The 576716-nt window shown below is 38.6% G+C and overlaps 9 protein-coding genes, 2 long non-coding RNA genes and 1 other non-coding gene across 50 annotated transcripts; 6 read left to right on the forward strand and 6 right to left on the reverse strand.

Annotated features, from left to right (window-relative positions):
• Positions 1 to 7278: 7278 nt before the first annotated feature.
• On the reverse strand, positions 7279 to 8314 carry LOC134198832 (uncharacterized). Its single transcript, XR_009973076.1, has 2 exons — positions 8207 to 8314; positions 7279 to 7849 (listed from the first exon to the last, which is right to left on the reverse strand). It is a non-coding gene; the product is annotated as an uncharacterized LOC134198832 (long non-coding RNA).
• LOC101738340 (voltage-dependent L-type calcium channel subunit beta-2) lies at positions 7815 to 242267 on the forward strand. 26 transcript variants are annotated; one of them, XR_009973057.1, is made up of 16 exons: positions 7815 to 7971; positions 21707 to 21807; positions 57980 to 58117; positions 153608 to 153643; positions 228538 to 228654; positions 229734 to 229853; positions 230667 to 230838; positions 233923 to 233943; positions 235528 to 235753; positions 236866 to 236989; positions 237916 to 238056; positions 238584 to 238751; positions 239003 to 239116; positions 240106 to 240171; positions 240434 to 240500; positions 241596 to 242267. It is a non-coding gene; the product is annotated as a voltage-dependent L-type calcium channel subunit beta-2 (long non-coding RNA). The 26 variants fall into 26 exon arrangements; XR_009973060.1 differs by lacking the exon at positions 236866 to 236989 and adding an exon at positions 237014 to 237164 and having other exon boundaries at positions 239003 to 239117; positions 240128 to 240172; positions 240456 to 240500; XR_009973055.1 differs by lacking the exon at positions 236866 to 236989 and adding an exon at positions 237014 to 237164 and having other exon boundaries at positions 239003 to 239117; positions 240128 to 240171.
• A 515-nt stretch (positions 242268 to 242782) lies between these two features.
• LOC101738478 (uncharacterized) lies at positions 242783 to 330448 on the reverse strand. Its single transcript, XM_038010622.2, has 5 exons — positions 330231 to 330448; positions 295299 to 295441; positions 250993 to 251249; positions 246417 to 246594; positions 242783 to 245793 (listed from the first exon to the last, which is right to left on the reverse strand). Exons 2-5 carry the CDS (start codon positions 295431 to 295433, stop codon positions 245476 to 245478), a joined length of 888 nt encoding a protein of 295 aa, XP_037866550.1. The 5' UTR covers positions 295434 to 295441; positions 330231 to 330448; the 3' UTR covers positions 242783 to 245475.
• Positions 330449 to 346877: 16429 nt separating this feature from the next.
• On the forward strand, positions 346878 to 347004 carry Mir3393 (microRNA mir-3393). The gene has a single exon (NR_107670.1). It is a non-coding gene; the product is annotated as a microRNA mir-3393 (primary transcript).
• A 27278-nt stretch (positions 347005 to 374282) lies between these two features.
• On the reverse strand, positions 374283 to 377863 carry LOC101738606 (dTTP/UTP pyrophosphatase). Of its 2 annotated transcripts, XM_012690106.4 has the most exons (5): positions 377372 to 377499; positions 377068 to 377281; positions 376074 to 376315; positions 375342 to 375488; positions 374283 to 374530 (listed from the first exon to the last, which is right to left on the reverse strand). In XM_012690106.4, exons 2-5 carry the CDS (start codon positions 377155 to 377157, stop codon positions 374389 to 374391), a joined length of 621 nt encoding a protein of 206 aa, XP_012545560.1. In that variant the 5' UTR covers positions 377158 to 377281; positions 377372 to 377499; the 3' UTR covers positions 374283 to 374388. The 2 variants fall into 2 exon arrangements, with proteins under 2 accessions (XP_012545560.1, XP_004925825.1); XM_004925768.4 differs by having other exon boundaries at positions 377068 to 377863.
• Positions 377864 to 378335: 472 nt separating this feature from the next.
• On the forward strand, positions 378336 to 386744 carry LOC101738738 (sentrin-specific protease). The gene is made up of 7 exons (XM_004925769.5): positions 378336 to 378560; positions 378760 to 378857; positions 378999 to 379252; positions 381083 to 382152; positions 383136 to 383322; positions 383755 to 383982; positions 384784 to 386744. Exons 1-7 carry the CDS (start codon positions 378475 to 378477, stop codon positions 384943 to 384945), a joined length of 2085 nt encoding a protein of 694 aa, XP_004925826.2. The 5' UTR covers positions 378336 to 378474; the 3' UTR covers positions 384946 to 386744.
• LOC101741294 (uncharacterized) lies at positions 386741 to 406948 on the reverse strand. Of its 5 annotated transcripts, none has more exons than XM_021347759.3 (17): positions 406676 to 406948; positions 405225 to 405371; positions 403911 to 404048; positions 403156 to 403288; positions 402424 to 402550; positions 401509 to 401634; positions 398354 to 398485; positions 397496 to 397630; positions 396514 to 396584; positions 395833 to 395994; positions 394272 to 394411; positions 392176 to 392344; positions 391122 to 391356; positions 390243 to 390345; positions 389244 to 389383; positions 388438 to 388615; positions 386741 to 387071 (listed from the first exon to the last, which is right to left on the reverse strand). In XM_021347759.3, the coding sequence occupies exons 1-17, from the start codon at positions 406841 to 406843 to the stop codon at positions 386946 to 386948; spliced, it is 2430 nt and encodes an 809-aa protein (XP_021203434.1). In that variant the 5' UTR covers positions 406844 to 406948; the 3' UTR covers positions 386741 to 386945. The 5 variants fall into 5 exon arrangements, 4 of the variants coding, with proteins under 4 accessions (XP_021203434.1, XP_021203430.1, XP_062524385.1 ...); XM_021347755.3 differs by having other exon boundaries at positions 401509 to 401649; XM_062668401.1 differs by lacking the exon at positions 406676 to 406948 and adding an exon at positions 406331 to 406469 and having other exon boundaries at positions 401509 to 401649.
• A 2527-nt stretch (positions 406949 to 409475) lies between these two features.
• On the forward strand, positions 409476 to 470759 carry LOC101738882 (long-chain-fatty-acid--CoA ligase 4). Of its 6 annotated transcripts, none has more exons than XM_012690095.4 (13): positions 409476 to 409631; positions 445127 to 445165; positions 455864 to 455999; positions 458367 to 458582; positions 459107 to 459284; positions 459758 to 460009; positions 463894 to 464136; positions 464205 to 464320; positions 464395 to 464538; positions 465863 to 465952; positions 466970 to 467158; positions 467228 to 467381; positions 468332 to 470759. In XM_012690095.4, the coding sequence occupies exons 2-13, from the start codon at positions 445143 to 445145 to the stop codon at positions 468763 to 468765; spliced, it is 2175 nt and encodes a 724-aa protein (XP_012545549.2). In that variant the 5' UTR covers positions 409476 to 409631; positions 445127 to 445142; the 3' UTR covers positions 468766 to 470759. The 6 variants fall into 6 exon arrangements, with proteins under 6 accessions (XP_012545549.2, XP_012545550.2, XP_021203454.2 ...); XM_012690096.4 differs by lacking the exon at positions 409476 to 409631 and adding an exon at positions 424680 to 424800; XM_021347779.3 differs by lacking the exon at positions 409476 to 409631 and adding an exon at positions 438253 to 438354.
• LOC732872 (karyopherin alpha 3) lies at positions 461040 to 497542 on the reverse strand (the record flags this gene model as incomplete). Its single annotated transcript, NM_001046875.1, is given in 9 exon segments — positions 461040 to 461068; positions 461398 to 461421; positions 462580 to 462601; positions 490911 to 491535; positions 492628 to 492804; positions 493732 to 494004; positions 495765 to 496007; positions 496469 to 497167; positions 497263 to 497542. Coding segments are annotated over 6 exon segments (1551 nt in total). The 5' UTR covers positions 497326 to 497542.
• Positions 472076 to 476693, reverse strand: LOC101739121 (transcription elongation factor SPT5). Its single transcript, XM_038021801.2, has 4 exons — positions 476334 to 476693; positions 476172 to 476250; positions 475955 to 476086; positions 472076 to 475180 (listed from the first exon to the last, which is right to left on the reverse strand). The coding sequence occupies exons 1-4, from the start codon at positions 476531 to 476533 to the stop codon at positions 472454 to 472456; spliced, it is 3138 nt and encodes a 1045-aa protein (XP_037877729.1). The 5' UTR covers positions 476534 to 476693; the 3' UTR covers positions 472076 to 472453.
• Positions 478262 to 487188, forward strand: LOC101739261 (cytoplasmic protein NCK1). The gene is made up of 5 exons (XM_004925773.4): positions 478262 to 478768; positions 481413 to 481606; positions 481709 to 481969; positions 482056 to 482143; positions 482389 to 487188. Exons 1-5 carry the CDS (start codon positions 478664 to 478666, stop codon positions 482920 to 482922), a joined length of 1182 nt encoding a protein of 393 aa, XP_004925830.1. The 5' UTR covers positions 478262 to 478663; the 3' UTR covers positions 482923 to 487188.
• A 1213-nt stretch (positions 497543 to 498755) lies between the features above and the next one.
• On the forward strand, positions 498756 to 514756 carry LOC101739397 (uncharacterized). 4 transcript variants are annotated; one of them, XM_004925774.5, is made up of 5 exons: positions 498758 to 498944; positions 499784 to 499996; positions 507959 to 508178; positions 509850 to 510083; positions 512536 to 514756. In XM_004925774.5, the coding sequence occupies exons 1-5, from the start codon at positions 498873 to 498875 to the stop codon at positions 512661 to 512663; spliced, it is 867 nt and encodes a 288-aa protein (XP_004925831.1). In that variant the 5' UTR covers positions 498758 to 498872; the 3' UTR covers positions 512664 to 514756. The 4 variants fall into 4 exon arrangements, 3 of the variants coding, with proteins under 3 accessions (XP_062524384.1, XP_004925831.1, XP_004925832.1); XM_004925775.4 differs by having other exon boundaries at positions 499796 to 499996; XM_062668400.1 differs by lacking the exon at positions 499784 to 499996 and having other exon boundaries at positions 498756 to 498944.
• Positions 514757 to 576716: the final 61960 nt, after the last annotated feature.

Here is a 576716-nt window from a genome sequence, read left to right on the forward strand (position 1 = left end):
TTATTTATAAAGCTTCATCGAACAAAAAAAATATTAAAATAGTTAAAATAAGTTCGGTGCAGGCTCGCATCACAGTAAAAAAATCTTGATTTCTGTGGTTTTTCAGGAAACCTTAATGAAAGCATCGTTATTTTTTTATTTATAGCGTATATATTTGAATGAAGTATATACGCTATAAAGGATATAGAGGATATATAAAGGATATAGAGGAAGAGGTAGACCTAAGAAGAAATGGATAGACTGTGTGAAAGACGATATGGGTAAGAGGGGAGTGAGCGAAGAAATGGTATATGATAGAAGAGTATGGAAGGAGAAAACATGTTGCGCCGACCCCAGGTGACTGGGAGAAGGGCAGGATAATGATGATGATATTTGAATGAAGTCGTCGTGGCCTAAAGGGTAAAACGTCCGGGTGCATTCGTATTGTTATATCACACAATACTTATATTGTAACATTTAATTATATAAAATTTAAGTAAATGCATACGATTTTGTATAATAGAGTAATAATAATAATATTATGGAGAGCTCTTTGGGAGGCCTATGCTGTACAGCAAGACGATCAAGAAACCGGTGTCGAATAATAAAACTAGATAATAAGTGTATTAAAAATGTAACTAAAATTAGATTGTTAAGAAAGGTTATAAATAAATAAATACGATTTTGTAATGCATAATTATTTAATATTTATAAACATTTAATGGACAAATTTGGGAGATCCTGTATTAATTTAAAAAAAAATTTAAGTTTTATAGTATGTTGTGCTTTCATCTCCTTTAAATTGGCAATTGTTAGAAATATAATAATTTTAAGATATTTACTAGCCCCTGGATCGACCCTGGGCCGTAACCTATTATTAACACGCCGAACGTACGTACGCCCACATATACACCTATACATTTTCTATTTTCGTAAATGAAACCTACCCGCAACAGAATATAGTGACACAATTGAGTGCGTGCAATCAGTCTAGGTGTCCGCGGGATGAGCTCTGATTAGTGCCGGTCAGGTGGGCGCGAGCGGTCGATAACTCACCACCCTCGCCGCGCCCCAACTAACCTCCACTGTTTATTGCAGGGGGCGATCGCCTCAACTTAAGTATTGATTCGCGCGAAACGTGATTTGTACGCACTCATCTAGAGGTTAGCGGTCATTGACTGTTTGTTTTTGATTTTGTACATTGCCGCTTTTGTGCGTTGACGTTCGAGCGACTGGGAGCTGGAGCGGCGATGGTGGGCGTATAGCTTCGGAATCCGGTTCCGGCTAGATCCGGTTTCGGTGGAAGTGTTTACGTCGGTTCGGTCAATAGGGCTCGGCGGTGCGTTCGGTTGTCTTCGGGTAATGCGCGCCGCGGTCACCGAATGACGGAATCTCGCGACTTATTACCCAAGTTGACTCTCCGTTTTATTTGTTAAGTGCTTTCATGTAGTTCCGCATGGGAGGAACTTGATCATAGTTTATTATAATAAAATTAGAAATTCTATAACGCCTTCCTTTAATTTAGGCTATTTAGACTTCCGTGAAATAAGACAGCCATCACTCAATAACCACAGATAGCTGTAATTTGAAAAAAAAAAATTGCAAACTTTTTCTCCTAAAACACTCAATTTTAAATTAATAGAATTCAACCGCACATTGACCATGTAATTAAGAGTTTATTAAAAAACTTAATTCATTGATTAGTTATGAAAAAAAAATCGCATTAAAAAATTTAACTTTTCATTATTTACCGCTACAGTATTAATAGACTTGAAGATGTCATTCACTCGTATGTATTATTCGAAATCAATATATCTAAAGTGATAAACAGACGTTCAAAAATCCGGCTTTGTTGCCACGAAGCACCAATAAAATGTAAAAACTGGTAATGCACGTCTAGTGCGGGGTCCGTTCATACCTAGCGACTACTCTGTTAATCGTATCGGACGCTTTTAGTTGAATTATATCGGAGAGTTTGCCGTCGTTAAAATAGGGTTGTGTTTCATGCGTAATAAGCATTTAAACCGACTTTTTTATAAAAATTACACTTGTTTTTGTTTTGATTATTAAGTTTAGGTGGATAAAACGGTATCACCTACCATTTGATTCAAGTAGTCTGTCTTGTTAGAAATAAATTTGGAGTATATGTCATATGGTATATTATAAACTATAACCCTGACTCTGTGAGATGTACCTTATTGCGGCGTGACGAGTTATTTAAACAAGTAGACATGGCAATGCTATTGAAGGTAGGATACCACCATCCTTCCTATTACTGTCGTGAAGTTGCTGTTCTGAAGCACAGGACAGCTGGCAACGAATAGGCTCTTGACTTCACGTCTCAAGATAGGTGATGTCGATGGTCTCCGATACACTTTTGATATCAGATAAGCTGTACGCACGTCTAGCTATAGAGTGTGATCAAATAAAAGTGTTTTAAGGACTTATCGCTGTTGAGCCAAAAATGTTTGAAACTGCAGGTGGAGTAAAGAGTTTTAGTGCTTTTTACTGGTAGGTACTACGTCAATCGCAAAGGATTAAATTATAAGATAACTCTAAGGATTTACTCTGGTCATATTAGCAAAGAAAAAACAGTTTACAATAGTTTACAGTTTACTGGTGGTAGGACCTCTTGTGAGTCCGCACGGGTAGGCACCACCACCCTGCCTATTTCTGCCGTGAAGCAGTAATGAATGCGTTTCGGTTTGAAGGGTGGGGCAAGTATTATACCTTATACCTTATATCTCAAGGTGGGTGGTGCATTTACGTTGTAGATGTGTTAAGTGGGCTGTGAGCTCGTCCGCCCATCTAAGCGATAATTTATTTATTTGTTTTTTTCCTTTAAAGTAATCAAGGACTAACTAGATACAATTATTTTTATATAGATTTAATTGTAGATATCGTTGAGCTATGAAAACACTTTTCGTACCGTTAGAAAAGACGGACAGTATGAGAAAGCTACCGAGAGCCATAAACACTGGTTGTACCTTATTAATCGGGCCCGGCCAGTATCACCAATTAAACGAAATTTCTATTACAAAATGAGATATGTTTCCTGTACGATATGAAGATCAATAATTTTTTTTTAATGGTTACAATTAAAAATGTATTTAAGACATTTTCGTTTTAAGTACTTTTTTTATTAGCGTATGTAGGCTGGTGGACGCGTTCACGGCTTACTTTGTGTTAAATGGTCGCCCGAGCCCATGGACATCAAGGCGTGAATGCCGCCTTGAGAGATCAGGTTGATGTCTCAATAAAGTAATTTCTGATGACTTACCATTCGAATCGGAACCCATGATTGTTTGGCAACATTCCTAACGAGATGACGGCATAAACTAAGGCGCTCTCAGAATACATACCACCGGCAATTACACAAATTTGTCTAGGATGTCCACAGTCCATCGGATGCTAAGTGATTATCGCAGTCCAAATATACAATGAGACGAATGTCGCTACACGTCTCGAAATGTGAAATTTAAATCTAACTTTATTTGTGACGACTTGCAATGACTTGGAGACGAATTGCAGGATTGCTTTGTCGAAGCTTATTTTAGAAGTTTTTAAAAAACGTAACTGGAATTTATAACAATTTTTTTTATTGCCCTTGTAGGCAGACGAGCGTACGGCCCACCTGATGGTAAGTGGTAACCGTCGCCCATGGACTTCAGCAATGCCAGGAGCAGAGCCGAGCCGCTGCCTACCGAGCCGAGCCGCTGCCTACCGTTATAGTATATGTATATTTGTTTGTTTAGATCACGTTACACATAACGTTATCTTTGAACGTCATTTACATAGACTTCATTACGTCCGACTAACTTGAAAATTTGCGCACGCATTAGGATCTGCACTGGTGGTGCGTCCTGCGAGTCTGCACGAGTATGTACCACCTCTGTGTGCTAGAGAAACACTTTATTGTGTTAGCCACGTGAATGTGTGTGGTGTATGTAATGACATCGTGTCAAGGAAACGCTACTGAAGCCAGAACAATAAAATGTACTCGTATTTTACCCAAATATAGAAACTTAGCAACTGGTTATTAAACAGCTCACAGCCCACCCGGTGTTAACTGATTACTGGAGCCCGTAGACATCTACAACGTAAATGCGCCACCCACATTGAGATATAAGTTCTAAGTTCTCTAGTATAGTTACAATGGCCGTCTCACCCTTCAAACCGAAACGCATTACTGCTTCATGGCAGAATTAGGCAGGGTGCTGGTACCTACCCGTGCGGACTCACAAGAAGACCTACCACCAGTAAACATACAGCTCCACATATAGCTAAAAATAGAAGATCCTCAGGCCTGGTAAATTAAGTCCGCGATCTTGTCAACTACAAAATAACTCAACCTAAATCTTAAACTGTGTTGTATCTAAAACCGAATCAGGTTACAGAATGCCGGGCCGAAAATGAGGGCCAATTAGTTCGTTTCCAATTCCGTCAATGCCAAGAATAGCCGTGGCCGAGGGTGGCGGGTGGTTCGAACGGGGGCCAGATGAAAAATGGTGCAATTAGCTCCGCAGACAGTGAAAAACAAGTGCACTCTATCTGGCCGAGGGAAGTGTTCTAACGATTATTTCCCGGTGAAATTTTGTTTTTGATTTTTTTAAACGAATACTTCAAAATCTTTCTTCGATGCAATAATAGTTTTATATTTATTAAAAATTTACTAAATCATTAAACTAAATTATTAAAAATATACTGGTGGTACGACCTCTTGTGAGTCCGCGCGGGTAGGTACCCTGCCTATTTCTGCCGTGAAACAGTGATGCGTTTCGGTTTGAAGGGTAGGGCAGCCGTTGTGACTATTCTTGAGACATTAGAACTTATAACTCAAGGTGGGTGGCGCATTTACGTCGTAGATGTCTATGGGCTCCGGTAACCATTTAAGACCAGGTGGGCTGTGAGGTCGTCCACTCATCTAAGCAATAAAATAAAAATCTGGTCTAAGCATTATTGTAGTGTTATTTTTTCTTATTTGTATGCTTGTAGTAAAATCTGAAACTATATAAACGACTATGAAATATTTCAGTTGTGAAGACTTTGTTTTAATAAAGCAAGTTCTCACTTCAAAATTTCCATACTTAGTAATACAATATGTGTTTTTGATGACGACGCATTTGTTTGATAAATAATGATTTAAAAAACGCGTAGTACGTGAGGAATCTTGATCTTCACGACGATCTAGAATCAGATTTACCAATAAGAATCCGAAGACAGCGTCGGAACGCTTCATCGAAAAAGCGGTGCGATACGATAATCCTCTTGTCGTGGACACCGAAAAATACATAACCAAACAAGACGACCGAACGACAAACAGTCGCTGTCGCCATAAACACGTCATTTCGGATCCTCCCGATTCATTAACTGAAGCTACTATAGTCCCTTGAGATTACTAACAGTAGGTAGCGGAAAAAAGATAAACAATCAATTGCAAGCTATGAGATTCGCTGCTCCTTGTAACGGTAATCACTTATAATTAGGTAATAGGACGATTAGATAATGGGGTTATTCCTAGTCTTTCTACTCCCGCTCCTGGCTGAGTCTGTGCTTGCCCAATTGTCCTGGAGAAACTAAAACGGCTTTCGGCCATCTATAACCCTTCCTTCTGAACAAAAAAGAATTGTTGAAGAAAAATTGAGAAGTTCAGAAGTGAAAATAATTATTAATTTAGTTTAATTTATTTATTTATTTGTTTTCTTTTTAAGTAACATAAATTCTGGCTCAATAACAATCCGATAACGATCCGAGCCCAGCCCATCATGTAGATGTGCCCTAGTTTAAGATAACGACAAGAAGTGTCACTGATGTTAATTCTAACCCAATAAGGAATAAATACATCTAGGTTCATTATTTACAAAAACCATATAATATACGTGAATCTCCCGACAAAATCAAATCATCGTGGCCTTAAAGATAAGACGCCCGGTGCATTCGTATCGAGCGATGAGACTGTGCCGATGTTCGAATCCCGCAGCCAATTCTTTTTTTTTTAGGATTGAAGGAAATGTATTGAATTTAGGAGATGTATGGAAATGGCAGTGCAAGGTAGAGGGGAAGAGGTCGACCGAAGAAATATGAGAGACAGAGAGAGAGGAGTGAGTGTTGAGATGACGGCTTATAGAAGAGAATGGAAGGGAAAAATTAGCTGTGCCGACCCCACCTAGTGGGATAAGGTGGAGAAAAGAGGATTGAAGGATTACTGGTGGCCCAGAGGCCTTTTTAGTTTCACTAGGACAGGTGGGCGAGCAAAAGCTCAGCCAGGAGATGGAATTTGCTAACACCTACTCGAGCGCCTCCGAAGGAAACCTAACAAGCCAAATACTACTATAAATACAAATACTAATAAAAACAAAATGTGTGCAATTCACACGTGGTAGAAGTGAAACCTTCCAAAATTAAAATACAATTATCCTAAACGTCTTAAGTATATGTAAAATGTTGTCATTAGTAAATAATTGTAAGGTAGCGCCCTCTGTGAATTGATATTTTAATTTCACGTATAATCCTAAATTAAAATTCACTACAAGAGCTTTCATACACACGTTAGTATTAAAAAATCTCACAGATGGCGCTGTATTAAATAGTATGTATATTTCTGTCTCATTCTTTGCTGGCTTCATCCTACACATTTTTGTATTTGTGTCTCTTACCTGTCGTTTTTTCCGTTGCATCCGGTTTGAAATCACAACGATTCTAAAGAAGTTTTCACTTCAAAATTCGTACTCAGTACTCGTTTCCGAATGAGTTCCACGAAGAAGAAATAACATCGCGTATTAAAAATGAAACCTATTTTCTTTGCGTAATTACCGATGTGCCTCGGAGGCCTGCACGAGTACGTACCACCACCCTGCCTATTTTCTGTCATGAAGCAGTAATGCGTTTTAGTTTGAGGGGTGAGGCAGCCATGGTACCTTAAAACTGAGACCTAGAACTCATGTCTCAAAGTAGGTGGTGGCATTTACGTTGTTGATGTCTATGGTCTCCGGTCACCATTTAGCTCTAGGTGGGCAATGAGCTGGTCCATCCATTTAGATAATAAAGAAAAAAATCCTAACCATGCAAACTCGAAATACGCCCTTTCGTGTTTGATTTTTATTACACGTTGTTATTCCTTTATCGTGGAAGGATTTCGCGAAAACATGTTAATTACGTATTTCCTTAATCTATGGGATTTGATAGTGGCATAATCGCATCGGTCAACACCAGTATCGTTCAGGCTACGAGGACTTCGTTCAGCGCTTTACTAAGAGCACCTTTAAGGATCCAAATACATCCAAATGACAAATGAAGGTAAACGATCACTCTATATTTTATTTTTAATTATTCTTTATAAAAATCGTGTCACAAAAAACTACGCAAAAAACTTCCTTTTCTATATTATCCTTATGGTATGACAGGTTGAATGTAATATGAATTAATTTGATTCATCTAAATATATCTTACAAATGATACAATGATAAGTTTACTATTAAATCGAGAGCAGCTCCTCGTACATTTAGTTTATTACTTATTACGAACGGGATTAATCTCGTATCTCTCGTGCAGAAACTCACTTAACTAATCAATCTTTAATTTCGCTTGCAATAAATCAATAAATTTGCCATTAATTTCTCGTACCGCACCGTCTCCGAGCTCCTAAATAATGGATCGCCATCAGGTCTCATTAGCGACGCACGGGGGCGCCACCGGCGACCGGCCGCCCGGCGCCGGCCGACACCACAAGATCAATACGGACGGACGGCCCCCGACCGCTTCCGAACACGCCCGATCGCTCACGAGCCCGCCCGAACACACCCGAACGCAGCCGAACGTTTCGCACATGACAAATGTCATCGTGATATGGCTCCGCAGCCTTCAGGCCTCCCTGAAAACCGTGAAAATTTGCAGGAAACCTGTATCGTACACAAATTTCTTGTGTATAGTGTGTGACAAACGCGTTCCCAGTGGATCATTTGTGTATTACCATTGTGATAACTGGTGTGTAGTGTGAGTATTTGTTATTCCTCTTTAGGTATACACTTGTTCGATGCGTATTTATTTGTTAATATCTGTTCGCAATAAATCTTCTTGTATTCGAACTTCTTCAAAAAGAAGAAATCTTTAAAAAAATTACCACAGAACACATTCCTAAAGATTTAGATTTAGTGATACCAGAGATAATCAGTGCTTTGATAATTTCACGTCTCATAACGTGAATATGAGACTGCCAACTGATATTTACCTTCCAGACCTATTTTAGCGTCGTTTCTGAGCTTTAGCGGATGTAAATTGCGTTATCAAACAGAAGAAATGCCAAAAAAACTGATAATAATAAATTTACAGGGACGCGAGAACTGCGCATGCTCTGTAACACTGATCAGTGCGTCACAAGTGTTTTGGTCGAAACTGCTGGACTGTGTTGTCATAATTAACACATATATACATTTTCAAATATAATTATTGACTTTATCGAAACCTAGGACTAAGTGTAACTAAATGTTACAAGTTAACATTAAAAAACTTTAACATAAATTTGGCATGTTATGCTATAGAACATTGAAATAATGTTAAACGTTTTTTTTTTATTTGCGGTCAGCAAAAGCTTATTAAAGCTCATCACAGCTTAACGAGAGAACTATTTCCGTGCGCCTCTGTTGACCTTGACCGATTTACATAAAAGCCTGCGGGAGGCGCTGCGGTAGCCTCAACGGGCCAGTATTTATAGAACCCTCTGCATTCAGGTCTCGACCTCGTTTTTACCTGTTCATGCATGGTGGACGGGGGAAAGGGAGGCTCAATTGAACTGGGCGTTGACGGAAGCTGTCACCGTGACAGCTGGACACAGCGGGCGTGAAAAGGATGGATTCAAATGTGGAACGATCATTCGAGTTGACAGTTATGTTAATTTAAAAATAAAATCGTTAGTTTTGTAATGGCTCTGGTAATAGTAATTGAGTGGGTGGGTTTGTTTTATTTTGTTGTTTTTTTACTGCTGTTTATCGAACCATCCGGTGTTAAGTAGCTACCAGCTCAGACATATTTGTTCATTAAAAAATCTAGTAATTTATTCATTTGCTATAAAATTTTATATTTTTTATGACCAACTAAAGCTTGTGACACGTTGTCGATATAGCGCGTGTACAAAAGTACATAAATATACATATCGAGGGGTGAAAGGCTATTTGCTTTAAGCGACATTTTTGCAACTTTACACGAGAGCCATTTAAAGTTTAAAATTTTGGAAAAAAATTCATAACAAAAAAACTTCTTCAGCAATTTGAATGGAGTAAACTTAATTGAAATTCAATTAAAAACATCAAGTTGTTGATGCTAATACCGAATAAAACGGACCTTTAATTACAAAGATAAACGTCGCTTAATACAAATTGCCTTAAGCCCTTATTTTTCAGAGTATGGAATAAAGATTTAAGTGACTTCATAACCACAATTGGCTACAGGGAAAAAAAAAAAAGCGACGCTGCGATATATTTTCAGAGTAAGCCAAAAAGCATGAAGTGACTTAGCCCAAAATTAATAGTAGCAAGCTATTTATCTCAACTACCAATTTAGATTAAAATGACTGACAGGCGAATTTACTTATGTGACATATAATATTGAAAATTTACCGTTTGATGTTACATTTTTTTACGTCTAATACTACCAGTGGCTGTTAAAACAACCTAAATATATCGCAATCACTGAAAATCTCAGGTGCTTATATTGAATAAATAAAGAAATACACAAAACACAACAACAGTTAAAGTATTTATTTAGAAAAATAATTAAGTAGATCAGTCTCAATGTGGGAACATCAATTAAATTTATTTATTTTTTAGTCTTAATCAACAACATCAGTTAAACTATTAATATTTTGTATAATAATCAAGTAAAATCAGTCTGACTGTAGGAAAATCATCTATAATTATAATAATACTAGCTGACCCGGCAGACTTCGTAGTGCCTCAATCGACAAATAACTTTTGTTTAAGATAAACTTAAAACAAACAAAAGGAATCCGTCCGACGGGGGACACATCAAAGGAAAAACAAAATTGTTATTTTTATTTAATTCCGAATATTTTTATATTTATCTAACCTTTTAAACCTTCTCTGGACTTCAACAAATAATTCAAGACCAAAATTAGCCAAATCGGTCAAGCCGTTTTCATGTTATGTCGTGACAACGGAAAACGGGTTTCATTTTTATATATATAGATAATAAATAATTATAGTTGATTTTCCTGCATTCAGATTGATTTTACTTGATTAATATACAACATATTAATTAACAACATCAGTTAAAGTATTCATATTTCGTATAATAATCAAGTAAAATCAATCTGAGTGTAGGAAAATCAACTATAATTAACTCATTATACATGATTTTCCTACATTCAGACTGATTTTACTTGATTATTATCACATCAGTTAAAGTATTAATACGTATTAGTATTTTGTACATTATAAAGTATTATTACTTTTACTGATGTGATATTAATCAAGTAAATTCAGTCTGAATGTAGGAAAATCAACTATAATTAGGTATTATTTATTCAGTATTACTTGAGATCGGCTGTCATAAAACTTACTAAGAGTATAATTAATCACAACCGATATTGTTTAATTATAACTTAAACTAATAAAAACAAAATAAAAAATATCAAATCAATAAACAAAACTTGTAGTAATTATAAAATACAGCCAATGCTTGATAATAATCATAATGCAATAAGAAAGAACGTATTTAATAATCATTTTCTTCGACTGTATCTTCTACATCAGTATCCAGTAGAACATCTTTGGAATTGCAGTGTTGTAGATTTATGTATTCTTTATGAAATATCTTGGGTATAACCCCAGTGTCACACAATTTCTTTAGGTCCATGTATTTGGCTTTGGTAATCGGCAAACTTGAATTATATCTTCGATTGATAGCTCTAGGTTTCGCAATAATTTGTATAATCTCTTCGGATGCATTATCTTTCATTGAAAATTTTACTTTCATTTGATTTGGATGAGATTTTTTAAATGTTGCTGTACGGGTTTTACTAATTTTATCTACAAGGTTACCCTTAAAATATTTTTCAGACATATCATCAAAATTTAAGAAATCCTCGTGTGTCAGATTTTCAACATTATAAGGTGCTGGTTCTTTTCTTGCTAGCTGGCTTATTGTAGCCCATTGCGAAGGGGCCCATACAGTAATATTTCTTACGGATTGTTCGATTGTAGAGTGTATGCTGTCTACCGACATTTCCGTGTGGCCAGGGAGAAGGTAATTCATTTGAATTGCTTGTAAATTGTTCGATTGCAACAAAGCATTATGTATTGTTGCAAGGACTATTTTATTTTTGTTTTGTCCAGGGCAAGAATCTGAATACAAGATCAAAGATGTAATGGTACCTCGAGAATCCACATTCTCTATGTATTTCTGTATAATAGTAGCAATTTCATTTGCGCCCCGCTTTGCTTCAGATTCTCCCCAGATAAAACAAAAACCATTCCTTGTGATGCTTTCATAAAAACATAAATTATAAACAGCATACTTTCCAGAATAAAATAGTAACATGTTATTGCCATGAGGCGTATTGAGAACTTTCTGGAGGTCAAAAGATGTGCACAGAATGGAAGGATTTTCTTTACCTAACTGTCGATGACATTCTAACCGCTTCTTTGATGCCTTCTTTTCCTCTAAATGATCTTGAAATTCGGCACAATCCTCTGGCTTCTGTCCTTCAAAACGTAGGCATTTTATGCATTTATCCTTCTTAGGCACATGAAACCCAATGTTAAAATCAGTAGTGAATATTTGACGGAAAACTTTTTCACTTACAACATCGACTCCTTTACTAATGAGGTCTTCTTTATAACAGCGGTATAAATTTTTTATATTTTTAAATTCAACAGGCAGATATAGTTTTGTGCTATCCTTTCGGCAGTAGTGCGATGGTATTGCAGGTAACCTTTTGATAAAAGATTTTACTGATTCTTTGATTGCGTTAGATGTTTTGTTGGGGGGAATGCATTTTCCTCTTCCATCTTCTTTCGCCATACCAAGTTCCTGTGTTGTTAATGTATAATAAATGTATCTTTGAGTGACATCAAGAGTATTCATGAGGAACTTTAAACAAACTTGTCGCCGACCCTCTCCATCATTTATGAAATAACAGAATGTGTTATTTCTGTAATTAGAGTCTTTGGATCTCTTCCTTTTTATGGATTGCTTAGAGGACATAGATATTATCCACTGCTTTTTTCTTTCCGGAGATAATTCCCAAAAATGTTTAAATATGGCACTCCTTTTTTCTGAGGTTATTTCTTGACACTTGTAGGGACAGTTTTTTTCTAAGCAAGGATTCGGTTTCATATTTCTTCACGTCACTCCTCGATGCACTCTGGAGTTCGACTGAAGCGCCTGCGCGCGGCAGTCCGGTTGAATGATCACGATTTTTAACTCCCGGGAGATTGAATAAATATGGTATCATGCGACATGAATGAAATGTATCATATTAAAATTTAATGATTGAAAGACCGACCCGTATTTTTATTTATACCGAAAAAATGTTTCATATTGCATTACTTCATTTTATTGTCTGTATTAAGCGACATGCATTTAATAAAATAATAGGACCAAAATGTTTTAACGGCTAAGCAAAATATCTGAAACAAAAGAACTACTTGATTTAAGTAGCACCCTGCATGGAAAATAGATGCAGCTGAAAGAGCTTAAGCGACACTCCATGTCGTATTTGGGTGACGGACAAATGGTTTAAGAGACATCACACCATGTAATTGGTAGAAGTCAAAATGATTTAAGTTACTGCTTAATAAAAAATTGAAACAGGAAACACGCTTTAACTCTTATTGGATTATTTTTCTGAGAAAAGGTAACTGGTTTATGTCTCGTCTCTTAATATCATTGTATGGTTTAAGTACATTACTAAAAAAAATATTCAAAATCAACGTTGGATAATACACTGCCACTTTGGAAACAACCCAAAAATAGTATTGTTTCAAACGCCAAAAAAGTGCTCTGATTTTAATAAATCCAGCATCATTCGACGGAGAAAAATTCGCTGATTCCGTATATGTATATAACTCAATATCACCCTAGATGTCGCTTAAACCAAATAGCCTTTCACCCCTCGATATGTAGAAATAATAAAAATGGGCTTTTTTGTGGTTATAGTTAAAAGGTGTAATTTTCCATTTACATTCATACATACAATTCACATCACTGATGCCAGGATGTTGGTACCTATTTGTGTCGGGTCGGTCATCGGTCGGTCATCCTTCCACTGGAAGGTTGTGCACCATAGCATTGGAGCTTCTTTTTTTATTGGGCACACAATACACATTACAAGCTGAAAAGATACACAAAAAATAAAAACAAGTAAACTCCAAAAACATCTGACTTACAACAAAAGCTTTTCGTCGATTCTTCTCAGTGGATTCCGATCGGCTGGTAGATGAACTCACGAAGCAGTTGTCTTTGAGCTTTTAGCCCGGGTGGCTTTTAGCAAACCATTCCCTCCTGGCTTGACTCTCATGTTCCTCGTCCGTCATGGTTAATCGACAAGATCACTAGCTAAATCGCAGTTTTTTTTTAGACGCCTTCATCTCCAACATTAGGAGCAGGCTTAGGGAGTCCGGTAACCGTACTCCTCGAGCGATGTGCAACCTAACCCATGCATCTCAGCGGATCGCGATTCCGATCCGGTAGTAGATTCATTCGCGAAGTAAATGCTCCTGAGTTATTAGGTCTCCTTTGGAGGCGTTTGGGTAGCTGTTAGCTAATCCCACCCCTCCTGGCTGGGTCTTTGCTCGCCCACCTGTCCTGGTGAAACTGGAAAGGCCTCCAGGCCACCAGTAATCCTTCAATAATAAAAAAAAAGTTTTTTTTTTTCAACAAAAAAACACGTGTAGAAAACTGGATTATTAATTAAAGTAATCATTGATTCGCCTTCATCAGTACTGAGAAGTTTTTTATATTTAAAGTAGGTTAAATACTAATCTACGTCGCATTATTTGAATATGGATTATTGGCACCAGTCGATACGAGTACCTACGCCGGAAGTCATCTAAATAAATATCGATAAATTCTCAAAGAGAAACAAACTATACATTACACAGAAATTTTAACTTTTCTATATATTTTTTTCTTGATCTAGTTAGGACCGGCTGGTACTAAAGCAATACTGATACCTATAGATATCACAACTTATATTCCACCGCCCATATTGAGACATGAGAGAGGAGCCTCAATTGTATTTTATACTCGTAATTGGAGTAGGTCGTCATTTGGTACCTGCCTACGAAGACATCCGACTCTACGCTGAGTTTGTGTTGTATTAAGATTGTCCCAACCTTCTAACCAGACCGCAGAATCACTTGACCCCAGAAATAAGTGAATGGTACTAAGGCCTGCCTATTTCTGCCGTGAAGCAGTAATGCGTTTCGGTTTGAAGGGCGGGGCAGCCGTTGTAACTATACTGAGACCTTAGAACTCATATCTCAAGATGGATGGCGCATTTACGTTGTAGATGTCTATGGGCTCCAGTAACCACTTAACATCGGGTGGGCTGTGAGCTCGTCCACTTATCTTAGCAATAAAAAAATGGTACTAAGGCTGATAATACGATAATTTAAAGTAATTTTACGGTTTCGCTGCGCTTTTAACTTTTATTTACTTTGGTTTCCCAGTTTCCGATTATTCGAATTGTTTAAACTTTTCCTGGTCGCGGACGAACTATAATCAGATTTTAAATTAGTATAAACGATCTAATCTGTAAATAATATTTGAAACTTTCCATAAACATTAAATTTCTCGATACTTTAACACTTTATTTGTATAAATAACCATTCGTAATGTGTTTGTCCTAAATGTTTTTGGTTTCACACGAAATTTAACTAATGTATGTTTTATAATGATGTTCGGGTTTGTTAAATTGATAGAATATGCTTATAGATGCAGGTTAATGGTGATGCATGCGGCCGAGACTGTCTGTGTGTTGATGCGTGTGATTTCTCGATCGGATTTCAACGCCAGTAGATAGATATACACGCTATATTATAAACATTCCTATAATATATATTTTATATCATATTGATACTGGACAGGATGTTAGAGCGAAGATATAATAATATATGTTGGAGACGGTCATTAGTTTAATAGTTAAACGAAACGCAGCATGATTCCCGAGAGATGGCAGCACGACTGCGGTATCATTGGAAGTCGGCTAACTTCGTACTACGACGGAGCCTAGCCGGTGGAGGCGCGTAGACGCCATCACACTTACCAACCAGCCTTCTTGAAGTACGGTGCCTCCGTCCTAAGAACTGTCATACGTTTCGTCTGCTAAGCTCGATCACCCTATTCGCCTCTGTGATGTCTGACGAGTGTGTTAATAATTGTAGCTTCTCCGACAAATAAATATTGTATTGTCATCGGTTGTCAACACGTGTGCGAATTTTCAACTTTAATCGGACGTCTCAAAGTGGGTGAAGATGTGGTAAAAAAATTATATACAAACAAACATACCGAGCTAATGAAATTTTATGATCAAAAACTAACATTGCCATTATAAATTGTATTCTTTTTAATGTTGATAATTTAGTTTTCAATAGAACCACAGTATGGTATATGGTATTGTCGACGTCGCCTTAAACACGTCATTGCGGATTCTCCCGATCCATTAACGGTGCTTTTAGGTACCACAAGCACCGGTCACCGTCCGAGTGAATTAACCCACAGACACAGCCCACTGAGTTTCTCGCCGAATCTTCTCAGTGGGTCGCGATTCCGTTCCGGTTGTAGATTTTGCAAACCACTGCTCTTCCTAGGGATCGTGTTAGCAAATTCTATCAACATTTTTTTTAATGTTTGAAGGATTACTGGTGGCCCGTAGGCCTTTCCAGTTTCACCAGGACAGGTGGGCGAGCAAAGGCTCAGCCAGGAGGGGTGGGATTTGCTAACAGCTACCCGAGCGCCTCCGAAGGAGACCTAACAACTCAAGAGCAACTGCTTCGCGAATGAATCTACTACCGGATCGGAATCGCGACCCGCTGAGAAGATCCGGCGAGAAACTCAGCGAGCTGATTCATGAGTTAGGTTGCACGGCGAACTCTTTGTCGAGTTCGACGAGTACGTTTACCGGGGTCCCTAAGCCTGCTCGTAGTGTTAGAGCTGAAGGCGTCTAATGCAAAGGTTATTGGATCTGATGAATCCATAAGGACGTGTCTAGGGCGTCGACGGTGACTGGCTCCTGTGTGATCAGGATTCGGGGAGTAGTCAGCGGCGGCAACGATAAGGCGATTATCATGACGCATAGCCTTATCGAAGTACCGTTCCGACGCTGACTTCATGTATTTCTGGATAGATTCGAGGCCCAGGTCGTCGTGTAGGTCAACGTTCCTCACGAACCACGGAGTTCCGACGGCTAACACCTGCATAAGCGGGATTGTAGAGATTGGGGGGTGTCTATGTGTGTGCGGGCCGCGTGAGCGAACACCACACTCGCGTAAGTCATGACGCGCTGGACCTTTTACGGACATTTTACTCCGCTTACAGATAATGGGGTAGAGTCTACCGAGAATAAACGCGGCACGGTCACGGACAGATTTTATATGCGGGCGGAATGTCATCGATGCATCCAGGGTAACGCCCAGGTACTTGATCTTCCTGGCCCAGGGTATGGGTTGTCTAAAGAGAGTAATCGGCGGTGTGAGATTCCTCCTCCTAATCCGGGAGGAAATCCGTGTGGAGCTTCCCCTCTGAAATAGCACCGCAGTACTTTTCGCTGGGTTCTATCAGTATGAGCCAGTGAGCTCACCTACCCGTCCGGGCGTAGCTGAAATAGCCCCCTAGGTTACTAGCGCATAGGTAGGAACATTTTTAAAAGTTTTACACATCGCAGAGTATATACACTTAATGCGTTCAGGAGTGCTCAAACTTGACAGGGTGCAGATGGGATTGATGAAGCATTTAAGCGGCTTGCGTTTATCAGCGTAAGTTATTGAGAAAAGTAAAGCAAGAATCCTGAACTAGTCTATCGTGTAAATGTATCTTTTACTCCACACATACGTATAAGTCACGGTCGGCTTTCTCTTCGCGGTAATATTGAGAAACGAAAGTAAACTTTAAATAAATTGACGGGGAAATTTATAACAATTCGCTCTTTTAGAAATTGTTAAGCCATCGTATGGGGGTCGAATTATCGACCTTTGGTCAAAGGTGCTGTGTTTTTGATGTTGGTAACTCGGTCTCGTGTTTATATTATCTTGTTAGGTTGTTGGTTTATCAAAATTTGAATTTGTTTATTTTTTGTAAGTCTGTGGTGTTTTGGGATGTCTAATAATTTATAGTTTATTGATGTTGGCAGTACTTTATTCCGAATTTTAAAAAGCTTCTCATTGATAGTCATAGATGATAAATAGTCAAAAGTAATAAATAGATAGATGAAAAAAAAAACGTAATCTGAATTATTATTAATCATTATAAATTGTTTTCGTTTTGATATTGGTATTTGGTTTTCAATGTAACAACAATATTGCAAACAATTAACAATATTGCAAAGTATGTTTTTATTTTAAATTAAATGTAGATGGATTTATTTAAAAAATATTTGATTGTATGTATACCTTCATTATTGTATTTTAATCAATCCTACGTGATTTTATGTAATATGTTGAGGCGTGAAAGGCTTTTTTTGGTTTAAGTGACATTATTGCAAATTTACAGCAGAGACATTTAAAGTTTGAAATTTGGAAAAAATATCGTAACAAAAAAAACTTCTTCAGCTATTTGAATGGGGTAAACTTAATTGAAGTTCAATTAAAAACATCGTATTGTTGATAGTAATATCAAATAAAACGGACCTTTCATTACAAAGACTAATGTCGCGTATTAAGCGAAATGTCGCTTAAGTCGCGTAGTTTTTTCACCCCTCGATATATTTAATTCAAGTAAAATTAAGTCACCCCGCACTGTTACTGGTGGTAGGACCTCTTGTGAGTCCGCGCGGGTGGGTACCACCGCCCTGCCTATTTCTGCCGTGAAGCAGTAATGCGTTTCGGTTTGAAGAGTGGGGCAGCCGTTGTAACTCTACTGAGACCTTAGAACTTATATTTCAAGGTGGGTGGCGCATTTACGTTGTGGATGTCTATGGGCTCCAGTAACCACTTAACACCAGGTGGGCTGTGAGCTCGTCCAGCCATCTAAGCAATAAAAAAAAACCATCCATCCCTAACGAGAGGCAATATCAATACCACTACGTGTTGATGAATGTCTTCGGGAGGCATAAATAACAAGTGTCTACACGAGATAAAGTGTGTACAATTAGTACACATTCATAAATAGATCGACTATGTTGTGAGTGATTTTAATATGGAAAACTAATAGTTGTTTTTTGTAAAGTTTTTTATGTTTCGATTTGAAGACTAGCATAGCTATTATATCTATATATATAAAAATGAATTGCTGTTCGTTAGTCTCGCTAAAACTCGAGAACGGCTGGACGGATTTGGCTAATTTTGGTCCTGAATTATTTGTGGAAGTCCCGAGAAAGCTTAAAAGGTAGATAAATATGAAAATGCTCGAAATTAAATAAAAATAACAATTTTATTTTTCCTTTGATGTGTCACCCGTCGGACGGATTCCTTTTGTTTGTTTTAAGTTTATTTTATACAAAAGTTTAGGTCTTTTATTAATCGATTGAGGCACTACGAAGTCTGCCGGGTCAGCTAGTATTATAATACAATTGTGGCTGTCACACTGCGACATCTTCTAGCTTCGGTAACCATTTAAAACCCGTTTGTCTTTGAGAGCGTCCACATGTTTAGTGAAAAAAAAATTATCACTTACATCACTCCAGCAAGATTAAATTATATTAAAAGTCTTAATGAGGTGTAATCGTGTTACGAAATGAGATCCACCCGCATTAATATAAAGTTGAAAATCGCATTTCGATTACGGCCTGCAAGTCTTATTGATTTTAATAAATTAATTCACCGATTCTTTTCGATAGATATTTTGCAACGTAATTTTTACTCAACGTCTATCCACAATCTGCGTACAAAGAATATTGCGGTATTTTGGTCATGTTGCCCGCAGGGATACCAGCAATTTGGAACGCCTTGTGGTGACCGATGAAATCGAGGGGAAACGGCCTAGGGGTAAAGGTCCCAAGCGATGGTTGGGACAGAACGGGATCGATGGAGACAGCTAGTTGACGGAATCAAACGGAGTCACGATCCTCAGCAATGAGGGACCGATTGTTTTTTTTTGCTTAGATGGGTGGACGAGCTCACAGCCCATCTGGTGTTAAGTGGTTACCGGAGTCCATAGACATCTACAACGTAAATGCGCCACCCACCTTGTGATATAAGTTGTAAGGTCTCAAGTATAGTTACAACGGCTGCCCCACCCTTCAAACCGAAGCGCATTACTGTTTCACGGCAGAAATAGGCAGGGTGGTGGTACCTACCCGCGCGGATTCACAAGAGGTTCTACCACCCGTTTGCAGAGAGAGAGAGAATTTTTACTAAGTAGAAGAAATCCGATTAACTTGAAAATTTGCACACGGGTCAACGACCGATTACACTATGCACTAATAATTTTATGCATTTGCTTATTATCTCTTCGCAGGAGGATCACATAGAACGAATTTATGAACTTATATATTTTTAGTCTTTAAATTAATTTATTACTTATTGCATTTGTATGTGTATGCTTCCAACAAATTTTATATGGTAGATAACATGATTATTATAGCACTGTGTTTTAAATTAAATCTTAGCAATGCTGTCTAGAAACTTGTCATGGATATTATTGAAATTGTTATAATGTCTCAAGATGTTTGGCAACATTCACGCTGTAATCTCCATGAGCACCACTAACTATTTGATATCAGGCACCAAGCACTGTAAGTGGTAAATGGGGGTATCAATTGCCCATTGGTTTTCTCGCCGGATCTTCTCAGTGGGTCGCGTTTCCGATCTGGAGGTAGATGTTGCGAAGCACTGCTCTTGCTAGGGCCAATGTTAGTAATACTCTCGGTTTGAGCCCCGTGAGCTTACCTACACGTCAAGGAGAAGCTGAAATAGCCTCTCAAGGCTATCAGCATAGGTAGGAAAAAAAAGGGTATCAAGAAATTCTTAGGATATATCTTTAGGATATCTTTTTTTGTTGCCCTTGTAGGCAGACGAGCATACCGACCACCTGATGGTGAGTGGTTACGGTCGCTGGTGGATGTCAGCAGTGCCAAGAGCAGAGCCAAGTCGCTGCCTACCAGATCTGATGCGGTTTCCTTCTTTATACCTACCTGAATAGAGCAGTAGCAAGAAAACAGACAGAAAATATCTATGTTAAAATTTGGATATTATTCCGTATTCCCGACATTTCTGGGTCGTAAAATCAATTCAAATATAGAATTCCAATTTTGATTACTTATTACTGTTGTATTGTTTATTCGTAAAATATGTTGTTTATCCGAATAAAGCATTTTTTTTAATAATTTTAGAATGGTAGTAAGTACCTTCTAGCAATGTATAAAAAAAGAAAACTTAACATGTCGCGGTAGAGTTATCCTACAGCAGTTATATTTTGCTCTAGTGTGGAACGACCCGCGTTTTCGAAGTGGACCTTTCTAAGCGATATAAACGTTTGTCTAAGACGGAACATTTAAAAAAAGTTGTATCCGTAATGTGTAAGAAGAAAATAAACAATTTTGGAAAGTTGTCGTGCCGCTTGCGACCGCCCGGTAATGTCGCCGTAACCTCGCGGGGTCAAATATTTCACGAGAATAGTTAAATCTAAGTTTGATGTCGTACATTATTATAATAGTTTTTTTTTTCTTCCGTCCATTGAATTCTTGTTTTAATTAATATTCGGTAAACGAAATCTATGATAATCGATTTTCATTTAAGTATTATTTATGTAATTGGACAAGTTATTTTAGAGATAATGGATAACTGATAAAATATTTTATAGTTAGTACGATGTTTTATGTTTTTTTTTCTAATTTGCCTAGACTGAGAGAACGAGGTAAATCACTTACCTGATGTTAAGCGGATTAGAATTGAGGTGAAGATTTAAAAATCAAAAATCTTGGTGTTATTTAGTAACTTTTGTTCACTGTTTGACCAGTCCAGGAGAGACACTACTCCATCACGAATTCCGGACTCGGCTACCGGTCATCGGTAGCTTTCTTGTATGTGTGTTGGAAATTCACGTTCTCATCACATATGTTTATTTATTTATTATTTATTGCTTAGATGGGTAGACGAGCTCACAGCCCACCTGGTGTTAAATGGTTACTGGAGTCCATACACATCTATAACGTAAATGCGCAACCTATGCGTAGTCGTCGTGGCCTAAGGGATAAGACGTCCGGTGCATTCGTGTTGAGCGATGCACCGGTGTTCGAATCCCGCAGGCGGGTACCAATTTATCTAATGAAATACGTACTCAACAAATGTTCACGTTTGACTTTCACGGTGAAGGAATAACATCGTGTAATAAAAATCAAACCCGCAAAATTATAATTTGCGTTATGACTGGTGGTAGGACCTCTTGTAAGTCCGCACGGGTAGGTACCACCGCCCTGGCTAATTCTGCCGTGAAGCAGTAATGCGTTTCGGTTTGAAGGGTGGGGCGGCCGTTGTAACTATACGTTGTAACCTTAGAACTTATATCTCGTACTTATAGCTTCTCGTGGCTGATGTGGTGGTGTTTGTGTGTGCAGGTGGGGGCGGTGCCGTCGGGGGCATGCGCCGGCGTCGGTAAGGGATGAGCGCGGCGCGCGCGCCCGATCCACCGCGCCACTCGCAACGCACCCACCCACAGGTAACCCTCACAATTCGATGCATTAAGTACATATTTTAGACATTCTAACATCAATAAAGCAAACGAGGTAAAGTTAGCTGTAGCGATATTTGTGAACATTTGAAAGCTCTCCTATCAAACTAATCATAAATAAAATTATTTACGCGAACGCTTGAAGTTTTGACGAATGAACACGTTTTTTTTTTTTCAATGCTCGGCATTTGCAGTGAAATATGATTTTTTGAAAACACTATCGGTCTTTCCGCTTGAAGCTACGCTAGGCTAAATCGGATCGAACCGCGTGACAAACTTAAGCAGATACTATCGTGTTGATTTTTGTTATTGTGCTTTATAACTAGCGCTTCCGAACCGAACGCGCCAATAAATTGGTAAAACGATCGGTAGTCGTAGGGAATTTTAACGAATTTTACTCTCATGTTTGTTTTGCCTTCAAAATAAAAGAGAAGCTTATTATTGGCTAGATGATAGAGCGTCCGTCAGTCTACGAACTGAAGCTGACATTGATCAACCCATTCCACGAACGCAGAAGAATATTTAATGGATAGTGAGTCTTAAATATCGTGAGATTCTCATTCAAGAAGAAGGTTTTTATAGTTCCGTTTATGGAGGATACTATGGTTTTGAAATATCGTGTAAGAGTGTTACAGTAGGACAACCCTGTGAAAGTAAATTTAAATTGTTACGGATTTGATTTTATTACACTACTAGGGACTCGCCCTCACTTCGCTTCGGAAACATTATATGTTATTATTGATAGTTGAGTCCCGCGATGTTACCCGCGGTTATTGTCGTACCGCGGGTGACGCCGCGGGGCGAAGCTAGTCTAAAAAAGTAGCCTAAGTTACTCCTTATATCATCAGCTACCTGTCAGTGAAAGTCCCGTCAAAATCGGTTGAGCCGTTCCAGAGATTAGCCGAAACAAACAGACAGACAAAAATTGTTAAAAAAAATATTTTGGTGTATGTACCGTATACATATTCATATTCATGTAAAAAGCAATATCCCGGTACAGTTTTTTTTTTTTAGGGAAACGAGCTTACGGCCCACATGATGGTAAGTGGTTACCGTCGCCCATGGACTTCAGCAATGCCAGGAGCAGAGCCAAGCCGCTGCCTATTCTGCTGCTGTTTTCGTCGAATTCGACAAAGAGTTCGGCGTGCAACCTAACCTAAACATCAACCCGCTGAGTTTCTCGCCGGATCTTCTCAGCGGGTTGAATCAGTTACTCTTTAGTTTACCAAATACTACCCCTCCTGGCTGAGCCCTTGCTCGCCCACATGTCCTGGTGAAACTGGAAAGGCCACCAGGCCACCAGTAATCCCTCATACATAAAGAACGATGTTTATCCTTCATCGTAGAACTTTTCCGGTAATACGTAATAAGTTCGTATTTAATTTGAAAAATCGGTAGCTGTCTGCGGGATACGAACACCGTTACTGTCGCATCGCTCGACATGAATATACCGGGCGTCTTATCTTTTAGGCCACGAGTACTTAAATATGTAAGTTTACGGTTAGTGTCCATATACTTTTCCTGGTGGTGAGACCTTTTGTGAGTCTGCACGGGTAGGTACCACCGTCCTGCCTATTTCTGCCGTGAAGCAGTGATGCGATTGCTTTGGAGGATGGAGCGGCCGTTGTAACTATACTGAGACCTTAGAACTCTTATCTCAAGGTGGGTGGCGGCATTTACGTTGTAGACGGGCTCCAGTAACCACTTAACACCAGGTGGGCTGTGAGCTCTTCCACCCAACTAAGCAATAAAAAAAAATGGCTGCCGAATATTTCGAGGCTATAATAGTTAGATCAACCGTTATATACCAATAGTTCTAACTTATCCGATATATCGACCCACAATATACTATCTTGAACAACGTTCGACAACGACCTCATATGACCTAAGTAAAAGTGGACCATTTAAATTATAAAAAAACACGCGAAATAAACGTGAGTTCTGATTGTTTTTAATTAAAAAAATACATAATTGTTTTGGGAGTTTATTGTTTTTGGTTTTCTGTAGCATTCAGAACAATGATAGTGATGCTTTGGAACTTATGCTGTTAGTATAATTTCCAAGTCATTTGTCATTTACCAAGAAAATTTATGTTATACGTTTCAGTTTTAATGGCTTCAGGTTAACTACTTGAATTGAAAACATTTGAATTTGAAACTCGGTGAAACAAAAATGCCACACTTAAAAGAGACAAACACATAAATCTATAGAATTTGGCCTGCGAGAGAATGAGATAGAATACTTCTGAATGTTTTATCTCTACCACATCTGAATTACACCGTTTTTTTTAGAATAGATAATCTCACAGATCACTTGGTACACAACGTGAATTGTTATATCCACATTGAAGTTTCAACTGTATTAGAGCAACGTTGTTATTAGCTTGTATAAAAAATAAGGCACGGGGCATGTGAAAGCTAGAATAAGCCACACTATTTTGTTCTAAACGCTCCGCTGTAGATTATGAAGTCGTTTCATTGTGATGAGCCGTGTTTATTCAAATAAGAGTTTTTCTTGTGTATTAATTAAACGGTCAATTTGCAACACCCACACTTAATTGGATCTAAACGAGATAGTCGTAAAAATATAACTTCATTTCTAATGTTTTAATCACTGTCATGACCCGTCGCTATCTCGGATAATCTCATTGTGTTAAATATCGACTGTCCCTGCGTATAATATCGAAATTGAAAAACGGTACTTTCCAGGAGAGCTCTTTGAAGTTAATAACTGTCATTTAATGGTCTATCTGCAAAGAACTTCAGATACTAGTGGTCCCCTGGTAGTCGAAATTTGACTATAACTAATGGAAATTATAAGTTTGTACACTATTATGATTCTATTGTCAAGGACTATTATACTTCTTTAATCACAGATTTCGTCAAGACTACACTTTAGACAAATATTAATAAAGAGAAAACAGTGTTTAATCTATTCTCAATTTGACAGACTATAACTGACAATAAAGAAAAGTTTGAGAATAAACAAATAGTATGCATGCGTGTGTGTGTCAAATACATGGTAGTGTGTGTAATGTTTTCTTTATTGATTTAATGTATCTTTTATGCATTATTTAAAAAAAATATTAGCATTGTGCACTTCTTCTCTGTAATCTCTATAAGCGTGGAAAATTTCATACTCCTCCGTCCGCGCAATTTTCGTAAAAAGGGATACAAAGTTTTTGCTTCACGTATTAATATGCGAAACTTTTACTGGCAATTAAATGTATATGTCATTTTATCCAAAATTCTTCATAGTTTTTGAGAAATGTTAGTTTCGATACTTCACTACCTTAATCAATTAGTGTGAACAATCGAAATGGGCCGTTTAGGTTGTTTACTTTACCTACTATTATTAAATATCACCGTGTCGATATCAGGCCAAGCACACGTGGGTAAGATTTAGAACTATTATGCGAATTTTACCGAGTTCTCTTTAAACAAGGGCAAAGGGATCCATAGCACTCTTTCCAAATATGTAAGCATATAACTATACAGTGCAAAGGGATCCATAGCATCCAGATATGTATGCATATACAGTACGGTGGGTTAGAGTCACCTTTGCGAATGTTTTAGACAGGAAGGTAGTAGAAGCTTGAACGTAATTGCCCGACGTCTCTTCTTTCTTTCCACAAAACTTTTTATGTTCCATTTTATATATTACGAAAATTGGCTCTGCTTTCTGGCAGGTACCTACAGTGTTTTTGTAAATCAGACCTACGTGATGCTTTGTGAGTTCACGGATCCTCACGGATGGTGGCTGTTTAGTAATTTTAATGCTGTGTCATCAGCACCATTGAAGATAATAGAATATTGTGCCGTGTTGTTGGATTAATGTTTCTCGGAAGATAGACAGTTAGACGGCTCAAACTACAATAGCTAGAGCTACTATATGCTGCAAAATTGTAAACAGCGTCCGTCACCTAACAATTAATTAGCTCATTTTTTTCATTACTAAGATGGGTGGACGAGCTCACAGCCCACCTGGTGTTAAGTGGTTACTGGAGCTCATAGACATCTACGACGTAAATGCGCCACCCACCTTGAGATATAAGTTCTAAGGTCTCAAGTATAGTTACAGCGGCTGCCCCACCCTTCAAACCGAAACGCATTACTGCTTCACGGCAGAAATAGGTAGGGTGGTGGTACCTACCCGCGCGGACTCACAAGAGGTTTTACCACCAGTAAAAAAATCCCAATGTCCTAATTCTACGGCAGGAAGCAAATATATTTCTAGTAAATGCTCACGAATGTTTTTCGCAATTAAGGAACAGTGTTGTGTAATAAAAATGAAACCCGGAAATTTTTTTGGGCGTAATTATTAGTAATAAAGTGAAAGGAATCAATCCTACATCCATGCCGTGGCCCATCCTACATCCGAGTCCATGTATGCCGTCTAATAGACCGTTGCTTCCGAGGACTTTGACTTACATCTCATGATGCTTAGTTAATATCAGGTGGACTCTTCGATCCATGACAATAAAGACTAGTAAGGTGTTTCGAAGCCTGTGGTAGTGCTGACAGCTGCGTCTCTGTTAAAGAAAATGACAAACTAGCAATTAATGTAATTTAATTACTAAAAAAATAGCATTTATTTTATCGACCTAGAGAATTAACATCCTTTGATTTTTGGGACGTTAACCTCACATTATATAATAAAATATGTAGTTCGTAGCTTCATTTCAAATTTAAATACATCAAAATCATTAATTTTATTACGAAAAAAGTATTAAAGACCCGAGATTACGGTAGATGCACTAGTTTTTTTTCCGTAATAAAATCCAAAAGAATTTTGTGTGTGTGTTTTTTTAATACTTAAAATGTAAAATTATATTCCATATAAGCGCGTCGTCATTCGTCCGAGTGATTTGTTTTTTTACAAGATTGTATTCTGATTAAGGTTTTAGGAAAGAAAAAAACTTTTAAGCTTTCTCGGGCAACATCGTATAAAAAAATTGAAATTCATATAGATGATTTTGTCACTAGATAAAAACTAGTACATAATTAATTGCAACACGAAATTATTTGTTGTTTTTAAATATTTTCATATTTTAGTCAGTCAATGTTCATTATAGCCTTGGTCATAGGAGGCTGAGACCTAAAAATTAGTTTGGAATTAATCGTGCGTCCTTTTTTTTTATGGCCCTTGTAGGCTGACGAGCATACGGCCCACCTGATGGTGAGTGGTTACCGTCGCCCATGGACTTCAACAATGCCAGGGGCAGAGCCAAGCCACTGCCTACCGCTGCTTATCTTTAGCATTTGTCTTATAGAACGGCCTGAGAGCAATAGCCTTCGTACATAAGTAAACAGATCAGGAGCTCTTGCACCAAGAGTGTTAGAAGGTTGATGGGGCATGCTTCTATTTATATTACCTAGAGCGTACATTCTGCTACGTACTTCTAGACTTGAGGTCGCAGCTCAACATGTATTATTTGAACCGGAAAGCATAATTGTGTGTGGCATATTGATGCTTTTTCCCCCTACCTATTCGCTGGAAGCCTAAAGGGCTATTATAGCTACGCTATGGCTGGTAATTGAGTTCACGGCTCTCAACCTAAGAAAGTTTGCTAACATTGGCCTTAGCTAGAGTAATGCTTCACAGAATCGACCACCGGAGCGGAGTCGAGACTCGCTGAGAAGATCCGAGGATCTCAGTTGAATGGGTCTATGAGTTAATATTGATACAAGTCTCTGATTTACATTTCAATACATTAAATTGTTCCTTCAACTTGGATGTGGTTCTTGAACGCATTAATGTATTATATTATTTTTCTTGTTCACGGAATCAGCTAATTTATTTTTGCATTCATGTTTATTAAATTATCATGCAACACACATTTTATTTATTATATCAACACTACGTAGGCGTCTAGACTGATTTCGAACGTTTTTGTTTTAATTACTAATAATTTTATAAAAGAAACATAAAAAAATAATTTCGTTTGATTGGCATAATTTTGTAAACCTGTTTCCGAAACTGTATTCGAATAAATTTGGCATGTAATATTGTCCACGGAGCCAGAGTCAAATAAAAGCTTTATTTAACAATTTGAAAATTGATGCAGGAAAGTATGCTAATCTAAAATGAGGACTTTCTTGTTTGTATTAATGAAATATGTTTTTTTTTTATTTTTTATTTTATTATTGCTTATGTTGTTGGACGATCTGACAGCCCACCTGGTGTTAAGTGATTACCGGAGCCCATAAACATCGACAACTTAAATTCCTCCACCCACCTTGAGATATCAGTTCTAAGGTCTCAGTATAATTACAACGGCTGCCCGGCACTTCAAACCGCCGGTAACCGTACTCGTCGAACTCGACAAAGAGGTCGACGTGCAACCTAACCCATGCATCAGCCCGCTGAGTTTCTCGCCGGATCTTCTCAGCGGGTCGCGATTCCGATCCGGTAGTAGATTCATTCGCGAAACAATTGCTCTTGAGTTGTTAGGTCTCCTTCGGAGGCGCTCGGGCAGTTGTTAGCAAATCCCACCCCTCTTGGCTGAGCCTTTGCTCGCCCACCTGTCCTGGTGAAACTGGAAAGGCCTTCGGGCCACCAGTAAACTATCAATCATAAAAAAAAAAAAAAAAAAAAAAAAACTTCAAACCGAAACGCGTTACTGCTTCACGGCAGAAATAGGCAGGGTGGTGGTACCTACCCGTGTGAACTCACAAGACGTCCTACCACCAAGTGCGGTAGTTACCGTACTTAGTACATTCTAGATTGTTTTTTGGCGGACAGATATATTACAGATAATGTAGGAAAAGTCACATGATGATAAAGACCTTCCACGAAGTGACTTAGTGTCCGTTTTCATGGACGGTCGTTGTTCCGAATTTGTAAATCTGTTAAATTTATTTAAATATTTTATAATAATTACAAGGTCTTTGTTGCTGAAATTCTTGAATCCAAATTAAATAGGGAATATGACTAGTCTTTATGGTACTATAGGTACTTTAGGTACTATAATATTATAGTGTTAATTTTTTGTGAAAATTTGACTGAAACGCTCCTTTATTATGTGTGACATCTTTTGGGGTTAAATAAATGCGGGACTTAGGTTGTGGCTGAATTGTTTTGTTCCAGATACCCTTTCCTTTCGATCGTTGAGAAATTTCGAATTTGTTTAAATGTTGTAAACATAAATCATTAACATTTCACAAAAATAGTGATTTATAGGTTCTCAGATGTCTCCGTGTGTCCGGCTGACTATTGCTTATCATATAGTTTATAGATGCTTTGAATATTTAGAGAGAAAAGTTGTGAAGTTTAAATAGCGCATAGTTTCTTTTGATTTAGCCGCCGCAATTCATCGAACTATATCAAGGAAGGAAGTATTTTTGCTAATTCTGCGCTGCTATACTTTGTGAAGAGCATTGAGATGCAGCCTCGTGTTTCAGTATCTACAAGAAATGACACGCACGTTTGGTAAAATCGAGAAATCGTATATTAAGTAGTTAGTTATCAGTTAACCTAGAAAGCCCGTTAATGGATGTTTACTGATTAGAGCGGTGTCGGAAAAATCAGATCAAATAGCGACACGATACACTAATGAACTGGTGATTTATGGAAAAGCGCGAAGTTTCACCGTGGGAACCACGTTCACGGAACCGCTCTTTCTGTCGCTACAGACAGTTTCATTATTGCAAGATGAAAAGTAATCTCTAAAAATTTTCCTTGTGTGGTCGAAAGAACAGTACGATGTTCAAAACTATGTCAAGTTCTTAGAACTTATATAGAACTTAGAGTTTATATCCTAGAATTTATATCTCAAGGTGGGTGGCGCATTTACGTTGTAGATGCTATGGGCTCCAGTAACCACTTAACACCAGGTGGGCTGTGAGCTCGTCCACCTATGTTTAGTGCAATAAATAAGTGTCAATATACTGCGTATTTTATGCCAATCGATATTTTATTAAGCGTTGATTTGACTCAATTGTACCATGAAAACGAGTATGGGAAATTCAGACGGAGGATTGCTTCGCATCAGAACTAATCACAGCAATGGTAATTATATGTTGGTATGATTTTAGTACACCCTTTAGCGACATTAACAGCTTCCCTAAATATAATATCGTTGACTCACATGACGACCCAATCTCGGGGCGATGAGATGTCAAGAGAGAAGCGTTGCTATCGTGGAGTTACCAGCGGCTTCTTTCAAGTTGTGTTAGGAACTATATACTATATGCGAGGAAATGACTCCATAGAGCGCCTTGTCGTTCAGGGCAAAGTAGAAGGCACCAGACCGCGTGGAAGGTTGCCCATGCGATGGAACGACCAGATCAAGTCTGCAGTTGGCGGCTGTTTGCATGAGTGTACCAGGCTCACCACAAACCGCGAGGAGTGGCAATTGCTCGTGAGGCGCATAACATCTGCTCACACCAATGTTATTGCATGGCGACCACGACCGCTCTGACAAGAGTGATACGACATACAAACATTATATTATAGGGTAGTCTGAAAGCGGCTTTATTAACTTGTCGATTGTTTCACACCCTGTATTTCATTGAACCTCTCGTTTCTGTCGTAAACAAAGCGATCGAATTCGTTACATGATTTCAAAATTCCGTAGCTACGACGGCTAGATGAGCCGGTGATGTATTTATGACGTTTGGAGAGCTGCGCCGTAAATATGTTTTTTTTTTGAGATTGACATTTTATTGTTTGCGTGGGCGGGTCAATGTTCCAACCTCATATTGTCACGTATTCTATTAATATTAATTGCCGTGCGACAGAAGACTTGCCTGTGGTTCATGAGAACTTAAACCTACAGCGCCCGTGAAGCAGTAATGCGTTTCGGTTTGAAGGGCGGGGCAGCCGTTGTAACTATTCTTGAGACCTTAAATTATATCTCAAGGTGGGTGGCGGCATTTACGTTGTAGATGTCTATGGGTTCCGGTAACCACTTAACACCAGGTGGGCTGTGAGCTCGTCCACCCAACTAAGCAATAAAGCTGTTTGTTTTCTCAGTGCTACGTGCGCTATTGTAAGATCTCAAGGGCATATGCAAGCAAGGCGACGATAAGTCTTGCTTCTGATCCAATCTACAGGTGTGCTGATGGAGAAATGTACTTCCACACATACTCTGTCACGGCTGTGACGTGGACGCCAAAATGATTCTCGAACTTTTTTATTTTTTATTGCCCTCGCAGGCTGACGAGCATACGACCCACCTGATGGTGAGTGGTTACCGTCGCCCATGGACTTCGGCAATGCCAGGGGTAGAGCCAAGCCGCTGCCTACCGCTAACCAAGCCGCTGCCTACCGCTCGAACGTTTCTCGGAGAACATATTCCCTGCCCTGAGGAAGTGAAGAGTGCCTATGGAAGGAAGGTAGTACAGCTGGTGCTGGACTCGTGTGAGTCCCAGTGGCTTATAGTCTCAACACCTGCTACTGGTAACAATAATAATGGTTACCCCCCAATGATAGATCTATTGGACGCACAGTTCTTTTCTATCCAAAATAAAGGTACAATAGGTACCTGGGATACAGTAATCAGAAGATAGGATATCGAATTTAAATGATCCTATTAAAATGTCATTAATGGAAAACAACGTTAAAAAGTGCCAAGTACACCTTTTAACTCTTCAAATATTCAATAAATAAACTTCCAATACAATCAATAAACACTAAAGTCCGAGAAATGATCACACGTGTTCGACTTGTACAAAATTAATTACTATGCCAAAGGCTATAACGTATTAGAAGCTATTAATTCAACAGAGTCGACGGGAAAGTGTTACAAGCACACAAAATCACTTTCACAATAACATAAATGAAATGTTAAGAAGGGATTCCTAATAACAAAAAAATGTCGCGATTAAAAATATCAAATTGATTGTAAGTTAATTAGAGTTTATTATTATTATTTTATAATGGAAGGACGAACTCACAGAGTACCTAGTAAGAAATGGTTACGATCTAACATAATTGCTAGCCTTTAAGGAAACTGTAATTAAAGAATATTTACAAAACTTGGAGGAGAGTTAAATCGAGAGTAAGCGGTGCTGACCTGCATAAGTAGAATATACCGTACACATCTTTACAAGTCGATTTGGTTGATACAAAATGAAACCCACAGCGTTTGTAAGTAGCATGCTATTTGCTAAACGTAATTCCAGGAAGCAGTTGTTCGTTCCGGTTTTAAGGGTGGGGCAGTCCTTTATTTATTTATTTATTTATACGTACACACAATACATATTACAAGAAAAAAGTTACATATAAAAAATAACGAGTAAAAGATCTGGCTTGTAACATAAGCCATGTGCGCACGACTAATCAAAATAAATATGATAAGTACCTACGCAATGTTCCTAACAACTATAGGATAAAATAATATAATAAAGAAAACTAATCTAACTTATAATGTTATGAAAGTAATTCTACTTACAATAAGCATATGACAATTATACTACTTAATCTACTATTAGTATACTATTGAACATTTTTATAAACATAAATTTGACCAAAACGAACCCAAACGAATTCAATTTTTTGTCTTTGCTAAGTTTTCTAGCCATGCTTATTATTATATCAGCAAATATAGATTCGATATAGATTTCGACCTCATGTGTCAAGGTAGATGGCCGAATTTATGTTATGGTGTTTGTGACTTTTGGTAACCAATTGAAAACATTTTTCGTTTCATTTTTTCGTTTCATTTTTTCGTTTCATTTTCATTTTTTGTTTTGTTTCATTGCTCAGATGTATAACGGCTTACCTACCCTCAAGTCGAACGCATTTAAACTTCGCCACAAAAATAAGGAGGATTGTTGTACCTATCCGTGCGGACTACGGGCCCATTACCAGGTGTGTAACAATTGGATCGTGAGCTTCGTCCATTCGCTCTTCATTTAAAATCCAAATTACCGTTAGAGTTAAAAATAAATCTTTGTAGGGCTCGCAAATAAAAACGTTTTGAAATTTTAGATCGGTCCCCCTCGGTCCCCCCGTCCCCCTCGGTTCGGGATCGTGGGCGGGGCCAGTCATGCGCGGGCGCTTTCTGTGAAATCATGAAGGTCGTCTCGCCCTGTTACAGTTTCTTATTGTTTTTCGTACCGTACCTCGCCGTTCAAACTGGACTTTGATAATTGAGGTGATGATGTCACAAAACTTGAGGTGAAAAATTAAAATAGATTTGATTCATTTGAACTGAAGCGATCATAAGTTTTGTTAAAATTCATGAAATCGATGTCACTACTATGCTGTGTCATCTATTGTAAATATAAATAGCTATTGTGGCGGTAGATAGGTTGTTAAGATTGTCTGTAATTATACCGTTAAATATCTGTCTTTTTTCCGAAAATGTATATTAATAAAAATATTCCAAATATCATACATAGAACATTTAACGATAGTGCAATTTTAAGTCATCCGGAATTCATGATGGCTGATTAATTTAAAAGCTTATTCTCTGCTACTAAAAACTGAAAACAGCTGTAAAACGGAGTTGCCTCAAAAAAAAATTACATTAACGAGAAAAGATCTTATCCATTTTCGGTCTTCTAAAACAACAAACAAAAGATAAAACTTTTTGTCGTTCGAGTTACGTAAGAATATCGTACATAACTGTGCATCGGCACACGGGAACCGAACTGACATACCTACGGTCGCCGAAACGCGAATTATTCAGTAGTTTCCGAGAAAGAGTTGGGGCGCTATAAATTTAGGAGGCAGACTCGTTTGAGTTATAACGCGGTACATTACCTACATTCCGAGGGACAAATAAAAAGATTTCGGTCTTCGCTATTGTTTTAGAGGCGATTAGAGTTATTAAGATTTAGAAGTGGAACTGATTTGTATTTTTGATGTTCTTAAAGTTTGGGTACCACTCTGAATATCTACTGTTTACAATACTATGGTAGACACACAGGGTGCGGAAAACGATAGGCCTTTGAAATTCATGTATTCGAATATTCTAAAATGGACCAATTCGACAAATTGGACGTGTATTTAAACGAGCAGGAAAGGTTCTAGATGCTGAAGATTTTTGTACTTGAGCTTTTTTTTAAAATATTCAGCATCTAATTGTATCCTCTATCATGCTCTGCACCACAAGGCACTCAACTGAGTCGTCACCCCGCCGCGACATATGCCCGAAGAAAGTGATGACCCTGAGCGATGGAGGATAGTCGCTGCTTGATGCCGAGTTGATAGAGGGTACAAGACCGCGCGGCAGATCACCGTTACGATGGACCGACCAAATAAAGGCAACTCTAAGCGGTCCCGTTAACGAGTGCAAAAGAAGGGCCGCGGTACGCGAGGAATGGCGACGTCTGGTGAAGCGCACCACCACCCGAAGTGATGACCACAACCACTCTGCCAAGAGTGCATGCGACTGAGAAAAATATAATTGTAGTGTATTGATATTGTTAACCGCATCGACTCTTATATTTAATGCTGCTAGGTCTTCGAGGTTGAGTTGGGAGGCTTCATTGCTTGAAGAAGCTCGTATTCTGATCTTGAAATGCCAGATTGTTCTGCGATTAGCATAATCGAAGCGATGGTTACATAGCAAGAGCTTTTTTTATATTTTTTATTATTATTGTATGAGGGATGGACGATCTCACGGCCCACCTGGTGTTAAGTGGTTACCGGAGCCCATAGACATCTACAGCGTAATTGCCGCCACCCACCTTGAGATATAAGTTCTAAGGTCTCAGTATAGTTACAACGTCTGCCCCACCCTTCAAGCCGAAACGCATTACTTCTTCACGGCAGAAATAGGCAGGGTTGTGATACCTACCCGTGCGGACTCACAAGAAGTCCTGCCACAAGAAAGAGTACCATTATATATCACAGAGTATCGCTATTAGTAATAGTAGAATAAATTGTTTTTGCGATAGTACGATTGTTCACGCACATCAGTAATGGCGATTCAAGCTCTGTAGTCTTAATCAAAGTATTTAAATAATTTTCATGAGCCGCCTCTATCGTTTCACAGTTCTACGTGGCGAAAATCAATTTTTACACGGAAACAAAGCCTTCGCATGCCCGGTCGAGTGCGAGACGAAAATAAAAGGATAAATAACGAACGGGTCCATTATTTAGAAAAATATTTCTAAGTCAATTAAATCCAAAATACAAACTAAGAGTCGGGCGTTGAGTCATCCGTGTATTTCTTTGGTCATTTGAACGATTTACTGTTATTTGTTTGCCGTTTTAATATACCTATTTACAATTATTTGTATAAATAGATTAATTTGATCGTGGGCATGTATGTTTGTTTGTTGTGTGTGTTTATGACTAAAAATAGGTATCTGTTGAATATATGACATAATATGTAGTTTCTTATTATGTGTAGTATCGCGGCTGCGACAGGAATTAGTGAAAATTTGTATGTCATTAGCATTTCTAGCCTCTATTTTGCGTTCTTCATATGCGTTTTGTGCTGTCAGCATGCAAGTAATTGCGTTAAAATATTAATTGAACAAAAACATTGACGAAAAGTTGGTAAATACAGTTGTACGTTTTTTTTTTTTTTTGGTTTTATTGGTGGTTGGGGTATCTAATACCTCACGGGTAGATACTAGAGAGAGATATACTAGACTAGAGACACCATAGAGCATCACGCGTTTTACGTTGAAATGTTCCACTAATCAAATTTTTACGAATTCTAAATAAGACTGACTATACAGATAATGAATTTCAATAAAAATAAAAATTAAATCAGCGAGTGAAACCGCGCTCTAAGCACGACCAGTCGAATAGCGGGAGATTCGATCGCCATACCATTTAGGAACAAAGAAAATAACTTTGCGAATAGTTAGACTATAAAAATATCGTCTATATGTGTACGTGTTCGTTGAATTAGACGTATTTTTTTTGCTTAACTAAAGGAAACGTGGGTTTTAAAATTGTCGTCATTACTGTAACGGTATTCGAAGGAAACGTTGACTATTTAAGCATTTTATTAGAGGAACACTAAATTTGGCTCACTCTAGCTCGAATTCGGCGATTGACAACCACGTGTCCTTATGGATCCATCAGATCCAATAACCTTTGCATTAGACGCCTTCTAACACTAGGAGGTAATCGTACTCGTCGAACTCAACAAAGAGCTCGACGTACAACGTAACCCATGCATCAGCTCGCTGAGTTTCTCGCCGGATCTTCTCAGCGAGTCGCGATCCCGATCCGGTAGTAGATTCATTTGCGAAGCAGCTACTCTTGAATTGTTAGGTCTCCTTCGGAGGCGCTCGGGCAGTTGTTAACAAATCTCACCCCTCCTGGCTGAGCCTTTGCTCGTTCACCTGTCCTGGTGAAACTGGAAAGGCCTCTGGGCCACCAGTAAACCTTCAATCATAAAAATAGAAACTACTCGTACCTTTATTCATTTCTCTTTGAAGTTGTCGCGGCCTAAGTAATATGGCGTCCGGCTTATTCGTCTCGAGCGATGCGATCATACCGATGCCGCGGTGCTCAAATCCTGCAGGTACTGATTATTCTAATGAAATACTTCGTAACATGTGTGCATATGACATTGTATTACAAAATCATACTACTTAATTGCTAGTAGTAGGACATTTTCGAGGCGGGTCGGGCTATTCTGCCAAATTTGTTTTTATTTTTTTATTGCTTAGATGGGTGGAAGAGCTCACAGCCCACCTGGTGTTAAATGGTTACTGGAGACCATAGACATCTACAATGTAAATGTGCCACCCACCTTGAGATATAAGTTCTAAGGCCTCAGTATAGTTACAACAGCTATCCTTCAAACCGAAACGCATTACTGCTTCACGGTAAAAATAGGCAGGGTGGTGGTACCTACCCGTGCGGATTCGCAAGAGGTCCTACCACCAGTAATTACGCCAATTATAATTTTGCGGGTTTGATTTTTATTACACGATGTTATTCCTTCACCGTGGAAGTCAATCGTGAACGTTTGTTAAGTACGTATTTCATTAGAAGAATTGGTACCCGCCTGCAGGATTCGAACACCGGTGCATCGCTACATACGAATGCACCGGAGGTCTTATCCTTTAGGCCACGACGACTTCTTCATTGTCGACGTCGTTAATGAAACAAATTTACTTGCAAAATTTACTTATTTTACTCGCTTACTTGAAAAAGGTCTCGGCATCATTGCGTCACTCGAAACAAGTTCACCGAGCGTCTTACTCATTAGGCCACGGAGATATCGATAATCTTAATGCTATTAGTCAGTCCGTATATTAATCACATGAAACGGTCGACGACCCCGGCTTACTACTTACCACCACTTCATGATCCGTCCGTATACGTACGCATCACCAATTATCCTACCCAGCTCTGAGGAAGTCAGTCTCCAGTTCATTTCCGCACACAGTCTTAGGGTTACACGTGTGAATTTTTTTTATTTTTATGTTTTACTACTTAGATTGGTAGAGAAGATCACAAATAAATTAAATAAATTTTCAACAAACAATCTTTAAATGTTAAATTTTAATTTTGAACGTGATGTTTACATCTTCGACTGTGGCTTTTTAATAGGACCACCACACTAGATCGGTTAATAGACATTCCAACGTATCATCTTGAGACATAAGAATAAGGTCTCAAAACTACTGCAATAACAAATCCAGCTTAATAGGGTTAACCCACGAGTGATACTCTCGTGACTTTCTCCAAGCCAGTGGTAGACATTTATTTATTGCTTAGATGGATGGATGAGCTCACAGCCCACCTGGTGTTCAGTGGTTACTGGAGCCCATAGACATCTACAACGTAAAAGCACCACCCACCTTGAGATATAATTTCTAAGGTCTCAGTATAGTTACAGCGGTGACTGTGCTCATACCATTGCAACTGTCCATGATCCATAGTGATCACTGATCGTAAGGTAGGCTGTATATTGTCTATATTCGAAGTCAATACTAGAGAGTAGTGTTTCATTTGAACTAAAGTCTGGAACAACATATTTTGTTTAATTAAGATAAACATATTTCGATACCACAACTACAACTTACAACATTCATTTTAAATTATGTACTTACGAATGTACAACATAAAATATGGAGACTGATAAAAAGGCGAATTCAAGAATATTTATGACACCTTTAAAATGTTTACGATCTCAAGAAATAGTAAAAATGTCCACGTGAAGTATGTGCATTCGCGTGGGCAGCGGATTGATACGGGAAATACGTCTTTACTTACAAACACGTATTTGTATTGGATGTTCGAAATTATATGCAAAAATCTACGGTTATCGCATTGAGGTGGTAACCGCTTATAGACACAACGTGTGTGCTGCTTGCTGTCTACATAGAGACAAAGTTAACGTTAATCACATTACACGCGTTAAATAGATTGATAATATGTGTGTAGCTAAGCCCATAGACACAGCCCAAAGAGTATCTCGCCGGATTATTTCATTGGATCGCGATTCGGATTCAGTGGTCAATACTGTAAAGCACTGCTCTAGCTAGGGCCAATTTTAGTAAACTTTCTCAGGTTGAGCCCCGTGAGCTCACCTACCAGCCATAGCGTAGCTATAATAGCCCTTTAGGCCCTTTAGGCAAGTAGGTAGGGATAAAAATGTGTACCTATATAAGACAATCTTTGAAAGGGATTTTTACCCACTTTAAAACATCTTATTAAATTGAAACTTCGGTCCTTTATCAAGGACCAATAACAATAGAATAATTTAATAATAATAATTTTAAAAAAATAATAAAATTATCCGACCCTGATCTTCACGATTTTCAGGATTAACAACAGTACGACCGGTTAAAATACGGTATAGTATCTTGTGCCACTGATTAAAGCATGTATGGTCCTGCTGCCTTCCTGGAATGTGATAGCTGCTTCTACTCTCCTTCCCCGGAATCAAACCTTAATTCCCCGTTAACAGCGACTCAGTCACAGAACTTATCATTAGACAGAAGAACATAATTGCTCCAATTTTACAGGGAGAGTCCTACGTAATGAAGATGCATTGGGTGAAATAGTTATAGTACGAAATAAGTCATAAAACGAGTTAATAATTTGTTTTCACATATAATGCACTAAAAAGCCGATTTCACCTTACTACGAGAATATCATCGTGAAACAGCAAAAAAGAAAAAATAACTGCTTTACTTTAGAACTTTAGTATAGCAGTTATATTTTCAGTAATTTTTAAAAATACTTTTTTATACTGAAAATATATTTTTACTTTTTAAAGCAAACAATTATTTTCTGTAAATATACTAAAAAAAGGAGTGATTAAGAAAAAAACTCCTTTAACATCTGACATTTTAGTTTTATAAGCTATTAATTATTTTTATTTTTGCTTTGTAGTGCGTACTTATTTAGACTACTAAAACTTTTTAAAATATTGGAAATCTCGGATATAGTGAAACGTAAATAATAAAATGTAGAAGTGATTTTAGTTTGTAATCTATCACGCGGGAAAACTAATCATAAACTTCTACTAATCAATTCTGATAAATAATAAAAGTTTCAAATACATTATTCTTAAACTAATATATTGAAAAGTGCACATAAACTAACATTGATAGGTGAGTATTTAAAAAAAAAACAAATCAAACTTTAACAAACCCGCGTGTAATTGAACCAGTCTCTCCCACACTTTGTATCTAAATGTCGAATTCTTGTTTGGTTGTTTTTTTTTTTCAATTAAAATCATTAATATATGCCAATTTAATTGCAGTAATCCATGTCCGCAAGTAAAACGATAGAACGTTGAACTCTTGACGGAAAGCATTTTGTCATGATATAAATATACAGAGTATGGTAACCACAGAATGTTTGATTTCGTCGAAATATAATACGAACAAATCGGATGGTTTCGATCGTGATGTCGCAAATTTAGAGTGTTGGCATGTACGATTGCAGTTTTCTAAAGATTATCGGTATACTGTGGCAAAATTCAGAAAAGTAATTAGAGATTTATACGCGCTGTTTGTTTCTTGCGGCAAAATCTACAAGTTTTCCGTTTTAAAGGGTGGGATATCCGCTAATTTCATTCAATTGAGATTTATTGAGACTCGTGTCTTATGTTGGATGTCATTTATGCTGTGATGCGTGTGGGCTCCGGTAACCCCATGACACTAGGAAGCATTAAAAAACAGTGGATTTTGACTCCGATCCAGTCCATGCATCTAGCGTTTACTTAAAAATACGCCAAGCTGTAACATCAGACATCAGCCCAAGTCGCAAGCCGAAAGGCAAGACTGCTTTCCGGTAGATCTAGATAGCACTGTGCTATCTACTTGTGTAGGCTCATGATTCAAAACATTGATGTTCACAGCTAGGAGGACTCTTTAAATAAATACTCTTTAAGTAAATTTCCACTGATCTACATCTGTTTTTGAGGCAAATATGAAGGCCTTAGAATTTAGAATTATTTTTAAAGTGGACCCCTCAAAATTGCGTGCCCTAAATTGATTTTCAACAGGAAAATCATTTTATTAAGGCAAACTGTGACGTCTAGTTGAGAAAAAAAAAAAATATTCTAAAACAAACAAATTCAAAGTTACCACACTTTACCCAAAACCATTCCTGAGTACAGAATTGCTTTAAGTGAGCTTAATAATTATAAAAAAAGAAAAAAAACACGTTACTTAGTCATATTGTAAGTTGTTATCGTTCTGTTCGAAGATTTATTGATTCGGTACAATAAAACATTATTAAACGCCCGCGGCGAATAGTACTGAGTTTCGTAAATTCTAAATTGAACGGTTTTAAGAAAGTTGATTTTGTAATTTAGGCATGCGATAAGAGAATGATGACAGTGAATTCTTCTTACGAGGCACCGAAATTCCACAAGATCCAGTCTGTGCGCTATGAAAATAATCGACAGGATATATTTTTTCGTTTTAATATTGATTATTGACATAATTAATGATATAATTTAATTTAAATGATTTTAGCAGACTATTATATGTATTTTAGTGAGGAAACAAATTAATAGTCGTATTTTTCAATCTTTTTCTTTTTGAGAAAATAAACGCTATTTTTTGAATATCATGTATTTCATTGAAAATGAAATATTGTAATATTTCATACAACTATGCAGGAGAAGCTAATATACGTGCTAATATTTTAATACTGTATTTATAGTAGAGTATTTCACGACGCATCGCATTAGGATCGACTTTGATGTTAATTAAGCTCTGAGTGCATATTGCGATTTTAATGAGGCGAGCTTTAATTTATGAGTTGGCGTCGTGAGCTCTTTCGATGTTTTGCTCATTTTTCCTATTACTGTACCGACAATTTTGGTTCGAATTTAATTTCAGCCACTAAATTGTCTCAATGTTTTGTGTTTAATAGAGCGATTGCTTCGGAGACAAACGTTATAAGTGCCCAATGATTGCGTACAGTCAATTTTGGAATTTATCTCTCAAACAGAATCATTTATGCGATGAAATTTTCATTTTAGACATATTTTGAATTAATAATACAAAAAGGTACATAGAATAGGTTACAGGCACAAAGAATTAAAGTACAGTGTGTCGTCGTGGCCTAAAGGATAAGACGTCCGGTGCATTCGTATGTAGCGATGCACCGGTGTTCGAATCCCGCAGGCGGGTACCAATTTTTCTAATGAAATACGTACTTAACAAATGTTCACGATTGACTTCCACGGAATAACATCGTGTAATAAAAATCAAACCCGCAAAATTATTATTGCGTAATTACTGGTGGTAAGACCTCTTGTGAGTCCGCACGGGTAGGTACCACCCTACCTATTCTGTCGTGAAGCAGTAATGCGTTTCGGTTTGAAGGGTGAGGCAGCCGTTATAACTATACTGAGACCTTAGAGCTCATATCTCAAGGTGGTCGGCGGCATTTACGCTGTAGATGTCTGTGGGCTCCGGTAACTATTTAACACGAGGTGGGCCGTGAGCTCGTCCACCCATCTACGCAATAAATAAATAAATTAAATACATTTGGTGTTTAATTTCACATTTGATAAATTCGATTATCTATCTAGGTATATCTATGTACTTGAATTGGCGTGGTTGTGTAGAAAGCAAGTATGTCGCAGAAACGTTTTCTTTTCTGCGGTCTTAAGCCATTCTTCCAATTGTGATGAAACTAGTTTTTTTATTTATTGCTTAGTTGGTTGGAAGAGTTCACAGCCCACCTGGTGTTAGGTGCTTACTGGAGCCCACCGACATCTACAACGTAGATGCGCTACCCACCTTGAGGTATAAGTTCTAAGGTCTCAAGTATAGTTAGAACGGCTGCCCACCCTTCAAACCGAAACACATTACTGCTTCACGGCAGAAATAGGCAGGACGGTGGTACCCACCCGCGCGAACTCACAAGAGGTCTTACGACCAGCACCGACAATTTAGGTTTGAAATTTTTCGATGCGCACCGTGACATAAAATTAACAAAATGAAGTTGCTCACTAAATCGCTCATTACAATACGGCCGACGTAACTTGGCGAGTCTGAATATAGCCGCAGGTGAACTTTCCGAACCGTACCGAGAATTACCGAATTTATACGATGTCAAGAAAAGAGATGTCCAATATGCGTGTTTGAGGATGTTGTTTAATCGATTTTTTTTCAAATTGATAAAAAAAAAAAGATGTTAATAATAATAAAGTATAACTTCTTACGCGCGTACATAAGTACACGCACCCTTTTTTTTTCATACTCCTGCGTCCGCGTAATTTTCGTAAAAAGGGATACAAAGTTTTTGCTTCACGTATTATTATATGGATAAATCTTATATGTACATATACATATGTTTGAATACGCAATAACTTCGTTACCTTGTTGCAATACATGCGTGCGTGTGAATAACCAGTTCATTCCAGTTCTTACGCAACGGGATCGTGCGTAACTCGGGGGAACGGGTTTCCCTTAACTTTGTTTTTTTTTTCAAGCCGGTGCCCTACGCACGCCCTCCTTTCCTGTTTACGGCAATTTCACAAAATCGGAACCGTAATTTACTTTGATTGATTTTATTTTTATGTTTCAATTTTAGGTACTATATTTGTGTTTTTGCTGTTTGATTAAAAAAGATGTGTCGTGGGACACCGGATAGGAACGAAGTTCCTTATTATAAAAATATTAATTTTAAGTTCTATTCGAGGTATAAAGAAAATAATTATTCGGGTATACATTTTTTTATGATTTTTTTATTGACAAAAATAAAATAAAAAACTAGTTTACAAAGTTATCAACTTTATTTTATTTACAATGATTTATAAAAAATATATAATAAAAATATATTCTTTTTTGTACATTATTACAAAGTTAAGTCGTACACTGTGTGCATCACTAATAAAAAACTTACGTTACGGACGTTTTTTCCCGGTTAGGGTACCCCTTCCGCATCGTCCCATAAGGAACTTCGTTCGAAAAATATTTATGGTTTTCTAAATTCATATACATTGTACGTTCATTATCTGCTTATCATCAATCAAGTCATCGTGCCCTAAAGGATAAGACGCCCGGTGCATTCGTATCGAGCGATGCGACAGTGCCGATGTTCGAATCCCACAGGCGGATACGAATTTTTCTAACGAAATACGTATGTACTTAGTAAATGTTTACAATTGACTTCCACGGTGAAGGAATAACATCGTGCAATGTACATTCAACAAAAATTATAATTTAGCTAATTACTGGTGGTGGGGCGTGTTGTGAGCCCGCATGAGTAAGTACTACCACCCTGCCTATTTATGCCGTGAAGCAGTAATGCGTCACGGTTTGCCGTTGTACTTCTGTAAAAATTTTGGCTTACTACAGCCGTATAATTGTGATCTCAGGTCAGAGGCGAAATTATTATAACTTTGTTGATATTTATGGGCTCCGGAACTTAAGGTTAGACGATAAGTTTAAAAGAATGTTACTTGTTGAGTTTTGATCATTATAAATTAGTAAAGCTATTGGTAGTAGGACCTTTGTGAGTTCACGCGGGTAGGTACCACCACCCTGCCTATTTCTGCCGTGAAACAGTAATGAGTTTCGGTTTGAAGGGTGGGGCGGCCGTTGTAACTAAACTTGAGACCTTAGAACTTATATCTCGAGGTGGGTGGCGCATTTACGTTGTAGATTTCTATGGAATTCAGTAATCACTTAACACCAGATGGTCTGTGAGCTCGTCCACCCATCTAAGCAATAAAAAAATGTACATACTTTGTTAAAATGAAAAAAATATATATATCCTTTTACTGATTCTTTTGTCGTATTCAAATTATTATTGATTTTATAAATAAATCAGTTGTTCTTGTCAAAATCCTAAAGAAATATGCAAAAACAAACGAAATATTTTTGGTAAGCAGGATTTACAGCACTAAAGTATGTGGCACATACGACATTTTGAAATTCAATTTTCATTACAAATATTAGTGTGTTTCAAATGAAAACGTTATAAGCGACAATGTACAATGGACGAAGTTTTCTTGCATAATGTAGAGACAGGTGAATGATACATTGTAAATCTAGTATAGCATATATTTATTTCCCAAAAATAGTCACGTTAACATAATTTACTTACTTGATAAGTTGCGCTAACTATGTATAATATGTACATTTACAACAATTTTAGAAGTTATTTTTTTAAAATCAAAATTTAACACTCCACGAACACTGTAATGCATTCAAAAATGAAAATATTTATCTCGTGAATAAACCGAAAAACTAGTTTTAACTTATAATTATATTTGCGACTGGCGAAAACCGAAGAAAATACTAAATATATACGTGACTATACGTGAGACCTTAGAATTTATATCTCAAGGTGGGTGGCGCATTTACGTTGTGGATGTCTATGGGCTCCAGTAACCACTTCACACCAGGTGGACTGTGAGCTCGTCCACCACTCTAAGCAATAAATAAAAAAATGACTACATGTTAACAATCTTGCATAATCTATCAGACGCAAGACAAAGCAAAATACAAAATTAGTAACAAGTATATTTAGTTCGATAATAATTTAAAAGGAATCGCTTTAAAGAAAGACGAACGTTTTTGCATTACATTTTATAGCTTAGTTGGGTGGACGTGCTCACGGCCCACCTGATGTGAAGTGGTTACCGGAGCCCATAGACATCTACCACGTAAATGCCGCTATTACTTTGAGATATGAGTTCTAAGGTCTCCGTTTTTACAGTACAACGACTGCCCCGCCCTTGAAACCGAAATGCGTTACTGCTTCACGGCAGAAATAGGTAGGGTAGTGGTACCTACCCGTGCGGACTCACAAGACGTTGTACCAATTTAGCTTTAAAGTAATTTATCTATCCGTAACTTTTTCGAATAATAATAACTGGAGAGACTTCTATCACAAAAGCCGCCTTCTGATTCGATTTTAATTCGTAATGTGATAACCTGAGATATTCGTTTTAAGATCTATTCGAATCAAGAGCATGTCATGTCATTAAAGCAAGTGTCTGTAAAATACGTCGCCCACACGCGCCAATAAAAATATGTTCGAACGCGCATAATAAAACTGATTTTTTTGATGCACTGCCCTCTTCACATTAGCTCTTCGAACGAGAGCGTTTTGACTATAAAATTAGTGATAAAACGTACTATTGTTTGCGTTATTATTTTAATGACGTTGGTCACTGGGTGTGTTTTTTTTAGAATTTGATATGTGGGCGATGGTGTATTGTGTATAATGTTTATTATATAACGCACTGTTCGGACTCCGCTATGCTTCTCTCAGAGTGTCGCTAAATGTGGATGAAATGTGTGAATGATACCCAATTCGTTGAAACTATTCGTATGCCATTGGCAGTACATTGTTAGTACGCGACAATAACTTTTTTGTAATGCCAATAGGCTACGAGCACATAAACAAACAAACCATCAACGTGTGTAAGACCGCCTTTACCCACACACTGAGCTTGGGTCGCGATTCCGATCCGGTGGTAGAATCAGTTAAGCAAGCTAGCTCTTGCTAGCTAAAATGTTAGAAAACTCTAATGCCTTCTACTTTGCCTTTTTTTTTTCCTACCTATGCTGATAGCCTTGAGAGGCTATTTCAGCTTCGCCCTAACGTTTGTAGGTGAGCTCACGGGGCTCAACCAGAGAGTTGCTAACACTGACCCTAGCAAGAACAGTGCTTCGCAGAATCTACCACCGGATCGGAAACGCGACCCACTGAGAAGATCCGGCGAGAAACTCAGTGGGCTGTGTGTGTGGGTTTATTCGCTCGTCGAGCCCTTCGTCGCAAGCGACGGGTTCGAAGAGGCCGGTGACCGGTGCTTGTGGTGCCTAAAAGCACCGTTAATGGATCAGGAGGATCCGTAATGACGTGAACGACAAGGTGCTCTATGGAATCATTTCCTCGCCAGGAGATAGGTCTAAAGAATAATATGCGCCTCTGCACGAGCATCCATTGTACTTATAGTATTTGATAGAATTGCCATATTTCATATTAAAATAATGTCCTCCACTTACTGGACAATGGTGTCCAATTTATGTATTAACCTTTTTTCAGTTCCGAACAAATTAGTAAATTTTGTAAATTTTGGCATGTACTAACCCAACACATAATTCCCAATTTATAATGATCTTTTTCTCAATCGTGTCACTCTTGACTGAGTGGTCGTGATCGTCATGTAGTGTTGCAAAAGGTAGACTTAATCCATCTCACGATGTCTCGCCATCTCTTCGTAATGAACTTACAGTAAGATAAATCCAAAAGCGGTAGCCAAACCGAACCAAAGAGCTTCAACGGTTGACTATAGACCGTATAAATGGCTATCAATATTTTTCTTGTATCTATCCTGACTAAAGATACAATAACAGGATGTTAAGTCAATGTAAACATTAAATTATAATTTACCTACCACCTGCGGCACGAGACAAGCTGAACTACATAATAATAACAATTGGCGTGTGCTACCCGCCCAGACGGAGGGTGACCTTCGCTTTGTTGCAACAACGAGAGAAAGGATTTCAAAAACTAATCCTTTATTCTGATGTCTCATAATTTATTTTATGTTTTTTTTTTTTTGTTTGTGAAACTTTTTGTAATGTTTATGTGCAAATTTTTTGACTTTAGCAAATTTTCATGTCTGTCGTTGTAGGCTAAATAACGACTGCGGCTATTTAATAAGACACCAAGTCATTAATAGTGGTACGGCGCATTAAGACTGCTTGGGTAGGTACTGCCATTCTGTCTATTTCTGCCGCGAACCAGTCAAGCGTTCAAACAGTCAAGGGTTTAAAAGGTTGGAGACCTCATGCCTCAGAGTAAGTGACAGCATTCACGTTTTTTTTTTTTTTTTTTTTTTTTTTTTTTTTTTTTTTTTTTTTTTTTTTTTTTTTTTTTTTTTTTTTTTTTATTGCTTAGGTGGGTGGACGAGCTCACAGCCCACCTGGTGTTAAGTGGTTACTGAGCCCATAGACATCTACAACGTAAATGTGCCACCCACCTTGAGATATAAGTTCTAAGTATTGCTACAACGGCTGCCCCGTCTTTTCAAACCGAAACGCATTACTGCTTCAAGGCAGATATAGGCAGGGTGGTCGTACCCACCCGCGCGGACTCACAAGTGGTCTTAACACCAGTATAGAGCAACTGTATATTGTTTTAAATTATGAACAGTATAAAGAAAATCTGGTGAATTAATTGCATTAGAGTGGCACCTGCACGCAGTCTCACCGTGAAGGTCATGCAAGGGACGCTAGCGCAGCCGGCTGCATTGTTTTTGTCCCTCCCAAGGTCACAAGCAAGTCAAGGGCGTCATTCTGACCCACATCCTGCGAAGACTCCACTCCTACGCACGCGCGACAGTTACGATTATTTTCTCTCTACCTTTTCGCTGGTAGCTTTAGAGGTAATTCCAACGTCTCGCGGATGAGTAAGCCATGAATTATTTTTTTAATATTATATACTTCATAAAAGAGAAGCTTTGCGTTACAGTTTTAAGAAGCCTAATATAAATCTTTGTACTTCTTTTTTTCTTTTCTTAGATGGGTGGACGAGTTCACAGCCCGCCCGTTGTTGAGTGGTTACTGGAGCCCATAGACGTCTACAACGTAAATGCGCCACACACCTTGAGATATAAGTTCTAAGGTTTCAGTATAGTTATAACGGCTGCCCCACCCTTCAAACCGAAACGCATTACTGCTACAGTGCACACAGTGCAGCCGTGTGTCATCCTAAGCTCTATCGGTTACAGCTTTGCCAAACTATCTTCCATAATGTAAGCCAACATAAGCCAGAGCCAACAACACATTGTATTGTAAAAGGACTGTGTCACTATCCAAATTGAAACGCGTGATAGCTTCGTGGTTGAATTGTGGTGTGCTGCAGTTGTGTTGAATTAACAGTTGGCAGTGGCTTGGCCGGTAATTGAATTTGACACTCACAATCATAACTAAAGTTTATGGTCTGTGTAATTAGATAAAAATAATTTTCTGGTGGCAGGACCTCTTGTGAGTCCGCGCGGGTAGATACCACCACCCCGCCTCTTTCTGCCGTGAAGCAGTAATGCGTTTCAGTTTGAGATATAAGTTCTAAGGTCTCAAGTACAGCCGTTGTAACTGTACTTGAGACCTTAGAACTTATATCTCAAGGTGGTTGGCGCATTTACGTTGTAGATGTCTATGGGCTCCAGTAACCGCTTAACATCAGCTGGGTTGTGAGCTCGTCCACCCATTCAAGCAATAAAAAAAAATAAAAATAAAAAGTTCAACTTTCAATTTTTCAAAGCATCAATAGTTTCGCTAAACAATGAATAACGTGTTTATGATGAAGGAATTATATCGGCCAACAATTTGAGAAATCCAAAGAAGATATATATTTGTGCTGTGAATCTAACTTAATAGTTAGGCTGTGTACTCGTAATTATCCAAGTAGTTGATAACAAAAAATGTTGGAGTTTTAACAGCATTTTTCTATTGACAATAGTTGAGTTGCAAATTAGTCGAAATTGCATAGGTATTTTATTCTATTCGATGACGTCTGCGAGATGTCGTAATGTAGACGACAGGTCAAAGACCGAGACGCGACGCGCGGTCTTAAATTTTAGACTTCTTTGACCGATTTCACAAAACGCCTAGAAATCTGAATAATTGTTACTGCTGTGACTTTGTGATTATTGGACTGCTCATACCAGTTCTTGACGTTAGGGATAAACAGTCAAAAACTAAAGTAATATATAATCGATTCCAATCATAATTGCGTGCGATATCGTGGGGCGAAAGATTAAGTTGGCTTGAGCGACATTTATGCAACTTTACAGCAGAGCCATTTAAAGTTTAAAATTTGGAAAAATATATTTACAAAAAACTTCTTCAGCGAATAGAGTGTGTACTAAATCAAGTTTTTAATTGAAGTTCAATTAAAAACATCGAGCTGTTGATGTTAATACCAAATAAAACGTACCTTTAATTACAAAGATAAATGTCGCGTATTTAGCTAAATGTCGCTTAAGCCAAATGGCCTTTCATCCCTCGATATTAGGTTATTATGTACACAATTTTTATGATAAGATTCTTTAAATATGTCTAGACTAAAGACTTGTCATACGTGGTCGCAAACGGGAATTCCTCACACTATTATAGCCTAGAAACAGGCTAAGAAGAGAAAGAATAAAAAAAGAAAAAAAACCTATATTTGTACATATACAAGTAATTTTTGCAAAACATGTGGCTCTGATATTAAGTGTAATGCTATAAACTACTTTTAAGTATAACGAAAATGTCGAAAATAATTAAATTACCACTGTAATTACAAACTGTCCTATAGACCAGTGCTCTAAGATCGAAATTTCGTCAACTAAAATCGTTCTTTAAAGAAATGAAGAAGGAAGTAAGAGCAAGGGAAATGAGTTAGACTAGATCTCATTATAGTAGCTATATTTTTACAGATTCATACATAATATGTATCTTATTAAATTATTACCTAAATACGAGAAAGTGCCTCATTTATTTCAAACTACCCACGGTTCCCCGTATTTTTCTGGATAAAACAATATAATCCTGAAACCGATGAAGAAATACTTTTTTATTATTTTTAAAGTGAAAATTTTATTGGTGGTGCCAATGCAATTTTAAAAACGATCAAACAATAAACCAATACTATGAATTTTATAAAATTTAACTTCCAAGAGCATGAGATAGAATACTTATGAAGTTTTCACGTTTTTCGCGCTTGAACATTACAAATGTTTTTTTTTTTTATTTCTATTTACTCATAAACTTCCACCCACCCATCTAAGCAATAAAAAAAAAAACTCTTGTCAACATGACTTCTCATAAATAGCCAAAGAAAAACATTTATGCTCTCTTTAGAAGAAACAAATCCAAATGCGTTAGCGATACAATTTTGTACCATTAAAACTTTGGATCTTATTACATTTCTAAAACGAATAAAATGAAAAAAGTGTGCATATTTTTGGCTTTAAAAATTCACATTAAAAACATGACTACGCAGCTTCGGGAGCCCGTCCTGTATAATGAATAAATAAATGTCAAATATAACGTATATAATAATATATTCGTCTACACTTTTTAGCAATCGTGTTTTATATTTAAATTAAATATTATCGTATTATAAGGATCAACAAGAAAATAATGTTATTCTTTGTATTTTGTAGAATAATTTAATTATATAAAGCACTTTTCAATAAAACTAGTTTTTTTTTTACTTTTACATAAATTCACAAAATTTAAAATTCAACTCCATCATTGTTGCTATATTATTAGTTTTTGATTTCGTTGATAAGCAGACGGGCTCGTGGCTCAAGCCTATTGACATCACAACGTGAATGCAACCTCAACCGTGAGACATGAGGTCCCAGTCGCAATTGCTTAGAATAGCGGTTTACCTGCTTTTGAAAACAGAACGCATGACAACTTCGATGTGTTAGACTGGTGCCCAGTCACCACCCTTCATTGTCCTCAGGTTAGAGCCCCATGAGCTCATCTATTCGCCCAGAGAATCTAGTATAATCTCTTAATCTCGAGAGACTATCCTTTTACTAATGGTAGGACCTATAGTGAGTCCGCGCGGGTGGGTACCACCACCCTGCTTATTTCTGCCGTGAAGCAGTAATGCGTTTCGGGTTGAAGGGTGGGGCAGCCGTTGTAACTATACTTGAGACCTTAGAACTTATATCTCAAGGTGGGTGGCGCATTTACGTTGTGGATATCTATGGGCTCCAGTTAACCACTTAACACCAGGTGGGCTGTGAGCTCGTCCACATCTCAAGTCAATAAAAAAAAAAAAAAAAAAATATATATATATATAGTTATATAGATTAATTTCCAATATTATATTGTTTTTATTTTGGGTGTGTTTTCCTCAAAATTCGCTTACCCAATCTAACGAGCGTAATCGATGTAAAGTTTAAAAATGCCATATCCAAGCTGAGTTACAAAGAGCCAAGTAGTATAATAACAAAAGTCAGATTCGGTGGCGAGATACGTTTTTTATCGGAGCCCGCGCCGGTGGCCCTTTCGACTCATAACACACACGATGCATGTATTCGCAATGTCACGGACAATTGAACAATTATATCGACTAGTGGTCCCGCAGTAGTCGAAATTCGACTATAATTAATTGAATTTATAAGTTTCAACATTATTATGGTCCTATTGTTACAGATTTCGCCAAGACTACACTACAGACAAATGCTCGTAATATTAAAGATAAACAATACTAACCTATTCTCAATTTGACTACAGACTTTAAGCAATAACAAAATTTTGACAATTAACAAATTAATTAACAATTAATTTTATTAACAATTAATGTGTGTGTGTTAAATACATGGTATGTAGTGTGTGTAATGTTTTCTTTATTGATTTAATGTATGTTTTATGCATTATTTAAAAAAAAATATTAGCATTGTGCACTTCTTCTCTATATTCTCTATAAGTTTGGAAAATTTGATACTCCTCCGTCCGCGCAATTTTCGTAAAAAGGGATACAAAGTTATTATTGCTTCACGTAATAATATATAGATAAATGATCACCGTAGTAGCACAAGCACTATTTGTTTTAGCGAAGTTTTTTTTCTAAACTAATCATAATCAAATTCGTACGTTTGATTTAATAAAACAAAACAGCATTTTTAACGTTTAACTAACTAATAAACCGTTTATATAAAAGTAATTAAACTCGTAGCGTGTTTTTGTCTAAACAAAGCAACTGACCTTTATACGAACATTGTTTACGATTAAACATATTAAATTACTTCAAAGTTAATACATTATTGAACAACAAAAAAACCCGTAGAAATACCTGTTTAATGAGACGTTTATCTTCGATCTAGCTAACGAATTATTTTCAACTCTATTTATTCCGTGAATTTAATTAAAAATGGGAACATTTGAGACATGGCGGTGGTCATCGCTCTCCGGTAGCTTTTATCTTTAATTCCGCGTTTGCATCTAAAATTTAAACAAAAATTACTGTACAAACACCATTCACATCAGACCTATCATCGAGACAATTTGTATAAACATCAAAGCTCATTTAAAAATGGCTTAGGTTTCCAATTTAACAAGACCTTTACAGTGGTTCGTTGGATTAGTGTTTGCGGTTGAATTATCTTGGTTACCTTGCAATTCTAATGTATGCAACATTAACACAAATAGTGAAGTCGAACTTAGTAAAGATGATACTTAGTTATGTCGCTGCCATAAATTACCGATATTCAAATGATTCCGATACGAATTTGGTACCGCAATTAACACGCGAACTGGTTTTTTGTTAGTGATGCGATGCTGTGGTATCGACACTTTCAAACTGGTGGTAGGACCTCTTGTGAGTCCGCACGGGTAGGTACCACCACCCCGCCTATTTCTGCCGTGAAGCAGTAATGCGTTTCGGTTTGAAGGGTGGGGCAACCGATGTAACTATACTGAGACCTTAGAACTTATATCTCAAGATGGTTGGCGCATTTATCATCCATTTACGTTGTAGATTTCTATGGGTTCCAGTAACCACTTAACATCATACTGTGAGCTCATACACCCACCTAAGCAATAAAAAAAACCCTCAGACACAGCCCACTGAGTTTCTTGCCGGATCTACTCAATAGGTCACGTTTCCGATCCGGTGGTAAATTCTGCGAAGCACTGCTCTTGCTAGGGTCAGTGTTAACAACGTCAGATTAAAGCCCCGTGAGATCACCTACTCATCCGGTGACGCTGGCATAGCCGGCCGGTGTTTTTCCGCGCAGGAGTGGAAACCAGACCTTATGTCAATGCTATATGTACCGCGTTCATTGCGGAACGTGACGATAGTCAAATTATTATCCTTACAGGCTTCTTTTAGTGATTAAGAGTTGAGTCGAGAAATTGTTACTGAACTTTCCATACTTAATAAATCAAAAGAGAGACTAAGGCAGGTCTGAGTCTATCTAGCAAAACTAATATAAAGACAGGCAAGGCATAAGGACGGCCAAAAAATAAACGTATATATCTAAAGTATATCGAGGTCGACTTTAAATAAAACTGGACGAAAAGTATGTGAAAGGCAAATAAATAAATAATTTATAAAATAATTTATCGATAAAATACATCGACGCGAGGCGCGTCCTTAGCACAACAACAAAAATGGTTTTATTCGCTCTCTAGCCAATACTTGTGTAATGAATCTCACGAGTACCAACGGAATGAGATAATAACCATTCCAACAAAGTGTGGGCACGGCCGGATTTTTTTCTTCTAAACTTAAAATAAATTTATGTACATAATACCGGTCCACGTATTTGGTGTCGCCAACACTAAAACAGTTTCTTTGTGCTTTGGAGTACTTTTATTGACGCGCATGTGTGCGTAATTGTCGATGAATTTTTACGATTCGATTGCATCATTGTTTTTCTATTGAATTCTGTTTCTTTTTTGTCTTCTATGTAATTGTATATTATTGTTGTTGACTGCATCACGATGCGCCAACAATATCCATTACGTGGTTTTAACTAAATCGGTTAAACGGGACATAAAATAATAAAACAAAACAGATAAACTTACTTTACTGGTGGTAGGACCTCTTGTGAGTCCGCACGGGTGGGTACCACCACCCCGCCTATTTCTGCCGTGAAGCTGTAATGCGTTTCGGTTTGAAGGGTGGAGCAGCCGTTATAACTTTACTGAGACCTTAGAACTTATATCTTAAGATGGGTGGCGCATTTACATTGTAGATGTCTACGGGCTCCAGTAACCACTGTGAGCTCGTCAACCCATCTAAGCAATAAAAATAAAAATAAAAACCTATCTGCTATACCCGTGGATCACGGACATCATACCGCTAAGGACGCCACCTAGGTGAACGAGGGCTAATTACATTGGATAACCCTTCTACAAATATCAATTTACTGGCTAAGCTTATCACGGCTCGATTATAATTATGTACCTATATTAATGATTTATTGCAAGCACGAGGTTAAAAGAAAGGTGTGAAATTTCACTTTCAGTTTTGGAAATATACTTAAATAAAATCTTTAACAGGTCCGTTACACTTCATGACAGTACACTTTAGCTTTTCAAGAACAATATCTAATGTATTTGAGATATTATAAGTGGCGTGAATCAAATCAATATCGATTTCGATTCATTGATAAAATCCTTTGAAACTGGTTTATTTTTATTCGGAAAACTTTAAATGATGGATTATGTATATGAGACGTACACATCGAATGACTCAGCAGTGTGGTCGTGAGTTTCGATTAAATACCACTTGATTTTGTTTCGAGGTGGCTGGTGTTCGTGTCTATGAGATATAGCCCTGGAAGTGGCCCGTCTACACGCTTGTTATTGTAGACATATCAATGTGATGCGTAGAGAGAAGGTGCATGTGACTAGGAGATGTATGGAAATAGTAGTGCAAGGTAGAGGAGTGTTGAGATGACGGCTGATAGAAGAGAATGGAATAAAAAACATCACTATGCCGACCCCACTTAATAGGATAAGGTGGAGAAAAAGAAGTCAGTTAGTAGTCAATGGTACTACATGAATGTATTTACCTATGTCTTTACCTAAAATAGCATCTTCCCAACTCTTTTTCCTAGTTTCGACTGCGGAACGAGCTAACGAACCATCTAGTGTTAAGTTATAACAGAATCCATATATCTACAACAGAGTAATTGCCGCCAATCAACTTATAACACGAGTCAGTCTCAGTTCTATAGTACATCTAGCTCCCCACCCTTCGAACCGGAACGCATAGCTGCTTCGCGACAGAAATTTGCAGAGTGGTGGTGGACTCACAAAACGTCCTATTATCGGTAATTTCTTGACGCGTCTATCCCGTGAAAAACGATTTAAGGGTTCTCTGAGAAATGGGCTACAGGATTATTTAAATATAACACCAGCAAACCGAGGGCCGTATTTTGAGACCACGCGTGTGGTTCACGGCTCACAGTAACACTGCGGGGCTTTGAGAAGTGAGGCAGTTACTATTCAATTGAGACATCAAACTCAGGTTTCCAAGTCGTGTATGAGCCTCAGTAACTACTGCATACCTAAAGAACTCGTTATGTGCAATAACAAAAAAAAATCGCACTCCTTCATGTAAACAAATCCAGTTTTATTTATAGTTTTACAGCCCAACAATTGTTTCGTTGCCTTACGGAGAAAATAATAAACAGCGATCGCTTGGTTTATGAACCTATAAAACTAAGGGCCGATAGTTAAGTATTGGAGATTTAGTGGATCGTTACCAAGCAGAAACAAACGTGTGCGGTTTGGTTACTTATGGTATATGCGAAGGGAAACATTCAGGGTTCGATTTTACTAAAGATTTATCGATGGGAAAAGAGAAGAACTTAGGTACGCTTAAACTTTCAACTTTTTTTTAATTGCTTAGATGGGTGGACGAGCTCACAGCCCAGTGTTAAGTGGTTACTGGAGCCCATAGGCATCTACGACGTAAATGCGCCACCCACCTTGGAATGTTCTAAGGTCTCAAGTATAGTTACAACGGCTGCCCCACCCTTCAAACCGAAACGCATTACTGCTTCACGGCAGAAATAGGCGGGGTGGTGGTACCTACCCGTGCGGACTCACAAGAGGTCCTACCACCAGTAAACGGTTTACGAAATATAAATTCACTATTAAGTATTTTCGTTGTTCGTAGTCAAAAAAGGTGTTTGGCTTCTTTTTTTAATCCTTAATTTATCTGCGACCGCGTAATACTTAATAGCATTCACTAATTCGCATAAACATATCAATCTCGTCATATACAATACCAACCATCTTGCTAGGTATTACATAACTGTAAATAGAATTAGTTAGTTGCAGATTCGTTAATAAAATCGATAATTAATTGTTCAGTTCAATTCTAATTATAAATATACTTCTATTACGCTGTGCAATGCTAATTTTTTATTATTTCAAATTACAATATACCTGCACATCAGTGGATCAACAGATCGCGCCAATAGAAGCATAACATCCGAACTATTATATTTTTTATAATAATTATCCTTTACATGCGGATTTGTTTATAGTGTGTTTTTTTCATTGATATATTGTAATATTCCAATCAAATATGTAAAAAAATGTTTGCTTAACAATTGATACACATATATATATATATATATAAAGATATTGAATTGGAAATAATACAATTGATATAGAACACGGTGGTAGACCCATCCTTTGTTTAGTTTGTAAGAAAATTTACTAAAGTAAATCTTCAGGCTATTTATATTCTCTGTATTGAAATAATATAAATCTACCAATTACAAAGTCTCGGTTCTTAATAATAATAATATTATATATAAGTATATAACGGTGTAAATCAACTGCTATTTAATTTCAATGTTAATGACAATTCATACTATAGAAACCACTCCAATATATCTGCATATATATTTATAAATATATATAGGCAAATATCTATCTTTATTAAATCAAATCTTAACAAATTTCGAAAGGTTAAATTTGACAAATTGTATACATGGATATGAGGCGTGATCCGTACATTATTTTGAAGTTCAGTCTTTATAAGGAAAGTTAAGCCTTAGGCTCTTCATTACAGATATCATTTGCTTTTTTACTGGCCACTTGAATTTGTCATCGAATTTCTTTTAAAAAATAATACTCAAATAGAAATACTAGAATTTCTGTAACGTTTACTGTTAATACTCTCGTTTAAGGCCCAGTTTCACATTCACCAAGTAAGGATTTATTTGAGTCATACAAAATTACCATATCTCTGGCCTAGCTGCAGGAGCAATGGAGGGCGGACATTAGTCATATTTATACTTTTACTTGGCGAATTGTGAAACTGGTTTTAAAATTATTTCCACATTAGCGATTTCGAACACAAATACGCATCGTTTTGTTTACATACGTAACGTCTTATTCTCACTTCTGTATTAACTCAATTTATATTAGCTGCAAGGCATATAACACTTTGAAGGAAATTCCTGCAATATTTTTACTGTGTAATCTAAAAATTGAATTCACACAAATGTAGCAAGGTTATTTTATATTAATATTTATCGATATCGATGAACTTGATATAGTTGTGTATGAAATCGCTGGTGGAACTCTATTACGTACTGTGCTTATTAGATGTTACACGATCACACATTTCGGTGCTTATTCTTCAGGACACTGAAAAAACTTGGAGTGTTTAAACGCATGCGCCCTTGCTCACATTCACCAGCTTCCTAATTCTTCTAAACGACAACCTACACAGAATCAACCTAGACCTGATATCTTTTTTCCAAAAAAATCTTTATTAGTTACAAATTTGAAGACTTTTCAATGTGAATCTTCCTTCGTTTACTAGTATACTAATGATCCTTTTAGATCGCTAATTATTAGAAAAGTTGACTCACTAGAACTGATTCTAATTAAGGTTCCTCAATTTAGATTTTATCGTATGTTCCTAGATTTTAGCAAAACATTTGTATATTATTTCATCTCTCTTCCTCACATTGTACATTCTTTAAATATCATCTTTAGCTTAGAATCTTCTGCAGGGTTGTCGAATCTTCACGTAGAATTTTTCCGAGTTTACTTCTAGGCTTGCTACTGAGGCCGACTCTTTTGACATACCTTGTAATATAATTTAACAACAACTAATACACGATTTTTTCAGTGAAATAGCGCCCTGCATTGTATTTTGAGTATATATATAACCCCGTTCATATTTCCTTAACTGTAGGGTTGTCACAATTAGCGTCATTCATTTATTTTTCCTATGTCTTGAATGGATGGAATAAATTGGTATCGAGATGTGTGATCGGGGCGGCGTGGTGACGCGTACTCGTGCGCAGGGCGGGAGCGGAGGCGAGAGGCGCGCGGGGCGGAGCAAGCGTCCTTCCGGCTCGTCAGGGTCCGGTTCGCTCGGACGAGGCGCACTCTCCGATCCGGATATTCAGAGCCGACTCCAGCCGAACCTCAGCGCTTATTGGGTTCGTATTTTTACCTTTTTAATTGATGCTTTCGTGATTTGTGACAACCCTACAATTTATAGCCATACTACATATAAAACCGTAGCTATGCGAAAATCGCATCAGAGCAATTTGTCTCTGTTTTCAGTCGTTTCGCCGTTTGAAAACATAGCGTTTAGTATGTTGACAAACTGCTAATTTCTAATCATTTAAGAAAATAATAATTAATATTTAACAATTATAACTCTAGAAAAATATAAAACTATAGATAGGGTAATGAACATAAGCAACTTGAATACAAAAAATAGGAACAAACATTTGTAATGTTTCGGAAAGTATTGAATTTTTTTATTATCTATTTATTTGATGAACAAAACAAATCACAATCATTACAATGCATTAGATATTAACTAGTCATACAAATAGTACCTTGATCCGATCTGGATTGCTATCTAAATAGTATGTGCACTCAGAAAACCCATATTACTGTACATAGCGAGCGACCATCCAAATTAGTTATTGAAAACAAAATTACAAATAAAATTAATTATAGAATTGTCGTTATTTCATTTTGGAGATAATCTCATCTGTTCTTTGCAATGGATGTTAAAGCTTATGCAATGGAAGGTAAGGTTTGAAATCTAATATGCCATAGGCATTAATCTTATTTGATATATGAACGGGCTGTAATTGTTTTCGAAGTGTATTGAAAGTGATTAACATTGTGTGATTTATGCAATGAACGTGTTTGACGCGAATTGACGGAAGTTACAGTGAGCTACTTTGCTGAATCTCTAGCATCGCCGATGTGCAAAAGCGTCGATAGTCATCAAGGAGGCCGTGAGCCTACCCGATTTGAAAGGTTACAATATTAGGTATAGTAGCGAAAGTGCTTGTTGGTTTATTTAATCTTTATTTATCGCATCAAAGACTTCATCGCAAATAATTTTTGAACATAGGTTTCTCATAGGCCAGCTTGTAACATATTTTAGATTTATCTCGAAAAGGCCATGAACAATTATTTACACAAACATCACACACATGTTTAAACAAAAAAATATAGATTTTACTAAACAAAAATGTAAAGACAATGCGAGGCGGGATATATCCTCTGATATATCCCAAGGCTCTCCAGCCTCGAGCTTTAGGCCTACCCGTTCCCTTCCAGTATCATACAAGAATTATTGCAGGACACCATTTACAGCGATACAAAGATAAAAGGAACGTAATTGAAAAAAAATCAACTTACAATGTAAATAACTCTAGTACTAGAGAATAGAGATAGAAGAAGAACAGATTATACATAGATAGTCAAACTCAAAAGAATAATAAGCAAATTTGCACAACAAACATTTTAGAAAAGTTCATCTATAAGTCAACTATAGACTGTACTAGCGCTAAAATCTATATATTATATCGCTCATGATAAAACGTTCCAATTAAATATATATTTTTAAATTAATTCACTAATGAGTATCGTCAATATCACTTTAGAAATTAAAAAGACAATAATTCGCTAAGATTTCTACAAATATAGTAAACATATAAATCAATTCAAAATTTTTTTACAATAGTAATATTTTAACAAAGGTAAACTCGAGGCAGACGTAGTGTTGTGCTCTTAAAGAAAAGAACGGACATTTTTGTGGCTGTGCCCGAATTTATTCGGTCGATAGTTTATTAGTGAATAGAAAAAAAAACCACAAATATTTATGACCCTCTCTCTGTGTTAAAGTGAGCTTTTTATATTTAACGACTTTAGCTAAAATTATTTTCTTTATTATGAGATAAGAAGATGCACAAACAAAAGTCGAACTTCAATACATATGACGACGAAATTGCCATCCGGAATATGGCCTTATACGGGAATCAAACTTTAGTACACTCATCGCAGTCGCCAATCAATATATTACCACCACCCGTCATTATTTAAACATTTTGAATTTAATAATTAATAAGTTCAAAAACCCAATCGGATATCTTGAAACTGGTCAGGTACGTTCAAAAATACCGTTACATAAATAGATAAGTAAAACTAATGAAAGCAATTTGAAAATAAATAGTATTGTTCTAAAAAAACCCAGGAAGTCTTGATTTGTGACAGTACTTAACCTATTGACGGCTTAAAACTGATCTTTAAAATTGACGGCTTAAAACTGATCTTTAAAATTGACGGCTTAAAACTGATCTTTAAAATTGACGGCTTAAAACTGATCTTTAAAATGCTAATAACCGCATGCACTCATACGTGTATTTTCACACAAACAATTTAAAATAATAAACAAAACGAGTCGCAATCCCGTTGTAGGCGCGTTATTTACGACTGCCGCGCGTTGGTTCCCAGCCAGATTCGGCTTCGATCTTGGCCTCTCGGTATTTATGCCGATATGTCGAATGCTTTAATAGAAATCGCTGGAATTGTTTATGAACTACGAGTACTGATCAACGGTGATTCTCAAACTTTGATTTTACAGAGATTATAAAATTGAGTTTGAAATATTGACATTTTTTAACAACACTTACCTAAATTATAAGGTTGTTTTTTTATTAAGGTAGACGAGGCGACTAGCTCACGGTCTGCACAATACTAGGCGATTACCACCTCATGATACTCACCTTAAAACCTGAGATGAAAATCTCTCCAGAATAGCCACTATAAGGCTATGACTGATTCATGGCATAATTATGGCATTCGAAGCGTTTTCGTATTTAGCGAGCTTTTTAAGCTAGTGATGGAAAAAAGATGTGTCTATCATAGAACCAAATCAGAATACAATAAATTACATCGGGAAGAGAAAGTACGTGCGCGCTACGAGCAGCTACGTAATGTACTACGCCAGTGCAAGCTACGATCCCCTACGAAATCGAAAAATAAAAATAATAAAAATTTGAGAAGCGCTCACCTAATGTGTTTTATGGCGTATTATAAGATAATAATATTTTTTACTTAGCACATTTCGTATGTGTCCGTTTTTGGTTTGTGCGTGTAAAAACGCTAGCGCGCGTCGTTTGTTTTGAGTTTACTTGAAGCTTTATGTATAGACGAAAGTGCATGCGACCTTATTACTTGAACCTTGATTGTGGTTTGTGTTGGGGCAAACTGTAGATCTATGCGGGTACGTATCTGGGTAGATATTTTACTCAGATATAAGTATTTAATTATTAATTTAGTATTTAAGGCAGGCTTTCGGCGCGCACTGCGGTACCGTAGGTTTGGTGTAGCTGGTGTGATGGAGCTTGATGGGGCTTAGTCGGTAGTTGGTTTTGCGGGGCGAGCGCCGCGATCGCATTTTTCAAGGCGTAGTCTCCTGTGAGGAATTGGGGGAGGTGGAGGACCTTGGCTTTTTAATTTTTTTTTATTGCTTAGATGGGTGGACGAGCTCACAGCCCACCTGGTGTTAAGTGGTTACTGGAGCCCATAGACATCTATAATGTAAATGCGCCACCCACCTTGAGGTATAAGTTCTAAGGTCTCAGTATAGTTACAACGGCTACCCCACCCTTCAAACCGAAACGCATTACTGCTTCACGGCAGAAACAGGCGGGGTGGTGGTACCTACCCGTGCGGACTCACAAGAGGTCCTACCACCAGTGAAAAACCCTCCTCGTCTCCCTCTTCCTCTCTGGAGGCGCCGGAGTCGGACATAATCAGGTCTTTTACCCCCCTGGACCGGGTATCCGTAAATGGATTCCCCAGCGTTAAAAAAGAGGTATTTTACCCATTTCTGTAGCGAAGCAATCACGCGTTCCCCTTCGAAGGATGAGGTGGTCATCATATGCAATTGCATTCATTATCTTTGGGCTTCGATTATCACTTAACACGAGGTGGTATCCGAGCTTGACTCTTTGTAAGCTATGTGCATTTTATTACAAATCAATAACTTATAAAAGTCTACCCTAGTTGTGTATCGTGAATTTTGTTACGGCTTTGTACAGTGATTATTAGAACACACTTAATTTTCAAATTTCGTATTTATTAGGTAAGTAGTCGCCGACTAAAAAGTCTGAAGTCTGCTATCACGGTCAATGGTAGTAAAATATTAATCTCCATGTGTCAGCGCTTAGCTGCGAAATCCTTATAAACGAATTTAAGGTCTACGTATCTCTACATTTCTAAAACAGCGCTAACCGCTTTTACACGTGTAGACTTATGACCGATTTCCATGTAATGGATGGAAAGCCGTAAGCGCTAAGCTTAAATACATTAACATTAAGATTGAACGTGGTTTAACTTTAAAATAACCCACATAAATATAACCACTCATATAGCGTTTAGTCAGTAATCTAATAACATAATTTTAATGTTCTTTCTCGGTATAGTATTGTGTTACGCGGCGAGCCGGCTCGTTTTGTACTCTTTGTTTAAAGAATTGACTTTTGGTGTTTAGAATACAATGCAGGAGCTATTCAGAAGGCTTACTGCTGTGATTAGTGGGGCTTATGACTTTATTAAGAGAACGCTCCGAGCTTTCTACTGCAGTTATGGTTCACTAGTGTCACTGATAGTGCAATTGAAACAGTCAATCTTATAATTTAATAATATTTAAAAGCCAATGACCTTGTTTAATGTATGTCTATTTCGTTTGAGATAACTTTGGGACGTATGATTTAGCCAATGAAAAAAATACATAATAACGGGACTTTTCCGAATCCCTGGGTGCACATAGCACCCTTTTTTTCCTACCTTTGCTGATAGCCCTGAGAGGCTCACCCTAACATGTAGGTGAGCTCACGGGACTCAAGCCGGAAGTGTTGCTAACACTGGCCCTAGCAAGAGTAGTGCTTCACAGAATCTACCACCGGATCGAAAACGCGACCCACTCAGAAGATCCGGCGAGAAACTCAGTGGGCTGTGTCTATGGGTTAATTGACTCGTCGAGCCCTTCGTCGCAAGTGACAGGTTCGGCGAGGACGATGACCGGATAGCGTCCCATCATTAGTCCATTCGTGATAATTATAATCGTTACACATTAAAATTGAATCATCGACTTCAAATCTCAAGATAATCGGCATTCACAATGCTATGTCTATGTGGTCACGTGACTAGGCGGTGAGCTAGTTGGGTCATGAAATCTATATTCAAACCAAAAAGAACAGTGCGCCTTCTGTAGATTTTTGTTCTGCGGTCAGTATTACAGTCGGACTGACGGAGCCGGCCAATTAGCAATAACCAGCGCGCGGCTTTTGTGTTCAATGATTTATGCCAGTCTCAGTTTTTTGGGATTTAATTATCATTTTTATTATTATTTTTGTTAAATAGAAACCGCCAATACGGACTACCTTTGTGCATTGTATTACATCTACACGTTCAAGTAGAACGTTTAGTTAATTTATGGCAGAATATAATTAGATTTTTGCTTAAGATGCTTCTCAACTATACGAAGCTAGCCGTCAGAGTAATCAATCTTTATCTGTGTCTTTATCTGTGTGTATCTTTATCTAGACAATCTTTATGTGTCTTTAAGCGAAACAGTTTTTTATGGTATTTGTAGACAGATGAGCGTACGGCCCACCCGATCGTGAGTGGTTACCGTCGTTCATAAACCTCAGCAATCCCAAGGACATAGCCAAGCCGCGGCTTATAGCTTTTGCTCTGCTCTAGCTTTCCTGTCTTTGGCCTTATCGATTCTTCTGGTACATTTGATGCCCTCAAGTCAATACTCGAATTATATGAGTTTCATTATACATCTGTATGACGTAAATTATAGAAATACTGAAAATTTGTGTTGGACGCTAAGGATTCACACTTTTTATTTTCTGCCACTAATTAGATATCGGTTGTCGCTTGAAGAGTTGAAAATCCGTTAGTATGTTAACAGATATTACGACGTGTAAACGGATAATGATTAAGAAAGCGAAAGCAGCCGCTTGGCTTTGTACTTACTGGTGTACTGGGTACATTCTTTCTGGTGGTAGGAACTCTTGTGAGTTTACTGGTGGTAGGACCTCTTGTGAGTCCGCACAGGTAGGTACCACCACCCTGCCTATTTCTGCCGTGAAGCAGTAATGCGTTTTGGTTCGAAGGGTGCCAAGCCGGCAGGGCCGGAAGGGCAGCCGTTGTAACTATACTTGAGACCTTAGAACTTATATCTCAAGGTGGGTGGCGCATTTACGTCGTAGATGTCTATGGGCTCCAGTAACCACTTAACACCAGGTGGGCTGTGAGCACGTCCACACACATCTAAGCAATAAATAAAAAATACCGATGATGACCACTATGGGTGCGGTATACACCTCTGTCCGCCCACAGTGACAGTAAAAAACCTCCACCTCAAGGTAAAGGTCGGTGAAGCTATTCATGTCCAGATGTCTATCTGCGTATTGGAATCGACAGCCGATATTTACAAGTAATGTCAGCACACAACATGTCAGCTCGTATGGATAGGTGCCGGGCTGTAAGCTCTCTGACCCACAAGAAAATACTTGGAAGATAAAGCAAAATCAAAAATTCCCTTGAAACAAATCTCTCTCCCGATCTAAGAATCACTGACTTTAAAACATTATACTGATAATTACACTAGAACCAGTAATGTTCAGATAAATAACGTTGATATAGAGTTGACATAAATTAGACAAACTTTTAATTGGTCGGCCACACGCGTCGAACTCTACCGCGCTCTATATAGAGCGTAGGTGTAATGCAAGAGACTTTATTAATTAACGGCGGTTACTTTTGAAGTTGATCTAGTGCTTTATGGAGAGTTTGTGTGCGGCATTTTTGAATAAAAGCTACTTTTTTAATATGTTTTTAAGTGACAAAGAATTTGAAGTAGGTATGAAAGAATATTCTTCAATTTAATGTACTTTGCTTCCTTCTTACCTAACTCTAATTGATACTTATAAGTACGAGCGGCGTTTTCTTTTGTTTTGTTTTTGTAGACAGATGAGCATACGGTGCCCTTGATTGTAAGTAATCACCGTCGCTCACCGATGTCAGCAATATCAGGAGCATGGTTCAGCCATTGTTTACTTCTAAGGGCTTTCTGCAAACTTCGTATGTTCCAAGCTCGCAAAGGTCCATCCCCCCTCTTGGCTGAGCCTTTGCTCGCCCACCTGTCCTGGTGAAACTGGAAAGGCCCCAGGGCCACCAGTAATCCTTCAATCATAAAAAAATTTCAATCCTATCCTATGAACTGCATATGGAAGGATAACCATAAACACAATATCTTGCTTCTTATCTGCTTATGGGTTTCAGTAGCCACTTAAAATAAGTTGGGTCGTCAATTCATTTGATTAAATCTTTCTATTGCATGTATTGATGAACAAGCTTACAGCTCACCTTATGTAAAGTAGTTACTAAAGTCTATAGTCATCACAGCGTGAATGCCACCATCGTGGACTCACCCTAACATACGAAGTCGATGCCTCAGTTGCATTATATCATGGCTGTCTCTTCTATCAAACCTGAATGCATTGTTGCGGCAAAAATAGGCGGGATGTTGATACCTACCTGTGCGGGCTTACAATATGCCCGTCAGTAAGCACTAAGGCTGCTATTCATTCTTCTTTCTTTTTTTTTTCTTCCTATGCTGATAGCCTTGTGAGGCTATTTCAGCTTCACCATAACGTTTGTAGGTGAGCCCACGGGGCTCAAACCGGAGAGTTGCTAACACTGACCCTAGCAAGAGCAGTGCTTCGCAGAATCTACCACCGGATCGGAATCGTGATCCACTGAGAAAATCCGGCGAGAAACTCAGTGGGCCGTATTCATTCTTCGGAGAATCCTTTAGTTGCCTTTTTATGACACTCGGAGAAAGAGATGGGGTGGTGCTGTTCTCATCTCTTATCACACAGCCAAAGTCACTACGTCACACTTCGGCTTGCTTAATTAAATTCGGTTTCCAGACCATCACAAAAGCGGAAAATGCTCATAATTTTGATCGAGCCATAACTCTGCGAAAAACGATAAACTGTCAATAATCGTGCAGTTTACCCTACATTGAGTAAGTTTCAAACTAAATTCTCCCAACAAAACAACATTAACGTTGCCGATGTTAATGTATCATAATAAAATCACGGAATCATACCGGCCGGTATAATATTATGGAGGTATAATAATATATTTATTGGCATTAAAAACATAGATAGTTCTTGTGTATGTCGTAACAGGTTAATGCCAGAGATACACACGAGTCAGGTTAATTAGTTGGTGCGTGTATAAAAAAAATGTATGTATGCTTCGTTTTCCGTATGTGGCGATAAAGACGTCAGCGTTGCGCAAGTGAAGTGTTCCGTATACCAATATTACTAATTAATAGGTTCATAAAATTTTTAAAGAGGTCCTTGTGCGTTTTTTTATTTATTTGTTGCTTAGATGGGTGGACGAGCTCACAGCCCACCTGGTGTTAAGTGGTTACTGGAGCCCATAGACATCTACAACGTAAATGCGCCACCCACCTCGAGATATAAGTTCTACTGTCTCAGTATAGTTACGTGGGTTAGTTTTGTGGGTCCACAACAGCTAAGACCCGTGTTATTACTGTTGTGAATCTTTTCAAAGGGTAGAGAGCTATTTTAAAATAGAATTTAAACTAAGTTTAACCTAAATTTAACTAAGTTTAAACGAAATTTAACCTCAAGTAAGTTGGTGAATAAATGAAGGAGCAACTGCGTATTTTCTTGCGATTCGATTTTATTACATCTTGCTATTCATTTTTAGTGGCAACCATTTGGAACCGCGTCTCAGGTAAGAATTTCCTAAAAATAAATTAGTTCTTACTACAAAATTCAAAGAATTACTTAGTTGTCGCATATAATAATAATAATAGCCAGGAATGAATTCACGCATGATCATCTAGTCCCAAATTAGGATTTCCTTTGTTATGGGTATCAGAGACTGACATAAATATTTATATACGTTTTAATATGTATAAACATAGCGAGGGCTGAAAGGTTATTTGGTTTAAGCGACATTTTTGCAACTTTACAGGAAAGCCTTTAAAGTTTAAGCTTTGGAAAGCATATCATAACAAAAAAACTTCTTCAGAGTTTAATTAAACACATCGGATTGTTGATAATGATACCAAATAAAATGCACCTTTAATTATTACAAAGATAAATGTAGCGTATTAAGCGGAATGTCACTTAAGCTTTTACCCCTCGATATCTAGATAACAAACACCCAGACAAAGAGCAAATCAACATTTCACAAACGTTTGTCCGATATGGGAATCGAACCCAAGATCTTCATTATTACTGATGGCAGGACCTCTTGTGAGTCCGCGCGGGTAGGTACCACCACCCTGCCTGTTTCTGCCGTGAAGCAGTAATTAGTTTCGGTTTGAAGGGTGGGGCAGTCGTTGTATTTGAGACTTTAGAACTTATCTCAAAGTGGGTGGCGCATTTACATTATAGATTTATATGGGCTCCAGTAACCACTTAACACTAGGTGGGCTGTGAGCTGTCTAAGTAATAAAAAAAAGCCAGGGGCGCAAACTACAGCACCACAGAGTCAGTCGGAAACATCATATAACTACATCGTGCATCTCTTATTGGTTCGGCCGCTTCAAAGTTTCCAAAGCGACTTGTTTTTGTATGAGCTCTGAGGATCTCCGAATTTCCGTAGTTATACGTGTGTTCTAAACGTCGGCACTCAGGAGCCGGCCCGGACTACTCGCGGTAAACAATTTTTATTTCACGTTTATTATCTGATCGGATTGTCTGTGGTCGCCTGTTGTTAAGGACTAAACGCACGCTCTTGTATTAATTTATTCGTCACATTAAATTCTAATTAATTTAGGATCTCTCGGAACTTAGGATCTCGGATGCAATTAAGAATTCACTTTATTTTTTATAATTATGAAATAATAGTTGAAATTAATTTTAATTACTCGTTGTAGACTATGGTTCTAGAAGTTTCATGTAGGTATGCCTTTGAATGAAGAGGCTGCAAATTCTATGTACATTCTGTTTTTTTTTTACTTTTTTTTTAAATCCTGCTCAAAGCGTTGATTTTCATCACGAGAGCCCTCAGCTCCGGTATTCTGTCAGTTTAGTCATCACATACCTATATAGACTGTTAATGCCACAGCTTTGAGTATCAAAACCGCTCGCAGTAATATTAAAAAAGGTGATTCACAAAACATTCACGACTTAGCTTCTTCACACCGAGATGAAGTGCAAATTCGGGCAATCTCCTACATGACATGTAATGGATATAATAGTTATGAAAACAAAATAAAAATTTACAGAAAAATTAAAAAAATACCTGTCAATTATTACTACTAGTTAGTACTAATTACAATTTTCTTATCAAGACCGCTGCTCGTGTGCGACCGTGCCTTAACTCGTAAACTGCACTCATCTAAACAGTTTTATAGGAGCATATGATAATAACAGATACAAAGTACAGTTTTATGCCGAAACGATCAATGTTTATCTTTTGATCGGGAATAGTTGAGGGTTATGGTACCTCTGTGTGCTAGAGAAATAGTTTATTGTGTTAGCCACGTGAATGTGGGTGATACACATCGTGTCAAGGAAACGCTACTGAAGTCAGAACAATAAAATGTATTTTACCCAAATATTAGAAACTTAGCAACTGGTTATTAAACTTTTTTACTGCTGGTAGGACGTCTTGTGAGTCCGCACGGGTAGGTATCACCGCCCTGCCTATTTCTGCCGTGAAGCAGTAGTGCGTTTCGGTTTGAAGGGTGGGGTAGCCGTTGTAGCTATACTGAGATCTTAGAACTTATATCTCAAGGTGGGTGGCGCATTTACGCTGTAGATGTCTTTGGGCTCCGGTAACCACTTAACATCAGGAGGGCCGTGACCTCATCCACAAGCCTGAGTAATAAAAAGAAATTCATTTTGATAATCGTCACACCGTAATGTACAACGACCCTGCAGTGATGTATGTTACGGAAGCGCACACTACGCGCTGTGTAAGCATTTTGGCAATTATTCTTCTTCTTCTCTGTCGTTTCCTCATTGCTGAGGGTCGTGACCACCTTGGTCCAGTTTTTGCACCAGCTTCCTCCAATGCTGCCTGCATTCGGCCTGCTTAATGGCGCCCGGGACGCTGATGTTTGTGGCCTCCTTGATAATGTCCGTCCACCTGGTTGGCAATCTTCCTCGACTTCTCTTTCCTTCCACGTGACCTACAACTATTAATTTTCCAAGTTCTCGGGATTTTGTCGGGCCACGTGTCCGAAGTACTTGAGGAGACGCTGCATGCAGATTGTAGATAGACGGGTCTTGACGTTTAGCTCCTCGAGAATTGACACATTTGTTCTGCGCTCCGTCCATGATACGCCCAACATTTTGCGCCAACACCACATTTCAAATGCGTCAATTCTCGATCGGGTACGGCCCTTGAGGGTCCACGTCTCAGAAGCGTACAAGAATATGGAGAAGATAAGGGTTCTCATGAGCTTTATCTTAGTTTTTTTGTTTATGCTGCGATTTCTCCAAATCTTCTCCAATCGCTTCACGGCTGATTTTGACATCTGGGCCCTCCTGACCACCTCCCTGTCACAATCACCGTCACTGGATATTAATGACCCCAAGTACACAAATTCCTGCACCACGTCCAGGTCACGCAGTTCGTGAGTGCGTGTCATTGTGCCAGCTCTATCGACAAACATCAATTTCGTTTTGGATCGGTTGATGCAAAGTCCGTAATCTTTGCTAACGACTTCCACTCTCCTCAGAAGCTCATGCAACTCTCGCTCCGAGGTACCGATTATAGTGGTATCATCAGCGAAACGAAGATTACTAATTCGGTGGCCTCCTACACGAATACCCCCCTCCCAGTTCTCCAGAACGAGCCTCATAATGTGTTCACCGATGAGGTTGAAGAGTTGTGGGGAAAGAATACACCCCTGTCTGACTCCACGTTCGGGCTTAAATGGATGGGAAAACTCATTGTCCATTCTGACTCTCGTAATTCCATCCATATATAGAGTCTGAACAAGGGAGACGAGGTGGTCCGGTATTCCCATCTCTTGCATCACGTCGAACATTTTCTTCCAGTTGATGCAGTCAAAAGCCTTGGCGTAGTCAATGAAGCAGAGAGCCATCGGGACGTTGAACTCCCTTGCCTTTTCGATCAACTGCCTTATGTTTAAGATCTGCTCTCTGGTTCCTCGACCCTTAACAAAACCCGCTTGCTCTTTTGCGATTTGCCTACTGATAAAACTCTCCAGTCTTTTATTGATAATATGGAGGAGAATTTTACTGGCATGCGAGATTATGGAGATAGTCCTGTAGTTCTCACATTTGCGCGTGGAGCCTTTTTTATGGAGAGGAATTAATATTGATTCCGTCCAGTCTTCAGGCCACTGGCCAGTACGCCATACTTTCTGGCAAATGGAGTGTAAAATCCTGGCACCATCCGAGCTTAGGCTCTTTAACATTAGAGCGGTTACGCTGTCCCTTCCGCATGCTTTTTGCTTCAGCCTATTGATTGCTGCCTCAACTTCTTGAAGAAGGATATCTGGCTCATGTTGGTTATAGTCCACCCTTTCTTCAATATCATTGCAGCCCTTTTCGCTATATAGCTGTTCGCTGTATCTCCTCCATCTGTCTAGCGCAGCCTGCCTGTCAACGATGAGGTTACCACGGTCGTCCTCAATAGTCCAGGTTTTCAGCTTGTACTCTTTGGCCAACAGCTTCACTCTGCGGAACATGTCCTTAGAATGCATGCGTTCAGAATCCCTTTGAATGTCGTCGCAGACAGCACTTATATAGGCATCTCTGTCACGTCTGCAAAGTCTTTGGACTTCATGATGCAGCAGTCCGTACTCATGCTTATTTGCGTCAGTCGTAATCCTTTCGGGCTTTTCTTCTGACAATAGCTGACCATGTTTCTTCGGACATCCAAGGTGATTTAGGTTGTTCTATTGCTTGTGTTCCGACGACTTCGCTCGCTGTCTGCAAGGTTACCTGTTTCAACTGTTCCCAGGTAACATTTGCAGAGTCGAAGGGATCTACGGCAAAATCACGCAACCGCTCTTTAATGGCATTGGCAAACAACTCCTGCGCTCGACCCGATATGTCCACCACCTTCCTAGGTTTCTGCTGTTTGATTGACTTAAGACGGATTTTAACTTTTGCAACAAGTAGTTGGTGGTCACTGCCACAATCTGCACCTGGTCTCGTCTTAACATTCAGGACAGATGATTTCCATCGTTTCCCTATCATGACATAGTCAATCTGGTTCCTATGTTGACCGTTAGGGGAGATCCATGTATACAACCTTCGAGGATGATGCTGGAAGTGGGTGTTCATGATTGAAACATTGTTTTCCGCACAGAAGTCGAGGAGTAACTGCCCTCGCTCGTTACGAGTCCCTAGCCCGAATTTCCCGACTATGCCACGAACATGGTCATCCATTAGCGTATTGCCTATCTTGGCATTGAGATCTCCCATGAGAATTGTGACTTCCTTCTTTGGGATATCTTGGTAGACTTTCCCCAAGCTGTTGTAGAAAGAGTCTATTTCATCCTGGTTTGAATTCGAGGTCGGTGCATATACTTGTACGATGTTGATGGGATAAGGGTGGGCAGATAGTTTTAGTGCAATGATTCTGTCATTGACTGCATTGTACCCGATCATCCTGCCACGCATTCTCTTTGATACTAGAAACCCAATGCCGCTGAAGCTGTTTTCTGGATTACCTGCACTGAGTCTCAGCTTACCCGATGCCATGACAAGATGACCGGACTCTCTGAGGTGAGTCTCACTTAAGCCCATCACATCCAGGTCACAACTTTCCATCTCTCTGCAAACTATTTCGATTTTCCCAGGTCTCAAGAGTCCGCGAATATTCCAGGTGCCAACATTAAGGATTTGTTTATGGCCTAATCGCCCTGTGGTACTAGTATTTGAGTCAACAGTAACCCAATTTCTATAAGCAGCCTGATGACGCACTGACTTATAGCCGGTAACCAACTTCACACCAGGAGACCCGGACTCGTCCTGGCGCCGAGAGTCAGTCGGAGCGCTCGACATACTAAACTTCCTTTTGACTTTTCTCATGGTGGTTTTCTTGGGAAAAATAGTAACGGTAGCTTCCCATTCCTTTCCGTCCCAGAACTTTTTAGAGGGGATTTAGCCCCCTAGGCCGCTGCAGCCTCATCCAGCTGATTGTCCAGCTGGGGATATGGTTATCCCGCCACTGTTCGGTCGCCATTGCCTCGTCCGTTGTCTAGCAGGGAGCACCACGACTACTAGTCGTCGCAGTCGCGCGTGCAGGTGAGGTTGACATTTGGGGCCGTATCGATGGTAATTACGTTCACCCCCTTACTCCCCTTACTTATTGCAATATTTAAAAATTACCTAAATAGTTTTTTCGATCGCATTTTGCTTAGTGTTGTATCTCGTCTTTTTCCTGTTATTTAAATGCAGTTTCTTGAATTTATAAACAATATTATTAAACACACACCTTATAACAATGGACTGGTGGTAGGACCTCTTGTGAATCCGCACGACCACCACCCCGCCTGTTTCTGCCGTGAAGCTACTGCATTACTATGCGTTTCAGTTTGAAGGGTGGGACAGCCGTTGTAACTATACTGAGAACTTTGAACTTGTCACAAGGTGGGTGGTGCATTTACGTTTGTAGATGTCTGTGGGTTCGAGTAACCACTTAAAACCAGGTGGGCTGTGAGCTCGTCCACCCATCTAAGCAATAAAATAATAATAATAATAATCCATGAAAAACCTACACAAAATCTATCGAAAATATGAATACAAAAGTAGAAACACATTCGGTACATTGACATGATCATATATGTGCACATAAAAGTATAAAAACCGTTTTTATATATATCTGTATATTATTATTTTTGTGTTGGTAACATCTCATTATTTCTGTTTTATTGTATGAATACGTAATGAAGCGGACTGGTGATGTTGCGACACCGCCAATTGCCGAACTAGGAGGCTTACCTCGATACGGTAAAATTGTCATAGATTAGTATGGTTTTGTTTTTCAGACGTGCACTTTATAGCACTTTAAAGTGAGTTTATAAGAAATTAATGTTAGTTGTCAAATCTATATATTAATACGTGAAGCAAAAACTTTGTATCCCTTTTTACGAAAATTGCGCTGATGGAGGAGTATGAAATTTCCCACACTTATAGAGAATACAGAGGAGGAGTGCACAATGCATTTTTTTTAATTATGCATAAAACATACATTAAATCAATAAAAAACATTACACACACTACCATGTATTTGACACACCTACATACATATAGTTATACTCTTTGTTTATTGTCAATTGTCAAACTTTTGTTAATGTTTAAAGTCTGTGGTCAAATTCCGAACAGATTAATATTGTTTGTCTTTAATGTTATTTATCTGTAGTGTATGTTTTGGCGAAATCTGTGATTATATTATAGAAATATAATAGTATCTGACAATAGGACCATAATAATGTTTAAACATACAATTTCAATTAACATTATAGTCGATTTTCGACTACTGCGGAATCACTAGTTGTAATAAAAAGTAAAATTGAAAATCGCCATTTTTGGAACTTGGCGAATATTGTTCCGTGTTTGCTTGTCGTTGAAGGTGAATAATGTATACGTGAAAATAACGTTTCCTTTAGCAATATTAATTTATAATCCTCTAGTAATTTATAACGTAATATTTTTAATAGCTTATGTTGTGTTAGTTTTAATAAAACGGGACATTTTTTTAAATATGAATTAACAAATTAAATATGAAAATCTTATCTAATCATTGATTTACGACAGAAATGAGCGGGTAGATACCGCCTCCATGCGGTCACCACGAGTTGGCAAATGTGTCTTCTCAGAGACATTAAAGTTAGGGAACAACAAGGTCAGTTCACAGTAAAACCTTGCAATTATCTATTCTATATCACCATTAGAATTGAAATTGATAAGTTGTATGTGGCATATGCTTGTTTATTACCAAATGGTATCTTTATTATTTAAATCTGTCGTGGAAACCGGTCGCAGCGTCCGAGTTAATTGCGCCTTTATACGTACACATTACCGGGGTTTTTATTATTCTCTCTTTTGATATGTATGAATGTTTAATCATTATTGCTTTTTTGTAGTTTTCGTCTAATTAATAAAAATGTTGATGATGTTTTATGATTTTTTGTGTTGTGTCCGATGCAGGACAGAGAAATATTGTGAATAGATGATTACTGTAGGATTTCTATTTCAGACTGGTAGATCGTAAAAGTGGCCACAAAAGGAGGCACGACCATTGCCGTATTATCATCGGTTAACTGTTCGACTGTAATATATGTGGTTAAATTCTGCTTGAAGTTAGAACGTCTGTGATCTGCATATATCTACTAGTTTCTAATCACGGAGGTTTCCCATATCTTCAACATGTCCTAGTTTGAGCTAGAAGCTCATTTGTGGTGTTAAATTTTTTAGGTCTGGTCTGTGCGGATTGCAGAGTAATCCGTAGCTACCTGTAGTGAACGTTATCATAGAATAAAAGATATATTATGTTGAAAACTTGAATCATCTTAACGACATTGTCAGGATATGCCTTCAATTACACAAGTTCCGAACAATTGCATTCGGAGCGTCGGTGTACTGATAATATCAGCTGCTTGATGGAAGACTTCACTTTGTCATTTCCTAAATTTTTTGAAACAGTTACTATTACTACCTCCTTTAAGATGGGCGTCCTACCCAAAAGGTCCATCTTACGCGGGAATTGTGTTATAGGCTCCGTCCTAGTCGATCCTATTTCTAGAAATGGTTGATTTGAGCGATCAACGCCCTACAATTTGGGGCTGTGAAGGTTTGGGTGTTAAAGTCCAGACCCAGCATTACTAAGCTAATAGAACTTTTTTTTTTAAATGTTAACTAACGTCTTAAGCAAACAGAAAGTTGCAGGGTTTTATTTGTTGAATTTATGCAAGCCTTAATAGTAAGGTCTTTCAGAATGCGTTCTTCTAAGACGAGCTTCCTTTCGAGGAAAATTCAAAAATCAGCAAAGTTTCACCAGTAGGTTCTAGAAAGAATTGTAAACTTCAATATAGGTATTATATGATACTTTAAAGTCAATGACCATCAAGTCAAACAAAAATGTTGCATACTTGGCCGGGCTTGGCACGGGTCTTCCAAATACCAGTTACTTCTATTTGGCTCCATACACAAAAAGGCCGTTAAGATTGTCAAAAGTTTTGACCACACTGGACTTGTGATGACCTGAGACGATAGCGCCATCAAATTCACATCTAGAATCACTTTGTTTATTCACCATGTTATTATTGTTCTACATAAGAATCGGCTCTGAAATGAGCTTCATAACTCAACATGGCCTTCTTAAAATGACGCTTCTAAAGAATCATGGGCAGAATACATTGCATTGGTATTACTAGAAGTACGATGTGCTCTTGACTTTCGTATGTGATAAAACGGAATTACGACTTCTTCAAAAAGTACATTGAAGATAGGTGTGAAACATAATTCAGACGCAAGCTGTATTATAATTTTATGTATCACTAATTATTAAAGAATTAATAGTGATCTGTATTACCTCACTCATGATATGATCGCTTACTAATAGTTATTTATTGTGATTGGTTCGGGCGCTAGTTTCACACGGTAACTCATATTCACACATGTGATGTAATGTGCAATCAGATTTAATACAATTTTATATAGATATATTGTATTATAGCATATATAATTGGAATTTACGGGCAGTATTGGGTAAGATGATCTTTCATAAAATTAGTCAATCTGTTAGGAATTAGGAGATAACTGATGATGACTAATAATAGTATTGCTTCGTCATTCAGGCTCTAGGCTCCTCATCCTGTTATCCTACTTAGCATCGGTCTAAGTGGCCTTCGAAGTGCCAGCCAATCCAGAGGGTCAGCGGTCCCGTAATGTGTGGGGCTTCCCGGAGCACCAGGGGTACCGCCGGGGTGGCTTGGCTTACCACCCACGTAGGGTCGTTTGTCAGTGATGACCTCGCTAGCCGGGCGTCCTTCGGGTTTATTACTCGTCTGGTGTTGACCACGGTCATTTCTCTTAACTCTCCGAATTTATTTTCTACTTATTTCTGCCGCTAATATATCATTCGTTCTCCTTAGAAAGAAAGGTAAGCCGTCATACCGTTATCGCTTATAGAGTATAAAATCCAAAATTTTCCGCTCATATTGGTGGAAGGTCGCACAGGTATCACCCTCCTGACTACTTCTGCTGGAAACTAATATTGCCTCACCGTTCGAACAATGGGATAGCCGTTGTACATCCTCCTTGCCTCGATAATCCTCAATGCTGAGGGTCGTGGTCTTATGAGGCTTACTTGGGAAAATACACATGATGGTGTCCCGTGTCCTTCCGTTATAGAAGTTTTGTGTTCGCTTCTATGCTCAAGGTGGGTGAGAAATTTTACACCGTGATTGGTGTCTTTGAGCTCCTGTAACTACTATCAATCAAATCCAATTAAACGCAATCGCCTACTGTATAACCGACCGGTTTCACTGTCCATCTCCGTGAGCACACCTCACGTGTGTTTATTGCCCACAATTTTCACCATAATCTTTCACGTTGTAATTTCGATATCGAACTCTTCAATATCACTCACGTCACTTCGTTATCCGTACGGTTTCAGACGACACGAAATAAATGACGGACGGGGGAAAATTATCGTGGATCACGTTAATTGATTTATTCGAAAAAAAAAATCTACGATGATCAGAGTACGTAATGAAAGTTATATTAAAATTGGATAACATTTAAAAACGAATATTATAAATTAGACTAAATGTTTGAAAAAAACGCAAAAGGCTGTTCAGGTTTTCTAAGACTCGAAATACAAGATTAAGATGAGACATTAACATATTTTTTTCGAACAGAAATATCATTAAACTTATTAGCATTATTCAAACAAATTAAGTAATTATTTTTGTATTTAAGATGCTGCTTTTTTCCCCTACCTAATCGTTAGTATTCTAAAGGGCTACTCCAACTTCGCGCGGACCTTTAGATGAGCTCAAGGGCTGTACCTAAGAGAACTGCTAATATTAGCCCTAGCAAGAGCAGTAATTCGCTAAATGTGCTACCGGATAGGAATGGCGACCCTTTCAGAAGATCCAGCGAGATACTCAGTGAGTTTGATGGCGCTACGTTACATTAATCAAAATCAATCCAAACATATTTTTTTTGATTGCTCTGTTAGGCAGACGAGCATACGGCCCACCTGACGGTGAGTGGTTACCGTCGCCCATGGACGTCAGCAATGTCAGAGGCAGAGCCAAGCCGCTGCCTGCCTACCCACATTTAATCGAAGTTTAAATTAAATAGGAATCTGATAGAGCTTATGGAACGATTAAGTGTTAATAGTAAGCTTAGTTCATTTAGAAGCCGCATAACTAAAACCAAGAAAGATTTATCGAAAATATCGTCCGTGAATACCTCCTGTACCGTGCGAACGAACTGTAACTGCTATAGTTAATTAAGAATGTGCCCAATAAACGTCACTAAGTGTTTTTTATTGACCTCCATAATGAGTCCAATGTATCTTGTTGTAATTTTATAAATTATTCATTTTTTTTTCTCTCCTTCATATTTCCGAAGACGAGTAGAAACTAGGCGTCTGGGCGCAGTTAGGTAATGTTCTGTTATGTAAAGCGTAATGTTTGATTTCTGCGTATTGGTCGTGAAAGGTTAACGAACTGCGGAATTATGTGTTCAATTTTTATTCATTGTTATAAGTATTTTGATAAGAAAATGAGATTTGAAGATTTCAAACGTCTGTTCACTGAATAGGTGAATGACCGGCACTAATACCAATCTATTGGGTAAGGAACTTTTTACTGGTGGTAGGACCTCTTGTGAGTCCGCGCGGGTAGGTACCACCACCCTGCCTATTTCTGCCATGAAGCAGTAATGCGTTTCGGTTTGAAGGGTGGGGCAGCCGTTGTAACTATACTTGAGACTTTAGAACTTATCTCAAGGTGGGTGACGCATTTACGTTGTAGATGTCTATGGGCTCCAGTAACCACTTAAAACCAAGTGGGCTGTGAGCTCGTCCACCCATCTGAGCAATAAATAAAAAAAAGGAAATTCAATGTAAAAACAATAGCTACTCAGTATGTACAGAATTGGCTCACATTGTGGAAAACTGTAGCTTGGCAAAGCTGTAGTAGTGACTGAGCATAGTATGACACACGGCTGTCGTGTTTGCCATACAGCAATAATGCATTTCATTTTAAAGGTTGGGGCAGCCGTTGTACTATCCCGGTCGGCGGTGTATCGCGTTCCGACCCGGCAGGCTGGTTCTGGCCCAGCGGGGTATCCCGGAACACCAGCGGCACCGCCCGGGCGGCCTGGTAGGGCCGCCGTACCGCGGAGACTGACGTCGTTGGTCGTCGACTATCGCTTCGACGACCCGTCAGTCGGGCGTCCTCGGGGTGGCGCCGCGTGTCTGGTTGTAGTGTTGACCGCGGGAACCCCCCTACTCTGAACGGGTTCTGACCCCGGACGGAGATCGGACGTCGGGTGTAAGAGTGCAGGGGAGTCGTTTAGTGGGTGGGCCCTAAAATCCTTGGGCCCGCGATCTGCTCTCAACACCTGCAGATCGTTGAGTCTCACATACCCCGCGCGCCCCCTAGGCGCGGGGACCTCGCAGGAGGTTCGGCCCACGGACCGAAAAAAAAAAAAAAAAAAAAAAAAAAAAAAAAAAAAAAAAAAAAAAAAAAAAAAAAAAAGCCGTTGTACTATGAAGCTGATACCTTATAACTTATATGAGGCCGTCAGCGCGAAAGTGGCCTAAGCTTACTATAGTTAGTATGGAGGAAATTAGGTTTGAATTTTCATGAATTTAAATTTGAGTAGGCAAAAAAACAATACGCGCTAAAATAATGTTTACAAAGCTATCTGTTATCTATACGTGAAACTATGGATAGGCCGATTTGCATTAAAATTTATTATATTTTAAATAAATTCCGATATACATATAAGTTTGAATATAAAAAAATTGTGGGTTAGGCCACTTTTGCGCCCGTCTCCTTCGAGGCGGCGTGCTTGCTCGCCGGGGCGCCACCCTGGGACCTGGAGGCGGAGGCGCTCGCTGCCGATTACCGGTGGCGTAGCGACCTCCGCTCTAGGGGGGAAGGGCGCCCCAGCGAAGGTGTAGTTCGAGCGCGGAGGCTCCACTCTCGGCGGTCCGTGCTGGAGGCGTGGTCTCGCCGCTTGGCGGACCCGTCGGCCGGCCTCCGAACCGTCGAGGCGGTCCGCCCGGTTCTCGCGGACTGGGTGGGCCGCGACCGCGGATGCCTCACCTTCCGGCTAACGCAGATGCTTACCGGCCATGGTTGTTTCGGCCGGTACTTGCACAAGATAGCCGGAAGGGAACCGACGGCGCAGTGCCACCACTGCGCGGACCGCGACGAGGAAGACACAGCGGAACACACGCTGGCGCGTTGCTCTGGATTCGACGAGCAACGCGCCGCCCTCGTCGCGGTCATTGGAGAGGACCTCTCGCTGCCGCGCGTCGTGGCTACGATGCTCGGCAGCGACGCGTCCTGGAAGGCGATGCTCGACTTCTGCGAGTCCACCATCTCGCAGAAGGAGGCGGCGGAGCGAGAGAGGGAGAGCTCTTCCCTTTCCGCACCGATCCGTCGCCGTCGAGCCGGGGGCCGGAGGCGGGAATACGCCCGTACGTCCCGGCCCCTGTAGGTGGCGGCCTCCCCCCGGTGAAGGTCAAGGGGCGACCTGAGGGGGTGAGGCCGCGCGGCGCGCTACCAGCACTCTAGCGCGCTGCCGTGGAGTGAATAGAGCGACCGGTCGACGGTGTATCGCGTCCCGACCCGGCAGGCTGGTTCTGGTCCAGCGGGGTATTCCGGGACACCAGCGGCACCGTCTGGGCGGCCCGACGGGCTGCCGTACCGAGACGGCCGACGTTTCAGAGCCTTCGATTCGCCTCGAAGGCTCCGTCGGCTGGGCGTCCTTGGGGTGAGCCGCGCCGTCTGGTTGTAGTGTTGACCGCGGTAGCCCCCCTACCTCATCCGGGTTCTGACCTCGGAGGGGATCGGACGTCGGGTGTAAGAGTGCAGAGGAGTCGTTTAGTGGGTGGGCTCTAAAATCCTTGGGCCCGCGGTCTGCTCACAACACCATGCAGATCGTTGAGTCTCACTTACCCCGCGCGCCCCTTTTGCGCGGGGACCTCGTAGGAGGTTCGGCCCTCTACCCGAAAAAAAAAAAAAAAAAGGCCACTTTTGCGCTCTCCCTGGCCGTGGGGGTAGCGAAGCTGCTGCAACGGCCGCAGCGCACCATCGCGGTCAGGGTCATCCGTGGCTATCGCACCATCTCCTTCGAGGCGGCGTGTGTACTGGCTGGGACGCCGCCTTGGGTCCTGGAGGCGAAGGCGCTCGCCGCTGACTATCAGTGGCGGGCTGATCTTCGTGCCCAGGGCGTGGCACGTCCCAGCCCCAGTGTGGTCAGAGCGCGGAGGGCCCAATCTCGGCGGTCCGTGCTGAAGTCATGGTCCAGACGGCTGGCCGATCCTTCAGCTGGTCGTAGGACCGTCGAGGCGATTCACCCGGTTCTTGTGAGTTGGGTGAATCGTGACAGAGGACGCCTCACTTTCTGGCTCACGTAGGTGCTCACTGGGCATGGTTGCTTCGGTGAGTTCCTGCACCGGAACGGAGCCGAGCCGACGGCAGAGTGCCACCATTGTGGTTGCGACTTGGACACGGCGAAGCACACGCTCGTCGCCTGCCCCGCATGGGAGGGGTGGTGCCGTGTCCTCGTCGCAAAAATAGGAAACGACTTGTCGTTGCCGAGTGTTTTGGCATCGATGACGACGAGTCGTGGAAGGCGATGCTCGACTTCTGCGAGTGCACCATCTCGCAGAAGGAGGCGGCGGGGCGCGTGAGAGACGCACAGGCCCGCCGCCGTCGAGCGGGGGCCAGGGAGGCGGATCTCGCCCAAGCCCTGGCCCTCTAAGTGTTTCGGGTCTCCCTCACATGTCGGCCTGGGGACCGGCGAAGGGGGCCTAAGAAGACGACGTGCAAGCTGCTCTGCACGCGTTTTATGCATGAGCATCCGGGTGATGGAAGGCCGGCTATCCTCAACCCACGCTGGTTCTGACCCAGCGGGGTATTCCGTAGGATAGACCATTCTAACCGGCGCCATCTAGGCGGGCTTCGGATAGCCTGCTGACCGAGAGGGCTGGTGGTCGTGGCGCCGACGACCGCCAGTCCGGCGTTCCGAGGGGGAGGGTGATGGGAGAGATGTGCTCCGCACTAAACGCTTCACTTTCCCCCCTTTGCCTTTTCATGAGTTTTGTCTCATGCGAGGTTTGGACGTTGGTTGTTGAGGACAGGAGGTTTTAGTCGGTTCGACTCCGACATCCCCCGCCCTCCATCCCCAGTGATGGGCGGAAGTCCGGCGATTTCCTCCTGACAAAAAAAAAGGCCACTTTTGCGCTGACGTCCTCATACCTCAAGCTAGGTGGCGGCACTTACGTTGTAAATGTCTATTTACTCCGGTAACCACTTGAAAAAACACGGCTCAAGTCGATGGGCCTAAAAATATTTTCATGACGGTTGGAAAAATACTTATATGTTTAAGCTACTCGCGCGCAAGCTGCTTTAAGTTAATTTTGGTATGCCTATACCTTAGGAGTTTGCAGTCGGATGAATGGTAAGGCTGCGCATAATATACAAAAACCGCCAAGTATGTAGTTGCCATGAAATCAAATAAGTTGAAATAGTACTAATAAACGCGAAAACTAGTAACAATAATAAAGATAGTCGATCAGGTCATCAATAAATCATTATTAAAATATTTCCGTGGTCTGGCGACGAGCTTACGTTACGCTCCCCCGAGATTTAAATGGTCGTTAAAGTTCACAGTGACCTCACCGTGATACATTTTTCAGTAAAGGTACTTTGCGTGGTTGATTTTACCTTTACTGGTGGTAGAACCTCTTATAAGTCCGCACGGGTAGGTACCACCACCCTGGCATTTGCTGCCGTCAAGCAGTAATGCGTTTCGGTTTGAAGGGTGAGGCAGTTGATGTAACTATACTGAGACCTTAGAACTCATATCACAAGATGAGTGGCAGCATTTAGGTTGTAGATATACGGGCCCCGGAAACCCTTTAACACCAGGCGAGATGCGAGCTCGTGCACACACCTATGCAAAAAAAATAAAAATACGGAAAGCGGAAGTCAATCTCTGATAAATTGGACTGGATATGTTTCGATTATTGAAAATTAATCATTCAAAAGACGAAACACCATAGAAGAGCCACAAAAATATCATTTGTAATGTTAAAAATGTTTGCAACCTTACATCCTAGCGTTCGACTATTGAACTAGTTTTGACGCTCATTGATTCCTCGTGCAGATTAGTTTTACTTTCGCACAGAATGAATCCAGACTTTAACTCAGATGAACCGTGTATCAAAACCGGCCTAAAGGAAATTTGCATACGGAGTTTGCGACAACAATCACAGCGGGGGACAATTTCACATTTTGTCATTTTTATGAGATGGACCGAATTATTGCAAAGTTTCCGTTGCCCGTGGATGCCGCAGATATAGATTGAGAGTCAATGAATCTTGATTGACATTTAAACTGGAACTAGAATAGGTGTCACCATCCTACTAATTTATATTGAGAAGCGATACCACCGCACGTACCAGTTGGAAGGAAGGATTAGACACCAGCTACACACTACGGGGCGGGAAGCCATCATACAACACAAGACATTGAACAGATGCCTGAATCTAGCTTACGACATTTTCAAGATTATGTTCAAGATTGTGATTCAAGTTTGCATATTAACAAGCTCCGAACAACAACATTCGGACCGTCGGTCTACCGAGCAATATCAGCCGCTCGGTAGAAGATCTTCCTTTTGTCGTATACTCCCACACACTATAATAGAGACTTCGGTGTCGTATCCTTGTGTAGGTGACAGTTCAGTCTATGGGCTCCAGAAACCACTTTATCGCCCTCCAGACCGGTTGGGAAGTCGCATGTTCTTAAAGAAAAATGATAAAAAGCACTAATGCCGATTTAGAACGCGGGTGCCACCTTTATTTGATGTTGTTTTTATCATCGCACCGCCCGCCACCCGAGTAAAGTTCATCCATACTACCTAGAGCCACTGTGTTCATCCATAATGCGCTTCCAGAGTCCTTTTTTGCCACGTACCACCATCCGACTTTGGAATAAGCTCCCCTCCACGGTGTTTCCCGAGCGCTATGACATATCCTTCTACAAACGAGGCACGTAACGGTAGGCAACGGCTTGACTCGGCCCCTGGCATTGCTGAAGTCTACGGGTGACGGTAACCACTCATCATCAGGTGAGCCGTATGCTCGTCTGCCTATAACAGCAATAAAAAAAAGTTGATACTGATTCAGTCTCTAACCATTAGCTCAACTATAATGCAAGAATAGGCAGGACGGACTCTGAGCACTCTTTATCCTTAATGCATCTATTTCGATCCTTATACCGCATTCTATCCTATGTTTTTTTCATAATTGTATTGCTTAAATAAAATATTTTTTTGTAGAATGATTGCTTAAAAATTATTGAAATTAGAACATGCTAAAACATCTTCGTACATTAGAATGTTGTACACGTCACACGGTCATATAACACGGTGTGCCCACGTTTCGACACACAATTGGAGCGCCAGTGGGCAGAGCTTATTGCTCGCATACAAATGCTTAACGCTATGTCAACACTCTCGCGAACGGTTCGCTATATTACGTTCGCGAGGTTATGATATCAGAAACGATTAAATCGTTTTTTGAAGTGAAACTTCTTTATCGGCGTTGGAAAAAAATTTACCGTCACATTTTTCGGTTACGCGTCACATTTTTCCGTTACGCGCCATCTTTTTCTTGCCCCTACCACGGTTGGTTCAGACGAAGAGTACTTTCACTTTCTCCAACGGAGTAGGGATAGCATTAATGTTTCACTTCTTACGTGTGTACACTAGTACACGCACACATTTTTTGTTCTATAATTGAAATCTTATCAATCATTTTGATAATATTTTCTAAAAATCACATGGTTTTTCTTCAGTGGTTCTTTTAAAATACCATTGATTTTAATGACATTAAATATCAAACGAACATACAGGGCATATGATGGTGAATAGCCGCCATCTAATATGGCGAAACAGCCAAGCTTTTTCTAAAGCTCAGGACTCCTTTAACAACACACTGGAAGAATATGTCTAAGCAGCAACCCTGATTAACTTGAGTATTCTTAATAAACTCATTATCCACCATATTTATTATGAAGTTACATGTAACATATTATGGTGCTATCGTAATAAAACAAATTTTATTAATAAATGAATGAACATCAAATCAGTTAATTTTTTGATAATATATTTTTATAAAATCACAAAGAGAATGTGTGGTTTGCTTTAAAAAGTTTAACAGCTCCAAATATACTTCTTATGAATTTTTGGACATACAATATTATGTTGTGTGATATATGGCTGGCGTAATGTCGATTTTTATTCGTATTTCGTACCAGTCGCGTTTCACAACAATATTATAATTTCATGTTCATAACAGCTCGGGTTATTACATTTAAATGTAAAATTTAATTAAATAGTTGCTACAACACGGCTTACGTTGTGCGGTTTTTGTCAGGGCTTCGATTGCGTTTTGTCACATAGAACTTTCTAGGTCTTTCTTCTTCTTCTTCTTCTTTCTTCTTACTGGTGGCAGGACCTCTTGTGAGTCCGTGCGGGTAGGTACCACCACCCTGCCTATTTCTGCCGTGAAGCAGTAATGCGTTTCGGCTTGATGGGTGGGGCAGCCGTTGTAACTATACTGAGACCTTAGAACTTATATTTCAAGGTGGGTGGCGCTTTGCGTCGTAGATGTCTATGGGCTCCAGTAACCACTTCACACTAGGTGGGCTGTGAGCTCGTCCATCCATCTAAGCAATAAAACAAAAAAAAAAACTTACAGGACGTCTCTAGTAACCACCCCCACTCAGTCCACCACTCAGTCATCTGACTACCCAGACTAAACTATTAACTATTAATTTGATAACAAAAGTTTAATGAGATATTTGATGTTGAGTCATAATAAAAACTTTAATCGTTTTTTGGAACTTATATCTTTCTCGCATTTACTCACTAGGTAAAGTTTAAGTAGGACAAGTCACTCTAACCGGCGCCATCTAGGCGGGCTCCGGATAGCCTGCCGACCGAGAGGGCTGGTGGTCGTGGCGCCGACGACCGCCAGTCCGGCGTCCCGTGGGGGAGGGTGATGGGAGAGATGTGCTCCGCACTAAACACTTCACTTTCCCCCCTTTGCCTTTTCATGAGTTCTGTCTCATGTGAGGTTTGGACGTTGGTTGTTGAGCGACAGGAGGTTTTAGTCGGTTCGACTCCGACATGCTCCGCCCACCATCCCCAGTGGAGGGCGGAAGTCCGGCAATTTCCTCCAGACCAAAAAAAAAAAAAAAGGTAAAGTTTAAAATACTAATTTTTGGCCGGCACATCAACGAAATTCGAATAAAAACCTTAATCACTGATATCTAAAGACACAAAATCGTAGTGAGCATAAAATTCTCTCTTTTGTTTTGTTATTGACATTTAAAAAAATATACATATACCTACTACTACTCCCGAAACATTTTTATTGATAACATTAAGTCTCGTCAATGGATACTAACCAAAGATAATAAAAGAGAATCCGGTTGACAAACAGCGACGCGAACGGTACTTAACGGATTTGTCTTTTTTGAAACAAAAAAAAAAGATAAATCTAAAGATCGTCAATAAGTCGTCAGAGAAATCAAAAAGAAAATAGGTTGACAAACTGCGGAGAAAACGATGCTTAGCGGTTTTGTGTGTTTGTTTCCTATCATCTCGTTAATGTAGAGCAGTATCATGGTGACAACCTGTAGAACCATGTCAATCGTCCACTTAAACGGTCTCTCATTAACAATCGACTCGATTTACATAAGAAAAATGTAGCATGAAATTTTATTAATCACAACAAAATGAAATGGATTCACAAAACATGTTCCTTTTCTTTAAAATAAATTAATAAAACACACACACACACACACAAATGTATGTCATGATTTATTTAATTTCACGTTATAAATTTAAGCAAACGCTATGAGATTTTGAGTTTAATGTTACGAACAAAACTAGTATGGCGTGATCTCATATTTCACCGAAATACCTACACTAACGGGATACTCATTCATTGAAGTTCACGGTTTGATCAAAACATCTTCGCAAGTTTAATCTGTATTCACATTTTCTAGTACATTCTTTTACTGGTGCTTGGACCTCTTGTGAGTCCCCGCGGGTAGGTACCACCGCCCTGGCTATTTCTGCTTTGAAGCAGTAATGCGTTTCGGTTTGAAGGGTGGGGCAGTCGTTGTAACTATACTGAGATCTTAGAACTTATATCTCAAGGTGGGTGGCGCATTTACGTTGTAGATGTCCATGGGCTCCAGTAACCACTTAACACCAGGTGGGCTGTGAGCTCGTCCACCCATCTAAGCAATAAAAAAAAACGTACCGTACTGTAACATGGCATATAACAGATATGATATTATTGCGTAATTGACATGTACTAACGCTATCCAAATAATCAAAAATCGCAACGTTATTGCCTTGCGACTTGAATCGAAGCAGATGACTATTTCTGTCACCAAACATTTAATCCATTCTAATGTATTTTTTATTTATACGAGTATTTTTAGAATAGAATTTATTCAATTATTTGAATTAAATAAATGAAAATTATTATCAGTGAAATGGATATAAAAGCTATTTTTGCGAATAGATGATATAATATAATTAAAAGTACTTATTTACGGTTTAATCTCGGGTTTGTTATTGTTATTATATTATTTCTGACGTTTCGAATATTTTACAGTTTTCGTGGACACGGACGATTTGTTTTTTTTTTTATTGCCTTTGTAGGCAGACAAGCATACGGCCCACCTGATGGTGAGTGGTTACCGACGCCCATGGACTTCAGCAATGCCAGGGGCAGAGCCAAGCCGCTGCCTACCGCTTAATACTCTCCACAAGCCTCGTTTGAAGAAGGACATGTCATAGCGCTCGGGAAACACCATGGAGGGGAGATTCAGGGAGATTGTATCGAAATTCGAACGGAACAGACGGAAAATTTAAAGAATGAAGCCTTAAAAATAGTTTCGATCATGCCCACGACTGCGTAAACCTAAGAAAATACTAAGTAAGTTAATTAGGCTTTTGAGGCCGAAATTACTCAAGTCAAAAATCAAATCAAATCAAAAAAAAAATTATTCAACATAAATAAAAGTACATACTTGTTGAACGTCAAAAAAGCATGTTGACTTCTCAGATTACTTGTACATCATCTATTCATATAGCCTTCATAGGCTATTTCGATTTTATTCCTTTTAACGATGCAGTAAATTGTCAAAGTTAAATTGCTAAACAATCGAAATGTCGGGATATGTAAAACAAAAAACAAAAGGATTTAGCGGTAAATTCCATTAATCTATCGACTTCCTTGCGTTCGTATATATGACTTCTGTTATATAATCTCGTGTTATGTATTAAAGTAGAAAGTTGATGGTCACGTTTAATGGTTTTAATGTCGACATACCACACTAGCATACATCACCAGACAATATACTTTTAAGACCTTTCACGTGTAAAATTCCAGTTTAGAAAAATCTCTAGTACACTATCAATAAAACGTTCTGATAGACTTCTAATCAAACTTCGGAAAGTTCATGTGATAATCGCTTTTATTGACGAAGTTTTAAGATATAAAACGCTTTAAAGACTATTAAATATAAGGTTTAATCATCGGTTTGCCGTGATTTATTTGATTTGATACTACAGTTGGTGCCGATTAGAAAATTGTATTTTATTACGAAATTCAACTTTATCAAGTGAAAACTAGAATTGATATTGAGAATATGGTTTTAAGATAATTATCACATGAACTTGAACCTTAATTGTAAGAGCGTTGAGACGTTTTTAAGTCATTCGATTAATTGTTATCAAACGAGTTAAGTTCATCATTTATATTGTAACACTTTTTCTTGACAGCCTAATCAGTCATTGATGATCTAGTCTAATTAAAAACTGGTAGCTCTTAGATTCTTGAAGATAAAGTTGAATATTGATTGTATTTTCTTTTTTATAAATTTCAAGGCAGTTTACTGTTTCTCGTGCCATCCAATTGTTTGAATATTCATACGAACATATGGTTAACGCAATAAAAATTAGAAATTTCTTCTAATTTATATACATATGGTATAAGTGTGTAAGTGATCTAAAACCGTTGGCCGTTCGGAATTAATAATCGTAAATTAGTTTTCTTTTTTACTCGAAATAAATAAATGTCTTTGTTTCGAGTTACGAAAGTTACGACTGAATACATTTTTATATTAAATATATTCTCTCTGTATTTTTGTTGCTTTAGAAAATGTAACTCGCACTGGCAAAATCTTTCTTTCAAATTTTATCAAAAAAATAAAACGGATAATCTAGTTTTATTATTGTTGTTAAAAAAAAATCTAAAATCCTCTACTAATAAATAGTCTCCATGACAATTTTGAAGCTTTTTAAGAAGATCATTTATTACGCAATTTTTTTGCGGATTCGATTCTAATTACTCTTTATTTTCTCTTCATCGTGAAAGGGAGATTTTAAGTACATAATCATCCATGATAATTTATTATACATACACGGTTGCCTAACCTCGAGTTGATACACCAGGTATACACCAGGACAATAAAGGCTATGAATGTTACGAAATTGATTTATTATATAATTGTTTATTAAAATGGCGACCCGCTGTCTGACTAATTCTATTTTGTTTCGCAACTATGTCTAATCGATGAAAACAGTATCACTAACCAAAGCTTAAGGAGAAGCGATTTGTGAAAAGCCAGTGTGTTCAAGTTGGGTGATGTATCTGTAACGGTTACTATAATATCCTGTATCATGGATGTACCAATGTTTCTAACCAAATATTCTTCTCCTTCTTCTTAGCATTTTCCCGGCAACAAGGGTGCGCTTTTCTTCTTAAGCTCCTTCACTTTGCCCGATCTTCAGCATCCTTCTGGGTGAGGTTATTCTTCTCCGTATGCGCATTTACCACATCCAACCAGCGTTTCTTGAGCCTAGCGCGGGATTACGGACTTGTTTATAAATTTGTAATATATGTTTCTGACCAAAATACATTTATAAATTTTATATATTTGAGTAATAACTGGTCTTGTGACTGGTGATAGGACCTCTTGTGAGTCCGTACGGGTAAGTACCACCACCCTACCTATTTTTGCCGTGAAGCAGTAATGCGTTTCGGTTTGAAGGATGTAGCAACCGTTGTAACTATACTGAGACCTTAGAACTCATATCTCAAGGTGGGTGGCGGCATTTACGTTGTAGATGTCTATGGGTTCCGGTAACCACTTAACACCAGGTGGGCCGTGAGCTCGTTCACCCATCTAAGCAATGAAAAAAATTAATTATCAGTGGCACCGCGTATTATGAACATGCACAAGTGAGCGTCAAAACTACCCTTAATACTATCCTGCCTATTACCAACCTTAAATGAGTCGTACGTTCTAAGGCACAATAGCGAAACGTATTATCATCATATCATCATCATTAAGTCACTAAAGATTCACGCCACTTTTTCCGATATGAGAAATATTAATATATTAATTAATTAATTAATTATTGAAAGATCTTATCTAAAAACGGTGTGATCAAACGACACCTTTTTCAATAATGTGAGTAATTTACGAGCCATGTGGAAATCGCCTTTGAAACTACAAAGATTTTAACATATATTATCATTTTCATATTTTCATGCAAATTAATATCGAAATTAGGAGCATAATGTACAATTCACTTTAACAAAGTCTCTATCTATATATTAATACGTGAAGCAAAATCTTTGTATCCCTTTTTACGAAAATTGCGCGGACGGAGGAGGATGAAATTTTCCACACTTATGGAGGATATAGAGAAGAAGTCCACAATGCAATTTTTTTTTAAATAATGCATAAAAGATACATTAAATCAATAAAGAAAACATTACACACACTACATACCATGTATTTGACGCACACACGCATGCATACTCTTTATTGTCAAACTTTTGTTCTTGACGTCTGTTGTCAAATTGAGAATAGATTAAATATTGTTTGTCTTTGTTTATATTTTTTATAGTGTAGTCTTGGCGAAATTTGTGATTATAGAAGTATAAAATACAATCATAATAGTGTACAAACTTACAATTCCAATCAATTATAGTCGAATTTCGACTACTGCGGGACCTCTAGTCTAAATAAATCTAACTAGAACCAATTAAAATATTAAATGTATAAATTGAAATATTTAATTTAACATTTTAAAAACTATAAAATCAGGACTCTTTTGTCATAGTCTGGAAAGTAATTGATGATACAAGATATCATCTACGTTTAAATTTCGACATCGCGGTAATTATCCGCGCATATATCAATTATAAATAGTCTTAATTTATTCTGTCATAACAATTATCTTGAGAAAGAAAATTTTTAATGAAGCTTATAAAATCGGTTATCAAACGATCTGATCGGTGCTAAATGCGTATCACGGTGCGCCGACATGTACTTTCCAATCTTGATGGACCATATATGTATGATGAGGTACAGATGAGCACGAAATTTTCCCCATATAACGCCGCTTGTAACTTAGTCTTGAGTTTCTATAGTGCGCGCGTCTATGATTTTGTTTATTTTCTTTTTTGTGTGTAGAAGTAGTCTAATGCGTTCTAATAATTAAAAAGAACATGTAAGAGCAGCAGTGCAAACATAGGCAATGCAAAGAACTGTAACAATATAATAAAAAAAAAGTTTTAAATTTAAATAGGTAATTATTATTTTTATGCAATATGCAAACTGTATGTATGCATCAATTGAGACATTTGTTTCTTTTCATTCAGTATTTTCGTAATCACTTCTTGTAGCCCTCAAAGCTTTATTTAAACATCAAAAATAATTCATACCTCACCTGCCGTGCGGGTGGGGATTCGGCGATTTTCTGCTGTGGAAAAAAAAGGAAAGTTATTAAAAACAAGTGCCATGTGCTTGGGTATTTCTAATGTTTATTCTCTATCTGTGATTTATGACGTATTCCATTGCGTGACGTGTACTTGGCATTGTGTCTGGTAAACGATCGTGGGTCTTCATGAAAACGAAAATCTGGTGAATGTATATAGAAGCATTTGAGCATGTAATGTTTCTAAATGAAATTGTTGGATTTTTTTGTAGCATTTGCCCAAAATCAAAACTTGAAAACAACAGAACACTGGTGGTAGGACATCTTGTGATTCCGCACTGCATATTTCTGGTGTGAAGCAGTTATGCGTTTCGGTTTGAAGGCTTGGGCAGCCGTTGTACTGTAAAAACTGAGATCTTAGAACACATATCTCATAGAAGGTGGCATTATTTTGGGCCGTGAGCTCGTCCACTCAATTAAGAAATAAAAAATAGATAAATAAATAGGCAGGATCGCTATATAAGCCGTGTTTGCACATGTAGACTGTGTGCTTACCAGTATTCAAATTATTTAGAAAATTCGTTAAACGTTATGAAGGGCTCATTACGAGACGAGACAGAAATTTATGTATCAAAGTGTACTTAATTAATATTCTGATTTGGATCGATACGGTTCTTTGACGGAAATACTTGACTGTTATGGCCGCGTTTACACCGCGACAGCGAATCAACTGAGTGAAATATACGACTAAGTAATAGGAGCTTAAACGTCGAGTCCGTAAACTGAAAATTTTCGATTTCGAAATACTTTAAAAGCTTTGTTGAGAGTTAGAGTGGTGCTAATTTTTTGAAGCTTAAATTTTAATTAAAGTCCTTCAAACTGTTTCGTGTAATAGCTCAAATTACTCGCCCACTAAATCTAATTTAATATACTTTAGATAAACGACATCAATAGGAATCCTAAAATACTAAAACGCGGCATCAAACAACGTTTTTCCGTCCCGTATATTCGACGCGATCAGCGTGGTTTATTGACCATCGCTATAATGTATTCAGAATTAGAATTAAACGTTATTAATTAAGCAACACAGATATATTTATATGGTTAATACGAGTTCTCTACTAGAATATGTAACGGTAAGTGTATATCCCTAAATCAAATTTTGAGGGCAATATGTCATGTATGAGGATGTACTGCGAATGAAGTGGGCGTTGCCAAATGTAGTCCTATAGATTAATTATATTTGATAATATAGTAAAAATGAACCTTATTTGTGTTGTTATTTCGATCGAAAATAGTTGAGCATACGGTCGGCCGGATAAGCGGATACCATTGTCCATGGACATCGACAATTTCTGCTGGTTCCCTTGTGTTGTTTGCCGTGGGAGAAAGTAAATCCCATCCTTTAAACCAAAATTACTGCTTCACGGCAGAAATAAACAGGTTAGTGGTACCTACCTGGCGGACTCACAAGAGCTCCTACCACCAGTAATTACGCAAATTATTATTTTGCGAGTTTGATTTTTATTACTTACACGATATTATTCCTTTACCGAGGAAGTCAATCGTGAATATTTGTTAAGTACGTATTTTATTAGAAAAAATGTTACTTGCCAGCGGGATTCGAACACCGTTGCATCGCTCAACACGAATGCAACCGACATGTCTTATCCTTTAGGCCACGACGACTTCAAAAGGCAATAGGCAACAATTATGAGTATTACACCGGCATCCCGTGATCGTGTTTACGTCACATTATGTATATTAAGTCAATACTGATATTTTTTTATTGCTTGCATGGGTGGACGAGCTCACAGCCCAACTGGTGTTAAGTGGTAACCGAAGCCCATAAACATCTAAAACGTAGATACCGCCACCCACGTTGAGATATAAACTCTAAGGTCTCAGTATGCTATGCTGTCCCACCCTTTAAACCGAAATTACTGCTTCACGGCAGAAATAAACAGGGTGGTGGTACCTACCCCCGCGGACTTACAAAAGGTCATAACACCAGTAAAAAATAGGCTCCTTATGCTCCTTTAACCCCGTTAACGTATTTACTTTGTTATGTATATCTAATGGCTCTTGCGTCCACTTAATACCATGTGGATCGTAAGCTAAACATCCGCGATATTCCTCACATCACCTTCTAAAGCCGCTCCCATACAACGACACTGTTCGCTAACGATGTGCCTTGTAAAACAGAGAATGTTGTGTTTTTATTATGCATAACGAGATACCGATGGAAAATTTATTCTATTGGTTTTATAAATATTACGGTATGCGTGTTCCGGTGTGTTGGTACATAATTGCTTACGGGTTTGATTTAGGTTTTAATGTTGGTCAAAACAATTATTCTGAAACGAACTAAATGCGTAATATCAGTCAAGGATTTTTTAAATGGTGGTAGGACCTCTTGTGAGTGCACGGGTAGGTACCACCACACTACCGTGAAGCAGTAATGCGTTTCAGCTTGTAAGATGGGGCAGCCGTTGTAACTACATATACTGAGACCTTAGAACTTATATCAAGGTAGGTGGCGCGTTTACATAGTAGATGTCTATGGGCACCAGTAACCACTTGACACCAGGTGGACTGTGAGCTCTTTCACACATATAAGCAATAAAAATAAAAATAAAAAAGCTTATGGTTTTTTTTATATCTTAATGTGCTTATTCAAGCCAATCTCGACATTGACTGACCCATCTCTATAGTTTTTGTCGTCATGGAAATTAAATGAAATACCGCCCTTCTGATGGTAAGTGGTTGCCGTCGCGTTGTCACTATTCATTGCTATTGGCTTCGGTCCGTCAGTTCCTGTTTCATATAAATCAGTGACAAAATAGGGAAGATAATGCATACGTGTGTCAATTTAATCTTCTTAATATGCCTATAAAAAGAATTTGTGACTTTGTTTGTTTGTGTTCTATGCGTTCACGTGATTAAGCTGTAACATTTGTACAATTCTGCTATCCCAGTACGATGGATGTGCGCTGATTGTTTCCACAAATGATGTGCATGCCCTTCTAATGAGGTTTGAAAGGTAGATAGTGAAAATAAACACCAATTACAATCTACCGGTAGTGAATACACGCTATGTACGCTGAAGATTCCGTCCGCTCAGAATAGCGCCCCGAGGCTACTGATAATTGGGTAGAGAAAAAAAACAGCTGAAGGTTTTCAAACGATAATATATTGAATATTGCAGTATTGACCTTGGAACTCACATCTCAAGGTGGGTGGCGGCAATAAAGTTTTAGACGTCTATGCGCTCCAGTATCCACTTAACACCAGGTGGGCTATGAGCTCGATCACCCATCTAAACAATAAATAAATAAAAAATGTTTATTTCAAAATTGAATAAATTCAGTTTCAAAGTGAACTGCCTTACATCGGCCAGTAAACTCATTCGTATTTGTAATAGAGGTAGTAGTTTTTTGCTTCGAACATATGGTGGATCATTACGGTATGGTGATCGCCAAATGTTCGGCACATGCAGTTTTGGATGTACACCGCTCGTTACTCGGATCTCTTGTAATTTTAGGGTTCGGTGTGATCATTGCGGTCTCCCAGACATGAATTAGAGAAGCTCATAATTACGGGTCGAATAGAAGGCAAGCGCGCCGTGGGCAGAACACCAGCCAGATGGTCAGATCTAGCAAAAGAAGCACTCGGTGGTAGTCTGTACCATGCAGTCCATGCCACCCATGATCGGGTGCATTGGAAGTACATCGCATGTGGTCGCGATCCTCAGTAGTGAGGGAACGATATAGAAGTAAGTGATCATTGCGAGTTTGTTAACTTCTCGATCGCCTAAAAGTTAACGCAAATTTGTATGGAGTTAGAACAGCGCCTCTAGCGGCAAACGTAGGCAAACGTTCCAACTCCATACAAATATGAGTTAACTTTTACCCGATCGAGAAGTAAAAAAAAAACCGCAATAAGCACACGGATGATTTTGTTCGGTTTGTATCGCGTCCTTAAAATTAAGTATCTTCTACCGATATTTTTAGGATTTCACATAAATGCACACAATTAACGAATAGACAATAAGGTTTTTAATAGGCTGAATGAGCTTACGGCTCACCTAATGTTAAATGATTATCGAAGCACATCTCAGGGTGAATGCTATGTCTATATTTGACAGATCAGGTCGATTTTTCTAATGAGGTGTATTTTGTATTCAGGGCTCCCATTCATTTACAATTTTCGTGATTACTGTCGACATTTTGTCGTCAGAGACTACTAAAACTAACGAATGGCTTTTGTATATTCCGTGCTTGTAGCGCTGATTTAGAACGCAATGAAAATATTTTGCCACTAACATTAAGTTAAATGTGGAAGAAATTCAGGACTTGGCCTTTTAAAATGAAGTGTATGTTTCAACACAAATCATTTACGAAAAGGCTCTAAATGAGGCTATACATGGATAATAAGATAATTCTATGAAAAAGAGCAATTCACTAGTCAGATACTCAGTGATTCGTGTGTACCTACCTATTCAATGGTTGAATGACAAGATAAATATTATAATAATTGATTTTTTTTTCTTGAATATATAAAAATGAATTGCTGTTCGTTAGTCTCGCTAAAACTCGAGAACGGCTGGACCGATTTGGCTAAGTTTGGTCTTGAATATTACTTGTGCAAGTCCACAGAAGGTTTAGAAAGTAGATAAATATGAAAATACTCGGAATTAAATAAAAATAACAATTTTGTTTTCCCTTTGATATGTCCCCTGTCGGACGGATTCCTTATTAGGTCTTTGATTTATCGATTGAGGCACTACGAAGTCTGCCGGGTCGGCTAGTATTATCATAAAAAAGTATTTTTAACTTACTAGTGATATTTCACGCACGATTATTAAAGCTTTTTAGATTCGACTCGTGAAGAATACAAAGTAAATTAACCGTATGCGGAACTCAAATTGTTGAGCGCCATGTTGTGTGTGGCGACAAATTTTTTTTTTGGTTAGAAACTTTTTGCCGAACTACATATTTATTATAGTTAGTATTTGTTTTTGTGAATTTTCGGAAGTGCAAGGAGCGTGCCATCTGGCGTATCGGGTTACACATCGCATCGTGACCCCGCGCCCTCTACACTTTACAGAGCTGTGAACTGTCCCTGTAATAGGATACTCACAGACTCATAGATCACTATACGGTAATGCACTTTCGGTATAAGATAAGTTTCTAAGCTTTCAATATTTTTTGTTATACAGAACTTTTTGTGCCCTAGACACGTCCTTACGGATCCATCAGATCCAATAACCATTGCATTAGACGTCTTTAGGTCTAACACTAGAAGCGGGCTTAGGGACCCCGGTAACCGTATTCGTGGAACTCGACAAAGAGGTCGACGTGCAACCTAACCCCTGCACCAGCTCGCTGAGTTTCTCGCCAGATCTTCTCAGCGGGTCGCGATTCAGATCCAGTAGTAGATTCATTCACGAAGCAATTGCTCTTGAGTTGTTAGGTCTCCTTCGGAGGCGCTAGGGCAGTTGTTAGCAAATCCCACCCCTTTTGGCTGAGCCTTTGCTTGCCCACCTGTTCAGAAAAAGACTGGTATAGGCTGATGATAATGATGATTCCTTCACCATGGATATCATTCTTGAAAATGGCCCGAGGCCCGCCCCGTGCCCCGTAAGGGGAGGTACGACATTCCTTTTTCTTCTCTTCTTCATTCTTGAAAGTGTGCTAAGTACGCATTTCCTTACAAAAAATGGTACTTACCACCGGGATTCTAACACGAGTATAATTACTTTGCTCGATACGAGCACACCGTCTTATCATTTAGGGCGAGATGAATTCGAATGAAGTGTTCACGAACAGTTCTATACGTCCGTGCATGAAGGCAGCAGACGGACTCTTGAAGCTGAAATAGCCTTCTCTATGTCAATCCAACATTTGCTTAGTGTGCTTAATTCGAGTTTTTTAACGTTCTCGATAGCGTAAAAGTTTACTCAAATTTGTATGGAGTTGGAACAGCGCCCCTAGCGGCAAACATAGGCAAACGTTCCAACTCCATACAAATTTGAGTAAACTTTTACGCTATCGAGAACATTAACAAACTCGCACTAAGAACACAGGAATAGGACGAGCGATACGTTAACGATCCGACAGTCGACGATACATAATTGTTTAACATAGAATGCGTTCTGGACTCACTGCAACTTATTGCTTACGTACATATTAAACGCAACCTAATCACTTATTCAAACTAAATCATTTGTTGTTTATCGAAAAATGCTAGTCCATTTTCGATTCCGCCGTATGTTTACGCGGCAGCGTCGTGATACCCCCGAGCCACTGGCGCATCTAATTAATAAGTCAATCAATAAAATAAACTCTGCGTTCTATTGTAGCGTTTATTACGAAATCGTGATTGTAAGAGTGTGTGCGCTGTCCTTCCTCAATAAATAATATTGGCTAAATATAATTAGTGCAAAAACGTCCTTCCTACATGATCATGGTTTTGGGCTGCCAGCGCAAAAAAATATTCGGCGTAATCAGAGGAATTTAATTTTGACTTCAATATTTTCATATATTAAAAGTCTTAGACGTAGTTCAAATTGCTTTCAAGGCTTTTTTTTTAATTGGTTGGAATCGTCAATTAAATTTATCAATTGCTCAAACGTTATCATTTAAGCAAATTTTTTTCGCTTCCTTTATCAGTTCTTTATTGAACTTAAATATTTAAAATATAATGATTCGTTTTGCTACTAATAACGTTTTTCACTGGTGGTAGGACCTATTGTGAGTCCGCACGGGTAGGTACCACCGCCCTGCCTATTTCTGCCGTGAAGCAGTAATGCGTTTCGGTTTGAAGGGTGGGGTAGCCGTTGTAGATGTCTATGGGCTCCAGTAACCACTTAACACCAGGTGGGCTGTGAGCTCGTCCACCCATCTAAGCAATAAAAAAAAAAAAAAAAAAAAAATAATAAAAACATATAAACATAATACTTTTTTGTATCCTACCTATGCTGATAGCCTTGAGAGGTTATATCAGCGTTATCCTACGGTGTAGGTGAGCTCTCGGAGCTCAAACCGGAGTGTTGCTAACACTGGCCCTAGCAAGAACAGTGCTTCGCAGAATCTACCACCGGATCGGACACGCAACCCACTGAGGAGATCCGGCGAGAAACTCAGTGGGCACATAACACATTAGTTTTCTACACCAGCCTGTTCTATACCAGACTAAAAACCAAAACATGATTGCTTTAAAATAAGCCTGTAAATGTCATTAGAAAAAAAAATTTTTGGACCTAATAATTATGTGACGACAAATATCCATATTTTCTATTCCTGTTCTTCTCATAAACGCAGATTTGTATATAATCAGTATTCATTAAAATTAAATAATATCAGACCCTAATATTGCTTAAATACTCATAAAATATTAGTACTAACGAATGTTGACTGTGGCACATTTAATTAATTACCTTAATAAAGCAATTTTATTTCTAAAAATGGCAACCCAAGTTTTGTTGTTAAATTTTATCGGCATAAAGTTCACGTATGCGGCCCGATGCTTGATTATGCACAGTTTTTGCCGCAATTATACACAATTATTACCGCGTTTGTTGTTCAATACCAACTACATGATCGAATACATGGTGATTAGTGCGTTTTTTATTTATTTACGTGTATTATTCGACGTACGAAAATTACATGTTGCAAAACAGCCGTTTATGATACGTAGGTACGTTTGAATTATTGTTTTGTTTTGAGGATCTTTAGATATTATTATTGTTTTAGACGCGGTGGATGTGCCAAAATAAATTATTACTAGATATTTTGGTAATGTCTACACAGCATCATCATCATCATCATCAGCCTTTATCTGCCCACTGCTGGACATAGGCCTTCCCCAATGCCTTCCACAGAATGCGGTCACCCGCCTTCCGAATCCAACGACTTCCCGCCGTGCGCACTAAGTCGTCGGTCCACCTGGTTGGAGGACGGCCCACGCTCCTGGTACCCATCCGTGGCCTCCATTCGAGGACTTTCCTCCCCCACCTGGCGTCGTTGGTTCGACAGACGTGACCGGCCCATTGCCACTATAGCCTGCTGAATTTGAGAGCTATGTCGTCGACTTTGGTTCTCCGTCGAATTTCTTCGTTTCGGATTTTGTTCCTTAGAGAGATACCGAGCATAGCTCTCTCCTTCGCCCGCTGTGCGACTCTTAACTTATGGCCCAGCATAAGTTAAGAGTCGCGTAACGTAACGTACTTTTTTTTTATTGCTTAGATGGGTGGACGAGCTCACAGACAACCTGATGTTAAGTAGTTACTGGAGCCCATAGACATCTACAACTTAAATGCGCCACCCACCTTGAGATATAAGTTCTAAGGTCTCAGTACAGTTACAACGGCTGCCCTTCAAACCGAAACGCATAACTGCTTCACGGCAGAAATAGGCACGATGGTGGTATCTATTCGGGCGGACTCACAAGAGGTCCACCAGTACTTAATCTTCTTAACCAAATTACATACAGTAACCGCTAGTATCTTTGTTTTAAATGCTGGAATTCGATGGACAGGCGCGTGGCTCATCTTACATTAAGCGTTCATTGGATTTCGTAGTCGATAAGCCTCCACAAATGTTAAATCGGTAACCTTCAGGCTTGAAGCCGACTTGTGTTGTATTGTGACTGTACCTACTAATCAAAGGTCGCCATTGCTTCACGGCATCTGTAGGCCAATTTGATGAAGCTACCCGTGCCTCTACTACGCTGTATCACCGGTAACAATTATCAAGAAATGTTTACCATACATATAATCTATCCATCATAGTTAAAAAGTACCAGGATACGATAAGCACAAAGAACTTGATTTGAACAAACCAAAAAAAAATGCATTACGAATTATTTGAAGATTTCCGTTCAAATAGATCAGAGACAAAGGATTGCTGAAAATTAATAAAGTAACCGCTTTATGTCCAACAGAAAGCTTTGTTTTGTGAATAGTTCCGATTTCTTTCAGTGCGGTCTGAATTAGGGCTCAGATAATATAATCGCGGTGTCGATTTTATGAACAAACTTTACCGTTATGTATTATAGCCATATTGTTTATGAAAACAACATTAAAGCAGTATGGCTTCAGCGCCCTTTGTCTCTCGTGTCGCTGTGACAGTTAAAAAAATTGAGTTCTTATTCGGAATACCACAAATGCACGCTACGCATGTTTGTGTTCAAATCTCAAATTGTAATTTGTGTCCCATCGATAATGTTTTCTATGTTGTGTGGTATCGGGTATCATTAATATTACATCGTGAATTCCTCCAGCCAACTTGAATCACGAGGTTGCAATCTCAATTGTATCAGTATAATGGCTGAAAAACTCTCAGAATACATTTTTCTGTATTCTGAGGAAAAACTTCAATTTCTAGGCGGTGGCTTGGCTGAGCGACGATGACCACTCACCACCAAATAGGCCGTATACTCCTCTGACTGCAAAGGCAACAAAAAAAGCATTATGTTATCTATGGTATAAAAATCTGTCAAGAAAAAAAAAAACGAACCAGAAAAATCGCCAAATGCCAAAGATTCCCACACCCGTGTCACTTTGTAAGAAAAAAAAAACTTTAAAAAGTAATAATTACGACAGAAGTTAATGGACAAAAATTGTTCGGTGCACAATACCGGGACGAAGGTATCGGAAAAAAATTCGGCACTTTACCCTCAGGACGGGTACCTGCGCTCGAATTATTTAATTTTAACCATCATTAATCATATTTTTTGTCGAAATATCAGGTACTGCTAGTATTGCAGTGTTTAAAAACTTTAGTTCCTTTGCTTGCACACTGTATTATTATGTACTAGCGACCCGCCCTCGCTTCGCTTCGGAAACATTAAAACACATATGAAACCAAAAAAAAAAAAAAAGTAGCCTATGTTCATCAGGGACAATGTCGGCTTCTAATGGAAAAAGAATTTTTCAAATCGGTCCAGTAGTTTCGGAGCCTATTCGAAACAAACAAACAAACAAATCTTTCCTCTTTATAATATTAGTATAGATATAGATGATTAAAAAAAAAACATTATCAAAGAAGATTTTCATAGGGCGTACAAATTCATTTGACCATAGACAAAAATAATGCTGGCGCCCATCTTGAGACAAGAGATCGAAATTTTAATTGCATTAAAACGAACGAATTCTTTGGTTCCGTAAAATGTGTCTTTACTGGTAGGATCTCCTGTGAGTCCACGCGGGTAGATACCACCACCCTGCCTATTTCTGCTGTGAAGCAGTAATTGCGTTTCGGTTTGAAGCGTGGGGTAGCCGTTGTAACTATACTGATACCTTAGAACCCATATCTCAAGGTGGGTGGCGCCATTTACGCTGTAGATATCTATGGGCTCCAGTAACCACTTAGCACCAGGTGGGCTGTGACCTCATCCACCCATCTAAGCAATAAAAAAAGACAACATTAATGATGATGTAATTATTATTCTAGTTCTTTGTCTAAAGACCCAGAAAAGGAGAAGAAATTGTTCAGGATGCTTCACACCTGCATTCTGTTTTGATACTGCTTCTATTTATGTCACTGTTTAAAACTTAAGGCACAGATGCAGATATAAAGTATAGCTTGGAATCTATATACCTGCAACACCTGAAGTTAGCTACACATCGGCGTTCCACCATTTTTCTTCCCACCTTCGTTGTACGTTAAAGATATTCAATAAATCCAGATGTAAATAATAAAGCAAATTGTTGGTTTCAGCCAATAATTAAAAAAAAGGCTTCCCATATCTATTTATTTAGTTAGAAAATGTTTCTATCTTAAAACGGTTTGAAGCAAGCTATTTATTTGTTGCGATTATGAGATGAAATATCTTAATTAAGATAAAATACTTGTGATTAGGTGATAATAGCTCTGTTGGTTTTACGTTAGCGTTCCGTTTATTTTTTATGTATTTATTAATTGCTGTTGTCATCGCATGCTGACTTAATTGAGATCATGCTAGACACTTTAAAACCCGTTTTAATATTTAAACAATTCCTCGTGGAACTGGCAATGATATGGGAACAATTACTGTTATTGGTGGTAGGACCTCTTGTGAGTCCGTGCGGGTAGGTACCACCACCCTGCCTATTTCTGCCGTGAAGCAGTAATGCGTTTCGGTTTGAAGGGTGGGGCAGCCGTTGTAACTATACTGAGACCTTAGAACTTATATCTCAAAGTGGGTGGCACATTTACGTTGTAGATGTCTATGGGATCCAGTAACCACTTAACACCAGGTGGGCTGTGAGCTCGTCCACCCATCTAAACAATAAAAAATAAATAAATAAATAACCTATGTCCTATGCCAATAATCTCTGGCTCTACGGCTGACCGGACGTCTTAATTAGGCCACAAACTTTTTAATCTCTGTCAACCCTCGGAGACCTTGATTGGCACGAACGCATCATAGATCTGTCACATATCAATTCGTTACATGCGACCACCAGTGAAATCCTTTAAGTTTAAAAAAAAAAAACAATAATTTATTGAAACTTTATAAAGATCGTGTGCACAATATCACATTACGCTTTGTGAAACGGTTCTAAAAATTTTTTTATAAGATGCCAACCTTATTGCTTAGTTTCTAAGGATCAAATTTGAATCATATTATATCTTCCAAATTCTGTTTGCCGTTTTGATGTACTTATTTTTCAAATATGATGCTTAGCACTTGCGGTATAAGTGCGTTTATGCCTCATCAATCCTTTATGATAGATAAGTCCCAAATCTAATCTAAGAATTTGAAATTGTGTTCGAATATTTCCAAAAATGTTCAAGTAACTCTTATCTGCTTGATACAAAGTCTACAATTGAATGCATATAGTTTTTGTACGTATCGTATGTACAGGTAGTAGTTTTTTTTTTAATTCGATTCGCTTATGCACAGAAGAACCATCCAATAAATTTTATTACTTAAAAATAAGGTTTTTAATTTCGAAAAAGATTTATTTGGTCTGATAGTCAGATTATTTTGACATTTACATGTTCTAAATTAGTTTGAAAGTTACGCTCAACTTTGCCTGAATCTGACTCCATGTGGAAATTTCCTGTCATATCCGAGGGTCCCAGTCTCTTTCATCCAGCAACATATTTATGCGTGCTAATGTAGTGCTTTAAATGATTTGAAAACGTTATGTCTAACTCATATCGAGAATTCGTTCATTCTCTGTACATCGTTTTCTCCTCGAAACACGAATACAATTTTTTCGTCCATACTTGGATCTTTTCTGCATAGCCCGTCCGAATTTACGGATATAACACCACACGGTCGCGATACGGCGTTTTATTATTTTTACAAATTTAACAATGAGGCTCTGTGGCAGGTAGATATTGTAAATATTGTATTTTTTTTGGCGGCAAAATTACTTGTCGACAACGAAAAAAAAAGGTTATATATTACTGTTTTTTACGAGCCGTTGCATAATCTGTGCCGATTGTGGTATTGTTGTAAATTTTTACTACTGTACTACTGTAATCTATACGGCAATTTACCGCCGCACAGACGCTTAAAAAAAGTATTAAAAAATATGTATCTCTTGAAATACTTGTTTCGAATACACGAACGTCTACCTTGGAACTATTACTTCAAATTAATAAGTTTATTCAACCCTATTAGTAATCTATGGTTAAAATTGAAATGTTTTTCTCAAAATTACTACTCTTTAAATCGAATGAATTTTTGAGGAATGGAAATAGCCTCAAACTTCACCTTCGCTCGCCTGCTCGTTCCCGGGATGAATTGACGCAACTTCGAAGAGTATTGATGCACAAGGCTCTATCTGACCCAAAACGTCGAGAAACATCAAGTGTGACGTATCTAGTTCACGTCATTACGGACCCTCCCGATTCATTAACAGTGCTTTGAGGTACCTCAAGCACAGGTCATCGTCCTCGCTGAACCCGTCGCTTACGACGAAGGGCTCGTCGAGTAAATTAACCCACAGACACAGCCTACTGAGTTTCTCGTCGGATCTTCTCAGCGGGTCGCGTTTCCGATCCGGTGGTAGATTCTGCAAAGCTTGCTAGGGCCAGTGTTAGCAATACTCCAGTTTGAGCCCCGAGAGCTCACCTACACGCTAGGGTGAAGCTGAAACAGCTTCTCAAGGCTATCAGTATAGGTAGGATAAAAAAGTACCTATGGGGGAACCTGTATTCGGCAATGGCGAAACACGTTGACAAATAATTGACGATGGGATAAATTATTATTATTATTAGTCTACATCCAAAATACATTCAAATATTCAAACTCAAGTTCCATAAATTCAAAAAGTACTTACGTAGTTTGTACATATGTTTGAGGTTACTATAAATTTTAATTTTAACTCTGAATAACATGTAATGTGTCTCGTATGTAAATGGTTAAAATGTAAATAGCCATCGTCGTATTCGGTAAAATAATGTGATGATATTATAATCGATTTTATATGTGCTTAATATATTTATTCGAATTATATTCGTAAGCACTGTATGTGACTAAGCTTATTCTTGTGACGTTCGATAAATAATCGAATAAGGATCGATGACATTTTGTAGAAATCTGCTAACATTAGTGTTCATTTTTTTAAGTTAATTTTGACGATTCATACAGGATAATTTAGTAAGAAGAGCAACGTTTAAATACTACTATTGCTACGACAAAGCGATATATAATGGAGAAGTAATAATTGAACCTGGGCCTATTATTCAGAAACGTGCATATCGAGCTTACAACTTCATATCTCAAGGTGGGTGGCGGCATTAACGTTGTAGATGTCTTTGGGCTCAGCTAACCACTTAATATCAGGTGGGCTGTGTGCTCATCCACCAATCTAAGCAATAAAAAAAAGGGAAAATGAAGATATTGTTGCTGCGAATGAACAACTGATACAACATCTCACTTTCTACCAGGCAGTCCGCTGGCTCATCGCTCTAAAGGCCATTTGTCCTCTGATACTATAATATAACGTGATAAAACGTCTTAATAAAACTCATATTACAGAATCTGTTGTGATTAATCGTAAACATCTTTTGCGAAAATATTAGTTACGATTGACGTCTCGACTTAATGTCGAATATTCCAGAATTGTGAATGACCTCGGCCACTCCACAACATAACTATGTATGTATTAGCATATCTAACTTTCTATGTCCAGGTATTGTCAAGTTGATTTTTATTTTTTTAATATTCTAATTCGAGACAACAAGGAGTTCGTTGAATCGTTTATGTGTTGCGCGATTTAATATCTATCGTCTTTATTAATTTCTTTCGAGATGAAAAAACATTTGTTTTGTTATAGTGTTTTTATTTTTTAAATATGTAGCTACCTAAAGATATTCCAAAACTAAAACTAAACATACCTAAATGCGAATGAATGCATTTATTTCTTTCAAAAATAAATTTGTCTAACTAATAAAAATCAAACCGACAAAATAATTTGCGTACCTAATTACCGGTGGTAGGACGTCTTGTGAATCCGCACGGGTAGGTACCACCACCCGGCCTATTTCTGCCGTGAAGCGGTAAAGCGTTGCGGTTTGAAGGGCAGGCCAGCCGTTGCACTTTAAAACGGAGACCTTAGAGGTCATGTCGTAGCATTGTCGCATGAGCAGCACTCAAGCGATATTTGCATGGTGCGGGCAGAAACTTGACCCTTCTACTACTTGCATAGATGAAACGGTAACTCTATAAGATGTGTTCGCATGGGCAATAAACAAAGCTCAAAAATTACGCTGAAGGTATTTTTTGTGCGATAAATCGCTCGGATGCCCTCAGGTAAACGCTCTAACATATGATATTAAGTACTAATCACACGAAGCGGCCTCTTTTTTAAACGTGCAATCTAAAAAATCATAACGAAGCCTTATATATACCTAGTCAGGTCATAAATTCTGTCACATGTTTAATGTAAAATAATTGAAACAAGTTTATTCATTATGTAACCATTCATACCTATACCAAAATGAACTTAACAAAACATAGATTCTTATGACACTAAAGTTTATTCAAAATGACCTCCGTGATTTTGAATACAGGCCTTCAATCTGCGCGGCCAGTCGTCTATCGCAGCACGAACGAAGTCCATGTCAATATCGGCGGCTGCCTTAATCAAGGATGTCTTCAGTGACTCCAAATTGGGATGAGGCTTTGAGCACGCCTTTTCCTCCAAGTGTTGCCATATCTTGTAATCTAACGGATTCAAATCTGGACTGGAGGAGGGCCAGTCTTCGTGCCGAATGAAGTCGATTTCACGCGCCGCCAGCCAGTCTTGTGTGCTCTTCGCTCTATGAGCTGGCGCCGAATCTTGTTGGAATACCCAGTGCCTGTTATTGAACATGGTATGAGAAACAGGTTCCACAAGGTTCGTCAGGACTGTATTTTGATACACAACTGCATTCGTTTTTACACCTTTCTCACAAAAATGTACCCTAAGTCTTCATTTAACACCCTTTTCACTGCTGGAGTCCTAACAGACCGAGGGCGACCACTTCTTGACCTGTCATCTACACTAGAGTCTTCATTGTATCGTGTGATGGTACGATAAACGAATCTTTTGGTTATATTCAAAATTTTCAGTATGTTAAAAATTTGAATTGGCGCGTAACCGCAACGATGCAACGCAATAACTGCAACACGGTCTTCTTTAAGCGTCCACTCCATATTTAAAAATGAGTAAAATTCTAAAAGTATACATTTTTATTTTCATGAACAATTCGAAATTCGAATTCAATAAACTTTTTTGTGGCCAGCATTCTAAAAGAAACGTTTTTACTGTGTGACAATACTTATGACCTGACAAGTTATTTGACGGTACTAAATGAGTGGACGAAGCTCACGGCAACACCACCGACATGTGGTTAATAAAGACAATAGATACTCAATATCATCCGGCTTGAGGCATGGGGTCAAAGCCTCTATTGCATAACAGTCAAACCGGAACGGGGGAATGATTCGCGATAAAATTTGTCAGGATTTAATTTGAATCCAAATTCAATTTCCGTCGTCCATGACCGAGAAATCGGTAAAGTGTCCGAATTTGTCCGAAACTTTGGAATAAATATGATGACAATAAGAAAAAAAAAACTATATAAACAGAAATATTAGTTTTAATAAATTTAATTCTTCCATCATGAAATTTACTTAAGTCGCTGCGTAGACAAAGACTCGACTTTGCGTTTTTTTTTTAAATTAATTTTGCTATACACGGGTATTGCAAATAAGGTTGGCCCAAAGTGCTCATCATACAAATGTTGGACGTAGATATTAGACAGACATATTTGTCCGGTATGATCCTGATATACAGGATACTTGCAATGCTTGTAGTACAAAAAATCTCCTCAACGAAGCTTCTAGAGATGAGGGGGTCGAATCAGGCGATAAATCACGTATTGCATGGGTTTTGTTCACGTCGTGTGAACTGCGCTCTCTCACTGTGCACGTGTGGATGACTTTTTGTGCAAATTCCTGATACACGTTGCTGACCGGTGTAACGCTACGAAGATTTCCGGTCAAACGAAGATTATTTATACACGTTTTGTACGGAATATTAGAAAACCTATTCCAAAGACAAAGACAGGTGACACTTTCATTTATTGCTTAAAGGGCGGACGAGCTCCACTCAAGGACCACCTGTGTGCTTAGTGCGAGTTTTTTAACGTTCTCGATAGCGTGAAAGTTAACTCAAATTTGTATGCAGTTGGAACAGCGCCCCTAGCGGCAAAAGTAGGCAAACGTTGCAACTCCATACAAATTTGAGTTAGCTTTGACCATTGATTTAAATATACATTTCAACTGGCTTTGACGTTATCGAGAAAGTTAAAAAACTCGCACTAAGCACTCTGATATTTAGTGGTTACCAAAACCCATAGACATCAACTATGTAAATAAATACCGCCACCCGCCTTGAGATTCGAATTTTTACTTAGTTGTGTAGTAGAACGGCTGCCGCATCCTTCAGATCAGCACCCATTACTGCATCGCAGCAGAAATAGGCAGGTTGGTGGTATTTACTCATTAAGGCTCAATTATATTGACTACATGTATACGTATAACAAAAATTCATGAACGTTAATTAGACTCGATTCAAATCTGAGATCAGACTATTATTAAAAGTGCTTAAAAAGGAATTTCCTGAAGATAACGCAGGCGTCGGTATCTAAATAAATTTAAGGTCGGAATTCTCAGATTTATGCAAGTGCCAAACACAATGTGTAGCTTCGGTTTGTTTATTTAGGACGCAATGGAACTTCTCGACAGTATGGTTGCAGCCCAATTATAATACCAGAATTAATATGCTGAATATTAAGATAGGTATCCACTGGGGGTAGATAGGCGATTTGGAGGCCTCAGATTCAATGTTTGGCAGATTGGTTTTTCACAAAAATTTCTTAAGGCTGATTCATATGCGTTTAGGTTAGGCCTACGGTGGCGTTCCGAAATAAGCCCAATTGAAGCGAAAAGTCCTTCAAGCAACACATGTCACCATAAGCAAAGCGGTGCTTCTTTTATAAAATCTGTTAGCGATTTTTAATCCATCTATCTATCTATCTATCTATCTATATATATAAAAATGAATTGCTGTTCGTTAGTCTCGCTAAAACTAGAACGGCTGGACCGATTTGGCTAATTTTGGTCTTGAGTTATTTGTGGAAGTCCAGAGAAGGTTTAAAAGGTAGATAAATATGAAAATGCCCGGAATTAAATAAAAATAACAATTTTGTTTTTACTTTGATGTGTCCCCCGTCGGACGGATTCCTTTTGTTTGTTTTAAGTCTATTTTATACTATAGTTTAGATCTTTTATTTCTCGATTGAAGCACTACAAAGTCTGCCGGGTCAGCTAGTAAAGTAATAAAACCGCTCTCTTCTGGTGACCTTCATTAAAATTTGTGACGTGTCGTCGCGTCGGCTTCGTTCGTGGAACACCACCCTAAGATTACGTTTTTATGGTATTAAACATTGTTGATACGGGCACTGTTACAATGCAGGTAGAAAAATGGCGGTTTTATTTGTATTCATCATTAAATATAGTGTTTTGGTATGAATACGCGAGATTTGCTGTAGTTTTTATGTGGTTCGTGTGCTCCATGTGAGAAATGACACTGTTTAAATTTTTCGTCCCTTTGTTGTTGATAGCACTAGAAGCTGATGATGATACAGCTTGAAATCAAATGCATTGTCTTTTTTATTGCTGCTGGATAAGTGAATTTACGTTTCATCTCTTAGGCAAGCACTTATCCATCGATATCGTATACCATCAGCTTAAGGCATAAGTTTGGAAGCTCAATAAAGTTGTATTGGAATAATGACTGAGGTGCCCTTTGGACTAAAATGCTTCGTGGCAGAATTAGACAGGAGTTGGAATACTTTTTTTATTTTTATTTTTATGGCTTAGATGGGTGGACGAACTCACAGCCCACCTGGTATTAAGTGGTTACTGGAGCCCATAGACATCTGCAATGTAAATGCGCCACCCACCTAGAAATATAAGTTCTAAGGTCTCAGTATAGTTACAACGGCTGCCCCACCCTTCAAACCGAAACGTATTACTGCTTCACGGCAGAAATAGGCAGGACAGTGGTACCTACCCGTGCTGATTCACAAAAGGTCCTACCACCAGTGAAAAACTTCTACCCATATCCATTTTATTGGTCTGAGTACTTTGATATTCTATCTTATTTATAGATCTATTTTATTGCCATCCTCTACGAAGTCTCTTCAAGCCTTATTTGAAAAAATACACGGCGTATTGCTCGATAAGCACCAAATTCATACTGAATAAAGTTTTTTTCTCTCACTCAGGAGCTATCGATTTTAAAGTCGGCTATAGAACAGTCTCAGCTCTCGGATTCGTGTCAAGAGTGTTGTTAGGAAGGAGGACACAGTGTATAAACAGACATGCAAGCCGGGTGCATGAAGTGTGAGCACTGACCTAAATCTTACCCTCTATGCGCAACGTTTATAGACCAGAGCGGGCTTTATATCTACACTGTACTGCAGTTCAGTTCGTGATGAGCTAATTTTATCGTGATTGTAGCCCAGCGGTGTTATACGTAACTAGCTCTAAACCCAGAGATCGCAGTTTCGAGAATTGCTATGCATCATATATCTATTAATCTTGTCATTATCCACATTTAGGGTCGTAGCGCACTATTTAATATGTAAGGTTTCTGCGCGTTGAGATTTCTCTTACCAAGTGGATCTTTTCCAACATATGTTAATTGGTTACCGGAGCCCATTTAAATCACTACGTGAATGTTATAACCCAGAGACTTTGTGATGTGAGGTCTAAGACTCAGTTGTAAAGTTTAAAGTTTAAGTTGTTGTTTATATTAATCTTGGTTATTGACTCTTTGCACAGCCCACTATAGTCTAATGCCTATTTTAGTGGTAGGGTTTAGGTATTGATAAGGTGCCGCTTAATACTCTCCACAAGCCTCGTTTGAAGAAGGACATGTCATAGCGCTCGGGAAACACCGTGGAAGGGAGCTCATTCCATAGCCTGATGGTATTTGGCGAAAAAGACCTCTGGAAACGCACTGTGGATGACCGCAGTGGCTTCAGGTAGAATGGATAAACTCTACTCCGATGGTGGGCGGTGCGATGGTAAAAACGAGATGATGGTATTATGAACCGATTTCGATGATGTTTTCAGGAAATATACAGATTAATCTTTGGTCTGGTGATCGTTTGGTAGAGATCAGATCAAAATCAGTTCAAAGATCGCAAAGAAATCGGGCCAGGTTTGACTGGTCGCTACAACGCAATTAATTCACATTAAAAATGACAATATATAGCTAAATCACAATTCAGTACCTCTCTTGATATAAAATTTTAATGTGCCGATAAAAAAGGCCAACTCGTTGTATAAATAAAACAAAATTATTATAATCTAGATCCTAGTGTTTTTGACCTCTCTCGCGTACGTCTTACAATACAGGATGTATGTGAATAATTAAATATTAATCGGTTTCAACAACTTTAATGTGCCCGTGTGTTTGTACTGCTTTTACATTTTTGGAACGAAGTTTCTTATGTGACGATGCGGAGGGGTACCCTAACCGGGAAAAAACGTCCGTAACGTAAGGTTTTTATTACTAATGCACACAGTGTACGACTTAACTTTGTAATAACGTACAAAAAATAACATATTTTTTTATATTTCATTGACCACGATCTCAGAGCGTTCGTTTGCGCAATACACTAACTCTTATGCAAACAACCGTGAATGAAGTGTACCACAATAAGTTCGCACGTTACCGAATAATCGTGGGTTCTTGCGAAACTTCCAGTTTTATTTTCTTTATACTTCGAATAGAACTTAAAATTAATATTTTTATAATAAGGAACTTTGTTCTTATCCGGTTTCCCACGACACCACACATCTTTCTTTATTGTCTTATTAGGCAGACGAGCATACGTCTCACTTGATGGTCAGTGGTTACTCATGGACGTCAGCAATGCCAGGCACACAGCCAAGTCTCGGCCTACCATTGAATAAGCGTGTGTGTCTTTATTAGTGCGTGCGTAAAGGACAGTGTAGTTACCACATTCACAGATTTCAGAAGCACTGATAACTGATAGTCCAGACTAGGGCTTGGAAGCGATCTGCCTTGAGATGTAAGCTTGGAGATTTCATGTATTCATGTAAATTATTGACTAAAAACTATGTATTTTAATTAGCATTGAATTGCTATATTCGCGTAGTGATTGAAATAGGCTCCGATAACCAATTAACATCAGTTGGAAAATATATCCTTGGTAAGAGAAATCTCAACGCGCAGAAACCTCCCGTAGTACAAAGCGCTACGAATGGCCCTAAATGTAGACAATGACAATTCATTCACAATTTTTTTTATTTATTGCTTAGATGGTTGGACGAGCTCACAGCCCACCTGATGTTAAGTGGTTACCGGAGCCCATGGACATCTACGACGTAAATGCGCCACCCACCTTGAGATATAAGTTCTAAGATCTCAGTATAGTTACAACGGCAATATCATCGAGATGGACTTTTTGTTAGGAAGGAAGGATTATTGGTGACCCGGAGGCCTCTCCAGTTTTCCCGGGACAAGTGGGCCAGCCCAGGCACAGCCAGGTGGGGTGGGATTTGCTAACCGATCGTTGCTCGAGCGCCTCCGGAGAAGACCTTACAACTCAAGGGCAGCAGCTTCGCGAATGACGAGATGGACTCCACTGTGCCATACAAATATATTCAACAAACAAAAAATACGCTTCAAAATGATAACATTAATATTATTATTATATATCTTGGCCGGGATATTAGGTCAAAAATAATACATATTATACTGTCATCGGTTCTTCGTGTGTGTGCAAATTTTTAAGATTTAATCAGACGTCTTGATGTTGGTAAAAAATCACTATAAGATTCCGTTTCATTAAGAGAGAGAGAGAGACAGAGAGAGAGAGAGAGAGAGAGAGAGCGAGGGAAAAAGAGATAAATTAAGAGATAAAAAATATATATGACAAAAAACATATAGATATTGGGAAAAAAAGAAAGACAGATTATGTTGAAAAAATATCTGATTGATCTGATCTGACGCTGAATTTGTATTAATCGAAATACGATTTTCCGGAGTATAAGTAAACATTAAAATGTCGTAGTCCAGATTGTTTTGCCGCTTAGCATTGTTCTCTGTCGGGTCGTTAACTCTGACAATTGAATCGCAAATACTTATAGGTCAACACACTATATTTAAATAACAAAATTGGACAGGGAGCAGTACTATGAGTAATATTTTATTATCGTGATATTTTTGTGGGATCAAATCAATTAGTAAAACTATGGGTACCGGTAGCTTTGGTAAATAAATATACTCGTACATCTTTCGGTTAATATCTACTAGGGCTCTTGGCCCGTCGACCGAGGGAACCGGCGGTCGTGTCGCTGGCGTCCGCCGGTCCGGCGTCTGGGGGACGGCGGGATGGATGTAATATGCTCTGCGTAAACCCTGTCCCGCCGTCTCAATAGCTCCGACTGGGTTCCCACCCGGTCCAGGGTAGGGCGCCGGCTGTGAGCGGCAGGAGTTTTTAGTGAGGTTCAACTCCCACATACCGTGTCCGGCGATTTTCTCCTGTGGAAAAAAAAAAGGCATGATACTCATGCTAGCACTCATGTAAAACTGTAGACTTTAGATTCATTCGCGAAGCAGCTGCCCTTGACTTGTTAGGTCTCCTTTGGAGGCGCTCGGCCAGCTGTTAGCAAATCCCACCCCTACTGGCTGAGACTTTGTTCGCCCACCTGTCTTGGTGAAACTGGAGAAATGCCCAGACCAGTAAGCCATCATTCATAAAAAAAATAACATGAGTGTCACACTTGTGCCTTTTTTGACCCGGAGGGAAAGGATATCTTCTACGGGATCCCTGCCGAGGGAACGCGCTCATTATGTGGTACTGCCAAAGACTTACCAAACCTCTGCCTGCAGTTAACTTATACCAACCCTCGTGTGTAGAAGTGAATGGCATAGCGCTTTGGATACACCAAGGATTAGAATTTGTGGCGGTAGCCATCACAGAACACAAGATATTTGACAGATGCCTGAATCTCGCTCACGACATTTTCAAAATAAGCTTATATAATATATACAATTTCCAAGCAACATTTCGTCAGGTTTGAGCCCCGTGAGCTCATCTACTAGTTAAGGTTACGCTGAAAGCTGAAATAACCTCTCAAGGTTGCTGCTGAAATAACCTCTTAAGGTTATTTCAGCTTTCTCAAGCTTAGGTAGGAAAAAAAACAACATTCACAACAACCCACTGAGTTTGCCGTCGGATCTTCTTCTCAGTGGGTGGCGTTTCCGATCCGGTAGTAGATTCTGCGAAGCACTGAGACGGTTGAGCCCCGTGAGCTCGCCTTCACGTCAAGAAGAGGCTGAAATAAATAGCCTGTCAAGGCTATCAGCATTGGTAGGAAAACAAAAAACAACATTCGGACCGTCGGTCTACTGAGCAATATTACCCGCTCAGTGGAAGATCTTCCTTTCGTCATATCCCCACAAGTTTACCTTCACAGCCTCAATGCAATTTGCAAAAATGATATCTATATTAGTAGCAAGCTTGTATTCGTAGTTCAGAACGGATAAGAGACTATAGTACACCCCGTACAACTGTAAAAGTGAATTTCATGAATACATGTTACACGCGAAAAAGTATTAAAATTAGGGGAGAAGTCGTTGACCGCGTTGACTGGGAAGCCAGAACCATTTTTGATTTGCATCAGAGAGTGATTTCCTTGGGCGTGGCTTGTTTTAGAATGTCTTTCTGAAGATTTTATTGTGTTTTTCTTTGCTATTGTTTTTCTTGGGGTTTGTTGTTTGAAAAGTACCTCGTTTATTTATTGTTTCTGAGTGTTTTACCGTATTCTGACAGCGCTGATATTGGTAAGTAGTAAGTGGCCAAGAATATTAACAATACTTTGATTTGGGATTTTGGGATTTGATTTTGGGATCTTAACACCAGGTGGGCTGTGAGCTCGTCCACCCAACTAAGCAAGAAATAAAAACTTACCGTTCGAGGATCTTGCGCAGATGCTAGTATGTCCGCTGGAATCTTAAAGTTTGTGCCTAAACATCCTTAGCTACTACTATACATTCTCCAACTTTGAATTTAGATTTTTTTACTTGAAAATAGAGTCATAGCAGTAAACTTTTCATCAAAGCTTAAGTTTTCACCTGAACGACTTTCAGAATAACACCAATAAAAGCTTTAAGCACATTATGAGTGTGATGTTCAAGCTCGGTTGAACTTCACAAGTATTGTGAAGTTTTTTTTTTGCAAAAACTTGAATTCTTTGCGGATATAAGTCTTTGTTGTGTTTATTTGTACACAGTTTAATCTGGTAGGCTTACTGCCGAATGATTTTCAGCAAGATTTTTCGACATTAGTTCCTTTTTTTTTATGATTGGAGGATTACTGGTGGCCCTGAGGCCTTTCCATTTTCACCAGGCCAGGTCGGCGAGCAAAGGTTCAGCGAGGAGCTGTGGGATTTGCTAACAGCTGCCCGAGCGCCTCCGAAGAAGACCTAACAACTCAAGAGCAGTTGCTTCGCGAATGAATCTATTACCGGATCGAAATCGCGACCCGCTGAGAAGATCCGGCGAGAAACTTAGCGAGCTGATACATGGGTTAGATTGCACGTCGAACTGTTTGTCGAGTTGTCATTAGATAGTGCGTCGAAGCACACAATAAAAAAACTCATTTTATTTCCATTTAATACCATTAATAAACCAATCGTTAAAATATAAAATTTTGATTTTCCAAGTGAATTTAATATTTACAGTCACTTTACGTTTTCCGGTATTGACCCACCTCAGAACTCTAATTGTCGCAAAAAGTACTTAACAGTCATAACAACATTTACCCTAAAAATTATAGTTATATTGCAAGGTGGCGTCAACTGCATTGCAATAATCCACTCAGATATTAAGGTCTATATGCCTCCGTTCTACACAGAAGTACTAATGTAATCGTATCTACGACTTGTTCTAGACTAGCTCGTCTCTTAGATTAACTTAAGTCGATGAGGATCAAAGTCTTCGGGTGAATTCCTTCCGTGCTCATGATTAAAGGTTTGTGCATCGCATTATTCATTCGAGTGGAATCGCTTTGATGCATTTATACTGTGCCCCGCTCAGATTCACTCATGCATTAAACACGTTGGACGTCTGTCTGTGTATGTGCTATGGTCTGTAATTATCGCAGCTCGATTTGTTACGCTGGATAGTAATGCTACCCACGTTACCGGCTAGCGGAAGAAATAATAAAGTAAATATAGTAAGACAGTATTTTCTTAGAGCTGACGAAAACAGGTATGCATGTTTTGGAGGCATTTGATTTAAAAAAATTAATACTGATTTTGGGCGCGACCTTCCGGAATTAAAAATACGGCGAAGAAGAAAAATGACTAACATAGCGATGTTCAGCCACGGCCTTCATTTTCGTTAATTAAGATTTTAACCTGTAAGAAATTCATAATTTAAATACATATTATTATGTTTTAGAACGAGCTTATAATAGTGATACTTAAAATATCTCTCAGTGATGGTCACAGGGCGATTTGGGGGGGTCGCGGCTGCCCCGTACGCTACCGTCACTCTAGCACGCCGGTACTAGAAGGGTGTGACGACGAGGCGGCGGCAATCGCGGTCCGCGTTGCCATCGCCACCTATGGCCTGGACGAACCGTCGGTCTGGCGTACTCGGCGAGGCGCTTGATTGTAGTGTTGACCGCGGAAAACCCCTACTCCGCCCGGGTTCTGACCCCGGGTCGAGATCGGACATCGGGTGTGTATCGTTTGGTGGGTAGAGCCCTAAAACATGTTTAGCCCGCTGTCTGCAGACTGTCAAGACCCGCATACCCTGCGCGCTCACTAGGCGTGGAAGCCACGCCAGGAGCTATCATCATAATAATAATTGAATACCTATGATATATTTACAAGTTTAGAACGCAGAGCAGAATAATCCAGAAGACTACGAGAAAGATTTTTACCATCGTATCACCGGAGCAAAGAATCCGCTACACTCGTTCAGTTCTGGGATGAACTCCTCTGAATCTACTTTGTAGGTAATAAAAAATCTATTATGGTACAAAATATTGATATGCCAATGACCTATGACAGTCAAATTCTGGGACAAGAAAAAATATTTAGTGAATATGTTGATTCTAATGTGCAAGAAACTGTTATTATGTATGTGAATAATTTTGTACAAACTTGATGTTTTTCTGTCGTGTTTCAAATTCATGTGTCGAGATGAATCTTAACCATATTCATCGCATATTAAGCGTACTATTTTCAAGGATTAAAACTACTCAATTTTAACTTAATATCAAGTATATTTTAGTACGAGTGCCCATTAAATCGCTCATGTAAATGACAACTTTTCAAATAAATTTCTTTTTTTTTCTCGTTTAGAAATAGCCACGTCAATCAGTTGTTCTATTATTACAAAACTTACAGGGAAAGAGACAAACACACTTCCACATTTAAAATGTGTTTACAAATACATTTCACTTTACCTAACTATTGGCCCTTATCTAACTATTGATGACATACGACAGTTAGACGTTGTCGCTGACAATGGGCCTTATCATAACGCTCAAAGTGACTCATAGAGCATCGGAAAGGGCTATGCTCGGAGCTTCCTTGCAAAATCGATTAAAAAATGAGGAGATTCGCAGAAGAACCAAGGTAAATGCCCGAAGGATTGCAAGATTACCTAAAGAGGCAGTAGACACATTGATCATAGAACAGACCGGAGGCTGCTAGAGCCGAAATGTTCTCGAGTGACGACCGCGCACCGTAAATTGTAGCGTGGGTAGGCCTTCTGCGAGCTGGATCGACGACCTGCTAGAAGTCGCGGGAACCCACCAGATACGAGCTGTACAAAGCCAGTTTTGTGGTGATCCTTGGGGAAGGTCTGTGTCCAGCAATTCACACCCGTAGGCTAAAAACCAATTCGACAAAGTTTGAGTATCGTAGCTTACGGACAAACGTTTTTATGTTTATGTTGCCATCATATTGAAATTGACTGTCAACACAAAAACAAAAGCGGTGTATTTGAATGCTTACAGATGTTTTTACCGGGCTCATAAAATGATACGAGTAAGCGGCCTCAGTTCAGACTCCTAGAGCTGTCAGCTGTACATGGTAGCTGCATCTCCATTTTTATTTGCTATCCTTAGTTCCTCCGCTTCTCCCCAGCGCCTTGCTGGTTTCGAAGACAAAGCCAGTTATTACGTGTTCCGGTCTCAAGGGCATAATAACTGTTATTTAGTGGACTATTGACTGGTGTATTAGGACAGGCGCCGCCGACATTTCTGAATGATAAGAGATTCGATTACAAGAATCTAAGATTCCTTAATTATTATTTTTCGATTTCAATAATGTACTCTTCCTTTCTTTGAGGAATTCTTTCATCATCTCTTTATGTACTTTTATGGTGGTACCGTCTGCTATACCACCAGTTCATCTGTACTATTGGAACTACATATTACGTTCGGCTCTAGAATGAACTTGCTTCGTCTTTAGCGTTAGACAGTAAGCTGTATTCATTGTTTATTAGAGTTGAAGTAAACCGGTGTGCAGTGTTGCGCTTTTATACCCAAAATGTTCGTCTTAAATTTTCCCTTAAAACATATAGACTTTTAGACGAGTATTATCGAAGGACACGAACTAAAATGATTCATCAAATAAATACCTGTTTACCTACCCTGTAAAGGAATAATTAAAATGACTCACTGAAATACTTTCTCACATGAATCTGTAGCAAAGCAATTCTTTCCATATTACTGAGAATACTACAAAAATTCACTCGCCTAAAATCGTAACCTAACTCAGTATTAAAATGTATGCAAAATTAACAACTAACTCAATGTGATAAGTTTCAAATTGCTTTATTGGTTTTTTGGTTGTTAATCTCTTTTTGTACTCCCTGGGTATTGTATAAGGAAAATTCGCGTTGTAAGTGAATGAATCGATGCAACCAGTTCTGAAGAATGCAGGCTCTCGACCTACTGCCCGAATGACTCACAGAGCCGATGCAACCCTTTCATTCGACGGTGCTCCCTTGACGCTATGACACGTCCCTCTTCGGACGAGGCTTGAGGAGAATAATTAGGTTAACCACTTAACTATAATATTTACATTAATAACAGTTTCCACTAGCAATTAAACAATTGTAATGATTAGGGCTATACAAAATTACACCGATGATATTACACAATATTACATGAGGACTTTTATCTGAATGATACTTTTAAGTTATGACAGTGTAAAAAACTAAATGTCGAATTATGAAAACTAACCCGAACAACGTTAACCATGTATCCAACAATATTATACACGTAGCAATGAATTCTATGTTTGCGCATTATAAAATTTAAAACAACAAAAAGAAAAATAGAAACATTTATCAACAAACGATATCAATCACGCAAGTTCTTTAAGCATATTAAGCATATGCATAAAAGTGATGCCACGTAAAAAGGTGCAAAAATAATGCTAATTCCCTAAACAAAACATCGTCACATAATACGCGAATGAGTGATCTACATCGTAGCGTGTATGATTATTTGAACGCAGAACGCGAAACGAAAATTTAAGAAGCTTTAGACAATATAAGGTATTAGAACTGTGTTATTTGAATTTGAGGCAGCAAGAAAAAAAAATTGAAATTAATACAGGTCGGTTTCTTTACCCTTTTCAATCACTATTGCCCCTAATCGTGCCCGATTTGGTTTATACAAGGGAAATGGTTACGTTGTTAGCGGGTAGCAGAATCGTAGAGCGATGGTTTGGCCGTAAAAATACAGAATATGAGCACCTTAATATCCAATTTATGGGAAAGTAAATCTGTTCTACATTACAACGGGAATGCCTGTACTCATCTCGAAACATTAAGTTGAAGAACATCATAATTTTAATAAAATCCGCAGCTTTCTACGTGATAAAAAGTTTTCTTCCCAGGAGGCAATACAAAATGCTTTCACACAGTTTGTAGAATCTAGATACCAGAGTTCTATTACAAAGGCATAAATGACCTTCCTATTAGATAGCAGCAATGTGTAGATAATAATGGTAGATATTTTGATTAAATAAATATGTTAAATGAAAAAAAAAACTAATTTCAACTTTTCAGTACAAATCGGCAATTTCATACTTTAACCCCTAATATTATAGCCTCTATGAGATCTGGTTATCGCTTAGAATCAGCAATACAACACCGTCTTTGTCAGTATTTCGAAAAGATAATTATTTGTTAGGAATATAATAATATTTAGATGTTTCTGCAACTTGTACGTGTAGATTTTTACTTTCAAAAAGTTCAGAATAGAGTTATGAAACATACAAATAAATGAATTTAATTTCAATTAATTTTAATTGCATAGTATATTTAAAACTATGAATTTGCGAGAACGTAAGCCCGCTCGTAATAAAACCTCGTCACATTAGACGAGCGTGCGCCATATGTAAATGTACCGTCCGATCCTTCCGAGAAGACGCCATCTTGCTCCCTAATTATTTTTAATTGCCGCAAGCACAGACACGACGCGGCCTTCAACGATATTCGGTTGTACGGTTTTTTTAGCGTCTAGCTTATTGTATCAAACGATTTCGCGCGCAAATGATTCATGAAGGCAACGGGATGCGTTCACATACGGCACATTTTTAATTATATTTTTTTATTTTGAACGTATTATTTAAATATAATACTTAAATTACTTAATAAAGCAATATATTAAAAGATTGTAAATGTTTTATTTTTAGGTTAAAAATCAAATATTCAGTGACCTATAATAGGCTCCAGGAAGCGTCAAATCCAATCTCACTACTATTTTATCAGCAATAAGTATGCAGAGGTACTCCGTCTGACAATGGCATGTTATAAAGTTTAAGCTACAAACAAAACAAAAAAAACGTATAATTTCACATTGATTTAATTTAATAATCATATCAAAAGCACCCAAAAAAACGTTTCCGTTGCAAAGTCTACATTTCCGATGCAAAACATCCGCAATTTCATAATTTGAAATTTTTCGTTTTAAAATTACAGGGCGCCAGATTTGATTTATGTTTTTTCTTCTAAGAACTCGTACAGGTAGTAACAGAATACGTTTAGTAATAGTTCACAATTCTGCACTATTTACTATTTTGTGATTTGTGGGACACGATACAATTTCATATTATTGAATTACTCAATCCTGAATACTATTTTTGAAAATGTTTAATTTGATATTTTATTGTAGACTAATTTAACGAATAAAACTATTAAAAGATGTACAGACATCACATCATTGGTGCGATTACATACACATACATGAACCTCAGAATACAGATTTATTTTTATTTTGATACATGTACGTACATCTTGAGAAGAAGGCAATAGTCTTAGTTACATTGTCACAATGGTTGTCTTTAAAAAATAAATATATCTATGTGTGTTTAGGGCGGGTTTTTAACTTCTCGATCGCGTATAAGCTAACTCAAATTTGTATGGAGTTAGAACGTTTGCCTACGTTTGCCGCTAGGGGCGCTGTTCAAGCTCCATACAAATTTGAATTCACTTTTGTGTTGACACTGTTATCCTTCGATACATTTTATCAGTCGCTTTTTTGTTAAATAGGCTATCATTCGAACTTCATTCGATGCGCTTCCATGTAGTCAGTGCTTTTTATATAGTTGAATAAAAAATTAAAAAAATTACGGATTATAAACAAACTTTTCTAAATAATTGTGCCTCGTGGATACATTCGTGAAATAAGCTTCAAGGCCAAGATACCCAGTCAACACTTCTTTTTGTTGAGCGATAATTCAAAAATCAGCCATTGTTTCCAGATTCCACTCTACTTACAGATCGGTCATCCCTTTTGTGTTTTTTTGTGTTTTTTTTTTTTGTATTCCGTCCACCGCAACGGGTGCCGTTTTTTGTAATCGTCCTATTGTATTGAAGTGAGAGCAATTTACTTCGGTTCGTGGGACGACTATCGTATGACGTTAACGACTTATCGGATAATCTAAATGTATTTAGTATTGTGTAGAATTTTCGGATGTTATTGTTAAAGTTTTGTTGAGTAATACATTTCGGTGTTACATTATCAATAAAGATTGTCTATTCAGAGTGACAGTGTTTAGGTACTGAATACTGTTATTGAACATTACGCAAGACTGACCTAAAAACAAAAGTTCATCGTCAAAATGTCCATTTAACCCTGGATAAGCATGAAAACGTGAACCCTCACTATTTTCTGACATGACTAAAGAGATAGACGACAAGGAGGTTTTTAGAGGTTTTTCTCCGTAGTGGTGTGGCGGGGGTAGTTGTCAAACGTCAAAATTGAAAAGGTACGCACATACTACGCAAGACGTTACCGGCCTTAGAGAAGGGAGTGCGAGAGAGATAACAAGATATTCTCAGTACATCCTCACTTTTATGTGTCTATATGTCATTATAATTCAATATTAAATGCTACGTTTGATAAAGTACAATAATATTTTTACAAAAAATAATAATCTTTTAACACATTACAGATCTGCGGTATGATGCCATATCGTATAAATACACAAAGGACTTTGATGCAGTGCGGTGAAAAAGGTAGTTTTGTTTCAGTTCGTCGAATTTTACAATAAATATGAATAAAGAGGCACCCGTGAAACTATTGACCGTCAAAGAGTAGAAACAAAAATGTCATGGCCTATTATTGTCGCGACATTTAAACACCAAAGAGTTAAACTTAAATTTGTAAGCAGTTGGAACCGCGCCTTTAGCGGCAAACGTAGGCAAACGTTCCAACTCCATACAAATTCAAGTTAACTTTTACGCTATCGAGAACGTTAAAAAACTCGCACCAAGCACACTGGTCCCCCAATGCACTAATAAAATCGCTGACTCCTTATTACAGTGAGCTAAAATAATTCCGACCCACAATTTTAATTTGGATTTTAACAACTCATTAAATCCAAGGCAACGCTGCCACGGTTTAATTACGTCTAAAACATTTAATGTGAAATAAAAATTCTCCGAGAGCCTCAAAAAACGATAAATCGTCGTATTTCCATTAAACTGGATCGATTTATCTGGCTGCGGGGTCGGGACGCATGCACTCCTGTCCCCCGTGTTTGCGCAAGTGTCGCCCGCACACATGCGCGACGTAAGCACCCTTATTCGGGAATCGATCGATATTTCAAATTTGCTCACTGTGGCTTATGTCTTGGAATAGGTCTCTGGCTTAGTATTCTCTCGTTGCAAATGCATGGTAGGACCTCTTGTGAGTCCGCGCGGGTAGGTACCACCGCCCTGCCTATTTATGCCGTGAAGCAGTAATGCGTTTCGGTTTAAAAGATGGGGCAGCCTTTGTAACTATACTGAGATCTTAGAACTTATATCTCAAGGTGGGTGGCGCATTTACGTTGTAGACGTCCATGGGCTCCAGTAACCACTTAACACCAGGTGAGCTGTGAGCTCGTCCACCCATCTAAGCAATAAAAAAATAATATACTCGAGCATATCTCGACTTCTTTTTTGTTTTCAAAACTCTCTTGAAATCTTGAAAAAGATTTAAATCGCAATTAATTGAAGTGAAATTATTTCCGTTCGTGACGTTTGAATCGAAATCGTGAATTCGAAATGGATTGAGTTTAAGATATATAAGTGGACTATTTTACACATCATTTTGCCACTTATTTTCTACTAAACTCCGCCTACAGTAATTCACATCTTGCGTGCCGATCGCAAGGCCTGTTGGCTGTTTTTGTCGTAAAACATTACGAATTCTCGTTTTATGAGTGAGACAATCATAGTCATAATTTAAATCAACATTGCTCTAAGTAGCAATACCTACCTGATAGCAAGCAGCCTAACTAACGGAATAAAAAATTTGTGTAATAGTGTCAAAACAATAAATTTAAAACCGTATTTTATGTTTGACTATTACTTTTAACCTACGATGTTTTAATAACAAAATATCTCTAACTCATGAATTTAATTTTTTGGACACTGGTTACAATATGATCGACATTATATCGAATCCCGATTAATAGCAACGTCACACGTACGAACAGTTCAGGTAACTAAAGTTAATCGCTTTTGTATGTTCAATGTTCATTTTTCTACCTGAACCCTTCGTTCAGTTGATCCGAAGGTTACAACAAAAAATACATTTACCGATTAATAAACATACGCGCTTTTTAGCCTAGCGGTACCAGACAGGGGTCCAGCGATAGCAGAGTTTGTAATTTGTTCGTATTTCAGAAAAAAAAGAAGTAAATTATACTTTAAAATTGCCCCCATAAAATTGTAAAATCATAAACAGGAGCTATAAATAGTGCTAGAGCGAAATACTTTTCACCTCAACAGCCATAGGCATTTCTATTAACTTTGATATATTTATACGCTTTACATACCTTTAGCTTTAATTAAATTTAGTTTTATAATCCACTGAACAAGCAAAGGATACGTAGCCTATACAGCCAAATAATTTAGAAGCAATAGTCAAAACATGTCTGTTGTAAATTGGAAGAAAATAACATAAATTTGATAATGAAATTAAATAAGGCGAGATAAGACAATATCGTAGGTGTAGAATGGGATGAAAAACAACAACCTCTCAGTAAAACAGTGAGTTTTTATTGAGAATTTAATATTTTTAGGAGAACACCAAAAGCCAGATTTAGCGATTTTATTTCATATTCTTACAATTGTAAGCTTTCATAAATGCTTAACAGTTAATAAACTACCCATAGTAAGCCTGAAAAACACTAAATTTGACAAAAGAAAACAATTGAAATCTCGCGTTCCCGCCAAAAAATCTGAGATTTAATTACTCATTAATTTACAGGCATTTTTGTAGGTTACAACAATAATACGACAGATTGTGTGCCTTTAAAGTCTTATTTAATTGTATTTGGATTCGTAAATAATATTTTTGTGTAGTTATTACTAGTATTGATGATAATTTAAGTTTATATTAAGTTTAATTTAATTGATAAAATATGTAAATCTGTATAGCAAATTGTATCTTATCTTTATAATAAAATGTAATCGATTCTATTAATGAAATATGTGTGTGTATACGTTAGATGAAAATTTCTCACGATAACTCGTTAAAACGGGAATGTACCGTGTTAAAGTTTAATTGAAAAACGTAAATGAACTAACTGAAAACGTTACGATTCACGTCGTTGTAAGAGATCTTCAGTAGAAGAAAAAAGCTTCTTCAAAAACTGCAATATTTTTTACCGGACCCCTACCCGAGCGATTCTACTTAATTTCATTTAGCAGAAGAAAAAAAGTTAAGAGGCAACGGACCTCAAGATGAGGCCTCAATAAACCTATACTTGGATCACAAGCCGAGGCAAATCTATGTGTTTTTTATTGCTTAGATGGGACGAACTCACAACCCACCTGGTGTTAAGTGGTTACTGGAGCCCATAGACATCTACAACGTAAATGCGCCACCCACCTTGAGATATAAGATCTAAGGTCTCAAGTATAGTTACAACGGCTGCCCCACCCTTCAAACCGAAACGCATAACTGCTTCACGGCAGAAATAGGCAGGGCGGTGGTACCCACCCGCGCGGACTCACAAAAGGTCCTACCACCAGTAATTACGCAAATTATAATTTTGCGGGTTTGATTTTTACTACACGATGTTATTCCTTCACCGTGGAAGTCAACCGTGAACATTTGTTGATTACGTATTTCATTAGAAAAATTGGTACCCGCCTGAGATTCGAACACGGGTACATCGATCAACACGAATGCACCGGACGTCTTATCCGTTAGGCCACGACGACTTCAAAAGTATAGTTACAACGGCTGCCCCACCTTTCAAACCGAAACGCATTACTACTTCACGGCCGGCCGAAATAGGCAGGGCGGTGGTACCTACCCGCGCGGACTCATAAGAGCTCCTACCACCAGACCACCTTGCATTCCTACTCGAACTTTAACGAACTCGGCATTAACTGAAGCACGAATTATGAGGAAAGTGGTCTATACAAAAACAATCGAATCGATTACGCAGATCCCAAGTCTTGTGTGAGTCAGTTCTTTATCGAGTACCTGCCCATCCGTTACTGTAATTGACAAAAAAATACGACCCAAACTATAACATAAGTATATAGGTGTGTATTTACACGGAATTTATTACTGCACGTTCGTACAGTTCATGTGTGCGTGGGGTTAGTTGTTTATGCATGTGTGTGTACAATCACGCTGTTGTTGGATTTTTTTTGTGATTCAGATGACAGACTTTGATATTTAACGCTCAAGGAAACTCAAAGTATGTTAGTTTTAACTATTGAGTGTATGAATTTAATTAGTTTTTACAGTACAACTATGTTTAATGTGGTTTTTTCGTCGGAAAGCTAATTTGAAATCAGTTGTTTTTTTTTAATTGCTTGGATGGGTGGGTGAGCTCTCAGCCCACCTGATGTTAAGTGGTTACTGGAACCCATAGACATTCACAACGTAAGTGCGCCACCCACCTTGAGATATAAGTTCTAAGGTCTCAAGTATAGTTACAACGGCTGCCCCGCCCTACAAACCGAAACGCATTACTGCTTCACGGTAAAATGGGCTGGGCGAAATCACTGGGCACAAACAAGCAGACAGATAAGAAAGCGAGTTAATAAAAAGAGCCTTTAGTGTGATAATGGAATGCGCTTGGGCTGTGGCTGAAGAAGCCAGCACAGCCAGTCGCCATAATACAATACCGGGGCCGCAACGGTAATGAGCACATTGTCATTCCGTAATGGAGACCATTGTCTACGCGCCAAATGCATTTAAAAAAAAAAACTCTCCAAAGTTTTTTGTTAATCTGTGCTAATAGTTTTACTGAAGATTTTGGATGGCGATAATGATTTCTTTTTTTTTTAATGCGTGATGTTTTAAATTAGAGGCTTAATTTTGCCAACTTTTGCATTATTAGCCAGTAACATATTATCAACCAGCACGATCTCACAATACATATCGACAGGTGAAAGGCTGTTTGGTTTTGGACCTCTTTAGAGTCCGCGCAGATAGGTACCACCAACCTGCTTATTTCTGCCGTGAAGCAGTAATGCGTTTCGGTTTGAAGGGTGGGGCAGCCGTTGTAACTATACTTGAGATCTTAGAACTTATATCTCAAAGTGGGTGGCGCATTTACGTCGTAGATGTCTATGGGCTCCAGTAACCACTCAACACCAGGTGAGCTCGTCCACCCATCTAAGCAATAAAATAAAATAAAAAAAGGATAAGTATTTCCCTTAATGCGCGACATTTATCTTTGTAATTAAAGGTCCACTTTATTTGGTATCAGCATCAACAGTTCGATGTTTTTAATTGAACTTCAATTATGTTTACCACATTCTATGATCGTGGATAAGTTTTGCTGGCACTGTTGACAGTTTTAGACGAGATGCCTGCACCCTTAATCGTACTCAATGAGTCTTTTTCTGTTATGTAACAATTTAAGTAGTAGTAAACGTAGTAATATGTTATAATATTATATTTTTAGAACCATAAAATGAAGCGTTTTACCAATGCGTGCAATCGGTACCTGAAATTGTACATATTAGCCACAGATCATAGAAACAATGTTTCTATGATCTGTGATATTAGCATTTGTAATTACATTAATTTATGTGTTACTTGTAATGTTTTGTACATGTGTAGAACATGTTAGTAACCAATAAATAAATTAAAAATGATTAAAAAACTCGTTGTCATTGTTATTATCGGACACTAGTTTCAAAGGATTATTAGAGTCCATATACATATACCAGAACATGAATACAGCCGCCCACTTTGAGACATCTAAGTCTCAATAACATTAAAATATCGATTAACCCTTCGCCATAACCGAAAATACTTGAACGCGACAAACTTACATTAAAAATAACGAAACATTTCATAAAAACAGTTATATTATCTCAAACGAGCATCAATTTAGATAGACTCGCCATTCGTCTAAATGCTATAATTATGCTAATATAGAAATGTAATCAAAATAAGTTGAAAAACATTAATTTAGAAACCGATATTGCTCTATGTTCAAAACTAGGATAAGACAATAAAACACGAAACTGGTCCGGTGCGAGACGAACTCGACCAGAAGGCTTACTACGAAATAATTAAACTACAGATAAGGCGAAACCACACTGCGACATATATCTTAGAGGAAATCAAAAGATTTTTTTAAATTACAAACCCCAGAAAAGATTATTATACCTATAAGGAAATTTTTTTTATTTTTTTTTTATTTATTTAATTTACTTCAGATTTTACATCCATATTACACGTCTTAATTACATTGCATTAACATTTAATTTATACTAAAATTAAATAAAAATAATAACTAATCTCGGACTAAAACAAAAACAATAATAATAATAATAATAACAAAAAAAAACAAATAATAATAATAATAAAACAAAAACTCTAAATTAATAATAATAAAACAAAAAAAAAAAAAAAAAAAACAAAAAAAAAAAACTCTAAATTAACATGAAAACTACCTTAACCTAAAGGCTGATTTGGATCCAGAGTGCTCAAAATGCACACGTGTCCAGTGTTGCATTATTGGGCAGTCCAGATCCATCCGTGAGGCGAACAGCCGTAGGTAGCGGTTGCGACTGACCCGCACACGGCGAATTAGGGAAGCAATTCGCTTACGAATGATTGCTGCGAAGCTATCTATTCGCGCATCCGCAAACATCCCCGACGCACCGCAGTGACGCGGCAGCCACATCAGCGCTCTGAAAGCGTTATTATACTGGACACGCAGAGTGCTGTAAGATTTCTTGGTATACTTAACCCATAGGCTGCACGTGTAGAAAGACTGGCAGTATGCTCTAAAAAGAGTAGCTTTCACCTCTGCAGTACACCGCGCGAACCTACGGGCCAGCATATTACCCCTGATTGACAACGCCCTGCGCTCCCTGTCCATGTCTACATCGTCTGCAAGCGTCTCAGTGACCCAGTGACCCAGATACTTGAATTGTGATACTTGTTTAAGGACACTGCCGTTGAGTATGACTGATGGGACAGTTTCGTAGGTTTTTCTGCCTGATTTAAATACCATCAGTTCGCTTTTTACGGCATTATATCTGAGCCCATGTTCCTCCGCATAACACTCGCATATCCTAATCAGCTTTCTGAGAGCCCTGATCGATGGGCTCAGCAACACCATGTCGTCAGCATAACTGATATTATTAACACACACACCATCAATGGAACATCCGACATTGGAATTGCTGAGCCCACGAATCAGGCGGTCAATGTATAGGTTAAAAAGGCTTGGCGATGACAAGCCACCCTGTCTTACCCCACAATCCAGCCTATACATATCCGACTGCGACCCCGACCACTTCACAAAGTTGCTCTGATTACCATACCAGTATCTCAAGAGAGAAACAAACTCATGAGGCAAGTCTGTATCATTCGACAACTTATGCCACAACCTGTCATACGCCACCAGATCAAACGCTTTGGATAAGTCTAAAAAACAGGCGTATACAGGAGTGCCTCTGTCTGTGTAGTACTGGACGGTATGCTTGAGATTCAGTATGGCCGTTTCAGTCGAGAGTCCAGGTCGAAAGCCGAACTGGGCATCATGCAGCTTTACGTGTCTTCGTAACTGAATATCAATTATACCATCCAGTACTTTAGCGATGACTGTTGCGAGTGATATAGGTCTGTAGTTACCTAAACTGGATACATCCCCGGTTTTATTCTTAACTATCGGAACAACTACGGTCTTCATCATCGCTTTAGGCAAATATGAATGGCCTACACAGAAAGTGAACAACATGGCAAGCACTCTGGGCAAGTGAACACCTGCGTATTGTAGATGCTCAATACTCAATGAGTCATGACCAGGCGATTTTCCTCGCTTCATGTCACTCACCACCCGTGCAACCTGTTTCGCCGTGATTCGCGTAATTGGTTCCCCAAGCCGAATATCACTCGCACCAGCATTCGCTGTTACCAATGGAGACTTCACTCTAAAATGTTCCCTAAATGCATTGGCAATCTGACCGGAGTCGCTTATACCCTCAACGCTCCCTGGAACACTCGGCTTCGGATTCAACTTATTTGTTTCCTTCCAAAATTTCGAAAAATCTTTTGCTGAATGTTGTGTAGCAAGTATATCCATTTTAATTTGAGTCTGGTTCTTTTTGCACCACTTTACTTTGTCTTTAAAAGTTCTCCGTGCTTCCCGCATTTGCTGATACGCGTGACCAGATTTCGGTTTTCCAAGAGCGATCCAATTATGAAATCGAAGCCGAGCCTCCCTATGTGCATCTTTACAATGTTTGTTCCAACCCATAACATACATATTTCTCTTACGTCTGCGCTTCAAATTATAACTTGTGGAACATTCCGCAGCAGAACTACGAAGTGTGCTTACTATTTTATCGTACATTTTATCGATAATCAGTCTATGTTCTAAGTTATTACAAACTATATCTCCACACTTTTGCATATCGTTTGGAAAATCTATATCTCGCAAATTAGCCGAACAAACTTCCCAATATTGATTAATCTGGGCCCTATCTCTATCACCCCAAGTAGCACTATCAGGCACATAGCCTTGTTGTACAAACTTGGGCACTAAAACTTGAAGATCACAGATCAATTCGACCGCGAAATGATCAGACCACGATACTTCGTATCTTATATTTACGCTGCTAACGCTTTTTGTAGCGACCTCAGTCGTGATTATGTGGTCTAACCATGACGTAGTTCCCCACGCGTCACTCAAATAAGTGTATGAATTTGAAAGTACACCCAAACGTTCCACGTCAACGCATGTCCATTTTTGTTCAACACAAAAGTCAAGAAGTTCCGTACCAAACAGTGAACCCGGGTGTGCGTTAAAATCACCCAGTATATACGCAGAATCTACACTACAAGTTTCTATAACAGCATTTATCTCTGCAAGGCAGTCTATGAACTCGTCTAGATTATTCGCGCTGTCCGTCGGCATATAAACAGAAAAAACAAGAAACTCACGTTCATCAAGAGCCACTTTAACTGCCGCAATACGTGAGTTTACACAGTCAATCACCGATACCGCGTGAAAAATATTTCTACGCCATAAAATTCCAAGTCCACCGTGGCTTCGACCCTTCAGTGGTCCGGCTGTAACGTCCACTGAAGATTTTCCGATGTATGCGAAATCCTGATGAATATTTCCAAGATACGGGACTTCATCCGGAAGCAACCAGTGCTAAGAAGTCCGCCGTTTGACACAGTGTTCTCACGTAGTCAACGGCGCTTATTAGTGAGTGACAGTTAAAACTAACAAATTTAATTTTATTTATTTTTCTGTGTGTGTTCAGATTCATAATTGTGTTTAAAGTTAACAAATTTTCTCACAGCCACTCCTTCTGGCCATAAGGCGTTGTCTAGAAACAGCGTTAATTTCGCATTAGGTACAAGCATTTTATATGCGCTGTACTGCCTCGGTACTTTAGATTTTATTTTGTGTAAGATGACACGAACTTGCGTTTTGTTATAAATATAATCTACAATGTCATTTTCTGATGTAGTCTTGTCAACATTATTGACAAACAAAGGCACGCGAATATCTGCCGCTTTAAATTTCTGATCTGCACTATTACGCGCCTTGCCCTCCACAGTACTAAATCGGTTTCTATATCTCTTTCGCTGTGCCAAAATCCACTGTTCGTTCGGTTCCTCAGCCTTCCATTCTCCTTCTGCAGTTACAACCTTCGCCAACAACTTATTTGTCGAACCGACGCCATTCGGCTCTGGCGTAGATGCCGCCTTATGCGAGTATTGCATGCACGAGCCGCGTTCTGCAGCGGGGTCCACCGTCTGCGCAGGCGCAAACGTATTCCCGTTCAAAGCCGCAGTACTGAAGTTTCCGACGACGAACTCCACGCGCCGATCGCCAGTATCGAGGCCAGTGGCGGCGGCCGTGGCGGTGGCGGAGGAGCGCTCATGCTCATGATTTGCAATGCTTACCTCCGCGTGTGAACAATAAGGTGGCTCGATCGGGCTACTGTCTAAGTAATAACTATTCGTTAGTATACCCCCGCCTCTCTTTGTATTAATGTGACCCTCGGTGTTATGTATATCGAAGTTATTATTCACTAAAGATGCACTTTTCAGATTATAAAGTTCATTTTTTATTTCATTTAAATTATCCTCCGTTACATATGATTCCTTAATTGTTTGTATCTTCTTTTGGATGACGAGTATGTCTTTTAAAAGCTTAGTCGCGTCGAGATGATCAAAATGTACAGGCGGTAACTTTTGCAAATCTCTAGCCACAAAAGTTGGAGTTAATTCCGGGTCAGTTTCTTTAAAAAGACTGATAACATCAAAAAGATCGCGATGCATTCGGCCTTCCCTTCTACGTGTTCTCTTTCGTTTTGAAGTCGTCACAGATTCAAACAAAAGGCTTTTAGCATTTTCAATTTCTTCCACGGAGAAAGACGTTGAACATATACGCACCAAACTGTCTTCACTCATCACATCTATTTTATTTTGTATGACAGCAAGCACTTCACAAATCACGATGTTGCAATTACTACATTTTAAAATGCGGGTCGTCATCTTTGTGCGATGAGTCACTAGACAACAACAACAACGATGCGTACACTCGCTGTCGCTAACGAGACCGGACTGAAATGAATCTTTATTTCGTTTTTGATAATTTTTTATCTCAATCTACGGTAATCTAATTAAGCATAAGCCATATCCAGCCAAGAATCCGAGTGTCGTCAGAAAGACGTAGTAAATATTGTTGATTGTTTCATTTTAATATACAACGGTAATTGTACCGTTAAATACACTATCATAATTAGTGAACATGTTTGACACATGTTCTGTCTTTTAGTATCACAAATTTTATAAAGCCGGATCGATATTACTAGTGGTAGAACCTCTTGTGAGTCCGCACGGGTGGGTGCCACCACCCTGCCTATTTTGCCGTGAAGCAGTAGTGCGTTTCGGTTTGAAGCGCGTGGCAGCCGTTGTAACTATAACCTTAGAATTCATATTATCTCAAGGTGGGTGGCGGCATTTACGTTGTAGATGTCTATGGGCTCCGGTAACCACTTAACACCAGGTGGGCTGTGAGCTCGTCCACCCATCAATGCAATAAAAAAAAAGAAAAATAAGAAATAGAATGTTCGTCTAACGTTCGCGATCAACAGACTTAAGTAAAGACAAAACATTCAGAGTAGAGGCTCCGTCTTCATATAATTACGTAAGTGCACTAGAAGACGTACCAACGGGTATGTTAATACCTCCAACCACATTTTGATACAATATTAATTAAATGGTTATATATGTATGTGTACGTGTTTACGTGTGCGAGTGTGTAAAGAAGACACACCGGAAACGCGAGGTGGTGATTTAAGAAAATGACACGAATGATTACAATATTAAATTTAAATGTACGGTTTAGTGAAAGGTTCGTTTTTAAAGAGAATAAATTATATTTTTAGTGGTTCTTTTTTTTGTATCTTAACATGTAGCTATTAATTTTGTGCTATATTAAAAGGACAGTAGCCTTTTATAGTTGGCGAGGTGATACCGCACGGATATGTATCATTCTCCTGCCTATTGCGTCTTTTGTCTGAAGAGTGGGACAGCTGTTCTTAATGTAATTTGAGGCCTCTAGTACACGTCTCAAGGTGGACGGAATCCACGTTATGATATCTATGGACTCCGACTTGCACCAAACGGGCCTGTCCATGCAAAGATAAAAGAAAACATTAAAATTAAGTAAAACAGAATTTTGCGATGACTAGTCTCAAATCAGTTCAGGACAAAGTAGAAGGCACCAGACCGCATGGAAGGTTGCCCATGCGATGGACCGACCAAGTCAAGTCGGCAGTTGGTGGCTGTATACATGTGTGTACCAGACTCACCACAAACCAGGAGAAATGGCGATTGCTCGTGAGGCGCATAACATCTGCTCAGAGCAATGATACTGAATGACGACCATGACTGCTCTGACAAGAGTGATACGACAAAGAAAAAAAAAGGCTCAAATCAGTGCTGAAATATGCGAATTTTGTCGAAACTCCTGTACCCCCAAATCGTGGCGTATCCCATTTCATCCCAGTGGTAAAGTCCGACACTGGTGCTCTTATCATCGCAACTTATGCCCATATTTTTTCCATGATGATAAAAAGAAGCAGCACATATTCAAAAATAATTTAGTTTCGGAATAATATATAACCATGACATTATGCCACTGAATAGCTAATTGAACTAGGCTATACGCATTTTTATCCAGAATGTATTTTAATCGTTCCGTAAAATGAAAACAAGTTCAAAATGTCCAAAAAAATAAAAGCATAAAAAATAAAATAAAAAATATTTTAGTATGAATGTTTTTGAACAGCACGCAATGTATTTGTTATAAACCAAATGATACAACAGGTCGACGACCTCGAGAACACCAGAACCGTCTCCTTTACTTTACATTGCGGTTTCACGAAACTTTTGAAATTAATCTAATAGTGCATTCCCGTTTCATTTTCAGAAAGACACTCACATCTGAAGCGTCTATGTAGAGTTTTATTTAACTCAATCACACAAAAAATGTTTATAAATCCCACATATATGTACCTACATGCATACATTTTATATAGATATGCTTAAAGAAGTAACGAACATGAAATTTAATCAAAAACAACAAAAAAGATGACACAATCAGCCAAGACAAACCAATAAATAAATTTTATTGCGATGATTCTTAATGTCAATACTTTAAACAGTTAATTAGCATTTACGTATTGCGCCATTATACCAATAAATATTACGTACATCTCAAAAATAATAAATAAAATAACAACATAATATAATCAAGTTATTCTTGGCTTCCTAGAAGTTTGTTTAATTAAAGAAGCGACAATTTAGCGTCTTGCATCTCAACGTTTAATTATTGCGTTAATATATTTTTTCTGTTTTTAATGTTCATACTTTGGATACGTGATGCAATAACACATGTTTTCACATCCTTCCGGATCCATCAGATCCAATAACCTTTACATTAGACGCCTTCAGCTAGGAGCAGGCTTAGGGACCCCGGTAACCGTACTCGTCGAACTCGACAAAGAGTTCGCCGTGCAACCTAACTCATGCATCAGCTCGCTGAGTTTCTCGCCGGTTCTTCTCAGCGGGTCGCGATTCCGATCCGGTAGTAGATTCATTCGCAAAGCAGCTGCTCTTGCGCTGTTAGGTCTCCTTCAGAGGCGCTCGGGCAGCTGTTAGCAAATCCCACCCCTTTTGGCTGAGCCTTTGCTCGCCCACCTGTCCTGGTGAAACTGGAAAGGCCTCCGGGCCGCCAGTAATACTTCAATCATAAAACAAACACATGTTTAAAATTCAGTGAAAATGAAAAAGTCGGTTTAATAGTGAAACGAATTAAAAATTACAATAATCACTCCATTGATAAACTAACTCGGTGGTGAAGTTGTTAGCGGCCCTAACTACTGCGCCGAGGGTCGCGGTTTCAATTCCTACATCGAGCAAACATTCGTGTGATCGACAGGTTTGTTTGCTTTTTATCTGCTGTTTATTATCTATATATGTATATGTATATTTAAACGTATATAAGTATGTGCGTCAGTCGCTGGTACCCATAACACAGGGATTAGGGTAATCCTAATTTGGGGCGTGATTATCGTGCATGATTAGTTTCCGGTTATTTATTATTAATATTATTCTACTATATTTATTGAAAATCTTATTAATTATAAAATTGTTTTTTTTTTAAATATAACAATATTTTTTTTTTAAATCGTACATAAAGAATAGATTGCCACTGATTTATTTATTTATTTTAGTCTTCTTACAAATCAACAGTAGCACTGATGACGGCGTCTACGACACAAGCCATTATTATTATTATAAAATTTGTGATAGGCAGACAGAAAATTGATGTGTTTTGTGTGCATGAGTCATTTTAACTAGTAAAAGAGTAATTCTAGTACTCAAAAGTATTTAGATTGAGATGTCACCAAAAACTAAAACACGTAGATATATATTATATAGTGTTTTTGATTATAGTTCTTTTGTAGTTATTTTATTTCGCAACCTGTTCATACCTCTAAACATTAATCAGCTTAATTTAGTTAAGTTGACTTCAAACGTACCCGTGTATCTTAGTGTGATGTACGCACAGTATATATATTTTTAATTATGTAAAGAAGCCATTGAGATCTAACGTCGATAGCTGTACAGGTCGCGGTGCTACACCACGCTGCGCCGGAATTTTACAAGACCTATTTATCTAAAATATTTTAATCGGTGAATATTATTACCGTTAAGAATAAAACTATATAATGCTCACAAATACATTTGCTATTTAAAGTCTTATTTTGTCATTGAAGTCTTAAATGGCTCTGGAAGTAAAGAGTTACGAAGAGAAGAAGAGAATAGAGAAGAGAGAGAATTTTGTTATCTAGCTGACGATAATCAAAGGATAATAATAGTGTCAATTAAGTATTTCTAGTTTATAAAAGAGGTATAGGTAAAAAATCATACATATAGTATATACCTAGTAAATAAATAAAAAGCATTGCTAATTACGTAGGTACACCTTCTGTGGTATCAAAACGAATAATTGCAGCAGTAATAATTGTTCATTTTTCTTTACGTGCCTTAGCCGATCTATTTCTGGTATGGCACCAGCTTCATTGGACAGTTGTCGTGCAAGGAGTTTTCAACAAACGGCTATACTTTTGCTAGCCTCACCGAAGTGCCTTAGGGTTTCAATAATTACAGATAGAGTTAGAGAGAGATTCAGGATACTATAAAAGCACTCATTGTGAACTACACAAAAGAGTCTCTAAGATAAACTATTTCATAAGTTACGTGCAGTGAAAGAGGTTAGGCTCAAAAAAAAATTGGTATTGAAAATTATGAGCACATCCCTAACCACTCATCGAGTGACAGCCATACCTACGTGTGCCACACCTGATATCACCCACACCGCCACCTCACTACCTGCATTCAAATACTATTAACCTTATTTTGAACAAAATATACTATTATTGGATAATATTAGAATATCGGTACTACCATACGATTGAAATTGAATATAAATTAATAACAACGATTTCTCCGATTACAAAGTCAAACAACGGTTAAGTGTAGAAAAAAAAACACGGGTCTCCGCCATTTACCATACACGGTCGGCTATTTCAAGATGTCGCTAGCAATTGCAAGAATATTATTGTGATTTTATGTTAATTCACAAACGTTTTACAACATCATAAATTAAACGAGACGGAGAGAAATATTAGCTTTTTTTTGTTGTTGTACATGTTAAATAACATACGTACATATATGATTTCGGGGAATATGTGATTTTGTTGTGACATGAGCCGGCGAGTGTTCGGTTACCTTGTCAAAAATTATGACCTGTTAGATTTCCTTTAGTATGACGCAAGCACTATTTTATGGCGGTACATTGTACTTTAAGACGCGAAATTCTCCAAAACAGATTTGAGAACATTATAATATTACGACACAGCCTTGTTCAAGCGATGTTTGAAAAGCAACCAAACAATAACCTGATAGGTACAACGCTAGCTATACCACGCGAATTGTACGACTGGAGACCGCTTAAGACCTATGTACCGTACATAATCTGCAGACGACATAAAATACTTATTACTAACTTTAATAAAAATAAATCAATTAAAGTATAATAAAAACCACTTTTACGGTTTAATCTACTGATGTGTGATGACTAAGCTAAAGTATTTTGCGTAACTGGTTAAAGGTAAGCTGAGTAGAAAATCACCAATGTTGTAAAGTGCATTCGTCAAAATGTAGATATTTGATCACGGAAGAATGTTTTTCAGAGTTATAAAATAGGAAATTCTTATTAATATGGGACGATGTCTATAAAAATTCCCGCTAAAATTTCAATAATATTACGAAGAATATGTTTTGTAGAGATGAGGTACAATAATCCGGCCGAGAGCAACCCTGCCATACAGCCTCATCTGTCAAAGCGAGTCAATGTTTTTAAAAAGTTTTTAAGATCGACCGACCCGTTTTGTTATTGTTATTTATATTAACGAATTGCCGGGACCCTTAGCACTTGGCCTTTAAATTTAAGTGAACCTTATTTATTTAAAGATAAAGGAGTTTTTCGTTCCAATGGTTAATGTGTAATTTTAGGGTAAGGAATGCACGGGATTGCGCGTTTCTATGTTAGGTACTCGTTTTTTGTGAGTGTGCGAGAGAGCCAAACGTAAGGGTCTTTGGCGATGTGCGCTAATAGGAATTATATGAGATTTCTTGCATGTTACATTTCAAGCTGTTGATTTTTTTGTTTTTTTTTTTGTCGATTTGTTCTTCTAAATTTAAATCTGCATTGTTAGTTTGAGGGGTTCTGACGTCGAAGTGTTGTTCCGAGAATAATTTGTAAATTTGAATTTAACTCAAGCAAAAGTATACATTTTAATGGAATCATGCTAGATGCATCTGAAATGTGGTTTGTCAATACAGGGTGTTTGATTGATTATAAATTTTTGTTTGTGTATAAAAACTCACAGAAAAATGGTTTGAATGCCGCATAAATAGAATAATTATTGGAAAATCAAGATTATTGATTATTAATTGCTTAATAAAGTATATGATTTCCGGTTTATTTCGCAAATTCATGCATCGAAATTTCCTGATTACATACTGTACTCTATCTACGTAATAAAGCGTCGAAATTAGAAGTATCATATAAATATACTAATATATAAATATACTAATATACTAAATAATAATATACTAAATATAATTTCGACCTCACGTTGTCATGAGTCTTAGCACCAATCTCCACTCATTAAGCATTTGTCTCTTTGGAGCAATAAGAAAGTAATGAGTGATTTTCGGTGGTCATGCGGATTGGTAACACCGTGATGCTCATCTCTAGCACGAATTATGGATGCTCACTGATTGCTATGATGGAATTCGTAGCGCTTCGTCCGGAGTGAAGGCATTGGAGTAACAATAATTGTTTGTCCAATGTCCAATACAAATTGGTAGCATAATGAGAGCAAAGTACAGATTAGACCTCTTCACAAATCACAGTTTTACAACATTTTTACGTTTCTGTTTTCACCGTAACGTCTCGTGTTGAAGTTAACGGTTGTAAACGTTTAATAGGGCAAGTTTTACTGTTTGCTAGGGGGCTGCTGGGGGGGCGTACGGAGTGTGGGAAGGGGGGCAGTAAACGAATCACCTTTAACGTTTCTTCGGATAGTTGAAGCGCAGTTTGTGATTTTAAATTGGCATTTGATAGACGGGGTTTCGTGTGGGTACACCGTTGTTGTTGTTGTTCTACCGCGAATTTGCCAGTAATTATATATGTACATATTATTATAATAAATCATAAAACATTACGTCTACACTCCAACTGAAACACATGACACTTTTAGGTAGGTTATAAGCAATCAAATAAAGCTCGACAACACTAAGCATTTGATGCTATTAAATACTCCATTTATTCCACCATCGGCGAGCACATTCATCAATCCGTGAAGTCGTCTTGGCCTAGAGCAGTGATTCTCAAACTTATTTCTTTTACCGCCCCCTTTGAAAATCAATTATTTTTCAGCGCCCCCCATTTTTTATACACCCCTAAAACTTTAAAACCACAATTTCATTAATTTAATTAATAAATGTTGTATTAATTTTAGTAAATGTAGTACCACGTAGTACATATACCTAGTCAGGTCATAAATTCTGTCACATGTTTAATGTAAAATAATTGAAACAAGTTTATTCATTATGTAACCATTCATATACCAAAATGAACTTAACAAAACATAGATTCTTATGACACTAAAGTTTATTCAAAATGACCTCCGTGATTTTGAATACAGGCCTTCAATCTGCGCGGCCAGTCGTCTATCGCAGCACGAACGAGGTCCATGTCAATATCGGCGGCTGCCTTAATCAAGGATGTCTTGAGTGACTCCAAATTGGGATGAGGCTTTGAGCACGCCTTTTCCTCCAAGTGTTGTCATATCTTGTAATCTAACGGATTCAAATCTGGACTGGAGGAGGACCAGTCTTCGTGCCGGATGAAGTCGATTTCACGCGCCGCCAGCCAGTCTTGTGTGCTCTTCGCTCTATGAGCTGGCGCCGAATCTTGTTGGAATACCCAGTGCCTGTTATTGAACATGATATGAGAAACAGGTTCCACAAGGTTCGTTAGGACTGTATTTTGATACACAACTGCATTCGTTTTTACACCTTTCTCACAAAAATGTACCTCTGTTAAGCCCCAATAAGAAACTCCCAACCATACCATGAGCGAGGATGGAAAATGATCTCGTTGGACACGCGGAATACGGTTGCTCGCTTCTTCACTACTGTGTGCGTACACCTTATCATTTTGTTTGTTGTAGCTCTCTTCTACGGTAAAAATTTTTTCATCCGAAAAAAGAATTTCCCGATATTTTTTTCCCGCGTACCGCTTTAACAAAGCGCGGCATCTCTTCAGTCTCAGGTCCATTAGACGAGCATTCAAACGATGTCCTGTTTTTCTTCGATATGCCCGAAGCCCTAAGTCTTCATTTAACACCCTTTTCACCGTGGTTCTGCTTAACCCCATCTGAAGGGCCAACAGTTTCTGCTTACGTTTGGGATTTCTTTGAATTCGCGCCTTCACAGCTTTTATCACTCCTGGAGTTCTAACAGACCGAGGGTGACCACTTCTTGACCTGTCATCTACACTAGAGTCTTCATTGTATCGTTTGATGGTACGATAAACGAATCTTTTGGTTATATTCAAATTTTTCAGTATGTTAAAAATTTGAATTGGCGCGTAACCGCAACGATGCAACGCAATAACTGCAACACGGTCTTCTTTAAGCGTCCACTCCATATTTAAAAATGAGTAAAATTCTAAAAGTATGTTTTTTTATTTTTATGAGCAATTCGAAATTCGAATTCAATAAACTTTTTTGTGGCCAGCATTCTAAAAGAAAAGTTTTTACTGTGTGACAATACTTATGACCTGACTAGGTATATTTGTAGATGCTATTATTGTTTCTTCATATTATTATATGTCCGTACATTGCTACAGAGCGTGTATTTGCAAATTTGCAAAGTAAAAATGAATTCTTCTCATCAACATGTTTGTTAAAATTCAGAATTACCAAAATAAATTGCTAGTTCACTGTACTATTACTATGCTAATTTATTAGAACGAAACTATTTTTGTTGAATATCTTTCTCATTAATATAAGATTCTCATCATAAGATAATTAAAAATTTCTATTTCGACTAGTAAATAATACTACTAACAATAATAACTTATTAAACTACGAATAAGCTAAACCTGGAAGTCGTAGAGGATTTCATTTATCTGGGCTCCGTCATAGCTAGTAATGGATCCTCCGAAAAGGACCTCAGAAGGCGAATCAGTATGGCAAAGAGAGCTATGTCCCAAACGGACCGTGTTTGGGTGGCATTTTTCTCTACGGCGCAGAGACTTGGACCCTCAAGAAAGCCGACCGCCAACGCATCGACGCGTTTGAGATGTGGTGCTGGAGGAAAATGCTCGGGATTCGTTGGACAGAACACAGAACCAACGAATCCATTCTTACCGAGCTCAAGATTCCAATGCACCTCCGCACTCTCAATACCTCAGTCCACGTTGCTATCCACACAGCCGAGGACAGGCAGGAATGGCGCAAGATGATGTAGGAGAAAGTTATTAGAGGAGGCCACGACCCTCAGCACTGAGGATTATCGACGCAAGAAGGAAGGAAACTACGAAAAATAAATTAATATCATTTCGTATTATAGATAAATATGGGTAACTTTTCATAGAATTTTAGTTTAAAATTTAGAACTGGTTCAAATAAAAACCGCCGCCTAAGTCAGCGTTTTTATTATTTGTAAAAATTTATATCTATACTAATATTATAAAGAGGAAAGATTTGTTTGTTTGTATTCAATAGGCTCCGAAACTACTAAACCGATTTGAAAAATTCTTTCACTATTTGGAAGCTTCACTATTCCCGAGTGACATAGGCTATATTCTTTTTTGAAAAAATTAGGTATCCTTACTAAAACTCCAATAACCCAAGGTGTAATTTTTTTTTACCTAAAATATTATTTACGTCGCGTGCCCTACGAAAACTATTGATGATAGAATAAAATAATGTACTACGACTTTGTAAAAAACATTATTATTTACAAAAAGTGTCGCGACAGCATATGTCTAACTATTATAGTTATGCCGCAATAAGTGTTCTTTTATTTAAAAAATGCCCCTGGTAAGACACGGAGTGCCCCCCTATCTTTGCCGACTGGTGGCTTCCTACTTGGAGGACAGATCGGTCACGTGTACTGAGCACGGTGGGATCGTGCACAGGTTCCCGGTCGTACGCGGTGTTCCACAGGGGTCGGTGCTCGGCCCCCTTTTGTGGAATATCGGGTATGACTGGGTACTGAGAGGTGCCATCCTCCCGGGCCTAAGCGTAATCTGTTACGCAGACGACACGCTGGTTATGTCCCGGGGGGAGTTTTGCTGAGTTTGCTCGTCTTGCCACCGCTGGGGTGGCGCATGTCATCGGCAAAATCAGGAGATTAGGCCTCGACGTGACACTCAGTAAAACCGAGGCCATGTGGTTCCACAGGCCGCGGAGAGTGCCACCTGTCGATGCCCATATCGTGGTTGGAGGCGTCCGTATCGGGTCGGGGTGCAGTTGAAGTACCTCGGCCTGATTCTGGACAGTCGTTGGACCTTCCGTGTTCACTTTCAGAACCTGGTCCCTCGTTTGTTCGGGGTGGCCGGCGTGTTAAGCCGGCTTCTTCCCAACATCGGGGGGCCTGACCAGGTGACGTGCCTTATACGAGGCGCGCGCGTGGGGCCAGTCACTGGCCGTGGGGGTAGCGAAGTTGCTGCAACGGCCGCAACGCACCATCGCGGTCAGGATCATCCGTGGTTATCGCACCATCTCTTTCGAGGCGGCGTGTGTACTGGCTGGGACGCCGCCTTGGGTCCTGGAGGCGGAGGCGCCCGCCGCTGACTATCAGTGGCGGGCTAACCTTCGTGCCCGGGGCGTGGCGCGTCCCAGCCCCGGTGTGGTCAGAGCGCGGAGGGCCCAATCTCGGCGGTCCGTGCTGGAGTCATGGTCCAGGCGGCTGGTCGATCCTTCGGCTGGTCGTAGGACCGTCGAGGCGATTCTCCCGGATCTTGTGAATTGGGTGAATCGTGACAGAGGACGCCTCACTTTCCGGCTCACGCAGGTACTCACTGGGCATGGTTGCTTCGGTGAGTTCCTGCATCGGATCAGAGCCGAGCCGACGGCTGAGTGCCACCATTGTGGTTGCGACTTGGACACGGCAGAGCATACGCTCGTCGCCTGCCCCGCATGGAAGGGGCGGCGGCGTGTCCTCGTCGCAAAAATAGGAAACGACTTGTCGTTGCCGAGTGTTCTGGCATCGATGCTCGGTGACGACGAGTCGTGAAAGGCGATGCTCGACTTCTGCGAGTGCACCATCTCGCTAAAGGAGGCGGCGGGGATCGTGAAAGATGCACAGGCCCGCCGCCATCGAGCGGGGTCCAGGGAGGCGAATCTCGCCCAAGCCCTGGCTCTCTAAGTTTTTCGGATCTACCTCACATGTCGGCCTGGGGACCGGCGAAGGGCACCTAAGAAGACGACGTGCAAGCTGATCTGCTCACGTTTTACGCATGAGCATCCGGGTGATGGAAGGCCGGCTATCCTCAACTCACGCTGGTTCTGACCCAGCGGGGTATTCCGTAGGATAGACCATTCTAACCGGCGCCATCTAGGCGGGTTTCGGACAGCCTGCCGACCGAGAGGGCTGGTGGTCGTGGCGCCGACGACCACCAGTCCGGCGTCCCGAGGGGGAGGGTGATGGGAGAGATGTGCTCCGCACTAAACGCTTCACTTTCCCCCCTTTGCCTTTTCATGAGCTCTGTCTCATGCGAGGTTTGGATGCTGGTTGTTGAGCGACAAGAGGTTTTAGTCGGTTCGACTCCGACATGCCCCGCCCTCCATCCCCTAGTGAAGGGCGGAAGTTCGGCGATTTCCTCTTGACAAAAAAAAAACGTGTGGCACTCGGGAACTGCGGGGGTAAAGCTATTGCATAGCATTTTTTATCAACTTATGACATTATAATTAGACAATGATAATTTAATATTAAAACAATAATAAAACAAGACCACGCTATATTAAACCTCAATAAAGGCAAAACCTTAACTGTCCCCTTCATACTCATAAGCTAAACCGTGCGAGAGAGAGATGGGCAGACTTTTCATGATGCGCATGCAGTTTGACGTCACGCCACGCGCTTATTCACAAACACTACACAAGCGCAACGTGTGAATGTGTTGAACGCGAGCTACATGGTAGGCGGAGTGAGGGATGTTAGGTTTTTTTCGTTACGGAATTTCATGATTCGGTCGCCGCGCTCAAGGCTCGCGATAAAAGCTATGCAATAGCTTAAAAATGTATGAACTTGTAATAAAATCTCCTTGGCTATACTATTTGTATCTGGCTGGTTTTGGTATCATTAAAAGTTTAAGTTCGAAAGAAGATAATTCTAAATTAAAATTAGGAAGATTTGTGATTTTATTTATTTTTCGTACTGTCAAGATGAGTGAATCTAATGAAGATATTCGATACATTTAAAATTTTACTACAAAAAAGGTAAAAAAGCAACGCCAGCCGTGAAAAAATATTGCGATGTTTATGGACCTAGTGCAGTGTCTGTGAGAGTAGCACAAATTTGGTTTAAGCGTTTTCAATCCGAAAATTTTGATGTCAAAAATGCACGTGGCTCTGGCCGCCCTATTATGGATAAAATCGATGCCATTTTTGAAAAAGTGGGGCAAGTCGGCATATCAGTAGTTATGACGTAAGTGAAGAACTGGGAATTGACCACAAAATAGTTATGGCGCATTTGAAAAAACTGGGTACACAAAAAAGCTCACTGAAAGAAACCTAATGAACCGTGTACTCATTTGTGATTCTTTATTACGACGTAATGAAACCGAACCATTTTTGAAGAAGCTGATAACTGGTGGTGAAAAGTGGATCACGTACGACAAGAACGTACGAGAAAGGTTGTGGTCAAAGGCCGGTCAGGCTTCACAGACTCTGGCAAAACCCGGGTTAACTTGCAACAAGGTGATGCTGTGTGTGTGGTGGGGTTGGAAGGGCATTATACATTATGAGCTGTTACCACCAGGCAGGACCATCGATTCTAAACTCTACTGCGAACAACTGATGAGATTAAAGCAAGAAGTTGAGAGAAAGCGGCCGGAATTAATCAACAGAAGGGGTGTGGTTTTTCATCACGATAACGCTAGACCTCACACATCTTTAGCCACTCAGGAAAAATTAAGAGAGCTTGGCTGGGAGGTGTTAATGCATCCGCCGTATAGTCCTGACCTTGCACCTTCAGATTTCTACCTGTTTCGGTCTCTTCAGAATTCTTTAGGCAGTGTCAGGTTAACATCACGAGAGGACTGCCAAAACCAATTGTCGCGGTATTTTGATCAGAAGCCCCAAATTTTCTATAGCAATGGGATCATGTCCCTACCTACAAGATGGCAAAAAGTTGTTGTGTTTGTGTACGAACAAAATGGTACCGACATACTTAGTTAAATGCGAATAAACTATATTAAAAAATGTTGTGAATTTTCTTAAAAAATGCGAAGATACTTTTTCCCCAACCTATTATTATATAGAAATAAAATAGTAAGCAATGTTTACAATAAGTGAGCTGTTAAGGCTTACTATACTATTTGACATTGGACGGTAATGGGTAAATTAAGTAAATGAAATTACAAATTTTACAGCGCCCCCTTAACTCACATCAACGCCCCCCATTTTTTCCTGGGCCCCTTAACGCCCCCCTCTAGGTTTCAAACGCCCCCCAGGGGGCGTTATCGCCCACTTTGAGAAAGACTGGCCTAGAGGATAAGGGCAGTGAGTTTGTATCAAGCGATGCCAGTGTTCGAATCGCGCAAGCAGATACTAATTTATCCAATGAAATGCTTAGGAAGGACTTCACGATGAAGGAATAATATTTAGTAATATTTAATGTTACAATTTTTGTGTAATTACACAAAATATTTAACATTAAATTTTAACATTTTAACATCAGATTTAGACCATTTATATCATGAATGAGAGCATTCAGACTGTGACATCTATGGGCATCTATGGTTCATAACTTCTTAACGCCAAATGGGCCGTGAGATCATTCGCGTATATAATAAATATATGAAAACATTTCGACGCAATTTTAATTTTATCAACGTAATTTTGTCTTTACGATTTGTTTTTGTCGACATAAGATAGCGAATAAAATAAACTACACAAACATTTTAAGCCTTCGAAAGAAATAAAATATCTTCCCCCATTTTCCTGCACGTCGCGAGCTGTCCCGGTCTGATCCGCAATAAATCGGCGTAATTTGGGGGGTTTAGGGGAGTTGAGAACGACAGTGTTTTCAGTAGTTTTGAACGCTGCGGGGGGGACGCGGAAGTGGGGTAGTGGAACTAGGTCAGCGCGGGGACGCATAGGGCTGCACTGTGGATGTTTACTATTTTACAAATATATTTGATCTGGCAACACAAACGGCTTGTGAAGATTTAGTAGTCGAGTTGAACGGCTGTCACTTTATGACATGGTCGGCAATATAACAAGATACAAGTCTACTAGCTGATATAGTCATAGAAGTTTTTTGATTTTAAATCTCACATATGCTTTATGATATTGCACATTGGCAGCCCTACGTAACAGGGCTACACTCCCCTCAACATTCTCGCGCCCTCTTTCCACACTTGTCATTGTGAATTTCCTCATCAAGTCACAATATTAGGTCAGACATAATGCTTGTTTTCATAACACTATTATATGCTTTATGTTAGTTTTCTGGTTAATAATTTTCCAAATTACATAACAAAATGTTGGTCTTATAATAAAAATAATATTTTGTATTCGATTCCATATATTCCTATAAGTCCTTCCTATAAGTCATACATATGCCTCATCTAGTTAGTAATACTCTATGACGTGCAGTACAATCTTCAATACTAACCTTGAATTTGCTGAGTGACATCTTAAATGCAGAGTAACATTTTGCGTAGAGTACGTAGAATATACTTTATTGAATAATAGGACAATAGTATGCAGTGCTAGAAAACAAAGACTGATTATATATGATTTTGTTGTTACGATCAATTCAGATAATTATATATTGTTTAATATTATTGGCAATGCTGATTTTTGTTCTCACTTTGAGAAAATCTCAGAGGCAGCTTAGCTCATCAAAACTTTTTTTTTTAAAACTAATATAGTGTCAAGGGGTCCTGACAGCTTGCTTGTCTGAACTACTTAAGATATTTCAAACATCTGGCAGAACTTTTTTTGAAGAGCTCGCAGTGCTCCTAGTATTCTGTGGTTACTGGAACCCATGAACGTTATAGTGTAAACCATCCGCCTTAAGATTTGAGGTAAAAATTTGCTTTAGGGTTTGTTCTTTAGGCTTGTGAAGAGTACTGAACGGTAAGCAGCGGCCTTGGCCCTGGCATTGCTGAAGTCCATGGACGACGGTAACTCACCATCACTCACTCACCATCAGGGCCGTTTGCTCATCTGCCTACAAGGGCAATATTTTTTTTCAAGCATAGCACAATCAGGTTCGATGTACCCACCCAAAAAAGATAAGGTGATCTCGGGTAGACTACATAGTGAAAACGAATGTCTTAAAATTGTGGTTGTAGGTTAATACATTGGTAGGTTTAATTTTCGTTATCTCGATCCATAGATATCATGATGCAATATACTTCTAGTTGTGGACCGTCAAATGGGTAGACCAGCTCACGTCCTGGAGCTAGTAAACTACCACTTTGAGACAAAATCTTGTGGTACTTGTGGTACCAGCACGTATAGCCTCATCGCACATCCACGCCCCCCCTTTGAAGAGCGAAGAAGAAGAATTATATTGACTAGTTTAGTGGCTGTTCGACGATGATCTGATTCATCTTATTAAGATATCCTAATCAGAAAAACAATAGGTACCTATATAATATTGCTAAAAACTTTAATCCACGCGGACTCTAATTCGTTTCGGCGTATCGATTTAACAACTCGATAAAACGTTTCGGGTATCGATAGTGTATGATTTGCGGACGTCTAAAATCGATTCAACACCTGTCGCTCCAAGCTTTGAGTGTCCGATCTACATTTAGACAATCGCTTAGTGTTGGGAACTGTGTTTCGATAGATTTCCAAAATTTTGTTCAAAGTTGGTAGTTGGTATTGTCAGATGCTCCTTCGACTACACAGATCCTGGGCCTACAATATGTTCGACGCTAATGATGCTAGGTGGCAATTTGGCGACTGAGAACAGCAGTTATTTGGAGGAGGAAGATTATTAAGAACATGATATTATTAGCATTAATAAGCTAAAGGTTAGTTTAGTTGCAGCAGCTAGAGGTGACTGGGGACAGGTAACCGCTGAAGTATAGACGAACTGTCTACAATGATTATAGGATTCTGTGCTATGTGCAAAAGGTGAATAAGTTACGGATTTTTATAAGCTTTTTCGACTTTTCATATTAAAAACATTACAATACAAACCATAATCATGGCGCTTGCAACAGCACCTGAATATAAAAAAAAACTCATGAAATGTGAAAATCGTTATGAAAATCCCTTAAATAGTTGTAATTATAATGGTGAATAAGTATTCTAGTAAACTGAATGTTGAAATGTTATAGGTACCTTGTGTTTCACTGTAGGCGATATTCACGTTATCCAAGACGCCATAGCGTCGTGGCTATGAAAGGTAAAAAAATAATAGAAATATTAAACATTTTATAAAAATCCTTTCCAGACCATTCTACGGGACCTTGTAACTGCGAATTCCAAGTAAACAATTGAGAAGTTTTCGCGTTAACGTCTCGTTAGGCTTAGATTGTTTTAAGATTGTCGTGGTCAATGCTACAATTAAACAACGTATTCGCTGGAATTAATTAATTACTCTGTTTGTATATGGGTCATTTTGATTTGGGGCAATGTGTTATAGGAATATGTTATTAGAGCACGTGTCAATGTCATGCTTCAATCAAAATTTTAAGTATCCAAGAAAGAGAGAGAGAGAGAGAGAGAAGGGGGGGAAACACGCTATCCCACTCTAATGAAATATAGACTAGCATATGACCATCGGTGATTTTTAGAACATCTTAGATTAAATGAACATTTTCGTCTAAAACTGAAGACCCTGAAGACACAAGTTTGCGTGTTCACTGCGAAGAACGACCCCTTTGTCATAGCGCCACAATTCCAAGAAATATTCCTGCAACATTCTGAGAGTATCAGGATAGTTGGTCGACGTTTCGAGCGATGTCAAATTTTGGAGTCATTTGGAGGACAAAGCCAAGTTGGCGTCCAAAATGCTGGGAGCCCTCAACGGAGCGAAGCGGTACTTCACGCCTGGACAAAGATTTTTGCTTTATAAAGCACAAGTCCAGCCTCGCGTGGAGTATTGCTCCCATCTCTGGGCCGTAGCTCCCAAATACCAGCAACTTCCATTTTCACTCCATAGAGAAGAGGGCCGTTTGGATTGTCAATAATCCCATTCTCTCGGATCGTTCGGAACTTCTGGGCCTGCGGAGGGACTTCGCTTCTCCCTATATTTTGTACCGTATGTTCCGTGGGGAGTGCTCTGAGGAATGGTTTGAGATGATTCTATCATCTCGTTTTTACCATCGCACCGCCCACCACCGGAGTAGAGTTCATCCATACTACCTGGAGCCACTATGTTCATCCACAGTGCGTTTCCAGAGATTTTTTTTGTACGTACCATCCGGCTTTGGAATGAGCTCCCCTGCATGGTTTTTCCCGAGGGCTATGATATGTCCTTCTTCAAACGAGGCTTGTGGAGAGTAGTACTTCACGGTAGGCTGCAACCTGGCTCTGCCCCTGGCATTGCTGAAACCCATGGGCGACGGTAACCACTCACCATCAGGTGGGCTGTATGCTCGACCTTAAATTAAGAAGAGCAGTAATGAGCCATCACACATCTCCCTCGCAGACAAGGTCGTGCAGCTTGCAGTGGCTCGATTATGCTTCTAAAAGTGTCGGCTGTGCGTTCGTTCACCTATAAAGAAAATTAAAAACTATACATCGTAACTTTTCATCGTACACTCACTCGTACATACATTTTACTACACACTACACACACATTCATTTATTTAAGGTCTTGACACTAAGCGTCGCACATTACATTTTATTACCAGCATATTTTAATAAATATCACCAACAACAGATTTTGTACAACAGATTGTATTTGACTCATTCAAAAGTATCGATAATAATATCGATAAATTTATTTTCAAATCACTAGTCATTTCTGTAACAGCGTGTCGGACAATGCATGCGAATGCAGGGTACCCGAAGTGGGGGGACGATTTTAGGGACCACAAGGGCGGCCTCGTGCCCTTCGCCGCCGGGTCACCTTGCGCAGGTACATACGCGTGCGCCTATTGTCCTTGCAACCTGACTCTACAATACTGTGACCATGATTCGAAAAATTTTTACCAACAAAATTTTATTTTTCGCTCTTGTGATGTTTTCTTGTTAGTCAGTATATATAGGCTTATTTATTAGTCCGCGCGCCCCTTAAATAGCCCCTTAGGCTACCAACGATTAGGTAGGGGGGAAAAAGATTACATATTTACAATTAGTGTGAGACGTATTATCTTTGTTGTGATCACATTGCTTTCGTCACGATTTGCTTAAAATCATATTTATGTATTTACAACACAGTTAAATATTTATAAGCTTCGCCTTACCATCCTAACAATATAACCATATTAATTATGAAGAATATAAATTTTATTACTGATTAATTTATTGTAGGTATAGGTATTGTAAGATATTTGACACCATTTTTCTGTACTTTTCTTCTTCAAATGTAGAAAAGAGTACAGTGCAGCTGTCATGATAAGTAGTTACCGGTGCTATAAAAACCAGCACAGCAAAGCTACCGCCCACTGATATAGCAACCAAAGCGATTAGCCTTATTCAATACTAACAACAACAATTTTCATATATATTATTTGGTTTATTTATTCATCACCCGAAAAATGCTGGTCGTGCTACACATAAGCAATCAATGCACTTTCTAAAAGAAACACTATGACATCCGCTTAAAGTTTAATGTTCCTTGTTTTTGTAAGAAATACTGTTCTAAGCGATTTCAAAGTTATAAAAAATAACCAATTGCATTTTATAGTTGAGCGTGACAGGATAATTTAGGGAGTGACGCGGCTCGCAAGGTGCTCACATGCAATACAATGGTTTTTGCGTATTTTTTAAATTAACTTTTTATCGATTCTGTTAGGCAAAAGTTTTTTTACGTCCGTCCAATAGCATATCTAAAAAGTTATCAATGCTAAACTTAAAATATACAGTAAATCACGCCTAGAGATGACCGTATCATTCTTGATTTTTAAAAAAGTACGTCTAATTTACAATACGAACACTAGGGCGCTGGTATTAGGAGGATAGGTGGGATCCCAGACCGTAGTCGTCGTCTCTTGAGCTTAATATGGAGGAGCAATTTGGAGGGCTTTGCATCGCCTTCCGAGCCAGCAAACTGGTTCTGACCCAGCGGCGTATCCTGGAACACTAGCGGGATCGCCCATCTCATGTCCTGACGGGCTAGATCTAGTTACAGTGTTGACTGCGGGTACCACCTACACTGCCCGGGTTCTAATCCTGGGAAGAGATCGGACGTCGGGTGAGAAAGAAGGGAGTCGCAAGGGGAGTTGTTTAGCCCGAAAAACTCTAGGCGCAGACAGAGAGTTAGTACGACATTTATTTTGGTCTCTTACTCGAAAAAAAATCTACAATACGAAGCAATATCTTGTGTTGTAGTAAGATTTTAGGCTTTCCTTTAAGTGTTGACATAAATCTGCTGAGATATAAAGAGCTGGACTTCGTTTTAGAAGCATTTGGACAACAATGTGACAATCCGAAACATTTAATCTCCTTAACGTAATTATGTTAATTGGTGGCCTCAAACAATAAGTGATCCCAGCGACCATTATGCTTTTAACAACTTCTATTCTACACTTGTGCGAGCTTGCAACCCTTCGTTCTGTTTACTAAAATCAATTACAGTCTTTCAGCTGTGTGCATTACGTAAGCGGTCAGTCTTACAATCATGACTTCAATATTGCAAGGCGCTCTCATTTCGACATCGTTGCTATCTCATCAAACATGCCATATTAATTTTACTGCATACAAAGAGCTCTTTATAGTTGGCAGCTTCCCAATGTCCGCGGTCGAAGCTACGATCAAGAGGTCCTCCCTACCGTCCTTGTAGACAATAAGCTCTAAAGCTCGTTTAACTAGAACATCTAAAGCGATTACCGTGCAGTTTTTATGAATTGTTTTTGTACGAGTCCAACACTGCTTTTGTATTTGCGTCCTTAAGCCGTTCGCACATCCGATGACTTGGTACGATAAATTTTTAATAAGCATCAGCTTGTCCATCCGTTACGTGGAATAAAAATATCCGAGAAAACAAATTACAAAACATTATTTTTACGTTTTAATAAATAATTAAATATTATTTACGTTCATATATTGATTAGTCTATGATTTAAAATTAAATGTTTGAAGCTTTGTTTGTTTGTTTTTGAAGTTATACTTCTTTAAGCGCGTTATGAAAAATTGATGAGAGTGAAATTTTACGATGCGCGCGCACCGTGACTCAAAATTAACAGAATGAAGTTGCCCACTAAATCGCTCATTACAATACGACCGACGTAACTTGGCGAGTCTGAATATAGCCGCAGGTGAACTTTCCGAACCGTACCGAGAATTACCGAATTTATACGATGTCAAGAAAAGGAATGTCCAATATGCGTGTTTGAGGATGTTGTTTAATCGATTTTTTTTCAAATTGATTAAAATTTAAATAAAAAGTAAAAAAAAAAAATTTAATAAAAATAAAGTATAACTTATATAGTATAACTATAACGTTAAAATATAAGTATAACTTATATAACCTATAAAGTATAACTAAATAAAGTACATAAGTACACACACCCTTTTTTCTCATATAAATTTATTATTATTGTCTACTCTTAGAAGGAAGTAGCACCACATTCTATCTATTTATGATATATTTTTTTTACTATATTTTCAAACGTAGCAAACGTATTCATAAGTACAACGATTATCGTAGAATGAGCACAAAATCTGCCATATCATCTTCCGTGACTGCAAATCGTCGAACGAAATTAAATAACAATTATTTAATCTCATCTGAGGTTGAACAATAACGCGATAAATACTCGTATTAAGCCTGTTTGATGTACGTTCGGCTTTATAGCATAATTTAATAGATATCGGTTTGTTTTTAATTTGAGAAAAAAAAAGAACATTTCCGGTATAATTATTTGCGTAATAATGTTTTTACTTCATTCAATAAAACGTTTAAGGTATTTTTTGTTAAAGATTGTGTATTTAATTGTCTGTACTGACGAATTATTTATAGGCTAAATAAAAGTAGAACTTAAATTACGCGTGATCGAAATGCACCCACGTAGATGTATGTATGGCCGTTTTCCAATTACAGCACAAGAGCGCATTATGCGGCATAATGCTCAACTAAGCTTCAGCATAATTCGGCATTGTGCGTCACTGAGTCGCATAATGCCTGTTATTGGAAAACTACCATTAAGTAATGGTTAATTACAGAGCATAATGCGACTCAGTGACGCACAATGCCGAATTATGCTGAAGCTTAGTTGAGCATTATGCCGCATAATGCGCTCTTGTGCTGTAATTGGAAAACGGCCTAAGTCTCACAAATCCGTAGGTACACAAATGTAAACATTTTTTATATTGTTAGTAGAAATTTTAAAACGTAGCATGTACCTATTTTAATTTTTTTCAAATTTTTATTTATTTTTATTTCCTAAATTATATTTGAAAACAAAAAAAATTGGGCAATTAAAGCAGGATATCCATTGTTTGTTTCACAGGAATCGTCGCCTACATTGACGCTAATATCGTCAAAGGTAAGTTGAAAAAAAAAAGTAAAAAAAATAATAATAATAATATTCAATTTCACGATCATGACCATTGCTTTGCCGGTGAAACAAATAAAAATATCCTGCTATAGTTTCGTTTTTTTTTGTTTTTATTTTTTCATTTATTTTTTGTATCTTATTTATTCTAATTCGGAAGATACATTGCATGGTGCGTACTGTTTAGACAAGCGTCACATCCCATTCTCGTGTATATAAATAAATGTTAACTGTTGTTTGTGTATTTATTGTTTTCTGCTTTGAATTGATTGAGATGTGTCTATTTTGCTTGTAGGTCTGTTAAAAAAATCGTATGTGAATAATTTGGATTTTTCTTAGTCAAATCAAATTTAAAATTGGGAAGAAGTATCGACGTGCAACCTAACCTAAACATCAGCCCGCTGAGTTTCTCGCCGGATCTTCTCAGCGGGTCGCGATTCCGATCCGGTAGTAGATTCATTCGCGAAACAGCTACTCTTGAGTCGTTGGGTCTCCTTTGGAGGCGCTCGGGTGGCTGTTAGCAAATCCCACCCCTCCTGGCTGAGTCTTTGTGCGCCCACCTGCCCTGGTAAAACTGGAAAGGCTTCCGGGCCACCAGTAACTTTTCAAACATAAAAAATACAGTTCGGCCAAAACATTGATCTCCGTGTTTCTGAAGGTAGATTGTGGTAATCGCGTAATCAAGTGGTCAGTTCATACAAGGCATAAAAAAATAAACGTCTTTTTTCCATCAATAGAGCATGGCTTCAATTAAGCTAAAATAAACTCGCATAATGATTCCATCAATATCGAATGTACAGAGACACGGTGTAAAATGTCCTCTATGCTCCTCTATAGTCCTCTATACACAACGACATTGTAAGTCATCTCGATTTTTTGTAACAAAAATACATTACCACTCACAGGACCACACGTAATAACATTAGTAATCGACTACATATAAATTTAGATTCAGTTGAACATATTCAAACAGGAAATTTTTGTATTATGACTAGTTTGAGATTGTTTTGAGTCTAAATGTGTAGCGTGTAGCGCCATCTGTAGTTCATGTAAAGAAACAGTTATCCTGAATCACTTAATCTCGTGACTTGCTACGAAATTTCCTTCTAGTAGATGGATCCCGGGGACTGTTCAGAGTGCATATTGCAGCTTTGTTTATTTTGAACAATCTTTTGCAATTCTGAATTTATCTTCCGGTGTCTCATTCCAGCTTCATATAGAACTTGTTATATATGGTTTTATATATATGGTGGTAGGACCTCTTGTGAGTCCGCGCAGGTAGGTACCATCACCCCGCCTATTTCTGCCCTGAAGCAGTAATGCGTTTCATTTTTTAGGGTGGGGCACCGTTGTAACTATACTTGAGACCTTAGAACTTATATCTCAAGGTGGGTGGCGCATTTACGTCGTAGAAGTATATGGGCTCCAATAACCACTTAACACCAGATGGGATGTGAGCTCGTCCACACATCTAAAAAAAAAAAAAAAGTAGATGAATGTCTCAGCTCGCAGTCAACCTAATGCGAATCCAAGTGCCATAGAGATCATAGCCGCTTATTGTCAGATGAGCTTCAATTGTATCGCTTTGCAGCTGTACAACGCTTTGAGCCCGATCGAGTATTCGCTTTGCAGCAAAACTAGGCAGACCAATGGTACCTACTCGTGCGAATAAACAAGATTTTAGATTAAAGGCTAAAAAACTTTTTACCCGTGCAGATAGAGCCCTCTGATTAATTTCAATAGTTAGTACATTTGTTAAAACGAGCTCAGCTCTAGAGTGAATCAGGCGACGTTTTATATACGTCGTCATCGCGTCTATTGTCACAGACCTTCGTTTGAGCCTCGTGGATCCCAATAATCTGAATCACCGTTACCATAAAAGTTCTTCGGTTTTCGTGAATGGTTAATACGTCGCTTTTATTCTTATCATTCTAAAATGTTTGATGTTTCGAATGTCTTGACAGCTTTAAGAGGCTACGGAAGACTTACATGTTATTACGTTCGAAAATCATTCGTACGATTGTAATGCAGCTTGAAATTTCATATAATTTTGAGTGGGATGAAGCAATGAAAAACAACACAGAGCTATCTTAATTATCAAATAATAATACTGCCGCGGTTTCTTAAAAAACTTGAAATTTAATCATTCGCAATAAAGCTTTTATTTCCAATTAGAACAGCACCAAGATACCTATAGTACAGGATTTAAAAAATGAACAACGCCATCTATTGATGACAAATGTAAACCTGTAGCTTATTAGTAATCACAAATATTAGGTACCTACACAGAATAATTTATTATTAACTATCTTTAACTTAGATAAAGATCTACAAACCAAAATATAAATGACTCATAAATGATTTGTAATGTATACTCGGAATCGTAAGATCGACTTGCTTTGCGCGGGATTTAATAAAGTTCATCCATAGCTCAGATTTTATCTTTTCCTTGAATAATTTCTTCGTACTTTTTTGTTATTTACATTTTAATGTAATGTGTCTTTCTCGACCATTTTTAAACGGTAATAGTAAACATTAGTTAACTGAATGAATATGATTGAGCTGAATAATTCTAATTAATTTGTTAATAGTTAAATGTGGACAGTTCTAGAAAATATTTTGCGCGTTACTATCTTACCAATACTAAAAATGTTTACTTTTTTTTTATTGTCTAGATTGGTGGACGAGCTCACAGCCCACCTGATATTAAGTGGTTACTGGAGCCTATAGACATCTACAACGTAAATGCGCCACCCACCTTGAGATATAAGTTCTAAGGTCTCAGTATAGTTACAACGGCTGCCCCACCCTTCAAACCGAAACGCATTACTACTTCACGGCAGAAAAAGGCGGGGCGGTGCGGTGGTACCTACCCGTGCGGACTCCCAAGAGGTCCTACCACCAGTAATTACGCAAATTATAATTTTGCGGGTTTGATTTTTATTACACAATGTTATTCCTTCACCGTGGAAGTCAATCGTGAACAATTGTTAAGTACGTATTTCATTAGAAAAATTGGTACCCGCCTGCGGGATACGAACATCCGAATGCAACGGACGTCTTATCCTTTAGGCCACGACGACTTCATAGTTAGTATTATTAGATTCATAGTTCATAGTTAGATAGTTAGTATTATTTTTGTTTAAGCTAGAAATTTATTCACGTTTAGGATTCGTGATCTCTTAACATCCTTTAAAGTGAAGAAATGGTACGCATCCACGATAGCACAAACACCAGAAGATGGTATAAAATAACTTTGCTATAATTTTAATCTTATAAATATTATAATAGTCTTAATAGAGAGATATTACCTAAAAATTCGTTTTACATAAGAAAATGAAATTGAAATGTACTTAAACAAATTTGGAATCCAATGGCAAAGCACGGTAATCTAAATTTTTTCAGTCCGTATAAATCTTCTCCACCGCATGCATAATAGCGTTATTAAAACATTTTTTTTTTTTATTGCTTGGGTTGATGGAAGAACTCAAAGTCCGCCTGATGTTAAGTGGTTACTGGAGCCCATAGACATCTACAACGTAAACGCGCCACCCACCTTGAGATATAAGTTCCGAGGTGTCAGTATAGTTACAACGGCTACCCCACCCTTCGAACCGAAACGCATTACAGCTTCACGACGGAAATAGGCGGAAAGTTTTCCTTTTATAAATTAAACAAAATCAAAACAGCGATAACGACCAAACCATACCCTATACATACGGCACCGAGTATTCGTGTAACAACAATAATTACGTCCGGTTGTTACTCAGCTTCACAACATATTTTGTAAATGAATAAGAAATATAAAAGTTTTTTTTCTTAGATTCGATCATACTTTTTTTTTGGTAAAGTCTGGAATTCGCACGAGTCACAGCGATAGTAGAAACAAGATATTCTCGACTTTAGGTCCTGTCAGATTTTATTGAAGGAGAAATAGATTTAAAATCATGCCAATGGTAATTAGGATTAGCGGAATTTTGGAACGAAGTTCATTATGGGACGATGCGTAGGGGTACCCTAATCGGAAAAAAACGTCCGTAACGTAAGATTTTTATTAGTAATGCACACAGTGTACGACTTAACTTTGTAATAACGTACAAAAAATAACTTATTTTTTTATCATTCATTGACCACGATCTCAGAGCGTTCGTTTGCGCAATACACTAACTCTTATGCAAAAAACCGTGAAGTGTACCACAATAAGTTCGCACGTTACCGAAAGACCGTGGGTTGTTGCGAAACCTCCAGTTTTATTTCTTTATAGCACGAATAGAACTTACAATTAATATTTTTATAATAAGGAACTTCGTTCCTATCCGGTGTCCCACGACACCACACATATTTTTTTATTTTTGTTATTTACGTACGGGTGAATGTTCTCACTGTCCATTTAGTGTCAAATGGTTACCAAAAACTCACTAAGTACTATAACGTGTAATCGACACCGACTTCGAGATGTGAATTCTAACTCTAAGTTGTATTTTCACCGATTTGAAAGCTATAATTTTGAGACATATTTCAATAAATTCGACACATACATGAACTCAAGCTAGGATATGAATCTCTTGCATGTTACTAAACTCATGAAAAGGCCAACCTCAATACGCGACGTCCATATCTTGATTACATTTGATCGACAATACTACTACACGTGTAAATTGGAAATGTACTAAACTTTAATTAAGTATTATTATTAGTACGTAAAGAGAGCAGCACGTGCTCGTTTCGTTTTGGTCTCATCTCGCCGGATGCGTCGCGGCGGTTCACGCGCATGCCGAAGTCTGTAACGCAAGCGATGCAATAGTAATTATAGAAGTGGCATTATAATATTTATTTTATTCATTTTTTTTATTGCTTAAATGGATGGACGAGCCTACAGACCACCTGGTGTTAAGTGGTTACTGGAGCCCATAGACGTAAATGCGCCACCCACCTTGAGATATAAGTTCTAAAATCTCAGTATAGTTACAACGACTGCCTCACCCTTTAGACCGAAACGCATTACTGCTTCACGACAGAAATAGGCAGGGCGGTGGTACCTACCCGCGCGGACTCACAAGAGGTCCTACTACCAGTAATATAAAATAATACAAAACGTTTCTTCGTACAAGCTCTCTCACACGTGGCTGTGGAATATGAAAAAAAGGCTTTTAATGCACCTCTGTACACTACCTTCCATTATGATTTCTTTTTTTTCGGTTTGTGCGTGATAGTCGTAATTAAAACTAGTTTTGATGTTATCATGCCATATTATTCTTTCGTACCTATACCCAAGTCAAATAATCCGACAGACCTCGAGATATGATTACTTCGCTCTGAATGAAATAAAAAAAACGCAAAGGTTAAGAAATATGGATTTTCTTCATACATCTTTTTATCGTTATCCAATAATAAAAATTATCTTGGATTAAATGAAAAATATTGAAAGATCTGAATTATGTCAGTTTTGTTTTTACTTGATTAAATTTAGATAGCAATCGTGTATCACAAAATGTTTCGAAACAAAAACAAGATAATTAAGTGAAGCCTCTCTATCTATAACATTAATGGTTCTGTGGCGAAGAAAAGTCGTATCGAAACATTCAGTTAAAGGACAAGTGTCGCCGCTACTAGAAATAGCCGCGAGTGGCGCGGTGGGGTGCGGAAAGGACTTTACAGGGAGGGGGGACGCGCTTCCGTCGCAACGAGCACGTGGAGATGATGAGATTTCTATTTTTTTTTTGGTACGCCGCTCGATTTTTCTTTGATTTTGGCTTTTTAATGTCACTTATTAAGCTGTATTTACGTAAGCTATACTATAGTAATAACACAATCTGTGTGGTACCTATTTTATATTGCATTTGTAGGCAGACGACCATACGAGCCACCTGATGGTATCCAGTCACCATGGTAATGCTAGGGGTACAGCCAAGCAGCTGCATAAAGATAAATTAGAGGTGAAAATCATTATTTATCAGATAGAAGCAGCCATCTATACTTCAACCATAGTAAGCCACGCATTAGGAGACACCGTATTAGAGGAGACGCGTCGGAGATCCATAGAGTGAAAGTAAATACTCTTTGTTCCATGGCGTAAGCGATGGGGTACTTATAAATTTGATCCAGTAGTAGATTCATTCGCGAAGCAGCTATCTCGAGTTGTTAGGTGTCCTCCGCAGGCGCTCGGGTAGCTGTTAGCAAATCCCCTTCCTCCCTGGCTCTTTGTTCGTCTAACGATATTGTTAAAGTACTATAATAATTCTTCTTTGTCTCCACTTATCCCACTAGGTGGGGTCGGCACAGCGAATTTTTCTATTCCATTCTCTTCTATCACTTAACACTCACTCCTCTCTCTCATATCGTCATTCACACACTCCATCCATGTCTTCTTCGATCGACCTCTGACCTCTTCCCCCTCTACCTTGCTAATCTCACTATAATAATTGTGATGAGTTATTTATTTAATTCGGATAAGGTTTGTATTCAGATTTGAAGTCCGCACTGGGACATATACCCACATTTTCCTCCCATCAAAGCAATAAAAAAGAAAAGAAAAAATATATATACATATACTCGTATATGTAAGGTTGGGCAAAAAGTTTCTTCGAATTTTTTAAGAAAATTCACAACATTTTTTAATATAGCTTATTTACATTTAACTAAAGTATGTAGGTACCATTTTGTTCGATAACTTTTTACCATCTTGTAGGTATGGCGGACTAGATCCCATTGCTATAGAAATTTTGGGGCTTCTGATTAAAATACCGCGACAATTGGTTTTGGTAGTCCTCTCGTGATGTTAACCTGACACTGCCTAAAGAATTCTGAAGAGACCGAAACAGGTAGAAATCTGAAGGTGCAAGGTTAGGACTATACGGCGGATGCATTAACACCTCCCAGCCAAGCTCTCTTAATTTTTGCTGAGTGGCTAAATATGTGTCTAGCGTTATCATGCTGAAAAATCACACCCCTTCTGTTGATTAATTCCGGCCGCTTTCTCTCAACTTCTTATTTTAATCTCATCAGCTGTTCGTAGTAGATTTCAGAATCGATGGTCCTGCCTGGTGGTAACAGCTCATAATGAATAATGCCCTTCCTATCCCACCAGACGCACAGCATCACTTTGTTGCGAGTTAACCCGGGTTTCGCCACAGTCTGTGAAGCCTGACCGGCCTTTGACCACGGCCTTTTTCGCACCCAGTTTTTTTCAAATGCGCCAAAACTGTTTTGTGGTCAATTCCCAGTTCTTCATTTACGTCTTAACTACTGTTATACATTTTATCCATAATAGGGTGACCAGAGCGATATGCATATTTAACATAAAAAATTCCGGATTGAAAACGCTTAAACCAAATTTATGCTACTCTCACAGACACTGCACTAGGTCCATAAACATCGCAAATTTTTTTCGCGGCTTGCGTGTCATTTTTACCTTTTTTGTAGTAAAATTCTAAAATGTATCGAATTTCTTCATTAGATTTACTCATCTTGACAGCACGAAAAATAAATAAAAATTACACATTTTCCTAATTTGAATTTGGAATTATCTTTTTTAAAATTGAAACTTTTAATGATTCCAAAACCAGCCAGATACAAATACTATAAGCTAAAGAGATTTTATTCCAAGTTCATACATACTCGTACTATAATGCAAAAATACTTTATTACGTATTATACGAATTTGAGACGGGATAAGACACCTGATGTTCAAATCCGATGCGATAGTCCCGGTGTTAAATTATGGCAAACAGGTAGCAATTTCTCTAATGAAATACATATTTAACCAATGTTAGTAAATTATATCCATGATGAACGAATAATATAATGTAATAGAAACTCATGAAAAGTAAAACTGGTGGTAGGCCGTCTCGTTAGCCCTCACGGATCGGTACCAACACCGGTTTGAAAACTGTGGGATAGCCATTACACCACACAGTTGTAACTTATGTTATATTTAAAGATGGGTGGCGTGATTCATTTTGTGATATCTATGGACCCCGGTACCCACTTAACGTCAGATGGACGGTAAAAAAAAACATATCGCAAGGCCACTATTTAAGTAACTTTGCTCTGTTTGTTGGTAAGCTTATTTTTTTTAAATATTTGAATGGAAATGTATGGAAACGGTAGTGCAAGGTAGAGGGGGAAGAGGTCGACCAAAGAAGACATGGATGAAGTGTGTGAATGAAGATATGAGAGAGAGGCGAGTGAGTGTTGAGATGACGGCTGATAGAAGAGAATGGAAGAGAAGAATTAGCTGTGCCGACCCCACCTAGTGGGATAAGGTAAGGGAGGCTATAAAGAAAAAAAAAAGGAGATTTGAAGAAGATAACTAATTGCAGTATACAATGTTTCAACATAATTAACGATTACACAAAACACTGCAGTTTCTCATAAATTACTTAGTAACGTGTTCTCTGAAAGAAAAACCGTCCCAAAGTTAATAAACAAATAATTCACTAAAATTGACTTAAAAATTAAGTGCATCATTTACTTCAAACGTATTCAATGTAGAAGTAAACAAAATAATGCGTAATCGCATCTTTGGAAACGGTAAAACGGGCGCTTGAGGTGGACCGGGGTCATAATTCACAACGATGTGGCAACTTTCTGTGTCGCCAACGTGTAATATAGAATTCGGCGTGTGGGCGGAATGCACTCGTTATTGTCACGACGCACGAAATTAGTTGGATGTGGCTTGTGGGACAGATCTATTGTCGAAAACCTCACCCGGTTACGCTGGCATAGTTCCCTAGTTTAGCAGCTTAGGCAGGAAAACTAAAAGGTCGGAAATAGAATAATTGTAATTGTGTCCTATAGGGAGGGAGAGAGAGTGCTCAGTGGCGAGCAATTGGAGAGGCCTATGTCCAACAGTGGACTGCTATAGGCTGATGATAATGATGAGGGAGGGAGAGCAATACAACTTGCATTTCGGCCTCATGTCTCAAGGTAGGCGACATGCACATTTTGATGTCTGCGGGATCCGGTAACCAATTTACATTAACCTACAGCCTTATAACCTCGCTCATATTATGTAATATACATATATCACCGCAATAAATAAATTATAAAAAAATATTTTTAATTTTTTTTCCTACCTAAGCTGATAGCCTTGAGAGGCTATTTCAGCGTAACCTTAACTAGTAGGTGAGCTCACGGGTCTCAAACCGGAATGATACTAACACTGACCCTAGCAAGAGCAGAGCTTCGCAGAATCTACCACCGGATCGGAAACGCGACCCACTGAGAAGATCCGGCGAGAAACTCAGTGGGAAAAATATTATCTACACTACAAATACTTTTGTATGAAACGGAGAAATTGTAATGAGACAATCGAATCACAAGTATTAACGACAAAATATGTCCTTCTTTATTGGTAAATTGGAAGACGGTTTCATAGCCAATCTAATTTAGAGTTTATAGTTACGTCAAAATTAATACTACTAGACATCTTGAGTTGAAGTTTAGGTTGCAACGTAAAAAGCGATATATGAATGAATACCTTTGAAACTGAAATGATTCCTATGCAATTTAAATGCGTAGGATAATATTACGCAGAATACAGGCAAGGATTGTCTTTGAATAAGTGTCAAGTCGTTCGTTGTTACATCCTCCTCCTTGCGTCGTATTCCTCATTGCTGAGGGTCGTGACCACCCTTTTGTATCACCCTTGTATCACCATGTATCGTTGTTACATAATAAAAACATTATTACGTCGCGTAAACCTGGAACTTATTGCCTCAGAAGGCAGACCGATCCCCACCTAATCATCAGTGTTCACGACGACTAAAAGACGTCAAAAAGATCACAGGCGCATTTCAATCGGTAAACTACTGCAGAGAAAACCCGTCGTTACGGATCCTCCCGAACCATTAACGGTGCTTTTAGGTACCTCAAGCACCGGTCATCGTCCCGCCAGTGTTAGCAACACTTCTATTTTGAGTCCCGCGAACTCACCTACACGCTAGGATGAAGTTGAAATAGCCTCTCAAGGCTATCAGCTTAGGTAGAAAAAAAAGAAGCTCAAACGCTAATTAAAAAAAAATTCAAATTGCCGTATCCACCTACCTTTATTTTCTTGCATCCCGAACCGCTTCATTATGCTTCTATGTAAGTTTTATCTGTGCTATATTATTATACGGCGCTTCGTTGATATATTTACGTTTGTTTCACACATTTCCCGCTCGAATAACTCGGTCGGATCCGTGGTCGGATCATATACTGATTTATTTTTAAATGGCGCCACGTTTGTTACAGTTTAAGAGGAAATCAAACGTTTTTTTTTTTAAATATACAGCCTATTAAATTAAAGTATTGTTTACATTTAATGATATAGTTATGTCTTTTGAATAAAACTATACTATATATAACAGTGTTTTTTGTCTCTTTTGGTTTAGAAATATTTTGTGATAGTTGATGGATAAAATGTCTAGTGCAAGTTGTGGTGGCCTAAAGGATAAGATGCCTGGTCTGGATTGTATTATAAAAATCTAAGACCTTAGAACTTATGTCTTGAGGTAGGCGGCGGCATTTACGTCGTGGGTGTCTACGGGCTCTGGTAACTACTTAAGACCAGGTGGGCCGTGAGCTCGTCCACCCAACTAAGCAATAAAAAAAAGACTACTTGCCTCAGTTTTGTAAATCAATTCTAGACAATACTCAGATATAAATGAAATAAATGTTTTCACAATAAATGTACAATGTCGTTTATTATAATTTAGCTCACAGTACAGATTATTATACATTTTTATTTCCTAAAACGCTTCCTTTATTGAAGCATCCATTTCATTCCACATTTTACAATGTAATGTTTACATGTTCTGTCATGTTGTATACAGTGCGACTAAATCGATATTCGAAATTTGAATGTAAAATCGCAAATCTTCTTACCGATAGACGAGGTTCAGTGGCAAAAGCATTTTGAACCGTACAGCCTATTTACTATAATACTTCAGGGATACAAATAAGACATTTTTCCCCTCGATTATTGTATTCCATCGAAAAGTTATGAGAGATCGTTTATATAAAACTTCATTGTTATTTGTTTTGATGAACAGTAAACGTACCCTGAATCTCAGATCTAAAACGGCCGTAAACATCAAAACACTATCAAATTAATAAGATAGTGCGTAAAGATTTTTATAACCATCGTGCGCGACGCAAACACGAAATAAAAGTGCGTGTCTTGTGTTTATTTTTACTGAAATAAACCAATATGTCGTCTGTAAAGTACTTTATTTGTAGTGTTGTCAGTTTAAAAGGGAGTCCGCTGTTTCGTGTTTCAGACTCAGTCAGTCAGTTCAACAGTGTGGCAATTTATGTGAAATAATTTAAATACAGCATTTTTGTTTACTAAGAAATACATAAACGCATATACATATATAATATATATGCATGCAAGCACACACGCACACAGCCTTTACACACACAATTATCGTGCTTTAATTGCAAAAGACGCTCCTAATATGTGCATACGTTTATTGAGCAAGTGAGACATTAACATTTTTCAAATAGAATGTACGTAGATCAAGGCTTAAAATATTAAATGTTTGTTTTCCTAAAAATGTAAATCATATTAATCCTGAAATTCATTTGATGCGCCTATGTGTTATGCCGGATCACTGCACACTCAATGATTGAATAGATTTAGGCAAATCTATTCACAAGCCGTAACATATCCGCGGATTCTTAACCACGTCTTTATCGCTTGATTACACCACATGACGCATGACCATAATCCCAGCTTTTCTTACCAATATTTAGAAGAGTTATTTTATTAAACAAATTTTCAAAAGTTACTGAATGAATTTACCGCAATTTCCTTTCAACACTCTGGCAACACTGCATCGATGTACTGTGTAATCCAACACTTGGCGACAGTATCACGTACATTGTTGACATCGAAAATTACTGCAAAACACACGGCAATATCAACCTTACGTTATATAGAGTTAGAACTTGAACTAAAATGAGTCTATGTAATATTGAAATCAACACAACTTCTGTATTCAAAAGTTTGTAATAGACAAGACAATTTGTTGGTTTGATAAAAATAACTACTTTAAATTCAAAATAATTGTGGTTTTAACAAAATAAGGCTTTAAAAGCCTATCAGTGTTTTTTTTAGTTCTGTGTCACTGCACTATAAGGTCGATAATCGTTTGCCTCCTACTTTAATATGGCGAAGGGACAAAATTACAATACAAAATAACTAATTATTTTAGAAGACATTTTTATACTATTCACACGTAGGTGTGATTAATAGTATGTAGTGAGTAAATACGTGAACGCTTAAAATAGTACGTGTGCTTTAAATAAATTTATAGAAGTTTGAAATAATAGAATGTTTCGGAAACCGTCCGATTAGTCTCCTCCCAGCGATAGGCAAAATTTACGAACGGCTCCTTCGGAAACGCCTCTGGGACTTCGTTACCGCGAATAAAATTCTAATAGACGAGCAGTTTGGATTCCGCGCCAAACACTCGTGCGTACAACAAGTGCACCGCCTCACGGAGCACATCTTAATAGGGCTAAATAGGCGTAAACAAATCCCGACCGGCGCCCTCTTCTTCGATGTAGCGAAGGCGTTCGACAAAGTCTGGCACAACGGTTTGATCTACAAACTGTACAACATGGGAGTGCCAGACAGACTCGTGCTCATCATACGAGACTTCTTGTCGAACCGTTCGTTTCGATATCGAGTAGAGGGAACTCGTTCTCGTCCCCGCCAACTGACTGCCGGAGTCCCGCAAGGCTCCGCGCTCTCTCCGTTACTATTTAGTTTGTATATCAACGATATACCCCGGTCTCCGGAGACCCATCTAGCGCTCTTCGCCGATGACATGGCTATCTACTACTCGTGTAGGAAGATGTCGTTGCTTCATCAGCGACTCCAGATCGCAGTAACCACCATGGGACAGTGGTTCCGGAAGTGGCGAATAGACATCAACCCCACGAAAAGCATAGCGGTGCTATTCAAAAGGGGTCGCCCTCCGAATACCACTTCGAGCACCCCACTCCCGAATAGGCGCGTAAACACCTCCGCCGTTAGCCCCATCACTCTCTTTGACCAGCCCATACCGTGGGCCTCGAAGGTCAAATACCTAGGCGTCACCCTCGACAGAGGGATGACATTCCGTCCCCACGTAAAAACGGTACGCGATCGCGCCGCGTTTATACTAGGACGACTCTACCCAATGCTTTGTAGACGAAGCAAACTGTCCCTCCGTAACAAGGTAACCCTCTACCAAACTTGCATACGCCCCGTCATGACGTATGCAAGCGTAGTATTCGCTCACGCGGCCCGCACCAACTTGAGACCCCTTCAGGTTATACAATCCCGATTCTGCAGGATAGCCGTCGGAGCACCATGGTTCCAGGGGAACGTGGACCTCCACGATGACCTGGAGCTCGACCCCGTCAGTATGTATCTACAGTCGGCATCGCTGCGCCACTTTGAGAAGACGGCACGACATGAGAACCCTCTTGTCGTGGCCGCTGGAAACTACATACCCGATCCTGCAGACCGAATGGTAAACCGTCGACGTCGCCCAAAGCACGTCATCACGGATCCTCCTGATCCATTAACGGTGCTTTTAGGCAATACAAGCACCGGTCACCGTCCTCGTCGAACCCGTCGCTTGCGACGAAGGGCCCGACGAGCGAATTAACCCACAGATACAGTCCACTGAGTTTCTCGCCGGATCTTCTCAGTGGGTCGCGCTTCCGACCCGGTGGTAGATTCTGCGAAGCACTGCTCTTGCTAGGGCGGTGTTAGCAATTCTCCGGTTTGAGCCCCGTGAGCTCACCTACACAAGCTAGGGTAAGCTGAAATAGCCTCTCAAGGCTATCAGCACAGGTAGAAAAAAAAAAAAGTTTCGGAATTCAATGGAACGAATATTATATCATCATCAGCCTGTATCTCCCCACTGCTGGATGTAGGCCTCTCCCAAAGTCCGCCACAATGAACGATCCTCCGCCATCCGCATCCAATCTTTCCCAGCATGTTGCCGCAAGTCATCGGTCCAACGGGCAGGGGGACGCCCAACGCTGCGCTTACCGGTACGCGGTCTCCAGTCCAGAACACGTCTGCTCCATCGGCCATCGGTTCTGCGACACGTATGTCCAGCCCATTGCCACTTCAGCTTGCTAATCTTTAGAGCTATGTCGCTTACTTTGGTTCTTTGATGGATTTCATCATTTCTGACTCGATCCACCAAAGAAATCCAACAAAGAATATTACATACTATGAGTTTTTAACTAAACTCAAGCATTTCAGTAGCCGAAACTGTGCCTGTAAATTATAATAGATTTTTACTTATGAGCTTTCCATTTTATAGTACCGGCCATTTAAAACATAATTTACGGATGGCTGGCGCTATATTCTAAAAAACGAAAATGAACGAAAAAAAAACAAAAAGTTACTCTTAAAAAGTCTTGGTTGGTATTTGGCGGTCTATTTTCGGTATAATTCATCACAGCTTCTTCCCAAATGGCACCAGCATTACTGTGTATGTATACTGGGAGGAACTGGACACAATGATGGTCGGAATATTCTCGAATCTTCGGCCAAGCGTGGTTAACGCTCCACCTCATATGGCACAACAGACGATCTCTAAGCTACAAGAGCTAGGGTTGGAAGCTTTGCGTCATCCACCTTACCCACCAGACCTTGCGTCGACACACTTTCTACTTTTCTAAAGTTTCGACATCTTTTTTTAAGATTGAGGGATTACTGGTGGCTCGGAGATCTTTCCAGTCTCATCAGGACAGGCAGGCTCAGCCAGGAGGGGCGGGATTTGCTAACAGCTACCCGAACGCCTCCAAAAGAGACCTAACAACTCAAGGGCAATCGCTTCGCGAATGAATCAACTACCGGACCGGAATCACGACCCGTTGAGAAAATCCGATTCCCCTTTGAAATAGCACCGCTTTGCTGGGTCTATGCGTCGACAACTTGTTGGCAGGTAAAAAATAAAAAAATTACCCGAAAGGCAGTGATACAATGTCTTTGAAGACTTTCTTAGTTCCCGTACACGTGACTTTTTCAAGAAGGGCATTGAAAAATTACCAGTGTGCTGGCAGAGATGCCTCGATATCACGGGTGCGTATTTTGATTGATAAAAATAATAAATATATTTATGAAAAATGACCAACTTTCTGTAAGTATACAGAAAGTTGGTCATTCTGTAAGTATACAGAAAGTTGGTCATTTTTCGTTTAGTAAAACGGATATTTCGGAAACGATCACGGAAACAATTTTCCAAAGAACTTATCGTGGGACATGCGAAGTGCATCACGAAAGCAGTGCACCATCGAAAAAAAAACAACTAAAAAATGTTACCACAGCTTGCGTCATACCTCCCACAAACCGCATGCGTAACAATAGAATGCCATACATACATTTTTATTACAAAAATTTCATGAATTCCGTGTTACTTACGTCAACGCCCACGTGTGACTGTCCTGCCCAATATTTGTAGATACGTCTTACGGAATCAGAGATTACTCTCCCTGTATCAGACCGGTCTATGTTGATGAGATGTTTGATGGTTAGGAATAGCATATGTGGTGGCCAAGTTCTAAGAGGCTAATGCGTTTTTAACATCATATTTCTCACACAAGGAAATTCTAATTCTGAATGCCTAGACCGTAATTAAACAATCCTTTATTGAATCTTTTAATTCTTAACAACGGCTGTCCAAAACAGTTGCTGAGATTAGAGAAATTTAGAGCTCATTTTTATTTGTAATGAGTATTTTCTTGTTGCTTCCATAGACCTCCGAAATATCAAGGTCCACGAACAAGACTTCTACTGGCAGGCGGTAGCTCGTTGGGAATTACAAATAATGTTTCAGTTTTTTGAGTGACAATTTGGAACGGGGCTCGTAAATTGGCAGATCTTCCACCGAGCGAATGATTACCCGGCAGACTAGCGAACCAAATGTAATGTAATTATTTTTTTTCCTACCTAAGCTGTTGGTCAGGAGAGACCATGTCAGCGTCACTGGACTATTAGGTGAGCTCGCGGAGCTCAAACCGGGAGTGTTGCTAACACGAACCCTAGCAAGAGCCGTGCTTCGCAGAATCTACCACCGGAAAGGAAACGCGACCCACTGAGAAGATCCGGCGGGCTGTGTCTGCGGGTTAATTTACTCACCGAGCCCTTCGTCGCAAGCGACGGGTTTGACCAGAACGATGAAAAGCACCGTTAGTGGATCGGGAGGATCCGAAATGACGTGTTTGTGGCGACGTCGACTATTTACCATTTGGTCCGCAGGCTCGGCTATGTAATTACCGGCGGCCACGATGTGAGGGTTCTCGTTTCGTGCCGCTTTATCGAAATGGTGTGTAGATGTACCGGCACTTCTTGCAAATGTCGTTAACGCGAGTCACGCTTTCGCCACATATAAACACCGCTAATCTATATCTATACTAATATTATAAAGAGGAAAGATTTGTTTGTTTGTTTGTTTCGAATAGGCTCCGAAACTACTGGACCGATTTGAAAAATTCTTTTTCCATTAGAAGCCGATATTGTCCCTGATGAACATAGGCCACTTTTTTTTTATTTATTTTTTTAATTTTTTTTTGGTTTCATGTGTGTTTTAATGTTTCCGAAGCGAAGCGAGGGCGGGTCGCTAGTTAATATATAAATCTACAGTAGTTTTACGGATGTTCCCTTATAACTACTGAACCGTGCATCCGATTGACTTGAAACTTGGTATCCATGTAGAAAATACATGTACTTAATGGATAGGCTAATATTTATATGAGTGTTTAACTCCCTAATAACAATGACAATAAATAACAATGTTAATTTTAAATGCCCAGCGAAGCGAGCGATTGCGGCTACTACTTGATAAATTCGATCTCTTACCAGCGTACGATTAAAAATGTCAGCCCCCACACACGAAGGCCACGTGCGTGTCGCGTATAAATATGTGACAAATACAAATTACGTATAGTACCGAATAGTACGAGTATGCGCCAATCTTTGTATTTATAGGAGCGCTGATGTGTGCGATGTGTGTGTATATGTGTGTGTAGGTAAACGCGTCTGTAACTCGTCGTCATTGCGATTAATTTCATATCTAAAATAGCAACGAATGTGAAAAAAATGTTACCGAAAAACTACTGACATACAACAATAAAGTGGTAAATTCTATTAGACTTTTTTTTATTTTTTTATTGCTTAGATGTGTGGACGAGCTCACAGCCCACCTGGTGTTAAGTGGTTACTGGAGCCCATAGACATCTACAACGTAAATGCGCCACACACCTTGAGATACAATTCTAAGTTCTCAGTATAGTCACAACGGCTGCCCCACCCTTCAAACCGAAACGCATTACTGCTTTACGGCAGAAATAGGCGGGGCGGTGGTACCTAGCCGTGCGGACTCATAAGAGGTCCTACCGCCAGTAATTACGCAAATTATAATTTTGCGGGTTTGATTTTTATTGCACGATGTTATTCCTTCACCGTGGAAGTCAATTGTGAACATTTGTTTAGAACGTTTATTTGTTTTTGGTAGTCGTCGTGGCCTAACGGATAAGACGTCCGGTGCATTCGTGTTGAAGCGATGCACCGGTGTTCGAATCCCGCAGGCGGGTACCAATTTTTCTAATGAAATACGTACCTAACAAATGTTCACGATTGACTTCCACGGTGAAGGAATAACATCGTGTAATAAAAATGAAACCCGCAAAATTATAATTTGCGTAATTACTGGTGGTAGGACCTCTTGTGAGTCCGCGCGGATGGGTACCACCACCCTGCCTATTTCTGCCGTGAAGCGGTGATGCGTTTCGGTTTGAAGGGTGGGGCAGCCGTTGTAACTATACTTGAGACCTTAGAACTTGTATCTCAAGGTGGGTGGCGCATTTACGTTGTGGATGTCTATGGGCTCCAGTAACCACTTAACACCAGGTGGGCTGTGAGCTCGTCCACCCATCTAAGCAATAAAAAAAAAAAAAAAAAAAAAAAAAAACATTTCATTAGAAGAATTGGTACCCGCCTGCAGGATTCGAACACCGTTCCATCGCTCGATACGAATGCACCGGACGTCTTATCCTTTAGGCCACGACGACTTCAATACAATATACTTTGCGTTTTCGTCGTGACTGTCAAAATTCAATTATAACATCCTTGCGTCTTTATGTTTAGACGAGTCATTCAACTCCTCCACGCATCCCTACAACAAAAAAAGGCAACGATTTATTAGATTACACAGATTTTTACGATTGCAGCCGAAAGAGATTAATCAAAACTTAATAACAATCGATTGTTTAATCGAAGCAACAGTACATCGAACATGAAACATATATCGCCGACAAAACAACGCTTTTATTGTTATATATATTTTTTGGGTAAAAAGTATTCGATTTGCTTCGGTCGCGAATCGTGAACAGTTCTGAGAATTCGCAAAATCGAAACTCAATTACGGGCACACCACACCGTGCCGGTAACGACCGTGCAAACAACTAAAATATTAGTTATTACATCTCTTATTAACACCTAGTTAGGGTATGTTTTCCTTTGCGCGATCCTAGAAAAGAGCGTACACAAATCGTCTAAATAATTTTTAATTGTTCAATACACCAAATCTATATGTGTTTGCGTTAAGCAAAGCGTTCACAATTCAATTGCTTACATCGTTGTTTTAATATTTTTATAACAATTACGTGTGTTGTGTGTTACTTCGTCTTAACGTTTCGTGTAATTGGCCTTGATTACGATTTTTAAGTGATAAAAAATAACACCGAACAGAAAATTGCATCGAATTGTGATTGATGGGAAATACCGATTGTTATTTCACAAAAATCTCAATTACACGTACAGTTTAAAGATAATTGAAGGAATATTTCAATCACAAACACATGAAAACGAAACACGCAAGCGTAGTAACAAAACATCTAATATATAAAATTCTCGTGTCACAGTTTTCGTTGCCATACTCCTCCGAAACGGCTTGACCGATTTTGATGAAATTTTTTGTGCTTATCCAGTATCTATGAGAATCGGCCAACATCTATTTTTCATCCCCCTAAATGTTAGGGGTAGTCCACCCCTAAATTTTATTTGTTATTTTTTAGACAAAAATTTTTGTTTTTATTTTTTTATGATACAGCATACAAAAATACATACAACCCTAAATTTTCACCCCTCTACAATCAACCCTTATTTTTTATTTGCTAATTAAAAACTTTAAATTTTTTTGCGAGAATTTCGTTTTTATTTTGTCATGACGTAGAATAAAAAAATTCATATTACTCTGAAATTTTCACCCCTCTACGATCAACCCCTATTTTTTATTTGTTAATACTTTAATAACTAATAACTTTAATTTTTTTGGTAAGATTTTCATTTTTATTTTTATTTTGTCATGAATTAAAATAAAAATCGGATGTTACTCTCAATTTTTCATCCCTCTATGATCAACCCCTATTATTTATTTGTTAATTATAAACTTTAATTTTTTTGGTAAGTTTTTTATTTTGTTTTGTCATGACTTAAAATAAAAAAAACATATTACTCTCAATTTTCACTCTTATACGATCAACCCCTATTTTTCCATCCCGATTAATGTTTTTTTATTCTATGCACAGATCCGCAATAAGGTTGCAAGATGGCAATCAAATATTATAATTGTAGTACGACAAATTCTTATTCAGAGTTTATAATTTCAAGTTCCTTTAATTATGATTTTTTTTAAATTGAATTTGATCTCCCGCCCTCGCCGGTCGACTACTGATCAACTATCAATCGATCAGCTATCCCCGTCTGGTGCCACCACTCATCCAGCAAACATCACGTAGTAGGGATGAGGGCAAAGCCGGTCTCCCGTCTTACTTTTTTTTATGGGATTTTATGACCTGGTAACTGAGACCTTTAAGTCATGTCTTATTTTAATTTATATTCATATTTTTATGAAAAATGATATTATGATGTGAAATGATATGAAGATGATTAATTTGAGACATTAATCAACTAGGATGAAATTAAATGAAATGAAATGAGATGAAATATAATCTCAGAAAATGGTGGTCATTTACTTTTTTTGAGTGGACTTTTTTGGATCCCGAGAAGTTACGTCCAGCGGCTTTGTTTCATTTTCCCACATTTGTGCACTTTCACAGATATTAAACAGTTAATAAACCACCATTATTACACATTTAAACCCGAAGAATCACTAAATAGACAAAATAAAACACATCACACAACTTCACTCCTCGCGTTCCCGCCAAAATGTCCCTGTCTTACTCACTATACATCATAGATTATACATTTAATATTATTATATTTGAGAGCTATACAATACTATACATTACTCAGCCCTGTTTTTTTGGTTTTATTTGTGTATCAATAGTATGTTCAGTAGGTCTGAGAATCGGCTACTATCTATTTTTCATACCTAAGTGAAAAGGGTTGTCCGTCCACCCCAAACATTTATTTTTAATTTTAATTTTTTGGAAATTTTTTTTGTTTATAATGAGGTATTATGTGTTTAAATGAGGTTTTTTTTTCTACAGTAGAATTTCACTAGCAATCTTATTTAAGGCAACACAACGTTTGCCGGGTCAGCTAGTATTTATATAAACTAGAGGTCCCGCAGTAGTCGAAATTCGACTATAATTGATTGGGATTGTAAGTTTGTACACTATTATGATTGTATTTTATACTTCTATAATCACAAATTTCGCCAAGACTACACTATAAAAATATTAACAAAGACAAATAATATTTAATCTATTCTCAATTTGACAACAGACGTCGAGAACAAAAGCTTGGCAATAAATAGTACCTATGCATGCGTGTGTGCGTCAAATGCATGGTACGTAGTGTGTGTAATTGTTTCTTTATCGATTAAATGTATCTTTTATGCATTCTATTAAAAAAATATTAGCGTTGTGCACTTCTTCTCTATATTCTCCATAAGTGTGGAAAATTTCATACTCCTACGTCCGCGCAATTTTCGTAAAAAGGGATACAAAGTTTTTGCTTCACGTATTGATATATAGATTTCAATGCTTAATACGTGATTACTTAAATAATATAAGTAGGTATTTCAATTATACTTGATTTGAAATTGAGAACGAACGACTAGTACCAAGAATGTGGCCCAGTATTGTGTTTTAAAGTCAAACAAGAATTGGCATAGATACTTTATTGAACCAGTTTAATTGGACCTCCAAATTTCCAAAAAAGGTTTTCACAAATAGACTTACAAAATAAATTAAAACAGCGTGGACAGCTGAGAGAAGCGATTGGAGTATCTTAACAAATTTATTAATAGCGGTTCCTTAAAATGAAGACAGGTTACAGTGCTGTTGACTACATGTCGCCCTAAGCATGTAATTACGGATCCTCCCTATCCATCAACAGTGCTTTTATGTACCTCAAGCACCGATCACTGTCCTAGTCGAACCCGTCGCTTGCGACGTAGGGCTCGACGAATAAATTAACCCGTAGACCCACTGAGTTTTACTGGTGGTAGGACCTCTTGTGAGTCCGCACGGGTAGGTACCACCGCCCCGCCTATTTCTGCCGTGAAGCAGTAATGCGTTTCGGTTTGAAGGGTGGGGAAGCCGTTGTGACTATACTGAGACCTTAGAACTATATCTCAAGGTGTGTGGCGCATTTACGTTGTAGATGTCTATGGGCTCCAGTAACCACTTAACATCAGGTGGGCTGTGAGCTCGTCCACACATCTAAGCAATAAAAAAAAAAAAAAAAAAAAAAAAACTGAGTTTCTCCCCGGGTCTTCTCAGTGGGTTGCATTTCCGATCCGGTGGTAGATTCTGTGAACCACTGCTCTTGCTTGGGCCAGTGCTAACAACACCTTCGGTTTGATCCTCGAGAGCTCACCTACCCGCTAGGATAACGTTGATATAGCCTCTCAAGGCTATCAGCATAGGTAGGAAAAAAAAGAAAAAAAGTCTATAATAAAAAATCGTTTTGAAATTCTGTGCGCAAATAACGCGTAGGATAACTTCACGTACGTACCTATCAAGCGATGGCAGTGTTAAAATATTGCAGAAAGTTACCAATTTGTTTAAATACGTATCCAATAGTACCTACGCACTCGTAATAGCACGTCTCTGACGCACGTGCACGAACGGCTTTCATGACGATCTAATAACATCGTTTAATAAATTAATAATAATAAATAGCTGGGAACAAATCACCCACGGTCATTCGGCTCCAAAATTAGGATTCCCTGTGATATGGAGACTGACATACATGCTTATATACGTTTTAATATATACATATAAAGGTAATAAGCAACCAGACAACGAGCAAATAAACCTGTTCATCACACGAATGTTTGCCTGATCTAGGAATCGAACCCACGACCCTCGGTGCAACAGCTAGTGGCTCTAATTGCATCACCGAGTCAGTCCCTCAAAAATTATAAATTCGCAAACTAGTTTCCCGAATCACAAATTGTAAGACGGCACGAGTAAGTACCACCATTGCATCCACAGAAATAAATCAAGATCAATTGTATCTACTGTTGTACATGATGCAACAAAAAAACCAGCAGCGTAACAACAAGTTCTTTTATTTGTGTGAAAAAGCAGAAAGTGGGTAGAAGTGCCTTTTTTTCCCTACCTATGCTGATAGCCTTGAGAGGCTATTTCAGCTTCACCCTAACGTGTAGGTGAGCTGACGGAGCTCAAACCGGAATGTTGCTAACACTGGCCCTAGCAAGAACAGTGCTTCGCAGAATCTACCACCGGATCGGAAACGCGACCCACTGAGAAAATCCGGCGAGAGACTCAGTGGGCTGTGTCTGTGGGTTAATTCGCTCGTCGAGCCCTTCGTTGCAAGCAACGGGGAGTAGAAATAGCTGGCAAGGCTTGTCTTATTAACACTATCCCCCTTTCGTTAGCTTGTTAATTACTAGTGTTAGAGGGGTCGTCAGTACCCCCTCTCGACCGGGAATCCGTAAACGGATTCCCCAGTGTTAAAAAAAAAAAAACAGGGGGCGGGCGTGTTAATACGTGGCTTGGCGGCATGGCTGGCGGCAGGGCATGGAAGCTGACGTCACGTCCGTTACACTACCTAAATTGATATTATTTCTATGATTGCATCTATGTATGTCTGACGCGAAGTAGCCGATCGAACCGACCTGCTGTCTTAAGGCACGAAGCTGTATTCACACGAATTCTCTCGGTTCTGGTAACAATTTATAACCAGGTGGTATGCGAGCTCGTTCAGACATCGATCCAATATAAATAATTCTAGACATGTAAGTAAGTTTATCCTTATATGTCCTGTCCCTATATGTCTACATACACTATAGTACAATATTGTGACATCGAACAAGTATAGAACTTTAAATAGTACAAAATATGAAAGAACAGAAGATTTCATAGAATGTTCATGTGCTTTTAACGCAACTCGATAAAGATCACCGTTCACTACGAAACTTTGAGGCATAAAACGTTGTGTGAAGTGAAAGAATCAACGTTGAATTTATATTGTCAGCGTTAAATTCATAAACATTAATGAAAAATGCCCGCAATGATTCGACACTCGGCACTGAGTACGTGCGAGCTAGGCCGCGCGGGGACGTCGGCGCCTCGCGTGCTTCTCCTTAATTGCTGAACTTCGAACACACTGCGCTGCTTACAACTCATGCTCGCTTCACATTGTCGCAGCTACTTGATAATATCAACTTCAAGTGTTAGTGTTTAGTTACTGTTCTTTCGTTAAGACAGTTTTAAAGGGTTGCTCAAATTGAGTTTAGCATCTCCTATCTACCAGGCAATATTCACCATTGAATCAGAGTGCATCCACTTAAAACGTTGCACTGTTTCACGAACCGCTTCCGGAGATTATGGAAATGAAATCTGTTAAGTGCCATTGTGATTTGAAACTCGATGAAACTAGCAAGCATAAGCTCTATCCTGCATGAGAATGAAACCGAATAATACTTCAGAAGATTTTACTTTCACTGCGGGTCTTTTTTTTTGTGAAGAAACAATGAGGTCCGGGTGCTTTTAGGCTCTTCAACCACTGGTCACCATCCTGGTTCAACTCATGACTCCGATGAAGAGTTCGACGTGCGAACTAACCCATAGACACAACTCACTGAGTTTCTCGCCGGTTCTTCTCAGTGGGTCACGATTCCGATCCGGTGGTAGATTCTGCGAAGCACTGCTCTTACTAAGGCTAGTGCTAGTAGGTGAGCGTGAAGTTGGAATAACTTTAAGCTTAGGGAAAGATAACATCGAGGTGTGAATAAATATACTATGTTCTTCGGTGTTTCCACAGCACTAGCCTTTTCCTGAATGGTAGCTGCTAGATCGTCCAGGTCACTGATTACTTTAGATATAGGGCCATAACTTTATTTGCCTTTTACGGTAATTAAAATCAACTAAAATGCAACAAGAGCCTCCTAGAATAAGAGCAGTTCATAATATTAATACCACTCCAAGACCGAGTGAGCTATAAGTTCGTTTGCCTAGATTCGATTAAAAAAAAAAAAGGTCTTAAAACAGTCAACCGAATCTTGGGATTCGACTAAAGAGAAGACGGAGAATGGCTTCCTTATAACTAACGATATCTTATAAATGATAAGCTTGCTAAAATTGGAACATTTGTTAAAATTTAATTCATATTAATAGCAAATATTTATTTTGTGGTTAGAATGAACACAACAGAAGTATTTTCTTCTTAATTTGTTCTTGTTTGTTAACTATGTACTGATTTATAAAAATACTAGTGCAAACCAGTGATAATAATAATAATAACATAATACTTTATTTAACACCATATGTACAGAGCAAGCTACTAAAACAAATAATAGTCGGTGATATAAATTGGTGGCCTTATCGCTGAAAGCGATCTCTTCCAGGCAACCTTGCAGGGAGAGAAATAAGTGAACTGGACGGTGCTATATTTTAATAAACTTACATAATAATATATACTTATATACACATGTGAAAAATAAATACAATATAAGATAGACTTACATACGATTAAATACAAATAAATACGGTAGGCAGCGGCTTGGTTCTGCCCCTGGCATTGCTGGAGTCCATGGGCGACGGTAACCACTCACCATCAGGTGGGCCGTATGCTCGTCTGCCTACAAGGGCAATAAAAAAAAACTAAAAATATGCAAGTAAAAATACAAAATAAGTAGCAACTTGTGCAGTTATATCATAGGAGCTATATTATGATGTTCGTTTTCGCGAACTAGCTTGTAATCCTGTCTAGTAATCGACAAACGCACCTCAAAATAAAGTGCGTGATTTCAATACTTACACGCCCAAGTTTGTTGTACGAAATTGTGGATTGTGTGAAATAGATAGTGGGTCTCACCTCGAAACTTTATATATAACAGTCAAATTGAGGTGAGGTCGTTACGTTCAGTGTAAAATAACATTTTTATTGTTCCTCACGACTGACATCGTCTTGAACTCGATTATTATTAGTTTATTAAGGTTCATTTTAGCGTGATTTCGAGACGTAAATAAAACAGGAAATTGCCTTATAGTAGTAATATAAGGATAGTTTTGATTTCACTGAGAATAATAAAATAAAACTCGCACAAAATCGGACATAGGGTTGTTGTTGAGAGAAACTAGGTATGTAATAAAAGTAGTTTTGTGTTTATCGATGCCATATAATACTTCGCGGATCTAATTATTGAGATCCTTGCGTTTTACGAGTTAATTTTATGAATTAAGTTGCGTTTTGTATGTTAAATTATATGCTAAGTAAGTCGTCGTGGCCTAAAGTATAAGACGTCCGGTGCATTCGTATCTAGCGTTGCAACGGTGTTCAAATCCCGCTGGCAACTACCAATTTTTCTAATGAAATACGTACTCAACAAACGTTCACGATTAACTTCCACGGTGAAGGAATAACATCGTGTAGTAAAAAACAACCCGCAAAATTATAATTTGCGTAATTACTAGTGGTATGACGTCTTGTGAATCCGCACGGGTAGGTACCACCGCCTTGCCTATTTCTGCCGTGAAGCAGTAATGTGTTTCGGTTTGAAGGGTGGGGCAGCCGTTGTAACTATACTGAGACCTTAGAACTTATTTGAAGGTGGGTGGCGGCATTTACGTTGTTAATGTCTATGGGCTCCGGTAGCCACTTAGTAGCAAGTGGGCCGTGAGTTCGTCCATCTAACCAAGCAACAAAAAAAAAAAGGTGTAGACGTAATCTCAACGAGCCCTAAAACATTGCTTCGTGGCAAAAACGAACAGGATGTGGGTACTGCGCCATGCTGACTTACTCAGTAATTGAATATAATTTTGCCAGTTTTATGTTATTCCTCCATCTTCATCGTGTTCATCAACAACTCGTGTTCGCCACGGATTCATTTAAAAAAATTGGAATTGCATGTTCTTTAGGATGTGAGCCTCAGCATAATCGCATCACTGGATACACTGAGTACATCGGGCTTCTTATCCCTTAGGTCACGGAAGCTTCAGTTGCTCCAGCCTGCCAAACAAAAATAAAACCTATCCTTTATAACTTAATATACCTAATTGCATAACCAATTGATCTATCTTGTAACGACTCAATGTCTCTCCTCTTACCCCGTACACATCCGAAGAAACCAAACAAACTCCCCAAGCATATTAGTAACGTATTGAAAAGAAAAACTACTGTAATACGGAAACGAGATGTTCCTAAAATGCACTGCATATAAACGAAACACGAAAAGACGTAAGTACATCTGAATGTAAAATTACATAAGTCTTTTTCGAATGCAAACACCGATATACACTTAGGCCGCGGGTTGAATGCACTCTCATTAAAGGGACAGGGAGTTTCATATACACTGATCGCTGGAAAGTTGAAGATTGACTTTAGGTTGAAGGAAAACAAGCGTTGCACTGAATACAACGTGTCATGTTACGCTGAGAGCTAGGGTTGGTGATATTAAAGTTTACAGCAGTAAAGCTTATTTTTGTATGCATTTTCTCTTATTTAATATTGTTAGCGCGATTGAAAGTTTTTGCATATTTCTTCTATTTTATAAGGGATTTTTATTATGTGTAGAAGTGAACGAGCTCACGACCCGCCTGTTGTTAAATATTAACTGGAGGTCATAGACATCACAGCGTGAATGCCGCCACTCACCTTGAGACTTGAGGTCTGTGTCCCAATTGTTTAGTAATTGTGCAATTATAATTTTTGCGGGCTTCAGTTCCTTCACCGTGGAAGTCATTCGTGAATTTATATTATGTAGGTACGTGTATCATTAAAAAAAATAGTATCCGCCTGCAGGATTCGAATATTACGGCATAGTGGTGTTCCTTGATTCCTTTATCCTTTAAGCCAGGATGATGACACTAAATACTGTTACGTCGGTAAGAGTAACGCCATCAATAGCGGATTAGCCGAAACGAATATCAAAGGAACTAGTAACGTCGAGAACGCTCGAGAAGTACAACGCCATCTATTGTCAGATAGCGGAAACACACATCGAAGCTACTCGCTTTGCCCAGAATATGCTCGATAAATCTAGAGATGTCGTATCGACTATAAAAGCGTTGCAGAGATGGCACGAAGGCAGTCAGTAATCGAATAGAGACCTACCGGAAACAGCGAATCACCTGAGCGAAGTGGAAGAAGTGAATTGAGAATTTTAAAGGGTTCTGTGAGTGTTCTAAGTTGATAAATGCAGTTTGAAGTTGTACTTTGGTGGAACTTTTATTTATCTCGAACCTCAGCGCGTAACAATACTATATTTGTATGGAATTGGATCGTTTGCGTACGTTTGCCGCTAGGGACGCTGTTTCAACTGCATACAAAATTGGGTTAACTTTTACGCTAACGAGAACGTTAAAAAACTCGTACTAAGCACACTGGTCAGTTAGACATACTTTAATTAAAAAAGTCTGACATTAAATATTTTAAAAGAAGATCAGCGACAACCCTAAACGAACGTAGCTCTGAGGGCCCTTATTTTTATTTTGTCAAATTGTAACTGAAATAAAACGGGCAACGTAATAAAAATACCATGGGTAGTGTGATTGCGGGTGTACAGAAATAGAGGAGCGCCCGCCTCGGCCCCGTCCAGGAAATGTATACACTTGTGTCACATACAGCACGCTATAACTATACATACATACATACATACTGGGATATAGTTTTAATGTTTTGCGGGATTTTTTAACTATCGTTTTAAAAGATCTCCCTACTGTGCATTCTGACACAAAATTTTCACAAATGCTCATGTAAAATTAATTGTGTGTTATATTTCGTTCGTAATTCGATGCAGGTACTTGAAATCGTGATTATGTATTCTCGGACGGAGCACACTAATGTCTCAGCTGAAGAAGGGCTATGGTATTTTTTAGCTTGCAAGTATTATTGACCCAGAGGTCGTCCTCGCTAGGACGGGGCGATAGTTTCGGCGCGTGGCGACTATTTTTGCACCGATCCGGTAGTAGATTCGCTAAGCAGCTGCCCTTGAGTTGTTAGGTCTCCTTCGGAGGCGCCTGGGCGGCTGTCGTCAAGTCCCACCCCTCCTGACTGAGCCTTTGCTCGTCCACCTGTCCTGGTGAAACTGTAAAGGCCTCCGGGCTCCAGTAATGATTGAATCATTAAAAAAAAACTCTATTTATGCGATTTGTTGTTTGATTTGCTCACAATTGAAAAAATACACCAAGCGTTTAAGATATTTATCATACTATACGTAATTTATGTGCAAGAATGGAATTACGCTGCATTTATACATTCTATAAACAAACGTTTACATAGGCTATTTTTAAGTAACAATTACAGCTTAGTTAAGTCTAGATTTTTACGGGAATGCGAAGAGCGAAGTTTTGTGATTTTTTTTTTTATTGCCCTTGTAGGCAGACGAGCATACGGCCCACCTGATGGTGAGTGGTTACCGTCGCCCATGGACTTCAGCAATGCCAGGGGCAGAGCCAAGCCGCTGCCTACCGCTATATTTCATTTTTTAAAGTTTTTTTGAGGTTTAAATGCGTAGTAACAATGGCTTATTAAAATCGCTTGACGTTGCTTGACGAGTACTTCGAATTCTCGGCAAATTCCCCCCAATTTTACTAGAACTTTATTACATTTAAATATTAAAAAAAACATTCGACCACTCGGTACTGATCAGCGATTAATTATATCGACCCTTGAAAAGCAAACGTGGCTAAGCGACAATGCGTGAACTTTACAGTAGACTAATTTAAAGTTGAAATTAATTTAAAATATACATGAGAAATACCTGAATAAAAATATATTTTAACGAATCTAGCTTTAGAATTGAAATGATTTTAATAGACCTAGAATTTTTTTTTTTTGCGCGTCGAATATGGTTGTTGCCTATCATTTATGTACAAAACAGTTATTGTCGCTTAGTCACGTTTGCCTTTCAAGCGTCGATATACTCTTCCTTCTATCCGTTCAAAGCGAACAGTTTTAGTTGAAAGCGGTAGTTTGTTATTTGGTTCATGTAACGCGACACAAATCGAAGCACTTGCCAAAAATTATACAATTTAGAACGTAATTGTGACATAGACTGATAATGTACGACACACCGAGATCTCAACAGTATAATTTATTCTTGTTTGTTTCATACAAGTCGGATGCGTCGACGGGTGATAAAAAATTATAGTAATTTTTTTTTTATAAATTGCTAGCGTAGGCAGGCAGGCGTTGTTTATTACTGGTGGTAGGACCTTTTGTGAGTCCGTGCGGGTAGGCACCACCTCCGGCCTATTTCTGCCGTGAAGCAGTGATGCATTTCGGTTTGAAGGGTGGGGCAGCCGTTGTAACTATAATTGAGACCTTAGAACTTATATCTCAAGGTGGGTGACGCATCTACGTTGTAGATGTCTATGGGGTCCAATAACCACTTAACACCAGGTGGGCTGTGAGCTCGTCCACCCATCTAAGCAATAAAAAAAATAAAAAAAGGAGAGCTCATTGGTGTGGCTGTTCCATATTTTAAAACACGACATGAAAGCTTAGGGGCTGAATTAAGCGGTGTTGTGGTACTTCAAATACTGTTTTACCAGCAATAATTACGGAAATTGACTTTTACACGTAGTTATTGCGTAAACACAAATCTAAATGAAGACATTTCCAATCGTTATTATTGCTAACTAACCATTGAGATGTAATGTAAATTGTTCTCGTCTGTCTGTACGCATCCAGTTTTACTCACAACTTGCGACAAATAGAGGCATTATTACATTTACGGATAAGGAATGAGTATATCAGAGGAAGTGTGAAAGTAGCCACGGTAATTACCAAATTAAAGAGCGGACGGTTAGCGTGGTATGGACATGTGATGCGCAGAGAGAAGATGCATGTGACTAGGAGATGTATGGAAATGGCAGTGCAAGGTAGAGGGGGAAGTGGTCGACCGAAGAAGACATTGATGAAGTGCGTTGAAATGACAGCTGATAGAAGAGAATGGAATAGAAAACTTCACTGTGCCGAACCCACCTAGTGGGATAAGGTGAAGAAAAAGAAATAGAGGCATTACATTCACATCACGCTTTCAAGATTTTTACATATCTAAGACGGACGGGTATATGTCCCACCTGATGTTAATTTTTTTTTATTCCTACCTAAGCTGATAGCCTTGAGAGGCTATTTCAGCGGAACCTTAACTAGTAGGTGAGCTCACGGGGCTCAAACCGGAGTGATGCTAACACTGACCCTAGCAAGAGCAGTGCTTCGCAGAATCTACTACCGGATCGGAAACGCGATCCGCTGAGAAGATCTGGCGAGAAACTCAGTGGGCTGTGTCTATGGGTTAAAAAAATGACATCGAGTTCAGTTTACCGATCAGAAGGTTGCGTGTTCAAATCACGTCGGGGTCACCAGTTGTAGAGATACGACAAAGGGAAGATCTTCCACCGAGCGGGTGGTAATGCTTGGTAGAACGACGGTCCTAACGTCGCTCAAGGACATCAGCGATGCTCGGGGCAGGGCCAGACCGCCGCTTCCCGCTGAGAACTCCTTTCAAACGTCGCCCGAGAAGAATTCACTTCCAATCTATGGAAATTTCGATGTCTATGGTTACCAAACTTCACACACTCGCACAAATTTATAGCATACATAGCTTTTTAACATCATTTTACATTAAAAACGCTTACAAATTACTTTAATTTATTGTAATTACATAATTAATGTATTAGGGACGGATAAAATTGTGTTTTCTCTCGCTCTGAGATAATCAAACCAGACGGTTATATTAATAAATTTAATTAAATGTGTATATTGCCAAGATTCTGTTTTATGTATACCTAATATTCATAGTTTTCGGTGGCCGAATGTCTTGTTCGCGATTCGAAGTAACGTATTTGTTTACTTTTAAACAAATACTTTAGTGGAGGGTCAGATTTTACTGGTGGTAGGACGTCTTGTGAGTCCGCACGGGTAAGTACCACCGCCCTGCCTATTTCTGCCGTGAAGCAGTAATGCGTTTCCGTTTGAAGGGTGAGGCACCCATTGTAACTAACTATAATGGGACCTTAGAACATATCTCAAGGTGGGTGACGGAATTTACATTGTAGATGTCTATGGTTTCCGGTAACCACTTAACACCAGGTGGGCTGTGAGCTCGTCCACCCTTCCAAGCAATAAAAAAAAACACGTTCTTTTTCGGTAACGCTTGTTTTTTTTTTTTTTTTTTTTTTTTTTATGATTGAAGGATTACTGGTGGCTCGGAGGCCTTTCCAGTTTCACCAGGACAGATGGGCGAGCAAAGGCTCAGCCAAGAGGGGTGGGATTTGCTAACAACTGCCCGAGCGCCTCCGAAGGAGACCTAACAACTCAAGAGCAATTGTTTCGCGAATGAATCTACTACCGGATCGGAATCGCGACCCGCTGAGAAGATCCGGCGAGAAACTCAGCGGGCTGATGCATGGGTTAGGTTGCACATCGACCTCTTTGTCGAGTTCGACGAGTACGGTTACCGGGGTCCCTAATCCTGCCCCTAGTATTAGAGCTGAAGGCATCTAATGCAAAGGTTATTGGATCTGATGGATCCGTAAGGACGTGTCTAGGGCGTCGACGGTGATTGGCTCCTGCATGATCAGGATTCGGGGAGTAGTTAGCGGCGGCTACGATAAGGCGATTATCATGACGCATAGCCTTATCGAAGTACCGTTCCGACGCTGACTTCATGTATTTCTGTATAGATTCGAGGCCCAGGTCGTCGTGTAGGTCAACGTTCCTCACGAACCACGGAGCTCCGACGGCTAACCTGCAAAAGCGGGATTGTAGAGATTGAAGGGTGTCTATGTGTGTGCGGGCCGCGTGAGCGAACACCACACTCGCGTAAGTCATGACGGGCCTTATGCAAGTTTTGTAAATTGTCACCTTGTTCCGAAGGGACATTTTACTCCGCTTACAGATCATGGGGTAGAGTCTACCGAGAATAAACGCGGCACGGTCACGAACTGATTTTATATGCGGGCGGAATGTCATCGATGCATCCAGGGTAACGCCCAGGTACTTGACCTTCCTGGCCCAGGGTATGGATTGACTAAAGAGAGTAATCGGGGGTGTGAGATTCCTCCTCCTAATACGGGAGGAAATCCGTGTGGAGCTTCCCCTCTGAAATAGCACCGCAGTACTTTTCGCTGGGTTGATGTCTATGCGCCATTTTCGGAACCACTGTCCTAGGGCTAGGGCTGCGCTCTGAAGCTTCTTCGCGATTAGGGACTTATTTCTACTAGAATAGTAAACAGTCGTGTCGTCGGCGAATAAAGCTAAATGGGTCGGCGGCGACCGGGGAATATCGTTGACGAATAAGCTAAATAGGAGGGGTGAGAGGACAGAGCCTTGCGGGACTCCAGCTGTGAGAGGTCGTGGGGAGGAGCGGGTTCCCTCGACTCGATATCGAAAAGAGCGGTTCGACAAGAAGTCCCGTATGATGAGCACGAGACTATCCGGCACGCCCATGTTGAATAGTTTGAAAATCAAACCGTTGTGCCAGACTTTGTCGAACGCTTTTGCGACGTCGAAGAAGAGTGCTCCCGTGTATAACGGTTTTGGTCGATTAAGCCCCACAAGAATGTGCTCCGTGAGGCGGTGCACCTGTTGAACGCATGAGTGATTTGTACGGAATCCGAATTGTTCATCGATGAGAATGCCCTTGGATGAGACGAAGTCTCTGAGGCGTTTGTAGAGCAGACGCTCATACAGTTTGCCTAGAGACATGAGGAGGCTGATCGGGCGGTAGCTCGTCGGATGATTTTTTGGTTTACCGGGTTTATGTATGCCGATAACGTCCGCTTCTTTCCACACCGCGGGAAAGATACAGTTCGCCATAGCGGCATTGAAAATAGATGCCAACATCACGATGAGTTGGACGGGTAGAAGTTTAATAACGCGGTTGGATATACCGTCGGAACCGGGAGCCTTGCGAGGACGTAGGTCTTTGATCAAGTCTTTTACTTCCATCGGGGTGACGGGTGGTAACGCATCCGAGGGTGGCAAGGAGGCTCTGCGTTCTACCTCACTGTCTACTAATTCTACATGAACAGGGTCCACGGATTGAGTGCTGGGCGTACACTGGGTTTGCAATGTATCGGCCAGCAGCTCCGCTTTTTCGTCATCATCGAACGCCGTGAGTCGGCCTGAGGGGCCTACGAGGGGGGGCATAGTTACTACCGTATCCGATTTGAGAGTACGAGCTAAGCGGTAGTAAGACCTTTGGGAGGGCGCGAGTCCTTCTAAGAAATCAGACCATCTGGCATCTCGGACTTCGGCGATGCGAGACTTTACGTCGCGTTGTAGGGCACGCATTCGAATACGATTTTCCGCGGTAGGATACCTGTCGTAGGCGCGTATCGAAGCGTTCTTAGCTCTAAGGAGTTCCCTAATATCGTCGGACAATTTGAAGCGGTGAAGGAAGTCCTCCGCTACAACTTGTTTCGATGATCTATCTAATGTCGAGGTGATGTGTGACGTTAAGATGTCTATGGCTTCAGCGGTATCCTGTGGAGACGGGGTAGAGTCCGGGTTAAACGGGAGCGATGGTGGATCAGATTCAGCCAGGCTGATGCCCAGCGTGTGCCAATCAACCACAGTCCTCGTGACGGGAACGGAATCGGGAGCGCGACCGAGCTTCATAACGACGGGACGGTGGTCTGAATCTAACTCTGAAACTACTTCGATCGAGTGTAAGCGCAGAGTTACGTTTTTTAATAACGATATGTCGAGTATATCCGGGCGATGCGCGATATTTAGCGGGTAGTGAGTCGGGGTTAGCGGAGCGACGATATCGAAGGCGAGATCATCGACTAACGCATCAAGCCGCCTGCCATTCGGGGTTGTGGTGTGTGAGTTCCACCTGATGTGTTTACAATTTAGGTCGCCCGTCAGAATGACAGAGCTCCCCATGCCGAGCAGCGCCTCGATATCACTGCTTAGAACGATCTTATCCGGTGGAAGATAAACGGACGCGATAACGATCGGCGCGTGTCCCGTCAGTGAGATTCGGCACACTGATACTTCGATATTAGCGAGCGCGGGAGGATCGAGCGGGACGCAATGCAGGGCTCTTCTATAGTAAATGACGGTACCACCACCACGAGCAGAGAGCCTGTCGTTCCTGACCATGTTATAGTTCGCGATTTTAGGGTCACGGTGCGCGGGCTTAAGTAGGGTCTCCTGCACTAAAAAGATATCAATTTGATGGTCACGCAAAAAGTCAGAAACCTGATCACGTTGATTTGCGAGACCATAAGCGTTAAAAAATCCTATCGTTACGGATAGGGGCTTTATTCTACTTATATACGCCATTGATTACCGGCGGAGTGAGGGGAGGACGTACGTATTTAATGACGCGTATACGTCGGCGTATTCTTGCACAACGGCGATAAAGTGTTGTGCAGTGGAGGCAGCGCGAATGGCGTCGCCCAAAGCGTTAACGCGCTCAAAGTTGATCGACTGAAAGAAGTCGATCGCTAAAGCGAGATTGTCGGACGCGGTCGGAGGGCAAGTCGCGGGAGAGGGACGAGTCGCGGGGGCGGGACGAATCGCGGAGGAGGGAGTTGTAGCCGTGTTCATGTACGGCAGCGGTTTCGCCCAGGCCGAGACACTGGGCACCGGCGCCGGAACGAACGCTGACTTAGCCTGCGACACAGAGGGTGCCGAGGCTTTGATGTCTGGGCCGGAAGCTCGGAGGCGGTTTTGGCGGGCGACGCGGCGATTTATTTTCGGGGCTCGGGGGCATCCGCGGTAATTTGCGGGGTGACCCTGTGTTCGACACAGGACGCAGCTAGGCGGTTCCGTCGCAGTTTTTTGATCGCGAGTGCATAGGGCCGTGGCGTGATCGCCTAAGCACTTGACGCATCGGGGGCGCGCGTGACAGTTACGGGAAGAATGCCCGTATAATTGGCAGTTATGGCACTGGCTAGGTGTGCCTTTCTTGTGTGGGGTTTCGACTGCGATTCCGGAAAGGCTACAGACCGTTCGGATGTTAAATATTTGCTTACCCTCGGGGGTAGGCTGGAGGGCGACGAGAACCATATTATATGGCTCCCTTCCGCGGCTTGTGTGCATGCGGTGTACGGAGTTAACCGGTAGGCCTTGTTCAAGAAGGTCGGCCTTGACGAGCTCGGCATCCAACTCTTTAGGGATGCCACGTATAACGGCACGGAGTTCGCGCTCCTCCTGGAGCGTATACGTGTGGAAACTTATACGCTCCTTACGGAGGTAAGAAGACAGGGCCCTATGGTCGTCGGGTGTTCGAACCTTAATTTGAATGCCGTTCGCGAGGTTACGGGCATTCGTAAAATTGATATTTTTGGCCTTAAGGGCCAGGGAAACTCGTTCCCAAGCTGCCTTCTCTTGAAGGATTACCGGGGGAGGGGTCTGGGTTTTATTTTGTGCCACCGGACGCGGCGACGGAGTGGCACGGGCTGGAGGCGCAACGGGAGTCTGAGGGCGGGGGCGCGACGCGTTCGCGGCTTTGCTAATTTTAGCGGCCGCGGGAGCTCGAGACTCCGCGGCACGCTTCTTACCCTTTTGCACCAGGGTGAATCCATCCATCGATGAGGCGGGGGCGAGGTCGACCTCCATCTCCGAGTCAGAGTCGGAGGACGAGGAGGCGGGCGCAGGTGACCTACGAGTAGGTGTTTTGGAGGGCGCGACGGAGGCCGCGGATGATCGCGCTGCTGGAACGGTGACCACGGCGGACGACGCAGCAGTTTTACTCGCCAGTATAGGCGACGTGGGAACGGCAGGCACGACGGAGGCTGCGGTGCTCGATGCAGAAGCTTTGCACGCAGGTACAGGCGACGCAGGAGCAGCGAGCTCGGGAGAGTCCACGAGAGGGCTCGCGGTGTGATCGGCCTTGAAGGCCTGAAACTCGGAAGTGAGCTTTGGGTAGCGAAGCCGGAGAAATTCCGCAAATACAGCGTCCATGATGTCTACGTGCCCAGGTGGGGCTACCCTGGGTCTTAGAAAACACTCGCCTTGCGGCGAGGCCCCAACTTCTCGGACCTGAGCGGTTCTATTGAACACAGGTGGCGATGCGGCACGATTACTACAGGACAAAGAAAAAACACAACAAAACGGAAATAACAAAAAGAAACAAAACAATTAAACACTTCCAGGAAGACAGTTTGTCGGCAGATGTACCACGAACACAGAAATAACAAAAGGAAACAAAACAAATAAAAACTTCCAGGAAAAACACTTGGTCGGCAGATGTACCACGAACACAGGCCGCGCGAACAATGGCCGGGCTAACATTAACATTTTGGGGGTTGATTGCTTCCCGCTTCCGTAGGTTTAACCCGCGATTCCCTACAAGTGACCCCTGGGTGGTGCAAAACGGGAGCCGAATACATAATCGGTGGTAGGACTTGTCCGACTGGCTGGCGACCACCCTCCAACTAGAGTCCGCCGCCAAATAGCCTAGCTGTGTTCCGGCGTGTGGGTTGGAGAGCCAGTGTTATTCCTACCCTTTCCTCTTCCTTGTTGGGGGTGAATCTTGGCGATACCTGGAACATGCGGAGCAGACGTGCGTGTGAGCTCGCGGGACGTGATTGTTTGACGGGGGTATAGGGAGACCCAGTGAAACGGTGTTCGCCGCCGCCCGCCGGTCAGTTGGGGACCTGAACCCGGGTGTCACTACTAAACTCCGCCCCGGGAAGCTGTCCCGCCAACCGGTGTAAAATCCTGTCGTGCGGTCGTCGTGCCGGAGTCGGAGACCGGAGTGGATCCCGGCGATCGCACGCAGGGTGGACTGGGGGCCCTTCCATGCTCTGCGTCAGTCGCTCACGCAACCCGTGGTCGAGCACGTACTGTGCTCCGCGCTTTATTCAGGTATTGTCACGATTTCGCCTCGAACATCCTACCCCGCCCAATCCCACTCTCCAAATAAAAAAAAATATAAAAAAAAATGAAAGTTCGAAAAAGGAAAAGGGTTTTGTCGGCGACTCCCCATTCCACATTTAATGTGGATTTCAGCAATGTAAGGGGTCTACATAGCAACCTCGACGCCGTACACCACCATCTTGAGACGGCGCAGCCTGCCCTTCTTTTTCTGACGGAGACGCAGATATCTGCTCCGGATGATACTTCGTACCTTGAATACCCCGGCTACGTATTGGAGCACAACTTCCTGCGTAAAGCCGGGGTGTGTGTATTCGTCCGGGCTGATGTCTGTTGTCGCCGTCTACGAAGCCTCGAACAACGGGACCTGTCCCTCTTGTGGCTGCGCGTAGATCACGGGGGCTGTACCCGAGTCTACGCGTGCCTGTACAGGTCCCACAGCAGTGATGCAGGTTCAGCTCTGATAGAGCATGTGCAAGAGGGGACTAACCGCGTGCTTGAGCAGTACCCATCTGCGGAGGTGGTGGTTCTTGGAGACTTTAACGCTCATCACCAAGAGTGGTTGGGGTCCAGAACCACTGACCTCCCGGGTCGGGCTGCCTACGATTTCGCCTTGGCCTACGGCCTCTCCCAGCTGGTGACACAGCCCACCCGTGTCCCAGATATTGAGGGGCACGAGCCTTCTCTGTTGGACCTTCTGCTGACCACCGATCCAGCCGGATACAGTGTGGTGGTCGACGCTCCACTTGGATCGTCTGATCACTGCCTTATCCGTGCTGCCACACCACTCTCTCGTCCTAGTCGTCGAACGACGACCAGGTATCGAAGAGTTTGGCAGTATTTGTCAGCAGATTGGGATGGATTGCGTGAGTTTTACGCATCCTACCCATGGGGGCGGTTCTGCTTTTCCTCTGCTGATCCTGACGTCTGTGCGGACCGTCTTAAAGACGTGGTGCTCCAGGGGATGGAATTGTTTATTCCCTCCTCTGAAGTGCCCGTTGGGGGTCGCGGCAGACCCTGGTATAACAATGCCAGCAGGGATGCTGCACACCTCAAGCGGTCCGCATACGTTGCATGGGATGATGCTAGGAGACGTCGGGATCCTAACATCTCAGAGGAAAGGCGGAAATATAACGCCGCTTCCAGGTCCTACAAGAAGGTTATTGCCAGGGCGAAATCGGAGCACGTTGCTAGAATTGGCGAGCGACTGAAGAGCTATCCCTCTGGGAGCCGTGCTTTTTGGTCGCTCGCCAAAGCTGCAGAAGGTAACTTTTGCAGGTCTAGTCTCCCACCACTACGCAAGTCCGATGACAGTCTGGCCCATAGTGCGAAAGAGAAGGCTGACCTTCTGGTCAAACTCTTCGCCTCGAACTCGACTGTGGACGACGGGGGTGCCACACCACCGAACATCCTCCGGTGTGATAGTTCCCTGCCGGAGATCTGCTTTACACAGTGTGCAGTCAGGCGGGAACTCCGACTCCTGGACGTCCATAAGTCGAGCGGGCCAGACGGCATCCCTGCAGTGGTTCTGAAAACGTGCGCCCCTGAGCTGACGCCTGCGCTAACGCGTTTGTATCGCCTCTCTTATTGCGCTAACAGGGTTCCGTCTTCATGGAAGACTGCCCACGTCCACCCTATCCCCAAGAAGGGTGACCGGTCGGACCCATCGAGCTACAGGCCTATCGCGATAACTTCCTTGCTTTCCAAGGTGATGGAGCGAATAATTAATATACAACTCCTGAAGTATCTGGAGGATCGCCAGCTGATCAGTGACCGACAGTACGGTTTCCGTCACGGTCGCTCAGCTGGCGATCTTCTTGTATACCTTACTCACAGGTGGGCTGAAGCCTTGGAGAGCAAGGGCGAGGCTCTTGCTGTGAGCCTTGATATTGCGAAGGCCTTCGACAGGGTCTGGCATAGGGCACTTCTGTCGAAGCTACCATCTTACGGAATCCCCGAGGGTCTCTGCAAGTGGATCGCTAGCTTTTTGGATGGGCGGAGCATCACGGTCGTTGTAGACGGTGACTGTTCTGATACCATGACCATTAACGCTGGCGTTCCACAAGGTTCGGTGCTCTCCCCCACGCTTTTCATCCTGTATATCAATGACATGCTGTCTATTGATGGCATGCATTGCTATGCGGATGACAGCACGGGGGATGCGCGATATATCGGCCATCAGAGTCTCTCTCGGAGCGTGGTGCAAGAGAGACGATCAAAACTTGTGTCTGAAGTGGAGAACTCTCTGGGGCGAGTCTCCAAATGGGGTGAATTGAACTTGGTTCAATTCAACCCGTTAAAGACACAAGTTTGCGCGTTCACTGCGAAGAAGGACCCCTTTGTCATGGCGCCGCAATTCCAAGGAGTATCCCTGCAACCTTCCGAGAGTATTGGGATACTTGGGGTCGACATTTCGAGCGATGTCCAGTTTCGGAGTCATTTGGAAGGCAAAGCCAAGTTGGCGTCCAAAATGCTGGGAGTCCTCAACAGAGCGAAGCGGTACTTCACGCCTGGACAAAGGCTTTTGCTTTATAAAGCACAAGTCCGGCCTCGCGTGGAGTACTGCTCCCATCTCTGGGCCGGGGCTCCCAAATACCAGCTTCTTCCATTTGACTCCATACAGAGGAGGGCCGTTCGGATTGTCGATAATCCCGGTCTCACGGATCGTTTGGAACCTCTGGGTCTGCGGAGGGACTTCGGTTCCCTCTGTATTTTGTACCGTATGTTCCATGGGGAGTGCTCTGAGGAATTGTTCGAGATGATACCGGCATCTCGTTTTTACCATCGCACCGCCCGCCATCGGAGTAGAGTTCATCCATACTACCTGGAGCCACTGCGGTCATCCACAGTGCGTTTCCAGAGGTCTTTTTTGCCACGTACCATCCGGCTATGGAATGAGCTCCCCTCCACGGTGTTTCCCGAGCGCTATGACATGTCCTTCTTCAAACGAGGCTTGTGGAGAGTATTAAGCGGTAGGCAGCGGCTTGGCTCTGCCCCTGGCATTGCTGAAGTCCATGGGCGACGGTAACCACTCACCATCAGGTGGGCCGTATGCTCGTCTGTCTACAAGGGCAATAAAAAAAAAAAAAAAAAATAACAAAAGCCGGGCGAACAAAGGCCGGGCGATCGAGTGGTCGATGAGCACGTCCGCGCGTGACGGGTGCCTCTATCGGAATGGTAACGCTTGTGTGAACCGAGACGTATTATGACGCCATGTCGAGAGTTCCTGAAAGGACAATCCTTGATTAAGGCGCACGGTTTTGTTAAGCCTTAATACATCGTGACCGCCGTTTTGATACCTTTTTCAGAAAAAATGCGGCTCGATCACTCCTTGGTCACTAATAAGCTAAGACCCCACGAAAGCATCACTGAAGGTGGATAAAGCCCACATTGCACTCTACTGGCTAGTTGAGAAACTTCAATTTAATTCAATTCAAATGATTCATTTGCCAGAGACATGGCACATAAATGAAGGTATTACAAAATTCTAACATTCCCACATGTTCTTACTTGAATAAAAATTGCGCTTAGCTCGGCGCTTAACCTTTAGTAAATTTGAGACATTCAGCTTATTCAATTTTGTTAAAAACTAAAGAGATTAAACATTTGGGAAGTATACAGTATACCGTTTAAAAATGTATTTTGATCTCATCACTCTATTCCTTTTCATATTATCGGTTGAATAATAGTCGTTACAGCTCCTAGCTCGTAAACTTCATTTTAATTTTACAAAAAATATTTAAGACTAGCTGACCCGGCAGACTTCGTAGTGCCTCAATCGATAAATAAAAGACACATCAAGGGGTCACAACAAAGGAAAAACAAAATTGTTTGTTTTTATATAATTCCGAGCTTTCTTATATTTTTTCACCTTTTAAACCTTCCCTGGACTTTCACGAATAATTCAAGACCAAAATTAGCCAAAGTAATAAGACTAACGAACAGCAATTCATTTTTATATAGGTATATTTAAGATTAAGATTAAGATTAACAAAGATTTTTGTGAAAATACAATATTTATATGAGAATTACAGGTTTCGAAATTCAATTCGTTTTTTGTTTTTGTTTTTTCCAATTTTTTTTCAAGTATTTGTAACCAGATTGTAGATAGAAATAGGTATAATAGTAATACCTAAAACAATATGGGACTATAATACGTCCTACAATGAGTACATAATTACATGTATATTGTACCAACCTATATACAGAGAAAATTATCACATAACTACGACGATAGTGGAAATCGGTATTTCTCTCAAAAGTCTTTCGAGACTAATGAAGTAATCAAAAAGTACACTTAGAAGTATTTAAATCCAAAAATAAGAAAATTTAATTACTTTCTCACTTTCCTTTACACGATCCATTTACAGCCGCATTATATCTGTGAGGTAGGTACTTAAGGCAGACGGACAAACGCGTTTCTTTTTGTGTCTTTATATATAATTATGTTAAGAGTCTGAAATAGAAGCGTGTGTCGTTCAACTCGGAGACGTATAAGGACAATTCTATGTTTGGACTCACGAACGTTTCTGAGGAATCAAAATGCCCTCGAGTGAGTCTAGCATAGAGATGAGTCGGATTTATAAGAACAGATCCGAGTATTAGGTATTTTACGACATTAGGATGCACCTGTGCTCTGGGGAATTGTTCGAGATGATACCGTCATCTCGTTTTTACCATCGCACCGCCCGCCACCGGAGTAGAGTTCATCCATACCTGGAGCCACTGCGGTCATCCACAGTGCGTTTCCAGAGGTCTTTTTTGCCACGTACCATCCGGCTATGGAATGGGCTCCCCTCCACGGTGTTTCCCGAGCGCTATGACATGACCTTCTTCAAACGAGGCTTGTGTAGAGTATTAAGCGGTAGGCAGCAGCTTGGCTCTGCCCCTGGCATTGCTGAAGTCCATGGGCGACGGTAACCACTCACCATCAGGTGGGCCGTGTACTCGTCTGCCTACAAGGGCAATAAAATAAAAAATAAAAACCTAATTCCATTTTGTCAATGTGCATAATCCACCTGTTCCACCTAATCTTCGTATTCTTAAAATATAAAATCAGATTGTTCAGCATATGCTCCCACCTGTTCCTGCACTATCTCACTCACTTACACGTTGCAACGTATCTCACAATCCCTAAATCCCTAATCCTAATCATTCAAATAATGATCCAACGATCACATTAATCAAATCCTAATAACGAACTTAGAACTTGAGGTTAGGAATAGGCAGATTGAGATTGCTTCCTAAGTAAAGTATTGGTTGTGAATGAGATTAGGAAGATTATGTGTATTAGGTATTTGGATTAGGTATTTCTTATGATTAGGAACAGATGGACCTAGTATCTGATTTACCTAGTACGACCCATCTCGAGTTTAACATGAGTATCCTGCAGACCTGTTGCAAACGAAGTCAGTACGGTACGAAACTAAGATTTTAATTATCTTCTTAAAACATTGTCAAAATGTCTGTGTATTTGTTTGTTCGTAATCTTTTCGATGCCTTTGGTGCGCTTTTTTTTCTTCAATTGCATCGTCAAATGAAATGAGAAATAAAGAAATTTATTTTATTTTTTAAGGTCGTCAGTGTTTAAAAAAAAATCTAAGAATGTCTTACTGCCTAATACTTTGTTGTCGTCGTGGCCTAAAGGATAAGACGTCGGGTGCATTCGTATTTAGGGATGCAACGGTGTTCAAATCCCGCTAGCAAGTACCAATTTTGATAATGAAATATGTAGGTACTTAAGAAATGTTCACGATTGACTTCCACGGTGAAGGAATAACATCGTGTAATAAAAATAAGACCCGCAAAATTATAATTTGCGTAATCACTGGTGGTAGGACCTCTTGTGAGTCCGCACGGGTAGGTACCACCACCCTGCTTATTTCTGCCGTGCAGCAGTAATGCGTTTCGGTTTGCAAGGTGGGGCAGCCGTTGTACTGTAAAAACTGAGACCTTAGAACTCATATCTCAAGATGGGTGGTGGCATTTACGTTGTTAACGTCTATGGGCTCCGGTAACCACTTAACACCAGGTGGGTCGTGAGCTCGTCCACCTGCCAAAAAAAATTACATGACGTTCCACTCTCATATTGAAATTTCGATTGCGGCAGTATTTTGAGGTCTTTGTGGTATTTTAGCGAATACTAACAAGTATTATTTTGATTAAGATGTGGTCCCAAGTATGTTGGATTAAGAATAATTATTATAAAAATGTTTTCATTTATTGAGAGTTATTGTTTACAATTTGTTACACTTAGCGCCATCTATCTCTGAACCGGAGAATGGGTAGCGACATCTATGAACAAAACCTAAAAAGAGAAATGAAATCATTGTAAGAAAGGTAGCGTTAATGCGATTTACGCGTAGTTAGCATCGTACGCGAGAGATGGCGTTATATTGACATTAAATAAACTTTTAAATTTTAATTAGAACTCAATAATTTTATTATGATTAATAAAAAAAGACCTTAAAATAGTCTATGAGTCAAGGTTGAGGTAAACACAATATTTTAAACAAAGCCATGTTCTGACGAAATATTAAAACACTGAAGAAAATATGCACCGCTGGGAGTGGGGTATGGACACAAATTGATATTATGACTAATGACTTTGAGAGGCCATTTCAGCATAACCCTAATAAGTAGGTGAGCTCACGGAGCTCAAGCCTGACGACTTTGCTAACACTAACCCTAGCAAGAGCAGTGCTTCGCAGAATCTACCACCGGATCGGAAACGCGACCCACTGAGAAAATCCAGTGAGAAGCTTAGTGGGCTGTGTGTTAATTTGGGTGTGGGTTAATTTACTCGACGAGCCCTTCATCGCAAGCGACGGGTTTGACGAGAATGGTGGTACCTAAAAGCACCGTTATTAGATCGGGAGGATCCGAAATGACGTGTTTTCGGTGACGTCGATTACCATTGGTCCGCAGGATCGGGAATGTAGTTACCGGCGGCCACGATGAGAGGGTTCTCGTGTCGTGTCGCTTTTTCGAAATGGTGCACTGATGCAGATTGTAGAACTTACCGATGGACTCTAGGTCCAGGTCGTCGTGGAGGTCCACGTTTCTGATGAACCACGGGGCTCTGAGGGCTATCCTGCAAAAACGGGATTGAATGATTTGAAAGAAGTTAGTGCAGGACGCGTGAGCGAACACTACACTTGCATAGGTCATGACCGGACGTATGGATGTTTTGTAGAGTGTCACGCTATTCTAAGGGACAATTTACCTACTTCGCTTGCAAATCATCGGATAGAGGCGTCCTAGTATGAACGCGGCTCGGTCGCGTACCGTCTTTATGTGGGAGCGGAATGTCATCCCTCTGTCGAGGGTGACGCCTAAGTATTTGACCTTCGGGACCCACGGTATGGGTTGGTCGTACATCATGATGGGGCGAATGGCGGAGGTGTTTACACGCCTATTCGGGAGTGGGATGCTCAAAGTGGTATTCGGAGGCCAGCCCCTTTTGAAGAACACCGCTGTGCTTTCCGTGGGGTTGATGTCGATGCGCTACTTCCGTAGGCATTGTCCCATGGTGGTTGCTGTAGTCTGGACTCGCCGATGTAACAACGACATCTTCCTACACGAGTAGCAGATAGCCGTGTCATCGGCGAAGAGCGCTAGATGGGTCTCCGGAGACCGGGGTATATCGTTGATATACAAACTAAATAATAACGGAGAGAGCGCGGAGCCTTGCGAGACTCCGGCAATCAGATGACGGGGGCGAGTTTTTTTTTTTTTTTTTTTTTTTTTTTTTTTTTTTTTTTTTTTTTTTTTTTTTTTTTTTTTTTTTTTTTTTTTTTTTTTTTTTTTTTTTTATTGCTTAGCTGTGTGGACGAGCTCACAGCCCACCTGATGTTAAGTGGTTACTGGAGCCCATAGACATCTACAACGTAAATGCGCCACACACCTTGAGATATAAGTTCTAAGGTCTCAGTATAATCACAACGGCTGCCCCACCCTTCAAACCGAAACGCATTACTGCTTCACGGCAGAAATAGGCGGGGCGGTGGTACCTACCCGTGCGGACTCACAAGAGGTCCTACCACCAGTAATTACGCAAATTATAATTTTGCGGGTTTCATTTTTATTACACGATGTTATTCCTTCACCGTGGAAGTCAATCGTGAACATTTGTTGAGTACGTATTTCATTAGAAAAATTGGTACCCGCCTGCGGGATTCGAACACCGGTGCATCGTTTCAACACGAATGCACCGGACGTCTTATCCGTTAGGCCACGACGACTTCCAAAGTGTGAGTTCCCTCTACTCGATATCGTAACGAACGATTCGACAAGTAGTCTCGTCTGATGATGAGCACGAGTCTGTCTGGCACTTCCATGTTGTACAGTTTGTAGATCAAACCGCTGTGCCAGACTTTGTCGAACGCCTTCGCGATATCGAAGAAGAGGGCTTCGGTCGGGATGGTTTGACGTTTGATCTCGGACGTGCGAATGTGAATAAACAATAATAAACTGTCTTACCACGTTTTCGCTTTTATTTATAACTAGCGACCCGCCCTCGCTTCGCTTCGGAAACTGTAATTTAGGTGTGATTTTTTCACTATTTAATGGATGTTATTGTACATATAAACCTTCCTCTTCAATCATTCTATCTATTAAAAAAAACGATCAAAATCCGTTGCGTAGTTTTAAAGATTTAAGCATACCTACATAGGGACAGACAGATACAGGGACACAGAAAGCGACTTTGTTTTATACTATGTAGTGATACTTAACATAATTATTTTATGCCCTCCTGTGTCGTTAAATGGTGTCAAAGCCATTGAGATCACAAAAAATCCGGACTCACATTTCATAGTTAAGGAGATAAAAAATAATTTGCAAGCTTAAAACACATAACTATAGAAAGCGTTATCCACCCTGAACGAAATTTATCTTCGAGTTTTATTTGTAAACTAGCGACCCGCCCTCGCTTCGCTTCGGAAACATTAAAACACACATGAAACCAAAAAATAAAATAAAAAAAAATAAAAAAAAAGTAGCCTATGTTCATCAGGGACAATGTCGGCTTCTAATGAAAAAAGAATTTTTCAAATCGGTCCAGTAGTTTCGGAGCCTATTCGAAACAAACAAACAAACAAATCTTTCCTCTTTATAATATTATAAGTATAAGTATAGATTGTCGATAACCACTAGAAGCCAATTAGAATAAAATTAGTTGAAGAAATAAAATTAGTTAGAATGAAATGAAGAAATTTTACGATAACAAAAAATATACAGTCTTAGTTTTGAAGCTGTGTTAGAGTTTAGTTCTGTTTAGGTTTAAGGTTTAAGTTGAGATTTTTATAACTCTAATAAAGTCGATTAACAATATATTGTACGAACGGTAGTGTTTTTAATATAAGAAAAGTGTATTAAATTGATAATTATATAGCGTCTTATAGTTTCGTACACAACAAACAATGTGCTTCGTGCGAGTTTTTTAACATTCCCGATAGCGTAAAAGTTAACTCAAAATTGTATGGAGTTGGAACGTTTGCCTACGTTTGCCGCTAGAGGCGCTGTTCCAACTGCATACAAATTTGAGTTAACTTTTACGCTATCGAGAACGTTAAAAAACTCGCACTAAGCACACTGTTTGTGGTCTGCGATAGCTACTTTAGTCAAATGATTTATGTATGTACCTACGTACTTTGACATTGACCTTTCAACTTATGCGTGCGGATCCAAATAGTTCGATATTGAAACAATTGCCAACTGCAGCGAAGGTCTTGGTTGACAGACGTGTTAAACGAATGGCAGCCTCGTCATAACCAAACGCGACAAAGACAACTGTCACTTCTATGTCTAATGCAATTTAAGCTCTATCCGGTAGTGATAAGAATAGTTGAGGACGCATGCGCCTGGTTTTTATAGTTTAAAATATTCTGATTTTCAAAAGGACTAGTTCAAATTCAAAACTATTTCACTATATATAAATATGAAATAAAATTTAGATAACTTGATATTCGTATCAATGTTTCGATATTATATTATGATTTTTTAACACTTCTACAACACTATTACAGATAATCTTCATGCTAATTTAAACTTTAATCCATTGAGATAAAGAATGACAGGACACTCGAATATCGATATGCAATCGTTTTCCGGCATTGCGGCGAACTTTTAAAGAACGTGATACTTTCAATGTGTCGATTACATTACTTCATTATCTACTTATTGCTCTATATTTGTGGAGGAGCTCACGGCCTAACTGATTTTAATCCGTTAACGTATTCCCTTTTTTGGTTAGAAGAGAACCGTCATATGTCACGCCTTGGGGACGGTAATCACGGCATATGAATGTTAAGCCGATTAAAATTTGCTAAGTATGCACCACCAGGCCTCTCAATGCAGTGCAGGCAACATCACCGTGTCAGATCGGGTCAGTGACTGAAATCATTGGTCACCCAGTTGTTCTCTCGCATACCGTGGATAGAGTTCTTGATATATGGAAGGACCTGGAATACTTAAGGCACAGTTAATCCAGCGTGATCGGCCCAACGGCGACATTTTGGTGTGGAGTAAGAGTACCGCCCTCTCCCAGCTCTACCGTCTACTGCTGAAAGACGGTGCACAGACGCTAACCGATCAACAAGGCCCAATTGTTACGCGGCTACACCTTTTTTGTTTTTCTTTTTCTCGGGCCGGGGGCCGAACCTCCTACGAGATCCCCGCGCCTAGGAGGCGCGCGGGGATGTGGGACTCGACGATCTGCAAGGTGTTGGGGGAGCAGACCGCGGGCCGAAGGAATTTTAGGACCCTACCCACTAAACGCCTCCCCTGCACTCTTCCGATCTACGCGGCTACACCTAAAGGAACTTCACCTGATCGGTATCTACATGTTCTCTCCTAAAAATAAATCTTATCTTCCTTTTTAATTTAAAACAAACACATTAAGTCGAAAACAACGTAGGTGGTTCATGAAAATGCGATACACGTGGACTCGAAGAGTAAAATATTTCTATGGAATTGATACTTACACTTCCTGACACAAGTCCGGCGGTGTTGTTACAATCTATAAAAGATCCCGTCACCGCTTTGTACTAGATGGGCCGTGAGCACGTCTACCCTTACAAAATAGGAAAATGTCGAATGGAGCATATGAAGCATTTTGAAGTTGTCATGGCCTAACGGATAAGACGTTCGGTGCATTCGTGTTGAGCGCGATGCACCGGTGTTCGAATCTCAGGTGGGTACCAATTTTTCTAATGAAATACGTACCGAAACAAATGTTCTCGATTGACTTCCACGGTGAAGGAATAACATCGTGTAATAAAAATGAAACCCGCAAAATTATAATTTGCGTAATTACTGGTGGTAGGACCTATTGTGAGTCCGCGCGGGTGGGTACCACCACCCTGCCTATTTCTGCCGTGAAGCAGTAATGCGTTTCGGTTTGAAGGGTGGGGCAGCCGTTATAACTAAACTTGAGACCTTAGAACTTATATCTCAAGGTAGGTGGCGCATTTACGTTGTGTGGGCTGAGAGCTCGTCCACTCAACAAAGCAATAAAAAAAAAAGTGAGCAGACTAATCAAAATATTTCCTATTTTGTTTTGCATTGACGTCTGGACAAGCTCAAGACACACACAGGCTGCTAAATGGTTACTGGTAACTATGAATGACAGCGTGAATGCCGTCACTCAACTTTATAGACCTATATAGGCCTATTGTGCTTAGTGCGAATTTTTTTACATTCTCGATAGGGTAAAATTTAACCCAATTTTGTATGCGGTTGGCAAACGATCCCATTCCATACAAATATAAGCTAACTTCTACGCTATCGAGAACGTTAAAAAACTCGCACTAAGCACATATGTCTTAATTGTATAATATAACAACTAACAGCAGCTTATAATCTGACGAAGCGTGTTGCGGATAATAATATGTTTAAAATAGTTTATTTCATTATTTAAATAAATTCATTGACACTTAGGGTGTATATTATAAATGGACAGTCAATGTACACAAAACAATATCAAAATACCGCGAACGACGGTCACTCACTGACTCGTCCTACGATTATTTTTAGCGCGGAGCGACCACAGCGCGCTCGCATCACACAACATTACACCTCACAACTATGCTCTGTTAGTAAGTTTCAAGTGTTTGATGATTACATTTAAAATAAAAAGTGTACAGTGAGATGTGTGTTTTATGACAAAGGATGTGTTTTTAAACATGGATCACTTCATACGACAGCGATATAAAAGGGCGGGACGACGGGTGAGTTCATTTTTGAGATATCGTACACAGTCTTTAGGTTAGGACAAAATATTGTGTTCTTTTCAAAAATAATGACCTAAAAATGTTTCGATGTAGTCTGCTGGTTATATAATGTCAATTATCACATTACTATTATTGCTATTTTATTATTGAATGAGTTTATTCGTTTGATGAAGTCAGAAAGTTTGATGTTTGAATTGAAATCATAAAAATGTTTGAAACTGATTATCAAAATTTCATCAGATTTATTTGTCTATTTAATTTTACTACACATTTTATGTTTAATTTTAAATTGATTGTATTTCATGTCCGGAAATCAAATCACAATTTAATGAAGTCTTATGAGTAAAATAATTCTGCCGCTAGATGGCATTATAAACTTGAATTGTGATTGAATTAAAATTTAAAATCGCACAAAATAATAGACCTGCTATATGATTTCATATTAGTTTTGAAGCGCTATGCTTTTGACCTTTGACCGAGGACAATATAAGAATTGTATTCCTTGGGCCTAATACCCTGACTAAGAAATTAAGAAAAAAAAGAGATTATTTTCATTTCATAGTTCGGCTTGCAATAGCGTGGTTTTTTTTAAGATTGAAATCCAGACATAGCTATTTATTTTAATTGAGTAACGGATTTCGATTATTTTCTATAACCTACCTGAATGAGTACAAATAATTATTAACTTGAACGAGAGCATTAAGTTGCAAAAAAATAACTAATATTTAAAAAAATATAATTTAATATTTAAAAAAAAAGATGCCCGCTGAGTTTCTTGCCAGTTCTTCTCAGGACGGAGGCTAATTTTTGTGAATTGGCGGTAGTTCTTTTTGACGTCCAACAAGTACCTATGTACTTTCATTTACGTTGAATAAAAAAAATTGAAATTTTGAAATTTTGCTGGAAACGCCCCGTGTCACAGTTTCGCGGGTGATTATCACGTAGGATCTTAGTTCGTTGACCCCTACAACGGTACGTTGACCCCTACAACGGTACTTAAATAGATACAAGTTAACGTACCTTTTCCATTTACGGTGCTTTTAGATACCTCAAGCACCGGTCACCGTCCTCGCCGAACCCGTCTCCTGCGACGAAGGGCTCAACAAATAAATTTACCCATAGACACAGCCCACTGAGTTTCTCGCCGGATCTTCTCAGTGGGTCGCGTTTCCGATCCGGTGGTAGATTCTGCGCAGCACTGCTCTTGCTAGGGTCAGTGTTAGCAACACTCCGGTTTGAGCCCCGTGAGCTCACCTTCACGTCAAGGCAAAGCTGAAATAACCTCTCAAGCCTATCAGCATAGGTAGAAATAAAAAAACGTCTCTTAGTGGCCTAAAGGATAAGACGTCCGGTGCATTCGTATGTAGCGATGCACCGGTGTTCGAATCCCGCAGGCGGGTGCCAATTTTTCTAATGAAATACGTACTTAACAAATGTTCATGATTGACTTCCACGGTGAAGGAATAACATCGTGTAATAAAAATCAAACCCGCAAAATTATAATTTCCGTAATCACTGGTGGTAGGACCTCTTGTGAGTCCGCACGGGTAGGTACCACCGCCCCGCCTATTTCTGCCGTGAAGCGGTAATGCGTTTCGGTTTGAAGGGTGGGGTAGCCGTTGTAACTATATTGAGACCTTAGAACTTATATCTCAAGGTGGGTGGCGCATTTACATTGTAGATGTCTATGGGCTCCAGTAACCACTTAACACCTGTGAGCTTGTCCACCCATCTAAGAAATAAAAAAAAAATAAAAAAAAATGTTTTGCACGTCGTATTCGACATACGCGTGTCGCGGTTTAGGTGTGTGGGAGTTTTCTTGAATGGCGCGTGACTCACGCGTAGTAAAGCTTGCCGCCACGAATCTTCAACGGGTTTCTGATTATTTTATGAGTTAAACAGTACCGAGAAAACGACGCGGATTCCGTACAATCAGTTAAGGCGAAGAGGAAAATGTTTCTTGTTCGGGAAAAAATTAGTACAGCGCTTAAGCAATTAAAAACAATATTTTTTGGGCATCTTACGCAAACCCCACTACTGGTTAAGTTATGCTGAATTTTTTTTTTGCCTACCCGATGAGTTTACATCTTTTTTTATTTTTTTACTTTAGTGACTTGTTTTCACGAAAACTTCATTAATACCATTCCTGATCTTCATTGAACATCGATTCGTGCTTAATTTCAAATAGATAACCGTTCGCTGAACGATTTAAATAGTTTAAAAACGAAATTAACTTTGAAAACTGTAAATAAAAATGATATTGAAAAATTTCCGAGGTCACGTAACTCAGTAAACGCTGCTAGCGTCCAACCGCAGCAAAGGCACGAGCGACCACTCTAATCTCGAAGGGAGGACCTTGCAACTCGATGATTTGAATAGCGGGACGGGGTGCCTGTGACAGCGGACTCGTAGATTAGCGTGTAGCAACACGCTAAAATTGAATTTATATATGATTGCAGTTTGGCGTGACCAGTGATGAGAAGTAAATACTTCTTTTTAAAAACAGGCAAGCGGAGGAAGTTGCCATACTAATTGTATAAGAATTATAAAAATCTTTCGACTCTATCGATCCTATTGTCTCAACTCTGCCCATTTACACTTGGCGTTATTTCTGTCAAAAAGAATAACGCCAGAGCTATATAAATATAAATTAAAAAAATGCATTTTGTTTTGTAAGTTTCTCCTTAATTAATTCCTAAGCCATTCATCCGATTGTGCTCAGACTTGGTATAGTTAGTTATTGATACCATAATGCATTTTCTTTGTTTTAGATTGTAGAACACAGTTCATCAGATTTCATATTTAAAAATACAAAATGTGCGATCGTTTGATAAACAAAAATAATTTGATTTAATTGATTGAAGTAATTTAAGTGGGTAGGCCTCCCACAAGGTGGGCCGACGACCTATTGAGGTTCGCGGGGATCCGCTGGATGCAGGCAGCGCAGGACCGGTCTTTGTGGCGAGGCTTGGGGGAGGCCTATGTCCAGCAGTGGACGTCCATAGGCTGATAGAATAGAATAGAATGAAGTAATTAGGTAATCGAGAATATTTACATAAAACATGTCAATTGTGTCTACGTCTAAAGGACCAAATTGATTCCACACTTGCTTACACTCGAACCCCACAGCGCACTCTAAAAGCACTAGGTTACAGCTTCAAAGCAACGAAGTCCCTGAAAACTAAATCTCATTAGTGTGGTCCCACAAACAGCGGACTACAGACTCGCTTAAAAGAACTTGACTTGAAATTATAAATCGAAGGCGATTGGTACTCAAAGAACTGATTTAAAGTATAATTTAGTTCGTTATTAAAACTTAAATAGAAATACTTTGTTGCTCATCGAGATCAATGACCTATAAGAATTTTGTTTTGCACTTGTCTATCTATTAAATATACAAGGTCACGATGTCACGATGTTTGTCCGGGATGAACTCCGAAACTAACTATGCAATTTTAATATTATTTTGCTTCAGAACGTGTGTTTTGTTTCAACTTGGAAGATAGGGGAGTTTTTATCTCGATTTACAATAACAATATTTTTGTTACATTTTTTTTTATTATAAGACAAAGATTTGTTTAAATCTGAACACTTCTAACAGATAGCGGTGTAAGTTAGCTTATCGACGTGATGCCATAGTATCCGGGTTGGATAAGTGTGTAATAGATGGCTTTGTATTATATATCTAAATGTTTCATTTATGCAACAGTTTGTAAAATATTTAAAATATTTGTCCTCTATGCGTTCCTAAGCCATTGATCCAATAGTAATGAAACTTGGATTGCTGCTCCAAGGAAGGTTTCTATCATAGTACCATCAACTTGACGCGTGAATAGTTTCAAGAGACCGATGGTTTTCATATTTATAATCACAGCGAAGTGTACCAAGGTTTACTACTAATATATAAATTACTAGCTGACCCGGCAGACTTCGGAGTGCCTCAATCGATAAATCAAATACCTAAACTATTGTATAAAATAAACTTAAGACAAACAAAAGTAATCCGTCCGACGGGGGTCACATCAAAGGGAAAACAAAATTGTTATATTTATTTAATTCTGTGCATTTTCATATTTATCTACCTTTTAAACCTTGTCTGGACTTCCACAAATAATTCAAGACCAAAATTAGCCAAATCAATCCAGCCGTTCTCGAGTTTTAGCGAGACTAACGAACAGCAATTCATTTTTATATATATAAGTATAGATAGATATAATAATATTTTTACAAGCTACAAAACACTATAGCACTACTTAAAAACAATCAAGAACTAGTGAGCACTATGATTTTATCAAAATAGATCATTTAAACGCAGTCGAAAACAAACAGATGGCCACCGAGGGCGATAAATTCTCGAGTGGCAACTATATACCGGAAGACGTAGCGTAGATAGGCCTCCTACAAGTCGGAACGATGACCTGTTGAAGGTCGCCGGAAGACGCTGAATGCAGGCAGCGTAGGAGCAGTGGTTATAGCAAGGCTTGGGGGAAGCCTATGTCCACCAGTAGACGTCTGTGGGCTTAGAGAAGAAGAAGAAGAAGAAGAAAACAAATCTTCTATCCGCGGACTCCAGGTACCACTTCGGTGGGCTTTGAGTGTCCGTTTACAGCGATTGGTGTGTGTGTTCGCAGTGATAGCGAGTTGAACAGGAGTCTGGATCAATTTTTTGTTAAAAATTTAGATTTAGTTTTCAAATTTTTTAAAACACGATGAAGTTACTTTGTTAGTTAATTTGCATTAAAAATATCCAATGACTTTTTACATTGAAAAGAATCAAGATCGAAAATATGCATTTGTTTTAAAAATGTTTTTGCGTCGCGCCCGATCTTATACGAACAGCAAATTGACTGTTCCAGTCGAGGCGCCAATACATCTTGAGACAGGCTTTTTTATTACCTCTAAAAGCAGCTTAGCAGCGAGTGATTACCGATAGTTATATAAGTAGAGCACGTAGTAAGGAGTAACCGATTTTTTCCATACAATTAGGGATACTCACAGCGAAGCGTGTTCGAGTTTTGTTAGTCATTACTATTTGTAGCTGTTTTTTTCTTTGTTATGTGTAGCCTTCGAATACGAGGCGAGTATACGGTTCGAGGTAGGGGTCACCGCTGTCCATGATTATCAATAACGGTAGGATCAAACTAATAGTAGGAGCTCCTGCCTACCGAAAACAGTGTCGTTGTATTTTGTACCATCGCGCGTGATTTATACGATGTCTAATCAATTGTGGTCACAACATATTAAGCCGGTAAAAACCGGAATTGCGCTAACAATGTATTCGTGATTAGTTTGCACTTAAACTAGTGGTAGGACCTCGCGTGAGTCCGCACGGGTAGGTTCACCACCCCACCTATTTCTGCCGTGAAGCAGTAATGCGTTTCGGTTTGAAGGGTGGGGCAGCCGTTGTAACTATACTTGAGACCTTAGAACTTATGTCTCAGGGAGGGTAGCGGCATTTGCGTTGTAGATGTTTATGGGCTTCAGTAACCACTTAACACCAGGTGGGCTGTGAGCTCGTCCACACATCGAGGCAATAAAAAAAAAACAAATTCCAGTTCTAGACCGATATTAGATCTTCCCTTTATCATTCCCTATATCCGATTTGGTTAAATCTTTGTAAAGTTATTGTTTGGTACGTGGCATGGGAATATAATCTTGACATCACCTTCTAGCCTCGTCCAGGTTCTCGTGCTCAATAAAGACTTGAGTTGCCAACAAGCGGCCGAGTGTGGCCGTCTGCTGCGAAGTAGGTCATAGGCGTCGCGGCGCCGCCATCGATCGATGCACGCGCATGCGCATGACTAATTCAAACGAAAACCGACCATAAATCAAAAATTCTTAAGCACCACTATTCGATACGTCCATTCATCGAAACATTAACCGCGAATGTCAATCTAATCACGCGATTTTAAAGTAGATTTTTGAATGGCTCTCCGCGATTGTTGATGCATCTTATTCCGTTGCACTAGAGTTGGTTTTGGTTTGCGTTTTGACATAAAAAATTAGCGCGGTTCGTACCTTTTAAATTATGTACAGGAATCGATGTTTGGTACTCACTCGCTTCGTGGCGAAGAAATTATTTACAGTAAGTAGCAGAAGCGATCGATATCCCTTTAAAAAGGTTTTGTATTTGTTTGTACAAATATGAAGGTTGTATGTATTCCAATAAATTTTTTTGTTGCCATTTAAATGGACGAACAAGCCGTCGGTTCATTTAGCACTAGGGCGGACGTTTCAGCTTATAAATTTAATTGATTCGTGATAGAAACGGCCACAATGGTGATATCTTCCCGTGCGCGCTTTTTAAATAACCACCATTGCTACCATTGCTTATTAGTTTATGAACTTCTATCTAAATAAACTACAAAAATATCAATTAAATTAATTAATAAATATATAATTATAATTAATAATCAGTTAGCAGTTCGAAAGTCATCGATATAATTAGAACTATTATATGTTTACGATTTTTTTTATTCCTTAGATGGGTGGACGAGCTCACAGCCCACCTGGTGTTAAGTGGTTACTGGAGCCGATAGACATCTACAACGTTAATGTGCCACCCACCTTGAGATATAAGCTCGTATAGTTACAACGGCTGCCCCACCCTGCAAGCCGAAACGCATTACTACTTCACGGCAAACCTATACTATGTAGTTTATTTATTTATTTGCTGCGTTGATATGTGAACATGGTCACAGCTCATAGGATTAGCACCAGTAAATGCCACTCGGCGAAGGCAGTATGTTGGTATAATACTTAACTAGAAAGAACGCCGCTCATTCTCTGGTATTTCGATAGCCACAGGAAGAGATCGGTGATATTTTGGTGGTATTAGGTACCTCAAGCACCGGTCATCGTTCCCGTCTAACCCGTCGCTTGCGACGAAGGGCTCGACGAGTAAATTAACCCACAGACACAGCCCACTGAGATTCTCGCCGGATCTTCTCAGTGGGTTTCTGATCCGGTGGTAGATTCTGCGAAGCACGGCTCTCGCTAGGTTTCGTGTTTTTTTTTTTTTTTTTTTATTGCCTTTGTAGGCAGACGGGCATACGGCCCACCTGATGGTGAGTGGTTACCGTCGCCCATGGACTTCAGCAATGCAAGGGGCAGAGCCAAGTCGCTGCCTACCGATGTCGTGTTAACGTCGTCAGGTTTGAGCCCCGTGAACTCACCTACTAGTTAAGGATACCCTGATATAGCCTCTCAAGGCTATCAGGTGCATTTATGACCAAGAACGACTTAGATTTTTTTTTATCAACACGTTTATTGATTAACGAAATTCAATCATAATTATTGACACATCAAGATTTAAATTCACTTTGTTCAGTTGCTCCATTCTGTATTTAGAGAATGAAATAACTATTCTCAATTTATCAACGGTTGATAAGCGCTTGTCTGTGATTCTAGCATTACTGACGTCTTTGACCGTCGGCGACACTTACCATCTCTGTCTGTACAACTTTTTTTTTACATTAAGTACCTACACTAGAGTTTTTAAATTAGTATTAAAAAGACAAACAGAGGAGTCAAATATTTTTTATCGTTTTGTCTTTGTTTTATATTAAAGACGTTTACGTTACGCAGTACATATATCGGGAGCTTCGATAATTTAAGTTGAACAAACAACGTGTCTGTCAATGTTTATTTTTTTATGACGTCACTCACATATTTAGGATATTTTTGTTTAAATAAACCCCTCCCTCGCTACGGAGTATTTTGACAAATTGCATTACATAATATGTATGTAATGTACCTATGCATCGTTAAGTTGCAGTGATGCTTATTTATTAGTGATAAGAAGAACTTGCACTGTCTGCTAGCAAATTACTTGTACTAAAGGTGATTTGTATTTAAACGCAAAACACTTATTGGTAAAGGTTAGTATGATCTTAACTTACGAGCTTGCGGCTCGTCTGTTGTTAAGTGGCTCTGGAACTCTTTTTTTATTGCTTAGATGGGTGGACGAGCTCACAGCCCACCTGCTGTTAAGTGTTTACTGGAGCTCATAGACATCTACAACGTAAATTCGTCACCCACCTTAAAATATAAGTTCTAAGGTCTCAGTATAGTTACTACGTCTGTCCCGCCCTTCGAACCGAAACGCATTACTGCTTCACAGCAGAAATAGATAGGGCGGTGGTACCTACCCGTGCGGACTCACAAGAGGTCCTACCACCAGTAATTACGCAAATTATAATTGCGCGGTTTTGATTTTTATTACGATGTTATTCCTTCACCGTGGAAGTCAATCGTGAACATTTATTAAGTTTATATTTCATTAGAAAAATTGGTACCCGCCTGCGGGATTCGAACACCGGCGCATCGCTAGATCATAATATATTAAACGCTTTGTAACGCGAGGTCGAAATATCAATTGACTTGCTTTATAGAACGTGTGTCCTTATATCCTTCAAACTCCTCACATCCTTCAAACCGACAGTACTCACTATCATCAGTGAACATTAATTTAGATCGCCTCATAGATCGAACAGTGAGTGACCCTGAAAAAGATGTGATTTAAAACATGAAATTTCCTCAATTTCTATAAATCATGAATTGCTGCTACGCGCTACGCCGCCACGTAGCCTCTCGTAGGCACAGTATGTAGCATTAACGTAGAGGTCTACGCTCTACGCTGCTCTACGTGACCTCTAGTTAAGTTTGTAGATTAAATAATTAAATACAGGATGATGTTTTTTTTTTTTTATCGTTGTTATGCTTTGACGTTTTCTGGTAAGTATAAAGGTACAACTTCTATTGTTGCCTAGCCATGGCCTCAGTTCATCCAACAGTATATGGACTCTCTTTGGAGGAAACCTTTACCCTCAAATAGAGGGGTTTACATTAGTCTAAAATTTAAAACAAATCATTTCAAAGTAATAAAATAAAATAATGGAGAAATAATAATAATTCATAACTTATAAAAAAATGATTATGAGCAATGTATTATGTATTTATTAGGCATGAAATAAAGGCTGTTTTTTTATTTATTTGTATGAACTCTTGTCGTTGCCAGAATGCATGTTCTACATTTCACTATATAGAATCAGAACAGTGGGTACGACGCGTAGCTCTTTAATAATGCAAACTTAAATTAATTTTTATTTCTACTGCAATTCATATTCCCTGTTGTAGTTCCCCAAAGAATAGGTTCTATACAATGTAATGTAATGGTTCAAACGTATAAGCCTGCGATATAACAGTGTGTGAGTGTATGAATTTGCGGCCATCTTTAATACACATTCCAATTGCTCATTCGTCCAGACTTTAATAATAGTGAGATTTTGTTTGTGAATAGCTTGAACTGTGGTGTCACAGTTTCATTAAAGAGCTGTTAAGATATGTATTTGTAATACATTATAATAATATCTTTGTTAAGCGCATCACATGCCGGTTTTAGTTTTAATTAATTGTAAATATTGTTTCTGAAGACAATCTTTCTTTCGCCCTATTTTAATCAGCTATTGTTTGAAGGTACAGCATGCATGCATTTAATCTTCAATTACTCAATAGTATCCGATACGCGTGCTCTAAGGCGAATATTAGTGATCCACATAGCAAAAGCTATTATTCAATCGTTCAGTCCCGGATGTCAATTTTCAATGTACTTATTGTTGTATTGCACTTCGTACTTTCTGCTCAGAACGGGATGATTGACTGCTTCTTGTCACATTTGGGATCCACACGAATAGATAATCTGTAGGTAATAGTCGAGAACATTACCGCGCACGCGATGTGAGATCATGCTTACGCCATAAGATCGTCATGTCACTGTCATTGGCAACGAGACGCCCATAATGGTCTCGTGGCGCTCATTAACGCGCCAATATAGGAAAAGCATCATGGCTTTTGTCTTAAAAAACTGAGACTTAGGACTCATGAGGTTATTGATGACTATAGGCAATGGTAACCACTAAACACCAGTGCATTAATAATTTTGGCTACCTACCCCTTCGTGACGTAATCATGGAAAAAAGTCGAATCGCCGTCTTTGAGCTTTATACGAATAGTAGGTACCCACTAAAACACATTCCAGCACTATTAACTCAGACAAAGATACAAAGAAAAACCGTCAGAATTGAGCGCCGAAATATCAAACAGCCTGTCTAAAGTTCGTCGACCCCTACAGAACGTGTTCATTCAATTCCATCATCCGACCTTTGGTACCGTTGACGCTCCCTGAATCCTTATCTCTCCGACCTACTTACGTTAATCGCTAATCTTCGACACCGCAAAAGGGACCCTTCAAAGCGCTTACGCTCCCTACATTGAAGGTACCCTCCTCAATTTGTCATATAACATGTTCGACAAATACAACGTACAGCTGGCGGTACATGTTTCGGCTATATAACGTTCGGTTATGGTCAAAAAAAAAAAAAAAAAAAAAAAAAAAAAAAAAAAAAAAAAAAAAAAAAAAAAAAAGAAAAAAAAAAAAAAAAAAAAAAAAAAAAAAAAAAAAAAAAAAAAAAAAAAAAAAAAAAAAAAAAAAAAATTGCTGAACGTAAACAGTGGCGGACGGATGTACAAGGAACAGATGCGCGCGCACTCATTCACCAAGTTTTGTTCTATTAGGGTTACTAAATATAATATTTCTCAAGAATCTATATACATATTTATATTTAATGTTTTTTCTGTGTATGACTTGGGGTTTTTGCTCAGATTTTTAAATATTCATTTATTCATTAATTTATTATCTGTTATTAAGAACTAATTACTTAATAAAGTCTCAAAATATTTTTTTAATTATTACAAACTTTGGTAAATGCGGTTATACTAGAAAAACACCTATGTAATTCACAAGCAGTAGAATTTAAACCTTCAGAAGTACTCCATCTCATATTTTCGCCTGAATGCTACAATTTATGTGTTTTGCTTATTTTAGTGTAGCTTTTCAATTTAATATTACTTTCCATTCCAAAAAGCGACACAAAAAATTCGTTAAAGAATAGTGAAAGGTTCCACATGACGATGATGACCCAGCAAAATGATTCACTTTGATATCAAAGTTACAAACCTTACAAAAAGGATCTAAAGTAAAAAAAAATTAAAACTGAAAAGCGTATTTATTTGTGTGAAAAAGAAATCAAATAGACTTAACACTAGAGGACGACAATTATTACACCACTACTCTTCACTGTTTAGTTTAATATTTATAGAAAGAGTCTGATCTTCTTGCTTTACGACTGAACTGTAGTCCGGTGATATATTTTTCCTGAAAAATACTAAAAACAGTTCTAATAATATAAATAAACAATTTCGTTTCTCGTCTTGACCGTAATCCTGGTTTTTAAACAACAAGTGCTGACAACCCCGACGTAAAGGCGAACGCTCGGACCGCGTCGGCTCAGTTCGCCCGCGGCCGCCGTCCGTGCCGCGCGTCCATGAGCACCACGGCCGAGCAGGACGCGATCCCGCTGGTGGTCCGCAGCGGCCACCAGCCGTCGTCATGTCGTAACATGATGAGCTACAGCCAAGCGCACGGATACAACAAGTTGTTCACTCAGGTTCGACTGGAATACCATATAAGTAACCAAAGCAGAACGTAAACAAATCGTTTTTCTGCATAAATGTTCGTAATTTTACAGCAACGTCCCTAGCCCCAACTAAAAGCAATTTAACCGGTAATTGCACAGCGATGTATGTAGTTCTTATAGTTTTGTTTGTATTAAAGATTGGGATTGTTGAACGGTAAAGTCTATGATATTTATAATACATATTTACAGTAATATCAAACTCGTGAAACGTTTTATAGATTTTATACGGAGAGTGCTAAAAAATAATGACACATAACTCCGTAAATTTATTTACTTTATAATCGAATTTCGGTCACAGGCAATTGTTTAATCTTTGTACACGCGCTGCGTCGTTCCACCTGTTCCTACTTATGAATTTGGTCTCTGAATAGACCAATAATACTAATTTTGCAGCAAAATCAAAAGGGATATTGCAGTGTATGTATAAACGGCTAACTCAAAACACGGGCTTAAATTTTTCCGATAGTAAACAGGCGAGTTTTGGGCCTTTGTTTTGTGGTGTCCGATAAGTTTTCAGATTACTTACCGTATCTTGAGACGTGTCAAACTAAATTCCTCAAATTATTAGCACCACGTATCTGATTAATATATAACTCAATTAACCTAGTATTGAACCTGAGCATGCTATTAATTCCCTCGATCGTTTGATTCAAAGTCAAAACGAGTTCAGTAAGTAAAAAGTCTGTGAAAAAAACAATTAGAATCAACACGCTTCCTAGAAATACAACTCTGAAATATTTGTTTACGTTGTAAAATCGCAATTAGAAACCGAGAAACGGGTAATGTAAACTAATTATAAGATTACAGACGTGTGGTTCTGTTGAATGTTCAACTAATATTAACTAATACCTATCTATGTACAGACTGAAATGGATATTCATATTTTTTAATTTACTCTATAACGATAATTATTAATTGCCTTTTAGGCGTGTTCTAAATAAAGTTTTTGAAGTTATACTTCTTTAGGCGCGTTATCAAAAATTGATGAGAGTGAAATTTTACAATGCGCGCGCACCGTGACACAAAATTAACAGAAATGAAGTTGCCCACAAGTGCTCCAATACAATTGAGGTTAACTATCCGTATGTATTATTTAGTAATATAAATGACAAAATTATTATTTAATATAATTCATACTAAATATTATGAAATTATTAACGTTAAATACTTATTATTATTAATTATTTAATATTAAAAAAAAAAAGTAATAAATTTAATAAAAATAAAGTATAACTTCTTACGCGCGTACATAAGTACACGCACCCTTGTTTTTCAGAAGCTAAACGTTTAAAATACCAAACTCGAATTTAAACTATTCATTTGTTGAGCTAAGCGTAATTTAAAGAGGAGGCATAATATGTGTAACAGTATCTCTACGAAAGATGTAAACTTTGTAACTCCCCACACCCACATCTCTATTGGAACTGTTTTACAGAGCGAGCTGTGCATTAGTAAAGAATAGTTTTATATCGAAAACTAGCTTTTGCCCGCACTCCGTCCGCGTGGTTACTTTGGCATAACGCTAAATTTTACTCCCACTTCATTTACGTAGAAAGTGAAAATATTTTTGAATTATAGAATGTTAAGGAACTATTTAAACCCCTATTTTGAAACAATCTTTATTGCTGCTCCACCACACATCGAAGCAATAAAAAAAAAAGTAGAAATATCTTCTGAAAAAATAAGGAGCATATCTCAAGATTGGGATCATGATCATATTAAAGTATCAATGCTTTGTCTAAAATGTTTGTAGATGTAAATGCATCATTGAAAATCATATCGACCACAAAGCTCAATACTAAAATCGCTTCAGCAATGACATTAGAAATTTCGTGTACAGTGAGACACAAAAGTGCTTCGATACTACAATAATAAAACAAAACTAGATTAATATTGGGTAATACGTATTTGGTAAATAAAGTCACCAATGCCATCTAGTTTATTATTTTTAACTTAGATTGAAGTGTTCATAGGCTTATTAAATAAAGGGTGTTATTTTTACGAAACGAATAAGAAAAAAGTCATTTAGCGTTTTATGCTCTTGTTCTTTTGTTAGGACACTCTTCGAATTGGCCAGTTCAGGGTATCATCATCATCATCATTTCAGACTATCGCCGTCCACTGCTGAACATAGGCCTCTCCAATAGATTTGTGCAATCATTTTGGAGGTTTATTAGCCTACTGGTACCACGCTGGCTAGACGGGTTGGTACAGGGTTTAATTTCGAGTTTTCCTTCTCTCACACTAGTAAATATTGTGTGTTATGCTTTCCCTTTTGTCGCCTCTTACGACTCCCCTGGGATGGTAATGGGGGTGGTGACAAAAGTATTCTAATGCCGTCACCACACGGCAAGTTCAAGTTCAGGGTATGCTTTGGTTAAATTGGTTAACGGGGTCCTCATATGTACATCACAAACGTGATTACCGAAATCCACCCTCAAAGGTCAAAGCCACAGTTACATTATATGAAAACATTCCTGAGCTTAGCACTGGAAAAGATGACAGTTTCGCGGCAGAAATAGTTCGATCCAGCCGTTCCATCGACCCTTTCTCGATTTCACTACCCTTAAAACCTTGAAAGATCAACCTACCCTGAAAACCAACAAATAAATGATAAGTAAACCCACAGATACGACCAAAAGAAGTCAACTCTGATTTTTTCGTTGTTTTCATGAATGTCGCCACTCACCTTGAGACATGAGTTCTTCACGAAAACGTAACTTAAAAAGTACAATATTATGTCGTGCTTATTTCACTTAGAAGTGCGGGCGTTTTGAATACTTTAAAGCTTTCGTTGTCACGGAACGACGAGGACAGATTAACTTATCAAAGTACTTCATAATATGAAAAAAAAATCGGATTTTGTAATGAGAAGAAATTTAAAAAAAATGATTATTCAATTGAAGTTATTGAAATATTAATCTACACTTCTATACTAATATTATAAAGAGGAAAGATTTGTTTGTTTGTTTGTATTGAATAGGCTCCGAAACTACTGAACCGATTTAAAAAATTATTTCACTGTTTGGAAGCTACACTATTCCCGAGTGACATAGGCTATAAATATATATTTTTTGAAAAAAATTAGGGATGTTACTAAAACTCCAATAATGTAACCCAAATATCTGTATAAAAATTACCTAAAATATTCTTTACATGGCGTGCTCTGCGAAAACTATTGAAGATAGAATAAAATAATGTACTACGACTTTGTAGAACACATTATTATTTACAAAACGTGTCGCGAGAGCATATGTCTAACTATTATAGTTATGCCGCAATAAGTGTTATCAAGGTGGGTGGCGCATTTACGTTGTAGATGTCTATGGGTTTCAGTAACCACTTAACATCGGGTGGGCTGTGAGCTCGTCCATCCAGCTAAGCAACGAAAAAAAAAAAAAAAAGTGTTATTTTATTTTTAAAAATAAAACAACGTCAAATGTCGTTGAAATTTTTGTTAAAGACCCGAGCGGGGCCGGAGCGGGCCGCTAGTATGGTATATTGTACTCGCGCCGCAAAGAGGATTACATTCCTAAACCAGCAAGCAGGTGGGCGGGTGAAACGAAAAACCAGTTATATAAAACCAAAATAGACGAGAGACGTACGGAACTCACTCAACCCGTATTGATGGCGAATTTAATAGACATCTGGTTTTTGATAGGCGCTAACCGTGATGAGAAGACGTGCAAAAATATCTACGTGTGAACAGGTTAAGAGGTATCGATACAAAACAATACACAGTGCTAAGAACGTTTAGAGATGTATCGCAGGGCGGATTGTGTTTCATTGCGTCATTTCGCACCAACTGCCAAGCACTGATAGCGCGGTCTGTTCATCTGTGGAACATCAAAACAACAAAAACAAAAAAAAAGCAACAAAAAAATCAGTAACGCCTTAGTTTTCTTCGAACGAGGTTGCGAAGAGCACTCAGCAGTAGGCAGCAGCTTGGCTGTGATCCTGTCATCGCTGACGTCCATGAGCAGTGGTTCCCACTCACCATCAGGTTGGCGCTATGCTCGTCTGCCTACACGGACATAAAATAGTATTCTGTCAGATCAGAACAGTAAGATGATGTTCTTGATCTTGATCTCGTTTTTCCTTTGAGGCTTCAAAATTCAGACTCATTTTCAGATCAGGTATTAAAACAGGTCTTCAAATAACTTATCTTCTTCTTCAAATAATCATGGCAGGCACCATGTCCGTTTCGAACTTAAAATGCAATAAAAAGAAGAAAAACAACACAAAATCTATTTAAATGATGAACCCGAATACAAAATATACATAAGCATACATAGTAACAAAAAACCTGTGGGCAGCCTACAACGAAACAACAACAAAAATTAAGCACGATTATACTATATTATATATACCTAAAGATACTAAAAACTCAGAGAAAAGTAATCTGTTAATCGCACAAATGGTTTCCCGATGTGAAAATTGAACCCACGATCCTCGGCGCGACCGTCAAAGGCGCTAAGTACTGCACCACCGAGTCAGTCTAATATTAGTAATTTTCCATCCAAAAAGCACTTTGTGGTTATAAGTACAGCACAAACAATTTGCGGGGAGGGCGAGGCGCCTTGCGAATGCATCTGTGGAATCCGGATCAATATGTTTACAATCCTAGCTCAGAAATAACTCATAAAACTTCGAACGTCACTAGTCTAGTACATTTGTACGTGGAATATCATTTGTTGGCATCGATGGATACAATGAAGCCGTTTTGAGGTTTAATTTTGAAGTCATCGTGGTTTAATGGATCAAACTTGGACTAGTATCAATCGATGCGACTAAAACAAATTTTAAATCCCACGCGGGTAGATTTTTTTTCAAAAAAATACTTACTCAGACTATCTACGGAAAATGACCAAGAGAAATGAATCACTTCTTCTCGGTCGTTTTTCCCTTTCCCTGTTTGCCTCAACGTTTCTCTGAGGCTTTCATATGGCTTCGATCGACAATAGTAACTATTGTTGATAATGAAGCATGGCTCTTATTATATTATAAACTAGCTGACCCGGCATACTTCGTAGTGCCTCGACCGATAAATAAAAGACTTAAACTTTATTTAATTTGGAGAATTTTCATATTTATCTACCTTTTAAACCTTCTCTGGACTTCGACAAATAATTCAAGACCAAAATTAGCCAAATCGGTCCAGCCGTTCTCGAGTTTTAGCGAGACTAACAAACAGCAATTCATTTTTATATATACATAGTCAGGTCATAAATTCTGTCACATGTTTAATGTAAAATAATTGAAACAAGTTTATTCATTATGTGAACATTCATATACCAAAATGAACTTAATAAAACATAGATTCTTATGACACTAAAGTTTATTCAAAATGACCTCCGTGATTTTGAATACAGGCCTTCAATCTGCGCGGCCAGTCGTCTATCGCAGCAAGAACGAGGTCCATGTCAATATCGGCGGCTGCCTTAATCAAGGATGTCTTGAGTGACTCCAAATTGGGATGAGGCTTTGAGCACGCCTTTTCCTCCAAGTGTTGCCATATCTTCTAATCTAACGGATTCAAATCTGGACTGGAGGAGGGCCAGTCTTCGTGCCGGATGAAGTCGATTTCACGCGCCGCCAGCCAGTCTTGTGTGCTCTTCGCTCTATGAACTGGCGCCGAATCTTGTTGGAATACCCAGTGCCTGTTATTGAACATGGTATGAGAAACAGGTACCACAAGGTTCGTCAGGACTGTATTTTGATACACAACTGCATTCGTTTTTACACCTTTCTCACAAAAATGTACCTCTGTTAAGCCCCAATAAGAAACTCCCAACCATACCATGAGCGAGGATGGAAAATGACCTCGTTGGACACGCGGAATACGGTTGCTCGCTTCTTCATTACTGTGTGCGTACACCTTATCATTTTTTTGTTGTAGCTCTCTTCTAAGGTAAAAATTTTTTCATCCGAAAAAAGAATTTCCCGATGTTTTTTTCCCGCGTACCGCTTCAACAAAGCGCGGCATCTCTTCAGTCTCAGGTCCATTACACGAGCATTGAAACGATGTCCTGTTTTTCTTCGATATGCCCGAAGCCCTAAGTCTTCATTTAACACCCTTTTCATCGTGGTTCTGCTTAACCCCATCTGAAGGGCCAACAGTTTCTGCTTACGTTTGGGATTTCTTTGAATTCGCGCCTTCACAGCTTTAATCACTGCTGGAATCCTAACAGACCGAGGGCGACCACTTCTTGACCTGTCATCTACACTAGAGTCTTCATTGTATCGTTTGATGGTACGATAAACGAATCTTTTGGTTATATTCAAATTTTTCAGTATGTTAAAATTTTGAATTGGCGCGTAACCGCAACGATGCAACGCAATAACTGCAACACGGTCTTCTTTAAGCGTCCACTCCATATTTAAAAATGAGTAAAATTCTAAATGTATACTATTTTTATTTTCATGAACAATTCGAAATTCGGGTTCAATAAACTTTTTTGTGGCCAGCATTCTAAAACAAAAGTTTTTACTGTGTGACAATACTTATGACCTGACTAGTATAGATACTAGTACCTAGGTATAGATAGCGTGGCGCATTTTAGCGCGTACTTACCACTATTGCCACATTTTACAACACTCAATATCCGTAAAGATTTGTGTAACTTATCGAATGGCCAAAAAAATTTATATAAAATTAATACACGCTACATCATAAAGTGTAAGCGTAGTTTTAATCTTGCTATATTGTTATACTAATTAACGTACTAACAGCTAATTAGATGTCGTTCAATGCGTCAACACTCCGCGTGTCAATGTGTACACTAAATTTAATAGGTATAACAACAAGCTGCCTTGTTAGCACTTCGTAATCATATCGGATGTGTATTGTGTGTGGATTGATTTAAAAAAAAAAAACACTGGAAATTGAAGCAACAGGTCGATTTAAAACACATGGCTTTAACAAATTACTCTGAAAGGAAAATCCTGATGTTGGCCGTAAACAAACAAGATGAGTTACGTAAGACGTTTTATGAGCTATTTCTGAATTGTGCGAATAAGAATGATGATTCAACGAAGCGTCTCTATTGGTAGCTGTCATAAAACAAAATATGTTTGACAAAAATTTGAATCGCGTTAATAACATTTTCAAGAAAAGTTTGCATTTATTACTGGCGGTAGGACCTCTTGTGAGTCCGCGCGGGTGGGTACCACCGCTCTGCCTATTTCTGCCGTGAAGCAGTAATGCGTTTCAGTTTGAAGGGTGGGGTAGCCGTTGTAACTAGCACATGAGACCTTAGAACTTATATCTCAAGGTGGGTGGCGCATTTACGTTGTAGATATCTATGGGCTCCAGTAACCACTTAACACCAGGTGGGCTGTGAGCTCGTTCACTCATCTAAGCAATAAAAAAAAAATACAAGTTCAGAAATCGATCAATGGGACTCTCGGTCTACCGAGTATAAACATCCGCTCAGAAGATCCTTTATCGTTCCCTATACTTTTTCATTGAAGTATCTAGTGGCTATGGACCTAGTGCCTAAGGTGCCTAGGGACTTTTAATCATGAGCTCGAAATCTTAACTGTATTCGAATGAGGTTGACACTGACATGTTTGCAGTATCAACGATTGAACATTGGATGTTTTAAAAAAACCTATTGCATTTTAACTGTTTGAAAAGCCGTTATTTTTATACTTTAATTGAGATATATTATATATATTGAGATCAAAATGGGCGGTGGAATACTCGCAAAGAACTCGAGTCACCCCTTAAAATTAGATTCTCCGAGATGTAGATAGCTTCGTCTGCCGTCTCAAATACTGTAGTTTACATGATCATAGAACTTATTTAAAACAACTGCATTTATTCTACTTAATACTCAAACCTTATACCGAAGACGTCTGAACAATCTAATTCTATAAATACATCTTTACCTTAGTAGAAGGGCTTTCACTACCCTCGCAATGAATTCATTCAATGTCACACCCACCGAGGGTGGGCGATGACGTCACGATTCGACCCGACAAACCGACGCCGGGTCCATTCGGTTCCACCCAGACCTGGATCGTCGCTCTCGTGTGATTGACGTACATTTATACTCGCATTAACGTTTACATACTAAAATTTTGTGTTTAGTCTGCTTCAGATAAAGAAGTATTTTCTCGTATCCCTTTGCCTATCGTTTTAACAATCAGTTTGACTATGAAATAGTGTTTTTCAAAATGGCGTCTTGCGTGTTTTTTAATTCGTGTCATTGACGTGAGAAAATAAATACATTTGCATAAATTAATGGATTTGTATCAATTAGTAATCACTGACACCTCAAGGTGAAATTGAAATTCATTTTACGTTTAATGTTTTGTTTAGTTAAAATACTTGTAAAGGTAGGAAAATTAGTTAACCGTTGCCAAATAGAAATTAAACCACTAAAGCTGTTCAATATTACTAAATAAAAATACGGAAAATCGGATCGCGAACAGAAAGAAAAAGGTACAATGTTTTTTCTTTGCTTCTTTATAAATTGATCTAAAGTTGATTTTCATATTATACATGTATATTTCAAACTTGATGCATATTGTATCATATTTTTTATTTATAATAAAAAATGGCGGGTGTTAATCTAGTTTAAAAGACATGTTACAAACATTAAAAAAATATCAATGCATTTTTTTTTATTCATTTTGATGTTTCATAGCTTATGTATTTTATAAATTAATACTAGACGTGCCGCGCGGTTTCACCCTCGATAAAGTTCTTATTAAAAAATAATGGAGTTCATTGTATTTTCTCGGGATAAAGAGTTGCTTCTGTTACTCTGGTTTATAAACTTTATGTCGATTTAGAGACCGTTGGTCATCGATATATTATCGATTAATATATATATTATCGATTAATATATCGATGCCGTTGGTACGAAAAGTCATGAACAAAAGCTGTCGTAGCTGTTTAGACGGCATTGCCTGCGTTATGCTATTTACCACGATAATACTACCTTATTTGTGTATCGAGGTTGTAAATTATTTTTATAAGAAATTCAATCCAAATCGGTACAGCCATTTTTGTGTGGTGGCACACTAATATTCAAACATACATTCTCATTTATAATAATTAGCCGTAGGGTATATTAAAATTTATTTGCATGTCACTATATTTTCTTACGTGCTGTAGATGCCTCTCGATTTATAAGAACATTTTTGATTGGATTTGGTTTATTACAGCTGTTACGTAATGTTTACTAAGTTATTTATTTTTTTATTGCTTATATGGGTGGACGAGCTCACAGCCTACTGGTGTTGAGTGGTTACAGGAGCCCATAGACATCTACAACGTAAATGCGCCACCCACCTTGAGATATAAGTTCTAAGATCTCAGTATAGTGACAACGGCTGCCCCACCCTTCAAACCGAAACGCATTACTGCTTCACGGCAGAAATAGGCAGGGTGGTGGTGCCTACACGTGCGGACTCACAAGACGTCCTACCACCAGTAAGTTTAAGTTGTATTTGTTTTATGTTTATAGATGACAGCATTCGTGTCTATTATTTCCGGTAGTGACTTAATGTAATGTGAAGCATGAGATCGTTCACCAATAGACACAAAAACAATTTAGGGGATTTATTTTTACTTTTAGTTTTATTCGCTTACAATAAAGAAACGTAGACAATACAGCCACGTATATTTTATTTTGTAATACCTAAACCAGGTCTTTTAGTTAGGTGACGACGTCAATCCTAAAAGCCATAGCTAAAGATTTTGTTGCATTTCCCTGCACTCGACTGGCACTTGTCCACAGATACTATACGATTCACACCATTACAACACGTCTGCATCTTAAGAAGCACTTAATTGGCAAAATAAACAAATTCAGATATCACTCCTTACGCTCACTTCATCCGCAATCTTAGGTAATCTCAAAATCTGCTTTATGCTTGCATTTTTACTTGAAAATTAATTAGGATATCTCGAATAACACATTCCAAGCTTGAAGTTTTAAGCCTAAACACGAGTTTGAAAATTTCATATATTTACGAAGCAGGATTGATATCCCATCATTAATTTTTAAAATAAATTTATACGGAGAAGGAAGCAGCCTGCGCCAGGAAGCTGCCTGCCAAATTGTATTTTTTTTTTCCTACCTATGCTGATAGCCTTGAGAGGCTATTTCAGCTTACCCTAGCTTGTGTAGGTGAGCTCACGGGGCTCAAACCGGAGAATTGCTAACACCGCCCTAGCAAGAGCAGTGCTTCGCAGAATCTACCACCGGATCGGAAGCGCGACCCACTGAGAAGATCCGGCGAGAAACTCAGTGGGCTGTGTCTGTGGGTTAATTCGCTCGTCGAGCCCTTCGTCGCAAGCGACGGGTTCGACGAGGACGGTGACCGGTGCTTGTATTGCCTAAAAGCACCGTTAATGGATCAGGAGGATCCGTGATGACGTGCTTTGGGCGACGTCGACGGTTTACCAATCGGTCTACAGGATCGGGTATGTAGTTTCCGGCGGCCACGACAAGAGGGTTCTCATGTCGTGCCGTCTTATCAAAGTGGCGCAGCGATGCCGACTGTAGATACTTACTGACGGGGTCGAACTCCAGGTCATCGTGGAGGTCCACGTTCCTCTGGAACCATGGTGCTCCGACGGCTAACCTGCAGAATCGGGATTGTATAACCTGAAGGGGTTTCAAGTTGGTGCGGGCCGCGTGAGCGAACACTACGCTTGCATACGTCATGACGGGGCGTATGCAAGTTTTGAAGAGGGTTACCTTGTTACGGAGGGACAGTTTGCTTCGTCTACAAAGCATTGGGTAGAGTCGTCCTAGTATAAACGCGGCGCGATCGCGTACCGTTTTTACGTGGGGACGGAATGTCATCCCTCTGTCGAGGGTGACGCCTAGGTATTTGACCTTCGGAGCCCACTGTATAGGCTGGTCAAAGAGAGTGATGGGGCTAACGGCGGAGGTGTTTACGCGCCTATTGGGGAGTGGGGTGCTCGAAGTGGTATTCGGAGGGCGACCCCTTTTGAATAGTACCGCTGTGCTTTTCGTGGGGTTGATGTCTATTCGCCACTTCCGGAACCACTGTCCCATGGTGGTTACTGCGATCTGGAGTCGCCGATGAAGCAACGACATCTTCCTACACGAGTAGTAGATAGCCGTGTCATCGGCGAAGAGATCTAGATGGGTCTCCGGAGACCGGGGTATATCGTTGATATACAATGCCAAATTGTGGTTTTTCTATTTAAAACCGGAATGTCCACTACAAGAGGATCCGAAACATTTTCATTTTTACGCGCCAAGTATTAATTTAATTTTAATGCCATTGTCGCCTAAGGGCCGGTTTCACTATGGACATATATTATCATTTTATGTACGTTTTTACGCACGCATTTTACGGACAATGATGATATTGAATGAATTTTATGATATAATATAGTGACAATTTTTCGCAAGAATTTCATTTTTCACTTTTATTTTTTGTCCTATTGCCTTCTTCATCATATCTTTGCTAACATTTATTTGAATTGCACAATTCGATTTTGTTCCAAACGTGTCATTTTCATTTCCAAGTTTTCAATATATGTATATTTAATTTTATAAAAGCATGTTTTTATGGTATGTGTGTGTATTTGTATTGCATGCAGTCGGCACGTCTCCCTCTCCAATGACAAACTACAGACCTTTGGTAAGATTAAGACTTTTATTATTATTTTGTATTATTTAATTCCAATATTTTAAGTGCACTCATTTTATGTAAAATAAATACATACGTAATGTTTTAAAACTAATCACCCAGAAAATCTTCAAATTGGATTATTATATTTACTAGTAGTCCCGCAATAGTCGAAATTCGACTATAACTAATTGAAATTATAAGTTTGAACATTAATATTCTATTATTGGTTCTATTATCACAGATTTCGGCAAGACTACACTACAGAAAAATAATATTAAAGATAAACAATTAACCTATTCTCAATTTGACCACAGACTATAAGAATAACAAATGTTTGACAATAAACAAAGAGTATATATATTATTATGTATGTGTGTGTCAAATACATGGTAGTGTGTATGTTTTTTTTTATTGATTTAATGTATTTTTAATGCATAATTTAAAAAAAATATTAGCATTCTGCACTCCTTCTCTATATCTATAAGTGTGGGAAATTTCATACTCCTCCGTCCGCGCAATTTTCGTAAAAGGGCTACAAAGTTTTTGCTTCACGTATTAATATATAGATAAATAACAATGTCAAAATAAACTACTATTAAATAGCTCATATTGGATTTATTCAAACGTCAAAATGTGAATTGCGTTTCTAGGGGAAATAGATGAATATACCCATAGGTACTATAATATATAAGGTGCTTAACTAATTATTATCAATCCTCAACAATGATACCTTTGTACTTAAATATCTGTATGTCTCGTTTGTTCTCTAAATCGTTATTAAAGTTTATTGACACTATCCAAAGCCGGTCGCGCTCCGTTCTGGCTATCACTAATTTGTGGCGGTAGGTGGGACATAGAACACAATCTATTGACAGATGCCTATATTTGGCTAACGAAATTGTCAAGATAAGCTTGAATATATCCAAGTTTAGAACAATGATGCTCGGACCGTCGGTCTATCGAGAAATTTCACCCGTTCAGTGGAAGATCTTCTCCATGTTGTATGAAGGACGCATTAAGAATATCCCGTGGATTTGCCAAAACAATCTTCCATACAAACCTTTACGAACATGACTACATAGACATCATTCAAATCAGCCGAGCCTTTCTCAAGTGATGCATACATGTAGCAACATATTTTTACAAAATGTATATAAATACACTTTAGCCTAGTAAAATTTTATTTTTAAATTGCTCGTTCAATTGTTGTGTGCTCTGACATCGTTCTGTTTACAAATAGGGGAAGTTAACCCCGTGGCTTAGTATCTTCCCAAGCTATTTAAGAGAGAGCCTTGTCCGAAAATCCGATAATCGAGAAACGTACATATTTTCTTCAGTCTCAAGCAACACATATCTGAGCGCAGTTCTCTTCTATGTCTCTTAATGGATTCACCATTTCTCTTCATCTACTTGCAGTTGAAGTTTACTATTCTAGTGCTCTTCTAGTTCCTATCCTACTACTATTCTGGTTCCTTTTGGAATATGGATATTCCTTCGTGCAAATCTAATACGAGTAGTAAGTAGGTATATCATCATACCTGAAGCACATTCAAGTTTAATTCATTTCAGTGACATATATATAGGGCAGGAATGAAACATGAAGAGCGTTTTCTTCAGTCCTGTATATCCTATCGTCATGAAACAGTAATTCTAAAGTAAATAATTAATTAACGGACTTTAAAACAAGACTTCGGTTGTAATCTGAATTGGATTCTAGACATGGTTATATTCCATTTCCACGGATATCGATTGTTATGGTAATTGTTATGGTTTTTTTTTAATTGAATTAAAATAATATCGATAAAAGACATTTAAAACGGTATGTAGCCCAGGCATGTTACGACGCGTTCAATGACAAATCATCTCAAAAGTCGAAATAGGGTTATTAGTTTAGGAGATATGGAAAACAGAGCTACAAATACACAAAACCACATAAAAATACTTTTATAACTCACAAGTTGTAATCTTGTTTTGAATTTCCATTTCTATTGATATGTCATAAGGACTTAGCAACATAAGTTGTAAGTTACTTCGCGTTTTATTGTTACTATAATAATAACTGAAAAAGAAAACCTAAAGGATTTAAATACTGCGAATTTAAACCATATACGCCTAAACCGGTTTACGCCTAAACCAGTCTTTAGCATTTACAACAATTTAATAAACATTTCCCGATCTGAAATGTGTTTGTTTGTTGTTTTCCAGGGCTCCGCGGAGTCGAATTGTTCGCAGCCGTCGTCGGAGCTGTCGCTGGACGATGACAAGGAGGCGCTGCGCAGAGAAAAGGAAGCGCAGGCTCTCTCACAGCTGGATAAGGCGAGGGTATGTATGCATGATTAACATTCCAGAAGCCACGTACCATTCGGCTTTGGAATGAACTCCCCTCCACAATGTTTTCCGAGCGCTATGACATGTCCTTCTTCAAACGAGGCTTGCGGAGAGTACTTTATGGTAGGCAGCGGCTTGGCTCTGTCCTTGGCATTGCTGACGTCCGTGAGCGACGGTGACCACTTACCATTAGGTGGGCCGTATGCTCGTCTGCATACAAAGGCAACAAAAAAAAAGGGAACGTTCTAGAAAGCTGAGAAGCGAACTGCACAATCTTCGCACGATTTATGTGTATGTTTGGCTAGTTCTTACCATGTATTTCGGTTATAATAATATTATCCCGATATTTCAGTGATTGCAAGCGTGTTGAGTTTCAGCCACGCATTACACGATTGAATAATTTAAATATGAAAACTCATACAGGGTCATAGTTTGTTGGTCATAATTGTTATCGAGTCATTGTGAGTGTATCTTGTCGGGAGTGTCAATGAGTTCCAGTAGTAACACCTAAAAAAACGAACTAGAAAGAGAGTAGACTAATTATTCTACCCCTGATTATTGCAATAGCACATCATCATGGCAAAGTCGTCGTGGCCTAAAAGATAAGACGTCCGCTGCTTTCGTATCGAGCGATGCAACGGTGTTCGAATCCCATAGGCGGGTACCAATTTTTCTAATGAAATACGTACTTAGCAAATGTTCACGATTGACCTCCACGGTGAAGGAATAACATCGTATAATAAAAATCAAACCCACAAATTTATAATTTGCGTAATTACTGGTGATAGGACCGCTTGTGAGTCCGCACGGGTAGGTACCACCACCCTGCTTATTACTGCCGTGAAGCAGTAATGCGTTTCGGCTTAAAGGGCGGGGCAGCCGTTGTCACTATACTAAAACTGAGACCTTGGAACTTATATCTCAAGGTGGGTGGCGCATTTACATTGTTGATGTCTATGGGCTCCGGTAACCTCTTAACACCAGGTGGGCTGTGATCTCCACCCATCTAGGCGTGATAAGAGTCCATCAAAGTATTCGTAATGTAGATACAATGATTATTTGCACGGTTCCAGTCAAAGCCGGTCGCGTTCGCCGTCCGCACGAACGTCGCTTACGACGCGAAGATCGACGACGACTCGCCCGTGCACGGCACCGCCATCTCCTTCGACGTTCGAGACTTCCTGCACATTAAGGTAACCTTCGCACTCGGACTCCTGGCGATGTTGGTGATCACAATTCATTCACAGGCTTAGTAATTCATAGACAACGTGATAGGCTCTTCTGAAACACGCTTTGTAATTAACTATTTTTATTATTATACACTGTCATATTTACATACAAAAAATGGTACGCTAAGAAAGAAGTAAGAAGTGAAACTTCTTTTGCTGTATTATGGCTGTCTTAATTTTTCGTCCTTAAATCAAATTTTACTTGGACAATATTTTAATGTTTATAAGGGAAACAACCTTACTCGCTTTGTCCTTTCCCTCTCTCCACGGTCGAGTGGTCAGCGAGACGCTCTGTCTATTCTCTCACTCTCGCTCTTCCTAAATTGTATCTTTTCTCTCTAGCCGTAACGAAGCTGTCGACGAAGTTTCACTTCAATAAATAAGTTCGCTATTTCTTTGTGGCAGGGTTATGGTGAGCGCACACGGGCCGGTTGCCCTATTCTGTCTATTTCTGCCGCGAGAAAAATGCAGCCCGGTTTATAAGGAGGGGGACAGCTGTTATAATGTCTCAAAGTGAACGGCAGCATTCTCATAAAGTATATAAAAACCAAATTTTAATATGGATTAAAATTTATTAGCATTCTAAGCTCTTGATCAATCATTAGCGTGAATAAGCACAAGACGTCACGCTCCCACGTGTCCACCTGACGCTTAATATCATCAAGTCGAAATTGGAGCGCTTATGTGTTCATAGCTGCTGTTCTGATCTTCACCTCTAATTTTAAAAAAATACGCCATATCAGTGATAGACTCTCCAAGACCAGTACTGAATTCTAGGAGAAGTACGACAACAACTGGTGGATCGGTCGGCTCGTGGCGGAGAACTCTGACATAGGGTTCATCCCGTCCCCCGTGAAGCTGGAGATGGTGCGCGCGGGGCTGGCCGCCAGGGGCCGCTCCGCGCTCGCCGCCCACCCCCACTCCCGAGGTAGCACTCCCCCCACGCCCGGTACGTCCACTGCATCGCATCCCCCACACGGTACATCGCCGCCGCCCGTGGTCAGCTTGTGCGCCACTACACCACACTACACTTCCCTCGCATAATCTACGTACTGGTCTATGTCATTGAAACACCTGTACATTAATCTATCTTAGCGACATTAACTCACACAACGGTCTGGTCGGGACTAGCGCGCTTGATGCTGTGGACTCAATTCAACACTTCACCATAGAGTATTGCTAGTACTTAAAACATCCAGGAACTGTACACTGTGTGATTGTGTTTATACACAAGCTGACCACGGTCCTGTCTTCGTGCTCTAGACGAAATAATTAATATACAGTTTGTCGTGTTTAACGGTAACCAAACGTGATCTGTGAAGACATAGTCGCCGATACCACAATACGGCAATTGAGGATTAAATTGGGTTGCGTTGTTTCAGTGAAAGTTTCAAATTTAACTTTCCGAATATTAAATTCTAGGGAATTGATAGTTTGTGCATCGTTTTACAAATTTTGTCTTCAGGCGAGAAGATTTTAAGTCTATAATAATAAGTATCCATTTATTAATGAGAACATGTGGCGAACTTGGCTTCCCGCTATTTCCAATACTTGTATTTTTATTACACTTGTCGGCAGACGAGCATACTGCCCTGATGGTGAGTGGTTACTGTCTTAATACTTGAGGCACAGCCAAGCTGCTGCTTACAAATGAGTACTCTCCTCACTCCTTTTCTGAACTCTCCCGATATCCATCCATTACTGAAGATGGTGACTTAAAAGTTCTTTCGTTGCATTCGACTTAACTGAGTAACCATCCGCCGTCCCCCGGTCCATTGGAAAAGCCCAACAGGGAGTCCAGTAAGAGCAGTTACTTAGTCCGACCAGCTATAGAGTGACCTGACGCGAGGTCTTTCTCCACCACAACCAAGCGGTCAAGGGTTTCTGGTTGCCAACCGGCATTATGACCACAATTAGTTTTCAGTTCATTTCACAGACGTCATTGCTTTCCTACCTAAATCCTTATCATTCTCTACTCTACACGAGTCGTTTTGTGTTAAAATTGGCAGTTTACGAACACATAAATTTAAATTGGTGTTGATTTAATTATCCACTTCTTTGTAATATCTACAATTATTATTTCGTCTAGTGCACCACGTACAACGCAGTTTGTTTTCTATCTATCTATCTATTTCTATGTATTTATCCTTTAAAAAAATCGTCTCGCTTCTGTACGTTTAGAGTCTAACTGATTTAAAATTTTCTTATTTTATTACGTCGGTATGACAAACTCTCGTATAACAAGGGGTGTTGAATGCAGTTTATTTAAAGAAAAGAAATTGTACATAGTACAAGTAGAACCAACAGTAAGTCTACTGTCTCGTTCTCTCGCAGGCTAAATCTTAGAGATGTAATTTTTTGTCTCTTTATGTTTTTTGGGTGTCGCGTTACGTGTGTGTGTGTTTTTTTATTGCTGGTGTTAAGTGGTTACCGGAGCCCATAGATATCTACAACGTAAATTTCGCCATCCACCTTGAGACATAAGTTCTAAGGTCTCAGTATAGTTACAACGGCTGCCCCACCCTTCGAATCGAAACGCATTACTGCTTCACGGCAGCAATATGCAAGATGATGGTACCTACCCGTACGGACTCACAAGACGTCCTACCGCCAGTAATTGTAACAGTGCATCATTTCAGTTACATTGAGTTTTAAATAGCGCCGCTCCTTAGAAGAATTAAAATCACTTTTAATGTTTAATTTCGCTAATAGTCTAAGTGGCTATTTCAGCTAGGCGCGGACGAGTAGGTATAAACTCACAACAACCTGAGAGAAAGCACTAACAGAGACCTTAGCAAGAGCAGAGCTTCGCTGAATCTACCGCCGGACCGGAATCTCATTTCTTTCATTCGGAAACACGTGCTGTGTACAAATTTCTTAAAACAAAATGGTAATGGTAATGCGTCTTCCCGACGACGACGACTTTAATCTGATTATTATGCTAAAGTCATAACACCTTCAATTTTGAATTATTCTAGTAAAAACTGCGTTAATTCCTATTGTTATATGTCGGTAAAATAATATATTTAAAATTTATATTTTGGTCGACTTTTACTGAGTAATCTTGTGTTCATCTTATTCTTCCTACAAATTTCGTAATTTGGAACACTTTATAGTTTCATTGGTCAAGAACAATTGGACGCGTCGACGTGTGTGGATAAAATAAACACGAGATTACCATTACAATTGTTTCTAGTCCGTGTAACGAATATACTAAATTGAGAAATAATAAATTTCACGGATTTCATATATACATAAGTTGCAAGACGATCTATATGTGTAGACGTGTTTCGATGTGTTAATTGGCTTTTTGTTCATTAAACACAGAGGGTTACATATAAAAAACTATTTTGAACGATTGAGATTGAGTGACGCTAATTAACTATATTTATAACTTCAATAAATCTTGTCGTAAAACTTCACGCTTATCTTTACAAACCTTTTACGGTCTACTCTCAATGTTCTCCGGTCATCAGTGTGCTTAGTGCGAGTTTTTGAACGTTCTCGATAGCGTAAAAGTTAACTCAAATTTGTATGCAGTTGGAACAGCGCCCCTAGCGGCAAACATTCCAATTCCATACAACTTTGAGTTAACTTTTACGCTATCGTGAACGTTAAAAAGTCGTACTCTAAGCACACAGCACTCTGTCATTGTGACGTTAATGTTGTGCTTATGACGGCTATGAATCGTCTTACTGTTTTTAAATGAACCCTTTGTATTTATAAAAATAAGGGCAAAAGTGAGTATTTATCGCTCGTGTAAATGTGAAGTTGCCTTGATGTTGTGAATGAATGTAACTGCTTTGTACCGCCATACCCACCTCATCTCACGCCGATGCCATCGCGTCGCTTCATTGGTGAGATTGCTCAATTTCCTGGTGCTCTCTATCGAAGATGTAAATTAAATAGATTGTGTAATCAATAAACAAATTTTGTTCCCGTTTTCGAAAAAAGGAAATTAAATTGTACTTTCGACATTTTTATTTAATCTACATCTGTAACGTTCGTTCTCATTTAAAAAAAATATTTTCAGATGTACCCTCCTTCGATCGAGGTAAGAAACATTTTGTCACCCATATTATTTCTACCAGGAAATGTTGCCAATTTTCACTAAACTATATTAATTTGGTAAAAATATTGAATTTACCAATTGCTTAGTTTTATTAAATTTATTTTGCATTTTACCTCATTTTTACCATGCCATGTTACCATTGCACGTGTCCCTTGCATTTATAAATTTGTTTGATAATAGATTATATGGTGAATCCGAACAAAATCTTCAAATCATATTCTAAATATGTTTAGCGAATTTTGCCTTGCAATGTCAGCAGAATTTTTCGGTCCGTGTAAAATTATAAAGTATTTATAATACATACCTACTTCATTTCTTTTTTTAATGTCAAATGTAAGTGTACAAATCTACGGTTTTTTTATATGAATACAAAAGATTCTTGTAGTGTCTGCAAGACAATGAAAATTTTAATCTATGAGACGAACCAAAAAAGCTTTTATCTGAAATGTCTAATAATAATTCTAAATAAAAAAAATTTTAAGCTTCGATTTTTAATGTAAGCATGAACTTAAAAAAATTGATAAAGTCTGAACTTTTTAATTCTCCCGTTATATTTTAGTACATACGTGTATTAAGTATACAATAATGGTTTAAATGCATTCTACTTTATTCAGCCGTTAGTAGTGAAATCTGTGACGAAATATTTTTTGTAATGATTTTCATCTACCCCCAAAGCAACATAAAAAATAAGTTAAGGATATGTACTAAATAATTAAGAAGTAACCAAACAATATACGCTAAAATACAACCTTGTATAATAACATATATGTTGCTATTTGGTGTTATGATTGATTTAAAAAGTCTTAGAAATAAAAGTCATGACAACTAAACAGTGTAATAATACATAATAGCTTTTATAAATAATTTTAGCTATTATAAATGGTGTGCGGTTGCCAAATCTTGTTATTCAAAAATAAAAAAAAACGATTCTAATATGCCACAATCGTTCTTCTGTTTGTTTTTTAAGTTTTTAAATCTGCCAGATGGGGCAGAGAGCTTCAATAGTATTTCGCCATCACGATCGGTCTTGAACTACACGCCTTGTTGTACTACAATTTCTGGCCTGCGAAAATCCCTAACGAATGCCCGCGCGAGGCGTGTCGAGAATTGTCACGCTTAGTAACCCCTAATGATGTGAGATCCGACATTTCGTCAGTTATAATTGAATATGGCTCTTATAAGAGAACATTTAAATTGAAATTTAGATGAATGTTTTCTTATTATTGTTACATTTTTTGTGGCATAAAAGTTATGCACTTACGTAACGATTCAAAATTTTCTGAATATAAGTTATATATTTTAAATACAGTTCTTGAGGGTCAACTCGCCTTCAAAAACTGCACGTAGCGAGGCTTGTGTCGTTTATATATAATATATTTATTAAAGATAAACTCGCATTAATATCCCTTATTATTTGAAATATTAATTGATGGATTATTTATTTATTTATTATATTATATTGGTCTTGTTGGTGCATGCAAGTTTCGTATGCTTGTTTGTTGTAACGGTGAACGCAAGAGGACTCCTTTCCGAGTTAGGGCTCCATTGACGTGGTACGATCTGTAGGTGACGAATCCGACTCGGCGGGCAGGGGGCGCGGGGCGGGCGCGCTGCCCGCTGGCAAGGAAAAGAAGAAGCCATTCTTCAAGAAGCAGGAGGCCTGCACTCCGTACGACGTGGTGCCCTCGATGAGGCCGGTCGTCCTCGTGGGGCCCTCGCTCAAAGGATACGAAGTCACGGACATGATGCAGAAGGCGCTTTTTGATTTCTTAAAAAGGCGCTTCGAAGGACGGTGAGTTCGACTAATAATAATTTCTTGGAGTTCATATCTTAATAAATTATTATTTATAACTAGCTGATAGATTACTTGTGGCGGTACCACCACCTTATCTATTTCCCTGGAGCAGTAATACATTTCGGTTTGAAGGGCGGGGCAGCCGTTGTACTGTAATAACTCAGATTTAGAACTTTATATCTCAAGGTGCGTGGCAGCGCTTACATTGTTGATGTCTATGGGCTATGATGACAAAGTTCGTTTACTGTTTGTCTGGATGCTTGATATCCAATTATGTACTATATATCTTGAAAGCTGTATATGTATGTGTGTAATATATCAGTCTCTGGTTCCTAAACTACAGGGAATCCTAATGCGGGGACAGACGATCGTATGATTTATCCCGGATAATTTGTTTATTTATTCAGCGTCTTCTAACAGAGTCAGAGTCGATTGGCGACTTGACCCATAGACAAAACGTAATACAATGGTTCTAATCAAATAAATAACTGTAGCTTTAACAGCAAACCGAAGTAACAATTTCACCATTTAATCCTATTGATACAGGTCAGCATATTAGAGCGAAATTGTTCAATTATTGTGTCTTCATCGGTATTTGATGCAATTTTTCAAGTTAATCGGACGTCTTGACGCCGTAAAAATGACGTTCACAAACTCCATTACATAAATACCAAATTAATAAAAACTAATAAAAAACGAGTGCTCTTTCTAAACTGTACACAGGTTTTTCAGTCATAGTTGTAATCTTTCATAAACTTCTTGTTCCGAGTATAATGCTTTGAATTATTAACAGTCAACTTCATTGTCATTGTTTTAACGTCGCATACTCTTTAACAATACAACATTACATGGTTTCTGACGGTTCATGATTAGGCGGACTATATAGGTACTGTTACGCGCTGGGGTTCGGGATGAATAAATGTTCCACCATAGTACAACTTAAAACTGTATTTATCACCTAGAGCACATATATCACTTCACAAACACTTTAAAATTCTCAATTCGCTTCTTCCGATTACTAACTGGCTCAATAGTTTACAGTCCTAACAAATTCACCCTCACCAAACCATCAGCATGAACTAACCAGCTCCCCAAACTAACCGTTTCAGGATAATAATAACGAGGGTGATGGCGGACATATCGCTGGCGAAGCGCTCGCTGCTCAACAACCCCTCCAAGAGGGCCATCATGGAGCGCTCCAACTCGCGCTCCACCTGCCTGGCCGAGGTGCAGGTAACCGCTCGCGTCACGTTGCAGGATCATCATAACCAGGGTCTCGGCGGACATCTCGCTGGCCAAGCGCTCGCTGCTCGCCAACCAGCCCAGGAAACCCTTCGTCGAGAGGGGGAACTCCAGGAACAACTGCCTGGCCGAGGTTCAGGTCGGGACCACCAGCTCCGCCTTGTGTGTGTGTGTGTGTGTGTACTACTTACTAATCCGCCCTGTGCCCGCCGCTTGCTTCTCTCACGGTAGTCGATATAGTACGGACGCGTTAGAAACAATTATTTTTGAAGTGAAACTTCTTTAGAATCGTGATTTCAAACTCGATGAAACGAAAAAATAAGTCCATAGTGACAGTTTAATACAGCGCCATCTATGAGATTTTTTATTACTAACGTGTGTATGAAAGCTCTTGTAGTGAATTTTAATTTAGGATTATACGTGAAGTTAAAATATCAATTCACAGAGGGCGCTACCTCATACTATAAAAGATGATTTACAATTATTTACTAATGACAAAATTTTACATATTCTTAGACATTTAGGATAATTGTATTTTAAATTTTGAAGGTTTCACTTCTACCACGTGTGAATTGCACACGTGTATTTTTGTTTTAAATTAAACGAATTAACTATAAGGTAGGTGAAGCTAGTTTGAAATCCATAAATCCCATCAGGTGTACAAGAAAGTGGGTCAAATAATACATTACTACACTTTGGAATGATAATTTCATGGCTTTTTATGGGGGACGCGGGAGGGGCGTTTCTATAGGATAGTACGCGTGCTTCTAACTACTACTAACTTGTTAATCCATGACATAAAGTTTGTTTGTTATTATTAACGGGATATGGTTTTCGTTTGCAAAATATTGTAATTAACATCAGTCAAAGATAATAACGAAATGATAAAAATAGCCTTCTGTCGTAATGATATTCAGGCTGAAATCGAGAGGATATTCGACCTAGCGCGGACCCTGCAGCTGGTGGTGCTGGACTGCGACACCATCAACCACCCGTCGCAACTGGCCAAGACCTCACTAGCGCCCACTATCGTCTACTTAAAGATCACCAGCCCCAAGGTGAGAAGATGCTTCATTTAACAGATGGCCGAAAGAGTCGAGCTGGTGATAAGTCGGATATACGTGGCCATAGGTGTCTCGTGAATGCCACCACCCTAACTTAGTGCATGAGGTTGGTGTTGCTATTGTAGAGTGTAAAGTCCCACCCTTCAATCCGGAACACGTCACTGCTTCACGGCCTATACTTTTTTCTTTTTTTTTCTGTCTGTTTTGATAGTCTTGAGAGGCTTTTCTTTGACATGTAGGTGAGCTTACGGGGCTCAAACCGGGAGTGTTGCTAATACTGGCCCTAGCAAGAGCAGTGCTTCGCAGAATCTATCACCGGATTGGATACGTGAACGTGACCCACTGAGAAGATCCGGCGAGAAACTCGCTGGGCTGTGTCTATGGGTTAATTTTTTGAGCGATGACTGGGGGGCCTACACAAGTACGATACAGGCACTCATTCGTCTAAAGGTCAAAGAAGCCACGGACTGTCCATTTAAACTAAAGAAAAATGAGGATCAGTAAAGAGCCTCGGTTTGCAGGTGCTGCAGCGATTGATCAAGTCCCGGGGCAAGGGCCAGACCAAGAACCTGTCCGTGCAAATGGTGGCGGCCGAGAAGCTGTCGCAGTGTCCCAAGGAGATGTTCGACCTCGTGCTGGACGAAAACCAGCTGGAGGACGCCTGCGACCGCATCGCAGAGCATCTGGAGGTCGGTTTTTTGGTACTTGAAAACCTGAGGCTCTAGATTAGATAGTCAGAGGCTTGGCTGAGCGACAGTAACCATCAACGTGGTCGTATATGAGCGTTTGCCTTCGAAGGCAGTAGCAAAATGTTGATTGGTTATCTTCCATTTTTCCAGTGAGACATCAGAAACTTCACTTTCTCTAGTTCAAAGAAACTTATGTTATCACCGATAGAGTGAGGTAGTAGCTTACTAACTACGCATGATGTGTGTTGCAGAAGTACTGGCGCGCCACGCACCCCCCAGCCGCCGCCCCGCTGGCGCCGCCCGCCGCCCCCCGCGCGCACCTCGCCCCCCTGCCCCACCTCGCGCACCTCGCGCACGCCCAGCCCGGTGAGTCTCCGCCGCGACCGTCCCACTCATTAAAACTGTCTCAATATATTTGTCTGACAATGGACATAGTAAGTCAAAGCGACATTAAGACTAAAATGCAAATAATACGAAATGCCCATAGCACTTGTGCAACTATATTAATATTACATTATCCTATATTATTCCCCAAAATCAAGTTCACTATCACATCAAATACACATACCAAGATACCCAAAACTGACACATTAAAATATCATTTCTGCGATTTCGTTTATTTACCAACGAATTTAGACGTGGCTGGTTAGATATGACAGCCTTCAATCGATAGCCAGATTTAAAATCTCGTTCGTAAAAAAAAATGTCACATCTCTAGAGCAATGTGGTGAAATCCTAATTCTCTAATACAACTCCATATTAAACAGCTCTCTCAACTAAACTAGAATAGATTCAAACAATATAAGACATGAAAAATTAATAAATAGTGAGTAAGGAATGCTCCAATATACGGGCTGTATGCCTAAAACCCTTTTACTTAAATGTACCATCCTAAATCCGAATATAGATTATACATTGAGATGCAAAATTAGTCCCGCCATTTTGAATACATGAAATTCGTTGTATGTATTCAAAATGGTATTTGTAATATGTAACGAAAAAGAACACAAATTTTATACATCCATATAAATCGGAATAATCACAGTAAATAAGTCTATAAACGAAATAGTAATTCTCGATATTAAAGGCACAATATCGGATATCAATGATTTTTACTTTGGATATAATTTTAATTTTTAAATTTGCTTCTAAAGTATTATATGTGTACAATTCAAAAAATTAGATATCTTTGAATAATTTATCTAAAATTGTAGTTTAGTAGAACTCTAGAGCAGAAGCGTCCAGGTCAGAGAGATGTATACATAAAAATGTACTAACAGTACATATTTCTAAAATTATTACCTTAGTACTATAAATTATTTAACCGATGTGTAACCGCGGACTGCATTGTTTTGATCCCCCGGCTCACTCTGGAGGTCACCGGGAGAGATCCGACTCGTACAATTATGAGAGGGAAAGAGGTAATTAACCTAATACTGGTGAAATCAATTTTATTATTTACCTTTTAGAAAATTATGTTGCTTCAGTAAATTACTACACTTAATAGGTAACAACTCTTCAATATTACGAATACTGGTGGAGTAATTAATATCTTGTGGTCATAAATTATTTCAACACATTTTATTCAGTATTAAGGAATATCTATGCTTAGTTAGTTATCAGACTTGCAATTTTATAAAAGTCATTTATAACCCATTTGTAACCGTGCACTGCATTACTTTGATCCCCCTGCTCACTCTGGAGGTCACCGGGAGAGGTCTGACTCATATAATTATGAGAGGGAAAGAGGTAACTCATACGAAATGGTCAGCTGTAATTAAGTAGATTGTAGATAGTGAATGTAATGTCAACTCCGCCCGATCAAAAATAATTTAAATCATGACATCCCTCATTCATAGATGGCGCTTTCGTTATTTTTTCATGCTGTAGGAGGTATACGTAAACTTTATTTTTGTAAAAAATTCCATCATTCACATTTAGGTAATCCATCAACTATGGTTTCCTGAAACGGCCGAAACATTTGTAATTGTATGCCCTTGCCATGCTGACACGAGCCCCGTTCATTTCAGTACAAGCGTCTGGTCAAGCTCATTAACCATCGCCCCGGGGACCTTAGATCCTTCTCATAAGTCAGGGACGCCGGCAGATACCACAGGTTTAACATTACTGGCCGCGCATTGCAGAGGCTTGTGGAATGTACGCTTATACTAACTAACCTTGACCCCTCTTACATCCGCCTGTCAGGGCCGCACTTTGGTTGTAATGGAATGGAAATGTTTTATTAACTTTTTTGAGTCTCATTGACATTGTTTGATGCCTCAATCCTCACAATGAGAGGACTTAATATTTGTTTCGACTGTCGCACTTCCATTTTTTCTTTAACATCAATCTAAACTAGTTCTAATTGCCATTCGCCAAGATCGTTTTCACAAGTCAGACGGGCTTCAGACGCGGTCTGACGTAGAAGTTTTCCACAGGAGTGCGCTCCCCTCCCCCCTCGGCGGAGGTGGTCCTTCCTTGTCCGGGGATAATCCGCAACTCCGGGGAGGTCACGTTGCAGTAGTCAACTACTGTGTTATAGGTCTAAGTGACAGTAAGTTAGGTTGTCCCCCTGTTTCACCCTTACCCTGCGTGTGTGACAATTTTGATTGACTAGTTTGGTTTTTGTCAATGATTTTGATTGGTTTTCGTTTTAGAGTGTTTTTACAATTCGACCTGGACATGTTCAAACTCGCATATGTATTAATTTTTTTGTTAAACAAGTAAATATCGTCACTATTTAAATTCTAAATATTCTTGGCATAAGTATGTTTGAACAGATCCAAGTGAGAAATGTATTATGCATATCGAAGTGTAGAGTTGTGAGTAGTGCGGGTGTCGCAGGCGGGCGAGCCCGCGGGCCGCGCCCCGAGCGGCTGGAGGAGGAGTACTACGGGCGGGAGCGGTACGCGCGCGAGTACGAGTACGGACACGACTACACGCGCCGCGACCCCGACGCCGACGAGTACGGGCCCTCGCGCCGAGCGCTCAACGCTGTCTAGTGACCTCAACATGTGACACGCTTTGAGGCCGCCAGCGCAACAGGGGCCTAAGCTTAAGACTAAAGATTCGATAAAATATAAATACATCAATAACTATAAATTTGGTAACGCCACATGTTATTTAAGTAAAGAACTAGTTAGGTTTAGTCCACTGTGTGAATTAAAATCTTTATGCTGAACTTTGGTACGTACGAATACAAGTATAAGGTAAGGCCACTTTTGCGCTGACCGTTTCTATTGCTCCAACTCTATAAAAGACATTTTATATTTTCGATTTTAATATAAAACGCTGATTGGAGGGATGTTAGTATGTGGCGGTCGGCGGTCGCCCGCTTGTCGCTTGTCGCTGCCGCCGGACGCTCGCCTCGTGCTACTTGTAACCAGATAATTCTAGTTACTACCGTTAGATATTATCTGTAATTTCCCATTTTTTTGAAAACATACTCTGTAATTATACTGCATCGTCTGTACTTCATTGTTGCATCATTTGTAAATAAAATATCTTTATATCGAACTTTGAATTATTTACCCACCCCTTACTTCAGTAATTACTTGAGCTGTTTTTGCCGTGTGACATATGGTCACACCAATGAGAATAGTATTATGCAGAATTTAACAGAAGTCGGAGAGTGAATATGGTCGCCCAGCTGGTGAATATGGTAGCTGCGGTACCCTTGATACGGGTACGTATAATGGCAACTCCGGATATACATACTGATAAGTTGAAATAGTTTGTGTATTGTCTCCAATGTGTAGTTTAAAATGAACCTTATAATTAATGAGTAAGGTACCACCAAACTTTCGGCTGATAAAGTACAGTACATCCGTTTCCATAAGTTTGCTTCTATTAACAGAAACGAAAAAGAAAAGAGTTATCAGGAGAGGGATACAAATTAAGTTTATTAAAGGGAAAGAAAAAAGCTTGGGAAGAACTGGTCTAAGCGATTAGGGCCCAATAAGTAGCCAAGTAAATCAAAATTGTAATTGAAGTAAATGGAACTTACGAAAAAACTAAAATAAAACATTCAATTATTTCTGAAAACTGACTTTTATTATAGACGTGCTTCCGATAAATTCGTTGACATGTTTTGTACAGCTTAAATCTGTACTCAATAAATTATTTTATATTATAACATATAAATATTTATCTCCCACATTGACCTCTTTGGTGTCTACTAGCTAATTAGACTACTTACTAAAATATATACAATTCCAAATAATGTCAACTTTAGTGCACAGATTATTAGAGTACTCATAAATTAAGCTGTTTAACTTTTGTTAACTTTTACATCGATCATGAATCTTCTATAGGCGGTAATAGCATTTGCAAGAATTAGGTGGTGTTACTAAAGATTAAGTATACAGTTATATCAAAAACAAAATTTAATGATCTATGTTCAAGTTAAAACCATTTTGTTACAATCTAATACCAACTAACCTCTTCTCTTATTGCGCTGTGAGGATGACTTCAATGACAACGCGATTATTAAAACTTTGAAATAATAAATCGTTTTATTTTAACAAAAACAATTATTATTTCTAAATAAATTACAATATAAACAAAACGGTAAGAGGAATATGTAATACATACATAAAATATATTGTACGGAACAGCGAATTTTAGTTGTATTTTTTTAGAAAAAGGTCATTTAACTTGGCGACATCTACAGCAGGCGTAATATTATGATCACATGTCAAAATTATTAATTTATATATTTTATGAGGATGATTGCTTTATGAGGTGCCTTGGTTTACGGCGATACCGACGTACTGACTCCTCACTTCGATTACTTGCGTACGTCAGTAGTACACCGTAAAGTGGAAAACTATACTAATTTGCTAAGCCAAGCATTAACAACTGCCGTTTTAGTAACCATAATTTTAATTGTCTTACTTACACTTCGATAAACGAAGCTCTTGTTATGCTCGCGACATTTCAAAATCATAGAAGCACTTTTATTGATATAACCATAGTTTTCAAACAGCCTGTATACTTACAACAACGTTATCCGCTGGCTTATATTAGGTGTAGGGCGTGCATTAGAAAATCGACACTCAGAATTGGTTCAGCGATAAATTAAAGAACACTCAGGGAAAGTATTCACTGTTGGTTATATTCCCAGCCGTGTTCTAAATCTAGTATAAACTTTCTTGAGCCATATAGGCAGACAAATAATATGTATCCGTGCTGAGAGAACTATGATCATACTCTGATTGATACGACTAATTATAACAATAAGCTCGCCATAACTCGTTAGATTAGATGGATGGTTTCCAAAACAGTTATTATTTAAAATAAAATAAAATCATAGTCGTCGTTTTAATATAGATTCGCTAATTAAGGTATTCATATATTAACCAATCAACAGGCGATCCCTGGTAGAATAAAAAAATCTGATTGGTCAAAGGAATAGCGCGACAGTCACAGCAGGCTTTTTCATACATTTTAAACATCAAAAACTGGCCGTATTATTTTATTAGTGAAGATTTACCTGTTCTAATATCGCCAAATACTATACTTTAAGTACTATACTAATAGCTTGCACCTAGCATTAGGGTAGAGACGTGCCGATGAATCTAAGTTTATTACCGGACCAGTGTGCTTAGTGCGAGTTTTTTAACGTTCTCGACAGCGTAAAAGTTAGCTCATATTTGTATGGAATGGGATCGTTTGCCTACGTTTGCCGCTAGGGGCGCTGTTCCAACTGCATACAAAATTGGGCTAACTTTTACGCTATAGAGAACGTTAAAAAACTCGTACTAAGCACACAGACCAAAGCAAGCTGATTTATGGTTTTTTAGTGTACGGTCAGCTGCAAAATTGCACGGATACCTTGAGCTCTAAAATTCTATGAACACTAGAATCCAAGATAATAAAAACAAACGAGATGGTGTTAGTGTTTCATTTACTACATGCATAGTATTAGGTAACGACTCGATTATCCGATATTAATCTAGTCTTGTTTTTTACCTAATTACCGATACATTTTAAATAGCGATAAACACATAACGCAACACAAACAACAGCTAATATAACTATACAATAGTACAACCCGCTCTCAAGAAAATAATACTGCCACTGATTAGTAATACCGTATTAATAACAGATGGCGCTACATGTTCATACGGTATTGACTGTGCTATCCATGCACTTTTGCAGTACACCGTATGTATGGTAGATATCTCAGTTCCGTCTTATCTGTAGTATGTAATGTATGTTACATAGTTTTTTTTTTCTTTCTAAAACATTCCAGTGTTAAAACGTTCTAAAATGTTTCGAATTCAAATGTCCATCAAATGAAATCCAATTCATCAAACCAAGAAGTAAATCGATTTTGCAATACTTAACCCGACTAGATCTAGGATGAAGAATAATATTGAAAATTAATTATATATTCAACACATAATATAATAAAATGTGCGTGCAATTTAATGTTACTGGATTTGAGATAATGTTGTTATCATGTTGATTTGTTTGAATTTTATGTGAATTAAACATTACTAGATATTTAATTTGCCACGAAATAATCAATCAATTAATTTAATTTTCATATGTTTACAGCGGTTATTTCCTTCAAGTAGAACAAGAACATTTTCCAGAACCAGCCTCGATCGACCTTAAGCATACCGTTAGCAACATTTCTTTGGTTTCACACGATTCCCATTAATATTTACACTTTACAGAATTTATTTACATACCAAATTAACATTTCCTTATAAGATCAAATGTATAGATAATCGTTTTTTGTTTCCTGGCAATATGTTATGCTTGGGAATTTGTATACAGGACTGTATCGTTTGTCGTCTGATTCTAACGACAGCGCAGAGAGGGCCCGGGAGGGTTCATCGAGTGATGGGAGGGAGGAGGCGAGGTGTGCGGCATGTGGGGTGCCAACGGAGGCAGCGGGGGGCGGAGGGGGTACGCGAGGGTTCCGCCGCACACGGAAATGGCAGTCGCTCTCAGGGGGCCAGGCCCGTTGCACCAATAGGGGCAGATCGTCTGGATGGAGCTTTCGCTCGTATTCTTGTGATGGATACACCTGGAAAAATACATTTAGAAATTTTAATTCCGTGGAATTCCTGTAACATCAGGTTGACGATGAGTTGGTTGGTATGCAAAATCTAAGCTTATTGACAAATTAATTATTTTTCGTATTCAATTTCTATTGTTAGCAGTATCGTGTATGTGCTACACTCAAAGCTTTTATTTGCTACTATTTATTATACTCGAACAGTTTTTGTGATGACGAAGTTTTTTTTTCACGGGAAGATTGCTTTCCGGTGTGTTCTATAATAAGCGACCAAAAATGACATTTACTAGGATACCTAAAATTATAAACGAAAACTAATATGTATATGCAGAGCCCGAATTTAAAAAAGACTCCGGTCACATCTGACGAACCGGTGACGCCAGGTGGGGGAGGAAAGTCGAATGGAGGCCACGGATGGGTACCAGGAGCGTCAGGCGTCCTCCAACCAGGTAGACCGACGACTTAGTGCGCACGGCGGGAAGTCGTTAGATGTGAAAGGCGGAGGACCGCGTTGATGGCATTGGGGAAGGCATGTGTCCAGCAGTGAGCAAATAAAGGCTGATGATAATGATGAATACCAGTTACCCAATATGTACCTCCAAAGTAAACTAAAACGTATAAGAAACTCTTACCTCGTACAAGGAGAACCGCTCGACGCCTTCGGTCGAGTCGTAGCAATGCAACAGAATGGCCAGTAGCTCGTCAGCTGTTGTACGCTCGCTCGTGAGGATGCACTTGTACTGGGACGAGGACATCAGCGCCGAGTCGTATATCTTCACCAGACCACCGGGACGCATCTGCAGCGAGAATCTGTAACGAGAAAGGGGTAAATCAGTTCTGGTGGCCAACAAAATTGCCATTCACCTCCGAGGTTTCAAAGAGATCATAAGCAAAGGCTATGAATAAAATTAAGTTACTTTGTGATTGCTTTCGCTACGAGGAAGAGCTCACGGCCCAGGCAGCGAATGTTTAATAGCTATATAAAAACATTACTTAATATATACCGCGTTAATAGGTGAAGCCGCCTTAAGACATTAGGTCGAAATCTCAATCCTATTGCATAGCGGCTTATACTCTTCAAATCGAATCATAGGGTTTCTTCGCGACAGAAACAGATCCAACAGTGTGGTTCCTTAATAAGTAACGGTTTATTATAGGAAATAAAAAAGTATCGTAATCAGACTCAATAACCACTACCATCGGTGTGACTAATATGAACAATACGCTTATTTGTACATTGTTGTGTAGTGTGTGATATAACGTTACAAATTACATTCGAGTTTATATTCTTTATTTCAGTTTCTGGAGTTTCTCGAAAGTTAAACTAGACCATTAAGTGATCTATTTATTAGTTATCTATTAACACTTCATTATTCATCAGACGAGATAAGTTGATTATGATAAAAAAAAAACTATTAGTAGAGGACTTAGCACTAACAGAGTATCTCATCTCACAAGATTGAACACTTTTAATTTAGTTTTTTTTTATGACGATCGTCATAATCCGTTGTAGGAAAATAAATACTAAAATTTTCCAAAACGACTCCTTTTTTATGACGACCGTCATAATCCGTTGTAAGGAAAATAAATACATATTAAAATTTTCCAAAACGACTCCGTAAGTCTTAACGTGTAACAACAACTATAAATTCGTACGATTGCTTTTGTCGTAACAAACTCTATATACCTTAATGGGGTTTTACAAACAGCCCCGCGACGAGTTTCCATTGACGTCATAAGCAGAGGACTCTTCTTTATTGTAACTTTTTCCCTACCAAATTCGCTGGTAGCGTTAGGGGTGTTGAGTCTCTACAGTCTCTATATCGGGCAAGGATTAATGAGACACGTGTTCAGTTAAGTGACTAACGTGTATTGGGATTACAACTTAACGTGCTATCGACAGTCCGACAATCCCAAGACTGACGTAGCATCATTGCAATATAATTACCGCTAACACATACATATGATTATTAGTTGGTATGGGGTCATTTGTGGTCCCTACGGGGACTATTCCCCCTACGCGCGGACGGGTACATGAGCTCACAGGCTCAATTTGAGAGAATTCGTTAACGGTAACCGTAACAAAAACAGTGCTTCGCAGAATCTACCGCCGGATCGAAATCGCGGCCCACTGAGAAGATTCGGCGAAAAACTCAGTGGATTGTGTCTATGGGTTTATTACTCGTATAAACAGAAAGTGCGTAGTAATTTATTGTTTACGTTTAAAACAGCAAGTACGAAGGTGAGCTCAAAACGTGTAAGATACTATTTAGTTAAAAGGCATTATGCAAATGTATTTTATTATTGGCTGTGTGTGGGCTATACGTATGCTTATTGCTTAGGCTCGCAGGCTAGCCGGTGTAAAATAGATAGATACCGGAGCCCGTCACACCGTGGTTACTTCCACCCACCATGAAATACAAGAGCGAAGTTTTAATTTTATTTGTAGCGTGCAACACTGGCATATTGAGTTGCCCTCGGGCATCATTGGCGCAATCGGAATAACCTGACGCACAGGTGTCACCCTACGTCAGCTAACTAGATTCGCACGCCGATTTAGGTATAGCATAAAATCATAATTTGAGTATAATTAGTATCATCTTGTGCCTGGCGTCGTTTTCGCCTTTTGTTAATATTTTAATATTGTACACATACATCTAAAACATTATAAGTATTTTTGAAATAGTGTTTGACTTATTTATTCTGAGTGAAAGTTTTCCGCTAATAAGGAGACTAAATAACTAGCCACATATTGTGCAACCGCTATCCCGCCCTTTAAAAAGGAAAGCATGAGTGCTTCGCGGCAGAAACAGATAGAGTGACGGCCCCTCCGCGCTCAGACTTGCAATACGCCCTATCACTACTAATTCTTATGTCTAGATTTCAGTCTCATAAATAGATGACATCATATGACTAGTAAGTACCTGACCTAAACCTTGACCCTATTTTGAAACCTCTCTAAAGGAATTCTCAATGTGATGTTTTTAGGATTCAGGAACAATTAAGAGAATTGCGGTCATCTCATACGCAGTAGCTGGTTTGCTTTAAAAATAAATGATATTGATTTAAAACTGCATAACGGTATTTCAATGGAGACGTATCATTGATCGTTGCGATGTACGTACATTACTAAAATCATAAACCTCCTTTAATTTTCGTTACTCCGGTAAAAATCAGGGTTCGTTAGTGTATATGACGTCCATGCGCAGTCCATTACATTGTTTTCGTAGCGGCTGTCAGCACGTGGCCTACGCGATCCATACGGTGAATAAAGAGTTGGCTGAGGACTTTTTTATTGTTTTTATTGCCTTTCAAAACAGGGACGGACTTGTGAATGATGTGTTCTCAGAAAATAATAATACTTCACGAGTGGAACGTATACTTTTAAACGAAAAACAAATCAAACTAAGTTACGCTAATGCTGTATGTACCCTCGGAGTTCGATTCCCTTTCGGAATCATCTTCTTGTTGCTCTAGTTTTGTTTGTGGGTTTTCATAACATAAGAATTTTTTTTGCGGGCCATTAATATTCGAACAATTAATTAAACTATAACATGCATTTTGATTATCCATTACTTCGATATTCAATTTTACTGTTTTTTTGGAGTTTACTCCTTTAGAATCGATTTACATATATAGGCCCAGGGTATGAAAATTATGGGGACCAAAATCGTACTAGCATGTCACACGAAATGCGTTATGCGTGACGCCGGGCTGCTGCGCCGGCAGTCCGCCACAAAGCCTCGTACTGATCGCGCGTTTCTCTCATTATTGTATTTTCATATATTTGTTAGTCGTTTGTTTTGTGTCTCGTTAATTTGTTAATAATCTGTAGTGTATCGTGTTGTCGTAATATAGAACTATTTCTCGTATTGTTTCGTTTAATTTTTTATATCCAGTAAACTCCAGTCGTGCGTCGGAGCGGACACACACACTTTTTTTTCGCTCATAGCTTAACAAAAAACCCAAGGCGTATAAAGTTATAAATACTTATATTTTTAACTCGAAAGCCCTCCAAACGCCGCATTGATACACATGATATACAAAATATATGTATATCTGAATATATCCCTGGCCGGTGTGTTTGTGTACAAAAATAGTCGACACCGGAAAGGGACGGAGGGGCAAAAGTGCATCTTTTTTTGTCACCGACGGCCGGTGGTCCCGCGTCGTCAACTGTGATGACCAACCAAATATATTCATTAAATCAGTCATTTATCTATCGTGTCGAATCAATTCTATAATACGAAATTTTAGTTAACAAATTATAATTTCTAGGAAAGAAACGAAAATAAGAGGCAGTTAGCAATTCAATTTTTTTGTTGTACTTGTTTGGTTTTGAACAGCATTTGCTCTTGATATCTTATTGTGTTTCATTAATAAACATACTTCAATTAATACTGTCCTTTATAATACGTACATACATAAAGTACAATCAATTGGGGACGTATCTCTGCATATTCACCGTAATATTTAAATTCACTTGCGAGCAAGAGAATTTAATATACAATATACAATAGAAGAGAATGTAATCAGAGATACCGTGTTCTTTTTAATTATATTTTTAGAAACAACTTCAACAACTTCATTCCATGCTTTTGTTTTATAAAACCCTCTTTTTATCATGTCGTTTCTTCAAATGGTTCAATGGTTAGAAAGCACTTTAAAGCTCTCGGAGCTGTTAAAAGTCCAATAAAATTGCGTTTTATTATGTTTTGATCGTTTCAAATTTCAGTACTTGTTGGTACCCGGATTTTAAATAAGTACCTACATAAATATTACATAATACTGCGCTTAATCCTAACAGAAAGGGATCTTGTACTTATTGATAATTTTAAATGGACTATACCTAATGTTCATGTTTCTCTCCATAAAAAATTAATACTGAAAAAAAATGTCGGTATAATTCCTAAAAAATATTTTTATAATTGTATGTAATAATTCTGCTTTATGTGTGGGTTGTTAGTTGTTGTTCCGCGGCGGAAGTCATGCCTGGCCATCTAATATTTTAGTGTAGCGAAAAAGTTGTGGTCGAATAACTCGATTAAACTTACATACACACAGAGCGCAATGTACTGCAAATAAAAATCTACCCACGCTGATTTACAGATTCACGAACATAGAAAAGCAATAAATGCTAAATGCATTACCCAAGCGAGCAGATATCTAGTATTTTATCTCACAAATCACTTACGTACTGACACTTACTTAGAATATCCTTTTGGATGACAAGCTTGCAGTGCCGCCGGCCTGGCGTCGTCGTCTAAGACCAACGTAGTTCGAAGACCAGCCGCCCTGACCCTCACTTCCATACTCAAGTAGAAGAGCCGGGGGTCTCTGTGCCTCATCCTAAACTTCCCCAGCAGCGTGGAGACGACTTCCTGAGCTCTAGTGCCCCATGTCACTGACAATGTCTTGTATTCGATATCCGGACGGAGGCAGCGTGCGTACACTTTTATCGTTGTCTGAAAGAAAAAAACAACAAAATTTAAAATCGTGTCTGAGCTAAAAATCATAATGGTGTTTTCAATTTTACAGTCACACACATTATTCTATGCCTATGTCCAGCAGTGGGCAGATAAAGGCTGATGATGATGACATTATTATATATTAGAGTATTGTATGTTGTTTCGATATTTTCACAATCGTTACTGTTTCTGTCGAGATCAATGTCACTGTCAATGTGAAGAATAGAAGAACTGTTGTTTCAATACTAAAGGTTGTATGAACTCGATTTACCGGTAACGAGTAAGATTTATTTGTAAACCTCCTTCTCAGTCGTACAGTCCTGGCGGAGTGGTCGTGGTTATGTATGTCTTATTGCTTGGTTGCGGCTTTTGAGAGCCTTCTCCATTTGTAAGCCTACTTATTCAATATGTATTTGTATCCCTTATAATAATCTAGTCAGAATCGAAATAAAGTAACTTTATAGCAGGCAATAATACATACGCAAAATGTGAGATGTCAAAATGAAATTGTAATTATTAAGGTTTGAACAAACTATGAAAAGAACATAATATTATTTGAAGGAGCACAGCTGTATAAAGAACAACCAAATAACTAGAAGGGTTTTAACAACATCAACATATATTTAAAATATGTACAACTAAAGCAAAAGCCGACTGCTGAAACACCTTGAATATAGATCTCTGTATTTTATATAATACCATTGTATCTCATTCTAAGCGAACAGTCTTTTGTTGTGTGCAATAAATACTCTTTATTCCTAATGTTAAGTTACCAGACTCGACACTAGAATGTAAGGATTGCAGTTATAAATCGTGTTCTAGCCGGCTAGGCGGCTGTTTCCCACGTCACTTCCATTATATTCTCCGCAAGCCGTTCCAAAAAACAACGTTCTTGAATATAACAAACAAACATTATTCCAAGTTCACACGAAACGGGAATCATTAGAATAAAAGTTGTTAATTCTGCAGTTGTTTTGTTTCTTTCAGACGTATTGTACTTATTGCGTGGTAGAAGAGTGAAGCGAATAACTGATAGTGGCTTTTATGATCTATTGACTATATTTTGTTTTTTATTGCCCTTGTAGGCAGACGAGCATACGACCCACCTGATGGCGAGTGGTTACCGTCGCCCGTGGACTTCAGCAATGCCAGGGGAAGAGCCAAGCCGCTGCCTAAGAATATGACATATTTAAAATTCAAATTTTTTGTTTGTACATATTACTATTTATTACATTTAAAGACAAATCAACCAACTGATATTATAGTTTCAATTATAAAATTGTAATAAATATGTGTTTCTACGTTGAAGATATTTCAAAAGCCCTACTCAAAATCATAGCTTGTAGCTTTTGTCTGTTTCCATAGAGTATAATAGATTAATTCTTTATTTAAATACGAAAAATCAACAAATGACCTTGAAGGTTTTAATACGACTTGATGTAGTAACAATGGACGAATGGATATGTTCGTTCGACTACGCTAAAATATTTGTTGAATTTTGATATTTATATCCTATCATGTTTAAAGTTTATAATCGCATTTACAAGTTTGTGTATAATTAATCTTGTTATCATGACGGGTATCGGAAATGTAACAGAAACCCATGAAAAACGAATCGTGTGATGGCCCTACTATAAAACACAATATATCAAGGATTCAATTTATTAGTTAATAGTTTTAAAGTACTTACTTAATATATAACGTAATAAAATCAGATCGCCTTACTGATAATTCGATCTGATTTTTGAAAACAATTTCCAGTACCACTTTCCTGTTATATCTGTGTCTGCGGTAAATATTTTAAATTCTTAGTGAAAAAACATTTTAATAAGCACCGTATTACTTTCCGCTTCTAGCAGCAATTGTATTGACGAACATCCGACGATCGACCGCCCCAAGCAAACTTACTGGTGGTAGGATATCTTGCTGACCCGTACAGGTTGCTACCACAGCCCAGCCTAGTTCTGCCGCAAAGCAGATTGTACTAGATTAAAGGGTGGGGCAGTGTTGTGCTATAGAACAGATACTTAGAACTCGTGTCTCAAGATGAGTGGCGGCATTTACGATGTAGATGTCTATGGACTCCGACAACCATTTGCCACCAGGTGGGCCGTGAACGCGTTCACTCGTCTAAGAAATAAATAAAAGCGAACATTTTATAATCTGTTAACCAAATATTTCAATAAAATTTTAATATTCATCCCGAATCGTATCCGGATTTGTACTAAATTAACTCTTACCAACGACACTATAAAAAAAAGGAACATTGTTGATCCCGGACAGGATTACTGATGTTCAGTATATACAAATAAAACTGTACAGTATTTATCCGAGGTTTCGTGGATCTGAGACATAATGTACGAAACCTCTACTGATTAATTTCATTTTTATTTTACTGTTTTCAAAAAATAGACCACAAAAATAGTTTATGATTACTGTTTTTCACCTGCACTATATTGTTTTATTTACCAAAATTATTTTATGAACACTATCTTCATAGGATCGACGTATTTGAACGGATTATTTGATTTCGGGTGACAATAATTTCTACCTGACCTTTGGTCCGTTATTTTCAGTATAATTAATTTATATTGTCTTTCGATTTTCACTTATAATTATAAAGAAACTCACATGAATGTTATCTGGGTGTAACGCTAAGCGCATGCGCGGCGCGGGAGTCGGTGCCGACATGGCGTCGACTGCACTGTCAAGAGACCGACGAACAACTAACTGACTAGTGTCAGCATGAACTGGATCGGGAACTGGGAAGTATGGTCAGTGATCAGTCAGCGTGTAAATGCTGTTACAGTAGGAAGCGGTTGTCGAGTTAATGCTAACATAAGATAATGACCGGATGAATGATGATTTTTTTTAAATTACATTTTAAATACGAATTACATATTGATAAAATGATGAAATACGAATAATATTTTTCGATCTTACCGACAGAATAATAATAAAATATGAAATGGCTATTTAAGAAAAATTCAAAATTATCGATAAAGTTGATTATTGAAAACACGAATAAAACAACATTTTCTGAAAATAAATCGTAGCTAGATCGATTTATCGCCCCCGAAATAGAGGGACTATACTAAATTTCATGAAAATTATTGGAGCAGTTTCCGAGATTAAGATTATATATATATTTATATACCTACATGAATTGCTCGCTTAAAGATATAAGATATGTTTTTTTATCGATTTTTTATTTGAATTTTATGCCTGGCACTAGTTGCGTCTATGTTTCACCACTACTACATGTGGCTTAAATCAAGATCATAAGAAAAGTCTCATTGTCAATTCATGAGAGCTCTACGGAAAAACGCTCAAAAAAGGATTGCTGTAAATAAGAGCTTCATCGCAACTATGCAAACAGCAGTTTCGGGATTGGGTTTGTAGTTAAGAACGAACGCATTTATTTATGTTAGTTAATGTTAAATTAGATTTATTCTTTACTACAATAAAGTATTATTTTCTATTGGCATTTACGACAATAAAAATTATTAAAATAATTAGATTAAATTTACTAAAATCGATTAAAATTATCGGTTAAGATTAATATTGTGTTAGCAGCATATGCTACCACAGAAGCCATATACTTTTACCTTCCTTTGAGCTTTTTTTCTGGAAATGCACGTGATCCAACTTTGTCAAAGAACTTTATAAAAATTGGCATCGGTCAGCAGGACCGCAATAAACACATAGTGATCGACATGGTCATGCGTTCTGGTTTGAAGCGTGAGATAGCCGTTATAGAATACAATTGAGACTTCGACCTCATGTCTCAAAGTGGATGGCGGTGGTTGAGGTTATCAATGAGTTCCGGTAACCAGCCCAGTGGGCCGTAAGCTCGTCTACGGGACAAGAGATTAAGTACTAAATCAGTTGTTTTTTATTTATTTATTATAAATATTATTTGAATAATATTTTGTTTTTCTGGTATATGTATATAATGATATGGAATACTTCACAATGAATTAACAATTAAAATATACTTAATTGCGTTTTCTGTGATATAATAAGAAAACAACATTTAAAGCCCTTAATTTCTTTTAAAATTAATATAAAAATTAAACAGTATTATTATACTATACAAAACCGAACTCTCTTTCCACCCAATGACAGACAGGTGAGGTCCGTCTAAGAAAAATCTTTTTTAAAACTAAAGAGTTTTAAAGGTTTTAAATTATAAAAGTTTTTCTTTACATGTATATGATATCTCATTTTTTACCATTAGTATCTAGTGTTTATCTTTCATATTGGAACATTAGGGACATTACCTAAACATTATAGCCACTTGGGAACTTTACAGGCGAACTATTTAAAGTTTAAAATTTGGAAAACATATAAATTGAAAAACTTCTTCAGCTATTTGAATGTGGTAACATAACTGAAGCTCAATTAAAAACATCGAATTCTTGATACTAATACCAAATAAAACGGACCTTTAATTATTACGAAGTAAATGTCGCGTATTTAACCGAAATGTCGCTTAAACCAAATAGCCTTTCACCGCTCGATAAATGTTCAATGAAACTACGCGACAAGCATGCCTCAATAATACGGTTCCTGGGAATGTCAATGACCGGACGAGGGAGTCAGGTTACCCTCGGGTAAGGGTTGCACTTCCGGCGCCCTTGTGCACTCGACCATTTCAATGAGGGAGTATCTGTTATATATTTTTTTTCCTTACCAGCTTCAAACTGGCGGACAGAATCATCAGCGTATAATGTGGCCCGTAGCTGCCAAGGGCAATGTTAAAGATCAAGTTATAGTAGTTAATTATTAATACTTTGTAAACTGATACCTTATAAAATGACACGAATAAGAGGTTACTATTTAGATTTTTGCATCTTATGTAAATTCAGGGTCCACCCGGTGATAAATGATTACCGAAGCCCGAAGTAGCTAGTAATGAAGTCTCAATAATATTGTGATTCGGTGGTAGTAGATACCATTTAAGCCATTAAGACGTCGTGGCCTAAAGGATAAGACGTCCGGTGCATTCGTGTTGAGCGATGCACCGGTGTTCGAATCCCAGGCGGGTACCAATTTTTTTAATGAAATACGTACTCAACAAATGTTCACGATTGACTTCCACGGTGAAGGTATAACATCGTGTAATAAAAATCAGACCCGCAAAATTATAATTTGCGTGGGGCAGCCATTGTTACTATACTTGAGACCTAAGAACTTATATCTCAAGGTGGGTGGCGCATTTACGTTATAGATGTCTATGGGCTCCAGTAACCACTTGACACCAGGGACTGTGAGCTCGTCCAGCCATCTAAGCAATAAAAAAAGGCCGCAACGCGCAAATAGTTTGCGGCAGTTTCAAGTGGGATGGTGGTATCTGCCCATACGGTCTGACATTTCGTGCTACCAGATACAGGTGGGTGGGCTCAGTTCCCCCAGTAAGGAAGTCCCTACCGAATACATTATCATATTCCATAAGCTTACCGTTCCACTTACGCGCACGATCATAAAACCGCATACCGTACATAAACAAATTCAAAAATATTAAAAATACTGTCACAACATTGTCACAGCACTGTTATGTTGTCGTTCGTTATAAATTTACGACTTCCTTCGAAATGACCAGATTATATTAAATAGCGCGGCTCGATCAGATTATCTGGCCGGCTTCCGTTTGTAGCGTCATTTTGGTGTTTTTTTTATTTTATTTTAGGGAATCGTTTTAATTCTATTCCGCGGTTGGGTTGATAGCACACACGAATTAGCTGCAAACTATACGAGTGCGTGAAATAGGTACGAACTATTAATGCATCAACCTTGTAATTAACTAGATTTAAATTTTTATCATTAATTTATAATTTTCTGCACAGCTTTGTTTAATTTACGTAATAAGCGCAACGTTTTAATTTGTATTGTGAAATCGAAATTTAATAACGCATTCACGTAAATGTAAATCTACAATCAAATTAAGATAATTCCGTCGATCAGATATTTTAGTCTTGAAGACGCTATGTTTAACGCAAATATGAACCACATTAACACAATAATAATTAGTGAATAAATGTTCATTAGATATTTCAATATTTCTTTCTATACTATCTATACTAATATTATAAAGAGGAAAGATTTGTTTGTTTGTTTGTATTGAATAGGCTCCGAAACTACTGAACTGATTTGAAAAATTCTTTCACTGTTTGGAAGCTACACTATTCCTGAGTGACATAGGCTATAATCTTTTTTGAAAAAAAATAGGGATCCCTAACAAAACTCCAATAATGTAACCCAAAGTGTAAAAAAATACCTAAAATATTCTCTACATCGCGTGCTTTGCGAAAACTATTGATGATAGAATAAAATAATGTACTACGACTTTGTAGAACTATTATAGTTATGCCGCAATACGAGTTATTTTATTTAAAAAAATAAAACAACGTCAAATATCGTTGAAATTTTTCTTAAAGACCCGAGCGGAGCCGGAACGGGCCGTTAGTCTGATAATAAAAACACAAAAAATCTCTTATTATTGATAATTTCAATCTTTCTGTTCGTTTGATTTATAGCTTTCATTTATGTGAATGAAAACCCTCATATTTAAAAGCATCTAAGGCGCAACGTCACATTTTATTGCGTTTATAACCAGAAGAGCATACGGCCCCCCTGATAATGATTAGCGTCGCTCATGCACGTCAGCAATTAGCTGACATAACCTACTGGCTGAGCACTCTCGCTTAGGTTTGCTAGTTTATCGTATAACTTATGATTATTTATATTAAGATTGCTACTGCGATCTTCAAACAGCTAGTAATGGATTTAAAAGTAAAAACGTCTTAGTTCCCGTTACTTCATTATAATACTTACGGCAAAGTTAATCACAGACCGGTCGCTTTGCAGGACCTATAAATGGAAAGGCAACGTTGTCAGTGGCCATCTTTCGTTACGATTCAGATGAACTTGAACCGTCCGAATGTGCTCTATGTGTAGGTTGTATTTAGATTAAAATGAATGCGACAAATGTATTGTTCAAAACAATAAGTTTGTAGGTAGAGGATATTGTGCTGGATAAAAAAACATTAATTCCTTATTATGGTTTATGTATGTGAGGCACGCTAACAAGATTTTTTATTGGAACAAATTGGCAAACAACTTAATTCCATTAAGTTACCATAGATACCACCTGGATTCTAAATATTGTAGAAATAAGAAGTGATAGATATGAAAAAGGTTTTGTTTTTTGAATTGAATTGACTAAAGCCTTCAATCGCTCAATACCTGAATTTAGACCTCGGAGGAGACAGAACTCAACTGAAGCAGACGCTTTTCTGACGGAGCGCATCTCCCCCTTCACTCCCGTCCCCCAGCGTCCTAACTGTTCTAGGTTCACAAAATGCCCTACTACCGACTTACGGTTTAAATATAAACTACACATATCGCACATAGAAAGGAAACGCAAAAACTGAACGCCGGACGCCGCAGGAATGCGGCACCAACATTATTTAAAATTAGAAGCTCTACCAATTGAAGAAAAGTAATATCAATCGTACTGTAGATCAACCGGTTCAACCAGATCTCTGTCTCTCTCTCTCTCTTTCCCTCTCTCTCTTCACAGACGTCCACTGCTAGACATAAGTCCTCCATAAACCTCTCCGCTACGGACGATCCTACACTGTCTGCATCCTACGGATTCCCACGACCTTGAACAGGTCGTTAGTCTACCTACCCACGTTGCTTCTTCTATACCTATTATTATATACCATGTTTAGCAACAAATATAATTGATATCTAATAAACACGATGGACCGACCTCATAAAACCTGTGACTCACTCGAATGAATATAAATGATTGCTCTCACTTTACGAAACATGCCGCAGGATTTTGATGCATGACCACGACCACTCTGTCAAGAGCATACGATTAGGAAGAAGAAGGATAAACTTGCTAAAACCACTGATACGGTACATTTTTACATTGATTTATTGCAATTTAGAATCTTAATTCGGATATGCCTATTTCTATCACAAAGCAGTTTTGCATTCCAGTTTGAAGAGCCCTACCATCATATAATACAATTGAGGCTTCGAGCTTAGGACTTAATGTGGGCTCAATCATACACGATGTGATGTCCCTAAGTTCCTTCCTGTAACCACCCTAAAACAGAAGGACTGAGCTTAAACAAAAATATATGTAATCATGTAGGATGGATGAGAAAGATTTTACTGTTAGTAGGACGTCTTGTGAGTCCGCACGGGTAGGTACCACCACCCTGCCTATTTCTGCCGTGAAGCAGTAATGCGTTTCGGTTTGAAGGGTGGGGCAGCCGTTGTAATTATAAAAAAACTGAGACCTTACAACTTATGTCTGAAGGTAGGTGGCAGCATTTTCGTTGTAGGTGTCTATGGGCTCCGGTAACCACTTAAGACCAGCTGGGCCGTGAGCTCGTCCACCGAAATAAGCAATAAATAATTAAAAAAGTACTAGTATAATTAAGATGCATTGAAAATCAGTAATATTTTGCTACTAGTAGAATGAAGCTGTTGAATATTAAAAAATAAGCAAAGGGTAGATATGCCGAGTAAATATGTAATTACTGTGTAACGTCGTTTCCGACCGTCCCACTTCGCTATCAGTCACGTACGTCAGGTTACAAGGTTATTGTCAAAATTCCTGTTTAATGCCATGGGAGAATTTGTAATTTTGCATAAAATTTTTTATTCTACAAGTCGTTACCTAATTTTTGTAAGAAAAATATTGTATTTCTGCATATCGTCGTTGTCAAACCAAAATCTGCTATGTGCACTTTTTGAGATTTTTACTTTTTTAACTTTTCGTATAGTTCACAGCCCTATCTACTGTATAAAAAAACTGCTATGTGTCTATAATTTTAATATTTATCTGTAGCTTTCATTTGATATAGTTCTTATAAATTCACCTTCTTATAAAGTTTTATTCAAAAATGTTTTTACTCGTTAATTCAAAATAGAGTTTTTGCACATAGGAGATTTTGGTTTGACAGCGACGATATACCCGATGGCTGTGACTTAATTAATATTATGTTTCTCAAAAATATTAGTGTTATCAAACGAGACGGCGATATTTTGATTATACATACATAATTATTATGTACGTAAATTCACCGAATGGTGGCAATGAAGTTCGAGTGACTTCAAACCGCAATCAAAACAATTCTATTACGCAATACCAATATCATATTGGTTATGGACTGTGACAAATCTCGAAAAATGCAGTCTAACAGTTCGAAATTGTTCCAAACAAAAAAATAGTCGCACTATAGTTTTTTTACTCCTACCTATGCTGATAGCCTTGAGAGGCTATTTCAGCTTCACCCTAACATTTGTAGGTGAGCTCACGGGGCTCAACCGGAGAGTTGCTAACACTGACCCTAGCAAGAGCAGTGCTTCGCAGAATCTACCACCGGATCGGAAACGCGACCCACTGAGAAGATCCGGCGAGAAACTCAGTGGGCTAGCACTATAGTGACGCCGTTCCTGGCAAAGCAACGCTTGAATTTTGAATCTTCCCGCGTTTAAAAGCGTCACGCGTTTAATTTTAATTCAAGAAGCCAGTTCATAGATGGCGGTAAATATAGTTCTAGGTTCACATCATAGATGGCGCTAAATGTATAGTTGGCTTCTAGAAAAATTAGTTTTCTAGTTTCCTCACAAATTTTCTCTTTCTTTTTTTATTGTGAGTCATTCCGATTGTGAATTATTAGGAATATATAAGGTTTATTCGTGTAAGCATTCACAATTCTTCCCTGATACGGAAGAAGGCCGTTAAAAGTGCAAAAAGTGAATTTCGAGAAAAAAGCAAAAAAAAAACATGCGAAACCGTTTTTCTAGATTTCTATGACACCTATATAATAATCAGGACTGGCCTGATTATTATATTTTGTGTGAAACTTCTCGTAGCATGTGTTTGCATAATAACTATTCTTATATACTTATATTTATATTAAATAACTACATTTTACTATTTTAGCCAAGTAAGTATATTTAAACATTTTTACAACCATCAACTACAATTATGGTCGTCCTAATTTGGAGCTCTTTAAATTCAAAATGTTCATAATGAACATCATTAACACTATTATTATTTAAGTACTGTAACAACTCAAGAGGGAAACGCTTTGTAAATGTATCCTAACAAAGCTGTATTTTTTTTTAAAATACAATTTGACTTATATAAATAAATATGTTAACCTATTAATTTACGTATGCCAATTCCCTAAAAAAACTGCGGCTATTTCAAGATACTAACACAACGTAATACTAATTTAGAGATCGATTTATTCATCATAAAAAAATCTCCTAGCTTTAGATTATTACCCTCGGAATTTCTTGGAGTTGTTAATTTCTCCAAGGTACAGCTATGCCGTAACTCTACAGATTGAACTGAGAACACGTGGGAAGTGTGAAGTGGATTCGTACCTTTGACATTTACATAACGTTTAACGCTTTAGTTCAGGTTAGTGTTATGTTTTTATTGGCATAGATATTCAAATGTACCGAAGGCGTTAACGGGACTCATATGTGGTAAATAAGCATCCCATAGACACAGCCCACTGATTTTCTCGCCGGATCTTCTCAGTGGGTCGCAGCTCCGATCTGATGATAGATTCTGCGAGGCACTGCTCTTAGTTAGGGGTTGTGTTAGCAGATTCTATCAGGTTGACCCCTCAGCTCACCTACCTGTCCGCGCGAAGCTAAAATAGCCTCTTAGGCTACCAGCGAATACGTAAGGAAAAATAAATTAATTAATAAGTACAATAAGGTGCAGTATGATTGCCCACTTTGAGATTTGCTTGCTGTTTTAGTGTTTCTACATACGGAACCTAACTACCGGTTAAATAACAAAACAATCTCATTAACTCAATTGATCCTTTCTATATCAATTCATCTTTTCCGTAAATTTTCATTCGCTGTGTAGCCAGTCGTAGACATAATTAAAAGGTGAGATTAAACCGTAAAATTAATTTTAATTATAGTCTTTAACATGTTACATCACATTGAATTGGCATTAGAGAAAATTAAATTAATAATAATGTAAGCAGCAGTTGGCAAAACTAATATTATAGCACAAATTAGACATTGTATTATCGACTCTCTGACTACACAAACCATTTGATGTATTAGCGTCGAATTAAAACAAGTCGCTTCGATTCACCGTTCTCGCGGAAACATCCAAGGCTGCATCAATTAGCGTAGAAACAACCGGAAAATCGTTTTTGAACACAACAAAAGATCAACCTATGGACCTAAACTTTTTTTGGCGAATTCATTTTGATTCGTAAATATAGTATAATTATTATTGAGTTTTGAAATTGACTGAAGTTTATGGCGCCTTCTACTCGTATCTAGCAATGCGACTCTGCCGGTGTTCAATATCGCAAGCAAGTACAAATTTTTGAGGAAATACGTATATACTTGTAAAGAAAACCTTTTTAATGTAATTTTTATATAAAACTTTTTTTTTTTTTTTTATATTTTTCTTGTATAGATTGACTGAACTCTCTGTCATAAAGAAAAAAGACGAGTTCAGTTTTATTTAATCCAAGAATACTATGTAATATAATTTGAGGAAAACAAAGGCTTTAAATGGTGTTTTATTGTTATTGTACAGAAAACGCAATTAAATCTTTTATTATTGTTTAACCACTTTTAGAATATTCCATATAATTATATTTATTTTTATTTTATTGCTTAGATGGATGGACGAGCTCACAGCTCACCTGGTGTTAAGTGGTTACTGGAGCCCATAGACATCTACAACGTAAATGCGCCACCCACCTCGAGATATAAGTTCTAAGGTCTCAGTATAGATACAACGGCTACCCCACCCTTCGAACCGAAACGCATTACTGCTTCACGGCGGGAATAGGCGGGGTGTGGATACCTACCCGTGCGGACTCTCAAGAGGTCCTACCACCAGTGAAAGTCGCGAAGCCAGCCGATATACCATATTACCATATAACCTTTAGGCCAACGCATTTCCATGTTATATCTTATGGATGATGCCGACCATAATGCGATGCCGGTGACTATTTAATATGAGAAGAACCATGAGCACATCTGCCGATCTTACCTAATACAGTACGAGAACGCAGTACTTGCACGAGTGGTTAACAGCTTCCGGCCTTTGTTTCAATCTGTAGTGGATTTAGAAGACGGCATTTTGAAGTGTATATACTTATATATTATAGCATAGCATCGCATAGTATTAGTATAGCATTTAGTATATAACATAATTAATAGGTGTAATCTCGTATGTCCCCCTAATAAGGCGGACCGCCCAGAAACATAGGCTTCTTCATTATTGTAAACTAGGATTAAGATGATTATTAAACATGGAATACACACAAGAAGACGTTTTCCTTTAACACCTCCCAAAGTACAACATTACAATTTGAAGAATGTAAAAGGCGAGCGATTTGAAACATCCTCACTCTTGACGTTATCAATGTCAATACATTCCTCAATACTTAACGTTACATAGAAATAGTTTAGTTTACACTTGCGAAAACCTAAAGAAATGTACCCGTGACCGGTTCGAAAATTTAATAGTTTTCTTTGGTACACTATCAAGCAGAAACAAAGTTAAAGATTTTAGTACGCTTAAATAAAAACGGCTCTAAATAAAATAATAAAATGTTTATTTTAAGTAAAAAAGTACAATGCATTTTTGTTAAAAATGGCGGGGATCATGGCCGCCTAGATTTCTTCGGTCGCGCATGCGCCTGACTGAACCAAATGTTTCGCTACAAGGTATTTTAGAAGCTTGCGAATCTGAATAATCCATACATATATAAGTCGAAAATAAAATACTAATATTTCGTCTTAACAGACAATATAGTTACAGCGAATTTAATACGACTTTCTCGTATTTATTACTGTCTTACGTATCTATAATTTTGATTACAAACAATCTAATAATAAGCAAAGGATGTAGGCAATAAGTCCTCTTCTAACGTAACTTAGAATGCGTCAAATCTCGACCATTAGTAGATAATTAGTAACATATACGAGTAATACCGGATGAACTAATTTGTGATTTAGGAGTACAACTCTTCCATCTCTAATAATAATGGGACGTACTTTAGTTGGGAGTCGTTTGGGTCTGAAGCCCCCAGTTGTTGGTTTACATTTTTGGTCAATGATGTGTAAGATTTTAAGGTTTTCAGATAGTCGTTTCATGATAAGTAAGATGGCTATGGCATTAATCCTATTTTCTAAAGAAATGCGTACAAATCAGGATTTCATTATTCCAGCAATGAAGTCTATAAATTTCTGTAATTTGTATAATTACAAATAAACATTTACCTAATTTGAACACAGAGATGAACTTTGTTAAAATCCTGAACACGCGAATAGACTTTTATTTTATATCTATTTATATGGAAAATTAACAACAAATAAGGTGTATAGGTGATGCATTATAATTCTACAAGCCAATGATAAATCATTATCATAATAGTAAATCAAACATTTTTTTATGTACAAAAAGTTGAAAAGACCTCGCATGGTTAAGATTGTTTCTATTCAGTTATGTTTTTACGTTCTGTTGTAGTTGTTTGTTGTTAAAATAAATGCTAGGCCTAATTCGATAACTGTATTATAGTGTCATTTCCTGGTTATTGTCAAACATGATAAAATTTATTACTGGCTAAAAATAGTAATTGTAGTTATTATATATCGTAGCTATTAAAATTCGCCCAGAAAAAACCTCTTGCATTGAACCTCTTATAATCATGCCTCTTGCGAGCTGCAACTTACTGTCTTACTTATGAAAACGTTTCCAAGGTTCTTTTGTAGAGTAAGTAGCAGCACCCGAGACATAAAAAACCATACATACTTCTTACTGTAAATTATAAAATTCTTACTATTCTACTTAAGTAATACATTATTTTATTCATTTTTACAGAATACCAGAAATAATTGCAGTAAAAGTCACACAGATTGTCACGCAGACAAAAAAGTATAGATTCCGTTATCAATCTATGAATGTAAGAGAATGACCCCCTTAGACCCCCTCCTTAAAGCATGCTTAGCCCGGCCCTGTACAATTCGGTTGACAAAAAGCGCCACGATGCAGCGTGCTTCCCATTTCCTAATTTCCGTCGGTCGTCACACCTAATTCAACCAATTTAGCGCGTCCTGTGTAATGCTACTGACGAAATAAAAATCGACTGATCTTAATTTCGCCTGAACGACCGCGTACACTTGTGGCGACAGTCCAAATTCAAAAAACCTAAGCCGGTATCATATTAATTGTACGACCATTTCAAATATCTCGCGATTCCGGAAAACACCATACATTAAATATTTTAGGGGTTTTTTGAAAAAAATTGGTTGTAAACAGAACAACATTTATTAATGAATCAAATCTATGCCGTTTAAATATAACATATTTCATTTAAATTTTATTTCCCAACTAATAACAAAAAAAAACCTCGACAGTTGAGATAAAGTCGGATTTGATGAGTCGTCAACAGCATGGCTCGCTGGTGGCAGGCACGGCGCTGGGGCACGCGCTCGCACGTGTAATCAGCGGATGTTTGCTCACTATATACTCGCTTAACTCAATTGTAACTAGGGTAGACACTGACTGTAATTTATTTCGATTTTTTTGTTAGCAGTTAACTTGAACCATTTTTTTTTATTAACCATGCTAAGGACTATATCAGCAAATCTCATTGCAAATTGACCAGATTGCAGTGACTTGGCTATGATCATTTAAAATCAGGAGGGTGGAATGCATGTTTTTCTTCGAAGGCAATACAATAATAGCATTGCTATTATTATTAGATGAGTGTAAAAATTAATAATCTTTGGTAATACAAAAGTGACAACCCTATTCGCGCAAATTTTCAGTAATTTCCGTTTGTTGTAGTTTCGCGTCCCGTTCTAATTAGATAAATACCACATCAGAAACCAGCGATTTGCACAATTTTCTGAAAAATTGTCCTTTGGATAAAACTAATGTTATCAACTGAGTATAAACTGAATAAAAGAAATATACTACTATACATACACCGATATATGAACATCTTCGAGGGGGTAAAGATAGTGAAACGGCAATTTGGCAGAACGAAAGCATTCATGAAAAAAAAAACGGAACTAAAAGATCTTCGACCTTTGTTTTAAAACAAAAATATCTAAGCAGGGAAGACACGTAGCTTACAGCTCAGAGGCTTTGTAAGTTTTTACTGACGACGACAAGGGCAGAGCCAAGTCGCTGCGCATTGGTTGGTGAAGTCCTTTTTCTACCTACCTATTCGCTATTTAGTTGATCCAGCTAGCTCAGCTAGCTTGAAAAGATCTGGTAACACTGACCCTAGAAAGAGCAGAGCTTCACAAATCTTTTTTTTTTTGCTTAGATGGTTGGACGAGCTCACAGCCTACCTGGTGTTAAGTAGTTACTGGAGCCTATAGACAACTATAATGTAAATGCGTCACCCACCTTGAGATATAAGTTCTAAAGGTCTCAGTATAGTTAAAACGGCTACCCTACCCTTCAAACCGAAACGCATTACTGCTTCACGGCAGAAATAGGCGGGGTGGTGGTACCTACCCGTGCGGACTCACAAGAGGTCCTACCACCAGTGATTACGCAAATTATAGTTTTGCGGGTTTGATTTTTATTACACGATGTTCTTCCTTCACCGTGGAAGTCAATCGTGAACATTTGTTAAGTACGTATCTCATCAGAAAAATTGATACCCGCCTGCGGGATTCGAACACCGGTGCATCGCTACATACGAATGCATCGCACGTCTTATCCTTTAGGCCACGACGACTTCTATGACCGGATTAGGCGGAATCTTGTGGGCTCAATGGCTTTGATATCTAAAGGTTGGCCTGGACAGTTGGAGCCACTGCAGGTAAAAATAACAATTATTGGGTAGGGGTGTGCAGACCTTTGTGCTTAAGATATATGAATATATGTACATGTGCTTGTTTCGTATGTGTGTTTCTGGTGCCCAGAACCCCGGGAGAAATTCTATCTTCATTTACAACTAAACTTTATACACTCAACAGACTTATTTTTATATTTAAATGGTCGCCCATCAAATGTCCAACTGACATAACAACCTACACCCATAGTCTTGTACTTTGACCGTTTATAATTTTAGCTATAATAACTGCTTTGAATTAATACATGGAATTAAAAAAAAAGTTTGTGAGTAATGAGACTAAAAATAAAAAAATTACAGCTGTTACAGTCAAAGAAGAATTTGGGAAATAATAAGTTTTAGGGCGCCTGGATGCTTTCGATTAATTTTTGTCTTAGTAATAATAGACTAACTGTAGTAATAAACTAAAAGTAATAGACTAACTAATGAACTGATCAGATTCACACTACCCTCGACACCACAGTTCACGATGCTCTACCCTCGGCGGCAGATAGAGGCAAACGGCGTGGAGCGATCCGGAATAAACCATTGTTGCGAGGAGGTGGTCACGACCCTCTGTCGGAGGAGGAAACCGAAGCAAGAAGAAGTAGTAATAGAAAAGCCTTCCTACAATAATCATAGTAAGTTTAGGAAGATACTAGCGGAGCCTACTGTAGATATACATATATTGTGAACCAAGAGATGAAAAGATTGTGTTAATGCAATCAAAATTTTCTAATCTATGAAAATGAGCGTAAACGGTTTTTTGTCCTCAATAATCATTACCGTACCTAACGACTAATTGACCAGCGGACAGAACTGAACTCGAAATATCGTAATAATAATATAATATATATCCCTACTATAGATGCGGCACTAAATTTTAGGGCAGTACAAATGTCTGCGGCTCTTTTGAGAATCGTAAACTGTTCATGTTTGATGAATGTTTTGTTGTCTACGTAACGATTAACATGTGGAAAAATATGTTTTATTTTAAGTGTTTCTGTAAAATATGAGTAATGTGTAGTATGAGCTATATGTAGTACGAATAGAGTAGATGGATGTGTAATTCTATCACCATGCCGATATGAATATGTTCTTGAAGGCAAGACAAACTTAATACTAAACAATTACGCTTTTAAAGAATGTCTTAATATTCTCCACGTTTTAATTTGGAGTACTTTTAAGATAATACCAATAATGAGGAGATACCAAAGACCGTTCGCACACTGTTCAAACATGAAATAATTTTATACAGGATTAATTTTGACCGTTTGGAAATTAGGTTTTAGTTGGAAACATGTACGTGATTTTTTAAATGATATACGAATTTAACTCGTATTCACGAATGACTTCCACGATGCAGGAATAAAATCGTGTACTACCAAATCAGCAACATTTTAATTGCCGTAATTACGCAAATTAGTATACAGCTGAAACATAGATGTCAAGGTTGGTGGAGACATTTACGTTGAGACGTCTGTAGTTTTTGGTAACTACTTAATACTAGATGGACCGTGAGCTCATTCACTTTTCTCAGTAATAAAATAAACTTGGACAGATGGATGGATTAGATTTTTTTTATTTTCTTTGAAGGAATCCATGTGCGTAGCGACACAATAGTGCTGTATGAAAATACCTTGGGATGTAAAAGAGTTGAATAAAAATACAAAAGTTACGCACGAGAGCTGCGTGTAGTTGCGTATAATAACAGCATTTGGACGCTAACTAACACAAGTGCACAGAGCTGAGTCTGAATTTATTCTTCTAATTAAATTGTAAATATGTAGCCAAATTAGTATAGCAGTATCGTCTCCCAAACTTGTGGCTTGAGAAGGGTCACAAGCTTGGGACTGGGTATTAACACTATGTTCTTTTTTTATGATTACTGGGGGCCCGGAGGCCTTTCCCGTTTCAACAGGACAGTTGGGCAAGTAAGGGCTCAGCCAGGAAGCGTGGGATTTGCTAACAGCTGCCCGAGCGCCTCCAAAGGAGACCTAACAACTCAAGAGTAGCTGCTTCGCGAATGAATCTACTACCGGATCGGATTCGCAATCCGATGAGAAGATCCGGCGAGAAACTTAGCGGGCCGATGTTAGGGTTATATTGCACGTCGAACCCTTTGCCGAGTTCGACGAGTACGGTTACCGAGATCCTCAAGCCGGCTCTTAGTGTTAGAGTTGAAGGCGGCTCATGCAAGGGTTATTGTATCTGATGGATCTGTGAGGACGTGTCCTAGACGTCGACGGTGACTGGCTCCTGCGTGATCAGGATTCGGGGAGTAGTCAGCGGCGGCAACGATAAGGCGATTATCATGACGCGCACTATGTTCAGAATTTGCCAGAGTAGTATGAAATGTGTTTGAGAATACTCACTGCTGGCAGGTATGTTAGTAATGTAGTAATATCGTTAATAAAATTGGCGACAGTTGTATTGAAGCCGGTTTATCTGTCATTTGAATTGGTTGGTTGGTTTAATAAAGTTGAGAAAACCCCAGCAAATACTAGAGCAGTAACATTAGCGTACGACTTTTAAGCGCACGTGCGAAGTTTTCTTTACGAGCACGTGCTGGGCGACTACCAGGTGTCCCGGATGGAGCGACTCGAGAACTTAAAGCTTAAAATAATATGCAAAAAAAACTCAATACAATGTTTTACGAGTGAAACACATTTTTGTTTGAAGTTGATGTTTTAAATCAGATTTTTTGATTCAAATATTTATTTGGTTGAGCTGTTAGTTTAATAAGTTTTTATCGTTAATTAATTCTCGCCTTGTTTGTGTGGTAATTATAATAACTAATGGTAATTCTAGCGTTAGTTAATACTATTAATAAACAAAATTGTAGTTTAGTTGCCGCAATTACATAAATTAAACGTTTTTCGAAAATCACAAAACACAAGATAAGATAATAAACCCACGTGCTGCTGAAATCAACAACTCCATTAACTCTACCACTGTAATGTTGTAAAGTATGTCGTGATGTATGTATTTCTTTGTAATTCTAACTTTTGTTCAGATCACATCAATCTTTAAGGGAGTAAGACATTTACAAATATGACTAACAGTATACACCCGCCCGCGACTTGCTCGCGAAATTATTGTTATTTTGGCTTAGAATTGTTTTTTCAATCTTATATCCAATTCTTTTTCATAATTAAAATTTTAATTAAAGTTCATAATTAAATTAAGCATTCCCATTAGACAGCCATTAACTTTTTTTAAGTTATAATGTAACGTAAATAAAATCTTTTATGATAATAATTTTATTAAATGTATTATTTTTTCTTATAAAAAAATTATATTCACGGCCAAGAACCTTAATGGACCAAAGTATTGTTTTGTAACTATCCCTATTCAAGGCTTATTGAGTTAGTTTGAAACCGCTGAGTTAAGTTTATAGATAGATGTTTATAAAAAAACAATGTATCTGACTATCTTTCACAGCTCACTTCACTCGGAGCGTATTTAGGCTTTAAACATACTTACGCAACGACTATTGCGTACAAACTACTTAAGTAAAAATTATCGTATGCGATAAAATTTAGAGGAATTGTCGTATGATTCACCAACAATATTGGCTGCCTTCTGTTTTTCTAGAAAACTGACTGCCAACAAACAGTGGCCGGGCATTCTCATAATAAGTCAATAAAAAGTATACAAATAAAAGTTTGGCCTGAAAAACGTGCCAGCGAAATTCCAATAAACCTACTTCTGAAATATCAATTTATTATTTCAATAAAAAAATTACATTTTTTACGTGTTTATGATTGAAGCCGTCATCATTTTGTCATTGATGGCCGACCGTTAGGGAATTCAACCTAGATCTGTTTTCTTTTTTCTCAATGAGATGCGTCAATTGTGTGAAATTTCGCTAATTTATTTCGGTTTTTATTTTAGGAGTTTTTTTTCTGAGTCGAGAAAACGAAGCAAATGCGGTTGCTTGTTAATAAGATGTACGAAAACTGTTTTACGTTACAGAGGTCCAATGTGACGTTTTTTGAGTTCTATTTCTATGGCCAATTTTATTTATCTGCTGTTTTATCTATATTATTTCTTCTAATATATCAATGGAGATTTTGATAAACTATACCATTTTTGGCTGAGGATGATTTTGGATGAGGTCACTTCGTCAGGTGCACGTTTTGATCACAATTTGTTGCACTAAAATTTAGTGTAAGATGTTTACTTTTAATATAGACGTTTTGACAAGAGATACAAGACTAGAGATGAGGTACTAGCTACAGGTACCTAATACGGATGTAGGAAGGAGAGGAGAAGGAGAGGTTCCTTAGTTACCTTGTCCAATCTAAATTCTTCCTGAACACCATAATGCTAGCAGTTAATCCACTGAGTTTCTCGTCGGTTCTTCTCAGTGGGCCGCGATTCCCATTCGGTGGTAGGAACCACTGCTCTTGCTAAGGCTAATGTTAGTAAATCCTCCCAAGTTGAGCCCCGTGAGCTCACCGACCATATCGCGCGTAATTGGAATAGCCAAACTGGAAAAAAACTAACAGCTTGCTAACCACGACTCGTTCGAACATTTCATGGTGCCTACCTGGTTCAGTGCCAGTCTCGAACCGGTGGTCACTTTAATAACAAGCTTCAGACCATGATCATGAGTTACTCAGTATTGTAAACACATAACACAATTTTTATAATGAATCACGATAACAATGCAGTCAATGTATCTCGCATCGTAACTCTTCATTCACAAATGATATTAAGAATCGATAAATCATCCGTTTAATTTATCGATATATCTATAAGCGCCGAGGCTAATAATCGATTCGGTTTTCTTTTATTATTCACATTAATTCTCGGGTTATTTGGGCTCTTGTGTCATTAAATCGTAAATGCAGGTATGTAGATCAATTTTGTTTTTTTTAAATGTCATTCGATGGACAAACAAGTTCACAGACTGGTGCTGGTCGTCATATGGTTTGCCGGTAAAAATAGGGGTGGGACAAAGAAACCGACTAAGGTGGCTAATACAGAATCTCGTACAAGTAGCTGATATGGGCTGATCAAAATCCCTTATTACCTCCTGTTAATTAGATATAAAGAACATCATCTGTATGGATTCACTGATCCACAAATAAACCCGCATGTAATCACAAAGTCATCGCGCATTTCTAATTGAAAGCTGGTGAGGAAAATTATATCAATGACCTCATGACCTCATGTCTCAAACCAATATTGGCGGTGTGCCCTTAAGCTTTAGTTCTCTGACAATCTAGGTGTATCTATTAGTGTAAACCAATTAAAATCCCGAGTTAGTAAAAACCACAAAAACGGTTCACTTGTTTAATTGAAATGTATTAACATCGAGGTCATACTGTTCGGATTGTGAATTTGTACGTCCAAAGTGATTTTTTTTGTGTTGTTTTGTGTATTTTACTACCGCTGTGACTACCGGTAGTTGCACGAGAATTTTCCAGATTTACCAAAGAAATATTTTCGTGCGAAAGTTGTTTTGAAAATTACAAATACATAGAAAAAAATATTAGGTTTCAAGTGATACTCCGTCATACTTGTGACAAATAACTATTATAATCAATGACACTATGCGAAAGTATTAACATAATCTATGTATTCTCATGAATGCAAAAGTGAGTTTGGTTTTACGCTTTCACGTCTAATGACTCTAATGATCATTATAAAGTTTTGCAAGGACATTGTCAGCGGTGTATAATAAATAGTGTATTATTATTAGTAGAATAAGTTGTAGAATAAAAAGAACAATTCCCGAGGGGCAGAAGCTTTTAAAACATACAAACCCGCTCATAAAACTATGATGGATATTTAGTTTTCAGTTATTACATTCACTTATGCTTTAGATTAATAATAAAACGAATGAAAAATCATATTGCCTTTGAAAACCTAGGAAAGTACTACATTTATATTTTTTTATATTTGCCTAACTACGTAATATTCCTGAGCACAGCTTTTAAAAAAAAAATAGCCCCAGTAAAAATTAATAATAGGCCTTACTGGTGGTAGGACGTCTTGTGAGTCGCGGGTAAGTACCACTACCCCGCCTATTTCTGCCGTGTAGCAGTAAGGCGATCCGGCTTGAACGGTGGTGCAGCCGTTGTAACTATACTGAGACCTTAGAACTTATATCTCAAGGTGGGTGGCACATTTACGTTGTAGATGTCTATGTGATCCAGTAACCATTTAAAACCAGGTGGGCTGTGAGATCATCCAGCGATCCAGATTAGCGGTAGGCAGCGGCTCGGCTCTGCCCCTGGCATTGCTGAAGTCCATGGGCGACGGTAACCACTCACCATCAGGTGGGCCGTATGCCCGTCTGCCTACAAAGGCAATAAAAAAAAAAAAAAAAATCATCCACCCATCTAAGCAAAAAAAAAGTATCGAAATTGAGATTCGCCTAACAGTGATTGATACCAAACTCATTTGTGTGCGTACATGCAGTTCGATATTGAACCATTAAAATATGTCCTCGTCATTTTGGTAGCGCTATGATTACTTAACAGCTTTCGTTTACTATTGTGTGTTATTGTGCGTAGTAAACAATGACCGGTCACGTTCACCGAACCGGTATTACAACCGCCCCCGGGGATATTACACTTATCCGTAATTAGGGCTGTTAAATTCGATAAATCTATATTTTTAAAAACTAGAGATTATTCTGGTTTCAGATAGGTTTCAATCATGTATAGTTTGATAGACTTCATGTCTCAGGAAGGGTGTCAACAACAGGGACCCTGCGCACCGCCTCTTCATCTACCAGTTAGACCGATCACATATTGACAGATAAATTATACTTCTTCTTACCCTTGTCTCATTGTGTAGAGTCGGCGTAGCAGGCTGCAATTTTTTTTCTACCTCAGCTGATAGCCCTGAGAGGTTACGCCAGCGTAACCTAACGAGTAGGTGAGCTCTCGGGGCTCTAGCCTGGGGGGGATTGCTAACACTAGTCCTAGCAAGAGCAGTGATTCGCAAAATCTACCACCGGATCGGAAACGCGACCCACTGAGAAGATCCGGCAAGAAATTCAGTAGGCCGGGTCGTGCTACATAGGGATTTGACATGAGTTTCAAGACCAGCCGCATTTCATAAAAAATATCATTTTATTTATTTTCTCCGTTTCCATGATTTGTAACCTTGTTGTTAGTAGCCTAAGGGGCTATTCCAGCTACACGCGGACCGGTAGGTGAGTTCACGGGCTCAACCTGAGAGAATTTGGCAACCCTAGCCCTAGCAAGAGCAGTGCTTCGCAGAATCTACCGCCAGATCGGAACTGAAAAGATCGGACGAAAAACTCAGTGGGCTGTGTCTATAGGTTGGTTTACTCGTCGTCGTAACTCTTAACCTGTGCTTGAAGAGCCTAAAAGCGCCGAGAGCAGATTCTGCGATACCGTCCGACGTACATTAATTGGGACAACTACGCACAGTATTTCTTCACCACAAATTAAAGAAAAAAGAAACCTATCTCTTCCACAGCCCTGCGACTAGTGTTTGCAATGACCAAACGCAGCTCGCGACTGCCCCGTGCTCCCAATTACCATACATCTGTCAATTCATTACGTCAATACACTCAGCTGCAGCTCACAGCACTATTTGTACAGTAGAACCATTCTTAGTAAATGTTCTTTGTGGGTGCCGATCTTGAATTTTTTATCCATCGACGTGCAGTAAGATCGTAAACAGACAATGTGCTGAAGAATTATGTGTTATTTAAGGCAATGGTTTATCTAGGTATTATTAGATACATAGAATATAAGTATCAATTGAAATACATACACAAAATTAAAAGACAACGACAAATAGACATTACTAGATGTTGAGGAAAAAATTGTATAGACCAATGAACAAAACTATCAGACATATTACCATCACCAATCAACCATCACCAATTTGCATACCAATTTCTAACTTTTCGAGAAGATTTACTCATAGCCGAGCTGGTGTTAAGAAGCATCTCCCATTAGCTTTAAGATGTAAAGATTGGCATCTCAATCTCAATGGCAAAACGGTGTTCTACACTCATCTGGTATAAATTGATTATTGTATGCTGTATCGATTATAAAGCTCACTACAGTTCATATGACCACGATAATTTGTACTAATGGAAAACTCGATCAATGAACTGGCGATTTATGGAATTTGCTTAAAAAAACAGTCGTAAGTTCAGTCGTGCGCCGAACTCAATGAAAGCGAATCCAATTAGGATTCGAACCGAAGAACTTGGAAAATTTTAATTTGTATACAAAGGCTTTAAAAATTGTACGGTATTGTTAAAAATAGATAATATTACAAAAATTTTATTAAAGACTATTCTTGAGGATATAAAACACAGTTGGTCTGATCTAATTTAGTTAGATATTTGACTGATCTTTCCACAGAAATAAATTTGGAATACTGTTATAGAATAGGAGTACAGATACAATCTTATTTCTATTTTTTTGTATAACAAATCAAAATCGTGATGTTTTTTAATATTATTTTCGAAGAAAACCACATTTCCGGAGCATTTAGCTACCGGGAATCGAATCAAAAGATTGAAAGCGGCGCCGCGGCGTACGCTCCATTACCACTTCTAAAAGCGTCTTTCTTTTAACTATTTTTTTATGTATTCTGTTCATTGTTTGAACGAAATGAATTGAAAGCGTATTATAATTTAAATTTATTTTTCATATCAGTCACAATATTGTTTTTACGTGATTCTGTAAAACTACCACTAGTTTTACCGTCATGAATGTCAAAACTAAAAATACAATAATTTTCTTGTTCAACAATTTTAAAATAAAATAGACATCTAAGAAAAACACTACAACACTTCATTGTAAAGATCATGATAACAGTATCAGCATAAACAGTAGTAATTATTCTTACTTTAATAATAAAAGCCGCATTATTAGGGTACTTGGAAATATGTCAATGTCATGAACCATTATGACCGCACGACGGTTTAGATTATACGGGTGAAAGGGATGTTGTTACTGTCAATAGTGTATTGTTTTAAAACAATGCCATCACTTATTTCATTAAGCAGACTGCGTGGTGTCTTAGTATAGCAGTACGCCTTCCCGTGGATATCGTGAATGCAATCGTGGTGGCTTAAACAGCGACTATGCCGTGTGCAATCAATAATTTCTATTCAATCAAATTCAATCAATACAGGTATCAATTTTTCTAAGGGTACACGTATCGGAAGTGTCCTCATGAACGACAGATTGTTATAGATAGAATTATAGATAGAATAGGATAAAATAATTTAAAAATGTTTTTTTTTTTACAATTGCAAATTTTATTTGCTTATCTGAGCTGGCATGAGCGTGATTATTTCTGCTGCGAACCAATCATACAATTCGAGTTGAAGAGCGGGCAACCCTTATATCTACTGCTGAGATTTCGCCCTTCCTAGCTCTCGCCATTAACTTCTGCCTTTAACTCTTTGCGCTTTCTTCTTACTGGTCGTATTTTCTCAAATTTATCTACAGCTGGTACTTCTTCCATAGCACTACGAAGTTATTGATATAATTCAGAAACACAATTTCAATTTTAGCACTTATAGCTAAATCCAAAGGGTTCTAAATCAGGTTTTAGCGGTTTAACTAATTAGTGTAATAATTTCCAGAAGCGAGCCGTTGACAATATGCACGGAGCAAGATGGCGCGAACGTAATGAGGTTGCAACCTTCAGAACCGGCTGTGGACCTCTGACTCAGCTGTGAAGCACGGATTTCTTTTACGCGCACTGCGAACCTTACATTCGTGTTCGTTTCACGCCGTCGACCACGAAACCTACAATTATATCTTGAATAATCACTCAACGGAAGATCTTCAAATAAGCTAGTGTTCTTTGTTGTAAACAATTACTTGTGCCTGCATTTACAATCTTTATTAATTCTTGTTAGTGGAATGGGACGAATTTTTGTGTCTAAATATTACTATGCACCTTACTTTTTAATGCTTTTTTAATGCCGAAGACCTGGCCAAGTGGAGGAATTTAAGTAGGAAAGCGGACCCTGTAATTAGACCGGGAAAACGTTAGGAAGAAGAGGGAGAATGCTTTTGTAAGCACACGAGCATCTGATCATCCATAGTGTTTATCTGATTATGAGTGGTCACCAGTGGCGGATTAAAGGTCCAGAGCGCCCTAGGCAATCACTTTATCAGCGGCCCTGTACCGGCCATAAATGGCCATCATAATACTATGAATTTTAACTAGTTGTTTTTGCAATTACGATGACGTTGTATCATCAAACCCTAGACTTCAGTAGACGAGGACCCTTGTACTCACGCTAATGTGCAAATGAAATATGACGTTATAACTGTGAAGGAATCAAGAGGGACGACAGAAGATTTAGATTATAGATCAGCATTTAATTCTTAATCGTGGATGTGTTATTTTGTTTATTTATTTAAAAATTCTGAGCTCGCGCGCCCCCTGTAACTACACGCCCCTAGGCACATGCCTAGTTTGCCTTACGGATAATCCGCCTCTGGTGGTCAAGGGCGGATCCAGCTTTGGCGCCAGGAGGGGGTCACATAGTAAAATTTTCGATGCGTTCATTCTGCCATCATACAAAGTTATTATATTATATTAAATTAATTAAATATTGAAGGTATGTAGTTACATAAAATCTGTATGGTGACAAAATATATAAATAAAATCATTATGTTCAATTAGTGGTTCACCTAAGTCTTGGAAGCAGCTCAGGGGGGTCATGACCCCCATGACCCCCCCCCCTGGATCCGCCTTTGCTGGTGGTCACCGTAGATCGTGAGCATTAGGAATGTCACTAGCAGAACCAAGCCTTTTAGACCTACCGAGTCGCGTTCTTCTACCAAGCTTAAAGAGCCATGTTACAGTTGAGTGTCAGATACTGACTGCATTGCATTGCAAAAAATTGGAAACAACAATTGATGGTTCAAATACTCAAAGCTCCTTGTATGGTGTTAAAACAAACTACATCATTATAATAATTACTGGGAGCAACATCTCATTGTGTTCATGAATTCGGTTCAGTAATGAAGCCGACAGATGTATTCGATTGAGTTGTACTTAGATGATTGCGCATTTGTGTTAAATAACGACGTAATTAAAGCAATGTGGATTGCAGGATGCTTGGCTACCCGCGCACACGGGGATTAAAGTCTGAACTCATATTGCAAGTGATTCTGATTGAACAACGGGCAGGCGTGTTCATAGCGTTTAAGAAATCATGTGTTTCGACTTTAATGATGTGCCGTATTTTGATTGTATGCATTGTGTCTTCGGCTGTGAATCTTAAAGTAGGCGGAGACTTCGCTGCTTAGTGTCCACATGTTGCCCGTTCGACGACTTACAATACAAAAAAAAATACAAAAAAAAAAACACGAATTCCAACAACTCCTTGACACTTTGAACATTCAGTTCACTTCTCAGAACCGATACATTTTAAATAATGCAATCGAAATTCTTAAACTCCGTAATCAAAGTTACAAAGTTCTAAATCAAAACAACCGAAAAGGAAAGGTTAACCTTATTTTTTCGCAAGAACAGATTATGTTTCTACAGCTTTTTACAAGATCATACGACGTTTCGTTTCTTAAAATTTTAATGTATTTACGACATTTCTGAGAACCAATAGAAAGGTCAGCTCGTTTCGATGGTGATCAGATTTTGGCGTCATTGCTTTTAACACAAGTTCTTGATTCTTTAAATTTTTTTAACTGTGGCAATCGGCTTCTTGCAATGCCATTTTTGGCGGCAATGAGTTTATAATATATGTTATACATTTATTTATTTGATCAATGAAATAGTGCACAATTAAATGAAGTTGATTGACCTAAAACAGTATGAAATGAAATGCAAACGAACGAGATTAGATGCAATTCATTTTTATGAAACAATGAACAGGTAAAAATGGAAATAATTTAATTAAATTCGCTGGACTTTTTGGATGCACCCGTGAAGTTACGTCCAGCGACTTTGTTATATTTTCACACACTTTCACTGTGTGCACTTTCACGGATGCTCCACGGTTAATAAGACGCCAGTATCACACGTTTAAACCTGAAGACACACTACATTAGCAAATAACATAATGCATATAAGTTAAAACCTCAAGTTTCCGTCAAAAAATCCTAATGTGAGACGCTGTTGAACTGCCAACAACGCAAACCGCATTCAATTATGACGCAAGTCAATCTCTTAATCCTTAGCCGACCGACCGATCGTTGCGACGGGTGCAGGATATAGAGCATCCTGATAGGATAATAACCATATTGTATTTTGTTTTAGTTCTCCTCCTGTTCTAGATTCTTCTCCGTCTGTTGTCCTTGGAATTTATAACAGGATTGGATTAGATCTAGGCAGCGGCTTGGCTCTGCCCCTGGCATTGCTGAAGTCCATGGGCAACGGTAACCACTCACCATCAGGTGGGCCGTATGCTCGTCTGCCTACAAGGGCAATAAAAAAAAAAAAAAAAGACAATGTGAACAAAAGCGAGCGTACTAGTTGCACGATGAGGGATAATTTAACAATCCAGATGGAAGGTCCTATCCAACGTTTCTTCAGCGTCTTCTTCCAGATCGTGTACAACATATCTGCTTCATTACAACCAGATCTCTAACCCCAACATCAATTTATTGTCTGTGTCCTTTTTTTACGTAAATCGGTTTTATTTTAAAGTCGGTAACTTTAAAAATTAAACATTTTGATTTCGGCTAAATATAGCTACACAACCTCATAAAGACCATTTGTCATAACCCTTTGGCACACACGCTGCCATCGACCTCAATACAGACAATTCGCTACTGCAATTACACTGCATGACTCATTCTGAGATGTTTCCTTAAATGCAGGCACATAATATAATGGTTATGACGTCATAACTAAGATGACCATAATTGTAAAACTTTATCCTTTTAGATTGGCAGGATAATAATGATGTAAAGTGTGTTGTTTGTTATTTGTCTTATTACTGTCGTAAAATACACACGGAGATTTAAGAGCTTCATTATGTATTTTGAATATTCACAATAATTTTTGTTACAAGCTTTTTGTTTTTTAATTCTGTCCATCTTTTTAGTCAAAAACCACTACTGTAGAGTATCAGCTTATATTTTTGGCATTGGATCTTGTTTGATTAGAGAGAACTCAAAAAAACTAAACATAGCTTTGTTAGACGGTAAAGTGATGTCACCTAATGTCTCTATGAAAAACTTTCTAAATATAGGGTCTGATAATATGCTAAACGTTGGAAGCACAACACTAAAAAGTATTACCAAAGACGTATCGTTAATCTAAATGTATCCGTTTAAATTTGAGTCGTCTATTATCAAAGGTGGCAATCTGTGCATTTGGACAAAAAAATGTTATTGATATGTCAATACAGATTGATTTGAATATAATCGTCTCCTTCAAAGAATACGGCTCAAAACCTGCATTAAATAAAGGTTAATACTTAACCTGTTATTTATCTAAGATGTCGTTCAGAAGAGTTTTGTGACTGCCAATGGAATACAAAGTCAATAATTCGTTTTTCTGATTTACCAATAATTGTCCAAAAGTCACATTGCCGACTGTGATAATAGTCGACTCATTTAGTTTTCTGGCAGCCCTGATTGCGGACGGAGGCAGTTTTGCGTTAAAATTTAGGTCGTTTTTGGTCAGACAAGCGGCCGGGGGCTTAAATTTCTGTTTGGGTAATTAAACATTAAGTGTGATTCGGTAGTAAATATTTGTATAAATGTTTTACTAACTTAGTCATTTCCGAGTCTGTCGTACCAAACACGTTCTCTAATGAAAACTAATATTTGAAAGCTTAAAATTTGATTGTACGGAAATTTAAAAAATATATATATCTATCTTTCTCGAACCTATCTGAATAGAGCTCAAAAGGATTACTGTATTATGTATTTACATACAATATTCCTCCTACTGTTATTATTTATTTATATTATTGTTACTTTTTTCATTAAAACTTATTTTTCTTGTTGCCTGAAAGCAAAATGCTGATTATAATATCAATCATATTTTCTAAATTTGCCATTAAATTTGAAGGCAAAACACAGATAGATATAAACCATTTGGTGCAAGAATATTTACTCTAGTATATACAAGGACGATACGGGGCCTAAGGGTTGTCTATATCGCGTTTCTTTTGTCTTATAAACCTAGGTTTGTAATTAATTAAAACTTTTCATGTACGGTTTAATCTGCCGTTTACTATTATCGTTTTATTACTTCGGACGTTTCGAATAATTGACAGTTTTCGTGGACATGAAATCAAAACATAAAAGTATTTATATATTAATACGTGAAGCAAAAACTTTGTATCCCTTTTTACGAAAATTGCGCGGACGGAGGAGTATGAAATTTTATACACTCATAGAGAATATAGAGAAGAAGTGCACAAAGCTAATATTTTTTTAAAAATAATGCATAAAAGATACATTAAATTAATAAAGAAAACATTACACACACTACATACCATGTATTGACGCACACACGCATGCATACTATTTATTGTCAAACATTTGTTCTTGATGTCTGTGGTCAAATTGGAATTAGATTAAATATTGTTTGTCTTTATTAATATTTTTTTTATAGAGTAGCCTTGGCGAAATTTGTGATTATAGATATATAAAATACAAGTGTACAAACTTACAATTCCAATTAATTAGTCGAATTTCGACTACTGCGGGACCTCTAGTATAGTTTAAACCACGTCTGCGGGGCGGGGTATTTGAAAAAAATACAATAACATAAGTTTTGTTTGTCATCGTGGCTGCCGGCGCGAAAATCACTCAATTTTCACTCATACGTTTACGAGCTTTTTTTTTCCTACCTATTCTGATAGCCTTGGGAGGCTATTTCAGCTTCTCCTTGACGTGTAGGTGAGCTCACGGGACTCAAACCGGGAGTGTTGCTAACAATGGCCCTAGCAAGAGCAATGCTTCGCAGAATCGACCACCGGATCGGAAACGCGACCCACTGAGAAGATCCGGCGAGAAAGTCAGTGGACTGTGTCTATGCGTTAATTTACTCGTCGAGCCCTTCGTCGCAAGTGATGGGTTCGGCGAGGACAGTGACCAGTGCTTGAGGTACCGTAAAAGCACCGTTAATGGATCGGGAGGATCCGTAATGATGTATTTAGGGCCGTTTACGAGCTGTGTTCATAATATAATATAGACTTGATGCCAAAGTGTATTCTGCTGAAGAAGTTGTTGTGGTAGCTCACGGTTGACGTAATTTCATTTCGCAACTTAATGTCCGTGATAAAAGGCGCCAGATAAATCGTAATAAGCGGCAACCGGCAGCGCCAGTGTTAGCGTGAAACACAAAGAAGGCGGATACATTAACAAGGTCGGGCGCGTGCGCTCACCGTAACGACGCCGACGCACCATTTACACACTCTGTCACTTTACTATTTATTTAATAAATTTATTTGTTTTTATTTTTACACATATAATGTGGAGCTTACCGCTCGATAAAGTCGTCGTGGCCTAAAGGATAAGGCGTCCGGTGCATTCGTGTGTAGCGATGCACCGGTGTTCGAATCCCGAAAGCGGGTACCAATTTGGGGCAGCCGTTGTAACTATACTGAGACCTTAGAACTTATCTCAAGGTGGATGGCGCATTTTCGTTGTAGATGTCTATGGGCTCCAGTAACCACTTAACACCAGGTGGACTGTGAGCTCGTCCATCCATCTAAGCAATAAAAAAAAATGTTTTATTTTTACACATAGATGGTGGAATGAGCCTACTGCTCGATAAGTCGTTGACGTAGGCTATGGACATCGCAACGTGAACGCCACCACGCACCTTGAAACATCATGTCAAAATCTCAGTCGTATTATATTACGTCCTTCCACCAGTAATAATTTTTATTATAATTTTTTTTAATGACTGAATTGGTCGGGTTTTTTCTTTGCTATATTTTACGTTTAATGTTTTGTTTCCATTATTTATTCCGATTAAGTTGAAGTACAGTTATTATCGGCAAATTAGAGTGGTTTAATTATTCTAGAATCACGTTATACCATATACTACAAGCACTTGATTTCATTTTACGATTTAGCCTTAGTCACAACCAAATGCGGCTGGGATTCCCTGCTGTTGCCCGACTCTACGACTCTTGTGTTTATTTATTCATTGTGAACAAAGTTACATTTGAACTAAAACCGAATCGTTCCCGACCGCTTTGTCACATACAAGACTCAACAACAACTATAATCTTCACGGAAAATGCAAACCACAATTAAAACGACATTCAATACTAAACGCTTTTTTTTTCACGCTAAATTTTATCAATCCATAGTTTTTATTATTATTTTTTTTTTTTTATTGCCCTTGTAGGCAGACGAGCATACGGCCCACCTGATGGTGAGTGGTTACCGTCGCTCATGGACTTCAGCAATGCCAGGGGCAGAGCCAAGCCGCTGCATACCAAATGCAAACCTACCTATTACGAACATAATAGTTGAAGCCTCAACTATAAATACAGTTCGCAAATTACATATATCTGGTATAAGAAAATTTACACTGAGTTTTATGAATAGATACATCTTATTGTGGCTTGTTGTTTCATTCTATGATATAAAAATATTTGACTATCTCGATCTCGATAGCCTTAAGTTCAAAGTCTAGACTGTGTTACGGTAGCTGGCGAACTAGGATTTCTTAGAAAAACATTGAATCATCAACATTCATCTGCATCAACATGAGACTGTATTTTTTTCTATTTTAAATTTAAAATCTTTTGTCTTAATACTTGGCGTTATGGTGTTACTATATTGAGACACAACACTTTCTTAATTATATTGTACTAGCGACCCGCTCTTGCTTCGCTTCGGAAACTGTAATTTATTATTGATTTCTCCACTATTTAATGGATGTTATTATACATATAAACCTTCCTCTTTAATCACTCTATCTATTAAAAAAACCGCAACAAAATCCGTTGCGTAGTTTTAAAGATTTATGCATACATATGGATATAGAGACAGAGAAAGCGACTTTGTTTTATACTATGTAGTGATGTCGGTTATTCGACGGTCTCTGAAATCGCGACATATGACACGGCAGAAAATGGGAGGACGGTATAGTTGTCCGTGTGTGCTTGCTAGCGGCATTACGGTTATGATGGCTACGGCATAGATGGCTCCGGTAACCACGGGTGGTCGACCCAAAGGTGGTCGAAAATCATCGGTCCATTTAGCTTAATAAGCAGCTGGAAAACCGTTTTTGTGACTGATAAGGCAATAAAAAAAACATACACATTTAAGTTATAACTATCAAATTCAATATTATCTTTGTGCAAGTTTCGAAACGAAAAGTATTTATGATTAGGTACGTGTTAATTGCTCAATAAAAATGTAATAAAATGCTATTTTACCAAAAACCTAGTCTAACAACACGCATGAGTAAACGCATATTTTATTGATAACATTTCAATCACTTCCGTCCACATAACAATAATTAAGCGAACTTTCATATTCATCGTTACAATAGCAAAACGGAAGTTTATTACAATGGAACAAAAACGATTTAGTTTTCCGCGGTGCGTGCATCAAGTGCGTATCCGGGTGGGGGTGTTGCCGATGTTATCCGGACTCGTGAGCTTATTGGGAGCAATTGGCCCTTTATTGACCCGGGGAATCGGGGCTCGAGCCCTTCATCCGGTCGCGAACTAGAGATGCGCGTTTGTGCAACTATCGATTATTTAAGGTGCTTTTACAAAATTATGGCAAGAGCCCTCTTCACTAGTTTTGAAAATGAAATTAAATATCTTACTAAAACTAACTAAATATAAATAAGATAATAATAATATAATATTACTAGCTATACCCGTCCGCTCCGCTGGGCGATTAAAATTAACTTTATTATTTCTCACCCCCACAAAGATTCTCATCATTGACGCCCCCGCAACTCGTGTAATGAGTCCAACACGCATATAAATATTAGCCTATCCATTAAGTACTTGTATTTACTACATGGATACCAAGCTTCAAGTCAATCGGATGCACGGTTCAGTAGTTATAACGGAACATCCGTAAAAACCACTGTAGATTTATATATTAGTATAGATACCGTAATAACCTGTGACAAATGTTGTCAATTATTAATAACTTTTAATACGTGTTAACACGTGCGCTACGAGTACGTCTGCACTTGCCTATCAAGGACTCTTTTGTTTGTACCAGTACCGTATCTAATACATTACGCCGCTAATCTCATCCGAGAATAACAAATGGACACGGCGCGGCGCTCAAACAGTAGCCGCACGCCATGACGACAATTTCAAAACACGTAAATTGTGTAAAAAGGTGCACGCAACAACATATTATCACGCAAAGTTGTTTAATATAATTGTATAATTTCCGTTATTAGTTATGCTTTACTGAGGCATGAGCATGTGTATTTTAAAAACCAAAGTTTACTAACCGAACTAACATTTTTTCTACTAGTCAGAATATTAGAGATTTTTTAAGAGATTCAATGTCACCGTGTCGTTTAGAGCAAGCCATGTCCTCTAAAACTGACCATAATTTGAAGTCTAAAGGGTTGAGGTCTGGACTAGATGAGGGCCAGTCTTCAGCTCTTATAAAGTCCGGACCGTTGGTTTCAAACCAGGCTTGGGTAGTTCGTGCCCTTTGACCAGGTGCAGAGTCCTGTTGGAAAGTCCACGGTATATTTTCAAAAAGGTTAATGCTGAGAGGTTTCACAACATGATCCAAGACTGTATCTTGATACACTTTGGCTGAAATTTTCACTCCTTTTTCACAAAAATGTAGTTTAGAGACTCCTTGATAAAACACGTCCCACCAAACTATGACTGCCGCAGAATGATGACCACGTTGTACCTTTCCGACCACTTGAGCAGCTTCTTTAGAACTGTCAGCGAATACTTTATCATTTTGCTTATTGTAGTGTTCTTCAATCGTGAAAATTTTTTAACGGTAAAGAGGATATTTCTATGCCTTTCACTTAGGTATCGCGACAAAAGGCGTTTTGATCGATCCACTCTCTTTAACTATAAGGAATGATTTATGGCATGTCCCGTATATCGACGATAAGCACCGAGCTTCACGTCTTGTTTTATAATACGCGCCAGAGTCCTAGCGGGAATCTTCATTTCTCCCGATAAGATTTTTTGCCTCCTAATGGGGTTTTGACGAATTCAGGCTTTAACAGCCTTTGAAGTTCTAACAACACGCGACCGCCCGATCTTTTCTGGTCTTCGACAGACGAAGTGTTATCGTATCTGTTGATAGCACGATATACGAACATGCGGCTGATACCACCGCCCTGCCTATTTCTGCTGTGAAGCAGTAATGCGTTTCGGTTTGAAGGGTGGGGCAGCCGTTATAACTCAACTGGGACCTTAGAACTCATATCTCAAAATGGGTGGCGGCACTTATGTTGTAGAAGTCTAAGAGGGCTCCGGTAACCACTTACCACCAGGTGGACGGTGAACTCGTACCGTTCCACCTAAGGAATAAAAATATACCTAGTCAGGTCATAAGTATTGTCACACAGTAAAACTTTTCTTTTAGAATACTGGCCACAAAAAAGCTTATTGAATTCGAATTTCGAATTGTTCATGAAAATAAAAATGTATACTTTTAGAATTTTACTCATTTTTAAATATGGAGTGGACGCTTAAAGAAGACCGTGTTGCAGTTATTGCGTTGCATCGTTGCGGTTATGCGCCAATTCAAATTTTTAACATACTGAAAATTTTGAATATAACCAAAAGATTCGGTTTATCGTACCATCAAACGATATAATGAAGAGTCTAGTGTAGATGATAGGTCAAGAAGTGGTCGCCCTCGGTCTGTTAGGACTCCAGCAGTGATAAAAGCTGCGAAGGCGCGAATTCAAAGAAATCCCAAACGTAAGCAGAAACTGTTGGCCCTTCAGATGGGGTTAAGCAGAACCACGGTGAAAAGGGTGTTAAATGAAGACTTAGGGCTTCGGGCATATCGAAGAAAAACAGGACATCGTTTGAATGCTCGTCTAATGGACCTGAGACTGAAGAGATGCCGTGCTTTGTTGAAGCGGTACGCGGGAAAAAAATATCGGGAAATTCTTTTTTCGAATGAAAAAATTTTTACCGTAGAAGATAAGCTACAACAAACAAAATGATAAGGTGTACGCACACAGTAGTGAAGAAGCGAGCAACCGTATTCCGCGTGTCCAACGAGGTCATTTTGCATCCTCACTCATGGTATGGTTGGGAGTTTCTTATTGGGGCTTAACAGAGGTACATTTTTGTAAGAAAGGTGTAAAAACGTATGCAGTTGTGTATCAAAATACAGTCCTGACGAACCTTGTGGAACCTGTTTCTCATACCATGTTCAATAACAGGCACTGGGTATTCCAACAAGATTCGGCGACAGCTCATTGAGCGAAGAACACACACGACTGGCTGGCGGCGCGTGAAATCGACTTCATCCGGCACGAAGACTGGCCCTCCTCCAGTCCAGATTTGAATCCGTTAGATTACAAGATATGGCAACACTTGGAGGAAAAGGCGTGCTCAAAGCCTCATCCCAATTTGGAGTCACTCAGGACATCCTTGATTAAGGCAGCCGCCGATATTGACATGGACCTCGTTCGTGCTGCGATAGACGACTGGCCGCGCAGATTGAAGACCTGTATTCAAAATCAAGGAGGTCATTTTGTCATAAGAATCTATGTTTTGTTAAGTTCATTTTGGTATATGAATGGTTACATAATGAATAAACTTGTTTCAATTATTTTACATTAAACATGTGACAGAATTTATGACCTGACTAGGTATATTTAACTGACGGCCATTTTAAAATAGCTTTCCATAAAACTATTTAATCCGTAGAACACCCATGTTGAAAGCTCCATAAATTTCAACGACTAAGCCTAGTTATTTATTTATCGATACAAAAACCGTTTGCTGTCCCATCACTGAACTGCAGCGAGACAGCAAGCGCCGCGCCGACACAATGGACCACCGATAGCGCACCACGAACGCGCCGGTACGCGAACCGACACAAAAGGTTATCGATCCTAAATATAAAAATAACAATGTATGTACCTACTTTTCTTTTACGTGTTTTAATAACATAACACAAAAACGAATTTTATGTGATTTTTATCAATTTTCAAGTCTATGTGTGGCTGTATGCACGTGTTTTTTTTATTGCTTAGATGGGTGGACGAGCTCACAGCCCACCTGGTATTAAGTGGTTACTGGAGCCCATAGACATCTATGACGTAAATGCGCCACCCACCTTGAGATATAAGTTCTAAGGTCTCAGTATAGTTACAACGGCTTCGGTATAGTTACAACCCCACCCTACAAACCGAAACGCATTAACTGCTTCACGGCAGATTCCAGGCACGTCCAGATTACGTTTTTATTTTATTACGTTGGCAAATGAGCCTTCCCGTATGTTACTGATATCTTTCTGTCTTGAGTTAGTTACTCAAATGTCAGCTTTCGAAAGAGCATAGTTAACTGAACGCCATTTTAATATAGCTTTCCATATAAATATTTAATCCATAGAACACCCAAGTGGACAGTTTCACAATTTCACCGGCCTCCGCGAAAGCCAGCTATCCCAAACGTCTGGGACGCCGGAAGTGACGTATGACCGGACGTGACGTCACCTAACGCTGTGACGCAATCAACATTGATCATTAAATTGGTTTTGTAGCATTAATATGTTCAGAAGCACCAATTTGGCATACCTCGAAGGACTCGAGATTGAGTATTTGGAGACGACGACGTCAGTTATTGTGTAATAAACTAATTGGATGGACTTATGACGTCATGATATGGCGGGATATGCTAGGCTTGTCTGCAACTTTATTAGACTATTCGCGGGGTTTTTGATTAATGTTGCATCTTTATAAATTCATATCACGGTCCAAGCCGTAAGTGACCATAAAAAATACTGTGTATAATATCCAAAATCCTTTAAAATTGGAAAACAAACTTTAAAAAATTCATGCATCGTGTGTTTTTGTTTAATTCTTTTAGAATGGTTTTCAGTTATCATAAATTTATTATAGTTTCATATATTAATATGATTTTCTTATATTTGCACTATATAACACTAGAACAGTACCAAAAGTGTAAGACTATAATTAACCATTAATTAACATAGTTAATCAACATAACAGCATTTGATTAACCCTACTTAAGGAGATTTAATGTGAATCAAAAATCATATTTGTACCAAAGAATCCAACCTCATATAGAAAACGTAAACAATTCAGCAAATTCCTTGAAAAAATGAATGTCAGTCAGTATTCATTGTAAAATAACCTCAAACATGGCTGGGAAACCACAAAATGTATCACAAACATTAAAAGACAATGCAAGGACTCTATCAATGCACATGTCGTGTACCGTGGGAATGCACATCCCTGTAAACTCTATAAATGCAAGCAAATTTAGAACCTAATACAAGAGGATAAAGCAAAATGCTTAATTTTATTAACTGTATAAGAAATTATATCAATAAAAGAATAAGTACTGTTAATATATGACAAATAAAATTCCTCTTTATATCAACATGACTTAGAGTTCTCTAATGAATTTAATAGTAAATGCAAAAAAGGAATTTCATTCGAAAGAAACTTAATATTGTCTGATTATTTCTCATTCAAAAATAGTTCTAATTGCACTGACTTAAGTAGTCGGTCTAAAATATCCGACAACATGATATTAATAGGCCGGTTTATTAGTTTAATTACTTCATAATGTTTTTGTGTCGTATATTAATGGTTGTATGCAAGTTGAACGCTTTATAAATTGGCTGCATTAATTTTAAGATGTTCTTTGCTTAGTTTTATGTTGTGTTCTTCTGAATATCTATTCACGATATTGGCAATTTGTATCTAAATACCTACAGAGGAACGTTCTGGAAACCGTAATTTTAGTAATTTACTCCTTGACATAAATAGTGAATAATGTTGGTTTATTATATTTTGAAGGTTATGGTTTGAGTGTTATTATATTTTGTGAATCGACCTTGTATGTTGATCATCACTTCTGAGTTGTCAGCTTTAATTACACAAGCGCACGTAGTCGCTCAGTACGTCCGATGATTTATAACTGCACAAGTATATTTTTCAAAAACAACGATTATTATTAATATAGTTTCTTGGTTGCATTCTTTCTTGTTATCGTGTGGGGAGTCATCAACTACCTTTGGTTTCGGAAGTGAGTCCCATTTAATTCTACTATTTTAAAACGTCAACCGAAGTGTGGCTGTATTTTGAAGAAAATCCATGTTTATAAGCAATTAATTTTCGCTCGAGTGTCATTTAAAAATGCTACATTCCTGGAACGGTTTTGGGGAATTTCTCGACTCTTAAAAGTCGCAGCGTAGATTCAAAACATTTTGTAATTCTTATAACTAATTTCAAAATTAAACATTCTCCTATCTGCCGTACTGATGGATAGCTGTACATGTTACTGCGTACAGTTTCACAAGCCCTTTATATTTAATTTAACTATAACTTTACCTGGAAACAAATCACGCACAGTCATCTGCTCCCAAATTAGGATTCCCTTCGTTGTGGGTACCAGAGAGTGACATACATACTTGTATATAAGCTTAAATAAATACATATCGACGCTTGAAAGGCAAACGTGACTAAGCGACAATGCGTGAACTTTACAGTAGACTAATTTAATGTTGAAATACCTGAAAAAAATTATATTTTGACGAATCTAGCTGTAGGATTTAAATGATTTTAATAGACCTAGAAATATATATTTTTTGCGCATCGAATTGCCTAATGAATTGTTATTGCCTATCATTTATGTACAAAGCAGTTATTGTCGCTTAGTCACGTTTGCCTTTCAAGCGTCGATATGTATAAGTAGATACTAAACACCCAGACAAAGAGCAAACAAACCTCTCGCAACAAACCTATCACACGTACTTGTGTTTGTCCGATGTGGGAATCGAACCCACGACCCTCGGCACAGCAGTCAGAGCCGCTAACTGCCGCACCACCGAGTCATTTAAATACACTTTATCGTAAAGGGTGACCATGTTGTACACTCGCCAAAAAATAATCATGCAACGTTATTGCGTGCAATATACTTAAATGAAAAACTGTTAACATGTGTTCAAAACCTATATTATGTATGTACAATGAGCACTAATAACATTACCCATATGTATAACAATAATAAACTACACTTGGTAATGTTTATGATATAACAATTACTTAGGGATACTGGGTCACGTGAATTAGAAGTTTATAAACAATTACGCAATTCGCTGTAACTAACCTCTGATCTAGCTTTTTTTATTTATTGCATAGATGGGTAGATGAGCTCACAGCCCACTTGGTGTTAAGTGGTTACCGGAGTTCATAGGCGTCTACAACGTAAATGCCGCAACCCTCTTTGAGATATGAGTTCTAAGGTCTCAGTATAGTTACAACGACTGCCCCACCCTTCAAACCGAAACGCATTAATACTGCTTTACGGCAGAAATAGGCGGGGTGGTGGTACCTACCCGTGCGGACCCATAAGAGGTCCTACCACCACTTATAGCCATGTGGGGTATGTGCTCATCTGGAGTAGAAAAAAAATGTGTAAGTCTCGCCATTACTTCATATCACGTAGGTAATATAAAAGTAAAAAAAAAAAAACTATTTCACTAAAACGCAAGGGCAAATAGAGTTTAATGCTCGCCCACCTGTCCTGGTGAAGCTGGAAAGGCCTCCGGGCCACCAGTATCTTTCAATCATAAAAAATAAATAAAAAAAGTTTAATAATTGACTTAGTTTTCGTTAGATAAATGCAATTCGAACAATACTGATATCTAAGATTTTCAGTTCACAGCTTTGTGGCGTTGGAGATCGCTCGTATCTCGGTGGGTCATCGTCTGTTGTTAACTAGATTACTGATCGTGTGTGTTGCCACTTATTAATAAAATACAAAAAATACGGAAAATTTTTATACATTTGTGTATTTCGGTATTTTTTTGAGAGACTGATAGAACATTTTACCTAATTTTACCATGAACCATGATAATAGGTTAGCCGTAAGTTTAAATCAGTTAAAACTTCGAATTTATGTCTGAAAGTACAATTTAAATACAGTAAAATATCCAAAAACTAACTCTTGATTTATTTAACAATATAACATGTGTGCAGTTTTTCTTCTATCGCAACCTAAATTCTATCTATACTAATATTATAAAGAGGAAAGATTTGTTTGTTTGTTTGTTTCGAATAGGCTCCGAAACTACTGGACCGATTTGAAAAATTATTTTTCCATTAGAAGCCGACATTGTCCCTGATGAACATAGGCTACTTTTTTTTTTTTTTCAGTTTCATGTGTGTTTTAATGTTTCCGAAGCGAAGCGAGGGCGGGTCGCTAGTAATAACATATGTTTGTCTTTAATGACACTTTTTCGTTTTACCGATTTTAAAATCAACATTCTGTTATCAGCTCCGTTGATTTAAAAAAGCATTAACTCTTCAATCAAGACAAGAATCAAAAGTGAAAAATTTAGAAGACGATTAATTTATTATTTTTAATTTCATAATTGGTAACACCGAAACGCGGTGAGTCCAGGCACAATGTCGACACATAAACCATTGTTGAAAAACATATTCACAAACTTGTACAAATAATTCGTATTTTGAAACTCGTTTCATTGTCAGCGAGATAAGACGTGAATAATATTTTTAATGCTTAATCTCACAGACAATGGTGGATTATTTAATTACAATAAGCATTAATGAGTCTAAATGAGTACTGTCTGTGTTGCTTGCTTAATATTTTTAATTAGCTTGACTTGTGTGAGAGATTAATGTAGATACATTTGTGTTGATGTCATTTGTGGGCTTCAAGTCTGGAGGAGCTTATGAATTTTCAGGGTGCTTAATTTTTTATTGCGGCAGACAGAGTCAGACGTTACAACTACATTACTGCAGTAGCCCACTTTGAAGTTTAGAATATAATTGTTTTTTTTTATTGCTTAGATCGACGAGCTCACAGCCCACCTGGTGTTAAGTGGTTACTGGAGCCCATAGACATGTACAACCTAAATGCGCCACCCACCTTGAGATATAAGTTTTAATATAGTTACAACAGCTGCCCCGCCCTTCAAACCGAAACACATTACTCCTTACGGCAGAAATAGGCAGGGTGATGCTACCTACCCGTGCGGACTCACAAAAGATCCTACCACCAGTAATTACGCAAATTATAATTTTGCGGGTTTGATTTTTATTACACAATGTTTCCTTCGTCGTGGAAGTCAATCGTGAACAGTTGTTAAATACCTACGTATTTCATTACAAAAATTGGTACCCACCTGCGGGATTCGAACATCGCTAGATACGAATTCACCGGACGTCGTATCCTTTAGGCCACGATGACTAAAGTCTTTAAATGTAAGTCTTAATCTTAATCTAAATCTAAGTCTCTTAAAAATGTAAGTCTTTGAATTGAAATAATCCTATGCTACATAGAATGTAACCTAACTTTATTGAAATTTCTGCGTAGACGAGCTCACCTCTCAGCTGGCGGTAGTGGCAGAGGTCATAGACATCACAACTGAATTCCGATATTTACCTTGGGAAATGTGGTCCAAGACTCAAGTACACTGAATAACGATTGCATTCCTTAATGACAGAAATCTTCATGACGGTGTTACCTACCCATGCGAAGTCACAATATACCCTGCACCAATTTCGCTTTATATATTCTGCAGGCTTTAATTTTACTAATCGTATTATTTCGTCCCCTTGGGTCTTAAGGTCCCTTAAAATGAGTGTAACAGAATCGCCTCGAGCCGGGGAGATGGCGAGACATCGTGAGGCGCATCAAGTCTGCCTCTTCCAACACTACATGACAATCACGACCACTCTGTCAAGAGTAACACGATTGAAAAGAAGAATTCTTTCATCGCTTAAGTTGATCGTAAACACGTGTGTGCTACATATTTCCTAAACAATTGGTACGTATCTGCGAATTATAGCACAAATACTCAATCCGTTTATATTATTTTCTGTGTACTGTTGTGCGCGTGTGAATCGTTTGAAGATCAAACAGAACATTAACGCCGCCGGAACTCGCTGTTGACTTAGCAGGGTACGGGAGTACGTAATCTACACATTCTGTATAGAAACAAGTTCTTGCTTCCGATTAAATAAAATCAATCAAATCAATGAAGATTTATTTTATTTGCATCCTATAACTAGTTCCTACTATGTTTTACGCGTAAAACCGTGGGATTCTATCCAAGTTCAAGGTTGAAAACCTGTTTTATGTCTCCATTTATTTATTTACTTTTATGAGATTTTAATTCTACGGATGTGAATTTTACATCTATCACTTTGTTTAGTTAACGATTTTTAATCGATTTTATTACTAATTATATTATAATAAATCCTTAATTTATTTAAGAAACACGCCAATTCTTTAAATTTAAATAGCTTATTTTTGTTGCTTCTGAAACTCATTACATTTATACTTTTAAAAAAAAATTCAAACTGAATGTCCAACATAATCACTGAATGTATTTAAGAGTTATTACGGTTTGAGAAAGAGACGTCTACTGTGTGAAAGTGAAAGTGAATAATGGGTATATAACAATGGGAACTTGTGAATTATGACGTGTAGTACTTTTTATGGTTTTGTAGCCAAATCAGAAAAATAATACTCTTATAATTTCGTCTCAATCACGATTCAAAAAAAAAACATAATTGCAGTGAACTTTGCAAGTAAGCTCATAGGGGCATCGTTAGATTTATATAAAGCTCGAAACAGTGGTAGGATATCGATTAGAAGATTTTAAATTGACAACATTTTTTTTTTCCCAGATTGTCATTTTTTGTAGTCAGTACTTGACTATAATGACATACTTGTATTGAGGTAACAAAAATTTATGAATGAAAAATAGAAAAACTATTAAAGTAAAGAATTATTAGGTAAAATAGGTACATACGTACATACGGCCGTACATGCGTACATACGTAGGTAAATACGGCCTTTCTGTTAAATAATCTGGTTCCCTGACATGACAGCTTACTAGGGTTAACCAAATTTTTGCTTAGACAATTAATTGTTTTTACGGGATATTTTGTAACACGTTGTATAATAATATATTTGTTATAATTAATCTAATATAATAATAATATAATTTGCAATATAGTATTTATTTTCAGTACTCACAGTGCGCTGCGACAAGTCAGTTACAGAGTCGTGCCTGTGGTCTAAACTTCCAAGACTGCAGCAGGAAGCCGAGGAGGAGAGGCTCACGGAGTCAGCTCGTGTCCGGTGCGGGGACACGGCTACGTGCTTCAGCATGCCTGCACCTGGAGACAACATGTTGAATCAACTTTATGGCATAGAGTTTATACGGTATCAGATTTATTGAAAAGTCGATAGTTTTTAGTTGAATCATCATCATCATCAGTCCACTGTCGTCCATTGCTGCACATAGGCCTCTCCCAATCCACAACAATGAGCCCGACCTTCGGCTCTCCTCATCCACATCGCACAAGCTGTTTTTTTGCCTACTTAGGCTGATAGCCTTGAGAGGCTATTTCAGCGTAACCTAAACTAGTAGGTGAGCTCACGGGGCTGAAACCTGACGACGTTGTTAACACGAACCCTAGCAAGTCGTGCTTCGCAGAATCTACCACCGGATGGGAAAAGCGACCACTGAGAAGATCCGGCGAGAAACTCAGTGGGCTGTGTCTGTGGATTAGTTTACTCGTCGAGCCCTTCGTCGCAAGCGAGGGGTTCGACGAGAACGATGACCAGCGAACCACCTAGCGTGGGGCGTTTTCGTTGAATGGCGTTGGTCAAATAAATACACTAATACTATTTCGGACATTATAACGACCCACTGACGTCCATATTGAGACAAGAGGCCGAAGTCTGAATGCGATTTATTAAATCTACATAATTATTCGTTGAGTTCAGTTGAACCAATAGTTTATTGTGTGCGTTACAGTAATGTTTTCCATATCTTCTACTGGAAAATTGTATTCTAAATTCTATTATTTACGCACGAACTCCGATGGCCTTCTAGGTTTTAATGTTTGAGATGTCACGAGAAACTTCTTGTGAAATGACAAAAATTACTTACCAAATTCTATTTATATTTTTAGTTATATGAGCTTTCTTAGCAGAAGATACTTTAATATATAAAAAAGGCCGTATTAAATGGGCTTATTAGAGTTAGGATTATCATTTTTATTTATACACGCCCAGACCCCGAATACCAGAATATAGTAACGAAGACACTAGAAAAGACTAATGACCATTTATTTGATTTAATTTCGAACAATTAAAATTCAATAAACCACGAACCTTGTACTAAATTTAAACGTTTGAGAAATCCTTAACCTTTGTCTTAATAGTTTTTAATAAATATTGTTAAATACCGCGTACATCATAACGGATGCGGTTCAAGAATGTAACGTAGGTGAATGACCTCGATTTAATGACGTCACACTGCAATATTTAGTACAAACTTTAATGCGGTTCTTCATAGTTTCAGACCGTACGAGTTGAATCTAGCGTCATATTTATCTCTGATAAATAAAAGACCTAAGCTTTTGTATAAAATAAACCTAAAACAAACAAAAGGAATCCGTCCGACGGGGAACACGTCAAAGGAAAAACTAAATTGTTATTTTTATTTAATTTCGAGCATTTTCATATTTATCTACCTTTTAGACCTAAATTAGCCAAATCGATCCAACCGTTCTCGAGTTTTAGCGAGACTAACGAACAGCAATTCATTTTTATATATAGGTATCTCTGATTGAGAAAACCATGTATTCCTTCCTGCTTGGATGTGCGTGCACTGGTTCTGGGATTTTTTTGGTTACAGGATAAACGAAATAATCTTACACCCAGTATTAAGTGGTTAAGGGAACTCATCAAATGAGGTAGACAGACGTAAGTACCAATTTTACTGTTTCACGGTTGCCCTGGTCTTCAAAACAGGACCGGAGTTTTTTGGAATTACATTATGAATGAGTTTTTGTGAGAACTGAGACCTTAGAACTCATGTCTCGAGGTAGGCATTTACGTTGTACTAGATGTCTTTGAGCTCCGGTATCCACTTAACAGCATATGGACCGTGAGCCTGTCCGCCCATCTAAGCAATAAAAAAGCAATATTTGAAGTTATAATTTTAAGCTAGGTTATAAAATGTGTTAAAATGTAATAAAATCAGATGTAAAAGCTAAAAAAGACATCCAGAGACTTCCGAGTTCACATCTGGTAAACAATTGTCCGTACTAACTTTTTGGATGTTGGAAACAATTAAATGCTGTTTTTTTTATTTTAATAGTGGCGTCATTTCTTTACTATTGTAAGTGCTAAGTGCCCATCTTGGAGCACGAATTCACAGCCCCAAATAAATTGGCAGTAATGATTTTCGTCCCGACAGTCATATCCACTAATACCATCAATGGTTGCATAGATTTTATCACCCAATTATTCCTTCGTTTAATTCGACCGTGAATTTGTATTACTTTGTTAAATTCATTTACGTTAAGGGTAGGCTGCCTGTAGCTCCAGAATGCTGACGTCCATTAGCGACAGTGCTGATAAATGAAAAGGTGTAATTTAAAGATTTAGGGTTGGCATTGAATTTTTTTTAACAGCTTGATTTTTTAATTTTTTTATTGCGTAGATGGGTGTACGAGCTCACATCCCACAGGGTGTTAAGTGGTTACCGGAGCCCATAAACATCTACAATGTAAATGCGCCACACACCATGAGATATAGTTCTAAGGTCTCAGTATAGTTACAACGGCTGCCCCACCCTTCAAACCGAAACGCAATAGTGCTTCACAGGTTACCCACCCGTGCGGACTCACAAGAGGTCCTACCACCAGTAATTACGCAAATTATAATTTTGCGGGTTTGATTTTTATTACACGATGTTATGCCTTCACCGTGGAAGTCAATCGTGCACATTTATTGAGTGCGTATTTCATTAGAAAAATTGGTACCCGCCTACGATTGCACCGGACGTCTTATCCTTTAGGCCACGACGACTTCGTACGACGTATAACAAAATGCTAACAACCCTATATCATATTTAAAAAATGTGTGCGTGTACTAGTGTACACACGTAAGAAGTGAAACTTGTTTATGGCCTTATTTTTCGAAAAATGATCTACATGCAACTTTCTAGAAATTGGTTAAATAAAGTTAAATTAGATAAAGTTTAAACAAAAGGATTTTATTATCATAGACATGAATACAAATAATACAATTATTTCACTTTACCTTTTTGCTACTAAGATTATTACAGCATTTTAATAATACATCTCTTTGATATCATAATACCCTGGTACTTTTCTTCCTATAAATTAATAATAATAGCACGGTCCACGTGGTGTTAAATGGGGTTCCTGAGGTTCGTGAAGTTTGACCCACCTTGAGACATGAGGTCGATTTCTCAAATCCGAAACCATGCTTCAGAACATACCGCCGTTAATTATTAATAAATCTCTTTGCTATCATAATACCCTGGTACTTTTCTTCCTATTATTTTACGTAATAACAGTAATAAATAGCACGGTCCACGTGATATTATTAAGTGGGCTCCCTGAGATTATTGGAATTACAAAATGATTTCCGTAATCCACCTGGAGACATGAGGTCAATTTCTCAAATCGGAATCCATACTTCAGAACATACAGCCGTTAATTAATAAAGAAGGCTGTACGTCAGAGTAAAGTTATAATAATACATCTCTTTGATATCATAATACCCTGGTACTTTTCTTCCTATTATTTTACGTAATAACAATAATAGCACGGTCCACGTGATATTAAGTGGGTTACCTGGGATTATTGCAATTACAAAATGTATTCCGTGACCCACCTTGAGACATGAGGTCGGTTTCTCAAATGCGCATCCATACTTCAGAACATACAGCCGTTAATTAAAAGATGGCGCGTAACGGAAAAATGTGACGCGTAACCGAAAAATGTGACGGTAAATTTTTTTCCAACGCCGATAAGGAAGTTTCACTTCAAAAAAACACAATCTCGTCTATTTACAATGAACAAGGTTCGTCTTTAATGAATGAATGCAGTAAGTAAACAGTTTATATCATAAATAACATTGTTGTTCTGACAAAATGATTAGGCAATTAATTATGAATTACTTAGTAAAGCGCCCGAAGAACAAATAATTACAATTGCGGATAATGATTATTACTGGGTTACGTAACGTCCAATATTACGTATTACAATGTAATTATTGATGTAATGTGTTATGCAGAAGACGCGCTGCGGAAATGTTTTGTACTCTTTCATCATTATCCATATTCTTTCTTATAACCTAACAGAGTATAATGATTAGACCTACTATACCTACATCGTACGACTTTTCAGTTCACAATGCATCTTACTAGTAGCGATATTCCTTGAGTAAATTGCGTTTCGAGAGATATTTCTCCCACCATATTTCCAGAGATTTTCACATTGGGACACAGAACACAAAAAAATTGCGGTCATAAATGTAGTCCTGGAGACAGCTGTTGTGTATCCCCTGAGAAGTTAATGGAACGAACGCTTCCATCCTTGAAGAGCTAAATTTCCAAGAGAAGTCCTTAGAAGGTTTTCAAGGTGGGTGGCGCGTCTACGTTGTAGATGTCTATGGGCTCCAGTAACCACTTAACATCAGGTGGGCTGTGAGCTCGTCCACCCATCTAAGCAATAAATAAAAAAAAAAGAAGCTTTCGGGATATAATCCGGAACCAAAACGGAGACATTTGTAGTCCAAGACTAGGTTGACTAGGACGACAGATAGACGCATCTGCCAAACCATTGCATTTTCTTAAGTAGTATGTTCTCGCTGCCCTACCAACCAAAATAGCTTCTGGAACAATCAACTCAGACCCGAGAAGAAAATTCGATTGTAGAGAGAACTTTAGAATAAATTCACTTCTCCACGATATTCCTTGGAAACTTGCAGTGTCTTCAATTTCATGATCGGCCGCGGCGCAGTTGCAGTTCAAACATTACTTCGTGCACAATATCCGAATCTAGACGGATCGTTTATTCTCAGAAGTATATAGACTTTTGACAAATGCATCATATAGTATGCTCAAAGCGTGAAAGACGATCTGTGTAAGAGGGGAGTGAGCGAAGAAATGGTATACGATAGAGAAGTATGGAAAGAAAATACATGTTGCGTCGACCCCAAGTGACTGGAAGAAGGGCAGAAGAATGATGAGTATGCTCAAAAGCGAAAACGCAACTGTCACACGTGATTAAGATTTCTCAGTAACATATTACACTTAGGAATACGATATGTGAGTAAAAAACTACGCTATGCAACAGCCCACCTGAAATAGACAATGTCATTGTCTGTGTCCGGCTGCCGTTTCCGAAAATGACAATGAGCTAGCAACAGAACGTATGACGTATGACGGCCGCACGTGGGCTGTGATTATGGCTTATAATACGAATATGGAACAAGAGGCACAAATGTTTTTAACTAGGCACCGAAACTTACGCAATAATCGCCGTTCAAAATGAGGTCTTAATGTTAATGGTATTTTGTCGTTATTGCAGCCGGATAAGGTGTTGCCTTCGATTTGTGACCGGTTGCAAAAGGCTTGTGCATCTAGATATAGCTTTCTGTGACCTTGGTATAGAAAGAGACCACACACGCAGATACCGAGCTTTTGTCTTAAGGCAATAAGCTCGTGTGCCCAACTGAATCTATAAAAAGTCATTATTAACGCACGATGTTTATTTGTTCAATCGTGTCGGATATAGTTCGTTTCCCTTGTTCGTATAATGGACTTGGTTCACCGTTAGTCACCTCACTGACGACGCCGACGTGTTTACATAATATCGTATCGTGCTTTGTAAAGTGTTTTAATGTTGGAGTAATTTGTGGAACATTTACAACATTACGGGTGCGTTATGTAAATATGTAGAATGAATCTTCCACAGCTCACATAAATAAAAAACCATAATATTTTTCAATGCAACATTGTTTACCAATAAACCCATAAAGGCGTTATAACGTGCTATGGCTACTAAAATTGAAAATGCATTTTAACGCGTCATTAACTATACACAATTTATACCAAAAACGGCTATGAAGTAAACAGGAAGTCAACTGTCAATTAAACGATTTTAAAACTTCCAAAAATTAATAAAAACTGATTAATTATAACTGAAAATATCAAACGCAGGAAACCGTAAATGTGGTTAGGATGTGGATGTTATAATTTTGTATGTCTTAAAAGGATTCGTCGTGGTCAATATCAAAAAGGTTTAGAACAATTTTGACAAATTGGAATGTGTTGTATAGTTTTGTCTGTTAGAAGCTACTGAGCATTATGATTGCCGATTCGGAGCAAGATGAGAAATCTAACGGGAAATAAAGTTGATCCGTAAGGCAAGCCCGTGTAGAACTAATCAATTTTTTCACGTTATCAAGTGCTCAGTTTTCTATACAATGACGTCACGTTCAAAAGCGCGACAGGAAATTCGTACATTGTGGTCAGCAACGCTTCGGTCCCTCTAGAGAGAGATTAATTTCCATTCCTTATTGTTTATCTTTTGTAAGCTTTTAGGCTTTATAAGAAGATAAAGTGGGGAGAAAGAGGTAGATCTAAGAAAAAATGGATGGATTGCGTGAAAGGCGATATGTGTAAGAGGGGAGTGAGCGAATAAATGGTATATGATAAAAGAGTATGGAAGGGGAAAACATGTTGCGCCGACCCCAGGCGACTGGGAGAAGGGCAGGAGAATGATGATGACGTTTCTCTTACTCGTATAAACATAATTAAATTGCTCGCTAAGCCTTTCTAGCTAAGTTTCTGGCAAACAAAATATCGGTTAACTATCAAATTGAATCTTCGACTTCACGTCTCAAGGTAGATGGCAGATTACGGCATATATGAGCCCAGGCATCCACTTGACTAAATGAGAACACCAGCCTGTAATAAAAACGTTCGTCGCATGCTTACACGACATCTACTACCTACATAAGCGCATTCTAACAATTGCAAATCAAAACACTTCTAACAAACAAAGGCCGGATTAATATCGAAACAATCACCAGACAAGGCGTCATCTGCCAAAATTACCCAAATATTAGCATAGAATGCTTGACGATAAACCATTTAAGTAGACAAACGTGTTGACAGCCTTGACTCCTGGTCGGGTCGACGTCGCGCCAATATCAACAATTCGTATTCAGAATACATACGGAACGATGCGGGGAAAATTTTCGTACGAATTTCCGGTACATTCGTTCAACACATGTACCTACTCGTGGCATAGAAGCACACAGTCGTACCATGCATGCTTCATTCTGATTAAACAGGTCGCAGTCTCTAGAATGAGCATGTTTTTTTATTTATTGCTTAAATGGGTGGACGAGCTCACAGCCCACCTAATGTTAAGTGGTTACTGGAGCCCATAGACATTCACAACGTAAAGGCGCCACCCACCCTTAGATACAAGTTCTAAGGTCTCAAGTATAGTTACAACCGCTGCCCCACCCTTCAAACCGAAACGCATTACTGCTTCACGGCAGAAATAGGAAGGGTGGTGGTACCTACCCGCACGGACTCACAAGAGGTCCTACCACTAGTAAAACGTACTACGTATCGTAGGTTTCCTAATTTAGGAAAAATGGTTGGAATTAAGATTCTCGATCGCTTGCCAGACGAGATAAAGACACGGCAACGTCACAGAGTGCAACTAAAGTCTAGGGCTCATTGTAAACCGCTACTCTAAGGTTTGAGGACGTCTTCTAATGAACGCTAAAAATAACCCACTTGATCATCTCCTGATTTTAGTCACTGATATACTATTTAGTACTATTTAGTAATTTAATGACATTATCAGCTCCGACACTAATAGTTAAGTTCCATTAATTTATTAAAAACTAGCTGACCCGGCAGACTTTGTAGTGCCTCAATCGATAAATAAAAGACCTAAACTTTTATATAAAATAAACTTAAAACAAACAAAAAGAATCCATTCGACGTGGGACACATCAAAGGGAAAATAAAATTGTTATTTTTATTTAACTCCGAGTATTTTCATATTTATCTATCTTTTAAACCTTCTCTGGACTTCCACAAATAATTCAAGACCTTCTCAGTCGTGTCACTCTTGACAGAGTGGTCGTGATCGTCATGTAGTGTTGGAAGGGATTAATTAATTAAACACGATTAATCTGCGATCTGTGACCGTGACGTGTTACATACGGTTACATAAGGATGAAATAATTTTAACAATATAATAAATTTGGACACGCGTTTGTTACAAGCTGCAGTTAGTGTTGCAAGAAATTTTCGGTTAGATAATTTAAATATACCTACACGTTTCATAGATAACCTTTTCTTAAGATCATAAGGTATGTTGTTAAATAATAAAAAATTATAACCCAATGAGTTTCTCGTCGCAACTTCAAGACCAAAATTAGTCAAATCGGTCCAGCCGTTCTTGAGTTTTAGCGAGATTAACGAACAGCAATTCATTTTTATATATATAGATAGATACATAAAATGTGTGTCAACAATTTACATTTTTAATATGTATTTATATCATAAAACAAACAATGAAAACATAAAAATAAATTTGAAACTTCAGTCGGAAACACAGATTAACCTTGCACCGCTATAGATTACATCGAAACACGATTAATCTGCGATCTGTGACCGTGACGTGTTACATACGGTTACATAAGGATGAAATAATTTTAACAATATAATAAATTTGGACACGCGTTTGTTACAAGCTGCAGTTAGTGTTGCAAGAAATTTTCGGTTAGATAATTTAAATATACCTACACGTTTCATAGATAACCTTTTCTTAAGATCATAAGGTATGTTGTTAAATAATAAAAAATTATAACCCAATGAGTTTCTCGTCGCAACTTCTCATCAGTGAGTCGCGATTCCAATCCGTTAGTAAATTCAGCGAAGCACTTTTCTTGCTAGGGCTAGTGTTGCATCTCTTTTAAGTTGAGTCTGTGAGCTCACCTACCGGTCGACGCGAAGTTGTAATAGCTCCTAAGGCTATCAAAGATTAAGTAGGGTTTTTTGGCAGAATTCAAGGTATTTAAAGAAAGACTGATTTGATATACCTACCCTCACGGGAAACTCAAATATATTCTCTACACCCCACCTGTAAAGTCTAATTTGGGACGGCAGACATCTCTCCGTAGTTTTTATTATTATTGTATTCCATCTTCGAGCCGATGAATTGCCAATGTTATGTACGCCATTGTTGTCACATGCATCAGGCCATAAATTAAATAGTTTAAGTTTCAATGTTAAATGTTTGTGATGTGGCAGTACTTTTTTAAATAAATAAATAGGTATGAAGCAACTAATTAATGCTCACAAGCGAGCCCACAATACGCCATGCTACTCTGATAACTCCAAGTTTGATTAAGAATGATGATTATTCCTTAACCGTGGAAGTCGTTTGGAAACACGTGTTCGGAATGAACGTATTTATAAAGTTCCAAACATCGGTAGAGTCGCAACGCTTGACGTGGGTAGACCGGACGGCACAGATTAAACTAAAATGTTAAGAATTTACAAAATTAGATATAAAGTGAGTATCTATAAACGTTGTGGCTATTATATTGTTTGGTATTTACAGGGTAAAAATAAATAAATAAAATCTTATTAAGTTCAAAGGGTAATATGTATATCTTTTACGGCTTAATCTCGCGTTATAATTTTGATTAAATTTTTTTCTGACACTCCGAATACTTTAGCTTACGTAGTAATGGAAGACTAAGCTGCTATTCGTCAATATCTGAATATTGTACTAACTACTGCCTTTTTCTACCTACCTTTAGCACCTATTTTTTACCATTTTTACCTTTTTACCTATTTCTACCTTTAGCATTTATTTTTTATTTTCATACAGAAGGAACTAACAGAATCTTCTGGCAGTTTGACTTAGGTGTCGATCTTCACGATAAGTATTTATTACGTAAATAAGCAAAATTATAATTTGCGTAAATACTGGCGGTAGTACCTCTTGTCAGTCCGCACGGGTGGTTACCACCAACCTGCCTATTTCTGCCGTGAAACAGTAATGCGTTTCGGTTTGAAGAGTGGGGCAGCCGTTGTAACTATACCTGAGACCTTAGAACTTATATCTCAAGGTGCTACGTTACTTACGTTGTAGATGTCTATGGGTTTTAGTAACCACTTAACACCAGGTGGCCTGTGAGCTCGTCCACCCATCAAAGCAATAAAAAAAAAGATAAGTTCTCTATTAAAGTTAGGGTATATTTTATTTCAATAGTCTCGCACACTATGCAATTAACTGGAGTTCTTTAGTAACTCTTCGGATTTGGTCAATGCCTACAAACTACTCACGAAAACCGAAGAATGTTCTGAATACCTCGTATTCCATATTGTGTATAAAAGTCACTGTTATTATTAATAGTTCGTAGAAAACTATGGAAATACTTTAGTTTATTAATTTCATGGCCAAATGCGGTTGTTTGACTTGTCCGTAAATTGTTTAGTTTGGAAATATGGCATGCATAAATGCGCAGTGAAAGGTTAACTGTGCAATAGAGGATATGTTCATTCGATTGAATATTGAAGCATTCGTATCGATTGTTTTGTAATAATAACTGTACACGATACAAGGAACTTAAGATTTTTAAATATTTTGTAAACTGGCAAATGGAACACAGATATCGAGAATTTTATAGCATAGGTCGCTTATGCTGCCTTTTCAGAAAAATGATAACATTCTCAAATCGTATATCCTAAATTTTTTGTGACATTACTTCACGGCGCACCAACACTTAACACCATTAGTAAGTGTTTACCGTAGTCCAAACACATTACAGCGCCATTTTTGCCACCCGTCTTGAAACCTGAAATACAATTCATAATTGTAAAACTAAAAACTAATTGTGAAAGTCAAACGGCTGCCCCACTCTTCTAGTGTCCCACCCATGAGAGCTTGGCGAAAAATAGGCAGAACATAGGATAGGACAACTATGTCATTTCTCTTTCGACTAGCCTATTGTTTATTATTTTTTTGTTCTCGACATATTTCCATCAAACCATATATGTAAAAATAAACCTCAGACAAATCAGCATGTGTGTGACATCGATTGAGAATTTCTAAATATTTTTTTGTCTGACCTATAGGCTTATAGTAAAATAGTTTACATTGACCATCTGATTTATTTACATAAACAAATCGACAGATTCTACCGTTTTTTTGTTACAAATTACATAACCCGTTACCGAATATGAAATTACCCAACTACGAAACAATATACCATAAAGCAATAACATATAAATTTACCAACGCTATGAGATACATAAAAATACACAGTGGATGTGTATGACCCGTGGAGTATACATTAAAAATTCACAACGCGGGCCATTGGCTATCCAACAATTACACCGAGACTGTCGCTCGGACGTGAATAGGATGTCTTATGCGTTTTCAATAATGCTATCTAATATCTGTGATATTTTATATTATGAATTTGGTTTACATTTCTGCTTTCTATAAAGAAATTCTATACGACTCTTGGAGGATGGTCTTCAACCGGTCGAGTGTCATTGATAGACTGACAGTCCGAATATTCTGAATGACCGTAAAATGATGTTACTGTTTAATCAATAGAACTGATCGTCATCGTCGCAACTGATCAGCGGGTTTAGTTAATAAGTTTTTTCTCATCGTGGCTTCCACCTGAGTTTATACTGTCATTGTCACTGTCACTGTCACTGTCAACTGTCACTGTCAATGCTTAACCTTTTCGAGCTCACAATACGCCCTGCCAGTAATAGTATCAATTTATTTATTTTGGTTGCATCTTGAATTATAGGTCAGTTAGAACCCAGACTCACCATAAACCGGGAGGAGTGACGATTGGTGGTTTGGCGTATAGCTTCTGCTCACAGCAATGATACTAAATGACGACTACGACTGCTCTGACAAGAGTGATACGACAAAGGAGTGCCCAGATAAAGATTCATCACTCGATATATGATTAATTAAGGCGTATTTTCTCAATATACCCAGGACGCTGCTAATGATATATCAGTAGGACTAAAATTGTAACCTCTCTTTTTCTTGACCGTGTTCGGGTAGTAAACAAACAAGCAATGTACACCACCTCATATTTATACTACGCTATTCCGTTTATTATTCATAATCCGTAGTCATATCTCTCTACTAAACTACCTCTTACGAATGTCAACCTTTTCTTTATATCAATAGATTTTATTTCTGAACGACAGCAATGTAGTATTGTTCTCAAGAATGCTATTAAAATATTCATAAAATTTATCGGTAAAAGATATTATACGTATTTCTGTTTTGAAAAGTAAATAAAACTGCGACCTTATGTTATGCTGATAAAGGCGGTTGTGTCCTTATTCTTAAAAATAATACGTGTTGTCCTCTGTCAACTGGGATCACGTAGAGACACTTACTATTTTTTATAATTACTATTTTTAAGGTTTAATTTCGAATTTTTTATAGCATTATATTATTCCCGGAAAATCCGGAACGAAGAAATTCGATGGAGAACCAAAGTCGACGACATAGCTCTCAAAGTTAGCAGGCTAAAGTGGCAATGGGCCGGTCACATCTGTCGAGCCAGCGACGCCAGGCGGGGGAAGAAAATCCTCGAATGGAGGCCACGGATTGGTGCCAGGAGCGTGGGGCGTCCTCCAACCAGGTAGACCGACGACTTAGTGCGCACGGCGGGAAGTCGTTGGATGCGGAAGGCGGAGGACCGCGTTGAAGGCATTGGGGAAGGCATATGTCCAGCAGTGGGCAGATAAAGGCTGATGATGATGATGATGATTATTCCCGACATTTTGAAAACTTACAGTTTTCGTGGATACGGACGACTATATTTCAATCGAAAACTAACACGAAAATTAATCATAATTATGTCTGCGACTCGTAAATTTCGGCGAAAATACTTTTGTTTTTTTAGTTTAATTTCCAATATTTCGTGATATTATGGAGTTAAATTGTAATTTTCACAGTAATTGAGAATAAAACCATGGTAGTACATACCGACTCGTTAAATTTATCAATTAGCATATTTGATGATGGTGTGAACACAAACAAGCAGTCTCCACTATTCCTACTGCAAATGTTGCTCTTAGCGCACAGCATTAACAATACTGTGTGCTTAGTGCGAGTTTTTAACGGTCTCGATAGCGTAAAAGTTAACTCAAATTTGTATGCAGTTGGAACAGCGCCCCTAGCGGCAAACGTATACAAACGTTCCAACTCCATACAATTTTGAGTTAACTTTTACGCTATCGAGAACGTTAAAAACCCTCACTAAGGCCTAAGCACACAGACCGAGATTACGAGCTCATTTCTCAATACGGACGACTCCCTCTTGCTCGATTAGTCAGTCCACAGAGCTACAGCAATAGCAAGTCAAACGCTTAGTATTCGATTTCTTGGAAACTTGAAAAATGATGTCCAATTCGTACAAAATATCAGTACAATGAACTAATCGCTGAACTCAAGCAGCGACTGTTACGAGCCCCTTAATTCATTTCAATTAACGAGACAATTAGACGTCCTTGTAGACGCTTTGCCGTTCAGAGCCGATTACGGAATTCGATGACTATTTCGCGAGGTTTTAAGGTCCACTTTTACATGGCTCGCAGTTACAACGCAATTTTTCTTTTTAATTGTCAGCTAACTTTTTTTTGTTGAGCTTTGGAAGGAGTTTTACGTTTTGCAATTTTGTGAAGCATTAGCTAATATGCGTTTTCTAGGCATATACAGCAAAATGTTTAAATAAACAGAGATGACTTATAGACAAACTAAGATGGGTGTCGTTAGAAGTCTCTGTGACCTTTGTCTAACTATCTGTTTATTTTCTACTGAACTCTAAACTTAAAACGAAATTTGACATTTTGAACTTTTGAACACAAAGATTTGTAATCAGAAGGTCAAACGAGTACTTACAGGTATCTTCTTCTTCCAAAATAAAGTCGCTGGTCCCTAACAAACATCAGTATCTTATCAGCTACGCACACTTCGTCACAGTCAAAACTAAACACATTAAAAACGTTAGGAACTGTCAGAAACAATTATATAAATCACGAGGGTTACGCAAGGGCCGGTTTATTTACTAGGGCCGAATGATAAGGGACGAGTGATAAAGGCTGATATCGGCACTGCCCTACGCATGTTGTGACGTCTTTTCGAAGCTCACTTTATAATACACTTACATGCGAATGTAATTTATATTAACGAGCTTTTTAGTATTGGCGCTACCGTGAAAAAGACTGGAGGTACTCTCAGTAATCGTCCATTGCAATCTTGACATTTCTATAGAACCATCGCAGTGAGAATCAATAGTGTGACAATTCGACGATAAACACAACAAAACCTCTTTAAATTATAATTGGTTATAAAATTTATTGTTAATCTTCCGGCTTCAGTAAATACCCCCTTTGAATTTGGACAAACCGCAGCGCGGAGAAACACCATACGACGAGGGTTACAACAAAATCTAAAACACTGTAAGAACAAATAAATTCCAAGCACAATTAGGAAGTCAGCATCCCGTCGTGGTGTAAATCGCCGGTAGAGGATAAAGATGGATATGTAATAGACGAGATAAATCTTTTGCAAGTGGGGTCGACAGCTGAGACCAATTGGACCGAATCAACACGGCGCCGGACTACCGCTCCCACAGTGTAAAATAGACAGTAAGCACATTTTTATAGACAACAGATGTACAGATTCCTTGAACTATTATAATTAAAAATAAGAAATCTTTTGCCAAATAATGAAATATCACACGAGAGCCATGAAGTGTTTCGGTATCCAAGAAGCTTTTAATTTATTTTTCTGTTTTCACAATTTTACAATTTTTATATTAACAGTTCTTCGAAGATAAGAATTAGGATAAAAGATAAAGATAAGGATTAGGATGTGATCTACCTGTTAATGAATGACCTGTCAGCATTGGTTCAACCGTTACGGTGGTCAGCTCAACCGAACAAACAGATGGACATCTAAAAAAAGCGGTTTTTTTTATAAAGAAGCCCATTTACATTTCGGCCGCGCAAAAAATCCCCGTAACTTTGTTTGTGGCGCTTTAACTCGATCTTTTAACAATACTAAAAGACGAGGACATTATTTATCGGCTGTTGATTATGGACATGGTGCTAATTAAAATCGATAGCGGAGAATTCGAAATCGTAGAGATTTTTGAGCTTCAAATAAATATCTGAATGCAGATAAGTCCTCCCTATCCCTAATTGTCCTCGTGATGCGTTTTTATCATACAATTGTAGGTACAGTACATACTACACTTTGGTTCAATAAAAATGGTACCATCATTCCTTTCGTCATTTTTAAAAGCACTGCTTCATAGTTCTGCAGGTATGGTTGCTTTCCGCTAGTGTATAATCTTTAAGTATATTGTCTTGCCAGCGTGTTGCCTTTGGATTTTTTTTTGCTTAGGTGGGTGGACGAACTCACAGCCCACCTGGTGTTAAGTGGTTACTGGAGCCCATAGACATCTACAACGTAAATGCGCCACCCACCTTGAGATATAATTCTAAGGTCTCAGGTATAGTTACGACGGCTGCCCCACCCATAAAACCGAAACGCATTACTGCTTCACGGCAGAAATAGGCGGGGTGCTGGTACCTACCCGCGCGGACTCCCAAGACGTCCTACCACCAGTAAGACTGCCACCTTCCACGTACTGAACCTACTCGGCCCACTGAGCGACTGTAGACTATGATAGGGTTAATTTAATCGAGTACTTATAACAAGTGCTCAGTGTTTCACTTCTCCGAAGTACCTAGAACATACTGAGTCATATTATACCGTAGGAATGTAAATTGATATTAAGTAGGTACATTCTGCAATAGGATATAATTGTCTTTACTGGTATTAAGTACTCTGATTTTAAACTCGGTTGGTTGAATCCACTAACTAATATACCACTTACACTAAGGAGTTTAGATTCCATAGTTGTCCGTCCTTTCCATTGCTGTCATAATAGACGAAAATGTAGAACTTTAAAGGAAAGTGTCTATGGTCGTACAAATACATATTTAATTATACTTAATTTCATACCAATTGATTAATGTTTCAAATTAATCAACTTCATTTCATATCACTTCATTTACCATTTTTCTTTTTTTTTTAAATATAAAATCTTAGACTGTATGGTTTGATACCTTTGTCTTTCTAGTTGAAAAAATCGAACTACTACTACTCAGAAGTTTGACAACAAAAAAGTATGCATGTGTGTGTGTCAAATACATGGTATGTAGTGTGTGCAATGTTTTCATTATTGATTTAAAGTATCATTCAAGCATTATTTAAAAAAAAAATTGCATTGTGCAATCTCCTTCACTCTATTCTCTATAAGTGTGGGAAATTTCATACTCCTCCTCCAAAGGGGTACAAAGTTTTTGCTTCACGTATTAATATATAGAGATATAGGGTAATATTAAACTAAATCCAGTTTCGTTTGACTAATACATTTTATCTGTGAAAACTAATAAAACGTTGGTTATCTATCCGGTCGTACAGCCTTGAAATATTAGCGGATGCTGGCGCCGACGATAACGCACTTGGCAACACTGGAATGTTTGATCAAAAAGTTCACATGTTCGCGTTACAACGGTAGCCTGTTCGTCCTACGGTAGACCAACGGATGTCTGCCCAGAGCCCAAGGATTTCGTTTTTTTTTTACATTTTATTTATTATTATTTTGAAGTCGTCGTGGCCTAAAAGACAAGACGTCCGGTGCATTCGTATGTAGCGATGCACCGGTGTTCGAATCCCGCAGGCGGGTACCAATTTTTCTAATGAAATACGTACTCCACAAATGTTCACGATTGACCTCCACGGTAAAGGAATAACTTCTGTAATAAAAATCAAACCCGCAAAATTATAATTTGCGTAATTACTGGTGGTACGACCTCTTGCGAGTCCGCACGGATAGGTACCGCCACCCTGCCTATTTCGGCCATGAAGCAATAATGTGTTTCGGTTCGAAGGGTGGGGCAGCCGTTGTAACTACACTTAAGAACTTAGAACTTAATCTCAAGGTGGGTGGCGCATTTACGTTGTAGATGTGTAGGGCTCCAGTAACCACTTAACACCAAGTGGGTTGTGAGCTCGTCCACCCATCTAAGCTATAAAAAAATATAGATACTATGAACATAGAGTTTATGGTATTATTATACACCATAATAAAAACAAATGCTAAATATTCAATACAAAAGTACAATGGTATATTTTCAGTTATGTCCTTATTGTACACAGACAAATGATGAAACTGTGAAGATGCTTCATCCAGCGCGTGTCGTTGTTCGGAGTACGACCGAAATGTGGCTCGGAATTTGGACGCGTACGAGATTTCTTGAATTGTGTCGATGCGATTCCAGTTTGTCAGATTTATTACATTCGCCAATACTGTGATAATTCAATACATTGTACGTAACTTCACTTCCCTCCGAGTTAAATAAACTACTGGTCGATAGCGAAATAAATATATCGTAACCTTCTTCAAACTAAATATAAATAAATAAATATTTACTAACAATCACGCCACGTTAACTGGTCCGTAACATAAGTTCGTAAAGAACTTGTGTTACAAGTACTAGATAGCGGAAATGTAAGATTTTTATTATACACATACATATATTTAATATTAAATATACATCCATAACCCTGGAAAAGACATTTATATTTATCATACAAATATCTTCCCTTGGCGGGATTCGAACCCGCGACCCCCTTGTGTAGTGACCATGTCACTTACTACTACACCAGACGGCCGTTAAACTACTAGCTACTACTACTAACTTCTACCATTATTACTTCTCAAGCGTCCGCTCGCAAAATAAATCAAAATTTTGAAGCTAAAAAAGTGCGAACTGTTGATTCTCATCGAATTTAACAGTCAATTATATTTGTCTTTTAGTATTGTTAAAAATTCGAGTTAAATTGCCACTGTCATTGCAACATATATATTTATGCCTCACGATGATCCTGTAGATCCAACTCAAAAGCTTACATTGGCCAGTTGTGAAACTGTTAAAATCACAAAAAGATTCAGCACTATCTGTCTATAGCCACAAGAAGATAAGGTTTTGCTAAGCATTTCCAATATACTTCCAGAACCGGTCTATGGAGACCCACGCTTGACAGTCGACATCATGCAGTAATATGGCTATGACTGGTACAAGGGCGGTGAAAGACCACGGCTAATTTACATTATTAAACCTTGAATCTCCACAGTAAACGGCCCAAAATATGTGTCTTATTTTAGCAAAATTTTATGTTTAGTAATGTTTTACTGGTCGAAAGGTATCTTGTAAATCCGCACGGGTAGTTACCACTGCCCTGCGTATTTCGGCCGTGAGGCAGCTATGCGTTCTAGTTTTAAGTGTAGGTCAGCCGTAGTAATTTTAAAAACTAAAACTTGAACTCTTAAAACCAGGTGGGCCGTAAGCTCGTTCACCCTTCTAAGCAATAAAAAAGTTTGTTATCAATTACAATTTTATAGGTTTAGATCGTACTGTTACTGATTCCTTCCTGTTCCCAAATTATTTTGACAGCCAAATTCTCACCATTGCACCACATCACAGAATTGTCGAAAGTTATAACAATTTACCAACGACTTTATTGCACACGATATCGCCCATAAGTCCAAGCGTCTTCACACAATCAAGTATTTATTTATACTTTCGCAAGGTAATTCATTTCCAACAATCGTGTAATAAACGAGAAAGAATCTCAAGGTTTCTTCGACCTCAAGCTGACACAATTACTGCGTTTTTTATTTTTAATTAAACTAAATACGGTTTTTCACATGAATCGTTACTAGAGTGCTTGTGTCGCTTTTAACTGTATTTTTATTAAATAAACTTTCACAGTGAAAACAAATAGCCATCCCGCATAAATGTTACTTTCTGTAGCGGTAGCTATCATAGAATAAAGGAAATCCAGCAAAAATCTGAATAACGTTAACTATACTTTCTAGTTCAGGAGTAAGCTCACGGGACTCTAACCAGAGGACCTTACTAACACTAGCCCTAGTAAGAACAGTGCTTCGCAGAGTCTACCACCGGATCGGAAACGCGACCCACTGAAAAGATCAGGCGAGAAACTCAGTGGGCTGTGTCTGTGGGTTAATTTACTCGCCGTATCCTTCCTTTTTTTTATTACGTCACACTATCATTAATTTTACAAAAATTGGATAAACCCGCGTTTATTTCCTGAAGTCAGTAAAACTCTTCTGAAGACGCAAAGGTCAATGGCTCGCAGCGGAATGTTTCAACAATACATCAAGACTCCACTAGGCGCCATTCTAACATTATAAAAATGCCCAAGTCATCGCCACAGATGATGGGAGACTGTTACGCGGCATTGCCCACAGGAATGTGTTTGCTACAAAGAAACTAATTCAATCGTTTTTGTTCGAGTGTGTGCATTTTTCTCCATTATTTTTTTTGGTTTGACTTTAATTAGAAGTTATCACGCGACATGAGGTACAACAACTTTCATTGTAGATTATTTACGTTTCAATTAACACGTAAATTGTCATTTTGTTAGGTGCAGTGAAGCCGATATTGTCGACTTCATATAAAAAACCATTGAGTTAAACAAATAAAAAACACGATTTCGATGTCGTTTTCTTTACGATCCCGTATTCACCCATTGAAAGTTTCTATTAGTCGGTATTGGAACTTGACTACAATGACCTATGACTTGATACTGTCCTCATGAAATAGATGCTAATCAATATCAGTATCAGATATGATAACATAAAATTACTAAAAACACAAGTCCACTGAGTTTATTTCGCTGGTTCTTTAGGCAGTATTGTAACTCTTTTACTGATAAAGCGATATTTCGAAAAACAATTCGTTAATTCTGGTATTCTGGTCGTTTCCACCGCAAATCAGTCATGCGTTCCGATTTGAAAGATAATACAACCGTTCTACAGTATTGTATTTCCCGCCTATTTCTGCCGTGAAGCAGCAATGCGTTTCGGTTTGAAGGGTGGGGCAGCCGTTGTAACTATACTGAACCTTACGACTATATCTCAAGGTGGGTGGCGTATTTACGTTGTAGATGTCTATGGGCTCTAGTGATCGCTTAACTTCAGGTGGGCTGTTAGCTCGTCTACCCATCTAACAAAAAAAAAAAAACTGCTATGAGCCGAAGTGCGGTTGGGCGCTACTAGTCCAAACTCTAGCAGCAGACAAAGCACAAGTCACCGTATTTATCGAAGAGTTCAATGTGACACTTAGTATATAGCATCAACTGGCCGTTTCTGGATAGGTTATCTCAGCGAGTCACGTTTGCAATCCGGTGGTTGAAGCACTCTCGCAGTGGCCGATCGTCTTTTTTTTTTTTTTTAATCATTTATTTCAACTTAGATGTCAGTATGACACACTTGTTGAATGTCAAAATACAAATAACAATGTTAACTCTACCACCGGTTCCAAAAAAAGCCACAGTCCTGAGAAGAACCGGCGAAACAAACTCAGCGGGCTTTTTTTTTTGTTTTTTCTCAAATATTTTCTTCTTTTTTTTTTAAATAAATAGAAATATTCACAATAAAAGAAAAAACAAGTCAAAAAATACAATTAAAAAAATAATAATAATAATGAAAAATGAAAAGGCCAGGAGCGAGCGCCTCATTCCCACGTAGTGCCATCTAGTAAATAATCCTTAACTTTATAATATGCCTTGTTGCACAAACGTTCCTTAACAGTTTTCTTAAATCTATGAACAGGTAGTAGTTGAACGTTTAGTGGGATCTTGTTGAAAAGCTGTACACCCAGCCCCCTAAAAGAGTTGCTTATTTTCTTAATTCGAGCCGCCGGCAACGCAAGCCTTTGTTTGTTCCTAGTGTTCACATTGTGCAAATCGCAGACTCTGGGGAATTCTTCAATGTTTTTACGCACGTACAATAAATTTTCAAAAATGTATTGGGACGCTAAAGTTAGAATTTTGATTTCCTTAAACTTGTCCCTCAAGGATTCCCTCGGGTGCATATTATAAATAGCACGAATAGCCCTCTTCTGAAGGATGAAAATCGTTTCGACATCGGCAGCATTGCCCCATAGCAAAATGCCATAGGACATAACACTATGAAAATAACTAAAATAAACCAGGCGTGCCGTATCTTCATTAATATACATTCGTATTTTTTTTACCGCAAACGCTGCAGAACTAAGCCTACTCGCTAACTTGCATATGTGAGGACCCCACTGCAGCTTGGAATCAACTGTTATACCAAGGAAAACTGTCGAATCCACAAGCTCCAGTGTCTCTCCACTTACAGTAATATTAGTGTCAACTTGTCTAACATTAGGTGTGGTAAATTTTATACATTTTGTTTTTTTGTTATTCGTTAGGTCCACTTTGAAGTCACTCAAGCAGTTGTTAGCAACCATTTCCCGGTGGAGCCCTCGAGATCGCCCACCCCTTGTGTTGAAGCGGGAAAGTAATTCCTACACCCTCAATAAAGGATATGTTTATAGGTGATGTGTATGGTGAGATATGGACCTATGGTGACCTATGGTTTAAGTCGTCGTGGCCTAAACGACAAGCCGTTCAGTGCATCCGTATCTAGCGATGCACCGGTGTTCCAATCCCGCCGGCAGGTACTAATTTTTCTAATTAAATACGTACTTAACAAATGTTCGCGATTGACTTCCACGGTTAAGGATTAACATCGTGTAATAAAAATCAAACCCGAAAAATTATATTTGCGTAATCACTGATGGTAGGACCACTTATGAGTCCACACGGGTAGGTACCACCACCCCGCCTATTTCTGCCGTGAAGCAGTAATGCGTTTCGGGTTTGAAGGGTGTGAGCTCGTCCACCCAAACTTGCAATAAAAGAAATAAAAATATATATTAGACGACCACTCACCTAGCACAATTTAAAAAAACATGACCGGGGTGTTATTTTACAATTATCTTATAATTGCTAAGAATACGTACGAATGCTACAGGTTTTACAATTTAATCTTCATTTCATTATTGGTAAATGACTGAAAACAAACAACTGAACACTAAATACATGCATTACCAGTTCACTCGCATCTCCCACCGTCCTCTGGAAACCAGTTATCGGACAAGCGAAGAGATCCAATTATCTCGTTTGTATAATGAGAACAAATTCTAGCCGTGACTAACAAACAAACTATTGACCCTAAAAGTGCACGATTCTTAACAATATTTCGTATTTAATAGAATTTTGTATTAGATTACGTGTGTTAAAAATTATTTCTCCTATTCAATTGTGCGACAGTTTGTAGGATCTAATTCAAAACACTTGTCCTCTCAGGTATGCCTAACGTGACCAATATTTTTTGTCAAAGCGAGACATCTGCGGAATTCTAAATAAGTTGCTGTACCTCTTCACAGGCACTTTTGTTAAATTAGCCCATTTAAGCACTTCTAGATTTATGTTGAATTGAAAAATAAATGTATCGTTTAGTCTATTTGCAAAAGCGAGACTATGTCGGTCTCGCTGGGGACAGGGTACAGAATGCCCGAAAGCGGGACTGTCCCGTCCAAATGACGACGTATGGTCAGGTTAGGTATGCCCCACAAAATTGCGAACTAAACAGAAAATATACGTCTGAGCGTAACTTATACATGGTGTTCCCTTTTATCTATATTTCTATCATGTACTGGAATCGAAGTATCTTAGTATACCTAATCCCAAGCTACCGATATATATATATATATTAACACTATTTCTTCGATCTACAATCCAACTAGAAACAAACTGCATAGATTACAATTGTACTTTAAATTTCACTGCATTAAAATATATTGAACTAATTAACATAAAGTGAGCTACCATTTAAAATGGCTTTTTAATTTATAGTTATTACAAAAAATATACTGTATCAAATTTCAATAAACAAACAACTATAAACCCATGCCAAAGAATTTGAAGCCTTAGAAGTTGACTATAGTGAGACAATCTACGTAATACATTATAAATTATAATTATGTTAACATTATGAAAGGTTTAACACAAACATTCTCAATCTGAATAATTATACATGTTTCAAATTAAATAATACTTAAATACATTTCGATTTTAATAACAGCATGTTTATTCTCTAAAATACTTTTACATACGAGTATAATCGTATGCTATTTACAGAAATATTACATTTCATTCTTTTATTAGGTTAAGGTTATTCTTAATTATGTTTGAGATCCTTGGATACCTACCTGGAGGAGAGTCCTAATCAGTATGTACTCCAGAATCTGCAATTACATTCTGCTGTTAATTAGCCGTGTGCTCATCAAGCCGTGATCTGAACGTTTATATTAAGTGAAAGATAATCTATCGACAAGTCATTGTTGGAATACCTATAAAATTAATTTCGGTCCACGCTATCTTGCGTGCGGTGTGAAGAATTTATTTAGTAAATGTGTGAATACGAAGCGACTTTCGCTTGTCTTAGAACAGATGTCTTACTTGGAAACGGAATAATCGGTGTATTGTCTCGAGGGACCACGCCGGGCGATCGTGACGGCCATTGCGATAGGCCAAGCGTAACGCAACATGCTTTTGAGGTTAAGAATATCGGCATTATAATGTTGCCGAGATATCCAAATGGGCATGTAGACATTTAGGAAAATAACTTATTAGGTATTTTTAGGAGAATCTAATCCGATTCTGAAATCGATCGCGGCCAAAGGATAAGACGTTGCATTGGTGTGGAGCGGTACGATTATGCAAATTTCTCTTGTGAAATACTTATGTCATATTCCCCGATGACTTCCAGAATGATGGAATAATTAATATCTTTAAAAAAACACGCTAAAAACCTATTATTTACGTAGGTATTGCCATACATAGTAGATAGACCTTACGTATCGAGGTGTATGGCATAATTTTAGTTGTTGAGGAGTATGGGCTCTAGTGACCATTTAACACCAGGTGAGCCTCTTCCAGCCACCTGAGCATAAAAAAAAGCATTGTCTTCATTGCCTTTTAAAGCGGCGAAAACGCCAAGCCACTGCCTTCCAGTGACGTGCTGTCGAAGTTTTCCTAAAGCCTAAGGTCATAATGACCAATCATTGATAGATACTACCATATAGCATTTTCACTAACAACCAGTTGTCTTACTTATCTGTCTATCTACTGAAATCAATACATGTTGACCGATGACTAATACCTACATAACATTATGTTATGGAAAATCTCATTAAAGTTTCCGTGAATCATAATGACTCACTTAACGTACAATCTCAATTATGAGGGCTCCTCAGAACAAATTCGGCACAGGTGATATTCTGATACAATTTCTAACAGAATACATTTCACACATTTTAGTTATGGTATCGATACTCAGATGACGCAAGTCGTTTAGTTGCTTTTAGAAAAAACAGCTTTAGCGTCTATTAAAAAAAAATGAATCTGTAACGTAGCTTTCTTTTCGTATTCTCGCGAATTAAAACGTACCCATAGTCTTCAATTGAAAAAATACTAATTCAGAGTAACAACACATTAGTTGCATGTGGCCACGAAAACTGCAATGTTTGACAACAAAAAACTCGAGTTTATACCACACTCGCTAAAACCGAAGAAAACATTGTATTTACACATAAATAAAAAATAACTGACTCATAGTTAAAATTGTCGTCAAATTTATATTTGGTAAAAATAGTTCTTGATGCGCTGTAGGATAGCGCTGTCCCGGGGTGAGCGACGACATTCATTCTGTGGTCAATGGCAAAGGGCTTTAACACCAAAAAGGTGATAAGTCTATTTACCCATTGACGCTTGTAAAGTCACTGACCAAATGATTCCCGCTATCGATCCCCGATTCACGATTATGTTCTCACTAAAAAAGAACATTAAATTCCACAATTTCTAACCAAGAAATCAATTAGGGCAAACTAGATCCGAGCAGCGGCTAAGTGTCGCAAACGCCAGAGAGCGTGGGACAGCATTGTGTCAGCCCCATTGTAACCTTTCTCAAGTAAAATTCACACAGAAAAATTTAATACGCTTGCAACGTTCATAATTCTGGAGCGAAACCCGCCAAGGGAATGTGTTTGCGCAATTTTCGAGATCATTAGTCTAAAATTTTGAGCAACGTCTTGTGTCAAGGTGTGGGAGGTGATGGTAAACAATTATTTTCTATTTTTTCTTTAAAACTGCCAAAGGAGAGACGTTGTGATAAATATAACTGGCCATCATATTATTGTAAATATTGTTGGTATTTTAACACGATTTCATTTCGAATATTTTAGGACTTTTATTTTTATTTTTATACATTAAACATTAACAGTTCGAAAATAAAGAATATTAATTTCATAATAAAATATGCTTCTTTAAATAACTCTACTACTCAAAAAAAGTGGTTCAGTGGTGATTGATACCAGCGAACGAATTTTTACTATAGTTCCTATTTTTTTAAGGGATCTTATGACCTGGTAACTAAGACCTTTAAATCATGTCTTATTTTAATTTATATTCTTATTTTTATGTAAAATTATAATATGGAGTGAAATGAAATGAAATGAAGATGATTAATTAGAGATATTAATAAACTGGGATAAAATTAAATGAAATGAGATGAGACGATATGAGATGAAATATAATCTCAGTAAAATGGTGGTCATTTACTGAGATTTTTTCAGTGGACTTTTTGGAGCATCCCGAGAGACTACGTCCAGCGGCTTTGTTTCATTTTCCCACATTTGTGCACCTTCACAGATATTAAATAGTTAATAAACCACCGTTATTATACATTTAAACCTAAAGAAACACTATAATAGACAAAATAAAACAAATCACACAACTGCATTTCTCGCGTTCCCGCCAAAAAGTCCCTATCGTTCCTATCTAAAGTACTGCCATCAACTACTTGCTACCTGACTATAAGATCTGCGTTAATACTAGGAGATGTATGTACATGTTGATTGAAAGTATTATGTCTGTCACAATATTTATTTATACGTTGTAAAGAGTATAAAATAACGTTGACACAGCACCGTTGTTGTAGCAGCGTCATTAATTCGATATCGCTTGTTTGGATAGGATATCAAATTTAGTCTTCATAAATATTTACACTTATGTTGTTGTTTCAGTACGATCCTTTCTTAGAAGTCTAACGTTGGACTAAATTTAATTTTGTAATCATCATTGTAAGTTACTCAATTCTTGCACATTTTTATATCGATGTAATTGAACCGCTGGTCAGTCACTTAACAAAGGTTTTTGATTAGAGTAAATGTATAGTTTATTGTACACTAAAAGCAGATAGTAATTAGCTATGTTTAATATTAGTAACGATTGAGTCTCAATTTGCAATGCAATGTGAAATAAGGCCTAATAATATCACTGTGAAACATGCAGTCTTTTTTAAACATCTTTATGTTTTAGGAACTACTTGTGGCCCAGAGGCCTGTCCAGTTTCACCAGGGCGGGTGGGCGAACAAGGCTTAGCCAGGTGGTGTGGGATTCGCTAACAGCTACCCGAGTGACTCCAAAAGAAACCTAACAACTCAAGAGTAACTGCTTCGCGAATCTACTACCGGAGCGAAATCGCGACTCGCTGAGAACATCCGGCGAGAAACTCAGCGAGCTGATGCTTAGGTTAGGTTGCACGTAGAACTATTTGCCGAGTTCGACGAGTACGGTTACCAGAGTCCCTGAGCCTGCTCCTAGTGTTAGATCTGAAGGCATCTAATGCAACGGTTATTAGATCTGATTGTGGGAACACGTAAGCGCATGCGCATGCAATTATTGCATTACGCTACGCCTTGCCGGCGCCTGTCTTTATGTAAACACATATACCATCTTACGGAATATACGGTATTTTTCATTATGTGTATTAGTTATTTATTATTGACGTCACAATAGGTAACAACCTCTACAGAAGTGACTGCAATAATTGCATGCGCTTACGTGTCCCTACACTGATGTATCCGTAAGGACGTATAACATGCAATCACTGAGCTAAGAGACACTTATAACACCCTCAGTTCTAGATACCCCGCGGCTTGACTACAAGGTTACACCCGAATGTTTAGTAGATCGTCAGTTGTACATCTACAGAAATAAGCCTAAATTTTACTTAGACGTTCCTACCAGGATACGCGTACATATGCTACACACGTGCTTCAAGGCAAACTCACAATACGCTACTGCGTCTGATTACTAATACAATTTGTTCACTGTCACTGAGTCATTGGGATTATCTTCGCTTGACATTGCCAGCGATGCGCACCGCTTGTACGTTAGTATCTAGTGCGCATTACTGTTTCTTTTTTTTATTGCTGTGTGGTTACCGGAGCCCATAGACATCCACAACGTAAATGCGCCACCCACCTTGAGATATAAGTTCTAAGGTCTCAAAAATTATAGTTACAACGGCTGCCCCGCCCTTCAAAGCGAAACGCTTCACGGCAGAAATAGAGAGGGTGGTGGTACCTACTCGTGCGAACTCACAAGAGGTCCTACCACCAGTAAACCGGTTTCTTCATTTATCGGCTTCTTCATTTTAGTAAATAGAACCATAAGCAACGTGAATGCATCTTGAGCCGAGAGGTTGAAAATCGGTAAATAAAACCTACCTTAAAATCTATTTATTAATACGTGAAGCAAAAACTTTGTATCCTTTTTTACGAAAATTGCGCGGACGGAGGAGTATGAAATTTTCCACACTTATAGAGAATATAGAGAAGAAGTACACAATGCTAATTTTTTTTAAATAATGCATAAAAGATACATTAAATCAATAAAGAAAACATTACACACACTACATACCATGTATTTGACGCACACACGCATGCATACTATTTATTGTCAAACTTTTGTTCTTGACGTCTGTTGTCAAATTAAGAATAGATTAAATATTGTTTGTCTTTGTTAATATTTTTTATAGTGTAGTCTTGGCGAGATTTGTGATTATAGGAGTATAAAATACAATCATAATAGTGTACAAACTTACAATTCCAATTAACTATAGTCGAATTTCGACTACTGCGGGACCTCTAGTTGTATATTATAGTATAAGATTTCGAGGCTATTTTCGTATCTACGTTCTTTAGCCGATGTTAGCTGTTGCGCGTTAAACAATTTACCCAATCAAATAGGTACGTAGGAGGCGTTCCTAACGCTATTCGTTCCTGCGAAGCAATGAAAACGAAGCTAATCCAATTACTCGATTTATAACTAAATACGTAACATCTCAATTTACAATTCAAAGAATCGAATGAACGTAAAGTTTTATCGCTATGCACATAACAGAGTTGTTGTTCGTTGGAATACGATTGCATCTAATTTGTATCAGTACTGGGGATCGTTCAGTCGATGAAAATCCTTCGCAATTCAATATTATTTGAAACAATTGGCGTTTTGTTTTATTAAATGTATTTGTGACGTTAATACATAACATCAACGAATACAGGGTGTCCCAGAATTAATGGATAATCCTGAAAAACCTCATAGTAGAAACTATTGGAGAAACAAATAAAAAATTTAAAAAAAATCTCAGGTAGTAATTTTTTATAAAAGTTAATCTGAACTTAAATTTTAATCATGAAATTTGGTATTATTCCTTTATTTTTAATTTAGGTACTGCCTAAGATTTTTTTTTTTTTGATTTCCCAATATCTCTACTATGAGGTGTTTCAGGATTATCCATTCTCTCTGGGACACCCTGTATAATCAGAAATCTCCGGAACTACTGATAGGAATTTCACGTATAATTTTCACATGTATTAATTAGAGATAAATGTTATAATTTGGAGCAAGATATTCCGTCACATTGTATGAAGTTATCATAAAGTTAAAGATTCTTAGAATTTACTTTTATACTGTTAGATGTTGGAAGTAACATAGAAAGTATAAATACGAAATACAATAATTTAAATACGAAAGTAACTATAACTTACTTATTCTCGCTCAAATATTTGGATCGATTTTGACAAAATCCGGTATGTAAATAGTCTGAATAGTGATAAATAACATAAGCCGCTTTTAACCCTACTGCCGAGCACGGGTTCGGGCATACGTTTTAACTTGTAGTCTTGCAAAGCGTAATTTTTACCTTACCACACCTTACCTATGAATTTGAATTTAAAGTAAAGTTCCTTACGCCATATGCAAGATATGCAAGTTTTTGATTCAAATATTAATAAGTAGCTTTTAACAGGCCATTAAAGTCACTGAATGTATTATAACGATTTGATAGTTTTAATACTGTGTCCGTCAGGTTTTTTTTAATTGCCTTTGTAGGCAGACGAGCATACAGCCCACCTGATGGTAAGTGGTTACTGTGGCTCATGGACGTCAGCAATGCCAGAGGCAGAGCCAAGCCACTGCCTACCAAACTAGAGCTAAAAGGAACGAGTGGGTGGCTAAAAGGAACGTCTTCAGCGTCTTTTTCTGATCCAAACGAAGCGATCGAATCTATAGATTCATAATTAAAGATAAATAAAATGTTTAGTTTCTGAATTCTCAACCTCGCGTGTTGAGGCTGTAGTGTTGTGTGTGGGAGTTAAACCCACTAGCGGTAGTAATATTAACAATAAAATTAATATAAATAATAACAATATGAAATCGCAGAGATATTTAGTACAGAAATATATAATTTTTCGGGGACAAAGTTACAGCATATTTGAAATAGTTGAACCGTCCCAAGTAAACACGTACTGCTAACCGAACAGCGAAGGTGCTAACGCCGATACCGATAAGGTCGGAGTTAACCTTTTAACACGTTCGAATTAATTTTAACACGAAGTTTTTTAGGATATTTCTTATAAGCTACGAATTCGTTTTTTATGGAGCCTTTACACACGTTTTATGGAACAGATACACATTGGCCCTACAGATAACAATTTCAATATACCTATAACTGTTTTATACAAATATATCATCAATTTCAAGTGATTACCAAGATTACTACCTAATAGTTATTATATTCAAAATATATCTATATAAGGTGACTATCTAAGATCTATTCAAAGGCCTTGTCATCGAAATAATCCTATAATTGTACAGCAATGAGTGTTGACAGAGCACTGAATCCAAAATTAAACATAATATATTCTAAACCACTGGTTCTCAACCTTATCAATGATATTCAAAAGGCAAATACAACTAAAAATAACCAGCAGTACTCTTCTAAACCACTGGTTCTCAATCTTATCAGGCAAATAAAACTAAAAATAACCCGCAACAGTCGCTGGATAATGTTAGCATCATTTTACCCAAAGCATTGACTATAGGCTACAAACAAACGTTCAGAACTCATTTTTTTAACAACTGCATCACACATGTATTTATAATAGATTAATTTCAGTTTGAGGAACGTAGATCTGTTCAATAACGCATTGTGCACATCCTCTTGAATCTAAAACAGTTACTCGAAATACAATAGTGGAAAAAACATACACCGCTATATAACGTGAGCAAAAAACATGCCAAAATAAGAACAAAGCATATAAGCAAAAAAGACTTTAGACTCATTATGATTAAGACCTACATTTGTTTGTTTTATTTTAGTATCCATGGATTTAATTTTAACATTTTCTGGAGATGCTCATTGTGAAGTAGGGTTGCCTCTACTAGACCTTACCGATTATACCCTAACCCTAGTTTTAAATTTAATTATTATTATTTTGTTCTATTTGAACATACAAGCTTTTGAGGTAGCTGGTGTTACCAGAGCCATGGACGTTAGAACAGAAATGCTATCATCCATCTCGGGACATTTTTTTTGAGAATACTGCGATATATTAGGTCTATTGACAATTGAAACAATACTCCAAGAAGATCATAAAATTATATCTTCAATTGTTTCTACAGATCTGTCACAAAATACAAGTGAAGTAAAACACTTCACTTGTAAAAACTACAACGCCTGTCATTATCTAATGCCTTATTAGGAATTAAATAGGTATTTTTTTAATAAATGTTAATGATGCTATATTCGATTTCATTTTGATTGCATAAATACAGAATGATGCATAATAATAAACAGGAATACAATACTACTTCGCGGCAGAAACAGGATGCCTCATTTACCAGCACAGACTCATTATATGCCAGGCCAGCAATGGTCATGGAAATTTATAAGCATTGCGGGTTTCGTATTCTTAGTGGAAACCGTTCATGAACGATATCTTAGTTACGTAAATGCCTTCAGAATTTGATACTCAGTCGCCCTATGGTTAAAATATGACTACACCTCCTACCCAATAAACCATGGAATCAATGATTGAATCTTTTAATACATTTCAGAAAATACAATTAAAAGATAACAATGTATAAATGTGAAACCGTCATGTCCGCGGACTTTGTTTCGTCAGATCCACTCTGGATTGCAACTTTTCTTGTTGGTAGAGTTTTTGTTTGACTATGAATAGGAATGTTCAATGAAATCCAAAGTAAAGTAAATGAATTTAAAAATTTCAATCAATATTTATGCAATAAGAAAACAAACTACAATATCAAGCCCAATTACACGTCTCGTTGCCGAAATAGCGTTCTGGGCCAATATTTTGATAATAAGGTAAATTGTGAGAAAATAACTGAAAACGGACACAATCCGCGCGATTGTAGAACGGAAATAGCTAAGTGCAGGTAACAAACCATCCTAAACCTACTTTGTTTCATGAGAATTTTATCCAAAGAAAAGTTGGACGGATCTCGTTACGAGGACAATCCACAATATATATATTGAACTGTTATAATGATAAAAAATTATCAATATTATCCTGTCAGTTGCTTTCGCCAAAATTAGGTAATCGAGATTTTGACAAACAAGCATCGGTCCACCATCCCTCATGGATGTGGTTCTTGGACGTCAACAATGCCAGGAGCATACCTAACCGGCTACCATAGAGTTACTATTCTAACTGGAGTGCTTACTTCGTTTGACATAAAAACTAAAAATATACTTTATCTCTATGGCTTAAAGTTTATTTTTAAATAGCAAAAGATGTAAGGAAAAACGGTCTGAAAAGAGAATGATTATTAAGTGGTGGTGTCCCTCTCGCACATTTTACAAACAAAAAGCAGTGTTGCTAGCTTAGAGGATTTTCCATAAAATCTCGGAATTTGGACCCCCGTCTTAGTTATCAAAAATGGCTTTTAGTGGTTAGTGGATTTTTTAGTAGCTTGGGCGTTGTTGAAAATTATTGAAAAGGTTAAAATCAATCCACTTTACAGGATTTTAAACATTTTATGACAATAATATATCTAAATACATATTATTTAAACGATGTGACTTAAACTTAACTAGAAAATATTGCGACAATTTAGAATTTCCATCAACGTCAAAAATTAAATTGGTTCAACATAAACGTACAAAGTTATGGTGAATTTAGTTTCTGATGATGACAATTTATTAAAATAAATTATATAAGAAGTATTGATTATATGATATATATTGATTTTTAATAGAACATCATGTATTAATAAAGCTCATTAACAAAAAAAATATTGTTCTATATTAATAAGAACTCTGTTTAATGGAAAATTTAATGGTAGGTACGTAGATTTCTGATGGTTTTCATGTTGAATTTGGTGGGAAGCCAGATTAATTGTTGGCATCACCGAAAAAAAGCTATGAATGGATTAAAAGGAAAATGGCGTCTATTTACGTTTGTAGTGCGAAGTTAAAATGGCACTGATACAGCTTGTGGCTTGTTTTTTTTTCGAAAATCGTGAAAGTTTCCGTGTAATCATGGTGAACACTTTTAATATAAGTGGTTTTAAGCGAGAATCCTCTCCAGTTTGTGGAATATCCTTCCATATGTCAGATTCATTGATAAATTTTTACTAGTGTGAGCATATATTTTTAAAATGTGAGATATTTTTTCTCATTATAATATTTAATACCATTTGTCTTGTAAATTGTACTTAATCTATGTCATATACTAAATTTGAAAAAACAATCGTGAAAACTATAATTTTGCAATGTATTTTTCATATTATAAGAGCCATCACGTGGTATTTCTTGAACTTTTTTTATTGTATTGAATAGCGTCGCACGCAAGCATGTATATCATTTGCCTGACGTTAAGCGAACGAGGAGGATCTTCTAGTAAATATGACATTGGAATTTCTGGAAAATGTCCTTTAAAAAGGTCAAACAAGAAGAATCAAGTACTCAAACGCAAGAAATAAAAAATACCCCGAGAAAAGCAAAATTACGACAAGATGTTAAGGTATTGAAACAAAAACTTAAAAGTCGTGAAATAGTGATTGTAAATATAAAGTCGATTTTAGATTTATTAAAGAAAAATGAAAGATTTTTAATTGAATTGAAATTTAAATTGCGAAATTTTAATGATACTCATGGTCCACTTAGATATTGATTAAAATAAATTATGTATTTCGTTGATAAAAAAGAATTTACTTAAAAATAAATAGAGGAAATGTTATATTATAAGATTACAGAAAATTTACTGAACTTAATAATAATAATATAACCAATATTTTGTAAATAGAGATCAAGTACTATGTGTATTGTGTTATGTGTCATTTAAGAGTTATTTAATTGTCTACATATAACAAATAAATGAATTTCAGTTCATTTCATTTTATTACCCATTGTGTTTTATTTCCTAAAATGTAACTACTAGTTAATATACTTAATGTAACTACTAGTTAATAGACTTAATATACACGTGTCATGAAAATAGCACAGAAGTAAAAATACAAGTAATTTTAAATCAATTGAAGATGTGAATGTAGGAAAAGAGCACCCGATACGCGCAGACCATGTGTGTTGCAGTGTCTCACTCAGTGTGTCAAATATTAATTTGCACGGCCCACTTAGCCAGTACACTAAAGTAGGAATTGCGTAATTAAGTTCAACATAATATTTAAGTCGCGGTTGAGTATTCGGACGTTAAACAAGAGTTTGAGGAAGTTTAAGTAATAGCACTGAGGTAATGATGTTTGTAATAAAACTCAGTGCTAGATTTTCGACAACGCAGCAACTTCCAAAAAAAACCGTCGAAAAAAGGCACCATGACGACGAAGCAATGTTTAGAATTGAATTTACATAAATAAAACGTTGCAAGCACGTGTTTTGTATTTACATAGGGTTACACAGAATTACTTAAGGTAAATTCAAAACTGATGCATGTGTATAATTTTATCCTATAAATAAATTTTATATGGTCACCACATTAGACAAGGACACCGCGACCAAAAAGTATTCTCTTTCGAGACCGATTTCTCGGCATCAGACAGCACTCCAGTTGTAGGTACTTATTAACTCCATGCCGGCTACCTACAGGTGAGAGGATGGAACAAATGTACAAAAAGTGATCATTTCAAACAATTCTTCAGAGCACTCCTCGTGAAACATTCGGTGTAAGCTATTTTAAACTCTCTTCCAAAGGCTGAGTGCATTTTATTGTGAATACAGCTGCCTACTTATGTATGTATGACCAACCTATATGTTTCCCCATTAAATTTGACACAGACTCTTGTGAGCAAGTGTGTCAGCCCAAGGTGACAACTCTTTCAACAAGGGCTATTATTCTTTACTGAAACTTTCAGAATAATCCGAAATTTTGAAAACCGGTTGAATTTGGAATATTTTGTTTATTTTTAATTTATCGATTATTAACCGACTCCGGTAAAGCGGACCACAGACAATTCGGAACGACCCGACGTGACTACAGGAATAGTCACAGGCTCTCAAAGTTTCTGTTTGTTAATATTTTTAAGTTTATTTATTACTTAGATATACTTTATACAGATACTATAAATTGGAATGCACATCAACACACTGAAAATTTATTTACTTGTTCCATTGAGGGAGCTTTTTATAATTATAATGTAATATTGAATAAGTGACTATGACAATAAGACACACTGTAAAATATATCCTTAAGACAACATGCTTTTTAAAATTGGTAAAATATAAATTGAAACTTACTTTCAATAAAATCCGATCAGCGCAGTTTTATGAGTGACTTTCCAAAGAAGCTTTTAATGTAAAATATTTCTAAATGTAAATAAAAATCAACAAACAAATTTCATAAAACAGCTTACAGTCGTCAACAATTTTAAAAGTATGCAATATCACTTTAAAATCACATACCTGATCTGGTTTCGGATGCAAATCAAATCCAGATGATTACAATAACCAATTCAGGGCGTTCACAATTAAACAAAATACACACATTGCACTCTAAAATAGTTTAAAAATTTTATTATGACACACACATTTGAGTTTCGATCGTAGGCGCGATTGACTGCGAGCGACGCGACACATATATCGCGCGCGGAGGTTCGGCGCGGAATGTGAATTGTGAACGAGTGGCTGGATTCCATGCGACTTCTCGCGTTCCCGCCACCGCGCTCACGCGTTCAAGACGGCACAGACGATTACAAAATTATTTATTATTTATTTTTATTGATTAGATGGTTGGACGAGTTCACAGCCCACCTGGTGTTAAGTGATTACCGGAGCCCATAGACATCTACAATGTAAATGCGCCACCCACCTTGAGGTATAAGTCCTAAATATAGTTACAACGGCTGCCCCGCCCTTCAAACCGAAACGCATTACTGCTTCACGGCAGAAATAGGCGGGGTGGTGGTACCTACGCGCGGACTCACAAAAGGTCCTACCACCAGTAATTACGCAAATTATAAATTTCGCCTCGTTTATATGAAATAATGAAGCTCACAAAAACCTAAGTGACAAGAAATGTGCGGTGAGCGAGCCTTTGAATAAACAGAACACAATCAATTCGCAGAGCTCTTGACTTTACTAATTATCACTGAAAAATAAAATACCAAACACGCAAACCGCAGAATTAAATTTATTTTATTAACATATTTATATAATTTGCATGAAAAAACATTCAGTAGGTATTTGACGTACAAAATCATTGTCAAAAACGAAAGATCAAAGATTATCTGAACGGGTGGCGTTATTTTTAGTATTAATTTTAATATTTATAAAGTCTAAAGCATTGTTAATGAAATGATCTTGTGATAAGGAAAACGGTGCACGTGACTAGTGTATTATTACCACATGATATTATTATTCAAACTGAAGGAAAATGTTTTGTAATTTCATAAGTAAACTTCATAGTTTATACTAATTTATACCACGGCTCTAATATAAGGCCCGGGATAGATTAAGGAACCGTGGCCCAACGGGTAAGACTTTCGTTTGACTCGTGGTCAGGCAACGATGCCGTGGTTCGAATTCTGAGGAAAGAATATTTTTTTTGTAAGCTGATATAGAGATTAATAAAAACTAGAGTTGATGTAAATTTTCTTGCTTTACGTTAGCGAATGCCCATTGACAAGTTCAACGTTTCCCAGAGCTCATTTCTTTTTCTACCTTGGGAGGCCATTTCAGGTTAGATAGAAACCCTGTCAGCGTAACCCTGACAAGTTGGTGAGCTCACGGCTCAAACCTGATGACGTTGCTTACCCTAGCAAGGGCAGTGCTTCGTAGAATCTACCACCGGATCGGAAACGCGAACCCCGGAGAAGATCCGGCGAGAAACTCAGTGGGCTCCTGACCCCATAAACATCAAAAAGTGAAACTAAAATTGGTAAGGTAGTTGGGTCAGCAAACAAAGGTCAAGTCAGTGCCTGTAACCTTGTAACTACTACTACTACTACTGGTGGTAGGACCTCTTGTGAGTCCGCAAGGGTAGGTACCACCACCCCGCCTATTTCAGCCGTGAAGCAGTAATGCGTTTCGGTTTGAAGGGTGGGGGCAGCCGTTGTAACTATACTGAGACTTTAGAATTTATATCTGAAGATGGGTGGCGCATTTACGTGGTAGATGTCTATGGGCTCCAGTTAGCACCAGGTGGGCTGTGACCTCGTCTAACCATCTAAGCAATAAAAAATAATAAAAAAACTAGACGAAATAGTATATATACACCGACTAGATTTTGTTCTAATTGTTGTGTGTGAAGTCGCGTCTACTAAAGTGTTGAAATAAACTATGCCACGGCTTTATTGTTCTACAAATAAACAGGTGGACCACTGGCCAACGGCGCGCGTTTGTTTGCTTCTCTTTGAGGTTGGAATGGGGTGGTCTTCATTCTTAGAAAGGTATAGACGCCGCGCTTAAAAAAATACTGTAGGTAATTCGGTAGGAAGCGGCTTGGCTCTGCCCCTGGCATTGCTGAAGTCCATGGGCGACGGTAACCACTCACCATCAGATGGGTCATATGCCCGTATGACAACAAGGACAATGAAAAAAATTGAAAAAAAAATTGTATGATAAGATATAAAATTCAAAATGATACAATTCTTCTTTGAAACTCCGATAATTCATTTTGAATAAGACCTTAAGAATAAATAAATCTTAAACAGCGAATAAGTCACAGAGTGCGAGGTGATTAATGTTTGGTTGTTTACACATAAAGCCCATAGTCTGAGCTAACATACCTATTTTTCACAAACACATGATTCATATAACAATTTGCTGGTACTTTGTTGATAGACTTTATTACTGTGATCTTACTCATAATAATACGGGCGTAAAAATTCTTGTAATACTAGATTGAATAACTAATTGAAAATAATATAATACATTTAATAGGATATTTCTTGGGTTTCACGAGTCGTGTTAAGTAATTAAAACCATTTTCATATTTAATGGTAATCAACTCCCTTTCTATGCCACGTTGCAAAGGACATATGGAAACATCATCCAAAAGGGTTGATGCCAAACATCAGCCGATCTTAAAAGCTTGCCAGATTCCTGTGTTAACGCCACGTAATGTGAGAAGAAGAAGAAAAATGCTATTTACATCTGAGCTGAGACTTCCACGAAGACTGCTTGGTATTCAAAAGCTGTGAAACTGTACAATGAACATATTAAAACCGTTATACCATAAAGTAGTTCTAAACACAAATCTAAAATCTAAAACTTTACACTTTTTAATATGAGTCATAAATACGACGTTGTCTAACACAGTTGCTTCGGAGAAAAGAAAACGTGACATATATATATAAAAAGTCCGCGTGACTTATTGGATGGGATGGGATGATTGGATGGGCTGGGTGAGGACTCAAGAGGTCCTAACGCCGATAATTACGCTAATTATAATTTTGCGGGTTCGATTATTTGATCTAAACCTGAACTATGAACACGCCTCTCCCCTCGCAAGAGAACGTGGACTCCACAAGTCACCTGTATTCCAATAAGTAACGCACCATGTGCAAAAAATTATTAAGAAAACATAATGCTCGAGTAGTAATCGACACTTTCACTAATTCATAAAATCTATTATAGCGCAGCAATCTTGAAACCGTTACAAAAAAGACTAAATAGTATTATTTTAAGGTATTAAAAAAAAACACTAGTTTATCTTTGGTCGATTCTCACCCAAAACCTTTAAAACCGACATCAAACAAACCACCATTGAAAAGCTAATGCGGATACAAAACGTTCTATTAAAATCGTACGATGTCGTAACATACCAGGATTTATTCTGATCAAGAATTTTAGTATTGTGCAATGTTTCCACATTTCCTTTGACAGCCGATACCTGCGTTAGTTTGATACAGACGTAACATTGACAGCAAATGTCGAATGATTATATATGTCTGAGCCCGCTCGGGTAGTTACCTCCTAACTATTCCTGCCTCGATGCATAAAACAATTTCATTTAGACTTTGATCACCTATTTCGTTGTTGTTATTAAATCTATGCAACCCATAGACTGTCTTTACCGCTCAATAAATCGTGAGTTATCTTTAGCAACATTTATTGTAAGTTATTAAGATGTATTAAGCTTGACTTAAAAAATATGTTCACAAGTTCTCTCGGTTAGTTGCATCTCAGCAATTTATTTACATTGTTAATGGCATGATCAACTGTTAGTTTTTAAGTACGATGCTGTCCCTCGTTTACTAGCGTAAGTTTAATAATATGTATTATTTCTCTGATCACCAAGCCCCATTAATTATGATCACATAGATACAAATTACGATGGATTTATTTAAATAAAATCGCTTTGAATACTGTAAACAATATAATAGCAGCATAACATTATTACATAAATTACATTTACTAGTGGTAGAACCTCTTGTGAGTCCGCGCGGGTAGGTACCACCACCCTGCCTATTTCTGTCGTGAAGCAGTAATGCGTTTCGGTTTGAAGGGTGGGGAAGACGTTGTAACTATACTTGAGATCTTAGAACTTATATCTTTAGGTGGGTGGCGCATTTACGTTGTAGATGTCTATGGGCTCCAGTATCCATTGAACACAAGATGGGCTGTGAGCTCGTCCACCCATGTAGGCAATAAAAAAAACAGAATTTGTTGAGATCAGTGATTCCCAAAGTGGTCTATATCGACCCCTAGGGGTCTATGACAACCTGCAAGGGGTCTACGTTAGCGAAAAAAAATTTGGGGGTCCACGATAGTGGATCTCAACACATACACTGATAGTACCTATTTACTTACATCATACTATCTTATAATATCAAGACATCATTAGCCGAGGAGATTTAAGATTAACCCTTACAAAATTGACGCCAAATGTTGATAATTTATTATTAAAGCATTCCATTCCAAAGCAGGTTCATCCTTCTCACTAAAAATATTGACTTATTACTTATGTTATTTTATTTATAGTTTATTTTATGTTACGTATATTTTACATAACAGATACAAAATTTTATTTTGAGTAGTTTTAATTTAAATTCAATTAATAAATGTATAAATTAACATGTGTTTTTACTTTAAGTTTTTAACACTAAACTTTACTACAGAAATTTACAGGAAATCAATATCAGGTAAGTAGGGGGTTTACCCAACACGGAAAAACATGGCAAGGGGTCTACGACACAAAAAAGTTTGGGTAACTCTGGTTTAGATAATGAACTGATGTTTCATTTATATCACCACGCGATGTCACATATGTAATAAGGACATATTCGGTACCAAAAACACATACGAGTACTCACAAGCTCCGAACGACGAGACGACATAGCTTTTTCGTAATAGCTATTTTCAATGCCAAACCGTACTACCGTTATTGAATGCTAAATTGAATCCCGATCTTCTAATGACGTAGGATTAGTCATAAACACGTTTATCCTTGCAAGAATTACCGGTTCTAAGAAATCCCAAAGAATATCATCGAAGACGTTTATTTATGTGTAGTAATGACGTAACACCAGAGGTCACCGGTACTATTGAGTGCGTAAGTAGTAAAACGGACGATAGCGGTATGCGTACGTGTGTACCTATTAGTTTTTTGTTAGTATTAGATTTTTAACATTCTAATTAGGTGCTTTTAGGTAATCAACAAATTAAAGAGCGGACGGTTAACGTGGTATGGACATGTGATGCGTAGAGAGAAGATGCATGTGACTAGAAGATGTATGGAAATGGTTAGTGCAAGGAAGAGGGGAAAGAGGCCGACCGAAGAAGACATAGATGGAGTGGGTGAAAGAAGATATGAGAGAGAGACGAGTGAGTGTTGAGATGACGGCTGATAGAAGGAATGGAAGAGAAAAAATAGCTGCGCCGACCCCACCAAGAGGGATAAGGTGGAGAAAAGAAAAATTAGGTGCTTTCCTAATAGTTTAAAAGCGCACAGGAAACCTCACCATGTTTTTTTTCTGAAGGAAGGTGCCACGAATGCCTTTCCAGTTTCGCCAGGACATGTACCTCACGAAGTATTAAGAGGTTACTGTTGATATCACAAGAGTCTTAATACTGGGGCATGGAATTCCAAGTCTCGATTGTTGGCTGTCCCATCCTTTGAAACGCATTTTCACTTGCTAGAAGGCAAAAGACAAAAAGCCAACCGCAAGTGCTCCCAATACCTCCTACCATAAGTAAAGCTAGATGGCGATCGCAATAATCTGTAAATACTGCTGCCTGTTTTCCGGGGAATGCTTTAGTCACCTTTTTTATATCAACAAATAGGGTAATTCTAGGCTACCACACAGATAAAACTATGGTCAGTATATATTTACCCTCTAAACATGTTATTGCTGTAAGTTTTACCTCTTTTGATTATGTTTGAAACTAAGAGTGTACGAACTATTGCCTAGTGGCAAAGCACGGTTATAGAATAGATGACATCTAACAAAAACCTCAATCGCGCTAGAGACATTTTCAAGGCTTATACACTTACAAGTTGGAGATAACATCATACCTGGTCCATAGCCCGGGGGGCACAGGGGTTCCTCCTAGGCCCGACCTGTACCCCCGTAATGAGCCACGATGACCCCAGCAGCAACAAACTGCACTCATCATAGCTTAATATCAGTCCATCACGGTACGTCTTCAAACAGGAACAAGCCGTATGTTGTTCGCTTGTAAGGCCCAGAATCTTGGCCTAAGGAGCATGAACTATTAGAATAAATACTGCAATAGGATTGAGCGTTAAATGTACAAAAAAAATATTGCAAAACAATGAATTCAACAATAGTTTTGCTTCCGGGATATATACTTCCTCTTTTCATATTTAGTCGGTCAGCAGGTTTCGTGTTATTTTATTTCAGTTCTGTACGCAAATACCTATTTATCAACCGAATTAAAAAAAAGAGGAAGTCCTCCATTTCATCGCCATTTTGTGTTTGGTATATTAGATATAAATATTTTTTATTACAAGGGATTTACTTTCAAATTAGCCATAGAAATGTTTTAAAAAATCGATGTGATCGACCACAGTAATGAAATAATTAATTTTATTGTCATCGCCAATTGCAAGTACATGTGCAAGTTTTCAAATTAATCTGTAATCTTAAATTTGTTAAAAAATACGTTGAAATATTTTGTTAAATGTACGCAAAACTAAAGAAAACGTCTTAAAAATAAACCATATTTTAATAGACTGTCAACTACGTATATTTAACGAAATAAACAAAAAACAAAAAAAATAAAGAAACGAAAGTGACTTTTGACTTTAGAAAATTAAGGGATCACTTAATTACGTAGTTTTTATAAAGACTTTTTAAGATCTCCTTAGCTTCATTTCCCTAGTGTCTAGATTAAAATATCTAAACTACGGGTTCTATTTCTGGTAAAACGCAACCAAACTAAAACTCTACGTTAATAAGTTTAAGACGTATTTTTCTTCGACTCAATGGTTCCAGCGCGATGAAATGCCCAATGAGAAACAATAGCTTCCGCTGATGATGTTTAGTGGAATTTAATGTGCTGATCACGTGTTGCCTTCCCTTCGATCATTGTGTGAAGTAGAGGACAATGACAGACATGACCTCATAGAAATAGATCTTTGTGATTGCCAACTGGAACTTACATAATACTGCCTAAATTAGCATAACAGTTGTATTATAACTTAAACCTGTAGCCCTGGGACCATAACATTTTCCGCCTTGGGGATCTTACAACGTAATTAATATTACGATGTAAGATCCCCATGCTAATGCATTCATATTTTAATTATATTTGGACGCGATGCGCCATCCGAGGGGCTCCTGTACAAGCCGTCAGGCCTGAAGGAATCACGACTAGCCTTATCAAGTCAAGGCTGAACCGGGAGGGTACTTATGGGATTAGAACAGCCCATCAACCCTATCACAACTGCTTCCCTGTGTAGAAACGGACTTCCCATCTAATGTTCCCCACCTTAACCTATAGACATAGCATAGTTAATGACGTCATATTTCAGAGCCAATAGTTGGAAATATACTTTTTTATCTATGACAATTTTTCCCCTTTCAAACCAGAATGCCGCAAAACGGCTATTGTTTCGCGGCAGAAGTAGACTGGGAGGTTGTATTTACCCGTGCGGGCTTACTATACGCACTACCACCAGGAAATACCAGTTGGAAAACTCAATCAATACGCTGATATTTGCTTAAAGAACACTGCTGTCTGTTTTCTGTTTAATCACTACGTCTTTAACGATACTCGCGGGGAAAAATAAGTTTTAATAACAACATTAACGTTATTTTTATCAGAAATCTCCAAACGCTTGAAGGAGGTTATACGTGATGCTAAGGCTGGCTGGTACTTTGCACAGAGAGTGAGTCTGGTTGTCCAACGAGGTAACGCAGCCAGTATCTTGGGAACTGTGCCTCCTTCAAGCGCATTGGAAGATTTGTTCTACTGTGTGAGTTGATTTATGTTAAATTATTTTGATTTGTTATTTATTAATAAGGGAGTATTCACATATTTACACCCAAAATTAAAGCTAATAAAATCATTCACTGGAGGAATAAATAATAATCGAAATCATTTAAAACAACACAGACAAAACTGTTTACAAAAACGAATAGATAATACGTAACGATCGTTCCACACTTAGCAACCTCACCGGCGCTATTGTGTCCGACTTCTTTAAATAGATTATAAATGTCCATTAAATTGAATGTGTTGACGTCACATACATCAATCAAAGTAAATTATAAATTTATTAATACTCGATGAGTCAATTTATTAAACTTGGTATCTATAAAACACAAACGCGTATGAGATGTTTGTTACAAGACGCTCTACCACAGCTGCGTCAGCATGACAGCCTTCATTCCTTGAACTTCGGACCGAGGTAAATGTTCTGTGAAGTTTTGGGGCAACTACAAGTAACAAACTCACTTAAATCTCGTGTGCGCTCAATCTAATTCGATTCTTTGTTGTCACAGCGAACTATTTTATTTCATAATAGAAAAATCTCACGATTTTTTAACAAATTATAATGATGGCTGTTAGTAATAATAGTATCACCATCGTAATTGCGCTCAGACGATATGACAGACAAAAGTGATTTATTGTCCCGCCCGCCGCCATTAAAACAATTGTGACAAGACGAACTTACTTACAAGCACATCTACAAATACATAAAGAATACAATTAAAACAATTTAATGGAATGTGCTCATAGGCGTAATATTATGATGACGCCTATGAATGTACTATGAAAAATAAGAGTTGACCTAAAGGTTGTAAATACCAGGTGATAAAATCCCAAAAAAAAGCACTCGGATTTTTTTATTGCTTATTTTGGTGGACAATATCACGGGTCTCCTGATGTTAAGTGGCTACCGGAATCTATAGACATTTACAACCTAAGCGCCGCCACCTACCTACCTTGAGATAATAGTTCGAAGGTCTCAGTTTTTATAGTACAACGGTTGCCCTACTCTTTAGACCGAAACATTACTGCTTCACGGTGGTGGTACCTACCCGTGCGGACTCACAAGAGGTCCTAGCACCAGTAATTACGCAAATTATAATTTTGCGGGTTTCATTTGGGTTTTATTTTTATTACATGATGTTATTCCTTAACCGTGGTAGTCGATCGTGAACTTTTGTTAAGTACGTATAATTTTATTTCATTAGAAAAAATGGTACCCGACTGCGGGATTCACTTCACTAATACTAGATTTGATCTTTAAGTTTTTTGATGTTGATGGCATTCTCAATTTCTATTTAATAATCACTTAATACCATGTTCAAACAAAATTTCGACAAGTAGTAGTCAGTCACACTGTCTTTATTGCCGTGCGCAGACGGCATGAAGGGGCGCGGGCCACACTCAGCGTACTGTGACGGGCCGAGCCCCTCAATACTGTTTGTTCATTGTTTTTGTATCTTAAAACAAGAAGAGACTGTCACAGTAGTAAAATAACTTATTTTTTGGAACGAAGTTCTTTATGGGACGATGCGGAGGGGTACCCTAACCGGGAAAAAACGTCCGTAACGTAAGATTTTTATTAGTAATGCACACAGTGTACGACTTAACTTTGTAATAACGTACAAATTAGTAATGCACTCCAGATCGTAGTAACCACAATCGGACAGTGGTTCCGGAAGTGGCGCATTGACATCAACCCTACGAAAAGCACAGCGGTGCTCTTCCAAAAGGGTCGCCCTCCGAATACTACTTCGGGCATCCTACTCCCTAATAGGCGCGCAAACACCTCCGCCGTTAGCCCCATCACTCTCTTTGGCCAGCCCATACCGTAGGCCTCGAAGGTCAAATACCTAGGCGTCACCCTCGACAGAGGGATGACATTCCGACCCCACATTAACACAGTACGCGACCGTGCCGCCTTTATACTAGGACGACTTTACCCTATGCTTTGCAGCCGAAGCAAACTGTAATAAGGAACTTCGTTCCTATCCGGTGTCCCACGACACCACACATCTTTTTTTTATTGCCCACCTAATGGTAAGTGGTCACCGTCGCTCATGGAGGTCAGCAATGCCAGGGGCAGAGTCAAGCCGCTGCCTACCATTAAGTACTCTCCTCAAGCCTAGTTTGAACAAGGACATATCATAGCGCTCGGAAAACACCGTGGAGGGGAGTTCATTCCAAAGCCTTACAGGTAACCATCCTATAACGCGGTATTTTACAAAACGGTTCCACTCTTAACACGATAAGAAAAAATCCTCAAGACAATCTTATAACACGGTGCTTCTATTACGCGATAATGAGATTTTTGTTTCAAATTCTTTACAAAATTACATTATGCATTATGAACTCACAATACATAGGAATTATCGAAATTTAATGCTTATTTTTTATGTTTAATAGGTAAAAAAATACAGACAGGCATAGTTGAAAGGTTTCATTCAGAAAAATTGCTCTTCTTTTTTGTATTGGCTTCTAGCCCATTGATATATAAAAACCATACATTAACACAACCATTTTAATACATCAATGTTCTAGCCTCTTATTTTGGTTTCTCACAAGACGGGACTTTTTAGGAACGTATCTACCATGTTATAAAAGGATTACCTGTACCAGAAATCACCGTAAGGTAAATCATTCAACTTAAATTAACTCATACTAACAAACTTTTAAAACACGAAACTGAACAAGCTTCGTAGGTTTTTTTGGCTGGTCAATTTATCATCATCATTGTTTCCTATTACCCTCTGCTGGGGTGTAGGGCTCGAATCATTTTTTTTTATTTATATCGGTCTTGGGCAGTCTGTTCTAGCTCCTCCCACGTCGTGCCCAAGACCCCCTAGCTCCTGCTCCACCGAGCGACGCCAAGTTGTTCTGGGGCAGCCTCTCTTCCTTTTGCCAGACACTTTCCAGGTCAGTGCTCTCTTTGATAGGTGGGTATCGGGCTTTCTCAAAGTGTGACCAATCCAATGCCACTTCCGCGTAAGGATCTCCTTCTCCATTGGTGTCTGCTTAGTGATCCTCCACAGCTCTTTGTTAGTGATCTACTCAGGCCAAAAGATTTTCAAAATCTGACGCAGGCACTTATTCACAAACACTTGATGTTTTTTGTTCAAGTCCTTGCGAACAAACCAAGTTATGTCAATTTATACACAGCTGCAAATCGATCATAAAGAAATATGTAGTTTAAAACAACGCCAAATTATGTTGTAAAACAACACGCTATCTTTTGCACACCAGCTCTCTAATTATGGCATATTTTGTTAATGTGCATTTGACATCATAAAATGGAACGTGCCTTTCTTTTGTTAAATAACACTTACACCAGCACCAGTCATCAGAAACGATTTCAGGAAAAACGAATTTATTTATATTTAGATTTTCATGCATATTTTATTAGCCAGCTTAGCTAGCATATTAGATTAGTATCTATATATTAATACGTGAAGCAAAAACTTTGTACCTCTCTTTACGAAAATTGCGCAGACGGAGGAGTATGAAATTTCCCACACTTATAGAAAACATAGAGAAGAAGTGCAGAATGATAATTTTTTTTTTAAATTATGCATTAAAAATACGTTAAATCAATAAAGAAAACATTACACACACCACATAGGTACCATGTATTTGACGCACACACGCATGCATACTATTTATTGTCAAACTTTTGTTCTTGACGTCTGTTGTCAAATTGAGAATAAATTAAATATTGTTTGTCTTTATTAATATTTTTTTATAGAGTAGCCTTGGCGAAATTTGTGATTATAGAAGTATAAAATACAATCATAATAGTGTACAAACTCACAATTCCAATTAATTATAGTCGAATTTCGACTACTGCGGGACCTCTAGTTCATATAAATATGTGACTTACTATGACTAAAAGCCGTTGGCAATGTAATTCTGCGTTCATTCTTGTACCATCGTAAGAGGCGGTAAGCACGTTGTGATACCGACCGGCTCAGTAGCGGCTCAGTACCACCACCCCGCCTATTTCTGCCGTGAAGCAGTAATGCGTTTCGGTTTAGGGTGGGGCAGCCGTTGTATACTGAGATCTTAGAACTTATATCTCAAAGTGGGTGGAGGCATTTATGTTGTAGATGTCTATGGGCTCCAGTAACTACTTAACTCCAGGTGAGCTGTGAGCTCGTCCACCCATCTATGCAATAAAAAATAATTAAAGAAAAGTATCTCAATGGGTATTTTGTCTAAATCTCTCCAACATAATCTCTTTTAACCAAAAACCATTAAGTACCTACATAGTTAAAACTTAAAAATAATCTAGGTGTCCCTTCGTCGATTTTTTTGAATAACAATATAATTAGCCTTTAATAATAATTTTACACGGAAAACTTTGCGACTTATATGCATATAAACGGCCGTCTGGTGTAGTGGTAAGTGACATGGTCACTACACAAGGGGGTCGCGGGTTCGAATCCCGCCAAGGGAAGATATTTGTATGATAAATATAAATGTCTTTCCAGGGTTATGGGTGTAAATTAAATATATGTATGTGTATAATAAAAATATTATATTTATTTCCGTTATCTGGTACTTGTAACACAAGTTATTTACGAACTTAGCACGGGACCAGTTAACGTGGCGTGATTGTTAGTAAAATATTTATTTACTTTATATAAATGGATTAAACGTCCACCAGTCCCTCTGATTTAATAAACAAATTATGTAATCATATACTTTGATCAGCATTGATGTATTGTAAAACAAAAGATGACACGATATTCATCAACGCTTTCTACCGCCCACGAACACAAACAACACAACACAACGCAACATACATTGACGGCCATGTTCATAACAACGGTGTAAAATCCGAAAACCATTTCATACTATCATTTTTCATTTCAATATCAGTTTCAAAATCAAAGTGATTTAAATTAAATTTTATTTTTACACGCTTTATATTAGCTTCACTTGTATGTATGTTTGTAACTGACTCCTTTAGACGCGATTTTGACCCACTTTAAACGGTCAGATTTCATTCAAACTTTGTAGATTTATCGAGGACCGATGAAAATTCAATATTTAAAAAAAATATTGAAAATATTTAAATACAACTAAAAAATTAAAAATAAATAATATTATAGTTTAAAAAACTAAAAAGCACGCTTAATATAAAATTCAACTAAAAAATAGAAATACTTTTTAGAATGATATTTAAGATATCATTGAAATAATAATTCTTCTGCTCATTGTCAGAAAAATCTTTATAAGTAATAGCACCATGCACCCCACACTTTTTTTACAATAAAATATATATTTTTTTTACACTATTTTCAATTTAAATTTATTAAAAATTATTTTCTAGTTGAATTTTATATAAAGCGTGTTTTTTAGTTTTTTAAACTATTATTTATTTTTAAACTTGCCTGAAGTGCCACTAATGTTACTTAAGCAACTGCTTCAAATTTAAAATTTCCCCTGCGTTACGAGCGATAAATATACCTAATTAAACCTAAGTAAACGGCGAATACAAATATCAGATATTTGTAAATACTATCATCCCAACACAGATTAAATTGCAAGGGCAATTGGGATTAAGTTCATCGCTAAACCATATTATTTGTGCTGCGCTAACTCTACTACTTGCAATTTCGCTAGATTCTCCATCGTATACCTACTATTGGAACGAATACAAATTCGAATAATGTCCATAGTAGTACCACCACTCTGCCTATTTCAACTATTACAAATTCGCGCGGACCGGTGGGTGAGCTCACGGACTCAATCTCAGAGAATTGTTAACACTGGCCCTAGGAAGAGGAGTGCTTCGTTGAATCTACCGCCGTATCGGAAACGCGACCCACTGAGAAGATCCGGCGAGAAACTCAGTGGATTTTTGAATGTAAACCAGCCATGTATATCGTGTTCCGATGAAGGGTTCGCCCACGCTTACTCAATCAAAAGATGCCGCTGGTGTCGCCCACGATGAAATCATTTGTTATGCTTGTTTATTAGTTAACGTGATCTTGCACTTTGGACAGAGTTAAGCAATGACGCTCGATTATATGTTCGTAGTTGTACTATTTGGTTCGTAGTGCAGCCATCCGCGAGCGCTCGCACAGTTTACTGTCAGAAGCTACCCCAGCAAAAGCTTTTTTTTTATTGCTTCGAAGGGTGGACGAGCTCACAGCCCATCTGGTGTTAAGTGGTTACTGGAGCCCATAGACATCTACAACGTAAATGCGCCACCTATCTTGGGATATAAGTTCTAAGGTCTCAGTATAGTTACAACGACTGCGCCACCCTTCAAACCGAAACGCATTACTGCTTCACGACAGAAATAGGCGGGGTGGCGGTACCTACCTGTGTGGACTCACTAAAGGTCCTACTACCACCAGTAACATACCAGTAAGCTTACTGCCAGAATGTCAGAAGCTACCCGATCGGATTCACAATATGCCCTAGGACTACTAAAATGGTTCACAAGACTGCCTATGACTACTGCCACTCATCCATTTCTGATTCCGAAGGTTAGAACAATAATTCCAACATGCTTCAGACCATACCTTTGGTGCGAGGTAGACAGCATTTAAGTTGTGGGCTCGTGGGTTAGCGCAGCATCAGGATATCTTAAAAAATGTGCAACTCACATGAAGTAGATTTGAAAGCTTCAGAAGTGCTGTATATCACAGTGATACAGAAGTTTTTAATTCAAGAACATAAGTTATTTATTGATTTATGTTTTGCTACTTTTAATGCGTAATAATGTATACTCTACTTTTCTACTCTTCCTCTGTATGCTTCTCATTCTACATTCAACGGCTTGAACCTGAACTCTCTCCTGTGTAACGGTAGCGGAAGACCAATATTACAAACAAAAAAAATTGTTAATTGTGATCCAGTTCACATCTATTTAAGGTTTTTTTTTAAATCGTTAATTCTTATAGTTCCTCTAAAATCGGTTGTAAGCTTATAGTGAATAAACAAAAAACCGATAATGGAAACTTGTTAATAATTATTCCCGTTTATTTAGAGGTAAATACGTGTACTAACATCAAATCGATCGATTAACTAGCTAGGCACGTGCCCTTTAAATGGAGCAAAACATCCTGCGGGATACTGTGAAAGCTACGCGCGGCCGTTTCCTAATACTATAACCATTTGATGCAATTGTATCGATTATTTCGAGAATCCAAGCGCACTGTAGCTTAGAACTTAAAATAACGTTTCTTGTACGAGCTTACGGAATTAGGTGTCCTTTTATCCTATCCATCCATTCTATGCTATCCCCATATCCTATAAGTCGTTTAACAGTAAGACATCATGAGCTGCAGTGAGCGTCATGATGATGTCCCGGGCAGTTTTGATCTCTATAAGCGATGTTGTATGATAGTAACAAATTTTATGATAGTATAATAATAATAAGCCTTTATTGCTGTTTTACTTACTAATTACTAACTTAATAAATTACTTAATAATAAATTAAATTTAAATGCAACTTATAATCAAGTATGTATTCCGTTCGGCGTTCGGTGTGGTTTTCAAAACAGCTTGTCTCTCGACAAAGGCCTCCTTCTCTAAAGATTGCCAATATTCTCTATTTTTGGCCATTCGACTCCAATTATGATGGTAATAGTATATTAATAGTGAAGTGATAGTGATTTAGTTTTTATTCAGTTCTCGCGGGTAGTACGCATAATTAAAACCATTTTAACAGTTTAATTGACTGTCGTCCGTGAACCACGCAAAACTATAGTCCAAAACGTAAAAAATAAGATGATGACAATAAAATGCGAGATTTAACCCTAAAAGCAATCTTAATTATGGTAGTAATTAGCCTGAAATATCATAACTAGGCAAGTTAAGCCGTGAAAGTAGCGCGTGTAGCCAGAAGAGTAATTGATAACACGTAGGCGTAGCCGACGAGGACTTTGATCTCATGTCTCAAGGGATATGCTATTATGGTGTCGACCGGCTCTTGTGCCGATAATAAAGTGGACCCTAAAATGGTTAAATTATATTTTTTTTAATTATGAAAACGAAAAAAAAAAACACTAGGGTGACAAAAATTTGCCAATAATAAAATTCAAACCCGCAAAATTATAATTTGCGTAAACCAGTAATTAGGTAGGTAGGAGGTATTGTGAGTGCGCACGGGTAGGTACCACCACCCTGCCTATTACCTACTGCGACTGCCGTGAAGCAGTAATGTGTTTCGGTTTGAAGGGCGGGGCAGCCATTGTATTGTAAAAACTGAGACTTAGAACTTATATCTCAAGGTAGGTGGCGGCTTTTGCGTTGTAGATGTCTATGGGCTCCGGTGACCCCTTAACATCAGGTGGGCCGTAAGCTCGTCCATCCACCTAAACAATAAATAAATAAAAAACTACGCTTTTCGTCGAAAGTCCGATTCGAACCTGGGCTGGTTTGTAACCAGAATCCGGCACGACCACGCGATCAAAAAGTACACTGTACAAAACTATTAAGATATTCGTTTGACAGGAAAAAGATATAAATTAGAAAAGGGTAATTAATATCATATAGCAATAAATTCACTACTAGTTAAACAAGTAAGGGCGTTTTATGTCGTGTTCGTTCTATTATAAATCTAAACATTAGGGCCTTAAGATTGAATATCAAAAACTTGTAATTTTCTAAATGTAATTAATGTATTAGAGAATGCGAACGTTTGTAGGAGGAGATTTATCTGGATAATTCGTCGATTCAGTCAATAGGTCGATTTTCTAACGAGAAGACAAATACTAATTAATCGATATACGAATTAGCATAAAATCGATTTTTGCAAATATGTATTTAGACGCTGGCGGTCGTTGTCTGGGAATGTCTTTCTTGTTTATACTTCGATAGTGATAGTAGCCCGCAATTTTCTCATGGTGTATTAAAAACTAATAAATCATACTCATTACCTTATCAGCCAAATGGATGCCGATCAAAATTTGGCATCGCATGCACATGTGCCAAATGTTTACAGAGAGATAACGAAAACATGTTTATCAGCATGGTCATGTGTGAAATTGAACAGCACTTAGGAGGGGTAACAGGTCTGACTAGCATGTGAATATTTATCGGTTTTGTTTCTAGTACACGACCCAATTATTATAACCTAGATTTTAAATGGGAGACGGTGTATTATTATGTAGAGCTGATGATAACCTTGACAACGTGTTATTCCCAGATCTTAATTATGTACGAATTCTTTATTTAACTATTTTATTATTTTTGCTTGGGTGGGTGGACGAGCTCACGGCCCACCTGGTGTTAAGTGGTTACCGGGACCCATAGACATCTACAACGTAAATGCGCCACCCACCTTGAGATATAAGTTCTAAAGTCTCAGTATAGTTACTAACACAATGTAAGTCGAGTTAAAAAAAATAATTAAAAACATTTTCATGTGTTTCATATGTGTTTGCTCTACATCCACATTCGCAGACCTTTTACTTTTAAAATGGCTTAGGCAAATAAATATTTAGCAGACAGCGAAGCGTCTGTTGAATCCGCACTGGTAAGTACCGTCCACCAGTATCCTGATTATTTCTGCTGTAAAATATTCCGTGTGTTCCACTTTGAGCCCAGGGCCTCAGTAATTATCACTAGACCACTTAACCAAACAACAAAAAAAAGTTGTAATATTAATATAAAAAAATAGTTAATTTTTTTTGATAATTATTTTCTAACTTGAAATTGGAATGAATATGAACAGTCATGCGAAGCAAATACCGCGAAATCTTTCGAACTCTACCCCATGGGAACTTGAGCTGAACTTTTGATTTTTGAAATACGAGTTCCGTTTGAAATCGGAATCTTTAGAATCTGCGTTTAGTAATTGCTCCGAAAATAGAATTTAAGCGACTCTGTGCCACCTGTGGTAGGGTAACCATATTTCACTACATTATTCAAATTTCAAAGACCAAACAAAATTTACTCGAAAATAAACTTTACACGTTCCATTACTTCATTATAATTTTTAGTCAAAGAACAAAATGAAAATTTCGGTAAAACTGTTTAAATTAGTGTAGCGGTTCCATAGCAATACCACTAATCTTAAAAATGGACAGGATTTGCTGCTGTTAGCACAAGTAGGAGCAGATGGCATCTTGCATTAAGATTAAGACTCGCAAAGCAGATGCCTTTGAGCTGCTTTTTATTTTTGTGGACGAGTTCATGACCCACCTTGTTTTAAGTGGAGCCCATAGACATCAACCTCGAGGCTCATCTAGAGACCATGCGGCGCTCGAGTAGCTGTTAGCCAATCCTACCCCTCTTGCCTAAGTCCATACTCCCCCATCCGTCGTGATAAAGCTGCAAAGGTCTCTGGACAACCAGCAAATCCTTAACAATAAATAGATGAAATTGGTGAAAAATTAAATTTTATTTGAAATCCAATTATACATAGATGAGCTTTTACCAACGCAAACAAATTATGATCTCAATTCGAAAAGAATTATCCGTTGACACCGGCACACAAGTTGGCCCAACGTAAGCTGTTTAAATAGAATGTCCAAACCAAATATTAATCCATGGACTCTTCTCAATGTTCAGCGGAAGCAGAGGAAACTATAAACTGTTCATACACAAGGCTCGGAAGCTGCGTATCGACTCCAGTCACGTTCAACGACTAAATTAACTACCTCGTTGCCGCTCTTGTTAGTCTTGTTGCTGACTCCAACTTCGGATGTTGCGACAGCGACTCCCTGACTATTTGCGACTTTTAATGTCTTCGCGATTGTTTTAAGAAAATAGTCGGAATGTTTTGGAACACTACTTATCTGTTTAGTACTGTTTGTTTGCATCATTATTTATTATTTCCATACTGTTGATGTATTATGCGTATGTAAGTATATTAGTATGTATTTTAGAATGTTAAGTCGCAGACGCAAGTTTCAAAATTCACATTCCACCTACAGAGGGTAACTATTTTAAGATACTTTACGCGCGAATGCGTAGACACAGTCTCGTACTTCATATTAACAGCTAATGGTGTAATGTCATGGACACTGATGTCTGTGCTCGCAGGGATACCAGACACAAAATATAATATTCAATCAGAAATGAAATAATTTATCGGGTATTTTTAGGTTTGTTAAAATTTTGCGTTTTTTGCTTAAATTCGTGTTTAGTATACACCTATTTTTTATAATTCGATATTTTGAACGCTTCTCACCTTGCATAGTCATTTGTTAATTAACACAAATAATTTTAAAACCTAAATTCGTAAATGAAAAACAATATTCGTAATGTCCAACAGTGGACTAAAATAGGCTGTTAATGATGATGATTATGATAATCGAAATAAACATAAATAATTTAAAAAAGTAATAACGGCTCAACCATAGTGACATTAACATTGTTGATGTCAACGGGTGACATTGGACACTCCTGCTACCAAAGAATACCGACCAATTCCAAACCGAATTCCGACCAAACTTTTTTTTATAGCCTTTGTAGGCAAACAAGCATACGGCCCACCTGATGGTGAGTGATTACCGTTGCCCTTGTACTTCAGCAATGTCAGGGCAGAGCCAAGTTGATGCCTACCATTAAGTATTCTCCGCAAGCCTCGTTTGAAGAAGGACATGTCATAGCGCTCGGGAAACACAGTGGAGGGGAGCTCATTCCAAAGCCGGATGGTAGCCCTGGCATTGCGGAATGGTCCATGGGCGACGGTAACCACTCACCATCAAGTGGGTCATATGGTCGTCTATCAACAAGGGCAAGAAAAGAAAAAAAGTTCGTGACAAAAAAGATCTCTGGAAACGCACTGTGGATGAACGCAGTGGCTCCAGGTTTTTAAGTCGTCGTGGCCTAAAGGATAAGACGTAACGAAATACGTACTGAACAAATGTTCACGATTGACTTCCACGCTGAAGGACTAACATAGTGTAATAAAAATTCAACCCGCAAACTTATAATTTGCGTAATTACTGGCAGTAGGACCTCTTAAATCCGCATGGGTAGATACCACCGCCCTGCCTATTTCTGCCGTGAAGCAGTAATGCGTTTCGGTTTGAAGGATGGGACAGCCGTTGTGACTATACTGAGACCTTAGAACTTATATCTCAAGGTGGGTGGCACATTTACGTTGTAGATGTCTATGGGCTCCAGTAACCACTTAGCATCAGGTGGGCTGTCAGCTCGTCCATTCATATAAGCAAAAAAAAAGGTAGAATCACTTAATACATTTCATATTCACGTTGAAAAATCTTCAAATCAAAAAAGGACCATACTAACAACATCGCCTACTAAAATATGAGATGAGAACAAAATAAAAATAAGATTTGGGGGTATGAAGACGGTTTTGTATCCCAAAAAGACCCATCACTGAGGGTTACAGTTTCTTGTTACATAGAGTTTTACGTTTCAGTCGCACTTACAGTATTCATTTCATTAATAGTAAAAATATGAACTGACAGAAATTTAAAGAGGTTTTAAAATAGAAATCTTTTTACACACTATGTTTTGTTTTGGCTGACAAGCGAATTCGGTTCGCCAATTTACTTTAAGGTCGAATTTTAACCCCAAGTTAAACTGATTGCAGTGAAATGAACAAGTCATTCTAAATACTAGTGGCCCCGCAGTAGTCTAGATTCGACTATAATTAATTGAATTTATAAGTTTAAACATTATTACGGTTCTATTGTCAAACACTATTATATTTCGATAATATAATCACAGTATTCGCGATAACTGCACTATAGATCAATAATATTAAAGACAAACAATATTAATCTATTTTCAATTCGACCACAGGCTTTAAACAATAACAAAAGTTTCCCAATTGACAATAAACAAAGAGTATATTTTTATGTATGTGATGTGTCAAATACATGGTAGTGTGTGTTTAAAGTATGTTTTAAGCATTATTTAAAAAAAATATTAGCATTGTGCACTACTTCTCTATATTCTCTATAAGTGTGAGAAATTTCATACTCCTCCGTCCGCGCAATTTTCGTAAAAAGGGGTACAAAGTTTTTGCTTCACGTATTAATATATAGATAAGCTATTGTCAAAACCAATGATTTAATTGTGAAGTTAATGAAACGAGTAAGTTTGATCCCGTGGGAGCGACATAGGCAAACCGCAAACTTAGGTCGAAACGATTCACTGTCAGATACTGGCATGCTCCATTTGTTACTCTGTATTAAGTACATTTTTCAAATTATTATTTCTCTAATTATTTACCTTTTTCAATTGCGCTTTAATTTATTTTATTGAAACAATAAAAAAACTTCGTTAAAACAACACAAAAATTCAAATGATCACCTTATATAATCAGTAAGTACGACAGCCCACCGAAATCAAAATGATTTTTTTATAATGTAGATTTCTTTAACATGACCTATGTTTTAAATTTACTTTTGAAAATTCAAATTTACGTGATACTTATTAGCATTGCCCTTTTTCACTTATCGTTTAGTCTTGTTGCTGATTGCATCTAATTCCGAGCTAAATACACGAGTTAATGTAAAAAAATAACACACAATACCAAAAAAACTGACGTCTTTGTAAAAAAGAAATGTTTCCCTACATTTACTCTTTTAAATATAGTACTCATCACTAGAGTACATTGCGGAACATAGCTTCAGTGTAAAAGTGTCAATTGTGGGATTTCTGTGAGATCGGATCGTCAGAAGCTCGTCACGGCCGTGACTAACAATGCAACGACATCTGATACTCTGGAATGTAAGACTACAGATTACATTACATCGACTTTCACATAAGAATTGGATTAGAAGTTACAGAAGATCTAGTGGCGCATTATCATTGGTCACAATTGATTCGAGCATACAAATATCTTTTGCAATATTGTGTGGACTGTGGATCACTTGAACAGCAAACTATATAGTCGGCGAACGTCGGCAGTAAATATGTATTATAATCCGTATGATAATCTTGAGTTCGAACTCTAGCTATTTTTTTTATTGCTTAGATGAGTGAACGAGCTCACAGCCCACCTGGTGCTAAGTGTTTAGTGGAGCCCATAGACTTCAACAACGTAAATGCGCCACCCACATTGAGATATAAGTTTTAAGGTCTCAATATAGTTAGTTACAACGGCTGCCCCACCTTTCAAACCGAAACGCATTACTGCTTCACGGCAGAAATAGGCAGGGTGGTGGTACCTACCCGTGTGGACTCACAAGAGGTCCTACCATCAGCATCATGCATCATGCAGTACCGTGCATTGTAGTTGAACTCAAATCATAAGGGAGTTTTAAATGTAGGTACCCATTTCTACCATTAATTTTATTATTTGTAAAATTTTGTTAACATTAAATAATTTAGCGCTCTCACGCCGATGAACTGATTTATCTAACAAAACATAATATATTTTCTTGAATTTAGTATTGTAAAAGTAAGCTGATATAATGGAATATCCCACGAGGCGATTATACAGAACAATATGACTTTCTATACTTAATTACAAAGTAATGATCGCACACAATAACCGTGCGAAGCTACGTGCCTTTTTATCTGACAACATTCCGTACGGAATGAGACGATAATTTCTAATTATTCTGTGGATTCAATGGGCGAAGCGAACTCATCAAGAGCCTGCTGTTTAATTTCATTACAATTTCGTAAATTTCATTAAACTAGCGGTCCCCCGGTAATCAAATTTCGACTATAATTAATTGAAATTATAAGTTATAAAGACTATTATTTTACTTCCTATAATCACAGATTTCCCGAAGGCTACATTATAGACAAACAATATTAATCTATTCTCAATTTGACCACAGACTCTAAACAATGAGAAAAGTTTGACAATAAACAAATAGTATGCATGCGTGTGTGCGTCAAATACATGGTAGTGTGTGTAATGGGTATTTTTATTGATTTTATGTACTTTTTAGGCATAATTTAAAAAGATATTAACATTCTGCACTCCTTCTCTATATTCTCTATAAGTGTGAGAAATTTCATGTTCCTCCGTCCGCGCAGTTTTCGTAATAAGGGATACAAAGTTTTTCCTTCACGTATTAATATATAGATATTCTATTAGATCGAAAGCTTCCGGCTCACCTACTGGACTTAGGTAAGCCGCCTATTGTACTCATGAGCATGCAGTTATACGTAGCTAAAGTCGGCATGAGTTTTTCGAATTTTATGTATCTTTACGAAGCGTCCGTAGCCTAAAGGACAAGAGATCGGTATAAAAGCATCAAGCGACCTGCTCAGAGCGAGTTGGCAAGTTTTTAAAAATAAATGAACACCTAAGGTTTATTTACGAACAACTTCCATAAGAAAAACGTTGTTAAATGGAAAACGTATTTACAAAATATGCATTATTTGTGTCTGGTAGGACGGCGCATACAGTATATGTTGCCCTAACATATACAGTATGCGCGCGAGTGTTGACGGTTGTGACGCCCGCTTATCAATTACCGAAAATGTACGCTAACCCTATTGTGCTATTTGATTGTGAATAAACCATGACTACTCCGCTTCCAACAAGCTTAGGTAGAAAAAAACGTACTGAAAAAAGATTCCGACTGATCTGTCGGTTGTCTTCATCTGATAGAGATTGAATTGGAATTTAAAAAATATTTTTGTCTATTAAAAGTAAATAAGTAATTAATTATCACATTTATTTCATTTCATAATTTGCAAAATAACCTTAAACCAAATTGACAGCTGTTGACTAAATCGATAGTTATTAACCATAATTAATTATGTCACAGCACTACCGCATTCCTCAGGATGGACATAAACTTGCCCGCCTACAGTATATACCTACCTACAGTAGATCCTACCTGTTTAGTCGAATGGATGGGATAGCTCTATTAACTCAAGAAAGGATGCAGTGTTAACGTTGTGATATATTAGTCGCCACTCAACATTAGATGGACCGTCAGCTTGTTTGTCCATCTACATCAAAAGAATTTTGCAAAATTGAGTCACAAACTAAAACATGATAAAATTTTAGAGCATACAAGTGTTCTGAACATGACTGAATATTAATGAACTCCAAATTAATGACGAGTAAACACGCCAATTCCTCCCGCTACCAGCAGCACAATAGTTGCAGTACTGATTCTATTAGCTGCGGTCTGACGTCCGACTCACACAAGGTTGTTAGTGATGAACTATAGATAAGATGGCAACAGCTGCTTTTGTTTTTTTATTCTATGCATTTAGTATTTCATTTCCATCGTGTGAACGACTGCCTTCTGTATTACAAAGACAATTTACTCGAAAAATGTTAACACAATATTTTTATCCCTACATCAGCCCGCTGAGTTTCTCGTCCGATCTTCTCAGCGGGTCGCGATTGCGATCCGGTAGTAGATTTATTCGCGAAACATCTGCTCTTGACTTGTTAAGTCTCCTTTGGAGGCGCTCGGGCAGCTTTCAGCAAATCCCATCCCTTCTGGCCTGAGCCTTTGCTCGCTAACCTGTCCTGGTGAAACTGGAAAGGCGTTTGGGCCACCAGTAATCCTTCCTTCCTAACATAAAAACAATCACTTATTATTTATGTATATTACAGTCATACAACGAGAGTATAGTAATTAGGGAATCTCATTATTAACTAGCGTATCTGCGCTCAAAAACGATCATCAAGAAAATGTTGAATCCTTGCTGTGAAAATCAAACACAAGCTTCTTCGGTTTTCGCGACAATCGCAGACATTTTTTTTTTTTAACTATTTATTGTTTTAAATTTATAGTTTTTGACGTTTCAGTAATTACGTTCTATAGTTGCAGAATTTAATATCTTAAAACCAACATTCAGAATCAAGAAATGTAATAGTGCATAGATTAGCGCACACCACATCCTCTATTTAATGAAATATTCACAAAAACAACGGGACAACGTTATTTAACAGATAAAAGTAATCAAAAACAAAGTTACAAAAAAAGAGTCAACAAGAAAAATAAAATACATAATGTGTACCTAGTGTAGAACAGAGCAGTGGGTAAGATAAGAAGGAAGTTTGATTTTTTTAAATGTCTACATTTTGAATTGACATTATTAACTGCAGTAGTTAATAATACAATCTTATTGACATTATTAACTGCAGTAGTTAATAATAGTACAATCATATGCTATCTTATGAACATTATATTGAATGCCGGAACTGGTGTTATAACTATTTTCAACGTTTTACCTCAGCGCTTGTTGGCTGTGCGTTTGGCGTTGGTGGGTTTTCGATCGAGTCCTATGGTATTCTGAATATATATTAAACCTTGTTCAAAAAACAGGGGATCATTCAACTTCTTCTAACGTTCAACGACAGATAGATAACCTATCCGAAAGCAAACAAGCAGAGTGCTAGAGTTTCACTGACATTTGTGAGCAAAACGGTTTTTTTAAAAGAAAGGTTTATTCTTTTACTTTTTTAAGGGTATTCTTTGACACAAACAACACAAAAGTTTTACAAGATATTAAAACCTAAAGAAATATATTAAACTAGCTGACCCGGCAGACTTCGTAGTGCTTCAATCGATAAATAAAAGACCTAAGTTTTTGTATAAAATAAACTTAAAACAAACAAAAGGAACATCAAAGGAATAACAAAATTGTTATTTTTATTTAATTCCGAGCATTTATTTACCTTTTAAACCTTCTCTGGACTTCCACAAATCATTCAAGACCAAAATTAGCCAAAACTGTCCAGCCGTTCTCAAGTTTTAGCGAGACTAACGAACAGCAATTAATTTTTATATATACTTATATAGATATATAATTGATTAATTGTTGAATTGATTAACTACATAATATTACGCTGTGTAACAAATGCAATAAAATCAGTCTACACAAAAAACCGCTTCAATGAGCCGATGTTAAATAAAGTCTTTCATTGACGACCGACCTTGTCAGGTCAACTCGGCCTACCTCACTCCGTTACGAGAAACTCCAACCGATCCAAGAGCATCATAGTGGATTACCATAAAGACGAATAATAGTTTTCTATTTACATAATATTACTTACACTAGGTGTGTCGATCGAGTTCATATCAAATATATTTTTAAGATAAAGACAATTAATTAATTAATTCGCTTTGGCCTGATACATGTCAACAGTTTTTTTTTCTGGCTCTAACTAAATTAAAAATTAACCAAACTGGTATTCTCCAACTAATTTGTTGTTTAACACAGTCGATCGACATTAATATAAACATAAACATTATGAATTGTTTACTTAAAGCACACATTTTTTTACTAAAGTGTTTAAAAGCGACGTTAATAACTTACCGTCAGGTGCGCTGTATGCACATACGCCTACATATATAATAAAAATAAAGACGCGTAACAACAAATAATTTGAGCGACCTACAAAAATTGCTTATCCGTTACGTTACGGTGTGACAGAGTCCAATTTCGTTGTCCAAAACCAGTTCGGGATTGGGCTAACTGTCAGGAATGTTTACTGCTTATTTCCTTTGCGCAACTCCGTGAACATATAAAGCAATCAATCCTTAGTATTACAAAGTTACATAATTGCTTAACAATCATAAATGATGATGGCTCCGGTGTTATATTGAAGGTGGCATTAATATTATGCACTCTAGCGAAATATCTTCAATTGAATTCGTAAATGTAATAAAAAATGTGTGCGTGTACTAGTGTACACACGTAAGAAGTGAAACTTGTTTATGGCCTTATTTTTCGAAAAATGATCTACATGCATCTTTCTAGAAATTGGTTAAATAAAGTTAAATTAGATAAAGTTTAAACAAAAGGATTTTATTATCATAGACATGAATACAAAAAAGTTAAATTAGATAAAGTTTAAACAAAAGGATTTTATTATCATAGACATGAATACAAAACAGATGGCGCGTAACGGAAAAAAGTGACGCGTAACCGAAAAATGTGACGGTAAATTTTTTTCCAACGCCGATAAGGAAGTTTCACTTCAATAAGATGTAATCTCATTCTGTATCGTGAAACTCTACGAGCGACTTCATCACACATCGGCAATCTTCAAGAAACCGAATCGTAATATTTCTTCTTCTTTTTCTCCACCTTATCGCACTAGGTGGGGTCGGCACAGCTAATTTTTCTCTTCCATTCTGTTCTATAAGCCGTCATCTCAACACTCACTCCTCTCTCTCTCTCTCTCTCATATCATTATTTACACACTCCATCCGTGTCTTCTTCGGATATTATATATTATTCATATTTAAATGTTCTAAAGTCGAAGGTAGCTATAGTGAACTATGTTTTGAATCTTCGTGTTTGGCAGTCCACGAGTAATTCATTACAGTTGTCAACGGTTTGAGTGACGGCTGCGTGAATAAAGTTACCTATTCATTTAAGTTTTGCGACTTTTTCTTCCTACCTATAACAGCCTTGAGGGGCTATTTCAGCTTCGCCCTAACGTGTGAAGATGAGCTCACGGAGCTCAAACCGGAGGATTACTAACACTGGCCCTAGCTAGAGCAGTGCTTTGCAGAATTAACCACCGGATCGGAAACGCTACCCACTAAGAAGATCCGGCGAGAAACTCCGTGGGCTGTGTCTATGGGTTAATTTGCGACAAACGTAACGAGGATGCGAAACCAAAGCGTTATAATTCCTCTTGCTTATTCTAGTTAATGCAAATGTTGATCTAGAACAGGTGATTACCGCTAGATGGCGTGTTTATATCGCATTGTTAAGTCCGCGACCGGGACTCGAACACCGTGGGAACGTGGTGCCAACACTCGGTAACAGAACTACACCTGGTAACCTGTGTTTCGTGGTATTGGTTAAACTGACAGCGATTAACGATTTTCACGAGAGCGTTTTGATGGAAACATTGCGCTACTGATGATAATAAACGCGCCGTGGTATGTTACAAATGAAAGAATCCACTGCGATCTTGCCATAAGAAAAGTCAAAGATGAAGTAATAAATAGAGCAAAGACCTGCTTTGAAAGATTAGGAACGCACTCAAATAACCTATATAGTTAAACATGTAATGAACAACCAAACGGCCACAAGAAGACTCAAAAGAAGAGCTCCACAAGATAGATCCACTGTAGATTGATTAATATGGAAATGTTACAGGACGTTGTGCATGCACCACCAATAAAATTGAATTTCTCAAAACTATGGTTGAATGTGTGAAGACAGCTTACTATTTATATTAAATGAAGAAAAAAAGGTAGTATCGCCTATAATTACTCTTTTTATTTATTGCCTAGATGGTTGGACGAGCTCACGGTCCACCTGGTGTTAAGTGGTTACTGGAGCCCATATACATCTACAACGTAAATCCGCCACCCACCTTGAGATATAAGTTCTAAGGTCTCAGCATAGTTACAACGGCTGCCCCGCCGGTTAAACCGAAACTCACACAATACTCATAATCAAGAATAGAAAAAACACACTCACATTGCTTAAAGGACATTGTACTCAGCATTTCTTATTTGTTCCAACAGTCGCGCATCTCGTCACATTCAAAACTAGCCGGTTAGCCGCTTTATGGAAAAATAGTGTAACTTTAAATTAAACATTAATCGCTATCCGCTCGCAACAAACCTCCTGCCGAATGTGTCGTGTAGAGTACGTGTACATGTGGTAGCGTGCACATTATAGACTACAAAACTCATTGAACTATCAAGTAGCTAATCACAGATACCGTTGTCTTGTAATACTTGGGTCAGATTACAATGTAAATTCACGGAAACATCTCGGTGATATCATGAGTGTGTTAATTGCTTAGATGACCGGTGTCGTGTTTAGTCAAACAAAAACACCAATTGAAGGGGAACATTACAAAGGTGTTTTGAAGAAATAATTAAAATCGAAATATGACGATGATGCCATAACTTTCAAAATGGGATAGTTTGTCCCTGTCTCACAAGCGAGCGAGGGTTCATATTCCATTATTTTTTTCTTCTTTTTTCCCTACCTATACGCTGGTAACTTAAGGGGCTATTCCAGCTAAGCTGCGACTGGTAGGTGAGCTGACAGGACTCAACTTGAGAGATTTTGCTAACACTGGCCCTAGCAAGAGTAGTGCTTCGCAGAATCTACAACCGGATTGGAATCGCGACCCACTGAGAAGATCCGTCGAGAAACTCAATGGGTTGAGTCTATGGGTTAGTTCGCTCGTCGAACTCTTTGCCGAATTCGACGAATACAGTTGCCAGGGTTCCTAAGCCTGTTCTTAGTGATTAGCTTAGCTGAAAGCGCCTAATGCTAGAGTTAATGGATCTGATAGATCTGCTAGGACCGCTCTGGGGCGACGACGGTGACTGGCTCCTGCGTGAGCATGAGTCGAGGAGTAGTCAGCGGCGGCAACGATAAGGCGATTATCATGACGCATAGCCTTATCGAAATACCGTTCCGACGCTGACTTCAGCTGTTTCCGGATCGATTCAAGACCCAGGTCGTCGTGTAGGTCGATGTTTCTCGCGAACCATGGTGCTCCGACGTCTAATCTGCAAAAACGGTATTGTAGGGATTGGAAAGTGCCTATCTGTGTGCGGGCCACGTGAGTGAATATCACACTCGCGGATGTCATGAGACATCATATTATTAAAAAGCACAAGTATTTATACTCGGCTTAGTAAATCCATATAGCATTTCTATCGGACCTCTTGTGAGTCCGCGCGGGTAGGTACCACCACCCTGCCTATTTCTGCCGTGAAACAGTAATACGTTTCGGTTTGAAGGGCGGGGCAGCCGTTCTAACTATACATGAGACCTTAGAACTTATATCTCAAGGTGGGTAGCGCATTTACGTTGTAGGTGTCTATGGGCTCCAGTAACCACTTAACACCAGGTGGCCTGTGAGCTCGTCCACCCATACCATAAGTACTTCTTGTAATCAAGTTACTTCATCGCTAATTCTGAGTCTGTGTCTCGTAAATAAACGCCTCGTGTTACTTCCGACGATGGCGAGTGTGGTAGCGGTGTCTGCTTCAAATTCCAACTTGGGCAGCCAACGGGCAATCTTGAAACTTTACACTTTGACGAACCAGTCGGCTTATTTATTTTAAACTCATGTCATAATTACTGGTACAGGACCACCTGAGAGACATCGCGTCACGTCGTACCATGAAGTATTAACACCGCTGCATTTTTCATTTGAGAAATTGCAAAACTAAATTAATGGAAACGGTTCAGTTTTCATTTGAAAATTCCCACAATTTTTGGTCAAATATGTGTAGATAGTGTAGATAGAACAATCTAAGGAATCCGATATACATACTTCAAAGACAAAAATTAGTAAATCCACAACTTTTAATTTGCATTTCTAAATAGGGTCTGTGATGCTTTTTTTTTTTTTTTTTTTTTTTTATTGCTTAGATGGGTGGACGAGCTCAAAACGCCTCGTGTTACTTCCGACGATGGCGAGTGTGGTAGCGGTGTCTGCTTCAAATTCCAACTTGGGCAGCCAACGGGCAATCTTGAAACTTTACACTGCATGCATGCATGCATCCATATTTAAGCTTTTTCATTAATTAAACTTGATATTTTTGTTGTTCAGAATATAAATTATCTAACTAAAGTTTTGAAAAATATGCATTTCAATTATGTACATATCTGAGATTAGAGAATTGGGATTGTTTCTCCAATCTCAACTGGCGCCAAAATAATATAAATCTGGTGGTAGGACCTTTTGTGAGTCCGCACGAGTAGGTACCACCGCCCCGCCTATTTCTGCCGTGAAGCAGTAATGCGTTTCGGTTTGAAGGGTGGGGCAGCCGTTGTGACAATACTGAGACCTTAGAACTATATCTCAAGCTGTGTGGCGCATTTTACGTTGTAGATGTCTATGGGTTCCAGTAACCACTTAACACCAGGTGGGCTGCGAGCTCGTCCACACATCTAAGAAAAAAAACACACACACTTAAAGTTTAACAGGATAGAATTTGTGTGAATTGTAACTCCGTAAAAAAATAGCGAGTACTTCTGTTTGCAGCCTGGATAGTAGAATTCAAAATATCATGAAATCAAAACACAGGTTTGAATGCATCTGCTAAGGTGTACTTTAAATTAGGTTCATATTACTTTCCAGCAAAAAAATGTATCATAATTAATAACTCCGTATAAGTAAAAAGTGAAAATGTATTCCGTTTACCTTGACAAATTAATAAATCTTAAATGGTCTTTACGGTGCAGTAAATATTCAAGAGTTAAAGATCCATTCAAGTTTATCAGATCTTGCCAACCTTAATGTTTTATCCTTAAAAAGTATTTCGCGAATGATAAACAAAATTATGAAATTACAAAAAAGTTTAAATATATTTTCGTCAAGCATCAATGGTTTAAAATGTAATAATCGTTATAAGCCGTGGTTTGTTATAAAGCTTTAAGGTTATAATTCGAAATTTATATATGTAATTAGAAAAATTTATCACATCACAAGTATTTGTCGTTTAAAGTGTTATTAAAAAACAAACAAATTCTCAGGAACAATAATATTCTGCTATATGCAGTTTTATGCAATACACACTGCATGCTACTGCATACATAAATATGTCTGAAATGTTTAACTACATATAAGTTTCTAAACGACTTTAATTCATGTAGGTACTTGTTGAGTATATGCGCCATCGAAGTCGTAAGAACGATGGTAATTTTTAACGGGAGGAAAATAAAAATAAAGTATTGTGTGAGGCATGCAGTGTCCTCACATTTTTTTCGCTCTAGGCCTACTAAATGATATTATGCATGTAGTTAAACAGTCTGGATTTATCAAAAGATGAGCCACGGGCACGACTGCTTAGATGCCAATAAAAAGAACAAAAGGCCTAATAAAATTAAGCGATATCGGCTCCGTATGATCCCGCACGTGACGTCCGGCTAAGGCTTTTGATCCCGGATACTTGGACATAGAATACATTAATAATAGCCCTGAGAACTTTGAATGTATCGAGGATTCTAAGCCAGAAGGGATTCATTATGAAGTTGAAGAGCGTTGATTATCTATATATTAATACGTGAAGTAAAAACGTTGTATCTCTTTTTACGAAAATTGCGCGGACAGAGGAGTATGAAATTTTCCACACTTATAGAGAATATAGAGAAGGAGTGCACAATACTATTCTTTTTTTTAAATAATGCATAAAAGATACATTAAATCAATAAAGAAAACATTACACACCCTACATACCATGTATTTGACGCACACACGCATGCATACTATATGGTCAAACTTTTGTTCTTGACGTCTGTTGTCAAATTGAGATCAAATATTGTTTGTCTTTGTTAATATTTTTTATAGTGTATGTATTTTTTAGTCTTGGCGAAATTTGTGATTATAGAAGTATAAAATACAATCATAATAGTGTACAAACTTACAATTCCAATTAATTATAGTCGAATTTAGACTACTGCGGGACCTCTAGTAAATTTTAATGTCGTGCCATTCCGAGTCATCAGCCTATAAGCAGGCAGTTAGTTATAGTTATTTTCGGCGCGCATCGCGGTACCGTAAGTTTCGTGTAGTCGGTGTGGTGGAGCTCGATGGGGTTTAGTCGGTAGTCGTTCTGCGGGGCAAGTGCCTCGCGCGCCTTTTTCAAGGCGTAGTCTCCTGTGAGAAATTAGGGGAGGTGAAGGACCTCGGCCCTTCTCTTCTCCCCTTCTTCCTCTCAGGAGGCGCCGGAGTCCGACATGACCCGGTCCGTTACCCTCCTCGACCGGGTATCCGTAAATGGATTCCCCAGCGTTAAAAAAAAAAAAAAAAAGTTAGTTATAGTTATAGTGTTGTAGTTGTGAAGTTTCCAAAAGCATAGCAATAATGAGATGTTAAGCTATTGTTCTTTTTTTGTACAGCTAAAGGAGAAGACCGACCCAGCTGCAATTAAATGGTTACCGGACACATACGGTACACCGCCACCCACCTTGAGATACGAGTCGAAATTGTCAACATCGACGTGTCTATGCTGAAGCAAACAATACACATATTGTTATAGCGGTTCATAAAAGCTGCAAGTAGATCAATCCAGAACCCGCAAAGAGAAGTCTTTCTATATTTGTGTTTCATTGTATGCGATACACGATTTAAGCAATTAAAATGCATATTTTTATTTATTAACATATTTCGTACTAGCTGAGTCTCGCGATGTTTGTTACCGGCGATTATCGTCGTACCGCACGTGACGCCGCGGGTCGAAGCTAGCCTAAGTTACTCCTTATATCATCAGCTACCTATCAGTGAAAGTCTCGTCAAAATCGGTCCAGCCGTTCCAGAGATTAGCCAGAACAAACAAACAAACAGACACACAAAAATTGTAAAAAATGTTATTTTGGTGTTTGTGCCGTATATATATATTAATATTCATGTAGTAAAAAGCGGTTATTTCAATATTACAAACAGACACTCCAATTTTATTTATATGTATAGATGAACAATTACCTAATATGTGTTCCGATCATTTTAAATAAGTAGTGCCACTAGTTTTTTAGAGAAATTGCTGTGATATAAAGACATGGATGCACGGATGCTTGGCCAGACCGAAAATACAAACCCAGGACACCAAAGTGATCACAACACTACCGCATTTGTTGCAAAGCGGTTTATTTTGATTTTTATACGCTCACTTATAAGTCGTTTTGCATAATTATGTGATAAGTGTAATAAAATCAATACCTTACTAATTATAATATGTTCAATTTGTAAGAGACACCGAATATGGGAATATGAAATAAAAAACTGAGACATCGGTTCCGCCCCCGACAACGCCAGGCGACCTTCATAACACGTCGCCCTTAACATTTTTACGTCTTACGAAATATTATAAATTGGTATATCTACTTTTTATTGGAAGGCCAACAAGCGTTTGGATCCTCATCATGGAGAATGGTCACCGTCGCTCATCGTTTCGAGGCACATGTCCATGATGACCTGGAGCTTGACTCAGTCAGTAAGTATCTACAGTCGGCATCATTGAGCCACTTTGAAAAGGGCGGCACAACATGAGAACCTTCTTGTCGTGGCCACTGGAAATTACATACCCGATTCTGTAGACCAAATGGTAAACAGTCGACGTCGCCCAAAACACGTCATTACGGATCCTCCCGATCCATTAACGGTGCTTTTAGGTACCACAAGCACCCGTCGCTTGCGACGAAGGCCTCGACGAGCGAATGAACCCACAGACACAGCCCACTGAGTTTTTCTCGCCGGATCTTCTCAGTGGGTCGCATTTCCGATCCGGTGGTAGATTCTGCGAAGCACTGTTCTTGCTAGTAGTTTCAAAGTTCAAGGGCCAGTGTTAGCAACATTCCGGTTTGAGCCCCGTGAGCTCATCTACACGTTAGGGCGAAGCTGATATAGCCTCTCAAGGATATCAGCATAGATAGGGGGAAAAAAGGTACATGTAAGCGGCTGAAGAAAAATTAATGCGTGTCTACTCTCGGACCTGCGATCAGGATCTTGAATATATAGATCCTAGATAGATTATTGTTAGTGGTAAGGCGTCTTGTAGACTAACACACGTAGGTTTGTGCCTTGTAGTGCTGGTCCATTCTGCCTAGTCCTGCTGCGAAACAGTAATATGCTCTAGTTCGAAGAGTGGGGCAGCCGCTGTACTTTAAAACGGAGACTAATTCATGTCTCAAGGTGGGTGGGGGGATTTACGTTGTTGATGTCTACGGGCTCCAGTAACTACTTAACACCAGGTGAGGTCGTCCACCCGTCTAAACAAAAAAAACGATACATAACCGAGGATTGAAATTAGACGGCGAATGATAGAAACATCGTAGAACATTGAGCATATAAAAACGCATAAAAATATCCATATAAAAGGGCTTGCCGCTGTTTCAATCTGAACTCCTAACTCCGAATTTAGTAGTTAATAAATAAGAAGCTCATCTTCCGACTAGAACATAATGTTTGAAAGGTGTCCGCCTACGTAACAGTGGGCGGGAGGCCATATCGAGCCATATGTTTGTAAGTCTCCCATCAGCTCTCGCCCACAGGAGCATGTACTAAAGGGCATATTACCTAATCGAGGTTAACACGATCGGTTTTTAATTAGGTAAAAAATTTGGTAACGATGCCTACGTTTGTTTGAATGCCGTTCGGAATATAATGTAACTCGGAGTACCCGTATCGGATTTTTGAACTGTGCCGGAATTGAAATCGTATGTGCTTAGTGCGAATTTTTTAACGTGCTCGATAACGTAAAGGTTAATTTGTATGGAGTATGAGCATAAAATTTGTATGGAGTTGCAAAGTTTGCCCACGTTTGCCGCTAGGGGCGCTGCTCCAACTGCATACAATACAATATAACTGCACTTTTATGTTATCGAAAACGTTAAAAAACTCGCTCTAAGCATACTGAAGTATCTACGATTTTTTTAAAAAAAAACTATTTATTTTTATTAAAATTCAATGATTTATATATTTGGTGGGTGGTACTAAATGTACTCTCAGATAGGTGCCGCTATTCTGATCATTTTTACCACGAAGTAGCCCCATTAAGTCTAATAACAACACACGAATATGCAACTTCAACGGCCTTAATTAACTTAATAACATACCTACAAGTGTCAAAAACACGAAACAATTGACACTATTTAATCCCTAAATGACATAAGTACTTGAAGCTAATCTAAAAAAGTTTAATTTTTGCGAAATGCAGCCATGTACCGAGCTGACGGCCCACCTGATGTCAAGTAGTTACCGGAGCGTATGGACATCACAAAATGAATGTTGTCACCGGCATTGAAACACGACAACAGATAATAGCTTTAGACTAATTCAATTAACAAGGTCAGTTCCACCTACAGATAAACCGAAATCTAACAATAAAAATAAAATAAAACAAATTATACATATTCAGATCATTTAGAAATATATTGTTTATGAATAGACGGTATAAAAATGTTAAGTTTGAAATTATTATTTATTTTAATGATTTCATACGAGAAACAAATACTCTGGTGAATAAAACCGGTACAGTCATGTTGTCAATATTTGGTTATCTGTCAGTAGTAACAATTCTAGTAGGTATTTAGCATAGGCCATAGAAAATGCATTAATGTGAACAAATTATCTATAAAATAATAAAGTTAAAAGATTACATAACGATCGCTAGAACGAGGTGTGCCACTGATCGATTAAAATTAGGTAGGTATTTATTGCATACTAGCTGACCCGGCAGACTTCGTAGTACCTCAATCGATAAATAGAAGACCTAAACTTTTGTATAAAATAAACTTAAAACAAACAAAAGGAATCCGTCCGATGGGGGACACATTAAAGGGAAAACAAAATTGTTATTTTTATTTAATTCCGAGCATTTTCATATTTATATACCTTTTAAACCTTCTCTGGACTTCCACAAATAATTCAAGACCAAAATTAGCCAAATCGGTCCAGCCGTTCTCGAGTTTTAGCGAGACTAACAAACAGCAATTCATTTTTATATATATAGAAGAGAAGAAGAAGATAGAAGATTAGGCAGACGAGATCGCGATTCACTTGGTATCAGGTGGTCACCGGACCGCATAAAACAGATCTAAATTGGGTTCTGTAACGTCTGTATCAGAAGCAGAATATGTTATTTCTTGGCGGCACAAATAGGCGATGGTAACTCCAGGTGCGAGCTCGCGCTAGGCCCTGCCACAGATAATCCATTAACAAATTTAAAAAACTTTTTTTTTTCGAATTTCACTATACGAGCACACTGCGCATCATACCCATTAGACCGGACCAGGGACAATTTCACGGGTTTTGTACCGGGTTTGTTGTTTGTCGGCGTTACCGCGTTACACGTGTTTAGTTTTGTAGCGGCGAACTTGACATTGTCTATTCCGAGGACGGAAGTTCAGACGGAAATGACTCCCGCTAAAGGGTGAACATTGTTTCAGGGAAACACATTAGCCGTGTGCGTTTGTTAAACACCATTTAACAGCTCCGTGAGTAAAAATAGATCAACACGTAGTATTCTTGTGTATTCTACATGTTTACATTGCTTTGAGCAGGTTGAGGAAAGGATTATGGACTTCTGTTGCTCTTAGGCCCATAATATCATTCAGGGTTTAAACTAAGGATCAACAAAACTTCGTTCAAATTTGATCCATAGATTAAACTACTTTCGTAATATCAATACAAAAACAAACAGAGATCAGCTGAACTGCGACAATGTTATGACGTGTGGCAACATTTTGTGATCCGTTCATTCTTTTCAATCTTTTAACAATCCCAAGCTAAAATTACACATCTGTATTTGACAGTTGCATCGTTTCTCCAAATAAAATTCAATAATTCGTTATGTCCGTCGAAAATAAAACACGCGTTCCCAATTTTTCAAAATCGGAAACAGAATTGCTCACAAGCTTGGTGAGACAATTCCTTTCCTTTTGTCTTCTTCAGAATCTTACAGCATTATATATTGGCATCGTCTTGATGCAATCGCTTCGGTAACTTTTTTAATAGCCTTTCCTGCTGTCGTTTGGTGAACACCACTGAAATCGCCAACAGTAATTTGCATGCATCCAGTAGCCAAGGTTAATAATAACTGGTTATACGCTGAAAATGCATGATTCCTGCAATAAAAAAGTACCTAATAACATTACAGTACAAATAAACATTAGGTAATATATACTCAATACTATATATTTAATGGGTACTTTAAAAAAAGTCCTGTAAATAAAGTCCGCCTTACCGATTTGTGGGGTGTGATATGTCATTAGCGATTTCTTCTAAAATCGTAAAAGCTGTATTCTTAGATACACGAAAACGACGTATAAACTCCGTATCGTCCCACTTAACGAAATTGTTTTCTCTTGGTCTGACTAGATAAGGTCTGTTAAAATACGAATTGAAGTCATTGAGAATTTCTAAATTTTCAATATCAGAATCAGTGTCTTCATTCCACTCAGCCATTTTATAACACTATAAATGCCTACTTTTGTTAACAATTAAATTTTTACTTAATTTTACCTAATACTTGTCTCTATTTACTGACACTAACATTAAATTACCTTTACTTTGACAGGAAACAACAGCTGTTAATTTCGAGCAGTCATTTTAAAAAGAGCAGTTTAAACCCAACTCATGGTTTAAATGCTCCCTCATGGTCGTTTAAACTTTGCGATAGTTTAAACTCTGAAGGGCAGTTTAACTTTGATTGAAATTACGAGTTGATCTTCAGTGACAGTTTAAACCTTCGATTTTAGTTTAAACTACGATTGATATTATGGGCCTTAGAAATGCCTATACGACTTTTATTGAGTACAATAAAATAAAATAAATCGGTGGCAATGAAACCATTGAAATAGTTTATTTAATAGACAAAAGGATTATGTGTAGTAGTAGATACACCTAAATATTTTGCATCAAGGTGTCAATAAAATATAATATGTATATGGGTGGTTATCCACAAATAAGCATTACTAGAACTAGAACATTAGTAATCACAGATCAAGGATCCGTTTAGTTATGTTGCTGTGTGGAGTCTACATACTGGCATATAATGATATAGTAAAACGTCTAATATCACAAAAAGCATATAATAATCTTGGAATTCAATTCGATTTTGAGATTATAGTGGTCATACTGTTGTCAGTTTCTCCAGTATCAGTATACAGCCTATTTCTATAGCGAAGTCATGGTCCGTCTGCCCACAACCCACTGAGTTTCTCGCCGGATCTTCTCAGTGGGTCGCGTTTCCGATCCGGTGGTAGATTCTGCGAAGCACGGCTCTTGCTAGGGTTCGTGTTAGCAACGTCGTCAGGTTTGAGCCCTGTGAGCTCACCTATTAGTCAAGGTTACGCTGAAATAGCCTCGCAAGGCCCTCAGCTTAGGTAGGTATAATAAAAAAATAAAAAAAATCTGCCCACTTATGCTGATAAAATCAAGCGAAGAGATGAAGTATGCAGAGAACCAGAAGTACAAATACGCTTTGCTCATACAGATTTTTTATATATAATTTTGCCATTCTTAACTTGCATTGTTCCACAGATAATACAGCATCGGGCCTGCAACACATGCCGGAGATCCGGCTATATCCACGCATCTGTCCTGAGTTCCCACACCAGAGTGTTTTTTGTAGCTTCCCATTGCTTTTTGCTGTGATTATTGTCTTTTGACAATTTTATTTCGGAAGTAGGATGGAATCAGCGCCGCAATTAATGTTATTATTAAAATTTTTATCCGTTTTAAATAGCATTGAGTCTAATTAGAGCTATTTATTATTATGGTTTAATCTAACGTTTTTTTTATTGGTGTTATATTATTTCCGAAATTTCAAATACTTTAGTTTTCGTGGTCACGGAAGACGGTCACGAGCTGAGATAAACAATTCAGTGCTTATTTCAAGCAATCTTTGGCCTCAAGATGGCAAGTTATCGTATTGAGATGTCAATAAAATATTAAGAATCTAGTATAAGCAAAGCTATAAAGTTTTTTATAGCAAAAATACATTACATTTTTTCATTAAAAATTATTCAAAGAATAAGTGCCTAACAGTAGTTTTAAATAATTTAGCAACAAAACTACACAAAATTGAAAATGAACAACCCAGATATTGGTGCGAAGCGACAGGTGGCGGTTCCACTCCCACGCAACAATAGGTTGTCATAAAAACATCCGTGTGCCATCTCGAAGTGGCAAAAAAATAATGAGGTCGGCCGTAGAGATGTACAAACACGTGATATATTTATCGATAATGTAATTTCGAGAAAATAAGTGCTTGAACATAAAATATAGATGCACCAATGACACATTATCAGAACAAAATATTAAAACGGCATATGTTGCTACTGTAATAACATGACCCCACCCACGGCTGCAGTCCTTTTTCTGGAATTCCTATCATTGTGCATTATATTTTCCCTTTTCCCAAATTATATCAATTTTCACGCAGATATCCTAAAAATAATAGTTTAGGTCCATTACTATAATAATATTATATTGTTAAACACGATTAGGAATCGAATCTTGATCTCTAGTAGTCATACTTCACAGTTTACTGTTACTTAAGCAACACCTAGTTAGTATCTTTAGCTCGACCTATTAATTCAAAGTCAATAAATAATTCAGAGTAACAAGCGCTGGTTTTAGTAGATTAATCGACAACATTAAGAACACATCCCTAGCTAGTACGTAATCATGTCTTCCGCGCTCCCATGCATTATGACCGCAATCAGATTGTTACAGTTTAAAGAATGTACCACGGAAGGCTGAATTTTTAAAGCTACGATTTAGGTTAGGAATCTTTCGTGAGATTTCATATGCATATAGGTATTATTAGATGGGAACAGAAACCCTAACACCTTTGTACGTAGCGAAAAAGATATCCAACAAAAACATGAACCACACTAACGACATTTTCAAGTCAACGTCAACCTCAACAAGTTCCGAACAACCATCGGTCTATATTCACTTTTCGTTCTATATTAACTGATGAACTATAACGGAACAACTGCAACCTTGACATCACACTTTTTCCATACCTGTTCGCTGGAGGCTAGGGGGCTACTCCTAGCAATAGCAGTGCATCTCAGAATTGACCACCGGATCGGAATCGAGGCCCAATAATATCCGGCGAGAAACTCAGAGGGCTATGGGTTATGGTCATCGAACTCTTCGGTATAATCGACAAGTTCGTCGAGGACCATAGATTATATACTTAATATTTGTCAAGGACGGTGACCAATGTTTTAAGAGCCAAAAAGCACCGAGAGAAAATCCGGGGGATCCTACCAGACATATTTCGGACAACGACGGTTTTGCGTAGCCAAGTCACATGGGCCGGTTTAATAATTAGCAGTGGCCATGTTCAGAAAGTTATCGTGTTGCACCGGTTTGTCGAAGTAGCATCATGATGCTAACTTATAATACTTACGTATCGGTTCTAAATTCAGATCGTCGTGAAGATCGACATTGCTCACATTCCACGGTGTTTCGACGACTATCCTGCAGAAACGAAATTGGATGACCTGGAGGAAGCTTATGTACATGCGGGTCACATGAGTGACACTTACATAGGTCATGCTTGCAAGAAGGAACGTATGCAAGCTTGATTGAGAACAAACCGCATACCAACCACATTTGTAGGTAAATTACCGTTTTTTTCATTCACGCTGTAATGCCTACGGGCCTCGGCAGCCGCTTAACACCAGGCGGGCCGTGAGGTCATCCACCCACCTTGTTGCACTAACAAATAAAAACACCTTGTAACATTAACTGTCCTCTTTAAATCAAAACCTGAAACCACTTAAATGAACCGAAGGTGTAAGTAAACATTATTGAGTAATATCGACGTCATCCAATCAATTTCATCAGTAGATTATCACGCCCACTAATTATTTGTAATGTGATAGGGCTGTCCGATGCACTAAAATTTGATAGTAAGGAAACACACCTAAAGTAGTCCCGAGGTTTTATATATTGCTTCGAACAAATAAAAACAACCAGTTTTCGTGTTAAAAGATCAAAAGACAGTTAATGCGTAGGTACGTGCTTACGATTAAAGTTCAATTAGTTGGTTATAGCGAGTGTCCACCGCTTCGCCGGTGAGCTGTGTCAGTTCTCGAACACTTCCGACACATTGCGAGAAGGGGTGGACGTTGCCTCGAAGAACTGAAGTCGTCGTGGCTTAATGGTTAAGACGTCTGGTGCATTCGTATCTAGCGATGCAACGGTGGTCGAATCTCGCTAGCAGGTACCTATTTTTCTAATGAAATACGGACTTAATAAATATGTACGATTGTCTTCCACGGTGAAGTAATGACATCGTATAATAAAAATCAAAACCCGCAAAATTATAATTTGCGTAATAACTGGTGGTAGGACCTCTTGTGAGTCCGCACGGGTAGGTACCACCACCCAGCTTATTTCTGCCGTGATGCAGTAATTTGTTCCGGTTTGTAGGGTGGGACAGCCGTTGTAACTATACTGACACCTTAAACCTCATATCTCAAGATTAGCGACGGCATTTACGTTGTAGATGTCTATGCGCTCCAGTAACCACTTAACATCAGATGGGCCGTGAGCACGTCCATCCACCTAAGCAATTAAAAAAAACGGTGTTACGAGCAAACCTACGCGGGCAAACTGAAAGGACTCTCAGTCCAGAGAACATCGAAGCGCCTGAACAACACAATATCGCAAGATTTTTATCGACCGAAACCCACACACACACCGCTGTGTTGCAGGGACTCCGATGTGATAGTATTTGTATAGGTCATGCGTAGGTCTTGTCATTGTGTCTAATTAATACCTACTACAGATTTTATTGATTCATCACTCCCAAGTCCTAACTATATCTAATACCTATTACATTATGACATCATGTACTAAGTATTTTAAGCTATGTGTCATTTATTATGGTGAGCTGTTAATTTTTTTAAAAAATATAGGTAGATCGATGCTAGTAAGAGTTCAATCTGTTCAATATTTTTTTTATATTTTCAGGTTTGTGACCACTCTCTACCTTAGACTAGTCTAGCATGGCACTATGCGGTGATCCCTTAGACTTCAAGTATAACGACTGCCGCCGCCTACGAGACTTGAACTGCAAGGTTCAATTGCAACAATGTACTTCCCGTGCTTGCCGATAACTAGTATCACCACTGACCTAATTAGTGTCATTGGATGGATTAATCTTAACAAATTATTTACTTTAAACGAATGATAATAGTAAAAGTAGTAGAGGTACCTTGTGGATTCAAACCGGTACGTCATCATATTATCTTGCATCCTCTGACATGGTCATTTTGCAAAAGCTAGGTATTGTAGCGTGACTAAACTTTATTTATTTAGGGCGGGGCTGGCGCGTGTTCGACAAATACCGAAAAAAGGTTACATGGAAGAATTAAAAGAAAAAAATTATATTTTTTTTTTTTTTTTTTTTTTTTTTTTTTTTTTTTTTTTTTTTTTTTTTTTTTTTTTTTTTTATTGCTTAGATGGGTGGACGAGCTCACAGCCCACCTGGTGTGAAGTGGTTACTGGAGCCCATAGACATCTACAACGTAAATGCGCCACCCACCCCGAGATACAAGTTCTAAGGTCTCAAGTATAGTTACAACGGCTGCCCCACCCTTCAAACCGAAACGCATTACTGCTTCACGGCAGAAATAGGCAGGGTGGTGGTACCCACCCGCGCAGACTCACAAGAGGTCCTACCACCAGTAATTACGCAAATCATAATTTTGCGGGTTTCATTTTTTATTACACGATGTTATTCCTTCACCGTGGAAGCCAATCGTGAACATTTGTTAAGTACATATTTCATTAGAAAAATTGGTACCCGCCTGCGGGATTCGAACACCGTTGCATCGCTCGATACGAATGCACCGGACGTCTTATCCGTTAGGCCACGACGACTTCAAGTTTTTTCAAGTTTTTTTTTAATATAATATCTACTTATATCAATCACCTCGTGCTATTGACTAGTGAATACATGCGTCGGCATTAATTAGTAATTCGACTGTTTAGCCTATCTTAAAATGTTCTAATAAACTTTAAGAAGGCTTACGTTCGATATTTTACACTTAATTAAAAAAAATGTTATCAGCCCAGGGATCCTGTTTCCCCTGTAGGTAGCGGCCTCCCCCCAGTGAAGGTCAAGGGGCGACCTGAGGGGGTGAGGCCGCGCGGCGCGCTACCAGCACTCTAGCGCGCTGCCGTGGAGTGAATAGAGCGACCGGTCGACGGTGTATCGCGTCCCGACCCGGCAGGCTGGTTCTGGTCCAGCGGGGTATTCCGGGACACCAGCGGCACCGTCTAGGCGGCCCGACGGGCTGCCGTACCGAGACGGCCGACGTTTCAGAGCCTTTCGATTCGCCTCGAAGGCTCCGTCGGCTGGGCGTCCTTGGGGTGAGCCGCGCCGTCTGGTTGTAGTGTTGACCACGGTAGCCCCCCTACCTCATCCGGGTTCTGACCTCGGTGGGGATCGGACGTCGGGTGTAAGAGTGCAGGGGAGTCGTTTAGTGGGTGGGTCCTAAAATCCTTGGGCCCGCGGTCTGCTCACAACACCATGCAGATCGTTGAGTCTCACATACCCCGCGCGCCCCTTTTGCGCGGGGACCTCGTAGGAGGTTCGGCCCTCTACCGGAAAAAAAAAGGGATCCTGTTTCGACCATACGTTTTTTTTCTTGTCCTAGTTAGGATAATACAGCTCCCAATTTAGTATTAAAGAAAACATAAATAAAATAGATATCTCAATTATCATAAAACAATCAATAGAATTTAATTTTAAAATAAATAGTGACATTTGATTTGCTTTTTAGGCCCTCTCTTTAGAGGCCATTTGTACTATTATGGTATTTATATTAAATGTTTATGCATTTTGTAGAGTACAGAGCATAATCTGTATAACGGTAGGCCAACTACAGTGAAATAATCTCCTTCAACTCGCTCCACAAAGGTTCCTCCAACGCCTTGGATGCCATAACCTCCAGCTTTATCCCTGAATATAAAAAAATATGTTATAAAAAAGTTTTACCAAATCACACAAGTCGTCGTGGCCTAAAGGATAAGACGTCCAGTGCATTCGTGTTGAACGATGCACCAGTGTTCGAATCTCAGACGGCTACCAATTTTTCTGATGAAATACGTACTCAACAAATGTTCACGATTGACTTCCCAGTGAAGGAATAACATCGTGTAATAAAAATCAAACCCGTAAAATTATAATTTGCGTAATTACTGGTCGTAGGACCTTTTGAGAGTCCGCGCGGGTAGGTACCACCGCCCTGCCTATTTCTGTCGTGAAGCAGTAATGCGTTTCGGTTTGAAGGGCGGGGCCGTTGTAACTATACTGAGACCTTAGAACTTATATCTCAAGGTGGGTGGCGCATTTACGTCCTAGATGTCTATGGGCTCCAGTAACCACTTAACACCAGGTGGGCTGTGAGCTCGTCCAACCATCTAAGCAATAAAAAAAGATAAAAAAAAACACGATGTTACTGTCTCTTGTTCATGACACCACCTGTATTTACAATGCTCTCAATCTTTACACTGTGCACTTTCTGTATTAAATAACATTATTGAAAAGTTGTTTGTGGCCTCATGAATACCTGATGACTGCCTCTAGTATTTTAAAGGGACTAAAGTATTTTAACGCAATTTCAAAAAAACAAATTATTATTATTATATTGTACCAAAGTACCATATTGTAATAATGTCTTGCAGTGGATTTTACATTTCATACTTGTGGTCAGTCATTTCATAAACAATAGTATTGAACTAGTGATAAACTTTAATACATGAATACATACATAGGCTCTCCCGTATCAATGTACCCTCTGATTTGTTGTTCATCTAATTCACCAAACTGAACATCAGTAGACTCAGTGAATTTTACAATCTCTTCTCCCGTCTTCACAACCACTCCTGTGTACACAGTATGTGAGCGTCCTGATAATCTGAATAAAAATTAAACTGTATTTAAACTTTTTAACCTTCACTTATAAGAGCTTGCTTTAACTATGAATATCTTATTGACACATCAAGTAATAATCAAGTTTATATTGAACATAATATGCTATGAAACAAACTTTTAATAATGTTTGTAGAATTGGGATTAGGGTGCATAAAATAAAACTATTCCACTGTTGCACTTTTATTGTTCTCTTTCAAAATACTCTCCATCTTGATTTTCTCTTTTCCCTTCCTTACCGTTTTCTCTCACTCACATCTTATTACCACTCCATTCCACTCATTTCATACGTTCTGTTCTTACCAATCCTACATGTTTATTATTGTCATTATACCACTTTCAATGTTTTGAATACTATACAGTTTTTGAGGACATGTGCAGCATTGTTCCTTGCATTTTCAATAAATTCGTTGAATTCAATCATAAGACACAAGAGTTATTGTCAATAAACAAAGAAATATTCATTTTCGCCCATTTGATACATCTATTTGACTTTGAGCAGGAGTTGATCTTTATTTAATCTGGCATCAGAAATAAAACAATAATTTAACAAAATATTTGTAAATCATACCTTGACAGCATTACAAATGCTTCAGCTTCTGAAGTAGGTTTTCCAAACATTTCGCCATCCAGTGTCACCATTGTATCAGCACCAATAACAATGTCTGGAGCAGAGCCCATTCCTGTCAAACGCTTTTCTACCTCCAGAACTTTGTGAAGGGCTGTCTCCTCAACAAAATCTGAAAATTTGCTGAACTCATTCGGGACTAAGTTTTCTTCAAATAATGATGGGCATAAACTAACTTTGAGTCCCTAAAATGTAATTTTAGCATTTTAATATTTTGTTCAGTTTTCGAGTCATAGACATAATTAAAACTACTTTTACAATTTTCTCTGGAATTTATATTTTATTATTTTGGATTTTGGATTATTTTTGTTATTATCTTGATTTATAAGAACCCCAACTATTATAAAATAGGGCGGACATTAGACATGACTTTAAAAAGCTCTAAACCATTCAAGAATCGACTATTCAAATGCAATAGGCAAAAACTAATATCCTTCATGCCCTAACATCACAAACTGCAATTAGAACTGATTAAAATTGCACAATCATTAAAATCCATTAAATCTGCCTACCTAACTAAAAATCCATCTGGCTTGAAAGGCAATTAAGGGGGGAAAAATTAAACCAACTATTTTTTTTTATTGCCCTTGTAGGCAGACGAGCATACAGCCCATCTAATGGTGAGTTGTTACCGTCGCAATGCCAGGGGCAGAGCCAAGCCGCTGCCTACCGTTAAAACTTAGTTACAAATTACAAATGTGAGGAGTAAATCTCTGGAAACGGTCATCATAGTAACGTCGTTGCTTAAAGAACAAAATTTATAATTTACAAGCAGCCCAGGTTCATATGTTATCATCATGTTGTAAAAGCAATCAATATTTGCTGATAGCATTATTGCAATTATGTATTTGAAATTTGAAGTTTTTTTTTTTATAGTGCTTTTGGTTACGTTTTATTTAGAAAACAGGTTATCAATTTATTTAGGCTTAATACTCACGATGTTTTCAATAAGTTCAGCGCGTCGCGGTGATGCACTGGCTAGCACAATTTTCTTAGCTTTCAAAACATGCATTACTGGTTGCAACATTTTCGTCTCCAAGCATTACCTATTTATTTAACTAGCAAGATTGAACTTAACAAAGAATTGGAATGAACCTCGAACGTTGATAACTAGATTCTACTTTATTACCAAATTTTCTTATCAAATAATGCTAAAAAAAATTTACCAATCAAATTTTTATACACTAGAAGACAAGTAGCAATGCTATGCGAATCAAGCCTTAAATTTTCCAAATATTTACGGATTTTGGATTCGCGGTTTCTAAACCTTAAAATGTTTTTTGCTGTTTTTGCAGGTTATTATCGTATTATCTATGCGATATTTTTTTAAAGGGATTTTATGACCTGGTAACTAAGACTTTTAAGTCATATCTTATTATAATTTATATTATTATTTTTATGAAAAATGAGTGAAATGAAATGAGATGAAATGAAGATGATTAATTTGAGACATTTATCAACTGGGATGAAATTAAATGAAATGATTAAATGATATGGGATGAAATGTAATCTCAGTAAAATGGTGGTCATTTACTGAGATTTTTTGAGTGGACTTTTTGGAGGATCCCGAGAAGTTGCGTCCAACGGCTTTGTTTCGTTTTCCCATATTTGTGCACTTTCACAGATATTAAACAGATAATAAACCACATTAATTACACATTTAAACCTGAAGAAACACTAAATAGACAAAATAAAACAAAACACAACTTCACTCCTCGCGTTCCCGCCAAAAAATCCCAACACAATGTTGGAACATTTTTTTTTTTTTTTAAGAGATTTTATGACCTGGTAACTAAGACCTTTAAGTCATGTCTTATTTTACTTTATATTCTTAATTTTATGAAAAATGATAATATGGAGTGAAATGAAATGAAGATGATTAATTTGAAACATTAATCAACTGGGATGAAATTTAATGAAATGAGATGATATGGGATGAAATATAATCGCAGTAAAATGGTGGTCATTTTACTGAGATTTTTTCAGTGGACTTTTTGGAGGATTACGAGAAGTTACGTCCAGCGGCTTTGTTTCATTTTCCCAGATTTGTGCACTTTCACAGATATTAAACAGTTAATAAACCACCGTTATTACACATTTAAACCTGAAGTAACACTAAATAGACAAAATAAAACAAATCACACAACTTCACTCCTCGCGTTCCCGCCAAAAAGTCTGGAACAGACTACAGAGTGACCATAGATTAAACATCAAAAAATAATGTTTAACATTAAATACTCTGTATTTTTGCTGCTCAGTTGTCTTTTTGAGATTCAATTTAGTTTTTAGTGAATATATTAAAAACAACAACCGAAACAGGTGATGGAAACATAAACTAATAAAGATGAAGTCCGTGTTGACTTATATACGCGGTCTTCTTGGTTGGGTTGATGAAAATCCAACCCTTAGGACAAGTTTCAAACGCGACAGGTAATGACTTTACATGTTTACAACACTAGTTATGGCGGCAAAGTTGGTATAGAACAGCTTAGAGTGTCATTAACTAATATAAAATATGTTCAAAGTACCCCTAAAAGTGGCCTGTAAATTTTGGAAGTAAGAGAAAACTTTTTACTGCTATCAAGGGATCACCTAGTGAGACATCTACAATTTTTTGTTGGTTTTGCAGGGCCGACGATGAATACTCTTCAGATGAAGAATTACCAGCATTAAAGCGCGTTAAACAGTTAAAAAGAACAAACTTCCCAGATATTATGACTTCAAAAGGTGAAATACTAGAGCTTACATGTTTCTACAATAACCTCTCCCCATTCCAATCTAATTGTAGTTTTGATGTAACTATAAAATTTACTATAATTATTTGTTAAATTATTGCAAATTTGTTTTAATTACCATATTAAAAAACAGATTCAGTTTCTTGGGAGAAAAATGGAAAAAATAGTAAAACCGTTCGTTATGTGCCAATACAATTGGAGGCTGGTCACCCGAGTACATCAACTCCAATTGAACCTGTGAATCAGGGGAGCAGGATCCGAAATGTACCAATTAAATACATACCAGTATTGGAGAATGGATCAGGGACTCCAGCACGGAAACCAAGGATACACACACCAGTGCGCCCAGTCATTAATTGCGCTGATGATGATGATGATGATGATGAGGTCAGTATACATTGTAACATTTAATTATTGTTCATCTGAACAACCATCCTGCTCATTTGAGACAACCAATGTAAGATTAATACAAATGAGACTAACTTTATGTCTGGAACCTCTATGTTGCAATGCATGTAGGTTCAAGTAACTACTTAATACAATCCAGGCTGGGAGTGAGCTTATCCATGTAATTAACTATGAGGCTTGGGACACATCCTTGGTCAAAGTATCTATATCTCTAAAGATAATTGGTATTTAGGGTTTAGGTCAATTGCTATTGTCTTATATGTGTGTTTTACTTACTTAATGAATACATTGTCCTGAACAAATTGACATACTTGTTTTTTTTAAAATATATTCTGTGGTTAATTGGTCTTTTAACTTATTTTAGTGGTGGTAATGGGCTTTAATAATTGTCTCGTAAAAACAGGATTTGACTTCATTTCCAACTGATATTTTAGGAGTTTTTTTTTTATTGCTTAGATGGGTGGACGAACTCACAGCCCACCTGGTGTTAAGTGGTTACTGAAGCCCATAGACATCCACAACGTAAATGCGCCACCCACCTTGAGAATAAGTTCTATGGTCTCAAGTATAGTTACGATTCCATTAGGGACCCATATTCTGTATAATTTATTTCTATTTTCCCACATTCAAGTGCAAATAATGGTATGGTAACAGAACAGTATTACCTAGTTGTAATATGGTTCCTAAAATGACCAACAACAAAATAGACTTCAACTGAATACTTATGTAAATGTTGTAGATTTGATTTTTCCTATGAAATACTATTTTCTGATTGTGGAAGGTCACTCACCAAAAACTTTTAGTTGGAATTTGTACTTCTGTGTTGTTGCTTAATACAAAAACAAAGGGCCCCTGAAGCTTAGCTTCTTAAATTTAATCATTAGCACTTATCCTTGTACTTGCACACGTTTGTAGTGAATGACTAAATGCTGCTTTTGAAGTCGTCGTGGCCTAACAGATAAGACGTTCGATGCATTCGTGTTGACCGATGGATCGGTCGGAATCGGAATCTTAGGCGGGTACCAATTTTTCTAATGAAATACGTACTCAACAAATGTTCACGATTGACTTCCACGGTGAAGGAGTAACATTGTGTAATAAAAATGTAACCCGCAAAATTATAATTTGCGTAATTACTGGTGGTAGGAACTCTTGTGAGTCCCCGCGGGCAGGTACCACGACCCTGCATATTTCTGCCGTGAAGCAGTAATGCGTTTCGGTTTGAAGGGTGGGGCAGCCGTTGTAACTATACTTTGCATGTGTGTTGGTGCAAAGTTTCAGGTAGTCCGATAAAAGTTTTTACACTTTTTTACTTTTCACACAATACTTATTAAGAAACACACAATTAGTCTCTGGTATATTGAAGAGAAGGGATATTTTGTCAGAAACAAGCACAGTCGAAGGCGGGTACACACAAAGTTATTGTATAAAAGTGTAAGCAGACATTATGTGACGTGGGTAGGCTCTGACTGATGTCGAGGCTGTGCAGCGGCCACTGCGCTCGGGCGACGACGTACCGACCGGACGTCACAACAACCTCGTTTTCGGTGCGCGTGTCTAATGCAGTCGATTGGTGCAAATCGACATGACTGAAATTTGTGTTGGAATGAAATGTAAATGTGTGGTGTATGTAAATGCGTACCAGTTGTGTGTAAGTGTATATGTGGGAGTAGCCCACACTATATTCTACATACATAATACTGTGACTTAACCAAGAGGCACAACTGATACTGTTATGACACTGTTTGTTTTTTTTTTAAATATTCATTGTGTTCCAAAACTTGAACTCACTAGCTTAATATGTTACAGGTTACTCTAGTAGAAGCGAATCCAGAAAGAGTGACGAAAAAGGCTCCTAGAGTTTACATCCTCGATGATGATGATGAAGACAATCAAAATGAAGGAGATGATGTCATATTTGTCAAGAAAATTTCAAGACCACCATCAGTAAAACCATGCATCATTCGTAATCAAGACGTTCCCGACAGCACTGCAATAGATCCTGTTTTCTATAGACTGAAAAAAACAGACAGATCTTCCCTATCCCCTAAAACATTTAACAAATACAAAAACTTAACCGGCATCAGTAAACCATACAAGAAGGTGACTCAAATTCCAAAATGGATGCACACAGGCAAATCCACGAATCTCTCCTACTCTAAAAATAGGTTATTAGGCTTAAATGGAGCAAGAACGACTTTATCAGAAGTTTTTAATCTAGATGAGAAAAGGAATTATCAAGAATTAATAAGAAAAGTTTCAGAGAATGTTCAACCTAGGAAGACAAGTAAACCGATAGACATTGTAAACTTAGCAGAAGAGTCAGAAGCATTCCGGTTAACAAAACGAACACAGAAGAATTCTTTAAACGAAATTAAGTTTGTAGAGAAAGGCTTAGCAGCTGAAAAAGAAAGTGATGCGACAAAAGAATATGACCCTATCACTGTTGCTTCGATAAACTCATCTGATTCTGAGATAGAGGTTGTTCCATCTGAGTCATCAACTTCGTCTTCTTATAAAATAGAACCAATTAATACCCTGCTGGATTCATTCAAAGAAAAGGCTGTGATAGCAGATGATTGGTTATCAAAAATCAATCTAAAATACAAGAATAGAGATTTGAACACCAAGGAGAAGTTAAGAGAAGCTCATAGAGAGTCAGAGATAATAACTAAAGTAATAAGGGAACAGAAATTTGCTCATTTAGAGAACAAATTGAAATATGAATTGAGCATACCAGAGAGTTTATTTGAGGAGCCCCAGCCAGTAGTGGAGCTACCGACTCTCACAGCTCAGCAAGAGCAGATGGTGAACAAAGCACTTGGGCCGGGACCAGCAGGACAAATACTCGTTGAGAAGTTTAATTTAAGGATATCAAGGTAAGAATAACCACTACAAATTGTGCTCATAGCTTCATATATCAAAAAAGCCATCCATATATCTGGTGATGGTGTGATTTGAACAAACTCATTTAAGTGATACTTAACATTTGCGGTTTCAGACAATTATCAGACTCCAAAGATACCTCTGTTTACGTTACCAATGTCTTCGAGACTAACATCTCATTTGAGATGTAATAATAGCTATCTCAGACATTAATCTGTGATTACCTTTTGTTGCCATATAAGCTAATGGCAAGCAAAATGGTCACTGTTGCCCTGTGACATAGAGTGTACCAGCATAAAAGCCAACAGCCTATCTTGAGATCAACAAAATGAACAGCCTATCTTGAGATTACAACAAATACTATCCTAAGGACATGTCATATTGGCTCAGGTTATATTAATGAGAGGTTTTATTCCAAGAGTTTGTTCATTATTGTTGGTTTTGTGATGCTACACAGGCATGTACATCCATGACCTTCAATGCATGGAGGCAATTCACACGGCACCGTCTTGTATTTAGTGGTTGTCTACCCACTTAAAGATTACCCATGATGTGTGATGAAGGGTATGCAGTGTGCTGTTCTTGCCCATCCGAATTCCTTGGCTATAGTTTTGAGCTTTCATAATATATGAATTAACTGAACTAGTATTTATGCTTTAGTAAATAAAAACTTGGTATCATTTTAATAAACATGGTAATTTTGTTTGTATGTTCCTATATTGTTTATTTAATTGAGTTGATCCTTTTCACAGTACAAGTTACTTTTTTTTTATGACCCGAGTAGGCAGACGAGCATACGGTCGACCTAATGGTAAGTGGTTACTGTCGCTCATGGACGTCAGTAATGCCAGAGGCAAAGCCAAGCCGCTGCCTACAATAGTCACTTTAATAATTATAATATTTCACAGTTATATTTTTGTTTAATTGATGTTGTGTGTAGTGATAACATGGTAAAAACTATTGATATAATTTCCAGGCGGGATCTCCAAACCCTCTCTGGTCTAAATTGGCTGAATGATGAAGTGATAAACTTCTATATGAATTTGCTAATGCAGCGAAGCCAGGATAACAAAGACTTGCCAAAAGTGTACGCCGCAAATACGTTTTTCTATCCTAAACTGATGCAGAGCGGACAAGCTGGATTGAGGCGGTGGACCAGAAAGGTGAGATTATTTTTTTATTGTTACTATTGACAACAATAATAGTTCAGTATTGCTAACAAAAATAATAGTTCAGTATTGCCATTGTAGTTATAATCCCCTCAACCTAGAGACATGAATATCAATAAAATTGTAGCAAACAGGCCAGGTGGTGGTGAGTGAGCCACTGGTATGATAAAATGTCATAAAATCAGTAAAAAAAATTTAGAACTGATGAAAATAAATACTTTTATTATTAATTAATTAAGTAACTTTTCCCCCATAAATCCTAGAATAGAATAGAAACGTAGTATTGTAAAGTGTCCAATGCCCCAGTGTACTGAGGAGACAGTTCCCGCTGCCGAGCAGCGACGAGTGCTGGGTGCATTTGTTGCAAACAAAACATATTCTCTAACGGAACTTCTAATTCAAACATTTGAAATTATTTTATTCCAGGTGGACATATTCTCGAACGATCTTATGATAGTTCCGGTACATCTTGGTGTTCACTGGTGTCTCAGCATTGTGGACTTTGGAGCCAAGAAGGTGTCCTACCTGGACTCCATGGGAGGACGGAACCAGGCCTGTTTGGACGCATTGCTGCAGTACTTGCGTGATGAACATAAAGATAAAAAGGGACAGCCTTTTGATGACAGCGGATGGAAGACTGAATGCCTCTCTAAGGTATGCACACTGCACACAGCCATGTCCACTCGATCAGACATCTCACTTGCTAATGTGGGGTACTGTTATGGGGTGGATCCAGGAGCTCTTTTTAAAAAAAGGACACTGTGACTGGCACTGAGTTTATTTTATAAAAGAAATAGTACAAAACGACGTGTGTTTTCGCTACTCAAGCCAAATCTGTTCTAACGCGCTTTAGTAATAAATCGTCTTTATATAGAGACGATGCATTTAAGAGTGCCTTAGTCTGCATTATTATTTATATTGTGTTATTATTCAGAGGCGATTTTTTTTTTAGATCGACGAGCTCACAGTCCACCTGGTGTTCAGTAGTTATTGGAGCCCATAGACATCTACAACGTAAATTCGCAATTTACTGAGATATAAGTTCTAAGGTCTCAGTATAGTTACAACGGCTGCCCCACCCTTGAAACCGAAACGTATTACTGCTTCACGGCAGAAATAGACAGGGCGGTAGTACCTACCAGCGTGGACTCAAGAGGTCCTACAACTAGTACTTACGCAAATTATAATTTTGCGGGATTGATTTTTATTACATGATGTTATTCCTTCACCGTGGAAGTCAATCGTGGAGATTTGTTAAGTACGTATTTCATTAGAAAAATTGGTACCCGCCTGCGGGATTCGAACACCGTTGCATCGCTCGATACGAGTGCACCGGACGTCTTATCCTTTAGGCCACGACGCCGCAAGTGAGGAATTGTGACTACCGTCAATGTCACGGGAAGTCATTGCACTTTGAAATGTTTTTTAACTATAGAGGACATCGTTGTGTTGCAGGACATCCCGCAGCAGATGAACGGCAGCGACTGCGGCATGTTCGCGTGCACGTTCGCGGAGTTCCGCGCCCGCAACGCGCCCTACTGCTTCTCGCAGGCCGACATGCCGCGCCTGCGCAGGAAGGCCGCGCTCGAGATCCTCACCGGCACCCTGCTGCTGTGAACCCTCCCCCACCCCGGCACACCCCGGGTCGCACGTGCGGCACGACGCGCCATAACCTTCCCTGAAGCTTATAATTTCATTTACATAAAAAAAAACGCCATCAAAAGATCTCGCCTCACGATTACTAGCAGTGTAATATGTCCATTTCATATTTCCATGCTGAATACTAGTGGTTTTATATCAAATCATATACTTTTGGAATTCTCAAATTTTCTGACATGAAGTTTACAAATCTGCGCATTACGTCATATGTGGCCGTGACACACGGCCGGGCGCAGCGCACGTCGCTCGGCTGCGACTGGTTCTCTGCTGTATTTGAAGTCCGTGCGATTTCATTGCATGTTAATTTCAATCTTTTTAAAATCTGTGACGCTTTGTACGCTCATGATTACAACCGAAGACGTGTGCGGTCACACTACCCCAAACAATTAATGAGAAGCTGATCCCTATGCTCCTTCTGAAGTCGCACGTGAGCCGCCCCGGGCCAAGGGAGCTCGGACTGAAACTTAAGTATCTTGTAAAAGGATCTATTCAACGAAATCCAATAAATACTATTTGTGATATTTATTGTCAGTCGAGTCGAGATCCCAGCTCTCTGAGTATTGTAGTTGCCAGGAAACGCCGCCCTTTGTACCGTGCGGAGTGCGAGCTCATCCACCCGACAAGAAAAAAAAAATAGTTTCCTATATTTAAATTGTATATTAACGTTACTCAATGTTGTGCAGCGAACCGTCGGGTCATGTCCCTCTGTGTCCTTAACCGATTCATATGAAGGGAGGGAATGAAGGGAATAGCCAAGGAGGCGATGGCTTGGCGCGGTGTCCTATGTCGCGGTTTCCCATCGTTGAAAATGCATTAAGAAGTTTTGCTTCGATAAATATCAATATAATTATATTATTAATATATGATTAAAGCAGAGCCCTGCTAAGTGTGAATGTACTAGTTTTCATTTATTTATTTACAAAGAAGTCGTTAACTGATTAATGTCATAAGGTTTATTTGTATTCAATTAGTGCGTAACGATTCCGAGTCGCATCGAGTTTCTAATACAAAGTACTTATTTTGTATTCTTTTGAAATAAAATAGTGTATAATTCTTATTTCATTTCCACAATTTAACTATAATTATCGGAATGAGAAGACAAACGGAAATGTAACGAAGTGCCTAAAGCGAGCTCTCGATTTAATCTGAGTCGTTTATTTGTAAGGATGGCTAATCACTGAAATATGCTTTTAACCGAGACCACACTTGTCCCATTATTTCACTTCAGAGTATGTTTCCAAAATAAATCTATATTATGGACGTTGGTGTATTGGATTTTTAAATTTCAAGATTTTTTCACTGCACCCCATATTTGACCCTCACTGACTACATAAAGATAGAGTTATGATTAATAAAGATTAAATTTTAATTGTAAATGCTTTACAAATGTGTGGCGCTTAAAATTTTACAATGTTTGTGCTTTTTCAATGGACCTTTTGCCATTAGAAAGGTGTGAAACATTTTAACATATCCAAATTATTATCTTTTTGTAAAAAAATTACAATTAAATTTGCTTCTCCAAAATAAAATAAATACATTCCTAAGTTTGTGTTGGGGCCCTACGATGCATTTCTGTTTGTCTTGTCACGATTAAAAACATAGTTGTATAAGTAAATGTGTATTATATAAAGTTAGTAAATACATACGTAAGTTATAATATAAAATAATCAAAAACTTTGATGAATGGATTGTAAGAAGGCGTGGACAATCGAACAATTTTTTTAAGTCAAGACATAAATAAAGAAATGATATGTCTATTTTGGTTGTTTTATTAGAAACTATAAAACACATTTCAGTACAAAAAATACAGATTTTAGACGTAACATTTTGTCTTTTTCATTTTCATTTTTGCCCTCTCGATTTAAGAGTCTTGACTTTTGTTTTTCACAATTACAATAGGCTCGTAATAAAACAGTAACATTTTAGTCTGATCGGGCAACACTGAGCCGCGGACGAGATTAGTCAACGCTGACCTTGATCATCCTAAGTTTTCCGGCGTCTATTAGTACCGCACCAGCGTCGTTCTTCCCTCCGCAGTAATGCGAGGATGAAAACACTGATATTAAACGACCGTGCATTTGACACTGGAAACAGTAATACTTTAATTGAAATATGAGAATACTTCAGGCTTATGCGAGTTAGTGACATCCAGATCCAAGTCCATAGATTAGACCGGTAGGCACGGAGTAACTATTATATGAATGGACTTCTTTTTTATTGCTTAGAAGGGTGGACGAGCTCACAGCCCACCTGGTGTTAAGTGGTTACTGGAGCCCATAGACATCTACAATGTAAATGCGCCACCCACCTCGAGATATAAGTTTCAAGAGTAAAGTTACAACGGCTGCCCCACCCTTCAAACCGAAACGCACCCTACCCGTGCGGACTCGAGAGGTCCTACCACCAATAATTAGGTACGCAAATTATAATTTTGTGGGTTTGATTTTTATTACACGATGTTATTCCTTCACCGCGAAAGTCAATCGTGAACATTTATTAAGTACGTATTTCATTAGAAAAAATGTTACCGGCCTGCGAGATTCCAACACCGTTGCATCGGTACATAAGAATGCACCGGACGTCTTATCCTTTAGGCCACGACGACTACAACTGCAACTGGCAACTGAATCTTCGACATTACAACTGAAGATGGCCTGTGGGATATTTGGTTTCTAGTGACATGGGAGCAGGGCCACCCCGACCCCCGGCAAGTCATGCCAAGCCAAGCCATTGCAGGGTCGCGCCGCCCTATGTGTGTGTAGTGTGCGAAACCCATGATGCGCCTCATACATATTTTTACGAATCTCCATGTTTTAATGTATTTTTTTATTATTTGTTAATTTTGACTTATTGTTTTGACGTAAATCTTGGGAGATTTATACTATAAATGAATTATATGTTTTGTTATTTACAAGGCATATGTTGCGCTTATTGTACATACTTACGTACTTATCAATATTGCACTACAAAGAATGTATTGTTGTGTAAGTGTAACATAATTTCGGTGGCGGCGCCCTTATTGTATTGGCGCTTATGTGCACCGCACACTACGCACACAGGGCGGCCCTGCAATCTGCATGTGAGGCCGAAATTTTGCCGAAGTTATTTACTGGTGGTAGGACGTCTTGTGAGTCGGCACGAGTAGATACCACTACCCTGTCTATTTCTGCCGTGAACCAGTAATGCGTTTCGGTTTGAAGGGGAGGGTGCCCGTTGTACTGTAAAACCGAAAATAAAAAATAAAAGTTGGTCCGAAATTAGTCAACTTATTAGCGTAAGCAACTGGTGGGTTGGTTATTGCAACATCAAAAAATTAATATAAAAATATTTAAACAAGCAGTACAGACTCGTAGGACTGACTGAAATTTAAAAAAAAAAGCAGTAGCATCCGCCCAGAAATTATTGTTTATTTTCCCCAAATAAATGACTATTTAAAAACTAGTGACATACCATAAAGCCGTGGTTGTACATCTCGTGCGCCCTGACGACGTGCGACAGCAAGTTGGCCGCCAGGAACCGGTCGAGCGCAGCACTATCGAAGACGTGTCCCGTGCCGCGCTTGGCGTTGGCGGCAAAGCCCTCGTTGGCTGACAACTCTAGCGCTAAGCTGGCCGTTATTTTGCCTTGTCTGTGGTAACGAAAACTTTATTATTTACTTTACAATTGTAGGCCACTTACGATGTATGACGATGTATGATTACGTATGATATTCTTGGATCACATACTTCTTCACTGTGCTACTCTTGGGTTTACCTATGCGTTTCTTATATAAAACATTGGAAACATAAAAAATGTGAATTTATTTATACCGCCTTTTTTTTACGCTGGGGAATCCATTTACGGATACCCGGTCGAGGGTGGTAACGGAACGGGTTATGTCGGTCTCCGACGCCTCTTGAGAGGAAGAAGGGGAGAAGAGAAGGACCGAGGTCCTCCACCTCCCCCAATTTCTCACAGGACACTACGCCTTGAAAAAGGCGCGCGAGGCACTTGCTCCGCAGAACCGTTATTAATACCGCCTACTTATAAAGTTTTGTTGAAGTTGAAATATAATGTTATTTGACAAAAGGCTCCTTCTAATTAATAATTTAGATGAAAAGGCAATTCATTCTTTCTATGTGAAAATAATAATATAAGGAACAAAATAGAAATAGAGCCTTACTTTATTAAAACGACAAGATTCTTCGAATAAAAATCAAACTATAGGTAGGTACCTACTTTGTAAATTTAAATTTAATGAAATTGTAATCAGTAACCTAACAGGATCATTCCAAAGAAGTTCCCAAGCAAGTGAACTTTGTTCAGCCGGCTTCGGCAACGGTGTAGGTATCTTTTCAATAGCTGTGATCAGTGGACACACCCATGGAGGAGGAATACCTCCGTGGCAGCAGAAGACCTGCTTGAAACATTAAATTAAGAATTTATTGAAATAAAAGTAATTTTTTTTTTATTGCTTAGATGGGTGGACGAACTCACAGCCCACTTGGTGTTAAGTGGTTACTGGAGCCCATAGACATCTACGACATAAATGCGCCACTCACTTTGTGATATCAGTTCTAAGGTCTCAGTATAGTTACAACGGCTGCCCCGCCCTTCAAACCGAAACGCATTACTGCTTCACGGCAGAAATAGGCAGCGTGGTGGTACCTACCTGCGCGGATTCACAAGAGGTCCTACCACCAGTAAATTTTATAAAAACAACGTACGACGCACAGTAACTGGTGATAGCACATCTTGTGAGTTCGCGCGGGTAGATACCACCACCCTATCTATTTCTGCCCTGAAGCAGTAATGCGTTTGGGTTTGAAGAGCAGAGCAGCCGTTGTACCGTAAAACTGAGCCGTAGAATTCTTGTCTCAAGGTAGATGGCGATATTACATTGTAGATGTCAACGGGCTCCGGTAACCACTTAACATCAGATGGACCGTGAGCTCATCCACCCATCTAAAAAAACACATTAAACATGCACTACTCAGTACTAAACAAAATAATACCTATATTTTTATTGGTTAGAAAGGCAGACGAGAGGCTACCGGAGTGGTTAAGGTAAATGCTGCCACCCACCTTGAGACATATGAGTTTTAAGTATCAGTTTTATAGTACAACGGTTGTCACACTCTTGAAACTTCAAACCTAAACGCGTTACTGCTTCGTGGCAGAATAACGGGAATAACGGGTTTTTTTTTGCGGATTTGATTTTATTATTCCAATTTGTTCTTTCATCGTGGAAGTCAAGTATGAATATGAACACAAACCTTGTCATCAACCACAGCAGCCAAAGGCAGAACATCAAAAACGTTGTTAATGGCATTCCATATTCTAACACCTTCCACTTCGCCGTATTTTGCGACGCATTCGCTAGAAAATTATTACTTATTGACGGTCCTACCACCAGTATTACGCAAATTATAATTTTGTGGGTTTGATTTTTATTACACGATGTTATTCCTTCACCGTGAAAGTCAATCGTGAACATTTGTCATGTACGTATTTCATTAGAAAAATTGGTACCCGCCTGCGGGATTCGAACATCGGTGCATCGCTAGATACGAATGCACCGGACATCTTATCCTTTAGGCCACGACGCGACGACTTCAAATTATTAAAATAAATTCTGGCCTATTATTGGTCAGTGCGCTCATTCTTATCAATAATATTGAAGTTTTGAACGCATTGCTGAAGTCAATGCGTAATGCATCTATGTTTGATAAATTATACCAATAGCTATTGTATTTTCTTCGATTTTCTCGAGTCTTAGACATAATATGTAATCATAACAATTGTCTAGCGTACTGCAGCAACACAATTATGCGTTATATTTTAAACGATATAATTTATGTGTATTTAAAATCATTCCTCAAATTGAACGGTGTCAGATGTATATGTGATTCCGCGATGACATATTTATCTACACAAACAAATCAAATCAAATCAGTTTTTTTTTTTATACATAAATGAAAGTATTGAAAGTCAAAAAGAACTATCGCCAATTCACAAAAACTAGCCTCCGTCCTGAGAAGAATTGGCAAGAAACTCAGCGGGCATGTTTTTTTTTAAATATTAGATTATAATTTTCATAAATATAATTTTTTTTTTAAATATCCATAATTCATAAAAAATATGTTGTTACAAACTTGTAGAAAGTAAACATCTTCTGTATATCCCTTGTTTCATGATTCCCTCGTAGAAGCAGGATAGCATCGGGCCGCTGGAGTTTACTGGCGAACAACCACGCCACCAGCTCGGTACCAAACTGACCGCGGTCTACGTAGTCACCGAGAATCAGCACCCGAGGCCACAGTCCTGCTTCCGAAGGCCAAAGAACTCTCTCCAGTTCTAATAATGCAGTCAGATTTCCGTGGAGATCTCCTGAATGAGTAATAAAGTCTATGTGTTCATAATTTACCTCACGTCGTGTAATGAAATGTAAATAAAATTGAATTTCGCTCTAATTTATATTGTATTGGTTTCAAGTTTATTGCCTCAGTTTAACATATTTTTTTTTGATTTTACTTTATTTATATAAAACATTACGTTAAATACAACAACAACAGGTACATAAGTAGGTGAATGCTCGAAGTTGAGTATTTTTCCATGGTGTTTTAATACATCATTCAGCCTACATAACTGAGAAAAAACTTCACTATATAAACAACTAAACTTAATGTTGCTATTAGCACAATGTTTAAAAGGTTTTTAAGATGAGATTTTCAATTGTCACTATATCACAGAAGATCGAAGACAGCTCCATACATTTCCGTTCTTTAAAAGCAAATCTAGTAAGTTAATGAAAAAAAACGGAGCGCGTGGAACTTGGTGCACGTGAATGAAGTGAAACTTCTTTTTCGATGTGTAGTATTGTGTTTTTATCATTTTTCATCCTTAAAGCAAATTGCTCTTGTAATAGGGAATGCTGTGTATAAGAGATGCGACATCTTCAACATTTATATTATATATATTTTAAATCGTAGATAGAAAAATAAATATAATATATTTTTTAAATACTTCATTAAAATATTGGACGCTACTCATTGCTAACTCTCGCGCTGGCCTGTAACAAGGATACTACGCGCATGCGTTTGAGTGCCACTCGTTCACTCTCGCTCTGTCTCTTTCTAGTATGGTCTAGACTTGTTGGAAGTCGCATTAGAAGTTTCACTTCAAAAAAAAAGTAAGTAAAACGCGAACCTAAAATATAAACTGGCGACTGTATCCTTAACAGCCTTGGTTCCGAAGCGCAAATCGGTAAAACTGCCACCGCTAGCTTCAGCAACATGGAACCCAGCGACGTCTCCTCCGCCGGAGACACCCACGACCACGCCGGCTTCTGTATAGTCCCACTTACTGAATTGCGTTTCTAAAATAAATTTATTACATAAAAAAGAATAATTAGTGTTTTGACTTACTTCATTATTTGAAGAAAATCATGATCATTATGATCTGACGTTCGTGATTACAATAGTTTGTAGAGCGCGTTGTGAGCCCGCAAGGGTAGGTATCATCAGCCTGATTTTTATCACAGCGCCATCATGTACCTATTCCGATTTAAAGGGTGAAACAATCGTTATATAATGCAACAGATATTGAGACATCTTAATTTATGGGATTTATGTTGTGATGTCTGAGGGTAATGTTTCTGGTCGTAGGCCCAGTGACGGATTTAGGCTTGATGCCGCCCTGGATCATGTTAATCGCACCGCCCTTAGTGTCAGATTAAATTTTATTAATTTTGATCCAATATTTTTATTTAAAATTTAAAATAACTTAATAAATTTTCTTATAGAAAATAATCTGACTTCATTTTCAAACTATAAACAAATCACTGTCTTTACTTTTTTCGTCTCTGAAATTTTGGCATTTCAAAATTTTTGCCGCATATCAAATCGTGCGGCCCTTTTATTTTTATTTTATAATCCCCATCGAGCTCCACCAATCCTCCCAATCGTGCCGCCCTAGACCTGGGCCTCACGGGCCTGGGTCTAAATCCATCACTGCTTAGGCCAAGGAAATTTAAAACAAATTAGCAACACGGGTGTTCGTCATTCTTTGCCTTGAAGCCGTTTACTTCATTCGGGCACATATATATTGTTTATACCAGAGGCACAACCTAGCAATGCGTAGCGTTTAAAACATTTTTGATGAAGGAAATGACATGATGCAGCGGATGCACTGATAAGAGAAATCAATTCCAAATACCGATGGTATCTACATTGATTCACTAAAAAAACGACCGGTTCTTTTCACCTGTTTATATTTTTTTAACATTACATATTGTCAATGTACCTATACGGAAAATAGAATAGAAAATCTTTCACACAGGAAGAAAGTACTCAAATACAGTCTTCTGTAAGTAAAGAAGTTGCATATGAATTAGCATATATGATATTAATAAATTAGATCTTCTAGAAACCTCCATAGATATTCCCCTTTATCAAAGATTTGTAGTGAATATAACCAAATATGTGCATTAATTGACGGCATAGTCGTCGTGGCCTAAAGGATAAGACGTCCGGTGCATTCGTATGAAGCGATGCACCGGTGTTCGAATCCCGCAGGCGGGCACCAATTTTTCTAATGAAATATGTACTCGACAAATGTTCACGATTGACTTCCACGGTGAAGGAATAACATCGTGTAATAAAAATCAAAACCCGCAAAATTATAATTTGCGTAATCACTGGTGGTAGGACCTCTTGGGAGTCCGCACGGGTAGGTACCACCACCCCGCCTATTTCCGCCGTGAAGCAGTAATGCGTTTCGGTTCGAAGGGTGGGGTAGCCGTTGTAACTATACTGAGACCTTAGAACTTATATCTCGAGGTGGGTGGCGCATTTACGTTGTAGATGTCTATGGGCTCCAGTAACCACTTAACATCAGGTGGGCTGTGAGCTCGTCCATCCATCTAAGCAATAAAAAAAAAAAAAAAAAAAAAAAAAAAAAAATCGACATTTTTTACGACACGTAGATCTCAAAGTTAAACTAGTATCCAAGTTTCTTTGTTTATAATTAGATGAGAGAATATTAAGTGGCTAACTCTTGTTTTCATGTTCTATTTAAGTTTTTTTTTCTTAGGTTGTATTGTTACCATTTAAATTGAACCTACTTTTCTGTTTTTTTCTAAAATTGCTGTAACATGTCTTAGAATGTTATTAAGAGATTACTGTACATACCTGTAACTGTCTTACATACCAGTACTTAATTTTATACTTGTTAATTTTAAGCTTGAATGTTTTGTGTGTATTGCTGTTGGTGTGTCTAAATAAATAACCTGCATAAATCCGAACCTGCACTGGTTTCTCGATCGAAGAGGCGAAGTAGTGTACAGCGGCTAACGCTTCAGAAGGCAGTGAAGTAGAATTCAACATCTCGTAGGAGCGAGACGGGCCGCTGATCAGGCGTGTGGTAGATGAGCTCGCTGCATCTTCTGCTCCAGTTGAATAGGTATATATAATAGCACCGACTGAACCTTACCCATCGAATGGGATGTATTATTATGCTCTTGCGTTTTTTTTTTTCAAATAAACTGAATACGCGAAGCATATTGAAAAAAATTTTTGGTATCACCTATTCTTCGAGTATTGGGTTTGGGTTATAATAATCGAATAAATTAATAGATAATAAATGAAGAGTATTTCTTTGTATGTATACTAGGTTTTCTCCTTTTACTGAGTAAGTGAATTCGATTTTTGACTGGTGCAAATAGGCAGAGAAACTGATATTAGACTACTCTGCTTATAATAATTAATAATAAAAATTATAATGTATTAGTTAATAAATTACTACCATAATAAATAAATCACTACCATAGGTTGAATACCTACGTTGTCCAAAAAAACACTGAGAAGTGGTAATGTGCGAAAACACGTGTTAACAAAAAAATCTAAACTCTGTACCGAAACGGGAATAAATTAAAAAATCAATATAAATTTACCACGTATGTATAAACACTTTTAGTTGTCATTTATTTCGTGAACATGGAACATGATGGAAATGCATACAACCTTCGCCTCCCAAGACTGAACATCACGCGGGTCGGGTCATTGTTTGCACCATATAAATTATATTTTTAGTGCTATCGTGTCATCATCCATTAACGGTGCTTTTAGGATCCACTTTTAATCGTATCCGTCGTAGCCGGAAAAGATGGAGTGACCAAGTGTCTGAGTGTCTGGACATGAGACTGAGCCACGCACTTCACTGTGCCACTGACCGACATAAGTGGCTAAAAATTACGAAAAAGGTCACAGGCGGGCGCATCGCGATGCTCAGCAATGAGCGATCGACTGAAGGAGGAGGAGGAGGAGGATCCACTAACGGTGCTTTTAGGCACCACAAGCACCGGTCACCGTCCTCGTCGAACCCGTCGCTTGCGACGAAGGGCTCGACGAGCGAATTAACCCACAGACACAGCCCACTGAGTTTCTTGCCGGATCTTCTCAGTGGATCGCGTTTCCGATCCGGTGGTAGATTCTGCGAAGCACTGCTCTTACTAGGGTCAGTGTTAGCAATTCTCCGGTTGAGCCCTGTGAGCTCACTTACTAGTTAAGGTTACGCTGAAATAGCCTCTCAAGGCATCAGCTTAGGTAGGGGCAATTCCACTACAATACATACTCACCGGTGTGCTACCTACAAATGTTAGGGCGAAGCTGAAATAGCCTCTCAAGGCTATCAGCATAGGTAGGAAAAAAAAGAAAAAAAAAATCGTGTCATAAATCGCCGGCACTCCTGTCGGCGTTTTCGTGAGAGACTCTTTTCGTTTATCCAGGGGAGCAGGAGAACATTTTTTGATTTTAGTTTTTTTGAGTACATTGTTTTATAAAAACTGTTTTGATTACAAAGCCTTACCATCAAATCCACTAAGCCGTTGAATCTCAACCGGCTGATTCCGACGCAGGACGACAGTGTACGAAGCTAGACAGTGGTCGGCGGCGTTAGGACGAGCTCGGTGTGCAATCGCGGCCGAATGCCGAGCCATGTCGATAAACGTAGAGCCTGTTGTTACTGCAACTGTATTTTATAGGATTAACGACATCTTGTTATTAAATTTAAAACTATTCAGACTGCTATGGCGAGCTGGTATAATAGTTGTTACTATTTTTGTTGCATTTTCTGGGTCATTGTATAATTTTTATTTATATTTTGTTAAAGTTCTTGGCCATTGGTGGATAATTCGCTGCTATACCGATACAATAGTTACTTCGACTTAAACGTAGGCATTAATTATTTTTGTGTCGCTAGTTAGTTTCAGCTACATATTCGTTCAAATTCATTATGAATTGTATATTATTTGGACATTTAAATAAAATAAATTGCTTGGAAAAAATTCCGTGGAAAAAACTGAACTATAAAGGAGGTTGAATTGCACGGAATTCTACGCATGCGGACTTCTTTAAAGTTGACTTGATAACGCTAAGTCGGTCCGCATATTATAATATTTTTTAAATTATTTGCACCGGTACGAAGTTTCATTGTCCGACAAGTGAGTGGGCGTGTTGTTTCTAGAATTACATAGAATATTTAGGTTACCTTCGGTGGGGGTCGCTGGCACTTTGGACGCGGAAGGGGTATTCGATTGGTTTATATCATTTTCTCTTGCGCTAAAAAAATACACTAATTAAAAAAAAAAACGTGTGTGTGAATTTTATAGAGAACTTGAAATATAAAATTATAAGCAATCTTCGTGCTGCTGTGCTCGGCTTCGTCATAATAATAATAATTAAACGTCATGAAATCTGTTGTTTATCATTAGGTCATTTCGAAAATCGAATTCGTTCATCATTATAAACTATGAAATGTATGTTTGTTACCGCTAATCCTTGAAAGTACTCACGCGCCCTCTGTCGTACGTTGACAAAAAGTACACTTAAGGTAACAAGAACAATATCGACTTTCGTCTAAGTGCCCCACTTAGACGAAATACGAGCATAGGTTACGAACGAACTAACACGTGTTTATATACGTTCATAGGTCTTCGCCCACTGAGATTATTCTCGCCGGATCTTCTCAGTGGGTCGCGTTTCCTATCCGGTGGTAGATTCTGCGTAGCACTGCTCTTGCTAGAGTCAGTGTTAGCATCACTCCGATTTGAGCCCCGTGAGGTCACCTACAGTTAGGGCGAAGCTGACATAGCATCTCAAGGCTATCAGCATAGGTGGAAAAAAAAATTTGCTAGAAGTTTTGGTTAATTCAGTGAAATATAATTAGGCCAGTTCTGTGTAATTTATTTTCTTTTTTTAACTACCTCACTTCTGGTCGATAATAATGCAATAATTGGTTTACCGAGGTAGGTCGTAGCGTTGCTTGTGAACCCGGTTGGATAGCTACCAACATCTTACCTATTTCCGCTTCTAAGCAGTTACCCGATCCGGTTATTAGGATGGGACAACTATTTAATTATACAACACAACATAAAAATTTAGAAAAATTGGTTTCTAAGAATTAAGTGTTGGTCAACTTCTCAACATTAACACAAAAGTAATTTATTTGCAAAAACATTTTTTTAACTTACTGCAAATCCATTATATATCCCGCTATACTCCTCGGAGATCGGAGTAAGGAGCTGGTCCCGCGAAGGAGGAGATCGCCAACACCTCGCAGGAAGTCAGCAAGCGGCAACTGGGAATTCGGTTGCATTCCTAACTGCCTGAAAAACGCTTTCTTTAAACTCATTGAGTCACTCGCACAGACAGTCATCGTGTCGCATCTCGATGACGATATTGCAGGTTCAAGACGGTACATACACTTCCACTCGACGTCGCCCAAAACACGTCATTACAGATCCTTCAGATCCATTAACGCTGCTTTTAGGTACCACAAGCACCGGTCACCATCCTCGTCGAACCCGTCGCTTGCGACGAAGAGCTCGACGAGCGAATTAACCCATAGACACAGCTCACTGAGATTCTCGCCGGATTTTCTCAGTGGGTCGCGTTTCCGATCCGATGGTAGATTCTGCGAAGCACTGCTCTTGCTAGGGTCAGTGTTAGCATCACTCCGGTTTGAGCCCCGTGAGCTCACTTACTAGTTAAGGCTACGCTGAAATAGCCTCTCAAGGCATCAGCTTAGGTAGGGGCAATTCCACTACAATACATATTCACCGGTGTGCTCAGTTCGAGTTTTTTAACGTTCTCGATAGCGTAACAGTTTTGTATGCTCACTGTTCCAATTGAACAGCGCCTCTAGCGGCAAACGTAAGGCAAACGTTCCAACTCCATACAAATTTTAGTTAACTTTATCGCTATCGAGAACGTTAAAATACTCGCACTAAGCATACTGTACGTACGGGTTTTTAACAGACTTGAGTATACTAATGGTAGTTTTACACGTTCGTTGTTGTGATAGCACATTAAAAGTGTAATCGTGTGACCTGAGACAGAGGTCGGCGTCCCTGGCGAGACTGAGCGCGTCCCCGGGGAGCTGGCGCGCTGCTCGGGTCGCCCCCACCAGTTCCTTGAACTCAACGTACTCCAGCTTACCGTCTCGATTGCTGTCAAAGTACCTGAATCAATTGAGCAATTCATTGTTGATCAATCTGTTAAAGAACAATAATTTAAATACCGAATAATTACCTCTTTATATGATTATTATTTCTATTGGTGTTGGTGAGTAGACTAACTCATGGCCCACTATTAATATAGCTCCTACTTTGATTCATGTCTTCGTAGTTTGAATGATATTGTATGACGGTTGTTCTACCCTTAAAAACAGTGCGCGTAAGTGATTCGTGAACAAATTAAACAAGTTGCTGGTGCCATCAGTAATTTCAGGGTTTGTTGTCCATTACGTGGTTATGTCACAACGTTCAGGGACACGTGCTAGATGCGAAATTAACTAACCACTGAATCGGAAATGCAACCCACTGAGAAGATCCTGTGAGAAACTTAGTGTGCTAAGCCCTTTTTTTTTTTTTTTTTTTTTTGTTTTTTTTTTTTTTGGTCAGGAGGAAATCGCCGGACTTCCGCCCTTTTCTGGGGATACTGGGCGGGGTATGTCAGAGTCGAACTGACTAAAACCTCCTGTCGCTCAACAACCAACGTCCAAACCTCGCATGAGACAGAACTCATGAAAAGGCAAAGGGGGGAAAGTGAAGTGTTTAGTGCGGAGCACATCTCTCCCATCACCCTCCCCCTCGGGACGCCGGACTGGCGGTCGTCGGCGCCACGACCACCAGCCCTCTCGGTCGGCAGACTGTCCGAAGCCCGCCTAGATGGCGCCGGTTAGAGTGGGTTACCCTACGGAATACCCCGCTGGGCCAGAACCAGCATGGGTCGAGGATAGCCGGCCTTCCATCACCCGGATGCTCTTGCGTAAAACGCGTGCAGAGCAGCTTGCACGTCGTCTTCTTAGGCCCCCCTCGCCGGTCCCCAGACCGACATGTGAGGGGGACCCGAAACACTTAGAGGGCCAGGGCTTGGGCGAGATCCGCCTCCCTGGCCCCCGCTCGACGGCGGCGGGATTGTGCGTCTCTCACGCGCCCCGCCGCCTCCTTCTGCGAGATGGTGCACTCGCAGAAGTCGAGCATCGCCTTCCACGACTCGTCGTCGCCGAGCATCGATGCCACAACACTCGGCAACGACAAGTCGGTTCCTATTTTTGCGACGAGGACACGGCGCCACCCCTCCCATGCGGGGCAGGCGACGAGCGTATGCTCTGCCGTGTCCAAGTCGCAACCACAATGGTGGCACTCTGCCGTCGGCTCGGCTCCGATCCGGTGCAGGAACTCACCGAAACAACCATGCCCAGTGAGCACCTGCGTGAGCCGGAAAGTGAGGCGTCCTCTGTCACGATTCACCCAATCCACAAGGACCGGGCGAATCGCCTCGACGGTCCTACGACCAGCCGAAGGATCGGCCAGCCGTCTGGACCATGACTCCAGCACGGACCGCCGAGATTGGCCCCTCCGCGCTCTGACCACACTGGGGCTGGGACGCGCCACGCCCCGGGCACGAAGGTCAGCCCGCCACTTATAGTCAGCGGCGAGCGCCTCCGCTTCCAGAACCCAAGGCGGCGTCCCAGCCAGTACACACGCCGCCTCAAAGAAGATGGTGCGATAACCACGGATGACCCTGACCGCGATGGTGCGTTGCGGCCGTTGCAGCAGCTTCGCCACCCCCACGGCCAGGGACTGGCCCCACACGGGCGCCCCGTATAGGGCCATTGATCGCACCACCCCCGTATAGAGACGGCGCGTCACCTGGTCAGGCCCCCCGACGTTGGGCAGAAGCCGGCTTAACGCGCCGGCCACCCCCAACAAACGAGGGACCAGGTTCTGAAAGTGAGCACGGAAGGTCCAACGACTGTCCAGAATGAGGCCGAGGTACTTCAACTGCACCCCGACCCCGATACGGACGCCTCCAACCACGATATGGGCATCGACAGGTGGCACTCTCCGGGGCCTGTGGAACCACATGGCCTCGGATTTACTGAGCGCCACGTCGAGGCCCAATCTCCTAATTTTGCCGACGACATGCGCCACCCCAGCCGTAGCAAGACGGGCAGACTCAGAAAAACTCCCCCCCCCGGGCCACGACCAACGTGTCGTCTGCGTAACAGATAACGCTCAGGCCCGGGAGGAGGGCACCTCTCAGCACCCAGTCATACCCGATATTCCACAAAAGGGGGCCGAGCACCGACCCCTGTGGAACACCGCGCACGACCGGGAACCGGTGCAGGATCCCACCGTGTCCGGTACACGTGACCGATCTGTCCTCTAAGTAGGAACCCACCAGTCGGCGAAGGTAGGGGGGCACTCTATGTCGTTCCAGCGCCCCCCCTATCACAGACCAGGGCAGGGTGTTAAACGCATTGGCGATATCGAGCGACACCGCCAAAGCCACCCCACCCCTGGAGACGGCCTCCTCCGAGAGGGCCCGCACGCGAAGGATCGCGTCTACCGTTGAGCGGCCCTCTCGGAAGCCATACTGCTCCGCCGACAGATCGGGTCCCACCCCGACTAGATGCTGGATGATGCGGGCTGCCAGAATGCGTTCCAGCAGCTTGCCCACCTCATCCAGCAACACGATGGGACGGTACCCGGCGGCAGTATCCGCCGGGCGCCCCTCCTTTCTCAACAGCACGAGTCTGCCCGTCCTCCACGATGAAGGAAACCGTCCCGACTCGAGGCAGGAGTTGTAAAGTCTCAAGAGTCGGTCCCCTAGGTGCTAAGCCCTACCTATCACCAGACATCATTTGATAATTCGGTCGTCGGTTCAATGATATTTTTCATTTCTGTATTTCGAAAAAAAAACTCAAACATTGTTCTTATTTGTAACTTAAATTATCGTATTACAAGAGAATGAAATTTTGATAACAACTTAAGATTCGATCGTCAATATTTGGGAAACCAAGTGCTTCAAAGCGTATCGCAGTCACTGACCCGCGGTTTGAGCAAATCCATTGATTTTATTCAAGCTTATTTTATCTGCAATCATTGCAGCAGCCGTATATTTGTTGGCTCAACCATTAAAAGATGATATAAAATTGCTCTTTAAAAACTAAGCCCGTAAGATATTGACTTTACACCTGAAAATGTATCTGCAACGTATTTCGGCCGGTACACCTCCATGAGTAGTGTGTGGTTCCAAGGCCGCAGACCAGAGCATAAACTCTTGGAAGGACAGACCTCCTCTGCCCGTTACGTCAGCTGAACTGTCGAGGTAGGAGCTATGTTCATAGAAAAATACTTGGGTAATACGTTTCTAATCGTTTCAAGACAAAATTCCGAGGAATGAGAAAATTTACGCATGTATCAAGGACCGATGGCAAAACAATAATTTTATTATTTTGGCATGACTACAGGAGCCAGATATAAATAGTTCGATCATAATTTTGGGGTTTCTAAACTATATTAAATCATTTTTCAGTGTCTGTTATTCGTAAAATTATATTTTGTTAATGAAAAACTTCTAAGATGAAGATGATTTTATTGTGCTGACGACTAAAAGAGCTCAGTGCCCATCTGATGCTAGGTTGAACCACCAAGTTGTATGGTGGCACCATTTATCTTCAGATACAAGGTCAAAGTCTCAATTATAGAGTAAAAAAGTATATACTCTTTTGGTAGAATGATTGTCTCAATCTCAAAGCAGAACATATAAATAGTACACGAAAGAAAGGAGGTCTGGTAGCCGCTCAATACAAGAGCCCATAGACATTAACAACGTAAATGTGCCACCCACCTTGAGATATAAGTTCTAAGGTCTCAAGTATAGTTACAACGGCTGCCCCACCCTTCAAACCGAAACGCATTACTGCTTTACAGCAGAAATAGGCAGGGTGGTGGTGCGTACCTGCGCGGACTCACAAGAGGTCCTACAACCAGTAAAACAATTTCGTTGTGTTTATTCGTTTAAATAACCTAATGAAATTACATAAGGTTTAAGTGTCAAAAGCGCGAAGTTCTTAACTTGCTTACAAAGATCGAACAATGATACGAACCGAAATAAACTGATACACTGAGACCTTTGCCAGCCCAATTCGACCATGAACTGCGTGAAGACGTTCTGGCTCATGAACATTGCAGGGTACACCATTAAAACGAATTCTTGATACAAGCGCAGCTGATCTGCCGATTAATGAGCTAAGCTGACTAGATTCCTCATAACTTCATATCACAGGAAATTCAGAATAAGGCCTCGTGTTCCACATACAATTTAATATCTATTCAACTTTCAAATTTGGGCTACTAACCTTAAGAGTTTAGTAGGTCACAACAAGGCATGACAAACTTAAGAACTAAACGGCAACAGTAACTCAACGCTTCTGTGTAGAAACATTAGGTTGTCTTTGCTGCATTTAAATAATAACAATAATTATGCTGTCTATACGAACACATTACATACCCACCGTTTTTGAACCGTAAATATTTATTTATTTACATTTTTACAAGGACCTACATTGCTCTTAAAGCCAACGAACGATACTCCGTCACTGTGAGCAGGAGACCGCCTCTAATAGATTGTTTTATTTTATTTCTAACACAAAATTATTAAAAGATATTTGCCCAATCTATGAATAAATAATTCGTAGTGCCCAATTAAATATTTCTGCTTATTATGTAGTACATGTTATACGTGAAGAATATAACTAAAACTAATCATTGCTCGTATGATGGAATTTTGAACAGTTCACTCGGCGCTAATAACAAAAAAATAAAACAGGAAGCGTTACCGTCATGCCCATAGTTGGCCGCCTGAAGCAGCTGGTAATTTGGAGAAGTGAGTACCACAGCGCCACCGGCCACATCGGTACCGACTATCAGGTTGTCTTCGCAGATTTCCACCAAGTGTCCGCTTTCTGTTTTCTAGAAAATTTTAAGCAGCTTGGCAGTTTTGATCACTACTAAAAACTTAAGGCGGTTCTCAAATTACAAGTATTCTAAGCTATTGCATAGCTTTTATCGCAGGCTTTGAGCGCGGCGACCGAATCAAGAAATTCCGTAACGAAAATAAAACCTAACGCCCCACTCCGCCTACCATGTAGCTCGCGTTCAACACATTCACACGTTGCGCTTATGTAGTGTTTGTGAATAAGCGTGTGGCGTGACGTCGCACTGTATGCGCATGAAAAGTCTGCCCATCTCTCTCTCGCGCGGTCTAGCTTATGAGTGTGAAGGAGATAATTAATGTTTTGCATTTGTTAATGTTTATAAATATAGCGTGATCTTATTTTATTATTGTTTTAATATTAAATTATTATTGTCTAATTATAATTCCATAAGATGATAAAAAATGCTATGCAGTAGCTTTACCGCGGCAGTCCCCGAGTGTCACACGTGTTTTTTGTTTTTCAAGTGCCTGGATATTCTCGGTAATTTTAAACGAACATCGTGAACCACGCCGTGGTTGCGTCAAACTATGGAACTTCAAAAATAACCCTAAATTTTAAAACGGTCCCTTTTAGCATTGGCTTAAAACAACATATACCATAATATCCAATTCGTTTGCCTTTTCACCGATACTCATGAGCGCGAAGATCACTACTTCTGGACTTCGCAGCATGGCGTGCGCGCGCTGACGTTCCAGCTCTACCATGGTAAGCCATTGGATGCGGTTGCGTGAATTCTGTACCAAATGACATGCTAAGATCGGACATAGTCGAAAGATAATTTTAAGTTTAGTTATTAAGGACATTTTTTGACGTCGATGTAGAAAGAGCACAGCTATTGATGTAGATAATGCGGGTAATTTACTGGTGGTAGGACCTCGTGTGAGTCCGCACGGGTAGGTACCACCACCCTGCCTTATTCTGCCGTGAAGCGGTAATTCGTTTCGGTTTGAAGGGCGGGGCAGCCATTGTAACTATACTGAGACCTTACAACTTATATCTCAAGGTAGGTGGCCGCATTTACGTTGTAGATGTCTATGGGCTCCGGTAACCGCTTAACATCAGATGGGCCGTCAGATCGTCCACAAAACTTAGCAATAAAAAAAATAGGATCGGAGACAAGGCAAAATAAATTTTAAACTAATATAGTAAAAAAAAAAATATTTTGGACAGTAGGAATAAAGTTCTGGACTTCTATTTTTAGATACCCAAATATTAACTGCTATGGCTAAGTAGCGATTGTTCACTCGATACAGCAAGCTGTCACAAGATCAAGATCACCGCAACAGCCACGTCATTTAGATTGATTTGGCACAAAGATAATAATGACCAGTTATGTTGTTAGTGACCAAAAACTAAGGACTGGTATTGTCTTTGAAAAGAAGTAAAGTTCTCGTGACATTACCATTAGTTATTTTCTAAAAAAAAAGGAAATTGATGGTCTTATTCTTTTTCGGATTGTGTAAATCGTAATAGGGCATTTTGTGAGCCGGCACTGATTTGTACCACCGGATTGGAAGCAGAAGTCGTTGTGACCTAATGGTAAGCCGCCCGGTGTATTCGTACCGGGCGTTGTGACTTTGTCATATTTGAGTCGTCTATTATCAAAGGTAGCAATCTGTGCATTTTGACCAAAAAAAAATTATTGATATTTCAATACAGATTGATTTGAATATAATGGTCTCCTTCAAAGAATACGGTTCAAAACCTGCATTAAATAAAGGTTAATACTTAACCTGTTATTTATCTAAGATGTCGTTCAGAAGATTTTTGTGACTGCCAATGGAATACAAAGTCAATAATACGTTTTTCTGATTTACCAATAATTATCCGAAAGTCACATGGCCGGCTTTGATAATAGTCGACTCATTTATTCGTAGTACAATACAGTAAAATTATAATAATTAGCGAACAGTTTTGTTTTTCGTTCTCTTCTTGACGTCAGACTTGACGGAAACCTTGTAGATGACGTGGAAGATGCTGGACTGAGGGTGGTTCGGCAGCCAGACCTTGTATACGCGGAGCGGCACGCATTGCGGACCCGCGTCTACTCCAAATAGCTAGAAAATAATAAATTTCCCTATGGTCGTAAAGTCTATAATCCATTACATGGCTATGAGATGATACCGAAGCCCGTAGGTACAACGAGCTGGGTGCTATCGTCCACCTTGGGGCCCAAACTCAAATGACCAATCTCAATTCGAATAAAACAAAAAAATATACTTCTCGGCTTAAGTAGACAGAATGATAATTGTAAATAGACATGTCATTAACAAAAACCGTCTAAATATCGAAAAAAAAAGATTCTAAAACAAATAAATAAGTATACACTAAAAACAATAATCATCGAAATCGGTTGGTGTGCTATCGAGTTATTGAGTTATTCATCTATTTGTCGTGCACGTACTTAATGCAAATTTAAGACTTATATGGTTTTCTCATGGATACCATTATTAGAACTGGAAATTGTCAGGAAAGTGTCAGCTTTCTAATAAAAAAAGAATCATCAAAATCGATTCACCTAGTCAAAAGTTATGGGGTAACAAACATTAAAAAAAACAGTCGAATTGAGAACCTCCTCCTTTTTTGAAGTAGATTAAAAATAAATAGTGGGGCTCAAAATCAGTCTAGCCTATCTAACTATCTAATGGCCCTAATGCGGTAAGATTTCATTTTATTACTCCATAGCACTATTTCATCATAACGTGTGCATGGTTAGGTACCACCGCCCTGCCTATTTCTGCCGTGAAGCAGTAATGCGTTTCGGTTTCAAGGGCGGGGCAGCCGTTGTACTGTTAGAAGTGAGACCTTCCAACGCATCTCTCAAGGTGGGTGACGGCATTTACGTTGTAGATGTCTATGAGCTCCGGTAACCACTTAACATCAGATGGGCCGTGAGCTCGTCCACCATTCTAAGCAATAAAAAAAAACTTTGAAATGGAAAATTTATATCTGTTTCATCCCAGCCCAGAAGCCATGGATTAGTTTAAGTGGCATACGAACAAACTGGATCTCGTACCGCTTATGTTACGAATCCTTTATTTAATAGTTTTAATAAGCTTTTAGCATAATAACGATTTTAACGTAAACCAAAATTATTCAATACTAGCGACCCGCCCTCGCTTCGCTTCGGAAAATGTATTTTATTATTGATTTCTCCACTATTTAATGGATGTTATTATGCATATAAACCTTCCTCTTCAATCACTCTATAAAAAAAAAACCGCATCAAAATCCGTTGAGTAGTTTTAAAGATTTAAGCATACATAGGAACAGAGAAAGCGACTTTGTTTTATACTATGTAGTGATTGCGCCGAAAGACAGTTATAGTGGCTGTGTAAATTAATTATTTTCATTTACGTACATCGAAGTTAATCTTATGAGCTGCCAACTTCCAACATTTTTTTTCACAAGTACTGGATGGGATCCACAACTCTCCACTGGCTTCTCTCGTTACTAGAAAAGACTTTTCCGGAGGACAATAAACGATTAAAGATACCACATCGGTTAATAATTTATAATTTTTGAACATAGTTTTGTTTATTAATTTCCAAGTTGGCCGTGTATCAGATAATAGGAAAAAAAAAACAAATAATAATAAATCGTAATGATTACGATTTCATCTCAAGTAAACAAATCCAATTGTGACACATGACAGAAGATTAAAATCATTAACTGGCATGCTGTATGGAAATAGATTTTGTGAATTGAAACCTTCTTCCCATTCCCATATTACTCGTTTTTTTCCTACCTAATTATTAGTAGCTTAAGGAACAATTCCAACTTGCGCACGGTTCGATAGGTGCGCTGACACCTTTAGCTCTAACACTAGGACTAGGGACCCCGGTAACCGTACTCGTTAATCTCGGCAAAGAATTCGACGTGCAATCTAACCTAAGCATTAGCCCGATGAGTTTCTCGCCGGATCTTCTCAGCGGGTCGCGATTCCGATCCGGTAGTAGATTCGTTCGCGAAGCAGCTACTCTTGAGTTGTTAAGTCTCCTATGGAGGCGCTCAGGTAGCTGTTAGTAAATCCCACCCGTCCTGGCTGAGCCCTTGCTCGCCCACCTACCTTGGTAAAACTGGAAAGGCCTCCGGGCCACCAGTAATCTCTCAAACATAAAAAAGGTGAGCTAACGAGGCTCAACCTGACAGGACTTGCTAAAACTAGCCCTAGCAAGAGCAGTGCTTCGCAGAATCTACCACCGAATCAGAATAGAGACCCACTGAGAAGATCCGGCGAGAAACTGAGTGGGCTGTGTCTATGGGTTAAATCGCTCGTCGAGCCCTTCGTCGCAAGCGACGGGTTCGACGAGGACGGTGAACGGTGCTTGTGGTGCCTAAAAGTACCGTTAATGGATCGGGAGGATCCGTAATCACGTGCTTAGGCGTTGTCGACTGTTTACCATCGGGTATGTAGTTTCCAGCGGCCAAGATGAGAGGGTTCTCGTGTCGTGCCGCTTTGTCGAAGTGGCGCATCGATGCCGACTGTAGATACTTACTGACAGAGTCGAGCTCCAGGTCATCGTGGAGATCCACGTTCCTCAGGAACCCTGGCTATCCTGCAGAATCGGGATTGAATGACCTGAAGGGGCTTCAAGTTGGTGCAGGCCGCGTGAGCGAATACTACGCTTGCATACGTCATGAAAATCTCTGAGAAGTAATGTGCTTGCTCTAACAATAAAACGTCTTATTCATGGAGCTGTGAGCTATTTATAATATTGTTTTACCTATGGAGGGTAAAGGTAAGGAGAACCGTCTCTGTGTGTGAAAAAGTGTCCGTTAAGATCTGTTAAATAAGAGTGGCGCTACAGTAGCAACCGGGTAAATTTTAAAAAGGCGCTGAAAGTTATTAGATATAAAAAAGGACGAAAGAACTGTAAGCACTACAAAATCACAAAAATTATTATATTTTATTTAAAGGTGATAAGAAAATGCAATCGATGTCTCTACGTTTTACCACAGCAATAATTTTAGGTTATATTGACGAAATTAGTTTGGACTACGTAACGTACGTTGGTCTTGTATATTACACTGTCACTAACTACTCTAGTCATTAAAAATAATGAATTTCCTAACTCAGCATACTTCAATCAGTTAACAACTGCTCAATTCATATCACAGAACACTATTACTTCTAGCGAAGATTCATATCACCTTCATACCCTGTGCCTATGGTGAATTTTTGAACTGTTATTTAGTGCTGAAAGTGGGACACTTTTTCAAGCTTCTCCCATATGAGACGGTTCTCCTTACCTCTATCCTCCATAGTTTTACCTAATTGATAAAACTAAAAAACTATTTAGATTCAATTAAAACATTTCAATTTATTTTTAGTGTCTGAACGAGGTGTTTGATAAACAGCGCCATCTAGGATTGAATTTGTGAGCTTTTAGTGAGTTCCAATATTTTATGAATAATCTGCGGTACGAAGGTTCATCTAAAAAAACGTTGTCTTGTGGATATACGGGACGATTTACGATTTAGTTCAAACATAACTAATAATTATATTAGTGGTTTCTTACAAAGAATTGAACAGCAATCCGTTTACGTTTCTCGATACAAGCGAGAGATGTCGCTGATAAATTCAATTTCAAACAACAATGCCAAAGTTCGTTAAAAATTGATAGTGCACAATACTCGTAATTACATTATTGCTCGGAAATACTGACAGTGAGTGTACATTTCGCACATTAATTTAATTAAGAGGACTCTATAAAATCTAAGCCCTTTTAACTAAAACTATGATTCTGGACGATTTTCATTCATAATTTTAAGTTATTGATCAAAGCGGTTGCGAATTATAGCGTATGCTATAGCTATAGGTGTACATGTCTATGACGTAGCGATCACGCCACCTTTTCCATGCCAGTTTCTAGACCCTGATTGGTTGATATCATGCCTTTCTCCGCCCACAAACAAAAATACGCCACATTCAACACGTTTAGAGATGAGCCACAAGAGTGACACAAAATAAATCGAACTCTATGAGATCGGAATCCTGAAAGTTAAATATGAGTTTTAAATATTACAGAAATATAATCAGCAACTTTAATAAAAGATATAAAAATAAACTGTAAGGTTTGTACATAAAAATAATCACTTTTATTTATCAAAACTTACAATGATGGACTGAAATTCTCAAATCGATATTTCGTTGAAACAGCTGTCAAGTTACCTGCATTTTGAGAACTCTAGTCGTGTCCGGGCCGGGTAGTGTGTATGACGTTGGTGATTTTTTGTATTTAAATAAGATTATTTAATATTTCGTGTTACATTTACAAGTGTTAATTTATTTTGAAGAACCGCTGGCATCGAACGTAAGTATTTTTTCCTTTATACTAAACATTTTTTTAAGGTAAATAAACGTGTTCATCCAAAAGTCAATAACCTAGAACTACGAATTTGACGAAGTTTCTACCCTACAAAAATTGATTGGAATTTAAAAAAAAACACCACTGCATCTAAATGTTTACGTTAAAACATCTTATATATGTTTCACGCGTTTTTTAAATTGTTAACGAATTATTACTTCACATTCCTGTTAAAATTATATCAAATTGATTACTGCTCACTGCGTTCGTTTAATTAAAAACGATTTCTACTTTCGTATCGTACCACATGTTAAACCTGTTTTAGGTAAATTCATTTATATTTTTTAATTAAATTTTCCGTAAATTATTGCTTAAAATAATAAAGATACGTTGACCTACATAATATCTATCTAATAATATCGATAAATAAAATCTACAATTATACATTAAAAGAATTGAATATTATTCTATGAAACTTGAACATTTAGTTTTAAATATTTTTCATTGTTAGGCTGCTGAGTTTTTTGCTTATCTTGTCTAAATGATTATCAAAGCCTATAGGTACCAGAACGAGAATGCCTCCATCATGCTTTCTCACCCACAATGAGTTTAAAGATTCAATTGCGAAATTTAAATTTAATTGTGAAAGCATAAAAGCTTTGCAACAGAAGTGGGATTTTCAAATTCCATTTAATAAACCAATTAGTATTCCTTAAAATTTCCTCTGACATTAAAAGTAAAGTGATGGAAAAACTATAATAGCAAAGAAATCAAAAACAAAAGCAAAAATATCTCATTTATTTTAGACAGAATGTGTATTCATTAATAAGATGAAAAAAAAAAATTAAAAAATTAAACGATTTTGCACAAAATGCACCACTTCTTTAACCAACTCTGCTGTTGTAAAGATAGGCTTAGTAGTAGTATAGTAAGTGAGATTTTAACTGTGTCTCAACAAATAAAACTTAAATTTAAGTATACTCTCAGACAGTCATAAATAGTTTTCTGATACAATATCAATTTCAAGCAATTTCATTAGTTTCTTTCTCCTTTCTCCTTATGGCTTTCTTCTGTAACAAATGTTCATTTATTACAAATAATTTCAAGAATATTACAAATAAGTAGCAAATTATATTCTACAGTACAACAGGGAATTGTCTGTAAATCATGTTCCAAAATCTTACTTATTTTTCACATTATGATATGTATGTATATCTTAACAATATACAATTTATATATTTAAATATATGATTTTAGTAGAAACACACGATTTATTATTGGAAGAATGAAGACCTGCATTGCAGAGCACTGGCCAAAGATAGTTCAGTATACAACATGTCCCAAAATTGAACACTGGGCCTGCTTATAACTACTGGAAAAAAAAAGAAAAATATATCTCAAACTTTTTAAAAATTATAGTAAAAATTGAGAACATTTATATCTCCCAAAACATTTTTATCATGACCACAATTTTTCAAATATTGCTGTCTTTTTTTATATTGGCCATTTAAGTAGCACTGCTATCCACCACAACCATTCCCCAAAATTCCAGAATGCCTGTACTTTAATAAAAAAAGCAATGAAAATTATTTTAGCCTTAAAATTTTTGAAGACCTTTGCTTTGAAAAAAAAAGTATAAATCTAAACATACTATGTGTACATATACATGGAAAGTTTTTTTTTAATTTACCCAACTATCCATGATTCCAAAATGGTATCATACATACTCTAAGACAACAAGCCATCAAAAAAAGGGTATTATTTCTAAACAAGAACTAAATTGTTTTTGATTGTAATCACTTTTACTGTGTGCCCAAAACAGATTATTTGTTCTCGAAAAATGTTGAATGAATTAAAACAAATTGCACAAACAATTTTATATTTATTTTAATAATTTATTGTATTAATTAATTACATTACAGTAAATGATACAGGCACGACATTGTCTTATCAAATATCATTTTAACCATCCTTTTTCAAACCAAAATACATTACTGCATCACGGTAGAAATAAAAAGGGGGTTGGTAACTACTCTTGCGGACTCACAAAACTTCCAGTAATTACGGATATAATTATTTTTGCGTATTTGATTTACACGATGTTATTCCTTCATTATGGAAATCATTTGTGAAGATTTATTAAGTACGTATTTTAATTGAAAAATTGATGCCTTAGTGATTCGAACACTGACACAGTAGCATCGCTCGATATGAATGCACTAGGGGTCTTGTCTTTTAGGCCACAACGACCTCTTGCGTGGCCTGCCTCACAATAGAACAATTTAAGTTTATTGTATTAATTAGCATGTACTGTTTTTGAGCTTTTTAGTTCTTTTACCGCTTCATAAAGTTTAAATAAATTTAAAGAATTTTTTGAAACCTTAGCGGTATTGATGTTAATATCCAGTATTGCTGTATCTGACTTTATAACTATAAAAAAAAACATATGCCTCATTCTGACTAATTTAGTTGGAGCCATTTTGACCAAAAAACAACTTTACCCCTAGTTTTCTTTGTGATTCAACCTATTGAGATGTCTAAAAAGCCCTTGTGGTGGGTAATAATTATGATAACGGCAACCTTCGACTGCTGATAACAGGGTACAAAGTGCGGTGCCTTTGTTTAGACGCTGGTCGAGACATTTTAGAGTCGGCCATGAGTTAGACCTTGCTGTGTTATCAATCATTCCTCGTGTTTTTTTTATAACAATAACTATTTTCGTAACAATATTGTTTTAAAACCGGATATATTTTTAGACAAACTTGGTGATTGGAAAATTTGTATTATGTCAGAACAGTAGTTCAGAACAGTCCAATCAGAACAGTAGTTCTGAATGGAATTAATAAAACAAACTTTTTTCTTTGTCCTTTATCTTACATGCTTCCAATAAATTTATAAATAATACAAAATATATCAATAAAGCTTAAGCAGGTAGGTCAAATAGTGATACTTTTAAAGAATAGCAAATTTTTTGGAAAATATTGTTAATCAGCAAAGGTTTTTTTTTTCCTCCCTATGCTGATAGTCTTGAGAGGCTATTTCAGCTTCACCCTAACGTGTGTAGGTGAGCTCACGGGGTTCAAACCGGAGTGTTGCTAACACTGACCCTAGCAAGAGCAGTGCTTCGCAGAATCTACCACCGGATCGGAAACGCGACCCACTAAGAAGATCCGGCGAGAAACTCAGTGGGCTGTGTCTATGGGTTAATTCGCTCATCGAACCCTTCGTCGCAAGCAACGGTTTCGACGAGGACGGTGACCGGGGTCTTGTTTATTCTTTCTGTGAAGCAGAAATGCGTTTCGGTTTGAAGGTTGGGCTAGCCGTCGTAACTATACTGAGACCTTAGAACTGATAGCTTAAGGTGGGTGGCAGCATTTACGTTGTAGATGTCTATGGGCTCCAGTAACCACTAAACACCAGGGGGGCTGTGAGTTCGTCCACTCATCTAAGCAATACAAAAAAAGTCGAAATTCGACTATAATTAATTGAAATTATAAGTTTGAACATTATTTTAATATGGTTCTATTGTCAAAGACTACATAATAATATAACGACAGATTTGCCAAAGCTACACTATAGACAAATAACGTTACGGACATACAATATTAATCTATTCTCAATATGACCACAGACTTTAAGAATAAATATATATGCGTGTGTATGTCAAATACATGGTAGTGTGTGTAATGTTTTTATTTATTGATTGAAGCGCAATTTTCGTAAAAAGGAATACAAAGTGTTTGCTTTAGTGTGTATTAACATACAGATATACGTTAGCTTTTCCCAGTTGAGTAATTTTCCTAAGAAAACAAGTATTGCTGTAACTGTGTTACCAATTTCAAATAAGAAACTTCAAGTTTCGCCCTTTCTCTCCGTAGTATTGACAGCCGCTCTACACAACGCTCTAAAAAAAAACAACGCTGCCTATGTGCTTAGTGCGAGCTTTTAAACCTTTCGATAGCATAAAAGTTAGCGTTGATGCTAGGGACGCTGTTCCAAGTTCATACAAATTTGAGTTAACTTTTACGCGATCGAGAAGTTAAAAAACTCACTCTAAGCACACTGGCCACACCACACACCACCAGTATTATTGCGTTTTAAAGAAAAACGCAACACTTCTGTCTATTTAAATAGTAACAGGTGTACATTGATACATATAACATTATTCTTATAATATTCAGTTATTTATTTACTCATTACTTTCGAAGCTCAGCGCCCCTAGCGGCAGATGTAGGCAAACATTCCAACTCCATACAAATTTGAGTTAACTTTTAGGCAATCGAGAACTTTAAAAAACTCGCACTGTATAAAACTCGTGTACGGTACATTTGCACGATTTTAGCAAACTGTTTAGTTTTTTTTGTTAGTTTTTTTTTAGATTTCCTTTTCTTCGATTCACATAAATTTATGTGTTAGCAACAAAATTCGTTGGTTTAATGTATAAATTAAAAATACTTTATTTCATTCAATATGTGTATATAATATATTATACTGACTATCCTACTATACTAAGAAATATTTAGATTCCACAATCATGCGTAGTTTCTTGTGCGGGAGTCGCGTTTGTTTGACGTTATGAATTATGAACTTATTAATGGATGCTACATATCCTATTTGTTTTATAAAAATAGACACTTATTCATCTGACTTGTGCACCACTTTTAATACAAACTATGCTCTTTAAAACTTATATCTTAATTGATACAAAATCAAAAGTTAATTCAAGTTTATCTAATTAACGAAAATGACAATTAAACTTGTTCAACCATTGAGGAGATAGCGTGCGCTAAAAAGACATTCATAAATTTAATTGTTGTTATTTTATAGTTGTAGAAAAAAAATGAAATATCACTACGATATTTTCATACGATATCAAACTAATCGATAATCTCTTGAAGTCGATAGGAAATGGATAGAAATTAAAAAAGTAACACGAGTTAATGCAATGCAAATCAAACGATTTTATTCACGACTAGCTGACCCGGCAGACTTAGTAGTGACTTCATTGATAAATAAAAGACCTAAACTTTTGTATAAAATAAACTTAAAACAAACAAAAGGAAGGACGGAGGACACATCAAAGGATAAAACGAAATTGTTATTTTTATGTAATTCCAAGCATTTTCATATTTATCTACCTTTTAAACCTTTTCTGGACTTTCACAAATAATTCAAGACCAAAATTAGCCAAATCGGTCCAGCCGTTCTCGAGTTTTAGCGAGACTGACGAACAGCAATTCATTTTTATATAAATATAGATTGGTCTACGTGTCACGACAGACTTCAAAACGACACCAGTTAACACGGTGCAAAGTTTAACATTGTCAACGATTGATATATCGAGTTGAACTTTAGTCGGCACAGTTAGATTACTGTTTAACTGACATGTACTGTGTAGTTATTTTTGTTACGTAACTAAATGTTATCTGATATTTCTTGTTTTCTTCTCGCTTACTCTGGAGCAAAGTTGCAATGATAACAAATTTGTGTTTGTTGATATACCATATTCCAGCCTTTTATATTTGACGACTTATCTATCAAACATATTTCGGAAGTGAAGCAGTAATGCGTTTTGGTTTGAAGGATGGAGCAGCCGTTGTAATTAACTATACTGAGACCTTAGAACTTATATCTCAAGGTGGGTGGCGCATTTACGTTCTGGATGTCTGTGGGCTCCAGTAACCACTTAACACCAGGTGGGCTGTGAGCTCGTCCTTCCATCTAAGCAATAAAAAAAAAATAGCGTCTGGAGATTTAACGATACGAATTTTAAAGAACATGTAAATAAAAATAGATGAACTTCAAACTTTTTGTTATAAACGATTTGAATGAGTATAGAATATGTCTGAAAGGGAATACTCTGGGACGAGTCCTTCGAGTGGGGTAAACGATTAATTCAAAATATTGAAGACACAGATTTCCGCATTCAATACAAATGTCCTTTTTTTTGCTGCCTTTACTGTAAGGAACATTACTGCATCTTTCCGAAGATGTTGGGAAGCCTAGTGGGATATTTCAAACGTTGTCCAGTATCTAGTCCTTTAGAAGGTAAAATGGCGGGAGTCCTCAACAGAGCGAACCGATACAAATCGCAGTGTGCTTAGTGAGAGTTTTAACGCTTTCGATAACGCATTCCAAACGCGTTCCAAATGCATACTTGAGTTAAATCTTACGTGTCGAGGCTCCCATGTACCGACAGTTACCATTTGATGTTCTTACCATCAATGTGTGATATCGGTTGTTTATAGCAATTTATTTCCATTAGACGAATGAATTACACGTGAACCACATCAACACATCAACCTTGGCCTCTATCCATAGTAAAACCGTAAATCCAAAGCATGCTATAAATAATTTGAACTCTTGTAAACTATGTTAAATTTCTCAGTCCGAACATTCTGCAACATATGCCGGTTGAGCAAATATTCCTAAATAATATTGAATTCCGTTGAAAATATTAATAGTTTTCCTAAAGGTCTATCGACAGACAGAGGCAGACATTGCGGCTCGTATAAATAAAGCCAGAGCCGCGTTTAGTCAACTTAGGCCAGTGTGGAGTTCCTCAACCTCAACAAGACGAACAAAGGTGAGGATCTTCAACTCAAATGTAAAGTCTGTATTGCTGTACGGGAGCGAAACTTGGTTTGTTCGCAAGGACTTGATCAAAAAACTTCAAGTGTTTGTGAATAAGTGCCTGCGTCAGATTTTGAAAATCTTTTGGCCTGAGAAGATCACTAACAAAGAGCTGTGGTGGATCACTAAGCAGACACCAATGGAGAAGGAGATCCTTACGCGGAAGTGGCATTGGATTGGTCACACTTTGAGAAAGCCCGATACCCACCTATCAAAGAGAGCACTGATCTGGAAAGTGTCTGGCAAAAGGAAGAGAGGCCACCCCAGAACAACTTGGCGTCGCTCGGTGGAGCAGGAGCTAGGGGTCTTGGGCACGACGTGGGAGGAGCTAGAACAGACTTCCCAAGACCGATATAAATGGAAAAATTTGATTCGAGCCCTACACCTCAGCAGAGGGTAATAGGAAAGAATGATGATGATGATGATGATGATGAAAGGTCTATCCATAAACAATAACTAGTAAAATAAGAAATTAACAGATGTATGTATAAAGTTATAGGCTGATATATAATTGTGATGTATTCAATAGATGTGTTCTCCGCCCTAGCTCGAGCCCACTAGAACACAAGAAACGTATCATCGTTGTTTTACCCCACATACATTTCAATATATTTTAAGAGGAAGACGCGTCCCCCGTGCATCCGTACTTATGGACTTCGATCCTCGGTCATTATCCTATCCCGAACACACACGACGACGCTATCCTGTTCTATACTATCGCGTAGTGTACCTAAACAAGATCGCGAATATATTTGGTATACATACTTTAATAATTTACTGTTAGTGACTGCCGTTCAATGAAGTCGATATTTTTGGAAGTCTGTAGGTAAGCAGTAGAGTAAATTACTAACTACTACTACTGCTACTACTACTAATACATATTGTCGCTGTCAAACCAAAATCTGTTATGTGCAAAAACTATTTTGAATTAACGAGTAAAAACATTTTCATATAAAATTTTATATGAAGGTGAATTTTTAAGAATTATATCAAATGAAAGCTATAGATAAATATTAAAGCTATAGACACATAACAGTTTTTCAGAGAACTATACGAAAAGGTCAAAAAGTAAAAAAATCTCAAAAAGTGCATATAGCACATTTTGGTTTGACAACGACGATATTATGTGTATTAACTCACTCCCTGTTTGCCAGTTCGGCTTGGAGAAATTTGTGAACAATAAAGTTTGTCAGTGAATGGAAACCTGTTTAATTTAACACCACCGTTCCACAAGAACAAACAAATGCTAGTATTTCAACAAGGGACTGGGCGGCTAATTTCGGACCTTAACAACTTTGTGTTGTGACGCTAACCTCAGTTCGGAGATGAGAACCTGTAGACACGTGTCAGTGTACAGTAATAAAACTTAGATGACTATTATTATACTACTACCGTCATGATAAATTTATGTACATATTTGTGTTACAATATTTTTTGAACATTATTTACTAACTTTCTGTCTATTAGTAATTTTAGGTTTGAAGTGACCGTTAAAATTAAAACTGCTTATCTGCTTATTAACTGTGTGTCAGAAGAAAAGATTCGTATAAGGTTTTTTATACGCTTTATTAGCTTCAGACGTATATGTAACGGAATCTTTGAACATGATTTTGACCCCCTTCAAAACGTCGGATTAACTCGAAATTTGGTATACTTATTAAGAATCGATGACAATTCAATATTTAAAAAATAAATTTAAAAAAAACACGGAATAAATTGAAATTCAACTATAAAATGAAAAATAAATAATATTATGAAAAAAACTAACAAAATACGCTTTTATAGAAAATTCAACTAAAAGATAGAAAATAAATTTTAATAAATTTGAATTAAAAATAGTGTAAGAAAAAATGATTTTATTGTAAATAAAGTATGGGGTGCATGGTATCAGTAGTTGTAAATATTTTATGATGAGTAGAAGGGCTATTTTAATAATATACTGAAAAGCACCCTACGCTTTTTTACAATAAAATCATTTTTTCTTACACTATTTTTAATTCAAATTTATTAAAATTTACTTTCTATTTTTTAGTTGGATTTTCTATAAAAGCGTTTTTTCTTAGTTTTTTTTAAACTATTATTTATTTTTGAAGGACAGGATCTGTTTCAAAAAATTTATGTTGTCGCCATTTGGCTAGGTAAACAAAAATAGGCATGATATTAGCTGCTAAAGTTGTGGCACTGTGATTATTAATACTACATACGTTAGCAGAACGCTATGCTGGCGGTGTTAAAGTATGCTTTATCTGTTAAAACATTTTAAAATTCTCTTATCTATGTTTTTGGGTCAGAAACGTTGTTATTTTGAATGTAGAAAACTAATTGGAAGCTTTATCTGTACATTCCCTTTTGTATTCAGTTTTAAAAAATCTAGAGCGCACGTAGCTTAAGTATTGAGTCTCTTCGATTAGCAAGTAATGAATGGCACGGAGTTTGGACCCTCTAATTAGTAATACGTAATCGAACGGAATTTAATGCACATTTATCATAACAGAAATGTTTTATGGTTATAATATCATTCGGTCCGCAATGCAAACAACAAGACAATTTTAAAGGCCACTCAATTCTATGAGCACTAATATTTAACGCAGACCGCCCCCCGTGATTATGGTGTTTGCATCAGGACCGAAACAGTTTAACAGTAAAATTGCGGTAAGGTCTTTTGAAATAATAGTAATGTAGACAAAGAAAATTTGAATCCATCAACATTTCCAACTAAAAAATAGAAAATAAATATTAATAAATTTGAATTAAAAATAGTGTAAGAAAAAATGATTTTATTGTAAAAAAAGCGTGGTTGAATTTCAATTTTTTCAGTCTCATTTTTTTCATTTTTTTTTATATATTGAATTGTCGTCGTTCCTTAATAAGTATACCAAATTTCGAGTTAATCCGACGTTTCGAAGGGGGTCAAAATCATGTTCAAAGATTCCGTTACAAACATACATACGTCTGTGGCTAATAAAAGCGTATTAAAAATAGTAGAATAATGATTTACTACATATATGAATCTGAATTAACAAGTAAAAATTTTTCATCTCTCAACAAAATGTTGTTCACCTGCTCATTGTTTACCGAACAAAGGTAAACGACATTAATCGGAGACAGTCTGTTGATATAGAAATCGTTCAATGACTTTCGATTCGTAATGCCTTTATTATCGTTATTGATCCTCAAGGTGTATCTATTTCTGAATTGTGTTTTTCAGTTGTATATTATTCTTGTGTCGAGCCCCTTATTATCGTTTTTGTGTTATAAATGTAGCTAAAAATAAAACTAACTCGTGACAATACTAAAGACAATACTAAACGAAAAATAAAGCCTCAATAAATACCTGTAAAATTGTTATTGTTCATAAAATATGCGTTTCATACTTGTGTTAGACCGTATTGTAATTTAATGACGGGAATATGATGCAATAATGCTGAGGGTCGCGATTCTCCATCGAAATCTGTCGCTGCCTTAATAGAGAGCTGTGTGAGACCGCTGGGTGTATCGATACAGATAACGGAGCCCCTAGCGGCAAACGTTCCGACTCCATACAAATTTGAGTTAACTTTTACGTTATCGAGAACGTTAACAAACACGCACTAAGCACACAGATCCCTCTATCGGTTGGGGGTCCTCTTAGCAACATATTTTCCTGACTGAGTTTTGATCCTCAACTATGAGGGAATAGTTGAGGAGGCGGATACTGATGTTATGCGGAAAATATTTGGAAACTGTGGTCTGAAAATTACGCACACGCAAATTATTTACTCAAATCAACATTATTTCAATTACTTAATATGTGTTATAAGAATTTATTTCCTTATAAACTTACTGTACATTGCGGTTTTGTTGTTTCTTAGTTTCGATTTACCTAGTCTTTTTTGTTTAGAATCTGCTAATGATGGTTAAGTTCCAAATCATATTAATGTTTGTGCAATAAACAGTCCTTTTTTTGTATATTGATGCGAAATTACTTCCTATTTATGTGTACGAACTGGCCATCTAATTATACGTTTAACCGGTGTACGCTAATTGCCAAATTATATTGTGGTTCATCTACACTGCCGAGCGTATGTAAATAAAGCATTCAATAATATCTCAGTGAGCCGTTGCGTTGTGATTAAGGCACATAATTATATGTATTATGCGTTGTAAAATGAATGCTATAAAGGTATTATAATTATAAAAGGTTGAAGTTAGAAATTATTTAAATTTGGAGACCAAAAATTTATTATCTGGTTTTGGTACCAAATGGTACCAATAGTATTTATGGCAACTAAGTGACAACTTCTTAAGTGCTTCGATCACATCGCTGGTAGCAACCCTTATAAACTAGAGAAGCTGATGGTGGTCGGTCGAGTTGACGGGAGAAGATCACACGGACACTAACTAACCTGCTGGTCAGATCTGGTAAAGACGCTCACCGGCCTGTCAATAACAGAGGCTATAAAGACCGCCGAGGACAAGAAAACGTGGAGAAGTATAGTGCATCGAGTGTTCAATATTTCAAGGTAGACACGACCTTCAACAATGGAAAGACCGACTAAGAAGAAGAATGACAACTAAAAGGCTGATAAAATGAAGAGAATATGAAGGAAAGTATGTAAAATAAAGAGATATGAGATTATTTGTAAAGATGATGAACTATTTATTTGTCCGTCTACTGAATTGGGGTTTATATTTGCGAAAATCCCATAAAACAGCTGAGTCCCACGTAGATTGAATGTGTTGAAAGAATAAATGAAAATAAAATATCTCACTGAAACATAAGTGGGACGTCGTGGAGGCAAAGGAATTCGACCTAGTTTCGTGTCTAGAAGAAACTACCTTTTGACGGAAGAGAACTAGTATTTTTCAATGTGATTTCAACTATACTGGGTCTCATAAAAATCATCGTCGGAATAAAAAAAAAATTAATTCGTTTATTTGTGTGCGCGTGTTTGATCAACTTTTTGTTGTGATAGAAATATAGTTTTTCCTCACAAAAAATAGCACTTACCATGTCATATAAACATTTAAAAAAGACAAGCGAAACCGCCTTCTACAGCTAATTCTTGAATATGTAATTGTATATAAGACATGTTTTTTCGCAAGGTCACTACTTGAGTTTTCAAAATGGATAAAGGCTTTATAATTCATATGCGCTCGGGTCTACTGAATTAAGAACTTAATAAAAGCTACTCATAAATAAAGGTCATAATTGGTATTCCAGACGATTCGCCGCCAGCGTTTAGGTCTCGACCTTCTGTGATGTTTAACCGTGCCGATGCAATGTTTCCGAACCAGTCTGCTTAGTGCGAGTTTCTTAACGTTCTCGATAGCGTAAAAGTTAAGTCAATTTTGTATGCAGTAGGAACAGCGCCCCTAGCGACAAACGTACGTAAACGATACCATTCCATACAAATGAGTCGACTATTACCAAAGGCGGCAATCTGACTTTTGGACAATGATTGGTAAATCAGAAAAACGAATTATTGACTTTGTATTCCATTGGCAGTCACAAAACTCTTCGGAACGACATCTTAGATAAATAACAGGTTAACTATTAACCTTTATTTAATGCAGGTTTTGAACCGTATTCTTTGAAGGAGACGATTATATTCAAATAAATCTGTATTGACATATCAATAAAAATTTTTTGTCCAAATGTACAGATTGCCGCCTTTGATAATAGACGACTCAAATATGAGTTAACTTTTACGCTATCGAGAACGTTAAAAAACTCACACTAAGCACACAGATGCATGTTCAACGAATTAGCAGGTCAGTCGAGTGCAAACGCACCGGATTATTCTACTTTCTCACAGTCCACCGCGCTGCCAACGATTTTAGATAACAATTATTTAAAACGTATTGAGGATTGTACCGCTTTTTTGAAATCTGTTGATAAAAATCTGAAGATTAAATTACAAAATGGAATCCGTGTTTCTGTTGTTACATTTTAGAATTAAATTTTTTATTTATTGCTTAGGTGGGTGGACGAGCTTACGGCCCACCCGATGTGAAGTAGTTACCGGAGCCCATAGACAACGTAAATGTCGCCACCCACTTTGAAATAATAGTTAGTTTTTTCGTTCAGTTTACATAATTTACTAGTTACGTTAAACTATATTTTTTTGTGTTGAATTATTACAATAAACAAATAACTTTGTAAGTATTAAATAAAACAACGCGTTAAAAATGTATTTTTTTTCTTTAATGGCGATTAGCAGTCGTTATCATGAAAACAACATTTTGATTTGATTGATAAGTCACGATTGTAAGTCTTAAAAGACGATAATACTAAGTGTACCGTTAAATCGAATCGAAGTCATGATTTGTCGTTTAAGACGCGTAATGCTTTGAATGACAATGAATAAGGCTATAAAATAAACGTTTTCATTCAATAATTTCTCTTGTTTGTTTTCAGAGGGTACTTTTTTAACCTTCTTTTGTCTATTAGGCCATGTACGGGAAGTAACGTGTGAACGTGAATACTTTAAAAAAAAAAAAAAATTGCTTAGGTTTGTTGACGAGCTCACGGCCCACCTGATGTTAAATGGTTACCGAAGCCAATAGACATGTACAAGGTAAATGCCGCCACCCACCTCGAGATATGAGTTCTAAGGTCTACAGTTTTAACAGTATAACGGCTGCCCCACCCTTCAAGCCGAAACGCAGTACTGCTTCGCGGCAGAAATAGGCAGGGTAGTGGTACCTACCCGGACGGACTCACAAGACGTCCTACCACCAGTAATTACGTAAATTGTAATTTTGCGGGTTTCCTTTAGGCCACGACGACTTCAAGCGCTTTAGTGATTTTGAAGGAACTATAAGTTGGTGTAAAAGTAACTAGCGTTATAGTGTATTCGACCATTCCATGTGGTCATTAGCCAAAAACGCTATACAATGTTGCTGTAAAGTTATACCAGAAAAGATGCTTTGGCTGTGTTTTTTATTTACTATCATTTTGGATGTAGTAATTTTTACCTTATCGGAGATTTTTGTGTATTCGTATTAAATTATAATATTAAGTTGTATAATAATATTCCTATTAAATAGTATTGTCTTCTTTAAATGCGTGTCACTCTTTAATGTGTATTTGTATCGCCCTTAATATTCATTTCTAATTTCGAAATATTTTTAGTTTTCTTGTCGTGACCTCATCACGCAGAATTCTCCCTTACATTAATTGTAAATTTATTTTCCTTATTTACATTTCTATTTCGTAGATAATAATTATCTCATTATATTTGTATTGTGTTTGAATATTTCACCATTTTCTTGTACAAAAGTGCTTCTCTCTTCGTTAAATATTAATTGTCTTTCACATAGTTCAAACTTATTTTCATATTGTATTTTGAATATAAATAAATATTCAGTGATGTAGTAAATCCATTGTTTTTTTTAACATTAAGATCACTAATTTTTTTTCTACCTAAGCTGATGGTCTAGATTCTAGCTAGAGTCTAGAGATACTATATCAGCGTAACCTTAACTAGTAGGTGAGCGCACGGGGCTCAAACCTGACGATGTTGCTAACACGAACCCTAGCAAGAGCAGTGCTCCGCAGAATCTACCACCGGATCGGAAACGCGACCCACAGAAGATCCGTCGAGAAACGCAGTGGGCTGTGTCTGTGGGTTAATTTACTCGCCGAGCCCTTCGTCGCAAGTGACAGGTTCGACGAGAACGATGACCGGTGATCGCTCACCGCATCACAGCTGCTTTTATCTCATTACCTGACATTATTTCTATGTTGTGGAAGTAACTAATGAATAATGTAACACTTCATATACATTTATCTAATTATTTATTTAGATTACTTTCAAAATTCATTGTCTCTTCATTAATTCATTTATTCACTATTGAAAAAACTTTTTTTCTGATTTGAAATATTCGTGGATGATTTCTAGATACTACTAAAACGACTCAATGGATACGAAATGTCTAACTAATAGTCAAGTCTACCATTGAGGCAGTAACACACCACGGACGAGACATCAAGGCACGCAAATGAGACCTAGAACTCATGTATTAAGTTGGATGACAGCATTCAATATGTGCTGTGTATGACCTTACACAACTGCGCTTACTAGGACATATTGCCTATTAGCCCAAGTTCCATACAGGCTTTTGTCATAATGTGAACATCTCAATATGAATCGAAACATTACCACGTTCAGTTCTATCACTGACAATTCCAAGACATAGGTATATACAAAACTAGTTTTTATTTAATACCAAAATAAGTCATATAAAGTGATTCTGAATCGAAAATAATTATCTGTTATTCAACATGTTCCAAAGTCCAAATAGGACTGGATGACGTCGTATACTCCACTCACGCCACCTAACCACGTCACAGTCAAGAGTCGAGATTCCAGGCTGCTCGAGAATCAACACAAGACTCATTTTAGTTCAGTAATAAAAAGAACGCCGTGTAGTACGCACGGCTCCTATTCTCCTAGTATAGTATCGGTACTTAGTAATAATAATAGCTAATATTTGGTGTCTGTGATACGAAACTGAAGTGATATTTTGATTAGTTTATTTTTTTGTTGGATTTACGGTGAGTACTATAAGGATTGAATAGTGCGTATTGTATGCTTAGTTAATGCATTACTGAATGTTTATTTGGAAAGTACACGTGTCTTTGATATAATAATTTACTTACAACATGATTATGCGTTCCTCTCGATCAAATTGACATTGAACACTTAAAATCAGGTGGGTCTTAATTTCGTTCGTCTCCGAAAACAATAAAAACCATGTCTAGTCTGGGCAGATATCACATAATTTTTATTTTTTATTTTTTTTATGTTAAATGTTCCCATGCGTTCAAGAGTTCGTAGTTTGTTCGTAATATGAATCAGGGTTGTTAAAATATGCAAATAAGATAAAGAAATAGGCAGACTGGGGATTATAATATGTATTATAAGAATATCCTAATATAATATGACATACTTGTAAATCGGCCGGGTGAGGCCTTTCAGACGGGTACACCCGACTGCTTTGGGGCATAAATATGTAAGACGAGGATACTTAAGGACTTACAATACATTCCACCACTGCTTCCACCATTTCATCACGCAACTGATCAATTTTGACACCAATAAACAACTCAATATCGTAAGGTCGTCTTAATATCCTCGATAAAAAAAAACAAGATTTATGTATAACTTTAACTTGTTAAGATACATAAATTATTTATTTCCAAAAGTAAGCTAAGCTATATTTATCCCGACGTATGTATATGAAGAAGAGCAATTAAGTTTAAGCTCCCACTCACAGGCCGGCCGCTAAAAACATACATGAACTCATAACCAGAGTTCAATGACATTACATTAATATGTAAGCTACATGGATTTAAAATTGATCTTCATGGTAAAGTGTTTTGTAGTCGCGGAATTAGCTTATTCGATTTGACCTGGTGTTAAGGAATTGCCGAGGTGCTTAGAACCTATATCTCATATATACCTTAGAACTTATATCTCAGGTGGGTAAAGTTATCTCAGGTGGGTGGTGCATTTACGTCGTAGATGTCTATGGGCTCCAGTAACCACTTAACACCAGTTGGGCTGTGAGCTCGTTCACCCATCTAAGCAATAAAAAAAAAAAACAAAAAAAACATCACCACGTAAATGTCGCGAGTCAGCCTTGAGACATTAGGGTCAAATCTCGATTGCATTGGAATAAAGAAGATTGCGTCCCGGTAAATATACGCAGGACGGTTGTGTCGACTTGACAGACGGATCGTGTTTTGAACAACTAAGCACGCGAAATGCTGTTATCAAATATTGATAATAGCGGCCCGCTCCGGCTCCGCTCGGGTCTTTAACAAAAAATTTAACGATATTTGACGTTGTTTTATTTTTTTAAATAAAAGAACGCTTATTGCGGCATAGCTATAATAGTTAGACATATGCTGTCGCGACACTTTTTGTAAATAATAATGTGTTCTACAAAGCCGTAGTACATTACTTTATTCTAACATCAATAGTTTCGTAGGGCACGCGATGTAAAAAATATTTTAGATACACCTTGGGTTACATTATTGGAGTTCTAGTAAGGATCCCTCATTTTTTCCAAAAAGATTATAGCCGATGTCACTCGGAAATAGTGTAGCTTCCAAACAGTAAAGGAATTTTTCAAATCGGTTCAGTAGTTTTGGAGCCTATTCAATACAAACAAACAAACAAATCTTTCCTCTTTATAATATTAGTATACATTGTAAATAGACATGCCTTAACGAAAACCGACTTTAAATAAATAAATAAAAAGATATTCCAAAACAAATTAATACACACTAAAATTAATAATTATCAACGAAATCGGTTGGCCTGTTCAGTTATTCATCTATTTGTCGCGCATGTACTTAATGCAAATTTAAGATTTCTAAGTCAACTTTCTAATAAAAAAAGAATCATCAAAATCGAATCACCCAGTCAAAAGTTATGAGGTAACAAATATTATAAAAAAAATACAGTCGAATTGAGAACATCCACCTTTTTTTTAAGTCGGTTAAAAAGCCAGACGATGGTCCAGTCGAAACCACATATAGTATGCCATCGAAACGGTTATAAAATAATTCAATAATTAAAATGTACCATTTAGTTTCACTGCTTAGTGCACCTATGCAATAGAATCTTTCAACGTTATATTGATCTACGTCAAGACGTCCAATTGAATTGAAATGAAAATGTTCACACGAACTTATGATGATGCTACAATATTTTATACGTTATAGGATGATAACAAAAAGTACTATTTAAATTTTTTGTTGCATTGGTTCACTTTTAAATTTGATTTTTTCTCCTGATTTCCACTTTGATTGAATTCTATTAATATCTTCATCGGTGCCCACAGCTCTTCTGATAATATACCCCGTCCGGACGTATCAAGGATAACCTCTTTAGGCTACTTTTTTTTATTTATTGCTTAGTTGAGTGGACGAGTTCACAGCCCACTTGGTGTTAAGTGGTTATTGGAGCCCATAGACATCTACAACGTAGTAGATACTTACTGACAGAGTCAAGCTCCAGGTCATGGTTCTCTTTCCGTTCCTTAAGAACCATGGTACTCCGACGGCTATCCTGCAAAAACGGGTTTGAATGACTTGAAGGGGTTTCAGGTTGGTAATGAAGAAGCGGCAAACGTATTGTATCAAATACTAGATATATAATCATATTATGTTGTTTCTAATATCATCCCACTGCCGTTAAGGGAGCTTTATTTATTAACTGTGAATTTCTAGCGTATTATTTGCATGATGACTCTTGATACATACAGAAAACTATATTGAACAACCCATTGTAAACATAATTACAAAATAAATAAAATGGCGAACAATAAACTCGTAACATAAATAAAAAAAATACATTTAAATAATTTCACACAACAAATGTTTGTTGTAGCTACGCTTCTGTTCCAATAGCAGTTGTATGTTAATATTGCAGCAAAAAAAAGCGTTAGCGTGTTAATTTTCAGTTTAAATTTAAAATGTTTATAATTTTTCCATTTTGTAAAACGGATATCGACACCGAAAGACATGTCAGTGTCAATGACAAAGTCTCGTTTACATTGATATAAAAAAATTATCTTACCCTCCGAACCGGAAGCCATGATTCGACACGGCCCATATCTAGTAATAACGCTGTGTTAGAGGTTAGATTTAACTAAGTTACGCTCTAATAATATTTCTATTAAATAATATTGTCTTCCTTAAATGTGTGCCACGTTTTAAAGTGTATTTGTATCCCCTTAATATTAATTTCTAATTTCGAAATATTTTTAGTTTTCCTGTCTTGACCTCATAACGCAGAATTCTCCCTTACATTAATTCTAAATTTATTTTCCTTATTTACATTTGTATTTCGTAGGTAATATCATCATAATTGTATTGTGTTTCAATATTTCACAATTTTCTTGTGCAAAAGTGCTTCTCAGAGATGTTTTGTCAGATTTTCATTATCTTTCACATATCAAATTTATTATCATATTGTAATTTTGTTTTGAATATAATATTCAGTAGTAAATCAAAATTTTTTTTTAACTATATGATCGCTCACCGCATCACCGCTGCCTTTATCCCGTTACCTGATATTATATCTTTGTTGTGGAAGTCGCTAATGAATAATATTTCGTATAAATTTACCTAATTATACATACATATATTTAGATTACTTTCAAAATTAATTGTCTTTTCATTCATTCATTTATTCATTTATTCACTATTGTAGAAACTTTTTTTCTGATTTGATATATCCGACACATGGATGATTTCTCTCCAGTTTCCTCCTTGCCTCAATAACCCTCAATGTTCAGGGTCGTGGCTTTAATAACTTTCTCCTGGATTATCTTGCGTCAGCCCATCGCCAGCTGTGCGGATGGCGTCGGATGATTTGTAGATACTGTTAAAACGACTGAATAGATACGAAATGTGATTATCTAATAGTCAAGCCTGCCAATAAGGCGGTAACACACAACGGACGAGACACACCAAGGCAAGCTAATGCGACTTAGAACTCATGTATTAGGTTGGATCACAGCATTCAATATGTGATGTGTATGACCTTACACAACTGCCCTTAGTAGGACATATTGCCTATTAGGCCAAGTTCTACAGAGACTTTTGTCTTAATGTGTACATCTCAATATTAATCGAAACAATCTCGTTTAGTTCTATCACCTCCAATTCCCTATATACAGAAATAGTTCTTATTGCGTTTGAAGATAAGTCTTACGTTTGCTTGAGCTCGCCTCTATAATATGATTGGAAAGGGCCCTATCCCCGGTTCGGTGTTAAGACGTGATGTCTGCCTTCACTGGGTCAAGGTTGTTAATATCAGAGTGAAAAATGTTTAACATTGTTAGTGAACGTGCGTTTTGATGTCAACGAATCACTCTTGTTTTCTTGATTCTGTTTACATTTGTCTTACAAACCTTATCGTGTATTTGGCTCAGCGATATCACGAGTGCCTTCTAAACACTAACCGCAGTTTTCAGACTAAGTACCTACATACCGCGTGCGTCATAGCTTAAATCCAGGACTGGCCATCTGAAATGTGTTCTTGATGTAAAACAGAGGATATCCATTTCATAGCAACTTGACTCTCTTACTTTGTTATTGTAAAATTCCAGGGTAGTCTTATTTGACATGCGTTTTTTTTATTGCTTAAATAGGTGGACCAGCTCACAGCCCAAGTCAAGTGGTTACTAGAGCCCATAGACATCTACAACGTAAATGCCGCCACCTACCTTGAGGTACGAGTTCTAAGGTCTCAGTATAGTTACAACGGCTGCCACACCCTTCAAACAAAAACGCATTACTGTTTCATGACAGAAATAGGCAGGGTGCTGGTACCTACCCGTGCGGACTCACAAGAGGTCCTACCACCAGTAAAAACAGTGCGTACTGTTATATATTCTTAATGTACCTAAAATTGCAAGGTACGGTGCATAGCGTAGTGCAGGATAGTTAGGTTGCCGATAGATCACGCAGTTCAATTCTAACCCCGCTCCCAGTGACACTTGCCTCAATTAATTTCGGTTATTTTTTTTATTTTTTTTTTATTGCTTAGATGTGTGGACGAGCTCACAGCCCACCTGGTGTTAAGTGGTTACTGGAGCGCATAGACATCTACAACGTAAATGCGCCACCCACCTTGAGATATAAGTTGTAAGGTCTCAGTATAGTTACAACGGCTGCCCCACCCTTCAAACCGAAACGCATTACTGCTTCACGGCAGAAATAGGCAGGGCGGTGGTATCTACCCGCGCGGACTCACAACAGGTCCTACCACCAGTAATTACGCAAATTATAATTTTGCGGGATTCACAAATTTATAGTTAGTTTCAAATATTTTAATTATTAGAATTCAATAAACTTCTTTTTTTAAAAAGCCTTTCTAATAAACCCTCGTAACGGTACAGTACTGCGAATACGCGTTACTATAATCGCCTGAATGTCTGATTGCACCACTAACGGGCAGCCTCGTGTATCGCAAGAGTTCGTTGGACCGAGGAACGGGCTCGTTGCGTTTAGTAATGTTTTTTATTGAGACACGTTGTCAATTTATGATTTAAAACATTCACAGTCTTATCCCACGTGCATTTTTTTTTCATTAGCCAACCTTCCGAATACGTAAGCTTAGTGCGAATTGAATATGTCAGGTTATTTAAAAAGTATGTAGATATCGTTCGATGTCTAAAGGCTACGCCTGAGTAGTCGTGTTCGCGAATTTGTAAAATCTTAACCGCATATTTTAAGTAGAACTTGCCTCGTGATTATAAGACTAAGGAATATTCGTATGAATGACACTATGCGACAATAAATAACTAGACTACAATAGGTTTGCTGAATGCAGATTTTGGCTCTTCAGATCCTTCAGTTACGGAGGTCGAGGAGCCTTAATTTTTTTCTATTGCAACCAGATGTATGACCGTTATTAAGAGCGGTTTCTCTGTCATTACCCCCCTTAATTTCCTTCCAACCATAAAGTTTACATACAACCGGTATTGCGTTTAAAGTCACTTGTAAAATTCACACCTGTACTGCCTCACGCACGAAGTCAGGTGATGTGCTAAAAATAAAACTGGCCACGCTACACTGTAGCACGCACGACATAACTCCATGTTCTTATCATTACATGTAACATATTTACTTACACGTTAATTATGTGATACGGAAAAACACTACACTAATATAAAAGTAAGAACTGTGCTGACGGGAAATATCGATTAACAAACATTAATGAGTAATTTCAAAGACAAACATGCTTGTTTGAACTTATTTAATTACCCTCACTATTGGCCATCAGCAATGTTTTTCCCCATCTATTCGCTGGTAGCCTTAGAGGCTATACCAGCTATTCCCGAACGGGCAGGTGAGCTTACGGGCTCAACCTGAGAGATTTTGCTAACACTAGCCCTAGTAAGAGCAGTGCTTCGCAGCATCTACCACCGGGTCGGAATCGCGATCCACTGAGAAGATCCGGCGAGAAACTCAGCGGGCTGTATCTGTGGGTTAGTTGGCTCGACGAACTCCTCGTCCTAATCGACGAGTTCGATGAGGATGGTGACCGGTGCTTGAGGAGCCTATAAGCACCGAGAGCGAATCCGGGGTATCCCACGAGACATGTTTCGACAGAGGCTTTGCGTTTCCCCGTCGCCTGGCTCCGATAAGTCAGCAAATTCATACAGAAACCAATCCGATAAGCTAGTGTCGTGGTAAATTAATCACGGCTGCAATTATTATATTTAATAACACATGTCGAAACACGCGTCCACGGTCTGCCCCACATTAAAGAGGCGGCGCTGTGTCTTCGACATTCAAATCGTTACCAACTCGATGCTGCTGTGCATCGCCCGCTTTGATTCCAGTTAGTGACAGGCGATGCCAGACTTCTGCGTGTACACCAACTGGCTGAAGCAGACAGCGAGTGCCAGACAAAGAGATCTCTTTCTCTTACACCGGATAGAGAAAAGAAGCAAAGCCGATGTTATCCCCTCAGTCCGGTCTTTTAATATTAATTGTATAAATGTATTCTTTGTGGATCCAACCTGGACCTTATAAGACCAGTGTTTGGTTATGAGTCAACACACGTGTACACGAGTGCGTAATTAGGTACTGGTTGTAAGATGTGGTGTAAGCCCGCATAATAATATCTCAAAATATATGGGGAAATTCACGTTGTGGTGTTTGTGGTTTCCAATAATTTTCAAACAAGTAGAACAATGAATAACCAATGGAATGTGGACTATTGATGATCCACACAACTTGTTACACATAAAGTCATGTCAGGCCTATACATAAACGTGAAATATCTCCACAACGGGATAAGAGCTCGACCCATACTGATAGGCGTGAGCGAGGTTATCTGACAGGACCCTCTGACCGGTGCATTGATAACCCGGAGGTGTCAGGACGAGGGGAGCCGGTCGCCTGGCGGATATCGATAACATACAGATAAACATGTTTTCAATGCGTTTGTTGATGCGTTTCATGAACGACAGAATACTAAAATCAATTAATTGTAATTATTTATTTTCAATTGATTTTTAATGGGAGGTTTATGTTTAACTTTTTCCGTAATACGTCAACGTTCGTATATCAATGGTTTCGTTTGTGATTCTGATTCAAATTGGCTAAAGTTTGACGACCCACGTGCACTTGATGTCTCAATTGTAATAATATATTTTGTCTCTGATTGGAGCGCGTGATAGCTTAACGACAGAAACAAGACATTCGTTTCACGGATCGATCGACATCGATTTTGTATTTTTCGACTTGCTCGAGCCTTTCTAACAAGCAAGTACAAAGCAAAGTAAAATAAGATTCAATAATTCTACCAATCAATCTGTTTGCGGCGACGCAACTTATTATGTTCCTGACTAATTGACGTAGAGAATTAGGAGTTCTTCTTGGTGTTAATTTATTGACATAAGTTTAAAAGAATTAGGCAGACTACTATAATTTTCCGTTCAGCTGTTATTAAGTGGTTAACAGAATCTGTACTCATCACAGAGCGTACATGCCCCATAGACACAACACGCTGAGTTTCTCACCGGATCTTCTCTGTGGGTCGCGATTCCGATACGGTGGTAGATTATATTATGTGAAGCGCTGCTCTTGCTAGGGCCAGTGCTAGTAAACTCTCCCAAGTTAATCCCATGAGCTCACCCACCGAACCGTATTTGGATTAGCCTCATAGGCTACCAAAGCCAACCGAGATTAGGTAAAAATATGCCTCTACCTATACTGAGAAATGATCGAATTCGAAAATCCATTGAACAGAAACGGATTACTGGCTTCGCTGGATACGCTATAGGTCGTCACAACGTCTTACTGGTTATTAGATGAGTATTTTGTATTATTTATTTAAAGAAAACATCATGAGCTCTATTTATTCATCTAAATAAATTCAAGGCAACGTCTATTTTAAAGTCGGAAGCGTTTAAAATGTAAGGAAATGAATTTGTATTTATTTTGGTTTTTTTTTAAGAATAGCTCATGTTTCTGACGTCGTCCTTTGCGGTGTGCTGGATAAATGATACACATAGTAAAGGACAAACACGAAATAACACTAGATCCCTAAAGCTTTTCCAAAGGCTCTCCCGGAGGTACTATATCGTGCATAGAAAAAAAAGCTTAACTAAGATAACATTCAAATGGGAGAGTGCATGCAATTACCAAATTATTAAAATAAATTGATTTAGCTTCACCATGCAAAGAAGCACTTAAAAAATATCCACTAGGATGTTTAGTCTTTTTAAAATCTATTGTTAAAAATGATCTTCCGTACGTGCCTTATTAAGCGCATTCAAATTTAATGAAAACCTCTGTTTAGTTCTCCATTTGAGACCTTTTTCTTTGTGCGATAAATTTAGAAATTTACGTAAGAAACACTAAATTTATTTCTATATGGCCACATCCAAATTTATGATACCACATGTAATTGAAAAGTTCAGGAGGATGAATCCAATGAAATAACACAAGTTTTTATTATTTCCGTGTAATGCAGCCCAGAATCTCGTTTTATCACCGCACATGATCGTGATAAACAACGACGTAACCTTGACTCTGCCTCGCTTATTGACTCGAGGTCAGTCGATGAACGAGATCCAAAGGTCGGCCGAAGTCTAAGGCTCTGCAGGATTACGTTTTTTTTGCATGCCATTTTAAACACCCACACGCTAAACTAAAACGGCGCTTTTGTCACATGACTCAGTTGCAAGGGGAGCATTGACATTTATATGTAGTTTGCATCTTGTAAATGTTTTATTCTGGTATGGATTTGTTTTGCCCGATTAATGGTCGGGTGTTTAATTGAAACTGTTGTATTTGATACTAACTTTTGCCCACGACTTCGTCCGCGTGGAATAGTTCACAAATAATGCTTTATTTTAGAACAAATTGGGTTAGCATAAAAAACGGTATAGTGAGCCAACCTTAATATATAGACATATGCTGTCGCGGACTTTTTTTTTAGATCTTTTAAAGGGGAACAATTCTGTCATACATTATTTTAGCGAAACTTTAACCGTTTCTGCAGCGCACGCAGCGGAACCTCTCAAGAGATAAAAATAACCCCGATTTTCAAACATTCTTTATTGGTGCTCCGCTTGTATTGGTCTTAGCTATATGCTATATAGCCTATAGCCTTCCACGATAAATGGACTATCTAACACTGAAAAATTTTTTCAAATCTGACCAGTAGTTCCTGAGATTAGCGCGTTCAAACAAACCAACTCTTCAGCTTTATAATATTAGTTAGTATAGATATTTAGACATATTCTTTGTGTCGGTGCGAACTTCAGCACTGTGATGAGTGCAAGCCTTATGTTATACTAGCGACCCGCCCTCGCTTCGCTTCGGAAACATTAAATTATATTATTGATAAGCGAAGCCCGCCATGTTGCGCGCGGTACCACAATAACTGCGGGTGACGCCGCGGGGCGAAGCTAGTCTACAAAAAGTAGCCTAAGTTACCCCTTATATCATCAGCTACCTATTAGTGAAAGTCTCATCAAAATCGGTCCAGCCGTTCCAAAGATTAGCCGGAACAAACAGACAGACAGACAGACAAAAATTAAAAAAAATGTTATTTTGGTGTATGTACCGTATTCATATGCACGTAGTAAAAAGCGGTTATTTCAATGTTACAAACAGACACTCCAATTTTATTTATATGTATAGATGTTACTGATGATGTCAGTACAGTGAGTGCAAATTATTTCGAACCTTTGACACTTAACAATTCCGTTCGAGAGTTGGAGACGGTAGCTCTATAAGAACAACTGTCGCATTCTTTTGGTTAGGGCGTTTGCTTTATAATGAAACGAACTTTGGCATGTCTGACGTCATCCATCTTCGGATATTGTAATTCTGAAACTGGCAACAATAGGAACGTCTTAATTAAGAAGAGTAGCTGACATTGTCACTACGTTAGACTCGTAATGGGAAAGTCGTATTGTCTCATTGTCACGTACTAATAATCTGCTCAGAAATAAAAATATAACTTACCCATCCGTATCTAAACATAACTTTTTATAACTACGTACAATTTCCTCAAGGCTTCAAACAGAAACAACCTATATCTATTTACTGGTGAATTCAGTCGCGTATTGATCAAACATGAAAAATCTTTGAAATATATTTTTTATTCATTCACTTTATAGTTTTTAGTAGGTAAAATAAGATATTTATATCACAAACAGTTTAATTGCCCTTTTGCCCGCGTTGCACTTTTTATTTATTACCTAAGTTATAAAAAAAAAAGATTTGAACAAACTAAAGATGGGTGAGCGAGCTCACAGCCCACCTGGCGTTAAGTGGTTATTGGAGTCCATAGACATCTACGACGTAAATGCGCCACCTACCTTAAGATATAAGTTCTAAGATCTCAAGTGTAGTTACAACGGCCCCACCTTTCAAACCGAAACGCATTACTGCTTCACGGCAGAAAATAGGCAGTGTGGTGGTACCTACCCGCGCGAACTCACAAGAGGTCCTACCACCAGTAATTACGCAAATTATAATTTTGCGGGTGTGATTTTTATTACACGATGTTATTCCTTCACTGTGAGTCAATCGTGAGCACTTGTTGAGTACGTAATTCATTAGAAAAATTGGTACCCGCCTGGGATTCGAACATCGGTGCATCGATAAGGAACTTCGTTCCTATCCCACACCACCACACATTTTTAATTTATCTTTGTAATTAAAGGTCCGCATTATTTAGTATTAGTATAAAAAATTTGATGTTTTTAGTTGCACTTCAATTAAGTTTACCCCATTCAAACAGCCAAAAAAGTTTTTTGTTTAGATATTTTTTTCCAAATGTTAACTTTTAAATGGTTCTCCTGTAAATTGTAAAAATGTCGCTTAAACCAAAAATAGCCTTCAGCTCTCGATATGAGGTGTGATTAGATCCGTTTAAGTCTTAAAAAGAACTAAAAATAATTAAACAATTCAATTAGATTATTGAATGAAAAGAAAAATCGACAACTGTATTTATGAATAATTCGACTTGTTTTATTATGATTGAACAGTTGTGTCCTCGAGTGCAAAATATTTCACGCTTTCAATTACAAATTGCGTAAATATTGCCAATAAACACTTCCCTGATGAAATTAATATTAAAGCTTGGGAGAGTGAATTAAAATGCGCGAAAAATAAAAGTATGGACATTAGAGAAATACGAATACAACTTTGCAATATCAAATGCTAGTAATAATTGCGGTTCCAATCCATTAAGCACAACCGCGTTCTAGAACGTTTTTAATCTGAACGTAATTAAATTGTTCAATCCACTAACCTTGGGGACTTTTATCGGAACGACAAAGGTTTTACCACGTACACGCTCAGTCAATTGTCGATTTGATATTGAATAGCAACCACATTATATGTTGAATGTCCATCAGACTATAGACCGCCCTCAAACAAAATCGTTGCTACCAATAATGTCAGTTATGTAACACAATCCGATTTATCTATAATACGAACAGCTAAATGAAATACACTATACACTCGTGGTAGGACCTTTTGTGAGTCCGCGCGGGTAGGTACCACCGCCCACCTATTTTTGTCGTGAAGCAGTAATGCGTTTCAGTTTGAAGGATGGGGCAGCCGCTGTAACTACACTTGAGACCTTAGAACTTATATCTCAAGGTGGCTGGCGCATTTACGTCGTAGATGTCTATGGGCTCCAGTAACCACTTAACACCAGGTAGCATGTGAGCTCGTCCACCCATCTAAGAAAAAAAAATCAAGCTTAGGGGCATTATTTCCAAAGTACACTTTTCGTTCCAGTAATTAAAAAGTAATGCCTGCATTGTCAACATTAGCAGCCAATCGTGGACATTGACATATCCACTTTACGTTATTGTCTGACCGGCTAGGCGGCTGCATACTGTGGATGCACATTTCATGGTCACAACTTACAGGTCCGAAGTCCGTGTTTTCATGTCGCACTAATTCCGAGGAGTGCCGTCATCGTCGAATACGGTACGCTTCCACAATTGACGGAGCGGACTTCGGTCAGCATTGTTTGTCTTGTTTTTCTACGAATAGGCTCAGTGCACACTTGAGGATAGTTAATTTGTCTCAACAGTCCCGATTAGTGCTGCTGTTAAACTCTCCAAGATGATCATGAGCTCAGTGCTTTTAGACAACAAAAATAAACTTTAATTTCCAAGAAACAAAAAAAAATTACCACTACATTTCTGATAACTCTAGACGTAACATTTATAAATTTACCGCGTAATTACTAAAGTACCCACCCACAAGGTAATTAGTGATTAGATTCACTATTAAAACTATTTTTATTTCATCTGTTTGTATGGCATAGCATTAATATGAGAATCTTCAACAATAACGTGTGTTCATTGTTGCTTTGTTTCGTATAAAATTATAATACCAAAGATGTGTTATTTTTTTACAAAATAAACAAATCATTCTTTGTTAATAAACGTGGGTAAACGAACTCGAAGTCTACATGTTGTGAAACGATAATATATATTTTTTGAAAATAATATATTCGTGAGTGTCGATTTTATATGATCATATTAAAATATCAGATGTAGTTGCAGGGTAAAATGTGATAAATATAAACTGACAAAGCACTTTGTTCCCTGTGTACTCTTTGAACTAAAGTATTTTTTTTATAAACGACTAACCACCTTTGTTCCGTATAGTAATGAAATTGTATATATTGTTATTGATAAATTAAATTTAATGTTTATTTTCGTTTATTTTAAAAATTGCATTCATGTTCAGTTTCGCTGATCTGCTGAAAACAGAGCACGCATTTTGTGTCCAACCCGATAATCTAGAATGCGGTGCTTGATATTACCGCTGCTTCCTATTTTTATTTCGCCACCAAAATATTAATTTAACGAACACCCTGCATCATCGTTCATTTTTATTCCTGTTTTCGTAATGAACAATGATATGTAACCTACTTTAGGTGTGGGTTGGGTTAGATTCACGAGGCTAAGACACCGGATCGCGGGTCCCCAGTCAATCATCAGATTCCTCGAGAGACACTGTGGTCTTGATAATCATTGGCCATTGTTGTTTTCCTTCAAACAGTTATTGTTTTGTGTAAACATTATAAATGACGTGAGTTTCTTTGTATTTCTTTTTGTCATAATATTTAAGTACATATTTAATAAGGCATTGTTCTGTTTTAACGACAATAGAGACAACACACGTTTTTTTGCTTATACAAATTTAATTCGATTCATGTTGACTTTGTGTCTGAAAATTTTAAATGTGATAGCATATTTGAAAAATTACTATTAAATTACTAAAAAATTTATTCACCTAATAGTGTTATAAGTCAAAACTGTTAATAAAACTTGTTTACTGTCCGACGACATCCAGTATAATTAATGTCTGTAATTTGTATGATTAACTTCAGAGCAAATAAGCGTTGGGGACTCTGTAAATGAAGTCGTTATACTGTGAGACTATTTTTTATTTGCAATTTATTTTTGCATAGCGACCCGCTCTCGCTTCGCTTCGGAAACATTAAAACACACATGAAACCAAAAAAATAAAATAAAAAAAGTAGCCTATGTTCATCAGGGACAATGTAGGCTTCTAATGGAAAAAGAATTTTTCAAATCGGTCCAGTAGTTTCGGAGCCTATTCGAAACAAACAAACAAACAAATCTTTCCTCTTTATAATATTAGTATAGATCACTTATAGAACTAAATGAGATTCTTGATTTTTTAGGGATTAGCTTACATAACTTTAGCGGTATTGTGCTATTAATGATATTGTTACATTAAATAATAATGTAAACAAAAAATGCTACTTAATTTCTATCTTACCAGTAGTGTCGAGGGGCTATTTTGGTTTTTCCGGACTGGCATGCGAGCTCAGGGGCTCAGCCTGAGAGAGTTTAACAGCAATAACCTTTTTCTCCTACCTACGCCGAAAGTTCGGTTTTCTTCCCGCTGTACAGGGAGGAAAGTCTAACATTTCCTCACTGGGTACTGACAAGTACGCATGCGTGTTAGTGCCTATGTCTGCTCTCACGCACCTAAAATCCGCCCCTCCTTGGGTACCACGGTGTTCCGAGGGCTATCTTACAGAAACGGCGAGTTCGACGAGAACGGTGACAGCTCTTTAGAATGCCTAAAAGCACCGAGAGTGGCTTGGGAGGATCCGAAATGTCGTGTTAAATATTGGTCGAATCAGTGTATAATTTAGTTCTATATATCATTAGTGTCTTAAGTCTAAAGTCATAGTTTTGACTTGAAAAACTGCTGTCATGTGTTCCTATTTACGGAAAACGTATACAATTGAAATTTCGACTTCACATCTGCCGGTCAATGACGCCGTTAACTCCGTTTGAACCATTACATCTTCTTTCCATTCATCAGAAATGCTTTGATAAAGAAACAACTAAACCCAGTTGGTGGTGACCGTTCGCCGTCGCTTACGGACAAAAACAGTCAAGCCGCCGCCGACTTCAAAATATTATACCACTAAATAATTAAGTAATTTTAAACGTTTCAGCTCCTAACTCCGTGTCGTATTCAATTATGAATGCAGTCTCGTTGTACCAATTAGCCTAAACGAGCTACCGCGTCTGATTACTAATTTGAAACTTGTCGGACGAAATGAAAGTTTAGCACGTTATTTAATTAGCTTACGTTGGAAGTCGAGCAACTCGCCCGGGACCCGTACTAATTATAATAACAAGGATAATGTATACCATTGAAACGTATCAATAGCCATCAAGATAACGACAGTTGCCGATTGAGAACCTCCTCGCCCAGAAAGATATTCTCTATCTCTATTATGAAATGAGGAACAACATCCTCCTGTATGTCTAGGTTAAAATGACCTTATTTCAAAGTCCAATTATAATTAGAAATCAATCTCGATGTATTGCCGGAAATTATTAATTAATTAAACATTATTTACTTTAACGGGTTTCGTTGATATTTTTATTAAAGTTTATTTTACGATGAAATGTATAGCTATATTAGGTATCGTTTTTTTTTTTACATTACATACAAAAAAAACGATAGCTATATTTAGCTATCGTTTTTTTTTTACATTTCATCGCAAAATAAACTTGTAAAGGATTTATACACACCCTAAAAGGGATTTCGCCCACACGCGAATTGATTTTTTGAATACATTCTGAAGTTGAATTTCGTTACAGATATAAAACATGATAGCGCGTCTTGATGTTTCATTAATTAGGGTAACCTTTGCGAGTAAATAATTTTGCCGTTTCTACATTTTCTACCAATTTGTTTAATAATTATAATAGTAATAGGAAAATTTTAGTAGAATACGTACGTGTATGCGTGAACTCGTTTTGCCACTTAAGCGTATTTATTTATTAAAACTAATGGTCACCCGGTAGTCGAAATTTGACTATAATTAATTGAAATTATAAGCTTGACACTGTTACGATTCTATTGTCAATATTATACTTCTATAATCACAGATTTCGCCAAGACTACACTTTAGACAAATATTAATAAAGATAAAAAAATATTTAATCTATTCTCAATTTGACCACAGACTATAAGCAATAAGAAAAGTTTGACAATAAACAAGTAGTATGCATACGTGTGTGTGTGTGTGTCAAATACATGGTAGTGTGTGTAATGTTTTTTAAATTGATTATTAGTGCATAATAAAAAAAAAAAATAACATTCTGCACTCCTTCTCTAAGTTTTCTATAAGTGTGAGAAATTTCATACTCCTCCGTCCGCGCAATTTTCGTAAAAAGGGGTACAAAATTTCTGCTTCACATATTAATATATAGATTAAAATAAGGATAAAATTTTGCTTAATTAGGAAAAGTTATCAAAGCTAATGGATATAATCGTTTGTTCTTGTGTATAAGGACGCTTGCCCTCGAGCGAGGAATACGTTACATTTGCTACAGTAAATATTAATCTGTCAGGAGAACAAGACCAAGGTTAATTGAATATTCTCTGTACACAATATGAGCTTGCCTTCACGTGTACGAGGGTAAAGGTCATGCTAGAGTCATATAAGAATATTGAAGTGGAGATAATGCTTTCTCATCTTTTCTAAGCCAATAAAAACCGACAGAGAAGACTGAATAAAGAAAGGAAAATGTCGGGACATGATTACGTTGAGCGTCAGATTTACATTTAAATAAAGAGATGGTAGGTAGGATGGTTTACTGGTAGGACCTCTTGTGAGTCCGCGCGGGTAGGTACCACCGCCCTGCATATTTCTGCCGTGAAGCAGTAATTCGTTTCGGTTTGAAGGGTGGGGCAGCCGTTATAACTATACTGAGATCTTAGACCTTATATTTCAAGGTGGGTGGCGCATTTGCGTTGTAGATGTCTATGGGCTCGTCCATCCATCTAAGCAATAAAAAAAGATGCCTTCTTGAAGAGCGACCGTTTAAGCTGGAAAGTCCGTAGTCTAATTATTATTGTTGATAGGACTACTGTAGTTCTTCTGTGATTCTCTTTCTATTGTGAAAGTACAATGAAACGTCTTTTATTTTTTGAATAATCATGACGCCAACATGCTTATACTTTCAACCTAAAGATGAGAAGTCTTCACCAATGAAATTTGTATTAATGAACATGGATATCCTTTATTTTTTGATAGTTTTTGACAGATGAATTCAACAGTCCATTTGCTAAAACCCGTGGACACATTAACGCGAACCCCGATACATATTTAGAACGCTTATAATTAAATTATACATGTGAGTGTGTTACATGACGGTCATTGTAACAGGGACGTGTATGTAAACATTAGCGATACCTAATCGCTTTTATGTAGGCTAACAATGCGTTTGTGGCAAAGTACTATTTGTGGCTACATCTCAATCGAGCTACATAAAATTTGAGGCTATATTATGGTCAAGTGCCAATTATTTAATTTGTCAATTATTCAAAGTTGCGAAATTGGTACAGTCTTTGTTGATAGCAACAGCAAGGTTTTTGTAACATAACATAGGTTTGGATAGGTCCAATTATATATAAATATGGGTCTAATTGAACAGGGCTATTAAGAAAATACACGCCATAAATGAATTGAAATTTACATCAATATGGGAATAAATTAAGGGATGAAACATTTTTTGAACATAAATTTCTTATAATGCGTTTGGGAAAACAGAGTATATTTTTAGTGACACGGATTTTATCTTATTGCAGACAATGTTTATCAAGTTTTGAGGCTATATTTACATTCATCAGTAACATTATATAACACAAGGAAATAAACTTTGTTATTGTTCAATAGGTAAATTATTTAAATTATACCAACTGTGTAATGTTTGTCTAGACTAGCACCACCCAATCTCTCCCTGTGGATGTAGTTAAACTCGACTAACGGATTCAATGGTGAATTTGCACTAGCATTATCTGAGTTATTACCACAATCATGCTGCGATTGCCAGACGACATTACCGGTGATAGGACGTATTGTACCCCGCACGGGTCGGTACATCCATCCTGACACTTTATTTGCTGCCGCGAAGCAGTCATGCGTTCCAGTTTTAGGGGTGTGACAGACATTATACAATAGAGAAATCATGTCTCGGTCGTCATCATCATCCAGGCCACATGCGTCCACTGGTAAAATACTGGACACAGACTCGAATAGTAAATAAAATGGTAGTTTCAGAACTATATAAATTTCCTAATAGTCTAAATTCCGAACAGATCATTGGTTTCTAAAAAAATAAATCTTTGACGTTGAATTTGGAAAATAAAAAGGTAGTTATTCATGTTTTTTTAACAAACAAACAGCTAAATTGTGAATAAACAAGACAACTAAAGTTGAGCGACTTCAATATAAACAGACAAACAAATACAAAGAATAAATACAAAAGAACAATAATAACCCTGAATTGAAATGAATGAAATTGCAATTTGATTTGTCGAAATGATTTTATGTTTCAAGTGATCAAAAAAGGAATTACGTTTACTAACTCCTAAACATAACATTTCCTTATTGGAAGGAAAACGAAAAAAGATTTTCTATTATTTTTACAGCACTTACTATACAATTCAAGATTATAGTTTTGTGTTTATCAAACTCATCTTCTTTGTCTCCACCTTATCGCACTAGGTGGGGTCGGCACAGCGAATTTTTTTTATTCCATTGTCTTCTATCAGCCGTCATCTCAACACTCACTCCTATATCTTCTATATCATCATTCACACGCTCCATCCATATTTTCTTCGGTCGACCTCTTCCTCCTCTACCTTGCGCTACCATTTCCATACATCTCCTAGTCACATGCATCTCCTCTCTACGCATCAAATACCACGTTAACCGTGCGCTCTATAATTTGTCAATCACCGGAGCTGTGTTTATCAAACTGTAGGTATAATAATGACCTTGCTGTCACGGTATAAATCGTTTGTGATATTTATAGTTTATTATTTACCATCTGTTTTACAAAACATAGACATGACAAGCTTTTTGTTGTGCTGTTTCTGAATAGTATTCATTTTTTGACGAAAATAAAGGGTTTTTTAAATTACCTAATAATAAAAGATGATAAAAGTTTTTGTACTAACAATTTCTCTCAATAAATATGTATTATTAAGCAATAGAACTAGATTATTCCTTTAAATGGAATCAACTGTATTCCCATCCATCCTCCAAGTAATATTCATTCATCAGACATCGCTTTACACTGAAAAAGTGGGTCGCCATCTTGAAGAAGCGACCCCGGAATCGGTCGCGTATCTCTTGTCGCTTGAACCCTAACATAATTTTACACCTGTATCCTCAACAGCGTAAAAGACAATGTATCCAACCACACTGTTGTCTGAGACCTAGATTCTTGTTAGCGTGTGAGGCTCGCCAGTGTATAATTAGCCGCGGGACATGCGGTGAGTGGGGCGTGGGCTGAATATGTCTTCTTTTATTTTTCCTTTCCTGATATACGTGAGCTACTTGAATTTTGGCAGATCAGTTTTAGTAAATAGTACACAAATACGGATACAAAAGAATTCAGTAACAGATAAATTTAAAATTAAGCATTTTGTGTCACAGTTAAACGCATCACGCACTTGTTATATGTCTAGAGGTCGTCGATGTAGTTAAATCACCTAATTAGCAATATTCAGAGACATAACATTATGATAACAATATTATGTTATGTATATTTTCATTCAAAATACATAACAGGCTTTAGATAGTTGAGTATCCATCTAAACTTTCAAACAAGGTTCAAAAAGAAGACGTTAGCGGTAGGTAGCATGTTGGTTGTGTTGGTTATTGCCGATATCGATGATGTGACCAGCTACGATACGGTAGAAAGATTGAAAGAAATTATTTATTCCCTAAGCATAGTGAAAATGAGTTATTACATAAGTTAAAAGCAGCGTGTATGCTTTGTCATTATTTGACATGCGAATTTTAGTGCAGTGCAAGATATTATGATAGGTTATTAAATGGATAGGTAGGGCCGTAAGATTTAATATAATTTGTTGCGTAGAACCACTGCGGCGTATCTGATTTTAAATGATTATCAAATCACAACGTAAATCTATATCTCTCAATTGTATAATCATTACGCAAATTATAAGTTTTTCGGATTTCGTTTTTATTACGTGATGTTGTGAAAGTAATTTGTGAACGTATATTAAGTACGTCAAGTATGTAACGTTCGTTAGAATACATAATTGGTACCTCTCCGCGGGATTTGAACATCGCCACATTCCGATCGCTCGTTACGAATACTCGGCGTCTTATCCTTTAAACCACGACTGAAATTGCATTCGGTGGCTGTGAAAAAATTCTAGAATAAATATTATCATGTGCCTACCATTTACATCGCACTTAAGCTGAAAGACAGATCGATCTGAAGTACCTACCCAATAATACAATTTATTTATTTTTGTGTTGCAGGTCCAAACACACAAACATGTTCATAGACGAAAACGAAACGTGAGTATTATTTAATTAAATATTAAGGTAAATCTGTAATAAATAAATATTAAGGTAATTAAATATTAAGGTAAATCTGCTTTGACGGTTCGAGGCACGAGGTTTTGACGGTACAAGACCATCGGGCCACGGCGGATTGAGCAATTCCCTAATTTTTTTTCTTCTTTTTCTTATATGGGTGGACGAGCTCACAGCCCACTTGGTGTTAAGTGGTTACTGGAGCCCATAGACATCTACGACGTAAATGCGCCACCTACCTTGAGATATAAGTTCTAAGGTCTCAAGTATAGTTACAACGGCCGCCCCACCCTTCAAGCCGAAACGCATTACTGCTTCATAGCAGAAATAGGCAGGGTGGTTGTACCTACCCGTGCGGACTCACAAGAGGTCCTACCACGAGTAAAAATCAATAAATCAATTACGTCTGTCCACTAAGCTGGAATCTGCCTACGAGCTACCATCCCCTCTAACTGTGTACATCATCGATGCAACCACGACTGACGAGAGTGAACGACTTATAACAAGATAAACAGACAGACAAACATATATACTACTAGCGGACCGCCCCGGCTTCGCTTGGGAAGTAGCGCACCCGATGTAAAGAATTTTAGGTAATTTTGTTACACATTGGGTTACATTATTAGAGTTTCTGTGAGGATGCCAATTTTTTTTTAAAATATAATAAACATAGCCTATGTCATTCGGGGATAGCGTAGCTTTCCAACAGTGAAAGAATTTTTTAAATCGATTCAGTAGTTTCGGAGCCTATTCAATACAAACAAACAAACAAATCTTTCCTCTTTATAATATTACTAGCGACCCGCCCTCGCTTCGCTTCGGAAACATTAAAACACAAATGAAACCAAAAAAAAAAAAAATTAAAAAAAGGAGCCTATGTTCATCAGGGACAATGTCGGCTTCTAATGGATAAATAATTTTTCAAATCGGTCCAGTAGTTTCGGAGCCTATTCGAAACAAACAAACAAACAAATCTTTCCTCTTTATAATATTAGTATAGATTAGTATAGATAAACCTCATGGGAACATTTCTGAAGTAGCCTAGATAATAAAAAAAACAGCTGCTAAATAATGGTATTGTATAGTGGATTCGATCTACATAATTATGTCAAGTTTCCTTCGACAACTATTTTGTTATTACACGTGAATCCTCTAAACAATTTTAGTACATTTTCTCGTTCTCTTTCAGTAATTATACAAAAACAAAAAGTGCACAAAAAAATTATGACAATGTTAGTATTATGTTAATTGTTAATTTTCTATTATCTAAATTACCAATCGTTGTCTCAAGTAACTTAATTAATAAAAATCACACAATGGAGTATAATAATCATTTATTTTATTGCTATGGACAGAAGATTGAATCGCGACTTGATCTTCATTCGTGACTATCGCTCTCATGAATATGAACCGCAGAGATTCATCTAGCGATAAGGCCGTTCGTAAACGTTTCAATCATGTTTGTTTTATATTATTCTCTTTGTTTTAAGTACAGCTGACAATATAATGTCTTTGTTCGGATTTTAAGTAGGTTGTCTTTGTTTAGGCTAGACGTAGTGACGTCTTTACGTGTCTTTTTTTATCCGCTTTGTTTAAAAATACATGCTCGCCGACAAATATTACTGTTGGCGGGTACCAATTTTTCTTACCGTACCGTACTTAACAGTTGTTCACGATCGTCTTCCACGGTGAAGGAATAACATCGTGTAATAAAAATCAAACCTGCAAAATTATAATTTGCGTAATTACTGGTGGTAGGTAGGACCTCTTGTGAGTCCGCATAGGTAGGTATCACCACCCTGCCTATTTCTGCCGGGAAGCAGTAACGCGTTTCGGTTCGAAGGATGGGGCAGCCGTTGTAACTACGCTGAGACCTTAGAACTCATCTGAAGGTGGGTGACGGCATTTACGTTGTAGATGTCTATGGGCTCCGGTAACCACTTAACACCAGGTGGCTGTGAGCTCGTTCACCCATCCAAGCAATACAAAAAAACTTAGATTTTTATGTTGTCGACTGTTATAAAAATCGATTACAAGATGAAACCGCATGTTTTGTCTCACTTACTGCCTTTCCAGTTTCACCAGGACAGGTGGGCGAGCAGAGGCTCCGCCAGGAGGGATGGGGCTTACTAATAGCTGCTTGAGCACCTCCAAAGGAGACATAACAACTCAAGAGCAGCTGCTTCGCGAATGAATCTATTATCGGCATCGCGACCCGCTGAGATCTAGCGAGAAACTCAGCGGGCTGATGCTTGAGTTAGGGTTATGGGAACCATAGACCGACATACATACCGTTTACAATAATGTTCATGACACGAATGTTTGCTTGATGTAGGAATCGAACCCACGACCCTTGCCGCAACAGTCAGAGCCGCTACTACTGCGCCACCGAGTCTGTGTCAAGAGTAATTGTCGACGGTATTATGCCAACAAGTGAAGAGGGCGGTTTCATAGTGTACAATAATTGTAAACATTACTGTTATAATTTGCTAGTGGGATTGCTCTTTATTTGTTACATTAAATAAAAATGTAGTGTGTATGTTACGACCGGTTCAGCACATCAGCCGAATTAATATCTTTGTTTGCTAAATGTGCATTTACACGGGCAACTGTTGGATCCGCGCCAGACAGGCGTCTTTAACATCGTTCTCAATGTCATCGCGGATAATTCAGGATATTTCTTTTTGATGAAATTGGAGATGAAGATAAGGTTTTTATTAAAGTAGGCTCTTACAGAGGCTCTGAACTGGTCGGGATTATATCGTCGATTAGTACTGCGGTATCGCCACGGAACTCAGCACTGTCCCTATTAAAAACTTACAAAACATTTTGAATGTCGTTATTTTTTGTTGTTTTAAACCAGACTATCACGAAATTATCTCCCTCGATACCGAAAGAAAGCCAGGACAGACGAAATTATGATTCACCGGTATTCAATGTGTCGATTGATGCGTGTGATTATCATATGAGTCATTCATTTTCCAGGACGATAACAATTTTGAGTAATTTTGCAGTGTTAGTAATTCTGGCAGGTTGAGCTCATTCGCGCCTAATTGGAATGGCCCCTTAAGTTATCAACGATTAAGTAGGTAGGGAAAAAACAGCAATTTTGACAGCAAAATCAATTAGTAGAATCAATACTCAAGTCGTCTTATCAATACTTCTCAAGGTCAGTTTACATATTTCCGTTTTCGTCCGTTAATCTTATTTCATTGATTAATGTTTCGAAAATGAATTATCAATGTATATGGATTAACAAAACCACAGTTACACACACATTAAGCAAACAGTAAGCAATCGCGGAATGACAGACAGACATTTTGTTTTTGGGTGAATTTTGTGTTTGTGTGTGTTTATGTGATTCCTAACTCGGCATCAAACTGCAAGTGACAATACTTAATGGTTTTTAATAATCTCTGGAATTAGGCAAGCAATTGGATACATTCATAGAGATTCAAATATACCAGTAACATCTCTTTCCTATAGCTGGTCGTATTGCGTTTTGTGCGCCCGCGCTGGTAGGTGCCGCCATTCGGACTATTTCTGCCGCGAAACAGTAATGCGTTCCCGTTTGAAGGGGGATCAGCCGTTATACTATAGAACAGATAACTAGAACTCGTCTCTCAAGGTCAGTTACGGTATTAATGTAGTTGAGGTAGATGGACTCCGGTAATCACTTAGCACTACGTGGGCCGTGAGCTCGCTTACTCGGCTGGGCAATAAAAAAAACTGCTCCGAACTGGTGTGAGACTGAAATAGACTTTTACAGCAGAACCGTCTAAGCTTACCTTTATCTGACCTGCGTGGTACGTCGCGCGGTGCAAGGATGTCAGTCGATTGAAATGTCTCCAGTCTGATGAAAAACGAAGAGCAGGCACTCCATCAAATTAATAATATTAAATAAAAGCAAGATAATACATTTTGAAAGCTGGGGCAGCCGTTGTACTGAGACCTTAGAACTCATATCTCAAAGTAGGAGTCGGCTTTTTTTTCCTACCTATGCTGATAGTCTTCAGAGGCTATTTCAGCTTCACCCTAACGTGTGTAGGTGAGCTCACGGGGCTCAAACCGGAGTGTTGCTAACACTGACCCTGAGCAGTGCTTCACAGAATCTACCACCGAACCGGAAACGCGACCCACTGAGAAGATCCGGCGAGAAACTCAGTGGGCTATGGGTTAATTCGCTCGTCGAGCCCTTCGTCGCAAGCGACGGGTTCGACGAGGAGATGTCGGCATTTACGTTGTAGATGTCTATGGGCTTCGGTAACCACCATGGGCCGTGAGCTCGCATACCCACTAATGCAATAAACAAAAATCTGAGTAATTGGAACAACTATTTTTGTTTTTATTTGTTACCGAAACTATAATATACGGACATCATCATTACGATTGAATATTCATTTGCAAAGCTAAAGCTAAGAGCGTATGGTTATTGTTTCAGCAAGTTCACATTTCATTAACACATTATACAAAACGAAGACAGGCTTCCTCACGTTCCAGGTGAACGTACAAACCGCGCCCGAGTTATTTTTAAATGATTACATATTAGTCGAGTTTCATTCCGTGCAGTGAAAAATCACCACCATTTATGGGAATTCACATCGCTTTGGGCATCAGTAACAGTCGTGGATCAGACCACTTATCGTATACATGTACCGTCATGTACATTCATAAATTGTACAAAAACATTGTAACTATAATAATAAATGATATCGTAGTAATCCTCTATAAAGATACTCGAAGTCGATGACACTTGAATACAATATATCTGTCTGATACATATCAGTCGCCATAACTACAGATTCCGTACACACTTAATGGTAAATGGATACTTTTATCAGTTTAATTCTATAATTTCGTAATTACCTGCTCTATCAGATAAGGAATCATAGAATGATTTAAAAAAAATAAACTTCAATTAATCTTTAGTCATTTTAAAATCTAATCGCAATAAAATAGGGACAGGTCATCTGTGTGCTTAATGCGAGTTTTTTAACGTTCTCGATAGCGTAAAAGTTAACTCAAATTTGTGTGGAGTTGGAACGTTTGTCTACGATTGCCCCTAGGGGCGCTGTTCCAACTGCATACAAATTTGAGTTAACTTTTACGCTATCGAGAACGTTAAAAAATTGCACTACTCACACTGGTCTCAAACTAGGATGCCCCGTACATATACTCGTAATACACTGACGTACGTTTAAATATTTATAAATTAAACAGATCCTAGATATTGAATACCAAGACAAAGAGCAAAAAACCTGTTCATCACACAAAATATGTTTGTCAAATGTGGGAATGAAACCCACGACCCTCGGCCTTTCAGTCAGGGATGCTAACTACTGCACCATTTAGTCAGGCAGAAATCTCTTCCTCTATTTATATAAAAATGAATTGGTGTTCGTTAGTCTCACTAGAACTCGAGAACGGCTGGACCGATTTGGCTAATTTTGGTCTTGATTTATTTGTGGAAGTCCAGAGAACGTTTAAAAGGTAGATAAATATGAAAATGCTCGGAATTTAATAAAAATATCAATTTTGTTTTTCCTTTGATGTGTCCCCCGTCGGACGGATTCCTTTTGTTTGTTTTAAGTTTATTTTATACAAAAGTTTAGGTCTTTTATTTATCGATTGAGGCACTACGAAGTCTACCGGGTCAGTTAGTATATGATAATTTTAATCTGATCGGACTTTACTCGAATTACACATACACCTTATCTCATACGGACTTCCATGCATCCACACCAGATAGTAATATATAAAATGTGTAATTAAAATCTAGTATCTTCAGTGTGTAATCGATCGTTCTAGTTATAGGATATGTGCGCATATTACCATATGGAATCGATGTGAGTGTAATTAATTCGAATGTAGAAAAATATGTAAAAATTTTCTTACTTTTTGTGTTTTCAGTAACCATAACACAGGAATATGGGGTAGGAGGATAGTTCTTTTTCATACATACGTTAAGTCCATGCAACACTTTATAGTGGTGTCTATTTATTGGATCGCGGTTTTAAAAGGCTGTGAAATGAAGTTAATGTTAACTAGGTTATGGTTTTATTTAAAGACTGCCTTTGGTGAACGCTGATTGATTGGTGTGAACATTGTCGAGTGCATTACAAAGTACGCAACACGAAGCAACCCACCGAAATTACACTTGAACAGATAGCCGCTATCGAGATATCCAGCACCGACTCGTTGTCCGACATCATTTATAGTTTCCGTTGTCCACTCCTGATTATCTTGTACAACGCTTTACTGTTGATACGAATTTAACGTTGTTATGGTCGGCTTATGGTCCAAAGTATAATAAGGCCGGGATTTCAATCGACACATTAAACTTTTATTATCGTAAGACAAAAACCATAAAGGAACCGTAATATTTGTTTACCCTCATTCGTCACCAAACAGACACGTTGTCTGTGTAATGAACCGCCTCGTTCGTAACGATGCCATTTTATTCTTAAATGTCACGTCTTTTTTTGCAACGATAAAGCACCTGCTAAGTGCAGCTGTTTTAATAGAACCGGTTTAAGTTATAACAGAAAGTTTATTTGTTAATTAAAATGATTGGTCTTATGCAGTTGTTAAAACGGTTGTCTTTCTTGGGTCTAAGTTGCAAAAATAGTTTAAGTTGTGTTTTTTTCTGTGTTGGCAAGTCTTAGACATAATTAAAACCACTCTTATGGTTTAATTTCGCGTAGGTGTTATTTCTCGATATTTGAATATCGGCACACGGAAGGATTAACATTTTAAATCATATTTAAGTAAAATAGGGATACAATTCTATCCCTTGCACCTGTCGGTATTGTCCTAACTACCGTCTAATTTTCTAGAAACTCTGGCAGAGTTAGGTCGAAAGAAATTTCCAACCCGTCGGCGACCACAAGGTCATTGCACCCCCGAATACCAGTTGAACTTACTGCTTAATGTTAACTTGTTGTGTTGGTCATATAGAAGTATTCAACTATCGTATTAATTCTTATCACTGAGTCGTGATAATAAAGTTCGTTTCATAAACCACACAACCGTTTGTGATCTGACCGGTATTTGTGCCGGGACAAGGTACAATGTTCAAGGTTCGAATGTCCGCTCCACTGATCTTCAATACCGACTAATAATGAACTTTACTGCATTGTTGTAGAAATAATAATGTTAAAAACATTTGTCCTCATTTAAAAATTATTTGCTCCTTTGCTTATTAAAGAAAAAAAAATGTTCTGAATTACGGCTTAAATGCATTACGACTTTAAATAATAGATTTAGATGAGCCATTGATTAGTTAGGTTTTGCACACTTATAGTCACTTCCAAAGTTCGTATTAATTTGTATATTGCATTATGAATGCCCTTGTACACTCGATCGTTTTCCACTATGCTTAAAGCAACAAGGAAACTGTTTTGAATCTAGTTTTTTTAAGAAAGTGAGGCTAATTAAAAATAGCTAGAAAAATTATAAGTCTATTTGTATAAGGGCGAGTTTGCTCGTATATTATTTGCTGTTGTTTATCGTTTGCCCAACAGCGATTTATATCAGTGCATACACAAATGCCGCAATACGGTTTGCCGCTGTATTAACAATTACTGCACTGATATAATATCTTGGTCGTGCGACTAGCATGCGCGAGTCCATGGGTCGGGTCAGGGACACGCAACGCTGCATCCGCTCTCCACACTGACCTTTGGAATGATAAACCCTACAATGATAACGATATAATTTTTATCTCGCTTCGATAAGAATATGACGGGTAGTCGTATAAATATTGTGTGCTGGCAACCGCGAGAAACTACTTTTAAATGGGGCTAGTGGCACGTAGATGAGATACAAACATTTTGACAGTTGAGTTTGAAACCCGACAAATACAATGTAAAGGACAACGGGAAACGTGTTGTAACGGTTTTAGATGGTATTATTTTAAATCGATTTTTTTAGGAATGCAACTAGTCAAATAAACGGATCGAAACATTTATCTATACATGCCTACATACGTACCAGATATTAAAAACTAAGGGTGGATCAATTATTGATTCATGTCATGTATTTTCTCATCCATTTATGTTATTGTGGCTTGATTGAACGTTTTTACGTTACGATACCACCCAGTATGAGGCATGAAGTCAGTTTCCACTGTATTGGATAAGGGATCCTCCACCCTTAAACCAGAAACTCATAACTGCTTTGTTACGGACATAAGAAAAACGTTGGTAATTGCCTGTGCACGCACTACGCCAAATCACCAATAATATCGAAACCTTTTTTATTTTTGCGGGCCGGGGCCCGTTGGGGCGCGCGGGGTATGTGGGACTTGACGACCTGCAGGTGTTGGAAGCAGACCGAGGGCCCAAGGAATTTTAGGGCCTTATCGCACTAAAAGACTCCCCTGCACTCTTACACCCGACGTCCGATCTTCGTCCGGGTTCAGAACCCGGTCAGAGTAGGGGGGTACCCGCGGTCAACACTACAACCAGACACTAATAATGTTGAACCCTAGCTTATCTATCATTATTTTTCTTTAATATAAAAATCTAAAAGCTTTTAGTGAATTCAGATAGAAAAAAATGTGTGAGTTTTATCACCATTATCTCAACCCTTAAATAGCTCCGGATTGATTATTCCAACATTACTCCGTACCTAATAATCAGTACTAGTATGACGTGAGTTCCTTTGGTGTATTATAGGCAAAAATATCACATATTTCTATAAGGTACGCATCTTGTGTTTGGCTATAAAGTGATCGCTATTTTATTTTGGTTTGAATGGTGCGGCAGTCGTTGTAACTACACTTGAGACCTTAGAACTTATATCTCAAGGTGAGTGGCGCATTTACGTTGTAGATGTCTATGGGCTCCAGTAACTACTTAACACTAGGTGGACTGTGAGATCGTCCACCCACCTAAGCAATAAGAAGAAAAAAAATAGCTCAGGAAATACTTTTAACAATCTGATATTGACTAGTAAGTTTTATCCTCTGTTTTCCGTTTAGCCATTATTATTATCGTTAAGAGAATGTGTACATTAATATTATAAATACGCGGAATTTAACATTTTTGCCTCGCTCTGATGTCAGATAAAAGAAAAAACATGTGAATGTTCTGTTTGTTTCAAATAAAAATATGAAATTAAATTTTACGTATTTACTATGTAATTCTCAATACAGCTGTTGAAACAATATAAATTGAGGCTTCAAAGAAGCATTGTTAACGTAAGCATCATAATTTTCCTAACAATAAGTACAATAAATGTTTGGTATCATATTAATTGTTCCATACTTTATGTATGATGTTATAATTTAATAGTAAAACCAGTACATATTATTTGTATATTTTTTAAAATCAGTCTCGTTTTGTGGCTGCTTTAGTTTACTTTAGTTTTTAGTTTTTTTTTTTATTGTTTGAATGAGTGGACGAGCTCGCGGCACACCTGGTGTTAAGTGGTTATCGGAGCCCGTAGACATCTACAACTAAATGCCGCCACCCACCTTGAGATGAGGTCTAAGGTCTCAGTATAGTTACAACGGCTGCCCTACCCTTCAAACCGAAACGCATTACTGCTTCACGGCAGATATAGGCAGGGTGGTGGTACCTACCCGTGCGGATTCACAAGAGGTCCTACCACCAGTAAAGTAGTTAGTTTAGTTTACTTTAGATTAGTACGGCTTGCAAGGTTCCTCGTAGTTTCTTATCATCTATTTCATGTCTAGTTTAACTTACGCTCGAACACAATTATAATTTCTTAGATTGTAAACGAAATTTACCTGTCATTTCAGCTATTTACCCTAACTAGTGGTCCCCTGGTAGTCGAAATTCGACTATAATTAATTGAAATTATAAGTTTGTACACTATTATGATTGTATTGTCAAAGACTATTTATTATAATTCTATAATCACGAATTTCGCCAAGACTCCACTTTAGATAAATATTAATAAAGACAAACATTACATATTTAATCTATTCTCAATTTATCCACAAACTATAAGCAATAAGAAAAGTTTGACAATAAATAAATAGTATGGATGCGTGTTGTGTCAAATGCATGGTAGCGTGTGTAATGTTTTTTTTAATTGATTTAATACATTTTTTAAGCATAATTAAAAAATAAAATTAAGGTTCTGCATTCCTTCTCTATATACTCTATAAGTTTGAGAAATTTCATAATCCTCCGTCGGCGCAATTTTCGTAAAAAGGGGTACAAAGTTTATGCTTGACGTATTAATATATAGATTTTTCCTTGGTCGCGGAATGTCCGAGCAATTGTCAATAAAATGCTTAAACCATAACATCATAATAACTTGTTAGGAATTTACTGTAGTTGTTAGTGGCATAAGTGAAGGTTACGTACTCGGAAGCGCTTGTTGATCTCTTTAATGATACTAGACGATGACTTGTCGTCTTTAAAGCGGTTAGTTACCCTCAATTAGGAAAAATAGTATTATTATTCGCCAATAGATGTCGGGAAGAGTTGATTATTGAAAACACGAATAAAACAACATTTTCTGAAAATAAATCGTAGCTAGATCGATTTATCGCCCCGGAAATCCATCCCCTATATACTAAATTTTATGAAAATCGTTGGAGCCGTTTCCAAGATTCAGATTATATATAAATATGTATATTAATATACAAGAATTGCTCGTTTAAAGGTATAAGATATTATGAACCGTTAATGTTTTTTTCCTCAGGCCCGACTCATGGTGGGTGTCGGCGGTGCTAAGGACCATACGGACCGTCGCGTTTGTCTTCGACGTCATCACGTTCCCGATCCACCTCCTCGTCCAGAGACCTTGGAGGAAACGTGCCTTGTCAAGAAGAATAAAGGTAAAACAATTAACCCATAGAATTTTATTGTCCTTTCAACAGCAGCACGGTTCTCTGTAATATCGGACTACTATGTTTAGCAAGTTTGATCGTTATTATGTCTGGCTCAAGACTTCCACAGCTTCCCTAAATTTTAGTACTATACACGCGAGCAAAAGTTTGGAATCACTTACTTGAAAATGGTACCGCGCGATATTGCTTATTAAAAAAAACTTTAATTATCATAAAAATGACATCATTTTAAAGGTTCAACTCTTAACTTTAAACTGATACTGAATTCATTAAAATCAAGTCAGTATTTAAGAAGCTATCCCGGATTAAGTGAAGGAGGTAGGAAAACAAGGAAATATGAAAAAATAATGAATGAATAAAACAACAAAAATTAATTCATATTTTTTTTATTTAGCCTTCAAATTATGTATCACAGTACTTGGTGTTCCCTTCCCTCGCCCCAATAACTGCTCGAAGACGATTCTTCATAGACCTGATCAACTTCTGAATTGATTCTTGTGGGATACCTTCCCACTTCTCAATCAACGCTGATTTCAGCTCATTCAGACATGAAAGAGCAGGAGTTCTGAAACGAACCTTCCTCTTCAGTTCATCCCACACGTGCTCAATGGGATTCAAGTCCAAGCTGAGCGCTGGCCAGTCCAATGTAGCGATACCGACTTCTTCGAGGTATTCAGTTGTTACACGGGCAGTGTGACAACGAGCTTTATCGTGGATAAGGAGCAAGGCATCACCGCTATATCCCGCATAGGGAACGACATGTTCCAGCAGAATATCGCAAATGTACCGGTCCGAAGTTAGACCGCCGCCTTGTCCCCCGCCAGGCACGCAATCAAGCTCGGTTTTACCGTCGAATGAAATGCCGGCCCACATCCTACAAGAGCCGCCCCCTAAGCCATTGTTTCAGCGAAACAGCACTGCGCAAATCACTCCCCAGGCCGCCTGTAGACCCAACCTCTTCGGTCGCTACCGTGCAAACACATCCTGCTCTCGTCGGAAAACAGGACTTGCCTGCATTGCTCAACCTCCCAATCAAGATGGGTGCGAGCAAATTGAAGGCGTGCTTTTCGGGGAGCTGCCGTGAGTTTTGGGCCTGTGGCAGGCCTTTTTGGAGTCAAATTCGCTTGCTTGAGTCGTCGACAAACTGTCCACTCGCTGGCTGCTACCCCACGAACATCTCGGAGCTCCTATTGGACGTCGACACCAGGTTAATGCCGATTTCAGAGAGAGGTTGACACGATAAAACGGTCATCCCTCTCTGATGTGCACCGGCGCCGTCCAGGTCTTGGTCTCGAGATAAAGCCACCAGTCTCCCGAAAGCGCTTGTAAGCTTTCGAAACCTAGAACTGGCTTATGTGGAGTCGACGAGCGACAATCCACTGGTTGAACCCTTCTTGCAATAGGGCTACCATTTGTGCTGCTTCTGTAGGTGTTGTCTCCATTGTCGTACAAGTTAAAGGGTCAAAATTAGCGGAGATGTATACCGGTCAACGTGTGAAAGTCGAGTGATAAGGAAATCCGATATTAGGTGCTTTTACAGGAGTCAATAGGTCGCAACTCGCGACGTATCAAACAATTAAAACACGTCTTTTTCGTTATTCCTTCACTTAATCCGGGATAGCTTCTTAAATACTGGCTTGATTTTAATGAATTCAGTATCAGTTTAAAGTTAAAAGTTAAACCTTTAAAATGATGTCATTTTTATGATTATTAAAAAAATATTTAGTACACAAGATCGCGCGGAACCAATTTCAAGTAAGTGATTCCAAACTTTTGCTCGCGAGTGTAGTTGGAGGTTGCCTTAAATATTTCTACGACAGTTGAGTTCGCCGCTGCTGGGCTCTTCGCGTTAAGTGTTTTATTAAATTTAAAAGACTTGAGTCGCAATTTGCCCCAATTTCATTATACTAGTGGTCGCGCAGTAGTCGAAATTCGACTATAATTAATTGAAATTATAAGTTTCAACATTATTATGGTCCTATTGCTACAGATTTCGCCAAGACTACACAGAAAAATACTCGTAATATTAAAGATAAACAATACTAACCTATTCTCAATTTGACTAGACTTTAAGCAATAACAAAAGTTTGACAATAAACAAAGAGTATATATGTGTGTGTCAAATACATGGTAGTGTGTGTAATGTTCTTTATTGATTTAATGTATATTTTATGCATTATTTTAAAAAAATATTAGCATTGTGCACTTCTTCTCTATATTCTCTATAAGTGTGGAAAATTTCATACTCCTCCGTCCGCGCAATTTTCGTAAAAAGGGATACAAAGTTTTTGCTTCACGTATTAATATATAGATACTTATAAATATATATTTTCGACCTGATATCAAACATTACAGGCTCGTATAATAAGCAGTACCGAGAACAGCATAACGATTAGTCCGCTAACGCCACCCTGCGACCTACACCTGCGTCTGGTCCGCGATGGCGTCACCACCATGGAGGGCATGCTCCGCGCCGCCACCCAGCGCTGGGGGCAGCGGCCCTGTCTGGGGACGCGCGCCGTGCTCAGCGAGGAGGACGAACCGCAACCAAACGGACGAGTCTTTAAGAAGGTACACAGACGGCTTACATTCATTATCCAAGTCGTGTTAGAAAACTACCCACAACTTAATTGAAAAGTATTCAATTAGTTAGATTTTGAAGTCATCGTGGCCCAAAGTATAAAACGTCCGGTGCATTCGTATGTGTTCGAATCCCGCAAGCGGGTATAAATTTTTCTAAAGAAATACGTACTTAACAAATGTTCACGATTGACTTCCACGGTGAAAGAATAGATCGTGTAATAAAAATCAAAACCCGCATAAATTATAATTTGCGTAATTACTGGTGGTAGGACCTCTTATGAGTCCACGCGGGTAGGTACCACCGCCCTGCCTATTTCTGCCGTCAAGCAGTAATGCGTTTCGGTCTGAAGGGTGGGGCAGCCGTTGTAACTATATTTGAGTTTTTAGAACTTATATCTATATAAAACCAGGTGGGCTGTGAGCTCGTCCACCCGTCAAAGCAATAAAAAAAAAAGATTCCCTCAAAATGTGTAGAATCAATGTAATTTGATTTAATTTTTGTTTCGGAACAGTTCAAAATGGGCGAGTACATATGGCGGACGTACGCGGACGTAGAGCGTGAGGCGCGAGAGTTCGGCGCGGGGCTGCGCGCGGTGGGCTGCGAACCGCGGCGCAACGTCGTCATTTTCGCAGAGACGCGCGCCGAGTGGATGCTCGCCGCGCACGGCTGCTTCACGCAGAGCATCCCCGGTCTGTACCCTTTTTTTTTAGGGGATTTTATGACCTGGTAACTAAGACCTTTAAGTCAAGTCCTATTTTAATTTTAATGAAAACTTTTTTAAAAATAAAAATATAAAATTAAATTAAGTTAATGTAAAACATGGCATGAAATGAAATGAAAACGAAATGCATGAAATGAAATCAAATGTGATGAGATGATATGGGATGAAATATAATCTCAGTGAAATGGTGGTCATTTACTGAGACTTTTTCAGTTGACCTTTTGGAGGATCCCGAGAAGCTACGTCCAGCGGCTTTATTTCATTTATGAATCAAGGAAAGTGAGATTGTAAAATAAAAAGACCACGACAGCGGAGGGTCAATGTATCAGCATTAGGGACAAGTTAAGATCACATTTTCATTTAAAATATCTTTTTATAAAGTATCGTCAGTTGTAAGAACAAACATTGCAGTGAAATCTAATTTAATTAATTCACATACAGTTGTCACAATCTATGCCACACTGGGAGACGAAGCTATCGCTCACGGCATCAACGAGACCGAAGTGTCCACGGTCATCACCACGCACGATCTCCTGCCCAAGTTCAAGAAGATTCTCGCGAAGACGCCCAAAGTGGAGACCATCATCTACATGGAGGACCAGCTCAAGCCGACCGACACGCAGGGCTTCAAGGAGGGAATCAAGATCGTGAGCTACAAGAATGTCGTGGAACTCGGCAGGGAGTCTAAGATCGGTGAGTATCCTCGCCCTCCGCGTGAGCATGTCGGTCCCACGCCACGCCGCTATTTTTTTTTTTTATTGCTTATGTGCGCGGACGAGCTCACAGCCCACCTGGTGTTAAGTAGTTACTAGAGCCCATATACATCTACAACGTAAATGCGCCACCCACCTTGAGATATAAGTTCTAAGGTCTCAGTTTAGTTACAAGGGCTGTCCCAGCTTTCAAACCGAAACGCATTACTGCTTCACGGCAGAAATAGGCAGCATGGTGGTACCTACTCGTGCGGACTCACAAGAGGTCCTACCACCAATTCCCACTTTGATAAAGCGGCACGATATGAGAACCCTCTTTTCGTGGCCGCTGGAAACTACAAACCTGATCCTGTAGACCGAATGGTAAAACGTCGACGTCGCCCAAAGCACGTCATTACGGATCCTCCTGATCCATTAACGGTGCTTTTAGGTACCACAAACACCGGTCACCGTCCTCGTCGAACCCGTCGCTTGCGACGAAGGGCTCGACGAGCGACGTAACCCATAGACACCGCCCACTGAGATTCTCGCCAGATCTTCGCAGTGGGTCGCGTTTCCGATCCGGTGGTCGATTTTGCGAAGCACTGCTCTTGCTAGGGTCAGTGTTGGCAACACTTCGGTTTGAGCCCCGTGAGCTCACCTAGTAGTTAAGGTTACGCTGATATAGCCTCTCAAGGCTATCAGCCTAGGTAGGAAAAATAATAATACCAGCAGTTGAGAACATGTCGACGCTTGAAAGGCAAACATGACTAAGCGACAATGCGTGAACTTTACAGTAGAGCAATTTAAAGTTGAAATATCTGAAAAAAAAATTATTTTGACGAATCTAACTGTAGGATTGAAATTATTTTAATAGACCTAGATATAGTTTTTTTTTGCCCATCGAATATACTTAAAGGCTATTGCCTATCATTTGTGTATATAGCAGTTATTGTCGCTTATATATATTGTCCATAATTTGATAAACAGGTAAAATTATCTGAATTTTATATAAAAGGTTTCTCGTCACAAGTAAAATTATCTAAGCCAGCATTGAAAGATTTGGAGTAACATGTAAAACAATATGAGCTATCGTTGAAAGATTTTCAGTAACATGTAAAGTTAGACAAATTCGCACAGCTTACAGTTTCGTTTTGGGTATATTGGACTAAAGTGATCCCATAGTTCATAACAAATCGAGTAAATGTATCTAAATACTATTCCATTTTTTATGCATGTAGAAAGTGTAAAGAATTGAACTAAAATCTAATAAATTACTATAGTAAATCATGCAAAAGAGCGAAACCAAAAGAGCGAGACGTTTATGAATAAACATTTAATGTAAAAAACAATAGGGATATATTTTTTTACAACAAAATCACGCTATTGCTATTATATTTTATACTATATTTTGTCAATATTAAATAAATAAACCATAACACATTGTAGTGTATTCCAATATAATACCAAAATCTAGTTATTGCATCATCAGTCTTAAAAACAATAGAGAATTATTAAAACTCATAAAAGCTCTAGTTTTCAGAGTAAATCAAAAACAATAATAAATTGTATTCTGCTATTGAACATAACCAAACTTAACAACACTATTGTACCTAATACAATCAGTCTCCAAAGGCATACGATAGATATGCGACATGAGATCTTGTTATTTTTTGTTAATCAATCACAATCGTACAATGTCGTGCACGTGGAATGCTCAGAAACTTTTGTTTAAGACAATTAGGAATGACTTTGTCAGTGCAAAGTTTGAGCAAATCATCATATTTGGCTTTTGATATGGGTAGCTGAGACCTATAACAAGATGTCAGTGATAACTTGATTTTAGGCTGAACTTCGACATCAAAAGATAATGCAGAAGCATTCATAGATGTTTTGTATTTAACGCTTTGCTTGTATTTTTTGAAAGTCATAACACGGATCTTGCCTATTTTCCCGGTTTGGTTGCCTTTGAAGTACTTATCACTAATACTATCTCATTTATAAAAATCTTCATAGCGCAGTCTTTCCACCTGAAAAGGCGATGAATCTTGCCTAGCTGTTGAAAATACTGTAAACCATTGTGATGATGCGTAAACAGTGGTATTTTTTGATCGATTCTCTACAATGTCATGGTATCGACATGTAAGTGTGTCCCGTCAAAAGAAAGTTTATTTGAATAATGCAACATTGCTAATACCGTATGGTTTTGGCCTGGACAACAGTCGCAATAGAGAAGTAATCGCGTAATGTTTCTTCTAGCATCAATGGACTGAATATATTTATGTAAAATAGTTGCAATCTCATTGGCACCACGCTTGCCAATACTCTCATCCCAGTAGTAACCAAAAACATTACGAGTTCCGTACGAGTTACAATATTGTGTTGTGCTTTTTGTATAGTTTGTATAAGTTGGAGATATTTCTAATTTCTTCAGAAAGGTAAACTTTGCTCGAATTTTGACGATAGTAATGCGAAGGTACCGCTGGTATTTTTTTATTTTTAGTGCTCAGTTGGGTGGATGAGCTCACAGCCTAGCTGGTGTTAAGTAGTTACTGGAGCCCATAGACATCTACAACGTAAATGCCACCACCCACCTTGAGATATGAGTTTTAAGTTTCCAGTATAGTTACAACGGCTGCCCCACCCTTCAAACCGAAACCCATTACTGCATCACGGCAGAAATAGGTAGGGTAATGGTACCTACCCGTGCAGACTCACAAGATGTATCTGCGTAACTTTAACTAGTAGGTGAGCTCACGGGACTCAAACCTGACGATGTTGCTAACACTGGCCCTAGCAAGAGCAGTGCTTCACAGAATCTACCACCGGATCGGAAACGCAACCCACTGAGAAGATCCGGCGAGAAACTCAGTGGACTGTGTCTGTGGGTTAATTTACTCGCCGAACCCTTCGTCGCCAGCGACGGGTTCGACGAGAACGATGATCGGGAAGTCAATCGTGAACATTTGTTAAGTACGTATTTCATTCCAAAAATTGGTACCCGCCTGCGGGATTCGAACACCGTTGCATCGCTACATACGAATGCACCGGACGCCTTATCCTATAGGCCACGACGACTCTGTAAACTTTTGATAAATCTTTTTACGGAATCTATAGTCGTTTCTTTGGTCTTATTTGGTGGTTCACATCTCCCTCATGGGAACAAAATGCAAAATAATGTAACAAACGACTTTACTAAGCGACGCCCAGCTTACGAATGTCACATTTTACCAGCCCGCCAAAACGTGGTACGCGACTAGTTGCGCATACCCACGCGACGTATTTAAACTTGCGCAGTTCCTTAGCGACAAAAAAATATATTTTGTTTACGGGTAAACATAACTAAGCGCCAAAAGTGACCATTGCAATTAATCAAGTAAAATTATCTAGACGACGTAGTTATTAGAAATGTTGTCATGTAAAAATATTTACGGATGGAAAGGGATATTATGTTAAACAAGTAAAACTATCTAAGATTCAATATTATTCCATTTTGTTTCAGGTTAAATTGTATAGCTGTACCAATTACGACTACTTTGTATAGGTACAATCTACTAAGTGGTTTCAAAGAATAATTTCATAACAAGTAAAAATAAATAAATACAAACAAATGAAAATTTAAAAACATGAATAACTGACTAAGTGAATAATACCTTATTATTAAAATGTCCTAACTGCAGGATGTCTCTAAAATAACTTTTTTTTTGTCGTTTGGTAGGAAAAAACTCTGCATTTTTATGAAAATCACACCATATCTAAGCGACATAAAACACGTCACAGAGTGATGAAACCTATACTAAACGACGCAGAAAAATCAGACGATTCCAATGGTGTATCTAACTCATTTTACCTACTTTTGTCGCTTAGTCATGTTTGCCTTTCAAGCGTCGATGTGTTCCCCGGGCGCAGAGAGCGTGCGGCCCGGCGCGGCGGACACGGCCATCATCATGTACACGTCGGGCTCCACGGGCGTGCCCAAGGGCGTGCTGCTGTCGCACCGCAACATGCTGGCCACGCTCAAGGCCTTCGCCGACGCCATCCCCATCTACGAGGGCGACGTGCTCATGGGCTTCCTGCCGCTGGCGCACGTGTTCGAGCTGCTCGCCGAGAACCTCTGCATCATCGGAGGTTCGTACCGTCCCGCCACCGCCCTCCGTGACCCTCGCGCAGTAGTTACAACTCGCTCTCGTGTGCAGGCGTGCCCATCGGCTACTCCACTCCGCTGACGATGCTGGACTCGTCCAGCAAGATCATGAAGGGGACGAAGGGCGACGCCACCACGCTGAGGCCGACCTGCATCACCACCGTGCCGGTACGCTTGCCACTGTTGCCACTGTTGGCGCTGTAGTCGCGCGGGCCGCGTGTAATGTGCCGGAACGTTTGCAGTTGATAATGGACCGCATCAGCAAGGGCATCACGGACAAGGTGAGTCGCAGCGGGGAGCTGGCCGCCGCCGTGTTCAAGTGGAGCTACAGCTACAAGCAGACCTGGATGCGGCGCGGCTACGACACGCCCGTGCTGGACTACCTGGTAAGTGTTCGATAACCGTTTTGTTACACTCATTATTATTTACATAATTATATATTAGTCGGCACGAGTCTTGAGCTCTGACCTTCACATACGCAAAAGTTTGGGTCTGTTCGGGGAACGAAACAAGGGGGGAGGTGGCACCGGCCATGTTGATTACGTGATTGGATGTTCCCGCGTCGCGTCACATGCCGGCGGCTGTGATTGGTTCCCTGCGTGGTGCACGCGCATCACTGCAGCAAACTACACTTTCGTCCAATTTTATAAGCCACACATTTTTTTATTAACCTCATTTGATTTATATAGTTTTTGGTGACTCCGATAGTAATGAAGATCGCATATCGAAGATCATATGATGTGATGGATGGTGTATCATTTATGATAGAATGAAGTGCTTAACAAAATTTTTTTTTATTTCATATATGTAGTATGATTAAAACAACACAAGCACATAATTACTTAAGCTCTCTATATATTTATTGCATTATCATTTAATCTATCTATTCATTGAAATATAAAACATAATGAATCGATAACCTTTTGGAAGTCGGTTAAAAATACAGTTATCTGTGAATATAATACAAGTGTATAATACGAATTATAAAAAATTTATTAAATACATGAGTGAATCATTTATTTTAACGCTATGTGTACGATTTGCAGACGGCCCTTCACTCTTTTGCGGGGAGCTCAAGACTCGTGCCGATTACTATAAACATATTGAAACAGCTAACGAGTTGAATGAGAATACGTTATTTATGTTTGCTTAAAATAAATGTTTATTTCACAACAAAACAATTACTGGATAAAGCCTCGGATACACTAGGGGAAAAATTGTCCCACAATATGACGCGCAACATTTTGAGGAGCATTCACGTGACGCGGGACATGTTGCCGTGAGCTCACCTACTAGTTAAGGTTACGCTGAAATAGCCTCTCAAGGCTTAGCTTAGGTATAAAAAAAAGCTGTGGGATACTTCAAATTGTGACTACTGAAATAAATTAAAGAAAAATGACCCGTAGAACATAGCAAAGGCCCTAAATATACCAATAAAATAAATACAGAATAAAATGCATACACTTCGTTTCTACTTTATCCGGAAGAAAAAGAAGATAACATCGTCGAAAACTACGGGTAGTGGACGAGACGATTTTAAGTCCAGGACGTGGTTTGCGTATGAGGGCTGGCTAGTGTGCCCCGAGGCTCTTTCACGTTGTTGACGAGCGACATGTCCGAGACATGTTGCACAATTTGTCCCCTAGTGTATCAGAGGCTTAACGTCAACATTAGCTGGTCGGGTTGAGTTGAGATGCCGTTTGTCGTTAGATATTCCGCAAAGTGGGCGGGCTGCTGGGCGGCCGCGTGCGCCTCATGATCTCGGGCGGCGCGCCCCTGTCGCCTGACACACACCTACAGGTCAGTCAGTCATCAAACTTCCAGGTTTCAGCAACGGCGACCAAAATGTTCAGTTCAATAACTTAAAAGCTAATGTCCGCCTCTCATGCGCTCCAATATGGCTATGGTAGCCTATCTTGTTCTTAAACGTGCGCAAACAGAAGCTACACGTAAGAACACCACCCACGAAGTTGTAAGTCACGCTTCACGCGCCGTAGCTCTCCATTCCGCAGCCCACATTGTGGCCTTCGAAAGCCAAGTACCTAAGCATCACCCTCGACAGGGGGATGACATTCCGTCCCCACATTAAATCAGTAGGCGACCGACCCGCCTTTCTACTCGGTGGACTCTACCCCATGATCTGCAAGCGAAGTAAATTGTCCCTTCGTAACAAGGTGACACTCTACAAAACTTGTATACGTTCTGTCATGACCTATGCAAGTGTAGTGTTCGTCATCCAATCCCATTTCTGCAGAATAGCGTCGGAGCGCCGTGGTATGTGAGGAATGTTGACCTTCACTACGAAATGTAAAACCGATACGTAGTTATTTTAAGGTAGCGTTAGAACGCTACTTCGACAAAGCAACGCGACATCATAATCTTCTTATCGTGGCCGCTGCTATCTATATATAACTATCCGACTCAGACGACGCGGCACATGTCTTGTCGAATCCCCCGGATCCTCTCTCGGTGCTTTAGGTCCCTCAAGCACAGGTCACTATCCCCTCCCCGAACTCTCAACGAGCGAACCCACAGACACAGCCTACTGAGTTTCTCGCCGGATCTTCTCCATGGGTCGCGTATCCGATCCGGCCATAGATTCTGCGAAGCACTGCTCTTGTTAAGGCTAGTTTTAGAAAATTCTCTCAGGTTGACCCGGTGAGCTCACCTACCCGTCCGGGCGTAGCTGGAGCCAAGCGAATAGGTAGGAAAAAAAACTTGGTCAGTTCAATTTATGATTACGTAATAGCGGATCCCTGGGTGGATCCCGCCAGACAGCGGGCGTACTGCAGCGCCAAACCAACTGTCGTGTTCCAGGTGAAGATCTGCCTGTGCTGCTCCGTGGTGGCGGGCTACGGGCTCACGGAGACCACGTCGTGCGGCACCGTCATGGACCCGCACGACCGCTCCACGGGCCGCGTGGGCGCCCCGGCCGCCGGCGCGCTGCTGGCGCTGCGGGACTGGGACGAGGGCAACTACCGCGTCACCAACAAGCCGCACCCGCAGGCACGTGCCCCCTCCACCCCCACCCCTACCCGCTCCAACCAGCCTATTCATTTGGGCGTTCATTTCTAGGGCGAGATCATAATCGGCGGTGACTGCGTCGCCGAGGGGTACTACAAGAACCCGCAGAAGACGAAGGAGGAATTCATCGACGCCGAGGGGAGACGCTGGTTCAAATCCGGAGATATCGGGGAGCTGCATGACGATGGATGTATTAAGATTATTGGTCAGTTTTGTTTAGGTGTCATAGTTAATAGTTAGATTAGCGTGTGACGTCATTTGAGGGTAAAATTAATTATAAGAAAACTGACTGTAAGAGAATACTAATGCAATGTGTTTCGGTTAAAAACTAAAAAAACTTAAATATTTTGCTAATCTTATATTGTACTTTTTAGAAAATATAGCAATCCAATGTTTATGTTTCCCGATGACGTTAGACTAGCTACAGATGACGTCATGCTTAGAGGTTATAGTTAAAAGCAGACTAATTAAAATCTTAATTTGTTCTAACGACATACAAAGATTGATTGATAGCGAGTAGATTTTTATTGCTTAGATAGGTTGCAGAGCTCATGGCCCACCTACTGTCAAGTGGGTACCGAAGCCCATATACATATGGAACGTAAATGCCGCCACCCACCTTGAGACATTAGTCTAAGTCTCAGTACAACGGCTGCCTCGCCCTTTAAACCAACAAGTATTACTGCTTCACGGTAGAGTTAGGCAAGACGGTGGTACTTACTTACCTACCACATGACACCGCCGCCTCTCCCCGCCCTCCCCCTCTGGCGTGTGGCACCAGCCGACTAGACGAGCCGGCCTGAATGACTTTATTAAGTCAAACGGCCGTCTGGTGTAGTGGTAAGTGACATGGTTACTAGACAAGGGGTCGCGGGTTCGAATCCCGCCAATGAAAGATATTTGTATGATAAATATAAAATTTATTTTCCGGGGTTATGGATGTATATTAAATATATGTATGTGTATAATAAAAATCTTACATTTATTTCCGTTATCTGGTACCTGTAATACAAGTTCTTTACGAACTTAGCACGGGACCAGTTAACGTGGCGTGATTGTTAGTAAATATTTATTTATTTATTTTATTAAGTTGTACTGAGTATCGTACCGTATTGCACGAAGTTGACCCTCGCCCCCCGCGCGCTCGTGTTGCAGACCGCAAGAAGGACCTGGTGAAGCTGCAGGCCGGCGAGTACGTGTCGCTGGGCAAGGTGGAGGCCGAGCTGAAGACGTGCCCCATCGTGGAGAACATCTGCGTGTACGGCGACAGCAGCAAGTCGCACACCGTGGCGCTGGTCGTGCCCAACGCGCCGCGCCTGGCCGCGCTCGCCCAGCGCCTGCAGCTGCCCGCGGGCGCCGACCCCCCCGCGCTGTACGCGCAGCCCGCGCTGGAGCGCGCCGTGCTGGCCGAGCTGGCCGAGCACGCGCGCAAGTGCGGCCTCGAGAAGTTCGAGGTGCCCGCCGCCGTCAAGCTGTGCACCGAGGTCTGGTCGCCCGACATGGGGCTGGTCACCGCCGCCTTCAAGATCAAGCGCAAGGACATCCAGGAGCGGTACAAGGAGGACATCAAGCGGATGTACGCGTCCTGACCGCGCCCCGCACCCCCCGCCACCCGGTAGACTCCTAAGGTTATTTGTGTACTATTCAGGAAATTATATTTTAGAACCATTCATTTCCATCATTACATCTCATAACACTCCTCCGGCACGTCGGCACCGGCAGCTGTGTCGTGCAGTCGTCACCCATTCCCGCGAGGCGCGACGTGGCTTGTCGACTCGACGAGCAGTGCGACTTGTGTGTTGTGTAATTTTAGTACACGTGTAAATTAACTCGAAATTTGTAATCGAAATAATTAGGCAATTATTTGAGTACGTTTTCGATAGAACATGTTGATAAAAGTATATACCACATAGGTAATATTCACCATAGTATCAGATTTAAATTGAGTCACTTTGGCCGTGGCCGTTCTAGTTAGTTGTGGTCGAGGGGCACTTCACGCTGTGTCCCCCGGGGGATGGCCCCCGCTATGTCTCCCCCGAGGGGACGGTCCCCGCTGTCCTCCCGGAGGGGGGGGCTGTGCCCCGAGGGGGCGGCCCCCGTACTACATACTCATAATATTATTAGCTGTTAAATAACAAATCATGTAAATATTAGTGTGCGTCTACAATTATTATGTTAATTTTTCAATGTAAAATGTTGATATAATTATATCTATGTATTCGTGGCCTAGAAGTTCTCTTTACACAATCTGTATGTGCTTTGATTATTGTAATACATTTCAGATAATTATATTTAAAATAGAATCTTCCCCGTGAAGCTACGACTCCTCCCCCCTCCCGTCTTAGTCCCGCCACCACTATTGTAACATAAACCCTTAATTAATTCCTGTTCGAATCCCTGATGAAAGGTTCCCAAGTGGAGGACTCGCCAGTCAGCCGGTTGCTAAAGGAAAAAACAGATGACTGAGTAAAAATATGTGGCCGCGAGGTTGATACTGGTGCCCCGCACTGACCCTCCGAGAGGCTCACTCCTGGAATACTTACCCTCTCCCTGTCAATGCGTAATTCAAATTACAAATAAGTAACACAAGAAATAACACAAATTGTCTACATTATGTATTCAGAGATAGATTATTATTTTAACATGTATATTTAGAATATTATCATTACTAAACTGGAATTATTAAAAACATACTGGGAGTCAATTTAAACATATATTACTTTTTTCCGAGTCCGTCTCATATGTCGTAGTGTAGCTGGGAGGGGTCTAGTGTCGCGTAGTCAGTGGGTGTCCCCCACTTATTGCATAATAGTTTAGATCGTAAATGGATAATTGTTTGTTTTTTTTAATGATTTGGTGCGAATATTTGATGTCGACTGTTGTTCTGTGGCGCGACGCGGAAATCTTTCGTTAAACATTTCATTCTATATATTGGATCGTGTGTTGTAAAATATTCAGGAACATTAGAGAGAGCATGGGTCCGCGAGGCGCTGACGACAGTCGACATGCAAATGATTAAGAGAAATTGTTATTTAGTTTTATTGATGAATAATGTAGCGAATAACATCTGGTACTAGAGGCTAGTCAGTGTTACTTCGAACTATATATATAATATATTACTTTGTATTTATTGTACGAAGCGTCACGGAGCATTTTGTTTTTTGAGCGCATTTTCTCCGCATTTAGGTCTGACGAATCGATTCCTGTTCTGTCAAACTTTCTAGATTGTTCTAATAAGAAATCTTGAATTTGATATGAAAACTTTAGGTTTATTAAAAAAATTCTCATAAATATTTTTGGTAAATAGATAATGAATTGGCGATGTTAATAAGGTGTCAATATAGGTTAATAAGAAATATTATTTATTAGAATCGATTTCCTTTCGAAATTCCTCCGTTGTGTGTAGGCCTGGTGAGGCGACGCAATATTTTTCGATGTGTAAATTTGAGATTAGATATAAAACGTAGGAGTTTTTTGCTCATTTATAATGACTGTCTTATTATTTTCGTTGTTCTAGAATTTAGAATGATGCAACTGAAAACCAATTTTTGTATTATTTATTCAATAAATGTTAATAAAATCATACATTTGTTTGTTTACCTAATAATCTGTAGAAGTTCTATCATAGTGTCCGGTGTCGCGGCCGCTGTGAACTCGCAGAAGGACATTAGCGTCCACGTCCAGAGGCGCAGTATGAGTAGACGTAGACTTTTTTCCCTACCTAACCGCTGGTAGGACGTTGACTAGTAGATGACTAGTAGACTAACCTAACCTAACCTATAGACAAATTGACAGGACCGGCTGCGGATAACAATTTTTATTATAATTAATTTATCCCTGGGAAGCCTTTTTGAGTTGACGAGTTTTCCTCCTTAATTTTGGAAATGTATAATTTATAAATTTAAAAATAATCTCCGCATTTCTGATTCGTGCATCTTCAATTTCGAAATATTTTAAATTAAATACCAATTTTTGATACAAGATTAAATTTAAAGGTAGATGTTGTTTAGAAGTCGTCGTGGCCTAAAGGATAAGACGTCCGGTGCATTCGTTCTTGCGATGCGCCGGTGTTCGAATCCCGCAGGCGGGTACCAATTTTTCTAATGAAATACGTACTTAACAAATGTTCACGATTGACTTCCACGGTGAAGGAATAACTTTGTGGTAATAAAAATCAAACCCGCAAACCACCACCCTGCCTATTTCTGCCGTGAAGCAGTAATGCGTTTCGTTTTGAAGGGTGGGGCAGCCGTTGTAACTATACTTGAGACCTTAGAACTTATATCTCAAGGTGGGTGGCGCATTTACGTTGTAGATTTCTATGGATTCCAGTAACCATTTAACACCAGGTGGGCTGTGAGCTCGCCCACCCATCTAAGCAATAAAAAAACAGAATACCCCCGTCTGGACATTGACACAACGATAACTACAACAATTTTACTGGGCACAATTGAATTTGGAACCTGTCATTCTCATATAATTTATAGTACCTACCTAAGTTAATTTTGGCGCCATGTTTTGGTTAATATCTTTCTGATATTAAATTGAAGCGGAGTGAGACAATAACGAAATTGCTCTGATAGTATTACAGAAGGTTAGTACTAATTTTAAAAAAGGTTATGAAATTAAAATTAAATCTCTCCGGGTGTATCAAGATCCGACAATTGAAAAGGTCGCTAACATTATGTTCCATAACCAAGAATGTTTCTGGGAACAAGATTCGGATCCTAGCACCAGGCTGGGTCCACACGAGCGCAACTTCAAACGTTTCTGACTTCATTAAAGCCGAAGACTGACCGTCGTCAACATTTTTAATCCGTTACATTATACGTCGTAATGTCTTTTTAGAGTTACTGTTACTAAGCGAATTGTTACTAGGTTTTCACGGCAAAAGAAAAATTTCCTTGGTAAATTGAATTAACACTTTATTAACTATTTTTTATGTAACAAACAGCAGTATCTGAATATTTCGATAGATTTTTTCCAAATTTTAAATGTGATATTGTTGTTCTTGCTCTTGATTTCTTTTTACTCGACTTCTATTCACAAAGTGAGTTTTCAATTCGGAGCGTCCGTTTTTCGTAAATAATTTAAGGCTGCCTGATTAATTTTATTACACATTTAATTAATTCCTAATTTTTCATTAAAAAACTCGAATATTTTACATTTTTTTATTTAGTTATTTCTTCATTTGAGAAAAACACAAGCAACTTACGTCTCCCACAGAAGATGAAAATACAATTAACACAATTGTGAGGTATTTACCGGTCGATAGAATTAAGAGGCCATCTTGCAAAGATGACGTAGTTGCATGATTTTGATGTCGTCGGTGCCGAATTTGACGACTCCCTCTTGGTTTTCGATGGAGATAAGTTGTCCGACCGCGTCCCGGTCCTCTCCCGCGATCACCTTCACGCGCTCTCCCGCCTGAGGCAGCACCGGCTCTAACAAGTCCGGCGGCACGGACACCACTCGCTCCTCCGCCGGTAAGTACAACGCGCACGAGCCCCCGCCGGTCGCACGGACCACCGCGGTCTGTGCGGCCAGACCGTCCGCAGCTCCCGCTCTCAGACGCACCACGAGCTCTGGTGCCGCCCACGCACCCGCCTCCGCCGACTCGCCCTCCGACCGGCCCGGACTGTACGGGCTGTACGTGTGGTCCGAGCCGTACATGGCGCCGGGCGTCTGCGGAGTGAACGGTCCCGCGCCGTACGCGTCCGGCTCGTAGTCGAAGTCCGGTCGCGCCGGGGTGGCGGCACCGCTCGGGTCCCAGGCCCCGTGCGCCGGCGTGCGCGACCCCTCGTGCGCCGGGGTCGACGACCCGTAGTGTGGCGTGCGCGAGCCCACCTCGTAGACGGGTGTAGCGGCGCCGTGCATAGGCGTCTTGATGCCCGTGTCGCGGTACGTGGGGGTGGCGGCGCCGGCGGCCGGCGTGCGGGACGGCGTGCGCGAGTAGGACGAGGCCCCGCCGGTCGCAGCCCCGGCCCCCGCCCCGGCGATGTGCCCGCGGTCCACGGAGATGGTCTGACAGGAGGAGTGCAGCTCGACGCGCGCGGTGCTGCCGGTCGCGTCTTTGACGATCCCGACGTTTCCCTTGTATGGTCCCCCCGTGATCTTAATGGTTTGGCCAATGAGCTCGCGATCCCGAGTGACGCCTCGACCTCCGCCGCCGCCTCGGCCCCCACGACCGCGAGGGGTGGAGCCTCCCCTGCCGGCCCCTGGGTGTGCAGGAGAAGCTATCCGCGGCGACATGAAGCCGAGCGTGAGTCCGGCGGCGGTGGCATTATTTCCCCTGGCTCCACCGGCCAGCTGCAGGTGGCGCGTCTTGCACACGAAGATGCCGCCGTTGTCGAGGTACATGTGCGACTGGAGGAAGGCGAAGTTCCGGTAGAGATGTTTGATTTCACCGTCGCGTCCGGCATGCGGCCCGTCGATTACTTTAACGATGTCGCGCTTCTGAATCGTGTTCTCCTCGGAATCGAGCGCGACTGTAAACCGGTTCTCGCGGCGTTTCTGTAGCGCTTGCGGCTTGCACTCGATGACCTTGCCCTGCATGCCGAGCACGTGGAAGTTCTCTTTCTCGAGGCGCACGATAACTCCGACGGTCTGTGGATCCAGTTGCACCATGTCTCCCCACTGGAACTGTCCGAGGGAGTCAACGCCAGTCGCCATGTCTGAACAGAGCTGTAGGTCACGGGGCAGCACCTCAAGCTCGTGCATGGTGAGGTCGGAAACAAGCACGACCCTGTGCGGTTCGACGCGCACTATGAGGCCTGTGTCGCCCTCGTAACGCCCAGCCACCACTTTCACGTGATCACCCATTTTGAAGTACTTGCGCAACTCATTCGGATGGAAGACAATTGGGTCCTTAAGACCATCGTGTTTTGGCATGACAGTGATCATCGAACCGTCGATAGCAGTGATGCGGGCCTGCAAGTTCGCAAGATCTCCAGTACAGACTTCCACATTGTCACCCATGGAGAAGGAATGCAAGCCGGCAGGGTCGTCCTTGGCGGGAGCAGCCAACTCAATATCGATACCTTCCGGTTGCTCTTCAAATCTTTCCAACTCTGTAAGTGAAGGCTTGACACCTTCTGACAGTATCGCCGACATTGTAAAGTTTTTATACAGAAATCCTTTCCTAGAGTACCTATTGCCCTCAAATATGAGGAAATCACCATCGGAAGTAACTTCTCCACCGATCGCTCGGATTGCCTCTGGATCAAAGGGTTTAGCAGGAGGCCTTCTCTTTTTCTTTCGCTTTGCTGCTTCACTATCGCTCTGTACTGTTCTTAAAGCTCCTCTCAGTCTTGTATAATCTATTCTAGGAAGTAGTTTCAAATGCACTTGATTCTGTGCCAAGTCTACATAGTCAACTTGAGCAATATCATCTTTGTATAAACCTCGTTTTAATCTGACCCATTGTTTCGGTTTAAGTCCTGATTGCTTTTTGACTACTCTGAGAACATCAGTCATTTCCTTAATAGGCACCATTTCTTGTTTCCACACTCCAGACTTAAGGGTTCCCACTTTGTCTATAATGTTTTTAACATGTGTCTGCTTGAAAGCCTCTATGTACACATAGCCTTTGACTCCTTCTGGTGCTACAACTGACTTTATCAAAAAAGGTTCTTCCGAGAATTGGAAAGCAATAAATTTTCGCATCAAAAGTAAAACAGTAGCCTTCTCTTCTCCAATCCTACATCTGACCATCCACAAATTTGGATCCTTGATACCGGGTAGTAGAGTTTGCTGAGTTATTTCATCAGACATCTCTTCTCCACCTTCACCAAAGTGTCTGAGGGCTGCTGATTCATCTGCATACTTATTTCGAAGATATTCTTCAATCTCCTCCTCTTTCTGTGAATCCCAAAGGTTAGTGCCTCTTCTTCGACCTTCAATTTCTCTAGCTGTTGGCCCAATTTCATCTACTTCATTTCCTACAATACCCATTTCTTGGGCTCCCTCTTCCCATTCGTCATCTTCATCAACTTCATCATCCACCTACAAGATAAAGTTATTTCAATTTATTTTATATACTTAGTACTTTTTATGCTCTTTCAAGAACTCACTATATGATTTACTATTCACTATTACTCGTATTACTCACTATTTGATACAGTATCTTCAATTACTCATTTTATTGAAGTTTTGAGCTAATGAGTGCAATTTGTGATGTCTATGAGCCCTACAGGGCTTGAGGCCTGAACAGTAATACAGAAATTTGACAGCCAATATATGGCAACAAAAATAACATACAATAGTTGACATAGGAATATGATCGGCTATGTTAGCCACAGCACAGCCACATCACACTGTGACAGTTATAAACGGAGTTTGAAGTGGTCGCCGTGGCCAAAATCAACTAAGGTAGTAAGAGAGTAGTAGTAGTAGCAGTGACTTAAAACACTGTTTATGAAATAGTAAATCTTCAATCGTTCATCTTAGCTCTAAGGCTTATGTTGAATTATGATTTTTGTGTGAATAGGCAGGCACACTATGTAGCAATGTTCTAAATTATATTGTCACAGTTAGCTAAATTATAACTAATAACACAGCTTTAATCTGCATTATTCACGGATACAGTGTGTGGTAAAATTATATATACAATAATGCAGAAAAGTCCACATCAAATGAAAAGTAGCATTAATTAATCACACTTTATATATGAAAATGACAAAAAAAAAATTTCTTTAAACTTTTCTTTGTAATCTCGTTTTTTATATTAACCTCAAATTTCGTAGCATAGACAAATGAAAACCAATTTCAATTGCATACCTCAGCTTCGTCAATAATGAATCCACCATAACGACTGTCCTTTTTTCTTTTCTTCCTCAGCCTCTCCTCTTCTTCGTCTTCTTCATACTCCTCAGAATCAACCAAATCCTCACCTTCGGGCTCTTGTTCATCCTGTTGATACAGTTTCATAAAATATTGTATAGCCCAAACAGAAAGTTATCTACAATTTCAATATTAAATGTTATTTATGCGTTACCTCCACTTCTTCATCGCCAGATGCTTCTTTGGCTTCATCATCTCTATTTTTACTTGCATCTGAACCTACTGAACGACTTCTGTGAAACAAAACAACCCTCATAAAGTCAAGTGAAAAGATACACGGAAAACTTATTATTTACTTAGACTACCCGGATTTTACCTAGAGCGAGACCTAGATCGTGAGCGGGATGGAGTCCTAGAGGGGCTACGGCTTCCAGAACGCGACCTGGACCTTGATCGAGAGATAGAACGCGATCTTGCCGACCGATTCGATGCAGCGCTGCGATGTGATTGTTTTGATACAGCACTGCCTGCCTCGGACCCACTCCCCGAATAGTTACTACCTTCCGAATCCGACATTACTACTTAAAACGAATGCATTCGAACCATTTAGGTAATATTTACTAAACTTATTTCTTTAAAACGAACACGCAACAAACGTCACGAAACAGTGTGACCCATAGATTATACTTTTATAGTGTGACCATTGAGAAAATAGATAATCTGCCCTAGGTTAACTGATTATCTACCCTCGCCGCGAAGAAAAAACCACAAAATATGCTAGGTACCTATTTTTTGCACTTCTCAAACCATTTCTGATTAAAATAAAACGCAATTCTAATTAAAAAATTGTTTTCTGCTATAAATTAAGGCCAAATTTACAAAAAAAACTCTCATTGCATTTTAATCCCATGTCTATAATTTTTTTCTTTATAAATGTAAATCATTCAGTCATGTTCCTTTTAGACCTTATTTCGGTGTACTAACGGTAGGAATACGTCTATTTAAAATTCTATTCCACAAACTTATTTTTGTTCATGTTACCTTGATAAACTAATAATACGAGTAAAGTGCGCAACACGTTTGTCACCAACAGTTTTAAACTGCTATTGCAAAAAAAATGTTATTGTCTTTTTTAAGTGAAAGCTTCTTTATCATCGTTGTGATTCGAAAGTCGATGAACAGAAAAAGCGATAGTAGAAAGAGACAGACACTTAAATTTTTAAGATTTAACGTGGGAGAAAATGAAGTAGCATTAGTGTTTCTTAAATTCGTGGTTCTCTTTGTGCTCTGCTTCGTACCTAATATTCGTACTTAATACATATTGAATAAATCTATGTAATTTAAACGAATAAAGTGTAAAATAAATATCAAACTTTGTATCACTATGAACATTACTATTTTAAAACATACATAATTATCCTCTCCCTGAAATTTTACATTAACTTGAAGCCAAAATTTTTGAAGATTTCACTTCTACCACGTGTGAGTTACACGCATAATATATGTTTTTAAAGCTAAATGAGTATATGTATGGAGTTTTAGAAGGGCCTTCAAATTTGATCCACAAAAAAATTTGCACTCTTTTAACTTGCACTAGTTTAAGTTTTCGTTATTTTGTGTTCAACTTAAAAACTTCTTTTTATTCGCCGAAAATTCTAAGCTTTATAATTTTAGAAGAAGAGCTACTTTATTTGATCCCAAATCTAACAAATTTTGCATATAAAAATTTCCATTCCGGGACGGCTAGGCTGGCAGATGTAAAGCATTGATATAATTTTGTATGGGTATAGATGCAAGGATATTATAAGACAGAAAATCCATGTGGAATAATGAAAAAGAAAACATTAATATTAAGAAACTGTTGCTTGCACATGACGACTCGTCATAGAGATGTTTCACAGTAAAACCACAAACTTCTCTTTTCGCGTTCCTGTCAGAATAATTATGTTACTAAAACTGATGGCTTACTTTTGTGTTTTATCAGACCAAACAAAAAAAAACAGATCTAAAAGTATTGACTCTAAGTTCTCTCCTATAATCAAGCATGCTTCGTAAATCGTAATTTCTAGCCCGGATTTCTCGCCGGATCTTCTCAGTGGATCGCGTTTCCGATCCGGTGGTAGATTCTGCGAAGCACGGCTCTTGCTAGGGTTCACGTTAGAAACATCGTCAAGTTTGAGCCCCGTGAGCTCACCTACCTACTGGCTCGGATACGCTAATTCTCTCTAGATCATCAGCTTAGGTAGGAAAAAAAAGTAATTTCTAATATTGTCTATGAAATCAATTTTTTTATGGAAAAAAATTGAATTGTCTATTGATCCGTCGTTTGCCCCACCGAGATCTGTGGAGGAAAGTGAAATCATTTAATAAAAAAATTTAGTTTTTAAGGTTTTCATTGAAAAATTCAATAAAATAGCTACAATTAAATGCAATAGATATTCTGTAAGCTCAGAAAATATTCTTAAGAACCTAGTATTCTTAGACCTTACTCGGGTGCTACGGGAATGTTCAGCTGCAGATAGTTTACTTTTGATCCAAGATTCGCAAGGCTTAATTAATCAAAACAATTCGGAGGCTCGCTGTCTCTACATTGCAGAGACTTTGAGACTAATCGGTCCGTCAGCGTCAAACAGTGAGTGTAGTTTAGTGGGCGTTGCAATGTATCAGTGAAAGGCCAGCGGCCGAAGGCGACCCGCTGAGGGTGTCATGCTGGAGACGCGGTCGGCGCGCGCCGCAGATTCGGTGTGGGCTAGTAAGCCGCTGCCAGCACCTAACGCCATGGCCAATACGAGGCACGGGAAGAACGCTCAGGTGTGTACTCAGACTGATAGGTGATCAAGAATATACATGAGCAAGTTTAATACAATAGATTATACGCTTTTTATCATTATCACTATATACAGAGCTACTGCTCAAGTATCTTCTGATGGTTTAGTATTCAGATCAGTTTTGAAACCACCCAGTGGTTATGAGAAGTTTTCAAGAGTTATAAACCCCATTTGGATTTATATTGGATTTATTTTAAATCTACTAAAAACAACCACAATGAACAAATCAATGTATACTTTAGTAAATATATATCAGTAAATAAACATTGATAATGATAAGATAATGTAGAAATTACAAATATTTTAACACTGAACATACTGAGAGTTATTGTATACCTATTCCTACCACACTCAGGCAACTTTAATTAAAAAAGTATATAAAGTATAGGTTTTAATTAAAAAATCATTTTTAATATTTTAATGATTCTTTTTTTTTCTGTTATTAATCTGCAAATCTGTAAATCGAAATCAGATATGCTTATGCAACAGGTAGAGATTCAGTCTCTTGTCCAAAAACAAAGTAAGTATCCATAAATAAAGATCAATATTTAAAATTAAAATCCAATCCAAGATTAAAAGTTGATCCAATTAAAGTGTAGTGTGCCACTTGAGATTTCATTTGTGACTTTCTTCTAGAAAGTTAAGAGGCAGTTGGTTTGGATGTTGTTAAGTTGTCTTTTGTATTTGGTATAAAAAAAATCATATATAACTGTAGTTATGTATGTAGAGAAGTTTGTGAACTTCTTTATTTTTGCATGAAATTGTTTTTTAGTCTGGTTTTTCTTGGAAAAGAGAAAAAATAACTAGAAGTAAAGAGTTGAAAATATTATGTATATGCATATTCTAAGGACTGTATTATTGTTTGAAAAATGTATTAAGCTATATAAATTTTACAAAAGCTCTAAATGGTTAAATAGACCTATATATGCTTAGTGTTAAAAAGTCAAATTTTAGGAGCCCTTTGACTTAAAATCTGAAGAAATGCTGTATTGTTTTTTTTTGGAAGCAACTCTTTCTTATTTGTTAGTTTATGCAAATTTTCAAGAATATATTTATCACTTGAAAAGACTAGTATCATATCAATCACATCACAAATATTTACTATTTCATTATGCCTGATGAAACTGAAATACCACCACACAAAGAAACTTTATAAAGAGGTAGTTCTTGGTTGCAGCTGTAATAAATTGGGTTAAAATCAATTTGTTAAGACCCATAATCAACTATGCGAACCTTCAAATGGATGCTAGTATATAGTTATATATAGTTAATTTCAGCATTGTGATGTCTATGCAGATGTCCCATCAATGCAATAAAGTAAATAAACTAGATAGCAATTTTTATTATAGAACATTGAAGAATTTATACATGCAATTAAGTAGAATTATTACTTGTGTACTATTGATCCTATAATAGTTTAAAATTTTAAATTTGAATTTATGATACAATATCATAATCTTGTATTAATCAACCAACCTGCCCATAATATTTTGAAGGGCTGTTAGGTTAGGCTGTGCATTCTATAATAAAAACCTTAAAGCTCTCAATGTGGAGTAAAGCCATGGTTTCCAGGTGCCATGTATGGAAAACCTTTTTCGCTTAGAACTCAGCTCAGTCTATCTAAGAATGGGATGACCATAAAAGAAAGGAAAGAACTGCTTACAAAAAACTTCAAGTTAATTGTGTTTGTTCAACTTCATTACTTACTTTAATTGTAATTTGTCTAAAACATTCTACAATCGAGACACCATGAATTTCACCAATCAACAGAAATCTTGAAGAGCTGTTATTCTACCCTTCAAACCAGAATGTGTGATTGCTTCACAGCAGAAATCAGTAGAGTGTTAGTACCCATATGTGTACTCATAATATGGCCTACCAAAATCTGTACAAAGACAGAACACCTAGTATTTGACAGAATTTTTTGTATTCTATGGCTTAGAATTGAAGGATGCATTTGCCTATTTTTTGTACTGTTTTTTTCACTTCTATTATAATATTCAATAAAATTATGTGATACTGGTAACTGCATCGTATTGTGGTGTCCAGAGAGTCAACAGACATATTATAACTCAACAAAGACAATAAACCTTGGAAATGTTGTTAGTGATTTCACAAAATCTGTTAACCAAGAAGTTCAACAGCCTCACATTTGACGATTGATGTTTGTTTTACATTGCTGTACAACAATAACAAATAATAATAATAATAATAAAGATCATTTATTGCCTTTCACATCATAAAATGAAATACAAAAAAAAAGAAAAGCAAAATAAAAAGAGAAAAAGGCAAAAGGAGGTGGCTCAGCTATTGCTGTTCAAGATTGATAAATTGAACAGCGCTGATTTTCAGTCACCCCCATTTCCCTTTGGTTCTTTGCGGGAATGAAGACTCCGTACGTGTGTACATACTCAGAATATGGTATAAATTAGTAAAATTAATAAATTATAAAAATTTAAGAAAGAAACAAAATAAAAATCAAATTAAATGGTGAACCCGAAAATAAAACTAAAAATTTAAGAAAAAACAAAAGAAAAATCAAATAATTTGACTTTGAATTCATTTGACTTCAGATGTGTGTAAAAATCAATCCGCTTATTGTAATAATAGGCTTAAATACATTTCAGGATGACGTGTGCTATGTTGTAGCAAAGTACGATTATGCAGCTCAAGGTGCCCAGGAGTTGGATCTTCGTAAAAACGAGAGGTACCTTCTGCTTGATGATTCGAAACACTGGTGGCGCGTGCAGAATGCTCGCAGCCAGTCTGGCTACGTGCCCAGCAATTATGTCAAGAAAGAGAAACCATCGCTTTTTGACAGGTTAGTTTTAGTAAAAGAGTTTTACTCAGTGAATATTTTAAATTTTAAGCAAAAACATTTGTGGTATATGTATGGCTGTTGGCTGATTTTCGTTTCTTCCAGTATTAAGAAGAAAGTGAAGAAAGGTTCGGGTTCGAAGACACTCCCGTCGAACAGTTCGCCGGTGCGCGGGGCGGGGCCCGAGTCCCCCAGCGCCGCCCGACGGACGGACGCCGGCGACGCGCTGGGGGCGGCGCTCGTCAAGTACAACTACCAGGCGCAGCAACCCGACGAGCTCTCGCTCACCAAGGGCACGCGCATCCTCATCCTGGAGAAGAGCAACGACGGCTGGTGGCGCGGCCAGTACCAGGGACACACCGGCTGGTCAGTGCGCGGCCCCCGGTGGCCTCTTGGTCTGCGAACCTACAGTACAGGTGGACCCTACGTGTGACGCTCTCTATGTTTAACAGGTTTCCATCGAATTACACGAGCGAAGAAGGTGACAATGAAGACCCCGTGCACACCTACGCGATGGCTGAAAACGTTCTGGATATTGTTGTGAGTACTAATTGAATATGATCTAGGGTGTTCATAGCCCCGTTCATAGTTTACTCGTAACCTCTGTACCCAGGATCGAATTAAATTTACACTCGAACCTATCACTATTGTTTGTTCTTGCAACACGTTTCGATGTTTACTAGACCTCGCGTCCTTGTGACAGGAATAGGATGGGCCTGCCCTCTCCCGCACCGGTTATAGCATTTTGAGATAATTGGTAACGTCTGGTGTTGTCGCGGCGGCAGGTGGCGCTGTACTCGTTCTCGTCGAACAACGAACAGGAGCTGTCGTTCGAGAAGGGCGACCGGCTGGAGATCGTGGAGCGGCCGCCCTCCGACCCCGAGTGGTACCGCGCGCGCGACCACCGCGGCCGCCTGGGCCTCGTGCCGCGCAACTACCTGCAGGAGCTGGCCGACTACCTGGCGCTGCCCTACGCCGAGCGGCCCCCGGACCGCGGGCCCGCCGGCCGCGCCTGGTACTACGGCGCCATCACGCGCACGCACTGCGACGCGCTGCTCAACCAGCACGGACACGACGGCGACTTCCTCATCCGCGACTCGGAGACCAACGCGGGCGACTACTCCGTGTCGCTCAAGGCGCCCGCGCGCAACAAGCACTTCCGCGTGCACGTGGAGGGCGGCGCCTACTGCATCGGCCAGCGCAAGTTCCCCTCGCTGGAGCTGCTGGTGGCGCACTACCAGCGCGCGCCCATCTACACCAACAAGCACGGCGAGAAGCTGTACCTCGTGCGCCCGCTGCCGCGCCCAAAGCTCTGCTGATCCGCATCCGACAACATTCACTACTTTAAGGCCTTCAGTTAAAGGGTATTTTAGCTCCTCACCCCTTGTCAGTTAAGGTTCCCACCAACGTCACGCCGGACTCGCAGGTCGTTCGTAATCATTATTAGAATACATACATTATCAGCTAGCGACAACTTCACTTATCATTAAACTATTACAATCATAATCGCTTGACGTTTTCTGTAGCTTTAAATAATACTCATTGCATACAGTAAAACGACGCTCAGTGCCCCGCGCGCGCCGCCGTGCTCTGGTCGGAGGGACGCACTATGGGAGGACGTTCATTAAATGAATAAAAATTTCAGAATATATCTTATTCAAAAAATAATCTTCAAAATTTATGTGAAATTAGTTTAAATACATTAAGTAGGTTTTTATATTATCTTAGCTTTTAAATATAGCAGCCGACACGGCTCTATGTAGCGCGGGGGCGGCCGGGAGCTGCGCCCCCCTGCCCCGGTGCTCCGCCGGCGGCGCACTCATATAGCGATAATCTGAAATATATCGATAGGGGAACGTCGCAAATCAGTCTTCGCAAAATTAGTCAATATTATATGGATATAGTATTTGATAGCTAGAAAGAATATTACCAGTCCAAACCTATGGAGCGAGGAGACTTGGCACGACTTAATTACGCGGTTATGCACGACGCGCACCGCACAATGGTAACGCACGACGCGGCGGTGTGCGGCGTGCTGTCTGACCCATCGCTAGACACAGTCCTAGATAAATTCATTAATGAAACTTATCCAAAATGTCAAAATCGGCATCATCGGGATGTCATTTGCGTATCAAGAATTACCTACTATATTTATTACTCATTAATGCTTTGTGAATTGTATCAATAAAAAAGTTTATTGATATTTGATGTCAAATCGTAGTTCACGGGCTCGAAAAATGTTGACCGAAACAGGTTCAACTGAGAACTTGATTACGGTTTTGGAGGCCCCCGATGTAGTGCCCCGGCAGGCACCCCGCGCCCCCCACCCACGCCCCCTGTACGTCTCGCTCTAAGCGCGCGCAGTGAGCGAGACGTGACGTCAGCGGCGCGCGGACACGTCAGCGTAGCGTAGAAGTTAACCCAATTTTGTATGCAGTTAGAATAGCGCCCCTAGCGGCAAACGTACACAAACGATTCCATTCCATACAAATATGAGCTAACTTTAACGCTATCGAGAACGTTAAAAAACTCGCACTAAGCACACTGAAAACGATCACGTGGTGACGTGCTGCGCCCTTTACCCTGTGGGATGAGCACGATATTTACTTTAGGGATCATAACGCATCAACGAAACGCTGAAGTCTAAACCGAACATTGTGTTAACACGTAGACAATTAATTGTACAACATTTTATATTGTAATTTATACATTGTAGTCGTATTTATACTGAATCGTATTTCGAATCAATATTATTTGTAACAGCTATCTCTGTCACTCATAAGCGTAAGAAAGGGATGGCTGATTTCAATATTCGTTCACCGTACACGATTATTGAATTATTAATATTGTACGAGATCGTCACGTCTTCAATGAACAGTGACAGTAAAACTAGTGAATACTGACAGTGGCAGCTAATTGCGTTGTTATTATTATTTTTGTAATTATTTTTCTAGTTAAGGTAAAAAAGAAGGTTTTTATTTCGGACAAATTTTTTGTTTAACTTTTTTCAAGGTAAATAAGTATTGATTTATTTTTGTTAAAAATTTTTAAGTGACTTCCACAAACGAGTACCTCTGAGAAATGACTGATTTCATATAGAGTTGTTTAGGGACACGAACGGACGGTTGTTCCCGCAGCCTGCAGCCGCGCTCTCTGCGCCGAACTATATTTGCATTTACATAAATCATTTATTTTTGTAAAGATATTGTTTTTGTCTCTTTCTCACATTCGATGGATGGTTTTGAGCAGTGAAGATACAGTAAATATTTTCCGATATTTAGATGCTTCTTTTAGAAGTCAGTTTTATAATTCATTGTGGAATATTTACATTGGCGGTCAATTTGCGACTGTCACTCCCTTAGTATGAGAGGAAAATAATCTGACAACCCTAGAGTCCTGCAATCGCACCTAACGGGACAGCTACCGGTTGTCAGCCGGCTAGTTGACATTGTTAACGACATGGCTGTGCGTTGCGTCCAGCGTGCGCTTATAATAAAAATAGTATTCATCGCATTTATTGTTTGATTAGAATAGACAGCGCACATGGGCCCGCGAGCCGCCCACATTTGTGTACATTTTAGAGGTTAGTTCGAAGCGATCACTTGTGACTTTTGTGTCGTGCTCACTGCTGGCAGTACTGCTGCGGTACTAGTGCCGTACCAGGCGATATTGTTCTGATACTAGTACTATACCTTGCGATATCTGACACTAGTGCCATACCAGGCGATACTTTTCCGGTACTAGTGCTATACCAGGCGATACAGTTCTGGTACTAGTGTCATACCAGGCGATGCTGTTCTGGTACTAATGCTATGCCAGACTATACTAGTGCCGTACCAGGCAATACTGTTCCGGTACTAGTGCCATACCAGGCGATACTGTTCTGGTACTAGTGCTATACCAGGCTATGCTAGTGCGGTACCAGGCGATACTGTTTCGGTACTAGTGCCGTACCAGGTGATACTGCTAGCGGTACTAGTGCCGTACTGCTACGGTGTTAGTGCGATACAAGACCGCTTCTAACATGACTTCTGATACTAAATATGTAATCTGTATATGTGGTTGTCAACGTATTTTGCGACTGACTAAACTATATTTAGTATAATTTTGTTGTTTTTTTTTTACGCAAAATTCTCATTATTTGTAAGCTTGAAAGGTGTTTCTTTACAAAATAGAATTTTCTTAAAATAAAAAAAAATACTATAGAACCATAAAAATATGGTGTCCGAAATACGGTGGCACAATAAATTTTATATATACTAGTTATAATACAGTTCTTCATTTCGACTCCCGGACGTTGCGACAAAGTCACAGGCGACGCGCGAGCTCCCAGCCTCCCCGATGCATTTGTACGTTATGTGGTCGGGGCGCGATCGATTGTGACGTCACAGTGAGTCTGCTAGCTCTGTCGCGGTGACGAACCCGTTAGCGAAGTTGAGGAGTCTGAACGATCTCCAGCACTCGACACTTTGCAACGATCACTCGGAAGGGTTTCTGGGAACTGTTTTTTGTATGTATCGCGTAGGTTAGACGTGCCGATGTAGTTTATAAACTGATGTCATTTATAGCCTTTTTGTACACGAAGCGTTAATTAAATATAACATATTGTAACTTGCACTAATCAATTAAGCTTTACTCGTAAAACTATGCCAAAATGAATTAATGAAATTGGATCTACATTCCCTGAAGCATCTCGTACCGGCGACGACGGCCGAGTCTGATTTGTGTACCGCGCCGCGGACACGCCTCGATATACTAATACACTTTTGTATTTTTATAATAAATAACGATTAAGATAATATTAAACTAGTCAAAAACATCGTTTAGTTATTATATTAACTGAAAAGTAACTAGTGATTAAATAATTAAGTGCTTGTTTCGTCAGCGGTCCCGTCATAGAAAACGCGGTGTATGGACTTAAGGGATTTGTAAGGTAGCGGCAACAGCATACGTGAGCTGTCTGCGTGATGCCCGCGGGCAGCTGCATCCGGCGCGGAGGCGAGGACGGGTTGGATCCCCACATCGACCCATACGGTTGTATGAGGCAAACAACATCTCTACAACAGTTGTCATTTAAGGTTCATCCGCGTCGGGTCGCGTCGGTCGGCTGTAAATAATAGTTTGCCTAACTTTTTTATTCCATAATAATTATTCCCAGTGTTTTGTACGGGCGGTGTATATACACCCGTTATAGTTAAGGCGGTACAGACTTGCTTATTTAGTTGTAGTTCCAGAAGGTTCGTTCTCTGTGACGTCACGAGTGATGTACCGTAGCAGAGTCCCGGTCGAGGTCCGGATGTAAGTCAGATTCGCCAGTCGCGCCGCGTCGTCGTACCGCCACACGCACCAGCTTGGAACGGTCGATCTTTCAATAAGTATAATTAGTATTTAGACATGTAATAGAGTGATTGAGTTTTTTTTTTTATATTGCTCAAAGGTATATGATTTTATAATGATTTATTATATTTAAACATAGCGTTTGGAATGTTTGATGTACATTGTATGGTATAACGCGCATATTATATGTAATATCGTAAGTGCAGTGTATTATATTTAACATTATAATTTATTTATTAATTTGCTAATTTGGTTTAATTGTTCAACACCTTTAATGATTTTTTAAAATATTTCATTAAACATTAATCATAGTCTTGAGGTTGATGGTCGCGTCACGGCCTAAACAAATCCCCGAAGTTGTTCAGACGAGCGCGTGAGTCCAGTCCGCGGTAGTCGGTCGCTCGCTGCGGCACACGTGACCCTGTGAGTCCAGGAGCCGCAGCGATGCTCACGCCAGAAGTAATGGCGCTCTCGTTGAACATGTATTGGCTCCTAAACAAATTTGTTGAGAAGAGAATAAGAGAGTAGGAGCTTAGATTGAAAGTTCCCTTCTTTTTTCATTGCTTAAAAGGGGGATGAGCGCACGGCCTACCTGGTGTTAAGTGGTTATCGGAGTCCATACAACGTAAATGTCGTCGCCTAACTTGAGACATCAGTTTTTAGCCTCAGTTTTACAGTATAGCGACCCTCCTTTAAACTATATTTTTTATTTTTTAACCTTCACCCTTCCTGTCTTAGAACTCAGAGAAACAGTAAAATCTAAAGCTCCAGAGATATAGTCGAGAAACCCTCACCGTACTAATAAGTAATAACTATTATTATGACAAAAGCGTCCAATGCACCAAAGATTCCACGATAACAAAAATATTTTTGTGTATTAAAAAAGATGAGTATTTATGATAATAAAACAAGCAGCATTAACATCGTGAAATGTGTGAGCCGCGGTGACCATAATATAACGATAATATCTGGCAATTCATATTAAATTAACTGATTTGGTTATGGAACGTTGCCGGGGCAGCTACAATGGACTATTGATCAATCACTTGCCGGCTATTTTACTGAACTCTTATATATCTAGAGACTTTACGTAAGGAATATGCTTTCGAGGCGAGATAAGCTGCTTGTTCAGCCGTGGGAAGACAGGAGATTCAAAGATCACAGATTGAAAGTAAGTGAACGCTAATACTAATCCTCCTATTCTAATGAGTTTATTGATTGGATATCTTATGGCACAGTGAGGCAGCTTAGGGACAGGGTATGTTATGTAAAGGTCTGTTTGTTTACGACATTTAAAAATATGAAGTTTTGTAGCCTTTAAGCCCGTCTACTAAAGTATTGAATAATTAAGCTTTGTCGAGGTTCAAATACTTCAGACAGACGTCATTCTTCCTAAGGAAATATCTATCACGTATTTACGAAGGTGGAAGTGGCGATTGCTCGTGAGGCGTATAACATCTGCCCACAGCAATGATATTACATGACGACCACGACCGCTCTGACCAGAGTGATAAGACAAGGAGATATTTACGAAAGACATCGACGATGAAGGAAATGACATTATTCGCATAAGATCGTTTATTAAACTAAAACAAAAAATTAAGTCGATAAATTCTGTGGTATAAGTCCGCACGGGTATGTATCACTACCCTGCTTATTTCTGCCGCGAAGCCTTTAGGGAGGGGCTCGGAGGGCTGGTTTACCCATCTATAAAGTATAAGGAGAAATAGGGAAAGAACTTTCACGGTTCAAATCAAGTTCTTTAATGCTTATGATGATAGATGAATCTTTCAGCCCACAGAAGTTCACTGTTAGACAAATTTTTTTAAGCTAAGCTGATAGCCTTGACAGGCTATTTCAGCGTAACCTTAGCTAGTAGGTGAGCTCACGGGGCTCAAACCGGAGTGATGCTATCACTGACCCTAGCAAGAGCAGTGTTTCGCAGAATCTATCACCGGATCGGAAACGCGACCCACTGAGAAGATCCGGCAAGAAACTCAGTGGGCTGTGTCTATGGGTTAGACATAGGCCTCCCTCAAGTGATCGGTTCTGCGCTGCCTGCATCCAGCGTACGAATAAGAATTATGAAATGTTTTTAGGTTAAATTAGCACAGCCCGCCATTGATGATCGCTCCCCACCACCCCGACCCCACGTGGCCATGAAACTGAAGAAATGTCAGCGTGAGCTTGATAGAAAGGCCAAGATTGAAAGTGACAATTTCAATTTGTTGCAACGTCTTGGGGCCATTATGCGAGTCAACAGACTAGACAATCATTGGACTAAACCGTTGCCTAAGTAATTTTTATATCCATTATTTGGCTTTATCAATAATCTGTATTGTGGAGCCAGTTCCACAAGGCGACTTCTAAGAGTATAGAGTTATTAAATGATGTTAGAAAATTAAAGGTCTGACATCATCATAAAAATCTAACTTCAAACTAACCTTCCAAATAAACCTAGTAGTAATTAGACTTTATTTGAAGTCGCCGTGGAGGGCACAACGCCCGGAAATATGCACTTAACTCGTCTTCATAAATGACTTCCACAATGAAGACATAACGTTGTTTAATAAAAATCAAATATCGTCTTCATCTCACAAATACCTACGTGAATGTCGCCACCTTCCCGGAAATATGAGGTCTAAGTCCCTATTGTACCTATTTTTAGTGTCGTCGCCTCCTCGCCAAATCGGAATCCATTACTGCCTCGAACGACAGGATGGTCGTACATACCCGTGCAGGTTCACAAGACGCCTTAGAACCATTAATTACGCCAATTACATTTTTTGAGAATTTGCTTTATTATTATACAATGTTATATTATGGGTGGAAAGATGTAGTGCTGAAGGACAAAAGGAATGGAATTATGTTGACGAGGATGTCGAAGACAGAGCGAGAGAGAGAAAGAGATTCCCCCGCCGTGGAAGTCATTCGCGGGCACGTGCTACTGTTAAGTGCATTTCTCTTTAGAAAAAGCAGTACTTTATGATATCCTTTCAAAACATCAAATAAAATCATTTTTTTTTATTCAATATAAATGAAAGTACACACTTGTTGAGCGTCAAAAAGAACTAATCCCCCTGGCCTATTAATATTAACTCTCTATTATGTTTAGTATATTCTAAACATGATATTATTCTATGTACAATTTTTCTATTAATAATATTTATGTTTAAAGTAGTTAGTGTAACATAAAATATTTGTTTGTACTGTTCTTAAAATCACAGCTTCGCTTATGGAAAATCTGATCATTTGTATTTTTTTTTTCTATAAGCACCTGTCATTTTTGTGCATACTATGATATTGGTAAAATCAATACTAAGCCTTAGAATCCAAATAAAAAAATAAAAAACTGCTTGATTCGAATTCCGGCACAGTCGTAGCGCTCAAAATAGTTACACCGGGCGTCTTCGGTCTTAGGTCACGATTTTATTACTGAGTATCTTTCTAATAGTAGGTAATGCAAAAAACCTTTCCCATGGCTTGTATTAAATTTTAAAATTAGTTTCCAGCACAAGGTTGGGTTATACTACGAGACGGGAAACAGCAAAATATCGACGCGTTCGATGTCTGAGTGTACAGAAGAAATTTACAGCAACGTCAAATGTTACGCTTGCGACTTTAAAAAAGTAAGTATTTCATTGCATATTTCTTAAATATTCATTAAATGTATTTATTTTTTAATAAATTATTTCAAGGTGATGACATTTTAAGTGGCATACGGAAAGCGGAGCCGTTGCTTCAATAAATTTAACCTCATGGTACTATTCCTTTCATCAATGTCCTCCGTTCATTTCATTAAATAAATTCTATTTATTCAATAATACTTGATGATCCAGTTATTTCAAAAATTTACTCAATTTTTATAGTTTTATGCAAAAAATTATGCACGTTCGGTATAATAAGAATGAATATTTTAATAAGGGCTAGGTAGGGGTAGGTTTTGAATTTGAAGAAAAAAAGGAATATCTAAATAGAATCACTTTATTGAAAAATTCTTATTACTACTTAATAGCATTAAAAATGAACGACTCAAACATGCGTTTAGTCAGGTTAGTCACAGCATCGTTTTACAATAATCATTTTTATTTTTTCATTTACAACAAGAAAGCCAATAAAAATAGTGTTCACCAACAGGCATATACATACATAGTCGATTTGTAAACAAACGTTACAGAGACAGTTCGAGGTCGGCCGGACCGACGGCTCGTGCCCAGAACATCATCCTCGACGCCAGAGCCAAAAGGTCGGATAGACACTCTTTCTAAAAAATTTCTTTACAGAAAGTTGATACTTTCAGTCTAGGCAAAAAATTTCATATTAACGTTAAATGTAAAAATAATTTACGTAAAACTAGGCGTACACTTGTTGTAAACAACCAACAGACCCGTGTTCGGTGAGGCTGTTGAAAAAGTGTTTATCCGATGTCTTGTGTCTGGAGCGGCGAGCGTGGGGTGAGCGTGGGGTCAGCACGGGGTGGGCGTGGGGTCGGCGCCGAGCTAGAAGCGGAAGGGCGGCGGCTCCTTGTCGGCGGCGCCGCCGTCGAACTGGAAGGCCGCCTCGCCCGCCGCCGGCACCAGCGACGCGTCCTCCTCCTGTCACAACACACCGCTTTATACATCTCTCAACCCATTCCCTTATACGCTAAATTTAGTTCTATTGAAACACATTCTAACTTAATGTATATTCATTTTGCACCGTTAAACACTATAAAAAAAAAAAAAAAAAGAAAGCTTCCCTACCGCTGTTAACAATACAACTCGACCTGTATTATTTGTTCATATTAATATGACTAGTATATACAAAATGAATAGAAAGTATTAAGAATGTGGAAAGTTAGCACTCAGACAGAGGGTGAATCACTGCAGTGTGCTGACGACGGCCTGAATTGACATTTAGCATTAGTCATAGTGTAAACAGGATTTAACTAATAATTGTAAAATTAACAGGTGTTTGTGTAACTTAAACTAAGCCTGTACTGAACATGAAATAAACTATTTAACAAAAAGTATGTATTTTTGTCAATTTGTTGATTACAATAAGTAATAAATATCCTCTAATATATAAGCAAATTGAATGCAAAAGGCAGAGGAACATGGGGTCACTTGGAGTATTAGCCACATTTAAAAGATATTTTGAAAGAAAAATGTGTCGAAATTATGTATATTTTAGAATGATTTTTTCAATTTTGTGAATGAGTTGATTGGACCAATTTATAACTAATTTTGTGGAGTAAAAATCCTGCATTTGAAACTAAAGTCAAATGGTAAAAGTACTTTACATATTTGGATATAGACAGTTTGTTATTTTAAATGTGCACATCTGGTCGCAGTTATGTAAATATTGTGAGTTGTTGTCTTTATGGGTAATATTTGGCCAAGTACTGGAAGTCGGTCTTCTGTCCCATTCAATTTGTACTTACTCATGTTTCATATTAATACAATTCTTAGAAGAATAATAAGATTCTTCTAAGAATGATAAAACTACTATATGAACTATTATGAATAATAAAATAGAGTATTTGTGAGCCTAGCAAGCTGCTCTGCTGGTTACAGAGCACTCTCTAGACAATTTAGAATAGAATTTGAACCAGAGGTGAATAAGCAACTTTTCTTGGACCGCAGGATATTGCCAATCAATTCACCAAACATTATGTTATTACGATAATGTGTTCAAAGAGCACTGACCTCTCCCGCAAAGTACTGTTCTATGATATCATAAGCCATCTTGTAAATTTCCATCTTCTCATGGGTCTGCAAATCTTCAATCTTGTCAATACCACCACACTCCTCAATCATGTTAGCAACTTGTTCGGCATTGTCACCAGCCATCTTCAGCATGTTACTGAGACCATCTAGTACAACCTAGAAAATTTACAATTAATATCAAATGAGTTTTTATTTTATAGTTTTTTTGGTATTTTTAGATAATAATTGTAAAGAGGGCATGATAATTTGTTTAAATTCATGACCGTTACTTGTATCAGATAGTTGATATTTTGTACTTAGGCTACATATTCCACCTAGGTGAAAAAAAAATTGATTACTGCAGGATCATCCTTGAACCCTAGTTCAAATTTACTTATTATTTAAACTGTTAAAATGCACATTTACATTTAGACTTTCTAAGCGATAACGGCGACAGTGGTTTGCAGGCTAATGTTTAGGCAAAAAATTCGGTTTTTTATTCAGATCATGTTACTGTTTTAATTTTATAAACGATCATTAGTCACCTAGTACCTATACTTTTTTGAAAGGCTCATGAACGTGGAATTTACATCCACAGCTAAAAGTATCGGCGGACCATTCCATTGTAACATGTTTTGTCAATGTGAGGCACCCGCTTTTAGTTTAACTACTTTGTCTGTTATGTTTGAGTTGGTACTGTAGTCTTCATTTTTAATTCCTGTATATCAGTTTCACCAAAATCTGTTTGTTTTACAATTGTGGATACCTATTTGGTTTTAAAATTAATGGATTGGATTGGATGTTTGATAAAAAATTTAGTTTTAAAACTATTAAACAGAAAGTAGTGCAAAATTTCATTTGTAGATCAAAGTTTTGCTTCAAACTAGTATGTATTGTATGTATGTTGTGTATCCCGAACTAGTTGCCAAAAAATTACGTGTGCATTTTTGTCATCTTTCCAATAGTATTAAGTACATCTAAATTTTTTCTAGATTATCAGGTTGTTAACCTATGGATGTTACTTTTTGCATTTAGGATTATTTCATTAAAATAAAGTTATATCAATGACCCAAGACATGTCTAATGAAAGAAGTTTATACTCACATTAATAACTTGGGTATCCTTGCAACTGAGTAGATTACAGAATGGCGGTATAACTCCACAATTGATAAGTGCAGCAACTTGGTCCCTCGTGCCACTGATGCTGAGGTTGGAAACGGCCCAAGCAGCTTCCTTCTGGGTTTGAAACTCTCCTTTGCTAAGGTTGGCCACAATCATGGGCAGGAGACCAGCATCAATAACAGCCTGAACTTGTTGTTTATTACCTGCCGTGATGTTTGACAGAAACCATACCGCCTCTTTGCATATCTTCTCTTTCTGCAGAAGTATGAATTTACATATGAACTGTCAGTTGAGTTAGAGAATAATATTGTGTACTAAAATAAACAAAGAATAAATTTAAACATAAAATAGTGGGATTGAGTAGATTTTTCCAGATAGCTCAGGAGACTAATTAATGTTCAGACTTTTTTCAATTTACTAGACAATAACTGAACATGGGCCTTTCTATTTTATTTCTGGAACCGTTCACGAGTTATTTTAGGAACATGTATCTAATTTGCAAGTGTGAACAAAGAGTGGACTGAATCAATCAACATACTATGGCAATTCCTTGACCAGCACTCACTGACAACAACCATAGAAGGACAGTGATAATATGTGGTAATACATATATTTTTAAGGGGTCTTCACCCAAAGAGGACACAGTTAACTCTAATTGAGTGATTTGAGATTAAAATGTTACTCAAATCAAAATTAACAGACATTTACAAAATATTGATAGTATTCAAGTATTTCAACAATATTTATCTATTGTGATTGAATTTTTTTAATAGCTTTGTGATTGGTTTAAGTTTCAACTGTTCATTACATACCCATAATAATTGAGATGAAAAAGATTTTTTCATACCAAATACAAACAGCATCTCCACAATGCTCTAATAATGGCATTAAATTCCTCTACAAGGAAATCAGTTATATGGTGTTTCAGTATTTCAGTGGTACACAATATTTAATCTGGATCATTCTTTGACAATAAATAGTGAGTTTTTATTTGTATTTTGTCAATGGCAAGTGACTAAGCATCTGTCTATTACATCAGCTTATCTGCTTAATCTATGGATTTGATGAACATACTGTTATGCTACTTTTTAATACCAGAAAAAAAGACCTTCTACAGATTTTAAAATTTCTTCTATTTTAACTATCGTTTTACTCTATGAACAATAGTCAATTTAAGTGAAGGGTAAATTCTTTTTTTTTATTGCTTAGATGAGTGGACGAGCTCACAGCCCACCTGGTGTTAAATGGTTACTGGAGCCCATAGACATCTACAATGTAAATGCGCCACCCACCTTGAGATATAAGTTCTAAGGTTTCAAGTATAGTTACAATAGCTGCCCCATCCTTCAAACCGAAAAGCATTACTGCTTCACGGCAGAAATAGGCAGAGCGGTGGTACCTACCCGTGCAGACTCACAAGAGGTCCTACCACCAGTAATTACGCAAATTATAATTTTCCAGGTTTGATTTTTATTACACGATGTTATTCCTACACCATGGAAGTCAATCGTGAACATTTGTTGAGTACGTATTTCATTAGAAAAATTTGTACCCGCCTGAGATTCGAACACCTTACGTCTTATCCTTTAGGCCACGACGATGACAAATAATATGACGACGATAATTCTTAATCATTATCCTCATCATACAATGATCTGTTATCTTTCTGTGCTGTTTTCATTTCAAAATTTACACAAAATACAAATAATATTACTGTCAGTAAAAGAATTAAATTCTTATCTGTTGATTGTCATTAGACCAATACTATAATATTTGATAACAAGCGGTGTTTAATTAATATAATGCACTACGTTTATTGAATATTACTTTAAACTTATAATGAAACCACAGAAAAAGATGATCTATTCCATTAATGCGAGCAGTACAGAGAAATACTTATGCATTTTTACTTTTGATGATATCTGTATTTGCAAGTTTATCAAAATCCTAAAATATTGTATAATTTGTGATTAAAACAAATCTTTAACTTTAAAATACTTTAAAAATTTACTCACCGGATGAGTCAGTAAAGCCGGGAAGTGTGAGAGAGCATCGCAGTTCAGGACAACTTGAGTTTGTTCGTCTGTTCCTGTGACAATGTTACCAACTGCTCTTAGGGCGGCCGTCTGTACTTTCACTTCCTTGTGCGACAACAACGGAATCAAGGTTGTTACTATACCAGATTCTATCACCATTTGGATTTGTTCATTGCCCCCATCTGTTAGATAACTAATGGCCCAAACAGTATCAACAAGAACCTGTAAAATATCAGCTATTTAGTTATAAGGTCAATGTCCTTTTATCTGTCTTACATTTTATTTTTAGTAGGTTTCTTTTATCGTGATGAAGCTTAAAATATCATATCACTTAAATATATTATAATTAATATGACAGAAGCACTTGTTTTATATTCATCACTATATTACAAATTAATTTTTCTAAATTACAAATTTTTTTTATTGCCTTTGTAGGCATATGGCTGTCAAGCTTCTGTCTTCTGTCAAGTCAAGTTTAGAGAAATGTCATGAGTATGTTTCATATATGCTTGAAAATGGCTCAGTTTTAATTTGATAAATTAAATATTGCTTGTCTAATTAATGGTTATTTAAAATACACTGACATAAGATATAAGATTTCGGTGACAGCAGACAAGTTTTAAACTCAACATAACTTGATCAGCCACATAATATGTTTGTAAACAAAAAAATTATTTACTCACACTACTGTCGTTGTGTAGGATTAGAACATTTAAGGCAGGCAGTATCTCCTGGATGGTTTTCAGAGGTGGTGGTGGATCTTTACTCCTGCAGAGGTTGACAATCACCCATGTTACATTCCTGAGGAATGGGATTGGTATGTCTGATTTGATTAAGCTCAGTAGTGGTTTGACAACTCCTAGTTCTATCACAAAGTCTCGAAGGACTGGACCGTCGCCGATTATGTTACCGAGGGCCCATACTGCCTGATCACATACGTTTTCATGAGGTGACATCAAGAGCTGAAGGAATACAGGTACTGCACCGGCATGGACTACTTTGTTTGTTTGTGCAGACGTTCCGGAAGCTATGTTTGTTAAAGCCCAAGCGGTCTCGAATTGTAACGCTGGATTGTCAGCCCTCGAAAGGCACTGAACTAGGATGGGGAGTATTCCAGCAGCTATGAGCTCATCAATAGGCGGGTTTTTATCACACGAGAGCAGTTTTCTGCATTGTTGCACAGCAGCCAACTGTGCTTCAGGGTTTTCTGCGTTGGCAGCGTTCATCACCAGCTCATCAAGGTCGGTGGTAGCGAGGTTCTTGTCGATCTCCTCCTCATCGGTAGAATAGCTAATGGGCACATTACGCCGTTTCTGAAGTGTTTCCTCTCTTTTGTTTTTTCTTAACTCGACTGTGACTTCATTCCTTCGCCTGCGCATTTCCTGGAAACAAAAAATGCAAAGTGAGTCCAAGACTCGTCAAGCCTAGTTCGCATGGTATTTTTTCTACGCTATAATATATTCATTCGTATACTTACATCGACATCTTTGCCTGCATTCTTGAACACATGCATGCGGTTTTTCGCTTGATCAGTCGCCATTTTATCTGTGCTCGCTGTCTCGACACAGTACGTGGTAATTACACAAAGAAACAAAGAATCAACATAAAATTACTAAGCAGTAAACTAATCAAACATGTTTTACGCCACTATACGAGCGATGGTGGTTTAACCTCTATTTTCACGAAATATTCTACAACTCATAAAGGATAGTCCGTTTCCTTCAGAAATCTTTTTATTTTAGGAATTTATGACTTGACTTGTCTGATCAGTGTTGCCAACTAAAAATGTTTTAGGAATACTGGCCAATGCCAAGTCAAACAGAGTTTTGGGATAAAAATATTTTTTCAATTTTAATATTCGTTTTTGTTTCAATGAATACAGTGTAGAATCATTGAAATTGAGTATTTTTAATACAAAGTAAGCATTTAATCAATCAATTTAATCAATTTTATATTTTAATCGAGTCCTTCGTCCAGTCATTGCAGTTAGTGATACTATCTTAACGGTACGACGAGGTTTGAGATGAAAATCTCCCATCAAATTCAGTATTTTTATTTTTATTATCGCTGCTACATAAAGGCAGACAAGTTCACAGCCCATATAATGTCTAGTTGTCATTGGAATAAAGCTAGGTCTTGTTCGCCTCGAAACTCAAAAAATCCTACCTCTCAGACTAGAACGTAAACACAGAAATCTTCAACTTCTTCAATTTCTGCAGATTCACAACAAGCTCTACTTCGCAACAGAACTTCTTGGTGTACCGTAAATAGGAATAAGAATAGTAGAGAAAGTTATGTAGAAAAAGCAAGGTAAGAATACTACTAAGGATGAATAGTATTATTTATGAATTTAATAATTATTGTATGAATTTAAATAGTTGTTTTCGCTCATTAGAAGCCGATACTTCGGTGTAAAAAATAATTTCAATATATGCAAATAATGAATATCATTTTATTAAAAAAAAAGGGTTTAGCCAGAGTTTAAATATTGTTATAGTAATTTGTGTTTACGTTATAAAAAATACACTTAATTTTGTTTCATTCCTCGGATAGCTTGTTGAATTTTACGGCAACTCATGTCTCATGCGCTCATCGTAAAAAAATCAAATAGACCGAATACCTATACGGCCCTATCTATGGTACCTATCTACCCATGCGGGTTTAAAATACGCTTTAACACCAGTAATTATTCTTAATTTACAAACTTGACAGATTTGGTTTTTATTACAAAATGTTACAACTTCATCGTGGAAGTCGTAATGATTGAAGAAGTAATACATAAAAAAATGGAAGGATAGTAACGGTTAGAATGACAGCTTTGTTCATGAACTATCAATAACTAAAATGAGAATTGTTACTATTGATAAAATTAGTCGAGTTCGAAATTACTATGAAGGTCTTGATCAATTCGTTTCAATCGACTAAAACACAAATGTTGCTATATGGCGTAAAGATTTTGGTATCTAGCAACGCATGAAATTATTGATGAATTTTGTCAGTCATTTCAAGACTGCGTTTCTGTAACACTGAATATTTATTGAAGTTGAAATCGTAGTGGATTAGGGTGTGTTTGATAATAATCTTATCATGACCGTTTTCACGAAGCCCAGTCTCAACGCTCACAAGCCTGAGGCCATTGCCGACCAATTATGTGAAGATGTGCGTAATTATAATTTACTGATTAGCTTAAATAAAAAAAACATTTACTTTTTTGTTAGCTTTAACTTATATTTCGCTAAATAAAAGTTTTTCATTTTAATTTTGTAAATTATTTATTTCAAATTTTACTTACATTACTCACTATGATTCAAAACAATCGAAGAATTAAAAGCATGTCACATCCCTAAATTATATACTGGTACTTAGCTCGTTAGATTCTTTGTTTTTTAACATTATTTTATTAACCGATAGAAACTTATTTGAATGACCTAGAGTTGAATTCCGCAAAATTCGTTTGGGTTTTCTGGTTTTCTTGCGAGTTATAACTGTTAAATCAAATCTTAGTCGGATATTGATCGAAGTCCATAAACTTACTACCTATTGCTTTTTGTTCATTTTAATTCGACGTAATTTAAGATAATTTTAGAGAATCAACGGTAATGTTTCTATGATATAAACAGAAAATAATGCCATTCAAATATTATTTAAATTAATTTTGGTTATTTCATGTTAGGAATTCACCCGAATTTATTTTTGGGAAATAATTCTAGTACACCTATGTAAATACACAAATAAATTAAGAAATACGCACAGTATATGCACCGAAAGCAATTTTATATTTATTTGTCAATTACTATAATATTATGTCTTGTATTGCAAATTTTTTACATATTGGTGGAATTCATCCGAATTCACTTGCTAAAAATATACCAGATGGCGGTGGTATCGGTTTGTTCTTCTATCTAAAAATACCATGGCTAAGCTTGATCCATTCTTTGTGATTATTGATTGCATTTTTTTTTGCTTTTTAATGTCGGTTAAAAATGATTATTTGTTAGTGTAAACAACAGGAGCTGATCGATATGCACAACATCGAGGGCCCTTACATCATGAGGAAGCGTTCCGCTACTATGCTGGTGTGTATGTTCCTCATGGCGTTAGTGGTGGCCGCGACCAGCATTGCAGGTGGCGTGCTCTTGTACCGTCAGTACGTGAGAATCGGCACCGTACGACGATACCAGGGCTTCTGTACCATACCCATTTCTACTAGGGTAAGTTAGATTTTCTTCTTATCTTGAACCTTCGTGCTGACTAATATTAGTCTTATGTCTCATTTTTATGACACAAGCGCTAAAAAATATTTAATCAGATATGAGCAAATTCCCATTGTTTATGATAGTGCTAGACAGAGAGAGCACTGTTTTGTACAGTGACGGCAACATTCAACTTTAATACCCATTAAAGTTAATATTTTCTTCAACCGACTGTTTAATAAACAAAAATGTACGAAATATCAGGTAGGTATTGTAAAAGGAATTAATGAAAAGCATGTAGAAATTTAACCTCAAAACTTCTTTGTAACGAAGTTTCTTGGCGGGGCGTTTGGAAATTGTCACGTGACGAAAAAGCGTTACGTCCTTTCCATAAAACATCAATATTTTATAATCTTGTGTAATTCATGATTATCACTCATTGACGTGGTCTCGCGACTGCACAGTTTTTTTGTTGAAGGTAAATGAGCATACGCGCTACTAGATAGTGATTGCTGTTTTTCATAGATATCAGATATACCGTTGGCACATATAGGTTCTTTATCCTCGATTGAAGAGCGGCATCACATAGTGTTGTGGAAATGAGCGAGGGACGAATGGAGCTCATCCCAGAGCCGAACGGCACGCGGTATAAGGATCTCTGGATGACCTAATGGAAACGTTCCATGGGTGGCCGCAAAAATTCTTCAAAGTTGGCACATGCTCAATTCCGTTTCTGTTTCGATAGTGACCGGAGATAAATCCTCTAAGAAATTATAATACATTTTTTTTTCGAGAAACAAACTGTCCTAAAAACAGAGAATAGCAGAGGTATACAGAACCAGGGGTCCAAGTTGTTTATGATCATCAGCCATTGCGTTGAAAATTGTATGCGGGAAGTTGTCGAGCCGTTAGGTGGGGCAATTACTGAGGGGTCTCAGCCGGAGGTCACTGCGCAAATTGGGTCAATCAAATCGCAAACGGGTCAATTGAAAATATCTTTATTGTAATAACGTCTGTGACTCGAGGTCGTTGAGGTTGAAACGAGAATTGAAACATTGTGCTAGAAATAATATTTTTAAAATGAAATGATGTCCATTCTCTTCGTCAGTAAATTATACGGCATTTTCTACTCATAGCGGTCTTTTTAACTGCAATATTCTGGATTATGCACAACGAGGATAACAAGTCATTGAATATTATTTTATCTTGTTTGTATTCGTGGAAAGGCAGACAGACTAGATAGGAAAGCAGTATGTAGTAGGTAGCGCGAAGTAGGTACGTTAAGGTACGGAAGACCGCGATCCTGCATGCGATGCATTCGGGTAACTACTGATCTTCAACTGGCAGGTATTCCTTGAAGGCCTTCGGACAGTTTTTGACAAATGCCCAGCCTCCCGGCCGATTTCATGCTGCCATACCCGTGCTGGTGAAGCTTGTACCTTTCGGGCCATCAGATAATACCTCTTAAAAAATCACTGGAGATACAGAGTTACTTTACAAGAGCTTAAAAACTACTTACTTACAACAGCTTACTTTGGTGTAATTTATGGTTGCGTTTGAATAGTCATTGTTAGTCCATACAAGTTTCTCGGTGCCTACGTAGCGTCTTGGCTCTGCCCCTGGCATCGGTAGGCAGCGGCTTGGCTCTGCCTCTGGCATTGTTGAAGTCCATGGGCGACGGTAACCACTCACCATCAGGTGGGCCGTATGCTCGACTGCCTACAAGAGCAAAAAAAAAGTTTTGTAGCAAACCGACCGGTACGTCACTCTCGCGGCTGTATGCCCGCTCGCTATACATAGTTAGCATCTATGTCGATCTTTTCAACAGTGTATAATCTATGTTCCGGGCGCTTCCGTTTTGAGTGTGAATAGCGTGCGCCCGCGTCTAAATGTATTTATTGTTTAAAATTGAAAATTGTTTGTGATAAAGGAAGATTAAAATTCGAAATTCGATATTGGTGACTAACCCATAGTTTTAAATACCCCTGAGATCTACCCCTCACTATATCTGGCTGCCCAACGTTTCCTAATTTTTTTCTTGCTTGGACTAACAAAATGGCGCGCACGCTTTTGTGAAAAATTTGCTAACTATTGTATGCTGTTGGTGCTTAATTGTAAAGAATGCCTTTAACTAGAAATCAAGATCGCCAGCAACGTCGCGAAGACGACGTTATTCCTGCTGCAGATGCAAATGCCAACGAAAATCACGAGGAGCATGATAGCCCCCATGATCGCCCCCACGCCGAATCACGTAGCAACAATTCTACGTTCAACTTGGATGATGTTTCAGCGTTGATGGCCTCGCTGCAACGTTCGCAGGCCGAAACATTTAAGAACATTATGTCGTACGTGATGGAACAAAGATCGTCGACTCCGGCTCCTCCGCCGATGCCCCTAGTGAACGTAGATGGTACCTTGGCGCGTTGCAGAGCTTCTTTCAGCGGTGCACCTGGTGAATCTGTTGAGGCCTTTATAGATGCAATTGAAAGTTATACAGAATGCGTTCAAGTATCTGACGCTAACATCATACGAGGCCTAGCCATGCTTTTGTCTGCTGACGCAGCTACGTGGTGGCTAGGATTAAAGCATCACATCTCCACTTGGAACGAAGCCAAAGAAAATTTAATATATGCATATGGCACCCGCCTTCCACCACATAGAATATATTTGGAAATATTTGCTTCCCCGCAGGATAACGAAAACACAGACAAGTTTGTTGCTCGTATTCGTGCGCTTATGGCAAAGCTACCGCGGGATGATATTACTGAAAAAGTACAACTTGATATGATATACGGGTTGCTTCATAATAGAATACGCACAAGATTGCGCCGTGAACAAATCACATCTTTCAATTCATTATTAAACCATGCTCGGAATATAGAAGATTCGATAGAGGAGACTCAATCGAGACCAGTGTCGTCCACTAGTGGTGTGCGTTCGATCCGTGCCCAGCCGGCCCAGGCTGCGAGTCGGCCTGAACCGTGCGCCGCTCGTGCGAGGGCCCCGGCGCCGCGCGCGCGCTTTCCAAACTCCGCCGCGGCCGTCGTGCCCGCCACCGCTGTGCCTGTCGCTGTCGCCCAGTATGCCGCTGCCACGCCTGCCGCTGCTGTGCCAGGTTCTGCAGAGCAATTCGTGACCACGAAGAAACAGCGTCCAGTGTGCTCCTACTGCAAACGGTTTGGACATGCACGGGAACAGTGCCGTAAGTTAAACAACCGAGGTGAGCAAAGTCAATCTAACTTTTCCGAGGGTGTGCAAAATGACAATAATGCGTTTTATAGTGTTCAGTGTAATGTTAATAATACTAACACAATTAGTTCTAATTTACCTGTTCAGAATGCAATGTATGAATGATGTTAAGCAGCATGACAAAAATAATTTTCTGAGTAATTTTGAATGTCAAAATTTTTGTAACCGGGATGCAAATATTAATTATGCTACCATTAACAGAGGCCCTACTTCCAGAAAATCTTATTTTCATGCCTGTAATGATTCTGTGTCAAAGAATATTAACTGTAATTGCACTAGTAATAATGAGATGCCAACCTTTTGTGATTCTCATGTTTTATATAATCAGGATGTTCGGACAAAGTGTAAAAATTTAAATATTTGTTATAACCAGGGAACTAGACCTAAATGTAAGAACTCAATTTTACCTTATAATCAAATAATTGAACCAAATTGTAATAATTTAAAATTTTCAACTAACCATGACTGTGACACAAAAGGCAGTAAGTGTAATTTTGGAAAAATTAACGAATGTGTGGAAATTGATAATTGTTTGAATTTTAATTATTGTACATGTGAGGGAAGTGTTGTAGCGTCCGTGTACGACCGTGAGAGTGATGATAGGTATTTGCATTTACGGCCTATTTTCAAAATTCAAGTTCTCGGTAAACAGGGTACTGCACTTATAGATACAGCAGCTAAGCATTGTATTGCTGGTCACACGCTGTATGCTCTCCTTCTGCATAAGGGTCACCCTCTTACTCCCTCCACTAGGCGAGTCAAACTTGCTGATGGTCATGTTCGGAATATGGATGTATTGACAACCATATTACCAGTGAGGTTAGAACACATAGTGATTAACATTCCATTTATAATCTTCCCTGATTCTAATGATAATGAAACTCTATTGGGTATTGATTTTATTAATGCTGCCAAAGTTATTATTGATTTTCATCGTCATGAATGGTATTTTAGTACTGATGCTAAGGTGCATTATAAATTACTTTTTGAACCTATGTCTCGTGGTGTGTGCATAGCTTCTGCTAACATGCTTCGGGATGATGAAGGCATGCACTTGCAATCAGCTGAGCGCCAAGCATTATCTGAGTTCCTTATTCGGCATGAAAGTATTTTTACAGCAGGGGGAGGTCCGACACCATTCATAGAACATTGCATAGACACCGGAGATCACCCCCCGATAGCTGTGCCGCCCTATCGCCTTAACCCTTCCAAGAAGGAGACGATGAAGAATGAAATAGAGAAGATGCTGGCAGATGACATCATTGAAGAGTGCGAATCCGCCTGGTGCTCTCCTGCATTGATGATACCGAAGTCCAATGGTAATGTAAGATTCTGCGTGGATTACAGGCGCTTAAATGAAGTAACCAAATCGGATACTTACCCACTCCCACGCATTGATGATCTTCTCCAGAGTACGAAGAAGAATTGTTACATGACCACAATAGACCTTCGTTCTTCATATTGGCAAGTTATGGTCCGAGAAGCAGACAGAGACAAAACAGCTTTTGTCTGCCCCCTAGGCACTTACCGTTTTAAAAGAATGCCGTTCGGCTTGAAGAATGCGCCGGCGACTTTCCAAAGGCTTATTGATCGTCTACGCTCCTGTGCTGCTTTGAAGGATGTTACAGTACTTGCTTATCTAGACGATTTGTTAATTATTTCAGAAGGATTCCAGCAACACCTACAAGATCTGGAAGCTGTTTTTAGTCGTTTGTCTGAATTTAAACTTCACGTAAACAGAGAGAAGTGCACTTTTGCCAAAGAAAGGGTCCGTTATCTGGGCCACGTCATCACTCCAGACGGTGTGTCTCCTGACCCTGAGAAGGTCAGTGCTGTCCTTAATATGCTGGAACCATCTAATCTAAAACATTTAAGAACTTTTCTCCAAACATGCTCTTGGTTCAGGAAGTTTATTCCAAACTTTTCAAAGATAGCAGAACCGCTTACTCGACTGACCAAGAAGAATTACACATGGAGCTGGGGACCTGAACAAACACAGGCATTCAAAGAATTGAAGCGTCTGCTGACCACGGCGCCCGTACTTGTTCAAGCGAATTTTAAACAACCCTTAGTACTGCGTACTGACGCGAGCAACTATGCACTTGGCGCAGTTTTAGCTCAAGGGGAAGGCAAGGACGAAAGGCCTATCGAGTATGCTAGCCGCCTACTCACCGCAGCGGAGCGCAACTACTCTACTACAGAACGGGAAGCGCTTGCTGTAGTCTGGGCCGTGGAGCGTTTCAGGCCATACCTCGACGGCCAACCAATTATTATAGGCAGTGACCACCAACCCTTGCGTTGGTTGCTTTCTTTAAAGTCTCCTGCTGGTAGGTTGGTCCGTTGGGCGCTTAAACTCCAAGAATTTGACATTAGATTCGAGTACACCCCAGGAAAAGCTAACGTTGTCGCTGACACGTTAAGTAGACCGATCTGTTCCAACGAAACACAAAATAACTGCGGCATCTGTTCTGTCATTTGCGACCTGCCCACCAAGTCACCTACCCAGTTACGTCAAGACCAGTTGACTGATCCGGAAATACAGAAGATCGTCACAGAACTGGAAGGAGTGGATGAACTTGCTGCTAAAAGATGGTCAGAAAGAGGATTTCTAATGGAACAAGGTGTTTTATATCGACTTAATCCGGATTCTGATGCCGAGGCTCCACAATTAGTCATTCCTGCCCATCAAGTGACCGACATTCTCAAAGAGCTTCACGATGCCCCTACCGCTGGACATGCAGGAATTGACCGGACTTACCAACAAGTCTCACGTCTGTTCTACTTCACAGGAATGAGAAGAATCATAACCGACTATGTAAAGGCATGTGTCCATTGTCAACGCTATAAGGCTGCTAATACCAAGCCTCCAGGTCTATTGCAGACGCCGGTGATGAACCAGCGCAACGAGGTCTTGGCAGTTGATCTTTTCGGCCCGTTACCACCTGGAAAACAGGGGGAGCGTTGGATCTTGCTAATAGAAGATACTGCTACGAGGTGGACAGAACTTTTCCCATTGAAGGAAGCTACTGCTGAGGCGTGTGCACATGTCCTCATAGAGGAGTATTTTATGAGGTTCGGTCTTCCACGCCGACTAGTTTCTGATAATGGCGTACAATTTATTTCGGCAGTCATGCGTCAATGCATGTCCATCCTGGGGATAAAGCAAAACCTTATCCCTCTCTATCACCCAGAAGCAAACCCTGCCGAACGTAAAAACAGAGATCTTAAGACTTTATTAGCACAACTCGTGGAATGTGACCACACTTCCTGGCCAAACATGTTACCAGTGATTCGATTCGCTCTTAATAACGCTAAATGTCGCACCACAGGTATGTCACCTGCTTACTTGTCATTTGGCAGAGAGATGAGGTCCCCCACAGAAGTCGCCCATGACCTTCGTGCTGTTCTAGACAAAGATAACTTTGTTCCCCAAATAACTCCCTATCTCAGGAAATTTGTTAACTCCTTTTCAGCGGTGCGCGAACGTGTAGAGACGCTTCAAGATAAAGCTAAAGGGTATGCTGATCGTTCGAGACGGCCCATTGAAACATTCAACGAAGGTGACATGGTTCTCATCAAATCACATGTCCTCAGTAAGAGCGCTAATGGCCTTACTTCTAAGTTTGTTCCAAAACGCGATGGTCCGTATCGCATCGTTAAAAAGGTCAGCCCTACTACTTACCACGTCGCGCATGTTGACAAACCTGATGAAGTTTTAGGGAAATATCATGTGAACGATCTCACTCTATACCGTGAGAATCAGAGTGATGCTCTTCCGCGGCCGGTGATGCCTAAAAAGAAACGTGGTCGTCCCCCAAATAATGTTAAAACAGATTCTCGAGTTCCAGGGCATATGACGACACGGCATGCTGAACCATGTGCTGAAGCTCCACGTCTTTCTCCCGCAGCTGGTGGTATGGTTGGTCTTGCGCCTGTCCCTCAGCCCAGTAGTAATGAGATGCTAGTCCAGGAGCGAGGGCGTCCTCCAGGACTAGAGGGGGAGTATGTAGCAAACCGACCGGTACGTCACTCTCGCGGCCGTATGCCCGCTCGCTATACATAGTTAGCATCTATGTCGATCTTTTCAACAGTGTATAATCTATGTTCCGGGCGCTTCCGTTTTGAGTGTGAATAGCGTGCGCCCGCGTCTAAATGTATTTATTGTTTAAAATTGAAAATTGTTTGTGATAAAGGAAGATTAAAATTCGAAATTCGATATTGGTGACTAACCCATAGTTTTAAATACCCCTGAGATCTACCCCTCACTATAGTTTAAATTTTATTGAGTCATGAAAATAAATCACAAATGGTAGTAGGGATTGTCGTAAAACCGGCACGGATGCGAAGCAATTGCGTGTTAAAGAAAATTATCTATCTAGGGCAGATGAAAAGAGTAGTATCACGATACGATGATGGGACAGTGGTAGTGGTAGTTTCCGAAGACCGAGCTGCATATTTTTCAGTAATCATTATTCGAATCGGCTTAAAAGTTACACATGTCAATGTTTGCGACTGTGAAATTATGGGCGCATATTGGTGTGGAAAGAATATATGACTGTAATGGTATAAAGTTTGTAACCAATCAAAGCCTTGGAAATTTGTAGGCAGTGGCTTGGCTGTGCCCTTGGTATTGCTGACGTCCATGGGCGACGGTAGCCACTTATCATCAGGTGGCCCGTATGCGCATCTGCCTACAAAAGCAATAAAAAAAAGCCTAAAAATGTCTACCAGGACTCGCAATTAATGGAACCAAACTTCCGCACAATGCCTCTTCGTTGGTCCAACGAGCCTGATGTGCAGATTGTGAGCACTTTAGACGAGGCCGCCACTGACCAGCTGATCACGGCGCTGCGTGAGGAACTGGACATCGGGGAGACCGTCGAAAAGATCTCTGTCATTGACAATGGCCGCCGCATTCATTTCATTCATGATTTCCAAACTAATACAACTGGTAAGTGATTTTTAACTTTCAGCCGTAAAACGTTGACGTATCGTATAAGCCTGTTGGTGTGGGTGGTATGATGGTGGTAGGTAATTATTATCTATCAAAACTTGACTCCTATGAGATTTTGATTGAGACTGTCTAGTGCTTAGTTTGGTGCAATATGTTTGTAACGGAATAAAAGAACAACAGAAATATTACAAACTGCAAAGCATTACTCTCTGTAAATAAGGTATTTAGTATTTGATATTTCTCCATCATGTCTGAGCACTCGGCGTGTAATACATTATGCCATCTGAAATAATTGTTCACTGCTAGCCCAATCTACTTGCCGTATTTTATCAAACCAGCTTTCACTTGATGCTTTTTAACTCAAATTTAAGGTATTTTTTTGTTTTCAAATTCAAATAATATATTAATATATTTCAAATAATATATTGGGCATAAGGGTATCTTTCCTGTAAACAAGAGCAGACACTGCACGTATTTGTAATTGGTTTAAATTTGCAAATGGCTTAAAGTTCAAATCTATGGTTACTAAAGCCAGATACGATCTACTTTTGGACATGAAGACGAAGTTTTAGGGGTTTTGTGTAACGGCTGTCCCATCTTTTAAACGCTACAGACCACTTAGTGACATTAATAGGTAGGACTGTGGTAATATTACACAGTTAATGCAATGGCGGATCCAGGGGGAGGATCATGGGGGTCATGACCACCCCCTGAGCTGGGTCCAGGACTTAGGTGGACCACTAATTGAATATAATGATTTTATTTATATATTTTGTCACCATACAGGTTTTATGTAACTACATACCTTCAATATTTAATTAATTTAATATAATATAATAACTTTGTATAATGGCAAACGTTTGGGAACGAACGCATCTAAATTTGACTATGTGACCCCCTCCTGGCGCCAAAGCTGGATCCACCCTTGAGTTAATGTACCAGCTGTCCACTGGCTCGTGTTGTGTTAATAGCCATCATTTAAGACGATGGGGATTAAGAGTGCGTAACGAAACATAAATACAATAAGTTTTGCTTTATGCCTCTGTTATAGAAGTAAGTGTAGTTATTTACATAATGCAGTATCGATTGACTTATCTTAATATTTTAGTGAGCGTTCCAAGACAATCACAGTATAAGTCTCGATCGATATGCTCCTCCTAGGTGAACCTGACATGCGTATTACGGACAACTTTATTGATTTTTTATTAATAGCTTTATAAATATTGTAATATTTTGTTCATTCCATAGTAATGTAATTGTGGATGACGTTATTTCAAAAAGGTATTTTTGCTTGTTTATGAATTTGGCACGCGGGATCGAGATCCGAAGTCATGTATCACTGGGTTCAGTGTTTCAGAATGTCAATTATATTGTTAAAATACGTGTAGTTCATTTTTTTAATTTTTTTTAATGCTTAGATTGGTTTACGGGCTCACAGCCCAACTCATGTTAAGTGGTTACTGGAGCCAATAGACATTTGGAACGTAAATGCCGCAACCCATCTTGAGATATGAGTTCTAAGGTCTCAGTATAGTTACAACGGCTGCCCCACCCTTCAAACCGAAATGCATTACTGCTTCACGGCAGAAATAGGCAGGGTGGTGGTACCCACCCGCGCGGACTCCCAAGAGGTCCTACCACCAGTAAAAATGTATTGTGTGTTGCTAGGCATCATCGACTCGGACCGTTGCTTCACGATGGAGCTCCAGCCCGAGCTGGTGCTGCTGCCGGGTATGCTGGCGTCGGGGCTGCAGCGCGGGGACGCGTTCGACGTGACCCGCGTGCGCTCGTCGCTGCGCGCGCTGCTGCCGGCGCTCACGGACCTGCCCGACGGCGGCCTGCTGCTCGACGACTGCAACCAGAAACCGGTCTACCGCTTGGAGAAGGACGACCAACCCATGAGTGTGTATTCATTTATTATTTTACAATCTTTTATAGCACCGTGCTGCTCACTCGAAACTCTGTCTTTTGTGTGGAAAGTCTGTTGAATGGCGGTGCTTGTTTGGGCCTATATACGTTTATTAATGTTACTAGCTGTACCCGTTTGCTTCGCTGGGCATTTAAAATTAACATTATTATTTCTCACCCCCACAAGGATTCTCACCATTAACGTCCCCGTAACTGATGTTGAGAGTCCAACACTCATATAAATATTACCCTATCTATTAAGTACATGTATTTTCTACACGGATATCAAGTTTCAAGTCAATCGGATGTATGGTTCAGTAGTTATAACGGAACATCTGTAAGAACCGCTGTAGATTTATATATTAGTATAGATCAGGCAATAAAAGCATTTACACTTTAATATCATTTATATAGACATAACAGCTCAGTAAACTATCAGCCTATTTTCAGTTCTTTTTTTTACCAACATATGGAAGAAAAAAACTTTTATGACCAAAGAGAAAACGTAATACATAAATGAAACTGGAGATGTTTGGATAAAATTTAAACAATTTACACACAAGGTAACTTAAATTCACGAAAAGCCTCGAAGAAAACTCTTAATTACGTCATGTTTAAACAAAAGTGCATTCGTCGCCCTTTGGTGAGCTTACGATCAATGTTTTACGCAATGCAGCTGGCTTCTGTAACTGGGTCATTTGATGTTTGTAGGTCGTCCACTAAGCGCGGAGGTCTGACTTTATATAAAAAGGCTTCGGGTTTGTGTGACTTTTGAATGAACATTTATCATTGATATCATAAGTTTCTTTACGACCATGCGGAAAAGATGCACATCCCTGATTGGCCGGGTCCGGGTCAGCACTAACAGCATCCTGAAGACATTAACATACCGTTATGACTGTCGGTACTTGAACCATTGTACCATGGTTCACTTGCGGACTAAATAATATTAGTAATAATAATGGTTGGTTCGAAGTAGGTATCAGTGGAATGGAATATTTGAAATGTATTCCACTGATAGCTACTTTTAATAAATGTATATTTTTTATTTGATTGGTTTTGTTAATGTTAAGTATACTTTAATGATACTATGTACACATATGGACTTATTGTTGTCTGAAATAAAATAAATCATTCATAAGCTGTGTGCCGCTATGAAGACGCTTTGGAGACGCGTAGAAGTCGCAGTTATTGTAATGTTGTCGTATTATTGCGTAATGGCCATCCCAATCACTATTGTTTCGTGGCAGAAACAATCAGGTTGATGGTACCCAAGTAGCGGGCTTACTATGCGCCTGCTAATGGTGAATGGCGCTTTGCGATCGCAGCACGTTGGCGTAATGGTGAAATAGTCAACGTCGCCCAAAACACGTCATTACGGATTCTACCGATCCATTAACGGTGCTTTTAGGTACCACAAGCACCGGTCACCGTCCTCGTCGGACCCGTGGCTTGCAACGAAGGGCTCGACGAGCGAATTAACCCATAGACACAGCCGACTGAGTGTCTCGCCGGATATTCTAAGTGAACCGCGTTTCCGATCCGGTGGTAGATTCTGCACACTGCTCTTGCTATGGCCAGTGCTAGCAACATTCCGGTTTGAGCCTCGTGAACTCACCTACATGTTAGGACGAAGCTGAAATAGCCTCTCAAGGCTATCAGCATAGGTAGGAAAAACGAAAAAAAAAAGGTGAAATAGGAGGTGCTATTCTAGCCAGACATCACAGAGCTAAAAGCTTAGTCAAACGCATTGTTGTATAGGCAGAAACGAATAAACCAATTTGCTTTAATTAATGTTGACTTAATATAGTGACACAGCAATAGTGTTTTTTTTAAGTGATTTTATGACCTGGTAACTGAGACCTTTAAGTCATGTCTTATTTTAATAATTTATATTCATATTTTTATGAAAAATGATATTATGGAGTGAAATAAAATGAAGACGACTAATTTGAGACATTAATCAACTGGGATGAAATTAAATGAAATGAAATGGGATGAAATATAATCTCAGTAAAATTGTGGTCATTTACTAAGATTTTTTCAGTGGACTTTTTGGAAGATCCCGAGAAGTTACGTCCAGCGGCTTTGTTTCATTTTTCCACATTTGTGCACTTTCACAGATATTAAACAGTTAATAAACCACCATTATTACACATTTAAACCCGAAGAAACACTAAATAGACAAAATAAAACAAATCACACAACTTCACTCCTCGCGTTCCCGCCAAAAAGTCTCACAGCAATAGTGTGTATCCACGGTATTGCCAGATTCCAAAATACAAGACTGGACACTTTTACTTTGTTTTAAATTCTTCTCTTTACAAATTTCCAGGTGAAATAGGATAATAAACAAATCGGATATTTTAAAATTTGTACCACCACTTGGTTGCACCGTAAAACAATTTATAATCAAATTGTAATTCTTGCTTCGTCTGTGTTCCAGTTCGCAAACGTTCAGTAGACGCGTTGTCTCACGACTACATCCATTTCTCGGGTCGGCACGTCCAGGAGATAGAGATCTCCAACTTGGCCCAGCTGCTGCAGCAGGAGCAGAAGGCCAATCAACCCTAAATACGTTGCAAACGCACACACACAATACTTTTAATCATTATATTTGGAACCTTTAGGTGGATAGTCTTTAAGATTTATTATAAAGGTACGACTAAACTTATAAGTTTGTCTTCTGTCTTTTTGGATTTAGTATTATGTATTCTTGTACTCCACCCCGGTGCAAAACGTTGTATACCGGCCACAAGCCGCAGGTTCGAGTCTGGATTAGAAGTCACTCATTTTTTCGGAAAACTAACGGCATTCATGATAAAAAAAATTGTGTTAAGGATACTGGTAGCACACATCCCAGACCAGAGAAAGTACCTCGAACCCGAATCCATCATTCAGTGCCCAAGAGACTGGATATCTCAGTCTGGAATAGCCCAACGCACTCTCATGGAACGAATAAGAGAATTTGTATTTTGTTCCTGAACGTTGTCAGCCTTGATGCCACGATTTAGTTGGTAGATTAGTATTCTTATGTTGGTGTCTGTCGGTCCGGTGATGATTGTGACGTCAGAGAGCTCATTACACACAATTTTCTTCAAGCATATTATAAGATTTTGAAGTTGACTTACAACCCATAGTAGGATGAGACTGCTGAAACAGCTGTTGCTTTTCGAGCTCTTGCTGCGCGTGTGGTAACGGAGCTACAGATAATTTTAGTCTCTGTGTCTTTAGTGTCGTTTAATATTCGAATAGAGTAAGAGTTCATCTCTACCTAGGATCGACATGCTCTACTACAGATAGTTCTAGATATCATTTCCGTAATCGAGTATGATTTAACTTCAATGTTTGTTTTTCCTTCATTACTACAAAAAAGGCATTAAAGGCAAAGGTTTTGAAGCTATTACATTAAAGGCATTAAGCTTTGAAGTTATTTAATTATTTTATTTTAATTTTAAAATATATTTAATTTTCACAATGTCATTCTCAGAATTGGAGGTAAAATTTATTGAGTTTACGTTCTAAGACCGCGGGGCAATGTTTGTGAGTTATTGTGCCATTATCTACAAATACTCAAATGAATAAATTAAAGAAATATCTTCAATACTCCATATTAAACTATAGCTTAATATCGTATTGAAATAAAGTTTAATTTGTATTAATACTAAATGCAGTCTGGATTTTCTGTAAACCAGATACAGACATGTAATGATAGGTATGTACTGAATTATACGTGAATAGTTCATATTCTTCTATTTATTTTTGAAAGTTTAATTAGTTCAACTATTCGTGTTATTTGTAACTGCTGTATAAAAGATTATTTTTATTATGTTAAAGATTGTTTTTATTTTTCTGTAACCTTGTATTTCGTAAATAGTACCTATTTTACATATTAATACTAGCACTTTAAGATTAATACACAATTTGGATCTCTAAATTAGCCATTCCAAAGATTTTTACGTTTTGTTTTAAAGTTGTTGTAACTATAATTGAGACCTTAGAACTTATCTCTCAAGGTGGGTGGCGCATTTACGTTGTAGATGTCTATGGGCTCCAGTAACCACTTAACACCAGGTGGGCTGTGAGCTCGTCCACTCATCTAAGCAATAAAAAAAAAAAAGTTAAAATTCTATAATGTTTTAACTTTAAAACAAATATTAATTCTAGAACTACTTTTAGTTAAAAGCATTTTGCTTAAATAATAGTGAATTTAGGGTTAAATTACAAATCAAAACACAAAGTATTAGTCTCTTTGAATAAGATAAGATCTACACAATGTTGAATTAGTAGAGATGTACAGTGAGCCAGCGACTGGCGACAGTGGGCGCCGGGCGCGTACAACTCAGTACGAACCACTGGACGCGTGTAAACAGACCGACTGACCTGCTGACTGTCACTGGATCAATGTATAATCTCTTTTATTGTAATGTTAGGTTAACAACATATAAATCTAAACAATTGCATGTCGACGTAAGATACTTTGAAAAATAATCTTATGATTGAAAACAATAAAGTTTCCAACCATAAATTCAAACAAAATTCTTTCGACATACGACTATTCGGATCCGAAGATGCAGTTTACATTTAGAATAGAAAAATCGTTTTTAGTAATGGAAATAAATATGTAGCTCTATATGTTATATTCCTCAATAAAGTGTTTCAATTTATTAATTAATTTTATTAAAAGATGCCTTATTTTGTATTTTAGGAACCAGGAGTGAAACATTGTTAAAGAAAATAACAGTTATCCCCTCAAAGGGAATCTTATATACACTCAGATCATATGTTTTATGTACGATTTTATGACAATTAAGGTTAAACTCAAGGAACCAATCAAACAGTAAAATGGAACGACACGTCCTTACGGATCCCTCAGATCCAATAACCCTTGCATTACATACCTTTAGCTCTAACACTAGGAGTAAGGGCCCGGTAACCGTCCTCGTCGAACTCGGCAAAGAGTTCGACATGTAACCTAACCTAAACATCAGCCCGTTGAGTTTCTCGCCGGATCTTCTCAGCGGGTCGCGATTCCCATCCGGTAGTAGATTCATTCGCGAAGCAACTACTCTTGAGTTGTTAGGTCTCCTTTGGAGGCGCTCTAGTATCTGTTAGTAAATCCTACCCCTCCAGGCTGAGCCCTTGCTCGCCCACCTGCCCTGGTAAAACTGGAAAGGCATCCGGGCCACCAGTAATCTCTTAAACATAAAAAAACTTCCGTACGCGACTATGTCACAAAATATGGCCCCTTGACCTTTTTCATACTGCCTTATTAGCGGCTTAGTAGCGGCAATTTACCCTCATATAAAAATGTCAGAGAGAGTTAAACATCATCATCATTCTAAATTATTAAATTTACTTAGATTTCTGTGCGCTTTTAGAGCCTAGTCTAGGGTCTGGTGATAAGACAACGTGTGAGGAGTCGCCATATTACATCAACCCTGCGTGTGGTCGAAATTCACTACCAATATATTCAGATATATAAACTTCAAAGATACACTAATTTTATATACCCTGAAAAGCTTTTGGTATGGACATGAAATAAGCATGATTTTCTGTATATTTCAGGGTAAATTTAAATAACCACAAGGTGCTATTGGACCAATCAGAATTCTATGCTACTTTTTTATTTCAACGCCATCTATCATGACTAAGGAAAAATCACATTTATCTCAACAAATCGTTTGAATTACAATCGCGAATTAGTTTTCAATGTCGACAACAGATGCCGCAAGATTCCTTCACGTTTTGATTTTAGGTTATGGGATCAGTCGGTGATGGGGCAATAAGGTTTGCTTTGCGATGGATACGTTTCTCGAAAGAGTTTTTGGTGTGTAGTGCCTTGATCGCCTAATTTTTTTTATTGCTCAGATGCGTGAACAGCCCACATGGTGTTAAGTGGTTACTGGAGCCCATAGACATCTACAACGTAAATGCGCCACCCACCTTGAGATATAAGTTCTAAGGTCTCAGTACAGTTACAACGGCTGCCTCAGCGTTCAAACCGAAACGCATTACTGCTTCACTGCGGAAAAAGGCAGGGCGGCGGTACCTACCCGTGCGGATTATAATTTTGCGGGTTTCATTTTTATTACACGATTTTATTCCTTCACCGTGGAAGTCAATCGTGAACATTTGTTAAGTACGATATTTTTAGTGGGTCGCGTTTTCGATTCGGTGGTAGATTTTGCGACGCACTGTTCTTGCTAGGGTCAGTGTTAGCACCATTCCGGTTTGAGCCTCACCTACATGTCAAGGAGAAGCCGAAATAGCCTCTCAATGCTATCAGCATACGTAGAAAAAAAAAATCGAGGAGAGTGATGGCATTCACGTTGCGATGTGTATGGGCTCCGATTATGTGTACCAAGTTGTTTGTGAGTTCATTCACATTGTAATAATGAAAATATTAACATTTTTTCAAGATACGCGGATCGTAATTAAAAAAAAATCTGTACAGCTCGAGGAGGCAAATTGGTGCGGCGTCGGCGAGTTGTTTCCGCCTTACGTAGCGGATTCACAATTTTTTATGAACTTAGCAAATCAATATTTGTATTATATGACATAGGTAGTTTCTTATAATCGTCTCGACTTCCGGAGCTTATTTTAATCGCGCAACAGTGCTTACAACTTAACAATAAAGCTTCTTGCAAGTGGACAACTAGCTTAGGGGATTGCTTAACAATTGGTTTTGTGGAAAAAGTGGGATTTGATTGTACGACATTTTAAAAAGAAACGCGTTCATTATTGATCGTACTGTGCTATGTGCTTGAATTAAGGGCAAAAATTGTGTTGCAAATAACTACACGTCTGACGTACTAAAATCCGACTTATGTATTAAATCTAAATCCAATTTTTGGTTTCTTTCAGTAAACAAAGCTAAGCCTGTTCCTATATTTTCCTTTTTATTTCAGCCTAAACCATAGAATGGCGCGCACCATTCACGTGACGCAGTATTGTGTGGTCTCTGAATAGCCTTTTGAAACCACAGCTGAACTGAATATGACAATGGTTTTGTAGGATGAACTAGTTTTGAAAATTTGACGAAAGATATTTGGATGCAGAAAAACTATTACTTATTAATTCACTCATACCTCGTATGAATACATTTATGAAGATCAGTAACGGACTCATTGTCTGAACCGATGAGTTGCTGGAGTATTTAGATTCCACAACGCAATAGTCACTAGACTGAGCAGACAAGACATCGACTGGTGGTAGGACCTCTTGTGAGTCCACACGCGTAGGTACCACCACCCCGCCTATTTCTGCCGTGAAGCAGTAATGCGTTTCGGTTTGAAGGGTGGAGCAGCCGTTGTAACCATACACAGACCTTAGAACTTATATCTCAAGGTGTGTGGCGCATTTACGTTGTAAATGTCTATGGGTTCCAGTAATCACTTAACACCAGGTGGGCTGTGAGCTCGTCCACACATCTTGCAATAAAAAAAAAGTTTCTCAATGGAGTTACGATAACGATAATTTAACCCTTCAAACTCTGATTTTTATAATGTTTTGCTGCAATATTATACATGACGCTGGTTCCACCCCGCCTGCGAATTAAAAACGTATTGTATCACCAATAAACAAGATTGGATTTATAGGGTCGTGAACTCGTTCGCATTTAGAGATCGATATTCGATTGCTTAGTAACACAGTACCAATAAAGTGTGATAAGAAACTGCGCGTATACTTTAAACAAATGTCTTACGGTTAATTTGTTCATGTTCTTCAAAAATAATGAAATTGTATATTCAGATTCTTCGTCGCAACAACTCCTTAGCTACTCGACTCTTGTATTCTCATCACGGTAATGTCTTGGTTATCCGAAAAGATCTCCGATACAGCCTCCATTGAACGAACATCGTCGCTTCCTAGCGAAGATAACGCTGGAATATACACTTAGCATTTGCATATCTTAATGCGTTTGTCTACAATATAAAACAATTCTGACAATTTGTTTTTCTTATAACCCTATAGATAATTTAAAATAAACAAACAACTTTATACTTCGAAATCCTTAACTTAATTAAAAACGAATCAAGTCCTGATACAGGTACAAAGCTGTTGGTTATTTACCTAATGGATAATTTCGTGGTGGAGAGATAAAAGAAAAATCTTGGCTATTTTTAACGTAAAGCGATTGGATGTGAGTTGAAGGTCAGACGTTTTGTTATTCCAATGCAATTTGGCCTTTGAAAAATTGATTTATAGGCGACTTAGTATTTTAGTCATTAACGACTAATTTCCTTAGTAATAACACTAATAGCGTTCACACTTCACTTAACTCGAACCTGTATCTCGTTTAGCATCTCAGGCGTTTCGTATATTGAATTAGACTGGGAATTTCGTAAATGGATTTATATTGCTGTAATACGACTTTGAGAATATAATAATAACGATTACAGTTCGTATAATTTATTTTCAAGAGTTTGTTTCATGCTTAGATGGGCAGATTAGCTTATTGCCTATCGGGTGTTGAATGTTTATTAGAATTTGTTCCTGTTTCTTTTAAACATAATATAATAAGTAATATTTCCTTAATATGTAATCCTAACAAATTCCGTAAAATTTAGGATTTGATTGTATTCATGTATAAAATCTCAAGACCTGCTTGATATTGAGACATCAGGTTTTTGTCTTAGTCGCAATGAAAGCACTCTTCAAGAAAAAGTATATAAGATGCTATACTGCAAGATAATACTGCAAGATAATACTGTGTATAGTTAGGCTTAGCTTATATGAAATTAATTCATTTTAAGCACTTTAAGAATGAAGGTTTTATTCAAAATAGATAAGTATACCCAATTTATTTGTGTAATAGCTGTCGGTATGTGAGTCCATACTGGAGATATCACAATCCTCCCAATTTACGCCCCGAAGCAGTGTTGGATTCCGGTTTGATGGATGGGCCAGTCATGACAATTTGCAATTTTGACTTCGGTTTCATGTTTCAAGGTGGATGATTGCATACACGTTTTGTTTGGACTCCGGTGACCATTGAGTATAAAGTGGTCCGAACGCTCGTCTGCCTATCTAAAGAAATGAATAGCAAAAGAATATTGATTTTCAACAAATTTATTCAGAACACGTCTACGTGTAAATAAACATGTAAAATTTTCTTTTTCCGTATGATCTGATCAAATTGACGACGTGTCTCGTTTGTGTTAGTCGTGTTGTTTATCTTTACATGTCAATATTGAGGACGCATGGCCCCTGGGGAATTGAAGGGAACTGAACTGAGTATTTTATAGGACTTTTGGCGCATTTAATTTACACACACGCATGCTGACACAGGTTCTTGGTGATTCTTATGAAGATGACATTAAAGTGTCATAGCTTTTGTGTTATGTATTACACGTAATGTGTTCCACTAGATTATGGGGAGTGCCACAGCATGCTGTGGGTCACGAAATGGGAGCTTAAAGCGGCAATAAGTAAATAAACATTTTGGGCAGAACGATGTTGTCGTTTCGACTTCTTAGTTTTCTAAGGTCCATCCTTAGTTCATCCAAGGAAAACTGAACCACTCCGCCAGAACTCGGGATGTATTGTTACAGAGCGTCGCGGAATGATCCATTGAAGTCGCTATGGCCGCCGAAATGTACTTCGTCCTCCGGAGGTAGATGCTTGCTGGCTTGGGGATGCTGGTGGCTTGGCGGCTGTTATGTGTAAGGATCGCGGTGAACCCCTTCCTGGCTAAAGTGACTAGAGGTTTCGGGTTCGTCGTGGAGCAGTTAGAGTCGTGAAATTTTTTTTCCGAACTGCAATCTGGTAAATTTAGAAGCCAAGCATATACCAACATTTAAAAATATATTGAAAACGACGTTTTATCGTCACACTGCTTATTGCAGCGTATCCAACGCTTTTTTCATTAAGGCCTTCGCTGAAAAAAGAGAGCATCATATAAAATGAAAACGAAATACTAGAACTCGGAATTTCAGGTTTATTTGAGTGTCATTTGAAGGGTTTGTTGAAGTTCTCTAAACTATTTTAATTTAACTTGCGGCCCCGACGTTCTTTGTTAACTCTTGTTTCACATTTCTTAACATGAAATTTGACTGAAATTCCCCTACGGTCTGTTTAGTCTTTATAACCTCATGTTAAGGTTAAAATTCCTTTGCCCTGAAGTTTCAACGGTTTGTTTACGGTCTGATGAAAGTTTGTAGGTTTGGTTATTGAATTTCGTTCTTGAATTCACAAAATTAAAAAGTCGTATCTTCAAATTTTATAATAAAATTTTGTTTTTATTTCCGTAGCTCCGTACTTTTTCACATAAGTATTTTAATTTCATAATAAATTATTTTTACGTTTTGTTTATGGTCAGTGCTGAAGAATTTAAATTAGAAATGTGATGATGTTGAAAATTTTTAGAGGCTCGCTTTCATTATAATAAATACTTCTCAGTTTCCTAAAAACCTTATAACAGATTATTATTATATAATTGAGTTCTTTTAGTCTTTATTCGTTCCTTTTCTTCAAATAAACTTGAATATTCGGAACATCAAGATACTCAAAGGAAACTTTAAATGCATATTTCTGGATATTGACACAATCCCTTATTAGTTTTCAAGGCTCATCACGTTAAGGGAAGCGTCAGTCCCCCGGTCCTTTTAAGTTTATCATTCATATCACGTCAGCAAACGCGAGCAGATCCCTCAATCGTCAGACAACTTGTTTCGGCTCATTTCAGACAGATCGGTGTAAAACGATTTTGTCTTCCAACTGTTCAAGAACTTGTTTTGATGTGTGGGTTTAGGGCAGCTTGGGGTCATTTTATGTTGTCGCCGTGCCGCCAATAACGTTAACAAGTTGTCAATTCTGTGGGACCATAAAGTACCTATCTATTAACACTTGTGTTGAGATTGTCTGTGTATCTACAGAAATAAATCTGAAGTCGTCGTGGTCTATAGAGTAAAGAGTGTGTGCCAATCTTCAAATTTTGCGGGAAAATGAAACTTTTTTAAGTCAGTAATAATTAACAGCAACATAACACAGTAATAAAATTAAAACCTGTAAATTGGCTAATCACTGATCGTAGGGCATATTCGGGTATATATGGTCCTAAGGAAAGCTCATACGGATAGGTTACTGCCGTCCTACTTGTATCTGCCGCGAATTAGTTGTGTGTTCCGGTTTTAAGGGTGGGGAAGTCTTTAAACTATACAATTGACATTTAGATCTGATGTTTCAACGCGAGGGGCGGCATTTATGTTCTGATATCTAAAGGCTTTGGTAAGTACTTGGAACCGTGTGAGCCGTGTAAGCTTTCACACGTCTGAGCAGAATAAATACTTATAAGAATTAGGAGCTCTATATGTTTAGGACTATAATTGGTAAGAGCTTGATTCTTGATCCCGCATGCATTGTTGCGGGATCATACCGAACAGATATTGCAACTACTTTTAAATTGAAAGATTGATTTCGTAAGATCTCCTTTCAACCATTTGTACAAGTACATACATCCAAGAATGAGGGTGGAGATTAATGTAAGTTTCCAGCAAAGGGTAGCGATACGGACACTCTGAATGCTCAGAGATCATTTTTACGAGCCAATAAACTGGTATGTGTCGACACGAAACTCAATGGTTATAACTATGAGCATATGATTATATAAAAAAAGTGTGCTCAGTTGATGTGGTATTTTTATGTGCATTGCATTCAGTTTTTTTCAATGCAATTTGGAGCTTTGATCTCTTATTTTTTTGTTGGTTATATGATAAGGCAGCCTTACGGGCTGGGCCGCATTGTTATTTGCTCATATTTTTCTTCTAAGCTCTAGCAATTAAGGTATCTTAATTCTTTAAGTTCCGTTGTGAAACTCCAGGTCTTACAAAAAATATTTCAGTTATTTTTTTGTTCAAAATGCCATTCCAGCCATATCTCTCTTATTTATATAGTTGACGTTACAATTGAATTCGTGAGCACTGTTCCGCGTCTACAGCTAAACGGATCTGTTTTATGATTCAATAATTTCATGGGTCATCGGTTTATATATCTCTACGCGTCTCGTGATTTCTGGATGTTCAAAGCTATTGCTGTATTTGCAGACCTTGCATGTTATGTACGTTCCGTATTATTATAATGTGTATTTTTCTTGGCGAAGATCGATTCTGTTTTTTTAAGATAATTCTCAGCATGCGTAGTCTTATAATTTGAAAGCACTGATTGGGCCTTACGTGGGTTACTGTTTCTATGTCTTGGCCGGGGCTCCCGGATACCACTTGGCTCTTTAAAAAAGAGGGCCGTTCGAATTGTTGATAATCTTACAAAAAGTCGTCCTATGGGTCCAATATGCCAATGAAATACTATGAGAAATGGTTTGAGATGATCCCGTCTTCTCATTTTCATCATCACACACTCCGTCAACATTTTATGCATATTGAAACCGCTGTGTTTCCAGAAATATTTCTTGCCTTTAACACGTTCACTGCGGCAAGTAAAATTATAATTCTTCATCTGGTGCGGCGGCGGGCCAAAATGCGCCTCCAATGATATTTCCGCCAGAGCGTGGCAGGTCTTTCTAGACCCACCAGTACTAGGATAGATTAAAAATTGCCATAAATTTGTAGAAACATAGTGTATACATTTTTTTTTATTGTTAGAATGACTTTGAAACCTACTTCCTTAGGTTTGATTCGCCCCGGTATCTGCCAAACAGGAAATGAGAAATAAAGCAGGAAAAGCGGCAGGCCGATATCGACCTGAACCGCACTAGAAAGTATTTTTAGTAGTAATGGGACAGAAAAAAATAAGAGGATGTCGAAAATAAAACAAAATTATCGTAAAATAACTGAAGAATGTTTTTATTTATTTATGCCTGTCTTGGAAACATGTTACGCAAAGGTTTTGGTTACATTTCCTGCAATATTCTTTTATTTTCGTAAATTTTTTTTTTGCTCGGGTATATTAAACGTTTTCCGCAGTCTGTCGTAGCACCCTGCACAATTTCTTCGTTTATCGCTCATCTCACGGACATGGTCATTGTCTTTAGGTTTTATTTGATTTTCTGAAATGAAATTTTTTTTCTTAATTCCGTGTGATTAATTAACCATTTATGAGTTTTACCACAGAACTCGCGAAACTGAACAACTTTCCCCAGAGAACATAGGTCGAAATATGAAAAAAAATTTGGCCCTCCCTTACAAAATTGACAACCAGATTACTGATTTAGTAGATAAAAATATTTTTAGGTAAATATATTTTTATCTATTAAGTCAATCTGCATCAGCGGCGATCGGGTTCTCACTCGAAAAAAACAGATTTCTCCTATCTTTTTTACCAAACTATATGTAGCATATTTTTGGAAAGGGCATTAAATTTTCCAGCTATTTTAATATAATAGAATCCGGAAAAAGCTGTGTTATTGAGTAAGTAAACGGTGCCATAACATACCATAATAGAAGCAGTAGTGCAAAAAACGCCCTACATTGCTCGCAGAAAAATTGCGGAGTCAGTACAAAGCTCATGCACGAAAGCCATGCGCAGCCACCGGAACACTGGTAATATGTTCAAAATAGATACTATAACATAATATCGGCATCGAAATATATCAGCAGATACTATAACACTAAAAGCAAATAAATAATTTAAGAATAATCATTTTCATAAAGGATGGTATTACACAAAAAAAACCCACGTCATTATGAGTCTAAGGCTGATATGTTGATATATGTAGGTAGTAAACAAAACTTACCGCTTGTGCTTTCTTTTCCGTGCACATTTGTTTCCAACTTCTATTTTTCTTAGTGGAAAATATTTCTTCACTGCTGTCACTATCACTGTCAATAACCGCAGGGCGAATTACTCTATTTTCCAAAATTTGTATTTTTCTTTTATTGCTTGCTTGATTATATCGAACGGTACGTCAGATCAGTTAGATAGCACAACACTAGATGGCGGGGCGCGCGCTCTGTGCGGTATCGGGTCGCTAGCGGCCTGTTGGGAGGGCGGGCCGGAATAGGCCCACTGCCGCACTTAGCGGATGTTTTTCACCGTCAGTGCGTGGTAGGTCGATATAAGCCTGCCGATATGTTTTGATGGGAATCACCTACAATTTTGACCGCAAGATGAAATATATATTTGTCTCTGTCGAATTTTTACAAACACCTGAGATAATCATTTCGCACAAGCGAGAGGGACAAAGTTTTCTTCGTCCGCACCAGCTGAAATACCGCGGCAGGCCGATATCGGGCTGTTACGCAGGGAACGTGTTAAAATGAACATCCTTAATTGTTGTGACCGGTGACCTGGCTGGGCCTCGGGCATTGCCTTGAGCCAACAGTGAGAAGTCACCATCAGGTACACCGTGCACCCCTACCCACTTTTGAAATAAAGCTTTAAAGAGCTTTTCTAGCCTTCGAACCCGAACTCGTCACTATTTTACAGCAAAAATGAACAGATTGGTTCAATATTACATATGATATGGATTACCGACAGATCTAAACAAAATCCAATTATCTAATCATTGTTTACAATAATTTGATTAAATCGATATTGTACAAACATTTCCTCTGTAGCGTATGTGTAGATTTAATTAATTAACGTGTGTTAACTGTTTTAATCCGTCACTCATCGAAGGGATCATCGGGCAATATAGCAATGTAAACAAAACGTGGAATTAATTATGATATCACGTTGTGTATTGTTAGATATGACGGATTAGGGACTGTATTATCAGATCGGACTGCCTCATCTTAGTAATTCTTTAAGTTTTACCGCATTGTTGCTGCGTTCAGGGTTCATCTCTGACAAGGGAGCTCCTAAAGGTTAGCATTAATAAAATATTAATACACATTTTTAAAATTTTTATAATGCATTTTACGTGTTTACATTTTAAGCTTGTTTCTAAAAATGTCTTTTACAAGGAATTGTTTTAATGCATAGACGCTTGCAAAAGCTCAGGGCAGGCCTTGTGTTAAGCCATAGTCTATCGCGGTTGTCTTACTCTAAAAACCAGAGTACACTGCTGCTTCGGATTAAAAATAGGAAGGATGGTGCTCACAATTACTTGTGGTAGGACATCTTGTGAGTCCGTTCGGGTAGGTACCACCACCCTACCTATTTCTGCCGTGAAGCAGTAATGCGTTTCGGTTTGAAGGTTGGGGTAGCCGTTGTAATGTTAAAACTGAGACCTTAGAACTCATGTCTCAAGGTGGGTGGCGATATTTACGTTGTAGATGTCAATGGGCTCCGGTAACACCAGGTGAGCCGTGAGTACGTTCAATCCTCTAAGCAAGAAATAAAAAAAAGTAAGCCATACCAGTAGTAATGTAAATTTTGTGGGTATCTATATATTAATACCTGAAGCAAAAACTTTGTATCCCTTTTTACGAAAATTGCGCGGACGGAGGAATATGAAATTTTCGCACTTATAGAGAATATAGAGAAGAAGTGCACAATACTCATATTTTTTTAAAATAATGCATAAAAGATACATTAAATCAATAAAGAAAACATTACACACACTACATACCATGTATTTGACGCACACGTGCATGCATACTATTTATCTATTGTCAAACTTTTGTTCTTGACGTCTGCTGTCAAATTGAGAATAGATTAAATATTGTTTCTTTGTTAATATTTTTTATAGTGTAGTCTTGGCGAAATTTGTGTTTATAGAAGTATAAAATCCAATCATAATAGTGTACAAACTTACAATTCCAATTAATTATAGTCAAATTTCGACTACTGCGGGACCTCTAGTTATTTTTATTACACAATCCTTCATTGTGGAAGTCATTCGTAAGCATGGGTACATATAAGAAAGCTCACAGCATTTATTATACTAACGACTTCTTCTGCCGCGGAAATAGTCCTATCACGTTCTGTGTAATTTTATTTGTACCATAAAATTTTAGGAAAGGTTTTTTACACGTTCATATTTTTTTTAGCGATACAATGCACGATACAAGTATCTATATCGACGCTTGAAAGGCAAACATGACTAAGCGACAATGCGTGAACTTTACAGTAGAGCAATTTAAAGTTGAAATATCTGAAAACAAAATTATTTTGAGACCTAGATATAGTTTTTTTTTGCCCATCGAATATACTTAAAGGCTATTGCCTATCATTTGTGTATATAGCAGTTATTGTCGCTTATATATATTGTCCATAATTCGATAAACAGGTAAAATTATCTGAATTTTATATAAAAGGTTTCTCGTCACAAGTAAAATTATCTAAGCCAGCATTGAAAGATTTGGAGTAACATGTAAAACAATATGAGCTATCGTTGAAAGATTTTCAGTAACATGTAAAGTTAGACAAATTCGCACAGCTTACAGTTTCGTTTTGGGTATATTGGACTAAAGTGATCCCATAGTTCATAACAAATCGAGTAAATGTATCTAAATACTATTCCATTTTTTATGCATGTAGAAAGTGTAAAGAATTGAACTAAAATGTAATAAATTACTATAGTAAATCATGCAAAAGAGCGAAACCAAAAGAGCGAGACGTTTATGAATAAACATTTATTGTAAAAAACAATAGGGATATATTTTTTTGCAACAAAATCACGCTATTGCTATTATATTTTATACAATATTTTGCCAATATTAAATAAGTAAACCATAACACATTTTAGTGTATTCCAATATAATACCAAAATCTAGTTATTGCCTCATCAGTCTTAAAAACAATAGAGAATCATTAAAACTCATAAAAGCTCTAGTTTTCAGAGTAAATCAAAAACAATAATAAATTGTATTCTGCTATTGAACAACACTATTGTACCTAATATAATCAGTCTCCAAAGGCATACGATAGATATGCGACATGAGATCTTGTTATTTTTTGTTAATCAATCACAATCGTACAATGTCGTGCACGTGGAATGCTCAGAAACTCTTGTTTAAGACAATTAGGAATGACTTTGTCAGTGCAAAGTTTGAGCAAATCATCATATTTGGCTTTTGATATGGGTAGCTGAGACCTATAACAAGATGTCAGTGATAACTTGATTTTAGGCTGAACTTCGACATCAAAAGATAATGCAGAAGCATTCATAGATGTTTTGTATTTAACGCTTTGCTTGTATTTTTTGAAAGTCATAACACGGATCTTGCCTATTTTCCCGGTTTGGTTGCCTTTGAAGTACTTATCACTAATACTATCCCATTTATAAAAATCTTCATAGCTCAGTCTTTCCACCTGAAAAGGCGATGAATCTTGCCTAGCTGTTGAAAATACTGTAAACCATTGTGATGATGCGTAAACAGTGGTATTTTTTGATCGATTCTCTACAATGGCATGGTATCGACGTGTAAGTGTGTCCCTTCAAAAGAAAGTTTATTTGAATAATGCAACATTGCTAATACCGTATGGTTTTGGCCTGGACAACAGTCGCAATAGAGAAGTAATCGCGTATCGTTTCTTCTAGCATCAATGGACTGAATATATTTATGTAAAATAGTTGCAATCTCATTGGCACCACGCTTGCCAATACTCTCATCCCAGTAGTAACCAAAAACATTACGAGTTCCGTTTCATAAACACAAAAATTATATACGGCTAGTTTCCTACTACGAGCATAATACAAAAGCATAGATTGTGCAAAAGGCGTATTGAGTACTTTTTCCGAAACTAGCATATGAGATGACGGATCCTCTCCGTCTATATTTTTGTGGGCTCTAAAACGGGTATATCTTTCTTCTTTTTCTGATTCATGTTATTGCTTTTCTCTTTGTTTTTCGAGTTTTTTCATTTTTTTCGTAGTGAAGAAAGACGCTTTAGACACTTGACTTTTATAGGTACATGAAATCCGATGTTGAAATTATCTAAGAATATTTACGACATTTACGATATTTATACGACAAATTCTCTCGCTTACAATATTGTGTTGTGCTTTTTGTATAGTTTGTATAAGTTGGAGATATTTCTAATTTCTTCAGAAAGGTAAACTTTGCTCGAATTTTGACGATAGTAATGCGAAGGTACCGCTGGTATTTTTTTTATTTTTAGTGCTCAGTTGGGTGGACGAGCTCACAGCCTAGCTGGTGTTAAGTAGTTACTGGAGCCCATAGACATCTACAACGTAAATGCCACCACCCAGCTTGAGATATGAGTTTTAAGTTTTCAGTATAGTTACAACGGCTGCCCCACCCTTCAAACCGAAACCCATTACTGCTTCACGGCAGAAATAGGTAGGGTGATGGTACCTACCCGTGCAGACTCACAAGATGTATCTGCGTAACTTTAACTAGTAGGTGAGCTCACGGGACTCAAACCTGACGATGTTGCTAACACTGGCCCTAGCAAGAGCAGTGCTTCACAGAATCTACCACCGGATCGGAAACGCAACCCACTGAGAAGATCCGGCGAGAAACTCAGTGGGCTGTGTCTGTGGGTTAATTTACTCGCCGAACCCTTCGTCGCCAGCGACGGGTTCGACGAGAACGATGATCGGGGAAGTCAATCGTGAACATTTGTTAAGTACGTATTTCATTCCAAAAATTGATACCCGCCTGCGGGATTCGAACACCGTTGCATCGCTACATACATACGAATGCACCGGACGCCTTATCCTATAGGCCACGACGACTCAGTAAACTTTTGATAAATCTATTTACGGAATCTATAGTCGTTTCTTTGGTCTTATTTGGTGGTTCACATCTCCCTCATGGGAACAAAATGCAAAATAATGTGACAAACGACTTTACTAAGCGACGCCCAGCTTACGAATGTCACATTTTACCAGCCCGCCAAAACGTGGTACGCGACTAGTTGCGCATACCCACGCGACGTATTTAAACTTGCGCAGTTCCTTAGCGACAAAAAAAATATTTTGTTTACGGGTAAACATAACTAAGCGCCAAAAGTAACCATTGCAATTAATCAAGTAAAATTATCTAGGCGACGTAGTTATTAGAAATGTTGTCATGTAAAAATATTTACGGATGGAAAGGGATATTATGTTAAACAAGTAAAACTATCTAAGATTCAATATTGTTCCATTTTGTTTCAGGTTAAATTGTATAGCTGTACCAATTACGACTACTTTGTATAGGTACAATCTACTAAGTGGTTTCAAAGAATAATTTCATAACAAGTAAAAATAAATAAATACAAACAAATGAAAATTTAAAAACATGAATAACTGACTAAGTGAATAATACCTTATTATTAAAATGTCCTAACTGCAGGATGTCTCTAAAATAACTTTTTTTTTGTCGTTTGGTAGGAAAAAACTCTGCATTTTTATGAAAATCACACCATATCTAAGCGACATAAAACACGTCATAGAGTGATGAAACCTATACTAAACGACGCAGAAAAATCAGACGATTCCAATGGTGTATCTAACTCATTTTACCTACTTTTGTCGCTTAGTCATGTTTGCCTTTCAAGCGTCGATATATTAATACGTGAAGTAAAAATTTTGTATCCCTTTTTACGAAAATTGCGCGGATGGAGGAGTATGAAATTTCTCACACTTATAGAGAATATAGAGAAGAATTGCACAACGCTAATATTATTTAAAAATAATGCATAAAAGATACATGAAATCAATAAAGAAAACATTACACACACTACATACCATGTATTTTACGCACACACGCATGCATACTATAGGTGTTTATTGTCAAACTTTTGTTCTTGACGTCGTTGTCAAATTGAGAATATTGCCTTTGTAGGCAGACGTGCATACGGCTGCATACCTGATGGTGAGTGGTTACCGTCGCCCATGGACTTCAGCAATGCCAAGGGCAGAGCCAAGCCGCTGCCTACCGCTAATATTGTTTGTCTTTGTTAATATTTTTTATAGTGTAGTCTTGGCGAAATTTATGATTATAGAAGTATAAAATACAATCATAATAGTGTACAAATTTACAATTCCAATTAATTATAGTCGAATTTCGACTACTACTTTCGAATACTGCGGGGCCTCTAGTTAAAAACAATCTCTCCAATATTCATACTTACTAAAGATTTCTTATAAACAAATAAGTCCTTAAAAGCAATTAATCAACTAATATAGATCTAGTTTCAGTGTCTTCGTCCCAATTAAGTTTGAGGATATCTTTAAGATCATGTTTTGATAGTCTGTAAATAAGCCAACAAAGTTAAGTTGACATTTTCATTTCATATTCCCAAAACAAAACATTAGCCAACAAAAATCATCATACAACCCTGCACGTCGCTCTAACTAATATCCCCATTAATATATAATAGAAGGGCTTTCCTATGGTGCTATGGGACCCCCCATTAGGGTGGCAATAACGCTATCATACTTTGTCCCATCCCATATATTATTTACAAATATAGTCGGGAATAAAAATTTCGGGGCAAGGTGATAATTTGGAAGAAATAAGGTTTTTTCTGTTTTGTAACCGTTAAAAGTTTATGGCGGTATGATTGTGGCAGACGTGTTTGCACAGCCTGCTGGTATTGTTTCCGTCTTTTCCCTTGTTTTTCATGATTTCAGTAGCATGGTTTTTTTTTATCATAAGAAGATAATTCAAATTCAAAATCATTTATTTCAACTTAGATGTCAGTATAACACACTTTTTGAATGTCAAAATACAAATAACCATGTCAACTCTACCACCGGTTCCGAAAAAAGCCACAGTCCTGAGAAGAACCGGCGAAACAAACTCAGCGGGCTTTTTTTTTGTTTTTTCTCAAAAAAAAATTTTAATAAGTAAAAATATTTGCAATTAAAAAAACAAGTCAAAAAATACAATATTTTTTTTTTTAATAATAATGAAAAATGAAAAGGCCAGGAGCGAGCGCCTCGTTCTCACATAGTGCCATCTAGTAAATACTCCTTAACTTTATAATATGCCGTGTTGCACAAACGTTCCTTGACAGTTTTCTTAAATCTATGAACAGGTAGTAATTGAACGTTTTGTGGGATCTTGTTGAAAAGTTGTACACCCAGCCCCCTAAAAGAGTTGCTTATTTTCTTAATTCGAGCTGCCGGCAACGCAAGCCTATGTTTGTTCATAGTGTTTACATTATGCAAATCGCAGACTCTGGGGAATTCTTCAATGTTTTTACGCACGTATAATAAATTTTCAAAAATGTATTGGTACGCTAAAATTAGAATTTTGATTTCCTTAAACTTGTCCCTCAAGGATTCCCTCGGGTGCATATTATAAATAACACGAATAGCTTTGTAATTAAAATTACTTTTACGATATAATTTCGCGTTCATTATTATTCTTTTATTATTCCAGACGCTTCGAATACTTTATCTTTCGTAATCACGGACGACTAAGGTGTTATTCGTTGATACATGAATTTTGTGGCCACTACCGTCAAATTTTCTATAAATATTAATTTTATGAATTTCTATGATTCGCGAAAATCGAAGAATAATAATTACTAAACAATCCTATTTTGAATAACCAACCCGTTCGTACATAGCCAAGGCCTTCCATTAATAAAGGTGGTCTGTAATTACAGTACTGGAACTAGGAATAGCACTGGGAATGTTCGTTACACTTGAAGCCGACGATTGATTTCGAATACCTTCTACCATAAATAAGTGATGATACAGAATGTTCTACAGTTGTTATCGCGATTATAGTTCAGATAAATTAAATCGGTATTTTCAGTAAATTCTTATTTATATCTGTAAATAAGTTCTCAGCCGAAGCTTTTGGGATGGTACGGTCTTCTGAGGAATAACACCTTTTCGGTAGATGATCTCTTTAGACTAGAAAACGTAGCTGCTATGTTCTCGCAATTCATTATTATCATCAAAGTGATTAGAGAATGTGTCCTCTAGAATAAGGATATCTTCTAGAGTTTTCCAGAGAGATAAGCCTAAGCTCGCCATTGAAGGTTAGGTTCTTTAAGTGTCATATTTTGACCCCAGTAGGACGTGGTCTCCGTTCTAGACACTTGCTATTTGACTAATGTAGTTCATTTCGTCTGTTTTAAAAGTATAATTAATTGTGTCGACATCATTGTGTAACCCCGAGTCTCCTTATAACGGAGACTTAGATTCGATATTTTATGGAGGGCAACGAAGTTCAACTTCATGTGTTTGGTTGTGTGTTAGCGATATTTAAAAAAAATGTGCTTTCTTGATTACAGAATAGTTTGAGTCTTCTGTAACCTTGATCTATTGTTGACAATATCTTGAAACCACGATATATTCAGACACGGCGCGTGTAACAATAGATTGTTATGTCTCTACCTCTGCTGACGGGGAGGGCGTGTGGATGTAATTTAGATCAGTGTTGTTGCGAATAACTATACATTCTAATGTTTCAACGGTGGTTGTGTGTATTATAAACCCTATGTGAACAGTTTATTAGCTACGTTATTTGGGATGGCACCAATGTCTTGTCTAATTTTACTGCAAAACAATAGTGTGCTTTGACTTGATAAACAAGAGGGCTTTAATTTATAAATTAGTACTTACTAAACATAAAGAATATACTCGTTTTTTTATACTACCTCGAAAGAAGACGATTATCTCACTGCTCCAGGCAATGCAGTAATGTATAATTCTAAAAATCATAAGTATAGTCACAAATGCTGTGAGAAAAACCTAATGTGAACTTTCGTTAGTAACTTATTAAAAAACAGTAAAACACAGTACATAACTTGTGTATAAATAGGTGTGTATATATAGAAGGATTCCATTGTTAGCGGTCTTTATAATATAGTAGCGGGGATGGTAATGAGCGCATTACTTAAAGGGCTCCGTCTATTCATGGAAATAAATTAGATTACAACACAATGAAGCCTGCACAACTCTTCAAGCTTAGTTTAGTGGGAACCGGTGAGTACAGTCTAAATAAGCACTTATGGTAGAAAATTTCATCTAATTTTCTCACTCGTTTTGGGGTATAAAAATATAACCAATTATTTAACATCATATGCGACATAGTAGTCAGTAACGAGTAATAGGGGTGAGTATATCTACATTAAAATAAATAGTAAAATTTTTAATCGCCTCTGCATTACTATGATGATTTAATATAAAATTCAATGCACCTAATTTGTAGTCGTGCAAATCGATAAACGAATGGATAGTCGAGTTGATCCAACAATCCGCTAAGTCAGAGGCTCCCAAACAAATTTTGTCTACTGCCCACTTTGAGAATAAATTCTATTTTAGCGCCCCCATTTTTTCATCTGCTTACAAACCACTATAGCGAGAACTCAGTCGGTGTCTAAGAGTCCTCCTAGATGAAATTACAAATCGCCTCCCAAGCCTCTACACAACGCCCCCATTTTTTTCTGGGTCTCTTACCGCCCCCCTTGGGTCCTCCAGCTCCCAAAAAGGGGCGTTATCGCCCACATTGGGAAAGGCTGCCCTAAGTGAGGTGTAGTAGCCGTTTTCGTCAATCCTGGGCTACACACATAAGCGCGTACCACCACACACATGCACACAAGCCTGTCATCTGGACTCCTAAATGATATGTGGTCCTGTTGCAACAATGAAACAATAGTTCGAATAGGCTATAGCTATTTCAGTAGAACGAATCATGGGATTTTCAAATTCCCGATTTTATGTTTATGAAACATCTCCAACGTATTTAGACTGCGGAATGAAGGGAAGAGAGCGCGTCACTGATATATCGCTCTCGTGTTTCTCAAAACGAGTGGAGTTGTATTGCGATATAGATTATGAGCTTTATAACTTTAGTTTCGTTTTTATATTTTTATTCAGTTAACAATACGTATAATCAAGATGAATTTAGTTACTTGTTTACGATTACTATCCGATGCTTTAATGCAATTCAATATTCGATCTCAAATCACAATAATAACAGTTATGTTACATAAAAACGTAGATGTAAATAGTGATAATTTGTTTCTCATAAGTATTTCCGCCTATTTCTGCCGTGAAGCAATAATGCGTTTCGGTTTGACGGGCGGGGCAACCGTTGTAACTATAGACCTTAGAACTTATATCTCAAGGCGGGTGGCGCATTTGTAGATGTCTATGGGCTCCAGTATCCACATAACTTCAGGTGGGCTGTGAGCTCGTCCACCAATCTAAGCAATAAAAAAATACAATACAGCGGTCTATGGGCTGCTAAATCAGAAGCAATCGAAAAAAAACATGTCTCATGTAGCGTTATAAAGAGTTTTACTAATTTCGAATCATGGAGTGTTACAGATGATTATGGGCTATGCGGCCTATCTCAAGAAGAGGGGGGCTCATTCCAAAGCCGAAATGAGCTCCCCTCCACGGTGTTTCCGAGCGCCATGACATGTCCTTCTTTAAACGAGGTTTGTGGAGAGTACTTAACGGTCTTAAGTTCATGGGCGACGGTAACCATTTATCATCAGGTGGACCTTACGCTCGTCTGCCTACAAGGGCATTAAAAAATTGCCAATCCTTTTGAAGAGTAGACTACTCAGTAGTTTATCTCGTGCGTTCCGAATATCCTCAAGGAGAAAACAAACAGGCACCTCTCGTACAAGTCACGGATGACATCGCTAGCGCTACGTTTTACGATTTATGTTTTACTGGAGGTAAGGTCTTTTGTGAGTCCGCACGGGTAGGTACCACCACCCTGCCTATTTCTGCCGTGAAGCAGTAATGCGTTTCGGTGGGGCAGTCGTTGTAACTATACTGAGACCTTAGAACTTTTATCTCGAGGTGAGCGGCGGCATTAACGTTGCAGATATCTATGGACTCCGGTAACCATTTAACACCGGGTAGGCTGTGGCTCATTTATTTATGCAATAAAAAATAAAATAAAAAACTTTTTTTTTTTTTTTTTTTTATTGTCTTTGTAGGCAGACGGGCATACGGCCCACCTGATGGTGAGTGGTTACCGTCGCCCATGGACTTCAGCAATGCCAGGGGCAGAGCCAAGCCGCTGCCTACCGCTTAATACTCTCCATAAGCCTCGTTTGAAGAAGGACATGTCATAGCGCTCGGGAAACACCGTGGAGGGGAGCTCATTCCATAGCCGGATGGTACGTGGCAAAAAAGATCTCTGGAAACGCACTGTGGATGACCGCAGTGGCTCCAGGTAGTATGGATGAACTCTACTCCGGTGGCGGGCGGTGCGATGGTAGAAACGAGATGCTGGTATCATCTCGAACAATTCCTCAGAGCACTCCCCATGGAACATACGGTACAAAATACAGAGGGAACCGAAGTCCCTCCGTAGACCCAGAGGCTCCAAACGATCCGAGAGAATGGGATTATCGACAACGTGGACAACGTATGAGGTAATGTTACTTTAAGAAGGTAGTGTGAGGGTATTTATTTGGTATACAATAGAGCTGTGGGTTCCCTGCGTCCTGCGCTCGTTACTTGGGCCATTACGACCAAACTACTGTACTAAATAATACGTTCCGGGAAGGTATAGGGTTGACAAGGAACAACGTTAATATTGTTTTTTTTTACTGCACAGATGTATGTATGTATGTATGTACATATGTGTGTTTTAAAGGAAGTATTTTGAATCATATTGTTACACCGGTAAGAGCAACGCCCTCTATCGTCGAATAGCAGAAACGAATATCAAAAATAAACAGTAAAATCGAGAGCGCTCGAGAAGTACAACGCCATCTATTGTCAAATAGCGGAGACATATATCGAAACTCCTCGACTTGTCAGGAATGTTCTCGATAATTCTAGGGATACCGTATCGACTATAAAAGCGTTGCAGAGATGATACGGAAGCAGTTGGTAATCGAATCTACTCGAAGCGAAATAGCGAACGGATCACCTGAAGCGAAGCGGAAGAAGTGAATTACGAATTGTAAATTGCTCTGTAAGTGTTTTAAGTGGTAAATTGACTTTTATTTTCTACTTTGGTGGAAGTTTTATTTATTGCAAACTCAAGCGCGTAACAATATTAACACAACAACCTGAAAACGACTTTCGCCAAATTTATGACGAAGACCTTTGAAGTTACAAATTTGCTGTAAAAAAAGTAGTGTGTTTGCAAATGCGAGCAGTATAGCTTAGTATGAATAATTACTGTTTTATTGAACAGCTGAACCAATCCCAAAAATCAATGATTTTTGGGATTGGTTCAGCTGCGTGGTATCATGCGTGCCACTCGTTCCCGGAGCTGATGTGAAAAACAATATATATTTCTTCTGTGCGTGTGTTTGTCACTGAGCTCCTGAGTCCTAAACGGCTGGACCGATTTAAATGATTTTTTTTGTATGCGTTTGGGTGATGCCCTGGATGGTTTAGATTCAAAAGTCAGCCCCGCAGATGGCGCTGCAGTCGATATCTAAGTTAATTTATCTTTCGTAGAAATAATTTATAAGGCAAAACAATGTTTGCTGGGTCAGCTAGTATTGTTGTATAATTAAAATGCAGTCGAGTTTTATTAAGCTAGTTTTATTTCGAGCTCATGAAGTGCGTCCCTACAATATCAGACCATAACGCACTCAGCCTGATGTTCGCTATTAAATAAATAATGTGGCAGAAAAACTTGTGTATCACACAAAAGTTGTTACGGGTACCACAGGAATATTGAGTACAAAGTATTCGGCGATGTTACAGAAACTGTTATTTGTGTTAGCAATCGAGCTTAGTATAAAGTTTAACCTGAGTGAAGTCCTTGGGCAGCTGGGGCTTACACTCACTGTTCATCCGTCTGCAACAATACCACCTTCCCCATATGTTACTACCTGACATTCCTATTAATACACATCCTAAGTATGCGACCTCACAGAGGCTTGTATTACCATCAGACTTATAGACTACGATAGAAAATAATACACTGAAAAACAAGGTTTAAGTTTACAATTTAAGAAGTAAATAAATGACTGTTCTAATTGCTTTTTATTTTATGCTCTTTAGTCTTTGAGAAATTATTTTGATCCTTGGATTTCTTTTTTATTAATTCTGACCTCTATTCTTCCTTTATAGATACTGCTTCTATTTATAAGAGCATTTGAAGGCAAAAAGGAATCTTGGTCTTGAAAACCATTGTCTCAGATATAAATTGATACCCACGCTAGTTCATCACCCTCATTAGGTATGCTATACAAATAGACGTAGTCACTCACTCACTGCTAGAAATCATGAGCTCATCTCCTCATTTACGCTATATATCTATACTAATATTATAAAGAGGAAAGATTTGTTTGTTTGTTTGTATTGAATAGGCTCCGAAACTACTGAACCCATTCGAAAAATTCTTTCATTTTTTGGAAGCTACACTATTCCCGAGTGACATAGGCTATAATCTTTTTTGAAAAAAATTAGGGATCTTTACTAAAACGCCATTAATGTAACCCAAGGTGTAAAAAAATTACCTAAAATATTCTTTACATCGCGTGCCCTGCGAAAACTATTAATGATGGAATAAAATAATGTACTACGACTTTGTAGAACACATTATTATTTACAAAGAGTGCCGCGACAGCATATGTCTAACTATTATAGTTATGCCGCAATAAGTGTTTCTTTATTTTTAAAAATAAAACAACGTCAAATATCGTTGAAATTCTTGTTAAAGGCCCGAGCGGAGCCGGAGCGTGCCGCTAGTTTTAGCATAAACGTTACAAAAAGATTTCGTATTAATTGAAAATGACTAATTAAAGACATTTAATTATTCCGTAGCACAACTTTGAGTTTAACTTGATTGATACTTATTAACTTCACGATCGAGAGAACTTGAATTTTGCGGATTGTTTGCAAAAAGTTTAACTGAGCCAACGAATCTTAATATTATCTTTCTACTACGCGTTACCTTGCTAATTAGGACAAACCTAATTAGCTTTGGCTTTTTAAATGTTGTCAGAGTATGCAAAGACCGGTGGGGTGGTATAAAACGCTTGGAGTACCTGGACACAACAAGTCGAATACGCTGGATTGAAATAGAGGATTGTTGAAAGGAGAGACAGAGAAATTGTTGTGAGCTTGATTGCTTTACATATACATATGCTGGGTAACTAATAGTAACTACCACAAATGTGTGTAACAATCTAATCGTTTTCATTGAGACTCCGTACCATTATACAACAAACCATAATTTCTCTGGGCTTCACAGAAATCTCTTTAAAATTCAAATTTAGAGAAAATAAAATGGAAACTTTATGGGGCCGTTAATTAACGGCAAATTATACTTTCACAGACTTCTTGTGGAGTTTTCGGTTTAATTGGTGATTTGGGGTTGTGTTTTAATGGTTTAAAGCGTTTAAGGTTTCCTTGGTCAAATATTTTATTGGTGTTAATGCTTGATTTAGTGAGCAGTCTGCTTAGTGGTTAGCAAGACAAGATTCATGTTGAATTCCCTGGAAATATTTTCGCCTTACGTTTTTCATATACCTTACCTTGGTTTTTGTTCAAGACTGAACAGATAATAAGCCTCCACTTTGATTTTTAAAGGAAATTGAGTGATATTTTAAGAAGTCATTATGTATAGAAACATCAAGACAGCAAATATTAAAATTGTGTGACAGAACTTACCTCTTCTTTCCTATTTCTGTCTAAAACAATAGTGTATTTCGTTTTAAGGAGTGTAACAGTTGTTATACCAATACAATTGGGACTTTAGCTCTATTTCTCACGATCAATGTCCTCTGTGTCATTGTCACTGTTTGTGCTCGGGTAACAGGTTAACTAAAGGTGAAGGGCAATATGTGCCAAAGCAAATTGAATTTTCGTTTAACAATTGACAACAAGAACTGTAATAAAAAGCTATCAGAGCACAATAAGTCAGAATGATGTTTGTGGAGACGGGAGCGACCTAAGCAAACAGCGACGCGGGATAGAGCAATAGTTGCAGAGCTCACGGTACAGTGCCAGACGTCGGAACTGGTGTAATTACTTATTTATTTTGTTGATATTTCATTAATACGCTTTTATTAGCTTCAGTCGTATTTATTGTATGTTTGTAACGGAATGAACGTGATTGAACATGATTAATTTGAATATTATTTTGACCCCCTTCAAAACGTCGCATTAACTCGAAATTTGGTATTGTGGCGGGTAGCCATCATACAACGCAAGATAATTGGCAGATGCCTGAATCTCGTTTACGACATTTTCAAGATAAAGTGCATATATACAAGTTCCGAACAACAACATTCGGACCGTCGGTCTACCGAGCAATATCACCCGCTCGGTGGAAGATCTTCCTTTCGTCGTATATTCCCAAACTGGTGACCTGCGACGAGATGTGAACACGCAACCTTCTGATTCATCATCAGCGCATCAAGAACTTCGGCTACCACAATCCCCGCATTCTCGCAGATAAAATCACGTCATTGACAGTCGTCCCACAGCAAGCCAGCATCGCAGCCTCAACAGGACCATCGCAGCCGACTCACCGCGCTTCCTGGTCCTACGGCACGCAACTTCACTGCCTCATCACGCCGCTACAGTTCATCGCAGCCCACGACCGGATCATCAACGCTTGGGGTCACATATCTCCGGCGTGGCAGCTCTGCATCACATGGACTACGCACGACACGCACGCAACGTTCAAGCTCAGTCTCGACTCACCGCAGACTTCGAGCAGCACTGGCGACAATCACGCAGCATTCAGCTCAGTTTCGACTCACTGCAAACTTCGAGCAGCACTGGCGACACGCACGCAGCATTCAAGCTCAGGCTCGACTCACCGCAGGCTTCGAGCAGCACTGGCGACAATCACGCAGCATTCAGCTCAGTTTCGACTCACTGCAAACTTCGAGCAGCACTGGCGACACGCACGCAGCATTCAAGCTCAGCCTCGACTCACCGCAGGCTTCGAGCAGCACTGGCCCTTGCAAGCTAATCTCAGCACGGACAACGCTAACTAAAAATGACACGACCTCCAGTCTCGGAGGGGAGTGATGTGGTGGGTAGCAATCATACAACGCAAGATAATTGGCAGATGCCTGAATCTCGCTTACGACATTTTCAAGATAAAACGCATATATACAAGTTCCGAACAACAACATTCGGACCGTCGGTCTACCGAGCAATATCACCCGCTCGGTGGAAGATCTTCTCTCTGTCGTATATCTCTCCAGTACAATTATTAAGGACCGATGAAAATCCTATATTTAAAAAAAAATTGAAAAAATTGAAATACAATTAAAAAATGAAAAATAAATAATAATTTAAAAAAAATAAAAAAATACGCTTTTATGGAAAATCCAACTAAAAAATAGAAAATAAATTTTAATAAATTTGAATTAAAAATAGTGTGTGTAAAAATATTGTTTTTTTTTTTGCTTAAATTTGAAGAGATGTCATCATAGCGTTCGATGTTAGCTCGAGTTGGAAGATATGGATACCGTAAACTATTTTAAGCACGAGGACTGTTCTTCTACTGAATTGAGATTACGACTAGTCTATTTTTTAAAGCTAAGCGTGTTAGCATAGATATCTCATCCATTTTCGCCTAGAAACATGCACAGATGATATAACGTGAAGTGACTTTTACATCATAAACCAGTTTACGATCGGGAGGACGGGTGTATTAGGATCGATTTTACGATTATACACTCTGGAATCATTCACTTATTCATCGTAGACAGTTTTATGCGCCTGAAGTGTACGTACATACATAGGCAATGTCTCGAAAACGAGGTGGGTCGCGTGGTTGATAAATATCAGTATTGGTACAATGAGCTCTCATGAACACTGTCGACAAGTTTTTTGTTTTGTTTTAGGCTGGTCTCAATACAAACATTGTTCTATAAAAATAATGATTTTAACACGTAAAGTCTTGAAGCCATCGTAACTTAAGCTTTAGGAGGCCCGGTGTACTGCTATCTACATCTGTAAAATCTAAATCTGTAATGATGGAGAAGTGTTAGTAGGCTGCACAGCTTATAATGAATAAAGCATATCTTTGGAAATTGCTGAATATTTATCAGAGCTTCGGATATGAGTTGGGAAGAAGCCCACACTACAAACTCAGCAGTACTACGCATCTTCACATGTTTTTTTGGTACGGTTCGGTAACTGATTTCCATAAAATCCAGGCCGAGCAAACATCGGAGATTGTTTCCTTATCATTCCTAGAGGGAGTCGCCGCGCCGTGTTGCTTTTATGGGTGTTGGCGACAGCGGCGTCGCCCCATAATTATAGAATAAGTTGAAGAATATAATAGAATATAGAATAGAATAATAGATTTATATAGATACGTACATAGACATAGAGTTATAACAAATAGATAAATAACAAATAGATAAATTATATAGAGTGCATATAGATAGATAAGGATATTGATAACGTGCACATAGATTTTATTAAGAATAGAACGTAAGTTGCTTTGAAATAAATAGTATACACTTTTGCTTTATTATTCCCGATAGTTTTAAGATTAGCATATTAACTTAAATGAACACGCGCCCGGCCCGCGTCCCGAAACGATGTAACAAACAGCATTTATCTGTGTTCAGGACCGGGTATTTTGTTTATACGGGCGCGTCATATAGATTAAGCATAGAATAAGTTATATGTATCGATAGGGATTACAACATAGAATAGTTAAGTATAAGGCATTAGTATATACATTTATTAAATAAATAGATATAACGAATAAACCGAGCCGATCATAGTGAAAATGATCTCGACGAGAGCCGTATTTTACACGAGATCTCTGTAGGGTAACATTCCGAGGTAGTTAAGCGACCCTGCGACGTTGTCAGGTACCTGCCGACCTACCGACCGACCCTCGACCGACTACCTGCCGACCTACCGACCGACCCTCGACCGACTACCTGCCAACCGCCGGCCGCCGACCCTCCGAACGAAGATTACATAAAAAAAGCACGAGTAAAGACATCAGCGCCTCGAAGATATTTATTGAAGACTCGAAGACCATTGAAAAGATCGTCGGTTATTGAATTCGGTTGTATTGACAGATCGGTCGGCTCGGTTTACGTTAATTAGTAAAGTTTTGAGTTTTAATTTCGAGTGAGCTTGTACGATATCGTACACCTCAGGACCCTACATCGACTGCTTCAGATCGACACGAATAATCGCCACGAGACGGGCATCCGGCGTCTTATAGGATTTCAAGAAATCTTATAAGATTCATAAACCCGTCCAACCTGGGTTGGCGTCACTCGCCTTATCGACACGGGTGACGTGCTGCGTACCCAACAGCTGGTCCTTCGAGCCGGATACAGCGATTATTCAACGATGCCGATCACCAGGAGCAACAAGGGATCATCGAGGGAACAGCCACTCGAACCTGCGGTTCAAGAATCCAGTCCGGAGGCAACAGAAGCGACGTCGTACGAAACATACGAGAGCTCCGCTACCGGTACGACCCAGAACAAAAAACTTGAAGAGGCAACGACGCGGACACGTGGTAAAAATAGACCCGCGTCGAAGAAATCGCTACGACGTAAGGAACTGGCAGCGAGAGCGGAGCTGGCGGAAAAAGAATTGATAGAAGCACAAGCAGCCACCATAGCCGCCAGACTCCGCCTGCAATTGATTCAGGCCGAAAGCGAAGACGACGATGATTCCATTATAGAAGAGCCAAAGGACCGGGAGGACCAGGTCAGGGCCTGGGTCCAGACGTCGGCGGGCAGTATGGACAAAGAGCCCGCAGGCGAGCACATTGAGAACCACCCCGTCAGCAAGGCCAACATGGAAGATTGCAGCAACAGGGACCTGGCTAAGGCGATAGTGGAAGCGGTGAGGAGCGCAACGACCAAGGAGCTGCCACCACAACCCGACTACATGCACCAGTTGCCGACGTTCGAAGGCGACTGCAGGGAGTGGGTGGCCTTCAAGGCTGTCTACGAGGATACCGCTCCACTCTTCTCAAGCGCTCAAAACATGGCGCGGCTGAGAAGAGCGCTGAAAGGACAAGCCAGGGAAGGAGTTCGCAGCCAGCTGTACTCCGAGAGCACACCGGAGGAAGTAATGGAATCACTGCGGCGGTGCTATGGAAGGGCGGACGCTTTAGTCTTAGCGGAGCTAGACCGCATACGAAGACTTCCGACTATAAGCGACTCCGCCTACGACATTTGCTCACTGGCGAGCAATGTTAACAATACCGTCGCAGCGATCAGGGGACTGCGGAAACCCCAATATTTGATGTCGCCCGAACTGCTGAAGAGCATCGTCGACAAGATGCCGACCATCCTAAGGTTCCGGTGGTATGACCACATTATCGATAAAACTGAAGGAGACCCGGACCTCAACACGATGTGCGGCTTCCTGAACAAGATGGCGGACCGGTGCGGGCCACACGCTGTGGCTGAAGTAGCAACGAAAAGACAACCATCGAGGCGACAGGCGACGCACGCCACAACCGACTGCACCGAGCGCGCAACTTCGGACAGAGTAATAATATACAAGCCGGCGTGCCCGCAATGCAAGGATGGACACCCGCTGTATGATTGTCCGAGTTACAAGGGCGCTTCAGTGCAGGAACGATGGAGAATGGCAAAGGAGTCGCGCCTATGTTACAAGTGCCTCGACGGTAAGCACCGGAAGCAATCGTGTCAACGACCGCCATGTCGCACGTGCAAGCGCTGGCACCACCACTCGCTACACAACGAGAAGCCGGAGACAGAGCCAGCAGAGAACAGGGAAATCGCGAACAACGTGCGACTTCCCATCAACTGCACACAGATCAGCAGGGCGTACTTGAAGATGGTGCCCGTTGAAGTGTACGGGCCATCGGGATCGACGACGGTGCTGGCCCTGCTGGACGAAGGCTCCACTGTAACTCTCCTGGACTCGAGCGTGGCGAAGCAGATCGGCCTGAAGGGACCCAAGGAGACGCTCCGCCTCGAGACCGTGGGCGGGAAGACCCTGACAAAGAAGGACTCGATGAAGCTTAACATTCGAGTTCGAGGGCTTCACCAGCGGCAGAAGAGGACAATCGTCGGAGCGCGCACCATGGATGACATGAGCCCTGCACCCCAGCGACTAAAGAGGGAGACCATCGAAGGCTACGCGCACCTGAAGAGCCTGGCGGACCAGTTATGTTACGATGAACGATCCCCCAAGCTATTGATCGGGCAGGACAACTGGGGACTCATCGCCGCCAGAAGGACGCGCAGGGGCAGGAGGAACCAGCCGGTAGCCTCATTCACCCAATTGGGATGGGTGCTACACGGCCTCGACAACAGCAATGCAAAAGAGGTCAACTTCCTCACCTGCGACCATGTATCGATGCGCGAAGAGGCCTTGGACAGACAAGTGAAGGAGCACTTCACGATAGAGTCGCACCCAAGTGTCCGAGCATGGATATGGAGGCGAAGGCGTTTGACATCTTGGAGAAGGAGGACGACAGAGGTTGGAGACGCGATGACGGCCGCTTCGAAGCTCGGACCTACAATCCCTGTTCGAAGCGTTGTTGCGGTTCCGGAAAAGGCTCGTCGTGGTTGTCGCGGACATCAAGGAGAGGTTCCTGCAGATAAGGATCAGGGACGTGGACCGCGACAGCCCAAGATTCCTCTATAGAGAAGATCGACGCGAGGCCGCTCCAAAAGAGTATAGAATGACGTCGGTCATATTCGGAGCGGCCTGTTCATCGAGCGCGGCGCTGTTCATTAGAAATAAGAATGCCAAAGATTACAGACATCGATATCCAGAAGCCGCGCGGGCAATAAAAAGCGCTGCATTCTGGTGAGCCTCGCAGGCGGTGTGACCCCAGGAGACATAGAGCTGGGGTCGAAGGAAGAAAAGACCCCGGGCCTGCGGTGGTTCTACGAGTCGGACGAGATGGGATTCCAGACACATCCACGAGACCCAAAGGATATAGAAGCACGAACCCCGACCAAACGAGAAGAGCATTTGGCGGAGCGGGATCGACTGGGACGACGTCATCCTGGAAAAGGACGAGGTGGCGTGGAAACCTTCGCATGCTACAAGGCCTCCGAATAGCAAGGTGCTTCTCTTGCTGCAGCACTGAGGGGGAGCTGCACACGTTCACCGACGCCAGCGAGAAGGCCTACGCGTGTGCAGTCTATTGGCGTCAGAAGACAGACGAGAGCACCTACCGCGTCACGCTTCTAGCAGGGAAAGCCAGGGTGACCCCACTGAGACCAGTCTCCATCCCAAGGCTGGAGCTGCAAGCTGCGCTGCTGGGGACAAGGATGGCGCAGGCGATAGCGGACGAATTGGACATCGCAGTCGGTGTAAGGACGTACTGGACTGACTCCAGTACAGTCCTGACATGGATAAAGACCGACCCACGCACATTCAAACCTTTCGTCGCGCACCGACTCGCCGAGATAGAAGAGTCAACGAAGCCCCAAGAATGGCGATGGGTGCCTGGCTCGCAAAACCCAGCAGACGACGCAACTAGAGAGGCGCCGGCGGATTTCGACCACACGCATCGGTGGTTTAATGGACCCGAGTTCCTGTCGTGGGATGAATCGCGCTGGCCCAAGCCGCGAACCTTCAAGCAAGAACCGTCTGGAGAAGAGAAAGAGGCCTACCTGGTCGCCACGGCGAGGACCGCTGACGCTCGACCCACGCCCGATCCGCACAGATTCTCGAGCTGGGTCAAGTTATTGAGAGCAACAGCCAGGGTCCTCCAATTTATCGAGCTGTGTCGACCCCGGAAGGAGAGCGCCTGCGTGTCCAGACAATTGGAGCAGCAAGATCCCACGTGGAGGACGACGCGAGCGAAGCAGCCCCGATCAACATGGAAGCTAAGGACCCCGGAAGCACCTAAAGAAGCGTGGCTGCTGCTTGATCGAATCCACTTGAAGAAGGCGGAGAAGATCCTACTGAGAAGCAGCCAAGGAGAGAGCTTCGGTGAAAAAGATCCCGAACGTCACCCCAAGTTGCGACGGCTCGACGTCGTGATGGAAGATGGCCTGTTGCGCCTGCGCGGACGTATCGACGCAGCGCAATACATAGATGCAGGCTGCAAGCGACCGATCGTGCTGGACGGGAAGCACGTGATAGCGAGATTATTGATCAAACACTATCACGAGGCGTTCCAGCACGGTAACCACGCAACGGTGATGAACGAGGTGCGGCAGCGCTACTGGATCCTAGGTCTAAGATCGATCATTCGAGCGACGGCCGTCCGATGCCAGTGGTGCAAGGTCTATCGGAGTACACCACGACTACCGCCCACCGGAGACCTGCCGATAGAGCGGCTACGACATGGAGAGCCGCCGTTCACCTGTGCTGCCGTCGATTACTTCGGGCCGATGACGGTGACTGTAGGACGACGTCACGAGAAGAGGTGGGGCGTGCTGTTCACATGCCTCACCACGAGAGCAGTCCACATGGAGCTAGCAGCGTCACTGACGGCAGACTCAATGCTGTTAGCGCTGCGCAGGATGGCCGCCCGACGAGGAATGCCCAAAGTCATTTACAGCGACAATGGGACTAACTTCGTCGGCGCCAACAAGGAGCTCAAGCAGGCAATCGAGAATGCAAGGGAAGCAGACGTCGTGTCACGGGCCGCTCAGATGAACATAAAATGGAAGTTCATCCCGCCAGGAGCGCCGAACATGGGAGGCGCGTGGGAACGTTTGGTGCGGTCCGTGAAGACCGCGCTGGCAGTCACACTGAAGGAAAGACACCCGAGGGAAGAAGTTCTGCACACTCTTCTGTTGGAGGCGGAGCACGTCGTCAATTCGAGACCGCTCGTCGCCAGGGAAGAGAGTTGGGAGTCAGAAGCACTCACGCCGAACCACTTCCTCATAGGGAGATCCTGCGGAGCTCCAAGCATCGGCGACTACAGAGACGAAGACCTGACCGGCAAAAAGAACATGGAGAGTGGCGAAGCGTATGGAAGACCACTTCTGGAGTAGGTGGGTCAAGGAATACCTGCCTACGCTGCTGCCCAGGAAGATCAACGGGAGAGCAGCTGGCGAGGACTTGCAGTGTGGGGATACCGTCCTCATAGTGGACTCCACGCTGCCACGCAACACATGGCCGCGCGGGAAAGTTGTCCACACCTACCCAGGCCCCGACAACCGTGTACGAACCGTCGACGTCAGAACGAGCGGCGGTCTGCTTAAGAGACCTGCCTCCAAGATGATCCTGCTGGTGCCTGCAACGAGCGACGAGCCCACGCCCATAGAGTCGCCACGACAAGGAGTCGGTGCTACGCACGAGGGGGAGGATGTTGGCGACAGCGGCGTCGCCCCATAATTATAGAATAAGTTGAAGAATATAATAGAATATAGAATAGAATAATAGATTTATATAGATACGTACATAGACATAGAGTTATAACAAATAGATAAATAACAAATAGATAAATTATATAGAGTGCATATAGATAGATAAGGATATTGATAACGTGCACATAGATTTTATTAAGAATAGAACGTAAGTTGCTTTGAAATAAATAGTATACACTTTTGCTTTATTATTCCCGATAGTTTTAAGATTAGCATATTAACTTAAATGAACACGCGCCCGGCCCGCGTCCCGAAACGATGTAACAAACAGCATTTATCTGTGTTCAGGACCGGGTATTTTGTTTATACGGGCGCGTCATATAGATTAAGCATAGAATAAGTTATATGTATCGATAGGGATTACAACATAGAATAGTTAAGTATAAGGCATTAGTATATACATTTATTAAATAAATAGATATAACGAATAAACCGAGCCGATCATAGTGAAAATGATCTCGACGAGAGCCGTATTTTACACGAGATCTCTGTAGGGTAACATTCCGAGGTAGTTAAGCGACCCTGCGACGTTGTCAGGTACCTGCCGACCTACCGACCGACCCTCGACCGACTACCTGCCGACCTACCGACCGACCCTCGACCGACTACCTGCCAACCGCCGGCCGCCGACCCTCCGAACGAAGATTACATAAAAAAAGCACGAGTAAAGACATCAGCGCCTCGAAGATATTTATTGAAGACTCGAAGACCATTGAAAAGATCGTCGGTTATTGAATTCGGTTGTATTGACAGATCGGTCGGCTCGGTTTACGTTAATTAGTAAAGTTTTGAGTTTTAATTTCGAGTGAGCTTGTACGATATCGTACACCTCAGGACCCTACATCGACTGCTTCAGATCGACACGAATAATCGCCACGAGACGGGCATCCGGCGTCTTATAGGATTTCAAGAAATCTTATAAGATTCATAAACCCGTCCAACCTGGGTTGGCGTCACTCGCCTTATCGACACGGGTGACGTGCTGCGTACCCAACAATGGGCCTCTGCTTATTTAGGACACGGATCTCTGAAGCGGAATAGCTCAATCCGATCTCTGCAACGCGGAAATTCTTGAAGATACAAAATCTTTTAAAAAAATGTATTGAGAATTTTATAATTCATCATCATCCTTTCTTATTATCCTCTGCTGGGGTGTAGGGCTCGAAACAAATCCTTCCATTTACATCGGTCTTGGGCAGTCTGTTTTAGCTCCTCCCACGTCATGCCTAAGACACCTAGCTTCTGCTCCACCGAGCGACGCCAAGTTGTTCTGGCCTCTCTTCCTTATAATTAGCATTAAAATTATTTTCTTTTTACTTACTGCCTACGAGAACGCGTAGATGGTAATTGTAGTTCAAGACATCTGTAATACGAGAAACACAATTAATTTGTTGCGTATGTTCATCAACTTCCTTCAGCATCCTTTATCGCTTCGGGAACACTTATTGAGGGAGTTTATTCCAGACTTGAAAGGTTCTAGGAGGAAAGGATTTTTGGGAATGCATTATACGTAAGGTCTTTACTGGTATTACGGCGCCTTGTGAGTCCTCATGGGTGGTTATCACCATTCTGCCTATTTCGACCGCGAAGTAATTGTGCGTTCCGGTTTGGAGGGGGTGACAACGAAGGGCTCGACGAGTAAATTAACCCTCAGACACAGCCCACTGAGTTTCTCGCCAGCTTTTGTAAGGTTCGTGTTGGCAACGTCGTCAGATTTGAGCCCCGTGAGCTCACCTACTAGTTAAGGATATGCTGAAATAGCTTCTCAAGGTTCTCAGCTTAGGTAGGAAAAAAAAAACCTGAATATAGACCTCCCCCAAGCCTTACCACAAAGATCGGTCCTTTGCTGCTTGCATCCTATAGATCCCCGTGAACCTCAATAAGTCGTCGGTCCATCTTGTGGGAGGCCTACCCATGCCACGTTTTCCGGTACGCGGTCAACACTCAAGAACTTTTCGTCTTCAACGGCCAACCGTTTTATGAGTAATGTGCTCTTTCCACTGCCACTTCAAAGTGTTTTGTCCTTTGTATCTAGCGATATTAAAATGCGGTTAGTATCAAAACCTTGATTTGGCAACACTGCGAGCACGTTATTTTCAAAATAAACGGTTACATTCGACCGCAAACATTAAACGAAACAAATACATTGGCTCCGCATTCAGTTGATTATAGCAGTTGAAACTAGAGCGATAAATATTATCCTATACACATCGCACTGTGACCGCTGCAAATCGTTGTCGTAAATACTGATATCATTTCAAACTGTATATTTGCGTTTGTAAGTATATAGAGAATTTGTGATGTTATAGTATATATAGTTGTTATCATACAACAGAATAGGACACTCTGATTACGTACACAAATTGTGTTAACAGCCAGTTAATCGGGACCTCCAAACTTGAAGTTACCTAACCCATGCATCAGCCCGTTGAGTTTCTCGCCGGATCTTCTCAGCGAGTCGCGATTCCGATCCGGTAGTAGATTCGTTCGCGAAGCACTTGCTCTTGAGTTTTTAGGTCTCCTTCGGCGGCGCTCGAGGAGCTGTTAGCAAATCCCACCCCTTCTGGCTGAGCTTTTGCTCGCCCACCTGTCCTGGTGAAACTGGAAAGGCCGCCGGGCCACCAGTAGTACTTCAATCATAAAAAAAAAACTTGAAGTCGACAACTCTCTTTTCCTATCTATGTGACTCTATTAATCGCTTAGCCATAAACAATGATTATTATTTCACATCATACATTATCACTAGTAATTCAAAGAGTACTTCTAAACAACGCATAAATAAAAAAAGGTAATTCTCACATCAGCATCTCAAAGTGTCGTCGAGCACGTGTGATGGACTTTGCAGAAGGTTTCGACGGAGTGTGAATTGAAATGAAAGTCAGCACCGATCGAATTGTCAGGAGCGTCAGGTCAAGTTCCGTGCAACTGAATTATTCATGTGCACAGTGCACAGTCGGACGAGATCCAGTATGTTTACTTACCATCCGGCTATGGAATGAGCTCCCCTCCACGGTGTTTCCCGAGCGCTATGACATGTCCTTCTTCAAACGAGGCTTGTGGAGAGTATTAAGCGGTAGGCAGCGGCTTGGCTCTGCCCCTGGCATTGCTGAAGTCCATGGGCGACGGTAACCACTCACCATGAGATGGGCCGTATGCTCGTCTGCCTACAAGGGCAATAAAAAAAAGATTATTGGCCCACTATCAATACATTTAATAATCGGATAATAATCCGTCAGGTTATAATCGATTTTGATCTAAAGGAAAATACATTCGATCTACTCGCAGCGAGCGATGCGACAACACCAGTCTTCAAATCCACAGTACGTATCCACTCTTAAAATTCCACACAGTATCATTGGTACAGATACCAATTTGTTTATATGTACATACGTACTTAACTTATGTTCAGGAATAACTTAAACGGTAAGTAAATATCCTTGTGCAGACAGCATTTAAAAAAAAAAGATGTCGTGGGACACCGGATAAGAACGACGTTCCTTATTATAAAGATATTAATTTTAAGTACTATTCGAGGTATTAAGAAAATAATTATTCGGTTATTTTTTATTATGATTTTTTTATTCTTAAAAAAAAACTATTTTACAAAGTTATCAATTTTATTTTATTCACAATGATTAATAATAATAATATAGATATAATAATATACAAAGACACAGCTGTTTATAATATGAATAATAATAATAACCGTCATCATGTAGACTATACATTAGACACTGTATAGCCATCATACTAAGACTATACATAAATAATAAAAATCTTACGTTACGGACGTTTTTTCCCGGTTAGGGTACCCCTCCGCATCGTCGAATAAGGAACTTCGTTCCAAAAATCAAATTGTAAAATTTTAATGCCTAGTGCTATAAATGTGGTGTACGGTATATGGTGTGCTTTCTGGCCACTTTTTAGGGTGGAAGTAGATGCTTTGCGGGTTTCTTTAATTATCTCTCTGAATGGTCTGCACTGCAGTCAACCCTACACTTGCATCAGACAAGTCAGCATCGCGCTATCTTCCCCAGTTAACCCTTTAACTATGCATGCCTTAATCTCGGTTACGTTTTGGGTGTACGATGTTTTACCTTTTTTACGTTAGGTTGTCAATTGTTTTTTTAAATTTCAATACGGGTCGTAGCCCATTGGTAACAATGTAAATTACTAAACGCAGCGGTAGTCATCATAGTACAGTGGATAAGATGGGATAGATAGAAGATACTGTGTTTTTACTGTTGGTAGGACGTCTTGTGAGTCCGCACGGGTAAGTACCATCACCCTGCCTATTTCTGCCGTGAAGCAGTCGGTTTGAAGGGTGGGGCAGCCGTTGTCACTATACTGAGATATTAGAACTCATATCTCAAGGTGGGGGTGCCATTCACGTTGTGAGGTCTATTGGCTTCAGTGACCACTTAAATTCAGGTGGGCCGTGAGCTCGTCCACCCATCTAAGTAATCAAAGCAATAAAAAAAAGATAAGAACTATTAATTATATTATATATATTTTATTTATTGATTAAATGAGTGAATGAGCTTACGGCCCACCTGATTTTAAGTGGTTAACGGAGCCAATAGACCTCACAACGTGAATGGCGCCACCGATCTTGAGATTGGTGGTAGGACCTCTTGTGAGTCCGCGCGGGTGGGTACCACCACCCTGCCTATTTCTGCCGTGAAGCAGTAATGCGTTTCGGTTTGAAGGGTGGGGCAGCCGTCGTTACTATACTTGAGACCTTAGAACTTGTATCTCAAGGTTGGTGGCGCATTTACGTTGTGATGTCTATGGGCTCCAGTAACCACTTAACATCAGGTGAGCTGTGAGCTCGTCCACCCACAAAATAAAAAAAAGCAATAAAAAAAAAAGAAAAAAAGATTGAGTTATCTGTCTTAATTGCAAAATTATTGCGCAAATATTTTATTGCGGATTTGATTTATATGTTATTCCTTTATCGTCGAAGTCACTTGTAAACATGAGTAAGTACATATTTCATTACAAGAATTGTTACCTGGGTTCAGTATTTGAACAACCACATAATCATATAGGGCGATATGAGTATACCGGGAGTCTTCTCTTTTCAGCCGCGACGACTTCAAATTTGACATCACAGGAACAACAGAATTATGCTTGCAAAAATGATGTGCAGAAAAATGTGGACTAATTTAACATTAGATTGTTATTGAGGCAGCTTGGTTGTATTCTTGGCGTTGCCAACGACCATCGGAGACAATAATTACTAACCACTTCATTCACAATATATTTTAATTTGATTTTGATTTACTGGCGGTACGTCGTGTAAGTCCGGACGGGTAGGTACCACCGCCCTGCCTATTTCTGCCGTGAAGCAGTAATGCGTTTCGGTTTGAAGGGCAGGGCAGCTGTTGTACTGTAAAAACGGAGACCTTAGAACTTGTGTCGCGAGGTGGGTGCCGGCATTTACATTGTAGGTTCGTTTATTCGTTCATACATCGTAGTTAGGTCTCGTTTTTACTATCGCACCGCCCGCCACCGGAGTAGAGTTCATCCATACTACCTGGAGTCACTGCGGTCATCCATAGTGCGTTTCCAGATATCTTTTTTCCAACGTATCATCCGGCTTTGGAATGAGTTCCCCTCCACGGTGTTTCCCGAACGCTATGTTTTTTTTTGTTTTTTTTTATTCCTTATATGGGTGGACGAGCTCACAGCCCACCTGGTGTTGAGTGGTTACTGGAGCCCATAGACATCTACAACGTAAATGCGCCACCTACCTTGAGAAATAAGCTCTAAGGTCTCAAGTATAGTTACAGCGGCTGCCCCACCCTTCAAACCGAAACGCATTACTGCTTCACGGCAGAAATAGGCAAGGCGGTGGTACCTACCCGCGCGGACTCACAAGAGGTCCTACCACCAGTGAAAGGGTGACATAACATGTCCTTCTTCAAACGAACCTTGTGGAGAGTACTTAACGGTAGGCAGCGGCTTGACTCCGCCATTTGATGCCTAGTTAGAAGTTAATTTTGAGTTATATTTGTATCCAACTAGAGGAGATGTAAGTCTATGTGCACAGTGAGTGTTCAAGGAACTTCGAAGCGCTCGTGTTTGCGTCCGATGTTTTGATAGGTCGTGTCGAGAGAGTTCGACCAACAAACACGGAACCGATGTCGAGGATATTATTAATTTGTTATATTAATACGCAAAACGGTCCCGGCTTTGTATTGGCAAGTGACCTGCCGTAAACTTACACGCTCGTGTTGTAACTTATTTAGTGGAGTTTAACTATAAATTTGATTGCTAGGATGGTTATTGGAACGGAAGAGAGATTTTGTTAGTTGAGTGATATCGTGCTCATTAACATATTATTTATTGGTTTATTGTACTTCATGTATTATTTACATTTGCGGTTTTAATGCCCAAGGCATTCTCTATCAGTCAACCTAAGGTAATGCAGTACATTAAATGATGGTAGGTGCATTGAAATATAAGTTAAACACAAATATATACACAAAAATACACACATACTATACATAAGTGTAGATATATATAAATAAATAAAATATAACCAATTAATAAGCTATGGAAGGAACGTAGGGATATTAGTAAGGTTGATCCGGACACCAAAACTGAAGGCAATTGTTTCAACGCGATTTAGCAATTCGGCAACCAGATATTTGCTTGTAGCCAGCAGCGTGTTGTCGTCAGCATAACGAAGGTATGTGAAGCATAGCATCAGCAAGGTTACTGTCAGTAATAATAAGTTTATTAAAGATATAATTAAAGGCGAATAAGATAGGAGTGTGTTCAATTAAATACATTTAACACTTGGTACTTAATTTGTTTAAAAATACGAAACTACGTGTAATAAAATCGCAAAAATATTCTTAATCAAGCTAGACGCTGTTAAAACAAAAGTATACAATTATAATGCTACCGCACACGTACCTAGTTCTAGATAAATATTCCAGTAAAGGAAAAATATAAGCAGATATCGGCGATTCGTCACGTGTGTAAATGTACAATAAATATGGATGAGACCACATCATGTTTATTGGAGGCATTACACGTCGTGATGCAGGAAGAGATGCGTGTACGTATTCTGTATTAATAGAAAATATAAAAAGTTTGGCAGTATTTCTCTTTAATATTTCAAGTTTTTTTTTGATTTGGATGGTCAGTTGATCTCAGGACCACCTATTGTTAGTGTTTTTCAGGAAGACATTCTTGCCTACTTGGATACAGGAGACCGGTCTTTAATGAGCACAGAATAACGACTATTTTTGTTTTCAATCGTATTCTTGTTTTGCAGCAGGAACAGACGGACCAGTATTCGTGGTTACTGAAAAACGCCTTTTTTTCGGGTAGGGGGTCGAACCTCATACGAGGTGTTCTGGCTTAGAGGGCGAGCAGGGTATATGGGACTTGACAGTCTGCAGACATTGGGAGCAGGCAGCGGGCCCAGGGATGCTTTTAGAACCAAACGACTCCTCTTGCACTTTTCTACCCGAAGTCCGATCCGAAGAGTAGGGTTTTCTCGTGGTCAACATGACAACCAAACTCGCGGTGCCACTCCTAGGACTCCCGACCGACGGGTCGTCCACTGTACGTCGGCCGTGTCGGTACGGCAGCCCGCCAGGCCGCCTCAGGCGGTGCCGCTGGTGTATCAGAATACCCCGTTGGATCAGAACCAGACTTCCAGATCGGAACGCGGCTCACCGCTAACTGCTCTGAGATAAAAGTTCCACAGAGCTAGTTTCATGCAGCGCGCTAAAGTGCAGGTAGGTAGGCAACCTCACCTCCTTGGGTCGCCCCGTAATCTTGTCCTAATCCTTCATGTTTCATGGTATTTAACTTTAAACTAACCAATTAATGTCCATGAAATATTTCGTTATTCGATAGAAAAGTATACATAGTAAATCGTAAGACAAAGAAAACAAAAATGAAATTTACCATTTTTGACTTCTGGAATATTCTTCAGTTAATGTTGTCTCGTCGTTAGAGGGGAGGAATTAGTAACAAAAAATGATATTTGGAGAAAACGACAAAGTAAAAATCTTCCGCCGGGCGTACTAAATTGCTCAGTAGACCGACGGTCCGAATGCCATCGTTCAGAATTTGTATATATGCGAGCTTCTTCACGTGGTTCTTCGGTCCTTAACTTGGATCGTTGATTCTGGGGACCATAGACTAATATATTTACCTAAATACGTTAATAATAAATAGCTATGTGGATAATTCTGTAAGCAATAGCCATACTTTAAAAATGTATTGGAATACGGATGGCTTACATAAATGCATTGTTTACAACTCTGTGAGGAATATTGATTGCTTCCCAAGAGCTACTGACTTCTCTCGTCTTGTCCTCAGGCTATTTTGTTATAAAATCTACAAAAAGATTGGTTTTAGTGAATCGTGCATCGTTTTGCTGATATTCTAAGAAGATTTACTAGCCTACGGCAAGATTTGTTATTCAAACGTAGATAATAATATATAGTGGCTTTGATATTTTTGTGGATACAATTTCAGACAGAGGGCAGAACCTCCACGGCTAACCTGATTGTAAGAGAATCAGTATCTTGCATTTAGTCTATACAGATATATTCTCTCGTTTCTTCTCTAAAAAAATCTGTCTTGCAAATATTTTGATAATCCATGTAGACCACTGCTAGCCCTCTGACGTAACGCTAATCTTAGCAAAGATAGTTAAGCTAAGCTTAGTATGTTCTAAATCGCAATTTGTATGTTAAAGGAGTAATAAGATATTGTTACGCGCTGGGGTTCGGGATAAATAAATGTTCCACAAAAGTACAACTAAAAACTGTATTCAACATTTAAAACACTTCACAAACACTTTAAAATTCTAAATTCACTTCTTCCGCTTCGCTTCAAGTGATCCGTTCGCTGTTTTGCTTCGAGTAGTTCCGATTACTGACTGACTGCGTGCCATCTCTGCAACACTTTTATAGCCGATACCTCCGATTCCTAGAATTATCGAGAATATTCCACACAAGTCGAGTATTGTGTTTCCGCTCCCTGACAATAGATGGCGTTGTACTTCTCGAGTGTTCTAAATGCTGCATCCTTGTAAATCCTAAAATTCTTCCTAAAATCCTTCTAAATTCTAAATCCTAAAGTTCTAAATCCTTCAATATTCATTCGACTATTCGGCGATAGATGGGGTACTCTTACCTGCGTAACAATATTATTCAGTAGTTATTTTTCTCGCGTAATGCTCGCTGCAATGTTCATATTATTAATATAAAAAAAATATCAACCTTCTGTTGGGAGTTTGAGTAAAGATCTAATCAGGAAACCTTCAAACCTTTTTTAATTAACCTTTTGAAATAAACACGATTCCTGTATCCTAACATCCAAACGATTTTAAATATAAAAAAAAAATAAAAATAGGAACGCCATCAATTAATTTGCGAAAAATAGCCTATAAATAAAATGTATTCGCTTCCGCGTTTCTATTTCAATGGTTTTATCAGTCTGTAAGCTATAGCTTCGATTCATTATCACCTGCAGGAGGCTGCAGACAATGTCTCGAAGTCGCGTTGAGGTAGCTGCTATCGCGCTCCTCAAACTGAAATATGTGGTAGTTCCGCGTCAGTAACAGGCAAGATATGTCCAGTGTCGAACCTGGGAATATACGCCAAGTATGATAAATGGACGTGCGGTATGTAAGCTATACTGGTGGTAGGACCTCTTGTGAGTCTTCACTCGTAGGTACTACAACCCTACCTGTGTGCGGTAAAGCAGTAATGCCTTTCGGTTTGAGGGGCGGAGTAGCCGTTGTAGCTATACCGAGACCTTATAACTCATATCTCAAGGTGGGTGGCAGCAGTTACGTTGTAGATGTGTTATGAGCTCCAGTAACCACTTAACACCAGGTGGGCTGTGAGCCCGTCCACCCATCTAAGAAATTAAAATTTCGTGTCATAATGGCGGGAGTGAGTTGCGGACAAACATCTGTATACCGCATACATTATTTGTTATCTTTAATTAAATTTTAATGTCCGCTAATAAAAGTCGTACAGTACATTTTCATTCAAGTCATTTAAACTAGACATCAATTTAGTAGTGGAAGCCATTACAGGCTGAACGTAGCTATTCACTGTCGAATCAAATTACGAACGCTTTAATTCTTTTCGTATATTTTATTCAGTTTTTTTGTTCTTCTCCTCCCATTTGGCTCATTGTACCGTCTTTTGTCGCTACGTAGGGAGAATCGGTATGTTAGGCTTTAAATCGGCGGTTTACTGACCCACCCAAACGGTCTAGCAAAGAGGTATGCTTTTCTACGTTAATACATATAGTGGGAGGCTAATGGTATGGCGTATAATATAATTTTTTGAAAAAACTGATGACTTGGTAATTGTTGAAGCTGTGATACTAGTTGTCTTGTTGATGGCTTGGCGTTGTAATTGAAATTGAAGAAAACTGAATTTTATTGAATTCTTTTTTATTGCCGTAATAGGCAGACGATCATACGGACTACCTCATGTTGAGTGGTTACCTTCGCTTGTGGACGTCAGCAATGCCAGGCACAGAGCCAAACCGCTGCCTACCGAACTGATGATTCATTGGAATATTTACGAACTATAAATTTAAAACTCGTTGGCATTGGCAGAGCGGTGTTTAGTAATTGTTATTCACACAAAAATGTTGCACAAAAACTATTTATAGCTACAATTGTTTACTAGCTAAAATAATATTTTTTTTATACTATCGCTATACTGAATCATTAGTATATTGCATTTGAGTGTCGGAGCCCTCGCCTGTCCAACAGAACCAAGTCTCGCAGGAGATGCACTTACTAACGTTCAGTCTAGATTTTAATGCAATATTCAGGGGTTCACGTTAAATGTGTTTGCATTTTGCTTTTGAGTTTTAATTCCGAAATGACTTTAATAAAATTAATTGTGAAGTTGTTAATTTGCTTCGAGAAGTTTTTCTTTTTCTTGATTTATTTTAGCATTTGGATTTTTACAATAGACTCTTTTTCATGTACGATGATCCTTATGAGTCTTAGTTTGTCAGCTTCTTTTATGTTTTGATTAAAATTTATATGATTATGAATATTTAAAATATAATAGGGGTTAAAGAATGAAATTTCCGATTTGTACTGAAAAATTGAAATTAGATTATTTTTTTCATTTAACATATTTATTTAATCAATATATAGGTATCTACCATTATTATCTATGCATTGCTGCCATCTAATAGGAACTCTAGTGATCTAGATTCTACAAACTGTGTGATAGCACTTAGTACTGCCTCCTGGGAAGAAAACTTTTTATAACGTAGGAAATTGTCCTAATCACGAAAAAAATAAATCATTATATTGATTGCAGATGACAAATTGAATATGGCTTTATTATTTTCCTAGAAAAGGGTAAAGGCTCACTCACTCACTCATTAAATAACTGGGAACAAATCACGTACGGTCATCCTGCCTCAAATTAGGATTACATAGATAGATTAGATAGAACTCATGTCTCGAGGTGGGTGGTGGCGCTTACATTGTTAATGTCGATGGACTCCGGTTACCACTTAACACCAGATGAGCCATGAGCTCATCCAACCCTCTAAGCTATAAAAAAATGGAATAATTTAATTATTATCTATACTAATAATATTATTATTATTATTATTATATATTATATTATATTATATAATATTATAAAGAGGAAAGATTTGTTTGTTTGTTTGTTTCGAATAGGCTCCGAAACTACTGGACCGATTTGAAAAATTCTTTTTCCATTAGAAGCCGACATTGTCCCTGATGAACATAGGCTACTTTTTTTAAATTTTTATTTTATTTTATTTTTTTGGTTTCATGTGTGTTTTAATGTTTCCGAAGCGAAGCGAGGGCGGGTCGCTATTTTTAATAATTATAGAAGTTTCCATGGTCTTTTGCGTGACACAGACAGGAGCACGGAGTAGTAGTCGAGATTCTCAACTAAGGTCTTTAAGTTGGGCCCTCTGTTCGCATATCAGCGTTCATTTCCACGCCTAACAATGTGACCGTTAAAGTATCTTTGACACAATACGAGTTCACAGTAAACATAAAATAAGCTCTAAATTCCAGTAGGCGTTATAACTCAGAAGGCGGAGGAGACAGCAAATGTGGCGGAAAGATAAAAAAAAAAAGTAAAACGTTAGGAGCGGTGTATCATTCCGTATCACGCTCGACCCGGGCGGACCCGCGGGCGTTATTTAGTTTTAACGCTAATAAGTCTTGTTTGTTTTATCAGTTTTCTCCTGTGGCCCAGGGACATAAAACAGGCCTCTCATTCCGGAGGTCGAGGTTACGAGAATGTGCCGCGCGACTGAGTTAATTTTGCACAAGACAATTTCAGCCGGAAGTACTAATACAGAAATACTGTGCATTATGTTTTTTGTAACACTACATCCTGGTTCGTTCATTAACAATCGTGTGCGCTCCATTGGCAATGCTCAGGGCCGGTGCAACGGTAGTTTTAAGACCCATTAAAATATAAACCGAATGCTCTTGTTTCAGTTTAAATGTAAAACTAAAGCGCTAATTAACTTTATTAATGCTGTTGGCTCTCGAGAGACCAACTTTATAAAAAAACATAAAAGAGTCGAGTCGTAATGTATTCTTACCGTCATTAAGCCGGTTGAAAATAAAACGAACGAGCCGGCCGAGTGCAATTGCTAATTACCAAAAAAAAGCTAGTTATTTCCTTGTGTTTTTTTACCTTGCCATGACATGTACGTCTTGCTAGGTGTATAGTGATTTTCGTGTTTTATATCGCACGGGGAATGCTTTGCGAAATTGTTTAAAATAACCCAGTCATCTTCTGTTCGGGCCAGAGTGTAGGACTACACTTTAGTCGTGGCCCGGGGGAAGATTTACGTAAGTCTGTCCGTCCGTCTTGCCAATGCGGGGGTGGCCTTCGTCGCTGGCAGGATCAGGAGACTGGGTCTGGAGGTGGCACTTGATAAATCCTAGGCCCTGTTGCTCTACGGAAACCGGAGACCGCCGTTTCGGGGGGCCCACCTTGTGATCGTAGGCGAGGGCGTGGGTTGCAATAACTTTTTGGAACGAATTTCCTTATGGGACAATGCGGAGGATTATCCTAACCGGGAAAAAAAAGTCCGTAACGTAAGATTTTTCTTATTTATGTATAGTCTTAGTATGATGGCTATACAGTATCTAATGTATAGTCTACGTGATGACGGTTTTTATTATTATTATTATTATTCAGATAAATAGCTGTTTCTTTGTATATTATTATTATATATTTTTTATAAATCATTGTCAATAAAATAAAGTTAAAAAGTAGTTTTATTTTATATTTATCAATAAAAAAATCATAATAAAAAATGTATACCCGAATAATTATTTTCCTTATACCTCGAATAGAACTTAAAATTAATATTTATATAATAAGGAACTTCGTTCCTATCCGTTGTCCCACGACACCACACATCTTTTTTTATTGCTTAGATGGGGTACGAGCAAACAGGAACAAACAGATTAATCCACCCATTTCTAGTTCGTTATGTGATATTCCTACTGAAACTCCATGAGTCGCAGCGACAATAGTCTTCGAGCCGGAATATCGGGTACTCAAAAATAAATATCATAAGGACCCGTCGAGCTGGTACTAATACTAACCTAGATAATTCAAAAGCTTTCAAAATTTCGTATAAATTTGTGACCTTATCATGAAAGATTTTAATGAATTTGAAATTTCCTGATTATAAATTCGCATTAGCCTTTGTTTTCGATATCCCATTGAACCAAAACTATAGAAATTCATATCGTAATTAATGCATTTCCTGTTGAAATTTAACGTGAATATGGAATGCTTTGATTGTACGATTCTATTATTTGACCCGACTAAACGATGAATTTCAAATGATTTTAGAAATCGTGAATGCTTTGACGATTCCTGTTATAAATCCAGTTTTAGAAATACTGGTCCGTTAGAGAAAATGGGTACTTTACCAAGTATTAAACTAGGTATAAGGTATAATAATAACAGGTATAATAACCACCAGGTATAATAACGACTTTATTCCCAAAATATTTTATTGAAATATCTTGCCATGTAATATGACAATGATGATTGCCAATCAGCTATTTAAAACTATGTCAGTTGGCGGACTCAGGCCCCGCGTCGCAAGCGAATTTAATTGATTTAATTTCACTATATTCATTTCAGCTACCTTTTTTTTTTTTTAACAGTCACGCCACGTTAACTGGTCCCGTGATAACTTCGTAAAGAACTTGTGTTACAGGTACCAGATAACGGAAATAAATGTAAGATTTTTATTATACACATACATAATAATATATTTAATATACATCCATAACCCTGGAAAAGACATTTATATTTATCATACAAATATCTTCTCTTGGCGGGATTCGAACCCGCGGCCCCCTTGTGTAGTGACCATGTCACTTACCACTACACCAGACGGCCGTAATGATGATCGCCAATCAGCTATTTAAAACTAAGTCAGTTGGCGGACTCAGGCCCCGCGTCGCAAGCGAATTTAATTGATTTAATTTCACTATATTCATTTCAGCTATCTGTTTGCTTGCAGCGAAAAAAACGAGTTTGCCAAATGTACTTTTTAATGTGCTTGTCTCAAAAATCTCTAACGATGCCCCTTATCTTTATTATTGAGAACCATTGCATCTTGCGTTATGTTGTTCAAATGGTCGAATTTTCACCATATTTTCCAAGCGATCCTATCTAATAATACTCTACAAACAACAAGCAAATTATACCTGTACCAATTACCGGTGCAATTGATGTACGAGAGCTCAAACGCTAATTAATGTTTGCATGGGAATCGGCTGTTGATCCGACATTGAGATACCGACTCTGCGCCTAAGTGTTGGCGCTCGGTAGCGTCGCCCTTATCTGCTTTGGTATTCAGTTGATCGTCTAGAATACGTAAACAGTAGATGTCTTAAACGATACAATTCAGTCCATGAAGAATTTTGAACAAAACGAATTAGTTCATTGATTGATGTGTACAAAGCTATGTTTAAATAGGTTTTTATTTTTTATTGCTTAGATGGGTGGACGAGCTCACAGCCCACCTGGTGTAAGGTGGTTACTGGAGCCCATAGACATCTACAACGTAAATGCGCCACCCATCTTGAGATATAAGTTCTAAGATCTTAGTATAGTTACAACGGCTGCCCCACCCTTCAAACCGAAACGCATTACTGCTTCACGGCAGAAATAGGCAGGGCGGTGGTACCTACCCGCGCGGACTCACAAGAGGTCCTACCACCAGTGAAAACCAGTGATTTTGCTTCTTTTGTTTTGAGTGGAATTGCTGAGGAAATCATTAGCCAACTGGTGCTATATGGTTTCGAGTGTGCTTATTTATCTATGAGTACTGTATCCCATATTTTATAGTATCTAGTTTGGTAGTCTTGAAGTTGAGACTAATCAAGTTTTATTCCATAGAAATTTCGATTATCCTAATATCCAAGTTTAGAACATTAATGTTTTGTGCAGGATTTTCGGATGTGGTATTGTGGGCTCAAACAGTAATCAGCAAATTTGAAAGTTATCAAATATAATAAGTTTTTTTTTGCACCATGTGAATTTAAATAAAAATGTTTATTTACTAAGGGGAAAAAGGTAGCTACTTGTAATATGATCTACCGACGTCATTGCTCACGGGCGATTATATTCATGGGCTATTTGACTTATTCTTGATTCGGCCGTTAATGGTGCTACCGTACCCCACCGAGTCTGTTTACAGTACCTACCTTTATTAAAATATTATATATTTGCTATTCGGGCTGTGAGTGCACACAAAGCACAGGATAAAACACTAATTTCAAACTACAATAAATTGAAGCGTTGTGTATTTATTAGCTTTGATTATTTGTTTATAACCAGGTTACAAGTAATCTGATAACGGTATGCTTCTCAGAGTTTCAATGTGTTAGGCATCATAAAAAAATAGGTATCGCATCTACGAACCTCCATAATCGCGACAGATTCCCTCTTATCTCTCATTAGACGATACAGCGCTCACCGTTAAACCCAGTTATGGACTAATAAAATTCGCGATAAATTTTATTGAACAGCCCTTCCCGCTCTTGGTATCGCCGTCGGCGCCGTATCGCGATTACAATGAGCCTTTCTCGATGATTTCAGTACTATTTGATGGCTGTTAAGAAAGTTTAGCGCCTCTAGGCAATTGCGGGCACTACAGATTACTTTAAGTACCCACCCTTCTCTATACGAAGCACCGGGTTTTTATTGAGTAAAATAATTGTTTTATAAAACTGTTTTAAAAACTATTTTTATATTTGAATTTTAGTAGTCGTCGTGACTTACAGGATAAGACGTCCGGTGCTTTTGTATCGAGCGATGCGACAATGCCGCTCTTCAAATCTCGGAGGCGAGTACCTACCAATTTTTCTAATGAAACACGTAATTACCAAATGTTCATGAATGACTTACACGGCGAAGGAATAGCATCGTGTAATGAAAATCAAGCCGGAATTTTTTTTATTTGGGTAAATATTTTACTGGTAGTAGGAGATTTTGTGAGACCGCACGGGTAGGTACAATCGCCCTGCCTATTTCTAAATTGAAGCAGTAATGCGTTTTGACTTATATTATATAAATATAAATTTAAAAAAACTAAGACTTAAAACTCATGTCTCAAGGTGGGCGGCGGCATTTACGTTGTCGATGTCAATGGGCTCCGATAATTACTTGGCACCAGGTGAGCTGTGAGCTCGCCCATTCATCGAAGCAACATTTAATAAAAAAAATTAAGATCGCCCTTATTCGATACAGTTGTATCTTCGACTTTATGCAAGGTTCGTCTGCCAAATTATACCAAAAATATAATACTTGTTTATTAACTAACGTGTTATGTCGCGAAAGTCCTGTGATTGATGTGGAATTGTTTAAAAATATAATTAAAATATTTTGAAATGACATCGATGAATAGATGATCATCTGGGATATGGAAGTCTAAATATTAAGATACAGAAACTCGAAGCTTACAATGACCGTAAGTCGGCGTGAGCTAAATAATATATATCCGACCAATATAAATTCTCGAATGACGTCATAAACCGCCATCGTTTAAATGAAATTGAATTTCAATTTTTGCATATGACACTGTTGGACCTTTACACTCATGTATGCACATTTTAAGTTACAGCTGAAGATTTTCATACTGTGCTCTTTTTAATTTCTGAAATGGGATTCTTAAAAAAGTAAAACAAAATTCTTATTTTTAATTTAATTTTATTCTTGCATGTGCTGTCATACATACATACGTACGCACTAAGATGTTAGGTACGTCCTATATCGGTGCATTACCGATACATGACACACATTACGAACTATTCAATTCAATTATAGCTTACTGGGAATTCTTCTCAAGTATTCGGTGCAAATTTCAGATATTATTCGAGATTTTCGGATAGAGCCGCAAAAAATTGCATTGAGCTTATTATTTGTAAAGAAATCCGCAATCCTCAAGGCTACGGAAGTCTTTTGTTAATACAATTTTTTTTTATTTTTTCTTAGATTGGTGGACGAGCTCACAGTCCTCCTGGTGTTAAATGGAATCCATAGACATCTACAACGCAAATGCGGCACCCACCTTGAGATATAAGTCCTAAGATCTCAGTATAGTTACAACGGCTGTCCCACCCTTCAAACCGAAACGCATTACTGCTTCACGGCAGAAATAGGCAGGATGGTGGTACCTACCCGTGTGGACTCACAAGAGGTCCGACTACCATTTAGTTCTGACTTATAATTTTAGGGCCGCCTGCCTTCCTGATATGGCAAGTTTTCTCGAGAATGGCTTTGTAGTATTGACGACAACACGTTATCACCGGTGTACCTATTAGTCAATATTTAATGACCACATAAATAAAACAATTTTAAAATACGCCATTTCTGTTCGGCCTTTCGAGTTAGGACTGCGGTAGTGTAAATTCTAAAACATGTCTATATGTTGCAAGACTGTTTTAAGACGGCACAAAATTGTACAGCTCTGTACGTCACTCAGAGTTCTTCCACTTTGTTCATTCTATTGACGGCATCAAGAAACTTATTATCGAGGCGTGATTTTATGTCTAGCAATTGTTGTGAGATTTTATTCTACTTCTCAATCGTGTCACTCTTGAAAGAGTGATCGTGATCGTCGTGTAATGTCGTGTAAAGACGCTTTTCACGATGTCCCGACATCTTTTCTTGCTCGAGTCCATCTTATTGCATCCATTTAGGAGATCTTCCACTGTAGTTTAATTTCGTCGGTCCAATGCATTTTTTACCGCCCACCTTTTCCTGTATGACGAGGAGTTCCATGGCCATTTCATCGCGAAACGTGTCCGAAGAAATCCACCATCCAAGGACTGTACTATAGAAAACTGACGCTGCTTGATGCCGATTTCTTGCAGGTTCGATATGTTTATACGAATGTCGGTCCACAAAACGCCAAGCATTCTACTCCAGCACCACATCGCCAGGATGGAAAAATGGATTAGTGTTCTAACGAGCCTGATCTTTGTGGTCATAGCTATGTTTCTCTTGCTCCATACTTTCCTCTGCCCATCCCTCGCGAACCTCTTGAGATTCTGTAACATAAATTATTATATTACAGTAGTTTGGATATTAATCAGCTTCCTCGAGCTTATATCGTTGCTTCTCCATCGATAGTTTATACTTCAATATCAATTTTTATATGTTAATTTTCCCTCTAAAACCTAGTCCGATTATTTACCAATTATAAACATTTTTACTGGTGATATACGTGTTAGTGTCATCATAAATAAACTACACACATTACACTTGCCATCTTAACTTAGAGGGCTGACATTTATCCAGCATTGCGATTCCATCTACCTGACGTTTAATTTTCATTCTCACCGTCCACACTAGTTTTGTAACAGTAGAAATCCGGACGTTACTACGAAGCTTTACTTAATGACCAATGAAAATGGCTACATCACTGTCGGTGCGTAATCGAACCCAGCTACAAAGGTATCTGTAACTGTCGCGTGTTGCAGCTACGTCGCCGGAATTATTAATGTCGGCTACAAACATAGCTGAGGTACCGTAGCCGCGTCGGCATTGCAACGTTATCTTACAGGGCTACACCTGGACTTCAAATTACAAATGTTCTTGTTTAGTTCCTTTAGTTTTGCTTATATTAAAATTGTATTTAACTGCTACATCTATAACTTTTTTCACTACCTATGCTGATAGCCTTGAGAGGTTATTTCAGCTTCACCCTAACGTGTGTAGGTGAGCTCACGGGGCTCAAACCGGAGTGCTGCTGACACTGACCCTAGCAAGAGTAGTGCTTCGCAGAATCTATCACGCGGAAACGCGACCCACTGAGAAGATCCGGCGAGAAACTCACTGGGCTGTGTCTATCTATGGGTTAATTCGCTTGTCGAGCCCTTAGTCGCAAGCGACGGATTCGACGAGGTCGGTGACCGGTGCTTGTGGTGACTAAAAGCACCGTTAATGCCATCTACAACACTACAGGTCTTTCAGTACACTTATTTTATTCACTTATCGGCTATCTCAGTTGTATAAGCCGTTGTTTTTGGATTGAATTTATTCAATTTTGAATATATATTCAATTTTGTGGGAAGCCGAGCGCTTGTACTAAATTCATTCAAGTGCAAGCTTTCAAATTACGGTTCAAAAGAGATATGCGTCACAAGTTGCTTTAGCCTTAGATCGTTTTAACGAAAAAGCAACCTATTAAAATGAAAATTATTTGCTGAGAAAATTAATTGTTATTTTTTAATTATTAATCATTTGTAACGCCTTGATGTAAGCACTCAATGAACAAAATAAGTTTGCGGATTTTATTGTGATTTTTACAGTTGTACAGTCGTATAGTTTTCTTTAATTTTCTCTTCGCTCATCTCATTAAATCATCTCATTTCACCAGTGAAACTTAAATATTTATCTCCAGTACTGGATTAAGACGGACTTCATAAAATTGAAGTAGGAGAGCCTTATAACTTATCCATAACGCGCTGGCAATATGTAAATATGGTTGGGAATTAACTGAATTATGGTAAGCTAGGATTTGCGGAGATTTTAATTATTTCTCGAAGCGTTTGCGGCTTAGGGCTGCCGAGAGTCTGAAGCTATGAGCGGACATTCATGTTTTATTATGTAGATGGATATTTTGCGATTTTTATTATTAGTGTAAGCAGACAAGGTTAATGTTGTATTAAACAAAGTCTATGTCTATGTCACCTTCGCTCATATTGGGGTAGGAAGTCAAAATGTCAATAACATGAAAGTGACAATATGTTATTTGAAAAAAGAAACAGAAAATTAGTTTTGTCTATAAATTAGGGCTTATATATCGTTCAAAATATGCTTCAAATTATATCAATAATACCTTCAAACAGGATCGATTCATTGCTTCGATTTTCTTCGTCTTCGGGAACGCGTCCCATACATTCTGTGCATGCAAGAGTTCTTGGTATGATTAGAAGAATGGTGCTTCAGCAGGAGAGATTCTTTCATTATATATTCCATCTGAGCTCGCAGCATACCCGCGGCCTCAAGTGAAGCACACTCCCTGAACACGTTGCATAAAATATTTTAATCTAATCTCGACGAATCTATTAACCCACTCTTTCTACACAGTTAATTGATTGCTTCATCTTTTTTTTAATTTATCGTTTTTTTAATTGACTTTCTTTTTCATAGAGATTTATCTATACTAATACGAGTATTATAAAGAGGAAAGATTTGTTTGTTTGTTTGTATTGAATAGGCTCCGAAACTACTGAGCCGATTTGAAAAATTCTTTCACTGTTTGGAAGCTACACTATTTACGAGTGACGTATCTTTTTGAAAAAAAAATTGGGAATAACTCCAATAATGTAACCCAAGGTGTAAAAAAATTACCTAAAATATTCTTTACATCGCGTACCCTGCGAAAACTATTCATGATAGAATAAAACAATTGTACTACGACCTTGTAGAACACATTATTAATGACAAAAAGTGTTGCGACAGCATAATTATGTCTAACTATTGTAGTTATGCTGCAATAAGTGTTCTTTTATTTTAAAAAATAAAACAACGTCAAATATCGTTGAAATTTTCGTTAAAGACCCGAGCGGAGTCAAAGCGGGCTGCTAGTTGAGATATATTTATATGGAAACTGATCCATTGTTACCTAGTTGGTGTATTTACCTAAACTAACTACCCACCTACCTAATGCACCTAACTACTTTTGAAGAAAGTTGAACACAGGTTGGCTTCCTTCAGCTAGTACGGCGTCTACGCGTGTGTCGCAGGCCCATTGGTTTTGCAATTGTCACAATTTTATTCCAAGTCACTCCGACGTCCATAATTCCTGTAATATTTCACTTTTCAATTTAAACTCTAGTTTCAAGTCGCAGAATTTTAAAGTCGTCGTGGCCTAATGAATAAGACGTCCGGTGCATTCGTGTTGAGCGATGCACGGGGTGTTCGAATCCCAGGCGGGTATTACAACTTTTTGTAATGAAATACGTACTCAACAAATGTTCACGACTGACGGAATAACATCGTGTAATAAAAATCGTTTCGGTTTGAAGGGCGGGGCAGCCACTGTAACTATACTTTTCACTGGTGGTAGGCCCTCTTGTGAGTCCGCACGGGTAGGTACCACCGCCCTGCCTATTTTCTGCCGTGAAGCAGTCATGCGTTTCGGTTTGAAGGGCGGGGTAGCCGTTGTAACTATACTGAGACCTTAGAACTTATATCTCAAGGTGGGTGGCGCATTTACGTTGTAGATGTCTATGGGCTCCAGTAACCACTTAACACCAGGTGGGCTGTGAGCTCGTCCATCCATCTAAGCAATAAATAAAAAACTTGTGACCTTAGAACTTATATCTCAAGGTGGGTGGCGCATTTACGTTGTAGATGTCTATGGGCTCCAGTAAGCACTTAACACCAGGTGAGCTGTGAGCTCGTCCATCCATCTAAGCAATAAATAAAGTAATAAAAAATAAAACTTAAGTGATTTCCGTAAAAGTAAAATATTAACAAACAAATTTTATGTTGACAAAACGTTCAATATGTTTAGGTGCAAAATTCGCTTTTATCACTCCGATACTAGTTTCTCGTGAAAGTCAATCAGCTCCTCAAAGCTACCGAAGTCTTTTGTTGATTAAATCTGCCGTACCTGTTTTTTAGCTTCAGAAGTAGTTTGAGATTCTGGATTGAATTTCTTAGATCATTGCCGAGAGTGTGTAGATTTCTAACAAACACTAGGTACGTCTGTGTCCTGTTATTCCGTAATCTATTTTTTTATTTTATTGCCTAGATGTGTGGACGAGCTCACAGCCCACCTGGTGTTATGTGGTTACTGGAACCCATAGAGATCTACAACGTAAATGCAGCACACGCCTTGAGATATAAGTTCTAAGGTCTCAGTATAGTTACAACGGCTGCCCCGCCCTTCAAACCGAAACGCATTACTGCTTCACGGCAGAAATAGGCGGGGCGGCGGTACCTACCCGTGCGGACTTGCGACACTAGCCATTATGACTATTTAAAAACGACAACATTGTTTTGTTTTTTATATTATGGCCACGTTAAATTATTTTGCTACATTTTTATAACAGACAAGAATATTTCAGAAGACGTCTCGGTTTTATATTAAGATATGTTTCTTTTCATTTTGTATTATTTTTTACCGTTTATAAGAAAAAAGGCTGTCGTACAAAATTCTATGTACGACAGTCTAAAGAAATTTCATTAAAAAACTGTTACGTGCTTTTTAGGTTAGGTAGATACATATGTTAAAATAGAATGTTGTTTGCTTATCGAAAAAAATATCAAGTTTAAGCTTCCGGAATAATCACCTACATACACTTATACGGAACGCCTTCATAATTATATTTTCATTACGTGGACAGAAGACATTCATGTTATGTGTTAAGTAATTACGAGCCTCATAGTGAATACAACGGTAATATCACCACCCACGTTGAGATATAAGACGAAATCTCAAGAATATTATAGTTACACAGCAGCTCAAATCGCATGTCTGCTTCGCTAAATCATGTGTGTTTCTTGAATTGATATGTAAGCTCACTGCCCATTAAATTGGTTACCGGACTCCATGAAATCACACGGTGACTGCCACTATAGACTTTAAATCATGAGATCGGAGTCTCAAATGTATATTGTATATCAAATAATATTTGTTAAAAAAAGACTTATAAATGATGGGGTCCTTATTACAACTAACGAGTATTTTTACAAAAATTCAATTTAAAATGAACTGTAATTACTAATGCCTCAGAATTTAGATTCAATTTGATGTAAAACATAGTGTCGGGTTTTGGCAGTAAAATTGCAATTTGTGCTCCGTCATGACGTCACGCTCTCATACTCTCTACGCCATTGTTCTTGATCCTTTTACAGGTGTGTGTGCGCATACTCTTTTTTTATGACTATGGAGGACCAGAGGCCTTTTCAATTTCACCAGGACAGGTGGGCGAGTAAAGGCTCAGCCAGGAGTGGTCGGATATGGTAACAGCTGCCCAGGCGCCTCCAAAGAAGACCAGCTGCTTCACGAATGAATCTACTACCAGATCGGAATCGTGACCCGCTGGTTAAGTGACACGTCTAACTTCTTTGTTGAGTTCGACGAGTACGGTTACCGAGGTCCCTAAGCCTTCTCCTAGTGTTTTTAATTCTTTGTGTGTACATCACGTAATGCGTATGCCTTTTTATTTGTTTACTTGACGCATTCACCAGTTTTATTTATTTTCAGTCCATGTGGATACTATTACTTTAATACTATTCCATAGTTTAGAATCTTTTCATCAAACTTGAAATTTATTTCTCATTTATCAGTAGTTCCCTAACCTATGATATTTGTTTTATTATTAACATTTTCAGAAAAGAAAAATGTACTATTTTCGTAATTTATTGTAGATACAAAAACTGTGCAACAGGTAATAAAAGAAAATAGAAAAGTTGGAATATTACATACTTATATTTTTTTGTTATATTTTTGGCATTTTGCCAGCAGTGGTAGTTAGTGATAGTCACATTACAAGTAAGATATTAGAAATGATTCAATTCTCTTGTTTCCGTACGAGAGCACTATTTAATTATTTGACCCTGCACAGTTTCCACCCGGCAAGTCTTTTGAATCCAACTTAAAATAGGTGGGATATTTCGGTGCGGTCCAGGGTTGAAATTAGTTAAATTTGTTTGCTGTGAAAAGGGCCACATTTTCTGAAGTTCCCCTCACAGTCGTAGTGGCGTTGTTTTTATATTTTTCGAGTTGCTTTTTTCACACTTCAAATAGTAAATAGTATGCTAAAAAGAGCACACTGTTTGTAAACTATTTTTTAAATACAACTTTCTCTTGAAATAAAGCTGCCTAGCATAATTCTCGATAGAGGAACTGACCTTACTGGCATTTACCAGAGTGTATTAGAAAAGCAGCCAAGAGTTCTGGTGAGAAGGGTAGGACACAGTTCAATGTACATTTGAACTCATGTGTCAAGGCAATTGGCGGCACTTACTTTTTGCTTGCTATGGGGGCGGATCGGCGGGTTAAGAGTCGTTTCGGTCTCCCCTTTTAGAGCAGCAAAAGTGAAGTTTTTTAATACTGAAAGTAAGTACACCTTGAATCCAACTCTGTGAATAGCCGTCTCCGGGCCAACGAAATTGGATTGTCTTTCCGAAGACATTGATACTTGTGTACGTGTACAGCGCCAACGTAGACGTAAATTCTTTAATTTTACAGACGCCGCCGTTTCCGTGCTCCTCGATATATTCGAGACAAACAGAGGTACTCTCCGCAAAACTGGTTTACGTATTGTCTTGTTCCAAAACGTATTTTGTGCATATTCTTATCAAATAAAAGCGACTTTTTAGTAACTGTCCGTTGAGATTAGAATCGTTTAGTTCTACATGAAAACTGTTCTATTATTAATTTGTCAACATGTTGGGATAGAGATGGTTTCACTGGTGGTAGGACCTCTTGTGAGTCCGCACGGGTAGGTACCACCACCATCCTGCCTATTTCTGCCGTGAAGCAGTAATGCGTTTCGGTTTGAAGGGTGGGGCAGTCGCTGTAACTATACTTGAGACCTTAGAACTTATATCTCAAGGTGGGTGGCGCATTTACGTTGTAGATGTCTATGGGATCCAGTAACCACTTAACTCCAGATGGGCTAGGAGCTCGTCTATACACCTAAGCAAAAAAAAAAATTGGTGAACTGAACACGTAGTTACGTAGAGCTTGTTGAGAGCGCCCCAGAGTAGGTAAGTACTTCCGTCCTAAATATTTATTCAACAATGCAGTTATGTATTCCGTTTCGGATATAGGCTCCGGGGATCACTTAATACCAGATCGATACTAAGTTAACCCAAGCATACAGTGCGAAAATAACTTAATTTTTGTACTGGCTATCTATCTACATCTCTTTCGGCCTCATCATCGTCATCGTTCTCCTGGCCTTGTCCATGCCACCTGGGGCCGGCGCAACATGTTTTCTCCTTCCATACTCCTCTATTGTATGCCATTTCTTCGCCCACTCCCCTCTTACACGGCCTGTGCCATTCAAATAATTTCAGTCAACTAAAATGTTCAAAGTTATTTGAATAATAAAGGTTTGCACGGAGCAACGTGTGCCTTCAAAGGCTGTATGGGTCTGTGCCAGTTCATTTCACTTCAGTTCCGGTGGATAATCACTTCCGGCTTCGACGACAGACTCTCAAAAGTCTGCGCTTCGAGCACTTAGTCTAGTTATTGAGGTTTTGCGATACTTCAGCACTTGGTGCGAAGTCTCCTTTAGCAAGCAATTTGTTCAAGTTACATTTTACTATTTAGAGATACGAATATGTTCTTTTATTTGCTGTTTATCGATATCGATAATACTGTTTATTGGTGGTAGGACCTCTTGTGAGTCCGCGCGGGTAGGTACTACCACCCTGCCTATTTCTGCCGTGAATCAGTAATGCGTTTCGGTTTGAAGGGTGGGGCAGCCGTTGTAACTATACTGAGACCTTAAAACTTATATCTCATAGTGGGTGGCGCATTTACGTTGTAGATGTCTATGGGCTCCAGTAACCACCTAACACCAGGTGGGCTGTGATCTCGTCCACCCTTCTAAGCAATAAAAAAAAAATAGAGGACTAAGCAAGCTTCTCGTTTCAAGGATGCCGGGCCTCAATGCTGTGCACACATTGAGCAGGATAAAAGTAGTATAGCGTAGTAGGTTCAGCTATTATAAACTACTTCTTGTCCTGTCGTGTGAAAGGGGATTCTTTAATGGAAATCATTTTGTGGCCCGAGTGTGCCTTAGGAAGCTAAATTGTCTGCTGTGTCTTTGGATTAAATGTTGCTTATCTAAAAGATTTTTCATGGAAATATAATTTACAACTACTTTTATGGTTTGATCCAGAGTTTTTTTCGATCATTCGAATACTATTGAGATTTTGTCATTAGGGACGGCTAAGCACAACACCTCATGAAAATCAAAGACAATCTTACACTATTACCTATACATAATATGATGTATTTACGCAAGAAAAACTGAACCGAAAATTTTCAATGAACATTTGAGTACTTAAATAATATATTTAGCCTGAAATATACATAAAACGCACCTGTTCACGAATTTGCGAGCATCCCATCCTTTATAGGTGGCCACGGATTTATCTAGAAATGCTTCTGAAGTTTGTCTATTTATGACGTAACCCTCGAGCGGCGGAGGGTACTACTATTGTTCTCCTGAAGTTCGGCCATTGAAACAAAAAAAAAAGCGGTGTACAAATATTTCGTTTTCAGAAGGCCTAAAATTTTAACTAGTGCTTAACTTGAAAGGATCGCATAAAAATATGCAAATAAAAGTATCTATTTTTCATTCTGCTTTATATTATATAGGTTCGCAATCCTATGTATTCATAGCTCAAGTGAAGATCATCGACCCTTGCTTCTGGCAGACTTGTGATTATAATTGTAGTGCTGTCGCGTGAGTACATACGCGATTGTATCCCCTTTACATAATGTCTATTAGCTACAGCTACTTACATGTGAATGGATGATTTAATTACGAAATAATCTAAAGTTCTAAGAGCATTAACATATTTAAACCCAAGCTAGAGCAGCAGACTCCCACCCGTGTCATACGTCCAAATACGAAAGGTCTGCACGTGGAACAGATTATCTAACTTTCGAGGTCTTATTTAATTTTGACGTATTGTAACTCGCTAACTTTGCTCTCGTTACATTAATTAATGCGCAGAGAACCGCTACGCAGGTAAACTCTTCAAGAACCTTCAAATTTCACCTTTGTTGCCAGGTGAGTAAATACTATTTTGGTATCGAGATTAATTTATAAGTTTAGTTGAGTGGCCAAGTCGATGGTCCACTTCGTTCTAGCGGTTATCGAAGTCCACAGACAAAGCAACAGAAACGCTGCTATTCATCTTTGAAGTGAAATTTCTAGTACAATAAGGCTGTCATTGTCGTTGTACCACAAAAGTGAAACTTAGAACTCATGTATTAAGGTGGATAGTGGCATTTACGTTGTTGACATTAGTGTGCTTAGTGCGAGTTTTTTAACGTTCTCGATAGCGTAAAAGTTAACTCAAAATTGTATGACGTTGGAACGTTTGCCTCCGTTTGTCGCTAGGGGCGCTGTTCCAACCACCTAGGACTGTACGAAGAAGCCGGCTGGTATCTTCCAATTAAACTTAAATCTTCTCTCGGATCGACGGTCGCTTGTATGAGAGACGCGTATGACAGCGCCGCGTCATTCCAGAACAATCTGTTAATTAATTCAGAATGAGCGGTTAAATCAATTCGAACATTGTTGATTTAGGTGCGTTAAACTAACCGAGCCCGGCTGCGGACGGCGGTCGGTCCGAACGGACGGTCGTTACGGCAGAATGTCGCGATTGATTCAAGAAAAACACGAGTTTGCTCGAGCGGAAAATGAAATGACGTATTACTTTTAAGGATCCGAAACGTGCCGACGGTCCGAGTCGGAACTGAACATGTCAATCGCCTCCTTAGCTTTATCGGAGCGTGCAGCTCGTTCGTCCCAGTCAGTGGATGTCCGAAACGCGGCAACAATGCGTCTTATGCCGGAGTGGAAGAGACACGAAATGTCAACAATGATTTAAAAGATTTTTCGCTCGTATTGTGTGGTTTTATGAAACCACGGTAAAAGTGAACCTTTTTTCACATAGACATTTAACTCTCACAAACAACATTTACATTAAACACTGACAAAAACAAACAAAATAGCGTGGAGCTCTGGCTCAAATGAGTAATAGTCTATACACTACACGGTCAGTTGCTGCGCATTACAGGCGCCGCCATATTGGCCTTGGCTGCTCTGACGAGCGCCTTTCACTTTATCCCTACTCCGCGGACGACCGTCACGCGACATGCAACACATAGACGAAAAAGTTTGAGACTGTGTAATAAAAGTTTTACCTTAAAATATTACAAACGGTCCGATTTAGTTGAGTTTTTCTCGTTGAAATGTTAAATCTGTTCACAATCCAGTCACTAAAAACAAGCACTTGAGACGCGATGAGTACCTTTGCTAATATTCTTGGTATTCAGCTTCCAGATGACGGCCAAAATATTCCCAGACGGACTGTTGAATTTGAAAAGTTTTTTTGTAATAAAAATATGTTAAGGAAAGGATCATGCGTGCAACGCCCGCGGTAGATGTAAAACCATCAGAAGTACATAATATTATATCAAATTCTATGCTAGACTTAGTCTTATGGATATGTTATCTATACTTAATATTATAAAGCTGAGGAGTTTGTTTGTTTGAACGCGCTAATCACAGGAACTACTGGTCCGATTTGAAAAATCTTTCAGTGTTAGATAGCCCATTTATCGAGAAAGGCTATAGGCTATATAACATCACGCTAAGACCAATGCAAGCGGAGCACCAATAAAGAATGTTTCAAAATTGGGGTTTTAATCCCTTTTGAGAAACGGTTAAAGTTTCGCTAAAGTAATGTATGAGAGAATTGTTCCCCTTTAAGAGACCTAAAAATAAGTCCGCGACGGCATATCTCTATATATTAAGGTTGGCTCTCTATAACTTTTTTATGCTAACCAAATTTGTTCTAAAGCATTATTTGTGAAGGCGTTTTTATAAAGATGATATTCTACGTAAATGAAGAGGCGGGTAAAATTTAACGTTATGCCAAAATAACTATTCCGCGCGGACGAAGTTGCGGTCAAAAACTAGTATAATATATTTGTTTATTTTTAAAGTTTCGGGTTTCCAATTACAGCGGTACAAGTTATTACTTCAAAAAGTACAAATGCGCAATAAATTGAGGCACATCGTAGCACATGGCTTGCTACAACTGTACCGTCGTGTCTTTATTCAGATAAGAAGTCGTTCATTCCGCTTTGATAGGTAAGGACTCTGTTATTCTAATGAGATTAAAGCCCTTTCATTACGGTACATAAGGACAAATACACGATCATCATGGTCTTTTTGTTACCGGAGTTTTTAGAAACCGTAACACGAATACTGCCCATCTTGAAACATGAGGGCGAAGTCGGTCAAGAGGGTGCTCTCGATCCAATTACTTTTTCTAAATT

Source organism: Bombyx mori, chromosome 4, assembly GCF_030269925.1.
Source record: "Bombyx mori chromosome 4, ASM3026992v2".
In the NCBI taxonomy this organism is placed as follows: Eukaryota; Metazoa; Arthropoda; class Insecta; order Lepidoptera; family Bombycidae; genus Bombyx; species Bombyx mori.

What these genes read in the sequence shown, in the direction of transcription:
- LOC101739121 (XM_038021801.2), bottom strand. Translation starts at nt 476,533, where the DNA reads ATGTCGGATTCGGAAGGTAGTAACTATTCGGGGAGTGGGTCCGAGGCA. An exon ending in CTGGCGATGAAGAAGTGGAG is followed by an intron (nt 476,087 to 476,171) that starts GTAACGCATAAA and finishes CTGTATCAACAG; the next exon opens with GATGAACAAGAGCCCGAAGG. An exon ending in TCATTATTGACGAAGCTGAG is followed by an intron (nt 475,181 to 475,954) that starts GTATGCAATTGA and finishes TTTATCTTGTAG; the next exon opens with GTGGATGATGAAGTTGATGA.
- LOC101738882 (XM_021347779.3), top strand. An exon ending in TTCATAGACGAAAACGAAAC is followed by an intron (nt 445,166 to 455,863) that starts GTGAGTATTATT and finishes TTTTTTCCTCAG; the next exon opens with GCCCGACTCATGGTGGGTGT. An exon ending in GAACCTCTGCATCATCGGAG is followed by an intron (nt 464,137 to 464,204) that starts GTTCGTACCGTC and finishes TCTCGTGTGCAG; the next exon opens with GCGTGCCCATCGGCTACTCC.
- LOC101738478 (XM_038010622.2), bottom strand. Translation starts at nt 295,433, where the DNA reads ATGCTGAAGCACGTAGCCGTGTCCCCGCACCGGACACGAGCTGACTCC. An exon ending in CTGACTTGTCGCAGCGCACT is followed by an intron (nt 251,250 to 295,298) that starts GTGAGTACTGAA and finishes TTTTTCTTTCAG; the next exon opens with ACAACGATAAAAGTGTACGC. An exon ending in AGCGGTTCTCCTTGTACGAG is followed by an intron (nt 245,794 to 246,416) that starts GTAAGAGTTTCT and finishes GTATTTTTCCAG; the next exon opens with GTGTATCCATCACAAGAATA.
- LOC101739261 (XM_004925773.4), top strand. Translation starts at nt 478,664, where the DNA reads ATGCTGGAGACGCGGTCGGCGCGCGCCGCAGATTCGGTGTGGGCTAGT. An exon ending in GGCACGGGAAGAACGCTCAG is followed by an intron (nt 478,769 to 481,412) that starts GTGTGTACTCAG and finishes AATACATTTCAG; the next exon opens with GATGACGTGTGCTATGTTGT. An exon ending in AAACCATCGCTTTTTGACAG is followed by an intron (nt 481,607 to 481,708) that starts GTTAGTTTTAGT and finishes CGTTTCTTCCAG; the next exon opens with TATTAAGAAGAAAGTGAAGA.
- LOC101739397 (XM_004925774.5), top strand. Translation starts at nt 498,873, where the DNA reads ATGACCGTTTTCACGAAGCCCAGTCTCAACGCTCACAAGCCTGAGGCC. An exon ending in CCATACCCATTTCTACTAGG is followed by an intron (nt 499,997 to 507,958) that starts GTAAGTTAGATT and finishes AATGTCTACCAG; the next exon opens with GACTCGCAATTAATGGAACC. An exon ending in TTTCCAAACTAATACAACTG is followed by an intron (nt 508,179 to 509,849) that starts GTAAGTGATTTT and finishes GTGTGTTGCTAG; the next exon opens with GCATCATCGACTCGGACCGT.
- LOC101738606 (XM_004925768.4), bottom strand. Translation starts at nt 377,157, where the DNA reads ATGTTGCAACCAGTAATGCATGTTTTGAAAGCTAAGAAAATTGTGCTA. An exon ending in CTGAACTTATTGAAAACATC is followed by an intron (nt 376,316 to 377,067) that starts GTGAGTATTAAG and finishes ATTACATTTTAG; the next exon opens with GGACTCAAAGTTAGTTTATG. An exon ending in ATTGATACGGGAGAGCCTAT is followed by an intron (nt 374,531 to 375,341) that starts GTATGTATTCAT and finishes TTTTATATTCAG; the next exon opens with GGATAAAGCTGGAGGTTATG.
- LOC101741294 (XM_021347755.3), bottom strand. Translation starts at nt 406,843, where the DNA reads ATGTTCAAAAATTATAAATTATTAACCGATGTGGTATCTTTAATCGTT. An exon ending in GGATATATAATGGATTTGCA is followed by an intron (nt 396,585 to 397,495) that starts GTAAGTTAAAAA and finishes GTATTTTTTTAG; the next exon opens with CGCAAGAGAAAATGATATAA. An exon ending in CTGCTGTGGTTGATGACAAG is followed by an intron (nt 389,384 to 390,242) that starts GTTTGTGTTCAT and finishes TGTTTCAAGCAG; the next exon opens with GTCTTCTGCTGCCACGGAGG.
- LOC101738738 (XM_004925769.5), top strand. Translation starts at nt 378,475, where the DNA reads ATGAAGTCCGTGTTGACTTATATACGCGGTCTTCTTGGTTGGGTTGAT. An exon ending in AGATATTATGACTTCAAAAG is followed by an intron (nt 378,858 to 378,998) that starts GTGAAATACTAG and finishes ATTAAAAAACAG; the next exon opens with ATTCAGTTTCTTGGGAGAAA. An exon ending in TTTAATTTAAGGATATCAAG is followed by an intron (nt 382,153 to 383,135) that starts GTAAGAATAACC and finishes TATAATTTCCAG; the next exon opens with GCGGGATCTCCAAACCCTCT.